Source organism: Equus quagga, chromosome 2, assembly GCF_021613505.1.
Source record: "Equus quagga isolate Etosha38 chromosome 2, UCLA_HA_Equagga_1.0, whole genome shotgun sequence".
In the NCBI taxonomy this organism is placed as follows: Eukaryota; Metazoa; Chordata; class Mammalia; order Perissodactyla; family Equidae; genus Equus; species Equus quagga.
Window position 1 is genome coordinate 157,620,874 of NC_060268.1, and position 463,796 is coordinate 158,084,669.

General features: G+C 41.4%; 10 protein-coding genes across 26 annotated transcripts in view; 5 read left to right on the forward strand and 5 right to left on the reverse strand.

The window, feature by feature from the left end:
* ARL3 (ADP ribosylation factor like GTPase 3) overlaps positions 1–6,643 on the reverse strand; it is a 32,881-nt gene extending 26,238 nt beyond the window's left edge. The window contains exons 1-2 of the mRNA XM_046655284.1: positions 6,490–6,643; positions 617–760 (exon numbers count right to left, since the gene is read on the reverse strand). Of these exons, the coding sequence (XP_046511240.1) occupies positions 617–760; positions 6,490–6,492 (147 nt within the window). The 5' untranslated portion in view covers positions 6,493–6,643. The remainder of the gene's footprint in view (positions 1–616; positions 761–6,489) is intronic.
* A 212-nt stretch (positions 6,644–6,855) lies between these two features.
* SFXN2 (sideroflexin 2) lies at positions 6,856–27,094 on the forward strand. 7 transcript variants are annotated; one of them, XM_046655278.1, is made up of 12 exons: positions 6,856–6,962; positions 17,497–17,681; positions 17,863–18,033; positions 19,146–19,244; positions 20,044–20,119; positions 20,442–20,527; positions 21,806–21,866; positions 22,256–22,322; positions 22,973–23,022; positions 23,362–23,411; positions 24,990–25,037; positions 25,868–27,094. In XM_046655278.1, exons 2-12 carry the CDS (start codon positions 17,512–17,514, stop codon positions 25,965–25,967), a joined length of 978 nt encoding a protein of 325 aa, XP_046511234.1. In that variant the 5' UTR covers positions 6,856–6,962; positions 17,497–17,511; the 3' UTR covers positions 25,968–27,094. The 7 variants fall into 7 exon arrangements, 6 of the variants coding, with proteins under 6 accessions (XP_046511234.1, XP_046511235.1, XP_046511238.1 ...); XM_046655279.1 differs by lacking the exon at positions 6,856–6,962 and adding an exon at positions 7,001–7,471; XR_006887700.1 differs by lacking the exon at positions 6,856–6,962 and adding an exon at positions 10,162–10,512 and having other exon boundaries at positions 24,990–25,196.
* Positions 27,095–30,348: 3,254 nt separating this feature from the next.
* WBP1L (WW domain binding protein 1 like) lies at positions 30,349–84,625 on the forward strand. Of its 2 annotated transcripts, none has more exons than XM_046649200.1 (4): positions 30,349–30,503; positions 70,287–70,389; positions 79,504–79,665; positions 81,028–84,625. In XM_046649200.1, the coding sequence occupies exons 1-4, from the start codon at positions 30,414–30,416 to the stop codon at positions 81,768–81,770; spliced, it is 1,098 nt and encodes a 365-aa protein (XP_046505156.1). In that variant the 5' UTR covers positions 30,349–30,413; the 3' UTR covers positions 81,771–84,625. The 2 variants fall into 2 exon arrangements, with proteins under 2 accessions (XP_046505156.1, XP_046505164.1); XM_046649208.1 differs by lacking the exon at positions 30,349–30,503 and adding an exon at positions 51,799–52,001.
* A 6,911-nt stretch (positions 84,626–91,536) lies between these two features.
* Positions 91,537–97,825, reverse strand: LOC124232207 (steroid 17-alpha-hydroxylase/17,20 lyase). Of its 2 annotated transcripts, none has more exons than XM_046649182.1 (8): positions 97,279–97,825; positions 95,670–95,814; positions 95,239–95,468; positions 94,459–94,545; positions 93,852–94,067; positions 93,355–93,524; positions 92,670–92,773; positions 91,537–92,157 (listed from the first exon to the last, which is right to left on the reverse strand). In XM_046649182.1, the coding sequence occupies exons 1-8, from the start codon at positions 97,573–97,575 to the stop codon at positions 91,874–91,876; spliced, it is 1,533 nt and encodes a 510-aa protein (XP_046505138.1). In that variant the 5' UTR covers positions 97,576–97,825; the 3' UTR covers positions 91,537–91,873. The 2 variants fall into 2 exon arrangements, with proteins under 2 accessions (XP_046505138.1, XP_046505142.1); XM_046649186.1 differs by having other exon boundaries at positions 95,676–95,814; positions 97,279–97,823.
* A 10,274-nt stretch (positions 97,826–108,099) lies between these two features.
* LOC124232253 (uncharacterized) lies at positions 108,100–134,288 on the reverse strand. 3 transcript variants are annotated; one of them, XR_006886807.1, is made up of 2 exons: positions 115,741–115,882; positions 108,100–108,680 (listed from the first exon to the last, which is right to left on the reverse strand). XR_006886807.1 is itself a non-coding variant. In XM_046649219.1 (2 exons), exons 1-2 carry the CDS (start codon positions 134,200–134,202, stop codon positions 108,217–108,219), a joined length of 648 nt encoding a protein of 215 aa, XP_046505175.1. In that variant the 5' UTR covers positions 134,203–134,288; the 3' UTR covers positions 108,100–108,216. The 3 variants fall into 3 exon arrangements, 1 of the variants encoding a protein (XP_046505175.1); XM_046649219.1 differs by lacking the exon at positions 115,741–115,882 and adding an exon at positions 134,019–134,288; XR_006886805.1 differs by lacking the exons at positions 108,100–108,680; positions 115,741–115,882 and adding exons at positions 115,997–116,405; positions 134,019–134,288.
* Positions 133,801–142,671, forward strand: BORCS7 (BLOC-1 related complex subunit 7). 2 transcript variants are annotated; one of them, XM_046649240.1, is made up of 5 exons: positions 133,801–134,052; positions 140,042–140,104; positions 140,210–140,253; positions 141,200–141,236; positions 141,736–142,671. In XM_046649240.1, the coding sequence occupies exons 1-4, from the start codon at positions 133,915–133,917 to the stop codon at positions 141,222–141,224; spliced, it is 270 nt and encodes an 89-aa protein (XP_046505196.1). In that variant the 5' UTR covers positions 133,801–133,914; the 3' UTR covers positions 141,225–141,236; positions 141,736–142,671. The 2 variants fall into 2 exon arrangements, with proteins under 2 accessions (XP_046505196.1, XP_046505193.1); XM_046649237.1 differs by having other exon boundaries at positions 133,829–134,052; positions 141,200–141,220.
* Positions 142,672–146,923: 4,252 nt separating this feature from the next.
* Positions 146,924–162,512, forward strand: AS3MT (arsenite methyltransferase). The gene is made up of 11 exons (XM_046649191.1): positions 146,924–147,013; positions 147,190–147,230; positions 147,464–147,591; positions 148,515–148,665; positions 149,120–149,256; positions 149,970–150,039; positions 151,197–151,278; positions 152,799–152,930; positions 153,539–153,681; positions 154,861–154,995; positions 160,775–162,512. Coding segments are annotated over exons 1-11 (1,128 nt in total). The 5' UTR covers positions 146,924–147,012; the 3' UTR covers positions 160,883–162,512.
* Positions 162,513–171,539: 9,027 nt separating this feature from the next.
* On the forward strand, positions 171,540–334,661 carry CNNM2 (cyclin and CBS domain divalent metal cation transport mediator 2). Of its 2 annotated transcripts, XM_046649164.1 has the most exons (8): positions 171,540–174,765; positions 303,810–303,953; positions 306,843–306,980; positions 309,036–309,205; positions 320,285–320,378; positions 323,282–323,347; positions 327,180–327,364; positions 328,064–334,661. In XM_046649164.1, the coding sequence occupies exons 1-8, from the start codon at positions 173,148–173,150 to the stop codon at positions 328,271–328,273; spliced, it is 2,625 nt and encodes an 874-aa protein (XP_046505120.1). In that variant the 5' UTR covers positions 171,540–173,147; the 3' UTR covers positions 328,274–334,661. The 2 variants fall into 2 exon arrangements, with proteins under 2 accessions (XP_046505120.1, XP_046505130.1); XM_046649174.1 differs by lacking the exon at positions 323,282–323,347.
* Positions 334,662–339,822: 5,161 nt separating this feature from the next.
* Positions 339,823–436,738, reverse strand: NT5C2 (5'-nucleotidase, cytosolic II). Of its 5 annotated transcripts, none has more exons than XM_046653703.1 (19): positions 436,682–436,738; positions 416,689–416,810; positions 379,809–379,882; positions 356,538–356,655; positions 355,619–355,714; positions 355,261–355,284; positions 351,034–351,125; positions 350,839–350,896; positions 349,707–349,800; positions 349,018–349,071; positions 347,346–347,429; positions 346,249–346,290; positions 345,005–345,112; positions 344,666–344,732; positions 343,780–343,950; positions 342,256–342,307; positions 342,088–342,148; positions 341,760–341,936; positions 339,823–340,906 (listed from the first exon to the last, which is right to left on the reverse strand). In XM_046653703.1, the coding sequence occupies exons 2-19, from the start codon at positions 416,784–416,786 to the stop codon at positions 340,661–340,663; spliced, it is 1,716 nt and encodes a 571-aa protein (XP_046509659.1). In that variant the 5' UTR covers positions 416,787–416,810; positions 436,682–436,738; the 3' UTR covers positions 339,823–340,660. The 5 variants fall into 5 exon arrangements, with proteins under 5 accessions (XP_046509659.1, XP_046509662.1, XP_046509660.1 ...); XM_046653706.1 differs by lacking the exon at positions 436,682–436,738 and adding an exon at positions 393,680–393,781 and having other exon boundaries at positions 416,689–416,811; XM_046653704.1 differs by lacking the exon at positions 355,261–355,284.
* Positions 436,161–437,303, reverse strand: LOC124235246 (protein FAM117B-like). Its single transcript, XM_046652831.1, has 2 exons — positions 437,284–437,303; positions 436,161–436,950 (listed from the first exon to the last, which is right to left on the reverse strand). Exons 1-2 carry the CDS (start codon positions 437,301–437,303, stop codon positions 436,161–436,163), a joined length of 810 nt encoding a protein of 269 aa, XP_046508787.1.
* Positions 437,304–463,796: the final 26,493 nt, after the last annotated feature.

A 463,796-nucleotide genomic window follows, 5' to 3' on the forward strand; every position in this document is an offset into this window, starting at 1 on the left:
GATTAGCCCTGAACTAACATCTGCTGCCCATCCTCCTCTTTTTGCTGAGGAAGACTGGCCCTGAGCTAACATCCGTGCCCATCTTCCTCTGCTTTGTATGTGGGATGCCTACCACAGCATGGCTGACAAGCGGTGCATAGGTCCACACCCAGGATCTGAAGTGGTAAACCCCAGGCCACTGAAGTGGAACGTGCACACTTAACTGCTGAGCCACTGGGCCAGCCCCACCATTTGAACCATTTTTAAGTATAGTCAGTGGCATTAAGTACATTCGTACTGTTGTGCAACCATCACCACTATTCACCCATAGGACGTTTTTCATCTTGCAACACTGACTATTTATGCCCATTAAACAAAAACTCCCCATTCCCCCCTCTCTCTAGCCACTGGAATCCACGATTCTACTTCCTGTCTCTGAATTTGACCACTCTAAGTATCTTATACGAAAGGAATCTCGATATATTTTTGAAATCTTAGATTATTTTTAAATTGTAGAGACTTTTCTCAGTAACAAAACTTAGAAGTGGACAAAACTCTATTTCTCATTTCGTCTTTCATATTGCCATTTTCATCTTCCATAGGTCACACAAGCACCTGGGGCCAAGGCAGTGCTCACCTGTGTAGGTGTGATGTGGCTGATGTCTTCAGATGCAAGCTGCTTCAGCAGAGTAGTCTTGCCAGCATTATCCAAACCCAGGAGAAGGATTCTCACCTCCTGGTCTGGTGCACTTTTCAATTTACGCAAAATTGAGAGTAAGCCCTTGAACAACCATGAAGAAGAGAGATTACTTTGGGGTTACCGACTTTGATATTATTGGACATCAGAATGTCTTCTCCTCCCTGAACAAAGTTCTTGGTTGTAGAGGGTTTAATTATTCTTATTTTCCACTTTAATGTCATTTATTTCATTTGTTTCCCCCTCCTAAGTTTTGGCAGATGTAGGTTAGTAAATTCAGCAACTTAATAAATAGCATGGCTTACTCCTGCCCTCCTGTTAATCCAGCTTAGCAGTCACTTCAAATCTCCTGGGAGTATGAACTACTTCTCAACTCGTGTTCCTAAAGCCCTTTATATACACCTAGAGTATAGCACTCATCATACTGGACGATAGGTTAATTGATTTTTGTATTTTTCTCCTTTACTAGAGTGAGCTTGCTCACAGTAAGTATAGTCCTTACTATAGCTTCTGTCTCCCACAATGCCTGGCACTTATTAGACAGACACTAGATAACAGTTGTTGAACTAAGTAGCACTATCCACCCAAGTTAATGCAAGATTTAAAGGCGCTACACACACACACACACACACCAAAAAAAAAAAAAAAGAAAGAAAAACGGTTTATAACATTGTATCTGGGCTCTCTGTTTAAGACTTTATCTACTTGAGTTCACGGGTGAAAGGCTTCATCATTCAAAATACTCCACCATCATCTAACTTTCAGAAGACCCTACGGGCTAGGTGCATGGTATAGATTATCTATGTTTTTCAAATGAAGAATCTGATACAATAGAGAAGTTAGGGAATTGTAAATGTCACTCATTGAAGCAAAAAGCATCAAAATTTAACCAGGGTATTTCTGACTAGTAATCTAATATTTCTGATTCTTGCTTTTATTATTATTTTTTTATGGGTGGAAGTAAACCATGATGCTTTCTACCCACAAGCATAAAGACAAAATTTTATAAGATAGTGATTTGTTCTGTCCTACAGCTGACAATCTTGTTCCAATGAGGCATGGTTACAAGAGTCAAAGAATCCCAGAGTTTAAAGGGCATATAATCTAATCTCCCAGCCCAAGCGGAAATTCCTTCAAACTGAGTCTTACAACTAAATAAAATGGTTATATTTTTTATCTGCATTGCACCAGGCAATAATTCAAACCAGTCTGTTCACTAAGATCCAATAACAATTCTGCGAAATAATTCTCAACAATTGAGTCTTTGAACAATGATTTGCAAATATGCATAATTATTAAGAATTCCTTTGTTTACCACTTCTAGTACCATATTTGTACTGACTTGCTAAGAACCACATTAACCTCTCTATGCCTCAGTTTTTTCCAGCGATACAATGGAAGGTTTAGTTTAAGACAGAAAGACAAATAGACTTGGGGAAGAGACTGAATAGATTTGAAACAAACAAACAAAAGATAGGCAGGTCTTTTTTTTAAAGGCTTTTTTTTTTTTTAATCTTACCTGGCCTTGAATACTTTGACACCATTCCTTTTTAAAACTATATTTACCGAGAAGTCCCCCTGGCTTCTGTTAGCTACATTGCAATCACTCATTTACCACCTTTCAGAACAGTTAAAATTAGAATTCTGAGATCCTCAGGGGACTGGTGATATAAAAAGGCTAAGAACAGGGAAAACACATTGTGCTACTCCTCCTGAGCTCCTGACTCGATGTCCCCATTACCTCTTCCAATAAAACTCTAAAACAACTGGAATTTATCACATTAGTACATGAAATGACAGTGCAATAAAGTTCTTCTCATCTATTATCTACTGGCATAGAAATCGTGAAAAAAGGTCTGTTTTCCATGAAACATTTTCAAGGTTCAGAATGTAACGTTTTAGGGTTTCCCTCATCTGTCCCTTCTTTGAAAAAATCAGTAAATAAAAATACTGCATTCTTCAGGCTGAGACTTTTTAATTTTTGAAATTGAATAATTAAAAGAAAAACATAAGTTTTCTTCATCTTCAAAGGAGAGAAGCAAGGCACAGATGAGAAAGAAACGATTCTAACCATAGCTAAACTTTATTCACCTAACGGTATAAAAAACAAGACTGCTGCATTTCTAACGAGTGATTTTCTTCATCAAGAAACGATAACTTCACACATTTCACCTTTAAGCGAAATTACAGAGAAATTGAAAGTTCAGTTAATATATTCCTCAAGCAAGATGATAAATGGCATCTCAAGCACGGTCTAGGGAAGACAAATGCAAATACAATACAGCATCATATTAATCCAACTACTGAGGACAGAGGATCACAGGATTATCAGGGTTTGCTAAATAGGGAAGAGGATATTTATAGATACCAGGGTTCTGCCTGAAAGGTACAAAGTAAGCTGATTTAAGAGGCTGGACGAAACAGAGCAGACTAAGTCTATTCTACGCTTCCATCCATATATGTCCATACTTTATTTTAAATGTCAAATGAAGTGAGACAGCTATTAGAAGTTACTTTTATTATGGGGCTGAGTTTTGCAATATAAATACAAGGAAATGAATTTTTTAAGTGTATTTTTGGTCAAAATAGCCATTCATTCACTCATTCATCATTAAACACCCATAATGTGCTCCAATTACAACAGTGAGCAAAGCAGAAATGATCTCTATGTAGGATTTATACTCCTATGACGTGAAATAAAGGCAATTTAAGAAACCAGAACTTTAGTTAATTGTATATTGTACGTGACCAGCATGCATATATACAAGTTGTCTGCACCCTGGTGGACAGAAATGGTCTGACTCAGCCACAGAACATTTAAACAAACTTTTCTACAGGCAAATCATGAATAGATGTGCTGTTGACTACAGACATTTTATCTGCCTCAAAATCAGCTTAAACTCAACTACTAGCAGAGGCATGGCGCACTGACCTAAAACGATGCACACTAGGTCATTCAGAGAAACTGGGGTGGAGAAGGAGAGAGAGGAAGGCGTTGGTATACGGATAATATACGTGGCTGTGAGGAGCAGCTAAAACGTAAATATTAAAACTGGTAAGCAAACTGTCAAGTACACTCACTCCCCATAACTAGCTTAAATGGAAATGACTTCATTCTTACCTCTTTAAACTAACAAAAAAATTGTTGCTGCTGAGAGAGACCTTAATTTCCAGGAACTCCCAGAGCTTTGACAGGCAGAACCTCACCCAAACCTTTTCTTCTTTCTTCTCATCTCGCTACTAAATAAATACAATGTTTCCAGAAGAACAAAATATGGGCATCCCCTCAGGAAGAGTAGGTTCCCACTCACAAGAGTTCTAAAGAAAGGAACACATGGACTTTGCAGTTTCACTGACTTGTCAACTTCCCTCTATGTGTAACCCCTGGCACAGAGTCATCTAGAAAATGGGAACAATACTTATATCTCAAGAAAAATGCTATGAAGATTAAAGGAGGTAATATACGTAAAGCATGGTGCATAACAGGCACTCAAAACAGTAGTTGTATTTATTTCTTTTTACTTTTCACTGACCATTTTCTGACCAGAAAACAATCTTGGGAACAATCTTTAAATGTTGAACATGCTTGATAATGACCACTAGGTTCACATATGTGTAAAAAGTACTCTATAAATAATTCCTGAATGAGTCATCTATTAAATAACAATGATTAGTTATGCACTAAATTACTGTCATTTTAGTATTTCACCAAGGACTTGGGATCGTAAGTCAGGGGTAAAATAATTTACCCCAAATGTTCAGAGAAACCAATAATGGGTTTTTGTTGTAGTATGCCAAATTAAAAAAAAAATTATGTATTAGTCATAGCTGAAGGCTTTAAAAAAACCCCCAAAACCTGAGACTCACTATTCAGCAGTACAGTTACCATGGGGGCTCACGGGATACCAGATGTGACACACTGAATCACGCCACTGACCGTTTAAATTCCGCGTTCCACTTTCAGTTCTAAGAATAGCTCACACTTTTGGAGAGAGAGAAGAAAATGTATTTGGGAAACCAGATAAAAAATCCAAAAGAATTTGTCCTAATTTCTTATTGTTCCTTTTAGGAAAAAAGAAAAAGTAAAACAAAATCTGTCTTGATCATTGAATACAACAGTTGTATACAACAGTGTTGTATACACTGTCAACTTGTTGTATACAGTGTCAATCTGCACCTGGAAACACGAGAAGTGGTTAATTTATTGTGGCCTGTAATTACAAATTAAACAATCATGAAATTACATAGTCCACTTAATTGATAAACAAACTGGGAAAAGTTAGCCAACTCATTCATGATATCTCATTCTCTGTTGGCTTGGCATGTCTTTTCATTTCAATTCTAGTTATTTTCTGTGTAAATATTTACATTTGTACTCATTTGTTGAGAAAAAATTAGCCTTTAAATGGACAGCTCATGTATAAACGATTAATAAAAAGAAAACATGTAAAAATCTGTTTCGCCTGAGGTTAATAAAACTGCAATGTAGCAAGTGTGAAATGGGACTGACAACTTCAGATCAAATAATTCTACTTCTTTAACAATCTGACAATGTAAAATCAATTGAGATTTTTTTCTATCAAAATTCACTCTTTGCATAATCTGACGAAAGCTACAGGTACTTTTTTTTCCTGTGGACATCTAGCTTTTTCTTGTTTCATAAATCAACAGACGTGGTTCAACATTTCGGAAAGTCAAAAAAGGACTGGGGTTGGTGTAGGGAAGTAACTATAAGTTTGAGGGCTGGCTCCCTGCAGCTGGTAAGCCAACCAATCTGCTCTAAATACTTAAAAATCATATTTTCTCTGACTAGCTCTAAATCTACTCAATTTCATTTTAACATCCTCCAACTAAGTGCACAGAAATCAACAAGGAACAGAGTGTCAACGGTCAAATCTGCCGCACATCAGAATTCACCATTTGGGAAAGCTTTAATTAGGTCTGACAGAGAAAAGGCTTGCCTCAAATTGACGGCCACTCTTCAGTTTTAATTTCCCATTCTTTTTAGTTTGGAGACCCCAAGCCGAGATGAAGACCTTTGGTTCCAGTGTGTTCATATGCAAAAGATGGTTGCAATAGGTTCCGAAGGAAATACTAGGGACCAGGCAGCAAATCTGCCTCCATCAACACGGATTAAGTACTGAAGGGAACACTGGTCATCACCAACAACCAGACTTTGCAGAACCCTCAGCAAGTAACTAACTCGGGACTGCAGAAGCGCGCCCGCCATGCAGTCACCGAGGCGGCGTAAAATCCACCAGGCATCCCTTTCAAGCGGCACTTCTTTGTGTTCTGGGATTTACACCCCTCCCCCCAGAGGCCCGCACTCAGCGAGGAAGAGGAGAGCGAGGCTACTATCTCCTCTGGTACCGCCAGGGCGACCTCAAAGACAGTAAGGCTGGCCATTCTCCCCGCTTCTGGCCCGGCCCCGGCGGACCCCCCGGCGGCGTGGGGAGGCCGATTCCCTGGGAAGATCTAAGCCTGCGTGTGGAGGCTGCTCTCTGCAGCTCCTCAGATCCGCCCTCATCCCAGTCCCCAGAGTAATGATGGAGCCCGGGCTCCGTACGCGGACAGCCACGCACACTTCCAGCCCCTTCCTTCAGCTTCGGACCCTTTGCAAGCCCCGCCTTCCTCCCCAGGCCCAGGTCTCCCTCGGGGCTCCCCGCCACCCCCCAAAACCAATCTAGGACCCAAACAGCAGGCTGAGCGCCGTCCCATTCCCTCCTTGGCTTTAAGCTCAGTGCCCCGCCCTGGGCCTGGGGACGGGAGGGGGCTGACCGGCCAGCTCCGGGGGCCCAAGCCCCCACACTCACCATCCTCCCGTCGAGTCCCTCCTCCTCCTCCTCCTCCTCCGGCTGCCTCCCCCGTTACCAGGGGCAACTGCTGCGGCGCCGCCCCCGACGTCTCTTGCACGCACAGCGGAGGAGCACAGCAGCAGGACGGGGCGGGGTCCAGCTCCGCTTTCTCCGAAGTGCGCAAGCGCGCCAAGGTGTCTCTCCCTCCCGCCCCCCCCCCGCCCCCCCCCCCCGCCCCCGCCCCCGCCAACTGCGCAGGCGGGCTGCTAGAGCGGCGAGAGGCGGCTGCTGACTTATAGAGACCCGGGGAATGGAGAAGGCTCTCCCACGTGGCTGGCGGGGGCCGCCGGGCCTGAGATTGGTCAGGCAGAAGGGGCGTGGGGGCGGGGCAAGGGGCGGTTCCTGGGCGGTGGCCCGAAGTGCATCCACGCCTGACTTCCAGCGCGGGCTGTCTGGTGGCAGTTGCCTCAGTACATTCCTCTCGGGACCAGGTAAGGGGTCTTGGGAGGAGGCCGCCCGCCGCATCTATTGTCAGTCCCCACATCCCGGGAGGGAGCTTGGATTTCTGTCCTGACTTTACCCGGGCGGGGCTGCGGCGCGGGCTGGGCTGCTGTGCGGGCTGGGCTTCCACCTGCCGAAGCCACGTGGCGCAAGGAGTGGCCTGGGGCTGCCCATGGACGTCTCCCTGAGGACCCCCGGCGCTTTCGAGTGCCAGGCTGAGGTGCAGGGGTGTTATGGGTTGCGCACCCATCTTCACACACCTGTGTTAGAGTCCGTGATGGAAGAGTCCCGCTGGTGGGAGGATGTCTGTCGGAGGGCAAGAAGCACCCTGGAGACTGGTCCTGAGCGCTGAAGTGAGCTGACAGCGGGGGTGCAAGGCGTTTTGGAATGGCTAGGTTTTGCTAAGCTACGTTGGACCAGGCGGTGCGCCCTCTGCAATCCCAAAGGAGGCAGAAATGGGCCTGCAGTTCCAGGCAAGGAAGAACGAGAGGGCTTCTGGGTGAGTTGGGAGGTGCTACCCCCACTCCTTCCCCTGCAGGGCACGGGAAGAAGAGTTATCACGTATGTGCCAGGTCGTATTCTAGACTCGGCAGACAGAGCGGGGACAAAGTCTCCCCTTATGGAAATTACATCCTTCCTAGTGAAATGCTTTTCGTACAAGATTTTGTTTCATTCTCACAACCCTAGAAATTGGTTGTTTTAAGGGATACACTGGTTATTTTAAGCGATAAGAGTCGGTACTTGAACTTAGTTCTTTCTCACTCTTGAGAAAGTGCTTTTAAACACTACTGTATTGTCCAGGTAGAAGGAACAGAGTGGTTTAAATTTGAGATGTAAATCCCGAAGTTTTAAGAGCTGATAAAGTATGGGCACGGATGATACACCTGGAGGTTTGCAGATGTGTGTGGCTCTTACCTCACTGGGTTCTTGTGAGGGTTATGTGAATTATCATATGGCAAGTACATGGAACATTGCCTGGTACATAGGAAGTGCTATATAAGGCTAAGCTATTATTAATATAGTCTCATCTAGATTTTTGGGCTTTGTCCCTCTTCCTGCCAGCAGGCTTTCCAACCTAATTAAGACTATTGGAATGAAGGCACATTTTCCCTGAATGGTGCTTAGCTATTTATGCATTCAACTAAAGTATTGTTTAAACATCTGCTACCTGCGTACCTGCTTCAGATCCTTGGAGAGAAGACACAGTTCAGAACCTTGACTAAGGTGTAAGATGAATGGTTAGTTCCATTCTCACTGGAATACACACGCACTTCTACAGTCCACCCATCTCCAGCCTGTTGATTCTTTTTTGAAAAAGGCAAGACAGCCTTCTCTTTCTAAGTTGTCTGGTGTCTAACGTCACGGTGCCTTGGAGTCACGTGAGTGGACGTAGGCATATACCTGGGCCAGCTCCTTTAATTGTTAGTCTCATTCTCCAACTTTTTCTAGTAGGCAGCCTTGCCACCAACCTTCGCCTATCTCAGCAGTCTTTGTGGCTGACCTTCTTGGGTCTTTGGCCGCCTAGGTCTTCCTGTGATGTGAGTACCAGCGATCATATTTTCTCTCTCTCCCTACCTGGGGCTACAAACAGGGAAATCTTGGGACTTCTCCCCACACACCACCCTTGCAAGAGGTTATATCCCAGAGGAGGTTTGGAAGCCTGTTGTGCGAGCTCTGATAGTGTTTGCCAGAGAAAATCAGCTCTCTCTGGAAGGATGAGCATTACTTCAGGAGAGGTAGTAGGTTATTTGGTTTTTTCTCTTTTTTCTCTCTCTCTTTTTCTTTCTTTCCTTCTTCTTCTTCTTCTTTTTTTTTTTTTTGAGGAAGATTAGTCCTGAGCTAACATCTGCTGCCAATCCTCCTCTTTTTGCTGAGGAAGACTGGCCCTGAGCTAACATCAGTGCCCATCTTCCTCTACTTTATATGTGGGACGTCTGCCACAGCATGGCCTGATGAGCAGTGCCATGTCCGCACCCAGGATCCGAACTGACGAACCCCTGGCTGCTGAAGCGGAACGTGCTCACTTAACCACTGCGCCTCCGGGCCGGCCCCTCTTTCTTTCCTTCTTAAGATAAGCACCCTGTAGCTGATAGAGGACCTATCTAGGTGACCCTAAGCCTTTTGACCTTGGGAAAATAACGCCCTAGCTATTGTTAGGTTTTTGGATGGATAAACAGGACTGGATCTGTTAGTTGTTCAGCTGTCATGTCTGCCACAGTGCTTAGCGCAGGAACGTGTGTGGCACAGATGCTCAGCATGCTGGCTCAATCAGTGTGAACCTGTCTAGGTGTTAGTTTCCTCTTCTGTAAACTGAGATCTTGGATCCCTAACGTCTTTGACCTGTGGCATTCTCTAATCCCAGAAGGAAAGGGAGGTATCGGTCAATCACCTGATTGATTTTCCTTTCCTCCCTTGTTCCCAGTAGTGTTGGAACCATGTTCCTTCAAAAGTGAGGCCACCCTGGACATGAGAGTGACCTTTTTAGGGAGTACTAGTTGTGGCTTATGTGGGAAGAGGGAGAGTAACTGTGCAAGAAAACTTAGAGACCAGATAGGACCCAGTATAGGTGGGGTAGACAATTTGCAGCTTTGTGAAAGCAAGGCAGCTCTTACTTGTGTAACCAAGGCAGGTTCGGAGTTTGAATTAACAGAGGTGACATCCTTGATGCCAAGAGAACCCCAGAACAAGTTGGAATGCATTTCAGGCAGGCAGTAAGTATTTTTAGAGGACAGGTGAGCGCTACAGCATGAACCTTACGATCTGTCAGTGGAGGCAGACTTTACACAGATAACTTTAAATAACGAGAAAGTGACAATCACAAAAGCCCGGCATGCCGCAAAGGAGGACAGGACGCTTTGGGAGTATGTAACCGAAGGGCTTGATTTTGCCCTGAAGGAAGCACAAAACTATCCCCATTGAGGGCAATGGTGTGGGAGGAAGTGTTCCAGACATAGAATTTAGATTGGTGTTTTTGGCCTTATGTTTTACGTAAGACAGGGACGCGCAGGTCCCATCCTGACCTCCGTAGTGAAGGCAGAGGTCCTTGCATAACTTAGCAAATGATTACCGCGTCGTGGTAGAAGTGCTTCCATTGTGAAAGACAGAGGACTTTCCAGTGCTGGGTTGTTGGGTTGAGGGTGGAGAGAGATGTCCGAGAAGTGTGTGTGTGTGTGTGTGTGTGTTGAGGTGGGGGTGGCATAGCGTTTTGCTCCATGGGGCTGTCTCCCTCGGGTGTGAGCATGGGCCTCTGTAAGCCAAGGCGGTGTGTGATCTGCTGGCCAGGCCGAATCCTTTTGGCGTCGTGCAGAGTCAGGAAAGTGAACTCTTTCCCCTCCCACTCCTGGGTTCAGTTAGGACTGGGTGCAATGCCTTCGGTCTTTGAACCAGCCTGCAGGAGGCCAAGTCAGCCTGTCCCCGGAGGGCAGGGCCCAGAGCTTTCTTGTGGGCTCCGTGGTGGAGCAGGAGAGGCCGAAGTTGGAGTTCCGGCAGTGGACACTTGCTGTCTGGCTGCTGACTTCTCCAGGGGTTGCCGCTCAGTGGGTGAGTCAGGGCCGGGCAAGGGTGCTACGCAGATTCCACGCCGGGCTTCTTCCTCCCGGGGCAATGACTTACCCCCAGCATATCAACTTGCGACATGTCTCCCACCCTAACAAAAAATCTAAAAACTGACCACCACTCCCCCTTTACCCCATTTGTTGCTTACTCTCGCCTCCTGCCTCTCTGGTTGTTCTTTCTCATCTTTTTGGGCTTCCTTTTTTCTTCTTGTCTCTTAAATATAGTGGTTTGTGAGGGTACGTCCTCAGCTCTACTCTTCTTCTATGTGTTCTCACTGGAAAACTTAAACTACCTCAATGCTGCTGACTCACTGTTTTCTTTCTAACCCAGACCTCTGTGCTTTTTTTTAAGCCTAAATATCCAATTGCTGACAAACTGGACCTCTTAGTCAGCAAATACTTGAATTCTTGTGCTGGGCACTGAGGCCACGGGGGTGAGCAAAATGGACGCAACCTCTGGCTTCAAGGAGCTTATGGCCTGGTGGGAAGGTAGGCATTAAGTAAGATAAAACCACACAGTATTGCGACAAACTGGCATAGCTCTGAAGACAAAGTATGGAGCCAAGAAAGCTTACAGCAGAGCACCTGATCTAGCTGCCTGGGAGGAAGGAAGGGGGTCCTTCAAAGGATTCTCTGCAGAAAGGAGGTTTAAGCCGAGATCTGAAGGATGGGTAGGTGCGTCCTTGTGGGTAACTCTAGACTGTCTCTGGAGAGCAAAAGGCTACTTTTTTGGGGGGGATAGCTGGAGTCCTTGAAATTATTTGCTAATGCATCTGCTTTTAAGGCTGCTATTTATTCTGAGGTAGCTTTGCTGTAACTTCCCTTGCTTCCTTTGCTGCAATAACCCAAGGGTTTGTTGTTTTTTTTTTTTTGAGGAAGATTAGCCCTGAGCTAACATCCGCTGCCAATCCTCCTCTTTTTGCTGAGGAAGACTGGCCCTGAGCTAACATCTGTGCCCATCTTCCTCTGCTTTATATGTGTGATGCCTACCACAGCATGGCTTGCCAAGCAGTGCCATGTCCACACCTGGGATCCGAACCGGCGAACCCCAGGCCACCAAATCAGAACGTGTGCACTTAACCGCTGCGCCACCGGGATGGTCCCAACCCAAGGGTTTTTATTGAGGTGGTGGTCTTGAGTGGAATTCTTTCATTTACCACCTAATATAAAACATTTAATTTGGGCCAGCCCCGTGGCCGAGTGGTTAAGTTCGTGCGCTCTGCTTCAGTGGCCTAGGGTTTCACTGGTTTGGATCCTGGGCATGGACATGGCACCACTCATCAGGCCATGTTGAGGTGGCGTCCCACGTAGCAGAGCCAGAAGGACCTACAACTAGAATATACAACTATGTCCCCAAGGCTTTAGGGAGGAAAAAGAAGGAAAAAATAAATAAAAAAATAAAAGATCAGGCACAAAAAACAAACATTTTTTATTAGATCTGTGGCTTCCATCAGCAATGCGTTTCCTTTCCCTAATATGCAAATACTGGCTTTGTTTGCTCAATTCTGTGAGTGCTTTTGGATTTAGATCATCGTATAACTCAAGAAGATAGCTTTTAAAATCTTGCTCAAGCTGTGCCTGTGAACTTGTAATTTAATGTATATGGAAAATCCTCAGTTAAGGTGATATTTTCAAGAAAAAAGACAAATGACCTAGTCACGGAAGATATAGAGTTAAATCTGAACATTATTCCTATAAAAAAAAAGTTATGAGTAGGTGTTATTTAGTGACGAGGGGAAGGAATAGCATTCTGGACAGAGAATAGCATTTGTTAAGAACCTGATACAGGTGACCACCTATTGCATTTAAGAAAGTCCCATGTTGGGGCCAGCCCTGTGGCATAGTGGTTAAGTTCAGTGCATTCTGCTTTGGTGGCCTGTGTTCAGGGGTTTGCATCCCGGGCACAGACCTGTACCACTTGTGTCAGCCATGCTGTGGTGGCGACCCATATATAAAGTAGGGGAAGATTTGCACAGATGTTAGCTCAGGGCTAATCTTCATCAGCAAAGAGAAAAAAAAAAAAGTCCCATGGTACAGCAGTGTGACTATAGTTAATAATACTGTATTGCATATTTGAAAGTTTCTAAGAGAGTAGATCTTAAAAGTTCTCATCACAATAATAAAAAACTTTGTAACTATGTATGGTGACGGATGTTAACTAGACTTATTGTGGTGTTCATTTCATGATATATGCAAATATCAAATCATTCTGTTGTACTCTTGAAACTAATATAATATTATGTGCCAATTATATCTCAATTTAAAAAAAAGCCCCATGGCACTTGGAACTCAACACGTGGAAAATCAAACTCACTGTTTTCTCCCTTAAAGCCTATTTTTCTACATTCTCTCTCTCAGCACATTATTGCCCAAGTCAGAAACCCTAGGTATCACTCTAGATTCTTGTGATGTGTCTACTTGGCTAGGCCAAATGAAACCCCCCAGGATCCCCTCTCTGGCATGTTTCCACTCAAAGTGGGCTGAGGGAGAAGTCACCATTTTGTGGCATACACACACCTTCTCCCAGGTATTTGATCAAACACTAATTTAGGTTCTGTGGTGAAGGGATTTTGCAAATATAATTAAAGTCCCTGATTGGTTGGCTTTGAGATAATCTAAAGGGAGATTATCCTGGGTGGCCTGATTTAATCCGACGGAATCCCTTTAAAAGAGGGCTAGGCCCCCCACGGGTCAGAGACTCGAGCCACAGCTGGGCCTGCATTGCTCTCCTTCCCCCAGGATGGTCCCATCCTAACTCCCTGCCCTGCTGCCTTCAGGCTTGCTTAGCCAGCTCCCAAAATTACGTAAGCCAGTTAGCTAATTCCTTGTACTGTATCAATTTTTATATATTTATCAATATCATATATATATGTATATGCATGCATATAAAGGGTATGTATATATTCTACTTCCCTGGCTGAGCCCTGACTGATAATATTCCTCCAATACCCAGTCGCTTAGCAAGTCCTCAGATTCTGCTGCTTGAACAGGTTCTCTCCTTTTGTTCGCTGTCTCTGTTCTGGTGCATCTGGCTTCATTGGAGCCCCACTTCTTGCCTGGATTATTGCGATTCCCTTCCGGCTGGTCTCCCTGTCTCCTATGAAGTCCTAACACACTGTGTTTATTCTCAAACAGTTGCCCAAGGTGTTGTTTCTAAACTACACATCTGATCTTGTCACTCTCCTTAAAATCTTTTAATGGCCTCCTGAAATTTTCAGGCAAAAGTTCAAAAGCTGTAGCTTTTTTATGGGACTTTATTTTCTCTCCTCTCTTAGCATGTTGATTATTCTTCTTTTGAAAATTTTTTTAGTGGTTGCCTTAGAGTTTGTAATATACATTTACAACTAATCCAAGTCCACTTTCAAATAACACGATACTTCACTGGTAGGGCCAGTACCTCATAATAGAGTATTCCCAGTTCCTCCCTCCTTTTCCTAATAGCGTTGAAATATTGCACATATATATATATATGCATATATAGCATATGTATACATACCGTCATTCAGTTCACTTATTTGTAAGCTAAAATCACCAAATACATTGTTGCTATTATTATTTTGAATTAACTGTTATCTGTTTGTTAACTGTTAACAATTAAGAATTACATTTTATTTTACCTTCATTTATTCCTTCTCTGGCACTCTTTATATAGATCCCAGTTGATGATCTATATCATTTTCTTTCTCAACTAGATCCTATGTCTATGATGATCTATGTCATTTTCTTTTAACATCTTGCAAGTCAGGTCTGTTGGTGACAAATTTCCTCAATTTTGTTTGTTGTCTGAGAAAGTCTGTATTTCTTCTTCACTTTTAAAGGTTAATTATGCTGGATACAGAATTCTAGGTAGATGAGTTTTTTTTTTTTCAACAATAAATATTTCATTCACTCCACTCTCTTCTTGCTTGCATGGTTTCTAAGAGAAGTCCAATGTAATTCCTATCTTTGCTCCTCTATAGATAAAGTGTTTTTTTCCTCCATCGATAGGTTCTTTCTTGATTTTCTTTGTCTTGATTTTCTGCAGTGATTCTGTCTTTAATTTTGGAGGCTTCTCAGTCATTATTATTTCAAATATTTCTTCTGTTCTTTTCTCTCTTCTCCTTCTGGCATTCCCATTGCATGTATGTTACACCTTTTGTAATTGTCCCAAGGTTCTTACATATTCTATCCTGTTTTTTAAATTCTTTTTTCTCTTTTCAGTTTGGGAATTTTTTATTGACACATATTCAAGCTCACTGATTCTTTCCTTGGCCATGCCCAGTCTATGGATGAGCCCATCAAAGGCATTCTTCTTTTCTTTTTTTTTGGTGAGGAAGATTGGCCCTGAGCTAACATCTGTTGCCAATCTTCCTCTTTTTGCTTGAGGAAGATTGTCCCTGAGCTAACATCCATGCCAGTCTTCCTCTATTTTGTAGGTGGGATGCCACCATAGTGTGGCTTGATGAGCAGTGTGTAGGTCCACACCTGGGATCCAAACCTGTGAACCCTGGGCCACTGAAGCAGAGCTTGAGAGCTTAGCCACTATGCCACCAGGCTGGCCCCCATTCTTCATTTCTGTTACGGTATTTTTGGTTTCTAACATTTCCTTTTGATTCTTTCTTAGGGTTTCCATCTCTCTGCTTACATTATTCATCTGTTTTTGCATAATGTCCATGTTCCTATTGCAGTCCTTAACATGTTAATCATAGTTATTTAAAATTCCTGGTCTGATAATTCCAAAATCTCTATCATCTGGTTCTGATCTGTCTCTTCAAACTGTGTTTTTTGCCTTTTAGTATGCCTTGTAATTCTTTGTTGAAAGCCAGATGTGTGTGAGGTTTTATGTTTATCTGGTGAGGAGTTAGGCTGTGTTTATTGTTTGCTGAAGGTCTAAGTGTCAAAGGCTGACATTTCCTCTCCCCGGTTGTCTTTTGAGTTTCTGGAGCCTTCTTCTTAAGTTCTGAGACTTGCAGTTCTTTCTGTTGTTGTTTAGCTCTCCGTGTTATGATGCAGGAGCCCTGTTGTTGCCGTGGTGAAGTGTGAGGGGAGGGAGAGTGTCTTATGATTAGGGCTCAGTCTTTGAGGGAGCCTGCACCCCTGGATCTTCACAAGAGCTTTTCAGGCTCTCCTCACCCCTTTAAGTGAGACAGGAAGGCTAGAAGGGGCTGGAGTTGGGTGTTTTCCTGCCTCCAAGCCAGTTAGATTCTGGTAAAATAGTTCCCTTTGAGGGCAGACCTTGTTAAGAACAGAAGGCTCTGGCTGTACTTCAAAATGGCTACTTTTCCCATCTCTCTGCCAAAAGCACTAGGGGGTTTTTCTCTGATCTTCACCCTGGGAACCTGGTGGGGCTCCTGGAGGTAAAACTCCCCAAAATGTGGGTCCCACACCTAAGACCAAGTCCTCCTGGAATTTTTAATAGTCAAACTTGTCCACACTGAGCGTCCAGCAATTTGTCGATTACAGTTTAGCTTTTCCAGTGCTCCCTGCCCCAAAGTGGGGGCTTCTGCTTCTGGGGAACTGTGATTCCCTGTAGCTGCCTGTCTCTCCAGGTTGGAGGTGGTAGTTTGCCTTGTGACCTCAGTTCTCTGATGGGCCTGAGAAGAGTTGGTGATCTTCAGTTTGTTAGCTTTGGTCTTGTTGTGAAGGCAGGAGTGACAGCTTCCCAGCTTTTTACATATCAGACCTGCCTTAGCTTTTTGAGTCATGGATTCCAGAAGCAAGTTGTAGGCAAGGGTTCTGAAGTAAATCAGGCTGAATGAAACTCCTGGCTCTGCCACTGGGTAGTGCCTGTGTGACTTGGTAAAGTTACTTATCTGTGCCTCGGTTTTCTCATCCATAAAATGTGGTTAAATTCAAGAGTATCTGTCTTATAGGGTTATTGTGAAGCTGAATTCAGAAAATGCCTGTCAAGCACCAAGGAAAGTGTCTAGCACAGAGTAGAGCTCAGCAAGTGTTAGCTGTTGTCATCGTTGTCAGGTTTCCATGGGCGCTGGGTGCTTTCACCACTGGCTCTTCTTTCTGCCTGTGATACCTGTCCTCCATCTATCTAGCATTTACACATCCTTCAAAACATTGCTTATTTCTTGCTCTCACAAAGCGTGTTCAGAATCCCTCATCCATTTGAGATAAGGTGACCATATAATTTATTGGCCAAATTTGGACACTTTTGAAAGTCAAAAAGGGTGCTGTTAATAATTATCCAGGACAGCAGCCCCAGGCAAACTGGGAGATATGGTCATCTCAGTTTCAGACCCCTCTTCTCTGGCTTTCCACTGCTCCCAGTGTCTGCCAACAGCATTATTCACACTACTGTACTTATTGACTGACTTGTCTGTTTGCCTCCCATTCTGTAACTCTTCGAGGGCAGGTGTGGTACCTCAGTCACAACCATGGCCCGGGATCTCTCACAGGGCTGGCATGTGCCACGTGTGCACGTACACACACACAAAAACACACTGAAATGAGGAAAGTGATTATGCCTTGTTCATGTCATCCTTTATCTGTGATTGTTTTACCTTTAATGTGATCCCATGCCTTCTACCTCCTTCAGATAAATCTGTTCTATCTTCTGGGGCCTCACTTCCATTCCACCTCTTCTAGGAAGCCCCCTTTGATTGCTGTGCCCCCCTGTCTGTACTTCCTCTCCTCTCCTGTACTTACTGTTGCTGTACATAAAATATACTGTTCCATGGATGGGCTCTCGTTCCCCAGTCAGACTCAGCTCCTCAAAGACAGGCCTTGTATTGTCCATTTTCCCAGTCTCCCAAATGGCCTGATCAAGCACAGGACTGGCCACCAGCAGGCACTCAAGAAACACATGTTGGTGCCAAATTGCTGAGTCTGGTGGCCTTTCACTTGGACTCCCCAAGCTGAGTCAGGTGATGCTAGTGGCTGGTGAAAGGAGGCAGTCTACAACAGCAAGAGGTGCTCAGGACTTCTGGGGCAAGCTTTGATTTTGGAGACAATCTTTACTTTTCCTCTGTTCCTTAAGCCCACAGTTTTGTGTATGAGCAAGATGGAAGGTGATGTGTCTGGCTTTAACATCGATGCCCCCCGTTGGGACCAGCGCACTTTCCTGGGGCGAGTGAAGCATTTCTTCAATATCACAGACCCCCGCACTGTCCTGGTACCAGAGCAGGAGCTGGACTGGGCCAAGGTGATGGTGGAGAAGAGTAGGTGAGTGGTTAGGGGAAGGGAGCTGGAGGCACGGGTGACATTGATGGGTCCCCTAGGGAGGAGGTGGAGACTAAAGATGAGGGAATAGGCAGAGAACTCAGGAAGGAGGGAGAAGTGAGAGCAGGGTGACTCAGGGCAGGGGGACTGGGAGGTAATTCTGCCTGTTGTCCTTGGGTGGCAGGACGGGGGTCGTGCCCCCAGGCACCCAAGTCGAGCAGCTGCTGTATGCCAAGAAGCTCTACGACTCGGCCTTCCACCCTGACACTGGGGAGAAGATGAACGTCATTGGGCGGATGTCCTTCCAGGTCCCTGGTGGCATGATCATCACCGGCTTCATGCTCCAGTTCTACAGGTGGGACCCGGGAGCCAGGCAGTGAGAGGTGCAGCTGCCTGGATGATGTGGGTCAGAGGACAGAACCATGCTGACATAACCAACCTGACCTGGTTTCTAAGTGTGTATACTATAATTACCTCCTCTTAAGAATGGACCGTGAGGCTGGAGGTCTTCAGGCAAGACAGGTGTTCATAACCTTTGATTGGAAAGAGTGAAAAAAAGTATTTAAAAAAAAAGGAGCCATATTATGATAGTAATCATCATCATCTTTATTGATCCCTTCCCAGATACCAGGCACTGTGCTAAATTCTTTGCATATACTACCTCCTTTAGTCTTCTCAGCAACCCTACTGAGAGGTACTATCATCATCTCCATTTTATAGATGAAGAACTGAGATGCTAGAGAGGTTCTGTAATTTGTCCAGGTCCACACAGCCAGGAAACATTGGTGCCTGGATTTTAACTGAGGCAGTCCTCTCTGGAATGCTCAGTGAATAAGCTATCCTAATTCCTTCTTCAAAAGTACTTATTAAACAATGTAATTTAATGTATTTTTTATCATGTAATATTCCAGTAAAAAAATGGGAAGACCCTTTCAGGCCAGTTGGGGAGAGAATAAACTTTCTCCGCAGCTCCTGGATGTGTGGCTCCTCCCCTTTCCTCTCTTCCTTCCCTCCTCGTCCTGGACACATCCATTTGTCCAGTTATTGAGCCAGGCCTTGGGCCAGGTGTTGGGAATATAAGGACTTTAGTCCCTCCCCTTAGGGAGCCCCCAGTTTTGTTGAGGAGACCAGGAAGTAAACAGTTTCAGTCCAGCTTGCTAAGTGGTAGGTTGTGGGGAGAATGTGGGGTTGTGGGAACAGGGAGCATGGAATGGCTGACTGTGTCTCAGGAAGGGCAGTGGAAGGGTCGAGAAGGTTCCAAGGAAGAAGTGCTCTCTAGGCAGAGCAGCGTTTAACCACATACAGAAGTAGGGAGAGTGGATATTCCAGGCAGGGGGCCAGCCTGTGCAAAAGCTCAGGTGCATAAAACAGCATGGGAGCTGTTGAGGGAATAGCAGGTGATGTGGTTGGACTGGTGTGTACCAAGCCCTCTGTCTCTCCTGTTCTCCGGGCCTCCTTTCCTGGTAGGACGATGCCGGCGGTGATCTTCTGGCAGTGGGTGAACCAGTCCTTCAATGCCTTGGTCAACTACACCAACAGGAATGCAGCTTCCCCCACATCGCTCAGGTAGGAGAGCTGAACCCCAGGAGAACTGAACCCTGGTTCAGGTCATGGAGACCTGAACTCCATGTGGGTCTGGAGCACGTGGCTGTCCTCTTGCCTCTGGAGGTACAGCCCTTCTGAAGGGTTCCCGGGCCGTCAGTCCTCCCTGGGCCGGTGACCAAGTCTCCCTTTTCAGGGTTTGGAAGTATTTTCTTAGGCTGACTAGGAGAGTATCTTCTTCCTAGACCAATTCAAAATGTGTTCATTCATTTATTCTGCAAATATTTCTTGAGTGTGTTTATATGCCAGGCATGGTTCTAGGTGCTGGGGATCCATTTGAGTGAGATGTGTGGTCCTATTCTCAGGGAATTTAAGGTCTTTTAAGAAAACAAGCACAATAATCTCAGGCTGTGATTGCTGCCATTAAGGAAATAAACAGGGTGACAAGATCGAGAACAGCCGAGGGGCGTCTGTGTAGATCGGCTGGTCAGGGAAGTCCTTTCTGCAGAGCTGACGTTTCAGCTGAGTTCTGAAGGAGAAGGATTTAGCCAGGCAAGAGCCCAAGGAAGAATTCCCCGGATAGGGAGCAGCAGCATGCAAAGCTTCCGAGGCAGGAGAGAGCTTGGCATGTTTAAAGTACTGAAAGGAAACCAAGGGGGCTGGAGCATCGTGAGTCAGGGGCCCGGTCACAAGATGAGGCTGGGGAGAGATCATGTGAGCTTCTCAGGCATGAGGCCCCGTTTCCAGACTTTCTCACTCAATCCATGGTCTTGCCCTCAGCCTGCAGGGCTCCCCACTCCCAAGCATCTCTCTCCTTCACCAGGCAGATGGCCCTTTCCTACATCTCAGCTACAACCACTGCCGTGGCCACTGCTGTTAGCATGAACATGTTGACAAAGGTATGGTCTGGGGCTGCTGTGGGCACGGTGGCCACTAGGGGGCAGCAAAGTCCTAGGGAAAACCTCTTCCTCGAGGCAGGGGACATTTCTCCAGACTGGGTTAGTTGGGTATGGCCAGAGCCCAGCGAAGTAGTGGGAAATACAGCAGGGCTGTCCCCAGATTGGTCTTTCTTGGGCCTTTGAGGGAGTCTGGGTTCCCAGACTGGTGTCTGGATGTGTGGCAGTAGCGAGGTCTGATTTCTTGTTTTATAGTCCTTCATCCCTCTCCATTTCCATCTTTCAGTGAGCCTGAGCAACTCCCATTGTTCCCTTCCACCAACAGAAAGCACCACCCCTGGTGGGCCGCTGGGTGCCTTTTGCTGCCGTGGCCGCAGCTAACTGTGTCAACATTCCAATGATGAGACAGCAGTGAGTACAAGGATCCCTTTTCCTCCCTACAAACCATGAGGTTAGGGGAGGGGCAAGAAACCAAGGCAGCGGGTGGCTTCCTGGGGCAGAGGTGGGTGTGGGGAGGGCTGCTGGGTTGCACCCCTGAAGGGTCCTTGAGGATTGGCTGCTCCAACGGTGATGGCCCCGGGAGTGGTGGGTGACTTAGGTCTGATCTGTGGTGAGTGTTCAGGGAGTCATTGTTTGGATGGTGTGGGATCGGGGGATAGGGTGGATCTGTGGGGTTTTATACTAGATCGTGTCCTTTCTACTACAACTGTATTTAAGTCGTGAACTCTGCCTACTTCCAAAGCCCTGGGGATGGCTTACAGAATGAAATGCAGCAGAGTGAGGTGTCCAGAGATAGAACAGGACCAAGAAGCTTTGAAAGAAGCCAGAGGAGTAGATAGTTTTCCAGGCACCTGGCTCTAAGCTTCACAGAGGAAAGGTAAAAGGAAAAACCCGTTGTGTCTCATTCTTGTTTCTTGACTAGAGAAAGCATAGCTGTTCCTCTGTTATAAAATTTAATGATGTAATATATGTAAAGCGCTCAAAACACTGCCTGGAATGTAACAAATGCTGCATAAGTGTTAGCTATTATTGCTGCTGTTGTCATCATCCCCTCCATCGTCATCACCAATATCCACAAGCCACATTTTCTTGGGATTACCAGCAAATGGAAATTTATCACAATAGACCTTGCAGAAAGAGCACACTACCTGAACAGTCATTGCTCCTCTCCTCTCTCCCTCTCCCACCCAGCTGCTCCTTCCCAACAAATGAGTGAGTCCCAGTCACCTACCTGGGCTTGGGTTTAGTCAAGAACTGGCCTGAGAATGATCACGAGAGCAGCTACTGTTTGCAGAGCAGTACTCTGTGTCAGGCACTGGGCCAAGCGCTTTGCAGGCATTACCCCATTTAATCCTCACCAGGTCCTATGAAGTGGGTGCCATGATTATCCCCATTTTGCAGGTGAGGATAACTGAGTCTTTAGAAAGATTAGGAGACTTGCTCAAGATCATACACTTACTCTGCAGTTTCAGGATTCAGTCTGGGCCCAGGGCTAGCTCTCTTAGCCACGGCCTTAGATCACTTCTGAGATAGCATTCCTTGGAGTGCAGAAGGAAGACCAAAGGGCTAGGCTGCAGGAGGTGGCTTCCTAGAGCTTGGGTACCCTGGCCTTGGTCCCCTGGTGTGTTACGTTGCTGGCAGGCTTCCCACACCCCTTTCTCACATCCAGGAACTCCTGTCTGTGTTTAGGGAACTCATCGAGGGCATCTGTGTGAAGGACAGGAATGACAATGAGATTGGTCAGTCCCGGGTGAGTAGAGGGCTCCCTTTGGGGTAGGAGGAGAAAATCCCCTCTCCCACACTGTCCTGTCCTTGGTGGTCAGAGCGGGCCTGGGCTCCATTGTAGGATTGAGAAGGCTTCTCCCTGCCTCCCTCCTCATTCCCCATCGAGTTTCTTTACATTTCTCTCTTCACAACAGGCTTCTCATGTCCTTGCTCTATCATTTATGATCCTGAAACCATAAAAGTCTGGCTGGGTAGGAGAGGGTTGGGTGAAGTTACTCAGTCCCTGGCAGGCCCGTCCGTTCCCCTTTACCATCTCAGACTTAGCCACAACCCTGACCTTGACCCAGCCCTCTGGTGCAGCCCGTGGATACTGGATAAGGTCATTCCTGACGACTTACTCTTTTCTGCCCACAGAGAGCTGCAGCCATAGGCATCACCCAAGTGGTTATTTCTCGGATCACCATGGCAGCCCCTGGCATGAGTAAGATGGGGAAGCCCTCCCATCCTGGGGGACCCTGGAACACGTGGTGGAGACCTCAGCTACACCCAGCTTTCGGGTGGGAGGTGGGACCCCAGCCTCTACAACTGTGCTCCTCACGCTGTTTGCTTGAGTGCTGAAAGCCACAGGAGAACCGCACTGTAGTTCTTGGAACATCAATTAATCAGAGATTTGGGGGAGATAGTTACATTCGTTCAATAAGTATTCCTTAAGTACCTTCATTGTGCTGGACACTGTGGGGTGCTAGGGAGACAGTGGTAGAGAAAATAAATCCCCTGCCCTGGTTTTGCTTCCAGCAGGGGTGCATGACAGTAGGAAGCAAAACTTACTTGCAGGAGCCTTCAAAGACAGTTTTAGTTGTGAGAAGGATGCCGTGGGCCTGTGGTACTTGTCCTCCTGTTACTGCAGGTGTGCAGGTTGACAAGTTTGGGAAGCACCCATCTGCTGGGACTTGGGAGAGAGGTCGGGGGTAGCCCTGCCTATGTAGTCTTCTGTTCTTCTCCCAAATGAAAAGTATTTTCTGGAACTTCTGGGGAAGAGGAGGGAATCACTCCTCCCTGATCTGACTTTGCAAAGGGGTCTTGAGGAAGGCCTTAGAGCTCTCCCACCAGCTTCCCCCTGGTCTCTTCCAGTCTTGCTGCCAGTCCTCATGGAAAGGCTGGAGAAACTGTGTTTCATGAAGGTAAGTGGGGTTCTCATTGGGGTCGTCTCTGCCAAGAGTCCCCCAACCACACCTGTGCATGGGGGCTCTTGACTCTCTTACCCTTCCCTCTAGCTCCCACCCTTCATCTCACTCGAGTAGGGCCCGCACCAGTCCCTGCTGGCTGCCCGTTTCAGACACCATGCCTGGTTTCTTGGCCTTGTCTGCAGAAAGCAAGGAGAACCCCCTTCTCCCCGTTCAGAGCCAGGACTTTCATGCCTCCGGGTTTCTAGGTGGCTGATCGCTGGCAGGGCAGGCATGGGGTTCACCTTAAGGTAGGTAAGTCCCATGTGGGTCTTTCTTTTGTTTGTTTTTGTGCAGAAAGTCAAGGTCCTGCATGCCCCATTGCAGGTTATGCTGTCTGGGTGCTTGTGAGTAACGTGTTTTCTTGGTTTGGGTTCTATGGAGGCTGGGGCACCCCAGATCTGTCTTCTTGTGTCACCCGTGTTGGAGAACATGTGCTCCCTTACCTGACTTCAAAAGTGTCCGAGCTCAGAACACCTGTGGTCCATCTAGAGGGCTGCTGCCCCATCTTTTTGAGGGCATCAGGCTCGCTAGGCTCTATGCACACATCTGTGTGGAAAGCTGCGTGCTTGGGTGTCCTCCTGTCCCAGGGTCTCCCCTCTAACCTTAAATCTGGAACAGTTTTAGACAAGAGACAAAAATTATGAGGCAACTCCACCACAAAAAAGAAATGATAATTATGTGACATGATAGAGCTAATGCTGTGGTCGTTCTCATGTCGTGTAAGTGTATGAAATCAACATGTTCTACACCTTCAACTTACACAATGTTACATGTCAATTACATCTCTAAATAAATAAGTAAATAAGATGAGACAAAAATGATGAGACAGCCTCCGGCTATCAAGTGTCCCAGCCTCACCCAGGAGGAAGACAGCACAAGTCATGGCAGGTGCCTGCCACTGACTGGACATGTCCTGGCATTAATCGTGCTTTGCAAGGCTAATGACAACAACAACTAACACGTACTGAATGTTTTCTGTGTCTCCCGCATGCTAATGCTTCACGTCTATAATTGCACTTAATTCCCTCAACCCTAGAGGTATGTATACTGATAGACTGTCATCATCTGCTTTTACAAATGGAGAAACTGAGGCTTAGAGAGAGGAAGAAACTTGCCCAAGGGTAATAGCTGGAGCCAAGATTGGACCCTGGGCAGTCTGACATCATGCTATACTATCTTCTGCTAAATGAGTTACTACTGAAGGAGCGGTTACCATGGGCCGGGTGCTGTATGTCTGTTATCTCATTTAATCCTCACAGTAACCCTGCAGGGCAGGCACTCTTGTCCTCCCTCTGCTGGTTCAAAGGTGACTTGCCCATGATTGTGCAGCTAGTACGTGGCAAAGCTGGAATACAAACCCAGATCTGTTAGATTCTCAGATCCTGTAAGACGTGATTTTGAATCCACGTCATTGGAGAACTGACTAGAAATAAATACTCTCAGGCCCTTCCAGAACCTCCTGAATCAGCATTGCATTTTAACAAGCTCCTCGGGTTATCTGTATGCACAGTGAAGTTGGAGAAACTGCCCTTTACTGCTCTCCAACAGCCCAGGTGTTCAGTGAATACGGGAGCAGGACGTTGGGTTTCTGCCCCTCACTGCTTTCCCTGCATGTCATCGGGTACTTGTGGTCTGTAGGGCTGCTGCTCGTGCTCCTTTGTGATTCTATTATCTTCTTCATCTGCTCGAATGCCAGAGGTGGATGTGGGGTGAGGGACGGGAGGTGGAGGGGGCGCTGATTTTATCCCATGCTAGAATGAGTATCCCTGCTGAGGAGACCAGGAGAAGGGTTGGAGGGAGAGGAGCTCTGGGCCTGCTGGAAGGCAGGCCAGGGGAATGGGCATCTCCCCCTTCCTTTGGGGGGCTTGGGATGGGGTGTGCACAGGCCTGCCCCTGACACTTTGGTTTCTCCTTTCTTCCAGCCTCATCTTCATGGTGCCAGTGGCATGTGGGCTTTTCCCACAGAAATGGTATCAGCTCTTCGTTCTTCACTTTGTTTTACTGAACAGCCTGTCTCTGCTCTCCCTGACCTGCCTGCTGTCCTGAAGGAGAGAGGGAGGGGCAGGAAGGGCATCATTTGTCCAAGGACAAATGCCTATCAGCCTAAACTCTGGGCTTCTTAACCCCAGGTGAATGGTAAACCAAAACAGATCTCCAAGGGGCAGAGAGCTGAGTTGCTCCCTCCCAGTGGAGCAAGGGCTGCCTTGGAGAGCAGATGGGGGAAGAACAGGAGACCTTCTGTCCTTGCTCCTTGGGTTATTAGATACATCTCCCCTGGCTGGATCTGGCCTTTGAAATTGAGCAAGGAGGTAGGTACCTATTCTGGCTCACGTTTGCCAGAGGGTGGACGACTTGGACATTTCTACTTCCTTTGCGTGTCCTGGAAGGGGAGGAGGGGTTGAGTAGGGATGATGGAAAAGGGAAAGGAAGCATGAAACTGGGATGCAGAGGGAAGACTAGCTCCAGGAGACCAGGTGTAGCTTGAATATAAACTGAGAAGATGCCGGTCTCCCCTTCCTTAGTAATCTTGGTACTTCTTAGTCATCTGCTAGACATCTCCCGTGTTCTGAGCATTGTGCTTGTAATCTTGTACAGAAGATGGAAGTTTAGCACCAGGGAGAATGAGTCAGGCCTGAATAGAAGTAAAAGCAACATTTTGTGGTATACAGAGGCCATTAGTAATTCTGATGGAAAATCCAGAAGGGCTTCTTAAAGGTGGCATTTGAGATGGACTTTATCTGAGGGTAATTTGCTGCTTGTCCAAGTGCATGCTCATAACCCCCTTCTCCTCTCTTCTCAGTGAATTGCCAGTTTCCTACCTGGAACCAGAGCTCCAAGACACCATCAGGGCCAAGTATAGAGAACTCGTGCCTTATGTCTACTTCAATAAGGGTCTCTAAATGCCCCATCCCAGCAAGGACCAGTCTATACCCATATTCACCAGCTCCTCCTTAGCTGCTGTGTATACCTGTGCCCTCACTCCTCTTTGCCAATATGGCCTGAAGGCCAGAGTGGATTGGCCGGGGGCAGTGGGGAGGAGGGGGCGGGAGGATGCCTCGTGCTTCCACCCAGGCACCTGGTTTATTGGACTCCAGGGGATAAAGGTGAACAAGGGGAGCAAAGATCAAGTCTTCTGTCTGCTCCATCCTTCACCCCCATCCCCTGGAGACCAGGACCCCCTCAGGGAGAAGTTGCTGAGACCTGGGGGAGACACTGAAGCAAACCATTTGGAGAAATCAGGAAACTTTTGGGATTCTGTTTCCAGCCAAGATTAGGGAAGAGCCCCTGGGACAAAGAGTTGCTCCTGTTCCTCTTCCCTCCTCCTCGTCTTCTCAAGCTGTGGACCCTCTTACCCATGCAATTCTAGCTAACTCAGGAAGGGCGAGGGAAGAGGTCTGTGTCACCTTGGGGCTCTCCTGCTCTCTTCCTCATTCTCCTCCGCATGCCCCCTAGTCCGAAAGCTTCTTTGGGAGAGCTGCTGAACTTGAGTTTCTCAGGCACGCAGGAGTTCTTCATGCTGAAAAAGCTCCGTGTGAGGCAGCAGAGTTTCAGGTGCTTCAAACCCTGTCTGTTGACACTGACTTTGTTCTCCTGCCCTAAAATCATGTCTGATTTTACTTCTGTGTTTAAAAGATAAATCCACTAACTGTGAGTAAAAAGGATGTATGTAGGCATTAACTCCACATTGTAATGGGTATGATTTCCAGGCTACCTCCCTTCCTCAGCCCATCGGGTTAAACACCAAAGACTGGTGTGTACTGAATAGGAAAGGGAAGGTTTATTTGGACACTGCTAAGAGGAAATCAGCCAGGACCAAAGAGCCTTAAAGGACACACAGCAAAGCACAGCTGCTCGCCCTTCCCAGGTTGGATTCTATAGGCGATTTCTCAAGCTCTGGGGGCAGGGGCGGGCCTGTTATGGCTTACTTGAGATCAATGTCTGTATGAGTTTTGTCTAGTAGAATTTACTGACTGTTCAAAAGACATCGCTGTGAATTAAATAAATTTCTTGAAAGAGCACAATGACCCTTTTACAGACTGAGTTAATAATGCCTGCGTGGAAAGCAGGATCTGGTCTGACTTGGGCCTTGGTGTGGAGGGAGGGTATCACAACTATAAGGGGAACCTGTTGGATGCCTAGAGGCCATTGTTCATTTCCCGTATTACAGAGGAGAAATCCCCCTATCTTTGCTGGAAGCTCCAGAGGACTACCAGAACGGGAGCCGTATTGCTCCAGAGCAGGAATTGGCAAACAACGGCTTAAGGGCCCAAATCCACTGGGGTTTTTTTGTGCCTGGGAACTAAGAATGGTTTTTACTTTTTTAAAGGGTTATAAAAAAGAAAAATATGTAACAGAAGAATATGTAAGAGAGACTCTATGTACGTGGCTCGCAAAGCCTAAAATATCTACTTTCTGGCCTTTTACATAGAAAGTTTCCCCTGAAGTGATGGTTCTTAAGAACATGCATCAGGATACCTGGAGGGTGTGTTAAAACGCAGATTGTAGGGCCCCATCCCCAGAATTTCTAATTATGTAGGTCTGGAGTGGAGCCTGAGAATTTGCATTTCTGGTAATTTCCCAGTGATGCTGATTCTGTTGGTCTGGGGGCTGCACTTGAAGGACCACTGCTCTAAAGAGAAAGGGCGTCCTCCCTGAGGCCAAGGTGCTGGCTGCAATTTGATTTTTTTCTCCCTATTTTTAAAAATTATTATTTATATAACAGATTCATCCTTCTAAAGTACACAATTCATTTGGTTTTGGTATGCTCACAAAATTGTGCAACCATCATCACTATTTAATTCTAGAACATTTTCATTATCCCCAAAAGAAACCATACCCATTAGCAGTCACTCCCCATTTTCCTCATCCCCCTGCCCCAGGCCCTCGCCCTCAGCCCCTCTGATCTACTTTCTGTCTCTGTAGATTTGCCTATTCTGGACATTTCATATAAATGGAATCACACAGTATGTGGTCTTCTGTGTCCAGCTTCTTTCACTTAGCGTAATGTTTTCAAAGTTCATCCATGCTGTAATATGTGCAGTGTGATTTTAGCTGATGTCTAAACGGAAAAGTCTGTGTCTTTGAGCTGGCTTTCTTAGGAGGTCTGGCTTCAGCTTTGCCCATTTCCAAAGGCAAATAGGAAAAATATTACCAGAGCTCGGAAGCAATCCCGCACTGATGTTCTTTCAAGAACGGACAACTTCTTTCCTTCCCAGCTCCTTAAGCCTCCTGGTGTTCCTCCTCTCTTCATAGACAACTATTCTTTTGGAAAAGTATGTATTGGCTACAGTTCAGAGGCAGTTTTAAAAGTGTTCACTCAAACTGCATCTCAGCTCCATTTTGTAAGGCCTCTGCTTTCTTTGAGTGGATTCCTGTGGGGTGTGGAAAGAGGTGGTTAGGGTGACTAAAATGCCTTGGTGTGGGGTGTGCTAATCTAGACTGTGCAGGGTTTAATGTTTGTCCTGTCCGGTAGCACAGTTTGAGCTCTCAGGTAAAGGGAGAAAGGGAAGTTGGGGCAAAATCTTCTGTGTTGCCAAATTGAAACCATTGGGGTTTCCTAATGATGATGATACCTGGCCTTTATATAGAGGACTTATAACTCTTTGAGGCCAGGATTGAGACCCTGTGCAATGAAAATATTTGGGCCCTTGCTTAGCACTCAATCTTTACCTCTCTAGGGAGACTATTTGTAGGATGGATGACTTTCTAAGAAACTTGAGATTGGCAAAAATACTTGACACCTTTTGGAGCACTTGGAAAAACAGGATTAAGATAGGCAGAACTATGGACATTGTCAAGCTTTCAACTTCTTCACTTTTACCTGTTTCCCCACTTTGCCACCGTTTAAGCCAAGAACAAATTCCCTCTGGGCTCAGCTATGGGCTAGGCTGGGCCAGGCTGTACAATGCTTTGGCAGGTTTTTGAGAGGAAATTGGCAGCTACAGGCAGCTGGCTTCTCTGCCGTGGGTCTTCATTTGATTGTTTATTTTACTAACATAGATTAAGCTCATGGTTGGGTCCTGTGCAGGATGTTGTAGGGATTCCTTAAAAAATGAATAAGACCTGGTGTGCCATACCAAAAGCAAATTTAGTAGGAGGGGTCAGCCAGGCAGATATTATAGATTAGAGACACTGTGTTGTAAGTTATGTGAATCCAGAACAAGAAACAAGGGGGTGGGAACTAAGAGTTTGTACACAGGGGTCTGTATGTGTAATGTGTAAAGAAAGTTATGTCTACTATAGCACAGTACAGTGGAGATCTCTTACGTGTTCAGTGTGAGCAGAATGTGTGGGAAAATTTGGTGGCAGAAGGTGAGATAAAGAGAAGTATGCAGGGACCAGGACACAGCAAGGACCCTGTTGAGAAGCTTGGACTATAGGTCCTGTAGGTAGTTGAAGTATTTAAAGAGAGAAAGCTGTGAGAAGTTTGGGTTTATGTACTAGAGTACCGTTGCTGTGGTGTGTGAAAGGAATTTGAGAGGGAAGAATTGGCAAGTGGCCGGACAGCGGGGAGACTATTTGTATTCAGCCAGAAGATGAGAACATGGATTGAAGCAATGGGGGTGAATTTCAGAGCTATTTCTGAGAGAGAGTCAATAGAATTTTGTCCCTGGAACTTGGGGTGACAAAACACTGCCTCAGGTAAAGCTACTGCCTCATAGGGAATTCAAATTGGCCTAAGCTACTGCTTGGGCAGTTTGAGACCAGGAGAGGGACTCTCGTACTACCGCTGTGCTTCAAGACAAAAAAAAAAAAGGACTTTTAGATTGCAGTAGTTTGCTTCTTAAGGAGCGCCCGATTACCTTCTAAAAATAACTTATTTGCCAATACCCTTAAGAATCACCAAACCTCTCCTCTCTTTCTTAGATTGTGGAAATCTAGTACTTCCGCCACACTCAAGATGGCTGCACCCGAATTAGACTTTTCAATGCTGTACACATTCTAGGTGGCCCCGCCCCCCGACCAGAGTTACTTCCGCCACTCTCTGCGGAGTGGGACGCATATACGCGACCGCAGCACTCAAGATGGCCCGGCTTCCTCCTACTTTTCATTGGCTGGATCCTTCTGGTCTTCCGTCTGCATGGGGGAGGCGGAACTTCGATTTGATCGACGGCTATTTTGATCAATGGACGAAGGGCAGGACCAACGCAGAGCTGGAACAGGAGAACCTCGCCAGAGTCTGGGAGGGTGTTTGGGCTGGGGCGGGGTGGAGCAGAGCCGGAAGCGGGAGGGGAGAGTGAAACAGGAAAAGAAGGGAAGAAGGAAGAAGAGGGAAGAGGAGAGGGAGGAGGAGGAGGAGGAGGGAGGTGGCGGCGCCGTGGAGGAGGAGCAGGAGGAGGAGGGGGATGGAGAGGAGAAGGCTCCTGGGTGGCATGGCGCTCCTGCTCCTCCAGGCGCTGCCCAGCCCCCTGTCAGCCAGGGCTGAACCCCCGCAGGTAAGGGGGAGGGGGCGCCCGGGCCAGGCTGGGGGCCTGGGGGGTCGTCGAGGCCTGGCTGGAGGGGCCTGGAGATGGCTTCGCTGCCTGGCTGCAGGGGGCCGAAAGAGTGTTGTTGCCGGGAGTTGAGGGGTCCCGTGAGGGACACCCATGCCTGAAGTGGATAGGATCTAAGGGGGCGTCGGTGGTTAGCTGAGGGACACCTGTGACGGTGTTGGTGCCAGGGAGATGGCAGAGGCATGGTGCCAAGCGAGTGAAGGCCTTTGGGACGGCACTTAGGTGGGGTGGGCTGAGATGACTGTGACTGGCTAGCGGTGCCCAGCTGGGACAGGTGGGGCGCGGTTGTGTGCACCGGTGGAGCAGGTCTTCAGGGCAGCCATGCCGGGCGTATGTCTGTGCGGGTAGGGGTACTTGGGCTATTGAGCTGGCCTGAGGGCGGAGGGGATGGGAAGATATTTATTTCAGACTGGACAGGGGAAAGTTCTGAGGGCATCTTGGCCCCATTTTTAATGGTGTTGGAGGTAGGACTCTTGGAGGGTAGGTGGGATGAAGGAGACAGGGACCCCTCAGGAGGAGGGCACACTTGAGCTACAGCAGGCTCTTGCTGTTATGCTGGCTGGCCTGGGAGAGCAAGTCGCTGATGCTGATCTGGGCCAGCTCGCGGCTTTTGAGCAAAGGGTAGTGCTGATGTCAATACCGGCAGCAAATGGAGCACCCCAGCTTTTCTTGCTGGGTAGCTTGCTTTTGATCCAGGCAGAGGAGCTTGCTTGTGCTGATTCCAGCTCCGGCTGGCATGTCGAAACCCTAATGGGAGCGGTACTCCTGGTGCCAAGTTGGGTGGGGTGCAGTTAGGGGAATCACCCCTCCTTCCCTTGCATTTGGCAAGGCTTTACCATTCTGTTTTCTGCACTTTCTGTTCCTTCCCTGTCTTTTTAGACACACACACACACACAGCATGATGGCAGTCTATACAGTGTAACACCTGAGCTTTGTGTTGTCATCAAGAGTGGAAGCAGAGTGCCAGCAAAAATACTTACATTTTCCCTAGAAGCTTAGGGGCTGTCTTTTCTCCTGTGCATCTTGTTTTGTCCGTTAGTATTCTCTGTTTTAAAAATTAATTGATTTTTTTTTTTTGAGGAAGATTACCCCTGAGCTAACTACTGCCAATCCTCCTCTTTTTGCTGAGGAAGACTGGCACTAAGCTAAGATCTATGCCCATCTTCCTCTACTTTGTACGTGGGACGCCTACCACAGCATGGCTTTTGCCAAGTGGTGCCATGTCTGCACCCGGGATCCGAACCAGTGAACTCCGGGCCGCTGAGAAGCGGAATGTGTGAACTTAACCGCTGCACCACTGGGCCGGCCCCAATTAATTTTTCAAATGAGATGAGAATTTTTCAAATTCACGTAACTTAAGCCATTTAAACCATTTTAAAGTGAACAATTCAGTGACATTTATTACATTCACAGTGTTGTGCAACTGCCACCTCTGTCTAGTTCCAAAACATTTTCATCACTCCATAAGAAAACCCCCTACCCATTAAGCAGTTCCTCCCTGTTCCTCCCTTCCCCCAGCCCCTGGCAACCACCAGTCTGCTTTCTGTCTCTGTGGAATTACCTCTTCAGGATATTTCATATAAATGGAAGCCTACAATATGTGACCTTTCATGTCTGACTTCTTTCCCTTGGCATTATGTTTTTGAGGTTCATCCACATTATAGCATGTACTGGTCCTTCCTTTTTTTTTTTTTTTTAAAGATTTTTTATTTTTTTTCCTTTTTCTCCCCAAGCCCGCCAGTACATAGTTGTATATTCTTCGTTGTGGGTCCTTCTAGTTGTAGCATGTGGGATGCTGCCTCAGCGTGGTTTGATGAGTAGTGCCATGTCCGTGCCCAGGATTCGAACCAACGAAACACTGGGCCGCCTGCAGCGGAGCGCACAGACTTAACCACTCGGCCACGGGGCCAGCCCCCTTCCTTCCTTTTTATGGCTGAATAATATTCCATTGTATGGCTGTACTACAACTTGTTTATTCATTTATCTGTTGAAGTGCCCTCTGTTTTTTTCCCTAGAATATATTTTGTATGTTAGAAATAACAGGTGAAAGGAAGAGAGTTCCTTTTCTGCTGCAGTGTATTCCCTTTTCTAGGGCTAGACCCTTCAGTTTTAAGCTTAGTTGGGGTTCTTTATTTTCCTAGTTAAATTCATAAACTGGCAGGAGAAATACATTTTCTTTAGAAAAGTTATAACCCTGAGGACTGGTAAAGTTAAGAATTATAGATGTTGACAGAACGAACTGTTGCTTTTCCTTTGTACCTGTGTCTTTCTGTAAGTATCTGTAAAGGCCGTTCACGGTAACCAGTAAATAGCATGGTTAGAGGGTTCATTTGGAACGTTGGAGCCTTTGGAGGTGGGTGCTTCGTCCCGATGGAGAGCAGTGGTGGGCCACCAAATCCATTTCTTTAGCAGGAGGAAAGATGGAAAGTGGAGGTTCCTCACTAGGTCATGGAAACCTGGGAGGGGGTGAGAAGATGTGAGAGGGGATCTTCAGTGTCATGCCCTAAATGCAGTTTGTCCATCTCAGGCTGCTTTCTTATCATTTCTTTGGCACTTCCACTGCTTATTTTGGGACAGGCTGGCTTTTGTACTTTATTCCATTTGGATGGATGCTAGCACTGACCAGCAGCTATTATGTGGTTACAGTTCCTTCAGAAAAGGGAAAGTTTTTATAATGAGTAGTCTGTCTCTTCCGGACCCCTCCCCTCATACGCTCCCACCCCTGCCTCACACCCTTGTCTCTTTCTGTTGGTGAGCACTAGATATCTATAGCGAGATTTGTGTTTTGTATTTTAACCTTTGGAATGAAAGTTGCTATTAATTATTAACTCTGAATCTACCACAATTTAGTCAATTTGGGTTTTGGTTTGTTTTGGTTTTTGGCTTGTGGAAATCATTTAAAAAAAAAAAATCAGAGACCATTTTGGCACAGGACTTCCTTCAGGTCCTCACTGTCCTTATTTCAACAAGTGGCTTCCAGCTAACTCTGAGTTCAGGGGGACTCCCTGTACTCATTCCATGTTGAAAATGGTATGGACACCCCATGGCATTTTTTTCCCTTGAAATGGCTCTCTCAAATACAATCTTTTCTTTATGTATGCATTTAATATTGGAAATATATCATATTAGGTGGCTTGCTTTCCCTCTTACCAGCTCTGCACTGTGACAATCATTTCTTGCCATCTTGGCCCAGGACAGTTCATCCATGTAGCTCACGTCTGTGATCAGGACCTTAGACTTAACTCTTCTATAGGTCGCTGCGACTCACACGTGACTCCTTGAATCCATAAAGAATAAAAAAGCAGTAGAAGTCTCCAAAAAGTAAGGCCTTGGCATTTGTCTCTTGGGGCTAAATTGTGTTTGAGATACAGAGAGTTTCTTTCTATCGTTGGTTAGATTTACCAGAAAAATCTGACTATATTATTTAAAATAAAGTTTTAGTAGAAATGCCCTTTTTCCGTAAAATGACTAAGCCAGTGGTCTGGGCACAAATCTCTGGAGACACGGTCCTTACGTTACCTCTGCCATGCTTAAAACTTTGAGTCGGCTGGGGGCCCTAGTTCCTGCTATTTTTTCTCACCACACCCCTCAGTAGTATACCCCTTGTCCCTCCACTCCACCTTTCCTCACCTCCATTGCCTTAGTTTTCAGTCCAGAAGCCATACTCACCTCTTCTTTCTTAAATATGACGTTTCAGTGTGATCGCCATCATTCCTTCTTGTAGAATAGCAGGATATGAGACTTCCAGATTCTAATCCCCTTTCCCTCATTTTCTTAGTCTGTTTCATACACCAAAGTGAGCCATTGTCTGAAATCAACACCTTGAGTTTGTGTAAATCCTTTCAGGAGAATTCAGCAAACATTTCCTGAAATGGCCACTTTTTGCAGCAGGCTATTATTATTGCTAGGCACTGGGAAACCTCAAATGAGTAACAGAATTCCTGTCCTCGAGGACCTGGTAATCTTGTGGGAAAGACAGATAACACACACAAAGGCTTGTAATCCAGCGTGATCAGTGCCGTAATGGAAGCACAGACGAAGGGCGGTGGGAGCAATTGATTGTACTAGGGCAGGGGGAAGGAGGAGATTTAGGGAAAGCTTCACAGAGGAAGAGGCGTTTGGATGGGGCTTTCAAGGTTGATCAGGATAAGTAGGATGGATCTGTATGGACCAGGAAGGGGGAAAGTCTGTTCTGTCATGAGAGGGTGAAAATGGGAGCGTGCGTTTGGAGGTGACACATAGCCTGTGGCAGAAGCTTCTTATGTGGGCGTGTAGAGGAGTGTGAAAGCAGGTGAGCCTTGGAAGGTGGACTGCGGTCAGATGGTACAGAGGCCTTATATCCTTTCATCGAAGCAATGCTGTCTGGTAGAACTTTCTGTGATCTTGGAAATGATCTATATCTGCGCTTTCCATTTTGGTAGCCACTTAGCCACATGTCGCTGCTGAGCACTTGAAATGTGGCTAGGATAATTGAGGAACTGAATTTTTAATGACATTTAATTTTTTATATCGACTTTATTGAGATATGATTAACATGCCAAAAGATTCACCCTTTTCAGTTGTACGTAACGTGGCTTTTTAATAAGTCACAGAATTGTGTGACCATCACCACTATCTAATTTAGAACATTTTCATTACCCCCAAAAGAAACCCCATAGCCATTAGCAGTACCTCCCCATTCCACCCCTTCCTCCCCCAGTCCCTGGCAACCTCTAATCTACTTTCTGTCTCTATGGATTTGCCTATTCTGAGCATTCCACATAAATGGAATCATACACTATGTGGTCCTTTGTGCCTGGCTTCTTTCACTTAGCGTAATGTTTTCAAGATTTATCTGTGTTGCTATATCAGTACATCATTGCATATATCAGTATTTCATTCCTTTTTAAGGCCAGTTAGTATTCAGTTGTATGAACGTTCCACATTTTATTTATCCATTCATCAATTGATGGACAGCTGGGCTGTTTCCACTTTGGAGCTATTATGAATAATGCTGCTATGAACATGTGTGTACAAGTTTTTGTGTAGACATATGTTTTCATTTCTCTTGGGTATACACCTGACAGTGGAATTGCTGGATCAGATGGTAACTCTGTGTGTAACCTTTTGAGGAACTGCAGGACTGTTTTCCAAAGTGGTATGATATTTAATTTTAATTAATTTAAGTTAAATAGCTTCATGTGGCTACCGACTACATTTTAGATGATTAGATCTAACAGCTTTCCAATGTGCGGGTAGGATATAGTCTAACATAGTGGTGAGGTCCTGGGCTTTGGGAACAGACCTCCTGAGTTTCAAACCTGACTCCTCCTCTTATTATCCTTGAACAAGTTACTTAACCTCTTTGTGCGTCAGTTTCCTCATCTGTAAAGTGGGAATAATAATAGTATGTTCCTTATAGGTTTGTCATGAGATGCAGACATGTAAAGCTCTTGGAATATACTTAATGGTTATTAAATATAATAATAATTATCACTACTTTTATTATTGGTGGTCCTCAGAGTGCATTGTGGTTGGTAAGTTAGTGTCAACTCCCAAAATAAGTTCAGAAACTGTGATTTGGGGAGTTTGAAAATAACTTGCTTGATTCTGTTCTATATCTGAGTTTAGGTTTGTCCTCGTGATCTTTTTGCTATGTAGGTAACTTTTCGTGGTGAACCTATATGCTTAGAGTAATGGCTGTCAATTTGGGACGGTTTTGCCCCTTCTAGAGGACATTTGTCAATGTCTGGAAACATTTTTGGTTGTCACAACTCGGGAGTGCTACTGGCATCTAGTGGGTGAAGGCCAGGGATGCTGCTAAACATCCTACAATGCTCAGGATAGGCCCTCACAGCAAAGAGTTGCCCAGCCCGAATGTCAGTAGTGCCAAGGTGGGGAAACGCTGGTATAGTGCTGCCTGCTCTCCCCTTACCACTCCTGCTCGTTATTGCAGGGTTTGAGGTCAGCCTTCCTGCGAAGAGAGAATGTAGCAATGTGAAATGTATGAAATAGCCTCTGACAACACATTTTAGGTGGGATAATTTAAAGCTTTAATATCCTGAATCTCGATTACTCCCAGGTTTGTGGACGTATGTTACCAGTGAGCTCTGCTTTGTCAGCCAACATCAGACGTTTTGAAAAAAGCACACTTTTTTAGTCTGTGGTTCAGTAAGCAAGCGAGCCCCCCCATTCACCCAGTCTTGAACTTTCTTTCCTCTTGCTTTGGTCTACCCTTGTGGTTTCATTTTAAGAACTTGTTTGTTTTCGCCCCAGTGAAAGCCTGATGGCCAGTTCCTTTCCTTTCTCAATGCCCTCCGTGGTCCCTTAACCAATCTGAACTGAGTCATGTTCTTAGAACTTTTTCCTTTTCTCATTCCAAGTCTTGGCTCTACTCTCATTCTCGGCCTCATGAACGTTAGTTTGTTCTCACACGCTCAGCCTGCAGAAACCATTAGGTGTTCTCAGGGTCACCACGAGGGAAGCTGACTGTCCTGGACCTCAGGGGACTGTGTCTAGAGGAGAGCCCTCTCTTTCAGGCCCCAGGATACAGCTCATCTGTGAGTGTTGGGTACTAGCTGGCAACTCTTTTTGGATGCTGTGTATCTTAGATGGCTTTGGATTCAGAATTCCAACTGCCTTTTGAATGCCTGGCCATCCATACACCTGAAAAGGTCTCTTTCTTTCCTGCCTTAAGTTGTTGGCCTAATGCTTGAAGGACCATCAGGATCCAGGTGGTGCAGTAACGTGGGTTCGTTCCTTGCCCTATAACCCCAGTCATGGGCACCGCCAGAGCCACTGATCCCACTATAACCGCCTAGGCAGTAAGAGCAGCCACTGAGTGACAGGGAGCAGTGATAGTGGGTCTGGGTGACCTGTCTACTCAGTAGCATAAAACAGACAGGCTGAGGTCTGGCTGTAGGCACCTCCATTTTGGACCATCCTTTGTAGTTCCACTAGGTGGAGCAAAATTTGGCCAAAAAACCGCATGCAATGTGGAAACCACAAACAAAGAAATACAAATAAATCCAGTACATTGCAACCTGGGAGGTAAGGAAAGGGGAAACAACTCTCATCCTATTGAATTCTGCAGCCCGTTGATATAACTGTGGGCTTTCCCTGTGTGGGAAGTAAAGTAGGTCACACTCTCAGACTTGTAGATCGCCAGTCTTGCATGGACTGGGTTTTTGAGTCCATGCTTACTCAGCTACATTCCCATAGCTTTGATTTATTTACTTTTGGTTTTCTTCTTTCCATACTTTCTTCTGTGGGAAAAGAGATGAGCTATGTATTGTCTGTTCCTGGTGCCATCATCACCTCATAGTGCCATGGCTGGGTTTTGATTCACTGTCTTAGGTGTTTTAAAGAATTTAATTTAAACTTGTTTTGGAAGAAGTCAAAGTGAATGTAAGATGTTGCAAGAATATTTGTGGCTTGGAAGGATGGGTCCTAGAGTGAGGTTATAAAAACATGTATGTTTTGATTTTAAAGTATCAAGCAAGACAGATCTTATGTTGTAACACTGTTTTATTACATGTTCTTGCAGATTAGAGGCATGTGTTCCTGAAGAAAATAGTTATGTTTTTCAAAATTCTATATGCTGCTTTTTAAAAAAATTTTTAATGGAAACTGCTTGATTTGTGTGTGTGTGTGTGTGTGTGTGTGTGTGTGTGAGTGTGAGAGAGAGGAAGATTGTTACTGAGCTAACATCTACTGCCAGTCTTCCTTTCCTTGCTTGAGGAAGATTGTCGCTGAGCCAGCATCTGTGCCAGTCTTCCTCTACTCCATGTGGGACGCCGCCACAGCACGGCCCAATGAGTGGCACCAGGTCCTTGCCCAGGATCCGAACCGGCGAAACCCTGGGCCACCAAAGCGGAGCGTGCGAACTTAACCACTCAGCCACGGGGCTGGCCCCCATCATGCACTTTTTTTAACCTTAATGAATTGTAGACTTCTTTCCATATTGCTTATATACCTCTGATTTTTTAAATGCCTATGTGTTATTGCTTTAGACCATGATTTATTTAACCACTCCTCCATGGATGAACGTATGTCGTGTCCGAGTTTTTGCCATTTCACACTGTAGTACAGTGAACATTGTTGTACTTTCTTTCTGCAGTTGTGCTAGATTCTTAGAAGTGGAATTGGGGATTGTGGGCTTTTAGGGCATGTACATTTGAAATCTGGGGTTGATAGTGCCAAGTTGCTCTCCAAAGTGTTTATATCAGTTTACATTCCCTTCAGTAGGGTATGCCTGGGCTCATGTCCCCATACACACGTGTAAGCAACATTTCTTCACCCATACCTTCTGCTTACCCTTGAAGATGTGCCTTCTGACTCTTAACACAGGCACCCGGGGAACGTTTCAGTTTTCTTCTTCAAAAGCTTAGCTTTTAGTCTCCTTCCTGTCTGGAGCAGCCAGTTTGCTGCTCCGTTTGCTATGAGCCGGATTCACCCAAGGGCAGTGAACTTGTAGCTGGAGAAAGGAGAAATACCTCCCCAGGTGCTGAAGGAGGTGGTTTGTGGTTTCCTGGAAGATGACAGGCAGGTGGCCTGGAGCCATTGGACAATTTCTGTGTGGCACAGAAGTCTCATTGCATGCCTAACCAACCACCGTTCCGTGGTGGTCATCCCAGAAGAAGGGACGATTGGAAGCAGCATTGTTGAGAGTGCAGACTCTGGAGCCATACTGCCTCCTTACAACCTTGGGCCAGTTGGTTAACTCGGTTTCCTCATCTGTAAACTGGGGATAATAGCACCTGGCTTATATGGTTATTGTGAGGGTTAATTGAGTTAGTTCTTATAAAACACTTAGAACATGCCTGCCACATAGTAATTGTTTGGTAAATATTAGGCTTTGTTATTATCTTCTTCTTCCTTTTTTGTTTTTAGCTTTGGGGAACCTTTAAGGCTTCCCTATTCCCCGACTGACCCAAGATCTCTTTCCAGTAGAGTAATTTAAGAATATATTTTGATTAACTCCTAGTCCAAAAGGCGTGTGAATCACTTTCCATATCATCAGCCTCAGCAATAGATGAGGGGTGTTTTTCCAGCAATTGCTTTCTAATAATAAAGTATGAAGTTATTTATTCTTAGAGCAGGTAAGTTGGAATATATACTCTTCTGATTTGCACATCATTGTGCCCTTTTGAGTGAGAAAAAAGAGTGGGGAGGTCACCACCAGCAAGAAAGTGTGCCATTGTCTTGGGTGTGGGAGTTGTGGTTCGTCATCCATTCTGACCACAGTGCTAGACCACACGCAGATCTGTCAGCTCTCGGCACACAGTGTACTGTACTGAGGTGAGGGGCTCCCTGCGGCTTCTTCATGCCTGTCCCCAACCTCCGTTTGGTACTTCCTGTTCTGGGGTGAGGATGGTTTCTGAGGCTTTTTGTTTTTGTAATAACAGCTTTATTGAGATATAATTCACACACCATAAAATTCTCCCTGTTAGAGTGTACAATTCACTGGTTTTTAGTACATTCGCAAGGTTGGGCCACCATAAACACTATCTAATTTCAGAACAGTTTCATCACCCCACAAAGAAATGCTGCGTTAGCAGGCCTTCCCTTTCTTCCCTCTCCCCAACCCCTGGCAACCACTATCTACTTTCTGTCTTTATTGGTTTTCCCATTCTAGACATTTCATGTAAATGTTATCATATATCATGTGGTATTTTGTGACTGGCTTCTTTCACTTAGCATGATGTTTTCAAGTTTCATCCATGTTGTAGCACGTGTCAGTACTTCATTCCTTTTTATAACTGATTAATATTCCATTGTATGAGTGTAACATTTTATTTTTCTGTTCATCAATTGATGGACATTTGGGCTTTTTCCACTTTTGGGCTATTATGAATAAGGCTGCTGTGAACGTTGGTATACAAGTTTTTGTGTAGACATATATTTTCGTTTTCTTGGGTATATACCTGGAAGTAGAATTACTAGGTCATATGGTTACTCTGTGTTTAACTTTTGAGGACCTACCAGACTGTTTTCCATGGTGGCTGCACCATTTTGCATCCTCAGTAGCAGTGTATGAGAGTTCCAGTTTCTCCACATCTTCTCCAACATTTGTTATCTGTCATTTTTATCCTAACCACCCTCGTGGGTATGAAGTAGTATCTCATTGTGATTTTGATTTGCATTTCCCTAATAACTAGTGATGTTGAACACCTTGTCATGTTCTTATTGGCCATTTGTATATCTTCTTTGGAGAAAGGCCTATTCAATTCTTTGCCTGTTTTAAATTCCTTTATCTGACTGAAGGCACAGAGGTCGTCCCATGGAACCCCAGGGAGTGGCTGCCCAGGGGGAAATTTCCCTTTAAACTAGACTCTGCCAGGGCTCTGGCCCTCTAGACCTGGCCATGCTACCACCTATTCTCATGACTCCAGCCAATTGCTTTATGTCTCTGTGCCTTCCTTCCTTCTATCAGCACTGCCCAGAGACGCTCTGAGCCGCCATTTCTGCGGTAAGAGGCCCGTGTGGTCAAGGAATCCTACTGTCTCTTTTGGAGATTCATGACGTGTGTGCTTTACAGTTAAACCTCTGAAGAGTCAAGAAGCCTATATGAGTCTCTTATCAGATAAATGGTTTGCAAATATTTTCTCCCATTCTATGGGTTTTGAGGGTTTTTTTCACTTTCTTGATGGTGTCCTTTGAAGCACAACTGTTTTTAATTTTGATGAAGTCCAGTTTATCTATTTTTTTCTTTTGTTGTTTGAGCTTTTGCTTTTCCTTAGTTCTTTTAAGGGCTCTGAAAGCTGAATGTTATTTTGGGCCCAGAATGGACATTATTTAGAATAGACTCCTTTAATTTTGTTTTTATTATGGAATGTTTTAAGCATATACAAAGATAAAGAGAATGATACAATGAATCCCCATGTAGACATCATCCGACTGCAGCAATTTGTCTTTTGTTTTATCTGTATCCTCTTTCACTTCCATTCATCCCCTCTAAAATTATTTTGACGCAAACTGCAGATTTCATATCATTTCAACCATAAACAGTTCTGTTTGAATCTCTAAAACATGAAAGGATTCTGTTCCTCAACATAACCGTCCTACCTCATCACACCCTAAAAAATTGACAATAATTCCTTAATGTTATAGGATAAGATCTTGCATTTGAGAATTTAAATTAGATCCAGCGGCAAAAATACAATTAGGAAATTCAGCTAATTATGACAGTTCTTTAGTTTTCATAATTAACCTGCACTTTTTAAAGTGTTCCACTACTTTAAAAAACGTTACTCACCACCATCACCCTGCAATCCTATGAGTATCAAAAGTGCTCTTCCAACCTCTGCCCAGTGTATAAAGTGAAAGATTAACTTATGACTTTTGCCCTCGTTTTCTAGCATAGGGAGAATTTTCAGAAAAATCCTACGCTTATCTGAGATTGCACACGTGTTCCGAGAAGCCTGGAAAAATGAGGAGACCCCATCATGGTATTTTCTCCTCTTTCAGCTCGCCAGGGGTGTAAGCTGTGTGTCCCCAACCTTGCTTGGCTGACTGTGCCCGCCCTCAGGATACAACATTAGGAGGTTTCATGGCAGATGAGCAACACTGCTGAGGGAGAAATGGAACACAGAATTTGTAGGCTGAAAGACACTGTAGAGATAATGAGGCTGTGAACGGATGTTCAGTAGGAAAGAGAGGCTGTGCCATTTGAAATGTAGGAGATTTAGGTTGAACAGGCTTCTTAACTGTGGTGCTCTTCAGAGGCTTAACTGTAAAGCGCACACGTCATGAATCTCCAAGAGACAGTAGGTTTCCTTGACCACACGGGCCTCTTATCGCAGAAATGGCTGCTCAGAGCGTCTCTGGGCAGTGCTGATAGAAGGAAGGAAGGCACAGAGACGTAAAGTAATTGGCCAGGGTCATGAGAATAGGTGGTAGCATGACCAGGTCTAGAGGGCCAGAGCCCTGGCAGAGTCTAGTTTAAAGGGAAATTTCCCCCCCGCCCCCTGGGCAGCCACTCCCTGGGGTTCCATGGGAAGACCGCTGTCCCTTCAGTCAGAAACCCTACGTCTAGTCCTGGGTAGCTTCACTTTTGCAGAGCTTCAGTAAAGTGTCTGGCAAGTGGGGACAGTGACAGCTGCCTACCCCATCACCAGCTGGCGTCAGGAACAACTAAAATGGATGTGAAAGTAGTTTATAAACCTTGAGTTCTCTGTGAGGATGATGATTTATTGTGTCTCTCACTAGTGAGCGCCACCTTTTCTGCAATATTGAGCGCACCTTGCCCAGAATGTGTGTCTTGAGCAAGGTGAAAGACTTTGAAACAATGAATATAAGTGCAAAGATACTGGCGCTTGCTCATTTTTTTCAGGGACAGACAGTGGCTTGCGCTGACTTTCCTTCTTGCTGTGATGGGGGATTCTTTCTCAAAGGCACTTCCAACTTCCCCCCCTAAGCTTTAGGACTGCATAGTAGTGTCTCTCTGCCCACCTCTGCTTTGCTCTAGTGCTTTCTTCATGATTCGGACCCCAGGTCAAGGTGTTTTTGAAGTAGGTTTGCTTGCTGCTGTCATCCTGTGTTGCCTCACTCCCTGTGGCCTGGCGGTCCAGGGTTCAGGTGTGGTCTGTGATTGGGCGTTGCATGATGAGAGGACCGGCATCACCTGCATCTGGTGTGAGACCACCCCCCCCCCCCCCGACCAGTTTCACCACCTTTAGTCATCATTTTGCTTGGGGTGTGGACATGTGTGTTCCAGAAGTTTTACCACTCCTTACAACTTATGGGAGGGATAAATTGTCTTAATATTTCCTTCTGGTGTTTTTGACCCTGAAATAGACCTGCAGTACATTTGGTTACCAAATAGCATAAGGAGGGAGGAGGTAATATTTGATTTACGTAAGATCCAGGAAATGAAGGAAGGCATGGTGCTAGGAGCTGTGTTTCCAGCTAGACCTTATTAAATTTCACAATCTTTTATGTAAAAAAGGCAACTTTCAGGTGCTGCTAATGGAGTTATCTGGTGAGTGGGAGACAAAATCGACAGCTTCATCGCATTCCCCATAATCAAAACACTACTGGAGTTTTGATTGGAGGCTTCGACTGCGTCCCAGCTCTACCTTGAGTAAGGGAATTTTGCTTTTGAGATGGCTTAAATGCTTTAAATTCCTCAGCTGAGAAAGTATAAACATACAGATAGTGAGACGCACAGAGGATTTCCCAATCCTTGGTTCAAGCCTCATGAGCTCGAAGTAATACCCAGGTACTCTCCCCAACTCTTAGCTGTTTACCAAGTTTCAGTGGCCAGGAAAATGTCACCTGCACTAGTATTTGGCGATTCAGCTGTATTAGCTTCATTTTTACCATCTTCTTGTTAGTCATTAAGTCTCTTCATCTATGTAACAATCTTTTCTTAAGGGCCCACTTGGTGTAGGGCATGCTTGGTATTTTGAGGGACCCAGAAGTGGAAGTTATGCACTTTGCCCTTAAGTTGCTTAGACTTTAGAAGAGGAGATAAGCCTGAGCATAAATAACTTTTCTGAGTTTATGAGCACATAAAAGAGTGAGTGGAGTTTTGTATGAAAACGCAACCAAGATGGTCTCTCTCTGGGCAATGCGAATGACTGCTCAATTGACCTTGCACCCAGAGGGCTTGGAGCTGCTTTTAGAGACTCAGAGTTGAGGTGCCTTTAATAAAATGACTTTGATGTTAGCCCTTTCCATAGCGCCACCATTGCACCTGAGTTCCCACCTAAAGTGGGCCATGGCTCTGTCTTGCCTAAAGCTTAAATAAAAGTGAAAGATGAAATCAGATTTAGTGGAGACCTTGAAGACTAATTTTCCTAATGGAGTTCTCTTTCCAAGTTACATCTGAGTGTGTATCATGTAGGTGGTGTGACCCACATCCCTCCGTGTGTTCTTATTCTGATTTTGGGTTTAGAGAGCCATTTGTGAGGAGACATGAAATGTGTCTGAGGACAGCCATGAGCTGTAGCTTGCTGATTTTCATGTAATTTTGGCTACTTGCCAGTTTGGTTGAGGTTGAACTGTCTCCAGGGCAGGAAAAACGAACTTAACGTTTTGGTACAAAAACAAACGAGGCTGCTGTTGTATCTGATAAACCTAAACTTGCAGATCCAGCAATAGCCCATTAACCATCAGTGACAGCCCACTGTCAGTGGTGCGTTTCAGAGAACCCTGGACTCCCTGGAGAGGGCAGTAAATGTCCGCCGTTGAGGTTAATAAATATTTGTGGAGTGATTGTCAACGCAAAAGGATTTTCTTGTTAGGGGGCGGAGAAGCAAGAGGCAGAAACTTCAGGAAACTGTTGCAAACTGGTTTCAGCTTCTGCTACTTTTATTTCTCTTTCTCTCTTTAAAAGACTGAGGCTGTAGCATTGCGTAGATATCTTCTCTCCACCTCCCCGAACCCCCCAGAGTGGAACAAAATCAACTCCAAGATTTGTCATATTTTATCATATTGGCTCCTCCCACCCAAACCCTACCTGTTATTTTAGTACCCGTCTATTCTTCTTGTTCTTTTTTTTAGTGAGGTAACATTGGTGGGATAACATTATATAAATTTCAGGTGTACATTGTTATATTTCAACTTCTGTATAGACTACATCGTATTCGCCACCAAAAGTCTCGTTGCCATCCATCACCATGCAAATGTCTCCCGTTACCTCTTTTGCCCTCCCCTTCCCCACTTTGCCTCTGGTAATCACCAATCTATTTTCTGTATCTATGTGTTGGTTTATTTATCTTCCACATTTACCTGAAGTCATACAGTATTTATCTTCCCTGTCTTATTTCACTTAGCGTAATACCCTCAAGGTCCATCCATGTTGTCGCAAATGGCAAGATTTCATCTTTCTTTTTATGGCTGAGTAGTATTCCATTATATATATACCACATCTTCTTTATCCATTTATCCATCAACAGGCACTTAGATGGTTTCCAAGTTTTGGCTATTGTAAATAATGTTGCAGTGAACATAGGGGTGCATGTATCTTTTAGGTTAGTGTTTTCATGTTCTTTGGATAAATACTCAGAAGTGGAATAGGTGGATCATAGGGTATTTCTATTTTTAATTTTTAATTTTTTTTGCTAAGGAATATTAGCCCTGAGCTAACATCTATGCCAGTCTTCCTCCACTTTATAGTGGGTTGCCTCCACAGCATGGCTGACAAGTGGTGTAGGTCTGTGCCCAGCATCCGAACCTGTGAACCCAGGCCACCGAAGTGGAGTGTATTGAACTTAACCACTATGCCATGGGGCTGACCCCTATTTTTAACTTTTTGAGGAATCTCCATACTGTTTTCCATAGTGGCTGCATCAGTTTACATTCCCACCAGCAGTGGATGAGGGTTCCCTTTTCTCCACACCCTTTCAAACATTTGTTCTTTATTGTCTTGGTAATTATAGCCACTCTGACCAGTGTAAGGTGATATCTCATTATAGTTTTGATTTGCATTTTCCTCATAATTAGCCATGTTAAACATCTTTTCATGTGCCTGTTGGCCATCTGTATTTCTTTGGAAAACTGTCTATTCAGATCCTCTTCTCATTTTTTAATTGGGTTGTTTGTTTTTTTTGTTGTTGAGTTGTATGAGTTCTTTATATATTTTGGATATGAATGCCTCATTGGATATATGATTTGCAAATATCTTCTCCCAATCAGTAGGTTGTCCTTTTGTTTTGTTGATGGTTTCCTTTGCTATGCTCAAGCTTTTTAGTCTGATATAGTTGCATTTGTTTATTTTTTCTTTTGTTTCCCTTGCCTGAATAGACATGATATTCAAAAAGATAATGCTAAGACCAATGTTAAAGAGTATACAGAGAGCCTCTGTTTTCTTCTAAGATTTTTATGGTTTCAGGTCTAACGTTGAAGTCTTTAATCCATTTTGAGTGAATTTTGTACATGGTGTAAGATAGTGGTCTGCTTTCATTTTTCTGCATGTGGCTGTCCAGTTTTCCCAACACCTTTTATTGAAGAGACTTTCTTTTCTCCATCCTGTGTTCTTGGCTTCTTTGTCAAAAATTAGCTGTCCATAAATGTGTGGGTTTATTTCTGGGCTCTCAATTCTATTCCATTCGTCTTTGTGTCTTTTTTTGCCAGTACCGTGCTGTTTTGATTGCTATAGCTTTGTAGTATACTTTGAAGTCAGGGAGTGTGATACCTCCAGTTTTGTTCTTTTTTCTCAGGATTGCTTTAGCTATTTGGGGTCTTTTGTTGTTCCATATATATTTTAGGATTCTTTGTTCTGTTTCCATGAAAAATCTCTATTGGGATTTTGATGGGGATTGCATCGAATCTGTAGAGAGCTTTAGGTAATCTGGACATTTTAACTATGTTAATTCTTCCAGTGCATGAGCATGGAATATTTTTCCATTTCTTTGTGTCTTCTTTGATTTCTTTTAATAGTATCTTATAGTTTTCAGTAGTACCCATCTCTTGATATAGCTTTCTTTAGCCATTCTGTCCCTCAAGAGCCTCCCTTCTTGGAACTCTTCCTGCCCTTACTGTCTCTACTCTTCCCCCCGCATTTATTATAGAGTGCTTGTGTTTGTTTCTGTGTCCGGTGTCTTTTCTCCCTAACTGGGTAATTAAATAAATAAATCCTCCGGGGCAAGACTAATTCATCCAATAGTGCATCCTTCTCATCCCCATAGTAGATCCTGGGTGGCTGGATGTGACTGTGACTATCAGGTCGCAAAAGATGGAGAAGTGACACTTACAATATCAGAATGCCATCTCCATGTGTGTTCAAGCTATTTTGGAGCTACACGAGCCTTGTTAAAATGCTTGCTCCACTGCCTACTAGGTGTGTGTCGTTGGGTGAGTTACCTAACTTCACTGCCACTCGTGTTTTTCCTCTGAAAAATAGGAGATATCAATGTGTGTTAGAGTCCTTCCTCTGGGAAATAATGCTTTTGATGTTTAGCAAGTGATTATGTACTGCAGTTAGGGGCTGTTTGCCCAACTGTCTTTCTGGAGAGACTCAATAGTAGGAAAGCATCCACAGGTTTTTATGGGTTCCTTGTGGAAGAAATAAGCCCTGTGACTTGTGGAACTCCCATCCTGCTCAGAAAGCAGGAGAGGTATGTTTTCTTGCCTCAGCAGCCTTGCTACATGTCTGCCTTTGTCCAGCCCCAGGACATAGATAAGCTAGTATTCTTGGTTTTCTGGCAGCTATGCGATCCTTAGCATTTCTACTTGGCAAAGTTCTGAAAATCTTTTTTCCGGGTTTGGAATTCTTCCCGTGGCATTCCCCAAAATAATTACTTCAGGATCCTTTTATTGATGCCCAGCCTCACATTCATGACGTGAAGATGTCTCGGTTTGACTTTTATTGTTGCCCTCATGTTGGCTTGGGATTTGAATTCGTATTCACTTCTATTTTTTTGTCAGAACTCTAGGGCATTTAAATGCACCTGTGCCCAACCTGAGAGAGATAAGAAAAGTCTCTTATCTTAGATGTTCTGTGTCTGCCTAGCAGCCTCCACTCCACCCTCCTGAAAATAAAATGGCTTTAGGTCTGGAGAGTCTCTTTTACCCTAGAAGCCTGGCAGTTGCTGTCAGTTCTGACAAAAATCCTCTTTCTTCAGATTCCTTGATTGCAAAATTAGAAACCCCTGGCCCTCTGCCCTAGTCTCCTTCAGCCTCAGCCGGCCAGATGCCATGGCTGTGGAACAGTTTACCGGGTTACCCGAGATCCAAGGCATGCGAAGATCTTCCGCTCCAGCTTGCTCCTTGTATGGGGACCAGTTGTGGGCTGGGAACAGATGAGAACTTTGGGGCCTTCCCAGTCATTTACCTCACAGACCTCTGGCTCCGAAGTGGGTCAGAATGGGAATCCTGGGGTCCAGGGGCCCTGACTCCACACTCTGGAACCCCACTGTCAGATCCAGCATAAGTGGCGGTTTTATAAATAGGGTTCTGGGGCACTAACTGCGACATGTATGTCTGCTCAAGGTTCAACTGACTCTCAATTCTGGTTTTTGTCTTAGTAGTAACTTCTGCTCTAATATCATGACTCTTGTCTTATTGTAAAGGAAACAATCTTTGGAGCAAGAGACTTTGTTCAAATCCTTGCTCTACCCCTGCTAACTGAGTGACCTGGGGCAAGGTCTCCATATGCCTCAATTTCTGCAACTGTCCATGGGGATAATAGGGGTAACATCATGGGGGTGTTGCGGCGCTGTGAGATGTGGGTTAAATGGAGTTCCTTCCTAGCGCAGAGTCCGGCTCATTTTCATTGCTGAACAAATAGCTGTCTCTCCCCAGCTCCATCCCAGAATTTAAAGATTATAAATAGGCTGCCTGGAAAAATGTTGCCAAAAGATTCCTAAATCAACTATAGTGAAAGAATGAATTCCACTAGCCATGAACGGACATGCTGTTGCAGTATGTCCTCAAGTAAGAAATTAATCTGAATCCAAAGGATTTCAGCATTACTGTCTTTGGGAGTGCTCTGAACTGGGGAGGAGGGGACTGGGTCACTAGAAGGACTGCTTGGGGCTGTAAACGGTTGTTAAACCGCAACATTTTGACAACATAATCCTACTTAATTCTCATTTAGTGTGACTTTTTTTTTTTTTAGTGAATTTAACATTGAATTTAATTCTGAATTGTCAGGCAGATGCCTAAAATTATTTGAAGAAGGATTTGACTTACTCTTGGTCCGCTGTTGTATGAGCCTGGATCACTTACATAAAAGATACTTTTTTTTCAGACTAGCAGAAATTGCTAACGATTATATTGCCGCTTAAATCTCTAAGCTGACTACTTTGTCCCTGGGTTGTGGTAATATTTGTAGGGCATGGCAAAAAAGTGAATTCGCCTTTTTGGGAATGCCTGCATTTGTCCATTCAGCTTCTTTTTCTCCCCACCCCACCCCCCATCTCAGTGCTCATTGAGGATTGGTCAGCAAAGGGCTAGGGGCAAGGAGAAGGAGATTAGTGAAAAGAAGCCGTTATCAGCAATCACTTTGTTAGAGTAGACGATACTGTGCTACGTGTGATGCTTTGGGTTTAATGCTGCCTTGCACACAGGAATTTATAATCTTGTGAGAAGATAAAAGTAGATAAAGGCTGATTAGAAACACTATCTTAAATAGCATCCATAAAAGGATGATTCATTAGGGGAAAATCTGTAAGCCTATGATGCAATTTTTATCATTTAGATTGAACTTTTACAGAACTATTTTTGGATTTCTAGTAATTTTGTTGCAATTTCACTTATTCAGAGATCACTGCTGCTGCTGATTATTTAGAAATGTGGAATGTTTCCATAGCCCATGAGAGCAAGGATTCCTGAGTGTTTTGCTCATGGCGGTATCTCCAGCACCTAGAACAGTGCCTGGCACTCTGTCGGCGTTCGGTACGTGTGGAACAAATGTATAAGTACATGTACACCATGGTACTCTTTCAGGAAAACTGCAGGGGCCACTCTGTCTTGTTAGGTGGGTTCAGACCCGAGTTGCCCATGAGGGGGTGAGGCTTGCCCTTTCCTCCAGTTTGATTGTTAAGGTTAATAATGCTGCACGTGTTTTCTGGTGATCGGCGGTTGCCAGGGAACTGAGGAAGTGAAAGGAGGGCATTGAAACAGCTTTTTTGCTTTTCCCTGGGTGGCTGCGCCTTGATATCCAGGCCTGCTTGTCTGGCACTTTGGCCTGTATGTGCAAGTGGTAGGAAGGCACAGCAGAGACTGGCCGACTGTCTTGAGAATACCTGTTTGTTGAAGAATGGCTCCCTAGTCCCCCGACACCTGCAGCAGCAGAAGCCACTTCTCTCTACACACTACCCCTCTCCTCTTCTCCATAGCAGTGAGGCCGTGTTCTTTTAGTGAGTCTTGAGGAAATGGCTCAGCTGGCTGGGCTCATTCATTTCCTTGTCAGGAAAGGCGATGTGACCTTGACCGTCAGTGGGAGACCTGCAGCAAGCACATTGCGTGTCTGGCTGGATTCGCTAATAATTGAAAAGTACTTTTGGCAACTCCCCATGCTGTAAGTGTTGCATAGTGCTAATTTATTGTCCTAGGTGGATAGATACTAATTTGCGAGAATCATTTCTGATTTACCTGGGTCACACCTCGCACAGTACCACTCCCATGGAGCCCCGTGATAAATATCACTGAAAGAAAGTCGTTGCAGAAAATAAAAAGAAAGATGAGATATACTTGCCTTGAGTCATGGAAAATATAATTAATTTGCAGTCCAAGCAGTTAGGACAAAGTAACTTTGGATTTATAAAGTTCCTCTGAAGACTGTTCTCCTCAAGAAGAGTCATTTCTGCAAGTGCAAATCCAAACCAGGGCATTTTGTCCTTTGCAATGTTGTCTCGGGGCCGGAGCAAGCGACTGTGACCGCTGTTTAGGGAAGGGTGGCCAGACGAGAGCTGGCTTACACCACTGAGGAGAAAAAGTCAGATCGGGACGCCAACCCCAGGGCTTTTGCTTCTTGTGCAAAGCTTGTTGTTAGAGAACCATTTTCTCCATAAACTGAGCTGCTTAGAGAAAAGCACGACAAACCTAAGGTGGTGAACTTTTCCAAAGTACAGGAGTTGGTTTAAATATAGTTGATCTGCTTTACTGGCAACTCGGAGGCTGCAGTGGGACTTGTTGTACCTTTTGTAAGACAAGTGAGGAAAGATGTTGGCACCTGTACATGTGCTGTTTGTTTATGAAATATAAACTCTCCTCTAGAAGCGAGGGCTTGAAAGGTCAGCGTGCAAGGTAGCATGTCCTACCTTAGCTGGGGAAGAGGTGCCTCTCTAGGCCCTCCCCGTGCGAATTGCTGGGATCCCTAGAGAAAGTTGGGACAGCCAGGCTTAATGCACTATTATTTCTTGAGCACTGACTCTGGCCGGTGTGGGGGCAGAAAAGTGTCTGTGAAACTGACAGGCACCCGGCTTGATTTTCTTTCCCAAGGAGTAGAAACAATACCTCGGGAGCTATGGAGTCCAGTCTTTATACAGAGAAATGTAGCTCTTTCAGCCTTAGAGACTTGATTTATGTCCACCCAAGCCACAGGGACATGATGGGAGCGGGCGGCAGCCCCCGTCTTCCTCCAGTTGCCGGCTCCAGCTCTAGGTGGGTCCAGGGCTGGCCAGTGTGGGTTTGCAGCACATCCTCCTCAGTATTCACGGCAGCTGTCTGGAGTTTTTTCTGCTGTGCCTGAACTGATGTCATTTCCCCCTTGGCAGACAGTTTCGGCTTTGCTGCGTCTGAGATATGTCACGAGAAGGTGGGGGTGGGTCTGAGCCGGTGGGGGGGTGGGGAGTAGCGAGGCGAGCAGGAGGGAGAGTGCCGGCTTGGTCCCAGGACTCTGTTTACTTTCTCTTCTTTGCTCGGGAAGGCTGGTTAACTGGAACCGCCGAGCACGCAGGCCCACCGGGGGAAATGCTCTTTCCAAGACCTTAACTTTTAAAAGCTCTTTGTTCCAAACGTTAGTGTGGACGATGCTCTTGCAGGATGCCTTTTCTTTTGGGTCTTAGACAGGTAACTGAACGGGTTGTACGGGGCTCGGGTTCGGGAAGGGAGGAAGGGTGGGAGCTTGTTTATCGGGCTACCGCTTTGGGTGGAGGGAACCTTTGAGAAAATGCCTCACAGTTACAGCAGGCCGGCTCCCGTACAGAATTTTCCTGCCTTCCCTTCTTGTTTGCCAGTTGCTCCTTACTTCCAGAGCCACCGTATTCTTAACCCCATACATCCCTGAGGTCTCTCTGGGGCCGTCCATTCTGATTTTCCATTAGACACCACAAAATCGTTTCCGAAGCCTTGTGGAGGAAATAGTTGAGGGGTGAGGGTGGGGAGGGGAGAGGCAGAGTGAGATGCTTCATCAAAACCCCTTTTATTCCTTCTCCATTTTAATTCAGCGACTTAGCAGAGATTTCTTCACAGTTCCCTGGTTCTAAAGAGGTTCTGAGGCAGGGAGGGGGGTGTCTGCTTTTAAAGGGAAGGGCTCCCAAAGGCTTTTTCCTTTGAAGCATGTGGTGAGGGCTGCGTGGCTGAGGGACCTCCTGGATACCTCAGAGGGATGGGGGTGAGACTGACCACATTTTGGCTTTCGTGACCGATTTTTCAAAACCAGCGGACCCCTGTGGCAGAGACTTGATTGGTTTGCGAGCCGCACTTTGAAGTAGGGGCACTAAATTATCACCGGTAACCTAGTGTGGAATGAGAGAACAGTAGCGAGCGAGCAACTGCTTGCTGTCTGCTGAGAACACAGCTGTTGCCAACTATTTGTTCCAGGCCTTCTGAGAGTTGGCCACCTCCCACCCCCTCTTTGGTCTGAGAGGCATGTCTGTATCGGAATGTGTAACTGTAACCAGTGGTGGCTGTAGGAGGGGGTGGGGACCGGCACACACCCTCTGCTGCTTGTCCTGGGTGAGGAAAAGCCACAGATGAGATCAAACTAGAAGCTTTAGAGAGTTGCTGCTAGAGCCTGCTGGTTTAATCTCACTCTTAGAAAAAGCGCTAGGTGAGCAGATCTCCCTTGGGTTGCCTGAAATTCTTTTAAAAGTAAGCTTCTCTGAAAAGCTCCACACATTCCATTACTGCCCTTGTTCATCTTAAGTGTTTCTTTGAGGCAGCTGATAGGCAGAGAATGGGGACCCCATTCAGGCACCTCCTCTGTCGCCCAAGAAAGGTCGTTCTTTTAACCTGTGGGCCGAGTGAGCCCTGGCGAGGATTTTGAGCCGTGTTAGAAATAGGATAGATGAAGCATCTCATGCTATGTCAGCTGGTGGAGGAGAGAGCCCGGAAACTGCCTGATGTAGTGGAAAGAGCAGGGCTGGGGAGCCAGAAAGACCTGCGTCCGCATCCTGGCTCCCCCATGGTCTTGGGCAGACACTTAAATGTTCTGAACCTCATGTTTGAAGTGGAAATAATAAAACCTCATTGAAGAGTTATCGGGAAGGTTTTTCAAAAGAATGTATTTAAAACATTAGCTCCTTGGCTGGCTGAGAGTAGGCATTTAGTAAAAATGTAACTTTTTTTTTTTTTGAGGAAGATTAGCCCTGAACTAACATCTGCCAGTCCTCCTCTTTTTGCTGAGGAAGACTGGCCCTGAGCTAACATCTGTGCCCATCTTCCTCTACTGTATATGTGGGACGCCTACCAGAGCGTGGCTTGCCAAGTGGTGCCATGTCCACACCCAGGATCCAAACCGGCAAACCCCGGGCGGCTGAAGCAGAATGTGCGCACTTAACTGCTGCGCCACTGGGCTGGCCCCATAACTATTATTTTTATCTACTCATTCCTAAAGGATGCAAGACCGCAGGGGTAGAGGAAACTAGAAGGTAGAGGACAGATTCCTTTAAAGAGGTAGGGGGGCGGTTAGTGTGCAGGAGCTCTTCGCCTGTCATTTGGTGGCTACCGTTGTGCGTTGACTGTGAGTTGGAGGCCGTCATTTCCTGTACCAATATACTATTAATCTTACGTAGTGAGGTGTCAGGAAGGGGAGGGCCTACGTCCAGAACTTCCCCTCAGTTAAGTGAGAGGATGCAGTGGTGGGTGAAGTGAAGGGCTGGGTTGGTTGTCATGGGGAGCATCTCAGGATCCACAGCAGGTGAATCTTTGGTTTTCGTTTCTGAACGAGTTCCTGGTAGAAGGCTGAACTAGAGAACCTCTTGAAGGCCCTTTCTGCCCTCGGCTTCTGCGGTTCAAACCCTGCCTGTAAAAACCTTAGGTATTTTTGGTTATATAATTTTGTATATTCCCAGCATTTCTATGTCTGACATTGTAACTACATTCTTTATTGGAGCTAGGTAAAAGCCAGCCTTCAAAAGATTACTTGGTGATAACTGTATTTTTTTAAAAAAACACAAAAATATATATGCTATTAGTTTTCATCATGCATAATATGTATATACTTTCATGTATTTTCCCCCTTATTCCACATAACGCCCCTGTCTTACGTGGTAGTCTGATTCTGTTTCTGCAGAAGTGCACGCTGTGGCTTGCAGAAGTTAAGCTACTTGCCCACAGTTGCTCAGCTAGGGAAATGGTGATTGAAATTTGTTTTTTTTTTAACCCAGGTCTTTTGATTCCAAAGCTTGGAGTTTTCCTCACTACCTAGACTGCGTTGCCCAACGTCTGTGAGAGTGGAGTAGCATTAATGCGCTATTCTAGTTGGGGCACATTTCCTGAAGGCTGTTTCTAGGCGGCCCAGGTACCAGATAAAACACTGTGTGTGCGTGTTTGCATTTTCCTCTGTGAAAGAATCTCCTGGGTGCAGCATCTACTGAATAAAGCCCCTGCACGGAGGTTTTGAACACTTGATGAATGTGGACCTGGCACAAAGGATGCAAAGATAGATAAAGCACACTCTTGACTCCCAGGGAGCTCACACTCTAATGCAATAGTTCTCAAAATGCATAAAAATCACCTGGGAGTGGGGCTTATTAAAACGTAGATTCTGTAGGCCTGGAGCCAGGACCCAGGAGTATGCATTTCTATTGAGCTCTCCGGGTGGTTCTGCCCCAGGTGGTTTCTGGCCACACTTTGGGAGATTACCACCCTCCCCTCCCCCCGCCAGGTTTAGTAGCAAGGAAATAGTTACATGACAATGTGCTGAGACTCTAACAGAGGAATGCCAGGTGGACTAGGACGACAGAGGGTAGGAAAGCATCTAAATCAGGGTAGGGGAGGGGGGGTGGGCATGGAAGCCTTTTCTGAGAAGGTGAGATCTGATCTGAGTCTTGAAGGATGAGTAGAAGTTGATCAGACACACCAGCTGAGGAAAGCGCATTCCAGACAGATCAGGTTGGGAGTGTCGTTTTTGTTTTCTCTGGATGAGAAGGGAAACTGTCACCTGTGTGTCTTGGTGTTAACTATGCCTGAGCAAGACAAGGACCCTGGCTCACCAAGTTTTGGTGTTCTTTATGTCACAAAGGAGGAGGAAAGCACCGGACCCTTCAGTCTAATACTGAGTGTGGCCTGAATTCAGTGTCTGCAAAGGGCAGATGGACCATAGGCTGTGTTAGTTCTTCTATGCAAGGGACAGTTAAGACAGCTCACTGGAAGCCACAATGTTGACTAAAGAACAGTCTTTTTGTGCTTAGAGGAGCTACAGTTCAGAAGAGAGTCACCTGCAGAACTTTCTGGGTGTGTACCACATTTTAGATGCAACTCACAATTAAGCATACTATCCCTTTATTATCTGGGGAGATCAGAAAATGAGTTTTCTGGTTAAAAGAGAATCCATCATGTATACCTAACGAATGGATCAGTGATTTTTAGAGAACAAGATTGCAACAGAATGTTCTTAGTCTGCTGATTTGAATTAATTCTATTTGATGTTTGATTCAGAAGATATTGGTTTTGTAATGCTGGAGGATTCTTATGACCAGCATTCTATATCTGAAAAGTATTGTGCACCTATTCTCTTCAAAGCATGTTGTGGATACAAAGAGGTGTAAACTCCATCCCTACCCTCAAGGGGTTTATAGTCAGGCAGTGAAAGTAGAACAAGTCTACGGGTAATTGGAACATTCGGCAGGTGGTGGTGAGTGACATTAGAAAGGAACAGAGTTCTGTGGGGGTTCAGAGGTGTGAAGAGATGGCTTTCTGCAGGTGGCCCTTTCCACAGTACAGTAGTCTCAGTTGTTGCACTGTGGGTGTGTCAAAGGACCTGTTGATGGTAAGTTCTAGTCGATGGAATGCAGGCTAGCCCCATCAAGACAATACTTTGTGTTTCACACCATGAAATGTTGCCTTTCTCTGGGCGGTGCCCACTGTCCTCACCAATGAAGTGAGGTGATCCCTAACACTGGAAGGAAACTGAGGTGGATCTGGGAGCCTCTCAAGCAATGTGCCCTTGCCCGTGTTGGAATTTGTCATTGCTGGAGGCACAGAGGACCACCTCCTGGCCCAGGGGGCTATTTGTATTTTTGAAAGGGGGAGCTGGTACTATAGGCCTTTGGCTGGCCTGATGTTGAATGTAACGTGGCAACCAGAATGTTGAACCCCAGTTACTTCCAGGACGTAGTAAGAGATCTTAGGAGCATGCTGAAAGTGCTCTGGTGATAGCCAGCCTAAAGCCGCAGGTGGGAGCCACGGCCAGGGAGAGGGTAGAGGGAATTTGCCAAGTTCTAATTTAATCCCTAATAGCTGGATATTAGCCAACATTTACGTGATACTTTTATTATTCCATCACGACAGCCACCCATGAGGCAGGAGGTCTTAATCTCCTTTCTATTGTGAGGAAACCGAAACTCAATAAGTTACGTCTTCAAGATCACACACCTGATATATGGCGCTGGTGGCTCTGGAGGCCAGGTCTTCTCAGTGTTGCCCTTCTCTTGCATATTGCTCTGTTATGGTACCTGCTCCAAAATCTGCTGCCAGACCTCCCTGCACACGTTGTGCTCTGCAAAGGACTAAGGGTTGACTCCCATTACCCTCCTGTGTGCTTAGCCTGTCTGTACCAGGTTCAGGATAAATTAAGCAAGACGCTGTTTAGAAGGGAACTGGCTGTATATAATGCAGCAAAAACCAAGGTGACATTTGTTGTTTGTACTACCAGAGGTTGAAGCCAAAATTCTTATCAGAACTGATTTGTAAAAATCTTGTAAGTGACAGCTCCGTAGAACATGTTTTCAGGTCCCTGGTGTCACCAGGGGAAAAAAGGGTGGTTCTTATCCAGGCCCTTTCAGGGGAATTTTTAAACCCCCAACCATCTCTGTTGCAAGAAGCTGGTTTTTAGAGGAATGCAGCTTGTTTTTCATTACATTCCTGTTATCAAAGCAGAGAAACCAGTGGACTGGACAGTAACTTAGTGGAAAAGACTGGATCTGCTGATTTTGAAACTTTTATCCAGGATGGAGCCAAAGAAAACACTCACTTCCTCCAGTGATATCCCATGAGTTTGATCCACCCCCTCCCGCCCCTTTTCCTTGAAGAGGTAAATTTTAGTCCAGGAAAGCAGAATAATTTGGGGCTACTTTAAAAACTGTGCTATAAAATTCTTTGTCCTGCCCTAATTCCCTGGCAGCTAAATACTAGTTTCTTAACTCTCCCTCCCTAGTTCTTGACTCTGTTTGTTGCTAATTTGTAGCAACAGCTAGCTGAAACAGCTCTGGATGTTGACCTGCTTTGGCCATTTCTATGCCCCTCTGTAGCCGTTGCTTTCTGGGCAGGGCTTAATTGGACTTGAACGCTGGCCCTTACAAGAGCATCTGTTGTTGTTTGCTGGAAATGGTGATTCCGTGACTTGCTTGACCTATCTTGTTCTTTTAATCAAGAGTGAGAGGAGAGGCAGTGGTGGAAAGCTGTATGCATTTCGGGAAAAAGAAAGGCATGCTTTGAGAATAGCTGGAGTATGACACAGTGACTTCTTTTCCTGAAAGTGGCTTAGGGTTTGCCGTGTGTTGCACATAAGACATTGGTTCCCTTGGGCATTGCATCAAGGGGGCCAGAATATTTATTATTGTTTGGTTCTTTTGCTTAACACACATGCTCTCAGGAGCTTCCATGGAACTGTGACACATGGTATCATTCTTGGTTTCCAGTACTGCCCAACTGATGATGTGGTTTTCATCAAGGGTTTGGAAATCCCTGTTTACCCACCAGAGAGTGGTGTGAATACTTGTGACCTCCTACTCCTCCAGGTGTGGCTCTGGAGCATGGTGGGGAGGTCCAGGATAGGCTGGGGCAGGCTGCCAACAGAAATAGAATGTGCAGTCACTCTTCTGTCTCTGGGTGAGGTTCCGGATTTCTGGGTCAGGCTCAGATTGTGCTGGGTTGCTGTAAACCCATCATGGCCAGAGAGCCATGGGTAGGTCTCTCAGCAGTCATGCGAAAGAAATCACATCGCCATAGCCTTGGAGGATCCCTTCATGCTGCTGCTTGTACTGCATAGCTGAGAGACACAGGGAGCGCAGGGGAGGACTAGCCCCTGTTGTTACTTGACCGTCGGTCACCAGGATCAGTACTTCCTGGAGGGTTTTGCATGTCTGATCCTTTGCGAGGTAGGGTAGGTGCACTTGTGAGATGGACATCAGTCCTGCCCTTGGGGAATTTACAGAGTGGCTGGGGAGCCCATGCATGAGGCAATCTGGTAACGACTGGATGGAACACGATTCTGCACTAAATTGTGTGGTACAGTTTGGCTGGAACAGTGGTTGTAAACTAGGAACAATTTTGTCCCCCTCCCCAGAGGACATTTGGCAATGTGTGGACATTGTTGATTGTCACAGCTAGAGGGCTGAGATGTTGCTACCGGCATCTAGTGAGTAGAGGCCAGGGTTGCTGCTAAACCTCCTACAATGCCCAGGACAGTCACAATAAAGAATTACCTGGCTCCAAATGTCAATAGTGCCAAGGTGGAGAAACTCTGGATACTACTGATACATAATGTGGTCCACTCTGCTTAGGAAGGAGTCACAGATGTCACAGCCCTCAGGGAAGGTAGACAGAGACGTTTTAATAAATACGTGTACTTGTTCCTGCTGCATTCCAGGCAATATGTGTTAATTATCTGCCCCGAGATTTAGCATCTTGTCATCTTGGTTGCCTCTAATCAGCAGGTGCTATGTCTTGTTAAGGACAGGCATGGAATTAGTCTTTTATGGCCAGTAGATAATGTCAACAAGCCCTTCGGGAACTGACGTTTTATTTCTTACTCTGAATGATCTGGGTAACCACTCCCCAGAAGGATAGGATCTCCTTCCTATCCAGTTGTGCCCAAATAACTTTATACAGTTTAAAGAACAGTTAGACTACAGTTATTTTAATAACAGGCCGTATTTCAAGCCAGGTGCCTATTGCCGTGGCTTGGGTCTGTGGTAATCTGTCTCTGGTAGTATACTAAATTCCCCCTTTTCTAAATCATCTGACATCTCTTTTACTCTTTAAGTGTAAGGTCTTAGAGTTCAGAAAGTTCTTTAAAGTTCTTTAGAGTCTTTTGGAGACATAGCCTCTGGATTATGAGGATTTTAAAAAATTTTGTATCTGTTTGCAGGAGACCATTTTTAATGTGACCCTTTGTCCAAGGTAGAAAGTTTCCTTGAACAGTGTTGAACTTTTTACTGGCAATAACTCTCTGGTACTGATCTCTAGACAGATAGGCACACAAGATGAGTCCTGTTGTTATTTCTTCTGCTCCCAATAAAAGCCTACTGCAGTGAGATGGAACTGCTGAGAAAAAATGGGGTTACATCGAATTTTGCTTAAAGTGAGGAATGTCTCTGAGATCACGCGTGCTCTTCGCTGTCAAATCAAACCGTGGTGAATCTCTTTTAAAGCACGTTAGCAACAAGTTAATCTGTGCCTTCAATACTTCAGATCCCTTTGAAAACTGTACCTCTCTCTGGACAAAGAAGCATTTTATTTGATCAAGAAACTTTTTCAGGATATAGCGAAAACTTTGATGAGCTAGAAACCAGTCATAGAAAGAATACTGAACAAAGTGTCCGAAGACCAGGGTTTTGATGGTCTCGATTCTGTCACATACACCCTTGGCTAAGTGTCAGTTCCTTGTCCATAAGGTGAAGATGGTAGCACTTCTTTTATAGGGTGCTGGCTGGCAGGCTCAAATGCGAGGCTGGCTCTTAGAGAAGTTTGAAGAGCTTTCGAGTCCTATATAAATGTGTATTATATATATGTTAATTATATATGTGTTGCGTATATCTCATCATTGCTCCAAATTATGACCCTGAGGCTTTGCCACATTATAAATCTTTTAAAAAAGGAGGAATCCTATTGATTAGACTGTACTTAATTAAGCCACAAAATGATCCTGAATATTTCAGGAAGGTTTTCAGCAACAAGAACTGAAACATAAACTTTTTTTTTTAACCTAATGATTTATTACAAAGTTCTTCAAAGGTAAAGTCCATATCTTATCTGTCTTTTTCGTACCTGTCAGCATCTAGCATGAAAGTTTAGGATAACCCCTAAGCATTAAATTATTTCCACTAACATTTGGGCTTGAGATCCAGAAAACTTGTTATAGCTGTGTGACCACTCTGAACCTCAGTTCCCTAGTTTCCTGTAAAAAGGGGGAATGCATAACATAGGTAAAAATGCCCAGCAAATCCTTGATAAACCCCATCACTGGGCAGAACTTGGTTCTGTCACATCTCTTGAGTGTTGTGGCAGGAGGTTTTCCTGATTCTCTAGAGTTATTCCCCTCATGCACCAAAGAAGTGCCCTCCTCTCTGTGGGTACCTATTTTACATGTCATGTGTAAGGTGTTGCTTGAGCCTCAATGTAGAGAATGCAGGTGTCTGCTGTTTATATCTGGGCCTCTGCAGCATGCCTTCCCCTCAGGGTGAGGGGATGAACGATCTGTTACTGAGTTCGAGAGCAGGAGGAGCTAATCGGATACCCACAGGGGCCAGGCAGTGACATGCTTGAGTCAAGCAGAGGGAGTTATTGGACAGTAGGGATTGCAGAGGAGCTGTGGTTGAGCCAGAGCTCAGGTACATCTGTGACCCAGCCTAGCATGGCCCTAAGGGAATGTGGGCCCTGAGTTTTCAAGAGAAGCTGGAAGGCTGAATTTCTGTATGACTCCTTCTCATTTTAAATTGTTGACAGTTAATTCCGTCTTTTAAAAAATTGAAAAACAAAGGTACCACGTAGGCATAGAACTCATTCGTGGGCCCATTGTGGCCTGAAGGCCACCAGGTTGCAGTCCCTCTTTCAAGCAGGCAAGGCAGTGATACAAGGTGGGAAGGAATGGACCTGCCCTCATGGGGCCAACTGTGAACACACGATAGTCAGCTGAATTGCCCTCCTGCCCAGCCTGAGTGCCACCTGTCGTGTGCTACCTGCTGTTTCATCCCTCAGCTTTCTGCACCAGCCCTTGCTGAAGATGCCTTAGTTCTAAGTGCATTTATTCTGTGGCAGGAGAGGCCAGTGATGAGAGATTGCCAAGGATACCTCGAGGCAGAACTGCTTTTCCTTCTCAGTGTCCAGGGGTCAAAGAGTGGCACCTTAACCCCATGTCCTCAGCCGCTGCAGCCAGCCAGCCCCCCAGGCCTGCATGTGCTAGGACATTGACAAGTAGCCTTTAATAAAAACATGGGATATGTTGCAACTTCCGATCTTTGCTCTGGGATTTTCCTACCAGGGTCAAGTGGCTTTTTCTGAGTTTGTTATTTAGATTCCTAATAGCAACACAGGAAATGGATTTTAATTTCTTTGCTGGCTGCTCTGTTTGGGGGCTGTTTAATGAGGATCCAGTTGCAATGCAGCTTTGGCAGTAGCAGTACTGGTGGGGATAGGAGTGTACCTAAATAATGTTACTTTTTAGAAGAATTATGTTTATGATCTATTGTATGTATTTTTTTATGGAATGAGACAGACAGTATAAATAATTCTTCATCATGTGATTCTAAGTGGCTACTTGTGGGGGTAACTGTGTTGGGATGTGTTTGAGATTCTAGAAAAACAATATTAAACTATTCCATTTTTAGAGGGCAAGAACTGTGTATATTGTACATTTATTATAAATCTAGGGCAGTGGTTCTCAAACTTGAATATATGTAAGCTTAATCAGGGGAGTATGTTTTAAAAGGCAAATCTTCAGTCTCTGCCCCCAGGGGTTCTCAATCTACATTCTTAACAAATGCCCCAGGTGATCTGGGGCCCATGGACCACACTTTGGGAAACACATTTCTGTTTTGTTGCATTTGTTGTCTAAGTGTGTTCATTACTACTCTGGGGCAAATTCACTTCTTTGTGAGACGCACTGATTTGTTCTGATTCACTGTGTTACCGTTCCTCAGATTCTTAGAGAGTCTCAGCCTCCCGGAGTCCCCAGACAGAAATGTGCAGGAGACCCTCACAGGTTGAAGTAAATGGGCCCTTGTCTGTGCTACAGTAGGGGGTCGGTCCCTGGGACTCCCCGTCAGCAGTACACACTACAGCCAAATATTGAAGCAGCAGCTGCCCCCATTGGTTCTAGGCTTTTCTCATGTGTGCTACTAGCTCCAGTCTTTGGCTTTACCTTTTAAGGCACTTTTCAGCTAGAGGACAGGATACCAGGTGCTCCTGAGCCCAGGGAGCTGGGGTCTAGAGCCCTTAGGGGTAAAACACATTATCACATCTGAGGGTTGAGGCTGAATCTTAGCAGATTAGATTTATTGGCTTGGAAGGGGAACCTGCCTAGGCTGTTTGTCCTTTTGGAAAATTACTGAATCAACCAAACAGCATAAAAATTCATTCCTAATATCCCAGTGCATAAAAAGCAGAGTCTTGGTTAACTTCTTAGCAATGGCTTGCCCTTTATCAGAAAGGATGAAAATGAGCTCCTTTAGCTAGTAAAGCTTAAAGGAGTGATTGTCATGTGTAGTATATATGGTGAATGATACAAAAGTAGTGTGTGACAGTCCTTACCGTCAAAGACAGGGAGAGTAGACTAACACGTAGGAAACATTAGGTCAGCTCTCCTGCTGAATCCTTCCTCTGCCTCAGCTTACTTTCCTTCATCCCCAGCTCTTCTGTGACCTCCTTCCACCGGATTCAAAACGTGTGCCCTTGAACAGTTTTACTTATTTCCCTCAGTTCTCCGAACAGCCTTAAAACCATTAGTATTAGGGGAAAATGATCTTAACTTTCCTTATGTAAAAACACAGGTAAATCCACAAAACTTTAGAGAGTATTTTATGAGTACCTACAAATCTTTTTCTAAGAATCTGGACCTGAAAGTGCTGCCTTTTCCGAATTTGAAGATTCTGTCTGGGATAGAACAAAAATAGCCGATTCTAAGTTAAAGTTGCTTGCTGTCTTTTCTCATTTAGCCATTTCAAATATGTCTTGTTTATGAAGGCTTTGTTATCCTTTGGTTACAGAATATTACCAAAATCAGATAGAACTTCACTCGGTAGACATGCAGTGCTACAATTTGGTCTACTTTCTGGAAAGCCATTCCTGGTTCAAGAATAGAAGGAAAGTTGATTTTGTTACTTATTCTACAGTAGCAGCTACAGCGTGGGTGGGGCGGAAAAGGGGGAGGATCCAAATTGAAAAGTAAATATGAGAGTTGCAAAAATATTTTTATATTATTCAAATCTCCACCAGCTAGGGAGAAATTAGCTATTATAGCCAACAGTGAATTTGCAAGCTATGGTGCTTTGGATATTGTTTTAACTGCTGTACAAGGTGTATAAGATCTGGCCGTTTTCTGAATTTCAGCTCTTCCTTTCACACTGATCTCCCTGAGATTCGCTGTGCTCAGCCATACTCGCCTTCTTTCTTTTCCTTGAGCACACCAACCTCATTCCTGTATTGGTGTCTTTGCGTGTACTTGATATTCCCTCTGCCTGGAAAACTGTTGCCGCAGGTCTACTTAGGAAGGCCTCTCCTGACTGCCCCACCTAAAGCCTTTTGTCCTGTTATCCTGTTTTATTATCCTTGTGGAGCTTACTATTTTAAATTCTAATTTCACTACTTGGTTTTCGGTCTTCCCCACTAGAATATATTTAAGATCTTTTTTTCTTTGTTATTCTGCAGTTTCAAACAATGTACCCGAGTATGAGTTGTTTATTGTCTGAAAATTCCGTATCTTTAATCAATTCTGGAAATTTTTCAGTTATCTCTTTAAACATAGTCTCTCCTCCATTCTCTTCCTTCCTTCTCAAGCTTCTTATTTCTCATTTTCCATTTCCATGTTTTCTCTTAATTCGTATAAGCCGTTTTCTGGGTAATTTTCTAAGATCTGTGTTCCAGTTCTCTAATTTCAATAACTGGTTTTCTGCAAGTTTTGTTTTTTCCCCAAATCTCCTTGGTCACTCTCTTTTTCAGTTTGTTCTTTTCTCATGTTCTTCGTTCTTCCTTTTTGGCTTTAATCATTTGAAATATGTTTATGTGTTACAGTTTATTTGATCTTTCTATTATTTTATTGGGGGAGTCTTATTCTGCTATTTGTTGAATTTCCTGAGTCTTGTTTGTGATGGATTATTTCTGCATAAATTTTTGTATATTATATTGTGAGCTCATCTTCAACAGAGCTTTATTTGTGGGAATCCTTCATACCCTGATTGAGGGTAGGTCTCTTCAGTTTATATTTCTTTTGCCAGATGTCACAGGATTATTGCCAGCCTGGGACCACTCTTTGTGTTAAATTTTTGGCTTGAGGATTCTCAGCCCATGTAGTAGTACAATTCAGATCTCAAATTAGCTTGGGGAAAGGGCTGTGGTTACAGATATTAGAGGAGATACTTTTTTGCTCTCACTTCAGAGCTTTCTTATTGTTTCTGTGTGCCAACAAGCTGATTTTTTTTTCTAGTCTGCTCTCTCTCTTTGAGGGTCCTCACTTTATATTGGGGCTCAGTTCCAGTTCCCTGTTTCAAGTGGGTCCAAGAGAAATAAACAGCCCCTCTTTCCAGGGCAGCTGGAAAGGCCTGACCTCGCTTAACCCCTGTCATTTCTAGTTCCCCTCAACATTTTTGGCCCCTGAGGATCTTCCTTGCTTTCTTGCAAGCTCAGCTATATAATTAAAAGGATATTGTTACATAGCCAGTATTTCTAGGGGTTTTGACATAGAAAAATATTTAAAGTTACCTACCCAGCTATATTGCCAGAGGCAAGATCTCTTCCCCTGGAATCTCTTGTTCATTGCGGTAGCTGGGGCGTCCAGCACAGTGCCTGGCACATGGAGAGGGGATAGCAATACATATTTGTTTTTTGATTTGTGGAATTGGACGTTTCCATGAGAAATCGTTCCTTTTCCCTGTGGGGAAAGCCAGAGGTGGTGCGCCAGGTTCTTTCATATCCCACAGCCAAGATAGTTAGCGTCCTGTGCTTTAGCATCCTGTGAACGGATTTCAATTTTCCTATTTTTTACTTTTAAACTTTAAGACTTCAGTGCTTTTCTAAGGACATGAAGATGCTGTTGCCAGTTGCTAGGAGGGTTTTCCAGCCCCATAAGTCGGCAAATTAAAACCATCCCAGGGGAACCATTACTGCCCAGTGTCTCCTTTGGTGCTGGCACTTAGGAAGTTCTGATGCTGATTAAATTGACCTTTACAGTGGCTCGGCTAAGAATAGCAACTATAAGACATGGAAACTGTTAAGGAAAATGTTGTTACTCCCACAGTTTACACTGCCACCAAAGAGATGAAATAATTTTTTGCATATGTGCAAAAGGCGTACTGTTCATCCTTTTCCATTGTAAAAATGTTCTTTCCAGTTCAGTGTTGCTCATGCTTGCCTCTTCTTTGTGCCTGTGCTTTTTGTTTGGTGACCATGTGTGCCCTGTATGTTGGAGCCGGTCACCGTGGTGCTAGGGCTGAAGGCACATACCTATAAAAAACGAGGATCACAGTGGTCCTTGCCATAAAGTTCCTTTATGACAGGTTCTACTTTTCTAGGATTTTTTGGCTGTGGAGTTTTGCGCAGATGAAAACATTGCCAGAAAGAAGATATCTTTAAAATGCAAATCTGATCTTGTCACCCCTCTGCACAGTCTGGTCCCTGCTTACCTAATTTCCCTACCTACTTCTTCAACTGTCTTCTTCTGGCTGAGGGGCTTTGCTTGTACGTCTCCTTGGCCTGGAATGTTCTTCGTGTCACTGCTCCCTAGTTACTAAATTCCTAACCATCCTGGTGATCTCAATTCAAGCTTGCCGTCCTTTCAGAAGCCAGCCGGACCGTCTTGACCAACTCCAGGTCTTTTCTACTGTAAGCTCTCACCAAATCATGTGTTTGCCTAACTAATTGCTCTTTTATCTGTGTGATTACATTACCGTCTTTCATTAGACTGCAGGCTTGGCAAGGACAGAGATCATGGCTGTTCAGGTCATTTGCCCATTGTGTCCCCACCCCTGGTTCAGTGTTGGTGCAGGGTAGGCACTGGATAGATGTTAAAGGGAGGAATGAAGGCCCCACGTTCCACACGGGCATGAAACACCACTCTGCTTGTCAGAAAGTCATTATATGAAAACACGATCTTTCGAGCAAAGAAGGGAGTAGCCTCAAGCTCATTGCCTCTCCTCGCTGCCGAGTAGAGGTCGAAGGAGCCTGTTCTCAAAGTCAGAGAGCTCCACAAGGGCAGGGTCTTTATCTTTTCCATCAAAGATGAAATGTTGATTTTATTTGGTTTGGAGCTTTTAGTGGATTTATTTAAGCAACTGAGGTGTAAAAAGCAACGGAAGAAGTGTAACTTTAATCAAGGAGGCTGTAGCTTAATAGTTAACAGCTCTGGCCTGAGTCAGATGAAGTAGATTGGACTGCTTCCAGGCTGTGTGACCTTAGGCGAGTTCCTTAGCCTCTCTTGGCTTCAGTTCCCTGACACTACCCACTTCATAGGCTTGCTTTCAAGTCTAGGTGAAGGGCTACATGTCAGGCGTTTAGGACAGTGCCTGGCTCATAGCAGGTGCTCAGTACACATTAGCCATATTCTTCACCCAGCTCACCTGCCTTCATGGAGGTTGCCTAGCCATTGTTTCATTAACAAACCTTTCTGTGTCAAGCACTGGGCTCATACTGGGAGTGAGAAGGGAGACAAGGAGACAGAGCTCCTGCCATGGGGAGAGCACAATTCAATCTCTGGTTCACTTTTGGAGAAAGGGGGTTAGGAGGGATATTTATTGCCCACTCTTCAAGACTAGGCCTGAACAACGTAATATATGTAAAGTGCTTGAGAATAATCATAAAGGGTGCTGAGAATTTTTCATATTTGAACTTCCCATTGCATTCTCTTTGGTTCCTTTTCCTATTCGTCATGTGTCTGGAGCAGCCCACGTTGCTAGTGAACGTCACTGTTCAGAAATAGTTCTTAGTGAATGCAAAGTGCTGTTTGAATGGTCTTTCATGCCTAGCAGTGATGGTTCACAGAATAACGTAGATATTAAGAGCCTAGAGAAGTTAAGTAACTTACCCAAGGTCACACAGTTAATAAGAGCTGGGCTTTGAACCCAGCTGTGACTGACGCTTAACCACTTGGATCTTGAGCCACCTGGAGGTTTTTGAGAGTCCTCCAGTTAATCACGATTAGGCTCCTCGTAGAGGGAAGGGTGGAAGAACCCCAAGCGGCATTTGCTCACCACTGCTCTTTGCTGTTACTTTGAACGGGCAGAGACATAGATTTCAGGAGCTCTTGCATTGGCTCAGGGCTGCTATGTCAGAGGGGACAGGAGGTGGGTAGGATAATAAAGCCTTAGGGTTGAAGGGTACATCTTAACTAGCTGTAGGGCCACTGAATAACTTGCCCAAAGTTCCCTTCTGTAGTGGCAGAGCTGGGACCAAGCCAAGGCTCCTGGATTTTCCTGTCATACCAACAGTTCTCTCTGTCTGGAAGACTTCACCTGGACACTTACGTCTCAGTACCCCCCTAATCCTCCTTCATTGCTTCCTGGCTAAAGGTCCATGAGCTCACTTCTTGTCTTCCTGGACTGGCCACCTGCTTTCCTCCCTTCTGCAGCAGAAAATGACAGTTCCCCAAACCAAGACCGTCCAAGACAGCTTGAGGACTCTATCTTGGGGCAGTGGAGGAGAACAGGGGACGAGATATACTGGGTAAAAAGTGTTTGAGGAAAACTGGATTAAATGATGCTACTATAGTTCTGCTCTCCAGGGAAAAAGAGTGGGGTCCTATGTATACCAGGCTTCCTGCCTCGGGGGATGGAAGAGCCAAGAGAAAAGCTGACACCAGTAGGTCATGAGGATGCCACTTGTTTAGATTTCAAACATGTTCCATTCCACGCCTCACTTAGGACCAGTTGGCCGCCCTGCATTCAGAGCTTGGGCCTCATCTGGTGAATTTTCCCGAGGCGGAAGTGTCGCTGGATTCTTTCATGTGTCGGAGTGCAGGCAGCATGGCCTCTTTTAGAAACTATGTGGACACTTTGAACTGTGCTCTTGTGAGCCAGTGCCAGAAGACTGGCATTTCAGGCCTGGTAGACTTGGGAGAAACTGTTTGATGTCTTTATGAAAGCAGTGCTTTGCTCTGAAGTCAGAGAGCATGTATTCTAGCAAAAGCATCAAGCACAGATTGTTTTCTCCATGTGCACCAGGCCTCAGAGGAGACATCTGACTGGACAGCCACCCCCTAGGTGTTCTATTTTGCTTATGGTGGACACAGGAAGGCAAAGATAGGAAGAACTCTGTTGGCAATCTTGTAAAGCCCTCATTGTCAGAGTTTACGAATGCCTTTCCCATGCTTCCTTTTTCCTAAACCCCTTTACCCCAGAGTATAAGACTCTTCAAGACCAGGAAACACCTGAGGATTATGGTGCAAACCTGCACTGAGCCTGGGATCTGGTTATCAGCTGTGCACTTTCTCTTGTCCTCTCCCTGTGGCTTCAGGTGACTGAGCTGTTGCTGCCCAGCCTCTAGCCCAGCAGACAGTCGCTGGAGTGCTTTGTTTATACCCTTGGCCAAGTAGACGGTGTAGTAAAGCAAGGCCCAAAGAGGAGGAACCAACCATGTGATTGCAGTTTCCACTGGCAGGCATCCGCCCGGATGTGCACTGTGGGCAGGCTCACCCTGAGTAGCAGCAAATACAATACTGTGGTTTTAGTTTCTTTGCTGAGCAGAGTTTTCTTCCTTCTTAACTCTGAGCTTTGTGAGGATAGAGACAATGTCTTATTCGTCTTTGTATCCCTCATACCCAACACGGTGCTTGGCACAAAGACAGTGTCTGGTGAATGCAAGTGTTACTTCTATAGAATAAAGAAATGTTGAAAGCCAGACGGAGCTGGTGACTTACACATCTCATCATGTGCATTGTGGTCCAGAGTACATTTGGGGCTGAAGTCTAGGTTGGCTGGAGGGGTATCTCATATCTTGTTTTTGTTTTTGTTTTTTTGTTTGGTGAGGAAGATTGGCCCTGAGCTAACATCTGTTGCCAATCTTCCTCTTTTTTTTTTTGCTTGAGGAAAATTGTCCCTGAGCTAACATCCCTGCCAGTCTTCCTCTATTTTGTATGTGGGACACTGCCACAGCATGGCTTGATGAGCAGTGTATAGGTCCAGGCCTGGGATCTGAACCTGCGAACCCCAGGCCACCAAAATGGAGCAGGCAAACTTCACCACCACACCACCAGGCTGGCCCCTTATATCCTAAATGTGAAATATAGAAAATCTTTTTCACCTCCATCCCCATCTGTCAGTGCTGCGAATAGAATTTGGCAAACAGCTAGGTGGTTACTCAGCGGTGCCCTTTCGGTAGCTGTCCCTGACGAGGGACAGTATGAACCCCAGATCCAATCAAGATTATTAGAAGATCATTTGATAAGCAAAAAATGATCTAGAAAATTGAAATTGGACTAGGTCACCTGAGCAGGTCACCCCTTTTGTTGAGAGTAAAAATTTTAGTAGCAGTTTTTTTAGCCCTTCTTTGAATCACACTGTAATTAACCTTGGAGGTCATGTATTTTGAAGGGAGAATGGAATGACTGACTAGCTGCTAATCCTAGCATACGTACTGCATTAATTATTCCAGGAACTTTCACAGAAAAGCTGGTTTTATTTAAAACATACTGCTAATTACAGGAGAATCATCACCTTCTTGCAGGCTGAGTGTAACACCGGAGCCTGAAGTGTTTCTGCTTGGACATAAAGAAAGCAAGGCAGCCCTTTCCTGTCTGAGGAGAACTCCACTGTTTACCAGTCGGCCTGTGTGCTGAATCCTCTTCCCCATTTAATAAACCTTTTTTTCCCCTTAAATCTGCTGTCGTTGTGTGGTTCTTTTTAATTTTTTTCATAATGGAATAAACATCGGTGCAAACTACTTTTGTGGAGGGTGGGCAGATGGCCAGGAGGAAGGGGATAAGAAGAAAAGTGGTGTTTAAATGCTATAATTTAATATGCTGCAATGCTTTTTGATTTTTTTTAGGATAAGGAAACCTGTGTGGGTACCAACAATCAAAGCTACATCTGTGACACAGGACACTGCTGCGGGCAGTCTCAGTGCTGCAACTACTACTATGAACTCTGGTGTAAGTCCTTGCCCAGGGGTTTCTTGATCCCCAGGGTCCTGGTTACCACCTCTGCTCGTTGGGAAGCTTCAGGCTGGGGAGCCCTTTTCTCGTTCTCTCGGGGGCAGCATTGGCGAGTGGAGTCTGTTTCCGGGTTCCAGAGGCGGGTCCTTTGCCGGGTGGAGAGCTCTGCTGCTGTTTGGACGCCGTGGGCTGAAGATCGGAGAATATGGTCTGAGCTCTCTTAAGAGGCCGTGACTACCAGGGCTGCTGCAGGAACTCCTGCCTGGGCTTCTCTTCGATGCCCTCTCCAGTGTGTGCTGAGCAGTGACAACAGCTTAGATCCTTCCTTGGGCCAGCCCAGACACCCAGGCTTGCCATCTTGGCAAAGAGAGGTTGCAGCAGCCACACTGCTGTGAATCCTGGGCTGGGCTCTGTGGATGGCTGGAATGCCATTTTCTTGTAAGAACCACAAGGGCTTCCAGAATTCCCCATAGGGCATCGAGGAGCTGCCTCTGTTTCTGAGGGGCCCTCTCAAAGGGATTAAACTTTCCCTAGGTCCCTGCCTATGGAGCCCTCCTGGAGAGACAGAGTCTAGAAGTTCGAGCCCCTTTGTTTCTTCTCCAGTTCTCAAACTGAAGTGTCTGGAAGCTTCTCCAGTGTACCTAAGCTGTTACTGTTAGCTAAATGCCATGTGGAGACAATCCTTTTCTTGCCACTGCTTTGGTTGAGGCTGGGACCCCTTGTACCTTCCAGCATTGCACAGGAGTGGTGACATTGCTGTGGTCTTCAGGGAGTGACCCAGGCTTGGAGAGTTCAGTGACACACTTTGCACTCTGATCTTCTTGGAGCTCAGACCAGACACTGTAGGATGCTGGACAAAGAAGGAGAGGAGGGCAGAGTCTTTAGGGCAGAGGCCCCCGGTGACCAGCACTTCAGTGGTTCTCACAACTGTTTGTCGAGAGAGGAAACAATAGTCTGTTTCCCCAGATAATTCTAAGCCCCCATCACTCCCCCCGTTTGGAAACAAACTGTCGGCTTGTTTGTCAAACCGCACCCTTACTGCCTCCATCACCCCTGACCTTTTTCCCCTTCTTTCTGATCTGCCCGTTGCCTCCACAGCCTTTTCTGAAATGGTCAGATAGCAGCTGGAAGGGCTGTTGTTTGCTATGGAAAGGAAATTAGACTCTTGGCTGGAAAATCTCTTCCTCCAAATGCAAACGTGTCTTGTAGCCAGTGGGAATGGTTCCTACGAACAAGACCTTTCCTCACCCGCCTCCTTCCCTTTCGAGGACTGAGGACCAGCTCATCTGCCTTTCTGAGAAATCTCAGGGGCTGTCAAGTGCAGACTCCTCCCCCAAGGAGGGGACAGGGCTCAGGATGTCCCCACCAGTCCTCCGCGTACATTAGCAGCAGCAGAGGCAGGCCCAGAATTGTTGCTGCTATTTGAGAAGGGGTGGGGCTCGGGGCCTTACTGGAGGACACAGAGTGCCAAGCAGGTGGACAGACTGTGTTTAAATGTTTTAAAATGCAGATAACCACAGGGTTCAAATTCTTCCTCCCACCCCTTGTTAAAACAAAAATTGAAGCTGGGCTGCCAAAAAGCCACAGAGCTACAGTTTATTTTTCTGGGGCCCGGCCCAGGCGGCATCAGTTGCGGAAAGGAATGGAGTTGCTGATGGCCCCATCTTAGATTGACAGAGCCTCCTGGGCGGTTGGCAGAGCACTCAGTAGTCACCAGAATTGGGTCACCAAAGCCCAGGTGGGGGGGTGGGGTGGCGGGGACAGGAAGGCAGTCTGGGAACCAGGCACGTCACCCCAAGGCTTAAAGATAGCCAGAGGAAGAGCTGCATGAGTAGCTAATTCTCTCTCCAGTTACGGTCAGTTGGGGAGAGGAAGAGGCCAGACAGAGACCATTGTTTGCAGGGGAGAAAAGACTCGCCATTATACCAGTTGGCCCATGCTTTCCAAGTTCTGGAGGCACGGAGACTGTAAAAGCAGAACTTTCCTCTCATCTGTGCCCAGCAATGGCTTCTTGGTCAGGAGATGCCCCATGAGTGTCCTGCTCCCTCAGAGTTCTTTGGTTTTCCTCCTTATTAAGGTCCTGGCCTCTGCCCGATGTGTAGAGGAGGGGGGTTGAGTGTTGGAACGAGCCCCTTCAGTTCTCATCAAGACTGCATTTTTTGTTGCTTTGAACCCTGCTTCCTCTAATTGCCTCTAAACTTTGCCTGAAATGTGAAAGTAATGGGCTTTGGATTATTCTTTTTGTCTCTTTCCTTTGGAAGGAAAAAAATCTCCGCCAGGAAATCCTTGGCGAGTTTTCATCAGACAGAGTACCTCTTTAACCATAGTTGCCGACAGGGATGGCCTCCAGGGGAAAAAAATGCCATTTCCACCAACCGTTGTTTTACCTCTACTAAGCTGAATTTTCCTGTGTGCTGAGGACTGTCTCACATACACACATGCACACAACCCACTTTACACACACACTCAAGCACACACAGACCTTCTCAAACTTTGGTCAGCACCCTTTCCCCCATGTCTTTTCAGTCTGTTGTAACCGGAGCCAGCAGTCACTACTGGGCCTGCATCAGACAGGAAGCATAGGACCTGCTTTACCAGTGCAGTGGTTGAGGCTAGAAGGACTAGTCATCATTACTATTATCATCCCGTGCATTTTTGTGGCACTTGTATTTTATAGCACTCATCATTCAATCATTTATTCATTCAGCAAACTCTTATTCCAGTGGTTCTTGAACTTTGGCAAGCATCCAAATTTCCTGGAGGGCTTATTAAAAGAGATTTCTGGGCCCTACTCCCAGTTTTTGATTCAATAGGTCTGAGATGGACCTGAGAATTTGCAGTTCTACCAAATTCCTACTGGCTGCTGTGGCCTCTTCCGTTTTAGGAACTGTGGGGAGATATAATGTTTGCCATCAAGAAGGGAATTTCCTAGCAGAGAGAAAAGACAAGGTGCCCCACTAGTAATGCAAAGTAAAGAGTGGAATGTATGTACCAGAACTGTTGTGAATATTTCAAAAGGAGAATCTGCTTTGTCTGGACAGGATTCAGGCAGGCTACATGGAAGAGGTGGCATTTGAAGTGGGCCTTAAAGGGTGGGTAGGATTTAAATACATGGAGAAGGGTAGAAGGACTTCTCGGGCAGAGGACCACCGTAGTCCTGGAGCGCATGGGAAACAACGGAGTATGCATCACAGTGTTGACCCTTCCCCTGGGGCCTTGGGGCTTGCCTGGGAAGACAGGGCAGATGAGGGTGCTAATGTGCACAGACCTGTCCTACGTACCAGGCCCTAAGTGAGGTCTTCATGCCCATCACCTCATTTCATCCCAATAACAGCCCTCTGGGTACGCCTGTTGTCCCCATTTCTCGGGACCAGGGCACTAAGTAACTGTTCAGTGGTTGCAGCTGAGTCAGAGGGTCAGGGCACCTCCTGAGAACCTGCTTTCCCGGCTCTCATCCCAGGGTTCTTTCCAACACCAAGCTCCATTTTCCAGGGGGACGTCTAGTTGGGGATTTCTGCTCCTGAGATAATTTGGGAGACCTTCACTCAGGCGTCAGTTTTCCCTGGTTGGGCAGTAGTAGGGGAAAGGGCAATGTTTCTGGGCAGTGGAATTTCCCGGAGGCAACATGAAACGGACTATTAGCAAATCCAGTTAATGCTGCCCAGCTTTTCACCTGCTAACTCTTTTTCTTTAAGTTTGTCTTAAAATATCCATTGTTGAGCTGCTTTTAAGGAAGGCCCACGGCGTCTGCCATCCTGAGCAGAGAGTGGACAGAAGGGAGCTGGGGCCTCCTTCCTAGCCCCGATTGGACCCCGGCTCCCTAGTGTTCCGGGCTTCTGGACAAAGGCAGGTTGATCAGTAGCAGGTGGGCTGGTTTTCCAATGAATTTAGGCAAGCATAGGACCTAGAAACAGACTTTGGACTTGTTCCTCCTTTTGCTTTTTTATGGAATACTTTTTGGAGTTTAAAGGGAAATTTAAAGGAAACTCTTCCTGTCTGTGGTCCTGCCGACGGCAACAACAGTAGTAATAAGCTGGAGGACGTAAAGGACACCAGGCGTGGTTCTGAGTGCCCTACGCGTATTAACTCATTTAGTCCTCACGATGACCAAGGAAGGCGGGGACCATTATTCTCCCCATTTTACAGATAAGGGAGGTGAAAACAAAGTGACCAAGGTCACAAAGCTAGGAAATGGTTTTCTGAGCTGGAATTTGAACCCAGGACATCTGCCTCTTCTATATCTGCAGTCATGCTTATAGGAAACTAGTCCGGTCTTTCCAGATTTTTGCCAGTCCTCTAAAATCTTCATTTCCCAGATTCAGGCCTTTTCCACAGTGGCAACGTCAGGAGCGCCTGCTGAGAGCCAGAGGGGGCCAGGGAGGTCACCCACCATCCTGTAGGGTAGAAGGAGCACTAATTTACAGTATGCTTTGGCTTCCTAATGAGGAATTTCCTGCCAGTTGGGGAGTGGTGTTTTCCCAAGTTTATAGTGAACTCTGGGGCACATGACTCAGTTCCTACATTGAACTGTGATTGTTTTTAAAAACATGTTTTCCATTTTGCTTAGCATGACAAATGCTCCTCACCATGAGGTCACAATCTTCTGAGTTGTCTTTGGGAAATATAATCTCTGGGTATGTGTGTGTTTGGGAGGCGAGCATGCTCCTGTCTTTCTCTGTGTGTCTCTTTCATTGGGTGTACCTTTTTTAAGCTTTCTCCCTTGTTTGTGAAATCTAGTGAGATCAGAAGTTTGTACAACTCCATAGGGACTAGTCTCGATATTCCCCCTTTTAAAGTTTATGGGACACTACTTTGACTAGAATTGCTCCCAAGAGAATCCATTTTGTGAGAGTTGGACAAGAATACCTCCTGCCCCCCACATTAACTCCATTAAGTGGGACCAGCTCATTAGGGGTCTTTTCTGGACTTCGGCTAATACTCTATCATGCCTCTAGGCCCATTCTGCTCCCAAGTTAGTGTTCCCCCACTCTTAATGCACACAAATAATCCTTTGTGATGCTATATTAGAAATGAAGAAATCAGAACTCAGTTTGAGACTTAGGGAACACCATACAACTGGTACGTCATGGGGAGAATTTTTCTACCCATGATACCATGTGAAAAGAAGTAGGCTGGTGGAATTTCAATAAACGTGTGTTTTCTGGTGCTATGTTAGATATGACTAAGGCAGTTTTGTCAAGGATATGTGTTCCACTTGTCTCATTTCTTTCCCCAGTCTCCTTCTGCCCTGCTTAATTTTTCCTTTAAAAAAAAGTCCTCTTGGGGCTGGCTCCGTGGCCGAGTGGTTAAGTTCACGTTTGGATCCTGGGTTCGGACATGGCACCACTCGTCAGGCCATGTTGAGGCGGCGTCCCATATCCCACAACTAGAAGGACATGCAACTAAGATATGCAACTGTGTATGGGGGGGTTTGGGGAGATTAAAAAAAAGAAGATTGGCAACAGTTGTTAGCCCAGGTGCCAATCCTTAAAAAAAAAAAAAAAAGTCCTCTTTTTCTATTATGCTTCTAGTTCAGTGGATCTAAGCCTTTCTCTGAATCAAGAATTCCCTTAAGAATCTGATGAATACTTTAAATCCTCTCCCCCAGAAAAGCTTATAAACACATTGCATCAGTCAGGATAGCCCAGGTTATGCCACAGTAACAAACAAGTCCAGAATCCTAATGGCCGAAAACAACAGGTTTATTTCCCGCTCACACTGTATGTCCATTGCAGGTTGGATGGGAGCTTTGTTGCCACTTCATCATCCTCTGGGGCCAGACTGACCCTGAAGTCACTGTCTGAAATGTTGCCAATGATAGAAGGCAGACTAATGTAATAGAGACTTCTCACATCAGCAAGAAATGTTCTGGCCTCTAAGTGACATATGTCACTTCCAATCCCAATTCATTAGTTAGAACCAGTCCCCAAACTGCACCCAGTCATAAGGGGGGCCAGGAAGTTCAAGGTTACCCATATGCCCAGAGACAGAGAGGAGAATCAGAAATGTTTGGCCAACATGAAAACCAGTGCAGGAGATTTTTCCTGTTAAAAGCATGGGTTTAAAAAAAAAGCATGTTATAAAAGCTGAGAAATGTTGCCTTAGATCATATATATTGCAGCATAAGAGTTAAAAGTTGGTTTACCCTTAGGTAAGAAACTACTGAAAAATGACTGGGACACTAAAAAATAATAGAGTGGCCGACCCCAAGGGCAAGTGGGGAAGTTCGCGCACTCCGCTTCCGCAGCCCAGGGTTTCGCCAATTCGGATCCTGGGTGCGGACCTAGCACCGCTCATCAGGCCATGCTGAGGCAACGTCCCACACAGCACACAACCAGAAGGACCTACGACTAGTATATACAACTATGTACCAAGGGACTTTGGGGAGAAGAAGGAAAAATAAAATCTGTAAAAAAAAAAAAAAATAGAGTTCGATGCTGATTATCTATTGGGAGTAATACAGAAGTATAAGTATAAAGGATTGTGAGATTATGCTGGGCAAGTAAGAGAAATGTTGGTAATTGAAAGAGTGGTTAGCCCAGAATCTGTTAGATGTGGCTCTAAAATAGACTGGGGGCCAGGCTCTTCAGCAGAGCGCACTGTGCTTATTTGTGCTGCCTCCCTTGGGCGCAACCCCACCCCAGGAAGCTGGGAGCTGACTGGATGGCAGGCGCTGGAGGAGATGTCCTAGGAGGGCATCAGGTGGCCTATCCACTCCAGAGCCCGCTTCTGGCCTCAGCACCATTCCCTAAGGGCTCCTCTATCAGTGTTTAGTCTTCAGTCAGCCAGCAGCAGGAGAGAAATCCAAGTTAAATTCAGCAAATGTCAGTAGTGGATCTGGGAAGGACCACAAGGGAGACTTCTGACTTCAACTGATGTTTATGTTCTCTGCTTAGGAATGGGATTTTTCTGTCTGCTCATGGGAAAAAGGGAAAAAGTCCTCCACCCATTGTCCTCCGCCTGTTCTCTTGTTGCCAGACCTCGGCAGAAGGTCCCGTTGAACGCTGACACGTGCCGACAGCAGTTAGGTGTTGCCAGACGGCCAGGGCCGGGTGGCTGTGCTGCATACCATCCCACCGGGTTGGGGCGGCTTTGTGGGGAGATTCAGCAGAGACACCCCTGGGAGACAGAAAGGGCCCCTGCCAGAGGCCACACCCTAAATGTCAGTGGGACCTTTCAGAATATCATGTTCTGGTACAAACGGAAAAAAATCAGTGTTTATTCATTTACAAGTCTGCTTGTGGGGAGAGGCAGGCTTTTTTTTTTTTTTTTAACGATGTTAACTCATCCTGACGAGAGATACATGTGGAAATACTTAAATTCTAAACACACATTTATAATTACAAAGCAGATGATAAAAGATACATATCATTTGTAATGGAAAAAATTGAAGTTATTCAGGAATAGAGAACAAATGAACATTAATATCTATTCTCATTTAATAACAACTTACCTTAAACTTATTCTTCAGATAAATCATTTATTGAGAAAAAAATACTCTTTTTATTTCAGAGAAGTAGATGTTTATCTTAGAAAAATTAGGAGATGCAGATAAGCCAAAAATGAGGGAGCTTGTACCAGAAAGTCTGTCCTGTCATCCAGGAGTGACCTTGTGGCTAGCTTCTTGATCATCCTTCTAGACGTCTATATATACTTTCTTTTTTAAACAAAAATTAGGATTGTGTTTTGTAACTGTTTTCATTTAATAGAAGAAACATCTGTATATGTCAAAAATAGTATTCTATGAACAATTTTTTAATGATTCATATCATTTCATTGTCTGAATATATTCCCAGAGGAATTAAAAAATCTATCCAGAAATATACTAATTTTTTTTAATAAAAGCCAGCAAAAATAAAATTAGTCACAGATATTTTTAAGTTTTAATTTACTCTGTTTCCAGCTTTATAATTTGAAAGAAGAAAATAATTAGGAGGAGAAAATCAAAATTTCTCATGATCGCACTACTTAAAGATGTCATTATTTTTGTGTTTTTCCTCCCAGTTTTTCCCCCTCTATATGTATATATATTTTTTTCTAAAGAAAAATTCCTCATTAATTTGGAAAAAATACTTAGAAGGCTTTTCTGCATACATTTGAAGATTGGGGAGGGGTCTTATTTTGGGATTTGCCGAGATTCTCTGAGTACAGTCCAGGAGAACACAGTGGGAAACGAGAAGAAATATTCCCCCCAGAGAAGAGAGAGCTGCGGGTCTTGCCCCTGTTCCTCTAGCCCTCTCCAGAGCAGGGAGGAAGAAGGGGAGGCTGCCAGTGGCCCCAAGTCTAACGCAGCAGCGGGCCAAAGGGAGGTGGGAGCGGATTGTTTGTGACAGTGGGAGATGGAATTGTACCAGATTATACCAAGAGCAGAGGAAGTCATTTACACTCTCTAGGGAAGAGATGGACCTGAGGCAATTAGAATTTTTCCACCACTAACTTGAGTGACTCTTGTGTTATGGAGGCATACATGGTGGAGAAAAGCCCCTGTTCTTTGGTGATAGCAGGAGAACCCTAAGTTTGCCTTTGTCGGGCGGTCCCTCCGAGGCCCCTTGCAGTTGGGAATCTGCTGAGTTGTGGAGATTTTGAGGGGCTCTTTGCTGTTGGTGAAGAGCCCCGTGTTAGCAGCAGGAAGCGAGCCTGGGAGCTGTCCCTCTGGGCTAGAGCAGGACTGGGGGAGAGATGGGCACCAAAGGAGGCCGAAGCGTTTTCTCAGAGATCTCTTAAGAGAGGAAGAGTACACTGTCCTGAAGGGTGAGCATCTGTAATGCCCACCAGACCTAAAATACGGGGGGACCAATGGTGCTAGAGAGATGCCTCGACACTCTTCCCTTCCCCCAAGGTCCCTGGAGGTGCCCTGCAGTGAGTGACCTCCTTTATTGTCATCATTCTTAGGTTCCTGCCCTCTTGCATCCCATGTGTCTTTTACTCTGACACAAACATTTATGAAAATTGAACACAAGTTCTAAATGTCAGTTTACTGAGTGAGGCCTGACAGTGCCAGCTTCGACCAAGCAGGTGCTGTCCCAAGACCTCCCTGTTCTGAGAGCTGCCCTCTCTGGCTGGTGTTCACTGTGTGCGCATGCCTCTCTTGTCTCACCTCCCCACCCCCAGGGTTCTGGCTGGTGTGGACCATCATCATCATCCTGAGCTGCTGCTGCGTGTGCCACCACCGCCGAGCCAAGCACCGCCTGCAGGCCCAGCAGCGGCAGCACGAAATCAACCTGATCGCCTACCGGGAAGCCCACAATTACTCAGCGCTGCCATTTTATTTCAGTACGTACACCAAAGCCACCCAACCCTACCCTCAGGAGCCCAGGACGCACAGACTGTGCATCGGTGGTCAGAGCCCCCATGGTCATAGGGGGTCTGCGCCCCTTGCTCGGTGCAGAGGAGGGTCTCGAAAGTACGGGAACAAGGGGGCACTCGCCTTTAACACAGAGGAGCCAGTACTGTGGATGCTGCTTCCTGAAGTCACTGGGCTATTCCACATCCACACTGGCTGGGTTCTGACCAGGTCTCTGCTCCTTTAGCAGACTTTTTTAGACAGGTGGTTGGATGGTGTATGATGTGAGTGAATTGAGATTCAGAGTTCAGTGGCCTGAAATCCTCCCATTTTGCTCACTGCCATGTGATATGCCTGAGCAGAGGCTGTCATGAAAGGGACAGGTGTGGGGGGTGACATTGGGACTTCCTGAGAACCAAGAAGTTTGTTGACTCGCTGAAGGACGCTCACCTGACTCCCCTGGGGTTCCTTACTCAGGACCTCTCAAATGGTCACTGGAACCCCAGCTGTGCAGCTTGTCCAAAGCCATTCTGCAGTGTGTCCTACAGAATAAAGGGGTCACGAATGTGGAATTCCACATCTAGCAGGGTGAACTGCTTAACACAGTGCCTGGCATGTAGTAAGTGCTCAATAAATACTAGCAATTATTGTTATATCATAATCGGATCATCTGTACCTCAAGGCATTCAGCACATTCAAAAGATAACTCACCTGGCATGTTCTTAATAAGCATCCGATGACAGGCCCCTCACCCTTCACTGGTAACCCACCTGCTCTTGCTCTGAATCAGGATGGGGTTTGGTTTGTCTTTCCAGACCGCCTCTAGCCCCACTAGAGTGAGAGACAATACAGATTCCTAACCTCCAACAAAAAGGCTCTGTTCATAGTATACATTTGGAAGGGTTAGGGGGAGAAAAAAGTGGTCAGGAAGTCTTAATTCGGGGTCCCTGACCCTGAAGCCTGTGGGACGTACATGGAGGACTCAGTCTGAGCAGGAAACATGAGACTTGCGTGCATGTGGAAACAGATCCATTCCGGGCAGACGTGATCTCTTGGCCATCCACCACATTTGCCCAACCCTCAGCCTTAACTGCAGACAGGCGAGAAGCTTTTGCCTGGAAGCCACTTCAAGGGCTCTCAGATTTCAAGAAGCTCTATTAGGTCACTCCCAATCTATCCCTCTTTCTCAGCAAAATTGCCCCCAACCCCCTGCCCTGCCCGAAACCGAGAGCTGTAGCCGTCACTTGGTGGGTATGCTTGGGGTGGGGAGAGACGTGTTAGTGTGAGCTTTGCAGCCTGTCCTAGAACAATTGCCAGTGTAGTAATTTCTCCTCCCTACCTCCCCATTTTAGGGTTTTTGCCAAACTATTTACTACCTCCTTATGAGGAAGTGGTGAACCGACCTCCAACTCCTCCCCCACCATACAGTGCCTTCCAGCTCCAGCAGCAGCAGCAGCTGCCTGCGCAGTGTGGCCCTGCAGGCAGCAGCCCCCCAGGCGCCGATCCCACCAGGGGCTCCCAGGGGGCTCCAAGCAGCCCCTTGTCTGGGCCCAGCAGAAGCAGCACGAGACCCCCGAGCATCGCAGACCCTGAGCCCTCCGACGTGCCAGCTGACCCAGCAGCCACCAAAGCCCCCGGAATGGAGCCCAGTGGCTCTGTGGCCGGCCTGGGGGAGCTGGACCCTGGGGCCTTCCTGGACAAGGATTCAGAATGTAAGGAGGAGCTGCTGAAAGATTACAGCTCTGAGCAGGGCACCGCCCTCCCCGACAATAAAGACAAGACGCCTGGCAGACATCGCCGCTTCACAGGGGACTCAGGCATTGAGGTGTGTGTGTGCAACCGGGGCCACCATGATGATGACCTCAAAGAGTTCAACGCGCTCATTGACGATGCTCTGGATGGGCCCCTGGACTTCTGTGACAGCTGCCACGTGCGGCCCCCTGGCGACGAGGAGGAAGGGCTCTGCCAGCCCTCCGGGGAGCAGGCCCGAGAGCCCGGGCACGCCCACCTGCCGCGGCCGCCTGCATGCCTGCTGCTGAACACCATCAATGAGCAGGACTCCCCAAACTCCCAGAGCAGCAGCTCCCCTAGCTAGAGCAGGCCCTGCTGCGCCCGAGAACTTGGCAGAGCAACCAGGGTAGGGGAGAACCACGAGAGAAGCATTAAATGACTTTCAGAAAAAGTGGGACAGCCACTTCATTCTTTTTTTTCCCCCCTCCGCTCCTGCATTTTCCTACATCTCCAGGTACAGTATGGGGGCGTGGATGCGTCTGCCCCCACAGAAGCACAGTGTTGGAGGGCTGAGAAGTTGATTCTGAGACTCATTCCTCATACCCCACCTCTGTCCCCTTTGTCCCCTTTTCAAGTCATATATCACTGCCTGCTGGAGTCAAAGAGATTTGTGTTTTAGAAGCCCTCAAGGAAGGGAGCTGAGACTGTGCCCTGAGGTGACTCTTGGTGATGGAGTGAATTTATGCTCTGGTGTTAGTTTAAGAGAACCTTGCTGTGTCTCAGCCCTGGGTGACAAAGGAAGCCTACAGAGGCCCAAAGATTGTTACCCCTCGCTGCCGGTGTCTGCAGAGCCAGAATTGGGCTAATCCTCTGGGAGGAGGAGAGCTGACCGGCAGTTGGAGGGGTAGGTTGGTAGGGGGCTTGTTGCTCTCTCAAATTCCTGGTGACAACATTGATGCCCCACTGTGCATCCTTGAGGGGCCCTTCTGAGCAGGTTCTGGCTGGCTACAGACTGGTTCAGGTATGGAAAATTATACCACCTTCTCTTTTGGGTTTTTGTTTTTTAAAAAAAAAACAAAAGCGAGCTGAAAACAAGAACTTTACCAGTGGGCAGGCAAGAATTCTGTTCTGGAAAAGGGAAGTTTGTGGCTCTTTCCCAAGTTGGCCTTGAAAGAGCCTGGCTGCTGTATAGAGCCAGAAGGAGATGTTTTGTGTGCAGGCTTGGGTGGGGGTATCCTGGAACTTCTGCGGGTGCGCAGGAGGCCCTAAGCCATGGCTGTGGACAGAGGTGCAGCTTTCTGCATCTCTCCCCATTGGTCTGTGCCCACAGGTGACCAGGGCTCTCCCCATCCCAAGCACACAGTCTGCAGGCCTTGAGGTCTCACGGTTCTGTATGAACAAATGAGGAGGCTGTGGGTCCGGAGAACAGGCAGCCCCATAGCCTGGTCTCCCACAGTATTTTCTCTTGATTCTGAATAAGTTGGTTTTTATTTTTAACTGACCACTTGGAAAAAATGCCTTTGTTATCTGTGATTTTTATGCCCTTTCCCTGCCTCCTGGCTTTGAGTGGGGTAGCTAATTTTTGTAGCCTTTGTAAAGAGCCTAAGTGGCTCAGGTAGGAGCGTGAAGGCAGCCATCCAGGACAGTAGGATCCTTATTACTGTGGTTTGACTTCAGATAACTAGTCGTACTTTGGTAGGAATAGTCTGAATGGAGAAAGCGAATAGCTGAAACTAACATTCCCTGTCCAGCCCTGTTCATACGAAGAGTTTGGTTCTTCCCCGACTTTTGAACGATGACATTCAGACAAGGCATTGATGTTATGATAAGAAAGGAAAAAAAAACAAATATATATATATATGTATGTATACAAAAATAGACAAATCCAAGGCTGTGAGGTGAACGAGTGTCTGCGTTTGGAGTCCACAAAACCAAAATCCATGTTGAACAAAGTGAAGTCCATACACAGTGACTTTTTGGATAACCTGTGTGTGTCTGTCTGTTGTGTGTGAGCCCCCAGCCCTGTTTTCCTGTGAATATACTTTGAATAGCAGCCATTCTGCATGCGTTAACCACACGTTTGGAGCAGATATGGCCCTCTCAAGGTAATTTATTTTACGCATTTACTGTTTACTGAACAAATGTCTGACTGTGTACTCGGGTGTATTCAGCAGCATTGTCGACGGCAGTCCCCTGTGTTTGCCAGAGATACTGTGCTCGAAGTAGAGGTTTTACTCTACCCATCACTGCAATTTGCACATTGCTCCGTGGACGCTCAGAGGCCTGTGTTCTGTTCCCTGTTGTGGAAACGTGCTCTGAACCTGTCTGCCTCCCTTGGCTGCTCCTGGCCCTCCATCTCAGCCCCCAGGGGGTGTCCACAGCCACTCGGGACAGAAGGCAAAGGTGGAACTTCAGACAGAAGCTTGACTGGATCTTCAGTGACAAGCTTGGACTAGTTGTGGCCCAGACGGCCGCCCTGCCCAGAACTGCCAGGAGGGTTTGGCGGATACCGCAGTGCCATCGGGCTTACCTCCCTCTGCTGAGGTCCACTGCATGCAGGCAAGCCAGTGTGTGGCGCGGGGCGGGAGTGCATCAGCAGCCCTCAGATGCCTTTCCTTCCACCTGTTTTTTTTTTTTTTTTAAAAACCCAAACAACTCACTGAAGTGTCTCAAAGGAGATCAAGTTTTACCAAAATGAATCCTTCTTCAGTTAACTGATCAAATGGATGAATTCTGGCCCTCTCAAGTTTCCTTCCCCAGTTAGAGTGGGGAACTGGTCCGAGTGTTCACTGCAGCGTCCTACCCTAAAGGCACGAGAAGAAAAAATGCAGCCGGTGAGCTGGGCTTGATTCCAGCCGGCACAGCCTGGCCCCTGCTATGGGAGGCTACCCTTCGTGGGAGCGAGGGAAATAGGGAGTCGGGACTAGTTAGGGGGCCGGGAGATTTGATCGAGTCTGGTTTTCCAGGTGAATGAGAAGGAAGGGGTCGGTGAGGGTTTGGTGCTACAGTCGGAAGATTTGCAAACGCTAACACATTCCTGTGTGAGGCACATCACCATTTGTCAGTTATTGTGAATATGTGTATTTTAAGCAATAAGATTCAGCTGGTCAGACTTTTCTGGGCAGTCTCGGTGACGCATTTCCTCTGCTGTGATTGTTCTGAAGACAGAGTGGCTCTAACCACTGTGAGAAGCCCAAATAAAATTGATCCTAAAAATTCTACTGCTCTTTTTTCTTGCAGCACCATGCTCCTTGTTCCTCTTCCTCAGACTTCGGGGGTCGCACCTCAAGATTCCTGACTGCAGGCTCTTTTTCCTTCTCCACACAGAGGCTGAGAGAAGTCACATGGCAGTTGGGGACAGGCTCCTGGGCCAGGCAGAAACTGCAGGGCCCAGAGAAAGCTGGGCAGTGCTGCTGCTGAGGCCACACTTTGTCCTGAGGAATTTCCCCCAAACCCTCTCTCTGCCAAGGGTATATTTGTGATGTTGTAATACTTTGTAAAATCTCACAAATAGGTTAAAATCAGGCCCCAAATAGCAGAAACAAGTTTTGTCAGGTACCCCGAAGCTAAAACATGACATTTAAAAGGAAGCAAGCACGCCATGAGATCTCTCTGAAGGATGTGATAGAAGTGTGGACAGGCACAAATAATGCACAAAATATGTATTATTGAGTCTCCCACTTTGTGCCCAGCACTGTGCTGCATGCTAAGGAGAACAGGAAAGACATAAGACAAAGCCCCTGCCCTCCAAATGTTAAATTATAGTTAGCTAAATTATAGTCATACCTGTGTGAAATAGTCAACAATATGAGGTAGGTTGAGATGAAGTGAGTAATACAGATTCAAAGAATCTTAACAGGTGGTGGAATGTAGTTTGAGGTCTTGCATACCAAGCAGGATCCTCAGAACTGCTTTTTAGCCCATCGGTGGGCGGGGGTGTGGCGCGACTGGTGTGCCAACATCGGCCATCCTGGGCCAATGATTCTTTCCTAAGGTTCATTGTCATTTTGCCCTTTGTTTAAGACAGTCCATCCTCTTAGAACTTTGAGTCAGGTCTAAGGCCCTGCTGGAGGGGAAAGAACAGCCCTCTGCCTCTGCCCAGGAAGGGGGGCAGCCCCACCCAGCAAGACTTGTCTGGGGGCAAAGCAAGACGATGCGCATCCTCGGAACCCTCCCAGAAGGGCTTCCTGTCTCCCCAGGTGGAGCACCTGGGCTGAGGAATGGGGAGATGCTAGCAGAGAGCATCTCTTCCCTAGCCCCTGGGTTTACCCTGCAGTCAGCTCTACTGTTTCTAAGAGTCCAGTGTAAGCCAGACATATTCCTGCCCCCATCTTTGACCCTGGGCCAGAGGACCCTGTCCTGGCCCTTCAGTGACTCCAGTGGGGTGGTTGCTGCCTAGTTCCTTCTAAACTGTTGGGCTCTTCCAAGTAACCCCAGGGGAGCCATGTTAGCAACTGAAGACAGCTCTGTTCTAAAGCCACGGGAAAGAACTGGGGGAGAAAATCACGCCTGCCTTTTTTAAGCTAACGTCTGAGTGGCACAGAAACAAACTGATACAACTCTTGGGGGCTGTGTGCCAGAGGCTGTGCATGAACCCTTGATACCCAGGGTTCTAGGGCCCCCTCCCTGAACCGCAGGCGCCTGGGTCCCTGAGTCACTCATTTCTCTCGTGAGGTAGAGCACTGGCTGTCTATTGCCCAGGTGACCGAGTTCACGTGGAGACAGTACCAGTGCCCTGAAGCACAAAACAGAATAGCTTTGATGAACGAGAATTTCAAGAAACTCCCCATTCTCCAGTTTCCTGTTTTCAGCCAGGAGGCAAAAACCAGGGTTTGACTCCGGAGAAGGAGCAGGAAGTGGGTTTGGCTGACTATTGGCCAAACCTGCTGGGAAGGGCGGTGGGTCCTGGGAGGTATTTGGGATGCGAGTTTCCAGCCTGGGAGCAAGTGACCGGCTTTACTTAAGAGCTAAGCATTTATCAAGCACCTGCCCTGTGGTGTAGGCATCGGGAATGACAATATGCCTGAGCTCTGGCTCCTCTTTGCAAGACTAATGGTCTAGAGAGGAAAGAAGGCACAGAAGTGGTTTTAGTAGCACATGGTGAGTACCATGAAGCGTCTGCGCACAGGATGCTCTGAAAGAGGATGTAGCCCACATATGGGTTCAGGGCAGCCTTCCAGGACCCCCCAGGGACCTCTAAACTGAGCTTGCCAGGTGAAGAAAGGTGTAAAGTGAATTCTAGGCAAATGTTCGTTCTGCAGATTATTGAGTGCCTACTATGTGCCAGGTGCTAAAAAGCACAAAAGAGCCTGGGAGGCCTGGAACAGGAGAGTGTGGGTGTCATGTCTAAACCTGCAAGCAATTTACTCTTTCTATGTCACTGCATTCTGGGAAGTGACGGGATGAAGCTGAAGAGATAAACTGGTAATAAAAATATTTTAATTTATCTTTATTGTTTGATCTATTGACTGTTCACACAATGCAGGGATTTGTGTAAGCATCTTACCTATGTTTTTTCATTTTAGCCTCAAAACAGCCCTCCGCGGTATGGACTATAATTATTCCTGCTTTGTTAATGGGGTTGAGGCATTCAGAGGAGTTGACTAACTTGTCCAGGATCACACAGCTAATAAGTGGTAGAGCCAGGATTTGAACCCACATTGGTTGACTCCAAAACCCATGCAATTAACTGGTTGGCTGGACAGTGAAGAGTTGTAATGTCGGTGCTCACAAGCCACCTGAAGAACTTCTGATTTCTTTTCAAAGGTGAGAGGGAACCGGAGAAAGGGTACTGAGCAGGAGAGCAGCATGGTGAGAGGTGAACCAGACACCTTTCCTCAGGAGCTCCTTTATCTCCTCTTCCCCTCCCCCGGCCTCCTCACAAGCACCCAGAGGCCCCCACGCCTAGCCAGGCCTCACCTCGCCTGCCAGAGCCCCTCAGTGCCGCAGTGGCATCACGCCTGGGAGAGGTGGTCCCTGTGGCAGGTCAGTGTCAGCTTCCAGGGAGGGCATAACCCCTTGGAAACATGGTAAAATTCTCAAGAGTTAAAGCTCTTTGGGTCTTCTTTGTATCTTTTCCCTGCAAGAGTGTTTTGCTCTTCCTCTGAGGAGATTGAAAGAGAGCTTTCTGGCGGCTTGTGAGGCGGAGAAGAGCGTTTGTGTTTGCTCTCGAGCTCCCCTTCCCCTGTGTAAGCCTGCTCCTCGCCACAGCTTAACCTTCCATTGCTCATCTTCTCACCAGAAGCCTCAAGAAACCTAATGCCACTGGAAAATGTTACAAAACACCCTCTGTGCTGGAGCCATGAAAAGTTTATCTCTGGGCGCTCCACCCACTTCCCAGCTGCCAGCCTGCCTTGGCTCCGGAGGGAAGGAGGGGGCAGCAGGCAGGGCCATCCGGAGCCGCAAGGGGGGTTCCTGGAGGTCCTGTCAGTGGACCCGTCTGGACATACCCGCTCCCCCTCCTACCCAAGCTGGTGGCCTTTGGGAGATGCGTGTGAAAAACCCTTAGAGAAGGACTTCTTTTGCGGATGTGGATAGAGGCAATGATAATAAAGCCAGTAATTATCGAGGCACTGAACACGTTATGTCCACGTTTGATGCTCAGCAATGCCCTGAGGTTGGTGATACTGTTTCTACGCACGTCTCAGCCACCCATATTACAGATGAGAAAACAGAGGTTTAAGAAGGCCAAGGGGGCCGGCCCCGTGGCCAAGTGGTTAAGTTTGCATGCTCCGCTTCAGCGGCCCAGAGTTTCGCTGGTTCCGATCCTGGGCGCGGACATGGCACCACTCATCAGGCCATGCAGAGGCGGCATCCCACATGCCACAACTAGAAGGACCCACAACTAAAAATACACAACTGTGTACTGGGGTGGGGAGAAAAAGGAAAAATTAAAAAAAAAAAAAAGAAGGCCGAGTAAGTTGCCCATGGTCACTCGGTCTATATATGACAACACTGGGAGAACTTGCCTCCACAGCCTGACTGCTTATCTTCTGTAACTCCCATCAGTGTGATCCTCTCCAAATCACACAGCCCTTTCTGTTTCATCCTCATCAGAGCCTCAGATAACGGGCAGCATGGGTGGTAGGTTATCCCACTTTACCCATGAGGAAACTGAGGTTCAAGAAGCTAGCAATGGGCCTAAGATCCAGGGCTAGGAAACTGAGCAGGCTGAGGACTAGATCCTGGGTCCTCCTCATCCAGTCCTCTCCCCACCCCACTCTCTGGCCTCTGGGATTGGATTTCTGTCCTCCAGAGATGGGTGTTTATACCTGTGAGTGTGACTGGAGAGAGGGCTCCTCATTTGCTTCAGGTTTCGTGGCCACTAGAGGTCAACCAGAACATTCACACACTCTCTCCCACCCACACGGCACACCAAGGGTCCCCTCCCCTCAGAATGGGGACTCTGGGGAACCGCTCTTCTGAAGGACAGGGGCCGCCCATTTCTACTGGGAGGGCCAGCTCTTATGGCTCACAAGAGCTGATTGTTAAATTTTCAGGAATTTTATGAGCTGTTTATTAAGCAATCATTAAAAAAATAAACTATATAAACCTACAATTGAATAAATTATATTAAAAATGAAAAATACTTAAAACTGATCATTTCCTAATTATTTTACTACATGTTACTATCATCTATGCCCTTGAGGTTATTTACATCTATGTATGGTGGGACTACTCTATAATGGTATTTACTATATAATGGTAAATAACATAATGCTACTGTGCGTCTCTTCCCAACTCTGACTTTGATGACATCACTTTGGTGGTGGCTTGAAATAGCTCATGGTGGGAGTGTTTTACATCAAGCAATCGGCAAATACTACAAATCAGGGCTATTCCCCACCACCAGCACCAGAGAACTGGTTGTTCAACGTTTATTTCCCATCATACCACTGGGTAAGGGCAGCATGAGGCTCGAAAGGTGACTGTGGGGTCTTAGCAAAGACCTTCCAGCTTTGCCAAGGATCTGGACTTCCTTCTGCATGAGGAGAAAGAGTCTACTTATCACTGGACCGATTAGCCCAGTGGCTTAGAGCATTTGATTCAGTCCACTTGTGTGTCTAACCTTCTGCTTGTCAGGTGCTAATGTGCAGGAGAAAGAACGGGAGAGGGCTCCGTCTTGAACTCCAGAGATATAGGGGTGGACAGTGTCCCTGGGGGATGCCACCCCCATTTTAAGCCCAGGCAGATGCTCAGATGCACGTGGGACTCGGTACCAAGGAACAAGCTGACTGTTAAAAGGGGACAACCATGGTGGGCTGTGAGATGTGTCCTGGAGGCAGGTGTTCACTCTGAGTCTCGGGGTTGCAGGATTTAGGTCAGTGGGAAAAGGCCTTCCAGGCATAGGAAGGGCAGTTTGAGCAGGGGTCAGAGTGCATGAGGTCATTTCCTGAAAGGACTCTCAGCTTGGTACTCTCCCCGGCCAGACACCTGAGGGCCTTCCACACAGACACAGGAGACGGGTGGGAGAGCACGGCTGGCTCCTCCGCCTGCATCACTGACATCTTGGGTCCTAGTCCCAGCCCTGCTGCTAAGTAGCTCTTGTGATTTAAGGCAAGTCACCTCCACCCCCGAGCCCACCCCACTAGCTCTCAGTTTCCTCATCTTCAAACTGAAGGGTTAGTCCCTCATTCCGCTGCCACTCAGTGATCTGATTCATAGTTAGAGAGTGGATGTTTCCATCCCAGTTACACTCACCCACTGCTTCCACAGGAGACGCAGGCCTTCCGCTAGTTGTTTATCTGTTCGTCACTAGCCTTTCAAAGTCTGAGCAAACGTGGAATACTTAATTCTCCTCCCTCCGATATGCTGCCCTCTGCTCTGAGCTGAGAGTAGCTTGGCGGCCAGCTGCTGGGGGCAGAGGAACCTGGGAGAGGGAGGAGGCCTCCTCCAGTGTAACCCTTTCCCATCAGCTCACTGTGGTGTCAGCATCTCTCCAGCCTGCTCGTGATGGGGGCTGAGGTCAGCCACAGCTGCCCACAAACTCCCCTCTAGGCTCCTTAACAAGGCCCTGAGGTCGCTGGCCTGTGAAGGCCAGGACTGAGTTGGGGGCACCATAGGGACTGGTCTCCTGTCACTGGATTAACAATGCTCTTTGAAGGAAGAAGGTGCCGCTGTAATGGAAAACCTCGTCCCTCCCTCCCTGCAGGGGCTCCCTTGATTTCTTCTCTCTGAAAATTTGGCCAGGCAGGGCCTTAGCCTGGCCCTGCTGACCTTTCCAGAGCCTTCCTCCAGTCAGAGGGAAAGGACTGGCTTGTTGATGATCTGACCCTGGTCTGGCTGGCGCCAGGGAGCTGGGGTCGGGGCCTCCCTCTAGGCTAGAGGACAAGGGTGTCTCGGGACAAGTCTGGGCTCCATGTTCTAGTGAGGCATTTACAGACCTGTGGGATTTTGGAGCGGGGATCAGGGACAGAGCCCGGGCGCCTCAGCAGAAGGCTGCTGTGGAAGCTCTTTCCTGGCAGTGTTTACCCCGGGACAGGACAAGGGAAAGGAGACCTGCCAGTCTCTGGGGACCGAGACCCAAGGGACAGGGAGCGGTGGGTCGAGTTTGTGGATTATACACACTCTCCCCAAACCAAACCTTGGAGGCACATGCAGCAATGCCTGTTAGGATCATAGCAAACAAGATCTGTTGCTTTCCTTTCAAAATAGAAACTCGGTCCTACCGCTTCTCGCCATCTGCACTGCTAGCGCCAGGGTGTGGCTGCCATCATGTCGCTCTCCTGGACCAGCCCCACAGCCTCCTGACTGTTCTCCCTGTCCCCGCTCTCATCCCTGTACAGACCAAGCTCCACTCCGCAACTAGGGTGATATTTTAACAATATAAGGCAGACCTTCCCACTTACATGTTTAAAATCCTCCAGTGACTTCCTCTCATACTTGGAATAAAAACCTAAACTCCTTCCTGATGCTTACAAAGGCCCCATGTCCCCTGTCTCCCACTCTGACCTCATCAGGGACCACTCTCCCCTTCATTCACTCTGCTCTGGCCACGCTGGCCTCTCCCACCTCAGCAGGGGACACTTTCCCCCAGGTCTTCGTTCCTTTCCTGACCATTGTGTACACCTCTGCCATTCTCTTCTCGCATCACCAGCATCCAGTGGAATTGACTTCAAAGCACTTACAAGTCTCTGAAATCCTTCTTTATTTGTCAGCCCTCACTAGAATGTAAGCTTCATGAGAACAGGGAGCTCAAGTGTCCAGGGACAATGAGCAGCACATAGTAGATGCTCAATAAAATAATTGTTGAAAGAGAGACCAAATGAATAAATGAATGAGCTGCTCAGGGGCCTTCTGAAGAAAAACCATTTGGTTTATACACATCACTGCCAGGGCTGCAGGCTGGAAAAGAAGGCAGAGTGGGCCCCCGAGAGAAGGGAGAAAGGGTGGGGGAGGATGGAGTGGTACCTCTGACTCTGTGCTGTGGGTCACACAGGGTGGAGTCAGGGGTGCTAGGTACAGCCTCTAGGTGCTGCCCTCAGCCTGGGCCTCCCTCCAGGCCTGGCGCACATTAATCTTCACTTTGAAAGAGTCGATCAGAAAGACCGCTGTGGGGTGGCCCTCCAGGGAGGGCAGCTGGCCATCATCCGGGACCTCCAGGTTAAACCTCTGCAGCAACCAGGCCGTGAAGAGGAAGAGCTCCTGGCGGGCCAGGAGCTCACCTATGCAGGAGCGGGGACCTGCTCCAAAGGGCAAGTAGCTTAACGACGGTGAGATGAGCTGGCTCCCCGTTGGGTCCAAGAAGCGCTCTGTGGACATGGGGAGACCGTCAACTAGGGGCCAGAACAGGAGAAAGTGGAGGAGTGCTGCTTCTCTGATAGGGGGAGACACACCCTGCCTGGGGAGCCCCAGTCTGAGGAGATGGACAGCCTTGCTTGGGGGAACCCCAGCCTGAGGAGAGATACAGCCCTGCTCTCAGATAGCCTGTAATCACACAGAGGAAATGGAATATTCAGGAAGGATGGCAAGGAGGCGGCATTAACAGATGAAAATGCCCCCATCCAAGGGGAGAGGGGGCCAACTGAATGGGAAACATATGCCTAAAGGGCTTCTTAGAGGAAGAGGTTTGCAGATGGTGGAAGGAGAACGTGGGAAACCCAGCTGTGAAGAGTTTGCGTGAGTCTAGGGTAGGTTGGGGGTGTCAGCAGGTCCAGGAGTTTTCTAGGAGCAAGCATGGCAGAGGAGCAGTGGTGCTGGAGTGCTGGAGCACAGAGCCCAGGCTGGCTGGGTGGCCTGGGAGCAGGACAGAACAGGGACTCACCAGGCATGAACCGGTCAGGCTGGTGCCACTCCTTCTCATTGTGATGGAGTGCCCACAAATTGATGATGACGTTTGTGCCCTTGTCAACAGCAAACTCGCCGATGCTGCCCCAGAGAGGGAGAGAAAAGAGGCATCAGGAATATCGTCCTCCCTTACTCAGCCCCAAGTCTCCGCAGTCCCCGACCCTGGGGAAAAAGAGCCTTTTATTCCCTCGTACCCACTCCCTCATCTCTTTCTCCGCTTCTGCAGGTGAAATATGAATCCAGCCCTTCTCCAGCCCTCTCTTCCTGACAAGCACTTATGTATCAACACTTGTGTCCGAGGACATTCGTGTCTGTCAGGGCGTGTGGGTATGCATTTTGAGCTGGTGCATATATGTGTATGTTGTGGCTCTTGGACTGAGTAGGAGCATAGAGCACCTGGTTTTTCAGCCCAGACCGCATGTCTCTAAGCAGCAGGAAGCTTCTGAGGGAGGTCAGGTAGATCTGTGGATTAGTCAATGGGTGTCAGTGGGTGGTGGATACATTGCTCAGTGGGGTTATAGGTAGGATGATTGATGGTCAGTGGTTGACTATAGGTTGACTAGCAAGCTGAGAGAGCCGGGTGGTGGAGGAGGGACCACGTGGGCTGGCAGGCAGTGTTGAATGCATCATAGGGCTGGATGTTATGGGGAGGGAAGGCACACCTGGAGTCAACAAGAGCCTTATGGGGGATGAGCATAGGGGCCACAGGCCGGATACGAAGCACCTCTCGGATGGTGGCCTCCAGCAGAAGGAGGCGGTTCCGGTCACTGAGTGTTGGTGTGCGGCTGAAACCCACATTCTGGTCAATCTCCTCCTGGATCTTCTTCTTCAGCTGAGGGCCAGAGCAGGGTGGGTGTAACCAACGTGCTTAACCCCAGGAGAAGCCTGGGCTTGGAAGAATCCCATTGTCATACCTAGAAGAGTTGGCCCAGACCCTTCCCAATTAAGGTTCCACAGCCCGCAGCCCAGCGCTGCTTCCAGAAGATGGGGCAACTCCACCCTAGGGCCAGAGCCAATCACTGCTTGGGTAAGGGGCGGGGCAGCCCAGTCTTCCAGCATAGAAAGCCTAAGGGTATTGCCTCTCCTTGTCACTGGAGCCAGAGGTGGGGCTAGCTGGGGTCAAGGGTCATTAGGAAGACTGGAGTAGGGAGAATCCCACCTGAGGGTCGTGCAGGAGGAAGGCCACAATCCACTTCACCACAGAGGTGGTGGTCTCCACACCGGCCCCGAAGATGTCCCCTATGGTGGCAAGAATGTGTTTATCCGAAAGCAGCTTTGAATCCTGGTCTGGGCCAGTGTTGTTATTGTCTGAGTTCTTCTTGGCTTGGATCAGTAAGTCCAGCATGCTAGTGATGGAGTCACTGTTGAAGTTCTCCTGGTTGGGTGAGGTTAGAAGACTGTGATAGGGAAGGAGCCCCATCTGCAGCACCCTGCCATACTTCCCTCCCAGACTGGAGGTACAAAGCCTTCTTCCACTTGGAAGTGGGGGAGTGGGGCGGGGCTAGGCAGGATCTATGAGTTTGTGGAGGTAGGAGGCAGCACTGGCCTCTCTTTAAATTAGGGGAGGAAGTGGGCCTCTTCTAGGATCCTCTTCAATTCCTCACTTTCCCACCTTCATTCATGTTAAGTCAGTTTGTACTGAGCGCTTCCTGGGTACCAGGCTCTCACCTAGGTGCTGGAGATCCCACACTGTCCCAAATGGACCCCAACCTTGCTCTCATGACATTTTCAACCTCACTCGTAATCTCTTCTGCTCCATCACCTACCTTATGTTTTTCAAAGATTTTACTCAGCAGTTCATTTCGTATGTTAACACAATGCCTCATCTTTTCCAGGGATTTGTTGGGGAAAATCTGGAAAGCAGAAAGAAATGTCAAATCCATTCCTCTTCCATTTTGCTTCTCCAACTACCGGAATTCCTCCTGGAGGCAGATCCTAGCTTTTTGTTTCTGTTTCTGGAGAGTTCCCACTCTAACCTCAACCTTCAGCCAAAATGGAAGGCAAGATGGGGACACAGAATGGGACCATCAGTGACAACTAGGACAATGCCAAAGAAAGGAGAAGGGAGTGTCTCCACTTCCCCTTTGCCATTACATCAAACATCAAGCACTGACTGAGGGTCTGCTTAGTGGACTCTGTCATGTGCCTGGCCCTTAGAAGTAAGATGGACTTGAATCTGAAGCCTTGGGCAAGTTCCTGCACTTCTCGAAGTCTGTATTCTCATCTGTATGGGGATAATAAAACCAACCTCCAAGGGGAATGCCATGATTAATACATGTGGGGTGCTTAATACTAGCATGTGGCAATTGTAAATATGGAAATAAATGAAAGCCAATATCATGAGTATTAAAATGCATGATCAAAAAGATAAACCTATTTATGTAGAGAAGTTGCAAGATTTTAAGAGTCAGAAGAGATAGAGGTCACTGTGGCTGAGGTGGTCAGGAAAATGGCGGGTCTGGAGCTGAGCAGTAAGAAGAAAAAATAATTGGGGCCACTGCCAGGGTCTGCTGGGATCTGAAGGTGGGGCCTGGCTTCATCCTCACCTTCAATGCGGGGAATATGTCTACCACATTGTCTTTTTCCAGAGTTTCCAGGATGTCTTTGTGGTAATTCTGCATGGTCTCCAGCGCAGGATCCCCTTTCATGTAGGAGGAGTTGAAGCAGATCCAGCAGATTACGTTGGTCACCGCCAGGAAGAGAGGCGAGGACAAGTCTATGGTCTGTCCATTCTGAGTGGCCAGTAAGTCACACAATAAACTGGTTTCATGACATACTGAGGGAAGAGAGGGCCATGAGGGTGGGGAGTTAAGCGGCAGCCTCAACCTGTCTCTACCAGTTCCACCATAGGCAGGGACTGTTAGCAGACAGCCACTAGATGGCAGCAGTAGCCAAGAAAAGGCTAGATTGAGCCATCTACAACCGTTTCCCCTCCCCAACCCTCTCTTCCTCCAACAGCCCCAGGGGCCAAACTGACACTCACTAATCTTCTCCAGCTTCTGGTTGCCGTCCTTGAACAGGGCAAAAGCAGCCCGCACCAGCTTCCGATGCAGCTGCCAGGGGGCACCATGGTCGGCGAAGGCGACACCCTTTTGATTGTCTGACAGGATGTTTAGAGTTGCCTTTGGAGAGCAGGAAAGGCTATAGGAATTAGACACCATCCACCCATACTTGCCCTGGGCCTCCTACAATCCCTTCCCCTTCCTGAGGGAAAAGGCAGGTACCTGCCATGCTGACCCTCACGTGGGCCTCTCTGTTCCACTCCATCATGACTGTAAGGCTTTGGTAGGGCGGGGCCTAAGGCCCCTCTACACCCAATTCCATCAGAGAGAGTGAGGAGAAAGAAAGAACCCCCGAATTAGAATGCAGGAGTCCTGGTGGTCCCGGGGTTCAGGTCAATGACAGGGTGATCTCTGGGCTTCTCTTTCCTTGTCAGTTTCTGCCCAATGGAAGGTAGCCATGGGTGGGAAAGCTGTCTGAACTGTGCCTGTCCTGGGGGAAGGAGCAGGCAGGCTTATAGCAACTGCGGACCGCCCAGACCTCTGCCTTTCCCTGGGCCCTCTGGGGGGTGCAGAAGGCACAGAGCTCATCTCGTTTATGTTTACTTTTCCATTGCAAGGCTCTGTGCCTACCACAAGACCACATCTGGAGAGTGTGAATGTCTTGGCCACCCAGTCTGGACTTGGGCCAAGCCACCTCTTCCCAAAAAGCATGAAGGTTGGAAGACTTGTCTCTCCTATCCCCTGACCCCTGAGAGGATGGCTAGCCCCATCTGACTAGCCTCCTCCTTCCTCTTTGCCCTGGAGAGAAGAGCTCAGTAGAGCTAGAAGTGAGATAGTTTGGCCAGCAGACCTGGCTGACCGGTCCAAGAAAAAAATGAGTCAATCCTTGGCCTGATCCGTGATGAGTGGCTGGGGGCCCTCCTGAGGTGTTCAGCAGCAGGGTCCTGGGATGGGGCGTTGGCAGTGTTTCTGGATTAGTCCCCCTCCTCCTCCCTCGGGAGCACCCCAGAAAGCTCGGTAGGATGGATCATCAGCATCCCCAAATTGCTACTGTGGGTCAGCTGAAGCAGTTGTGGACAGCCGCAGAGCAACAGCAATCCCAGTCCTCCAAGAGCCAGTTTACTTCTCTCTTGCACCTTCCCACAAAGGGCAGCAATGCTAACCCGTTTTCCATATGAAGAGCAACTCTTAAAGGCTATTGATTGAGCGTTTAACTGCGCTGGGCTCTGAGCAAAGTGCTTTATATGCATCATCTCAGTTCATTATGGAAGTCTGGGCTCAGAGAGATCATCATCCAGTTCAGAGGTGAAAGGATTGGGGTGAGGGCTCCCTGACCCCCTCAGACTCCCACCCCACTCCACCTCCTGAGCAGCCTAGAAAATTAGGTCTCCCTTTAATTCTTCCTGCCTAGTTAGAAGCTGGGTAGGGTCTGAGGAGTCCAGCCCACCCACAGCCCTGCTTGTCTGTTTGTGGAAGAATTACAGGTTGTTGGAGCTGGAAGGGTCATGTCAGGCATGGTCTTGGTTGAAGAACTGAACAACCCCAGGGGGTGGTTAGAGAGGGGGGATGATGGGCGCTGCTTACCACTTGGGGCCGCCCGGAGAATTCCTTGCCCTTCTTGATAAGCACCTCCTTGGCCAGTTGGTAGTGGCCGACAATCACCGTAGTCTTGGTACCCATGCGAAAGGAATAGATGGGGCCGTATTTTTTCTGCAGCTTGAAGAAGTTCACATGCGGATGGCCATGTCTGGGAAGGAACGGCAGGCTGCCCACCAAGGGCAGGTATGGGAGGCTCTTGGGGTACTTGGCACCAGGGCACTTAACCTTGGGCCGAAAGAAATAGGCTATGGCCAACAGCAGGAAAGCCAAGAGCTCCCACATTGTGGCCAGTCTCAGCAGGCAGCACAGACAGCTGTGGAGTGGAAGAGCTGTAGCCAAACTAGGGTACAAGGAGGCCTTTATAAGCGCTGCCTTCGTCTTCGCCTTGGCTATGTGTTATCTCTTGCCTTGTGGAAGTTTATCCTGGAGCACAGCCAGGCCCGAGCCGTCTCCCACAACGGGGAGAGGAATGGGGAGTGGAGGCCTCCTTAAGGACGGGCTCAACTCCAGGGCAAACCCCTAGAGGCGGGGCTAGGTAAGGGGAGCAGCTTCCTCCTCCCTGGTGCTCCCCAGGGCGCACCAGAAGCAAATGGTATCTGGGTCAAGAATCAAGGCTTGGGACTTTCCATGTTGTAAATCAAAATGAGTGGACAGATGACATCATCAGGAGGATTACAACCAGCAGGGACTGTCAAAGATATTTTATCCAATCTTATCATTGAACAGCTAAGGAGAGTGAGGCCTTCAAAGGTCAGGCTTGTATAAGGTCACACAAGACAGTGACGGCAAGAACCCAGATGTCCTGACTCCTGTTTTGCTGCTTTTTCCAGAGGCAGTGAAGCACTTGGGTCGAGAGCATGGGCCCTAGAGTCAGATAGGTTTGCGTTCAAATTCTAGCTTAGCCACTTTCTAGCTATAGGACCTTGGGTGAGTTACTTAACTTTTCTTAAAAAATTGTTTTTATTATATTAAAATATACGTAAGATAAAAGTTACCATTTTAACCATTTTTAAGTGTACAGCTCAGTAGAATTAAAGATACTCACAATATTGTACAACCATTACTGCTATCTACTTCCAAAGCTTTTTCATCACCCCAAACAGAAACTGTACCCACTAAGCAGTAGTCCCCATTTCCCCCTCCCCCAGCCCCTGGCAACTTCTAATCTACTGTCTCTATGAATATGCCTATTTCATGTAAGGGGAATTATATAATATTTGGTTCTTTGTGTCTGGCTTATTTTACTTAGCATAATGTTTTTGAGGTTCATCCATATTGTAGCATGTCAGAACTTCATTCCTTTTTTTTAAAATATTTTATTTTTCCTTTTTCTCCCCAAAGCCCCCCGGTACATAGTTTCATATTTTTAGCTGTGGGTCCTTCTAGCTGTGGCATGTGGGACACCGCCTCAGCATGGCCTGACAAGTGGTGCCATGTTCACACCCATTTTCCGAACCGGTAAAACCCTGGGCGGCTGAATCAGAGCGTGTGAACTTAACCACACGGCCACGGGGCTGGCCCCTCTTCATTCCTTGTTATGACTGAACAATAAAGTACAGACACTGGCAGACCACCCCCGGAGATGAATCTATTCATCTATTATATGGGTATACCACATTCGTTTATCTGTTCATTCATTGATGGACACTTAGGTCGTTTCTACCTTTTGGCTATTGTAAATAATGCTGCTATGAACATGGGTGTACAAGTATCTGTTTGAATTCCCGTTTTCAATTCTTTTGGGTGTATAGCTAGGAGTGAAATTGCTGGGTCAGAAAGTAATGTTATGTTTACTTAACTTTTTTAGGTTTCAGCTTCCTCCTCTATAGATGAGAATACTAGTAGAATATACTCTCATAGTGGTTGTGATTCAATGAGATAGTACATACCTGGCATGAAATAAATGGTCATTCAATATTTACTCCTATCATTATTAGATTAAAATGAACTTCCTAGTTTTTCTGAGCTCTTATTACTAGATCTTCTTGACAGACAAAACCCTCATCCTCTGCTGCAAACCTTCGGTGGTTCAATGAGTATCTACCAATGATTTGATGGTACCGGGTGAAGTCTCAGCCCCGAGGGAGCGGACATTGCTGGAGTGAATTATCGTAGAAGGGGTCCTCAGACAAGCAACCAAACCTCCTGGAGCGAGACTCACCAAGGTGGGAGATGGAATTTCTGCCCCTCTCTCGGGTGCTCTGCCAGGGTATTTTGAGGAGTACAGGCTGATGTTAGGGCTATGGGAGTTGAGCAGAAAGGCAGCAGGTACGGGAGCTCATGATAAAGATGAGCCGGCAAGGTCTTGTAAGCCAGACTTTCTGCCCATTACTCCAAATGTTCAAACGTGGTTCGGGCTTTTAGGTCCATTCGTAGTCAGAGGTCTGGGCGGTGGTAGTCGGAGAAGCCTTCATGAGAGAAAGGGGATTTGAGCTAGGCCTTGAAGGAGGGTTAGGACCATGAGGCAGAGGTGTGGGGATGGGGGGACGAAGGGCTCTGCCAGAAGGGAAAGCAGCAGAGAGAAATACCTGGAGGCTGGAAGGGGCATGATGGGCATGGGGTGGTGATGGTCCTGACTACAGACGCGAAGGACGTGTGCTGTGGGGATCCCTGAGCAGTGAGATCTGACGGGGACACTGAATCAGCCTCTGGAGCCCTGAAATGGAAGGCTAGGGAGGATGGAGGAGCTGTGGAAAGTTCTGCATTGAGGGAGTGTAACCGAAAGTTCGGTCTCTGAACCCGATGCCAATCCAAATAACGAGAACAGAGTCTTGAGTGGAAGAGGAAAGGTTTTTACTATGCCAGGCACAGGGAGCAAAGCAAGGGCTCGTGCCTCAAAAATTGCTAGCTCTCCGATGAGGAATGGGCAGGGATTTTTATTTGGGGTTTTGGGGAGGGGAGGGGGCGCATGTAGCTTGTGCAGTTTGGCATTTTCCCACCAGCCTGCGTTTGGCCATGAGAGGCTGCTTGCAGCCAGGCGGGGGGGAGGGTGAGATAGGAGGATGGCAGGTGGGCGTCCTTCGCCATTGTCTGGTCTTCTTGTTTGAGGCGGGTTCCAGCGCCGGGAGTCGAGGAGTTGAGGTCTGGGAAGCCTCCGCTCCTTGATACTCTTGAGACAGCGGCTTTTCCTGGCAAACTTCAAGGACACATGATTAGCTAAACTTTAGTGTGCCTCCAACTCCAGGCCACCTGGGCTTTTCACAATTTGTAACTGCCATTTAGTTGTAAAGCTCAAGGAGTCCAAGTTTAAAGAAACAGGTATTTACATATGAGTGGAGCTAGAGAAGCAGGAAAGGGGGTGGTGGGTTTTAGTTTTAACCCCATATACACTGGGTTCGATGTGGGGGAACTGATATCAGGGCTGACGTTAAGAGCCTGTAACATATGCCTCACTGTCATTTCTTGCTTTCCATTTCTATGGAAAAGGGGCGTCGTGGTCGTCTAGCTGCTTCCTGCTGTATTGGGGCGACGCTAGGGGGTCCTTGAGATGGAAAGCTTGAACATGCTTTTGCTAGTTTTTTCTGTGGGTGGTTAGTGTTCCGGTTGCAGTCCTGCGAATACCGGAAATACAACAGAAAAGCAACTTAAACATAATGTCTATCCCCGCCATCGATAGAAGTATAGATAAACCAAAATGTAAAATGCCAGATAATGCAGACTGGATTTTTTTTGGTATCCAGGAAAATAAGCTTGAAAACCAGTCACCCATGTCTGTTTTTATTCCATCTAGGATGGAAGCATGATGATCTAATGTTTGTTGTAACCAGGTAGCCTGTTGTCTGATCTTTTCAATACTAGTCTCTACTTGTGGTGAAGTCTTTATATATGTGCAACAAGAGGTGTTAGCTAACTCCACCTTGTTCAGCTAGAATATAGTCCAAAGCCATGCGATTATCTAATACAGCTGTTGCTAGAGTCAAGAGAGGTTTGGACATTGAGGAGGGACTTGGCAGTTTCATTTGCTATGATTGTTAGGGTTCGAGACAGATTGCGGAGCACATGTTGATGGGCTGCGACTCCCCACCAGGGCAATAGAGTATACCCAAAGAAATATTCATCTCCATCAGGAATGTTTCCTGGCAAGTCTTGGGTAACTCGGGTATATAATTTTAAGGAACTTGGCCAATGTTTTGATTCACTTAGGATGTGGAGCGTAAATGGAGTCACCAGATTCGCAAGGAGGCACTGAGTGGGAAAAGTGAAATTGCGGAGGCACTCCGTAGCCCAAGGGTAATTATTGATTTTGCAAACAAAAACATGTCCGGGAGGGGCACAAAAGACCTTACTTTCACCTTCATTGTGAGTACAGTAACCTGCAGAGCTATTAGTATAGAAATAGTAACCAACTTTGAATCCAGTTCCATCCAGGGTCGCTCTAGAAATGAAAAAAGTCAATTATAGCCTTAATTCCTTCCGCAGGGTATCTATCTGGTGGGCCGTCGGGAACACATGGGGAGCTGCTCCAAAGGCGGAGATGGAGTCATTACAAAGTATCCAGGTATCCGCTGGGCGCCCTGTGTCCAATATACGGCAGTACTTGGGGAGAGAGGAAGTGTAAGACAGGCGATGTTAGAAGAGTTCTTAACGGGGAGGTGACTAATGCGCACCCGGTACATGAGGGTGCGTGCTCTAAGATCTCGTGTAAGGACCCAGTCTCCGTCGGGAACCTGAGTAAAGTCTGATACGGGATGTACCAGGGGGTCCCCATGATCCAGAGTGGACTGAGCTCGGGGAAAGCAAATCCAGCAGTCCACTGTTTGTGTTGCATTAGCAATGGTCTGTGCAATGCGCACTAAGGAGCTATCCAGCCAGGCTGCAACTAGAAAATGCAAGGAATAGAAATGAGTTAGGAACAGGAAGCCTCTCATGATTGTTTTCTAAAAAGCAACTTAAGACCCTCCAGTGGTTTACTTTCCCACTTAGCAGGAGAAGACGTTTGTGGCTGAAAATTATCTGGACATTTCTTTACTCGAGTGTGGTGGACCCACGGTTTTACACCTGCCAATTTAAGGGATGTATGGGTCGTTAACAACACATCATTGGGCCCTCTCCATTTTTCTTCAAGTTGTTGTTCTGGCCCTTATTCCTTCCACGCCTTCAGAAGTACTGTCTCCCAGCTGGAATGGATGTAGTGAAGTTTCAAGACGGGGAGGAGACCTGGAGGAGATAAACTCATGCATAGTAGTTAATATTTGACCCAGATGCTGTACATACTGCTTTAATCTAATTTCCGTAATTGCATGGGGGTCCTCCCATTTTCCCCATGGAGCTAGGAAGGGTCTCCCATATATTGTTTCATAGGGGCTTAATCCAAGTCCACTTCTAGGGGCCACTCTGATACGGAGGAGGGCAATTGGTAGCACTTTGTTCCACTTTAGATGGGTTTCTTGACAGAGTTTGGCAATTGTCTTCTTTAGAGTGTGATTCATCTTTTCCATTTTTCCCGTGGATTGTGGTCTCCACGAGGGACGCAGCTTCCATTTGATCCCAAGAACCTTACTTACTGGTTGTGTTGCTTCAGCCACAAAGGCAGGTCCGTTATCACTCTGGATGCTAGATGGCAATCCGAACCTAGGGACAATCTCTTTCAGCAAACATTTGGCTACCTTGGTGGCTTTCTCAATTCTGGTGGGGAATGCTTCTATCCATCCTGAAAAAGTGTCTACAAATACTAACAAGTATTTGAAATTCCCGGTTGTCTTAGGCATTTGTGTAAAGTCCACTTGCCAATCCTCACAAGGTTGCTCCCCAGAATATTGAGTTCCCTTTTTCAAGGGTTGCCTTTCTGTTTTTGGGTTGTGACTGACACAGATTGGGCAAGAGTAGGAGGCCTTTCGAGCCAGCTGGTGTAGCTTAGGCCCCCTGAGGTGAGGTCGTAAGAGGTCCACTAAGGCATCTCTTCCATAATGATGCATTCATGCAAATATTTTATTAAGGGCCACACCAGGGCCTCAGGGAGTAGAATGAGACCATGAAGATTTATTTTCCATTTGTGAGAAGGATCCCAATTATTAAACCCCCATTCCTGTGCCCTTTTCAAATCTTCCTCCGTATAGGAGGGCTCACATTGACTTAAGTCCAATTGTGGGATGAGGGCCCCCCAAAATTTAGGCCCTCTGGCAGCTTTCTTGGCAGCCTTGTCTGCCATTCGATTTCCAACAGCCACATATGAGCCAGTCTTCTGATGGCCTGGGCAGTGCATAATGGCTACTGCCTTTGGTTCTGTTACTGCTTGTAGTGGAGCTAATATTTCTGGGGCATATTTTATTTCCTTTTGCCCTGCAGTCAGCAGCCCTCTTTCCTTCCATATGGCCCCGTGTGCATGGACTATCATGAATGCATATTCAGAATCTGTGTATATATTTACTTTTTTCCCTTTGGATAGTTGCAAAGCCCTCGTAAGAGCAATTAACTCTGCTTTTTGTGCCGATGTTCCTGGGGAGAAGGCTTGTGCCTCGATAACCTCGCCTTCCACTTTGTTACCACTGCATAGCCTGCTCGTTTTTGCCCATCCTCCATGAAGCTGCTGCCATCAGTAAACAGGTCCCAATCAGGGTTTGTCAAGGGCTGATCCAACAAATCTAATCAGCTGGAACACACAGTCTCTAAGACTTCTAGGCAATTATGAGAGTTAATATTATTTTCAGAGGTTGGTAATAAGGTGGCAGGATTTAAGGTTGTTACAGCCCTTAAAGTGACATTGAGGTCATCTAACAAAATAGCTTGGTACCTGCCCATCCTCCCGGCAGTTAGCCAATATCCCCCTTTTTGTTCAAGGAGGACAAGCACTTGGTGGGGCACATATACCACGATAGGCTGTCCCAGGGTAAATTTCTCTGCTTCCTGGAGTAAATCACAGGTGGCTGCTATAGCCCGCAGACATGGGGGCCATCCTTTGGCAGTGTGATCCAATTGTTTAGATAAATAAGCCACTGGTCTGGGCACCTCTCCCAGACATTGCATTAGTACTCCCAGAGCTATTCCCCCTGTCTCTCATTTACATATAGCTTGAATTCTTTTTTTAGATCTGGAAGGCCCACAGCAGGTGCAGTCAACAACTTTTGCTTTAAAACCTCAAATGCCTGTTGGCATTCTCCTGACCATACAAGGGGATCTGTTTCTTTTCCCTTCAAAGCATCATATAATGGTTTGACTATCAATCCAAAATTGGGAATCCAGATCCGGCAAAACCCTGCCATACCTAAGAATCCCCTTAACTGTCTTCGATTTTGAGGAGCTCTCACCTGCAAAATCGCCTGTCGTTGGTCAGACATTAAGTTGCGGGTGCCTTGGCTTATTTGAAAACCCAAATAGGCCACTTGTTGTTTGCAGATCTGGGCCTTTGTGGGGGATACCTTGTAGCCACACCAGGCAAGGTGATTTAGCACTATAATGGTGTTGTTCAAGCAGTGCTGGTAACTAGGACTTGCTACCAGCAAATCATCGACATATTGTAGTAATGTTCCCTGATTGAGTTGGAGTCCCCTCAAGTCTTTTGCCAAAGTTTCATTAAACAGGGTAGGGGAGTTCTTAAACCCCTGAGGCAACACAGTCCAACAATATTGGTTGGTGGCGCGTGTATTTGGGTCTTGCCATTCGAAGGCAAACAATAGCTGAGATTTCCTTTCCAATGGAATGCAAAAAAAAGCATCCTTAAGGTCCAATACTGAAAACCAGCCGTATTCCCCTGGTACAGTAGTTAATAGTGTATAGGGGTTTGGTACTGTTGGATGTATATCCTGTACAATGTCATTAATGGCTCTTAAATCCTGCACAAACCGGTACTCATCTGAGTGTGGTTTCTTGACTGGTAAAATAGGCGTGTTGTATGGTGATTGGCAGGGCCTTATCAGCCCACGCTGCAAAAATCTTTGCGAAACCGGTTGGATACCTTTTAAGACCTCTTTCTTCAGGGGATATTTTTCTATCTTGGACAAGAGGCTCCTTTTTTTTTTTTTTTTTTAAAGATTCTATTTTTTCCTTTTTCTCCCCAAAGCCCCCTGGTACATAGTTGTATATTCTTCATTGTGGATCCTTCTAGTTGTGGCATGTGGGACGCTGCCTCAGCATGGTTTGATGAGCAGTGCCATGTCCGCACCCAGGATTCAAACCAACGAAACACTGGGCCGCCTGCAGCAGAGTGCGCAAACTTAACCACTTGGCCATGGGGCCAGCCCCAAGAGGCTCCTTTTTTAAGTTCAATTTTTATTGGGCTGGCAGATCGAGCTCGTCCGGGCACCCCATCAGCCCAGACGGCTGGACTCACTCGTTCGTGGCTCTCAGGCGGTATTGGGTGCTCTCCTTCTTCCGTTCTTTCCAGGAGGGCTTGTAGTCTGAATGCATTTTCTGGTGGCACCTGTAGGTGAAGCTGCTTCTTCTTGTGTGAAAAAGTTATCTGAGCATTCAGTTTACAGAGTAAATCTCGTCCGCGGAGAGGAATGGGACAGTCTGGTATATAGAAAAAGCTGTGTTTTAACTTTTGTTCTCCCAAGCTGCATTCCAGCGGTTGTAGCATGGGTCTCTGCTGAGTTTCGCCTGTGACTCCAACAATGGCAATTGAGGAATTACTTAATGATGTCAATTTGCTGTTTAACACTGAATAAGTGGCACCAGTATCCTCTAGAAAATCAACCAGTTGGGTCCCCACTGTCATTTGTACCCGGGGCTCATGGGGGACTATTGGAATGGGAGCTGCCAGCATGGCAAGGAACCCCGGGCCCCGTCAATCATCATCTTCCTCCTCTAAGTTCCGGACTCGAGGGGCCATGGGCCTTCTTGGGGGAAGACATCTTTCCCCTTTGGTGTCTATTTCTAGCTTAGGGCATTCGTTTTTCCAGTGCCCTTTCTCCCTGCAATAGGCACACTGATTTCTCTCTAACTTTTGGAGTCTTTTCCTCCTCAGTCTTGGATCCCCTTCCCCATTTCTCCGGTTTAGGGAAGCTGCATGGAGCACTTTCACTGGCCCGGCTTTATGCTCCTCCCGAGCATTATAAACTTCAAAGGCAATTTCCACTAATTGACCAGGGCTCGTGGCTATGGCCCCTTCAACCTTATTAAGCTTCCTCCTAATGTCTGGGGCACTCTGTCCAATAAAGGTCATGTTGACCATCCGAAGGTTTTCAGGGGCTTCTGGGTCTGAATCAGTATATTTTCTGTAGGCCTGATATATGCATTCTAAAAACGCTGCAGGATTTTCTCCTGTTTCTTGCCGGAGTTCCTGAATTTTGTTTAGGCTCCTTTGTTTGGGGACTCCTTTTTTAAGTCCAGCCAAAACACCTTCGGTAATGGCTTAATAGTGCTTTCCCTGCATCTGTGTTTGGGTCCCAACTGGGCTCTACTTGGGGTGTGGCCACGTTGGGAGTGGGAGTTTGAGTGGGATCCTCATCATGCAAATGCTGAGCCTCTTCCCTGATTTTTATCACTACAAGGCGCCGCTCACCTGTAAGTATTATACTTAACAGATTGAATGTCTGCCCAAGTAGGGCGATGGGTAGAAAAAATAGTTGTAAACAAATCTGTCATCTTTTGTGGCTCTTTCTGGTAGGACGGGTTCTGGTTTTTCCAATTTAGCAAATCAGAGGTTGAGAAAGGGGTATAAGTCCAATAGTAGGCGGCCGGTTGCCTCTGACCGTTTGTCCCTACGGGCAGCTGGCGCAGAGGGAATTGCCCTGCCCCCATTCCAGAAGACCCCTGGCCAAAAGGAGCACCCTGTCGGGTTCTCGAGGGAGAGACAGTTTCTGCTCCTGGTTCGTTCCTAGGCTGATCTGTTGGAGACTTGGCCTCCACTACCACCTCTTCATCTGATACTGGCAGACACAAAGGGGGCAGTTGCTGTGGGGGTTCCCTCCCGCTTCCCGCCGCCTGGGGTTGCGGTGGGGAGCGGGAGGCACCTACCATTGGTGGTTGTGTCACATTGAAATTAGGATTAAAAGGATTTAACACACTCAAGGCAGTTATGTCCTCATCAAGTTTTTCTTCCGGTGTCCGAATATCTTTGACTACCGGAGGCTTAGCTTTTCTTTGGACCATCAGCTTGGTCCCTGGCCGTTCACCTTCCTGATTATGCAACCGCATAAAAGCCTGCACATACGGAATCTCATCCCACTTCCCAGACCTTTCACAAAACCACTCCAACTGCAATATAGTGTAATAATTTAAAGTTCCATTCAATGGCCATCTTTCCTCGCTTTCCAAGACATACATTGGCCAGGCAGTGTTACAATGGAATACCATTTGATTTTTCCTCATTGGCTTATAACTATAGGTCGACCAGTCAGCCAATATTTTCCCCAAGGGGCTCTTAGGTGGAACAGATATGGTGCCTCCCATGTTGACACTTTGAAAGGACAGACAGACAGACAAAAACAAATACCAAACAAGCGCACTTTCCCAAAAACCCACGGCCACAAACGGAAGCCAAAAACCAAAACCCAAACCAAAGTGCTTCCAGTCCCAGCTTAGTCCGTGTCCTACACTCGGGGGCGCCCAACAAATGAAGATCGGCTGTGCAGATCTTCCCAAATGAGCAAGGACAAGGGACCTCGGTTGTGCACACCCGGGGGACTTACCAAAATTTGGCCGGGGCGTTGTGGCGACTTCAAACAAATGCACTTTCCTTTTCCTCAAGATAGCTTCCCTGGTAACCAGAGGTCTGAACAGTCGCCCTGGGAGGAGGCAGGAGGGAAGACTCCCAAAGCAAAATGGGCTTTGGCAGCTGCTGCAGCGGTCCCTCCAGCTGTCCCTGGCGCTCCGTGGAGTCCGGCCAAGGGAGCAGACCTGGATTCGACCAGGGATGAAGTCCCACCACCTAAGCACCGGCCCTCGGCGATCTGGCCTCCCTGAGTCTTCCTCCAACCCTCCACTTCCCCTATTGGGGCAGGCACAGAATACGACTCTGGAGCATCCTATCAAGCCAAGGGGGTCTCAGTGGAGGCCACCCACAGGTCCCATCTGGGTCGCCAAATTTGTAACCGAAAGTTCGGTCTCTGAACCCGATGCCAATCCAAATAACGAGAACAGAGTCTTGAGTGGAAGAGGAAAGGTTTTTACTATGCCAGGCACAGGGAGCAAAGCAAGGGCTCGTGCCTCAAAAATTGCTGGCTCCCCAATGAGGAATGGGCAGGGATTTTTATCTGGGGTTTTGGGGAGGGGAGGGGGCGCATGTAGCTTGTGCAGTTTGGCATTTTCCCACCAGCCTGCGTTTGGCCATGAGAGGCTGCTTGCAGCCAGGCGGGGGGGAGGGTGAGATAGGAGGATGGCAGGTGGGCGTCCTTCGCCATTGTCTGGTCTTCTTGTTTGAGGCGGGTTCCAGCGCCGGGAGTCGAGGAGTTGAGGTCTGGGAAGCCTCCGCTCCTTGATACTCTTGAGACAGCGGCTTTCCTGGCAAACTCAAGGACACATGATTAGCTAAACTTTAGTGTTCCTCCAACTCCAGGCCACCTGGGCTTTTCACAATTTGTAACTGCCATTTAGTTGTAAAGCTCAAGGAGTCCAAGTTTAAAGAAACAGGTATTTACATATGAGTGGAGCTAGAGAAGCAGGAAAGGGGGTGGTGGGTTTTAGTTTTAACCCCATATACGCTGGGTTCAATGTGGGGGAACTGATATCAGGGCTGATGTTAGGAGCCTGTAACAGGAGTGACCGGGACAGTGGAGTTTTAGGAGGTGACTTTGGGATCAGTGCCAAGGTAGACCGGATGAGGAGATCTTGTGTAAAGTGTGACAGCTTGGTGAGAAGAGGGGAGGCCTGGGTCCTGTGATCCAGACCTAAGTGGTGTCAACCAGCTGGTAGAGAAATATGAATAAGAACCTTCTATCCTAAAGTAAATGCCAGGTGGTTCTCTGATGTTTCACCCACAACCACAAGCTAGACATGGGAATTTTATTATTATTGTTTTTCATTATTATTTTATTGAGGTCATATTGGCTTATAATATTGTGTAACAAAAATCGGAATTTAAAAAAAAAATGTAGAGGTCAGCTCCTGTGGCCTAGTGTTTAAGTTCAGCGCACTCTGCTTCAGCGGCCTGGGTTCAGTTCCCGGGCACAGACCTACACTGCTCTGTTAGTGGCCATGCTGTGCTGGTGGCCCACATACCAAAAAATAGAGGAAGATTGGCACAGATGTTAGTTCAGGGCAAATCTTCCTCAGCAAAAAAATTAAAAAAAAAAAAAGATTTCAAGAAGTTGTTGCGGCAGGCCCCATGGCCAAGTGGTTAGGTTCATGTGCTCCGCTTCAGTGGCCCAGGGTTTCACTGGTTCAGATCCTGGGTGAGGACATGGCACCGCTCATCAGGCCATGCTTAGGCAGTGTCCCACATGCCACAACTAGAAGGACCCACAACTAAGATATGCAACTATGTACTGGCGGGACTGGGGAGAAAAAGCAGGAAAAAAAATTGTTGTTTCACATCCTCATCACCGTATTATAAAAGTTATACATGATAATTGCAGAAAATCTGGCAAATGTGGATAGCTAAAGATAAATGAAAAATTTGAAATGTATTTGCTAGCCTAAATGAACCCATATTGCATTTTTTGGGGGCATGCACATTTTTCTGTTATTAAAGACTTTTCTACAACATTATTTTATTTTTTTTTTTGGAGGAAGATTAGCCCTGAGCTAACTACTGCCAGTCCTCTTCTTTTTGCTGAGGAAGACTGGCCCTGAGCTAACATCATGCCCATCTTCCTTCACTTTATATGTGGGACGCCTGCCACAGCATGGCTTGCCAAGTGGTGCTGTGTCTGCACCCGGGATCCGAACCGGTGAACCCCAGGCCGCTGAAGTAGAACATACACACTTAATTGCTGTGCCACTGGACTGGCCCCTTCTACAACATTATTTTTAATGGCTGCATATTATTCCATTGTATGTATATCATACATATACAGCATAGTTTATTTAACTGATACTGTATTGTATTAGTGGACATTTAGGTTGTTTCTGTTTTTGTCTTTGTTGTTGATATAAACAACACTAAGAAATAGCCTTGTAGTGAAACCTTTCTGCATAACTGTTAATATTTTCTTAGGATAGAATCCTAAGAGTGGAGTTGTGGTCAAAGGCTATGTATGCATATTTTAAAGACTTGTGACAAATACTGACTTATTTATGAGATGCATTATTTTAATAGATTTCTTGGGTGTCCAACTATTCCTGGAATAGTAGTACCTTATCCAGAATGTCTTCTTCTTCTTTTTTTTGGCTTGAGGAAGATTTGCCCTGTGCTAACATCTGTGCCAGTTGTCCTCTATTTTTTACACGGGTTGCTGCCACAGCATGGCGGCCAATGAGTGGTGTAGGTCCGCACCCGGGAACCCAACCTGGGCCACCGAAGCAGAGTGTGCTGGACTTAACCACTAGCCCATGGGGCCACCCCCCAGAGTGTTTTAAGATAGAATTAAATTCTCTTTGTAAATTACTTAGGATTTTCTTTCTTTTGCATCTCTTGTCATATGAAAACTTGGGCTATAATTTTCTTATTTATGCATTGTCAGATTTTGGTATTATGATTTTCTAGTTGTATAAAGTTATTGGTAAAACCTTCAATCTTTTATTATATGCTAAAGCAGATTAAATAGCATGGGAATGGCCTATTCTTTGGAGTTCTAAAGAAAGGTGACCATGAGAATTGTCAGGTCCTAGTGCCTTTTTTGGAAAGATAATTCTCTAACATAATTTTCCAGTTTCTTCAATAGCTATTGGTGTTCTCAACTCTTCTCAGTCTTCTGGAGTTATTATGGCAATTAATGTTTCTTAAAATTTTGTGTTTTCTATTTTTTTTCTTGACTTGGCTTGTCAGAGGTTCTATTAATATTTTCAAAGAATCTCCCTCTGGATTTATTCAAGTCTTTGATTGTTGTGATTTTAATTTGGTCTCAGTGTTGATAAATGATTAATGCAAAATATCCTGTGTAACTTTACACCAGATTTCAGACTGAAAGCTTGTATGAATTTCCCTTCCCTTGCTTCCCTGTTTTCCTCGTTTCTTGTCTAAAACACAAGCCCCATTATCTACTAGAGCTGAACTTATGACCCGGGAACACTATTCTTAGGTATACAACCGGCAGAATGTGTACATATGTTCACCAAAAGGCATGTTCAAGAGTGTTCATAGCAGCGCTATTTGTAATCATCCAAACTAGGAAAAACCCAAATATTTATTGATTTGTAGAATGGATAAATTGTCATACGTCATACTATACAGAGATGAGAAGGAATGAACTGCAACTACCTGTGCCGACATGGATGAACCTCACAAACATAACATTGAGTGAAGAAACCAGGCTCATAAGAATGCATAGTGTATGATTTCATTTATGTAAGTTTCAAAAAATATATGAAACTAATCTGTGGTTATAGAAGTCAGGCTAGTGGTTACCCTTAGGGGGTGGTTAGTGGCTGAAAGAGGTCTCAAGGGGAGGTTTCTGGGGAGCAGGTAATGTTCTGTTTCTTGATCTAGTTGCTGGTAACACAGTATGTTCACTCTTAGCTGGACACCAATTATTTGTATGTATGTTATACTTCAGTAAAAAGTTTACTTTAAAAAAGTTGGGTGTGTATGGAGTTTGTGGTGCGTGTTATGTATAAATATATATTTTTCTGGAGAGAGGATCCATAGCTTTCATCAGCTTCCAAAAACAGTGACTTCCCCATCGGCTGAAGGCTCCCTGTATTCTTACCTATTCCCATCCCCATCTTGCTTTATGATGCTTCTACTCCACCCAGCCTCCAATTGCTTCTCTCCTTCTCTCAAAAACCTTTTTTCTGAGCCCTCTGGTATTCTCTCTTTCTAGAACAAGCATACCTCCCTCTTTTCCTTATCTAACTATAGAATATTCTACCTCCTGCCTTACCGAAACTGGACCCTTCTCTGAGGACAGCCCTTCCCCTGCTGTCCTTTTGAAGACATCTATTGTCCAGGTTAGGCAATGGAATTGACATTCTCTTCACTTGCAACAGCCTCCAGGCCTCCACTCCTCCACCTTTGAGTACGAATTCTTGCTCCTTTACAGTTTCAAACCTTTGTCATTGCAATTACTTACTGACCTCCTATTGCTCATTTTCATTTAAGATTCATTTTAAGATTTGGGCACCAGGCTCACATCTTTCCTCTCCATCCTTCTGTCATTCCGCATGACTTTAGAGTCCATGGAGGATGATAAGCCAACATCCCAACCTCACAATTCCTTCATCTCATCAAGTCCTTACTTCCACTTCAATTACTCTTCCAAACTTCAAGCCCCATTCTCAACCCCATTCTTTTCATGCTCAGCAGATAACCTTACCTTTTACTTAAGGAATCTGAGGCCATTAAGTTCAATTTCCCTTAATTTACACTCTATCACATCCTTTCCTTCAATCTTAAAGGTAAGGAATTGCTACTGCTGTTTCTAATCAACTCCTCTAACAATGTGGCAAAATAATAACTTTATTGAGCATTTGTATTGTATTACATCTACTATCTCATTTAATCCTTATAAAAACTCTACAAGGTAGGTACTATTATTATCACCATCTCCGTTTTACAAATGAGGAAACAAACACAAGGACTTGCCCATGGCCATATAACTAGTCAATGATGAAGCTTGGATCTAAGCAGTCTAAAGCTGTTAGTTCTTAACTGCAATACTTTTCTGCTTCTCATAATATAGACTGAAATTTTTTATATGCATATCTTTTGAACCAATTATTCCAATTCCAGGAATTTATCCTGCAGATGTCTCATAGTTTGATGTACAAAACAAATCATTTCAGCAATGTTTATAATTGCCAGTAATATGCCCACCATGAGTAGGAGATTGGAATACAATGCAGTCAGAAAAAAGGAGGAAACACTTTGTGTGCTTATTGTGGAAAGCTTTCCAAAATATATTGTTAGATTTAAAAAAAGCAAAAGTAAGAATTATGTGTATTGAATGCTTCCATTTGTGTGAAAAAAAGAGAGAAGAATAAATGTACTTTTTTGCTCGTGTATGCACAACGTATCTCTGGAAGGCTAGACAAGAAGCTCATGAATTTGATTGTCTATGGGAAGAAAAATTAGGAAGCTGGTGGGTGGCGGTGGGAGGAAGACTTTTCAGTGTGTACCCTTTCGTAACTTAAAAAAAATTGAATGTTGTGAATGCATTACCCATTTCAAAGTTGAGATAAAAATTAAAAAGAGAAAAAAGAAGAGAGGAACACAGATAGAAAATATTTTAACTCACTGTATTAAACAATATATTTAAATTTAAATATTAAAAATTTAAAAATTGACCCTACCACCTATATCCTTGACCCTGTTCCCTCACGCCTCCCACAGATTCTTGTTTCTTTCATCATTTTCCTCTCGCATCTTCAGCTCCACCTGTCTATTAGCTTCTTCTCCTCAGATGACAAATATGCTTAAGACTTTTATCCCAGGGGACGGCCCCATGGCCTAGTGGTTAAGTTTGCGTGCTCTGCTGTGGCGGCCCAGGGTTTTGCTGGTTTGGATCCTGGGCGTGGACATGGCACCACTCATCAGGCCACGTTGAGGTGGCATCCCACATGCCACAACTAGAAGGACCCACAACTGAAAAAATATACAACTATGTACTGGGGGGATTTGGGGAGAAAAAGCAGAAAGAAAAAAAATTAGATTGGCAATGGTTGTTAACTCAGGTGCCAATCTTTAAAAAAAAAAAAAAAAGACTTTTATCCCAAATAAAATTTTTAAATCATCCACTGACACCACATTCCCCTCTAATTTTCCTTTAATTTCTCTTCTCTTTTCAATCAGACTTCTTGGTAGAATAAGAGACACTTGTGTCTCTGTCTTATTCCCATTCATTGTATACTCATTGCAGTTTGGCCTCTGACCCCACAACATTATTGGAATTGCTGTTAATAAGGTCAGCAGTGACCTTCATATTGCCAAATCTATTGGACGTCTTTCAGACCTTCTCCTATAAAAACTGTCCATTTGCGTTATTGATTATTTTTATCTTCTTTAAACTCTCTAACATGAAATATCACATAGCTTTGGATTCTTTGTAATTCTTTTGTTCCTCCTCTTGTTCTCACTGTCATCTCGTGTGTGTCAAGGGTTCCTACTAGAGTCCACTCCTTGGCCCTTCTCCATCTACCTTCTCCGTGGCTGATCTCACCCCTCTCCTGGTTTTAACTATTACCAATATTCAAATTTTTAAAAATAGGCACTGCCCTTTGCCATCACAGAATTTAGAAATGGACAGTTGCCTCCTATACTCATCTGGCTTCACCCACAGTTTGTGCATCTGTGTCTTGTAATCTTTTTTTTCTTTTTTAATTTAGGAAGATTAGCCCTGAGCTAACTACTGCCAATCCTCTTCTTTTTGTTGAGGACGACTGGCTCTGAGCTAACATCCGTGCCCATCTTCCTCCACTTTATATGTGGGACGCCTACCACAGCATGGCTTTTGCCAGGTGGTGCCATGTCCACACCTGGGATCCGAACTGGCAAACCCCAGACCGCTGAGAAGTGGAATGTGTGAACTTAACCGCAGCGCCACCGGCCAGCCTCTGTGTCTTGTAACCTTGATTGGACTAGATAATGATCAAAATGGATGACTCCTATACTAGAGCTATCAATCATTGCCTCCTACACTCACCCACGGTTTGTGCATTTGTGTTTTGTGACCTTATTGGACTAGATTATGGCTGAAAGGGAATCAGTTCTCAGATCGGGTTAAGCTAATCAAATTCCTTCCTTGAGAACTTGACCTTGCACCACCATGAACAATGGGGGCAGCGGTCTCAGATGCTGATGTAACAATCTTAGTCGTCACAGTGCAGTCTGGCTGTACATTTCACTTTTCATCCTTGGATATCAGTGATACATCTATCAGCTGATTACTGAAAAATCTTAGTTGATTAAAAAATTTACCTTTAACTTGTAAAAAAAAATAAAACTACCATTTCAAAATAAAAACAAAAATCTGAAATATATGTGATTGCATGTTATTATCTTTGCTGGTGTGATCCTTTGGATCTTGTTTTTGACTTGTTGGCTGAAACTAGAGTGGTAGTATTTAGTCTAGAGCTAATTTTGCCTCACGACTAAGGCAAAATCCTTCTAAGTGCTCTGCGCAACGCCCCGTGAGTTATTGTTTTCCACTCTGGCTAATGGGAACACGACCCTGTGGGAGCAACAACCCTTGTTTCCTCTCATCCTTTCAGGTGGTTCCTCCGCTGACATTGAGTAGTTTTCTCACATGAATGCCCTTATTGGGACTCATTTAAAGATTCAAGGGCACCACTCTGCAGATGGCTAGAGTTTCTCTCTGTAAAGCTCTGTCCTCTGCCTTGTGACCTCTAGTCTCCTTGACCTCCCCAAATTCCCAGCTTTGTCTCCTCCACCACGCTCTGCTTAGATTTCCCTTCTCTGTGTCATAGACTGGCAACTTTGTCCAGGCAGTAAGCTGGAGAAATCATTGGACTCACCTCATTCTCTTCCCATCTCTCAGAGATCGCTAGCCTTCATTGTATGATGTCCAGTATCTTAAAAACTGTTATGCCTTGGGGCCAGCCCAGTGGCAGAGCGACTAAGTTCACACGTTCCGCTTTGGCAGTCTGGGGTTTGCTGGTTCAGATCCCGGGTGTGGACATGGCACTGCTTGGCAAAACCATGCTGTGGTAGGCATCCCACATATAAAGTGAGGAAGATGGGCACGGATGTTAGCTCAGGACCAGTCTTCCTCAGCAAAAAAAGGAGGATTGGCAGTGGTTAGCTCAGGGCTAATCTTCTTCTTCAAAAAAACTGTTATGTCTTATATTTTATCAGTTTTTTAAAAGATAGTTGTTTCAGATATGAGAGTAAATCTGATTCTTGTTACTCTATCTTAGCCAAAAGCAGGAATCTTCTCAGAACATATTGATATTTTCAGATATTACATTTATCCAAGCAAGTTTCATACATATTGTCTCTGAGCCGATTTCCAGCCAAAATTAGGCATTGTTGCAGTTGCTCTGACCTGGATGGTTAGTGTTCATTAGCTAACTGGCATGTACAGATTCCTTTGATCCACAACAGCAGAATACTCATTCTTCTCAAGCTCATATGCAACATTCACCAAGATAGACTGCATTCTGGGCCATATGATATACACCTGAACAAATTTAAAAGAACAAAAATTATACAAAGTATCTTCTCAGACCACATAGTAACAGAAACCAGTAACAGAAAGATAGCTGGAAAGTCTCAAAATACTTGGAGATTAAAGAACACACTTCTAAATAACACATGAATCAGAGAAGAAATCTCAAGTGAAATTAAAAATATATATTTTGAACTAAATAAAAATGAAAGTACAACTTGTTAAAATTTGTGGAATACAGCAAAAGCAGTGATTAGAGGGAAATTTGTAGCATTGGATACCTATGTTAGAAAAAAAGAAATATCTAAAACCAATAATCTAGGTTTCCACTTTAGGAAACTAGAGAAAGAAAAACAATATAAACCTAAAGCAAGCAAAAGAAAATAAATGGTAAAAATTCAAGCAGAAATCAGTGAAATTTAAAACAGGAAAGCAAAAGAGAAAATCAACAAAACCAAAAGTTGGTTCTTTGAAAGATCAATAAAATTGAGAAACCTCAGGCCAGGCTAACCTGGCTTTTTTTCCTAAGAGAGAAGACACAAATTGCTAATATCATAAATGAAAGAGGGGCCATCACTACTGATCCAGTGGACCACTATGGGATTAATGACACTGATACAGTATGGGACTAACGATTCCACAGACATTAAAAGAATAATAAAGAGATACTATAAAAAACTCTATACCCACAAATTTGATATCCTAGACGAACGGACCAATTCCTTGAAAACAATCTACCAAAACTCACACAAGGAGAAACAGATAATCTGAATAGGTCCATATCTATTAAAGTAGTTGAATCAATAATTAATACTGCTCCAAAACAGAAAGCATCAGGCCCATATGGTTTCATTGGTGAATTCTACCAAACATGTAAGGAAAAACAAACTGATACCAAATTTCTACAATCTCTTCCAGAAAATAGAAGCAGAGGGAACACTTCTTAACTCATTCTATGAGGCCAGAATTACCTTAATACCAAAATCAGATAAAGACATTACCAGAAAGGAAAATTACAGACCAATATATTTCATGAACATGCATGCAAAGTTCTCAAAAAAAAATTAGCAACTTGAATCCAACAATATGTAAATAGAATTATACACACGACCAAGTGGGATTTATCTCAGGTATGCAATATAGTTCAATATTAGAAAAATCAGTTAATATAATCCATCACATCAATAGGCTAAAAAAAGAAAAATCACAAGGTTATATCATGCAGAAAAGCATTTGACAAAAATCCAACATCCATTCATGATAAAAACTCTCAGCAAACTAGGAATAGAGGGGAACTCCCCCAACTTGATGAACAACTAAAAAAACCCTACAGCTAACATCATATTTAGTGGTTAGAAGCTAGATGCTTTCCCTGTAAGACTAGAGACAAGGCAAGGATGTCCCCTCTTACCAATTTCTATCCAACAAAATACTGGAAGTCCTACCTATGCACTAAGACAATTAAAAAAAAATAAAAAGTATACAGATTGGGAACAAAGAAATAAAACTGTCGGGGCCAGCCCGGTGGTGCAGCAGTTAAGTTCGCACGTTCTGCTTCTCGGCAGCCTGGGGTTCGCCAGTTTGGATCCCAGGTGTGGACATGGCACTGCTTGGCAAAAGCCATGCTATGGTAGGCATCCCACATATAAAGTAGAGGAAGATGGGCATGGATGTTAGCTCAGGGCCAGTCTTCCTCAGCAAAAAGAGGAGGATTAGCAGTAGTTAGCTCAGGGCTAATCTTCCTCAAAAAAAAGAAAAAAGAAATAAAACTTTCTCTATTAACAGATGACATAATTGTCTACATAGAAAATCCAAAGAACAAACAAACAAACAAACAAAATCTCCTGCAACTAATAAGGGCTTATAGCTAGGTTGTAGGACATAAGGTGAATATACAAAACTCAATTGCTTTCCTATATACCAGCAATGAACAATTGTAATTGGACATTTAAAACACAACACCATTTACATTAGTGAAATTTAAGTACATAGGAATAAAATGTGTATGTACATATAACAAAATGAGTACAAGTAGTAAAAGAAATTTAAAAAATGATGAAAGAAATAAACAAATATTTAAATAAATGGAGAGATATTCCATGTTCATGAATAGGAACACTCAATATTGTTAAGGTGTCAGTTCATCCTAACTTGATCTATAGATTGAATGCAATCCCAATCAAAATCTCAGCAAGTTATTTTGTGGATATTGACAAAATAATTCTAAAGTGTACATGGAAATGCAAAAGACCCAGAATTGGCAACACAATACTGAAGAAGAAAAAAGGAAGAGGACTGACACTATTTGATTTCAAGACTTACTGTAAAACTACAATAATCAAGATAGTGCATTACTGATGAAAGAATAGACAGATCAATGGAACAAAATAGAGAACCCAGAAACAGACACACATAAAAATAGTTAACTGATCTTTGACAAAGGAGTAAGGGCAATTGAATGGAGAAATGCTAGTCTTTTCAACAAATTGTGCTGGAACAATGACATTCTCATGCAAAAAGAAAAATCTAGACAACAGTTCTTATACATTTCACAAAAGTCAACTGAAAATGGATTGGAGACCTACATGTAAAACACAAAACCATAAAACTCCTAGAAGATAACATAGGAGAAAACCTAGGGGCCCTGGGCTTGGTGATGACTTTTTAGTTACACAAACCATAAGCATGATCCGTGAAAGAAAAAAATTGATAAGTTGGACTCCATTAAAATTTAAAACTGCACTGCAAAAGCCACTGTTAAGAAAATAAAGAGACAAACTGCAGGCTGGGAGAAATATTTGCAAAGCACATATTTGGTAAAAGACTTGTATTCAAAATATACTAAGAATTTTTAAAACCCAACAGTAAGAAAACAAACAATCCGATTAAAAAATGGCAAAAGATCCAAACTGACACCTCACCACAGAAGATACACCAATGGCAAAAAAGCACAAGAAAAGATGCTCAATGTCATATGTTATTAGGGAACTTCAAATTAAAACAAATTAAAACTACTACACACCTATTAGAATGGCTAAAATTCAAAGAACTGACAATATCAAATGCTGAGGAGGATGTGGAGAAACACGTACTCTTATTCATCACTGATGGGACTGCGAAATGGTACAACTACTTTGGAAGACAATTTGGCAGTTTCTTACAAAACTAAACATGTTCTTACCACTTCCTACCCACTAGGATGGCTATTGTATATATAAAAAAATACAGACCATAACAAATGTTGGCAACGATGTAGAGACATTGTAACCCTTGTACATTGCTGGTAGGAATGTAAAATGTTGCAGCCACTGTGGAAAATAGTTTGGTTGTTCCTCAAAATGTTAAACATAGAATTACCATATGACCTAGCATTCCACACCTAGGTATGTACCCAAAAGAGTTAACAACAGGAATTCAAAAATGCCAATGTTCATAGCAGCATTATCCATAACAGCCAAGAAGTGAAAACAATACAAGTGTCCAACAGAAGAACAGATGAAAAAAATGTGGTATAAACATACAATGGATTATTACTCTGCCATATAAAAGAATGAAGTTCTGGTACCTGCTACAATATGGATGGACCTTGAAAACATTATGCCAAGGGCAATAAACTAGAAAAAAAGGACAAACAATGTATGATTACACTTAAATGAAGTATCTAGAATGGGCAAATTCATAGAGATATAAAGTAGAATGGAGAGCTAGAGTGACATCAGCATCATGGCAGAGTGAGCTCTTCCCTTAGACTCTCTCCACTAAGATGCAACAAAAAGGACGCTCAGAAACCAACAGGGGACATTCACACAACACAACTGACATCTGAGAAACCCATGCAGCCATACATCTGAAGGTGAAGGTGCTGGATCCTCTGGAAGGCAGTGGAAGGAGATAAGGGAATCTCCTTTCCCTACCCCAATGACAGTGACCTAGGGTGTGGGACCATGTGTGACTCTGAGAGGAGAGGAGGGAAGAGGAAGTCCTCTGTGGAAATGCCTTTGCTCTCTGAGTTGCCTCCCAGGCCATGGGAAAGCTCCACACTGAGATGGCTAAACAATCACAGGGCATATTCACAAAGCCAAGCACCCCAGGAGGGCAAAAGCAAGGGAAGAGTGGGAATGCCCCCAGGAGCATGCATATGAAAGAAAGTGCCTCTCTCCCCCACCTGGTGTGGCTCAGCTGGTCTGCCAGAGGAAGGGACCCCTGCCAGAGCGCTGGTGCATGTGTTTGTAAAGCAGTGGTGGTGAGCGGGCAAATGCAGATGGGCCCTGTCAGCATAGCATCCAAAGGATAGGCACAGCTGTCAGGGGTCACAGTGGGCTCAGAACACACAGCTCCTGCCCACCTGCTGGGGTGGCAGGTGGCATCTATGAGAAGATACTACCACTATGTGAAGGCACAAATCCACCCCATCAAATAGTATGAAGAGGTATATTAATACTCCAGAACAGAAAGAAAATGACAAGCCCCAGAAATAAATCTGAAGGCACAGAAACTTACAATCTAAATGACAGAGAATTCAAAATAGCTATCATAAGAAAACTCAACAAGTTATAAGCAAACTCAGACAGTTCAATGAAATCAGGAGTAAAATTAATGAACAGAGGGAATTCTTCACAAAGGAGATTGAAACTATAAAGAAAAACCGATCAGAAATGTTAGAGATGAAAAATACAATGAATGAGATAAAGAAAAATCTAGAGTCCTTAAATAACAGAGCTGATATTATGGAGGACAGAATTAGCAATTTAGAGAATAGAAATGCTTCAGATGGAGGAGGAGAGAGAATGAAGACTAAAAAGAAATGAAGAAATTCCTCGAGAAATATCTGGCTCAATTAGGAAATGCAACATAAGGATTATGGGTATTCAAGAGAGAGAAGTGAGGGAAAAAGGAGCAGAGAGCTTGTTCAAAGAAATAATAATTGAGAACTTCCCAAACCTGGGGAAGGAGCTGGAACTACAAGTAAAATACGATAATAGAACTCCTAATTACATCAACGTAAAAAGACCTTCTCCAAGGCATATATTAGTAAAACTGGCAAAAGTCAATGACAAGGGAAAAATATTAAAGGCAGCAAGGCAGAAGAAAATAACCTACAAAGGAACCTCTATCAGGCTTTCAGCAGATTTCTCAGCAGAAACCTTACAGGCTAGGAGAGAGTAGAATGATATATTCAAAATTCTGAAAGACAGAAACTTTCAACTAAGAATATTCTATCCAGCAAAAATATCCTTCAGGTATGATGGAGAAATAAAAACTTTCTCAGATAAACAAAAGATGAGGGAGTTCATCAGCACAAGAGCCCCCACCCCCAAGAAATGATCAAGAAGGTCCTCATACCTGAAAAAAAGAAAGAGTTTACAAAGCCTTGAGCAAGGAGATAAATAGGCACACAAAATGAGAAAATCGCAGCTCTCTATCAAAACAGATTAGCAAATACTTAATTATAACATTAAAGATAAAGGGAAGGAAAACATCAAAAGTAACTATAATCACTTCATTTTAACCACAAACACACAACACAAAATGGAATAAGCTCTGACAACAATAACTTAGGGAAGTGAAAAGGGATGGAACATACTTAGATTAAGGAAATAAGAGGCTATCAGAAAATGGACTATCTCATCCATGAGATCTTTTATACAAACCTCATGGTAACTGCTAAACAAATAATCAGAACAGAGATACAAATGATAAATAAAGAAAAAACTGAGAAAACGATCATAGAGAACCACCAAACTGAATTGGCAGTCCAAAATACAGGACAAGAAATGAGGGAAATGCAGAACAACTGGAAAACAAGTGATAAAATGGCAGCATTAAGCCCTCATATATCAATAATCACTCTAAATGTAAATGGATTGAATTCTCCAATCAAAAGACACAGAGTGGCTGGATGGATTAAAAAACAAGACCCAACAATAAGCTACCTCCAGGAAACACATCTCAGTGCTAAAGACAAACCCAGGCTCAGAGTGAAGGGATGGAAGATGATACTCCAAGATAATAACCAACAAAATAAAGCAGGTGTTGCCATACTTATATCAGACAAAGTAGACCTCAAGATAAAAAAGGCAGTGAGAGACAAAGAAGGGCAGTATATAATGATAATAGGGACACTCCACCAAGAGGACATAACACTTGTAAATATATATGCACCTAACACAGGAGCACCAAAATACATAAAGCAACTATTGACAGACCTAAAAGGAGATATTAACAGCAACAAAATAATAGTAGGGGACCTTAACACCCCACTTACTTTGATGGATAGATCATCCAGACAGAAAGTCAACAAGGAAATAGTGAAATTAAATGAAAAACTAGACCAGGTGGACTTAATAGATATATATAAAGAACACTCCATCCAAAAGCAGCAGAATACACATTCCTATCAAGTGCACATGGAACATTCTCAAAGATAGACCACATGTTGGGAAACAAGGCAAGCCTCAATAAATTTAAGAAGATTGAAATCATATCAAGCATCTTTTACAACCATAATGGTATGAAACTGGAAATCAACAACAAGAAAAAACCTGGGAAAGTGACAAATATGTGGAGACTAAACAACATGCTACTGAACAACCAATGGACCATTGAAGAAATTAAAGGAGAAATCAGAAAATATCTGGAGACAAATGAAAATGAAAATACACCATACCAATTCATATGGGGTGTAGCAAAAGTGGTCCAAAGATGGAAATTCATAGCAATACAGGTCCATCTTAACAAACAAGAAAAATCTCAAATAAGCAATCTTAAACTACACCTAACAGAACTAGAAAAAGAAGAACAAATAAAGCCTCAAGTCAGCAGGAGGAGGGAAATAAAAATCAGAGCAGAAATAAGTGAAACTGAAACAAACAAACAGTAGAAAAGATCAATGAAACTAAGAGCTGGTTCTTTGAGAAGATAAACAAAAGTGACAAACCCTTAGCCAGGCTCACTAAGAAAAAAAGAGAGAAGGCCCAAATAAATAAAAATTAGAAATGAAAGAGGAGAAATTACAATGGATACCACAGAAATACAAAAAATTATTAAGAGAATATTATGAAAAACTATATGCCAACAAACTGGACAATCTAGAAGAAATGGATAAATTCTTAGACTCATACAACCTCCCAAAACTGAATCAAGAAGAAATAGAGAATCTGAATAGACAAATCACAAGTAAAGAGATGGAAACAGTAATCAAAACCTCCCAAAAAATAAAAGTCCAGGACCAGATGGCTTCTCTGGAGAATTCTACCAAACATTCAAAGAAGACTTAATACCTGTCCTTCTCAAATTATTCCAAAAAATTGAAGAAGGTGGAACACTTCCTAATACATTTTATGAGGCCAACATCACCCTGATCCCAAAGCCAGACAAAGACAACACAAAGAAGGAAAATTACAGGCCAATGTCACTGATGAACGTAGACACAAAAATTCTCAACAAAATATTGGCAAACGGAATACATCAATACAGTAAAAGGATCACACACTGTGATCAAGTGGGATTTATACTGAGGATGCAGGGATGATTCAACATCTGCAAACCAATCAATATGATACACCACATTAACAAAATGAGGTATAAAAACCACAACATCATCTCAATAGATGCAAAGAAAGCATTTGAAAGATCCAACATCCTTTTATGATAAAAACTCTGAATAAAATGGGTATAGAAAGAAAGTACCTCAACATAATAAAGGCCATATATGACAAACCCACAGCCAATATCATACTCAATGGGAAAAAACTCAAAGCCATCCCTCTGAGAACAGGAACAAGACAAGGGTGCCTACTCTTGTCACTCTTTTTCAACAGAGTACTGGAGGTTTCGGCCAGAGCAATTAGGCAAGAAAAATAAAATGTATCTAAATTGGCAATGAAGAAATGAAACTCTCGCTGTTTGTGGATGACATGATTTTATATATAGAAAACCCTAAAGAGTCCATCAGAATACTATTAAAAATAATCAGCAACTACAGCAAGGTAGCAGAGTACAAAATTAACTTACAAAAATCAGTTGCGTTTCTATACTCTAATAATGAACTAACAGAAAGAGAACTCGAATACCGTCCCATTTACAATTGCAAGAAAAAGAATAAAACATCTAGGAACAAATTTAACCAAGGAGTTTTGTGAAAGACCTATACAATGAAAACTATAAGACATTACTGAAAGACATCAATGATGACGTAAAGAAATGGAAAGATAGTCCATGCACGAGGATTGGAAGAATAAACATAGTTAAAATGTCCATACTACCTAAAGCAATCTACAGATTCAATGCAATCTCAATCAGATCCCAATGACATTCTTCATGGAAATAGATCAAAGAATCCTAAAATTCATTGGGGCAGCAAAAGACCCCAAATAGCCAAGGCAATCCTGAGAAAAAAGAACAAAGTTGGAGGCATCACAATCCCTGACTTCAAAATATACTACAAAGCTATAGTAATCAAAATAGCATGGTACTGGTACAAAAACAGACACACAGAACAATGGAACAGAATTGAAAGCCCAGAAATAAAACCACACATCTGTGGACAGTTAATCTTTGACAAAGAAGCTAAGAACATACAGTGGAGAAAGGAAAGTGTCTTCAACAAATGGTGCTGGGAAAACTGGACAGCCACATACAAAAGAATGAAAGTAGACCATTACCTTTCGCCATACACAAAAATTAACTCAAAATGGATTAAAGACTTGAAGGTAAGACATGAAACCATAAGACTCCTAGAAGAAAATATAGGCAGTACGTTCTTTGACATCAGTCTTAGAAGGATCTTTTCTTATACTATGTCTACTTGGGCAATGGAAACAAAAGAAAAATAAACAAATGGGACTTCATCAGACTAAAAAGCTTCTGCAAGACAACGGAAACCAGGAACAAAATGAAAAGACGACCCACCAACTGGGAGAAAATATTTGCAATCATATATTTGACAAGGGGTTAATCTCCAAAATATATAAAGAACTCACACAACTCAGCAACAAAAAAAACAAACACCCTGATCAAAAAATGGGCAGAGAATCTGAACAGACATTTTTCCAAAGAACGTTTACAGCGGCCAATAGGAAAAGATGCTCAATATTACTAATCATCAGGGAAATGCAAATCAAAACTACATTGAGATATTACCTTACACCCGTTAAGGTGCCTATAATTACCAAGACAAAAAATGATAACTGTTGGAGAGGATGTGGAGAAAAGGGAACCCACATATACTGCTGGGATATGCAAACTGGTGCAGCCACTATGGAAAACAGTATGGAGATTTCTCAAAAAATTAAAAATAGAAATATCGTACAACCCAGCTATCCCACTACTGAGTATTTATCCAAAGAACTTGAAATCAATAATTCAAAGAGACTTATGCACCCCTATGTTCATTGCTGCATTATTTACAATAGCCAAGACGTGGAAGCAACCCAAGTGCCCACTGACTAACGAATGGATAAAGAAGATGTGGTATATATATATACATACATATGTATATATATATATATGTATATCTATACACAATGGAATACCATTCAGCCATAAAAAAAGACAGAATCATTCCATTCACAACAACATGGATGGACCTTGAGGGTATCATGTTAAGCGAAATAGGCTAGACAGAGAAAGACAAATACTGCATGATTTCACCCATATGTGGAAGATAAACACACGGACAAAGAGAACAGATTAGTGGTTACCAGAGGGGAAGGGGGTTAGGAGGTAGGCATAAGGGGTAAAGGGGCACATATATATGGTGACAGACAAATAATAATGTACTACTGAAATTTCACAGTGTTATAAACTATTATGATCTCAATTTAAAAAAAAGTATAGAAGCTACCAGGGGAAGTTATTTAATGGGTACAGAGGGTCTCTTTGGGACAATGAAAAGTTTGGGAAATAGATAGTGGGTGATGGTTGCACAGTGTTGTAAATGTACCTAATGCTACTGAATTGTACATTAAAAAATAGTTAAAAAAGGGGCCGGCCCTGTGGCCGAGTGGTTGGGTTCTTGCGCTCCGCTTGGGCGGCCCAGGGTTTTGCCGGTTCGGATCCTGGGCGCAGACATGGCACCGCTCATCAGGCCATGCTGAGGCAGCATCCCTCATGCCACAACTAGAATGACCCACAACTAAAAATACACAACTATGTACTGGGGGGCTTTGGGGAGAAAAAGGAAAAAAAAATCTTAAAAAAATGCTTAAAATGGTAAATTTTATGTGATTTATATTTTATCAAATAAAAACATAAGACCCAGCAATTGTGCTCCTATGTGTTTAAGAAAATCAGTTGAAAACTTATGTCCACACAAAACATACACACAAATGTTTATAGCAGCTTTATGCATAACAGGTGAATGGATAAACAAACTGTGGTACATCTCTAATGGAATATTATGCAGCAATAAAAATAAACAACCAAACCACAAAAAGACACGGAGGAAACTTAAATGCATATTGTTAAGTGAAAGAAGTCAGTCTGAAAAGCCTACATACTATGATTCCAACTATTTGACATTTAGGGTAAAGGAAACTAGAGAGACAGTAGAAGGTATTTCAGCCAGGGGCTCAAGGGGAGGGGAGGAGGCAGGAATAGGTGGGGCACGAGGGACTTACAGAGCAGCAGAACTGTTCTGTGTGGTACTGTAAATGGAGGATACAAGGCTTTCTGCATTTATCAAAACACATGTAACATAAACTACACAAAGAGTGACCCTTAACAAATATACTGCAGGCATTCAAAATGTTATTAACAGAGGAAATTGTGAGCAAGGGAGAAAGAAGAGCCTCTTTCCAGAAATAGCTTTATTCTTTCTGGCCTCTGTAAAGAGATATAGTCCACTGAGGGTGTTGGGGAGTCCTATCTTTGGAATAGCTCTACAGAATAATTAACCTTGTTTCTGGACTGCCACTGAAGGGTCCAATTCCAACACGTGAAATAGAACCCAGAAGCTGCACACGAGATGGATCAACCTTGATGGAGCTGACGTATGTTGTCTCTGGGCGTTGTTGTGACAAATATTTATTATTGTATCTTGCACTTCTTCTAGTGTAAGGACTTTATAAAGAGTACTTTTATCGGTATATTGTTTTTTAAATTGACTGTGCTAGCAATAGCTTGAGAGAACTAAATTTAAAAGTTTGTGTGATGATTGTTTCTAGTAAAGTCTAGACAGGCACGTTATTATTACTGATAAGGGGAACATTATAAGTCATAAATATAGAAGCTTACATCGATAAAAAAAAAAAAGTATGAGTAAACAGGAGGATGAAGAGTGTGACGTGTGGAGGAATCTTGTTCCAGCGGTTTGGGGCAGTAGCTCTTTGGCTCATGTGGTTATCAGCTTGTTCTGAAGTTCTTGGGTTAGCAGTCAGCCTCCTTGGACTAACTCCTTCAAAAGTTATCTGGAAACCTCAGTGTGGGATCTCTAGTTGGTATCAACTTGCCAGTTCTATTAGAATCTCTTTCATTTTTCCAGAGGATTTGGGAATGACGAAGACAGAAGTGCTTTTGAGTAAAGGCAAAGTCTTTCACAATTTAAATTTATGAATAACTGTTTCAGTTAAATGTGTCACTTTATCACTGGGTCAATAAATTGGAATGTAGAAAACATAGGTAGAAACTAGGTACAAAACACTATGACAGTATTTTGGCCATTGTACTTGTGGCTTTTCAACATGGAAATACTTCAGCTCATCCAGAAAATAAATGCATTCTTACCAGCACCTATTTATATAACACATAGAAGAAGTTAATTTACATCCATTTGGAGATGTTCAAAATGACCTTTAGGCATGGCTTCAGTCCTTTACAACTTTGCAATTCCTCACCTCTACAAATTTTTTATGAAGACCTTATTTTTTTTAGAACAGTTTAAAATTCACAGCAAAACTGAGGGGAATGTACAGAGTTCCTGTATACTCCTGCCCCCACACATGCACAGCCTCCTGCATTGTCAGCATCCCCCACCAGAGTGGCCCATTTGTTATAATTAATGAGCCTGCACTGACACATCATTATCACTGAAAGTCCATAGTTTACATTATGGCTCACTCTTGGTGTTGTACGTTCTACGGGCTTGGACAAATGTATGATGACGTGTATCCATCATTATAGTCTCTCGAGTATTTTCCCTGCCCTAAAAATCCCCTATGCTCTGCCTGTTCATCCCACTCCTTCTGACCCCTGGCAACGTGATCTTTTTACTGTCTCTATAGTTTTGCCTTTTCCAGAATGTTGGAATCATACCTTTATAAATTTTTGCGGATTAATTTAGCTATAGATGAGGCATATACTGGCCAAATCCTCTGTGATCCTAGAAAAAAATTTCCCAAACCATGATTTATATTGTGGTCAATTTACACTTCCTGAAGGAGATGTTTCACAGAGAACTCAGTCTAGTGTCCATTTGAGCTTTCGTCTGTTGCTACCAGGTGATGATGCTGGTTTTTAAAGATCTTATCTTCATGGGTCTTAACCTCACTGTTCCTAGCGTTTCTTTTCAGAATTTGGTGGGTCAGATTTTGCATAGTTATGATTGAATCCTTTAACTTCTCCATGAATTTATTATTTTTGTTCTTTTATATGAGGTCCTTGTATATAAACTTTTCATCACAGCAGCCTGTTTAGCATGATGATCTTAAAAGTATGTTTGCAGTATTAGACTAGCTTCTGTAGTATAGTACTGTGATTCTCTATCCTTTAGGACCAGCAATTATTTTAGGTAGTATCAAAGCATCAGGTAATTCATGTTTGTTGTTTATTTTTAAAGAGTTTCTGAGGAAGTTAAAGAAAATCTTTTAAAATAGCACTTTATTTTTTTATTTTTGGTGAGGAAGATTGGCCCTGAGGTAACGTCTGTTGCCAATCTTCCTCTTTTTTTTTCTCCCCAAAGCCCCAGTACATAGTTGTATATCCTAGTTGTAAGTTCTTCTGGTTCTTCCATGTGAGCTGCTGCCATAGCATGGCTTGATGAGTGGTGTGTAGGTCCGCACCCGGGATCTGAACCAGTGAAACCCGGGGCCACTGAAGCAGAGAGGGCAAATTTATCCATTATGCCGCCGGGCTGGCCCCTAAAACAGCACTTTAAAGAACTAATGTCTTAACACAAACCAGCTATTAGATTATGTAGCTGCTCTTTTATTTGAGTAATTTGATATGCCTTTGAAAGAGCCACAGTTCAGTCATTTGAACAGTTTGACTTTTGGAAAGGAATAGGATTTTACAAGCATGACTGGGCTACCTGTATCAAGCCTGGTACTGTCACTTTTTATACTTACTAAGAAGTCAATCAACAAACAATATTGCATCAAGATTTGATATTTGCACATCCGAAAGTTCTGTTCTGGTCATGGACACTTCTTGAAGTCCAGAAACATAATCTAGGGATTCTGCTTCACTGGGTAAAGGTTATATAGTTTCTGGACTAAGAAAGTTACACCAATAGATGCTAATATGAGAGGGAGAAAGTAACAGTAATTCATAATTAGTTAATCAACTAGTAGAAAAATGTTCAGTGGTTTCAATTAGCAAAAGGGATTTACGACATGTGGTAACATTAGCCAGTCTCCAGTCTCACAGGCCTCAGTCATTAACCCTCAAGGGCCAGCTTGGATAGAGCTGGAGGCTGTGGGGCCTGTGATCCATCCATTCTCTGTGGAACACTTCCTTACACATTCGAAAGAAACAAGATGACCCCGCAAAAAGCAAAAGCCCTTGAAACTTAACTTTGCACGCAGAGACAAACAATGGCAAAAGCAAGGCAAGCAGCAGGAGAATAATCACGTTAATGGCAAAAATATTTATCAGACAATATACCTCCAAACAAAAGGTCTGATAACTTTATACAAAAACCTAGATTTAATAACTAAATCCTGCATCTCCAAACCCAAAGGTCTAATTACTTAATACAAAGATCCAGGCCCAATTATCTTCTATAAAGACCTGAGTCTAAAAGCCTTATAGAAAGACCTATTTGGTTACGTATCATTGGATAACAATTAATTTAGCAACAAGAGCTCAATGAAACTAGTCAAAATTCAGATTCTTGTTGAGACTGACTCGTAGGGCAAGTGACCCGAAGGAGAGAAGACAAGGAGTCCAGTGAGTGCACTTTTTGACCTGAGGCTTCCTGGAATGCTGCCCAGTGAGGGTCTTCAAAACGATCTTGCTGGAACCTCTAGAATTGTCCAAAGATAAGACTATAGTTCAATATGTGAAACAAAAAAGACAAAACTGAATTTACTGTTTACTGTAATAATGGAGAGCAGGCAGTTTCTCCAAGCAGAGCAGACAGCTGATCATAACAGTTTTGGGGAAGCACAGACTTCAGGGATTGATGGACATAAGCAGGTCGATAGCATCTGGAGAAGTGTAGTTACTTGAGTCAGGCTCTTGTTGATTCATTGGCACTCTGAGGAGTGATTATTGGCATGAATCTGCCCCTGACTGACTGACTTTCAGAAGTGAGGGGCACGGGCTAGCCCCGTGGTGTAGTGGTTAAGTTTGGCACACTCCGCTTTGGCGGCACAGGTTCATGGGTTTGGATCCCGGGTGTGGACCTATACCACTTGTCAGCCATGCTGTGGCAGCAACCCACATATAAAGTGGAGGAAGACTGGCACAGATGTTAGCTCAGGGCTAATCTTCCTCAGCAAAAAAAAAAAAAAAAAAAAAAAAGCAGCAAGGGCCAGACCCTGATTGCTTTATTTGCAAAAGGGATTCACTGAAATGAGTTGTCATTGATTGATTGAACAGATTTCAAACAAGTTCTGGTGGAATATTGGGTTTCTATTGCTATATAACAATATCATCACAAACTTAGTGGCTTAAAACAACATGCATTTATTATCAGGAATCCAAGTACAGCTTTTCTGGCCCATGTACTTAGGGTTTCACAAGGCTGCAAACAAGGTGGGGCCAGGGCCAGGTTCCTATTTGGAGGCTCCACTAGGACAGGATCTGTTTCTCGCCTTGCCTGCCTATTAGCAGCATTCAGCTCCTTTCGGTTGTTTGACTGACAGCTTCATTTTTTTGCTGGCTGTCAGCTGGAAGCTAAGCCCTCAGTGACTAGATGCTGCTTGCAGTTCTTTGCCACGTGGAATTCTCCAACATGGCCACTTGCTTCCTCACAGCCGGCAAGGGCGAGAGACTTCAGCACGTTGGGTGTTACAATCCTATGTAACGTAATCATGTAGTTAAGTACCTGTAACCACATATCTCCTGTCATCAATGCATATACTATAGGTGAAAGCAAGTCACAGGTCCTACCCCGACGTAAGAGAAGGGGATCACATAAGGGCACGAACCCAGGAGGTGGGGATCATGGAAACCACCTGTCAGTGGCCATTCTCTCACAGGTGGCTAACAGCTGTGGCTACAGAACAATCGAGCTTCCCTCAGTTTGTGGGTATGGAGCAACTGGAGTCTCCCACACTGCTGCTGGGAATGGAAAATGGTAATGACAAATAAAAATGGCAAGTAGTAGGACATATTGGAGTACATGAGGAAGCCACTTTGTGTAAACCTAATTCGGCCTGACCTTGTCTTTTCAAAAGGGCATGACCGAGGCCATTGAGCATGCATTGTATATCTGCTTTAGACATTCCCTATGGCAAGAACAAAGGCCCTTGAGATAAAGGTGCAACTTCTCTCCCCGCCCCCCCCCAACGTTGGCATCTCCTTAAAGATTAAGCATCTTTCTTTAGGCTGGGAACCCATTGCAGCGCTCACCTGTGACCCCCCAGCCTGAGGCAACACACCTGCCACCCTGTGGCGTTCACTGAGACAGCAGACCTATCTGCCGTTTCCATCCATCGCTGTGCTGACAGAGCAGCCTCGTGACTATTGTAAAAGGGACATTTCAATCATATGTGAAACATACTCTTTGAGGTATATAACCACCCTGTGTACCCCCACTTCTTTGGAGTGCTCTGTTCCTTTGTGAAAAGACTCCCGGGTTATAATCCTCAGATTTAAGCTCAGAATAAACTCACCCAAATTTTCATTTATAGATTGGTTCTGGATTGTTTTCGTCAACAGTAAACAACTTTGGAAAATGGTTTGGCAGTTTCTTGAAAAGTTAAACACTTACCATATGACCCAGTCATTCCACTCCTAGATATTACCCAAGAAAAATGAAAACAACCCACATAAAGACTTGTACAGAATGTTCATAGCAGCTTTATTCATAATAGCCCCCAAATGGAAACAACCCAAATGTCTATTAACAGGTGAGTGGATAAACAAAATGAGATACTGTATATACATACAATGGAATATTTTCTAGCCATATAAAGGAAGAGACTAGTGATACATCCAACAATGTGGATGACTCTCAAAATCATTATGCTAAGAGAAAGAAGCCAGACTTCCTACATAATTCCATTTATATAACATTCTAGAAATGCAAACTAATCAACAGTGGTAGAAAGCAGATCAGGTGTTGCCTGAAGTGAGGGACAGATGAATTGTAAAGCGGCACCTGGAAACTTCTGGGGGTGATGAAAATGTTCTGTATCTTAATAGCGGTGGTTCACAGGTGTATACATCTGTCACATTCATCAAACGGTACACTTTAAAAGAATGTAGTTATTGCACATAAATTCTATCTCAATAAAACTGATTAAGAACAAGAATTAAATGAAAGAATCCTCAGACATATGAATCTAGACACTTGGAAGAGAAAGTAATGTTGACATTGAGTTCAGGTGAGTTTGAACAAAATTTGCAGTCTAACACCAATCTCATCTCTCTCTGGCATTAGCTAAAAAAGAAAGAGCTACATGAAACATTTCATATATTAAGTCTTTTCCAAGCTGATAATCAGTTTGATTTTAATGGAACAAAGAAGTCACCTCTCATTAAAAATTATTAGCGATGTTGAGCATTTTTAACGTTTATTGGCCATTTGATTTTTTTTAATCGCCTATTTGTGTCCTTTGCCAATTTTTCTATTGCGTTGTTCTTCCTAGTTCCCCTGTCTACACGCCTCGTTAGCCTGGGCGTCCTCTGAGACAAGGACTGTGTCTCATTTCTTTCTCTACCCTCAGCCTAGCACAGTTTGGTATTTAGTTCATGAATTGATTATTAAAATTGAACTGAATGATCTTAATTCACTCTCATAACCCTTTGGAGACTTTAACATTTTGATTTCAATCTTACAGATGAGGAACACAAGACGCAGAGTTTGAGTAACTTGCCGTCACACAACTAAATCACAAGAAGTCACTCACAGAAGTGGGACTGTAATCCAGGCCTACTTACTCTAAACCATGGATTTACTGAAACTGTCCTCCATCCCCTGCAAGATGTTTGCCTGGGCCCTGTCTTCCTCAGGATATCAGCTGACTATTTTAGATGAATTTAAAGTTAGCCAAGGTCAACCGCCGCTGGGCGCATGCGTCCCTTCCTTTTCCCACGGTAAGAAGGGACGCCTCCTCCTTCCCTTCCGCTTTACAGCTCTTTTGGCCCCGGCGACTCGCCATCGCCCGAGCGGAGGCGTTTACTAGTTGAGGTGATGGCGACTGGGACGCCGGATTCGCAAGCGCGATTCGGTCAGTCCGTAAAGGGGCTTCTCACAGAGAAGGTGAACGCCTGTGGTACTGACGTGATCGCACTCACCAAGCAGGTGTTGAAGGGCTCCCGGAGCTCCGAGGTGAGCTGCGCGTGGACTCTCCGGGCCTAAAACCCCAGGGACTCCCCATCTTTCATAGCTGTGGGAAGGGGGTCGCCTCGCATCCTGGGAATTGTAGGCTGTGAACTGTTGGCCGAGAACAGAGCTCTTTCGCGGAGGAGCATGGTGCATTCTGGGATATGTAGTTCTTTGGGTAGGACTAGCGGTGTATGTGAGCGAGGAAACGAGATCGCGAGAGGCTGTGCTTTAAAGCGGAGATTGCCGCCGCATGGTGGGTGAGATAGAAGTCTTAACCATTTCCTCATTTGTTTCTCCGGGTTGTCTCTAGTGAAGATCTAATCCCTTTCGCCCCCAAATGATTCTTTCCACACTTTTGTGCATAAACTGTCTATATAGATTTATTCTTTTCTAACTTCTTTCTGGCCACATTCTTGGTTCTGTTGCTTAAATTAGCTATCTCCTTTGCCCTGATTTCACCCTCATCATCCTCTGGCTGGTTCCGTATTTGATGACTTTTCACACCAGAAAGTTTTATGTATGTACACTCTTGTCTGCCTCCAAAAAAAGATATTCCTTTGACAAATAAAAATGGCAAGTAATAGGATATATTGGAGTACATGAGGAAGCCATTTGGTGTAAACCTAATTCGGCCTGACCTTGTCTTTTCAAAAGGGCCTGGCCGGGGCTGTTGAGCATGCATTGTATATCTGCTTTAGAGATTCCCTATGGCAAGAACAAAGGCCCTTGAGATAAAGGTGCAACTTCTCTCCCCCTCCCAACGTTGGCATCTCCTTAAAGATTAAGCATCTTTCTTTAGGCTGGGAACCCATTGCAGCGCTCACCTGTGACCCCCCAGCCTGAGGCAACACACCTGCCACCCTGCGGCGTTCACTGAGACAGCAGACCTATCTGCCGTTTCCATCCATCGCTGTGCTGACAGAGCAGCCTCGTGACTATTGTAAAAGGGACATTTCAATCATATGTGGAACATCCTCTTTGAGGTATATAACCACGCTGTGTACCCCCACTTCTTTGGAGTGCTCTGTTCCTTTGTGGAAAGACTCTCCCGGGTTATAATCCTCAGATTTAAGCTCAGAATAAACTCACCCAAATTTTCATTTATAGATTGGTTCTGGATTATTTTCGTCGACACCTTGTACTCCTCGATATTCACCCAAGAGAAATGAAAATATATGTCCACACAAAGACTTGTGCATGTTTCTAGCACCTTTATCCATGATAGCACCAAACTGGAGACAAGCCAGATACCCACTGACAGACAAAATGGTCTAATGATCTAGCCATTCCACTCCTAGGTTTTTACCCAAGAGGAAGGAAAACATGTCCATTATTTTGTTACACAAACCAACCACGCACAATACATATCATCGAAGGTTTCCAGTTTTGGTTTCTTTATATGGAACAACATCTTGAATACACCTGTAAAACAATCTAAGTAGGGAGTCTTTTTAGATTTCTCTGAATTTCTCCTGCAGGCCTTTACCGTTGTCTTGCTCATAATTAACTCAATAGCAGTGTGTCTCAGCTGCTCATCTTCAACAAGTGTTTCTGATTTCAACTTAGTTTTCATAGCAGTAGCAACTTTCTTTCTTTTTTAAACTCATTTCATCGGTTCCTGTATTGTTTCATTAAGTTATATAGATAGAGTAGCAAGAATAATATGTCCACAAGTCTTTGGGCTTGTATATGAATGTTCATAGCAGGTATTTGCATCTTAGTTTAGGTAGAATTGTCTTGCAGAATTAACTTTCATGTTATGTCCTTAGCTTTTATTGATAGTGGCTACAAAAAAGTGTTTGCATTTGCTGTAACACTGTTGTTAAAGTCACTGGTCTGGTGATCCCAAATATGCTTTGTGTGGCGTCCCCACATGATATGCTCTTTTTAGGATTCAGTATCAGAGGAAAGTTTCTCTCTTTTGAAGAAGAGTTATATTGCCTTTTACCGTAAGAATTATGCAACTCATTGTATTTTGCTTTTTGGCTTGGTTGCACAGAATTTCCTATGTCAGTTTTAGTGGTAGACATATTTACTTCCTTCTCCTTTTCATGGCTTTTAGTTCTGTTTAAAAAAAATGTATATACGTATATATATACACACACACACAATACACAGAGACACATATATAGTTTGGTATAAGTTGCCTTGAATCTTTTTTTGGGAGAAACAATAGAAATGTATAAAGTTTTAAAAATAGATGATGTTTACAGTTAACCACCAGTATGTATTGAACATCCATGTTCATCCTAATAAACTTATATTTATTGAGCATCTACTATGTGCTGGACACTGCTGTGTTTTATGTAGTTTGATTCATGAAGTCTTTACAAATACTAGTGAGGAGGTAATTTATTACACAGAGGATACAGAGAGCAATTTAACTTTGTCTAAGGTCACACAGTAGCTAGGAAAGGGTAGAGCTGGGATTCAAACCTAGGTGACTGGTTCTAGGCCCATACTCTTGGGCACCACCTTTCACGTGGTACTAGCTAGATTAAGTGGCCAAAAAGCCACTCTGCCACCGTTGACTGCCCTCATATGGCTTACTCCTTCCCTCCCTTCTCGTGTATTTTTCGCATGGGCTTCTTCTGTAGTAGATTTAGACTGGGCGCTCAGTAAGTGGTGTGGGTTGAGTTAAACTGAAATCAGTCCAGATTTCTGGGACAGGGTTGACACATCATTTCTCAATTCTCAAACTTTGTCTTTTTACTAGATCTCTTACGTGCTACTCATCACATACCATATTGCCTTTTTCTGTAGTTACTTTTATATTTTTGCCATTTCCTTCCCTAGACTATGAGGTTATTGGAGTGTCTTATTGATTTTCAATCCTTCTTAGCCCATAGAGCATTTTTTTTCTCTTTTTGGCAGTCTCCACATAGCTATTTTGTTTGATTAGCTGACAATTTCCAGGTGTAGAACACTCATTCCACAGCATGCATTAAAACAAATACTGAGTGTCTGCCCCATGCCAGGAACTGTTCTAGGTACAAGAGAGAGGGCAGTAAACAAAACTAGGTCCCTCTACTTAGGAAGCTTACATTTTAGTGAAGAGACAAACAAATGAAACACGAAAAAATCAGGTAGTAGTAAAGCTGTGAAGAAAGACAAAGCTGTGAATGGAGGGATGAAAGGGTTTACCTTAAATAGAGTGGTCAGGGAAGGGTTCTCTAAAGAGGTGACATTTGAGCAGACACCTGAGTGAAGTGAGGGAGCAAGCCGTTTGGTCATCTGGAGGCAGAGAGTTCCAAGGAGAGGAAGTGGCAAATGCGAAGACCTTGAGCTGGGAATGTGTGCAGGGGTGCAAGAAAGCCAGTATGGCTGGAGCACAAAGTGAGGGAAAGTCTGCCAACTTCTGCCCACAGCACCATGAATGCTTGTGACTGATACGTTCCTCTTGTACACGCCTGCACAACTGCTTCTCCACCTGAGTCATGTGCTTTGTGAGAGTCCATTGTGTTTTTGTAAACCTGTGTAAGGCACTTATGCTTGCTATTGCAACTACCTTAGTTAATGAAATAATATGGAAAATGATGGAATATGAGGGCAAAAAAAGGGAGGGTTATTGCTATGAAAATTAAGTTGCAAATCAGAAATACTTATTGAAGATGAGTAGTAAGACAGACTGTTATTGAGCAAGACAATGGTAAAAGCCTAGGGGGAAAATGCGTAGAAATCTAAAAAGTTTGTACTCAGACTGCTTTTCAGGTGTCATTCAAGATGTTGTTCCACTTTAAAGAAACCAAATCTGGAAATCTTAGATGATATGTTATGTGCGTGGTTGGTTTATGTAACAAAATGATGCAGAATGCCCAGCGAATACATCTGTCATCAAAGCAAAGGCCTTGGCCTTACGTTACAACAGCCCCTGTATTACAGGCAATCACAAGTGCCCTGAGTGTGTCTTCTGAATGTCTCCCGCCCCTGGCCCCTTTTCTTCTACTGCCGCTCCTGTGCTTCAGGCCGCTCTCGTTGCTTGCCTAGAATACTGCAATGTTCTCCTAACCAGTTTCTCTGCCTTCACTCCCCTCCCACTCCAGTCCTTCCTGCTGACTGCACTTCCAAAGCGGTAAATCTGATCATGCCACTTTTCTGTAAAATTACACTTAGGTATTCTAAACCCTAGCCTTCAGGTCTCAGCTTAGAAGTCACTCCTTTTATGAAGCCCTCCCTGATCACCTACCCCGGTAATGGGTTAGACACCACCACCACCCCTCCCCTCCCACCCCCTACTCCCAGGGCATCCAGTGTTTCCCTGTCAGCATTTACCACAAGGTATTCTAGTGCCTGTGTCCTCTTGCTAGTCCAGATTATGAGCCTGTAAGGACCGGGGCTGTGTCTCATACTGTCATATCATAAGCACTTAATAAATATTTGTTGAATATCTAAGTGAATGAATGAGGTGGATTCTGTTAGAACCCTTTCTTTCTGCCATCAGTTTGTCAGTCACCATCCCCCATCTATAGGAGTCTGGAGTCTGCCACTGAGAAGTGGCCACGAAGGGGAACAGGCATTCTCATACATTGTGGGTGGGAATGCAAAATGATATATCCCTAATGGAGGAGAATTTGGCAATATGTAACAAAGTGAAAACCCTCTGATCCAGCAATCACAACCACAGTTCTATGAGTCTGTCCTAAAGATACGATGGCAAAAATGCAAAGATATATCAGCTATTCTTTGTAGCACTACTTATAATAGCAAAAGACTGGAAACAGTCCCAAAGTCCAGAGCGGAGGACTGGTGGAATAGTCTCATGGGACGTCTGTCCAGTGGAGTGCTCTGCAGCTGTCGAAGAGCAACGCGGAGATTCAATGTGTACTGCTGCAGCTCCATCTCAGGAGGTGTTGTCAAGTGAAAATAGCAGGCTGAGGAAGGGGGCATATAGTATATTACATTTTAAGTAAGGGAGGGGAGAACACATACATATGTCCATTGTTTTCAAAAGAAACAATGGAAAGATAAACTAGTAAAAATATTTATGCATAGGAGAGAGAGAGAACAGAGAGGGGAAGAGAGAGAGAACGAAGGTCTTATTTTATTATTTTGACTTTACAAGCACATAAAGGTTTATTAATTTTAAAACTTAAAAAGAGAAATAAATAAAAGTTGTGGTGGGGCAAGGAATCTGGGGCCTGTAGCAGTGTCCCCTTTCACAAGACTCTCTGACCCAAAGAAACAGGGAAGCTTGGTAGCAGATCACAGCAGCTCTCTTTCCATGGCTGGACTTAATGTGTGCCCGAACAGGGTGCAACACTAGGCCAGACACCTCTGCTGATCTCTTGTTCTTGCCTCTCAGTGCTGACTCAGTTGGATCTCCCGGACCATGGGCCACCCTGCTGAATAAGAGCCTAGCTTTTCTCTCTTGGTCTCAGGGCCCTGCTATCAGTGAACTCACGAAGATCTGCTTCCACGTTCTCCTTTCTTTTCTCTTCCCCAGCCCCATCTGGCCATTCTCCATGTGGTGATTCCCCACTTGAAACCCTAAGCTGCTTCTTTTGCCCTTTTTTCCTCTGTCTCACTCATTCCATTTCTGAACAGCTACATTCCTTCTGTCCTTTTCAGTCCTACCCTAACTCCTGCTCCCTCATGCTCCTCAAACCACCCCAAATCTCAAATTGGCCTTTAAAGAATCAGAAGTTAGGTTCTCACTGGGTTTGTGGAGCTAAAGTTTTTCTTGCAGACTTCTTCTCTCAGCACTTGAGTAATAAGCTATACGGAGAGCTCAGCAGTTACGGAGCTCTTGATTTCTCAGGGAGTGGCCTTTGGAACAGATGTCTCCTCCCTGCCAGAACTGCCGTAGTGACAATGAGATGGACTTTCAACATGAACAAATGGAAAATTATCCTCTGTTATGTGTGGAGCGTTTGTAGTTGTATGAGGTGGGAGAGTGGGGGGAGGGGAGAGGGCGGTGCTATAACAACTGCAGAGAGAAGATTGCAGGAAGTTTGGAAATTTTGATTATTACCATTTTATTTTTGTCTTCCAGCTGCTGGGTCAGGCAGCTCGAAACATGGTACTACAGGAAGATGCCATCTTGCACTCAGAAGATGTAAGAAACAATTTCTTTTATGATTTGGGTTTTATATACATCTTTTGTTTGGCTACACGGGAATTGAAATGTTCTATTTCTGTTTGTTTGGTTTTTTTTATGCAGAGTTTAAGGAAAATGGCAATAATAACAACACATCTTCAATACCAGTGAGTATGCTCTCTCCAGTGACCACTTGCTACAAAATCATCCTCCTCAGGCTGCTGCTTGTCGCCTTTGTGCTTCAGCACGTTTTCCCGTGGAGGCAGGAGTTAGGAGTAAAGGCGGGGTTAGTCAAGGATGAACGCCCTCTGGAAAAGATGCCTGAGACTGCAGAAGTTAGGGTGGGAGGTGAGATCAGGAACAGGGACCACCTTTTGTGAACCTCTCTGTGTTCGTTTGAGGACTCCTCAGAGGGAGAAACTGCATACCCCATAAGGGCAGGGCCCAGGCCAGGCCCAGGCTAGCACAGTGCTAAACAGCTAGGTGGCACTTAATCAGTATTTGTTGGCTGTGCTCGAGATCTCTCCTGGGGTGTCTGTTCCGTCACTAGGGAATCAAGTATAATTGTAACCTGAAACCCACATCCCCACGTGTAACCCAGCCCTAGCTGTGTGTAAATCATCCAGGAGATTTTGAAATATAGAGACGACTTCTCTGTTATAATTTTGGCTAAAATGATAATTTAATTCTCTTTTCATGTTATTTCCTTTCGTTTCATATTTTATGTAGTTATGTACTTATTGGCAATGGATGATTGGGAATTTTAACTCTTGATATTTAAATAGCTAGATGTTCATTCTTTGGGGGTGTACATATCAGGTATGTGACCATTGGACTCAACATACCCAAGCTGAATGTGAGCCACGCATGCAGTTTGTGGGACACGTGCCTCCCTCTGATAGAGTATTATTAGCTCTTGAGGTTCAGAATCCATCCTTTCAGCAGCTCTGTGCTCCCATATCAAACGGATTCGATAGCACAATCTTAGGATGGACAGAAATATAGAAGGTGACATAAGACAGAAATTGTTCTGCCTATATATATCTGGCCATAAATAATTTCTACTAGTTTACTTTTTCTTATGTTTATTTCCCTCTTTCCTTTCTGATTTAGGCAAGAAGCTATTCAGAAGAAGTAAGTAACTCCAAAGGTAGGGGAGTGGGGGACCAACTGAAGCAGGCAAGGGCGAATTTACTGCGGGGCCTAGGATCAGTGTAAAACTCTGACATACACCTTTAAATTGCCATGTCTCTGGGATAGCTTATTTGGGACATAAAGAATATATTTCGAAGGCATGCAGTAAGTGAATTCACTGCTAGTAAAGGCTTTCTAAAAGTTACAGGGTCTAGAAACCAATCTTAAGGAATAGAAAACCTTTTACATCGGTAATATTCATTAAGTAGAGTCATTAAACAGCCTTTTTTTTAAAAAAAGTGGATTAAGTCTGTCCCTTGTAATATTGTTTACGCTACTAATTGGCTTTACAAAACTTTTCTTCATAGTTTAAACACTTCTGGGACCTTAGTGAGCCAATATAAATTTTCATTTAGCCTCAACAGTACTTATGCATTAAAGTACAAGTAGTTTCTACAAAGAGATGTCTTTACTGCTCATTCCAGATAAACCTTTTTCTCTATTCTGATTTCTAGTGTTGAGCAGTCATCAGATCTACAGGACCAGTTGAATCATCTGTTGAAATAGAATGGCTTATAAAAGGGCAAAAGCACTGATGCTGAGGAGGAAACACCTTATACAACCATTGTGCTGTGGGTTTGATTTTCCATCTTCTCCTCCAAAAGTTCAATCAGAAAGGATTTGTAATGATGGATAGTTTCTCCTGAAAAGAAGCAAGGTGGTTGAATTCTGGAAGCACTTCTTGAATTGGACTAACCCATGCTCTTCTTGAATTTTTATGATGCTCTGTTTAGTTTGATATTAAAGCAAAATTAAAAGACATCTTGTTTTTCCCATAGAACTTTAATATGTCAAAAGCCATATTATCTAAATGAGATTCTTAGGAAAATACTGAGTAATCTTTTGAATTTAGAAATAGAGCTTCTACTGTGAACACATAGGAATGATTAATTTTCTTTTGAAAGACTTTTTTTCTTTTAATCGTACATTCAGAAAATATTTTAATTTCATGGTCACAGAATGGTGATAGGTAATACCTGTTGTTTTGTTTTCTTTCCTAGCAATTCAGAAGAGATACTTGTTTTATTCATTGTAGCAAATTCCCAAGTGGAAATTAGGCAAATGGTATGATATCTGGCCAGCTGCAACCTCCTGCCTTGACCTGCATTCCTAGTATTTCTTTGTTGTTGTGACTCTTGATTAAGTGGCCTTGAGTTCATTTTGTAATTTTGTTAATCGTCAGCAAATTCACTTGTATGACATTGTTGCCAAATGCGAAGGCAGTTGAATTCCTGTACTTGCGGAGTTGTGCCATGGTTAAAACCTTGTGTTTGTAGTCATTTACCTCTGTTCATTGAATTCATCTTGTTAAATGGCATTACCATTGTCTCCTGTCAAGTCTGAATATCTTTACTTTGTTTAAATTAAACCTGTTCCAGTTCAGTTCTTAATTTACTAAGAGATTGGAAGAAATCCGACATAAGAAAATGGTGTTTTCCCTGAAGGAAAAAAAAGCAAATGAGTCCAACTTAATTCATATTGTATATCATCAGGTTGACCAATCATATCAAATTGCATTTATCCCTCATTATACATCTACATATTAAGGTAAAAAAAAAAAACCCTAGGTATGAAGGAATTCACTTAAGCATTCATTCTATAAACATTTATTACAACTATTAGATGTAAATGGGCTCAGTTTACCTTTAAAAAGAAGGGTCGCCAATTTAGAAAACAAAGTCCAACCATCCAAGTACACAAGAAGCAAAGAAATACTTAAGATGAAAAGAAAATTAGAATAAAGCTATGATCTAAGTTTTCTTCCTCATGCTAGAAAAATATTAAAGAAGCAACAATTGCTTACATTGTATCTGATAAAATACATTTCGTAGTCAACATATTAATGGTATATAAAGATAAAATTTACATTAAACAATGAAAACCTAGTAGTACTGAATTTAGTCATTTTAAAGAGCATAATGACAAATACGTGAAAGAAAAGTAGCCAGAAATGTGAGAACAGGCAGAAATATATACGTAATTTGATAGTTTGTCTTTTATAGAAATGAACAGCTTATATAGAATTAAATGGTGTTATATGGAAATAAATTCTTTTTTTTTTTCCTCCCCAAAGCCCCAGTATATAGTTGTATATTCTAGTTGTCTGTCCTTCTAGTTCTTCTATGTAGGATGCTGCCACAGCATGGCTTGATGAGCAGTGTATAGGTCTGTGCCCAGGATCTGAACCAGTGAACCCTGGGACGCCTAAGCAGAGCACGTGAACTTAACCAGTACGTCATTGGGTTGGCCCCTATAAATTCTTCTTTAAATAACATCTGGGTGATAGAGGATATGCTGGAGGATAGTATTTTTAAGATAATGAAAATTCAAATTCCATGTAAGAAAATTTATGTGATGATAGCAAAACAGTGCTATAAAGAAAAAAAATCATGCTTTAAATTTCTGTATTAGGGATAAGGGTGGAAATAAATGTTTTCATTTTTTAAGGGGTATATGATTAGAATTTAGAAAGAGAACAAAAGAAATCAAAATGGAAATAAGAAAATCAAGAATGAATGACAAAAACTAGGAAAATATATGACACCATTCATTGGTTCTTATACATTAAATTGGTAAAGTGACAGCTCATTCATAAAAGTACAAATTAGTAAACTTATAGGTGAAGAGGAGATATATAAAATAATTAGATCTGAAAAGAGTTATCTGTCAGCTTGATGCTAAAAATTTGATTACTAGTATTGAAATGTCTGGCTCCTTATAAAGATATAATATTACAAAACTGACATTTAAAAGAGAGTATGTTCAGACTCATGCGAAATAATCCATAAATTGTCAAAGAACAACAAATTAACATGTCTTTTGCTTGTGATGGCTTTGCTGAGACTTTTCCAAACTGTCAAGAACAAATCATTTCCATATACTTCCAAAGAATAGAAAATGATAGTAAGATACTCAATTTATTTGCTGAAGTAATATGATTTTCATTTTAAAAAATTAAAAGCAAGATGACACAAGGAGATTTAGGAGAGTCTTATTAGGAACAGAGATGCAAAAATCCTAATAAAAATCTCAAAAAATTTAATAGAGAAATATTTTGAAGAATTACATAATTCCAGAATTATAAAGTTGATATAACAGCTGCAAAACACATTACATTAATAAAAAACAATAAAATCTTATATCACTGTCATGTACACCAAAAAGGCATTTGAAAAAATTCAATTTCTATTTCTACTTAAAACTGAAAAAAGAGAGGCCAGCCCCATGGCCAAGTGCTTAAGTTCGCGTGCTCCGCTTCTGCGGCCCAGGTTTCAGCGGTTCAGATCCTAGGCACGGACATGGCACCACTCATCAGGCCATGTTTAGGTGGCGTCCCACATGCCACAACTAGAAGGACCCACAACTGAAATATACAACTATGTACAGGGGGTATTTGGGGAGGAAAAGCAAAAAAAAAAAAAAAATATTGGCAACAGTTGTTAGCTCAGGTGCCAATCTTAAAAAAGAAAAACTGAAAAAAGAATTTCTTTCTAAAAGAATATGCTTTAAAAACCAAGAACCAAAATAATATTTGGTGAAGAAGAAAGAATCATAGAACCCCAGAATATTAGAGCTGTATTGGTGCCTCAAAAGTTATTAAATTCTGGCCCCGTGTTTTACAGGTGAAAAAACAGCCAGGAAGATGAAATGACTTACCCCAGAGCAATGAGCTTGATGATAGGACTTTGGACACTAGTCTTGGTCTCTATTACCTGTTACTTCCCTTATAAATAGAGGTGCTACCTGTCGTTTCTAGTATTTAACATAGTACACAGGAAAGGATCTTGGAAATAATTGAATCCAGTCCATTTACCCCTGCTTCTGCACCGCTGGCAAGTGAACATCCAGTTGGTCAGTTGGCTTCTGCTTGAATGCTTCCAGTGTTTGGAGAATCCTTCTTAGGGATGCTGGCCATTTAGGAAAGCTCTCCTTCTTGAAGGATGGTTCCGGGTGCTGAACCAAAATCTGCCTTTCTGGACCATTCCGGAATGGTCAGACCAGTCAGTAGCTTCCAAAATGGGATATGTGGAGGTATGCACAAGGCCATCCTTAGAAGGGAAGAAAATTGGAAAATTTCTATGTATGTTTATTTTCTATCTTAAAGAAAATTAGCTTTTACTAGTATTTAAAATATGGCTTGATATGAAAGCCCTAGTTTGGTCTGTGTAGCATACTGATCTACATAGCATACATATCATTTAGCAGGGGTGATATTAACAAAACAAAATGAAACAAAACAAAAAACTGTGGTTGAGGCACTGATCAGTCAGTATGAGTGATGGTCACAAGCAGTCTGGTCCAAAATCAGCCCCAAGGGACAACTGGGAGTAGCTCAATTTCAGTTGATGGTGGTTTGCTCTATTGCAGTTGATCTGTGTGTGGTTAAGTGGATTTAAGGCTTATCAAATGATTCTTGTGAATAACTACAAATTGAAGATAATATAGTAAAGCAAGCATGAGTGAACAAGTGGGAAAAGATCCAGTCCTTTCCTCAACCTCCCGCTAATCCCTCCCTTCCAGATAAAGATACCATTTTAACAATGAGCGAGAAAGTGCTTTTCTAAAGGAACTAACTTCATGGGGAGAGTATTTTGAAAACTAATATTTAGGAGTGTTTTCACCATTATATGACTGCCAAAAAACTGAAACCTGTAAAAACACTCATTTTTGCACACTTAATAGCTGGAAATATTCTAACCTATAAAAACATTCCAACAAGGATTGTTTCCATGGGTTTAATTTGTTTAAAATATAAAAATACAACACCCTCCTATTAACATTTAACAACAACTAATTGACATCAGGGAAGATCATTATTGGCAGATGAGATTGGAAAATGAGTATAATTTAGTAAATCTTTCATTTAAATATCCTTTCACTTGGAACCCCATATCTCCTTACTAGCCTAATGAATAGAAATGCTTAATTACAACCACAAAAGGAAATAGGATATACAAATATAGAGGTGGAAGAAAAAATTTTTTTAAAAAAACCTTTCTGTGAGATGAAACGACAATACCTAGAAGACACAAGGGAATTGACCAAAAATTACTAGAAGTTAAAAATTAACTTAGCCAAGTTGCTTCCCTAAATACAATTCAAAATAGACTGAGAACGGCAACACACTGTATGATTCCATCTCTACGACATTTTGGAAGAGCAGGGAGAACAGATCTATGATTGTTTAGAAGCTGGAGGTAGGGAGAGGCAATTTACTACAAAGGGAAATGCAGAAACTTTTTGGGGAGAGAAGCGTTTTGTGGTGGTGTATATATTTGTCAGAATTCACAGAACAGTACACTAAAGAAAAGTGCGTTTTAGTGAATGTAAACTACGTTTCGATAAACCTGACCTTAAAAAGTAGATTGAGAAAAGGTGATTTCATTCCAAAAAGGGGCAAAAATCTTTGTATTTGTGGGTGTTCATTTAAGTCAGAATACGAGATTTATAAAATGAAAATCACAGTGTGCAATGAAGGAAGATGCTCATTAATAGGGATATCCTCTTCCTAGCTGGAAAGACTAAAGACAGCTAAGATGACATTGGGTCTGGCAGGACCAGAAGTGCGGCGTGGTGGGACAGCGCTGGGGCGCTGGGCTGGAAGTGGCGGCATCTCCCGCACCCCGGGCAGGGATCCGGCCTGCCTGCCCTGGGGCGGGGCCTCGGGCGCGCTCGGCCTCGGGAGCAGGCTGCGGGGTGCCCAAGTCCTGGAGTCCCGAGATCGAGGAGACAGTGAGTGTGCCGCCCTGGCCCCCAGAGCAGGCCCCCAGCCTTCTCCCGTCCCCGCCTCCACCACCAGCGCTCCCGGCCTGCCGCCCGCCTGCTAACCACCCTGTGTCCCGCACACCCCTTCCCCCAGCCCCGGGCTCAGCACCTCGCCTTTCAGCTACCTTTCCCCTTCCCGGCAGTGGCCGCCCCCCGCGACGCCGAGGTCTGGAAGGACGTGCAGGTGAGAGCGATAGGACCCAGACAGGCCGAGGTGGAGCCCGGGCCCCCCACCCCCGGGACCCCTGCGGCGGGGGCGGGGCTGAGTCTGGACTTAGACCTTCCAGGGAGCAAAGCCTGGCCAGGCCTGGATGGGTGGGGGTGGGGACGGTGGCGCACATGGGACTCTTGGCCCCAAGGGCACCAGCTCCAGCTCTCCTTTTCTCATCCCTTGCCTTGCCCTTGGTCCGGGGTCAGACCTACTATGGGCAGGTGCTGAAGAAAGCAGCGGACCTCCAGACCAATGCCTGTGTCACCTCAACCAGGCCGGTCCCCAAGCACATCCAGGAAGCCCTGCAGAATGTACAGGAGGAAGTAGCCTTGAGGTAGAGTGCCCTGTGCTGCCCTTAAAAGACCCCAGACAGCAGTTTCCTCCAGACATAGTAATGCCAGTCCCTAGGCAATTAACCAGTCTCCTCGAATCCATCCGGCTGGACTTGTCTATCATAAAACTCCTAAATCACAGCACCGCTCTGTTTAAGAACTTCCAATGACCCTCCCCACCCCCCTGTACTCACAGGATACATTCACACTCCTTGGACCTGACCTTCAAGACTGTCCAGTAGTTTGACCCTCCCTTCCTGAACAACCTTGGCTCCCTCTGATGCACTAGTCAGACCTTTCCCTTCCTCCTGCCGCCAGCACTGCCAAGATGATTTCTGCCTTCCTAGCACACACTTACCAATCTGGGATGCCTTCCCTCTCTCCTTTCTACCTTCCAAATCCTGCTCACCCAACACCTCACTGATGTCCTATCTACTTTGCAAAGCCTTCTCCAATCCTTGAGCACCCCCTTCCCAAACCACTACAGCACTTACTGCCTGTGCTGCTCAGTTTGTCGGTAAATCATGGAAAATGTTTTCTGTGCTTCTGTTTTACCACTCCAGTTAAATATGCCTAGGGGACAGAAATCTTGTCTGACATTTTTTCTTCAATAACTAGCACAATCCTGCACCTGCATTAGATGCTCAGCTAATGCCTACATGTATTTATTCAACAAATATTTTAGATGGCTTATTGGTCTAAATAGCGGGTGCAGTGCCCAAGAATACAATGGTACACAAAGCAGGTAGTCTCAGCGTTCATGCAGGTTCCAATTTAGTGGAGGAGACTAAACACCAAAATGGAAATGTAACGAATGATGAAGGAAGGAAGGAAAGGAGGGAGGGAGGAAGGACTTAGATTTAGTGGTTCTACATCTAATCTCTAGAGAGGAAAGGTCTGTGCATGTGTATTTTCTATTTTCCAGGTATTATGGCTGTGGTCTGGTCATCCCCGAGTGTTTGGAAAACTGCTGGATTTTGGACCTTGGTAGTGGAAGTGGCAGAGATTGCTATGCACTTAGTCAGCTGGTTGGCAAGAAGGGACATGTCACTGGAATAGACATGACAGAAGGTCAGGTAAGGCAATGGTTGGAGGACAAAGAGAAAACGTTTCTCAGACGCATTCTTTTAGAGATAAAGTTGTTTTCTTTGTGACTCTTCAAGGATAACTTCAGAAGGCAATGCTCCTTTGTGCTGCTAGTGCTTTCTGCCCTGGAGGCTGAGAACTTTGACAATTAGGGACTCTTCTGAAAGAACACAGAGTCAGAAGTTTGATCTGATGTATGAGTATCATGATGACCCAAAGGAGTTTGATCTTTTCCTGCCTTCTGCTACCTATCCTGCAAGATTGTGTTATTAATTGAAGAGTTTATTCAAGCAGAACCCACGTATCAAGCAGGGAGTTTACGCCCCCATTGAGTTGTCCTAGTCTAGTGGAAATATATTCCACTAGTAATAGGAAAACTTTAGGAAAAAAGTAGTGTATTTTAACGAAATGATGATTATCAAATCTATATTTTTCTTCCCTTAGGTAGAAGTGGCCAAAAAGTATATTGGATATCACATGGAAAAATATGGCTTCCAGGTGCCCAATGTGACTTTTATTCATGGCTACATAGAGAAGTTGGGAGAGGCTGGAATCAAGAATGAGAGTTACGATATCATTATGTAGGTCTATATCCTTACTTGTATGAATATAGCCCATATCCTATTGGACACACAAATGTCATCACTTTTTGCTGAGTTGACACTCAGAGTGTTAACCTAAACTTAGCATGACTTAAGAAAGGGAGGGGGCTGGTCTGGGCCCACTGGCCATAGAACATACCAGCCCAAGAGAGAACTTATTTTAAACTTAACCATAAACCAATGAGTCCCGAAGACAAGTGAGACCACAAAGTCTGCTCTTACAATAGACACTGACCTGCTATCTTTAATATTATTCGATTATAGCATGTTGGCAAATTATCAGATTCTGGATTTCTCTTTTTCCTTTGAGTTGTTGTTGTCAAATAATGCCCAAATCAGCCTTGAAGAACTTAGCTTGTTTACCTGTGGCTTATATAAGAGATGCCTTGTGCAGTAGGCATCTGGTCCCAGGTCATTTTGTTGCACAGCGAGCATCAGGGCATAAACAAATAAGAAGCATGCCTGATATTTTTTTCTGCATACTCAAACTTGCTAACAGTTTCTTGAGATTTTGAACACTCTGCCTATCTCCCTCACCTTGGGAAGAAGTTGAATGTGGGGAAGAGAGGAAGGAGGCAGGAAGAATGGTGTAGCTTTGAGAAATGGTGGGAGCCATCTCGAGGGACTGAAAGGATTTGGAGATCTCTGAGCAGTGTGCAGATTTGCTTGACATTCCATCTGTTCCTGTTTAGATCAAATTGTGTCATTAACCTCGTGCCTGATAAACAAGAAGTGCTGAAGGAGGTATACCGAGTGCTAAAGGTGAGGGGAAGAGGGACACGAGATGGGGTCTGTCCTGTTCTTGGTCCTGTGAGCTCCGAGCTCAAACTCTCTTCATTTATTCCCTGAATTAAAAAGAGGTGGCACAAAAGGGGCGTGGCAGAAATACCCTACATATGGATTCCTTTTCCTCTCAGGTTGCAAAAGGCAGTAAGTGTGAGAGTCTGATTGTCATTGAACATGTTACAATATTTGTTTTATTGACTGTCTCTCCTCCTGTTTGCTGCTGTACCTGATTCTAGGATAGCGTCTGCAGAGCTTCAGGGACCTTTGGACTGACTACTAAATGTTGCTATGAATATACTCTTCTAGCTCGAACAGTGTTTCTCAGGGCTACTTAGTTCATATCTGTCAAGATTCCAGAGCTTTGGGAAGTTAAAGAAGATGGAACTTTTACATTAACTACTTTCTAAAAGGAAAACTTGCAGGAGCTCCACACCCTTTATATGTATAATGAGATGGGTATCTTCATGGTAGAAGATATTGTGAGATCCTTTGTTTACAAGGCTGTCATAGAGATCAAACAGGAATGTCTATGTAGAATCGATTTAATAATGTCTTAATTAGTATGCCATTTTGTAGACCAGCTCACTATCTTCACCAAGATGTACTTGTAAAGAGTAGAGACATTGCCATATAATCTAGACCTCCATGCTCTTGAAATTAGCTGAATAAATCTCAAAATTCCTGATCACTCATATGCCTGAGATTTGAAGGACAATGTTAAAAATATGTGTTATTATAAAAGTAAATAAGCATTACAAAAAGTTATATAATTTTTAAGGGAGAATAGTTTATGAATACTACTTACTACTTCCATTAATTACGACCTGGGTCTGCATTTGGTTTGTATCGGCTAAAAATTCTGGGGCTGCATTTGGTTTGTATTGGCTAAAAGTTTAGGTAACCTAAGTATCTTCATATAGGAGAGAGACACTTGGAGAGCTATCTTATTACCTGTTGGAGAGGGCACTGAAAACTACCTTGGCCCTTGGCTCTTGGTTGTAACCAGGGAGACAGCTGTTCAGCTCGAGCACTTACGTTGGTTTTTGAAATGGATTTTATCCCCTCATTTCTTCCTTTGCTATCTGGGACTAATGTAATCTTTAACCTTGTTTGGACTAATTCTGCTGTTTCAGCATGGTGGAGAGCTATATTTCAGTGACGTCTATGCTAGCCTTGAATTGCCAGAAGAAATCAGGACGCACAAAGTTTTATGGGGTAGGTGTTTTTCTCTTTTGTTTTAAGGCAGATTCTTGTTGGTGTTCAGAGCCCCACTCTGCCACCATCCGGGAGGAGGCTTTGTGATGTGGGAACACTCGAGATTAGGTCAGGAGGCTTAGGTTCCAGTCCTCCTCTGCCACTCAAAATTGTTATGACCTTGGAGAATTTAATTAATCGCTTTGAATCATTGTTTTCCAAATTGTAAGATGTGGATAATAATACAATCTGCCTTAAAAGGCTGTTATGAAGATTAAATGAGACAAAGAATGTGAAAAATACTCTGAAAACTGTAGTGTGGAAATAAGGGCAACTGGTCCAGAACTGATGCCCCCTAATCTGCTTATGTTCTCGTCATTATCATGTTGTTTATTCCTGTATTGTCATTTTAATGGAGTCTTTGGGAGTTGGAGGAGATAAATGCATGCATGTGATCACTCTGACTATGAAATCAGAAGTTCTTACTTTTAAAATGTATTATAGCTTTTTTCTTATTATCCAATAATAAGTGGATATTGTTAAAAAGTTGAAAAATACAAAAAGAAAAAGAAAAAGAAAAAATTACTACTAATCACATGAGCCAGCAATAACCTCTTTAACATTTTGACATACATCCTTGCAGCTTTTTTTTCTGTGTGTCTGTATAATAAAATTGGTAGTGGGGCCGGCCCCATGGCTGAGTGGTTAAGTTCGAGTGCTCTGCTTCTGTGGTCCAGGGTTTCGCTGGTTCAAATCCTGGGCACCGACATGGCACCGCTCATCAGGCCATGCTGAGGCAGCATCCCACATGCCACAACTAGAAGGACCCACAACTGAAAAAAAAATATATGTACCGGGGGGCTTTGGGGAGAAAAAGGAAAAATAAAATCTTTAAAAAAAATTAAAAATTGGTAGCATGCTATATATAGAATTTAGTATTCTAATTTTATTTAGCATATTTCCTAAGCCTAAAATTTTTTGAAACGTTTTAAATGTGTTATACAACTGTATTGTACAGCTGTACTGTACCATATCTGGCCATTTCTCTATTGGTGATAATTTAGGTTGTTTATAATTTGTTGATGTAATAAATTAAAAAACTGTAAAATGCCTTGTGAATATTAGTAGTAGTTATTATTCTACTAGCAGATCATTATGAGATTAATCTGGACTAAAGGACAATTTTGTAATTTCTCTTTCATGCTTTTTTACTCACACAGCTTTGTAACTTTTCAGAATGTGACCTCATACATACATGAATATTATGATCCCAGCTGGGTGAAACCACTACATTAGTTACTGTCCTGAAGAATGGTTCCCAGAAACTGTTAACTAGCATACTTAGCTAGCTAGAGACATTACTAGCATTAACTAGCATTACTTTTGACCATGACTTTCTAGACCTTGGGGTGACACTCAGGTCCTTCTTCTATTTCTAGGACCTATGTTTTAACTAAAACCACATCCTAATCAATTATACAGAAGAGTAATTTCCTTCATACGTAGTGATATTCGTTGGTCTGTGATTTTTTGTTTTTTAGGTGAGTGTCTGGGTGGTGCTTTGTACTGGAAGGACCTTGCCATCCTTGCCCAAAAAATTGGGTTCTGCCCACCACGTTTGGTCACTGCCAGTCTCATTACAGTTCAAAACAAGGAAGTAGAAAGAGTGATCGGTAAGGAACAATGGCAAGGGGGCTGGCCTGGTGGTGTAGTGGTTAAGTTTGCATGCTCTGCTTCAGCCGCCCGGGGTTTGTGGGTTTGGATCCCGGGTGCAGACCTACACACTGCTCATCAAGCCATGCTGTGGCGGCATCCCATATACAAATTGAGGAAGGTTGGCATGGATGTTAGCTCAGGCGTAATCATCCTCAAACAAAAAGAAGAAGATTGGCAACAGATGTTAGCTCAGGGCCAATCTTCTGCACCAAAAAAACAAAGAAGAAGAAGAAAGAAAGAAAGAACGGCAGGGAGTATTATAACTACACCCCAAATGGTTCAGACTTGGTGATTAGCAAGTGTCTACTGAGTAAATCTCATGAGGGAGACTTTGTGTCATCTGGAAATCTCCATCTTGTCTCCTGTTTAATAGCAACCTCCCAAAGTTTGGTATTTAATAAAGTACTTTGAAGTTATTCAGTAAATAGAGTGAAGTGCCCAGAAAGATAATTGATGGCACACAAAGAAGAACATCATCCTTATTATGTGTATGCTCTTCTTCAACTGAGCATACCAATAGCTGTTCGAGTGCTGGAGATGAACCATGACTAAATTCTGTTTTTAGGTAACTGTCGTTTTGTTTCTGCAACATTTCGCCTCTTCAAACTCCTTAAGACAGAACCCGCCAAACGATGCCAAGTTATTTATAATGGAGGAATCACAGGACACAAAAAAGAACTAATATTTGATGCAAATTTCACATTTAAGGTAAATTAAAACTTCCATGACTTCTGGCATTCTTTCTGCTCTTGCCTTTGGTCTGGGTACCTTTTCTTAATCTTGTATCGCTTCTCACTTTTCTGGTGTTGGGGTGTATGTGTATTTGTGTGTGTCTGTATATATGCTTTTGCTGAATCATCAAAAGTAAGTTGCTGACCTCATGACATTTTATCCTTAAGTATTTCAGCCTGCATCTCCTAAGAATAAAATATTCTCCTAAGCCACAATACCATTATCACACCTAAGAAAATCTTTTATGAGAAGCATCATTCAGACCTCAGATTAATGGATTATAGAGAAGCAGGATGGGAAAGAACAGGAGTACTGCCTAACGGTATTTCAGTTGTTGCATTGTATCACGGAATTAAGGAACTGATAGTGTTTCATGATGACACGTTGAATTTCTACTACTCTTTGTAGAGTAGACTTTGTTTTCTCAAATGGAAAAGTACAGGCTTTGGAATAGATACCTAGGTTAAAGTTCTGGCTTTGTATTTATTACTTGGGTAAACTTGAATAACTCACCAAAATTGTTGGCGATACAGTTTGCTCCACTGTAAAACTAGGGATGATAATACTTACTTTGCAGAATTTCTCTAAAGATTAGCAATAATATAGCAAAACATTGGTGTATGCTGGGAACTTAGTAAATAGAAGATATAGTTGTTATTTGTCCCAAAGGTGGAAGGACTTCCTGTTTCCTTCTACTGATTTTTTGGTCCAATAGTGTCTTCAGATTTCTGAAATAGTCCCTGGTGCGGTAGAACCATGAATGTTTTTGCACCGATACGCTGCCCCTCGATGTACGCAGTAGAGTCACAGCATTGCAGTGGGAAGGGCCTTTGAAACCATCGCTCTGCTCTAGTGGCTTTCCAAAAAACATTTTTTTTTTTAGGAAGATTAGCCCTGAGCTAACATCTGCTGCCAATCCTCCTCTTTTTTTGCTGAGGAAGACTGGCCCTGAGCTAACATCTGTGCCCATCTTCCTCTACTTAATATGTAGGACGCCTACCACAGCATGGCTTGCCAAGCGGTGCCATGTCCACACCAGGATCCAAACTGGCGAACCCCGGGTCGCCAAAGCAAATGTGCGAACTTAACCGCTGCACCACCGGGCTGGCCCCTAAAGTGGCATTTCTTAATATGTGTTTCCCTGCTGCCCTTCAGGAAGGCGAAATTGTTGAAGTGGATGAAGAAACAGCAGCTATCTTGAAGAATTCACGATTTGCTCAAGATTTTCTCATCACACCAATTGGAGAGAAGTTGCCAACATGTGGAGGTTGTTCTGCTTTAGAATCAAAGGTTTGTTTGGCTTTCAATTCCCTACCTTCAAACAGAGAACCATTTACAAAATCATGATGCTTGCCACAGACTACTAAAGCAGGAAACAAATCATTCATTTAGTTGGCTGTCATAAATTGTTTCTAGCATATTTGCATCTATAAAATGATTTGAATTAATTTCATAACTTCATTTTTTCAGTCCTAACTCTGAACACCCATGAGTGGACTTCAGGGCCCCTAGGAACCACTTAAAATTGTGTGTGTATATGTGTATTTTCTCAGGAAGGTGTTTGTTACTTTCATCAGATTCTCAAAGGGGTCCAGATACAAAAAAGGTAAGAGCTACCGTGGAAAAAATTGTTCAAATTATATACATATTCTTAAGCCTTTTAATAGAGATAGTCAAATTACCCTCCAGAAGGATTTACCAGTCTACACGCCTACCTGCAAGGTATGAGAACGCCTTTTCCCTGCATCTTACTAATATTGGGTATTATTTTTTAAAATCTTTGCTTGTCCAATAGAAAATAGTGTTGTTTTGTTTTGCATATATTGAACTTTGGCAGTTTTTGCATTGATTTCATTTTTTGACCATTTATTGCATTTAATAATTTAATTTAATAAATGCATTTGCATTTATTGACCATTTATAGTTCATCCATTGTGGACTTGCTATATAATTCCTTTAACCATTTTTTTGTTTGCCTTTTATTGCTCTATAAGAGACTGTCTATTACATCTTGAAAACATTTTTTCTCAGCATGTCATTTATCTTTTTATTTGCTTTTTTCCCCCCCGAATAGACATTTTCGATTTTGATGGACAGGTAGTCATTTCCTGTATGGCTTCTGCCTCTGATGTTATGATTAGAAAGCCCTGCTCCATATGAACATCACAAATTTACCTGTATTTTCTTTTAGTACTTTTTAAAATTGAGGTAACATACACATAACATAAAATTCACTATTTTAACCATTTTAATGTGTACAATTTCATGGCTTTTAGTTCATTTACAAGGTTGTGCAACCATCATCACTCTGTAGTTCCAGAAAACTTTCATCAGCACGAAAAGAAACCCCATACCCATTAAGCAGTCATCTGCCCTCTCCCCGTCCCCTGGCAATAACTCATTTGCTTTCTGTCTCTGGATTTGCCTATTCTGGACATTTCATATAAGTAGAATCACACACCATGTAACCTTTTGTGTCTAGCTTATTTTACTCAATATTTCAAAGTTTATCCATATATCAGTACTTCATTCCTTTTTTATGGCTGACTAATATTCCATTGTATGGATATATCACGTTTGGTTATCCATTCATCAGCTGATAGATGTTTAGATTGTTTCCACTTTTTGGCTATTGTGAGTAGTGTTGCTGTGAACATGTATGCCCATATGCTTCCTATATTCGTTTGAATACTTGTTTTCCATTCTTATGGGTCTATACCTAGGAGTGGAATTGTTGGGTCATGTGGGGAATTCTATGTTTAACTTTTTGGAGAACCACCAAACTATTTTCCACAGTGCCTGCACCCTTTTACATGCCTTCCAGCAATATTACAAAGGTTTGAATTTCCCTACATCCTTGCCAACACTTGTTATTTTCTATTTTGTTTTTATTGTAGCCATCCTAGTTGGTGTGAAGTGGTACCTCATTGTGGTTTTTATTTGCATTTCCCTAATGACTAATAATGTTAAACATCTTCTCATGTGCTTGCTGACCGTTTGTATATTTTCTTTGGAGAAATGTCTATTCAAGTCTTTTGCTCAGTTTTTAATTGTTTTTTTTGTCTTTTTATTGTAGAATTGTTAAGAGTTCTTTGTATATTCTTTGTATATTTTGCTGAGGAAGACTTATCAGTTATATTATTTGCAAAAATTTCTCCCATTCTATGTATTGTTTTTTCACTCTCTTGATACTGTCCTTTGATGCACAAAAGGTTTTCATTTTGAGGAAGTCCAATTCATCTATTTTTTTCTTTGATTACTTGTGCTTTGGGTGTCACAGCTAAGAATCTATTGCTTAATCCAAGGTCATGAAGATTATTGTAGTATTTCATGGCTTTGTTTTTCACATTAAAATTTTTAATCCATCTGGAATTTATTTTAGCATAAATATTGAGGTAGAGTGTGAGTATTTTTCCAAATACTCACTAGTTCAAATTTTCCTATTCATCTATTCAATCATCTCTCCACTGCTTTGAGATGCTAATTTCTATCATATCCTAATTTCTTAAATGTACATTTGAACCAGTATTCCACTGTATTCTAAAATGATGATTTTCTAAAATATTTTGGATTCATATTTAGAATTCTTCCAGTATCTGAGATATTGGCATAGCATTTTCTAAAGCATTTTATCACAGTTTATCTCATGTCCTCTCTCGCAACCACCCTCTGAAGATGACAGATAGTTATGATGTATATCAGCATCCCTCTTTGCCTTTCTCTCTCTTACATATTTTTACCTTTTCCACTATTCATGCTATCATAATTATTTTATTAATCCATCCACTAATTTAAAATATTTTATTACTTAGAACAGACTTAGTGATGGATTTCAAGTTTCTGTTGGCTGACAGAACTTCTAACACTCACCAAAGTCGTAACAGCGGTGCCCCCAAGGCACGGAATGTTGGAAGCCCAGGGGAATAAGGTCATGATGTTGCTGTGGAAGATGGGGATTTAAGTACACAGGCTTGGAGTCAGACAGACTAGGTTCAGATCTTGGCTCTGCCACTTACATGTGTTCTTGAGTATGTCACCCAACCTCCCTGAACACTTTGTTTCCTCATGTGTAATGGGGAGGTAGAAATCACTGTTTTCCCTCACGCTGTGAGGATCAAATGGAGTAATAAACATTTGTAAAATGTTAGCCGAGTGCCTGGCACATAATACGTACTCAAGAAACAAAAGCAGTTGTAGTTAATGGGTTTGTATTTATTGAGATTCTTGGTCCCTTGTGACTGGTTCTAAGTATTTGACTTCTGACCCCTTCACAGGACTCTTTTATCATTCTCTCACACGCCTTTTCTCCTGGGCTCAGAAATTCTGCCATCTTTCTCCGTGAATTCTTGCTTTCTGTTGCTTGTATTTTGTAGTGATTTTGGATACATTGAGCATACATTGATGTGCAAGTAACTCTTGTGCCTTTTTCTCTTCCTTTTGTTACTTCACGGGCAATCTTTAAGAGTGAAGCTTATTTAGAGATCACTCCCCAAAATGGTAAATTTGTATTTGGGAAAGATTAACTGAACACAAGAGGCAAGAATCCCAGAGTCAAAAAACCTCATACGTCCTTATTTGGCTGGTATTACCAGCATGAATCAAGCTCAAGCTAAGTATGGAGCTGAAGCGTGATTCACTTTCTTTGCTTTATAAATTCTTGAACACTCTGATTTTGTTACTCGTCTGTTTTTCTAAGAAGGTGATTTTTGGAAAGTGGAGAAATTTGACTTCTGACTTTTCAGTCCATTAAACATGTCACAAACGTGTTATTGGTACTTTGAAACTCTTGGGAGCTCATTGATAACAAAACCTTGCTGGCTGGAATCAACGTTTATTTTGAAATGTTTTCATCATTCTAATTCTCCTGTAAGCTGGTTTCCTGAGTACTGGCTATGAAAGCTGTCAGAAGATTACAGTTACAAGTAAAGGGAGTCTTTCCTGCAGCCACAGCATTTCCAGTGTCCTCTGGCTGTAAAAAATATGGTTAAATGAGTTTGCTTCTGCGGAAGACCGTTTCCTCCCAGTGTCGCTCTTCTCGTTCCCTCCTAGTGTGCATGCAGGGCCTGCGCCCCAGGGCTCTTGACCTCAGAGACCCATGGCAACACTCTACATATTTGCCTTGGTTTATCCCAGCAGTCTCCTTTCTATTCTGCCTTGTTTCTGTCAGCCTGCAGATGTGCCAATATCTTTCCATCAGTTCCAACTTTTTGAAATGGGAATATTTGACGCTGAAGGAAGATTTAATGAATGAAACAGCTGTGTGTCCTAGAGATAGAACCCTAGGCTCTTGGGGGAGGACATTCATATCTGTTTTGTAGAAGACCTTCACGATAAACCCTGGAACGCAGTGCAGGCAGGCGGCAGGCGGGGAGCGCTCCTCCAGACGTCTTCCCGTCAGTTGCTGCGATGAAGGAATGGAAGGGGCTGCTGCTTGCTGAGGACTGACTCAGTAGTCACTGTTTTTGAGAGTCCTTCTTTTTCTTTTTTCTCCTCCTCCTCCTCCTTTTTTAATCCTGACAAAGGATATTTTGCTATTCAAAGAATTATTAAAACACTGCGGCATCTGAAATGATGCAAATAGGATTTGTGCTGTGTGCTGTCTTGCTTTGGTTAATAGTAGTGGCAGTGATAACGTGAACAACAGTAGTAATGATATAGAAGACCTAGCCTTTATTGAACAGTTAATATGTTCCAGGCACCATGTCATTTAGTCCTCACAGTAACCCTTAATATCCTCATTTTACAGATGAAGAAACTGAGGCTCAGAGAGATTAGTTTACTAATCCAAGTTCACACAGCTAGAAAGTGGTGACTTTGAACCTACATCTGATTCTAGAACGGACATTCTTGCTCAATATGCCGTACTACCTCTCATATTTATCCTTTTCAGAGAATCACAGGATGTTGGTGCTGGAAAGGACTGCTTATCAAGGTGTCCCACGTTTTATTTGCTTCAAGTCTTGAGATGTTTTCAGGCTGGGAGCATGAGTTAGGAAGCGATACTGGTATCACCATCTCCTAGTGGTGGAGAGGCCATGGAGTGGGAAGAAAAGTGTGGAAAATAAGCTTCCTGGGTGAAAAAGAGGGAAGGCTAACTCCTCCTGCCAGGAATTCCAGTGCGCTGAGTGGCGGCAATCCAGTGGATGGGAAGGCCTGGCAGCACAACCGGCACAGCCAGCCTCTTCCAGGCTTGAAATCCCCTGGCGGATGCTAGTCTGCCTCTTAGCGAGCCCAGATCCAGGCAGACCTCTTCATTTTAGAAAGATGGAAATGGAGGGCCAGAGAGGCCAAGGCCTCCACTAAGGGACTGCAGCAATGGGAGTGGTCCGTGAGACTGTCATTTACGAATGTAGGGTCTGTGCCCCTCTTGTACACTCTTCTACTTGCAGTGCCAACAATAGACAGTAAGAGTGTAAATTTATGTTTAATGAATTCATTATCATTAAGGGGGCTTGTTCATGCTCTTGATTTCCTACCTTTATGCCTAGTTTTTCTCTGGCCCCACTGATGCTGCTGTTGGAGGTATCTCATTTGGAGGTGAAAGGAGGAAAAATAAAGACTGCTATGTTGTCTTTTGAAAATCCCACTTACTCTGCCCTGAGATCTTGCTGGCTGTTGTTGGCAAGCTCAACATCTGGACATCAGCAATTGCTAACAATGGGCCTGGGATCTGGGACTTAGCTTCTCGTCTTGCACATGTTTCTGGAGATTAGAGTAAGGAAAGGGAAGAAGTTTCGGCATTTCAGGATCTCAGTTCTAAATGGGTAAAAGGCACATACAACTGGGACTCCCACAACACAAAGCAAAGGACAATCCACTCTCCTGGCTCAATAGGGACTACATTTAGAAAGCTTTAAATGAAGTTTACCTTGAAAGTAATAATAACTTGATTAGAAGCTTCAGAAAAAAGACGGCTACCTTTATAGCTGACTGACTGATGTTACTCCCATGACCTCAAGGAATTGTAAAATTCTATCTCCCTTCTGGGTAAATCAAACTGAAACACCAGTGTTTGGGTCCATCAAAACACCTTCAACTCATCCTTTCGTTTTGATTTGCCATTTGACAGGATGTAATCACAGATCCGTTCAAGCTTGCAGAAGAGTCTGACAATATGAAGTCCAGATGTCCCCCTGATGTTGCTAGTGGCTGCTGTGGCACGAAGAAAAGCTGCTAAAACTACAGCTCACCAGAAGACAGTGGGCAGGAGGCGAAGGAATGAGTTACATATGTCTTTTAACCTGCTCTTCCCCACAGCGCAACCACAGGAGAGAATACATAGAATTCTATTCTAGGTCATTTATAAAAATAAATGAATCATTTTTAGAAGGTATGAATTAAAAGTTCACAACAAATCACCTAAAGACTAGTTAAGCTGTTTTTCTCTAGCCTAAATTCAAAGTTCTGGTGCCACCTACTGGTCCGAAGTGGAACTGAGACGTGATCTTAAGGCTTGGCCAGTGGGCGAGAAAGCTTTCAGAAATAACAGTTGACAGAGGGTCTCAGGAAAAACGTCTTTCTTCCGACCTGCATAGCACCTTTTGGACTTTTCACCATATTTTCTCATTAAACCAGACTCCTACTGACATCATGCTAGTCGTGCCAAAAGATTGCCAAATCAAATTTGGTAGGAGTGCTCTTGAGATAGCTGGTCTTTTAAATCACTTTTTTTTAAAAAAAATTTGCAATTAAATGAAGAAAACAAATGAATAATTTCTTTAACCTCAGTTCACCCTCATGTATGACAACATAGTGACTATCTGTGGTAAATCCTAACTGGATCAGGAAAAGAGTTTGCTAATTATCGAAAGAAGAGCTAGGAGGTGTAAAAAAGGTGGCTTTTCTTTAACAGGTGCCCTGGTTAAACTTTCAGGAAACTATTAGACTGAGTTCTAGTTTCCATAGTTAAAGAAGAAGATTGAGGAATATTTCAAGGATGATTCCATCATTAGAAATTGAGAATGTTAAGGAAAGTTTCAAGGATGAGTAAATAAGTTGAAGACTTTGTTGGGGGACCCAGAAATGTATGTGTCATATATAAGTCAACGTCCTTGTCATCAGGAGCTGAGAGTTCAGTTTGTGAATAACAGCCTTTACGCAATGAAGAGTTTTAATATGAAAATCTCAGCCAGTTGCTCTGAGCTCAAAAAGAACCAGGGGGGAGCTAGCATGGCCCAAGAGATTTTTTATTAAGGGGTATGAGAACTTTTAGGCCTTGTAAAACATTGGAATGGAATCTGCAGGACAGACCCCTCTTTTAATACAGCTGTTAAAAATGCAGAAATCCTCAGATTTTTGAGTGGGTTCAGACTTACTGACTGAGGAGAAGACTAGGTGGCATCTTTTAAGCCCTGTTCATCTCAGTGACCTTGACTCTAAACAGTGCTTTCTTGGTTCTAGAGTTCAGTATCTACCCAGTCTTTACCTACTTTAGTGACAGCATTCGTTAGAATGGTACAGCTGGGATTAAGCGTACTTCGGTATCCATGAGCATAAGGTGGTCCTGCTAGAGGGGAAATGATGAAAAGAGAGGGTGTTCTGGTTATTTGGTTTATTAGGCTTTTCTGAATTTAGAGGGAGGAGGTATTAGTGTTTCATTTGTCATTCTGAACTCTCAGTTCTCCCAAAAAGATGTTGAGTGATGAGATTGAGCTGGAATAGGGAAATTGACAGTGTTCTTTTCCTAAGAATAACATACTTTATACATTATTTTCCAAGAAAAATATACATTTTAAGAATTGTATTTGACCTAGAATTTAGAAAAAATATGTATTGAATAACGTAAAATTAAAGTAGACATGTTTTGTCCAGAAAAATGCTATCGGTATTTAAATATTCAAAACAGGTGAAATAGACAACTAGGGACATACAACCCTTATAAATGACGATACCTCTCCCTTAAGAGTGAGAGGCAGTATGAATGATGATGTGGAGCAAAAACCTGACGCCACGCTTGATAGGGTTTTTTCCCTCTTAACTCTGCCACTTAGCATTTCGGCCTTGAGAAAATTAACATCTCTGTGCCTTTGTTTCCTCATTTGTATGAAGTTCTTTGAAAGACTGTGTGGCACCTGGTTTAGATGATTATTGGTTTAGATCTATGTGATTGCAACCAGCAAGTGATGTCAGGACCAGTTAAAGACCAATGCTTCTCTTGCTGCCAGAGTGTGGTCCAGGAAGCTGCCTGTAACTCTTCTGGCAGCAGGTGACTTTTCCCCCAACATTTTATTATGACAGTTTTCAAATATACAGAAAAGTGTAAAGAATTGTCAGGACTACCCATTTACCCACCACCTAGATTATATGCTTGTTAACCTTCTGCAATCATTTAATACGTTTTAATATTATACTTAATACTAGCAGAGCCACAGAAACAGGGGCCTAATTCTTCCTAGCCACAAACCCTTTTCAAAGAATGTTTAAGGAGCAGATTTTCTCTTAATGGATCATTGTATCAAATACAGTATTTTCAGTCCTTTATTATCACAGGGGGAGGATTTATTTAAAAATCACGGAAACCTGCAGAGGCTTTTCAACTTACCTACCGGGGGAGGCCCAGCAGTGGCCTAAACAGAACCCCCACCCCAGCCCCCCCTCCAGCCCTGGCATAGCTGAAAAGGTCATGGCTTTGTGCCAAGACGGCAGCAGAACCTGCTCCTCATTGATTCTCAGCCTTTCCTTGGATGGCTCCAAGGAAGCAGCCAAGGCTGTGACTAATGCCGCCCTGTTAGGCTGGGAGGTCTACACCATGAGTCTAGCAAGGAATGTGAACCTATCCACACATTCTTTCATTTATTCACTGAGTCTTTTTTTTTTTTTGAGGAAGATTAGTTAGCCCTGAGCTAACTACTGCCAATCCTTCTCTTTTTGCTGAGGAAGCCTGGCCCTGAGCTAACATCCATGTCCATCTTCCTCTACTTTGTACGTGGGATGCCTACCACAGCATGGCTTTTGCCAAGCGGTGCCATGTCTACACCCGGGATCCAAACTGGTGAACCCCGGGCTGCTGAGAAGCAGAAAGTGCAAACTTAACCGCTGTGCCACTGGGCCGGCCCCTCATTTATTCACTAAATATTAATTAAGTACCTCCCACGTACCAGGCACTGTCCTAGGCACGGATCGCTAACAATGGAATATTATGAACCCTGTGAGTCAATAAGACAAAAACAGCTAAGCATATTTTCTAAACTTTGTTGGCACCTGTCCTCACTTCTGTGATTTGCCAAGTTTCTGCACCTGCACACGCACCACTATTTGGGTGTAAACAAGCGTTCTTTTGTAGACCCCGCCCTAAGAGTCGGTGAAGGGAGATCTCCCTAGATAATAAAAATGAACGCTTTTGCCAATATGAAGCTGGAATTATACGATCCTAATAATAACCTATGACTCGAGCTTTACAGCTTCATTCCTGTCTCTGTTCAGCCGCTGAGCCTGCAGTTCCTGTAAGCACAACTCCCACTGAGGCGAATGGGAGTGTGACGTGAATGTGAGGTTTGTGCTTAATCCTCCCCCGCTGAGTGAGCCTTGCTTGTCTTGGATTGAGGACCTTACCAATTCCCTTCCCCAACAGAACGCTCCAGCCCCTCCTTTCCTGTAGCAGAGCCTTGCAGCAGTGATGTGCTCCAGGTGAGGGGAAAATCGACTTGTGACAAAAATGCTACTCCATTGCTTCACATGATAGCAGAATGCCTCATATACATTGTCCAGAAGCCAGAGAGAGTAAAAAAGTAGGGTGGTAAATTGATGACGTTCCGGGGGCACTGTAAGCCAGACGTGGGTCTGCTAACTTTTAACACCGGGTCTAAAGCCATTAACCTTCCCGTTCATGGCATGAGAAGTGATGCAGGCGACAGAAAGCACGTGTTCTTTCTAGATCGGGCTCTGCTGCTGAACTAGTTACTTGCCCACAGGGAAATCCTTTGTCCGCCTTGGGGTTCTCTTTCCCCATCTATAAAATGAGGGTGTTAGACTCGGCTATTCTAAGTTTCCTTCCAGGCTTAGAGACAGATTGATGGGTCTAGATTCTGGAGAGGTCACATTAAATTGTTGGAATTAGTTGCCTACATGTATAAATCAGAAGATTTTACATAAAATATGAATTTCTGGCTTCTTGAAAAACTGGAAATGCCGGGGTAACGTTAGCCCTGCATTTCAATTTCAGCACAACTGCCTCGAGCAGGGTGAACAATGGCCTCTCCTTCAGAAGGGGCGTGTCCCTCCAAACAGTTTGCCACCATCCCTACCCAGTCAACTTTACTGACCCCTGTATGCTTTTGAATTTATGGCCCTGTTTTAGGACTAGAATTAGCACAGTTTCATCAAAGTTACAAATGAGGGGTTTTTTTCCATTATAGTTCAAATGATGGCAGGTCTATGGCTTAATCTATGACTCTGACTTATATGTTTAATTCATTACAAGCAGAAGCCAAGAAGGGCACGTGGAGCTTTGCAGGGGTGCTCACAGGAGGGGACCAAAGAGTGCTGGAGCTCCTTCTGGTAATCTGACCTATAACTCAGGGCCTAATTGTGTCAGGTGAGGAGGCCTGGACAGTTTATTCTGTTCCCAGAGTTAACGAGCTTCCATCACATAATTTTCTTTGTGAATATTAAATGAGCATCCTCTGGAAAGCAAAGCCTCAAAATGTCAAGTCGCTGGGGAGGAAAGGTTTGCACAGCAAGTGCAGAAGGATTTGTGTGGCTTCTAGGCTGGGTTGTTAATCTTTCATTCACTGTCCTTATTTTCTTTTTCTTATCAATGTCATTATTCCTTTCGACTGGATCTAACTAGGGAAATGTTGTGAAGGAGGTATTATTATTTTTGCTTTTAAATAATATAACAGGGGCCCGTGAAGACTAGGTAACCCTTTAAAAATGGTGATTTCTCATGGCAATGAGAAAGATTCTTTGCTTTGTGTGGATATAAACCATGCCAAATATCCCAACTTGTTTCTCTACTAAAAATAACCCCCTTACACCTCCCTCGCAATGCTGATTTTTGTAATTTTACAGAAGAGAAAACTGAAGCTGAGGATATTTAAAGGACTTGCACGAGGCAAGTACAGTCTGAGAAGTGTTAGAACCAAGACTGGAAGTAGGTCTTCTGACTCCTCTACCCTTGTATCCTTGGGTCTGCCCTTGCTTTGTCCTTTAGGGAATTCCTAAATTTAAAAATACAGCAACTAGGGCCCAGCCTGGTGGCATAGTGGTTGAGTGTGCACCCTCTGCTTCGGTGGCCCGGGGTTCTCAGGTTCCGATCCCGGGTGTGGACATGGCACCGCTTGGCAAGCCATGTTGTGACAGGCGTCCCACATATAAAGTAGAGGAAGATGGGCACGGATGTTAGCTCAGGGCCAGTCTTCCTCAGCAAAAAGAGGAGGATTGGCAGCAGATGTTAGCTCAGGGCTAATCTTCCTCAAATAAATAAATAAATAAAACAAAACAAAATAAAATAAATACAGCAATTAAAAAGGGAAATGATTACTATAAAAGTAAGGATACTTCTCTAGGGTAGAGAAGAGGAGTGTGATCTAGAAGGGAGATATAGGGGTTTCCTCAACTGGAGAGTGGTTCCCTTTACCATTACAAATTATTATAAAGTGAACATAATCTCTTTGCCTGGGACTGACCCAGTTTAAGCCTTAAACTAGGTTAATTATTAATAGTACCCTTTTTTCACTCTCAAATGGATTGTTTTGGATGATAAATTATATGGCCAGCTATTATACATTTATGTTTCATGCATTTTTATGCATGTTTATTATATGTCCAAATTTTTTTTTTTACGTTTAAAAAAATACATCAGGAAGTCTGACTTACGCTGAGGCTGAGGTCAACCTGGGAGACCTATGTTTGCTCCAAGATTCGTGATTACTGCACGGAACACAGTGGCCGTAGCTGCGATTCAGATCTGGGCGTCCGGAACAGAGGCTGTGGTGTGCCATCTTGGTGTTCTGGGGCCTCCTGTGGCTCGAGATAGTTAGATAGTTATCTCTGTTTCTTTGTCCTGCGTGTGGCTGGAGAGTGGGGTATCCCTTAGTCCTAATTATGAAGGTCAGTCCAAGGTAATATTTGAGAAAATGCTTTGTTTTTTCTACTTTGAGTGGCAATAGTTCCCTAAATATCCGAATGGCAGGGCCCCAGCATCACTGCACCGGTGTCCGTCAGTTACTCTTCCTGTAAGACAGCAATTCTACTCAGACCTTTGCATAGCTCCTGAGTGCCTACAGAATGAAATCTAAGCTCCGAAACTTGGCATTCAACTCACCACAAATCGACCCCAGCCAACTTTCCCACATTATTCCTGCTGTTCCTCTTCAAGGGCAATGGAACCAAATTCAACCACACGGTGTTCCCAAAATGCTGCTTCCTCTCCAACCTCACCTCACTCTCCCCCCTGAGAATGCTTTTTTCCTCTTTCTTTTCTCTCAGTCCCTTTGTTGTGGACTGAATGTTGTGTCCAGTGTAGGTCCCTGTCCTGTCCCGGCTCCCTCCCGCCCCTACCCCAATTCATAGTTGAAGCTTTAATCCCTACCCCCCCACATCCCACTTGCAGTGTGGCTGTATTGGGAGACGGGGCCTCTAAGGAAGTAATTAAGGTGAAATGAGATCACAGCTTGGGGCCCTGATCCAATAGCATTAGTGTCCTTATGAGAAGAGACACCAGAGAGCTCACTCTCTCCCTTGGCACGCTCAGAGGAAAGGCCATGTGAGGACAAAAGCCAGGAAGAGGGCTCTCATCAGAGACCAACCCTGCAGGCCCTGATCTCCAGAGCTGTGAGACGATACATCTCTGTGGTTGAAGCCACTCTGTCTGTGTTGTCGGGACCTGACTAGGATCCCTTCTTGGAATAGCTCTTACATCTGCATATCTAAAACCTATCTGTTCTTCAAGGACCAACTAAAGGACCATGAAGCTTTCCTTAATTCCTCCACTTTAATTCTACTTCTTTTTAAGACATTTGACGTTCTATCCTGTATTATGTAGTCATTCATTTACATATTTCCTAACCTCCTTACTAGTAAGTTTTAGGGGGGTAACTTCCAATTCAATATTACAGCTCCACACTGCCTATTAGATACACAATATATATCGCTGAAGGAACGAAAAAAAGAGAAAAAAATAGGATGAGAAATAAGACACAAACTTCAAAGTTTAAAGAGGAAACAGAGAATTGAGATGTGTTGTTAATAAATGGGGAGAAATAAGTTAAATCTTTAGTGATGTTTAAAATAAAACAAATAGGTATCTCAGCGGAACTAAAAATAGGAGCAGAATTTTTTTCCACTGAGATCTGACATATTGTTTGTCTATACGCAGGGGGTTTGACTTATTATTGGAGTAGAATTTTTGCTCCAGCTTCAGAGGATGTGGAAAAAGACCAAGAGAATGAACTTAGCTGGTATGAGAAAACTGACATTTTATGCTACAATCACAACTGCAAATCAAAGCTCCGTGTCAGACCCATGCAGGTCTGAATCTTATGGCAGGGCTCAGAGTTGGACATCCAGGATCTGCTCTTTCCCATGAGGTCCCATTCCTAGTTACCATTCTCCTGTCAGAGACCTCCTTATCTCCCTCCTCTTCCTCACTCCCTACATGTGGTTTTTTAAAATTTTATTTTATTTGAGGAAGATTAGCCCTGAGCTAACATCTGCTGCCAAGTCTCCTCTTTTTGTTGAGGAAGACTGGCCCTGAGCTAACATCCAAGCCCATCTTCCTCTACTTTCTATGTGGGATGCCTGCCACAGCATGGCTTGATGAGCGGTGTCATGTCCGCACCAGGATCGGAACCTGCTAACCCCAGGCAACGGAAGCAGAAAGTGCACACTTAACCACTGCGAAAATCGGGCAGGCCCCTCCTACATGTGGTTATTAAATTTAGATTTTTGAACAGGCGGTACTCACATGGGTCAACATTTGAAAACTATGTAAGTGAAGAATTTCCCTATAATCACAACCCGGGTGCGTGCTTGTCACAGTGACAAGGATGATCGAGCGCAGACCCTTTCCTTGTCCAAGATTGAGCTGGAGGCTGGAACTGGGGTGGAACAGCAGTCAGGAAGAACATCCTAAAAGATTCTAGAAGATCCTGAAGTTGCAGGGCCTGGCAGTCAGGAGGACAGGGGTCCTGGCGCAGGGCAAACAGTGGACTTCTAGCAGCAGCGAGCTCAGAAGGTCAAGGAAGAGGGCAGGGGAGGAAGGAAGTGGGTGACAGCACAGAGCGCAGGAGACCTCTTGGGGCTGCCCCGTGGGAGGGTCAGGAGGGGCAGGCTGCCTGAGAGAAGGGCAGTGTGTGGGGTGTGGGGTGCTGTCCAGGGCACCTCGAAGGGACCGGGAGTCCAGGGAGGGTGAGGAGCGGGGAAGGAGGTGGCAGAGCAGAAGTGACAAGGGGCGACCCGGCATCAGCAGGGTGGCTCCCTCGCACCCACCTGAGCACCCTGGAGACTCCGGATTCCCGGGAAGGGCTGCTCCTAAGGAGCTTGGGCCCTCCTCAATGGAGGAAGCTTTTCTCACAACTCCATCAAAAAGCCACCTTTTTCTCTCTCTTCCTACCCCAGTGGCTATGTCCAGAAAATATCTAGAAAAGTAAATAGGAAAGCCCAAGACAAAAAGCTTGAAAAGTCCTCTAGAGAAGGGAAATGGCATTGCTGACTTGATTTTTTTGCCCAGGGTTGTGGCATGTTCTTATCTGAGCTCAAAGAGTCCTATATGTTTAAACAAGTGGACAATGTTGCTTCTGAGAATTCCCTCTCAGGGGGAACATTTGGTTCTGGGGAAAGTTTGGGTAACTCCAGCATTCCCCCAATTCCTGTTTTTCCTCAGAAGACCCGGTGCTTCGGTGCAATTAAAATGTCACTGTCGAAGCAATAACTTTGAATACTTATCTACAAATAGGTGATTTTCTGGGGGGGGCGGGGAGCTTCTCTAAAATTAGGGCTTTATGTTGCATAGACAGCCATTGGTGTTCTACTTCCAATCTTGAAAAAATCAAATTCTCAAAGACTTTAGGTCTAGGTGCAGTGCCTGCCCCAATCCCGGAACCCGCGGACTGGGGGCTTCTCCTTCCAGAGGAGCAGTCCCTCTGCCCCGTTAGTATCCGGTGAAGGACTCTGGCAGGAGAGGGGGAGTTAGGGAAGGTATTTGCTAGGGGCCTCTGGCTTTACCCAAATGACTGGCTGAAGGTCAAAGTCAGAACTTACCTGGGATTAGACATCTGCAGCCGCCATCGAGCAGTCTCGGACCTTTCGTAGGCCTTTTTGGAGGTGAAATATGATCAGAATTCAGGACTTTGTTGTATTTTTTTCTTCCAGATTTAAAAAGAGATCCCTAGAAGATGAATGCCCTTGCCCTGCATTCATCCAGATGGACAGACTGGGAAGCCCCTGGAAGTCAGGATAAGCCTGCACCAGCAGCCCCTCACTCAAGAGAGGATGACTCCTTGAGCTAAAAGTCCTCCAGACTTGAAGGAAGATCCCTCTTGCTAAGGAAAAATGACTTGGTTTAGGTGTCTACATTGCTCTGTGTCTGGGGTGTACCTGACGAATATGACCCACCCCCAACCACCCAGGATAAACATCACTCAGCAATCCTCTCTGTGAATTTGAGCTTGGTTTGTTTTTTATTTCTATTTTTCATTTTTTTTCCAGGAAGATTACCCCTGAGCTAACATCTGCCAATCCTCCTCTTGTTTCTGAGGAAGACTGGCCCTGAGCTAACATCCGTGCCCATCTTCCTCTACTTTTTTTATATGTGGGACACCTACCACAGCACGGCTTGCCAAGCGGTGCCATGTCTGCACCTGGGATCCGAAGAGCTAGGTTTATTTTATATTGTAAATTGTCTCCATGGGTCCTTTCTGACATTTTTGCTATGAAGTCCTGAATTTCTAACTTGCTTCTAAACTGCTGAATGCCACGTTTTCCTGACTGCTCTAGCTTTCTCTGAAATGCACAGGATAGGTCCGTAGGTTTGGCAAACTCTCCCCCACCCCTTTCTCCACACTCTTATCCCACAAGTGTACGTTCAGCATTTGAGAGCCTTTAATCTTCTTCCCTCTTAGCTCCCTTAAACACATTTGTACTTAAACTTTTTATGAAGTTAAAAGTTTCATTTTCAATCAGCTGACCTAGAAGGACCATATCTATCCTTAACTTTTGTCAGATATCCCTAAAAACTCAATTTTTTTCTTCTAAACTTCAGTAATGCTATTTCTTTCTTTTTTCTTTTCCTTTCTTTTTTGCTGAGGAAGATTCGCCCAACTCGCCCTAAGCTAACATCTGTTGACAATCTTCCTCTTTTTGCTTGAGGAAGATTTGCCCTGAGCTCACATCTGTGCCAGTCTTCTTCTACTTTGTATGTGGGTCGCTGCCATCGCATGGACATTGACTAGTGGTGTAGGTCCATATCCAGGACCTGAACTCAGGCCACCAGAGCTGAGTGTGCCAAACTTAACCACTAGGCCATGGATCCGGCCCTGATAATGCTATTTTTATAAATGCATGCCAAGCTTGTGAATTGAGTTTTTGCATCTGAACTTATTTTCCAAATATAGGAGTATGAGAATTGTGGGTGGAGGAAGTAGCACCAGAAACTGAAGGACTAGGAACTAGACTTCGGTCATTATTTGAAATAATCGGAATAAAAATCCTTTCATTTCTTTAACATTCTACAAATATTGTTTTGAGGCCCTGGTGATACAGCAGTGAGCAAGACAGACAAAAATCTTTGCCCTCAGGAAGGTCAAGTTCCAGTGGAAAGAGACAGATAATAACTAAATGAAGGAAAATAAAGCAGAGAGGGTGTAGAGGGAGCGTTTATTTACAAGTTAAAAAAAGGTGGCCTTTGAGCAGTTCTGAAGGAGGTGAACTAAGGGGCTATGCTGACACCTGGAGGAAGAGAGTCCCAGGCACAGGAAACAACAGCAAGTGGACAGGCTCCCAGGGGAGCGTCCCTGGACAGAAGGAGAAGCAGCTAGGAAAATCTGGCTGGAGCAGCAGGTGATGCTCCCCAGAGAAGTAAGGGGAGATAGCAGACTCTTGAGAACCTTGTCGGATTTGTTCCGTGCTGTGGCTTTTACTGTGGTGAGATGGGAAGCTGGTGGAGGGTTTCAAAAGAGGGAGCTACAGGGTCTGTTTTAACAAAACCACTCAGGCTGCTGGGTTGAGAAGGGAAGGAGGCAGGTGTAGAAGAGGAGAGACCAGTTAGGAGGACATTGCGATCATCTCCAGCAGAAATTAATCAGAAACGTCTGATTGGTTTACAAAAAGGGATGAAAATGGGCTTGCAGAATACAAAAAAAGAGGTGATTAATAATGCGCCTTTATGGGTCTGCTTAGGATATCTGCCCTCTCCCATTCCCTAAAGTTGCATGGGTCCTACCCCTTCAGTACATGTGGATTGGGGTCCAGGGAATACAGACTTTCAGCAGGAATACGAGGGGATTCTTATGACTAGGAGGTTTGGGAAACTGCTTCACTCTAACCTCCCCACACCCCAGCACACCTTTTGGAGTTTGGGGCAGACCTGGAAGGCGTTGCAGGGCGCCCATGCAGCCGGAAGGTGGCGCCACCTGACCGCGAGCTGCAGAGAGCGCGCCTCTCCTAAGGAGAAGTGAGAGGCTGCAGACGAGCCGGTCGGTGGCTGCTGGGGTCACCCAGGCCTCGCTTATCCCAGCCGGAGCGGCCCGCACAAATAGAAGAGAGTGGCGTGGCCAAGTGCCCTGGATTCTTTTTAGGCTAATGTGCATCTTCAGCCGCCCCTAGTGGGACTCTTGGCTCCTGAGGCAGAAGGCGCAGCCCTCTGTGCACGGGCATTGAGCGTTTGGGAGCAGGCAGAGCGGTGCAGCGAGAACCGGCCAACTTGCTCCACAAGATATTAGTCCAACCATGCCGACCCAGGCGCGGCGATCTACCACCGAGGCCCCTCAGGGAGCACCGGCCCTGTGCACGGCACCATTTCATTGGCAGCGGGACTGGAGGCCCCGCCCCCTTTCGTACAGCTCTCGTCTGTGACTGGCTGTCGGGCCCCGGCCGGCCACACCTCCTCCCCTCGCACATACACAAGAGTCACGCGCCTTTCAGTTGGAAACTTGGCGTGCTGGGGAGGACAGTTGCCCTCATCGTCCCACCCACGTCCCTTGTCATTGGTCCGCGGGGCCGCTCGCGACCACGCCCCCATTCTAGCCCCCTGGCTGCGGGGTCGGGCGCCCGCTCGTGATTGGCTGGTTGGCCTGCCTCTCTCGGGAGTGGCAGGCGCTCCCCTCCGCCCCCCCTCCGCGAGGCTAGAGGACCCTCAGCTGGCGGAGGCCGAGTCAGTGTCACTCAGGGAGGCGGGCTGCTGAGCACCGGGTGGGGACGCTCCGTTGCAATCTCTCCCAGGGGCCGGTGCCTGCGCTCGCGCCGTCGGGTGGGAAGGATGAAGCCGCAGCTGGAGCAGCCACCCTATGATTGGCTGTGGCTCTTGTGAACCCGAAGTAAAGATGGCGGGCGGGCAGGCAGCCGCTGCACTGCCCACTTGGAAGATGGCGGCGCGCCGCAGCCTCAGCGCCCGCGGCCGGGGGGTCCTGCAGGCGGCGGGGCGGCTGCTGCCGTTGCTACTGCTGAGCTGCTGCTGCGGCGCGGGCGGCTGCGCAGCGGCGGGCGAGAACGAGGAGACGGTGATCATCGGGTTGCGGCTAGAGGACACGAACGACGTGTCGTTCATGGAAGGGGGGGCGCTGCGGGTGAGCGAGCGGACCCGGGTCAAGCTGCGGGTGTACGGGCAGAACATCAACAACGAGACGTGGTCCCGCATCGCCTTCACCGAGCACGAGCGGCGGCGCCACAATCCCGGCGAGCGCGGGCTTGGGGGTCCCGCGCCTCCAGAGCCGGACAGCGGCCCCCAGCGCTGCGGCATCCGCACCTCAGATATCATCATCTTGCCCCATATCATTCTCAACCGCCGTACATCGGGCATCATTGAGATCGAGATCAAGCCGCTGCGCAAGATGGAAAAGAGCAAGTCCTATTACCTGTGCACGTCGCTCTCCACGCCTGCCCTGGGCGCCGGTGGCCCGGGGTCCGCGGGTGGCGCTGTCGGGGGCAAGGGCGGCTCCGGGGTGGCCGGGCTCCCGCCGCCCCCGTGGGCCGAGACCACATGGATTTACCACGACGGCGAGGACACCAAGATGATCGTGGGCGAGGAGAAGAAGTTCCTGCTGCCCTTCTGGCTGCAGGTGATCTTCATTTCGCTGCTCCTGTGCCTGTCCGGCATGTTCAGTGGCCTCAACCTGGGACTCATGGCCCTGGACCCAATGGAGCTGCGCATCGTGCAGAACTGCGGCACGGAGAAGGAGAAGAATTACGCCAAGCGCATCGAGCCCGTGCGCAGGCAGGGCAACTACCTGCTGTGCTCGCTGCTGCTGGGCAACGTGCTGGTCAACACGACGCTCACCATCCTGCTCGACGACATCGCCGGCTCCGGCCTCGTGGCGGTGGTGGTCTCCACCATCGGCATCGTCATCTTCGGGGAGATCGTGCCCCAGGCCATCTGCTCCCGACACGGCCTGGCTGTAGGAGCCAACACCATCTTCCTCACCAAGTTTTTTATGATGATGACCTTCCCCGCTTCTTATCCGGTCAGCAAACTGCTGGACTGCGTCCTGGGCCAGGAGATAGGCACGGTCTATAACCGGGAGAAACTGCTGGAGATGCTCCGGGTCACCGACCCTTACAACGACCTCGTTAAAGAGGAGCTGAACATCATCCAAGGGGCGCTGGAGCTCCGCACCAAGACGGTGGAGGACGTGATGACTCCGCTCCGGGATTGCTTCATGATCACCGGCGAAGCCATTCTGGACTTCAACACCATGTCAGAGATCATGGAGAGCGGCTACACTCGCATTCCGGTGTTTGAGGGGGAGCGCTCCAACATCGTGGACCTCCTCTTTGTCAAAGACTTGGCCTTCGTGGATCCAGATGACTGTACTCCCCTGAAAACCATCACTAAATTTTATAATCACCCCTTGCACTTTGTTTTCAATGACACCAAGTTGGACGCTATGCTGGAAGAATTTAAGAAAGGTGGGAAATTTTGGTATCTTTCATTGGCTTGCTCTTTCTCTCTCCATCCTCCTCCCTCCTTGAGTCCTCTACCCTCAGACCTACCCTCCAAGGCGAGCTGACCGGAATTTCTCCTCTCTCTTAAGTGCAAAGTTGAAAGGGTGGTGTGGATTTGGGGGTGGATTAAACTAGTAAGAGCTTCTAGGTTCTTTAAAAGCACAAGACTGCCATCTCTTGCTTTTTCTCATATCAAAAAGCAGGCTTCCTATTTTCTGTGCATGATGCTCTCCCCAGCTTTCTGGTTTTGAAGGGCCTGCTGCATTCATGCCCGGGTTCTGAGTGGGTAGATGAAAGTAGGGACCGGCTGATGCCATGCTATACCATTTGGTTGATGCGTACTAACCGCAAGCATTTGGAAAACATTTAAATAGCTTTTCTGAACCCAATACAATCCTTTTCCTCCTCCTTAAACCATTCATTGACGTTTCAGAGATTGGAAGTGCATTTTCAGTAGCTGCTGATACTGGTTGTCTAGTGGCCTGTGGGAAAGCCTTTGAGGATAGGGAGTGGGGTAAGCCAAATATCACCCAAAGAATTCACTCATTTGGATGTGACTTGCCTTAACTGGAAACGAGGGTTTTTAAAAAAAACTAAAGTTAGTTATTAATATATAACTTGGAAAGACTAGTGGTAAGTTAGCCTTTTACAAGGCTTTATCTTCTTTAGCTTTCTTCACTAGTTGTGTTTACCTGACAGCAAATAAAATTCCCCAAACCAAGTGTGGTTTCGGCAGAAAGCTTGAACCTTTAACAATAGGATGAATTCCTCTTATGGTTTACTTATTTCTTGAGTCTTTCTGGTTTAAAAGGGTTCTTTTTAACCTTGATCACCTGGTACGTGAGCTTGAAGTATGCCTTCAAGTCACCCCTCACCATTCCAGGGAGTTATAACAGGGAAGAGAAGTGCAGAATCTGGTGTGCTCCCCTTTGTTTGCATCGTGGTATTTTTTGTTTGTTTGTTTTACCATGTAACGAACAGGTAAATAACAACGCCTACTACTATTACTGAAATTCTACCTTTAAAAATGTTTCCAGTAAATAGCTAGTGTTGTTATTTGAAAACAAGAGATGCTGAGTGTTTTCATTGCTTTGATGCTAGTCCATGCACACGTATTAAAATGTGTATGTTACCTTTAATGACCTAGTAGTCTCAAAATTAAGTTTTCCTTCTTCAAATAGAATTTTGGTCACCAATAGTGGTCTCTCCACTGAAAATGGCCACGTGTAAATGGTGACAGCTCACTGGATGTGATGATCTGAACATATTCACAGAGTGTGTGCTTGTCCTAATTCCGTTTTCCTGCCTGAATAGTGTCCTCTCTGGAACAGGACCACATTGCAGTAATTTTCAGATAAAGGAATAGAGCAGAATGTGCTTTGGAGATTGGTAATTTGCATTTAAAAGCAGAAGGAGATTCTTCCGGATTCTTAAATAGTAAAAAGAAAATGCCCATTATCTCTAGGTGACAGAACTCCTTTTGGGGGTGTCATTATTCTTTCACTACTAAATTGTTAATTAGAGCATCTAACCAGTCTCTTGTTTCATTTTGCAGGAATATCTGCAATACAGAAAGATATATTGAAATGCTTGAAAATGCCTGTGAAATAGTACTTTATTTTCTTTTTGTTGCTAAATTTCCCAATATTGATACAGATAACTTAGTCTCTGTTTTTCTTTATTATTCAGAACTTTTGCACATCTACTCATGGGTCGATATCACTAGTATATACTAGTCTTTTCTTTATTCCTGCATCTTTTTTCTTTGAGAATTTTACTCTGCACCTCACAACTCATTAATCCTGCCCCTAACTCAAAATTTCAAAATTTGCATTATTTTGAGATTTGTTTTTGGTTGTCCTTGAGCAATTTTCCTGTGACTAATTTGTTTTCATGAGGAACTGTTTTTTCCCCCAAAATTACCTCTTACAGTGTTTTCTTTGAAATGTATCCTTTAAATGATTGAATTACTAACATTTTCCCATGAATTCCAGAAAAATAATAATGCACACGATTTTATTTTTGTCCTTAACTAGAATGATGTAGTTGGTTAAGAAGATGGTACAAGTTAAATGTACATTCAAGCTAGTGGCATATTCAGAAGAGCAGGCAAAGACAGTGGGTTGCAATGGGAAATTCAAGCCATGATCTTAAAGGGACGGAGTGGGTGTTGTTACTTAACCTATAGGAATAACTGATATTTCGCCTTCTCTTTCTTGATCTTTTGGTGCCTTTAACCGTACTGACAGCTGTGTTAGTTTGTTTTTCTATATGAGGTAGAATAGTTCACCTGAATTTTTTCCTTCATTTTCTAATTCACTTATGAAAGAATATGAACAGTCACCCTTCTGTTGTTTTTTCTCTATTGAATAATGGTGTGTGTGATGGTTTGAAGCCTTTTTCTTCCTCTCTTCCCCTCTTTCTCCTAACAATACCAACTGTAATCCCCAAAACTGGTTAGATCATTAATCCGGATCTCATTGAAAATTATCCTTCCTAATTAAGAATGTCTGCAGGAAGCCTTTCCTGTGTATGGCTGTACATCATTAGTCTGAGTTGTTCTTTACTAAGGAGGGGAAAGGTTCTGTAATGTGGAAAGAAACGAAAAGCTACCTTTACATAAGCGTATGTGAATGTCTTCTTTCTGACAATTAGAACTTTTTGCCTGGTTTCCAGGAAACTCTTAGCTCTACTTGAGGTTGGAAGACAGTAATTATGCTAATTTTCCAGTTAGCTTATTATTATTATTTCTTAGTTATTTGCTCTGTGCCAGGTACAGGGCTGGAGGCTTTCCATGAATCACCTTGTTTAAATCTCATGATGTCTGAGTGAAGGAATCTCCGTTTTACACATGAGGATATTGAGGCTTCGGTTAAATGATTTGTACAGGGTCACATAGTAGGTTGTTGATTTGGGGTTTTAACTCAGATGCGTGACAGTGGTCTACCATTCTGCTATGCTGGTCCCCTGGATCCTCATTATGCATTTCTATTTTAAGTGAGTGCGAAGTTTGATCTTTTGTCAAAACATTGCCTCGGAGCTTGTTGGGCAACAGACACAGAAATGTATTTAAACATACAGATGGCTTCACATCCAGTGTTTCTGTGATGTGGTACCTAACAGTTGGTGTCCCCACTTTTGCCATTAAAATAAATAAAATTTTTGGCCTGTGTGATCCTAAATCTAAAGAATTCTATTCCCCATATTTCCGCGTCGGGCATCAAGATTTATTTCAGAACGTTTATCCTGACATTATGGTATACACGTGTGCTGCTCTAGTGGACTCCTGACAGCTGTTTCCTAATAGCTGAGGTGGTTTGTAGTAAGGTTTCACTCTTAGCTTCTTATCTGTTTCTGTTGCAAAGGTGACTCAAACTCAGTTTTGTGTTTTGATCTTGATTTTATTTACTTTTCTTTGTAGCCACCTATATAATAATTGGTTGCTAGCGACCATCCTTTACACCTCTGCCCCTGTGCTCCATGCAGTCAGTCTTTCTCTTTTGTTCATTTTGTAGTTACTTATAAATCTAAAACGATAAAAGTAAATACCCCCAGAGGATTATGAGAATTTTAGAAAAACTGCCTAAAACAAAAGAGTGTAGAGGAAAGAAACACTAAATGAAAGATTGCTACCTTTGTGTGCAGAAAGGATACTAGAAGTTGTTCATTTACCTGACAAACCTTCCTAACAGACATTGTGGGCTCTTAGCCACCCAGTTGTCTACACCGGGGTGGAATTTAAAGGGTTAGTAACTAGTTTTTGCTGCTTTGTTTTTTTTCTCTTAGTGTTGCAACAATGGCCTCCCAGTATTGCGAGGATGCTTGTTTCACAGCTGCTAGGGACTTAGGCTGGCTATTTCCTAGCTTTTTCTTACCTGGGAACGGGTAGGATCACCAGATGACGTCTTTTAAAGGAAGATTGCAATGTGTGGTTTTTGCTCAAACGTTAGGTCTACAACTGTCTCTTCCTATATCACAACAAATCTTTTCATATTAATGTGTTGAGAGTTTAACATTAAAAACTTTTTCTCGCCAAATAAAGCATTCCACTCGCCTAGAATCTAGGAGGATGTTTTTATTGGTGTTTAAAGGTATGAATGGTGTTGGGCGTGGCGGGGTGGTGGATATATTTGTTTCTATGATTTTGTTTGTTTGTTCTTTTTATGCAGTAACGCACGTTAAACTATTATAATTTTGTGTGATTTTAGAACACAATTATGAAATATCCAGGTAGTATAGAATCAGAGCTGGAAGGCAGACAGCTTGAGGATCATCCATCTAGTCCACTGTTTGTGACACTCACCAGATGGTAAGAATTACTTGGATCACTTATTAAGAATAAGGTCGTGGGGCCTCACTCAGAGACCTCCTGAAGTGGTATCTCCAGGGAAGGGGCCCTGGAATCCATATGGTTAACAGTTAACCTGAGGTAATTCTTATGGTTAGGTGGGTTTAGGAAATGCTAGTCTACTTAACCTCTTAAATAAGGAAAGTAAACCCAGAGAAGGTGAGAAAGTTAAGTGACTTGCTTAAAGCTACTCACCTAGCTAGTAGCATCAACAGGACTAGAACCCATGTCCCTGACTCTAGACTGGAATTCTTTCCACTCCAACAAGCTGGCCCTCTGATCCCCAGTTAAAGGTACTTTAACTCTGACAGAGTTGAAGGTAGCTGCATTAATGGTGAAAGCAAATATTCAGGTTCGCCATTGGTTTTTATTTGTCTTGTGGTTTTGATGTCAGTCTTTTTGATATGCTGGATTCAAGCCATCTTTGACAGGCATTTTGTTTCATAGAAAATAAGTCTCAATGTGTGAGCTCGCTTTATTTTAGCTTACTTCAAGTTTTTTACTCTGCTAAGGTCAGACTAGGAGGGTATTTTAGGAAACGAGTATTGGTATATAGTTTGCTTGAAGCCTCAGGTAGTTAAGTATAAGGTATTCCTTTTGAGTTAACTTGTTTTGGATGTCCCTGAAGGATGTATTTTCTTTTTGGTCATTTCTACTATGAGAATAATAAAGATTGGATTTGGGACTGTGGGGTGAAACTTCTTTGGCTCTATTAATTTTTGTTCACAGTACCGGTCTATAAATTTTCCATTGAGATATTCGTCAAAGCATTTGGAGCAGGTGTCCCTTTCATGCATCTATGTATCCTTTTTTTTTTTCACTTTTTTAAATATTGTAAGTTAAATTCTTTCAGAGAATCATGTCTGGTTTTTGGAGGTTATTTGTGTTAATAGGATCATGAAGCCTGAGCATGGCCTTTTTGGTCAGGAGATACGACAGTTGAATACCGGCTCTGACTTGGTATGAGCTGGACGAAACAGGAAAGGACCTTGTTCTGCTTTTTCTCTTGGCTTTTACGGGGATTACACAGCACCTGCCCCCTCCCCCCAAAAGGTCTCAGAATTACTTAAATTCTGAAACATTCCAAACTACTGTAAGAGACTGGTTAATTTTAATTATTAGCAAAACTAAACACACTTTAAAATATTATTAACCAGGAAAACCCACAAAATAGACTGAGCCAACATAATATTTTATGGTTGTATTTGCTTTTGAACTACTTAAGCTTTTAAGAACAAATCTCTAGACTCTAATTAGATGTTTACTTTAGCTCCATATAAGGAAGTATATTTCTTTCTAAGGGGCCCTTCCCTCTAAATGCATACATTTCATTGGTAGTCTGTTTCAATGCCAGTAAGATTTGCTTGACATATAAAGAATATTTATTAAATTTAAATACATGGAAATGGATGACTAGGGTTGAATATAATTTTAGTATTGTCTTTTCATCTTCTTTTTCTCAGAACACACAAACAAGAAACCTCAAATTCTACCAACATTGGAAAGAAGAGACAATAAGAAGCCTTCTTTCTTTCAACATCACTACACTGGCAGCTCCAGACTGTCTACATAGGAGGATTTTAGGGGTGCATGCTCTGGAAGGGGGAGCTAGGAGACCAATAACTAGCACCCTCTGTCGATGATGTGTTTGTTGGGCTGGCTTAGGAGTTGATGGAGATAATGGGGATGCTAACTCCCCCCCCTGATTTACATTGGTGCTGCCACTGATCGTAAACACTGCTGTAATGATGGTGAGATCCTCATTTCTTCATCCTTAACCCCTCCTTGCTGTCAGACCTAGGTGGGAATGTTTCTCTTTTTGCATTCACCATCTGCTAATGCAAAGGTTGAGAAAAATGTGCTCTTTCTGCATCTACTTTGGACAGGTAATTTACCTCTTTAAGCGTCAGTTTTTTCCGCAGTAAAATGGGATATTTTCTAAACAGAGATTACTTAGTTAGAATTAATGTGACAGTGAACGTAAAAATGCTTCTAATAGGATCTGGCACTTAGTGGTCAGTTAACCACTATTTGTATCATGATGATTCTGTAGGTTCTTTGTTGTACTTGTTCTGTCTCTAGTCGAGAAGACACTGTGGGCCATGTGTGCTCATAGTTAGGGATGTGGAAATCTTGAGAGTGGTTAATTATTGTAGGTTTTTTCTTTTCCTTTCTATTGTGACAGAATGCTATGCTTTGTTACTTTTCTAGCAGTTGCTGTTACTTGATGAGATGGCCACAGGCATATATATTTTGAAGGGAAACAGAACAGTTGATTATATGTTCTATTCTCCTTGGAGTAAGAATACTGAATTAAAAAAATTCTTCATTTTCCTTAACTATAAGTGACTGAAAAAGACGACAAAGTTTAAAAGAAATAGAGCAAGTACTCATGAATTTTGGACGCCCTTAAATAGCCGAAGTTTGAAGACTAAAGGAAGGTCTCAAATTACTCTAAGATCTTTTAATGTTGATTACATCAAAAGTATAAAAAATGGTAATGTCTAATATAGCAAAGTTTTGTTTCTTTGTAACAATGTAAATTTGTAATACTTTTGGAAGGCAACCAGGAGTCATAAAAATGTCCTACTCTTTGCTTTAATAATTTTTTTCCCCTGGAAATCTTAATTCAGTGATATAATTCAAGAGAAGAAAAGAGCTATGTTGGCTTTTCGTGTTGTGTGTATATTGCAACATTATCTATAAATAGTGAAAAATTGGAAGTAACTTAAATATCTGATACTTCAAATCAGGCCATGGAGGGGAAGGAGTTAAGAAAATTGTAGACGTCAACTAATTGCAGCCATTTAGTGATAATTTTGAAGGCCATATAGCAATATGGGAAAATTTATTTTGCTTATTTTGCATAGATTATAGACATGTAAAAATACACGTGTGCAGACTAGAAGGGAACATGGAAAAAGTGAAAATAGTTGATGTGTTAGGAATGATCATTCCAGTCTTTGCAGAATCTCCTTGTTAACTTTATACAATAATATACCTAGAAAAAATTAAAATCTGCTGAGAACATTACAAGTCCTGATCTTGGGAAAACTAACCTTTGCTCATATTAGGGAACTCATTTCATTTCTCCTTAGGAACATTTTACTGCTGAAACAAATGGTTCTTTGTAAATTTTTAAAAATTGATATATAATTCATAAAATTCACTTTTTTAAAGTGTACAGTTTGGTGGTTTTTAGTGTATTCACGAGGTTGTACAACCATTACTGCTACTTACTTCTGGAACATTTTCGTTACTCCAGAAAGAAACCCTGTACCCATTAGCAGTCAGTCTCCATTCTCCTCTCCCCACAGTCCCTGGAAACCGTTAATCTACTTTCTGTCTCTATGGATTTGCCTATTCTGGATGTTTCATATAATTGAAATCATACACAATGTGGCCTTTTGTGTCTGGCTTCTTTCACTTAGCATAATGTTTTCAAGGTTCATCCATGTTGTAGCATGCATCAGTATTTCATTCCTTTTTATGGTCAAAAACTATTCTCTTTTATGGATATGCAACACCGTTTATCCATTCATCAGTTGATGGACATTTGGACTGTTTCTACTTTTTGGCCATTATATATAATTCTGCTATGAACATTGGTGTATAAGTTTTTGTGTGGACATATGTTTTCAATTTTCTTGGGTATATACCTAGGAATAGAATTGCTGGGTCATATGGAACTCTATTTTTAACTCTAAGAAACTGTCAAACTGTTTTTCAAAGTGGCTGCACCATTTTTACATTCCCACCAACAATGTATGAGGGTTCCAATTTCTCCATATCTTCACCAAATCTTGTTATTGTCCTTTTTTTAAAAGAAAAATTGTAGCCATCCTAGTGGGTGTGAAGTAGTGTCTCTTTGCGGTTTTGATTTGCGTTTTCCTAATGGCTAATGAGGTTGTGCATCTCTTCATGTGCTTATCAGTCATTTGTGTTTCTTCTTTGAAGAAATATCTATTCAAATCCTTTGCCCATTTTTAAATTGGGTTATTCGTCTTTTTGTTGTTGAATTGTAATTGTAATTGTTCTTTGTGTATTCTGGATACTAGTCCCTTATCAGATATGTGATTTTCAAATATTTTCTCCCATTCTGTGAGTTGTCTTTCCACTTTCTTGGTAGTGACCTTTGAAGCAGAAAGGTTTTTAATTTTGATGAGGTCCAATTCATCTCTTTTTTGTGTTTTGTTGCTTGTGCTTTTATTGTAATAGCTAAGAAATCATTGCCTAATCCAAGGTCACAAAGATTTATGCCTATATTTTCTTCTAAAACTTTCATAGTTTTAGCTCATATATTTAGGCCTTTAATTCATCTTGAGTTAACTTTTGAATATGGTGTGAGGTAGGAGTCCAACTTCGTCCTTTTGCATGTGGACATCAAGTTGTTCCAGCACCATTTGTTGAAAAGACGTCTTTCCTCATTGAATTGTCTTGACATCCTTGTCAAAAGTCAATTGACCATAAACATGAGGGTTTATTTCTAGACTCTAAATTCTGTTTCACTGATATATGTGTCTGTACTTATGCCAATACCACACTGCTGTGGTTCTTGTAGTTTTATAGTAAGCTTTGAAATCGAGAAGTAGGAATTCTCCAACTTTGTTCATTATTGTCAGGATCTCTTTCATTTTTATGTGAATTTTTCATGGATCTTCTTGTCTGTTTCTGCAAAGAAGGCACTTGGAATTTTGATACGGATTGCGTTGAATCTGTAGACCATTTGGGGAGCATTGCACTGTTAATAGTATTAAATCTTCCATCCATGAACATGGGATATCTTTCCATTTATTTAGGTCTTCTTTAATTTCCTTCAATAATGTTTTGTAGTTTTTAGTGTACTTGCAATCTTTTCATTAAATAAAGCACTTAGGAATAAATTTATTTTTGATGCTCTTGTAAATGAAATTGTTTTATTAATTTCATTTTCAGGTTGTTCATTGCTAGTATATAGAAATAGAAATTGATTTTTGTATATTGATCTTGTGTCCTGCAACCTTGCTAAACTCATTTATCAGGTAACAAATAGTTCTTAAAATAGAAAAGTGCTTTTAAAAAACACATGAGTTTTTTTTGCAGTTATCTGATATTTGTTTTATGTAATTGTAGTGGATTTTATTTTTTCTTTAAAAAAAACTTGGGCATTTTTACTTGCCACTTTCGTATGTATAGAGTGAAGCACCTAGTATTTGTTATTGACAGTGTCATTCTTTGGGAAATTTGATAGGAAAGAGTAAATTTTGTATCTCAGATTAGATATAGGAAAAAAAAGAAATAGGCTATATGAAACATGTCAGTCAAAGAGACCAAAGATGTAGCTGGCTGGAGCTTGGAGGTTAACAGTTAATGTGTTTTGAGGCTGACTCCATGTTAAGTTTGTGCACTCCACTTCGGCAGCCTGGGGTTCGCTGGTTCTGATCCTGGGTGCAGACCTAGCACTGCTCATCCAGCCATGCTGTGGCGGCGTCCCACGTAAAAGAACTAGAATGACCTACAACTGGGAATTACAGCTATGTACTGGTGCTTTGGGGAGAAAAAAAAAAAGAGAGGAAGATTGACAACAGATTTTAGCTCAGGACCAATCTTCCTCACCAAAAGTTAATCTGTTTCTATCTAATGTTTAGAGTGGCATTGTATCAGATTTGGGATTTGGCTTAGGAGATGAGCACAGAAAAGACTGTTGTGTTTGCTTAATATCTAAATGGTTTTTTGTACTGTGTTTCTTCTCTAGGCCATTTTACCAAGGTTTTTCTTTGGGTCATTTTTAGAGAGACTAGAAAAAACCCTGACTTTTAGTCACTCTGCATTTCATACTGCCATCATCATTATGATCCTTGAGGTTTTTGGGTACCAGGTAACCAGAAGAGACAAAATAAAACTCTATTCTTTTTTTTTTTTTTTTCTCCTTCTGTGCAATGGGTGAGGGGCTGGTAATCTGAGAGGGAGAATGTTTTCCCAAGCTAGCAAAGACAGACCGAGGGCATCGTCTGATCTTTATGGGAGTGTGCAAAGCCTCAGTTTTTCCATTTGCCCATCTGCAATCAGAAAAACAATGTGCTGACTCAACTTGGAGCTTCTGCAGAATGGCATCTGGGGCTTAGGCAGTCCTGAGAATCACGCAAGAGGTGGAAATATCTGAGCAGGTTTTAAGAAGTAACATTAAAACAGCTAGAACAAGACAGTATACACTCTTGTCTCCTTCAAGATTTCTTTGCTTTGCTCAGTAGTGTCCCTCCTTGATATAAGGTGTGGCAGGAATAATTTGGTCTCTGCAGAGTTGATTACTGAGCAGACATTTTTCTTGCTCCAGGAGCATGGGATTGATTGGGGTAGGGGGTGAGATTCTGCTGGAATGGAGTCAATTAGATAAAATACTATTATAATGATATTGTATGGGCCATCTGCCTAGGTTTTTTCTTTAAAATTTTTATTTCTGGGGCCGACCCTGTGTCCGGCTGGTTAAGTTCACGCACTCTGCTTTGGTGGCCCAGGGTTTTGCCAGTTTGGATCCTGGGTGCGGACATCGCACCGCTTGTCAGACCATGCTGAGGCGGCATTCCACACAGCACAACCGGAGGCACTCACAGCTAAAAATATGCAACTATGTACTGGGGGGCTTTGGGGAGAAGAATTAAAAAAAAATTTTATTTCCTTGTTCCTGTGTATATACATTTACCTGCAAAGACTAGAAGAATGTTTTCTTTTATTCTTCTCCCCAAAGCCCCCGAGTACATAGTTGTGTATTCTAGTTGTGGGTCCTTCTAGTTCTGCTGTGTGGGACACCACCTCAGCATGGCCTGATGAGCAGTGCTACGTCTGCGCCCAGGATCTGAATTGGTGAAACCCTGGGCCACCGAAGCAGAGTGCACGAACTTGACCAATCAGCCATGGGGTGGCCCCTTGAAGAATGTTTACCAGAATGTTAACTGCCAACGACTACCTCTTGATGGTGGCTTTTAGGGGAGGAAGTATGTTTTTCTATGTTCCTTTGAGTTTGTTTTTTTAAGTGTGTGTTTTGTAATATTTGGCAGGAAACAATCCATTAAAATGTTATCGAAAGTATAAATTTTGGGGGCTGGCTTGGTTAAGTTCTGCATGTTCTGCTTTGGCGGCCCGGGGTGCGCTGGTTCAGGTCCCGGGTGTGCACCTACGCACCACTTGGCAAGCCATGCTGTGGCAGGTGTCCCACATATAAAGTAGAGGAAGATGGGCATAGGTGTTAGCTCAGCGCCGGTCTTCCTCAGCAAAAAGAGGATTGGTGGCAGATGTTACCTCAGGGCTAATCTTCCTCAAAAAGGAAAAGAAAAAGTATAAATTTTGTGACTTAAACCACTGATTTAGGTATTTAAGTGAAATTCAGTGTATTTAGGTGAAATTCATCCTTTTTTTCCTTAGGAAATATGGAGTATTCTGTCATGATGCAGCCATGTTGTCATTTGTGCCATTTTATCCCTCTCATTAGAATGCTTAGTGTTTGAGGTGAAAGATGAATAGCATTTTAAAACCCGTAAGATATGTGTGTGTGTGCACGTGCTTGTGTGTGTGCGTGCACAGCAGTTTAGTAAAATAATTTCGTGTGTAAAAAAAGGAATTTAGGTTTTTGAGTTGCCTTTCTTTACAAAACATGTTATTAAGTGACAAAATCCAGTTTGTTTAGATTTGTATCTGGACTGCCTGGAGTGACGCTGTTTGATACTGAATTCATAGCCCTTATTAAATAAAAGATTGGTGAAGTAGTTGAGTTTCGACTAGATTGGTACCTTTTGCATAAAACTGTAATCCCACGATAGCTCTCATTCGGGGACATTGAGATTCTGGAAACTGATGCTTCCTTTTATCTCCGGAAATCATCACTGATGACCCAGTGATGATTATTAAAAGGAGACAAAAGAATAAAAAGATTGTTCTGGAACCACCCATGCTCGAAGCTCTCTAGTTTCCACACTATCTTATATATTTTGCTAAAATAAAAAGACTTTTTAACTTTGATGAGGATCAAGTATTTGTTTGGTTTGATTATATTCGTATAAAATTATGTATCTGTTATACATCCTTTATGTCAGACAGATAAAAAGATGTGATTTTCTTTTTTTTTCCTGAGTGTATACAGAAACTTTGTATTTATTTGTAGGATAAATTAGCTGTTGTTTAGACATCTGTCCTGAAGTTTGTTTTTAAATGACATAAAATAATGACAATAGATTTTGCCTCTGCTCCTTTTATGTAACTTCTCAAGAAAACTAAGCATTTTAGGAAAAGAATTTGATGTTTGCTTTATGTAAAAGCACTATTGCTCTTGAATAGTCCCACGCATATTAGACAGTCAAATAAAGGTATTCTTTGCTCAGTTCCTTGATAGTTAGAAGTGTGTAGAAGTTTTGGGATGGTCACCCTACAGCGAAGCTCCTCAGTCGGCACAGACCTTCCAGCCAACATTTAAGCATGAGCCTCTTAAATGTGAACGGACAGCCAAACATCTCTGGATGTTTGAGGAGAGCCTTTAATAGTCTCATAGTGAGACTAAAGCAAACGGAAAAGAGAATCTTAATTGACTTAAGCTGGTTTAGCTCGCATTAGCTAAAATCCAACGAACCAGCAGTTATTAGTACAGGTATTACTTTCTCTGTGACCTCTTAAGGCCACTTACCAAACCAGCTATTAGTAGCAAATGTGAAGATTTGCTGTCTCTTCACACATGGTGTGTAGACAGAATCTTTCCTGTTTTCATTCGACCCTCCTGGTCGTGTGGGGCCCCCAACTAGGTCAGGTGTTGTAGGTGCCTCCTGAAGGTGTGCTCAGCCTTGCTGCACATCCAGAGGCTCATGGAGGCATTTCGGGCAGAGTTCTGTGTCTCAGGGAATCATCACCTGTCTATTTTTCCTTTCTTCTTTTACTGCAGGATTTCTTAAGGAATAGGTAGTTACTTCCTTTTCCTTGACGCTGGCTTCATCTTTAATCCTCTACAAACTGGCTTCAAGCTGTCACAACCAATGACTTCCTTGATTGCCAAACCCACGTCTTGGTTGTCATGCTGCCTAGCTTCTTTGACTGCTTGGCTGCTTTTGGCACTCAGGTGAGGACCTCTCTTCCTTAACCAGCTTGCCTCTTGCGACGTGCTACAGCACGCACCATGATTCTCCTGTTTCTCTGGCTCCTTCCTTTCCCATTTTAGGCTCCTGATTTCTTCCTTCTACTTCTAATTGGGCATTCTCCAAGATTTTGTCCTTATCTCTCCCTTCCGTGGTCTTTTCCCATTTTTAGAAAACTTTCTTTGACTCGTCTTTAATCTGTAAGCATTTATTGAGTGTCATAGAAAGAACTGCATGGGATGCAAAGATGAATTCGATACATTTCCTGCTGTCAAGTAACTTGCAATACATATGAACTGATTCTCTTTTTCCTTCCTTGTATCTTGTTACCAAGTTCAATTGATATATTTTGAAAATGCCTCTTACCCTTTTTGTTTTCTTTCCATTCCCTCTGCTACTACTCCAGCCCTTAGTCCCTTTTATTTGTACCTTGTTCAGTGCCTGCTGTGTTTCAGGTGCTTCGTAAATGCATTTTGAATGAATGAGTAAATCTATCCATCTTGATTATTGTAAAACTTCTAATGTGGCTTCCCTTATTTTGTCTATTTCATCGACTATACCTCTGCCAATCTGCTCTTCCTTAAACATATCTTCCATCTGACCAGTTTATCGAAAACCTCCTATAATTAAAATAGTGGGATATTATCTGCTATGCACTGAACAGCGTCCCCCTCTAAATTCATATATTGAAGCCTTAATCCCCCAATGCGATATTTGGAGATTGTGCCTTTGGGAAGTAATTAGGGTTAGGTGGGGTCATGAGGGTTGGGGACTTTATGGTGGGGTTAGTGGCTTTATCAGAAGAGGAAGAGAGAGAGATGACCCTCGCTCTCCCATGTGAGCGCACAGCGAGAAGGCAGCCATCTTCAAGCCAGGAAGAGGCTCTCACAGGAACTGGATTGGCCCGCACCTTGATCCTGGCCCTCCCAGCCTCCCCACCTGTGAGAAATAAGTGTCTGTTGTTTACGCCATGCATCTGTGGTCTTTTATTGTAGCAGCCCAAGCAGGCAAATACATTGTCTTTTTACCTGTCAGGATAGCCAGGGTAGAAAAAATGATAGAAGCGAGATGAGTAAGTTCTAGATGTCTGCTGTCCAACATTGTACCTGTAGTCAGCGTACTGTATCGTACACTTAGAAATTTGTTAAGAAGGTAGGTCTTATGTTAAGCATTCTTACCTTAATAAAATTGAAAAGAAAAGAAGGAAATGGTAATGTGCAATTATCAAGGCCCCATGAGATGAGGACCCCTTCTCTGATGGCCTCTCCTACTTCTTTTCCCCTCACTCTCTGCTTCAGCCACACTGGCCTTCTGGCTGTTTCTTGAACGCTGCAGGCACCTAGGCATGCTCCTGCCTCTGGGCCTTCGTTGTTGCTGTTCCCTCTCCCTGAATCGTCCTTTCCCGGGACAGCTTTCTGGTTCCTTTGTTCCTTCAGATCACTTCAGTGAGGCGGCTCTCGACGGGCTTCCTGTCTATAGTTTCAGCCTTTCCCCCCACAACACTCACCTGCTTTCCTTTCTTTACATTTTTCCTCCTTCGCCCTATGCTATATCTTGTTGGTTGCTTACTTGTTTTTTTAAATTTTTTAGTTTTTGGCTGGCCTCTCCCACCAGAACACATGCTGCCTGAGGGCAGGGGCTACTGTCTGTCCTGTTCCCTGCTGTGTTCCCAGGGCCCATGACAGGGCCTGGCAAGAGGTGCTGGGTGAATATTGTGGGGTGATTAGGTGAGTATTATAGAGACTGTGGTGTGAGACAAGTAGCCTTACATAATATTGGTGCTAATGTTGATTGGTGTAATCTTCCTGGAAAGTAACCTGGCAGGCTTCTCAAGACCCTGAAGCTGTTTTGTATATCCTTTCGCCTAGTAGCTCCGCTTCCAGTAATCTGATCTCAGGAACTGATCAGAAATGCCTGTAAAACTTGAAACACAGAGAGGCTCATCTAAATATGTTTAAAATCTTTTTTAACTTCCATTAATTTTTAAAAATGGTGGTGAATAACACATAAAATTTACCATCTTAACCGTTTTTCAGCACACATTTCAGTAGTGTTAAGTACGTTCACGTTGTTGTACAAACAATCTCTAGAACCCTTTGCATCTTGCAAAGCTGAAACTGTGTACCCATTAAACAACAACTCGCATTCTCCCCTCCCCCCAGGCTCTGGCAGCCATCATTCGAATTTGTCTCTAGATTTGACTACAGTAGTTACCTCATGTGAGTGGAATCATACAGGATTTGTCTTTTGTGACTGGCTTATTTCATTTACCGTAGTGTCCTCAAGGTTCATCCATGTTGTAGCATGTATTAGCATTTCCTTCCTTTTTAAGGTGGACTAATACTCTGTTGTATGTATATACTATCTTTTTTTTTTTTTTTTTTTGGTGAGGAAGATTGGCCCTAAGCTAACATCTGTTGCCAATCTTCTTCTTTTTGCTTGAGGAAGATTGGCCCTGGGCTAACATCTGTGCCAGTGTTCCTCTACTTTGTTTATGGGATGCCACCACAGCATGGCTTGATGAGCGGTGTAGGTCCGTGCTGGGATCCGAACCCAGAAACCCCAGGCTGCCCAAGTGGAGTGCCTAAACTTAACCACTACACCACCGGGCTGGCCCCTATACTATCTTTTTTTAATCCATCCATTCATCAGTGGACACTTGGGCTGCTTTCAGCTTTTGGCTATCATGAATATTGCAGCTGTGAACATCAGTGTACAAATATCTGTTTAAGTCTTTGCTTTCAGTTCTTTTGGGTTTACATACCCAGAAGTGGAATTGCTGGATAGTATGGTTATTCTATTTTTATTTTTAATTTTAAAATAGCAAAAATTATAAATCTAAAAATCCAGTATTGAGGAATGGTTAAGCAAATCTGGGTATGTATTTATGCAACCATTTAGAGTAACATAAAGTTTTTAATAACATGGGGAAATGATTATTTTAAGTGAAAAAAGCAACATGGTCTCAACTATGTTTTTAAGATTACATAAAAAAAATGGCTGGAAATACACCAAAATGTTAATAATAAAGATGGGATGATTTTTATATTTATTTTATACTTCTCTGTATTTTCTACATTAAGCAGGCATTGCTTTTATTATTTATGGGAAAAATACACAAATTCTCCAAGAGTTTCCATTACCTACTGTAGAGAATCCAGACCCTTCCAGAGTTTGCTCTGTCTCCCGCTCACATTTGTGTTTTTTGTCCCAAAGGGCTAATGTCATAACTGCATATATGTAACACATGTAATGCATGTGTGTGCATGTCTGTATATCTATATTTATGTGCGTATAAGTGTTTGTACATACACACTCTTCTGCTCATGTTCCTGTCCTAAAAGACACTAGTTCTGCCCATCTAAAACCTCTGCTCTGCCTTTAATACCTAGTAAAAATTCCATTTTTTCCTGAAATCTCTGCTGATATTTGAACTCTTATACTACTTATATTATGTCCTACAATTAATACCTCCTATTTCTTAATTCTTTTCAGTCTTTAGATTGCTACTTCTGTGTCTCTCATCGTGCCTATCTGGAAGATTCACCTTGCTTTCCTCTGCCTGCCTAATTTTCACTCATCCTTCTTCCGTGCAACTTTTATTTTGAAAAAAATTCCAACACAGAAAAGTTTAAATAATAGTACAGTGAATTCCTGTGTACCCCTCACCTAGATTCACCAATTGTTAATGTTTTGCCACATTTGTCTCTTTCCATATATACTTATGTACATGTGTACACATGTATGTATGCATGTGTACATATATATGTGTCTTTTTTTCCTGAACCGTTGGTGATTTGAAAGTAGGTTGTAGATACCATGCTATTTCACTCCTAAATACTTCAGCACGTATCTCTTAAGTGTAAGGATGTTCTCCAAAATAATCACAGTACAGGGGCCAGCCCAGCGGTGCAGCGGTTAAGTGCACACATTCTGCTTCAGCGACCCAGGGTTCACTGGTTCGGATCCTGGGTGTGGACATGGCACCACTTGGCAAGCCATGCTGTGGTGGTGTCCCACATAGAAAGTTGAGGAAGATGGGCACAGATGTTAGCTCAGGGCCAGTCTTCCTCAGCGAAAAGAGGAGGATTGGCACAGTTAGCTCAGGGCTAATCTTCCTGAAAAAAAAAAAAAAAATCACAGTACCATTATCACACTCAAGAAGTTTAATATCAATACAAACACGTGCCTAATATTCTGTCCATTTTAATTGTTATGTCTCTTTGACGTCCTTTAATCTAGAATAGTTCCCTTTCCTTGTCTTCTTTCTTGACATTGACATTTTTGGAGTCTAGGCTAATTGTTTTGCAGAATGTTTCACAATCTAGATTTGTCTGCTTTTTCCTCATAATTAAAATCAAGGTTAAATCTTTTTTTGGGCAAGAATAATACATCGTAAAGTACCCTCCTCTCTCAATAATTAATGAGTAACCTGTGGGGTAATATTTTGAGATTGTATACATATGCTGGAGCCCCCCAGACTTGAATCTAAGGCATTTTGCATCTCACTCTTTGTAAAAGGTATCATTCTGCCAAGTCTCCCTTGTCTATCTTTGTCTGTAGTAATGTGTCCTTCCATTCTAGTGTGAAGATAGATGTTTGAGATAGGAAGAGATAGTGGTCAATCTAGTTCAAACACCTTCTTTTCTAGATGAGCACTGAATGTTTTGCCCAAGAGCAATTGTGTAGTTAGTGACAAAGTTAGGACCAGTACGTGGGTTTCCTGGTTCTAAATGTAGTGCTATTTCCAGCTGCCTCTTACTGACCCTTGACCAATAATTGAGAACTCAAAACAGATATGTATTACCTCAAATAGAGTATAAATTTTTTGCAAGTAGAAAGAAAGCATATATTAGTTTTTCTTTTGCATGCATTCTTTTATTCATTTATTCAAAAGAGGCAAACAGCATCTTCTCCCACCCTGTCCCTCCCATATCCTTTAAGCTCTAGCCGGACTAAAGTGGGCGCTCCGTGCTCTCACCTCTGTCTTCCTGTGTGCTGTTCCTTGGGCCTCTTACCTTCTTCTTTCTCTTCTCGTTTTAATTTATTTTTTTAATTAAAAAAATTTATTTTTTTATTTTTCACCAATAAAAATTGTATATGTTTAAGGTGTACAATGTGATGTTTTGATATATGTATACATTGAGAAGTGGTTACCACAATCAGATTAATGAACATATCCATCACCTCCCATAGTTATCTTTTTTGTGTATGTGTGGTGAGAATACTTGAGATTTATTCTCTTAACAAATTTCAGTATACAATACATTATTGCTAACTATAGTCACCATGCTGTGCATTAGGTCTCTAGAACTTATTTATCTCGTAACGAAAGTTTCTACCCTTTGGTCAACAACTTTCCTTTTCTTGCCCAAGTCTCTGGTAACCACCCGTTTACTTTTGTTACTATGAATAATACTTTTTGTCATAGATTCCACATATAAATGAGATCATGCAATGTTTGTCTTTCTGTTTCTGACTTATTTCACTTAACATAATATGCTTGAGGTTTATCCATGTTGTTGCAAATGGCAGGATTTTCTTCTTTTTTAAGGCTGAGTCATATTCCTCTGTGTGTGTGTGTGTGTGTGTGTGTGTGTATAACATTTTCTTTATCCATTCATCTGTTGTGGACACTTAGCTTGTTTCCATGACTTGGCTGTTGTGAACAATGCAGCAGTGAACGTGGGAGTGCACATATCTCTTCAAGAGAGTGATTTTATTTTTTTTTGGTTATATACCTGGAAGAGAGATGGCTGGATCATATGGTAGTTCTATTTTTAATTTTTTGGGAACCTTCCATACTGTTTTCCATAATGGCTGCACCAATTTACATTCCCACCAGTGATGCACAAGAGTTCCCTTTTCTCCACATCCTCACCAGCACTTGTTATCTTTTGACTTTTTGATAACAGCCATCCTAACAGGTGTGAGGTGATATCTCACTGTCGTTTTGATTTTCATTTCCTGATGATTAGTGATGTTGAGCTGTTGGCCGTTTCTGTGTCTTCTTTGGAAAGCTCTCTATTCAGGTCCTTTGCCCATTTTTAAAATCGAGTCTTTTTAAATTTTTTTTTCTATTGAGTTGTATGAGTTCCTTATATTTTTTGGATGTTAACTCCTTATCAGCTATATGATTTGCAAATATTTTTTCCCATTCTGTAGGTTGCCGTTTCATTTTGTTGATTATTTGCTGTGCAGAAACTTTAGTTTGCTGTGGTCCTACTTATTAATTTTTGCTTTTGTTGCCTGTGCTTTTGGCATCAATCCCAAAAAATCATTGCCAAAACCAATGTCAAGGAGCCTTTCCGCTCCTTCCCTTCTCTTTTTGGTTATTACATGAGCTGAACTGAGTTCTGCAGAGGAGGCCTTGAACTACCTACCAGCAGGCTGAGATAGATGCCCTCTTTTGTTCTTATGGGGCCCTGTTCAGACCTCATGTTGTCACTGTATGGATCTTGTTTCTATTGGTAATTGTCGTTTACAGTCATTCTTCTCTTGGACCGTGAGCTCATCGAGGGCGGGAGTTTTGTTTAGTTCCTCTCTGGGCTGGCCACTTAGAGTGCTCAATCAATGTTTGCTTTATCAGTGAAGCCATTTCAACTCTGTGGTCGTTGATTGCTTTCCCATAAAGACGTGGTTGAGACTCAGACCCCCGAGTGCCTCCAGCTCTGACGGCTTCCATCAATACTTGATCTATAATGTGCAAGGCAATGTCGAAAATGGAAAGCTGTTATATGTTCTCAGGGAACATGGGGGAAGAGTCCTGACTGTAGTTATAAAAAAAGACAGAATAAGTTAATTGGTGGCATGGAGAATATGATGAAGTGCTGTAGCAGTGAGAGGCTGGAGGTGTTCTTAGGGCCGACTCAGAGGAGGCCACCGACTGAGGGAAGGTCAGAGCATTTCCCTTGGAGGGAACAACGCTGGGAAAGACGTAGAATCAGAAAAGCTGTGTTTGGGAGAATTTGGGCAGTTGATTTGACTGTCTTTAGGATTCTTTGCCCTCTGTATAGTGTGTACTAGATTGTTCTTTCTACGTATTGATTGCTGTCCTGAGTCTTCTCCATTTTGCTTTTGGAGACGCCTAGAGTACATTTATTGATCCTGATTCAGCATCTCTATTGCCAGAAAAGTCTCTTGTTGGGGCAATTTCCACCACAGAGGACTTTTTAACGCACTTGTGGTAGCTGTTGTCCAGCCACAGTATATTTTTTAAAGGTCTGTTCTCCGCTGCTTGTGCAACTCCTCTTAGCCCAAATCTTCACTCCTAGGTTGCATGGGTTACGCCTCGGGGGAAGTACATTAATCCTTGAAAACCTATGAGGCCTTACTGCTTCAATGCTGAATTTGCAGTGTTTTCTGTAGCCTGCAAGAGTTACCCAGCTACTTTGATTTACGTCTGGGATAGGACTTCAAGCACCAGTGAGAAACGACTGAAGACTTCAACGTGGTACTTATTTTCCAGCTTTTTACTTTTCAAATAAGCAGAAAACCCTGCAACGTACTAATAAAAGCTACAAACTTGGAGAAAACAATGCTGTCTTCTGAAAAGGAATGAAACACATGCATTTTTAATATATCAATGTCCACTTTTTTCTTTAAAGTATACTTCTCCCTATATTTTGAATAATCTTCCCCTAATACCAGAACTTTTGGCTCACAGTAAGTGTTGGTAAGACAGGAAGTGTGAACCGTTAAAGAACTGCCTTTTTTTCTTATAAATACTGGCTTGCTCTGCAAAGTTTATAGTTGCTAACCTCGTTGCCATAAATTCCCCAGTCATATGTTTTGTAATCTCTTCTCTGGCATACATTTTAATCGTTTTCTTACTGCTTCATAGGTGTTATAATCCTTTTATAGTCTCCTGGGTTTAAAAATAAACCCATAAAGGCTTCAGTTTTATAGTTAATAGCCGTGTTTCATAGTGTTCTAAGCTGTGGATAAGTTCAGACAGGCATAAAGCTTTTGATGTGGAGTGCCTTTGTTTCACTGTTTTAGAAAAATCTGTTAGTGTTCCAGTGTTTCACATTGTGATGATTTTAGATACTGGCTAGGATTTTTTAAATATTTGGAAATACTTATAAAGAAGAAATGTAGAAAAACACTGAAAACACACAGGTAAAAATACTTGTCTCATGCTTTTCTATTCTCAAGTTTCAAAACATAGACTGTGTTTCTTCTTGATAAGTAGGGCTGTCACTATCTTGGCGCTTACAGTTTAAAGGGGGAGATAGACATGGATCAAATAGTCATGCAGATAAACTCACTATCCTGGGATGTCCTCTGGAGGAAGAGCTCTTGGTGCCATGAGAGAACACTGGCAGGTGGGAGGAGAGGGAAGGAAGTGACTTTTGAGTGACTTGAGATCTGACAGATAAGTAGGAGCCAACTAGGGGAAATTTGGGTGTGGAAAAGAGAATGTTATGATATGATAACGGTGGGAGGTAACATTGTATATTCAAGGAACTGAAAGAAGATTAGTGTGGCTGGAACAGAGAATTGGTGTGTGTTGGCGGGTAGAGTGTGGCATAAAATGCAGCTGGAGAAGTAGGCACGGACTATACCAGTCAAGCTGTTGCAGGCCATACTAAGGTTCTAGCATTTCTAAGAGCAGTAATGTACCTTTGAAGTATTGGGGGTATATGAGTATGACCTGATTAGAGTTGTATTTTGAAAAAATTACTATCTTCTATGTGGAAAAGTTATTGGAGAGGAGTGAGAAGGGATGTGGAGAGGCTGGCGTTGGGGGCTATTGCAAAGTCTGGTGAGAGATGATGACAGCTGGGCTTCAGGAGATGGTGGGTAGGATGGAGAGAGCTGGACTGATTCTCAAGATGCTGAAAAAGACAGGACTTTGCCCAACCCCTTTTCACTGCTACTGAGAGAGGGGCAGATAGGGGTATTATTTTTGAAATTGAGGACCACAGAGTCAAAGATCCTATGATCAGTAAGCAGAAGTAGACCTGGGGCTTGAAGTCAGGTGTTTGACCTCAAAGCCGCTTGTTCTCTCTTTTATGGCACTCCACCGTTTTTAAGAGAAGAATCTTCAGTTTGGAGAACTTAGATATCCTCTAACTGACACCAGACCAACTGAAATGTTCCGCTCCTGTGCATTCAGTCTAAATTTAGGCAGCAGACTTTTATCTGACGATGAGCATTGCTTTGTCAGGCTCACTGGATATCCTTTTAATCACCACTACCTTCTAATGAAGGAACGCACTCCATCCCAACTATTTGGTTGAGAAAAGGCCTATTAGTAAAGGCACAGTTTACCAATCTGCTTGATAATATTTATTTATTGAGCTCATACTGTTCCAGGCACTCTTCTAGTTATAGAAAGATGCCTAAAACATGCCCACTGTAGAACTCACTGTCTACCAGGGGAGAAGACTCAACCCTGTGACAATAGATGGTAGTGTAACTCCTGTTGTGGCGATATATGCAGGATGCTGTGAGAGCCCAGGTAAATACTGGTCATTTCATTCATTTTGTGGTGATGCTTCCTGAACAAGAAGAGAGTATAGGTGTTGTCAGGCAAAGAGGTCTAGAAAATAGTCAGTTGATTAATTTCATAGGGGAAAATACGTTTAAGGTAAAAATGAAAGGTTTTTAAGTTATAAGGATTAAAGTTTCAGGTTGGTAAAGAACTTAGCTAAATTGCTTTAAGCATTACCTTGTGGAAATAAGATGAAAAACAGAGTTTTCCTCTATTTTTTACTGTACGCTTTTTAAAAAGTACCATATAAAGATTTTGTATGGTGTTAATATTTTATCAGAAAGTTATTATTTTCCTTTGAAACTGATGGGGAAAACTGTAATTTTAAGGGGACACTTTTTTTCAATAAAATCATGATAAAGCAGGAGTTAGAAGATAAAAGTAACTTAGAAATTTGTTTTACAGAAACTTTATTAGAATATATCTCTTTCTTTAAGCAAGATATACTTGTACCTTTTTTCCCCTTCTGTAATAAGAGTTCCTCCTGAGGACAGTGGGAAATTATTTCTTTTAAGCCCATGTCGTTCCGTTCCATGGGCTTTGAGCAAGCCTGTGAACTTTTTATGAGGACTTGCCAAGCAGAATCTTCCTCTGTTTTGTTATGTGGTTTGTGGTTATTTGTCTAAACTTTTTAGATGCTAATTTTAATGCTCTTTTAAAAAAATGTGTTAAGTACTGTTTCTGATAAGCCCGTTGGGATTTGCTAGCGTGGCACCGGGGAGCACTGGGGCTTGTTTCCTGTGGAACCTCGGTGTTAGGGCAGCGGAGTATGCCATGCCCTCTGGTAGGAGCCCTGTGGGACATGCTGTGTATCTCTTAAATATATCAATGTACTGTAACTAAAAAGTCATTCTGCTTCACTTAAATAGAAGGCCTTGATGGTTCTGTGCTGGAAACACATAGGGTGTGCTAATAGGGTCAGTAATAGATCCATACGTTGATGTCATTGTAAGGTCAGTTGGTATATTACAAGGAAACTTGGAAGTATATGCTACTGATGAGTGTAAAGGAGAAGGTAATATGATTTTGGTGTGTGTTAAATTAACTAACTATTCTCTTGAGTCAGTCAGCTGAACTTTAAAATGTCAGTATCCCACCAGTTATATTGTGGAACTTCATGGATAGTGACTGTGGCTTCTCAGGGAAGACTTATGGGAAATGAAGTTCTAAAAAATAAAAAATGCTGCTCTCAGGTTTTATTTAGATTGTTACTTAAAACTTGTCTAGCAAAAAGGAAGAGTTTTCGTGTAATAGTAACTTTAGCTCCATTTATTGAGTATTTACTGTATACCAGGTGCTGTGCTATTTAATTTTACCTAACAGCCCAACGAAATAGATGGTATTATATTTCCTCATTTACAAGACAGGAAACTGAAGCTCAGACAGGCCATGTCACTGCTCAAGGTTACTCAGTGAGTAAGTGGCCAGGTGGGAAGTGAATCTCAAATTCCTCAAAATCACTTAACCATGGTGCTGTTCTGTTTGTAAAATTGTTTGTTTTTCAACAGTTTGTTTTTTGGAAGTTCATAGGTCAATTGATAAGTATTTGTAAGACAGTGAGGGATCTGATATAGATCAACCTTTAAAATCTCCTATTAAAAAGTGTTTATTTCTGGGGCTGGCCCCGTGGCCTGGTTAAGTTGGCGCTCTCTGCTTTGGTGGCCCAGGGTTTCACCGGTTCGGATCCTGGGCGTGGACATGGCACCGCCTGTCAGGCCATGCTGAGGCAGCGTCTCCATAGCACAACCAGAAGGACCCAAAGCTAGCATATACAGCTATGTACTGGGGGGCTTCGGGGGGAAGAAAAAAATATTTATTTAGCTGACTGCAGTGTACCAAGCTGCGTGGCTTATGTGGACAGTGCAGAGACGAGGAGATCTCGGCCCCCTGTTTGGTCCAGGGATTAGCAGCAGCCTCTTAGCTGAGGAGAAAGACATTGCTAATTGTTATTGGGTAAACTGGTGCTTCGAGAGAGTGAAAAGAACGTTGTTAAGAACCACTTGGGGGAGGGGAGAATTTCAAGGAGAAGTTTGCTTTTGAAGAGGACCTTGAAAGATGAGTAGGATTTCTGCTGGTGTAGATAGGGGTAGCAGAGGGCATTTCCTCTTGAGAGATGAGTGGCAAAGAAAGACTAGGAAGAGAGAGTAGTTGGGGGGGCGCCGGAAGGGTAAACTGGTCTAGAAGTGAAAGTTGTTTTTTCAATTGAGATCGTAATAGTTTATAACATTGTGAAATTTCAGTTGTACGTTATTATTTGTGAGTCACCATATAAATGTGCCCTTTTACCCCTTGTGCCCCCCCCCCCCCCCCCAACTCTCTTCCCCTCTGGTAACCACTAATCTGTTCTCTTTGTCCATGTGCTTGTTTATCTTCCACATATGAATGAAATTATACAGTGTTTCTCTTTCTCTGTCTGGGTTCTTTTGCTTAAGGTAATACCCTCAAGGTCCATCCATGTTGTTGTCAATGGGATGATTTTGTCAATTTTTATGGCTGAGTAGTATTCCATTGTATATATATCCACATCATCTATTATCCATTCATCAGTTGATGGGCACTTTGGTTGTTTCCACATCTTGGCTGTTATTCACAATACCTTCGATGAACATGGGGTGCATAGTCTCTTTGAATTGCTGATTTCAAGTTTTTTTTTTTTTAATTTTTATTTATTTATATTTTTTAAAGATTTTATTTATTTTTTTTGTTTTGTTTTGTTTTGTTTTTTAATTATTATTATTATTTTTTTATTAATGTTATGATAGATTACAACCTTGTGAGATTTCAGTTGTACATTTTTGTTAGTCATGTTGTGGGTACACCACTTCCCCCTCTGTACCCTCCCCCCACCCCCCCTTTTCCCTGGTAACCACCGATCAGATCTCCTTCTCAATATACTAATTTCCACCTATGAGTGGAGTCATATAGAGTTCGTCTTTCTCTGACTGACTTATTTCGCTTAACATAATGCCCTCGAGGTCCATCCACGTTGTTGTGAATGGGCCAATTTTGTCTTTTTTTATGGCTGAGTAGTATTCCATTGTGTATATATACCACATCTTCCTTATCCAATCATCAGTTTCTGGGCATGTAGGCTGGTTCCACGTCTTGGCTATTGTAAATAATGCTGCGATGAACATAGGGGTGCAACGGACTCTTGAGATATCTGATATCAGGTTCTTAGGATAGATACCCAGTAATGGGATGGCTGGGTCATAGGGTATTTCTATTTTTAACTTTTTGAGAAGTCTCCATACTGTTTTCCATAGTGGCTGTACCAGTTTGCATTCCCACCAACAGTGTATGAGGGTTCCTCTTTCTCCACAACCTCTCCAACATTTGTCGTTCTTGGTTTTGGATGTTTTTGCCAATCTAACGGGGGTAAGGTGATATCTTAGTGTAGTTTTGATTTGCATTTCCCTGATGATTAGCGATGATGAACATCTTTTCATGTGTCTATTGGCCATATTCATATCTTCTTTTGAGAAATGTCTGTTCATGTCCTCTGCCCATTTTTTGATCGGGTTGTTTGTTTTTTTGTTGTTAAGCAGTGTGAGTTCTTTGTATATTATGGAGATTAACCCTTTGTCGGATAAGTGGCTTGTAAATGTTTTTTCCCAATTAGTGAGCTGTTTTTTTGTTTCAATCCTGTTTTCCCTTGCCTTGAAGAAGCTCTTTAGTCTGATGAAGTCCCATTTGTTTATTCTTTCTATTGTTTCCCTCAACTGAGGAGTTACAGTGTCCGAAAAGATTCTTTTGAAACTGATGTCAAAGAGTGTACTGCCTATATTCTCTTCCAAAAGACTTATTGTCTCAGGCCTAATCTTTAGGTCTTTGATCCATTTTGAGTTTATTTTGGTGTGTGGTGAAAAAGAATGGTCAATTTTCAATCTTTTGCATGTGGCTGTCCAGTTTTCCCAGCACCATTTGTTGAAGAGACTTTCTTTTCTCCATTGTAGGCCCTCTGCTCCTTTGTCGAAGATTAGCTGTCCATAGATGTGTGGTTTTATCTCTGGGCTTTCAATTCTGTTCCATTGATCTGTGGACCTGTTTTTGTACCAGTACCATGCTGTTTTGATCACTGTAGCTTTGTAGTATGTTTTGAAATTGGGGATTGTGATTCCGCCGGCTTTATTTTTCTTGCTCAGGATTGCTTTAGCAATTCGCGGTCTTTTGTTGCCCCATATGAATTTTAGGATTGTTTGTTCAATTTCTGTGAAGAATGTTCTTGGGATTCTGATTGGGATAGCATTGAATCTGTAGATTGCTTTAGGTAGTATGGACATTTTAACTATGTTTATTCTTCCAATCCATGTGCAAGGAATGTTTTTCCATCTCTTTATGTCATCGCCTATTTCTTTCAAGAAAGTCTTGTAGTTTTCATTGTATAGATCCTTCACTTCCTTGGTTAAGTTTATCCCAAGGTATTTTATTCTTTTCGTTGCGATTGTGAATGGGATAGAGTTCTTGAGTTCTTTTTCTGTTAGTTTATTGTTAGTGTATAGAAATGCTACTGATTTATGCACGTTAATTTTATACCCTGCTACTTTGCTGTAGTTGTTGATTATTTCTAATAGTTTTTCTGTGGATTCTTTGGGGTTTTCTATGTATAGGATCATGTCGTCTGCAAACAACGAGAGTTTTACTTCTTCGTTACCTATTTGGATTCCTTTTATTTCTTTTTCCTGCCGAATTGCTCTGGCCAGCACCTCCAGTACTATGTTGAATAGGAGTGGTGAAAGTGGGCACCCTTGTCTTGTTCCTGTCCTCAGAGGGATGGCTTTCAGCTTTTGTCCATTGAGTATGATGTTGGCTGTGGGTCTATCATATATGGCCTTTATTATGTTGAGGTACTTTCCTTCTATACCCATTTTACTGAGGGTTTTTATCATAAATGGGTGTTGGATCTTGTTGAATGCTTTCTCTGCATCTATTGAGATGATCATGTGGTTTTTGTTTTTCATTTTGTTGATGTAGTGTATCACGTTGATTGACTTGCGGATGTTGAACCATCCCTGTGTCCCTGGTATAAATCCCACTTGATCATGGTGTATAATCTTTTTGATGTATTGCTGTAATCGGTTTGCCAAAATTTTGTTGAGGATTTTTGCATCTATGTTCATCAGTGATATCGGCCTGTAGTTCTCCTTCTTTGTGTTGTCCTTGTCAGGTTTGGGGATCAGAGTGATGTTGGCTTCATAGAATGTGTTAGGGAGTTCTCCATCTTTCTCAATTTTCTGGAACAGTTTGAGGAGAATAGGTATTAAGTCTTCTTTGAATGTTTGGTAGAATTCTCCAGAGAAGCCGTCTGGTCCTGGACTCTTGTTCTTGGGGAGGTTTTTGATTACCGTTTCTATTTCCTTACTTGTGATTGGTCTATTCAGATTCTCCATTTCTTCCTGATTCAGTTTGGGGAGATTGTAGGAGTCTAGGAATTTGTCCATTTCTTCCAGGTTGTTCAATTTGTTGGCATATAGTTTTTCATAGTATTCTCTTATGATCTCTTGTATTTCATTGGTATCTGTTGTGATTTCTCCTCTGTCATTCCTGATTTTATTAATTTGCGATTTCTCTCTTCTTTTCTTGGTGAGTCTGGCTAGGGGTTTGTCAATTTTGTTAATTCTTTCGAAGAACCAACTCTTTGTTTCATTGATCCTTTCTATTGTCTTTTTTGTTTCAATATCGTTTATTTCTGCTCTTATTTTTATTATTTCCCTCCTTCTACTGACCCTGGGCTTTGTTTGTTCTTCTTTTTCTAGTTCTGTTAGGTGTCGTTTGAGGTTGCTTACGTGAGCTTTTTCTTGTTTAGTGAGGTGAGCCTGTATTGCAATGAATTTCCCTCTTAGGACAGCTTTTGCTGCATCCCAAATGATTTGGTATGTCGTGTTCTCATTTTCATTTGTCTCCAGATAATATTTGATTTCTTCTTTAATTTCTTCAATGACCCATTGTTTGTTGAGAAGCGTGTTGTTTAGTCTCCACATTTTTGCACCTTTCTCTGCTTTTTTCTTGTAGTTGATTTCTAGTTTAATAGCGTTATGATCAGAAAAGATGCTTGATATTATTTCAACTCTCTTGTATTTATTGATGTTTGCTTTGTTTCCCAAAATATGGTCAATCCTTGAGAATGTTCCATGTGCACTTGAGAAGAATGTGTAACCTGCTGTTTTTGGATGAAGTGTTCTATATATATCTATTAAGTCCATCTGGTCTAATTTTTCATTTAATTCTATTATTTCCTTGTTGATTTTCTGTCTGGATGTTCTGTCCATTGGTGTTAATGGTGTGTTGAGGTCCCCTACTATTATTGTATTGTTGTTGATGTCTTCTTTTAGTTCTATTAAGAGTTGCTTTACAAATTTTGGTGCTCCTGTGTTGGGTGCGTATATATTTATAAGTGTTATGTCTTCTTGGTGGAGAGTCCCTTTTATCATTATATACTGTCCCTCTTTATCTTTCTTTATCTGTTTTGGTTTGAAATCTACCTTGTCTGATATTAGTATAGCGACACCTGCTTTCTTTGTTCATTATTAGCTTGGAGTATTGTTCTCCATCCCTTCACTCTGAGTCTGTGTTTGTCTTTGGGGCTGAGGTGTGTTTCCTGGAGGCAGCATATTGTTGGATCTTGTTCTTTGATCCATCCTGCCACTCTGTGTCTTTTGATTGGGGAGTTCAATCCATTTACATTTAGAGTGATTATTGAGACGTGGGGGCCTACCACTCCCATTTTGTGTCTTGTTTTCCGGTTTTCTTCAGTTTCCTTTGTTTCTCGTCCCATGGTTTAATCTGTTCTGATGTAGATCTGCTACTCTCTGTTGTTGTCCTTCTACTTATCTCCTCTGCTCTTGGTTTTGTAGCCCCTTTCCTTTTTTGGATTTTTCAGGAATGAGGGTTTTCCTGAGGATTTCCTGAAGAGGAGGTTTTGTGGCAATGAACTCCCTTAATTTTTGTTTATCTGGGAAAGTTTTTATTTCTCCATCGTATTTGAAGGATATTTTCGCTGGGTAGAGAATTCTCGGCTGTAGATTTTTGTCCTTCAGATTTTTGAATATATCATTCCACTCTCTTCTAGCCTGTAAAGTTTCTGCTGAGAAATCTGCTGATAGCCTGATGGGGGTTCCTTTGTAGGTTAGTTTCTTTTGCCTGGCTGTCCTTAATATTTTCTCCTTGTCGTTGACTTTTGCTAGCTTCACTACTATATGCCGTGGAGTTGGTCTTCTTGCATTGATAAAGTTTGGAGATCTATTGGCTTCTGTCACCTGAAGATCCATCTCCCTCACCAGATTTGGGAAGTTCTCAGCCATTATTTCTTTGAATAGGTTTTCTGCCCCTTTCTCCTTCTCTTCTCCCTCTGGTATACCTATAATCCTTACGTTGCATCTCCTAATTGTGTCTGATAATTCTCGGAGAGTTTCTTCATTTCTTTTAAGTCTTGCTTCTCTCTCCTCCTCTGCCTGCAACAATTCTATATTGCCATCTTCCAAATTGCTAATTCTTTCCTCCATATTATCGGCCCTACTGTTCAGAGCATCTAGATTTTTCTTAATCTCCTCTATTGTGTTCTTCATTTCCAATATTTCTGTTTGGTTCTTCTTTATCGTATCAAACTCTTTTGTGACATAGCTCCTGAACTCGTTGAGTTGTCGGTCAGAATTCTCTCTTAACTCATTGAGAATCTTAATGATGGCTGTTTTGAAGTCATCATCATTTAGGTTATATATCTCATTTTCTTTGGGATTGTTTTCTGTGTATTTGTTACTTTCTTTCTGTTCTGGAGATTTAATGTATTTTTTCATATTGCTTGATGTTGTTGATTTGTGCCTCCGCATGGAGATAGAGTTTAGTTGCTCCTTTCACTTGTTTCAGCTGCTGCGGTGGGGGGAGCAGCTGTTTATACTTCACCAACCAGGAACCCTGTCCGTAGTTGCTAACTGGGCCTGGGCCCCTCTTCGTAGCCACAGTGGCCCTTTGGATTCCCTCCTCTGCCGTGGGGGCCGTCACAGGGGGGCTTCAGGCTGCAGGTGCCTACTGTTGCAGCCCACCTAGATGTGCTCTCTCCTTGGGGTCTGCAACGGTGTTATGGGTTTTTCCAGCGGCCAGGGGTGGGATCACTTATATTTGTCGCTCCGTTGCTGTCGGCACCCACCAAATCTCACTTGTCCTCTATGGGTCGCAGGAGAGCTATTGGCATCTTCTACAGTCTGTGGTTAGTACACCTAGCTATGCTGCTTTTGCCCTGGGGTCTTCCAGCCTTGTGGCTGGTGGCTGGGTGCCTTCTACTGGTGCTGTGCAGAGGCTTTCCCTAAGGCTGCTGTGAGCCTGTAGGGTTTCCCCCTAGGCTACTAAGCTGGGTCTCTGGAACTCTCTCCAGCCCCAGTCCTCTCCGAGATCTCCGGCAATCCCTAGCCTCACGGGGCGGGCAACGGCAGCTAGGGGGTCGCCCCGCCCTCTGGGATTCTCTCCGGGCCTCTCCCGGAGCCGTGAATGCTCAGCGTGGCCCCTCTGCTAACGGCAGACAGAGAGTTTTGTCTGCTGCCCGGGCGGAGCTCCGGCGCTTCCCCTCCGGGTCGCAGAACCGGCCTTTGAAAGTTCCCCCAGCCCCGGTCCTCTCCGAGATCTCCAGCAATCCCTAGTCCCACGGGGCGGGCAACGGCAGCTGGGAGACCTCCCTGCCCTCCGTGTCTCTCTCTGGGACCCTCCGGGCGCCCCGAGCACCAGGCTGGGTCTCCCTGCCAATGGCGGGGGAAGACTCTCCCCGCGGGCTCAGGTGTGCAACTCCAAAGTTTCCCTCTGCGTTTAGGAGTAATTGCGGGGGGTTTAGGTAGGGTTCTGGTCACCTGTTTCCACCGTCGCTCCTCTGTTGTGTTCTCGCTCCTGCCCTAGATGTGTGTGGATCCTCTGGGGGCGTCCGTTGGAAGAAAGCCGCTTGCGGGTACTAGGCTGCCCGTTGGGGTCGGAGAGTTTTCACCTATTTCCACATCCTCCCGGAGGAAAGTCCATCCGCCTTCTGATGTATAGTCGCGTGGGTGTCTCAGACGTCCTGAGATGCTGTCTGGATATCCTTTGTCAAGCGATAAGTGTCCAAATAATTGTAGACTCGAAGGGCGAGAGACAAAGAGGACTACTCACGGCGCCATCTTGGATCTTCTGGACCTAAAGATTTTATTTTTCCTTTTTCTCCCCAAAGCTCCCCAGTACATAGTTGTATATTCTTCGTTGTGGGTCCTTCTAGCTGTGGCATGTGGGACGCTGCCTCAGCGTGGTTTGATGAGCAGTGCCATGTCCGCGCCCAGGATTCAAACCAACGAAACACTGGGCCGCCTGCAGCGGAGCGTGTGAACTTAACCACTCGGCCACGGGGCCTGCCCTGATTTCAAGTTTTTTGGATAAATACCCAGTAATGGGATAGCTGGGTTATATGGTATTTCTATTTTTAATTTTTTTGGAAATCTCCATACTGTTTTCCATAGTGGCTGTACCAGTTTGCATTCCCACCAGCAGTGTATGAGGGTTCCCTTTTCTCCACATCCTCTCCAACGTTTGTTGGTTTTTGTCTTGGTGGTTATAGCCATTCTAACAAGTGTAAGGTGATATCTCATTGTAGTTTTGATTTGCATTTCCCTGATGATTAGTGATGTTGAACATCTTTTCATGTACCTGTTGGCCATCTGTATATCTTCTTTGGAAAAATATCTATTCGTATCCTCTGCCCATTTTTTGATCGGGTTGTTTGTTTTTCTGTTGTTGAGTTGTATGAGTTCTTTGTATATTTTGGAGATTAACCCTTTGTTGGATATATGATTTGCAAATACTTTCTCCCAGTTGGTGGGTTGTCTTTTTGTTTTGTTCCTGGTTTCCTTTGCCTTGCAGAAGCTCTTTAGTCTAATGAAGTCCCATTTGTTCATTTTTTCTTTTGTTTCACTTGCCTGAGTAGACATGGCATTCAAAAAGGTACTGCTAAGACCGATGTCAAAGAGTATACTGCCTGTATTTTCTTCTAGGAGTTTTATGGTTTCACGTCTTTCCTTCAAGTCTTTAATCCATTTTGAGTTAATTTTTGTGTATGGTGTAAGATAATGGTATACTTTCATTTTTTGCATGTGGCTGTCCAGTTTTCCCAGCACCACTTATTGAAGAGACTTTCCTTTCTCCATTGAATGTTTTTAGCTCCTTTGTCGAAGATTAGCTGTCCATGGATGTGTGGTTTTATTTCTGGGCTTTCAATTCTGTTCCATTGATCTGTGTGTCTGTTTTTGTACCAGTACCATGCTGTTTTGATTACTATAGCTTTGTAGTATGTTTTGAATTCAGGGAGTGTCGTGCCTCCAGCTTTGTTCTTTTTTCTCAGGATTTAGAAACGAAAGTTTTTGAGGGCCAGGATGAGTAATTTGAACTTTATGCACTAAGTAATTATGTTTTTATTAACATTTATCAAGCATCTGTTATGCTCAGTCACTGTTTTTATGTTAAGAAATCAACAAACTATTGTTTTTAAGGTTGTATGGCTTTGTTTTTCACTAAAGACGGCTCTTTTGATAGCCTTTTTATTTAGGTCAGAATTTCTTATAGGTCTTAGTGTCTGGACTTTTGTCTTTGGAATTAAGCACTGATGGAAAACCATCTTTTTAAGACATTGACTAATTTCTCTGTTTAATTTTGATGTGGTTTAAGGTGCCATATAGTAATTAATCTGGCATTTTGAGCTATATTAGACTAGTAGACTGCTCACTTTGGCATTACTTTTTGCTTTTCTGTAATAAATCCCTACACCTACCACAGCCTAGAATACAATAGTAAATAGCAGTTGCTCTGGGAGAGAAAGTTGGAACTACTGAATTGTGTGATATTTTAGAAGGTTTGCTTTTCATTTTTTCTTCCTATGTTGAATAATTTGGGATTCTTCTGTACACTTAATTTCAAAAAGCAATATTGTATAGAAAGCAAAGGAATTAAAGTGAATATAGTTTGAAGTCCATGGTTTTTGGCGTGACGCCATCTTAAAACTATTCTCTTTTCCTGGGGCTGGCCCGGTGGTGTAGGGGTTAAGTTCACGTGCTCTGCTTGGGTGAGCCAGGATTCGTGGGTTCGGATCCTGGGCGCAGACCTACACACCGCTCATCAAGCCATGCCGAGGTGGCATCCACATACAAAAGTAGAGGAAGATTGGCACAGATGTTAGCTCAGCAACGATCTTCCTCACCAAAATCAAAACCAAAACGAAACTATTCCCTTTTCCTATATAGACTGTTGAGTCTGAATTGACTTGTTCTGAATTCTTGTGTTCGGTTTTTACAGCTTGGACTTTGTGCTTTGGTTTGTGATAGCATTTTCAGATAGTGGTTTCACAGACCCTTTTTAGATGATAGCCAGAATTCAACGTGTGCTTTCAGGTGTGAGGCAGAAGTGGGTATCCTGGTTTTGGATTTACAATATCTATTTAGCATTATAACTACACATGAAAAGTGAACTAAATACGTTACTTCTGTTCAGGAGGGATTCTCAGGGAAGAATTCTTGTGGAAGGAAGAGTAACTGGTATGGTGTTTGTGACCAAGGAAGCTACAGTCTGTACCGGGAATTTCTGTCTGGAATATTTGATGGAGCTTATGCTCTCAGTCTAGTTATTGATGAAGAAATGCCAGTGCCTCATTCTCAATGAAAGCATGAGAGTCAGCATCAAACATCTGCCTTTGAACGCCGTCTCTTCCACTTCAGAATTGTATGATACTGGGCAAGTTACTTTAGCTTTTCCGTAAGCTACAGCGTCCTTATCTTTAAAATGAGAATAGTAGTGATGTCTCCTAGGGTTGTGAGAGGGTGAAATGGACTAATCCATGTGAAGAGCTCAGCCCAGTGCCTGACACATAAATGCTCAGTAAAAGTCATTTAAAAAAACACTGTCTTTGCTTGCATTTCATTTAAAACTTGGTGGATGCTTTGTATATCGAGAGCTTCAGTACCACTTTCCAGTTTAACGTGCGTGTTATCACACATTGCTGTGGCTGTTGCAAGCAATGCCATTTGTTTTTCTTCGTGTGTGTTTTTACCATAAAGAGATAAAACTACTGTTAACGTTTTGACATATCTTTTTCCTTCCAGTGCATATTTATTTATCTTTTATTTATTTATTTTTAACCTAATTGAGATTATAGTGTTGTATCTTTTTTTTTACCGTCATTTAATGTTATGTCTTAAACTCAACATAATTTTAAATGACTACACAGGAATATCCTGCCAGGTGGATCAGACCATTTTTACCTCTGTTTTGTCCTTTCTCCATCAAGTAATGTAACCTAAAACAGGCAACACCAAGCTCTGGTAATGTATCATTGAGTGATTTGATTCTGCTGTTTTAACTGATATTTAAATGTTCGCGATGATCCAGGAAATCTCTCATTTATAATGTAAGGTGCTGGGAATATGAAGAAAGAGCAGCTCCTTGTACTCAAGGGGTAGCTATGTTTTTTGCAACGCTGAGGCTGTTTCTCTAGTAACTCACTTTGAGCATATCTTATAAAAAGAAATATTTACATTTTTGCAGAGGAAACATTAATGAAATGTTTTTATTCCTGTAAAAGGGCGGATTTTACATTATTTTTAGCTCCTGGATTTAATGCAGTATAACTAGCGTAGCATTTTAATAGTAAAATTCAATGGTAAGATTTAAAAATTGTTAAATCACGTGAAAATTCTGTCTTAAAGATATTGCTCTTTCTTTGCAGTGTTTAATCGAAGAACAGCTGAATCTGTTGTGGTATAGAATAAAGTCTTTTAGAGCCACTTGGAATTTTACAAAGTTTGAAGGAAGCCTGTCTCATCAATACTAATGAAAAACAGACTTCTGACTTGAAATAAGCTATTTAAATTTTAAAAAAAGTGAAGAAAAATTCCACCTTGGTAATGAAGGAAGTGCAAATTAAAACAGCAAGATACCAGTTTCTGCCTAATTAGCAAAAAAATTTTTTAATGGTAAAATTCAGTGTTGACCCCGGTAAGAGGAAATGGGCACTCGCTGCTAGGGGGATTTGAGACACCGATTCTGGTAAATATTTGTGTTTGGGATTCTTGTGATTATTCTTCTAGTTATCTTTCCTGAGGATGTCTTTCCTGTCAGACACAGAAGTTTGCAAAAACGTTTATCAAAGTATTATTCATACCAGAAAAATATTGGAAACAATGCAAATGTCCAATAAGATATAGCCAAATGATGAAATATTATACAGCTGTTAAAATGTATTTTCAAAACATAATTAATAACAGAAAAATTCTCACAATATGATATATGTTATAGATTATAATATTATGCCAATTTTGTAATAATCAATATATTTGCATAGGAAATTTTTTTAAAGACTAGAAAGAAACAAAATGTGTTTTCAAATTTTCCCTAAGTTTCTTCATGAGCTTTTATTCTATTATCAGAAAGAAGTGAATAAACATGAATATAAAATAATGGTTTTGAACAAATGGCCCTAAGTGTTTGACTTTAGGTGGCAGAGTTTTCCTTTGTGGATCACAGCATATTATGATTAATGGAAAAATTAGGGGCTGGCCCTGTGGCTGAGTGGTTAAGTTCTCACACTCTGCTTTGGCGGCCCAGGATTTCACCGGTTTGGATCCTGGGCACAGACCTAGCACCACGCATCAGGCCATGCTGAGGTGGCGTCCCACATAGCACAACCAGAGGCACTCACAACTAGAATATACAACTATGTACAGGGGCGCTTTGGGGAGAAGAATTTAAAAAAAAGAAGATTGGCAACAGTTGTTAGCTCAGGTGCCAGTCTTTAAAAAAAAAATTATTTCGTAGCATTTAATATTTAATGTTTACCTTTATCTTGGAGCCATTCAGAAAAAAATGAAATATTTCATGTAGGTAAATTTCCACATTTGGATGCGCAAAACGAAGTCCTGAGAGCTTGCTTCAGAAATCGAATGGCAAATCAGTGTAAGTGTGCTCTCAACTGCTTTGATGAGAACTTGGGCACAATTTCATCAGTTCTATGAGAATACTTCTATATTGATATGAGCAAGTAAAATGGGAAGAGGACTAAGTAAGTAGTTCCAAAAGGGGAAATCTTGTTAATGTGGGAAAAAAAAAAACCCTCCCTGTTTTTGATTTTTTTCCCCGTTACCACCACCGCCTTTCCTTGGCCTCGCTGGAATGCACAGCATATTCAGTGATCTCTTTCTTTTTGACTAACTCTCTTGGTTAAAGCTCAGATAGCCATCTAGTGGAAAGAAGACTCTTTAAGAGTGACTTTCCTCCAGACATACAATATCATGTTTGTTCAGTTGGCTTGTCCAAACAATTTTTCTGTGTTTTCACCAGAGTAGGATCAACTTAGCATGAAGATTAAAGCTGTTCTCCATCTGCTTTATCTGCCGTTCTTAATTAGAACCTGATGACAGAAATCAACTTTGATTCAAGGCTGATTGTTCCCTGAGAATCTCATTATTATTGTACAAATCTTTTCTGGTTTTTATTAACCACATTGATTCTGAGCATCTCTGTGACAGAAATGTAGAAAAAAAGAGAAAGAATTTTCTTCATTTAAACATTTATTCAGCATCTGCTATACTAGATGCTGTGCGACATATTAAAGTTGCTTAAAGTCTGGTAGAGAAGATAAAGATGCACAGAAATAATTTTAATACACATATGAGATGATAAGTGCTTAAAGAGACAGACACAAAGTGTGTGGAAATTCAAAGGAGGCAATTCTTTCCAGTCATGGAACCATATTTTTTAAGTTCTCTTTTAGAAATGAAACAAATGGACCGTTGTTTATGTGCTTTATTTTCCTTTAGGATAAATGAAGGAAAGAGGCAGATGTTTGGATACTAATCCTTTAGGTAATAAACTTCAGAGTGGCTTAGTGGTTTTTTAGAAATATTCTACAAATGTTTATTGAGTCTGTCCTCAAGGAGTTTGTAGTGTAGGAACTGGAATGAAATGTAATTTTATGCATAAAATAAAGTAATATTAAAAGTTACTTATAGACATAATCACTTAATTGGGCAAATTAGATGTTCTTAATGGAGAAATTGAGAGGGTGGTATTGGTGTCAAGTGTCCTGTAATTAATTAGCTGGCAGTTAGAGCTAGGTAACTGGACGAACTGCTCAGCCTGGGGAGGGGCTGTGACACCGTAGGAACAACGTAAACTTTGGCTCTGCTACTTGCCAGCGCTCGGCCTTGTGAAGTTTTCCTTCCTTTCTGTTCCTCAGTCTTTTCATCTTTAAAACACCTCATGGATTCTGGTGAGGATTCAGTGAGATGTTATAAATAAAGCACCTGACACATAGCTTGCAATAAGGGAGGTTCCTCCCCGCTGTGTCTGGGCTTGTTTGGAAGATCAGCTATTAAACGGTGAAAAGTTAAAAATGCTCTCAGTCTTCTTTTTCTCCCCTCTGGAAGATGAACGTCTTACTCTCAAATTGGGATGGTTTATACAGTATTTAATAAAATGATAGATGTTTAATGCTAGAGGGTTTATATTTAATAAAATCACAGATGTTTCATATAGACCTCTAATTATTTGCAGGTCTGAGTGAAAAGACAAGTGGCAAATCCGTTTTTCCCTAGCTGTGTTGTGTGACTTCAATCCAGAGTTGCGTAGTCACTTCAGACTGTTTTCATAGTTAATACTGGCTGTTTCACTGAAAATTGAACTTCTTAAAATCTTAGTGATTTCTTCCTTGAAGATTACCAGTGGTTGGCTTTTAATCCCCCATAATGTCTGCTTCACTCTTTTAAAGTTTGTTTTTCTAAAGTCTTGAGTCAGCTTTTTTATCCTTATCAGTGTTTGGCCTTTACTCTATCTCTGTGAATCATTTTTGGGGAGAGTTAAATTCCATCTGACGCAAATTGTGATTTCAAAAAGAAATTGCATTGTCTTACCTTCTTTGAAAATAAGAGCAAATAATTTTCAGAGGCCCCTTATATAAAAGGTAAAAAAACTGAAGTTCAGCATTTGAGAATTCGTAGTGGCTAGAACGTTTCTAAGCTGCAAGGTCTGTGTTGTCTGTGTTCTCTGTTTCAGGCAAGAGTGACCAGTACTAACGTTTTTTAAGGTAAAAGGTAGCCTTTATCGCTGAGGATCTGAGAAGCTGAGGATCTTCATCTTAACCAGGATTTTACCAGAAAGGCTTTTAGAGATGATATTCTTTCTAGTTTGGGAATTTTATGCTGGTTGAAATTTGGCTTTGGTTGAGGTATATAGAGCCAGATTTTCTTGTGTCATTAAGTTCTTTTCGACTTGCAGATTTCATACTCAGTTGTGAAAAGTTTGCTCACACTCAGCATTGAAATGTTGTTTGTGATTTTTGCGTTTGCTTGATTTAATTGGAAAAATCTGGAATGAATAAACTAGAAATGTTTTCTGGAAAGTTGAAATTTAGATAATGCTTGATTGGAGGAGGGGGTTTGAGTGGGAGTACCAGTTTTAAAGGTTTAGATTTTTTGCCACTCTTCATGCTAATGTAGAGGAGGGTTTTGTTTACACAGCCTAATCTCATAGATTTTGTAACTGAATGTTATAAATATTCATTGAGTGCCTGTTCTATGTAGAGTGTAAACAAGAATAGCTGGATGGGGGCTGCCCCAGTAGCATAGTAGTCAAGTTCACGCACTCACTTTGGCAGCCCAGGGTTCCCGGGTTTGGATCCTGGGCTCAGACCCACACGCCACTCGTCAAGCCATGCTGTGGGGGCATCCCACATACAAAATAGAGGAAGATTGGACAGATGTTAGCTCAGGGCCAATCTTCCTCACCAAAGAAAAAAGAATAGCTAAATGAATGCTGCACAGTTCTTTCTTCAAGGAGTTTATCACAGAATTAAGAGGTTAGGCATAAGGGAGACTAAGATAAAAAGTGCTGAGCACAAAGTGCAGGGAGGGTTCAAAGGAAGAAGCAGTCTCCTTGGGAGTGAGGTGGGATGGAGAAGTTTCCAGGAGGTACTTGGTTAAGGAGGCCTTCTAGGAATACCCAGAGCAAAGGCACAGCGTCAGGAAGCGCCTGGGAGTATGAAGAGAGCTGAGCCAGCTGGTAGGTGCACTGGGCGATCTGGGGTCTCCCTCCCCATTTTAAAATAGTTTATTGAGGTATAGTTTACATACTATAAAATTCACCCATTATAAGTGTACAAGTAATGATTTTTAAAGTAAATTTACAGAGTTGTACACCCACCCTCCCAATCTAGTTTTAGAATATTTGCTTTCTTCCCCCAAAGTTCCCTCCTGCTGATTTACAGCCAGTCCCTGCTTTCGCTTCCAGCTCCAGGCAACCACTGATCTGCTTTTTGTCTCTATAGGTTTGCCTTTCCTAGAAATTTTATATGGGTGGAATCATATAATGCGATACTGTGATGTATAATAAGAAATACATATTTTGTCTTTGTCCTGTTTCTGGTAAAGAGCTCCTAAAACCCTTGGAATTTCCTTAGTGATAAGAAAGATAAAGGTGTCTTGATATTTGTAACATCTGAGTTTATGTTAATGAGGTGACTTCTGGAAAGCACTTAAGGATTGAGGCTGGTGGCCTGGGGGACCAACCATGTGACTGGAGGGTTGGAACCGTCAGCCCCACCCCCTGACCTCCTTTGGGAAGGGGAGTGGGGTTGGCGACTTAGTCACCAGCTGCCAGTGATTTAATCAATCAGCCCGTGTAATGAAACCTCCATAAAAACCCAAGACTGGGTTCGGAGAGCTTCCAGGTTGGTGAACCAGAATGCATCCATGAGCCACTGTGCCAGGCCCCAAACTCCACAAGGACAGAAGCTCCTTTGTTTGGGACCTCACCCTATGTATCTCTTCATCTGGCTGTTGTTTCGTATCCTTTAATACCCTTTGTAATAAACTGGTGATCTGGTCAGCAAACTGCTTTCCTGAGTTCTGTGAGCCGCTCTAGCAAATTAATTGAACCTGAGGAGGGATGGTGGGAACCTCTGATGTTCAGACAGTTGGTCAGAAGCACAGGTGACAATGTGGACTTGTAATTGGCACCTGACGTGGCAGTCTTGTGGGACTAAGCCCTTGATCTGTGGAACATGATGCTATCTCCAGATAGATAATGTCAGAATCGAATTGAACTGTGGGACACCTAGCTAGTGTTGGAGAATTGCTTGGAGTGTGTGTGTGGGGGAACGCACACGTTGGAATTGGGTGCAGAATATTATAATATATAGCCTTTTATGTCTGGCTTCTTTCACTTAGCATGTTTTTGAGGCTCCTCCTTGTTGTTGAATATAGCAGTAGTTTGTTCCTTTTGATTAATTGTATTCTATTGTATGGATAAACCACATTTTCATTTATTTTCTAGTTGATGGACATTTGTATTGCATCCAGATTTGGGGCTATTATGATAACACTTCTATGGATATTTGCATAAATGTCTTTGTATGGGCATATGTTTTCATTTCTCTTGGGTAGGTACCTAGGAGTGAAATCGCTGGACATATAGTAAGTGTATATGTAACTTTTTAGGAACTGTCAAGCTGTTCTCCAAAGTGGTTGTGCCATTTTACAAACCAGCAATGTTTGAGGATTCTGTTTTTTCCACATTTTCAACACTTGGTGTTGCCACTCTTTTGCATTAGAACCATTCTAGTGGGAGTGTAGTGATATCTTATTGTGGTTTTAATTTGCATTTTTCTAACGACTAGGGATCCCTTTTAATATTGCAAATTCTGTCAGCCTTTTGAGAGAAATCTCCTCTTATAATAGTGACAGTTGGTACTGTGGTTCACTAACTATGTATTTCTCCCCTTGAAAGAAATTTTGTATGTAAAGGATCCAGACAGTATTTGACTAGAGGCTCCTTGTTTGTTTGCTTGTTTTTTCTGTCTTTGAGATCTGCAAAATTATCCTCTAATGCAAACTACTGCATGTGGCCTGCCACCTGCTTTTGTATATCTGCAGAGTAAGGAATATTTTTTCATTTTTAAATGGTTGAAAATCAAAAGAGTACTATTTTGTGACACGTGAAAATTACATGAAATTCAAATTTCAGCATCAGTTTCGATGGGAACATAGCCAAGCTTATTCCTTACTTATCTATGGCTGCTTTCATGTTATAATGGCAAGAGTTGAGTACTGTTGACAGAGAGACTGTAGGGCCTGTAAAGGCTAAAATACTTGCTCTCTGCTCCTTTACAGAAAATGTTTGCTGACTTCTGCTCTAATTTCTCTCACCTCTTCCAGATGTTGCCTAGTGTCAGAAAAGATTTTACTACTGACATGTTCTGTGGGTTCAATCCTTATGTCGGTTCTCCAGTTTGTTACTGAAAAACCCAAGTCCATTTGCAGACTGTTGCCTGCCTGAGAAGGAAAGAGACTGAAATATTGAAAGACTCATTTGCTCATGAGCTCTTTCCTGGCTGGTGGCTCTAGTTAGAAGGGTTAAGTTAGTCTCTGGGATCTTTTAGGAAGGTCTCCCAGAAAACAAAGGGTGAAAGGAATGGACGTTTTATAGATGAAGGTATCATGTTAACTATTTGTACTAAGTTTGGAAAGTGATGATGTGCAACTGATACTTTTTAATTAATTGAGAAATTAAAAAAAATTTCTCATTATAAAATCAACATACAAAAATCAGTAATATTTCTATACACTAGTAATGAACTAGCAGAAAGAGAAATCAAGAATGTGATCCCATTTACAATCACAATAGAAAGAATAAAATACCTAGGAATAAATTTAACCAAGGAGGTGAAAGACTTATCCACTGAAAACTATAAGACATTATTGAAAGACATTGAAGAAGACTTCAAGAGATGGAAAGACATTCCATGCTCGTGGATTTGAAGAATAAACATTGTTAAAATGTCCATATTACCTAAAGCAATCTATAGATTCAATGCAATCCCAATCAGAATCCCAATGACATTCTTCATGGAAATAGAACAAAGCACCCTGAAATTTATATGGAACAACAAAAGACCCTGAATAGCCAAAGCAATCCTGAGAAAAAAGAACAAAGTTGGAGATATCACACTCCCTGACTTCAAAGTATACTACAAAGTTATAGTAATCAACACAGCTTGGTACTGGCACAAAAACAGACACACATAGATCAATGGAACAGCATTGAGAGCCCAGAAATAAAACCACACTTCTCTGGACAGCTAATCTTCTACAAAGGAGCCAAGAGTATCCAATGGAGAAAGGAAAGTCTCTTCAATAAATGGTGTTGGGAAAATTGGACAGCCACATGCAAAAGAGTGAAAGTAGACCATTATCTCATACCATACACAAAAATTAACTCAAAATGGATTAAAGACTTGAATGTAAGACATGAAACCATAAAACTCCTGGAAGAAAATATAGGCGATGTGCTCTTTGACGTTGATCTTAGCGGTATCTTTTCAAATACCATGTCTACTCAGGTAAGGAAAACAATAGAAGAAGTAAACAAACAGAACTACATCAGACTAAAAAGCTTGTGTACAGCAAAGGAAATCATCAGCAAAATGAAAAAACAACCCACAAACTGAGAGAAAATATTTGTAAATCATGTGTCTGACAAGGGGTTAAGTTCCAAAATATGTAAAGAACTCATACAACTCAACAACAACAAAATGAACAACCCAATCAAAAAATGGGCAGAGGATATGAACAGACCTTTTTCCAAAGAAGATATACTGTTCGCCAACAGGCACATGAAAAGATGTTCAAAATCACTAGTTATTAGAAATGCAAATCAAAACTAGAATGAGGGGTCCGGCCCCGTGGCTGAGTGGTTAAGTTTATTTGTTCCACTTAAGTGGCCCAGGGTTTCGCTGGTTTGGATCCTGGGCGCAGACATGGCACCACTCATCTGGCCATGCTGAGGTGGCATCCCACATAGCACAATCAGAGGCACTCACAACTAGAATATACAACTATGTACTGGGAGGGGGGGGTTTGGGAAGAAGAAAAAAAAAACTACAATGAGATACCACCTCATACCTGTTAGAATGGCTATAATTACCAAGACAAAAAGCAACTGTTGGAGAAGATGTGGAGAAAAGGGAACCCTCATACACTGCTAGTGGGAATGCAAACTGGTATAACTGTGGAAAACAGTATGGAGGTTTCTCAAAAAATTAAAAATGGAAATACCATGTGATCCAGCTATTCCACTACTGGATATTTATCCAAAGAGCATGAAATTCAAAAAGATTTATGCACCCCTAAATTCATTGTGGAAACAACCTGTGGGGACCTGGAATTGGCCACCCCAAGATATGTCTCTTTGGCATCAGGATTATTTGAGGCTGATTGCTTTTGATAAACTGGGACAGGGAAGGAGGCTCTGAGGAATGGAACTTGCCCTTTGTTAGGACACATTTACGTTTGTAAGGTAAATCTCTATCTGTAAAAGGTGCCTCCCTCTCTGTACCAGGAAGAAGAGAGGCGATGACCTTCTCTCTAAAAACTCTTAATCAATACCAAAGGCAAGGACATAAAATCTGCATTTTATTGTGCTAATCTGGTAACCTCCTGTAACTGACTTCCCTCCCCCTCCCAACGTTGGCATTTCTTAAAGATTAAGCATCTTTCTTTAGGCTAGGAACTGATTGCTGAGCTCACCTGTGACCACCCAGCTCCAGGGAATCGACTTGCCTCTGGCTATGCCCTCTGAGACAGCAGACCACTACCTGCTGTGTCCATCAAGCGCTGTGCTGACGGGGCAATCTTGTGACTATTGTGGGAGGGACATTTCAATCACATGTGAAACACCCTGTTTGGGGGTATATAACCACTGTGTGCACCCCACTTCTTTGGTGCTCTTTCTTCCTTCGGGAAGAAAGATCCCGGGCCATGGTTCCTCATAAAGCTTTGTTTAATTTTCTCTTGCTATTCTGTCTCATGTGAATTTAATTCGTTCTCCAGCCAGACGAACCCCCATTTGGGGAGAGGAAATGTCCTCCTCCCCTATAAACCCAAGTGCCCATCAACAGTTGAATGGATGAAGAAGATGAAGATATATGTGTGTGTGTGTGTGTGTACACATAATGGAATACTACTCAGCCATATAAAAGACAAAATTGTGCCATTTGTGACAACGTGGATGGACCTTGAGGGTATTATGCTAAGTGAAACAAGTCAGACAGAGAAAGACAAATACCATATGATTTCACTTATATGTGGAAGATAAACACATAGACAAGGAGAACAGATTAGTGGTTACCAGAGGGGAAGGGCGTGGGGGGAGAGTGAAAGGGATAAAGGGGCACGTATGTATGGTGATGGGTAGAAACTAGACTTTTGGTGGTGAACACGATGTAGTTTATATAGAAACTGATATATAATAATGTACACCTGTATTTACACAATGTTATAAGCCAATATGACCTCAATAAAATAATGTTAAACAACTGCTCATTGTAAAAATTAAAACAATAGAGACGGTATATAAAGTAAGAGTTAGGTTTCTCCATCACCCACATCATCCACCCCCTCACCAAAGCTTTTACTGGTCACCGCTGGTAAGAATTTGATCTGTTTACTTTTAGACTTTTTTCTGTACAGCTATAAACGTACCCCATTGAGTTTTGTGGATTTTATAGAAATGAAATTATACATATTGTTCTAAAGTCAAAGTGTTTTGTAACTTGACGCAGTACGTGGTGGACATTTTCCCACGCGCATACATGTAGATTTGCCTTATTTATTTTAGCAGCTGCATAGCCTTCCTTTGTATGATTCTGCCATAATTTACTTAACTGTTGATGAATTTTTAGGTCCTTGCTTGTCTAAATAATGCTCATATGCATCAGTTAGCCTTACTAACTAATGCTGGTTATTATTCATCTTTAACATTTTTGCCTGTTTGATAAAAGAAAAGTACATTCTTATAATTTGCACTTCTTTAGTGAAACTGAACCTTTTTCTTATGTTTATTAGCCGTTTGTACTTTTCTGAATTGCCTGTTGCTTTGCTTATTTTTCTTTTGGGTTGTTTGTATCTTCTAACTAATTGATTGGAGGTTTTTATATATTATAGACATTAACTCATAATCTGCAAGTAATTGTCTCACAAGTTATCATTTATTATTTTTGGTGGAATTTTTCCTTAGAGAAGTTTTATATTTTTGTGTTGTCAAATCTGCCAGGCATTTACAGCTTTTGGGTTTGGAGTTATGCTTAGGTTTTCTGTGCTTTAGTACTTTGTGTGTAGCTGTCTTTGGACTGAGTGATTCCTGATCAGAGGTGCGTCAGAGTGGCTCGGGGAACGTGTCAGTCCCTCTGTTCTGGTTTCCAGCTAAGATGTTCTTACTCGGTGGATCGGGTGTGGAGTCCAGTTTTTTGTGTTTTTTTGTGTGTTTTGTTTGGTTTTTAAGGGAGAGGAAGAAGCTCCCCTCACGATTCTGATGTGAAACCGTGGTTAACAATCAGTATGTAAAGTAGACTTTCTTTTTCCTTTGAGAGGATGAAGGGACTGGTGCTACTTGGTTACTTTCACCTACATTCATTGAATTCCTGTGACATGTCTGGGGAACTAGTAAGGAGAGATCTCCTGCACTTGATAAGAGGAAAAACTGCCGTGTATTGTGCCCTGAACATAACCAAGTTTCTTGATCTTGAGCCAATTATGTTAAAACAAACGAACCCAAAACTATAGGCTATATTTTATTAATTATAGAATGCATTTTTTCCACATTTTACCATCTACGAAATCAGGGTGATAAGCTATGAAATGCTATTTGGCAGCATTTTTTCTTTCTTAGTTGTGCATAACGAAACGGTGCGTCTTAAAGTCATCTTAGAGTCAGTGAAATATGGATCCTTTTCTGTTTTCACTTTAGTATCCACAGCACATCAGTGCAGTTTTTTTCCAGGTTGGTCTTCATGCTCTGAGTCCTCTCTTCTACTCTGGTGTTTCTTCCCCTCTCACTAGTTTTATATGTTACTGTCAGATTAATCTTCTCAAACTATGATTCTGAGTAAATCACTACTTTATGCAGATAAAGGAAAATAACTTTAATAACAAACAACTGTGACAGAAAGTCCAGACATTTTAGCCTGGCATTTCAGACCTTTTGAGTTAAATACTAGTTTGCCTCCCTAACCCTTTACTTCTTCACATACTCCAATTTTTAGTCACTAAGTTAATAGTGTCTTTCATACATAGCATTTTTTCATCCTCTGCATGTTTGCTTAATGAAGCCTTACCTGGAATTGTTCCCTACCATCTCCCCCAATCTCTGCCTGTTTAAATTCTACCCATCCTTGACAGTTCAGCTTCTCTGCCGTTCATGTCTTCCATGCAGTTGCTGCTGATGTTACTGCAGGTGAGATAGCTATTGAAAAAAGAAGAGGGAAACTTTTTAGGAACTCTGGAGTTTTATTTTTATTTCATTTTTTTGCAGGGAAAGATTCACCCTGAGCTAGCATCTGTTGCCAATCTTCCTCTTTTTTAATTTTCCTCCTCAAAGCCCCCATGCATGGTTGTATATCCTAGTTGTAAGTTCTTCTAGTTCTTCTATGTGAGTCCCTGCCGCAGCATGGCAACTGACAGATGGGCGGTGTGGTTCCATGCCTGGGAACTGAACCCGGGCCACCGGAGCAGTGAGAGTGCCAAAGGTTAACCACTAGGCCATCAGGTCTGGCTCTGGAGTTTTGAGAAAGACATTGAAGGAGCCAGGTAATATCGTTTCCTCGCCTTTTGCTATTACTGAGTGTGGTTTTGGAGAAGAGCTGAATTCCAGGCGAAGATGTGTTTGAAATGATTCTTTTTGGCTTGAGATGGAGGAGTTGGAAGGGATGTGTGAGCCTGACGCTGGGTAACCTGAGCAGGCTTTTACTTTGAATGGGGAGGGAGAGACAAAAGTACAAACAATATAATAGATCTAAGATAAAGAGGATGTGTACATGTCCAAACTGGAATTCAGTCATGTTTTTGTCGAACTCAGATGATGGAGTGGTTATAAAATGAAGTTTCACTGTTTTGGTCCATAAAACCAATTGCATAAGTAAGCACAGGATGATGTTGACAGGGATGTGTGGTTTAGAGTAGCACTTTGCGTCACTGGTCAACACCTGAGTGTGAACCAGTAGTGAGATAGGGCAACCAAAAAAAAAAAAAAAATCAAATCTCAGGTGTATTATTAAAAAAAGAATATGTAGGGGCTGGCCCCGTGGCCGAGTGGTTGGGTTCGCGCGCTCCGCTGCAGGCGGCCCAGTGTTTCGTTGGTTCGAATCCTGGGTGCGGACATGGCACTGCTCGTCGGACCACGCTGAGGCGGCGTCCCACATACCACAACTAGAAGAACCCACAACGAAGAATATACAACTATGTACCGGGGGCTTTGGGGAGAAAAAGGAGAAAATAAAATCTTAAAAAAAAAAAAAAAAAAAAAAAAGAATATGTAGGGGGCTGGCCCTGTGGCTGAGTGGTTAAGTTCATGCACTCTGCTTGTTAGCCCAGGGTTCGCTGGTTTGGATCCTGGGCACAGACCTATGCACCGCTCATCAAGCCATGCACACTGTGGCGGGATCCCACAAAGAAGAGCTAGAATAACCTACAACTAGGATATACAACTATGTAATGGGGCTTTGGGGAGAGGAAAAAAAAATAAAAAGAGGAAGATTGGCAACAGATGTTAGCTCAGGGCCAATCTTCCTCACCAAAAAGCATACTTAAAAAAAAAATCTAGCATATCTAGAATTGAGGGAGGTGATAGTCCTCTTTTGTTCTGTACTGGGTGGATACAACGATAGAATCCAGGACAGTTCTGGCATACACATTCTGGAGTATGTTCAGAGGTAATATACAGGATGGTGAAGGGACTCAAAGCCACATATGGAAGAATGGTTGCAAGAATATTTCGTTTGGAGATAAGACAACTTGGGGCATGAGAGGGCCACCATCAAATGTTTGTGAAGGAAGAGGATTTGTACCTTGTGGCACCAGGGAGTAGAACTAAGGCCGACGGATGGAAGTCACAGGAAGAAAGACAGCTCAGATTAAGGAATAATTTCCAGTGAAAGCTGTCTAACAATTGAGTGGAAGATAGTAAACTTCTTGTTGCTAGAGGTATGTGGGCATTGGTTGACCAGTCATTTGGCAGCTATGTTTTTGGGGATTTAAGTCGAATCACTAATAACAGGTCACTTTTCCTCATTATAAATGGAAAAGGCAGTAAACATCCCAAGTTTAAATTGGCACTCCAATTTTGATATACTTTCATAACCTAACATGTTATCAAGTTCATTTCTTATTTTGCAACCGACAGTAATGCCTTTAGAGAGCATGAGCCAGCAGACGCGCTTCAGCCCTCCTTGACGTTGAACTGAGCAGAGTGGTGACAATGAACTGGATAGTGGAGCTGCTTGAGCAGGTTTAGCTGAGTGGATTGTGTGGGCTGGAATCTTTTTTTTTTTTTTTTTTAAGATCCTCCACAGAGTTACAGCCTTTTCTCATCATTGGCACAATTATAAGAAGCTGCAAATATACATGCACTGAGAAGGCGGGGAGGAGCTTTATGCCAAAGTCTTCGTAAAACTGAATTAGTGAATTCTTTAGTATGTTAAAATTTGAGTGTCTTTGTTGGCACGGCCTGTGAAGCTTTTCTCTGGAACAGTCTGCAAACCATCGCACTAAATGGTTGACCTCTCAGGACTCCTTCCAATTGTAAAATTCTTTGGTATACGATCTTTTCGTAAAGGCTAGGTAGTAGTTTAGGGTTACGGACTAATAGAAGCATAGCCAATTAAAATTATGAGAAAATTTAGGTGGATTATAATTGGCCTCTCTGGAATTTGGCCAGAGCTTTGGGGATCATAATTACAATGAAGTCAGCAGTTTGAAATATGTTCCCACCACAGAGGAGAAGAGAATCTCCTTGTGGTAAATCCCTCTAGTGGCACCATGGGCCACTTTCAGTCTGAGGTGAAATTTTACTCCTTTCTCTTGAAAGAACCTCACTGGGTCCTTTCAGTTGAGGAATCTGGACATTCTTAAGAGGAGAGGAGAGAATTCAGAAGAGAGTGGTTAATGATAATAATTGATGAGTATAAGGTCATTGAGTACTCTGAAGGGTTTAGAAGCTGAGAGAAAGATCTTGAAGCAATCTGAGCCCCATATAGACTAACATATGCATGCTTGTGCTAATTTTCTCTGAAGTTTGCAAAATCTTTGAAAGGATAGTGGATTTAAAAAGAAAAGGCACAGTGGATAGAATCTTATGATTAGTGAAAGAAGAACGTAGTAGAGTAATGCAGAATTGCAGCCCTGGGTGAATTCATACTCATCCTTCATGTTTTAGCCTTCCTCCAGCCTTCGAGTCTGGGTTAGGTGTCCACCTGGTACTTTCCTTTGGCTGTTAGAACGTGTATTACACTATTTTGTAATTGGCTCATTGTTCTCAAACCCCTTAGATTGTAAGCTGCAAGAAGGCAGGGGCCATGTTTGTGTCTTTGAACTTTCAGGGTTGGTTGGATGTATGATAGGGGTTTAATAAATGTTGTTGACTCAATAAATAGGAGCCCCTTTACCTTCTCTTTCATTGTCGTTGGACTTTTCTGAGATACTGCTGGTAACCTCATTATGTGACTTGTCTTGGCTATTAAACTTAACCTTTGCAGGCTGATAATTAGTTAAGTTGGGTATCGGGTTTGGAGAGGCTCATTGTATTATTCTCTCCCTAATACAAAGATTGAAAAAAAAAAGACTAACTTCTGTGCAAGTAGTTTTGTGAGGAGCTGTTCTCATCTGACCACAGGGTGGAAAGCCTCTGACGGCTAGATTATGTCAGGCTCTTATTTGGTACTGTTCCGTGGATGGTTGTATTTCAACTAGGAATAGTTTGTTTCTCAAACTGAGTTTTGTGGTTTGAGAACTTACTTTCAGGATCCTTGTTCTCTGTGAAAATTTTTTAAAAAATTGTTTATTTCAATAGTAATCTTTCAAAATTAAGTGTACTCTGGATCTTCTGGCTGATCACATTATCACTGCGCCCAGGCACTTCATTTTTGGGTCAGTACCAGATTATATGCTCATAATTGTTGTGTGCTAATGAGAAAAGGACTTAACAGAATGCTGTCTTCCTGCCTGATGGCTGTACAGACACACTGTACAAATGAAGATTTTACAGTTGTTTGAAGAGAGAAAAGTGGTAGCAATATGTGCTGTGTGAGTTGGCACCATATTCCCATTGTGAGTAGCGGTTTAGTTTTAGCAGGATGACATTCATTCCCTGTCTCACTAAGTTGATATCATTAATTTGAATATTATTTTCATGTTGTGTATTTAATTTGAAAGAGTTTTTAATAATCTGGTTTTATAATTAATGCTAGGAATCTTTTCCCTCCATAAAAAATTCACATTTGAGAAACACTCTCCTTAAATTCACGGGAATCGATCTCCGTTAGTGACTGTCGAGGTCTGAGTCACAGGCGGGTGAGGGAGGGGGATCATTTGGCCCCTGAGGCCTCTGTCCTTTTCCAGTCAGACTGTGTGGGTGTGGAAAGACAGGAGCCCAGGCTGGGTGAACTCTGGCTTCAGACCTTGTTTAAAGATGTTCTAGAGCCAAGATGATCAAGTACGGAGAGTCAGAGGTATCACGGCTTGTTAAAGGGTCAGGAAAAGAAAGGGTTAAATAAGAGACCCTGACCTCTAGAGCTGTGCTGGCCAAATAATAATCAGTAGCCCTATGTGGCTATTTAAATTTAAATCTTAATTAAAATTACATAAAATTAAAAATGTATTTCCTCAATCACCATAGACACATAGTTTGTGCTCAGTAGCCACATGTACCTAGTGGCTACTGTATTAGACAGCCCGGATATAGCCCATTTCTTTCCATCATTGTCGGTGTCGCAATCCAATGTACACATCAGGATAGATGCGGAGGGGGCTGATGGCCACTCTGAGTTTATTATAACCAGCATTTCAATATATACATAGCTTACATCTGTTAAACGTACACAGGTGTTCTGGATGAAGTAATTAGCGAATGCCAAGAATTCTTAGTGATTTCTCAAGGAGCCCTCCCTTGGCCTCTGTTTTGATATTATCATGTTATTGCTGTGCTCGTATATTTTATTTCGGAGTATGCAAGACTTCCTAGGCAACCGCCCCTCCTGTTCCCGTTATCGTGTCTCCATCTGTTCCCCCGGGAGACCGATGCCTGTCTTAGGTTGCCTCCCCCTGGAGGTCTTACCCGTCATTGGCTAACCGGCCTTCTCACCTCCAGGTCACAGTTTGTTGGCAAGCTTTTTCCAGTGATTATTAACCCTTCCTGCGTCAGGGGCGGCTACAATCATCATGTGACGTTCGACAGTACTGTCCAACAGAGGGAGCAGCAGAGTGGAGGCAAGGCCACTCTGAGTTGAAAGGCAGTGTGAAGGTAAGAAGGAAGGAGAGGTGAAGAAAATAGGTGAACAGGAGGAATGATACTTATGGAGAGAATCCCCAGGTCTCAGTGTCTCAGACTTTCCTTGTTTTTGTTGATCTTGACAATTTTAAGGAGTACTGGTCAGGTATTTTGTAGAATGATTTGTCAAGAGTTAAGGGTTTTCAGAGGAAGACCACAAAGTAAAGTGCCGTTCTCATCACCTCATATCAAGGGTGTGTACTATCAACATGGCTTAATCAGTATTAATGTTAACCTTGAGCACTTGACTGGGGTAGTCAGTCCCTTGGTTTTCAAACTGACTGTGTGCTTATGCTGACAACTCCCAAATTTATATTCCAGCCCAGATTTTCTTGAACTCCAGGCTCATATGTCCAACTATATAGTCAACAGCTCTACCTGGAGCTGTCACAAACATAGATATTCAAAAGTAGACTCTTGATTTTTCCCGTGCTCTCCAAATCTACTCTTGCTGCAGTCTTCTCCATTTCAGTTAAGGCACTTCTGTTTTTCTAGTTGTCAGGGTAAAAATCTTAGTGTTATCCTTTACTCTTGTTTTCTCACCCTTTGTATAATCTGTCAGGAAGTCATACTGACTCTAGCTTCAAAATGTTTCCAAAATATGGCCACTCGACACCATCTCTTCCTCCACCACCTGAGCCGCCATCTCTTCTACTGGCTAATTACATCAGCTTCCCGGCTGGTCTCCCTGCTGTTCACCCTGCCTCCTTAGAATCCCTTTTCCACTCAGCAATCAGATTCTTCTTTAAAAAAGAACTTTGCTGACATTAATAAACACACAGAAGAGTGAACATATTATGAGTTTGCAGTCAGTTTTCACAAACCAATTGATCACACTTGTATAACCAGCCCGCAGCAAGAAACAGCACATTACCAGCAGCTCCTCGTGTTCCCTTCCCGTCACTGTTCCCCCAAGGATGACCACTGTCTTGACTTGTAAGAGCATAGGTTATTGTCTGTTTTGGTACTTTATGTAAATAGAATCTCGAGTCTGACTTCTTTTATACAATATTGTGTGTGTGAGAGTCATCCATGATGTTGCATGAAATAGATTTCTTCTCATAGCTGCATACTATTCCATTGTGTTAATGCACCACAATTTATTTATCCATTCTTCTATTGATGGGCATTCAGATAGTTACCAGTTTTTGGCTATTATGAATCACACTGCTATGAACGTTCTAGTATGTGTCTTTGGCAGATGTATGTATGCATTTTTGTTGGGTATATACCTAGGAGTGGGATTTCTGGTTTGTAGGCTATATATAGGTTCAGTCTTATATTTTACTAAATAGTTTTCCAAAGTGGTTGTACCCCAGCAAGTGATATTTTAAAAAATTTAACTCCTATTACTCATCATTTGAAAACCCGTCAATGGTTTATCAACTCACTCAGAATAATAGCTAAGAGTTCTTATAATGGCCTATTAGAAGGCCCTATATTACCTGGTCTCCCTACTTTCCTTTTAACATGCTAAGCACACTTATATCTTAGGGCCTTTGCACTAGCTGCTCCCTCCATCTCCTTTGTTCTGCCGCATATCTGCAAATGCCTGCTCCCTTATTCAATTCAAATGTTCGCTTAAATGTCACCAGGTATGTAAATAGCCCTTCGTATCCATCTCTGTCCCTTTATTTTGCATTCTTTTTCCTCTTACCACTTACTACCTGGCATATATATCTATAATATGTGTTCAATATATCTAAAATAAATATTATGTATATATTATGTATGTGTGATATATTTGTTTGTCTCCCCCCCACTAGAGACTTTTTTGTTAATTTCCATATCTGTATCATCAAAAACAGTGGACATTAGTAACTTCTCAATAAATAGTTGAATGAATAAATGAATGCATAAAATGAGTAGTTGTAATAGACGTAAAATGTAAAAATAGAAATGTGAGGAGAATGGAAGTAAGGCAAATCAGATTAAAAATTGAGAAAAATTACTTTACTTTTTATAAAATTAATGCATAGCTTCAAAAGACACAGGACTTATGATTAAAGATAGCACCTTCTGTCTCCTCCAAGTTCCCACTCCCCAAAGTTAAATACTTTCAACTCTTTTAGCTGTTTCTTATGCTGTTAAACTCGATATTTCTAAAATTTGTTTTTAAGTTACTACTTCCTTTATGTCAGTTTTGGGTCTTATTTAATGGCTTCTTACACTGGAAGATGAGAATCTTCTTTTCCTATACTTCCTCCCTCCGGCACACACACATACTTCTTTTCCTCTGTCTTTTCAGTGTAATTATCAAAAATTTAAAGACATGCTTTCAGATGTCTTTTTTTTTTGAGGAAGATTAGCCTGGAGCTAACTGCTGCCAGTCCTCCTCTTTTTTGCTGAGGAAGCCTGGCCCTGAGCTAATATCCGTGCCCGTCTTCCTCTACTTTATATGTGGGATGCCTACCACAGCATGGCGTGCCAAGCAGTGCTGTGTCTGCACCCGGGATCTGAACCGGCGAACCCAGGCCAACGAGAAGCGGAAAGTGCGCTCTTAACCGCTGCACCACCGGGCCCGCCCCTCAGATGTCTTCACATGTGACTTTCTCAGGGAAGTGTTCCCTAACTTCTCATATCAAACTAACATGTAGTGTTTACATTATTATGAACATATAGAAAATGTTCACTGTGAGCAGGTAATGTATTATGATCACGTGTCTTTTCTTATATAACTTTTTTCCTGGAATTTTCCGTAAGTATTTTTTTGTTTTTGTTTGCCTACTCTTCTTCACATCACTAGCTTATTATCTCCATACTCTGCCAGAATTCTAAAACAAACACATCAGGTTATGTATCAGTTCTTTAGGTTGTTTTGGAGGTATTTCTCTTAAAACTGCCAACTACAACTGTAACAGTGTACTGGACTGTTGCATTGAATCTTATGTTCACAAATTAACCTAAGAATTCTCTTCATCTTTTCTCCTGTGTTAAATCCTTCACTTCCAAATCAGCAATTCCAAAAGTCCCATGCACCCCTATGTTCATCGCAGCATTATTTACAATAGCCAAGACATGGAAGCAACCTAAGTGCCCATCAACTGATGATTGGATAAAGAAGATATGGTATGTATATACAATGGAATACTACTTAGCCATAAAAAAGAATAAAATCATCCCATTCACAACAACTTGGATGGACCTTGAGGGTATTATGTTAAGTGAAATAAACCAGATAGAGAAAGACAATCTCTGTGTGACTCCACTTGTATGTGGAAGCTAAACATGTAGACAAACAGAACAGATTAGTGGTTACCAGGAGCAAGGGGATCTGGGGGATGGGCACAAAGGGTGAAGTGGTGCACCTACAACACGACTGACAAACAATAATGTACAACTGAAATTTCACAAGGTTGTAAACTATCATAATCTTAATAAAAATTAAAAAAAAACAATCCTTCACTTCTGGATCCCAAATTGGAGTCTTTCTTGGTTTATTCGCTTATCTTGGGACAACTTATCCATCAGTAGTTTCCAGAGAAAAGATACGAGAATGGTAAGTCTTTTTAGATGTTGTGTATCAGTTATCTGTTGCCATAATGATGCTGCATGGCAGATAACTGAGAAACTGAGAAGCATTGGCTGGCTATTGGCTGTTGTAGGATGGTCTTGGCTGGGATATCTGGGGACACCTAACTCTGCTTCAGGTGTCTCATCCTCCTTGGGGGACCAGCAGTTTGGCCAAGATGTGATCTTCATGTGGTGATGGCAGAGGGCAAACAAATGTGTAACTGCTTTTCTTATATTTTAAATATACCAGCTGCATGTTAAAAAAAAAAGATCTCTGTTTTGGAACTAGAGTCAACTTATTTAGTGACCCCTAAAAATTATCTGTGCCAATGGGCAGAGAAAAAATTTTAAGACGTTTACCATCTTTCAGATGTCTGTTTAGATGTCACTTTCTTGAGGAGGCGTTCTTTGCCTTTGTAGGTTAGAGTCTCCTCTAAGTCTCTCTATGAGCATTCTGTTATTGCTCTTTCGCAGTATTGATCACACTGGTTATTTGTTTTATATTGGTCTGTCCCACTAGACCTTAACCATCCCTGAAGCCAGGGACCACATCCACCAGAGGGTTAGCCTAGGGCCTGCGATAGTAAGTACCCAATGAATGTTTGTCAGATAAATATGATTAAATCTCAGGAATATGAAGTATTTTTAGGGTTCTTTTTATTGCATCTTTGTATGTGAAGTGTGTTCCTTCTTCAAGGATTTGGCAGAAAAGAGAGGAAAAACATTACCTATTTGCAGGAGAGGGCAACTGGCTCCCCTTTGAGCTATTTGCTGGGCCTCGCCATGTTCTCCTGTGTAATCAAACTGTAAAGCTTTGATTAGTAGTTAGTTCTTTGTGGCTTTAGGGCTTTCAGATATAAATAATTTTCATCAATGTATTAATTATGACTGGAATTTGCAAGCAGCTGGAAACAAGAGTGTTCCCACTGGTGTATATGAATGTTTATTGTTGAGTTCTGAATTAGATGACAATGCAGTACTTTCATTGTTATTTCAGATGAGCATTTGAAGAGCATATTCCTAAGCTTATTAGTGAGTGAGTTGCAGTAGAGTTTTGTGATTGGTATTGCATTCAGTAAACTTACAGTGTGAGCTTTTGAATGTATGAAAAGTTAACATTAATTAAACTAACCTAAGTTACAGAAAGCCTTCTACAAATGAACTCAAGAACTATTAAAAAACTGTTCTCAAACATGAGTTACTGAGGTTTAAATAACTATCCAATCTATGATATTTAGTTCTGTTTAATCACTTCAGCTGTTTCATAATTTGGAAATAGTTGTATTTTTGTGACCCACTGTTCAACACAGATATTGACTTTAATCATTAGGACAGGAAATTTTGAGAGAGCTAAAAATTTGCTCACGGGACTGGAACAGACCTTGCTCAGATGTGGTCTAAATATTTATATTTCTTATTAATGACAAGTTTTTTTGTGTGTGTTCCAATTAAGTAGTGAGTATACATGCTATGTATAAAATTATGGAATTTTAGATCTTAGAAAGACAATAACATCTTAGTTTAGCCTTTTCATTTTATATAGCACTTGGACTGTAAGTTTTATGAGGCTGCCGTTGGCTCAGTGAATGGATAAATGAATGTATGTTGTGGATAAAGAGTGAAGGCCAGAGAATTACAGACTTCTGTGATTATATAGTTAATGGAATAGCCAAGGCTAAGTTGGCCGGTTTAAGAATGCTGAAGGATGGTGTCAAGATGGCAGCATAGGCGGAATCTGAACTCACCTCCTCCCACGGACACAAGTTTACAACTACTCTCAGAACAATATTACCCCTGGGAGAGAACTGAAAACTGCATGAAAAGAACCCCTGCAACAAGGGTCAGTGCTGACTGAGGTGGAAGAGGCAGAAATTCCTTCCTGGAGAGAAAAAAGCCACCTTTGAGCTGCGGCACTTCCCAGCCGGCCAGGAGCAATCTTAAGGTACGAAGCCTTCCCTGGAGGAATGGGGGATCTGAGCGGGGAGGGTTACCATAATAATCAGCTTTTGGACTCAGCACAACTGAGACAAGTGTCATAATATCTGATTTTGCTGGCTATTCACTACACTGGGGAATACCCTCAGAAAAGCTATCAGACATAAGGGGGTAAAAGCATGCTCTTAAAGGGCCCATGCACAAATTCACCCGTTTTGGAGAGCAACCTAAAATGACCAGAAAGAAAGATGCACAGTCCTTTGATGAAAAGAGACTCTCTTGATAGGCTCTGGGTGCATCTTGGTGAGAGGTGAGACCTCCCCAGGGACTGAAACATTGGCAGCGGCCATTATTATGACCTAGTACAGGCATGCTGACACAGATGCTGGCAGACGCCATTGGAGTTCTTCTCCTGGCCTGTTAGTACAAGGGTCTGCCCCAACCACTAGATCATCTATTTAATCCAGCTCAGCCAGAGTAGGCAGCCTGCCCTAGGAACTGGCCGCACCCCACAGCAAGCCCTTGGGCAATTTGTGGGCCCTCTTAGGTGGGGTGCCTGGAACCTCTGCAGCCCAGCGAGTGGGTCTGCCTCTGTGGGGCAGGGCATGTGTGAGGGGCGGGCCTGTGTTTGTGGAGTGTGTGAGACCTCTGTAGTGGGGCGACTAAGTCTGTTTCAGTGGGTTGGGGCACGTGCACAGGGAAGGACTGTATTGATGGGCTGTGTGGCCCTGTGGATGGTGGGGCTTGTCAGCTTCAGCAGACTTGTGCTTCTCAAACAGCCACATAGAAAATCAGCCCCACCTTCCAAAGCCTGAAACAACTGGGTGCTCCCATGCCTAGAGCTGGCCCCACTTAGCTGCAATCCTGAGAGAGCTGACAACAGTCTTGCAGGCCAGAGGCCTATGGCAATTGTAAGTCCCTGAGCCTAGCAACCAGCCACACTGGAGGCTTACTCACTTAACAGAAAAATTGCAACAGGAATGTCCTATTAGACCTTGCAGCCAACTGTGCTGGGGTCCCCCTCATCCAATAAAGTGACTGAAGGGACCATAGCAGCCACACATAGCTGAGCATTACATCCAGCTGGCCAGGGGACAGCCTAGCCTCCCTGGGCACCTGCAGCAAGAGCAACCCTGCCACAACAGAATGACACACGTAGCCCACACAGGGGACACTCCTGGAACATTTGGAACTGGTGATGAGAGGGAAGCACACTGCTGGGCCTCATAAGGAATCTCTTCCAAGATTGGGAGACATAGCTGACCTACCTAATACATAGATATAAGTACAGAGAAAGAGGCAAAAGGAGAAGACAAAGGAATGTGTTTGAAGTAAGGGAACAGGACACAACCCCAGAAAAAGAGCTAAATGAAACAGAGATAAACAATCGACCTGACAAACAGTGCAAACTAATAGTCATTAGAAGACTCACTGATCTTGGGAGAAGAATGGATGAACTCAGTGAGAACTTCAACAAAAAATTGGAAAATATAAAAAAGAACCAATCAGAAATGAAGAATAAAGTACTGGAAATGAAAAATTCACTAGAGGGACTCAGTAGCAGAGTAGATGATACAGAAGAATGGATCAGAGAGCTGGACAAAAAGACTAGAGGAAGTCACCCAAGCTGAACAGGCAAAAGAAAAAAGAATTAAAAAGAATGAGGACAATCTAAAGCACCTCTGGGACAACATTAAGTGCACTAACATCTGTATTATAGGTGTCCCAGAAGAAGAGAGAGACAAAGGGGAAGAGAATCTATTTGAAGAAATAATATGGGCTGGCCCCATGGCTGAGTGGTTGGGTTTGTGCACTCTGCTTCAGTGGCCCGGCGTTTCGCTGGTTCAGATCCTGGGCACAGATGTGGTGCCGCTCATCAGGCTATGCTGGGGCGGCATCCCACATGCCACAACTAGAAGGATCCACAGCTAAAAACACACAGCTATGTAGCAGGGGGCTTTGGGGAGAAAAAGGGAAAATAAAATCTTAAAAAAAGAAAAAGAAAGAAATAATAGCTGAAAACTTTCCTAACCTAAGAAAGGAAACAAACATCCATGTACAGGAAGCACAGAGAGCTCCAAACAAGATAAGGCCAAAGAGGCCCACACCAAGACACATTATAATTGAAATGTCAAGTATTAAAGATAAAAAGAGAATCCTAAAACCTGCGAGAGAAAGGCAACAACTTACATATAAAGGAAACCCCGTAAGGCTATCAGCTGACTTCTCAGCAGAAACTTTACAGGCTAGAAGGGAGTGGCACAATATATTTACAGTGCTGAAAGGAAACAAACCTACAGCCAAGAATGCCCTACCTGGCAAGATTATCATCCAGAATGGAAGGAGAAATAGGCAAGCAAAGACAAGCAAAAACTAAAGGAGTTTATCACCAAGAAACCAGCCTTAGAAGAAATGCTAAAGGACCTTAAGTCAAAACGAGAAGATGATAAATAGGAATAAGAAAATTATCAAAAATGAAAAAAAAAACACAATAAAAGCACCAGTAAAGGCAAATATACAGTCAAAGTAGCAGAGCAACCACTTATGAAGCTAATATGAAGGTCAAAAGATGAAAGTGTTGAAATTATGTATTTCCATGATAAGAGAGTAATGGATACTCATGCACAAAAAAAGACCTTAGATATGATATCAAAAACATAAAATGTGGGAGGAGATGAGTAAAAGAGTAGAGCTTTTAGCAAGAGGTTAAACTAAAGAGACCATCAACTTAATATAGATTGCTATATATGTAGCTTATTACATATGAACCTCATAGTAATCACAAACTAGAAACCTATAATAAATACACAAAAAATTAAGAGAAAAGAACCCAAACATAATACTAAAGAAAGCCATCAAACTACACGCGAAGAGAGCAAGAGAATAAGAAAGGAACAGAGAAGAACTACTAAAACATCCAGAAAAAAGTAACAAGATGGCAGTAAGTACATTCTTATCAATAGCTACTTTAAATGTCAGTGGACTAAATGCTTCAATCAAAAGACATGGGGTAGAGGCCAGCCCTGTGGCTGAGTGGTTAAGTTTGCACGCTCCACTTTGGCGGCCCAGGGTTTTGCTGGTTCAGATCCTGGATGTGGACATGGCACCACTTGTCAGGCCATACTGTGCTGAGACAGCATCCCACATAGCACAACCAGAGGCACTCACAACTAGAATATACAACTATGTACTGGGGGGACTTTGGGGAGAAGGAAAAAAAAAAAAGGATTGGCAACAGATGTTAGCTCAAGTGCCAATCATGGGGGGAAAAAAAAGGCATGGGGTGGCCGATGGGACAAAAAAACAAGACCTATGTATATGCTGCATACAAGAGACACACTTCAGACCTAAAGACACTCACAAACTGAAAGTGAAAGAATGGAAAAAGATACTCCATGCAAATGGCAATGAAGAAAGTTGGGGTAGCAATACTTATACCAGAAAAAATAGACTTTAAAACAAAAACTATAACAAGAGACAAAGAAGGGCACTACGTAATGATAAAGGGGAAGTATAAGAGGATATAGCACTTGTAAATATCTGTGCACCCAACATAGGAGTGCCTAAATATATAAAGCAATTATAAACAGACATCGAAGAAGAAATAGACAGCAACACAATAATAGTAGGGGACTTTAACACTCCACTTACACCAATGGATAGATCATCCAAACAGAAGATCAGTAAGGAAACATTGGCCTTAAATGACACATTAGACCAGATGCACTTAGTAGATATATATAGAACACTCCATGCAAAAACTGCAGAATACACATTCTTTTCAAATGCACATGGAAGGTTCTCCAGGATAGATCATATGTTAGGCCACAAAACAAGTCTCAATAAATTTATAAGCTTGAAATAATACCAATCATCTTTTCTGACCACAACAGTAGGAAACTGGAAATCAAGTACAGGAAGGAAATCAGAAAAGCAGCAACTATGTGAAGATTAAACAAAATGCTACTGAACAAGGACTGGGTCAGTGAAGAAATCAAAGGAGAAATAAAAAATATCTGGAGACAAATGAAAATGATAGTACAACATGCCAAACTTAATGGGATACAGCAAAAGTGGTTCTAAGAGGGAAGTTTATAGCAATACGGGCCTACCTCAACAAACAACAGAAATCCCAAACAATCTAACAGTGCACCTAAAGGAACTGGAAAAAGAAGAACAAAGCCAAAATCAGTAGAAGGAAGGAAATAGTAAAAATCAGAGCAGAAATAAATGAAATAGACACTGAAAAAAAGAATAGAAAAAAGCAGTGAAACTAAGAGCTGGTGCTTTGAAAAGATAAACAAAATTGACAAACTTTTAGCTAGACTCACCAAGAAAAAAAGAGCGAATGCTCAAATAAATAAGATCAGAAATGAAAGACTAGAAATTACAAGAGACACCTCAGAAATATAAAAGATTATAAGAGAATACTACGAAAAGCTATACACCAACAAATTGGATAATCTAGAAGAAGTGGATAAATTCTTAGGATCATACAACCTTCCAAAACTGAATCAAGAAGAAATAGAGAATATGGATAGACCAATCACTAGTAAGGAGATTTTGAAACAGTAATCAAAAACCTCCCCAAAAAATAGAAGTCCAGGACCAGATGGCTTCCACAGTGAATCCTACCAAACATTCATTCAAATATGGCTTAATACCTATCCTTCTCAAACTGTTCCCAAAAAATTGAAGAGGAGGGGAAGCTTCCTAACTCATTCTGTGAAGCCAACGTTATCCTCATATCAAAACCAGAGAAGGACAACACACAAAAAGAAAATTACAGGCCAATATTGCTGATGAACATCAATGCAGAAGTCCTCAACAAAATACTGGCAAATCGAATACAACAATATATTAACAAGATCAGACACCATGATCAAGTGGAATTTATTCCAGGGGTGCAAGGATGGTTCAACATCTGCAAATCAGTCAACATGATACACCACATTAAGAAAATGAAGAATAAAAATCACATAATCATCTCGGGGCCAGCCTGGTGGCACAGCGGTTAAGTGTGCATGTTCTGCTTCTTGCTGGCCTGGGGTTTGCCGATTCGGATCCTGGGTGTGGACATGGCACCACTTGGCAAAAGCCATGCTGTGGTAGGCATCCCACATATAAAGTAGAGGAAGATGGGCATGGATGTTAGCTCAGGGTCAGTCTTCCTCCACAAAAAGAGGAGGATTGGCAGCAGTTAGCTCAGGGCTAATCTTCCTCCAAAAAAAATCACATAATTATCTCAATAGATGCAAAGAAAGCATTTGACAAGATACAACATCCATTTATGATAAAAACTCTGAATAAAATGGGTATAGAAGGAAAGTACCTCAACATCTATGGCAAATCCATGGCTAATATCATTCTCAATGGAGAAAAACTGAAAGCTATCTCTTTAAGAACAGAAACCAGACAAGGATGCCCACTTTCACCACTCTTATTTAACATAGTGTTGGAAGTTCTAGCCATAGAATTAGGCAAGAAAAGAAATAAAAAGGATCCGTATGGGAAAGGGAGAAGTGAAACTGTCACTATTTGCAGGTGACGTGATTTTATATATAGAAAATGCTAAAGAATCCACCAAAAAACTTTTAGACATAGTAAATGAACATGGTAAAGTTGCAGGATACAAAATCAACATACAAAAATCAGTTGCTTTTCTATACACTAACAACGAAGTAGCAGAAAGAGAAATTAAGAATACAATCCCATTTACAATTGCAACAAAAAGAATAAAATATCCAAGAATAAACTTAACCAAAAAGGTGAAAGACCTGTACACTGAAAACTATAAAACATTGTTGAAAGAAATAGAAGACACAAACAAATGGAAAGATATTCCGTGCTCTTGGACTGGAAGAATTAACATAGTTAAAACGTCCATACTTTCTAAAGCAGTCTACAGATTCAGTGCAATCCCTATCAAAGTTCCAATGACATTTTCACAGAAATAGAACGAAGAATCCTAAAATTTGTATGGAACACCCAAAACCCCAAATAGCCAAAGGAATCCTTAGAAAAAAAGAACAAAGCTGGAGGTATCACACTCCCTGATTTCAAAATATACTACAAAGCTATAGTATGAAAACAGCGTGGAGGCTGGCCTGGTGGCATAATGGTTAAATTTTTGCCCTTTGCTTCTGTGGCCTGGGGTTCACAGATTCACATTCTGGGCGTGGACCCAGCACCACTTGTCAAGGCATGCTGTGGCGGCATCCCATGTAAAATAGAGGAAGATTGGCACAGATGTTAGCATAGCAACAATCTTCCTCAAGCCAAAAGAGGAAGATTGGCAACAGATGTTAGCTCAGGGCAATCTTCCTCACACACAAAAATACAGCATAGTACTGGCACAAAAACAGACACACAGATCAATGAATCCACAGAATCAAGAGCCCAGACATAAACCCACACATCTATGGGCAGCTAATTTCCAACAAGGGAGCCAAAAACATACAATGGAGAAAGGAAAGTCTCTTCGATAAATAGTGTTGGGGGGGCTGGCCTGGTGGTGCAGCAGTTAAGTGCACACCTTCCACTTCGGCGGCCTGGGGTTCGCCAGTTTGGATCCCGGGTGCAGACATGGCACTGCTTGGCACACCATGCTTTGTAGGCATCCCACATATAAAGTAGAAGATGGGCACGGATGTTAGCTCAGGGCCAGTCTTCCTCAGCAAAAAGAGGAGGATTGGCAGCAGTTAGCTCAGGGCTAATCTTCCTCATAAAATAAAATAAAATAAAATGTGTTGGGAAAACTGGACAGCCACATGCAAAAGAATGAAAGTGGACCTTTATCTTACACCAAAGACAAAAATTAACTCAAAATGGATTAAAGACTTGAATGTAAGACCAGAAACCATGAAAATTCTAGAAGAAAACATAGGCAGTACACTCTTCAACATCAGTCTTAGCAGCATATTTTCAAGTACTATGTCTGACTGGGCAAGGGAAACAAAAGAAAAAATAAACAAACGGGACTACATCAAACTAAAAAGCTTTTGTATATCAAAGGAAACCATCAACAAAACAAAAAGACAACCTAACAATTGGGAGAAGATATTTGCAAACCATATATCTGATAAGGGGTTAATTTCCAAAATATATAAAGAACTCATACAACTCAACAACAACAAACTAACAACCAAATTTAAAAATGGGCAAAAGATCTGAACAGACATTTCTCCAAAGAAGATATACCCTTGGCCAACAGGCCAAGTTGAAAAGATGTTCAACATCACCAATTATCAGGGAAATGGAAATCAAAACTACAATGAGATATCACCTCACGCCTGTCAGAATGGCTATAATTAACAAGACAGGAAATAACAGGTGTTGGAGAGGATGTGGAGAAAAGGGAACTCTCATGCACTGCTGGCGGGAGTGCAAACTGGTATAGCCACTATGGAAACAGTATGGAAATTCTTCAAAAAAATTAAGGATGGAACTACCATAAGATCCAGCTATTCCACTGCTGGGTATTTAGCCAAAGAACATGAGAATACAAATGTGTAAAGATATATGCACCCCTCTGTTCGTTGCGGCATTATTCACAATAGCCAAGACTTGGAAGCAACCTAGGTGCCTGTCAAGGGATGAATGGATAAAGAAGTTGTGGTATATAAACACAATGGAATACTACTCAGCCATAAAAAAGGATGAAATCTTGCCATTTGTGACAACATGGGTGGACCTTGAGGGTATTATGCTAAGTGAAATAAGTTAGAGGGAGAAAGTCAAATACCATATGATCTCACTTATAAATAGAAGATAAAAACAACAACAAAGAAACGCATAGAGACAGAGATTGGATTGGTGGTTACTAGAGGGGAAGGTGGGAGGGATGAGGGCGAAAAGGGTGGTTAGGCACGTGTGTGTGGTGCTGAACTGTAATTAGTCTTTGGGTGGTGAACATGATGTGATCCACACAGAAATTGAAGTATAATGAGGTACACCTGACATCTATATAATGTTATAAATCAATGTTACTGCAATAAAAAATTTTTTTCCATGGGGTGTGGAGGAGAAAGCTGATGAGTGAGATGACTTGAGAAAGTTTTATATATTAATACAATTAGAGAAACACTAGTAGCAATAATTTCTATTATTATAGTTCCCTATAGCCATTAAGTAAGGGAATTCTAGTATTTTAAGTTATAGCAATGGCTCCAAGTCTCTATGTATATAAGGCTTCTGCAGGAAACAAATTTTGATGTTATTAGTAATTTTATTCTATTATTTTATTTTATTTTTTTTCTGCTTTATCTCACCAAATCCCCCCGGTACATAGTTGTATATCTTAGTTGCAGGTGCTTCTAGTTGTGGCATGTGGGATGCCGCCTCAATGTGGCCTGATAAGCGGTGCCATGTCCGGGCCCAGGATCCAAACTGGCAAAACCCTGGGCCAACACAGCAGAGTGCGCGAACTTAGCCACTTGGCCACGGGGCCGGTCCCTATGTTATTAGTAATTTTAAAGAAGTATGTATGAAGGCTTCGGAAGTACTCTCTCTAGAATGAGGTATTTCTTTGACAATCCAAGCCCAGAATATAAAGTAAATATATTTGTGTGATAATCTTATTATTCTTTTTTAAATTACAGTCTCTGTTAAGGACAGAAAAAGACTGAATTTTGCTCATATTTTCTATGAAAGGGACATATAAAGGGAAAATATTTTCTTTCTGTACCAGTTGGGCAAAATGCCTGCTTGTGTAGGAAACCTTGGCAGACCTTGAGAATTCTAAATTGCTCTAGATTGTTTTGTCTGTTTTTTTCCCCAAAAGAATTTGAATAGCTTTTTTCTCTCTGAAACGTGTTTTTCCTCTTCTCACCCTCATGTTTAACTTAATTAGGAGTCCTCCTCTGTAGTTTCATGTTTTGTCCGATACAGCCAAAAGTGTTCCGAAAACATCGTTGAAAACTCTCCAGGCTTCTTTACCTACCAAGCTTCTCATCATCAGCACTAAGTTCCAGAAGCCTTGATGGTCCCTTGCTTCCAAGTGACTAGCCCTCACCAGGCCAGAAGACCGCAGTCTTCTCTGTATAGTCTTGGGTATTCCCTGGGTAAATATACTCTTGGCTGACGTGTCGCCCTGCACAACTTTAGATTCTTCCTTTGGCTTCTTACTGGCTACTCTTAGTCACATTCCTTCTAGCCATCACCTGCTCCAACATCAGGACCAAGTGTTGAGTATCCAGAAGCTCCTAGGGGTTAGGTAAGCACTTGATGGTTTATTCTACGCTATAATAATATTTTTGTTTTGTTTTTAAATTACCAGACCAGTTTGATGGAATAGCTCTTTAGGCTACAGTGTAATCAGTTCACAACAGCTGAAGGGAGTAGTAAAAGCAGGATTGGGGGCATGGATAAGTTTTCTAGTTCTCTAAACAGGGAACGAATATGCCCTGCCAAATGAGGAGAGGCCTCCCAGATGATGATGGTTGGCATGCTCAGACTTTGGTATATTATCCATCAGCTTGGAGACCCATAGTTTTTTATGTCTATGGTACCATCTCTTTACCTAAACTGTGCCTTACTCCTGGACATTGTGCTGTACTTGCCTTGGTTCACCTGTAGTGTTCAGTGCCTATTTTGGTTATAGAGCATGAACTAGTTCACCTGCCGTGTTTTTACTTGGAGAAAGCCATCATGCCTTGCCACTGAATCTCAAAGATTCCCAAGATAGTGCATTTGATTTAGATTTGAGTGTGGCTGGTGATGGGGCATTTTGTGAGACCTTGGAAGCCAAAACTAGAACCAATATGGAAGTTTCAGGAAAGTCAATTTCAGCTTAATATAAGTGGAATTTCCAGTAAGTGGGGAAGTTTGAAAATGTTCTGTATTGCCCCTAGATGTGTAGACTTATACAAGGGGTGATTCAGCAGAAGCTAGGTAAGCAATTGTAGGGGTTTTTTGTGGGCATTAAAGTGTGGATAGTGCGGGCCAGATGATGCACTAGTGGTGAGATTTTTGATTCACGTGTAAATGTTTTGATTCAGGTGTAAATTCCCAGGGGTTGTAGACTACTGCCAAGAAAAAAAATAGGCTAGGAGACTTCTGCTGATGGTTAGTCAGTGAGCAAGATGAAATTGCCCCGGGAGGGTGTACCCAGAAGAGCAGAAGGTCACATATGAAAACCTATATTTAAAAGATGAAAGGAGGAAGTGGAACTGCTGAAGGAAAACATTCCGAGGAAGAAAACCAGAATAGTTTAGGGTACAAGGATGAAGGAGGGAGAATTTGAAGGAGGAAGAAGGAATTAGAGAATGACATAGAAATTTGTATCCTCTGAAGCAGTGGTCCCCAAGGTAAGGTGCGTGCACAATCATTGGGAAGCGGTAGGACTTACATGTGTATTTAAACATAAGTATATATTATATAAATAGTTTATTCTTAAATTTATTTTTGTAGGCATTTCATGACATAATAATTTAGTAATAATGGTATATAACATAAATACGAATATATTGGGGGAGGCCTGCTCAACATTTAACTGACAGAATACAGTCAAAAAATGGTTTGAGACTTCTGCTCTAAAAAGAAAATACTCTACGTTTTCCATGCTCACATATTTCCCATTTAGTTTTTAATTTAAAATTTTTATTATGTTAAAATACACATAACAAAAAACTTACCATCTTAATCTTTTTTTTTTTTTTTTGAGGAAGATTAGCCCTGAGCTAACTACTGCCAGTCCTCCTCTTTTTGCTGAGGAAGACTGGCCCTGAGCTAACATCCGTGCCCATCTTCCTCCACTTTATATGTGGGATGCCTACCACAGCATGGCGTGCCAAGGGGTGCCATGTCCACACCCAGGACCCGAACCGGCAAACCCTGGGCCTCCGAGAAGCGGAACGTGTGCACTTAACCACTGCGCCACCGGGCCAGCTCCCTTAATCATTTTTTAAGCACACAGTTCAGTGGTGTTAAGTACATTCGCATTGTTGTGCAACCATGACCATCATCCATCTCCATAACTCTTCATCTTGTAAAACTGAAACTCTATACCCATTAAACACTAACTCTCTATTTCCCCTCCTCCCAGCCCCTGGCAACCAACATTCTCTTTCTGTCTTCGTGATTTTTGTCGCCTCTAAGTACCTCATATGAGAGGAATTGTACAGTATTTATCATTTTGTGACTGGTTTATTTCACTTAGAATAACATCCTCAAGGTTTATCCATGTTGCAGCGTTTTTGCAGAATTTTCTTCCTTTTTTAGACTGAATCATAATATATGTAAAATTGTACGTATATACACTTTGCTTATCCATTTATCAGTTGATGGATACTTGGGTTCTTCCACATTTTAGTTATTGTGAATAATGCTGCTATGAACATGGGTATACAAATATCTCTTTGAGACCCTGCTTCCATTTCTTTTGGGTATGTATGCAGAAGTGGAATTGCTGGATCCTGTGGTTATTCTATTTTTAATTTTTTGAGGAGCTACCATACTGTTTTCCACAAGGGTTGTGCCATTTTACATTCCCAGCAACAGTGCCCAAGGGTTCCAGTTTCTCCCCATGCTCGCCAACACTTCCTGTTTTCTGTTTTTCTGATAGTAGCCATCCTCATGGTATGAGGTGGTATCTCACGGTTTTCATTTAAATTTCCCTAATGATTAGTGATGTTGAACATCTTTTCATGTGTTTATTGGTCATTTGTATATCTTCTTTGGAGAAATGTCTATTGAAGTCCTTTGCCCATTTTTAAATCTGGTTGTTTGCTGTTGTTTTTATGTGTGTGTGTGAGGAAGATTGGCCCTAAGCTAACATCTGTTGCCAGTCTTCCTCTTTTTGCTTGATGGAGATTGTCTCTGAGCTAACAGCTGTGCCAGTCTTCCTCTATTTTCTGTGTGGGATGCCACCACAGCATGGCTTGATGAGTGGTGTGTAGGTCCATGCCTGGGATCTGAACAGGCAAACCTGGGCCACCAAAGCAAAGCATGCGAACCCAACCACTACCCCACTGGGCTGGCCCCCAGGTCGTTTGTTTCATTGTTTGAGTTTTGGGAGTTCTTAATATATTCTGGATGTTAATCCCTTGTTAGATATATGATTTGTGAATATTTTCTCTCATTCTATGGATTGCCTTTTTACTCTGTTGATAGTGTCATTTTTCTTTTCTTTTCTTTTTCTTTTTTTTTGCTGAGGAAGATATTCACCCTGAGCTAACATCTGTGTCAATCTCCCTCTAATTTTTAGTATGTGGGCTGCCAGCACAGCATGGCCACTAACATAGCAGTGTATGTTTGTGCCTGGCAACCAGACCCAGGTTGCTGAAACAGAGCATGCTGAACTTAACCACCAGACCACCAGGGCTGGCCTGGATAGTGTGTTCTGATGCAGATAATTTTTAACTTTCATGAAGTCCAATTTGCCTAATTTTTCTTTTGTTTCCTGTGCCTTTGATGTCATATCCAAGAAATCATTGCCAAATCCAGTGTGTGAAGCTTTTGTCCTGTATTTTCTTCTAAGAGTTTTATTCTTTAAGTCTTAACATCTAGACACTTGATTCATTTTGAGTTAATTTTTGTTTATGATGTTAGGTAAGGGTCCAGATTCATTCTGTTGCATGTGGATATCCAGTTCCCAGCACTATTTGTTGAAAAGACTGTCCTTTCCCTATTCAGTGGTCTTGGTACCCTTGTCAAAAATCATTTGGCCATATATGTGAGGGTTTATTTCTGGGCTCTCAAGTATATTCCATTGGTCTATATGTCTGTCTTTATGTCAATACCACACTGTTTTGATTATGGTAGCCTTGTAGTAAGTTTTGAAATCAGGAAGTGTAAGTCCTCCAGTTTTGTCTATTTTGTGAAGATTATTTCGGCTATTTGGAGTCCCTTGAAATTCCATGTGAATTTTAGGATGGATTTTTCTATTTCTGCGAAAAGCATCATTGGGATTTTGATAGGGATTGCAGATTACTTTGGGTAGTATGGACATTTTCACAATATTGTCTTCCAATTCATGAACATGGGATATGTTTCTATTTATGTCTTAGTTTCTTTCAGCAATGTTTTATGGTTTCCATTGTAACAAGTCTTTCTCCTCCTTGGTTAATTCGTAAGTATTCTTTTTGATGCTATTGTGAGTGGAATAGTTTTGTAATTTCCTTTTTGGTTTTGTAATTTTCCTTTTCAAATTTTTCTTTGTTTGTAGAAATGCAACCGAGTTTTGTATGTTGGCTTTGTATCTTGTTACTTAATTTATTTGTTCTAATATTTTTTTTGTGGAATCTTTAGGGTTTTTTACATATAAGATCATATCACTTGCAGACAAAGATGATTTCACTTCTTCCTTTCCACTTTGGATGCCTTTATTTCTTTTTCTAGCCTACTTGCTCTGGGTAGAACTTCCAGTACTGTGTTGAATAGGAGTGCTGAAAGTGGGTATCCTTGCTTTGCTCCTGATCTGAGAGGAAACGCTTTGTCTTGCACCATTGAGTATGATGTTAGCTGTGGGTTTTTCACATATGGCTTTTATTATGTTGAGGTGGTTTCCTTCTATTTCTAGTTTGCTGGGTGTCCTTATCATGAAAGAGTGTTGAATTTTGTCAAATGCTTTTTCTGCTTCAATTGAGATGATCATGTGGTGGTTTTCTCTTTTTTCTTCATTCCTATGATGTGGCATATTACATTGATTTTTGTATGTTGAATGATCCTTACATTTCAGGAATAAATCCCATTTGATCATGATGTATAATCCTTTTAATATGCTGCTGTGTTCTGTTTGCCAGAATTTTGTTGAGGATTTTTGCATCAATGTTTGTAAGGGATATTGGTCTGTAGGTTTCTTGTGGTGTCCTTATCTGGCTTTGGTATCAGGGTAATGCTGTCCTCACAGAGTGGGTTAGAAAGTGTTCCCTCCTTAATTTTTTGCAAAGTTTTGAGAAGGATTGGTATTAGTTTTTTAAAAGTTTGGTAGACTTCACTAGTGAAGCCATCAGGTCCAGGGCTTTTCTTTGTTGCTAAGTTTTTGATTACTGATTAAATCTCCTTATTAGTTACAGAACTATTCAGATTTTCTATTTCTTCATAATTTAGTCTCAGTAGGTTTGTGTTTCCAGGCATTTTTCCATTTCATCTAGGTTATACAAATTTTTGGTGTACGATTGTTCATAGTACTCACTTACAATCTTTCTTATTTCTGTAATTTCTCTTGTGATTTCTTCTTATCCATTGTTTAGAAGTGTTGTTTAATTTCCACAATTTTGTGAATTTTTCAGCTTTCATTTTGTTATTATTTCTAACTTTATCTCCTTGTGGTCAGAGTGGATATTTTATATATCTGTCTTTTAAATCTCTTGAGACTTGGATTTAGTGGCCTAACATATGGTCTATCCTGGTAAATGTCCTGTGTGCTCTTGAGGAGAATGTGCATTCTGTTGTTGGGGAGGGTTTTCTGTATATGTCTGTTAGGTTTAGTTGATTTATTGTGTTAAGTCCTTTATTTCCTTATTTATCTTCTCTTTGGTTGTTGTATCCATTATTGTGAGTGGAGCATTGAAATCTCTATTATTATAGAACTCTTTATTTTTCCCTTCAATTCTGTGAGTTTTTACTTCGTGTGTTTTGTTGGTCTGTCATGAGGTGTGTAAATGTTTATAATTCTTATATCTTCTTGCTGAACTGAATCTTTTAATAATATATAGTGTCCTTCTTTGTCTCTTCTGACCTTTCTTGGTTTAAAGTCTACCTTGTCTGATATGAGTATAGCCACCTCTACTCTCTTTTGGTTACTATTTGCATGGAATGTCTTTTTCCATCCTTTCACTTTTAGCCTGTTTGTGTCTTTGGATCTCAAGTGAGTCTCTTGTAGACAGCATATAGCTGGATCATGTGTTTCTATCCATTTTGCCAGTCTCTGTCTTTTGATGAAGAGTTTAATCCATTTACATTTAAAATAATTACTGATAAGGAGGAACTTACTTCTGTCATTGTGCTGTTTGTTTTCTATATGCTGTATAGATTTTTTGTCCCTCATTTCCTGTGTTAATGTTTTAATTTATGGTTAGTTGATTTTTTTTGTAGTGCAATTTAAAATTTTCCTCCTCATTTCGTTTTGTGTATGTTCTATAGCTATTTTCTTTGTGAGTACCATGGGGATTTCATTTGCCGTTCTAAAGTTATAACACTGTAATTTGATTTATACGAACTTAACTCCATATCAACACTGCTCCTTTTCAGCTCTGTGCCCACGCCTTTCTATTCTTGATGTCACAAAATTACATCTTTATATATTTTGTGCCCTAAAACATAAACTAATAATTCTTTTAAATGTACTAGTCTGTTAAATTATGTAGAAAACAAGATTTGGAGCGAGAAACCAGTTACAGTAATACTAGCTTTCATGTTAATAATTGTTTTTTTTTTTTTACTTAAATGTATTAATCTCTTAAATCATGCAGGAAAAGTGCAGTTACAAACCATCATTATTGTAATACTAGCTTTTATAATTACCCATGTATTACCTTTGTTGAGATATTTATTTCTTCACTTGGCTTTACGTTACTGTCTAAAGTCCTTTCATTTCACCTTTCAGGATTCCGTTGAGCATTACCTGCAGGGCATGTCTGGTGGTCATGAACTCCCTCAGCTTTTGTTTATCAGGGAATGTCTTGATTTCTTCCTAACTCTTGAAGGACAGTTTTGCCAGATACAGAATTCTCATTTGATAATTTTTTTTCTTTTGGTACTTTGACTATATCAGCCTGCTGTCTTATGGCCTCCAAAGTTTCTCATGAGAATTCCTCTGATAATCTTATTGAGGGTCCCTTGTATGTAATGGTTCACTTCTGTCTTCCTACTTTCAAGATTCTTTGTCCTTTTAGCTTTTGAAAGTTTGCTTATAATGTGTCTTGGTATGGGTCACTTTGAGTTCTTATTTGGAATTCGTTGAGCTTCTCAGACATTTATAGTCATATCATTAAATTTGGGAAGTTTTCAGCCATTATTTCTTTGGATATTCCCTCTACCCTTTCTCTCTCTCTTCTCCTTCTGGGACTTCCATGATGCATATGTTGGTCTGTGATGGTGTCTCACAGACCCCTGAGGTTCTGTTTGCTTGTCTTCCATTCTTTTTCTTTTCCTCAGACTCAGTTTCCATTGTCCTGTTTTCACATTTGCTGAGTCTTTCTTCTATTTGCTCAAATCTGCCTTTGAATCCCTCTAGTGAACTTTTCATTTTAGTTATTGTACTTTTCAACTCCAGAATTTCTTTCTAGTTCTTTTTGGGTTTCCTGTCTCTTTATTGATATCTCCATTTTGTTCATACACTGTTTTCTTGACTTTCTCCACATCTCCCTTTAGTTCTTTGGGCATCTGTAAGATAGTTGTTCTAAAGTCTGTGTCTAGTAGATCTGCCATTAGCTCTTATTCAGGGGCAGCTGATTAATGTTTTTCCTTTGAATGGGCCATACTTGCCTATTTTTTTGGGTGACATGATTTTTTGATGAACATTGGACATTTGAACCTAATAATGTGGTAACTCTGGAAATCAGATTTTCCCTTTCCCCAGGTTTTGCATTTTTTGGTTATTATCTTATTTTTTGTTTTTCATTTTTGTTTTTAATTGTCATAGGCTGTCTCTGTGCTAAGGATTAGCCAGAGGTGTAAATGCAAGGTCTTTTCTGAGCCTTTTCCCGGGCATGCACGGTCACTTTCTAATTTCCTCCACATATGCAGTTGTTTTTGAATGTCCTAGGGTTGAATGTCTAGTTCCTGAAAGGGGAAAAAGTGAAAAATGAACAAGGAGGAAAAGGGATCTGGCCCTTTAAATCTCCTGGAAGTCAATTTAGCCAGAAGAGGAAGCTTGCAACAGTGAGGGGAGGTACAGCCATAATGGCTGCTCACCTCTTTGCTCTCTGAGCAGAAATCCCCAATATTTTGAGGACAGTGTCCTTTTTACCCACCCTAGCTCCCACAAGCTGTGTGCAGCTGTTCCAGAAACACATGTGCAGTTGTCTGCCAAGGGGCTGAGGATGGGGGATGGGTAGCTGCTACTGTGCTAGGAGCCAAATTGACTGAAATTAACCACGATTTACCATCCAAGTCTTCCCCTGGAAGTTGCAAGCCTTCAACAGACTTCAGAGTTCCCAAATAGTTAAATCAGACAGAGTCTATCAATGTGATTTTTCTCTAGGTGGGAAGAGAGATTTCTGGTGCTTACTCTGCCATCTTCCAGGAATCCTCTCCCCCATTTAGTTTCATGAATAGTCACTCATCAAATGTTGAGTGGGTATTTACTTTTTGCCTAACCATAATGGACATAATGAAGGGTTATAGAAATGTGGAAGATACCATCTCTGACTCTGGTTAAGAGCATAGTCTCATTTAAAGTAGTGTCTTAGTTATCTAATGCTGCCTAACCACTCCCAAATTTAGTGGCTTAAAGCAACACCTATTTTATTGGTCATGATACTGTAGTTAAGGAACTTATTAAGGATGGTTTATTTCTGCTCCAGACTGCGTTCATTGGGTTCACCCATGTGGCTGCATTCATGTGGTGGCTGGACAGGGCTGCCAGGTGTGAGGTGGCCTCACTTGCATGTCTGAGGCTGGCTGTCAGCTAGAGTGCCATGGTTCTTCTCCATGGCTGTGTCCTTGAGGTGGGACTTCATGGCATGGTGATGTATGAAGAGCATTTCTAGGTACAGCGCCCTGAGTTGTGTTATGCTTCCATAAGAAGCCTCCTATGGAAGGAACCTATAAGGAGGTGTGAGGTTTTTTGTTTTAAGTTTTTTGTTTTGTGAGGACGTGTTACTGTTGTTGACATGTTGTTATATCGCTGTGCTGAAACTGGCATCAAGATGGCCCAGTACATTGTGAACATTAGCTTTTTTGTCAACATTGTCACTCCCAATAATTGTGTGGAATGTTTGGGGCCAGTATTATCATTATTATGCTCCTTAAATTAGAGGACACTGAGGCTCCGGAGAGAATAAGACAGGAGTCAAAGGTCAGAGTCCACAGGCTTCTCTATGAGGCCTCAGTGTGAAGGCCTGAACTACGCAATAGATAATTCTGGAGACCTATTGTTAGGAACCCCTGTGTGCACCAGATGACCTAATTGATTTAGAAAATCGAAAAGGTATAGGTCAAACACAGGGCCCCAAACCTTTACTGTAATCAGTAGTATTAATACTTTCAAACTGAAACCTGTGGGTGCTCACAGGTCCACGTGGAAGTTGATGACACACACTCCATGAAAGTGCTTTCATTCAACACTAGAGAAATGCTCTAGGTCTGCAGTTCTTGCAAAAGTGTTATTTACATATCCTTCTGGGAATTCTACAAAGAGCATGGACCTTTTCCCCAGAATGCACATATGTACACACACAATCTGGCATACAATTTTAGAGAATATCTAGATTGTGCAGCCTACCTAGAGCACCAAATGAATTCAGCTCATTATTTGCTAACTTCACCAAGGTTACTTGAATGAGTTGAAATTCTCTTCCATCATAAAATTCTCTCTCTCTTTTTTTGGGGCAGTTGTTAACTATACCTAAAAGTAGCATTAAGAAAAGTAAGCATTCCATCTATAATTAGAGACGAGATTCTTGAGTCCAGCATTGAAACCATGTTGGTGCCTTGATCAATGAGATTGTTCTCCAGGATGCGATTTTCTATTGACTTCTCTGACCGACTTTCTCAAGTGCTCCAGGAGTCACCTGTGAATGAGTCCTTTCGAAGGAGGTGATTTTTGACTCCTAAAAACTTAAGCAGATTAAGGGTCCTGGGTATAGGATTTGGAATAAGACATACCCTATAGTAACCCTGGTTGTCAAATTACATTGGCTTTTATAATAAGGTACTGTTCAATTTGTGTAGTTCAAATTTTTTCTTGTTCCCTTGGATTTTTTTGTATTCTAGACAGGCCCAATTTTAATTCTGAATATTGAGTTCCATTAAGTAGATAGGAGTAATTGTAACAGTCCTCCTTCACTGAGTAACTTCTGTCTATGTAGATAAGCAAACCACCGTTGCTAAAGCCCTGGCAAAATGTCAGGATGAGCGGGGGAAGCTTCCATTATCTTTTCAGCCATCTTGAACGTTCCTGAAGAAAATGACTCCTCATTCAGCGATTAACTTTTGTTTTTTCTAAAAACTTAGCTGTCGTCTTCTTTTTCCTTTTCATCCTTTTTTTTTTTCTGAAGCTACTTCAGCAAATAAAGTTTCGCTTTTATTTAGGCTTGCCTTGTATGTTAAGGAAGAGAAAATATTTTCTTTGTGTGCATTCTTAATTGAAGTGAGTCACGAGCAACTGCACTAAGGAAATGAAGCTCTTAAAGATGCTTTGGAGGTTTTTTTAATCTCCTCTGCACTCATTTGTTAAACTATAGAGCTCCTGGCTCATTAAAGGTAATCAGCGATCGTATGAACGGTGTCATTTATAGCAACAGTTGTAACAGCCCCTTGCATTTCACGTCCATTAATCTTTCAAGCAGACAGGGCACAGGCCAGTGAAAGAGGGGAGGACAGAACAAGCCTAATTCCTAATTGTGCCATCTAAATTATCTCCATTATGCTGATCTCCCACTTTTTCATGTTTGGTTTGCTTAGCTTGTAATTTGAATTGCTGTATTTCTTAAATTCCATCATGTGTAGTGAAGCCACGCTAACTTGTAGTATTAGAGGGAGTAGAGGGGAGGTGAGTCCAAACTAGGGTAAAATCCCAAATACAGAGTACTTTTCAAGGAATGCTATATTTCCATTTGCATATATGTCCATTAAACACTTGAACCACAGTATGTTATCTAGTATGATCCTTAAGGAATTTGCAATTACCTGAGCTTTGGTTTTGCATGTAAATGATACTTCTAAGTGCTTGAGGCTACTTTGAAAGAGTTCTTAATAGTTTAGGCAGTAACTTTTAAAGTCTTGGTTATACCCTTAGATAAAAGAGAACCTTAATTTTTTTCTTCAGAGATAAGATAAATGTACATTTCGCTCAGCTGTATCCACTATTACATTATTGAGTAGAGTGGCGCTACGAGAATTTTTTTTGAGAAAATCTATAGCTTTTCTCTATTTACATGACTGTTATATCTGCTACACAGACATAGTTATGTATGTGCATATGTATTCCAATCCCTGAGCGTACCACACATTTGTGGACAATTTGAGCAAATAATCTTTGGGTATAAACTGGACTAAGCTTTCTGGGGGCGGGAATCGCACACATGCCTTGGGATTGTTATTACTCCCAAAGTAAACATATTCGCCAGAGACTTCGCTCAAGTACCCACCTGAAGGGGTGGCGGCCCTGTATGAGGAGCAGCTCCACTTCCTTTCCGTTTGGGATGCCAATGAATGGGAGGGCGTCCGTGTGCAGGGGAGGGCTGGGAGGCGGAGCTGTGCGCTGGCGACCTCCTTGTGAGTGGGGGTGTGGTTCCTTGCCTGTCCCTGATTCTCGGCCATTCACCTCATTCCCATAGTGGTTAAAGGCAAGGGCTTTGGCGTCGGCCCTGGATTTGAACCTCAGTGCTGTCATTTTCCAGCTGAGGGGATCTATCTTGAGCAGATCAAGTTGATCTCTTCTAGCTTCAATTTCCTGATCTAGAAAATGGGGATCATAATTTCAGCCTCACCAGGTGTAGATGCTCTAGGAGAGATTGTCGATAGCGGCAAAGAGGTGATTTCGGTCCTACTAACGGGTAGGTCAGTGTATCATCTACCTGCACAATCAGCCCTCCTGCAAAAGGCCATTTGACTAAAAGTATATCACACTTGTCTGTATCTTCTCTCTAGGTGGTAGGTTCTTCTAGGACATAGTCCTTGTCTTTCTTGTTTCTGTAGCTGACTTGTAGAACTTGATATTCAGGAAATGTTAATTGAATGAATAGGTGATGCGTACTCCCCTTTGACCCTCCCATGGTATTTGGATTTCTGATATTTATGTTTACTTCTTGTGTGCATTGATAAACTGATAGGGTGTAAAGTTTGCTATGAGGATGGTGTGTCTTATCCATTTCCGAGGGCCAGAATGGATTGTTCGTTTGGTTTGGCTGGATATTTGTTAATATTTTCTTGAGGAATTTTGCTTAGAGGTTTCTAAGGGATACTGATCTGTAGTTTTCTTACAGGGTTTCTGTCTGGCTTTGGTATCAGGTTAATGCCAGTCTCATAATGTGAGTTGGGAAGTGTATTTATTTTCTGTAGATTGTATATAATTGATGTTACTTCTTTTTTAAATATTTGGTAGGATTCACCAGTGAAATCGTGTGGGCCTGGAGATTTTTTTCCCCAGAAGGCGTTTATCTACAACTAAATTTCATTCCTAACATTACCATAGTGGTTAAAGGCAAGCGCTTTGGTGTCGGCCCTGGATTTGAACCTGAGCGCTGTCATTGTCCAGCTGTGGGATCTATTCAGATGTTCAGGTTATCTATTTCATCTTGGATGAGTTTTGATAGTTTTGAATTTTTAAGGCATTGGTCCATTTCATCTAAGTTGTTGAATTTATGTACGTAGAATTGTTTATTGAATTCTCTTATCCTTTTAATGTCTTATTATCCTTTTAAGGTCTGTAATGAAATCCCCTTTTTTCCTTTCATTCCTGATATTATAATTGGTGTTATGTCTTTTTTTCTTTGTTGGTCTTGCTAGAAATTTATCAATTTTATTGACGTTTTCAAAGAACCAAGTTTGGTTTTACTGATTTTCTCTATTGTTTTCTGTTTTGAATAGTTAGAACAGTAGTGCCTCTCCCTTTCTTTCATCTCCCCTCTTACAGTCCCAACTTCTGGCATCTGTCTTTTTACTTCTTATTATAAATAGTGAAGGACTTTTATATTATCAAAGCTGATGCAATTTCATCGTGTAATGTAACTGCGATTAAGACTTCTTTGATTTGTATGTAGGTTGAATCTAAAAGTTGAAAATCATCTACATTATTATGAGTATATACAAGCTGTTCACTTCGTGCCCTACTACTGTACCTTGATTACTTGTTTTTTCTTGTAGTATAGCATTTTTTTTTCTAATTGCTTTTCTTCTTTGAGGTGTTTGCCTTTATTATATCCTCAATTGTTTTCAGGCTCTCTGTTTTTTTTTTTAAAGATGGCACCTGACGTAACATCTATTGCCAATCTTCTTCTTTTTTTTCCTTATTCTTCTCCCCAAAGCCCCCCAGTACATAGTAGGATATTCTAGCTGTAGGTCCTTCTAGTTGTGCTATGTGAGATGTCACCTCAGCATGGCTTGATGAGCGGCACCATGTCTGTGCCCAGGATCCGAACCAATGAAACCCTGGGCCGCTGAAGCGGAGCGCGTGAACTTAACCACTCGGCCACAGGGTCGGCCCCAGACTCTCTGTTATATAACATATTCCACTGAGTTCTGTGCTCCTTCCCCTCCCTGAAACCTTCCTGGACCTCACTGTTGCTCCAAACTGGACTGATTGATTCCTCTCTAGGTCTTTTTTATAGCTGTCATTCTGCGAATTCCCATTATTGCTTTCCTAGATGAGATTATTTCCTGAATCCCATAACCTCTCATTTCTTGACATACTCCCTGATCTTAATGGAACATATCCTTAAGGACCATCCTATGGTAGGATGTGTAGAAAGTACACTTTGAGTTCTTTTGTTCGATGTGTACATATGATGGCTAGTTGGGTTGGCATGGAATTTTAGGTTGAAAAGAATTTTCCGTGAGAATTTTTTTTTTTTTGAGGAAGAGTAGCCCTGAGCTAACATCTGCTGCCAATCCTCCTCTTTGCTGAGGAAGGCTGGCCCTGAGCTAACATCCGTGCCCATCTTCCTCCACTTTATATGTGGGACGCCCACCACAGCATGGCTTGCCAGGTGGTGCCATGTCTGCACCCAGGATCTGAATCGGCGAATCCCGGGCCACCGAAGCAGAACATGCTCACTTCATTGCTGCACCACCGGGCCGGCCCCTCCGTGAGAATTTGTATGGATTGCTTTATCGTCTTCCAGCATCCAGTCTTAATGATGAGGAGGCCAGTCTTATCCTAATTCTTATTCCATTGTAGGGGACTGATTTTGTACTCAATATTTTGAAAGATTGCAATGATATGTCTTGACATAGATCTTTTAAAATTTGTTGAATTGGCCATTTTAGTGTGAAGATGCATGTTTTTTTCCAAACACTACTTCGATAGTTTTCTCCTTTCTGGAACTCATGATTTATGGAAACTCTGTTATGGTTGTTGATTGCTGTGTAACAAACTAACCCAAATATTACTAGTTTAAAAACATCCATTTATCACATGCACAGATTCTGTGGACCTCCGACAGGGCATACTGGGGATGGGTCGCTCTGTATGCCAAAGTCTAGGGCCTCAGCTGAGAAGACTTGAAAGACTGGCGATGATGCAAACAGCTGGGGGCTGGAATCATTTGGAGACTTCTTCGCTCACATGTCTAGTGACTGGCTTGGCATGAGTTGAAGGCTGGGCTCAGCTGAGAGTGTTGACCAGAGCACCTACACGTGGCCTCTCTATATAACTTGAATCCTCAGCATAGCGGCTGAATTCTGACAGAGAGTCTGGATGGGGTGAGCCTTGGAGACGGAGGGTCTAGAGGTCAAGCGTCCCAGGAGAGCAAGAGGAAACTGCTAGGGTTCTTCTGACCTAGTCTCAGGAATTACATCATTTCTGCTTCATTCTTTACCGGTGAGTCAGTAGGGTCAACCCAGACCCAAGGGGAGAGGAATTAGACTCCATATCACCCATTACAAAAGAGATAAACAGCACAGTGCTGGATTTCTAGTATAACTATGTGAAAAATAACACTTTTGTCTTGGTGTTAAAACCTTTAAATTTTGACCATACCTCCAGGTGAGTTGTTCCTGAGGAATATTTTCTAGTTCTAGAGCCTACTTATGAAACTGCAGGTGGTAAAGTACAAACAAACAAAATGATCAAATGATTCATTTAGGGCAAGCAGTAAGTAGATTGGAGGGCTAGGTACTAGGTATAGGGAAGAGAGAGAAAGAAAGTAAAAGTGAGGTTGAGCACATGGTAAAACAGGTTGTAGGGGAAGTGACTGGGAGGCCAGAGGGAGCAGAATGTGCTAATGAGCCCTGTTAGGAAGCAGCTGTTCTTGGGGAGCTGATCCTTCACTTTAGGAGCATTGCCCTGTTCCCTGAGTAGCCTGTTACTAGCAAGGCAAATCCAGGTTCCCTAAAGCTAGAGGAGGTCCCAGGGAAAGGAACGACTAGATTTCAGGTTCTGTTGACATATGTTTGACCTTCTTTTTGAAGCCTAATAGTTTTTGGAGAACGAAGATGAAAAGTCTTGTCACCTGAGTGAAAAACCTCACTGAGCATTCGGAAATGTAGATTATTAATTAAATAATTGTCTTCCTCAAAGTAAGGAGGGTGAATGTATTCATGGTATTGACTATATTTATTTTATTGACCACACATTGTTAATTCATTCGTTTTTTCTATTGCCCCAAATGAAAGATAAAATAGAGATTTTTTTTTCTATTGGAATTTGAAATAGCATTTGAGAAAATATGGGCACTCTGAAATACAAAAAGCACATGGCTCATGAACATTACCACAGTGTGCAAAAGGGCGTACTTCAGTTTTGTTAATTTCTTGCCACAATATCATAGCCATAGCTAAAGGGGTAAAGAAGAAAAATGTGTACCTAACGTTTCAACTTCCTTTGCTTTTTCCCATAGTAAATATTAAAAATAATGTTTTATGTTATCACAATTAATGCTTGGGTTACGAGGATAGCCCACAGAAGTTTGACTCTATGTTATTGCTGAGTCAATACTGTATTTTAAATAATATCATAGTTTGGCAACTAATACATGGCTTTTTATGAAAAATCTTCTTACAACTTAAAAGGTTATTCCTGTGGGGAATTTTCTTCTGATTGATTTAGAAACATTTTTAGGAATATGACCTGCTTAAGATTTGGATGTTGAGTGTATGTAAAAGTTTGTTTCAAATTCTGATGAATAATTTAAATAACGGGAAAACAGATGTGAAGTCTAGTTTTTTGGTTATAATATTTATGTATGCAGCATCTGTCTGCAATGTGAATTTCACATGCTATAGAGCAGCTATGTTTAAATCAAGTCTGTTAAATATTTGTGAAGTATAATTTATATGAAAAGGCAGTGCAGGAAAAAGACCCAAATAGTCTTGATTAAAGGTACTCTTCTGGGGTTCTATAGGAATTTTCTCTGCAATTAGAAACAAAGTTAAATCAATGGTAATGTGTTTTGTCTAGAGATAAAGAAAGCTACAATATTAAGCAAGAAGGATACATTTCCTTTTATTTTCTTGGCAGTCCCATTAGATTTCTAACGTGATTTTATAGTTCATTTCCTCCCCCTTTAAATGGCTTTGAGTGTATCAGAATATGTATCACTAAAAGAATGAAACGCTGAAAGAATAAAAAAATAAAGCGATGTTACCCCTAGACTTCATGAAGGTTTAGAGGACATATTTCCTTAAGAATAAAAAATCAAGTTTAGCATGGCTTGCACTAGACGGGACATACCATGTTTATAGGCTTATGTCAGCACTCAAGGCTTGTTTTTTTTTCTCCTGTTCCTGGATATCTAATTAAGTTACAGAGAGTCTGTAAATCTATTTTGATGCCATGTTAAATTGTATCCACTTTAAGCAGCTCTTTTCATGGGTACATGTATTCCGCTTTGTAAAAGCAGGATGTCTCTTATTTATACTGAAGCCACCCTTGTGGCTTTCTTACTCATAATGCAAATGTGACTTCAAGCAACGGGGTGCCCAGAGAATGCATACCGCTTTGTTTTCAGAGTATCACCTGCATCTAGACCAAGGAAGCCCCTCAGGGCTTTATTTAGTGCGGTAGCAAAGGAAACTAGAATGGCCTGGCTAACTACATCAATATGCATAATTGACAAGCTACTCAATACTTTTAAAGATAAGTACTTTCCACTCTTTTCTTTGGCTATCAAATGTGACTCCATGCAAGTATTATACCATAATGTATTATTCTCAGGCTACTATTTTGTTACAGAGAATAACATGTATATTGTTATACAGAAAATAACATGTAATCCTCGTGTATATATGCTAATTCAAAGTGAACAAACTCAAAGAACTTGAAAGATCCTGCCTTGCATCTAGGTAGGATGGTCTTTAAAACATCAATGTGATTATAACAGAATGAATAATATATAGCCCTTAAAAAGGGATAAGGTAGGCACACATATTGGAAAGGAAGAAGTAAAACTATCTCTATTTGCAGATGACACGATCTTGTATACAGAAAATCCTAAAGAATCCGCTGCAAAACTATCAGAATGAAGAAATGAGTTCAGCAGAATGGCAGGGAAGGCACAAGGGCAGCATACGAAAGTTACTTGTAGTTCTACACATTTGCAATGAAAAATCCAACGATGAAATTAAGGAAAAAATTGTGTTTACAGTAGAACAAAATACTTAGGGATAAACTTAACAAAAGAATTGTAAAACTTGTACTCTGCAAACTACAAAAAATTGTTGAATGTCCAGAATAGGTAAATCTAGAAAGACAAAGTAAATTAAGTGCTTGCCTAATGGGGGTCAGGGGTTAGGAGGCATGGGAATGACTGCTAATTGGTCTGGGTGTTTTTTTGGTGTGGGGGAGTAATGAGAATGTTCTGGAATTAGATAGTGGTGATGATTGCACGATTCTGTGAATATACTAGAAACCATTGAATTGTATACTATAAATGGGTGAAATGTATGATATGTGAATTATATCTTAAAGCTGTCTTCAAAAGGGGAGGGATTAAGTAGAGTTAAAAATATTGACATGAAAAGATATAATAGCTTAACAATATAAGGTAATATATATTCCTGGTGAAGATTTTTTTCAAATACTGAGGAGCTCAACTTGAGGCATTGAAATTCTGTTTGTGTTTTCTCTACCTAAGCTAGCTGGGTTCATATTCTCATTAGGAACTTTTCAAAAACTGTAAAAGGTTATGGTAGTTCATAAAATAAACTTTGTTTTAGTTTGCTTTGTATATAGGTGCCATAAATTAGCTTTCAGAATTAAAATGTTTTTGTTCAGTTCTAAGAATTTACGTAGTTTTTGAATGGTTCCCCAGTGTCATTCAGAAGTGTCTCAGAAACCCGTGGGAGGTGACCATTAGGGAGAATCTCCCAGTCTTTCTCCACAAAAATTTGTAAAATAATTTATTAAATTAGTATCCTGAGTGGTAGAAAATAAGAAATGAGAAAGTCAGAAGAGTAAGCAAAAGAAAATAAGCATTATAAATCTCATCTCTCAGAGGTAACTATTTTTAGGATTTTGGTATACTTCCTTCCAGAAATTTTTTTTTAAATAACAGATTGAGATATAATTCATATACTATATAGCTGACCCATTTAACCTTCCAGTGCTTTTTAATGAATTTTTAATCGAAGTGTAACATATGTCCAGAAAATGACACAGAAGGCAAGTGTACAGCTTGCTGGATTTTCCTGTCCATGTAAAGCTATGCATATCAAGAAACAGTGACTGGTGGGGGGGGGGGGGGGTAATGGTCCTGTGTCCCCTACAGGTAATAACCACTGCCCTGACTTTAACACTGACAGCTTTTCCTGTTTTTGTACTGTATGTAGATGAAAATATACAAGATGTATTCTTTTGGTCTGCTGCTTTTACACAGCATTATGTTTGTTAGTTGTAGTTATAGAGTGTTCTTTCTCGTTGCTGAGTAGTACTCCATTTTGTGATTATACCACAATTTATTCTTTCTATTGTTCAGCAATAGAAATGGGGTAGTTTTCTGTTTTTTGCCTCTTGTTAGTGTTACTATGAATATTGTTGTACACGTCTTTTGGAAGACATCCGTGGGCATTTCTGATGGGTGTATACCAGTGAGTGAAATTGCTGGGTCAAGGGCAGTGCTTCTCAAACTGCGATGTGCACGTCACTCACCTGGAGGTCTTGTTAAAATGCAGATTCTACTTCAGTAGATGTGGGATGGGGCCTGAGAGTCTGCATTTCTGACAAGCTCAAGGGGATGCCAGTTGTATTGACCACACTGAGTAGCAAGGTTATAGGATATACTTATGTTTAGTTTTAGTAAATGATGCCAAACAGTTTTCAAAGCAATTGTGTTAGTTTACATTCCTGCGGGCAGTGTGTGCGATTCCGTTGTTTATGTATGCGTGAGTCTGTTTCTGGACTTTATTCTTTTGCGTTGATCACATTTTCTGTTTGTTTCAGGACCACACTCTTAATTACCTTAGTTTTATATAAGACTTGATATCTGCTAATATAAGTCCTCAAACTTTGTATTTCTTCTCAAGATTGTCTTGGCTTTTCTTGGACCTTTGCATTTTCACCTAAATTTTATAATTAGTATCAATTTCCAGACAAAAAACCTGCAGGAATTTTGATTGGGATTACATTGTCTCTGTAGATCAATTTGAGGAAGCACTGATATCTTTACAATATCCAAATCTCTAAAGAGGGTTCATTGCCCTCTATTACTGATGTGGTCTTTATTTTGTTTCAGTAACACTTATGGTTTTCTGTGTAGAGGTTTTGTTTTACTAGTTTAAGTATTTCATTTGTTAATGCTATTGTCAATAGTTTTATTTTTAGATTTCTATTTAATAATTGTTGGTGGCTGATATGTAGAAGTACAATTGATTTTTTGTTTATTGACCTTTAATCAAGCATATTGTTAAATTCACTTAGTAATATTTATTGTTCATATATAGATTTTTGTGTGTGTGAACACCATTGGGTCATATGCCAATAATGACAATTTTGTTTCTTTCCTTTCCAAACCTTGTGCTCTGTTATTTCTTTTTCTTGCCTAAATGTACTGCTTAGGATCACCAGTATAATGCTGAATAAATCGATAGTGGATATCCTTGTCTTATCTCCCATTTCACCATGAAGTATGATGTTTGCTTTTGTGTAGACACCCTTCATCGGATTAAAAAAATCTCTGTATTCCTAAATTTGCTGAGAGGTAGGAGTTTGTTTTGTTTTGTTTTCTTTTCTTTTTTTAAATCACGGCTAGATGTTGAATTTTGTCAAGTGTTCTTTCTCCTTTTCCTGAGGTGACTGGATGTGACTTTTCTCCATTATTCTGTTAATATGATGAATTACGTATTAAACCAAGGTTTTAAATGTTAAACCAATCTTCTGTTTTTGGAATTTGGGATGTATTATCCCTTTTATATATATCTTTGGATTGGTTGGCTGATATTTTGTTAAGAATTATTATATGGATGTTAATGAGGAAGATCGGTATATGATATTCCTTGTTATATCTTTGGCAGATTTTATGCTGGCTTATAAAGTGAATTGGGACATACTCCACTTTTTCTGTCTCTGGAAGACTTTATGTAAGATAGGTGTGTCTTCCCTAAATGTTTGGAAGTTTATGGTGAAGCTGCTGGGTGTAGAGATGCCTTTGAGGGGAGGTTTTTAGTTATGGATTTAACGTATTTCATAAATACAGGACTATACTATTTCTTAATCGGTTTTAGTGTTTTACTAGGATTTTCTGTTTCGTTTAAATTTTCAAATGTAGTTTTGAAAATATTCTGAAATGTGTACTTGAAAATTGTTCAAAACATGTTCTTAGGAACCTTTTTAGTATCTGCAAGACCTGTACTTATTAAGGCCCCTTTTCTTTCCTAACATTGGTAATTTGTGTTTTCTCTCTCTTTTCCCCCTAAATTTGTCTTACCTAGTGCTTATCAAATGTCTTTTCAAAGAACCAACATTTGTTTCATTGAATCTTTCTACTGCATATTTTCTGTTTCATTATTTTTTGCTCTTATCTATTTCTTTCTTCTAGTCTCTTTGGTTTCATTTGATGTTCTTTTTCTAATTTCTTGAGATGGATACTTGAATTATTGTTTTTTCAGCCTTCTTTTTTTTTTTTTTAGGGCCATACATGTCCCTTAAAGCACAGCTTTAGCTGCATTCTACAAATTTTTATATTTCTTATTTTTAATATTAGCTTAAAATATTTTCTAATTTCCCTGTGATTTCCTCTTTTACTTATAGTTAATTTAGAACTCTATTTGAGATTTTTCTAGTTATCTTTTTGTTATTCTTTGTAGGTTCATGCCATTGTGATTAGAGAAAATACTCTAAGATTTTAATCCTTTGAAACTTATCGAAACTTGTCTTATGGCATATTTAACTTTTTAATTTAAATAGGGGTTTCTATGATTTTGATTCTTGAGGCTCTAAGCTCTGATAACCCGATGAATCCTCAATGATAGGGAGATATGAGTGGCGGGGGCATTCTTGCTCATGAGCAATTCATGGCTGGATATGCATAACTTAGCCTCTTTGTTTTTTCTCTCTCATTCCTTTTTAGGGGCTCCCTTCCAGCTATGTTCATAAAGCTGGATATAATAAGTTTCTCTTCACTAAAATGATAGTCACGTTATTGCTCTGTTCCTCTGAGATTGCTCCCAAATCCCACTGAGTGGAGTTTCGTGTGTTTCAGACCTTTTCTGTTACATATTTACAATTTCTTATGCTAGAGAACTGCTGGGTTTGTTTTGTTTTTACTAGTTTCCATTTCCAGTTCTGGAGAGAAATCTTATTTACCTTAGCTTTCAATTATTGGGGCAGCCTCACTGTCACCCACAATCAGCTATATAATTTGTGAGGTCCAGGGCAGAAGGAAAATATGGGGTACTTTGTTCAAAAATTAAGAATTTCAGGACAGCAACAGAAGAGCATTAAACTAGGCGTGGGGCCCTTCAGAGCACGGAGCCCTGTGCCACTGCATAGGTTGCATGCTCTTCAACCCAGCTCTACTGTCATACTGTGTACAGATTAGCTTTAAATTAGAAATATTAAATCAGAAATTAAAACAGAAATAAGAAATTCTTAAAATAATTTTTCAAATGCTCACATTGTACTTTCACAAATGTGGACTCTGAAATCCATGTTCGCAAGCATTTGAAAAATCAGATATTTCAAACTTCCATTGATAATTATAGTACAGTTTATAATATTAGCTAAATGCCTGTCAGTTTAGACTACTTGATACACTCAATGATGGGAAGATTTTGAGAGTTCTTAAAAACGTGATCACTTATAAAAATAATTCTTAAGAGAAATTTCATGTTGGTTTATAACATTTGAGTAAACTTTAAAGAAATGAGATTGAACCAGAGAATATTGCTCAGTAATTAGATTTTAGAGACAATATTTAAAGGAAAAATATCACTAGGAGAAATTCTGTGTATTCTTGAGCTCAAAAAAGCTGCATGGTCTCATTAGGTGTGTGTGTGTGTATGTGTATGTATGTTTTAATTAGTTGATTGATCAATTTTAAAATTTTGAGAAGTATGTGATTCATTTAGAAGTTTCCTACAGAGACTAATTTTAGGCATTAGTAATCATGTAATAGCTTAGATCAGAAATAAAGTTGTGATTTATGTTTAAAAAGAGAGTTTGATGGCTTTTCCATATGAACTGTCAAAAGCACCACTTTAAGAATATGTAAATATACCCCAACATTTTTTTTTTTAAGGATTGGCACCTGGGCTAACAACTGTTACCAATCTTTTTTTTTTTTTCTGCTTTATTTCCCAACACCACCTCCCCCTCCCCGTACATAGTTGTATACCTTAGTTGCAGGTCCTTCTAGTTGTGGGTTGTGGGACGCTGCCTCAGTGTGGCCTGAGGAGCGGTGCCATGTCTGCGCCCAGGATCCGAACCCTGGGCGGCCATAGCGGAGCACGCGAACTTAACCACTCGGCCACGGAGCCGGCCCCTACCCACACATTTTAATTTCTGTGGGTTTTGTTTTCAGAATGTAATAGAGTAGAGAAATTATTCAAATGCACATATATATAAATGAATAGTGCCTTTTGCGTTGTGACACTTAGTGAGAACCAGACCTTTCAATAAAATTCAATTTTGAGAAAAAGAAGTATGAGAGAAAATATGAAAGTTCAGAGATGATTATTTTTCTAATCAATTTTTAAAGCTAGTCTTTAAAAGTAATCCACGTATTCTCATACTGGTAAATCTTTCTGCAAGATAGTTTGGCCTTAAGAAGTTACCTTTCACTCAGAAAATTCCACTTCTAAGAGTTTATCTTCAAGGAAAAACTGGACAAGTTTACAAGGTGTATCTAAGAATGTTTATTGCAGCATTGTTTTTAAGAGTAAAAAATTGAGAACGACTTATATCCATTCAGTAGGGGTTTAATAAGGTAAATTATGGTGTATCCATACAATGGAAATTGGTGCAACCTTTAGACATGATGTTGTTAATGCTATTGTACAAAAGCGTAGATTCAGACTGTAGAAGTTGAGAGGGGAAAGGAGAAGAAGAGAGCTAAATAGAGAAGAAGAGCCAATATCATTATCTTAAAAGTGCTAAGTCAAAGGATATTGTCTATAAATGATAGAAAAGAAAATAAAAGTATAATTATATTACTTTAAGTTATGGAGGTAACCAGTAAAAGAATGTACACCTACTGATAAAAACCATATTTGGGGGGCCAGCCCTGTGGCCAAGTGGTTAAGTTCACACGCTCTGCTTTGGCTTCCCAGGGTTTTGCCGGTTCAGATCGTGGGCGTGGACATGGCACTGCTCATCAGGCCATGCTGAGGTGGCGTCCCACATAGCACAACCAGAAGGACTTACAACTGGAATATACAACTATGTACTGGGGAGCTTTGGGGAGCAGAAGAAGGGGGAAAAAAAGAAGATTGGCAACAGATGTTAACTCGGGTGCCAATCTTTTTTAAAGAAAAACCCATATTGGGGGAGGAGAGAACTAGAGATGGGGGGGGGGTGATGAAAGTGATCTGTATTGAGTTGAAGTCCACAGTCAGTGTCTAAAAGGGATAAATCAAGAAATAGTGAATACAGCTGTTCGCCATCTTGGACGTTTACATTGTTTGCAGCCATTCATCTTAAGGCATTTGTTTCATCAGTACAGCACACCTGTATCAGCCTGGCTTTGTGCTTGTCACATGCAGATAGGTGAGATTTAAGACTTGTTTTTACAATTAGTAGAGACATAGGAAATGCAAAGATCTCATTGAACTTCATTAATAAAGGTTATTTTATTAAAATCTTACAAAATTTCAAAAAAGAAATAATGGTAGAAACATTAGAGAGATGGAAATAATTAGAAAAGAACACCACTTAAAAGAAGTTGGAACATTTTAGAAGAGATAAGCAGGGAGATGTTTAATCATATATATATATTACTTTGATTTAAAACACTTTAGAACGTATTTCAATACTGTATTTAATAATATAGGAAAATGTTCATATATTTTCTTCAAGTGTAAAATATCCATTGCTAAATAGTATATATAATATGACCCCCATTTTTGCTTTTTAAAAGATATACATGAAATAAAAAAACTTGGGAAAGATAAACATGAAATATTAATAATCGTTGTCTCTTGATAGTGAGATTAAACATGATTTTAATTTTCTTGTGTTTTCCAATATTCGGTCTTTTTTGTTTGTTTGTTTTTTAAGCAGTGAGCCTATATTACGTTTTTATAATCAGGGAAAACTATTTTCAGTTTGAAAAAAGAGGTAATAATATTTCTTTGCTTGAGGAAGATTGGTCCTGAGCTAACATCTGTGACAATCTTCCTCTATTTGGTATGTGAGATGCCTCCACAACATGGCTTGATGAGCAGCCTGTGGGTCCGTGCTCAGAATCTGAACTGGTGAACCCCAGGCCGCCAAAGCTGAGCGTGTGAATTTAACTGCTACACCACTGGGCTGGCCCCTGAGACTGTGTATCTTTTTAAGTCTAACATCCAGCACAATGCTTGGCACATGAGAGATATCTAGTTAATATTTCTACGTACTTAGGAAAGGTGTGTGTCAAGAAGTATCTCATCTTTGCTTAGTAAAAGCATTCCATGACCATTGACAATGTAAATATGCTATTTTAAGCAAAGGATATGTTATGAGAAATAGTGTGAGAATGAATTGAAAAGCCTACAAAGCGTGATTTTCAGGTAAAAATAAGTTTACAAAGAACATTCACAAAGCAACGGTAAATGTTTTATTGTTTTAATTTTTTTCTTTTGCATAGGTAATACGTTCGCAGTATATAAAAAGTTTTTAAGTACAAAAAAGATATGTAGTGAAATTTCTTCCCCTTATTACCAGTACTCTCTCCCTGGAGGAAATCAATGTTATTAATTCTTGTATATCCTTCTAGAAATACACAAATAAAATGTGTATTCTCCTTTTTATTACACATGCTAGCATGTTGTATCCATGTTTTTGTGCATTTTTCCCCTAATGTATCTTAAAGGTAGTTTCATATTGGTACATAAAAGAACATCCTGATTCTTTTTTTATGGCTGCATAGTATTTATTGTATGAATGTATCATAATTGATTTAACCAATCTCCTATTAATGGATATTTAAGTTGTTTCCAAACTTTTTACTATTAAAAGTGCAACAACGAATGTCCTTGTTCATATGTCATTTTACACTTATATAAGTTTACCTGTAGGATAAATTCCTAGAAATATAATTGCTGAATCAAGGGATATCTGTGTGTGCAATTTTGGTAGATTTGGTCAGATTGCCCTCTGATGGAGTTAAATTAGTTAACGCTTCCACCAGCAATGTATAAGAGATTTTGTATGTTAGAACTTCCTACATATCACTGATAATGTTTAAAAATTTTTTATGTCCCTACATGAGTGGTCAAACTCTTGACAAATGAGATTCAGTATGGACAAGGATAAAGTATATTCTTTTTGTCAGAGGAATAGGAGCTGAGATTTATTGTAAACCATATTCTAAAAACAATGGTGGATAAATTTCTGGGCATTGTTAAGAAGGAATGTGAACCCTAACAGAGGCGCTAACCTAGTCGTGTATTAAAATCTTATATTGTTACATCTGAAGTGTTGGTTTAACTTTTGGATGCAATAAAACAAGAAAAACATGATTGAGTTGGAAAAAGATAAATAGTTAGGAGGATGACTTAGGCTAAAATATAAGTATTCCTGTTTGGAAAAACCAATGACCGCTAATGAGGGTAGACTATGAAAACTAAATTTTATAAAATCATGAAAAATATGTATGTGGCACACCCTAACTTTTTGATCAATATGTCTTAGAATTTTAGAATTTAGGAGTATATGGGACGTTCAAAAGAAGCAGATGGCCACTTCTTGTGCCAGAACAAATTCCAGATGGATCAACTGTAGGAGAACACATTATTTTCATACTTTCCATTGGGGAAAGCCTTTCTAAGATTACACAAAATCCAGAATTCATGAAGAAAAAGATTGGCAGATTGGCAACAACCCATAAACTATGTTAAAAGGCAACCACAGATTGGAGTAAATATTTGCAAAACAAATGAAAGCACAAAATATTTAATTTACAAAGAGCTTTTACATAAAAAATTTTAAAGGATAAGCACACCAGAAGAAAAACAGAGGATATGAATAAAAGAAATACCAGCAGTCAATAAACATGAAAAACTATGTTAAATTTCCCTATAATCAAATAAAACAAGACATCATATTTTATACATTTCATTAAATGCAAAGATTGACAAAATCCGATGTTGAGGTATAGAAGAGTAAACTGTCTTGCGCTTGTGAAAGATGACATGAGTGGAGCTGTATTAAAATAGAGCCAGAGCAGCCATTTCAGAGGCATTGCCTTGCACGCCTTGTCTTCTCTATCTTCCAAATTGGACCAAACTGCCAACATTCCAGGAAGTCAGTAAGGACGAGAAGATCTTGATGAAATTTAACTTTGCTGATGACTGAATCACTAACCAATCCATGACGTGCGAGTCTAGCCTTACCTCCTTTAGCACCAATGAACTCTTCTTTAATACAACTTACCTCATCTTCCTCTCTTTCTCCCACAAAAGCCTTGAGCCCCTGTCCTGCAATCAGGGCACTGTTTGGGTTTCCACCTGAATCTGTGCTCACCGATTGCAATTCTTTGATTAAAATAAACACCTCTGTTTTTCATTTTGGCTCTTTATTTTTAGGTTAACACATTCTTTCTGGAAAGCAGTTTGGTGCAATATGTATCAAACTCTAAAATAAACCTTCTTTTGTCTATTTTAAATGTTCTTTAATAGATTTGTAGTAGATTTATTTATACTATTAAATATATAATATCTAAAACTATTTTCTTAGTAAAGTAAATTTCATCTCAGTTCTTTCCTGAACTAGGGAGATGTTCATTTATATGATTAGGATATTATTTGGGCTCAATTTTATAAATATTTTTAAGTTATAATCTTGAAAATGCTTTTGTACTTTTTTGTGTAAGATTAGATTACAATGTATAGCTGTAGGTTTCAGATCAGGATTGTTTAATAATTTTCTAGTTGTTGGAGACATTAAATTATTGAACTCAATGGAAGTTTGATCATTTCTAAACACATGAATGTTCCTTGAAGTTTTCACTTTAAATTCTAGGCTCATTTATTCTCTTTTTTTGTTTTTTTTCTTCTTCTCCCCAAACCCCCCCAGTACATAGTTGTATATTCCAGTTGTAGATCCTTCTAGTTCTACAATGTGGGATGCCGCCTCAGCATGGCTTGATGAGCGATGCTAGGTCTGCGCTTAGGATTCAAACTGGCAAAAGCTTGGGCCACTGAAGTGGAGCACGCGAACCAAACTGCTCGGCCATGGGGCTGGCCCACTAGGCTCATTTGAAAAAACAAAAACACTCATACAAAGCAAAACAAAACAGCAACAAAACCTTGCTAGAGATAACTATTATTATGAAATAATCTGGTATTATTGAATTTGTTTAAAGTGAGTTAAACTGAGCATTGAATACGAGATTGAATTTTGAAAATATTTTCTACCAGTAAGAATTGTAGAATGAGAGCCTTTAAAAATGAGTGCAAGTTCATCAGTCAAAACTGAACTGAGTAGAGCCTGTATGATGCATGTTATAGAATAACCTGTTGTAATTGGGTTTTGAGAGAAAAGACGGATGACTTGATACATCTGTAAAAATAAATCTTGAGTTGAATGGTCAAATTTATTTGCCTGCAAGCCAGCCAGTTTACTGAAGTTCTGCAAACATTGGAGAATGTTCTAGAGGATTCAGTGCTTAATGGTATTTCACTGACTCAAGCCAGTTCAGTGTACTCTGCTGTTGTAGACAACAGTTGCAGACCCTTTGGAGAGAAAAGTTACCACAGCTTTTTCCTTTCTTCTTTTTTCCTTTCCTCATCTTTCTTCAAACCTAAAAAGAGAAGTACAATACAAAATAAATAGAGCTTTTTCAGGCAGATGTTTCCATTCCTTAGTTGAGAGTGGAAGAAAATTCTATGAAAGGCCTTATTTAATTGTATAGATAACATAGCAAAATAATCAACAGTGTGGATCTTGGAATCAGACCGACCTGAATTCTAGTTCTGTGTACTTCTTAGCTGTATAATCTTTGATCTTCAGTTTCTTAATTTTTTATAAAACGAGAACAATAGTTTATAGGGCCCTGTTCTATAAGAGAAAACTGTTTTGAGTAGTCCGCTAGAGTCCTTTGAAGGGAGAACAGGAACTCAGGGAATATTAGTTAGCTTTTTAAATCCTCAGTTTTGTGTTTTATAAAATGGAATTAGTAATAATCTGTTCTTCATGGAGTTCTTGGATAATTAAATGAGCTATACAAACACAGTGCCTGGCATACACAGGCCCTCAATAATTGTGAATTGTTATTCCTGTTACTGCGGTCATGTGATGTCTGTTGATGGAATTGTAGCCTGTATGGACTTGATCTGTGCTCTAAGGAAAGGTAGATCCGCTAACTTGGGCAGTTAGATAAAGCATTTTGCTTTGAAAAGTCATTAGTAGAAGGCAAGCACAAGGCGCACTCAATGAAGTGTGACTGCAGGATGCCAAAAAAAATTGGGGTTTGAAGTAACAGCCCCCTTTATCAAGCAGAAAACAGAGTCTGACGCAAGCAGTGCTTTCTAAATGGCCGTGAATGGAACAAGCTACCAGGGAAATTTTCCATCTAGAGTACTGGTAATTAACCCAAATGAGACTAAACTGCTGGAAAATCCAAGAGCAATGGAAAATCAAAAGGGCACTCTGTATTGAATGGGTTAAGACCATATTATACTTTAATTCAGAAACAAGTTTCGGTGGTTGGAAAAAGTTAAAGTAACTAATTCTACAGTAAAGCGTGTTAGGTTAAATTTATTGGGAGGGGCGGGGGTGCGAAATCTCAAATTCTATGCTGAATCTGTAATTCTAGCTCTAGGGTCTAGATTTTGATCAACTGTTAGTATCCAGTCCCGATAGAAATTCCCTTAGTACAATTTGGACCTTGAGAAATTCATAGAGTAGGTAAAAACCATTCCAAGAAACTGTATTTTTTGACAGTATAAAATTTGGGGGAGCGTTGTTTTTATTGGCCCTTTTGTCTTTGCTCATGCCACTTATTGTGTTGGTTCCCTTTATATATCACAGCTTGCAACCCACAAGCTAATAGCTTGAATTTTAGACTAGTCAGTTAAATTCAGGCAATATTTATGGAGTATTTGTTGGGTATAGGCAATGTGCTAAATGCTAGGAATTTACAGACAAGACATTGTTCTTGTCCTCAAGGCATTCATAGTCTTGTCAGGCGATGTCCCTCGATGATGATAATCAGCGCTAACTTTTATAGAGCGCTTACGATTTGCTCTGTAACTGTTTCAGTGCTTTCTATATGTTACCTCAATCCTTACGAGGGCTTTGATGCAGGCACTATTATTATTTCACTTTACAGATGAAGCCTCTGAGACACAAAAATTCCAGTAAGTCGTCTAAGGTGGGCTCACGGGGCTGGAGTTTGGAGGTGGGCTTCTGGTCCCGCTCTCCCAGGCAGGCCGTGAGTTACTTATGCTTTGGTCAGAGTTTAGCTTGTTAAAATTATGATTTTAAAAGCCTGTTTTTCTTTAAACCTTAAAACACAACTTAAAATATAATAAATCTCCTAAAATTTAGTTATTTGTGTGTTAATATTAAAAACTTATTTTCTTATTCTTTTATTGATGCTCAAATGCTTTTAAATTTGACAGATGAGATTCCCATATTAATACCATTTATAAACTTGATTAGAGTTCCTTAAACATTTTAAACCATATTCACAAATTTAATATATGATTTCAAGTACTTCAAACTTCGCACAATAGATAAATGTCTTTAAGATAAGACTTTAATAGGCAGGAGAGTTTATTAAGAACTTTAAACATTTTTTTAAAAAGTATACACCAATGAGCATAATGGCTATGAAAATTGTTACACCTGCATAAACGTGATTTGTGTAACAATATCACTACTATTTCTTCATTCAGTGGTTACAAATTTACTTTCCCAACGAAGATGGACAGAGTTACCATTTCAAACGTCCTGTAGGGTTATGGGTTGGAGATGTGGGACGGGTCAATAACTGCCCAGGCTTGTTTTATTGGCCCAAACCCCTTTTGAGTAATGGGACGCTCCAAGCCTGTGCCTCTCTCTGTATGTTATACTTGCTCAACTTTTGACCATAGTCTCTTACCTACTTAGAGGTGACAGGATTCTGCAGACCCTGCCCAGATTGCACTTTACTGTCTGATTTGCATTGGCAGAACTTTGTCCAATAATCGTGTGAAGTAATTTGGGTTGATTGATACAAAACATTTTTTATAAATATTATCGGAAACTCACGTACACCATAATCCTATACCCAAGACCACCTCCAGCGTAAGCAGTACGTTTGTGTGAATTAAGCGAAAGCTGCCCCTCTAGGTAGATGAATTACAAAAAGGCCCCAGGTCAAGACTCAAGGTTCAGCTAGCTAAGCCCGGCTGGGTTTTAACCTCTGCTTGCCCTCCTCACCACAGAACCCTATAGCTCATAAGATTTCTCCCCTTTTGAGTACCATTAAGACTCATGAATTTTCACAGAATTAATGGCCAAATTGCCATTTGACCCTTTAAACTGGCTCCTTTCTAGGCTTTCTGGCAAAAACAAGATATTCCAGTCCCATCTCGATTCTTTTCCTAGACCAGGCTAGAATCAGCTGTTGTCCATGGAGCCAATAGCTTTTGTGGCCGAATTGTATTAGATTCTGTTAGATATTATAGAGATTTGATTACGTATCAAATTGTTCCGTCGGATTACTGATTCTGCTCTTTAGGGACAAAGCTCTAAAAGATCTATTTTTAATGATCCGTGGTGTTTCCAGTTTAACTCTAACTTTATTAAATCCTTAAAGTATCACTCTAATTGAAAAGTTTTTCCATCTCTCTCCCACTTAAGTTTGGAGCTGCCAGCTTGTTTCCCCTCTGTCTTAGACGACATTTGCTTACCGACTTTGATATATATGCCAAAGTATGCTTTTACATTAGTGTTGTCTAAACTTTCTCTGATGTAATTGGATGGTACCTAATTAGATCCTGATCCTTCAGCCAGGCTTCCTTTGTAATCCTTCTGGAATGGGATGTTCAGTAGGGAAGACAGGCGGATCAGCCCCCGTCTGTGGTGTTACCTTGCTCTTGGCTGCAGTCGCCACCTCTCGGAGCCGCTGGGAATACCCCGCCGGCTCTGCAGCTTCCTGCCCTCTTCATGGTGCTTCTTCCCTTTCTTTTGTTTTCTCCATCCCCAAACCCCCATCTCACTGCAACATGGGCCTTGTTTTTTTTTTTTGGACTTTGTCAAATAGTTTTTTCTGTGTAAAAAAAGCAGGTCAACCAGACACTTTTCTGATTGTTAGGTTTTCTTCAAAACTGGTATTAAATTACCTCAGTGGAGTGGGTATTCATGGGGCTCAACTATATTTATAATGTTTTATCCCTTAAACCGAGTGGCAGGTACACAGATGTTTGTTTCATTTTAGACTGTCTCTGTCTGAAGTATTTTGTAACAACAAATATTTTACATTGTTCTTACCTGATGACTCTCGATTTTGGAGGGGTAGGAAACGATGGTTCATTAGCCTTTAATAGGTGAATGCAGAAGACGACTGAGGATGTTCAGTCAGTATTACTCCAAAAAGGTTCACTTGGTGCCCTATATGCCAGAGGCAACATTCTAGGCAAGGAGGGCACAGTGTCACTAAGATAACTCCCCTGCCTTTGTGCCTTCTGTATCTAACTGAGAAGCAGACTAAGCAAATAAATAAATATGAAATATAATATTGGGTACTGATAAGTGCTCCATGTAGCAGAGAAAGAAGGCATATTTCCTGGGGCAGGAGGGACTGTTTTAGAGAGGAGGGTCAAGGAAGGCCTCATGAGGACGTGCCGTTGGAGCGGAGACCTGAAGGAAGTGGGGGCGTAAATAGCATGAAAATCTAGGGGAGAGCGGGCCACAGTGTGAACAGGGAGAGCAAAGACCCTCAGCCAGGAATTTGTTTGGAATATTAAAGGAATCGCAAGAAGCGTCTAGAGAGGAGTAAGCCAGGCCGGAGCGGTGGGAGATGAAGTCACAAAGATTGTCAGGGATCAGTAAGGCCTTGTAGGTCGTGATAAGGAGTTTGTTTTTACTCGAGGTGTGTTGGGGATTTTTTGAGCAGGGGAGTGAGAGGATCTTGGTGATCTTTTTAAAAAGCTTACTTTGGCTTGTTCTGCAAAGAATTTATGGTGGAGAGCAAGAGTGAGGCAGAGAGACCAGTTAGTAAGCTGTTGATGCAATTCAGGTGAGAGATAATGTTCTTTTTGTTTTTTTGGCTTAGACCAAGGACGGAGAAGTGCAGGTGGTGAGGAAAGAGCAAATTCTGGATATTTATCAGAGGATTAGAAGTGAGAGAAAGAGAAAAGTTAAGGAGGAGGCCTAGATTTTTGGCTGGAGCACCTGGGTGAATGTTGATTCATCCCTTCTCCCACTAAAGGAGGAAAAGATTTGGAGAAATTGTTTGATGTACTTGGTAGACAGCCTGGTGGGGGATGTTAAGTAGGCAATTGGATATATAAATCTGGAATTCAGAGGAGTATTCTGGGTGGAGATATAAATGGGGCTTATCAGCATATGGATGATATTTAAAACTTTGAGACTAAATGAGATCTTTACTCAAATGAGCAAGTACAAATAGAGAAGAGATCCAGGAATGACAATCAAGAGTACTCTGACATTTAGAGGTCAAGGGAATGGGTAGACCAGCCAAGGAGATTGAGATGGAGTGGCCATTAAGGAGGAAAACCGGGAAAGTATGGTGGAAGCAAAGTAAAGAGAGTGAAGAAAGGAGTAATCAAAGATTGAAGAAATTGAGGGCTTAAGAATTGATCACTGAACATTCTTCACAGAAATTGAACAAACAATCCTAAAATTCATATGGGGGAACAAAAGACCACGAATTGCTAAAGCAATCTTGAGCAAGAAAAACAAAGCCGGCGGAATCACAATCCCCGATTTCAAAACATACTACAAAGCTACAGTGATCAAAACAGCATGGTACTGGTACAAAAACAGGTCCACAGATCAATGGAACAGAATTGAAAGCCCAGAGATAAAACCACACATCTATGGACAGCTAATCTTCGACAAAGGAGCAGAGGGCCTACAATGGAGAAAAGAAAGTCTCTTCAACAAATGGTGCTGGGAAAACTGGACAGCCACATGCAAAAGATTGAAAATTGACCAGTCTTTTTCACCACACACCAAAATAAACTCAAAATGGATCAAAGACCTAAAGATTAGGCCTGAGACAATAAGTCTTTTGGAAGAGAATATAGGCAGTACACTCTTTGACATCAGTTTCAAAAGAATCTTTTCGGACACTGTAACTCCTCAGTTGAGGGAAACAATAGAAAGAATAAACAAATGGGACTTCATCAGACTAAAGAGCTTCTTCAAGGCAAGGGAAAACAGGATTGAAACAAAAAAACAGCTCACTAATTGGGAAAAAATATTTACAAGCCACTTATCCGACAAAGGGTTAATCTCCATAATATACAAAGAACTCACACTGCTTAACAACAAAAAAACAAACAACCCGATCAAAAAATGGGCAGAGGACATGAACAGACATTTCTCAAAAGAAGATATGAATATGGCCAATAGACACATGAAAAGATGTTCATCATCGCTAATCATCAGGGAAATGCAAATCAAAACTACACTAAGATATCACCTTACCCCCGTTAGATTGGCAAAAACATCCAAAACCAAGAGTGACAAATGTTGGAGAGGCTGTGGAGAAAAAGGAACCCTCATACACTGTTGGTGGGAATGCAAACTGGTACAGCCACTATGGAAAACAGTATGGAGACTTCTCAAAAAGTTAAAAATAGAAATACCCTATGACCCAGCCATCCCATTACTGGGTATCTATCCTAAGAACCTGATATCAGAAATCTCAAGAGTCCGTTGCACCCCTATGTTCATTGCAGCATTATTTACAATAGCCAAGACGTGGAACCAGCCTACATGCCCAGAAACTGATGATTGGATAAAGAAGATGTGGTATATATACACAATGGAATACTACTCAGCCATAAAAAAAGACAAAATTGGCCCATTCACAACAACGTGGATGGACCTCGAGGGTATTATGTTAAGCGAAATAAGCCAGTCAGAGAAAGACGAACTCTATATGACTCCACTCATAGGTGGAAATTAGTATACTGATAAGGAGATCTGATCGGTGGTTACCAGGGAAAAGGGGGGGTGGGGGGAGGGCACAAAGGGGGAAGTGGTGTACCCACAACATGACTAACAAAAATGTACAACTGAAATCTCACAAGGTTGTAATCTATCATAACATTAATAAAAAAAAATAAAAATAAAAATAAAAATTACATAAACATAGTAAAAAAAAAAAAAAAAGAATTGATCATTGACTTTAGCCCAATGAGAGGTCGTTGGAGAGCTTCACAAGAGTGGTTTCATGGGAAGGACTGATTTAGAGCATGTTAGGAGAAAGTGAAAGATGAGGAAATGGAGACGAGCGAATAGAGACAGTTCTTTCAAGGGTTTCGCTGTAAAGAGAAGTAGAGAAATGGAGTGATAGCAGGAAGGAGAGAGAGGATCTGGAGAAGTTTTTTGGTTTCAAAGATGGGAAATATTTCAAGCTTTTAATGTGGTAACGAGATTTGTCCAGTAGAGAAGGAGAGCCCAGTGTTGGAGCGGGGGCGGTCCTACCACCTGGAACTCTGGGGGCCTCCTCCGAATCCCATGGGGGTGCAGGTGGCAGTCGGGGAAGAGAAGCTTTACCAGGAGTAAGTATCAGAACTTATGTGAGAGAGGCAAACATTGGAAACCACTGAAATGTCTAACCTAGAGGAATTAAATGCATTGCTGTACAGCCATGATTGTTAGATCCATAGGCAGGAATGACTGCTTAACCTCTGAAAGTCATTGTAGGGTTTTACATTAGTTGACATGGAAAGATTTCACAAGATTTAAGTGCAAAAAGGGGGTATTTTTTGTGGAAAAAATATACATATTTTTACATGTAACACGTATGTATGTACATGTATACAGTTTAGCAGAGAATAATGCCTGAAAGGTGGGATTATGGGTGATTTTTAATTTCTTCATTAGACTAATTGTTTTCCAAATTACTTTCTCATGTTTTCTCTACAATGAGCATAAATTAATTATCTTTTTAAAAAAATCATTCTGAATATGTCAGGGAACTCAACCCGTTTATATCAGTCCTGAAATATTTCTATATTGTGAGCTTTTTAGCCATTTTATGTCAGGGTTTCTGTTTATTTTTGCTCTCCTCTTTTCCAACCTCCTGTTGGATAGATCCAATATTCCCCTAGTTTGACAGTTATCCATTCTGTTTTTATTCTTTTGGTAGTTGTCCATAACCCTTACCTTGATAATATACGTACTTATGTTAGTTTTTCCTATTGAATTTTTAAAACTTTAAATGTGTGTATTCCTTCCCACTGCACTTAAAGAAAGATGAATATCTTAGATGCACTCACCTTCCTTCCTACCTGCCCTCTCCTTCGCAAAAAAAGTGCTTTGATTTTGGGGGAGATTTTTGGGAAAGAATTTGAGTTCTGGAATTGCCATGGATTTACTTTTTTGTTTCGTATGTTATTTAGACAATAATAAACTTAATAAGTTATTTACTTGCCCTTACTTCCCGTTTTTATAGTGTATTCCAGGACATTTCTTCTGGCTAGAATACTTCGAAGAAGGCATCTGGGGGACAAGACTTCTGAGGCCTTGTATGCCTGAAGTATATGCATACTACCTTTGTATTTAAATGATAATTTAACTAAGCATACATTTTAAGTTTGAAGTTGTTTCCTTCATACCTTTGAAAATATTACTCCATTGACTTAGAATCAGTGTTCCTTTTGAGAATTCTGGAGGCAATTAATCTCCCTTATTAATGAGTTACTTTTTCTATAAACTTCTGGAGTTTTCTTTTTTATTATTTCATTTCATTATACTGTGACTAGTTGTCAATTTTTTCCCTTTTCTGTTCCCTTTTTCTGAGTCCTTTCAATCTGAGGTCTTACATCTTTTTGTAAATCTGGGAAATCTCAGTGATTATTTCTTCACATATTTTCTCCTTCTTTTCCCCCCTCCCTTTCCTCTGGGCCTCCCATCACGTAGATATATTGACGTCTCTACTTCAGTCCTCTATCTCTTAATGTTTCTTCACATTTTCCATCTTTCTATCCTTTCCTAATGTCTTCTAGGAGAGTCCTCAACCTGCTCTTTGGCTATTCAGCCCAGCTGTTGGGTTCTTTATTTCAATTCTTACAATTTTCATACCATTAACTCTAGTTGGTTCTTATTTTAAAACTTCTTGTTCTTGCTTCACATTTCTGGTTATGGTCCCTTATCTCTTTGGAGATATTTACTACTTTATTCTTTTCCATACTGATCCGTTAACTTGAGTTTGGCTGATATAGTTTGATTTTGTTGTTTTTCTCTATGGCAGTTGTGCGCCCTAAGACGAGTTCATCTGTCTCTCTGTGAGTTCGTTTTCTCTGGAGCATTAGCCATCTCATCTGCTCATGGACCCCTGGACTCCTGAGCAAAGCACAGGCCCTACCTTGTGCCTCTAAGAGTTTTCTCTGACAATTGTCACCACCTTACTTTGGCTGTGAAGGTGAGCAGGGAGAGGAAGGAACACTTAGTGCTTTGCAGTGGCTTGTACCTGCATTTAACTGCTCTCCAGCCCTAATACCCGCCCCCCCCCCCCCCAATACTGCTGTTGCTGCCAACTGTGCGAGAGAGTGCTGTGTGCAGTAGGGGCAAAGAAAGCACGAGCAATATGGAGAAAGAAAAAGACACACCTAAAGAAACCTCTTCCCTACCCAGTCTCCTCCATGGCAGCTGCTCTGGGCTGGCATGGGCCTCTCCTTCCAGCTGAAACCTGGCTGCCTTCTGTTGCCTGAGGTTTTTCTCACGGCTTCTACGTTAGTGTGACAGTTTCATTAACCTGTCTCTGGAATCTCCAAGATTGTGTTGGGAGCCCACTCTAGTTTACCATCTTGTCAGAACCACGTATAACTTTTTTTTTTTTTTTGGAAATCAGTAAAGGAGAGGTTAAAAAAACAGACAGGAGTAGAAGTATATATACATTTCCTGTCTCCTTTTTAAGTGATGACTTTTTTTACAGGGAGAAATGGTCAGTTTGATGTTCTAGATATGACACATCTCACTTTTAGTATTTTCATTTGAATGCTTATTTTGAGTATTGGATTTTATTATTTAAGCCAATCAAAAAATATTTGAGTATCTTCCATGTGTTGGAGACTGTGTTGAGCTTTGGGAATACAACAATAAAGAAGGTGGATGAGAATCCCTGCCTTGGTGGAGCTTTCCTTCCGCTGGGATAGAAGACAATAAACAAGATAAAAATGTAAAATACGTACTGTTTCTTAGATAGTGAGTTGGATCTAACCCAGGTTGTGGTTTAGCCAAGCAAATAAGATGAGGCGAGAGGGGCCAGGGAGTTGAGGGTCTAATTAAAATAACTAACAGAGGAATGCCTTAGGACTGGATTGGGAGGGGAGAAATGACTGAAGGTGGTAGGAACCGTGGATTGGAAGTGAGACAAAGGCTCATTGGAATTGGGGTATAGCAGGAGTCATATAAAAAGATAGGAGGTGGTAGTTGGAGACTAGATCTTTGGAAGTGAGATCATGGAGAGGTTGCAGTAGTTTGAATGACCAAGTCAAAGGGGTGGCCATAGAAGAAGTGATTAACTTAGGATGGAAAATCAGAACCTTAGAAGAAAGACTTACATTTGTGCCCGTGATGGAGTAACAGGGCCCAGATTTACCTTTCCTCCTTAAACAAGCAGAAAATCATACTAAGTATATTGAAACAACACTTTTCAGACATTGGACAATGGACAATGCAAAGGAAAATGATCCTTGAGGGAAGATGAGCCCTATGATTGCCCCAGCTTACTACCTGGAGGTTGTAGTACAAGGAGGGGTAACCTGAACAGAGACTCGAAGTTTCCATGAGCTGAAGAGACAGAGTTGAAAATTCTGGGAGGTCAGAGAGACTGGAATTCAAAGAATATTAGAGAAGAGAAAGCTCCAGAGATCTGCAGAGGGTTCTCCTGAGTCCTCAGCAGAGGACTATTAAATGCATGCGTGTGAGGAAACCACTCAGAGCTGGTGAAAAATAAGGGATGGCCTTGGAGTCCTGGGCTTCTTGTGAGGACTGCCATAAAGGGCCTCATGGAATTAGCCCTGATGGTTCCAAGTCAGGCAGTGATGGAGAGGCTGTGAGTATGGAGAGGGAGAGAGGGGAGTGGTCTTGCCAGAAACAGAGTTCTGGGGCTCCCACTTGACCTCAGTGATGCAGGAGGCCTGCAGGGGGATTGTCTTACTGCAAGTGTTGCAATTTCCTCTTGACTTCTGCCGCTTCGTTTGGCTCCTGCCAGTGGAGCCATGGAGTCCTGCAGAGTTGGACTTAACACTGCTACTTATCTAAGAATCATGTTAGTGTTATCCTTTTTTTATGGATTTTTTTCCCCTAGAAGAACACACCCCTAATTTATGGTTTCAAAACAGTATTCCTTCAACAAAATGTGTTTTCCAGCAAACTTAGGAGCAAATATTGGTTCCTTTAAGTAAGAATTGCTTCTACTGTTAATGTAGTGTATATTTTAGTAGTAATTTCAGCCTAAAGATAGTTGGCTAAGATTAGATCAATTCCTAGTAAAGGAGACTTTCTCAGGCCACGTTAGAACTCCTTAAGTTTGAAGACAGCATTCTAGTCACCTCTGTGTTCTGAGGCCCAAAATCATAGGAGGTGCTCAGTAAAGATTTGTTGAATGAATGTTTTTCCTTTCTTTCTTCTTTCCTTCCTTCCTCCCTCCCTCTCTCCCTCCTTCTTTCCTTCCTTCGTAGATTCGCCCTGAGCTAACATCCATGCCAATCTTCCTCTATTTTTTAGTGTGTGAGCCTCCAGCACAGCATGGCTGCTAACAGAGCAGTGTAGGTCTGAAGTAGAGTGCGCCAAACTTAACCACTACACCACTGGGGCTGGCCCTGAATGAATGTATTTTTGAGTGAAATGTGACATTCTGAGTGATTGAAGACTTAATGTGAATTTTATTGTGGGTCCTGAGACAGCAAAGATTTTGACTTCTCTGTATATAAATAGACCTGTGAAACTCCAGTTTCTATCCTGTCAGCTGGGCATGCTGATTTGGAGCTTGTCTTATTGGTTTGCCATTGTTGATTTTAAATTCTTATGTTAGGAATAATAGGGAAGAATACATAACTGTGTATATGTCAGGTTAGTGGCTTAAGGTAAGAGAAGAGCAGAGCTCTTTCAAGAAACTCATGTCCTAAGATTTATAGATTTGAATGTCATTTATATTTTGATTAAGTAATACATTCATGTTTTTCAAAATTGAAAAGGCTCAGAACTGTCAGGTGTCTCCTTCCCACCCCTGTCTGCAAGTTGCCCAGTCATTCAGTTCCCCTCCATAGAGGCAGCCCCTGTGTGACGTCTTAAAAAGGTGAAATGACCTTTTAGATTATGGATCAGGTTAGGAAATAATAATAGTAGGAAGTGCTTAGTAAGTTAGTCATTATTGTACACTAAACGTTGTGTGTAGTATTTTCGATATGATTTATTTAATCTTCCTAACAATCCTTTCAGGAAGGTGCTATCACACTTTGTCTCCTGTGCTCATACCTCTCTCTCCTCCATCCCCCCGGTCAGCTGATGACCTTGCTTCTTACTTTGTCTTCTGCAGACCATCTTCTCTTTCTCTCCTGTTACAGCTGAAGTGTCCCCCTGTTAAGATCGGGATCCAGTGCTGTGTTGAAACTCCTCCCCGCTTGCAAGACCAGTTGTACTCATCCTCTCTTCCCAACTCTGTGTTCAGTGACATCATGTTAGTAACTTGGAATTGGCCATGGTGGGGATATTTATACTATGCAAATTGGCAAATGCTGCAAACCAGGGCTGTTTTTCCAGAGAGCCATTTGTTAAACATTTGTGAACGCTCCGCTGTCTGGAACACCTCCCTTCTTACCTTTAGTTGGTTCATTAAACAACAGAGTGAACTGAAGTACAGAATAAAAAAAAATTATATATACGTAACATAAATATATTATTTAAAAAAACATTTACTATCATTTGATAAACTGTTTAAAACTTTTATGAAATTGTTCAAAAATGCAGAAAAGTTGAAAGACTACTTAATGAGTATTCTTGTATTATCAATATTCCTATACCCATCTCCTAGATTTGGTAATTCTTAATATTTTTTTCTGAACCATTTCAAAGTAAAATTGCAGACATCATGACACTTCACCCTGGAATGTTCGGCATATTCTACATAATCCTAATTTCCTTATCACTGAGAAATTTATGATTCACACGAGTCATTTATTACATATTCAGATTTTCATGATTGTCAATTTCCTATTCAAATGTCAATAGTTTTTTTTCTAACAAGGATTCACTCAAGGTTTGTGTATTGCAATTGTTTGTGTCTCTTTTGTCTCTTTTAAGCTAGAGTAATCCCCCTCTCAGTTTTCCATGATGTTGTTTTTTTTGTAAGTTTCAAACACTTACATAAGTAGGAAAAATAGGCAGTGAGCAGCAATATATCCATCACTGATTCAGTAAGAATCAACATTTTGCCATAGTTGCTTAATTTATCTTTTTTCTTTTCTAGAATATTTTAAAACAAATTCAAGACCTCACATCATTTCACCCCCTTGTAACTCTAAAAAAAAAGACATTTTCTTATGTAACCAAATTGATGTTATAATAACACCAACGAAATTAATAATGACATTGACTTTTTAAAGAAACCAGGCTAGTTCTTTGGTAGAGTGTCCTACATTTTGCGTTTCTATGATTATTTTCTCATGATATCATTTATCTGATTTCTCTATCTCCTGTATTTCCTATGTACTGGAAGCTAGATCCTAATTCTTGACTAAACACTTTTGGCAAGAATAATTTATAGAGGATGAAATGTACTTCAGAGTTCATCGCATCAGGTGGCACATAAAATCTGATTGTCCACTATTAATGATGTTAAATTTGGTCACCTGATTAAGGTGGTGACTGCCAGCTGTCTCCATTCTAAAGATAGGTTTTCCCCTTTCTGAATATTATTGCAGCAATCTGTGGAGCGACACTCTGGCACAACGTGAATATTCTTTTCTCCATCAACCTTTCCCCTGATGGTTTGAGCAGCCATTAATGTTCTTTGCCTGTATTAATTTATTTCAACAGGCAGTGGAAAATAGTATTCTTCTGATGTAGGACCAAGGCATTTTCTTTGAGTATGAGTTCACTGGTGTTTCCTGTAATGGTGTGTGACCCACATCCGTCATGTATCTTCTCTAAATTCTCTAAATCTTCTCTAAATTTGTTTTCTCTTTAGGTGGAATAAGTATTACAAAGTATTCCTGAAACAATACTAGTGCTGAATCTTTCTAGATTTTTCTTCACTTTTCATAATTCGTTTGCCCACTGCTAATCAATATGTCTTTGCCTTTTTTAAAAAGCAACTTGCTTTTCCTGATTCTTTCCAGAGGATTCGTCATAGTTTCCATAGAAACAACAACTCTTTTTGTTCTCATCAGTGTCTATAATATTTAAATCATAATTGCAGCATCAAGTACAGATGTCATAAATAGGTTTGGGAACAAAAATAACCAATTCTTAGTAAACGTTCTACTTAATCTGTGGAAGCAGAGTACGCAGAGTACTAGTTAGTAGCCTACTAGCCAAAAGCATTTCGTGTCTCGTGGTCCTCAGTCACTGTGCTTTAGACAGAGAATGGAGTGTGTCAGTGAATTAGCAAGTTGTTACATGGAGGTCACTTAAGAGAGATTCTACTGTATTGTGACTTTATTTACCTTGTCTTCCCCACTAGACTCTCAGTTCCTTGACAGTAAAGACTAGTCTTAATTGTATGTGTTTTTCTTTTAATCCCTAGTGCTTAACATAGTGCCTAATATAGAGTGAGTGCTCAATAAAAATATTCGTTGAATGAATCCATGACCAGCATCAGAGGAGACTATATTGACCTCAAGTGAATTCTGATCTTAAATATCGATCTTTGCAATATCTTTGCAAACATCAGGGTTGCTATGGTCATTGTATATAATTTATTCTTTCATTGTTTTTTTCTCTTCTTATTCCCTCAGTCTTTGAGTCTTTCTCTGCTCTGTGCCAGCTTCCTTCCATTTATTGTGTATTGCAAGCTACCTGTGCTTATTATCATTCCAGTTTCCTGACAAAGATGCAAAGAATGTGTAACAGTTTTGCTGCAGTGGCACTATGCACAGAGATGAGAATCCTAGGAAAATACAACGTAGTTCCGTAGTTCTCTATTCTCGAGCTTAACCAATCGCAGGAACTGAAGTCTTCTGTTTCTTCACAGAGGAAATATGACAAAGGCAGTGGCTGTACAAGCTTCCTTCATGGGCCGCCCTCCCCACTGCCTCATCCAGTAAGCGGGAGCAACCACTTCTAGAGGTGAGAGGGGAGGGAGGACAATCTCCATAACCCATTTGATCCACCTAGCTGCGAAAGTTTGGTTTTGAGAACCAGAGTGAACCATTGGTGGAGCTGCTGTACTGACGAACGTTAAAACAAGACAAGCCCACGTAGGATTGAACGCTCAGGTGGTACAAGTTATGGTCTTCAGTAGGAGCCTATAACCTATATTTTAAAAGAAGCTACTGGTAGCTAAGTAATCCCAGTGATTCTAACATCCTGTTTACATAGATATGAAAAGATATTATATGTGTACATTTGAGGTGATTTTTAGTTTCCAAAACCAGGAGAACGTCAATAATATAATCATATTAAGTACTCACTATGTGTCGGGTACTGTGTTCAATTCTAAACTTTTTCATAGTAAATTTAGGATTTCTCCTCTTTTACAGATGATTAAAGTGAGAGGCCAAGAGAGGGTAAATGACTTGTCGTTGGTCACACAGTTAGTATGTAGCAGAACCAAAGATCCAAACCCAGATCTGTCTAATTTTAGTTCAGGCTAAACCGCTTACACTGACGATATTCTCTAGGGTTCCATCACACATATCTGAGCTCTGAAAACTGCAATTTTTTAGTGAGGGATCAGCGACCAAGGATGACTTAGTTCTTCTGAATGTTATGCCAGGAACCAAGATGATGTGCTTATCAGGAAGTTTGTAGTATCTATTTCCAGAAGGCTTGAGACTTGTCATTTTTACCAAGGAGGGGGTGGGGGACCATGGATCTATCAAAAGGACGGTGTTTTTTTTTTTCTTTGCTGAGAAAGATTCACCTGACCTAACATCTGTTGCCAATTCTCTCTTTTTTTTTTTTTTGCTTGAGGAAGATTAGCCTTGGGCTAACATCTGTGCCAGTCTTCTTCTGTTTTGTGTGTGGGTTGCTGCCACAGCATGGCTGGCTAGTGGTGTAGGTCCATGCCCAGGATCTGAACCCACAAACCTGGCCTGCTGATGCGGAATGCACTGAACGTAACCACTATGCCATGGGCTGGCCCCAAAAGGATGGTTTCTTTTTAAAGATCTTTACATAGGTAAATGAACGTTGAGCTCCTTTGAACATTCATTCATTCAGTAAGCTAAATGCAAACCTTTTTTTTTTTACTTGCAAGCCATCATATTTGCATACCTGAGTTTTAGTTTCCAGGCTGAATTCATATTGTATGTTTAAGAAGACAATGAAAATTCTTTGAAGATAGAATTCCTCCCTTCTTCAAGAGGAAGGAGCACAGGGTTTGATTTCTACTTGTTTTTCAAGCTGGCTTCATCTGGGAACAAACCCTATTGTAATTTTTCTAGAATTTGCTGCCAATACAAGTTAAAATAATAAAATCAGTATAATTAAATTCAATAGGAAATGAGAGTCTTTTATGTACAAGGCCTTCGATTAGGTAACAACAATTGGTCAGTCTTCTGGGAAACGGTTGCTAAAATTATAATCAACCAGCAGTCGTGATTGGCCCCATTTACTGCATTGTGTCCCAGGAAGAAAAACAGTCTCCTCTTAAGACAGGGGCTTGCAAAGATAATACCATTTTTTCCCTAATCTTTGTTCCGTTTCCCATTTTCGTGTGATTAATTTGAGCTATTTATTCAGCATTTATTGAGAGTATTGTATACCAGGCACTGTGCTAGCTTCTGAGACTTTAGATATGAAAGAGAACTCTTTCCTTCAGGAATGTCATGGTATAGTGGAGGAGAGAGAGAATTCTACTACAGGATAATGCATGCTCTGATGGAGCTGGTGCAGGCTCTATGGGAACACACAGAGAGGACACCCAACCCGGCTGGCATAGGCGAGGTTAGGAAGACTTCCAGGATGAGAAGCTATTGGATTGTGTCTTTGAGGAAGAGTAAGAGTAAAGGGGCCAAGGGGAGGAAGGTGTTCTTGGCAGAGGGAACCATGAAATAGCATATCTGTTTTGGAGAATGGCAAAAAGTGCTCTGACATGGAATGAGCAAAGATGTAGGAGAATGAGGCTCAGGTTAAGAGCCTCAAGAGCTAAGGATCAGGTTGTGATGGGCGTTGTAGGTCATACTGAAACATTTAAACTATCCTAAATGTAATCAGAAGCCGTTAAAGAATTTTAAGCCGGAGAATATCATGTTCCAATTTGCTTTTTAGAAAGATTACTATGGCATCAGTGAAATGGCTTTAAGGAGATTATATTAAAGTTAGCAAGAGAAGTTAGAAGGTTTTGCAGTTCAGAAGAGAAATAATGAGGACCAGTAACTTAAGGTGAGCTGGTAACCAGGATGGAGAATATGAGATTGAATAGATACTTAGGAAGTAGTCTTAAATTTAGAACTTAACACAGTGTTTGGTAACTAACTTGTCATAGCAGGGTGAAACCAGAGGAGAAGGAGGACTCTAAGATAACTTCCACAATTTCTCCTTTGATAAGTACTGGTGCCACTGGTCAGCAAGAGGAATAGAAGTGGAGGAACAGGAGCCGGCCCCGTGGCTGAGTGGTTAAGTTTGCGTGCTCACTTGACAGCCCAGGGTTTCACTGGTTCATATCCTGAGTGTGGACATGGCACCGCTCATCAAGCCATGCTGAGGTGGCGTCCCACATAGCAGAACTAGAAGGACCTACAACTAGAATATACAGCAATGTTCTGCGGGGCTTTGGGGAGAAGAAAGAAGAAGAAGAAGAAAAAAAGAAGATTGGCAACAGATGTTAGCTCAGGTGCCAATCTAAAAAGAAAAAAAGGTAGAGGAATGATTTGGTAAAGATGATAGATTCCGTTCTGGATGTGTGGAACCTGAGAAGCCTGTAGGACAAGTGAAGAGGACCAGGTAGGCAATTGAGATGTTTGTATATCTCAAGTTTAGGAGAGAAGCTTGGACTGGGGTGGTGCTAGTAAATAGATTTGAGAGTTTTCAGTCTATGTGTTGTGTCTACTTTTGTTATAGTTTCTTGATTAGTACATAGTGAAAAGCAGATTTCCCATAAAGCTAATTAGCAAATGTGTTTACATGGTCATATATTTTCGTAGAATTTGCGAAATCCAGATATTTTAGCTACAGTTGGTCAAAACTGCTCTCTTGCCCCTTTGAATTATCCTCTCTCACTCTTCTTCTGTCTGGTGATCTCGGAGTGGTCCCAAGCAGTTTTGGGAAGCCAGCTGTGGGGCAGTTGAGCTGGGGATGCATTTAGTTTGGGTTTGGAGTCTCTTCAGTATGTATTTATCACTAGCTATTCCAGTGTAGGAATGACATCGAGAAACACTCTTGTTCGCTGTGCCACCTCACCCAGAATTGTGACACAGAAGTGCAGGAGCAGCATTGTATCAACATATGAATGTGTCCTAGCACATCTGGCCCTGGAATCATGGAAATAAAAGAGGATGAAATGTACGAAGTCAGAAACTGGTTAGTAGAAAAACTTTCCACTCATCTGATGAGGTCTTAGCCTGAACATCAGCTCGATACAAAAGCTTACTTGTGGGGAAGTTTATTTGAAATGGGATCCCAAGGAGCTGAGTTCGGGACAAGCAAAGCGAAATGGGAAGGAGGGAAAGCAAATTCAAGGATGTGATAGTGCACTGGCAGTGGCTACAGGCAACTTGTGTTCTATCCTAGGACCTTTTGAGGAGCCTTATCAAATGCTCTCAGAACTGTGCTTGAGGACAAAAGGGGGAAGTATCCTCCTGTGGCATTAATTCCTCCCCGTTTCTGGATTGCGTATGCATAACTGCAGAGTGAGTTTCAGGAGAAGTCCCAAGGCAGAAGTGAGAGGCACGTTGAACAGTTCCTGAGCTGTACCATGAGGGTTTGTCTGCTTGCACTGATTGCATGAGCATGAAGCCAGTCCAAACCTGTGTGGAACTGGTGGCTGTGGCAGTAGAAGGAGTAAGCAGTGGGACCTAGAGGATTTTTAAGTGGGAGCTTAACAGGTGTCTAATGTTGACAGGATTCTATTCTCATCATTCCTAGTCAAACATTCTCTCTTGCTAGGATTATATACAATAACGCAGTGTATGCAATTATAAAGCTACATTCTTTTTTCCTTTTTGATGAGAATCACACCAAGGAGACCTACCAGAATTACTCTGTAGGGGACATACTTATGATGGTACTACAAATTTCAGTCAACATGCTACTGTTAACTACTTCTTGCCAGAATTTTTCTATGTATATACAGTTGTACAAATAGGATCATACTATGTATACTATTCCATGTTTTTTCCTTAATAATGTATTTTGGGTAACTTTTCATAACAATTTATGTAGATCTGCTTTGATTCTTGTTAATAGCTGCACAGTATTCCGTTGTATGGATAGACTAGAATGTGTTTAACCAGGCTGGGTTTTTTTTTTTTAAGATCGGCATCTGAGCTAACAACTGTTGCCAATCTTTTTTTTTTTCTGCTTTTTCTCCCCAAATCTCCCCAATACATAGTTGTATATTCTAGTTGTGGGTCCCTCTAGTTGTGGCATGTGGGACGCTGCCTCAACATGGCCTGACGAGCAGTGCCATGTCCATGCCCAGGATCTGAACCGGCGAAACCCTGGGCCGAGAAAGGGGAGCGCGGGAATTTAACCACTCAGCCACGGGGCCGGCCCCTAACTAGGCTTGTATTGTTGGATATTTAGGTGGTGATTTTTTCCTCATAGAAATAGAAAAACTTTGTTCTTTTATCTCTGACACATTTTTAAGAGATACTGAGGGGAAAAATAAATAATGGAGATGGTGAGAAGGAATTGTGAAGGAATTTATAATAGAAAATGTTTGGTTTTTAAAGTCATCTGATTGCATCTTTTTTCTCCGCGATAAAGACCAGGAAGTACTTGAGGTTTCCAAGGACAGGAAACGGAAGAGTCAGATGCTAGGACTCCTTTCATCTCAGGACAATAAGGAAAACCTCAGAAGCCCTCTGCCCCCTTCATTTTTTTTCAAGTTTATTATTTGCACAAAATTTGAAGAAGGGATTAATAGGTTAGATAAGAATTTGAACTAGATGGTTTTTTCCCTCCACCTCCAGGACGCAGTGACTTCTGATCTTTTTGGTAGCCCTTTTCTCTCGTCACATGATTATTAACTATACAGTAATAAATAATTATTATTAACATATTAACTGTATAATATAATGGCAATCCCACCTCGGCATTCTAACTTGAGGTCGTCAGGAAGGACTTCGTGAAAAGAGGAGAGCTGAGTGAGAAGAGGGGATGTCTTTCTTCTTTTAACAAAATTAGCCCTTAGTTTCCCGCTGAAGCAGGTTTAAAAAAACACTGATGACCTCACCTCTCTGCTTAAAATGCCTGCTCCTGAAGCAGATGTCTAGTGTGGTCTGATTGGCAGTGTTTTTTAGCACATTGTCTTAGGTCATTTTTGTTTACTGTGATTATGACAAGAGGATCACGTCTTTAGGACTGACTTTGTATAATTACCGATCTTGTCTACTTGTGTTGTGGAAATCATCCAAGAAATTAGTTTGGTTGAAATCAAGAGGTTTGGACTGTAAAACAAAGTTCTAAATGATTATCGGTCCAAAAATTAAGACACACGGAGGGAACAGAAGAGCAAATCATAAAATTAAAACCCTGCTATATGGCCTTAGCAGCAGAAGTACATTTCTCTTTTTAGAATCTCTTATTATTGGGTATGTTGGACTGTTACTAATCTGTTGGTCTGGTACCTCAGGAGTATGCTCAGTCTTCATTTACCATCCTTATGAAGGCTCCAAGTCTGAAGGAAAGACGGAAATAGACTCATTGGGACTAAAATAAACCCCACAGTTCTACAGAAGAACTACCTATCTCTTGGGAAAGATGCGAAGGTTCCCATCATCTCAGCCTGAAAGCCATCTTTTTGTCTTAGCCATGTTTTCCATTGCTGATCGTTTACTAGGAAAACATTCCAGTGAGTGTACAGTGAGTGTTACAGACCACCAAAAAAGATGAAGTGGAGATGCCCGGCATGCCTCACTATTTATAAGAAAATATTTCCCCAAAAGATGGGAAAATCCAAGTCTTTAAATACTCTGGGAGAGAGGAATAATGGAAAAAACCCTTCAGTTTCTGTTCTGTTGGTTCACGAGATTTTCTCACAAATCATTTGGATGGGCCATTAAGCAAGTCACATAATGACTGGAATCTTCTATTAATTGCCTCACTTGGGCTTCTGGCTAAAGTATCTGGCAGCAAGACTGAAGAACAAGCAAAAGAGAGAGAATAATCTAGTGGTGGTGTGGGAATGTGAGCCCATCCATTGTTTGTGGCCTGGAAATCTAACTTGGGTGGGAGGATCAAAGGGCTGTCTGATAGGATGGTCCACGTGGATAGATTGAAGTAAATGATTTGGCTTCTTGTCTTTTAAGTACAACCACAGTTTAGGTTAGTTATTTTGTTCCAAAAGGTTACTTGCCATTTCTGCCGGGATGTTCCCGGAGCAGGTCTCTCTAGCGTGGCACCCGTGTATTAGTTTATCTTCATAGACAATCAGTAATACATTGTCTTGGGTTTGGGAAATGAAAACTTAGTCTAATCCTAATTTTCTTTTGGTATCAGCTTTCTATATCCCTTTGTAGTATGGATCCTGAGTCTGTCAGTCATGGTTCAACAAGCAGAACCAGTAGCAGACAGACAGACAGACACACATGCACACGTATACACACACACACACGCAACATTCGTTAAGGGATTTATTATAAGGAACAGGCTTATATAATTGTGAGGGCTGTCTAGGAAAGTCCAAAGTTGATAGGACAGGCCATCAGGAAGGGAAGCTCTGCAGTAGGCTGGAACCCCACAGGCAAGACCTGCAGAGTTTTTGACAGGTGGAATTTCTTCTCTCCCTCAGAAAGCCTTCCCTCTGTTTTCAAGGCCTTTCAGCGAATTAAGTCAGGCCCACCCAGGATAATCACCCTTACTTAAAGTTACCCCATTAGGGACTTTAATTACATCTGTAAAATCTCTTCACAGCAGTACCTAGAGAAGTGTCTGATTGAATTACTGGGGACTGTTGCCTATGCAAGTGGACACATCAAAAAATCTGTCACATTGAGAGAAGCTAAAGAGGAGCTGCCTGGAAAATAATGCTGCCCCAGAGGTGCCTCTGCTGCCGTCTAAAGACAGTCCTACCTGAGCATCCACGGCCCCAGAGCTACCCGCCGTCTGCCTCTCCAGGGAAGCCTGGTTAGCTGGTCTTGTCAGGCTTGGACCCTTCTCTTGAGTTTTCAAAAGTTGCGTGTAAAACAAGTTTTTGTTGACTGAAATGTCTTCCTATTGATTGCCATTTTATCAGCTTTTTTGTATTTGTTTAAATTTGAAAGCTAAATCTTCAGAGCCACTGCCAGTAGGAAACTAACCACTTACTTCACCAGAGAAGCTATTAAAGATTTTATTTTTCCTTCTTCTCCCCAAAGCCCCCCAGTACACAGTTGTATATTGTAGTTGTGGGTCCTTCTAGTTGTGGCGTGTGGGATGCCACCTCGGTATGGCTTGACGAGTGGTGCCAGGTCCGCGCTCAGGATTCGAACCGGCGAAACCCTGGGCCACCAAAGCAGAGCGTGCGAACTTAACCGCTCGGCCAAGGGGCCGGCCCCAGAGAAGCTATTAAAATGATCTGTTTTGGGGAGTAGGCGGGGAAGTGTGTGTGGCTATAAAAGGGTGACCTGGGAGATCCTTGTCGGGGTGGAAATGTTCTGTACCACGACAGTATCCATGTCAATATCCGCGTTGTGATATTGAGCTATTGTTATGCTAGATGTTACCATCAGGGAAAACTGGGTAAAAATGCACAGCATCTTTCTGTTCTTTCTTACAACTGCATATGAATGTACAAGTATCTCAAAATAAAAATTCTAATTTAAAAATGATCCATTTTGTAAAGCACAGAATCCTTTCATAATATGAATAACCGTTTCCTAATCTTTTAAAAAATGATCATGTTTTCAGAGGTACACATCTGTACGTACTTAGCCCTGTGCTGGGAATAAAGTATGTACTCAGTATATATTTGAGTGGAAGAAACTATGCCTGACGGGAGAATTGTAGGTGAGAGTTGAGCATAGTGTTTAATATAAAAATGCTTTGTAAAAATCAAGGTTAAATTCTTAGATGACATTGGGCATATTATAAAAATGATGGAGTCTTCACTCTGTAATAATGACGACTGAGAAAGGATATGGTTATAACCTCAAAAATAATGCCAAACAAAAACCTAAGATAAAAGTCCAGAGGAAACCTTTAAAAAGGTGCAGGAGGTAGTTTTAGGACAAATGAAACATCATTTTAGCCCAGAAAGTTATATAGATTGAAAATAAAAATATTAAGGATTTAGATAAACTTGTGGATTCACTCATTCAATAAATATTTGCATGCCTACAGTGTGCCAGGCAGGTATCTGTAGTTTTAACGTATTTCGGGAACTTTCCTAACATGTAAGTGTTGGTGTCCTTGGAGCCAGCCATACCTTCCCCACATCTCCACTGACACAGCTATCAAAATTGACAACCACATAGACTGGATTTTCTCAATGTATACTATTTCTCTCTTACAGTATGAGACGTTTTTAGGGAGAAGTGAAGTTCAACCAGTCAACAAAAGTAAATAATAACATTTTAAAGCTATCTACAAACATAATTCTTTTAAACTTAATTGTCTTAAAAAATATTTTCAACTTAATTTTTTTCTCCTTTTCAGGTATTTTCTATTTCAGGGATATAGAATAAGGAACCATAGTTAATAGTGGGAAGGTGGGATGAGACTTGGTTTAAATGTTAAGAAGCAGGTATTTATAGCAAATACCAGGAAGCCTGGGACAATGAGAGGTCAGCTCCAGGTGCAGCGCTGGGCTGGGCCCTGGTACGCCTGGCCCGTGTGCTCTGACTCCTGCGGGCTCACGCACTGTGTCCAGGCCTCTGCAGTCACCTTCGGGGCGGGTATCTGCTTTGTTCTCCTTAAAACAACAAAAAGTCTTTCAGAGGCTGAGGACCTCAGTGAATGGCTGCCTCCTTACTCTGAGTTTGAGTGGCTAACAAACAGCAGGCCTGTTCCCTGAAAGCTATTATAATCTGCTAAATTAGTAGATAAATTCCAGTGTTCTATCCAGGAAATGGTCCTATTAGGAAATATTATCTGTGTCCAATAAACCCCTACCCTTGCCAAAAAAATTAGATTTTTTTAGGAAACCATGATTCTGTATTCAACCCCAGTAAACCTCCTCCTGACATGACCCAACTGGGAGCGAGGCTGTTGATGACTGAGATGTCCCCGCATGTCTGGAGTAGAGGAACTATCCTGCCAGGGAGATTTTGGCCAGTCACTTATAGTCGGCCACTGGAATTTTTAGAAGTAGTAAAACTTTTGGTGAAAGGGGGCTTTTGTCTCCCAGAATAGCAACAGTTATGATCACTTAAAACCAGAGACTTCTATATACAGCAAGTGCTTCTATATATATACTCATGTATTGTTTATATAGGACTATTTTAAGATCTGTGTCACATTTTTCTAGTGTATTTTATGGTGGGAAAATTCAATTGGAAAAAATGCACTTAGCTCTGGTGGGGGTGGTAAGGTAAAATAAGTACTCAAAAAAAAAGTACATGAAGTTTGTTGTTTTCGTTTTAGCTTTAAATAGTGCAGATACAGCTAGGTGATAGCTCCCTAAATGAAGTTGTACTGCTTCTCCTTAATCAAGTTTAACCCTTGTTCTCATATTTTAATACTGGATCTAGTACCACGTTAGTCAGTTGAAGACCTGCCAGGCATGTATAAGAATTCATCTGTGTGTTAATGTACAAAAATCTGTGAGAGAATGGCTTCATGTGTTTGTATAATGTGTCTTGTAATTCAGGGTTTATTTTTCTTTTGATTTGGCAGCTGTTGACTTAAGAGGGAAATGGACAGTAATGGAAATTAAGAGTAACGTGGGTGTAGAGACCCAGGCACTCCCAGAGCCCCGGTGTGGCTGAGGCATGGGTCAGGCGCGGCCGGGGCAGAGCCCGGATGTGGTTGTGGCAGGGCAGGCCCTGTGGGTCGTGTTGGGGCAGTGAGTGCAGGGGTTGGGGTGCTGCGATTGCTGACCCCCTCCTCTGAGGGAGAGGCTCCTGCCTGCTTACTGCTGGAGGTGGGGTGGGCATCAAGCTAGGTGCTATGGGAGATAGGTAGAAACGAGGAGCTTCCAGTCTAGCAGGAGAGAGGATCACAAACCTAACATAAGGCAGAAAGTAACAAATGCCTTAAGGGAAATTCAGATAGTGCTATGGGAATTCAGAAACGGAAAAGATAATTTCTACCTCTGGGAACGCAGAAAGGAGTCCTGGGGAAGGTGATATTTTAAGTGGAGTTCTAAATTAAGTGCAACATTAAAAAGGATTAAAAGGATTTAAAAGGATCAGGATAGTGAGGAGAGCAAGGAAGAGATGAGTAAAACCGTGGAGGTTATGACTGGAGAAAGTCAAGTCATTCAATTGGCTGGATGATGGGAGCATAAGAAGAGGAGTGTGGAGACCCAAGATGGAAGGATGGGGTGGTTGGGTCCTAGGCTCTGATGGTCTCTGAACCCTACTCTAAGAAGTTTTCTCCTTAATTTGATCATTGATGGGAAATGAGCACTTTTGAGTCATGGAATGATAGGATTATGTTGTGGTTTAGTAAGTTTTACCTTTGTGAATATAGGAGTAGGGGAGGGGCTGGAGTGTTGGCTCTGTGTAGACTTGGCAGGGGCTAGGGGCTGGGCCTGAGGAATAATATAAGGATGAATAAAACCAAGGCCCCTGTCATCAAGGAGTTCATGATCTCATCAAGGAGACTCTTAACCTTGTGGTGAACTGAGGTACAGGTGTGCGGGTAACAAGTTGTCAGATGAGTGGGCACAAGACCCAAGTGATTGCTTTCATTTCAGACATATGAAGACTCCTGTCTGTCATGTCTCCTCAGTGCCCAGGTTTCTCTTCCAGCTAAATGTCTCTGGCTTTTCTATTTGTTCCGCATGTGACATAGTTTTACGTCTTACAGGAGGTTGGTAGTTCTCTCCTCAGTTTGCTTCTTGTAAAAATGCAAGACCCAGACCTGAACACAATATTCTAGATATGGCTGAGTATGGTAGGAGAATCACTAACTTTGTCCGGAGGTTGTATTGCCACTCTCATTATCAGATATCTGTTGCTGGACCACTGTGCCATCTCCCTTTCATTGGGGACCTGCCCTCAACAAAGAGAAGGGGTTGGGGACAGGAGGTCCTACTGGAGAGGCCACAGGTGGGCTTGTGTTCGCCTTGGAACCTGAGGTCTGCTTAACCTGCTTACCACTCCTCCTCTCACTCTCTGTTCCCTCGTCCCTGCTCCCAGCCCCCCTCCCCAGCCTCCTGCCTCACTCACCCCTGAGTCCATTGTTATGCCCTGACCCCTGCTAGTCCCTCCTGGGTGGTAGCTCCACAGGTGCACACATCTGTAAAGATCCATCAAACTGTGCATTTTGTGCGCTTTACTGTATGTCTGTATTCCTTCATTCACTCTTCGTTAAAAAGGAAGAAAAAAGGGCGGGGATAAATGAGGGAGAGGAGAGGCACAGATGATTTCAGAGTTTAAGCCTGAGTGATTGGGAATCCAGTGGTATCATCCAGAAGTGGGTACTCGGGGAGGGAGGTGTTACTTTGGACAGGACAAGCCCAACTCTGTTCTATTGACATAGGCCTTTTCTCCCTGGTTAAGGCTGCCTGGCAGAAGCAGGCCGGTTCGTGTCTCTCGATCGGAAGCAGAAAGGGCTGTAGTGGAAATCACACTGGACAGGGACTTGGGCATGGCACTTAAATGATAATCCTTAGCTTCTTCATCTATGACCTTTCTTATCTTGACTATCTTTTGTCAGCAAAATCGTCTTTCACGACCTTTTGGCTGCATTTGATACTTTTGACTCCTCTCTGTTTCTTGAAATCATTTTTTTAATTTGGCTTCCAAAACACCACTTTCTTTATCTCTGTTTACCCCACTGGCCTCTCCTTCTCTGTCTCCTTTTTGGTTTTATCTCAACTTCCTAACCTCCAAGCCGTTGGCACGCCCCGGCTCAGTGCTGGGATCTTGTCTGCCCTCTCCCACTCCCTGGGCGATAGCAACCGGTTTCTGGCTTTACCACCATCTATACTCTGATGATCCCCAACTTTCATCTGTAGCCCACATCTCTCTCACTCTCTTGAATTCCGGACTTAGGTCTGTAACTGCCTAGTTGACACTTCCACCAGGATGTCTGTCTCACACTTAACCTGTCTAAAACTGAACTGATTTCTTCCTTCCCCACGTGTAGCTTCCACCGTCCTCCTCAGTAAATGGCAACCCTATCATTCCCATTGCTCAGGCCAAAAAACCTTACCATCAGCCTTGACTCTTCTTTCTCTTCTGCCCACATTCAGACCATCAGCAAAACCTGTTGGCTTTCTCTAAAATTACATATCCAGAATCTGTCCTTCTCTGCTCTCGCCACCTGGTCCAAGCCACCAGCCCCTCTCACTTGAGATAACTTCTTCACTGGATTTCCCTCTTCCCTGCGTCTGCCCTTCCCCACTGCCAGCCTCCTCCCATCAGCTGCTAAGACTTTTCTCACCACAGCAGCTAGAAGGATCCTTCTAAAACAATACAGATCAAGTCACTCTTCTGCTCAGAACCTTCCAGTGACTTCCCACCTCAGAGTAAAACCTAAAGTCTTTATAATGGTTACATGATTTGCACACCACCCTCGCCTGCCCCTCTTTCTCTTTTGCTCACTCTGTTCCAGCCACACTGGCCTCCTTTTCCTCAAGTACATCAGGCCTCTCTCTCTTCAGGGCCTGTGTCATGCCCTCCCCCTGAAACATCCTCCCCAGCCCCGTACCTGCTTCATTTGGCTCCTTAATGCCCTTCAGCTTTGCTCAAACATCACCTTATTAGAGAGACCTTCCCCTGACCATCCGATATTAAATAATTCTGCCCCTGCTTTTTTGTTCTCCACAACACATTTTACACAATCTGGCATGCTTTTTTTTTTCCCAGGGCAAGATTTGCCCTAAGCTAACAGCTGTTGCCAGTCTTTCTCCTTTTCTCCCCTCCCCACCACCAAGCCCCTGTGTATAGTTGTAAGTTCTTGTGGTTCTTCCATGTGAGCTGCTGCCACAGCATGGCTATTGACAGACAAGTGGTGTGTTTCCGTGCCTGGGAACTGAACCCGGGCCACCAAAGCAGAGTGCACTGAACTTTAACTGCTAGGCCATCAGAGCTGGCTCCTGACATGGTTTTTATTGTCTGTTTCCTTTAGTGTCTATCTCCTTCCCTTGAGAACCAGTGCTTTGCTTTGTTCCCTGAGGCATGAGCCTGGCACTTGGTAGGCATTTAGTAAATATATATTGAATGAATGAATGAGTTGTATTTTGTGGATTATAAATTTTGTTCATCTATATTAGCTCACTTGATCAGTTTGTTCATTTTTTGTAAATCAGACTAAATCTAATTCTAATTCTAAGTAAGGTGTATTGACTTCCTTGACACATGCAAATATATCCTCCATCCCATTTCATTTTAGTTATGTGAGACCCAAATTCTGACTTATAGAGTATTTTTCCCTTTTATCACTAGTCCCATAGAACTCACTGTTAGAAACTTTATTGATTCCTACCTACTGAATTATTATAATTTCTCTTTTAGAAAAACTGGGAATCCTTTGAAAACAAAGACATATCAAACGCTTCATTTGCCCTAGCCCTGGTTAGCGAGGGGCCCCAGCATTGCATGACTGCAGAGGAACCATTAGGCCTTGCATTCTGTGCTAATGGTGCCCCCTGGAGTTGGGCAACGCAGCAGTAATGGGGAGTATAAAATGTTTGGCTTTGGTTTCTCATTATTGAATCTTCTGTTTGTTTTCTTCCTGCTGTTTGAGTGGCATTTTAGGACCCCATGGACTCTCTTTGCTTTGTGCTGGCATTTTCAGGTCTTTTTGACTACTGTCTGCCACTTTTTATTTGCACAGCTGTGTCAAGTTTTCCTAATTCTGTTCTACTTCATCTCCCCTCTTGACTTTCTTCCTTAGCTATTTCAATTAGTCTGGCTACTGTTCCATTTCACCTCATGACATCAAACTCGCATGATAGCCAACGAGTCCATATTTTCATCAGGCAGTTACAGGTGCCCTTTGTCAGCCCAATCACTATCTAGTTAATTATTCCCATCAAAATTCAAATGGTATCTGTCATTCAGAATTTGAGCCTAGCATTGTAGTGAGGTTAAACGATGCAAATATGGCAACTCGCTGCCCTTTCTGGGATGGTTCTCCAGAGAGCGTATGCAAATAATAAACTTCGATTTAGGGAACAGTGGCAGCAGGCAGAGCAGAAATCTGATCACAGTTTTACCGTGTATAGATTATTTTCATTACTCAGTCCACCTCACAATCAAGACATGTTCTTCTAAGTTCGTCTGCACAAGCGCCCTGCCTTGAGCACATAGTGGTTAAAGAAACAGGAACGCTCTAGCTTATGTCTCATTCTAACTTGCTTATGATTCTGGGTTTGAATGGAGGTGTGTCAATAGGTCCCTGTGCTCTGAAGACAGGCCTGCTTAGATTCTCTTAGGCCTGGCTTGGCGATCCCTTTCTCCTCCATTACTAGGACCAGACTAGGAGGGGAGAGGCTAGGGGTTTAAATTTCAGAACAGTTTGGAGTGACTGGAATACTGCAAGACCTCTTACAGCCAGCCAAAAAGGGCTCTCTCCAAACCCAAACTGTGACAGGAACGTATGCTTTATTCTGTATACAGTTTATCAAGTTTGTTTAATCTGTGTATATTTAAAAGTTTTAGTGTTAATGCCTATAACTGCATATTGTGCTGATTGCTGTATTTTCTTTCTTCTCTTTGGAAGTTAAGAATCCATCAATTCATATTTTTTCTTTTGGCTGAGGAAAATTAGCCCTGAGCTAACCTCTGTTGCCAATCCTCCTCTTTTTTTGCTTGAGGAAGATTAGCCCTGAGCTAACCTCTGTGCCAGTCTTCCTTCACTTTCTATGTGGGTCGCCACCACAGCATGGCTGATGAGTGGTGTAGTTCTGTGCCCAGGATCCGAACCCGCAAACCCAGGCTGCTGAAGCGGAGTGCGCCGAACTTAACCACTACACCACAGGACTGACCCCTATTCATGATATTTTTCAGTTTTTGGCTTAGTCTTTTATTAGTTTCCCGAAATTCCTTTTGTGCTTTCATTCCTGACTTAATCCTTCCAACTCTCAGGTTAAGAAGGATGCTATTTGAGCTCTATTTTTAAAATTTCTGTATTGGCAAGTTGTTTACATTTTCCTTTTGAATGCTCCATTGATGAGGCTGAAAACTGAACTCCCAGCAGTGAATATTGAAGTAGGGGATAGGTGCATTGTACTGCTGTTCTCCAAATGCTGGATAAGAGAGAAGGGGGTGTCATTTTATTTTGTTCTGCCTGCCGGGAAGAAGGTTCAAAAAACAGGACTCCTCACCGGGAATTCCGAAGCTCAGAGAACGTGGCTCTGCAGATGCAGAAGCTTCAGCTTTGGAGATGGGGGTATACAAAGCTACAAGGGGGCTTGGAAGAAAACTTAATAATTTTCAGTCTAAGAAGCCTAACTCACATGGATAATCTCTCCTAGAGTAAGGCCCTTTCCAGTCGGATCTGTTGGTGCTATCGAGCTGGTATTCCAAGTATGTCCATCTGCATTTAAACGAATTGCTCCAAGACAATCTGATTACGCGGTAGTTACTCTGGTGAGAATAGCGCCTCAGCGGAATGGAAACTTCATTTTGAGTCTAATATTAGACCTTGCTTTGGAAAATTCCTTTTAAATGATCACAAGCTGGGAATAGCAAAAGAATTTAACTTTCGACAGACAGCATTCACCAAGAATTTTTAACTGCTTATGTTTGGGTCCTTGGGAAAGCAGATGTGAGAAACCGACTGGACGGAATTGACTCCACTAGAATTGACTTGACCTGATGTGGTGTTTATATCTATTGCTGATAAGTTTTCCTCCTAGTCTCATTTACTCAAAATATTTTCATTCTTTGAGGGTGAGCACGCTAAGGATGAAAATTGTTAGGATGCCTAATTGTCTAACAATCTAAACTTCTAGGCTTCCAGACATTGTTGCCTATAAAGGGGCCTGAGGCAGAGCGGAAAGGGGCTGACAAACCCACAGAACCAAAGCCAGTTTCTGAGTAAGTGCTGGGAACCTGATCAGACCTGGCCTGCAGAATATTTTTAGTTTGTCTGGCTGGTTGTGTCTAGTGAACTTGCCCAATTTGTTAGGTTTTAAGTAAACTTTATTTAAAGGCCCCCCCCCCCCCCCCCCCCCCCCAAAAAAACCCACCCTGTCATTTAAAAAATAATATGCATATTCACTGATTATGAGATTTTCAGATCATGTCTGCTTGGCTTAACTTAAGGATATGTTTCAGCTGCCTCACATGCCTTGGATTGGGAAAGCCAATATTGGTGTTTGAAAGATGCATTTAATATTTTAAAAGATCTTTCTGAAATTGAGATGCATCCTTTAATCAAGGTGTGCATTTAATGTAGTGTTTTCTTTTTTGTCTCTATGCTGGTGATAAGTTGATGGTGCCTTAGAATTGAGAAAGAATATTAATTAATAAGCGTTACCATTCATTGATCACCCAGTGGATCATAGGCACTGTCTTTGCTAGTGACCAACATTATCTCTCACAGTCATAACAATTCTATGTGGCAGCATTTATTCTGATCCTGGTCTAGAGACGAGGATACTGAGGCTTAGAAAATCTATGACCATACAGCGGGTAATGGCTAATAAGTGGCAATGCTGGAGTTCAAATCCAGGACTGTTCGACTTCAGAGCATGTGTTCTTCCCTGTGGGTTGTATCTTTTGATATTTATTGTATTTAAAATAAAGCCTGAGAAGTTTAAAACTTTACTTATTAACTAATTTTTAAAAGACAATAATAAATCCATTATAGCTTAACATAAATAGCATTTTTATTAAGAAAACTATTTTCCAAAACAAAAATAGTAAGAAGAGTGTCATTGTTTACCTTTTTGCATGTCTCTTTTTTGTTTTTTTGCTGATGAAGATTCACCCTGAGCTAACATCTGCTGCCAATCTTCCTCTTTTTATGTGTGAGCCACCACCACAGCATGGCCACTGAAAGAGGAGTGGTGTAGGTCCACGTCCAGGAACTGGGGCTGGGCCACCAAAGCAGAGTGCGCTGAACTTAACCACTAGGCCACCAGGGCTCACCCTGCATATCTCTTTTATTATCTGGCTAAATGGAAGGCAGCTGGGTCCTCTTACCTTCTTCTGCATTCAATCTGTGCAGTATACTGTTTTAGTTGAAGTATGTGAAGGAAATCTGGCCATACCCTGATATGTATTTGGAAAAGGGAAGGGTGTTTTAATAGCCTTTTTGGACAGTTGTGGATATTCTCCTTTGAGACTATACCAAAAGTAGACAAGTGGTAGTTTCTTAAAGGTTAGTTGCAATGTAGAATCTGAAACTATATCAGTGGACTTTTGATGCACTGTTACATTAAAATTGTTTGGTCTGAAATCATCCTTACAGAATAATTCTGAATAATATATGTAGATACTCCCCCACTCCAGGAAGTAGGGCTTAATTCTTACCCCGCACCCTTCCCTGGGGTTGGGCTGGACTTAGTCACTTGCTTCCAAAGAACAGAATTAGAGAAAGGGGAAAGTTAGAAACTTTACAGTGGAGAAGCTTGGGGACCACCACCTTCACCAAGTGGGGAGGGTGAACATCACCTGTGACGTCATGTAAGCCCTGATATGATGTAACTAGAAAACCCATAACCCCAGTGTAATCATGAGAAAAACATCAGACAAATCCTAATCAGGGGACATTCTGTAGGATACCTGACTAGTACTCCTTGATTGTCAAGGTCATGAAAACAAGGAAAGACAGAGTAACTGTCACAGACCAGGGGAGTGTGGTACTCTGGATCGGATACTTGAACAGACAGTGGACAGTAATGGGAACACTGGTGAAACCCAAACATGGTCTGGAATTTACTGAGTAGTACTGTGTCAACGTCAATTTCTTAGTTTTGATAAGTATATCATGGTAGTGTAAAATGTTAACAATGGGGGAAACTGAGTGAAGAGTATAGAGGAACTCTCCATACTGTCTCTGCAACTTTTCTGTAAATCTAAAATTACTGCAAAATAAAAGGTTTACTTTAAAAAATCCCTTGTTATGTCTTGCACTCTGAATAGACAGCTGACGTGTGCATGATTTGCTAACATCATTGCTGTGGTCATTTGGAAAATATTGGTTCCCTAAGTTATGCAGATCTTTGAAATGTTAACACATTTCATTATTCAATATTTTAAAAAATCATATTTGTTAATATCACTACCTATCACATCAGAAGAGTCTTTATTGAGAAGCTCTCAAGCTCACGGTGATAGATACAAGTTTCCCACAATTCTGATTTTCCCTTAAAAGCTCAAATTTTATCATTGGCAGCAAATGCTGCTGTTGTTTTCCTTAATATAACAGGCTCACTTTGTTCATTTTCAAGAAAATATCTGCCCAATATGCAAGTCTGAATAACCGTAGTTTGTTTGGAAGCCAATCTTTCAAGTAAAAATGATGTCAGTGAAAACAGTGGCTGGTGTAACTTGCAACTCAAATGATTGCCAAGTGCTTTTCCTCAGGACAACTATCCGACTTCAGAAGGCAACAGGAGTGTTTCACGCTACTTCCCGTTTTGTCACATAGACTATTGGAAGACGGGGATTCGGGGGCAAGATTTTATGAAATTAACAACTTGTACTGCTTCATCAAGGGTATTCTTAAGAGAAACTGACGTTTTTCCCTCTTACTGCATGTGGTGGTGGAGAACACAGTGACCGCTAGTACGGTGTGCTCCCACTGCCTTGATTTGTGCTGGGGCCGCTCTGCACCAGTCGTTCAAATACCAACAAGATGAAAAAGGCCAGGAACATGTTAGTATTCTAATGAAAATGATTTGACTTTGGCAACCTCCCGAAAGGGTCTTGGCCATCCCCGTGGTTCCATGGACCACACTTTGGGAACTGCTCTCCTAAAGTAAAGTAGCAGTTGCTAAAAGGTCACAGAGGAAGAGCTGCCATTCCTGAGGACCAAATCCATTAGGAAGCAAACAGTAATGTGGTGCACAACAGTGTGTGTGGAAGCTGACATTCTTCTGGCTTAACTGGGCTCGTTTTGATGCCTCACAAAGTTTTTCCATTTGTTTGTGGTATTTTCATACCACTTTTAAATGCTGAAATGCAAACTTTGGTAATATGGCATCTGTGTTTGCTGCTGTTTTTACCGTAATCATCTATAAGGCTTCATTCAGGAAATTCCAAAAATTACGTCTTCAACTGTGTTTTCTTTTCTTTGAAGGTAAATCTCACCTGGCCATCGTGCAGCGAGTAAACAACGAGGGCGAGGGGGACCCGTTTTATGAAGTTCTGGGGATTGTCACGTTGGAAGACGTGATTGAAGAAATCATCAAATCTGAGATTCTAGATGAAACAGATTTATACAGTGAGTGGCATCGTCTGAGTGTAATTTCCCCAAACGTTTGCTTTTCTCGTCATGTTGTTTGTGCGTCATCTGACACCTCTCCAGTTGTTTGCCTCTATTTCTAATTATGCGCCATGTGTGCACAACCTATCAGTGTATTCCAGTCCCTTCGTTGGGGGCAAAGGAAGAGGCAGGTCTTGTAATGTCAAGTGGCAGTGATTGTTTGAAAAGCCAGCTGCTTCTAACCATTGATCTGGGCATTACTTGCCCTGAACAGAAAACTCTATTCTTGGTTTTTTGTTTTTTTAAAGATTGGCACCTGAGCTAACAACTGTTGCCAATCTTCTTTTTTTTTTTTTTGCTTTTTCTCTCCAACTCCCCCCAGTACATAGTTGCATATTTTAGTTGTGGTTCCTTCTAGTCGTGGCATGTGGGATGCCGCCTCAGCATGGCCTGATGAGCAGTGCTGTGTCCGTGCCCAGGATCCAAACCGGTGAAACCCTGGGTCACCGAAGTGGAGCACTCGAAGTTAACACTCAGCCACAGGAGTGGCCCCTCATTCTTGGTTTTTATGTTTATTTTACATGTGGAAGAAGAATTGTTCTTTACTAAAGTTTCATTTTACACAACTAGGTAAATTGTTTTCAGATAAATTTCTTTTTCTACTTAAGGTCATTAATTCAAGTACTTAAAAAGTGAGGGAGATATGTTAAATTGATGGATAGCAACTGCTTAAATTTCCTTGTTCCAGAACTGATGGGCCAGGGTAGAGGCGAGGTACGTGAGTATAGTTCTGCTGGGGCGGTGGTGGCAACGTAGGGGTATAGCAGGCAGGACAGGGTGGGGTACACAATAAGAATCTGTTTTTCCCTTTCTCTGCTTCTCTGTCTTCTTTTTGGGGGGATGGGTCGAGGGGGTGGGGAGTATCCACACCTGTTTGCCCGAGGGTAGGCCTGATCCTGGGCTGAGCGTGGAACCTGAATCTTATCTCATTACTGTACACAACTGGATCATTGGAGTGTGGAACTTAAACCTTCCTCAGCCTCACTTTCACCAAAGTCAGACTCTGTCAAGAGTTTAAAAATCCCAGAGATGGCTCAAGGCCTGAGACGTTTGGGGCTCTTAATGGTGGGATAGAGAAAGAGTGTCTGGGCTCTGTTTGGCTTTTATTTTATTTATTTATTTTTTTAAACATTAGTTCTTTTAATTTTTATAAATTAATTAATTAATTAAATTTTTTTTTTTTGAGGAATATTAGCCCTGAGCTAACATCTGCTGCCCATCCTCTTCTTTTTGCTGAGGAAGACTGGCCCTGAGCTAATATCCCCGCCCACCTTCCTCTATTTTATATGTGGGACGCCTGCCACAGCATGGCTTGATAAACGGTGTGTAGGTCCACACCCGGGATCCGAACTGGTGAACCCGGGGCCACTGAAGCAGAGTGCGCGAACTTAACCACTGCTCCCCCAGGCCAGCCCTTCAGTTAACTTTTAAACCTCCATTAGACTGAATTCCTACAGAAGCATTGCCTACCATGACATACTGATATAAACTGCTGAACTCGTGGTTTCGGGTATATTCTTGGTCTAGACTGGAGATCAGGGATGATGACTGCCTTTGCCATTAGAAAGTTATTTTACAATTTTGTGTTAATTTTTACTGTCTTGATTCTCAAAAGAATTTGAGACTGAAGAAAATTATAAGTTATAATTGCCTTCTCCCCAGAACAAGCGTAGTAATCAATCTGTTTTGCCCTAGGCGTGAAATGGTGCTACAGAGACCCATGGTTCTCGGGAAAGGACTAAGGGACTGGGGTGTGCACTTTAACCTAGTTTTTTTTTTTTTTTTGATCGTTTCTGTGTCGTGGAAAGAGGAAGGGAGAGAGAATCCTCATCATGTCAGTGCAGCAGTCATGGCACAGTCCAGAGTAAGTAACAACAGGCAACCTGATTAAAGGTTTTGCATTAGACACCTCCTCGATCAGGGTTTGCAAACTACGGCACCCGAGTGCCTGCCACCGCCGCTTTTTGTATGGCCCACAAGCTAGGAATGTTTTTCTTTTACATTTTTTAATTGTTGGGGAAAAAATCAAAGGGATAGTTATTTTGTGACGAACAAAAATGATACAAAATTCAAACTGCACGTGCAGAATAAAGCTTTGTTGGAACACTGCCAGCTACTTTGTTTACATCTCGCTGCTTTTGCTAAACAGCAGAGTTGAGTAGTTGCCACACAGACCGTGTGGCCTGCAGACCCTGAAATATTTGCCGTCTAGCCTTTTGTGGAGGAACTTTGCTGACCTCTATCACTTTCTTCATATTTGCTTGACCTTGAGGATCTCGCTGTCTGGGGTAGAGCTGAAGCTACCAGATACTATTATTAAAATATTGTTCTATGAAAGCATTCTCGTTTGTTTCTTAAGAAGTTTGTGTGTGTGTTTTCGCTGGGAAGAGGCTAGGAGCCTCTTAAAGGCAGGGGCGTGCTTGCCTGTTCTTTGTAGCACGGAGATTGTGCTTTGCTGCAGTGTGGTGACATTGAGTAGCAGGAGACTGCGCGCTCCAGGCCACGTGCTCGGCTGCTATGTGGTTCTATAGGATCCACGGGGGTTCCGACCAAGGCTGCCCAATCGTGTACTTTACAAGGGTTCTAACGATCTCAGGGAGCATGTTTATAGTTGCTACTAATCAGGTTGCCTGTTAGCACTTTCTTCAGATTGTGTCATGGCTGCTGCACTCATTTGACGAGGACTCCCTCTCCCTTCCTCTTTCCATGCGGTGTCTGCACACAGACTGCCCACAATCTGGAGAGAGAGTCTAGCCTTGCCAATAGATTTTTCATTTTCATTCAAAAAGAGCCCCGATCTAATGGAATGCATTTCCTTCCTTTTTTCTTTTCTCATTCTTCCCTCAGCTGATAACAGAACGAAAAAGAAAGTGGCCCATCGTGAAAGAAAGCAAGATTTTTCTGCCTTTAAGCAGACAGACAGCGAGATGAAGGTTAAAATATCACCACAGCTTCTCTTGGCCATGCACCGTTTCCTAGCAACAGGCAAGTGCAGCTTATCACCGTTTGAAATCTCTACCAACCCTGGAGCGTGTTTCTCACCCACCGCTGACTGGGGCGGGCGGGGGTGGAGGCTGGGAAATGGGGTGATAAGTAATGCCACTTTTGTGTTTTGTTTTTTGTGTTTTTTTTTGTTTTGTTTGTTTTGTTTTGTTTTTTTCTTTTTAAATTCTCTCCTCTCCTGTGTTCAGTGTCGGCATGAACCCTCTGAGACATTTACCAGGGGTGGACCAGTAACTTAAAATTGGTCTGAAAGGTAAGGATGAATGTTAGTGCCACACTGCATGTGAACAGTAGGCCAGGTCATCTGCTTCCAGCTCAGGCCAGGGGCGAGCCAGCTGGTGGAGTAGGCTGACAGTGTGAACCAGACGCCACCTCATTGCGTGGTAGACAGCTGAGTAATTCTCTCTTCAGCTTGCCTTGGACGAACAGTTGGACATCAGTGGTAACACAGGTGCTATGATTTGCAAAGAAGAAAAATACATTTTCAAAATTAAATCTATCTTTTGTGGTTTTAACAAAATCAGAAATTCTAAGAACTTTGACATGGATTTCTTGATGGCCTCTTCAAATCAGATTGTTAACTCGGGCCCATTCGAGGAGGCAAGTGTTCACATTGTTAAAACCACCAACCCGGCCGGCACTGACTGCTCCAGAGAGCTCAAGGTTGAATGGACTTAGGAGACGGACTGCTCCTTCTCACATCCCCACATGGCTCTCTAGGTGAAGGGTGAGCTCTGCTGGCCGGGGGACGTGTGAGAAAATCCGAAAGTACCCAGTGGCCTGTAGAAGACGTCTGTGTCCAAGAAGGGCAGCCAGTGCCTTTCAGCTGCATGCAGTGTACTCAATATTTTGAAAAGAAGGCTAACAGCAGCCCTGTGATGGAATGTTATGCATTCTTTAAGATCATGTTTTCAGATATATGGAAATGCTCACAATATAATATTTCTGACATGGGAAAAGACTCATAATTTAATATAAAGTGAGAAAAAACAGGGTATATAACTGTGTGTCCAGTAAGATTATAGTTGTTTTTGTGTGTACACACATGTATACACAGGCACACTTGCCCAGGCAAGGTACTGGAAAGAAATGCTCACCAGTTACTCAGAATGGTTATGAGTGGTTGGTTTATAGGTAATTTTAATTTTCCTCTTTATCTTTTTCTGTATTTTCCAAAATTTCTGCAATGTATTATCTTATTTTGTTATAACAAAAAGTCACAGAAGCTAATACAGAATTTATAATTTTCATATATAACATAATTTAAAAAATTTTTAAATCTATAAATAATATCTTTAACTTATTATTCTTTTTCTAATTCTGATAATAGTCTTCATCATTTAAGAACCACAATTTAAAACGCAATGTTATCCTAATCTGCCTCTGAGATGCCATGAAGTCCAGTGTCTGTATAGCACCCTTCAATCAGTAATTTTGGGTTTTGTTATTTTAAATAAAATCGATATCTTTATAAATACAGATCAACATTACTTTTTTTTTGATTGGCAAGTTGGAGTGCATGTTGATGTGTGCACGTGCCTTGTTTTTATTCCGAATCTCTGCCATCCTTGTTCCCAGACTTTCGCAGGTAGTTGAGTGGGAGAATGAGGTGTGGGGCACCGCGTCTGTGCACCTGGTACTAACACACACCTAGATGCTTCCTGACCTTCGCTTCTTCCTCTGGCTGTTGTGGGACAGCCAGACTATTGTGGCCTGCTGAAGGGCGTCCTGGCAGTCAAGGAGCCTGCTTCTGGTTGATTTTCCTTTGTTATCAGTCAGAAAATTAGAGTATTTTTATGAGAACTGAAACAAATGACAGGTGGAAAAGGAAAAATTTAAAGGAAACAAATATGAGAATTCAGCATTTTCTAATTTTTCCCAGGTAATCCGCCCCCAGTGGATCACCAAACGGAAGTCTCGTTATCCACATTGTATCACTTTGACTCCAAGTATTCTTGTTATCTAAACACCTTAATCACTAGTGTAATTTTTTCCATCCATTTGAAGTGTAATATCAAGTTGTGTTTATATCTATAGAAGTAGAAGCATTTAGCCCATCCCAGATGTCAGAGAAGATCCTTCTAAGGCTGCTAAAGCACCCCAATGTCATCCAGGAACTGAAGTATGATGAGAAGAACAAGAAAGCCCCAGAATACTACCTCTACCAGCGAAACAAACCTGTAGACTACTTCGTTCTCATTTTGCAGGTCAGAAGAATTATTCAATAGTTGTTTGATCTCATTGATCCCCATCCTTCCGGTTCTGAGGAGAGCTGGTGTAGGCGAATGTGTGTCGAGGTTTGCAGACTTAACTTCCGGGGTAGCTTTATACGCGGGAGAATTTCATCCCCCTGTTTTCATGTCTGTAAAATAATTCCAGTATAAAGCAATGTCATTAGTTACTTTAATTTCCGCTACCGAAGGGCACTTTAGTGATTGCTGAGGCACTGAGTCAAATGAAGAATGGTGAATTCCATTGTTAGTATTTTTCCTCGAAGAGTTTGGGGAATGACCTGTAGATGTCCATATCTTGGCTGGGCATTTGAAATTTGAGTGTCTTGACTCCCTTGGGTCTTCTTTTCATCACCTTTTCTTTTTGTACCCCTCATTAGGACTTGGTCTTATACAGCTTCCTAGAGATATCTTACTATCTCTTCCCTTCACACCATCAAAATAATCCATTTATTGTTTTCTTTTTGTATTCCTTTACTAACCAGACTCTATTTTGCAGAGGAACTGATGTGATAACCACAGCCTCTCCTGGCAATAGGAATTGAATTCCTTCTCAGTATAACATCATCCAATGTATAAGGTTGGAAGGTCAATCCATTCCGGACCCCTTTGAGGGGCCTTGGTGCTTGAGTTGATGGGAGGCCCGTGTTGTGTCAGAGTTCCACTTAGAAGAGCACTGTCCTTGGCTTGGAGATCAAGATGAACATTCCAATGAATAAAGTGCTAGTTTTATTGACTTCTTGTACCTCTTTATTGAAGAACTACTTTGATAGGAAATCTGAGTTCATTTCAATTCAAGAATACTAGCCCCTTAAGCGTTCTCATCTTTCTTGGTTGCTTCCTAGATATGAATTGGAGGTATCATTATAAGAAAGAGTATAATTAGTACTTCATACACCCTATAATTTACATGAGTCCAGTAAGGTTCCAATTATCTAAATGAATTAAGAAATTTCTTTTTATTTGAAAGTAATTCTTAACGGATGTCTAGATGTCAGAAACTCTGGAAAATGTTGTGTTCAGGCCCCGCGTTTGGACACTATTGTGGCGTCTGGAAGCAGAAGTGAGGAGCTGTGGAAAAATCCATGGATTAACCTGTTATATGCTGCTTTCATACAGTTGTTCCTGGAAACTTCTGTTGGCAGGTTCCTAATTCAGTATCCTGATTCTTCTAATCTTAGCCTCATTCAACCCCGAATTGTGTTTTTCTCTTTCTGTGGAGATAGACAAGCTTGAATCTTGGAAGGGTTTTATTTACTGCCCTGAGAGCATAAAACATTCATGTTCCTCATAAAAGCTAGATGTGAATATTCCTTAACCCTAGAGAAACTTTGAGTTACATTAACGATGGTTATTTAAAAGAACTTTGAGGATTGACATCATGAATTTCAGTAGTAATATTAGAAACTATGTGGCTTTTGTCACTTTTTTATGTAGCATTTATAAAGTTGTGATTCAGTAATCCTCTATTGGTATATAAGAAAGCTATTTCTGGGTCCGGCCCCGTGGCCTAGTGGTTAAGTTCGGCATGATCCACTTCGGTGGCCTGGGTTCAGTTCCTGGGCACGGACCTCCACCATTTGTTGGCAGCCAGGCTGTGGCGGTGACCCACATACAAAATAGAGGAAGATTGGCAACAGATGTTAGCTCAGGGTGAATCTTCCTTAGCAAAAACAAACCAAAAAAAAGAGAGCCATTTCTGGCTGGTGTACCTAAAAATAGATATTATGAAAGAGGCACTTGATAATCCCTATCCATTTACAAGTCTTTAAAATAGAGATTTTCGATAAGGCATTTGTGTATGTGTACTTGTATTTGAATACCTATGTCATGTTAATATTTATATAAATGTGACAAGTTTTCTGAGTTGTTGAACTGATGATGTCATGGGGGTTTTATAAATAGTGTACATGCTGGATTAAAAGGACTTTATGGAGGTGTTTAAACTAGAGAGTTTGGTGAAAATCATGTTGTTGCAGGCCAGCCAGTTACCTGAGGTACCCAGAGTATAAAGAATGAAGTACCATAAAACCTTGTCAACCCAGTGTAGCTATCATCACTTACAAAGCATATTCCACTCTAAAATGTCGCTAATCCAATATTGGAAATTCACGCCAGGTTATTGAGCTTGTTCCACTGCATTTCCAGAGCATTAAATCAGAAGAAAGCAGCAAGATCTGCCTTCCGTTCCTGGCCCCAGTGCCAAGGGGCCGCCCTCCTCTGCAGACGCCAGGGAAAGCTCTTTTGCTAAGTTGTTGGTGTTTGCGGTATAGTTAGAAATAGAAATACATCATTTTGAGTTTAAACCAGAGATGAATAAAGTTTAATTTATTCAAAACCATCCTGTAAGTAAGGTTAATTAAAGGAGTGTTCTTTAAGTTACTAGGCACGCGCCTCCCAGTACATATGTATCAAAAGACTACAACTTAAGGTGGTATCTGAAAAAGTAGCTTTTTAAACTAAAATGTGCTGAGGGATCAATATGCTCAGTGATACAAGCACAATAAATAGTGAAAGAAATCTTCATTGGCTCTACATGCCTTAAATAACTCAATAAAATACATAAAAGTAGAAATAGTTAGGAATGTAATTTTGGTGGAAATTTTCCCCACTATCGTAAAAGAACAAGCATACCCAAAAAGGTTAGAGTTTTAAATTGCATAATGAACAAAATTAACAGAAACTTGGAGAAAATGAAATATAAAGCCAGGGAAATACACTTTGTAAAATGTTTTATGTGACTCTTTCATAAAAATTGATCCTTTATTATGTCACATGTAAATTCTGGTAAATTTAGAAAGATGGAAATTTCATAAAACCACTTGCATAGACCGTAGTGAAATAAAGTTAGACATAAAAATGTGTAATTGAGAACTCCTAAACCATTTAAAAATTGTGATCACTTCTCTTACAAAGGTTTGTATGTAAGGTGAAGCACAGAGTGTACAACACGCTCTCATTTGTATAAAGGAAAAAGCTGTTTTTTCTCACACACATGCACGTGTATATGAAGGATCTCTGCAAAGTTATTCAAGGAACTGGGGACAGTGGCTGCCTCTAAGGAGGACACTTGGAGGACTGCGGAGAGGGTGGAAGGGAGACTTATTTCTCCCTCTGAATTTGAATTTCTTACTATATGCATGTGCTACCTATTTAAATGAATAATCGTTAAAAATATTATTAGTGGCAAACTAAAAACCCTAAATAGCAACTAAATTAGGAAGAAAATGTATAGACTATCATAGAAGACTATTGTTAAATATTGTAAGCATTGTATATGGAGTATGTCAAAGTTTTAAGAAATTGCATTCATCTACGTACTTAAACAAGAAAAAAAATCTATAATTATCTAGAAAAAGAGCAAAGCAGCCAACTATAAAGAAGAACAAATTACATAATAAAGATTGTCATGAAATTTTTATTTAGTTATTTATTTTTGGTGAGGAAGATTGGCCCTGAGCTAACATCTGTGCCGCCGCCTTCTATTTTGTATGTGGGATACAGCCACAGCATGGCTTGGTGAGCGGTGTGTAGGTCTGCGCCCAGGATCCGAACCAGCGAACCCTGGGCCTCTGAAGCGGAGCATGTAAACTCAACCATTACACCACTGGGCCAGCCCCATATGAAAATAAATTTTAAAATAAAAAAGACTTACAACCCATAAATAAAATCAATATTTGGTTCTTTTAAAAGATTAGCTAAATCAGTATTCAATTGGCATAATTAATGTGGTAAAAGAGAAAAAAAACGAGAAGTGCTCCCCTCCCTTTACAAAAGCACCTAGAATCAAAGGAATTACTTGAAAAAAATTGGAACTTTAAAGAACTCAATTTCTATATTACACAAATGGAACAGGATGGTATGGTAGTCAAATGCATTCTTTAAGACTAATAGGCTTAATCTAAAGTCTGATAATATTTTGGGTCAGTCTCCCTTGTCAACATCGATGGAGAATTCCTGAATAAAAAGGTAGCAGATAGACAATAACACCCTCAAAGACTTAGTCACTGAGTCTGAGACTGAATTAGGTTTATTTTAGGAATGCAGGGTTGGTTTAATATAAGGACAACAAAACCAAAATATGCCACTTTAATTACGAAAGCGGTAAAGAAGAATATCCTTATGCTCATATCGATGGATATCAGAAAGGCAACTGACAAAATTAAGCATCCATTCTTGATTTTAGAAAACAAACAATATCTTTGTAAAAACCCACAATGAAGAGTGAATCAAAAGGAGAAAGTGGTGTAAAACCGATCAGATCCTGAAGCTGGCAGCCTCCTTTTGGGAATACGTACATACGATCCTTCCTATTTGTGCATCTAAAGAAATCATCGTGTTATAAAGCTATTTATGCAAATATATTTATAGCAAATCTGTTGATTATGAAATAGTAAAAACAGTCCATATGTCTAAGCTAATCAAATTGAGATGATCCTATGAGGAATTATTATATACTATAAAAGAACTGGAAAGCATATCCAAAAATATGTCAAGTAAAAAAGATAGTGTGTGCACAGTAATTATGGCTATTATAAACCATTTTGCTAATAAAAATAGAGTAATAGATCACTGTGTAGTTTATTCAGTTGGTGTTTACTAGTGAAGGATTTGTTGCTCCTGTGGGGAGTAAAATGTCTAAATAAGCAAATAAAAAATAGTAGGATTGCTCTTCCACAGCACATAAGCAGATTACAATTTTAGTAAATATAAAGAATAATAAGAAAAAAAAGGAGTGGCTTTTTTTTTCTTTGCCAATTATAATCAATAGAAAGGAACACATGTTTTTTCTGGTGTTAATTTTTCTTGTGGATTTCATGCCTCACCTTTTTTGTTGTTAACTGCCCCAGCCACTCTTTTCTTTAGGACTTCTGACCTCGGTTTGAAAGGGATTTTTCCCTATGGAGGTGAGCTATCTGTTCTTTTGTGGAGGTGGCAGTCCTAAAACTTACACAGCCCTTGACAACCCTGAATACCATTTCACCTGCTAATTAAGCGAGGAATCTAAACCTTCTCTACCAAACCTTCTCATGGATTTTTGAGTTGCAGGGTCTGTGTGTCCAGTGAAGAAAGGATCCTCCATCTTAAGTCAAGAACAGATAACACACCCATTTTAAAGAAAAAAGACTACTTGGACACCCAGTGTTGACCCTGTTTTTTAATGTTACTTAAATATGTATCAATATAAAACTAGGCATAAGCTCCTTTTGCTTAGAACTCTTATAGACAGCTGTAAACCAAAACAAATGTGCAATTGACATTAAATTCTAAATGTGTAAATGACATTGTTTGGCTGATGGCAGAGCCGCTGGTCCCAGCACTGTGGCAGGGAGTTCTGGCGCCTTCAGCTCACCTGGGGCTCCGAGTGCCCAGCGATGACTGAGCCCTCTGGCCTCTGCTCAGTTTCAGCTGCTTTCAATGTTTGTACAGCACGTTGAGCTGTTATTTGGCTCCCACTGACTGTGACTGAATTATTTATATGTCTGGTCCTCCTCTGTTCTTTTCTCTCTAGCTCACTGCTTCTCCCACTTGAATGTGCATAGGAATCATTTGGGAATCTTGTTAAAATGCAGACTATGATTCAGTAGGTCTGGGGTGGCGTCTGAGGTGCTGCGTTTCTAACAAGCTCCCAGGATTGAGTAGCAGGGCTTACCATGGCGATTCAAGTAGCAACTTCTTGGCCATGTGGCGGCGGACACAAGGCAAATGCTGGCACTGACATCTGGTGGCAGTACTTGGTTAAGAGGTGGTCAACCAGATGGTCCAAAATATGTGTAAATTAGTTTTTGACCCCATCAAAACATTTTTGAAAATCTTAACATTTGTGAAACAAACTTGCAGTGTCCCAAGACTACATTTGCAGACTCCAGACTGAAAAATATTGCTAGAGAATGTTTGAGTGCCAGAGTCCCCTGAGGTGGTAAACAGACATCTTTGGGTCACGCTTCCCCTCTTACTGGGCCTGCTGGGCAGTGCTGGTGAACACAAGCTGGCATTCGCACCCCTGGCATTTAATTACCTCCTTTCGGGTGTCAAGCCCTACTGCATACTTTGTGATGGTGATTTAAAAAAACAAAAACAAACACAAAAACTCAGCTCAGGAGTGAGCAGGAGACCCAGCAGATGCTCGGGGTGCGTTACCTGAGGAAGTTGCCATGAGTCCAGGGCATCCGTTGATGACTCGGTGTGGTTTGCACTGACTTGGATAGCATAGGCTTCCACCTTGAGGCCAGCTGCAGCGCGAGACTGGTTAGTGCTTTGTGGACGCTTAGAAACTTTGAGAAGAATTATCCAATACCTTCTTCCAGTGACCTTCTTCTTCTGTGATGGTAACTTTACTCGGGAAGCCAACTTCGCTCGGAACACTGAGGCCTTCTTCTGTGGTCAGTGTACCAACAGGAAGGCCCAGCCCGCTTTGGGAGTCCGTGACGTCCTGTCCCGATTTTCTTGGTGACATGCTAGAGTAGAGTAAATTTACAAATGTCGCAAAAGTAAAGTTGATATGTAGCACCTTCCTTATATGGAAAAAGCCGTCATCTAAGAAGACACCTGATTGATTTTGAGCCAGGCAAGCCCTTTCTTCATGGGGATGGCCCTAATTTTGTATACTGGTAGGTTTATTTGAAAATGGTCACTTTTGGAGCCATTGACACACACAAATGAATAACAGTTGTGTTTCCTGGCTGTTGCTAAAACTTGCCTGCCGGCGAAGCTTCACTCCCATGGGGAAGGATGCGGGAGGGGCAGCTTGACCTGCTGGAATTGTAGAATCGTAGGGTGTTAGATGAGAAGAACCACGGGGATCCTTTTCTAGTACTGTCGCAGCTTTATAAATGAGGTAAAATCAGTGTAGCGCAGTGCTTCTGAGTGCTGATACTTGACAACGTTTTCACCCGTTTGAGGCAAAATGAGAAAAAGACAGTTGCAGTGAGTTTTTTGTAAAAAACTATGTATTCAGTTTAAAGACCTGTCTGTTGTTCGGATATTACATATTATCCATATTTTGGGGCTTAAAATGTCTGGTCTTTCCTGAAAGGCTAACAGTAGATAGCTGTGTTTTTAAGAAACATATTTATTTTATGAAATAAAAACTTGGCAACCCTCTTTCTGTCCCCAGGATTGAGGATGGAGATGCGTTTCACTAGTTCTTGGAATCCAAGCATCTAGGAACCCCCGACCTAGCCTGTCTGCCTCATAGCCTCATGAGGCAGAATCCGGAAGGAAGATAGCTGCTCCTCCCCTGCCGGGGGCCTTGTCCAGAGGAGAGATCAGCCGAAGTGGCCGCGGTCTGGAGCTCTGAATCTTTGTGCAGCTGTCCTTGTTCACAGACTCACAGCCGCTGTGACTTTGGGGGAGTCTCTTGACAGGCCAGGGTGCACAGAGGCTCCAGAGCCAGCACCGTTGTTCACAAACAGAGCCTTAAAGCAGTGATTCCCAGACTTGGCTGCCTGCTAGAGTCACCTGGAGAACTTTTTAAAATCCTAATGCCCAGGTTGCACCCCATACCAGCTAAATCAGAATGCCTGGGAGCGAGAGCCGGACATCAGTCCTTTTTTTAAAATCCCCAGGTGTTTCCAGTGCACAGCAGAGGCTGGGAACCTCTGCCTTTGAGTTGACTAGGCCGAGGTTTCCGAACATGAGTCATGAGTACTGCCCAGGAGCAGTCCTGTCCTGGAGGTAGACCGATGTTATTCACAGCCTTGGTTTGGGACTGACGGTTGCCCTGCTGGTACTGACAGTTGATCACAAAAGAACTGTGAACTGACACCTATTTGCAGGGACATAGAACACAAATGGCTCTGTAACTTGTGAAGCAAATGATCCAGGTCAACTGGAGATCCATAGAGATGAAAGTTATTAAGAGTCTCTGTTGCATTTGATTCCTCTTCAGATTTTCTGCGTAGAAGTTCAAGTTACAAGATAGTCCTGTGGCCACTTTTGAGCTTACAGCTACAGAGACAGACATTTTCAAATAGTATATACGCACATATTAACTATCTGATACAAAATCAAGCATTAGTCAAGGAAGAAATGGATAAGTGACTGAGAAGATATTCACCGTCAGGCACTCTCTCTCTTTTTTTTTTTTTTGAAGATTTTATTTTTCCTTCTTCTTCCAAAATCCCCCCAGTACATAGTTGTATATTTTAGTTGTGTGTCCTTCTAGTTGTGGCATGTGGGACGCCACTTCAGTATGGCCCGATGGGTGGTGCTAGGTCCGTGCCCAGGATCCGAACCAGCAAAACCCTGGACCGCCGAATCGGAGCACGGGAACTTAACCACTTGACCACAGGGCCAGCCCAGGCACTCTCATTCTTATTGCTCACCATCTCTGAATATTGTGTGCCTACCCATCATCCTCTTCCCTCCTCTCCTAAGGGAAGAGAGGCCTCCTCTGAGGCCTCCGCTGCCCTGTATCCATTCTCTCCTGCCAGCTTTTGGCTGTGGCTCCCTCAGTTACCACCTCTTCCACATTGACTTTCCTGCCTCAGAGCTTTCATGTGTGCCCCAGATTCCTGATCCGAGTCAGCCTTCATCTGACCCCAAGGCTGCCCTCCTCACCCTGATGCCTGTTCTCTCCTTGTAAACCTGATGCCTGCGCTTTCTCCTGCCTGTTCTGCCTTCCCCTCCAATTTCTTCAGGAAAATACTCCTGAAGGCCACCAGTGACTCCCTCCTCAGTGACGATGCTCTCTGGCCATCCCTCTGTTCGTGAGGTTCTCCCCTCCCTGGCTTCTCTGCTGACACAGTGCTCTGGTTCTTCTGCTCCCGTCTCTTTCTTCCTTCGGCCCCACGCTGGTCTCTGTCTTCCCTCCACTCTCCATCGCGGGCGGCAGTTCGGTCCTTTTCTCTTTCCACTGACTCTCTCATCCGCTCGCAGATCTCCATCTCCAGTTCTGACCTTTCTCTTGACCTTCATTCTTCCATTTCAGCCTTTTTGATGGACTCTTCAAAAGGCCTTGTTCTTAAAGGAAGTTTGTCCTCTCCTTCCAGCCCCTTCCCAACTTTTCCGTCTCCACAGCTGGTGTCTCTGTCCTTCGGGTCACTCACAGCAAACTTTTGTTGTGATTATTGACTCCGCTTCTCTCCCTTACACTTCTTTCTCCCTCATTATTTCACCAACTTATGATGATTCCTTATCCATAGCTTCTCTCCTAGCAATCTTTGTCCAATCCTTTGGTTACGACCCTAGAGTGAGTCTAGACCTTATCTTTCTGAAACTGTGATCTTCAGCTCAAGAACCTGACCTCGTTGGCCTGTTGTCGTTCAAGGAGCTCCGTGGTCTAACCTGCTCGCCACACTGCTTTTCCAAACCCACCTCCCGCTTCTTCCCTGTGCAAACCCGTGAGCCTGCAGTCTGCTGCCACCCACCTCAGACCCTCCTTCACACCGTTCCCTTCTCTTGGCTCAGTCAAATGCTTCTCCTCCTCAGATTTTCCTTCCTGTGTAAAATTTGTCTTTACACAAGAACAGGAAGTAGTATTTTCCTCTGAGTTCTCTACATTCTTATTGTCCTTTTCGTCACGTAGATCTTTTGCGTCCTGCCTTGTATCTTTGATTGTCATGTGCTCTCCCCTACCTGCTGGACTGTGCTCCTGGAGGTTAAGGACAGTGTTCTCACAAGGCTGCACAGCATCCACACCCATGTGGGACCCTGCATTCCCGGGGTTGTCAGAACCTGTTTGTTTGCAGGTTGATCTTATATCATGGGTGGAGTTTTTAGTTCCTTTCATATAGCAGGAGAATTGGTTGGGGTTTGGTAAAACCAATATTTCCATTGAGTGAAGGAAAACCTAAAAGACAACAGTTAGTTTTCTGAAGAAGTGATTTGAGAAAAGTCTTCCATAATTGGGAATTTCGTATAGAATGATATAGGGAGTGATCAAAATAATAGAGTTTGCATTAGTGGGTGGCATAGTGTAGCATATTCGTTAAGAGCGTGTTCTTGGGTTACTTGCTCTTTCTGTGCCCTACTCTCCTGATTTATAGGAGGTGGATAGTTGTGTGCGCTTCATAGAGTTGTGAGCGTTAAGTGAATTAATAAAGCGCTGTGAATTGTCAGCACAGTTCCTCTTCAATAAATGGTAGCTTAATTTTTGTTTACCCACTGTAAAGGATGTACCTCAAGGTAACGTCTCCCTGGAGAGGCGGTTACAGGTAGTATGAACAAGAGCCCTTCTGACTCTTGGTTTGGAAATCCAGAAGTGCAACTCACTTAGCAGAGTTTTTCAATAGCCCAGAAAATGCATATTGAGCACCTACCATGAAGGGATTGTGGTGGATTCGAAGTGTATAGGGCTGGATAAGGCATAGTTAGTCTGTCCCAGGGGAACTGATAAAAGAATGAAGGAGAAATTGTGTACAAGTCAGAAAAAGGGAAGAAAAGGGAAAACCTTAGAGGGATTTTGTCCTGATGGGAGGAAACTTTCTCAAGGTGCTTTTCCAAGACAGTGAGGAGAAAGTCCCATTGTTGCAGTGCCTGTGGGGGGTCTGGACACCCGGGGATTGACCTGCAAGGTGTCTGCCCCATTGTTCAGGACACTGTGCTAGTGAGACAAGAGTGCGTTCTGTCCCTGGGAACCAGCTCAGTCCTCTCTGGTCCATGGCCACAGACCATGTTGACCTTTGACTCTGCTCCAGCTCGGGCTCCCGCGGGGCAGCTTGTGTGACCTTCCCTGGGCGTCTTCTCAGTGTTTGCCCCACTGAGGGAGCTAGAGCACCGTCTTTTTATTACTCGGAGGACTTTTGATTATTACTGGGAAGAATCCATGAACTAAAGATGTTGGGAAAATATTAAGTGAGCTCACAGAAATTAAACATCACCCTTTTACTGTCATCTCTGTGTCTCCAGCCAAATCCAGTTTTCGTATCTAAGATGAGTTAACCCTCTCCTCTGTCTCCTGTCTAACTGGGAAAGATTATCTGAGGCTTTCTTTCCTTGGGGTTGTTGGGAAAGGAATTTAGACAAAAAGCTGGGGAAGGACCAAATCTTGCGTAGTGTATGCAAATAGATTCATGTAATTGGACTGAAAATGTTCCCCTTTTCTTTTCACAGGGGAAAGTGGAAGTAGAAGCTGGGAAAGAAGGTATGAAGTTTGAAGCCAGTGCTTTTTCATACTATGGTGTAATGGCCCTGACAGCCTCTCCAGGTGAGTCTCCTTCTCAGCCTCTTAGGGCAGGGCTATGTTTTAGAAACAATGCCCTTCTACTGTCATCTTTCTCTCTGTACCTGCCAGCTAACCCTATTTATTTACTTTTTGGACTTTTTATTGAAGTATATCCTGTATACAAAAAAAAAATGCGCAAATCCTAAGTATGTAGCTCCATGAATTTTCACAAACTGAACACTCCTGTGTAAACCAGCACCCAGATCAAGAGACAAAACATCCCCTCCCCATAGCACCACCCCCCGTCCCCTTTTTAGTCACTTCTCCCCAAAAGTAACCACTATCTTGACTTCTAAGCGTAGGCTAGTTTTGCCTATTTTTGAACTTTTATATAAATGGAATTATACGGGATGTGTTAAATCGAGCCTGGCTTCTTTCGCCCAGTGTTGTCCTTGTCATGTCCGTCTGTATTGTTGTGTGTGCTTGTCCTTTGTCTTCTCGTTGCTGTATGGTGTCCCATCATGTGCATATACAGCAATGCACTTATTCTTTTCATTGCTGATGGACACTGGGGTTGTTTCCTGTTTGGGGCTACTATGCGTTGTGCAGCTGTGAACAAACACACTTGTAAGTGTCTTTTGGTGAATGTGTGTGCGTTTCTCTTGGGTATGTATGTAGGAGTGGAATTCTGGGGCCACATGGCATGGTCTCTTCAGCTTTAGTAGCTACTGCCCAACAGTTCTTCCGGGTGGCTGTTCCTGCCTGTGCTAACGAGGGTTCCATTTGCCCCACATCCACCACTTGATATTGTTGAGTCTTTTAAGTGTTTACTATCTGGAGGTTTTTTAATTTGCATTTTCCTGAGGATGGATGAGGTTGTCAACATATATGCTTATTGCCTATAACCAGCTCGTATCCAGAGAGCTGGCCAGTTGAGTCAGTCAGCTAAGGGTGGGTGTGCTGTGGGGTATTGACGAGGTGCTCTGAGGAAGGTGACAGCGAGTGGTGTCTGTCCTGGGGGGAACGTGGACACAGACACCTGGCTCGCCTCTGGGGTGGGACTTGAATGGTCCTCTTTGCATCGCTGGCTTTGCAGTGTGCGTGCGCATGTGCTGGCCGCCTTACCCAGGCTGGGACAGGGCGAGCAGGTACACGGAGGTGCTGGAGTGCCACCTTGTGGCCAGAACACCAAATGACATGCTGTGCTAGGAAAACTACAAACCTCAAACTTAAAAATAACCCATCCTAAAAGAAAGCTGTCATTTCTGAAAACCAGTCCCAAAAGGGGAGAGAATGGTCCTCGTCTACTGCATCACACAAGGTCTCAGGAGCCCAAGGATGTTACAGTGAGAAAGCCAGGGAAATGTCAAGAGTTCTCTGCCATTTCTAACCCTCCCCTGCCAGATGCACCTTCTTCACTATCCTGGTGCAGCCTTTTGAGGCACATGGGCCAGCGTCCCCATCGTCACTTGCTGACTAACACCCAGGGCGAACCTGGATCTGCCTAACCCCACTTAATTAGTAATTGTCTGCTGTAAACTTGAAGGTGTCTTCTGTTTTCACTGCTAGGGAGGAGACAGGGAGATTCTTAACGAGGCCAAGAAGACCTGGGTCACAGCCTCACTTCCATCATACATGGGTTGCCTGACTTTAAGAAGGGCCCTTGGCTTCCTCATTATTAGAGGATATTATAAGGTTACCTGGCGTGATTGTCAGAAGAATAGAATGTGATGACGCTTACACAAGTGCTTTGTAGCCTTTAAAGCACAAGAGGAAATGTTGGTGTAACAGTTAGGTGTTGAGATGGTGACAATTGTTTGACAACCAACCTCACATTAGCCCTGGGTTAGCAGAGCCAGATTTATAAAGTGGCTTTGAAAAGAAAGCTAGAAGAGTAAGTTGGATGTTTTTATTGATTACTGGTTCTTGAAACCTAAATATTAACCCAGTGCACATTGAACTATGGATTTGCGTAAGAGTAAATCCCATTCGGAAAAGGAATTCAAGAGCCGGCCTTTCATATAAAAAGCCTGTGGGGCTGCAGTGGCCTTACCTAATTTGGAAATGCTAGGAAGGAAAGGAAATTTATTAACAGCATCTTCCTTATTACAAAGCCCAGTAGTTCACTTGATTTGCAATTAGGATTTGAGATTTTGTTATATTCATTGAGAGATGCAATTAGTACAGTAATCTCAAGACAATATTTCTATTAATGTAGGTTGCCTAGAAAATCCTATAGTAATCATTTATCAAGACCTGCTCAGAAAACCTGGCTGCTGCCCAGTAGGACAGTGTCGATGGGATTTTTCAGTCAGGTGGAGCCACAGCTCCCCATCTGAGTGGGCAGTGATAAGGATGACTTTGGTCTGCCATTCCCAGGAAATTCGTGTGTGACGTTCTTTATTTACTTCTCTATTTTGAAATTTCAAAGTATTCCAAAGCAATTGAAAGCATCAGCTCAGAATTACAATCAGACTAATTAAGAAGGTAAATGAATTGAATAACGATGTGCTTGCCGCAGGTAGGGACTCCGTAGGCTGTGCGGTGAGTGAGTATCGGGGTGCTGGCACAGGCCGCTTGGGTCGTGCTCTTGGGGCGGTTGATGAATTGAGCCACCCCTTTTGTGTGGCTTGTCGCGATTTAAGTCCTTAAGGAGAGCATGTTTTGAGCTATAAACCCCAATTGGGTATTAACGGCTTAAGAGATTTCTAGGCTAGTAAAGAAGCACGTGAATGGGATTTCTCCTGATTTCAGCCTCCCTGTGGTCCTCTTCCTGGAAAGCAGTGTGTATTCTCCTTTGTTTACATAATATCATACAGGCTTTTGCATTTCCGGAACCGAATGCTCATATTGGTAGAACGGCTATCCCCTGCCATCCCCGGATTGCAGAGATCTCCTTTCTTGCCTTTTGATATGGTCTCACCCTGTTTTTCTCCATTTTTCAGTTCCTTTGTCCCTGTCTCGTACCTTTGTTGTCAGCAGAACAGAGTTGTTAGCAGCAGGTTCTCCAGGTAATTCTGCATGCTTCCTTTTCGTCATTCTCCTGATTGCCTCCCTTCACCCCACAAAAGCCTGGCTGCCAGGCCTGCTCCCTTTATTTGGTCAAGGCCATTTTCAGTGTTTCTTTGAGCTCTAAAACTCCATGTTTCTATGGCTTAATAGCGAGCTATCCAGGAGAATATCAGCCCACAGCAGAGGCGGACGGGTTTGGGAGACTGGAAGGGCATCTTGGAACATGGAAGGATGAAACACGGAAAGGGAGAATGGTCCTGACACAGATCATCAGTGTCCCCTGGTGTCCTCCCCAGGCCCCCGTGCCCTCTGCCCTGCTGACCTTGGATTTTCAGGGCAGCAAAGGGGGCTACTTTTGGTTCTTCTCTGACCTCAGCAAAGTCATGGTGTGGAGTTTGCAGAGGCCTCAAGGGCCTCAAATCCTGAGGATGCTCTCCAGAACACAGTCAGCCAGAGGCCCGAAGGACTGTGAACTGCGTCGGTAAATAAGAGAAGAAGCCCATCTGCAGAGGCCCGCACATTCCTGTTTCTTTGGTCCTTTTTGGTCACATGGTCCTTTGGTCCATGTGAACGGGCTGCGTGTATTTCTGCTCTCTGTCAGGCAGGTGACCCCACTTCTCCTGTGTCCCTCTCTTTGTTTTGAAATTAGTACCGTGCACATTCCTAACCAGCTGCTGGTCGGTGCTCTGCAGGAGAGTTTGGTCATGCCTGGCTGATACGTCCAGCTGCTGAAAAGAAAGGCAAAGGTTTAATCTTTCTTTAATTAAAGTTGCTGGGCTATCCTGTTTGGTAGCACAACTTTTCTGTGTTTTTGTTCCATACAGCTTATATTTTAAAAATCTGACTGATGAAATCTGCGTTTCATAATCCAATCTCAGCAAAACTCTGAAATGCTAATATTTGGTAAAGGAGGCATTCCTTATCTTAGAAAGAAGCTAATGTTCTCTCAAATCTTTGATCTTAAAAAGTTTGGGGTACTTGGGGGTAAGATATTATTCATAGGGCTATTTGAATCAAACCAGCTGGCAGAGTATACATATATACATTCAGACACATATGTACACACACACATATAGATGCACATAAATATGTATTTATGTATATGTATATATGTTTGTGCTTTTTTCTCCCCATTTTATTTGCTGGCATCTGCTATCTATTTAAAATGTCACAGATGCTAAAGTAGAGTGACTTTTGGATGAAGCTCATGGAGATGTCATTTGCATTTTATTTTTTCTATAGAACTTAGAGATTTCTTAGCTCTTCCTGCTCCATGCCAGCCAGTAATAGGAAAATCCATTTTGTGGGCCCAGGCCTTCAGGGATGGCATTACAATAATATGATACCAAATAAATTCCAAATGGTGCCTTGCGATTCCGAGGGAGGAGGCTGCGAATGTTTCTTTATCATATCTTTCTGACATCCTAGCAAAAAGAAAGGATTCCTAGGTAGGATGAATAAAACGAGACAAAAAGTAGAAAGAAAACAATTCTGAGAAGGCAGAGAAGAATTAAAATTGAAAGCTTTTTTCATAATTATTGTCTTAAAATTCTGACACATAAATTTGGCCACAAAACATGATGTGAGCTGGGGGGTGGCCGCTTAAACTTTATCCTCCCTGGTGTGGTTACTCCTGCGCCTCGCTGCACGGTGATCGTGCTGGGGACCTGTCGAGCTGCAGAAGGCGGGGTCCTGGAGGACGGGGCCCGCTTCCCCAGACCGTGGCCATGACGCTGGGCAGTGGGCTCCTGGCAAGGGAGACGGCCCGTCTCACGAAAACAGATGGTGGTGGGATGAGAGGAAGCTGTCTGCAGGTCTAGATACCGTGGGAGACCAGAGAGTCCAGCTCGGGCAAAAAGAACAGGAGACTCAGAAGTGCTACGTCAGGGCTCAACTCTGCCTGCTAATTAATGCACAGGGTCCGATCCATAAACAAAGTCCTCTGTAAATGTTTTGTTTTTATAACCTTTAAATTTTAACACACTGAAGGAAACACCCTTTCGAAGGCGTCTGTAGAAATGGTGATGGGATTTGGGGCTGAAGCCCGGGGTACAGTGGGATCCCTTGTTTCAAAGAACTGTTGGCTCTGACAGCGGGGTGAAGTTCTCCCCGGCGTGGGAAGGCTTGGTCGTGAGGGTGGGTGTGGTGGAGCGGGCTGGGATGAAGGGAACAGGAAAGAGCGTCATGTTAATAAGGCTCGTTTATTGCGTGCTCATTGGCTGTCAGAGGCTGTGCTGTATACATAAGCACTGTATACGTTGGTTTTGGATCCCCCTCAGATCCTGTGAGGTAGGTACAATTATTTTCTGCCTTTTATGGAAAGGAATCTGAAGCTTAACAAGGTTGGGTCATCTGATCAGAGTGCTGTTCTGCACAATAGAAAACATCTGATAAATTATTAGTTTGCCTTGTTCTCTTTGAAGATAAGTGGAAGCAACAAGAGGAACTGCTACTCTGAGTTCTGTTTTGCCTAGTGGTGGAAAACCATTGGTTCATGACATAAAAATTGTAGAGAAAAATTTAGGAGAAAGTGAACTCGTCATCTGAGTTTCCTTGAATACTTGCCCTGTTTTGTTCTGGGTGTCATAACTGAAGAGGGACGTTCACTGAATGGAATCTCAGATCGGGGTCAGGATGGGGTGGGGGGGGCAACACATGTGAGGTGAAGAACTGTTGAAGTATGTAGCCTGGAGAAAGAGATGTCAGGAGAACAGAACTATCTTCAGACTTTTGAGGCTATTTCAAGTAGCACAGGAATGAAAGTTACTCAGAGCTGCATAGTGGAGGGGAGACTGTCATTGTAAGTTGAGAAGTAAGAGTTTGTGGGGCGTGATGATAGACTTTCCAATAACTGAAGGTTGGGACCAGCCAAGGGCCAGCTCGTCTGTGGGACTATCTGTCAGGGACACATTGCAAAGAGGACTCAACCACCACGTGGGAGAATTGGTCCCTTCCCATCCTGTGACATTATGCAATTCAGGGCCTGTCCAGTATGGGCACCTGGTTAATATTTGTGCATTCGATTTGATTAGAAAAGCAAATCTGGATTTTTTTTTAAATAAAAAAATATTTTAAATAAAATTTGTTAGAAGCTACAGTGAACTTGCCTTTAAGAGCAGCAACACTTAGACTCACCTGAATTTGCTTGGACTTTGTTGTAATGAAAGAGTACTGTCAGTCTCACTGAGCAATCCCCCAGCACCTGAGAGAACTTACCCAAACCTTTCAAGGGTGTGGTGTCTCCTAGGGTTCTTGAAATCCTGAGACATCCTCAGGCTGCCCGACAGGGGGATTTTTTGGGGATCAGAAACAAAGATAATAGGTTTGGCTGGGGGTGTGGTATGAGCAGACAGAACTATTTTGATCCCTTTAAGATGTATACTGATTTATGAACGTTCTCAAGAGTCCTTTGCTTTTGCTTCTGGCAGAATAATGAAGCGCCGCCTTCTCATAGCCCAGTGTGTTGTCTCAAGTAGCTTCTGCGTCCTGGGCCTCGCCTCCCCTGGTCTGTGTGTTTCACAGCGCCTGGCGATGCTCCGGACGCAGGTGTACACCACAGGGTTTTACTGTCGGGGCCTTGGGAAAGGTTGTGTCTGTTCATGTGCACAGGGCCAGCAGCTGACTAAAAGGAACCCGTCACTGACGAGAGGCCAGTGAGAGGGCTGTAGGAGGCCCTGCGTGCTGAGCCGTATGGCTGAGACCTCTGGTACACCTTGATGGAGCTTGTCGATTAATAACTACTTTTTTATTATTTGGAAAATAAAGAGCTGACTTGATTGGTTATATCTACCTCACTTAAAAGGTTGTTGGGCTTTTTTCCTACTTTTCCAGGTGAAAACAAGTCACCTCCTCGCCCATGTGGCTTGAATCACTCAGACTCTCTCAGTCGAAGTGACCGGATTGACGCAATGACACCGACGCTGGGGAGCAGCAATAACCAGCTCAATTCTTCATTCCTCCAAGTCTACGTCCCAGATTACTCAGTGCGAGCCCTTTCTGATCTGCAGTTTGTTAAGGTAAGCGGAGAGAGGGGCTTGGCTGAACCTGGCCGCTAGAGGTCAACTTCCACAGCAAGTCGTTGTTCGGCTCCCCAGCCCCTCCACTGAGCTTTCCCTTGCCATGTGGGGGTGTCCTGCCTCCGGTTCCTGTGCCCAGGACTCAGGCTGGGAAAAACATCGATCTGCTTGGCTCTGTGAGATGGGCTGCCAGATCAGATGTCGGCTCTTCAGGGAATGAGAGCTGCAGATGGTGAGAAAAAGAGTAGATCTATTTCAGCGAGTTTTCATGAGCTCACGGTGCTAGTGACTCTGGCCCCGACACGGCTGAGGTCGGAGACTCAGAACACTCTCCCAGATGGGGTGGGAACAACCTTCACTTATTTCCTACCCTGGAGACAGGGTTCTTTTCTTAGTCTGAAGTAAAGGCATGTTTTGGAGAATGAACCAGCTTTAGCTGATGGAAGCCTATCTCCAATTTCTAGTCTCTGTGAAATTTTGAGACAAAATTTGGAAATGGCTTATATCACTAAAAACTGACTTGTTCGCCAGAGTCATCTTGAACTTTAAAAAGTGGCTCAGTTTGAACTCAAGGTTTTTCTGCTAGAGAGACTCCTAGGGGCCTTTCAAAGGATTTAATGTGTAATATGATGTCTAGAGGAGAGAAGCTAAAAATAAGCCTTATCTTGGTTTGTTTTCTGTGCCATCTCCTGGCCCCAGATCTCAAGACAGCAATACCAAAATGCCTTGATGGCATCCCGGATGGACAAAACTCCTCAGTCTTCAGACAGTGAAAACACTAAAATTGAATTGACTCTTACGGAGCTGCATGATGGGTTGCCAGACGAGACGGCCAACCTGCTCAATGAGCAGAACTGTGTGACGCACGCCAAGGCCAATCACAGCCTGCACAACGAGGGCGCCATCTAGGGGCACCCCGCCGGCCCGCACCTTCCCACCCCCGAGGCCCCGGCCGGGCTGCTCGGCCTGCGCCTCCATCTGACCATGAATCCCATTAGTGTGAGCTTGTGTGCCATGCTGCATCCTGCAACATCCTGAGACCAAAGACTTTGTCCCCTTCCTGGAAGCAGCAGAGGAGGATGGAGAGGGGCAGGATGGAAACTAGAGATGTGAAATCGACAGCTAGGGCGTGGCGTTCAAGATCTTGGTGGTGAACTTCTTCCACCCAAATAGAATCATGTTTATTTTTTCAGCTGTACCTTTTATCATTGCTCACTCTCCTCCTTCCTCGATTTGCATGAAGTTGAAAATTATTGCAATTTATTTTTTTTTTCGAGAGATCATGTTTTTAAAAAGTGTCTTTTGCAGAGTTTTAAAGGGTTCTGTCTGAACTCTGCTGTGACCCCATGATGTGACCCTAATAGGATGGACCTGCCCCTCCGGCGGCCTTTGTTGGCCCTCCCAGGGTGGGGCACCCTTCCTCTGTGCCCCAGTGGGTGTCGCTGTCGAACATCAAGGATGAATGAAGAGAGCCGTGACGCCGCAGACCTGCCGTCTGGCGGCTCTGCGGGGTGGAGCCTGCACAGGGACCTGCGGGTGCCTCTGAGCTCAGCGTCGTTTTAAGTTAGTGTTTAACTGTGCCCCTTTCCCTTAGAAAGGTTTAATATTTGCTTGGAATGTGATTTTTGCTCCCACTCTAAGGAATTTTTATCTCCAAAATGAATGTTAATGAATTTTAAACCCACGGTTTATCATTGGCAAGAGGCGAGTTGACTTCATCCTGACATTCCTACAGCCTGGGGTCTCCGGCTCAGCCAGGCCTCCTCCCCGACCCAGTGCCCCAGCCTACAGAGCGTCGTCACCCACCTCCCCATCCTTGCTCTTGTTAACCCAAGATGCTGCTACACAGATGCCAAATGGAAATCTTCCACAGGGCTTTTGAGTAAACACGTGGTGTGAAGGTCAAGCTCCTCTTCCCACCGGGATGGAAGGAATTGTCAGAAAAGGATTTGGACCTTCCAGCTGTGCTCTGTGCTCCATGCCCAGAAGGCATTTCTAGACCCATGTATTCAAAGGAGGGAACTTTGGGGACTGTCAGCCCCCACCCCTCCTTCCAGGGAGCCAACTGTCCCTCTTCCCCTCTGTCCCTGGGCCTGTGGGGCCCAGCAGTGGCTGTGTCCCCCGCCCGAGGACCTCCGTGCCTCCCGCCTCAGATACGGCCCACGCCAGAGAGGCTGCCTGTACAGCCAGGGTCAGTTTGGCCCCAAACAGGGATTCAGAAACCAAATGTGTGTCGTGGCCATTTCATGTGTGTCTCTGTCTTATTTTAATACCAAATTCATCACATGTAGTGAAATTAATGTCAGGAGATACTTCTTGAGTGACTGAATTCTTAACTATCTTATTTGTGTGTTAAGTGTTAGCCCAAGGGATATGTGCATTTTGTTGGCAACGTTCGTACACTGAAATGACTTTATACTGACCACCGTTTTCATATAGCATTGTCAGTCCACACTGCACCCAGTCCCTAGCTAAGAAGAGAGCATCTTCTCCATTGGGTCTCACTGAACAGAGGGAAGCCCTGGGGCTGAGTGGCAGTTTTCTCCTCTCTCCTCAAGGTGGAAATGTGCACCCCGGGCTGGGCTTTGTGGGCGTGGGACCTGTGGTTCGGGAATAACCAGCAGTGTGCTGGGCTTGCCTCCTGGTGAAAAGTTTGCTGGCACCAGTGTCGTATGCATGCTTGGCGCAGTATTTCCTCTGGTATGTCAGTCCTGGAGTGTCTTCCTCAGAAAGGGTCAGGCCCCTTAGTGAGGGAAGTGCTGGCCTCCCCTGGTAGAGAGGCAGGGAGGTGCCCTTTAAGGGGGCTCAGTGGCCTGCTGCTGGCATCCAACCTGCCGCCATGGGATGCAGCCCTACTGTGTAACTTGACGTTGGTGGGACCCTGTGCCGTGAGTATCCCCTTTTATAAACAGATCCATCTAAGTTGAAAGGTCTCCATTTCTTAAGATGCATCCAGCTGAGCACAACCCCAGTGTGATGTGGGAACTGGGACTATCTGTAGGGTGCGCAGAAATGAGTTTCCAGAAACGAGGTGAAACCTGGGCCTGGTGGGGGGAGGGGCTTCTCCCCCAACAACCACGCCACACTCTTGACCCAGACAGCACTTGCCTTCCCTGTGGCCTCGGGGAGCGGTTCGTCTGGCCTTCAGGGGCCTTGACCCATCCGCCTCTCCCGGCTTATCTACTTCTCCACATACAGTTTGTTTCGGGGTGCTTTGCTCCTGCAAGAAGCCTCTGGAATTGGAATTAATGTATGGAATCTTTCTCAGAGCCCCACTGTTCCTTCGGGAATCCTAGAGCTCTGTGAGAGCGGGGGGAGTGGGGAGCGATTCCAGCTGCTGTCCCTCTGACTTCGGGGAGGAACAGGTAACTTCTCAGTACTGCCTTATCTCTCAGTGTGGTGGCTTTTTGAAAAGTCCTCTCTGTAAAGGAGATGGCAGGGGTGGCTTTGCAGTGGGGGTCCCAAAGGATGAAATTTTAGCCTCCCAAGTTTATTTTCTATAAACCACTCTTTATGTTTGATTATTCACACTATTTTACAACAACAGGGAATCTAAAACAATTCCTCTGTGGTCCCTGGAGGAATGAAGGCTAACATTTGGCTATAGTTACATCTGCTTTGGGGAAAGCTCAAGACCCTTCAAATAACACTCAGTGTCTGAATGACCATGTTCCTCTTCCGGCCCCATTTCCCTGTGGAAACTAACTCCAGGCTGTTAAAGGAGAAGCGCTGGCTCGAGGCTTCTCTGGGGCAGCAGCAGAATGATTTTCCCTTTGAAGGTCTATGCAGTTCATGTCTATAAGTAAATGGGAGTCAGGCAGAGAAAGTCCATCAAATGGTTGAGACCTCGATATGCAGTGGCCAATTCTTAGCACTGCTGGTAGGCTGTCCTCCCTGAGGACTCCTGGCTTGGTAAGCAGGGAGGGGCGTGGCTGTGGAGCAGACACAGGTCCTGGGGTCCTGAATTCTTATGGAGCCCTTGTTGTCAGACCCAGGGCCTCACTCCTCTGTGGTGGCCTCTCTAGCCCCAGCTCTGTGGGACCGGACCGGGCCTCCTCCTGCTCCTAAGCAGCCACTCTGGCATCTCTCGGGTTCCATCTCAGACCGGACCCCTGGCAGCCAGATGTCCCCAGGATCATCTGCTTTCTCTTAATGCAGGAGAGGGGCTTTTTTCCTGTTTCCTTGGAGGTCGTCTCCCTTTATTTCTCTCTGTTCTGTATTCATCAGGCAAGTCATATATTTAAACTCTTAGGAAAACAGAACTTTAAGATTTCCACATGGATATTGGGGTGCTAATTAACTAGCTTAAGCTTTGGCTCTTACATAATTTGAATTTGAAAGCACACCCCATTTAACTCTCTTCTTCCCTCCCTCCTCACCTCACTTCTGGAAAAGAGCTCCATGCTCCTGCTGATATGGTTGGCTTCCTCAAGCGGGAGGGAGTATGGCATCTTGCCATTTTCTGATCTTAGTTCAAGAACTTTTGTGCAAGCATTGTATGCAAAACTTCACACTAAAACAGAACATTAACTGTGAATATATTTACCTGTGCTATCCCCAGCACCGTACGACTAAAGGGCTGCTTTTACCACTCTAGGAAAATAGTGGTAGGTACAGGTAGAGCTGCATTCCCTAGAAAATAAAGCAACAGGCATGGAGGCTAAGCAGGGACTGTGAACTTCTGCCCTCAGATTCTCTCATGTTGAGGAACAGACCTAAGTAGGCCTTGGCTGGTTGAGCCTGTGTCCTAGCTGGTCAAAAATAAAAACAAAACCCCATCATCTTCTGAAAACAAACCAGGGATCCGTGGCCATCTTTGCCTCTCCTGGGCCCAGAGACCAGGGTTCCTCAGTGTTCCCCAGGGGTGATCCCAGGCTGAGGACTCATCTGGGCTGGCGCAGGAGGTGCTCACCTTGTTCCCTGGGATTCCAGGCAAGAGGCTGCCAGGGAGGGTTGGCTTGGTGCCATCACACGACGCATGCTTCCTGGTGGCAAGGGCAGCAGGCACAGCTCCCCTCTCGGTTCCGACCCCAGAGACAGGGTTTTCTTGCAGGAGTTTGAGGAGAACTCCAAAGCTGAGCTGGCGGGTTAGGGTGTTGAGGCTTCTGTGGCACCTGTGCTCACTTTCTTACTGAGGATACAGCCTCTTGTCCCGGATCAGGTTTGATTCTGTTCTGGATGGTGGGCTAGTCAGTGGTGCTTCTGTCCAGCAAGAGTGTCTGGGTGAGTTACAGGTTAACCCAGAATTAGGAGGGATTTGGAGAGTTCAATATGAAGGCGATTTCGGGATTCAGAAATGTTTCCGATGTAAATTTATCAATGAGCAACCTACTCAGTGGATTTTTATACCTCAGGGCCATTTGCAAATCTTTATCTTTTCATTCTTCTTTTGTATTCGCGTGGGCTGATAGGCGAGATGAGTTCAGAGAATTCCAAGATGATGTTCATTTGCCTCCACTTGAGGGTGAGTGGGGCACCCATGCCAAGCTTGCTGATTTTACCATTCCCCCAGGCTGTGACAGGGGGACGCCTTCCTCTGCCACTTGCAGGCCTTCTTCCTGCAGTGAATGCTTATGTCCTGATTTTCCTTCTGCCCTGTCTGAAAATTCCAGAGCCCCTGGTCAGCCCTAAGGACAAGAGGAGGCGACGCAGTTCTGTCAGCTGCAGAGCTTGCAGGAGCTTTCCTCCCACCATCTTGAGCTGGGGACCTTCTTCGCTTCTTAGATCTTTGTGGTTGGCTCAGCTCAAGTAAGCTTTCTCTTTGTCTATGCTAGAGCCACTGACATCATCTCACTAGAATTGTTTTAAATATCTTTGACGGGAAATACCAGGCCGTACTTGAAGCAACATGAAAACAAAGTTTCTAGTGGCAAGAGAGTAAAGTTCTAGGAGTTTGTGTGCCAAGGTTTATATGTACACAGATCCAACATATACTGTAAGAAAGACTTGAGTACACGTTAAAACTTTCTTGAGTTTTAATACCCACCGGGTGTTAAATGTGAACAAATTGGAAGAATGACTGGGAGTATTGCTTTGCCTCATTCGGCAAAGTATCTTCTGGCATTCGCCCACAGACCAACATGGATTCCCTTGGGAAGTTATTTTTTGGGGGCCAGCTTCCTCTTCAGATTAACCCTGGAGAGAACTATCAAATGTACCTTGTGGAGCTTGGGTGCCTGCCCCTTTTGTTAGAGGCCCAGGCCCCTTGGGTATAAATGGCTGGTCTCAGGCTCCCAGAGCAGAAGGGACTGGGGGAGAATAAGGCCTGAGGACTCTCGTTCCCCAGAGAGCCCCAGCCTAGTTTCAGATTCATTACTCCCCGTGTCTGAAGTCTACTCTGTAGGTGGAGTGTATCAGTTCATTGACTTTTCTTGTTTCTGGAGTCCTTTAAATCCACAAATGTATATGCTTTATTTTATATTATTATTTATTATGTACATATGCCTCTACTGTTAGTACATCGTCTGTGAGTAAGACGAGATCTGTTCTGGAGCCCCTCATCCATGGAGCCTAGGGTTCTGTTGTCTCCAAGTGGGTGAGAGGACAGTGGTTTTGCTGTTTTGTTTTAAGCAGGTTGCTGCTCTTAGGTTGGTCCTCGCATCCCTGGCCCGTTATTGGGCCCACCTCTGTTCCTGATGACCAGTGTCTGGGATGAGGATGGAGGCAGGTCTCCTATCTTGTGGCAGGGCCTCTCAAGTACCTCCGTGAAATACTTTCGAGGTGGTTTCCTGGTGACTGGGTCCATTCTGTGTAGTGGAACAGCATGGCTGAGAGACCAGAGCCTCCTTCCTCACTCCTGCCCTCTCAAACCAGGTCAGTGGCCTGGCGCTACAACAGTGATGGCCTCTTAATTCCCACCTTGGATCGCAGAATCCATCTCTCTGGGCCATGGAGGCTGCCTGCCCATCTGGGCTTCTAATATGCCTTTTCTTGGTTTTGAGGCCCAATGCCAACATTGCCTTGGCCTTCAAATAAGACCCTGCTTTGTGTCTGATTCTCATCCTCCTCAGCCTTTATTCACTGTATCATAGTGTACATTTCATGCTTTTCTGCAGTGAAGTTTTCTGAACACAGTATTCAGAGCTGTGTACATAAACCTAAATAAGCACAAATGACATGTATAGGTTTCATGAGCTGATTGTCATAATGAATGCATTTTATAATTCAAATGATGTTGTAGATTTACAATCTCTCCTATTTATTTTGTACCAATTTATTTGTAAATTTTGTGATTGTTTTAAACGGTTTTTGTTCATTTCTATTATTCTATTTAGATAAATGATGATTTTTCTGTTCACCCTTCTAGCGGATGTGTGTTCCCTCTTTCCCCTTTCATCTCTGCAACACCAACCTCGGTCCCCTGCCCAACTGCATGGCTTTACTGGTGGGAAAGCTGGGATTAGTTGTCAGCATGGCAACACATCAGGGCATTTCCTTTGGACGTACACCACAAAGTCTTATGTCAGAAGAGAACTGGGTGCCAGAACTCTGCCTCCAGCTCATAGCCTGGTACCGCCAATTCGAGGGGGTGTCCTGCTTTGCAAGGATTGTAGCCTGTCCTCCATGAGTTCATTTTAGATAAGGACACTGAAGTATCCACTCAGATTACCCTAGACATTTGCTGCTCAGACAGTAATACGACACAGTTCAGCTGAGCACATATCTAAGCTGTTTTTTTTTTCCTGGGCAAGACCAAAGGCCTTATTCAAGTCTTTCTATTGGCTCTTGAAGATGAGAATGGCTCTGTAGGTCCTCTGCTAGGTGAAGCCTAGGAGAAAGGTTGCAGCAGGCACAGATGGTTCACCCTCAAGTTGAAACACCGGGCTGGAGTGTGGTGAGTCAAGTGCAGTTGTTCTTCGGGATTCAGTGGGCAGCTCACATCTCCTGTAATCCAGTGTGTCTGGCCCACATCCTCTCCCGTCACTTCAAGTCTGCTATCCCTTTTTACCCTCCTCACTCATGTGACCAGATCCTAAACACCTTCCCCTTGAGGTTCAAGGCCCCTCTGTGATCCATTCCTAGATCACATCTTTTTGGAATCCTTTTTTCCTCTACACTTAATCTCTATTTTACATTCCAGAGAGGCTCATGCTCTGAGAATTGAACCTCTTGGTGACTGATCCATTATTTTCCCCACTGTAATGTTTAACCATGACGTTTGTGGTCTACTTTACTCATCCTTGTCCTGCAGATGGAGGCACTTCAGTGAAGAATTGCTGACAAGATTGGCTTTGAGCCGCTGTCTGATCTAACCACCACTCCCACCTCCCCAGTCATTATCCCCAATTTCTTGAAAAGTAGAACATGGTAGCTCTACGCTCCAGTGAAGTGTCGCCTTCTCGGGAGCCTGCTACCTTTCCTGAGAAGCAGAACAGAGAGCAACAGCAGAACTGGGGAAGGAATTCCTCCTCCAGCACATCCTCTCCCAGCTGCCTGCTTTGCTTAGTTTTTCCTACTTACTCAGTTTGTCTAGATGAGTCCTGAGCTCAAATTGGGAAATTCTCCAAGGAAAATAGAGGCAATTTTAACTTGCCCTCTGCATCCATGGGGTGCCCAAGTGTTGGCTCATTTCTAAGCTCTATTATGGAAAAAGCTCTGGGGTTTCTATTTCCTATCACAAATTGTGCTCCCCAGCACCTCTTCTCAACGCAGCACTTCCAAGGACAGAGTGTGATCAGAGGGTCTTGTAGAGAAAGTGACTGGTGCAAACTGAATGACCTAGAGTTGATTTCTGAAAACTTATTTTATGCATTTTGAAGGTAATTCAATTTAATAAAGAGCTGATTCCTTATTAAAGCCAGAAAGTTGAATTATGTTAGATGGCTAATAAACTCTTTCGCCTTCTTTGTATGATTGTTTCATCATTTTCCCTCCAAGATCCTCACATCTGTGCTCTTTCAGAAAGTTGCAGAACAAAGGAATGGCTATAGGGCCCTTTGTCTGTGACATTCTGGTGGCAATGCCATCTCCCCTGGTGGATGATTGAGGAATCAGCTGCCAGAATTTTTTGTCAAAGTGCTTTCCCTCCAAAGGAATTAGTGATTGGGAAGCGCTCGAACAGGCCAACACATGACAGGGATTTTTAGACTGAGCAGCCTCCCTACCACAATTCCGCTACATCATTGACTTGAGGGCAGTGGGTCCAAAAATGAAGTTACTTGCTTCAAAATACCCACACCCACAGTCAAAGATTACCTCTGGTGAGAACCGTCTCTCAAAAAAGACTGGACATTTAATAACCATTTTTCAGTGTTGGGAAGGTTTGCTTGGCAAATCCTGTTTTCAAGTATCTCAGGAACTTGTGAGACCTTGAAGGACTGCTGCCGTCCTTCATGGGAAGAACGTGCACCCAGCTGCTCGGGCTCCAGTGTGTGTGGTGAAGTTTATCTTGGCCCAGACTCTTAAGGCCTCCTCTGAAGCCCTGGGCAGACATCGCTTTAGGAAGAGCTCAATGGGAGGGCAGAGCATGGGAGACAAATTTGTACCTAATTTGATTCATGAAGCAATCTGTCTAATCCACCTTTTTTCTGGTAATAAAATAGAGCAAAGGTATCTTACATTGTGGGAGGAAACATAAAAGGACCAGACTAAAAACTGGTCATTTTGTTTTAAATTGGAAAATACAGATTACTTAGACTTGCAATAACAGTTAGCAAGCTTGAGATGAAATGCTCTATGTTCAACTGGGAGTACTTTTTTGTGTTAAAGTTCTTCAGAGGGACTTAAACTACTGTATATATTTCATTTTTGAAATTACATCCCTTTGTTGGAAAAAGTCAGACTGTTGTGGCCTTGGGATGAAGACACTGAGTCTGAGGACAGGGAAAAATGGTTGAGATTGCCAAGTTAAAGAGAAAAGCTGCCTTGTTCTTTCTGTAAGCAAATGCATTCTCTTTCTAGATGCCTTGCTTTCTGTTATTTCTGCATACTCAGCAGTGAGAAGAGTGTGAGATGCTGCTTCACTGTGAGTGGAAGTGTAGGATGGGACAGTGTGGGTTCCTCGAGTCCCCTGGCCCTGCTTCCTTCCTGGCTGCTGTGCACGTGCATGTCCTCCTGTTCTTTAGTGCCCCATTTTTCTTCTGTCTTCCAGGCTGCTCAGGTAGCTCCATGGTAGAGATCTCATTCTCAGGGCCTCCCAAAGTTGTGTATTATTTGAAACTGTTCCATTTGGGGAAAAACTTTAAGAACAGCTTGATGCTCTAGTCACCAAGAAAGAATGTCATGAGAAACCTAAGGACTGATATGTGAACTACTAAACCAAGTGAGCAACTGGGCCCATAACTGCACGGCAATAGCTAGATCATAGTTACCATTTTTCCCACCATCAAAGAAAGGTTAAATAGTTTCCATAACATGGAATGTGGACAAGGCTCCTACCCTTAATGCAGACTTAAATATGCAGTTGTTTGTCTCAGGCTATTTGTGGTGAATAAGCAGAGTATTTTTAAATGCTCTGGAAGCCTTGGAAAAACTGCAGGGCTTTAAAGTTGTTGACAAAATATTTCTTAAATAAATCTGCTTTAGAAATATCTAAACATGGACAAAGTACTTTTAAATCTGACATGTAACTGCAAGTGGCTTTAAAGTGGTTGCTCAAAAACAATACATGACTGAAGGATTTGTAGCTCTAAGTTATTCTATTTAGAAGGGGCAGCTTGAAGGGCCTGCTTTCTTATTTTAGGTCTCAGCAGAGCTATGCTTACGGTAGGAGAAAACCTAAGGTCTAAATAGCACACTAAACTCTCTCGGCTTTAAGCAACTTTTCTGAAATACACCATCTGAGCTTTAACTAACTCTCTCTATAGACGAATGTATGGGCAAGTCCTCTTGCAGAAGGAACTGCTGTGCCTCTGATCACATGCTGGGTGTGGCAGGGTCCCTGTTAGCCCACACATGCCCTCAGACTGGAATTCAGTCTAGCACCCAACAAGAGGTGCCTGGTGCTTTACAGAGTCTGAAAATAAGTGGTGTTTTCCAAGTACCCAGGAAAGAAATTCTGAAAAGAGTTGGGAGTCTTCTCAGTCTAAAACGCCTCAGGTTTAAAAAAAAAAAAGGATACATTAAAATACATTTTAAGTTCAGCTTGCTTAACTATTGGCAACAGAGAGAAACTCACATTCATCTTTCAACAAGCCCAACTGCAGCTGCGCCGAGTGCCTGCCCATGGAGCACTTACTCCCCAGCATGTTCTTCTAACAGGAATAGCATACAGAGAAGCTCTGCTCTGCTCTGGGTCTTAGACTCTCATGGAACCCTACCTCTTTAAAACATTTTGGTGGTTCTGAAGAAAGCTGTGACCAGCAGTGGAATTGTTACTTATTCCAAATGTGTGCTTTCCACTTCTCAATCTGTGGACCCACTGCCAGAGAGACATCTGGCTAAAAAGAAACTCTTACACAGATAAGATCTTATGTAGGTAACAATACAAAACTCGTAGTAAATTAAAGCAAAGTGATCATGTTGGTCCTTGCTCTAAAAGGGAAAATATGTAAATATACTATTGTCAGTTAGCTCTGTAGCTGTAATAAGTCACTTAGATATCATCTCACTTTGAGAAAACTTAAGACCACGTCAAACTGGGCACCATCTCCATCTTGAGTGTGGTCACCCCAGCTATTAGTTATTCTTAAACACATTCTCTAAAATTTAAAGCAGGGACAGCATCTAACTGCTATTAACAATAGCGTTTCTAACCTGATACTTTTAAAGTAGCATATATTCCTAAAAGACAGATCCAGTTACAAAGTATGTTTCTTGACTAAATGTCAAGCCCTATATATTGAAAGTGATGAGGTAACATGGCCTTGGCTAAGTTTCTGTCTTTCCTTCCTATAAAGTGATTTTTTTAAAAAAGCCTCACCACACAGTCCTGTACCAAAACTTTCCATGAAAAAATTGAGGCCTATTTAAGTGCTATAAATTTAACCATTAATTAATCATGCTGGACTATATTTCCTTTAAGAGAGTATCAAATCGATGTCACTAAGTCAAACCCAAACCCACTTGAAGACCAATAGTTATTACAGTTGTGCTACAGGAAGGGGTCAAAATCAGTATTATAAATATTATACTTTATTGAATTCTAGAGCAGCTAATCTACCCTCCTGTGTTGACCAATAACAATAAGAATGAAGAAATCTATGAAGTTTAAAGTAAGAGTGTACACCACTGTTAAAAATGTTTTAACAACTTTCACTGTACTGGTAATACCCTAAAGTATACAGTAATGATCCATTCTTGCTCAAAACGACAAGAAGTGGTTTCACTTGGGATTCTGAAGTGAATTTATTCACATGGATTGTGCCCTCTGCTTCATAGTAAGGTTCTGGCTTACAGAGCCCTCTTCCTACCCTCTAACGCTCACTCTGAAATACAGCAGTCAACCCTACAGGATAGAGAAGGCTGGAATGGGTTGGCATGAGCAACACAACATAGTCCCTACTAATGAATTTTACTCATTATGCTGTAATAGAAGAAGGTTCTCCTTTTTCTTTTTTGGGGGGGGGGGCTTGCTCCTTTGTCCTCTTTCAGCTAAATTCTGCCTTTGGATTTATCCCAGATGAAAAAAAGATTATGTGTTTGGATAACATAAACATTTTCGCTATTAATCAAAAAACTGTAGAAAAGGATGAAGACTTTTACCTCAAAATGAAATTGTTGCAGTCCATTTTAGACCAGCCCTACAGCAAGTAGAGAACACTTCTGCAAAGCCACTGACAGACAGCAGCCTTACCAGAATTACTGAGGACACTTAAAGGCTTGTAAAAGGAACCTGGACCTTAACAGAAGACTACATTTAATAATGAAAACAATATATTTCGCCACGGATATACAATACTGTGTAATGCACTGAAAAAGATGAATTTTGGAGTAAGAGCACAATTTGTGACATAACAGTGTTTTTGGATGACCTCTTCCCATCGTCGTCCTTGCTTTACTCTGAGACCCTTCACCACCCTTAGTGTATCCAGATACACTACAACATAATGATGATGAAATAAGACAAGGAAACAGTGTCACAAGCCACGATGGAGCCATCTGCATGCAGTTCAGCCTGGGTTTACCCTCACTTCCAATACAGACTCCATTACTATTTTGAACCATCTGCAAAGAGTGCAGACACACAAAACTAATACAAGTATGTCCCTATGATTAGAATATTTAAAGTCTTCAGAACCTTTCCAGATATACCTTTGATGGAGCTCCCCCCCAACGAGAACCCACAGAAGAACATCCTTTGCTCCTGAGAGTCCCGTGAACTTGTTTAATGGGTGCTCAGAGTTTTGGTTTTCCTCCTTATTCTTCTTCCTCCTCTTCCTCCTCCTCCTCCTCATCATCATCTTCATCATGGCAGTGTGTAATTTCCTGGGGGGCCAGTGGGAAGAGGTTGGGAGGTTTAATCTCACTAATTGACCGTGTCAACTGGTGCCGCTTGTAGTCGGTGTCTTTGAAATCCACTGATGTGCGGTTCCGGGTGGCAAGGGGGGACTCCATCTCATTGATATCTACGTGTATGTGCTCCACCGTTGATTCATGAGGCATCTAGAACAAAATCAGAAGTTCAGAAAGCAGACGGAGCAAAACAGCTGTTTCTCAAATCCTAACCCCTCTCCCTCTGTTAGGTGGCCTTGCAGAGGGATGTCTGTAACGGACCAAGGCCAAGCCAATTTAGATACTGAAGTATCTTCCTGGAACTACCTACAGCTGCCTATCTTCTCTCTTCCCAATCTTCAAAACTCCGCCCAGATGGTTTACTATAGCCTGAAACTGGTAAGATGGGAGAGAAGAGATTCTTTTTTCTATTTCACAGCAAAAATCAGCCCTAAACATAGATTAGTATCAGAACACAGAAATATAAAACCCACATTTGTCTCCATTAGTACTAACAAAGAGGAAAGTCTGCCACTCAAATAACATTATCGATAGAGTAGACTTCAGAGAGTCAAGTTATACTCTGTGACATTCTATCTTGATCATACTTTCTCAAAGACCCCTTTTCGTGCAACCATGTTTTGCACATTAGAAAGAAATGATCTAAACTCTCCTGTGCCATCCCACAAAGCTGGCTGCAGATCTCAGCCTTAAGAGTGCATCTTAGGGGCCAGCCCAGTGGCACAGCGGTTAAGTTCGCACGTTCCGCTTCTCGGCGGCCCAGGGTTTGCCAGTGCAGGTCCCAGGTGCGGACATAGCACCACTTGGCAAAAGCCATGCTGTGGTAGGCATCCCACATATAAAGCAGAGGAAGATGGGCATGGATGTTAGCTCAGGACCAGTCTTCCTCAGCAAAAAGAGGAGGATTGGCAGTAGTTAGCTCAGGGCTAATCTTCCTCAAAAAAAAAAAAAAAAAAGGGTGTATCTTAATTATAAATGGTAGCTTAAGGCTATATTAACTCACCAAGACGTGGGCAGCTCTGAAGAGGTAGCTGAATGGGTAATACAGCAGATTGATGAAAGATGCTGCATAGAGATCAGCATAACGCATCACCTGACTGGCAAAGAGGGTCTGCCGGGAGCCACTGCGAAACAGGCTTCCCATCATCCCATAGCACATGTCCATGTCATGAGTTACTTTCTAAAACAAAGAACAAGATTGAGTCTCAGTTCATTCACAAAATATTTATTGAGCAGTGGCTACGTGCCAGTCCCCATATAAAATCAGAAATACGAAAATCACTTAAACTTAATTTATTTTCCAAGTTTTCTCCCAAATCCCATTTGGATACCTTAATACGTCTCTGGATGGAGCTAATGTCTGGGCGCTCATTGCTGCTGCTGTCAAGGTGCCTGGAGACAAAAGAAAAATCAAATGAAGGACATCTCTTACCCCTAGGTTGATTCCTGAAGAGGTAGATAGTTTTTAGGAAAGAAATTTCTAGAATCAGGAAACTTACTTGTAGAGTTCAGCCAAGAAAACATCCAAGCTCTGAAGTTCTTCGAAAAGGGCTAGTTAAGGTTTGGAAGGAAAAGGAAAATATTTTAAATAAATCAAATAAAAAGCATCCAATTTTTAATGGCTCCTGAAACTAAAGTAAAAGGTTGCAGATATGACTGAGAAGTAAAGCTAAGGTGAGTGTATAAAATGACTTCCTGTTCCCTCTTCAGGAAAACCCACCGATACCTGCTTCGAGTCTGGCGGCAGATGAACGCAATCTCCTCTTAACTGCCTTTCCCCTACTAAACACCACTGATTACAATGCTCCCTTCCAAATGGATGCTGATTCTAGGCTTACAAAGTGCCAATTCAAACCCCATCTTAGGTGTATCAGCAAAGCAAGTGTTAAAAATTCGATTTTCAGATGAAAGAATGAGAATTAGGTGACCTGTCCAGAGTCACAAGTCTAAGAAGTAGAGCCAAATCACCTAGATTTCTAAAATTTCATACATGGAAAGTTGAATAAGTGGATGAAAGCTTATCTGAAAATCCCACTGACAAGTACAAACAATAGCAACAGCCAGCATCTGTTGCATGCTTTCCATGTGTTCCAGTCTTTCTCAACCTGGGTTCCCCAAAGAGAATTAAGCCCTAATGCATCCATTGTATGTAACAAATTTTCTTATCTACCATCTTTGGGAGAACTAAGAGTCATTCAAATCATGTTCTGTGTTCTGTGGTTCAGATGAGAAGCCTTGGTTGAGAAGGGTTATTTCTTCTATTTTCTTTATACACATATTACTTAAGTCTCATCAGCTTTATGAAGTAGGTATTATTATCTTCATTTTTACATTTGAGGAAACTACGGCCCAGGATGTCTTAGCACTTGCCTAAGGACATGAAGACACTAAGTGGTGGAGCCAGGGTAACCACCTGAGGCAGGCCGAGCTTCCGGAGGCAGTACCTTTCACCACATTGCAGGTGATACAAGCTAGGAAAGGATGGGTTGGAGAACTTGTGTGTCACATATCTTTGCACAACTAGATCCACAGCTCAATTCAGTCCAGCTCAGTTCAGAGAATGCAATTTGGCCTCATTCTCTACTTCTCAGAAGAGCAAATAAAAACTACCAGGAGGCGATTAACACTCAGAGCCATCAATGGCCCAGAATCATAGACAGGGGGCTGGTAGCACAGAGACTGGAACTCGTAGGCGTGGTTGGACAAATATGGGGCTACAGAGGAAAGTGGCATTCATAGTTTAGTTGCTACTGTAATATAACTCGGGACAGTAACCTTCTATACTTAACCTTGATGGGATTCAAGAATAAGGCTGAACAAGATAACCTCCATATTTCTTCAAATTCTGGAGTTCCAGCTAGATGGTAAGGAGGTATCCAAATATCAGGTCTCATGGTTTTGACCACCTCTGACCCCCTGCATACAAAGTGATGGTTCTTCAAAGAGAATTAATTCACAACTGGCCATTTAGATACAAACTGACTATGTCAAAGATTTATAAAATAAGAGTAATGGCTGCTTACAACTCTTATCAGTCCAGACATGCAGCTCCTGTGCAAGTTCAGGAATAACCAAGAAAGTTCGCCACCCTTGTCGTTTCTTTGATTTTAGAATGTCCCCAAAAATGTGATCTCCAATATACAGAATGTCCTTGCCCTTGGCTCCCAACAGATCACAGATTGTATCAGATGAACCTGAAACAGTGGAATGAACAACGAGAAAACAAAAATGTCTCCATAATCAAAACCAGTGCTCCAAGTACCATAACCATTAAATACTGTGCTCATTAATTTTATTCTTAAAATTATGTGAGGAACAGACTAGAAAAAGGGCTCACCTTTCTTAAAGACAGAGACCCACCATTGTCTTTTTTTCATCATTCTTTTTATTGCCTCTAAGCCAAGGCCTTCAGCTTCACTGTCCTGATCAGAGCTCTTGATCACCAAATCCAAGAGCAACAAAACTACATCTCAGCTTTAGTGAATATAATCCTCAAAAGTACCACCACCATTTTTCATTACAGATCTGCCATTAAGTTGGCTTTATTCAACTGTTTCTCACTCCAACAAAATATGTGTCTGTGTCCATAGGGGCTCCTTGAAAATCTCTTGAGAACCACCACAAATGATTCCAGGACACTGAGAAATAGCCTCAAATAGGTAAAAGAAGGATGGGGAAAACCAATCCTTTTAGTGAAAATCAAAGATTCATTAGGACATACTAACAACTTCTCAAACCCATTTGCCATGACTCCTATTGCATTAGTAGGTGACTGAAGTATTTACCTTCAGTAGATGATATCTTTAGAATACTAAAGCATATATGTGGCAGTATGCCAGAAGGACACCAAGGCTTTCAAAATGAGGTCTGAGCAAAGATTTAGACTAAGTGGAGAAGTCTGTGACTCACCTCCTGAGTAGACTATGCCATGCTGTAAGGGGCCTGTGTAGGTACCAATTTTCAGCTTGCCAGTTTTCTGTGAGAAGAGAATACAAACTTTGTAATACTTTATCATTCTATCACAATCTCCACCCAAAATGCTACTTGGCTAGGTAGAGAAAAGAGCGACACTTGAGTTATATTCTTCTGAATTATTCGACTATCTCAATTAAGACCAAAACCCTTAATTTCAAGAGATATATGGTAATACGTTAAAAAAAATACCTGTGTCCTTAGGGAAAGTAGAAGTGGGGAAAGGGGAAACATGAAGGACAATGTGCCAGCAGACAGATCATCCTCTCGACTTACAGTATCCACCTGACGCAGTACAGTGCCTTCTCCAAAAAAGAGTGGTTTCCGTGCATCCACCAAGATCAGGTCAAAGTAGGACTGCCATGGTCGATGGGAGCTCCCAGGCTGATGAAGGAGAATCAGCAAAAGCCAAAACATCACTCCTAATTTTAAGGCACTATTTATTTAATCTCCTCAAGGTATTTAGAAATATGAGGCATAACCAGAAGATCCTACCAGTTTATTAAAAACATATTGTGTCTTATTATAAAGCTACATGCTTTTAGAAGGGAAGGGAAAAGTGTAAATAATGACTAATAATCTACATTTTAAATCACTTCATCTACTACTTATTAACTTATTTCACAGCAATTTAACATATGAAAGAAAGTGTGCTCACACTCTGAAATGGGCTAAAAGAGGCTCAAAGGGGCGAAGGAGAGATGCAAATCAATACTGAAGAGACAGATTAAGAAAGAGGCAGATCAGCATCAGGAGTGAAGTATACAAAGTAACATGGAACCATTAGTAGGAAATTTTACTAGTTATATTCTCCGAATGATGGCTCTAGGTACACACTGGCCTTTGACTCACATGCAGGCTAATCACAGCACTAATGCAGAAGTTATGCCCACTAACAGTATCTCCATCCTGAAATGGAACCATGGCATTCACCTTTTAAGGTCAAGCTGAAGAGCACTGCATACTGTGCTTTTGGGTGATCTCAAAACAGGGATTTACTGACATCTATTCAAAGAAGCCTAGGACTAAAATTCCACAAGTATGTCACTATGTTGCAATGAGTATTCCTTAAATCTAAGTGTAGCCATACTGCAGGAATGAAGACTTCTCTACTAAATATCAAGGTTAACTGTTCTCATGGCACAAAACTCAGCAATAACTAACAGCAGAATCTAGAAGGTGTCAAAGACGTATACATATTCTCTGTTTCTTTTAATCAGATATGTTCCTCAACCTGAAAATTCCTTTCATTATCACACAAACTTAACAATTCTGCATAGAATTTCTTGGGCATAAAATATTCTGATCCCATCCTACTAAATACCACATGAATCTCTCATTTCTGTCTACTAAGTTTTCAAGCTGCTAGTGACATTAAATTATACTAGCTCTTGTATTATTTCTAATGTTAATGAAGATTTCTGGATGGGTCCTGACCAAGTCCTTACCCTCCATATTCCAGGAAGAGTAAATGCATTCATTATTACTAAAGTAATGGTCTATTAAGTTTCATATAGTACCTTGGGGCCATGTGGAAAATCAAACAGGTAAGTCATAATTTTCTGGAAAAAAAAGATCCAACATAATAAGATCCATATACTACTTCTGCAAAAGATACATAACACCTAAAAAAAAAAATCACGCACAAGATTTTTATAAGACATATCTTTTTCAATATAGGATTCATCACTTTCTTGTTTCCTCTAAAATTTATAAAACCATGACAGTGGAAGCCAGAAATTAATGTTTCATTATAACAAACAAACAAAAACTTCTGACATTCTCAGCAGGATGTAAGCTTCTTCTAGGAGATAACTGTGTACAGATTCATCCGTGTCCCCCTATCCAGTTCTCCTAGTGAACTGGAACACATATTTGGAGGTAAGGGGCATCAGAGGTAAGGGCATAGAGAAAACTAATGACTTACATGGAATTAACATAGCTTGGCCTTCTTACTACTGTCCCTAGACCGACCAAGCGAATGCACCACTGGCTTTGTAAGACTGATTACTCCAAATCACCAGATTTCTAAATCAACATTTTACATAAAGAAGATTGAGGAGTCCTGAGAAACTCGTAACTGTCTCAGCAAGAGGAAGATGAGCTTCAAAAGGAAAATGAGGTTAAGGAGTTAAAATTAGCTTTTCTACATGCTTTCATCATGACAAAAAAAGTTTAAGTCAAGAGGTAGTAAATTCTGATGGCTAAGAGTCAAAGAATCTTTGTACCATCTATTGCTATCTCGTGCCCAACAGCAGTGAGGGCATGTACACGTGCAAGACACGATGTGGCTGCTCAAGTTTATATAAATGATGCACCGAAGAGACACAGAAGCCAATTTAATAAGCACAAATGTTTTAACCACAAAATTAAAACTTTGAAGTAGCCAATTGCAATCAGGGAAAATAGTCAAAAGAAATATTTAGAAAAACTTGAGAACCACTCTGCTGTAGCCCTTATCTCATATATTTTTGCTTTTTTCACTCTTCTTTCAAAAGGAAATCACCAAAAACTACCCTTATTTAATAAGCTACTCTCCTCCTCATTATCTTCATAGTTATTTAGGCCAAAATAATTCCTCCGTATAAACAAAAAAATATGAATATTAAACACTTACATCTGTATATTTATAGTCGCTGTTGGTGGCAAGAAACACTTTCCCTACTTCTTTCATCCGGCTCAGAAGCAAAGGCAGTTTTCCCTGAAATGTAATATGATTATGAGCAAAACACTAAAACACAAATATATTTTCGTTTACAATGTGGAGTAGTCATATGCTGGACTTTTGTCCACTGAAATAGGAATAGGGGATGTCTTTTAAGGGTGGGTTGGTTTGTTTCAGAATTTTGCATTTAAAAGATGGCACTATCACTATGCATGAATTACATAATTAACATATGTAGTATACATGGTATATTTAAAATACAGATTCCTATTTATATATATATATATATAAATGACTATATGCTTATTAAAAAAATCTCTACCTTCCTCACTATGTCTGCCTCAGGAAAGAGTTTAAATTACCTTGTAATCTCTTAAAGCATGTGAATTAGGTATGTTAGACATCAGGAGAGGCTTCTTTTAAACATCACCCACAAAACACTCTATATGGAGAGTATTAGATATGGCCTCATTGTGCATATTTTTGTTTTATAAAACACCTTGTAGAATGAAATGACCTGTGCAGGATGAAACCTAGAAATGCCCAGACCCACCTGCAGACACATAAGGAAATTCTAATTCCTGATGCAACCAGAAAAAAAAAAGCTTTCCCTTCTCTCACAGTAAATTGATTCCTTCACTCAAATTCTCCTGGACCACTCCTGAACCCCTCAGTGCTCCTTCCTGAAACAAGGATGGGGGTGGGCATGGAGGGGAAACAGGAGAGACTGAAAAAAATATGAAATCTTTACCAAAGAACTTTGAGAAAATATTGCATTCTGCTACTTTTACTCTGTAAGAAAAGGAACAAGTATCTCATCTTAGGGTTCTGTGTGTGTGTGTGTTTACTTTTTATTTTGAAATAATTTCAGACTTACAGAAAAGTTCTGAAAATAGTACAGAGGGTTCCCATATGTTCGTCATCCAGCTTCCCTTAATATTAACATATTAATCGTACATAACCACAGTAAAATTATAAAAATAAAGAAATTAACATTGGCACAATTCTATTAACTAAACTACAGACTTTTAAAAATTTTATTAGGTTTTCCACTAATATCTTTTATGGTATTTTAAAGCTTTCCTCATTATTCCCTGTTGACAGGTTAAAGACAGTTTAAATAACAGTCACATATATGTTCATTTTTTAGATGACCTAGCGCTGTGATCATGATTTGGGTTACATTTAGATATGGCTCTTGGCTTTACTATTTACTAAGCGCATGAACCTAGGCAAGTCATTTAATCTCTCTATTCCTCAGTTTCCTCATCTATAAAGCAGAGGCAACAATACCTAACTCAAGTTACACAGGAGATTAAATGGGATAATGCATGTAATTAGCACAGTGATTTGTGCACACAGTATCCACTCTAGCTGCTATTATTACAACTAGAGCTAAAAAGAGAAATGAAATACTAGGTCTTCTTGCCTGTTAACAAACAGGAAAAACCGTACTAAAACTTACGCTCTGGCTGAAACTCTTGGTGATTATACTTGGCACATATTATGCTAAGACAAAGAAATATCTTCTCTTGTGCACTTCATTATAAATAGGCTTGTTATTCATTTCCCTGATAGGTAAAATAAGCTATCATGCAGGGCTATTTTCCCCTTTATTACTTACATCTTTGACTACAAACTTCTCAAGATTTTCGAGTGTCTTTTCCTTAAGAGAGCCCTAGGGGAAGAAAAACAGGAAATAAGAAAAGAAAAAAAATCAGTTTTTAACAGTTTATAAGAAAAATTATGTCTACTATCAACTCAAATGCATTTCTTAAGTATTTGCCAAAATGGAAAAGTGGATAAACTAGAGAAGGTCAGAATAAAGCAACATGTATGATTTGTTGCAACTCTGCCTTCAAAATGTATTCAAAATATAAAACTATTTTTGTTTTAAATTAGAAATCAAAAGGCATTCATATTTTATTGAGTACAATCTATAGTAAATATAATATTAATTGTTATTAATCAAGTGGAGGCCTTTGGAAAAAGCAAATGGACCATAATCATCCTCAAAACATATGGTAAGCATAATCTTAACACTAAATCTCTTCTAAGTAAGTTTGGGAAATGCAAACAGAAATAAGAGCTACAAGTCAAGCACCACCCTTGAGGAAAGATCAGCATTACCTCTGAAAGCACAACAGCCAAGGACAAGAACGAAAGTATTCTAGAGAGCTATCACTAGAGGGGGCAACTCCTTTTTCTTTAAACAGAGGAAAAAAATCTGCTCTATTTGCACTTGGAAGGTTAATGACAGAGCATAAAACGCATGCCAGAGAATGAGCAGATGAAGAAGCAGCTCCTAGGTACCTTGTAATGAACCCAGTCAACAGCATCTCTTACATCCTGAAACATACTCCGGTAAGACATGAAGAGGTCCCCATCTTTAAATCCTGTTTCACAGCTACAGAAAGATGGAAAGAACATGACAGGGAATCCAAAAGAGGGTAAATAAAATGAATATCAAACATTGCCCAGGGGACCCAAAGTTTCCATTATCACATGGATAAAGGCTGTGGCTAATTAGGAAAATAGTTATTCCCTAATGAAAATCCATTTTGACCACCAGAAATGACTACAGTGTTCAATGGAATACAATAATTGTGAATAAATACAAAGTGAGAGAAGAATATACTGAATGGAAGCTAAAAGGCCAGTTCCAAACATATCAGGTTCTTTTATTCATCACTTTTAAGAAACAGGTTCCCATCAAAGAAACATTTAAAACTTAAAATAGGTAATTTAGGTTCTCTCCACCCTGACTTTTCTAATGTTGTCTGTAGGTACAAAGGTATTGCCTATTTTCTATTTAGCTTAGTGACTTAATGCTCCACCAAATTTAGTGCCTTGAAGTGGATAACGCCTACTGAGGATGAGAAGTTAGCAAACTGGCACATATGGCTAAACTTTCAGCATACAATTCCCCCTAAAAAGGAGAGGATAACTTGTTGAAGACTTAAGCAAAATTTTACTTCAGGGAGATAAACAGTACTTATTTTATTCTTCAAGTCAAATCTTGCTGGGCCTGGGAATAAAACTAAATTACCATCCCTGAATGGCTCCTGGGTAGCTGCTGTGAAATGAGTTGGGGGGTTTTAGTGTAATTCTGCTTGGACAGATAATCATCACACAAACCTCCCACTCAGTTGTCACAATTAGCACCTCTGCTGGCCGTCTTCATTCCCAGGAGAAGCCAATCAGAAGTGGTCCCTTCCAAACATGGCTGCAGCACACTGGCAAGGAGAGGGGCCGTGTGGGAGGTGAGAGCCTGCATGGAGCTGCTGGTGCTGTCCCATCTCTCAGGCTGGCAATGTTGCATCTCTCACTAGCACTAAATTCACTTCAGAAAAGCAGAAAAGACCTACAATGGCCAGTTCTCTAAAACCCTGCACATTAATTTAAAAAAATCAATTGGAAAAAGAAAATTATAGTATATACATACCTGGTGTATCTGGGACAATTAGTAAAAAAATCTACTAGGCAGGCCAACAGGTAGGTCTCTGAAAAATGAAGAATAGATATTCATAAGCTATAAGTGAGATAATTCAAACTTATTTCATTATCTCCCTTGAGCAAAGACAAATGATCATGGAAAGAAGGGAAAGCATCAGTATATGCAAGCATAGAATGAGTCTACCTGGTAGATTGAACAGTGTGTTCAGAATGTAAAATCTTTCAGTGTCATCTCGTTGGATAAATTTATTTGGGTACTGCTCTCTAGTTTCTGGTCTGAAAGAAAAATTTTAAAATGAACTGACATTCAAAAATTTACATTATAATAACTTTGTGAGAAATATTCATCATTCAAAAATTCATTAAAATATTCTGATGGCTACATGAAAGGCAGTGTTCCAAATATTACACATGAGTAGCTATGAAAATTAACAGTTTGGGTTCCAGCCCTTAAAAAGTTCTGTTTGGTAAGGGAGGTGAGTCACATACAGACAATTATAACAAGGGCAAATAATCACAACTACCACCAGAAAGGTGCAAAGAGCTATGAGAAAACTGAGCAAGGAGAGACCACTTCAACTTACAGGGCAGAGAGAAGCGCATGTGGAAGTGAGGGGAGGAAAATCTAGGAAGGATTCATGAGAGTGGTGGCATATGGGCTGGTCCTTAAAGGCCACGTCGACCAATTCAGAAACTAATCCAATGTGAGGAGAGATAGGGGAACAGAGAAAAATAAAGCTAGAAAGATGAAGTGAGGCAGATCGCTTCTGTTCTTCTACTTCATTCAGGGGCAAAAGAGTGCCAGTGAGAGTTTTTAAGCAGAGGGATAAAACCATCAGAGCTGAACTGTCAAAATATTAGTAGCCGTTTTAGATAAAAGAGAGAAAGAAATGTGATGTGTTACAAATTCTTCCTATCCCTTTGTAATGTGATTTTGCAGTTCCCCTGATTAGGAAGCTCAATCTTTTTCTCCATCCTTGAGTAGAGGCTTGATCAGGTGCAAATGGGATCCAAGCAGAAACTTAGAAAACACTTGTGTATTGGGGCTTGCCTACTCTTGCTGCACTTGGAAGTCTGAGACTACTATGTATGTGAATGAGAGTGAGATAACCTGCTGCAGAATAAAAGGCTACATGCAGAAGGGAGGAGCCCCAGCCAACAGGCTGCCAACTGCCAGATATGTGAGCAAGGCCATTCTAGATAAGCTAAGCAACTTGACCTCAAATGGTCATTGTTTTAAGCCACTAACTTTTGAAGTAATTTATTACGCATCAAAAGCTAACTGACACAGAGACAAAGGACTACAAAATCAATTAAGTGGTTATTGCAGTAGGGGCCTGTCCTAGAGTGGTGGCAAAGGAAATTAAAGGGAAGAATGTATTCAAGAGAGACTGCCAAGGTAAAATGAACAAGACCAGGCAACTGATTGGATGTGGCAGATGAAAAAAGACATAATAATCAAAGATGATGATGCTCACACTAAGGTGTCTCTGAGAGGGTACTGGTACCATTAATGGAAATAAGAAAACTGGATAAGAAGTAGATGTAAGAGGAGGTTTATTCTGGATACACTAAGCTCAAAGTTAAGATTTTTACAGGCAATTAGAAACAAAAGTCAAGAACTTAAAACAGAGATTCAGTCTTCAGAGATAACTGGCATCATCTATGCACAAGTAACAGAGGAAATCACGAAGACTACTGGAGTAGATGAGGCCACTTAGAGTGCAGAGAAGGAAGAGAAGACTGAGAATAGAACCATGGAGAACATTTAAGGTTTAAAAAAACAAAACAAAACAGTGAAACGGACGGAAGTTGTTAGAGATACATGAGAATCTTGGAGAGTGAAATGAAGCACTGCAAGAGGACGAAGGGGATACTATTAGCAAAAATATTCCAGAGAAATCAAAAAGGAGGAAGACTAAAGTATGAAAACGTACAATTTTCAGGGTGAATACATGGAGATTAATCAAAATAAAGGACATCAAACTTAAAGTTCATCCTCAGAGCAACTTGGGTAAATTCCTGCTTGGGTTTGTTAACTACAAATGGCATAAACTAGTCCGAAATATAAAACCACATTAACTCCCTTATCTTGGTCACTCTTCTGAAATAAGAGTTCCTAATAAAGAATAACTTTGTAGAATATTTCATCTACTAGCCTTCGAAGATTTTCTGAAATGAAAATTAAGGTGGAAGGAGATAGTAATGATATGCTTTTCTCAGTCAGGTTTAGTAAGATGACATTGTCCCCTTAGATATAATGTGCTTTCCTATTATTCCTTGAGGCCAGCCCAGTGGTGCAGCAGTTAAGTTTGCAGGTTCCACTTCGGCGACCAGGGGTTCCCCGGTTCAGATCCCGGGTGTGGACCTATGCACCGCTTATCAAGCCATGTTGTGGTAGGTGTCCCACATATGAGAGGAAGATGGGCATGGATGCTAGCTCAGGGCCAATCTTCCTCAGGAAAAAGATGAGGATTGGCACCAGATGTTAGCTCAGGGTTAATCTTCATCGAAGAAAAAAATCGAGTAATTCCTTTACATAAGGATGGTTAACAGCTATTTATTAGGCAATTAGAACCCAAACTGACTTATAAATATAGTTAGCAATTACATTTTGTTTAATTTAAGTGTCAAATCATATAGTATATATTTAAAATAAGAATTAATTCAGGGGGAGGAAATGTATCATCAAAGAAGGAATGCTAAATTTGGAGTTGGGAGGAAAACAGTTATAGTACAGACTACTGCTAACTTTCTGTGACCCAGAGAATAAAGATTTGACCTCAATATTATCTTACTCTAAAACGTGAAGAGACTTTACCATTGTTCAAAAAAGAGGTCCCAATTCATTGGCAAGGCATGCAAGATGATGCCGGACAGAGGCCTCACTTCCCTCCAGCCTTGTGCACCATTATACTTCAATAACTCTCTCTCTTTCCCTCCTTCCTTAGTCTCTCCTTCTCCATGGGCTTTTCCTTTTGACTCGAAAGACTGTATAGGGGCTGGCCCCGTGGCCTAGTGGTTAAGTTCAGTGTGCTCTGCTTCAGTGGTCTGGGTTCAGTTCCCAGGTGCAGACCTACACCACTTGTCAGTGGCCATGTTATGGCAGCGACCCACATACAAAATAGAGGAAGATTGGCAGAGATGTTAGCTCAAGGTGAATCTTCCTCAGCAAAAAATAAACAAATAAATATAACGGCATTAAGAAAAAAGGATTGTGCACTGCTAAGTGCTGTTTGAATGATTCTGCATTAACTCATAAATGACTTATTTTTTAAATACTATTAAATGTATTTCCAAACGAGCTATTTGGAAACTTTACTGGTTTATTTGGGGGAAGAAAGGAGATCTGTGGATCTTGAGTTAGTAAACCTAATTATAGTACTAATTTATAGAACTGCTTCTCTTCTTTTTCTTCTCTGACTACCCCTCCCTCCATAAACAAAACCCCTTGTCAGACACTAATAAATTGAACCTTGGTTCATCATCATTGGGATTCTGAATTTAAGTGACAATATCCATATATAAAATAGTTATGTTGCTAGTACTATCTACAATCACTTCACGTTCTAAATCCTGCCTCCTGATATTTGTGGAGCTTGAACAAACCCCGCATGAGAGGAACAATGAAAGAAAGGTAGATATAACCATGGCCTGCCCAGATGTGTCAAGGTGGGGTGTTTATTTCACACTGTTCTCACTAAGTATACTTGGGCATCTTTGAGCCTGTGTAATGACAGCTGAAGAGTCATATATCAGATACTTCAGATCCAAGTAGGGCATTGCTATGACCTCAGATTTTTAAAGAACTGGTACAGTTTCAGTTAGCCTGTGCCTCTTATCACAAAACGTGTTTACCAAACGACACTGTCTCTTTAACAATTTAAATGTAGACTGTGTGGTTTATACTGCTTTGCCATTGAAAATAAATAATACATGGAAAAGTTATACAAGAGACTGACACATAACTTATTTTGGTTTTAAGAGTCGCTCTGACCTTAATGCAGTGCTGGTAGTAAATTAGGTAGTATAATAGTAGAGAAAACATAATCATAAAGCCACAATTATAGAAATTATCAAAGTGCAGTGTTGTGATTTTTAAGGAAAAAATTAGAATGTTTCACAAAAAATTGTACACACTAAATTTTATCTGCTGTTTACTAGGGTGGAAAGTCCAAATTAGTGAGAATAGTGGAAATATTCTGATTATGAAAATAAAGCTTATCCTCATTTGTTTTAAATATTATCACCTTGCATTCATTTTTAACCCCGTTTTAAAAAATTTTAACCACATGATCAAAGATCTGAAGCTATTCATTAGAATATAAGAAATAATGTATTAACTTTTAAAAATCTTAGCCATTTACTCTGCTACAGTTTTAAATTTTTCAAAGCACTTTTATGTACATACCTCTTCTGAGCAGCTACCTGAGAACTGTATTAAAAAGGAGAAAATACAAATCTTAGAATTTCAAATAAGTCAAAGCCACTATAGTTCTTTTTGAGCAAGTTTCAAGATTAGCTTTGTTGGATGCTATATAATTAGAAGGCACTTAATTTAAACAAAATGTAACTGCTAATTATATTTCCAAGTCAGAGTGGGTCTTAACTGCCTAATGAATAACTGTTAAGTAGCCTTATATAAAAAAGTAATTGCTCTTTAATAATGAGGGAATAGGCAAGTTTATTACATCTAGGGAGACAATGTCATCTACATATTGTGTGACTATGGGAACACTAGAAAGAGACTAAAGGTTCTCTGTACTCACCCCCTTATGAAGTTAAATCCATGTGCACAGACCAAGAGATTTCCATAGGCATCAACTTTCAAAAGATTTCCATATAGTGTGTCAAAGACAAGTCCCCTATGTGAAATGAAGATGTTATCAATAATGCAAAGTAATACAGGCGATAATCTTACATAGTATTACTCAATCACCATGAAATAACCTCATCTTATTCAAGCTTTATGGCAATTCAGGTATATCCCCAAACAGTATAACCCTAGAGGCTAAAGTGAGTGAATATAATCTTAAAAACTAATCCCAGAGCAACGAAAAATTATTTACTGTCCAGAAAAATAATCACAACTGTTTTCTGTAAGGAATAAGAGCTTAATCAAACACAGTGTAAACTACAATTCCTCTTAATACAGCTGGTTCCATTCTAAAACAGAGCCTTTTAATTTCCTTGGACAACTGAGCTGGCTTTTATTTCTATTAGATGTTGTATATAGGACACATACAATGGCATCTCAAATAAACATCATCTTTCTTAATCTTAAATCTTTCCTATCAAATCCAAAAATGCAAACTGCCAAGAAGGATCCTGATTACCAAGGTAAGTGTATCAGCAAAACATGTAACTGATCTCCAACAGCCAAAGGTAGGAGCATCTGTGATTACTGCCCATCAGTTTTAATAAAAACCCTTTCTTTCCCACAAATGTATCTTCTTCACTAACAATAAACTAAGCTCAATTCAAGAACACAAAAGATATGGTGTACATGAAAAGTCCATGGTAATTTTAGAATCACCACCACCAAAAAAAAGGAAACCAAAAACCAAAAAAAAAACCCCAAAGAACATTTTGATTTTTTTTTTCTTTTTTGGTCAGGGATACACCTGGAATTAGTAACTTTCGGGATGGAGGGAGAGGTCTTAATCCAAAAGAATTTTGAAAAATTACCTGGTAGGGAATGTAGAATCGTAAGCAAAGCTGAGCAGCTCCTGAGGATAGCCAATAGAAACTAATCTCTCCACAGTAAGCTCAAAGCCAAGGGACTCATACTCCGGGGACTTGTACACTGCACAAAGAGGAGGTGCTCATTAAAGGAACAGCCAGTCAAAACAGAAGGCGAATGAGTGCATTTCTACTCTTTCCCAATTCGTCCCTCTCCCTAAATCTGCCATTTTTCTTTTTTCCCTCAAGCTTCATGTTTTGTGCTGCCCTGAGTAATCAGAGGACTCAATTGTTAGTCTGCGGAAATAGGTCATACTATAGTAGGAGCAACAGCAACAAGATGAATTATCAGACAATTCAGAATAGTTCCTTCATTCTTAGGAAACCTAATCCAAACCCTTCTTCCCTTTATCTATTCTTTCATTCCCACAATCTAAAGGCAGGAAAAAAACCCCTAATATGAACATCTATGATATTACCCATGAGAATATAAGTATATAGAAACCTAGGTAGAGAGGTCTATATATGTTAAAGGCTCCATTCATGTGCCTAATTGGTGTAGGAATCCTTTAAATGAGTTTTTTTTTAAAGTCTATTTTTGGAATTCCTGTTTGGCTTAGTAGTTGCTTTGTACTCCTTCTCCGATCAGCATAATTCCGTTTGTCAGGATTCACTTGTTTTCTTATTAGCCCTAACAATATTATAGCCATCAAAATTGCATTTTACAAGCTATTACTGCAATATCAACCATAAAAAGACAGTTTAAGATAATTAAGGAAATATGGACGTGAACTGGGAATTAGACGTTAAAGAATTATGACTCATTTTATTAGACATGATTATGGAAGGATGGGAATATGCAAGTGGATGTATAATATAACTCCTTATCTGCCAAAGAAGCATACTGAGTTTGTTTCAGATGAAATAAAATGGATTTTAGGATACAGGAGTTTCTCTCTACTACTGTATATGTCTGAAATTTTCTATAATGAAAAAACTTTTTAGAATCATCACTGCAGTTCAGCATAAAGAAAATATTGTTCCTTTAAACAAGTTTCTTCCAAGTGAAATCTTACGTAAGCATCCTTCCATCAGTCTGTAGGAGTGGGTAAGCCATATTAAAAACAAAAATAAAAAATAGACCTGCTATTTTGCTAAATGCCAAATGAGGCCCCAAAAACATCCATTTCATTCTTATAATCTCATAATAATGCAACTATTATTATTATTATAATTCTTCTATCTACAATTAATATATGCCCTGTGGCTCAAATTGATTTTTCATTGCAGTTAGTCTGCCCATGCAAGTTAGTGATAAATTTTAATAAGTATGATTGAACTTTCCCCTTTCCAAAAGCAATCCTGTAGAACATTTCTGGAAATCCATCTTCAAAGCCAGTACTACTGCCTGCCTCCCCAGAAGGGAACTGAGTGCTCAGAGACAGGGGAGGGAAGGAGGCTTTCATGTAGCTGCTTCTGTACCTTTAAAACTTGTAACATACTAGGGTATTTATTCTTTTTAATTAATCTGAAATTTTTAAAAAGCAAAGTAAGCTTTCAAAGTCCTTTAATAAACATTTGTCATATTTAAAAAGCCTAAAATTCTTAAGGTCCTTTAAGGAAATGCTTGAGTCTCGTCTCATCAGAACAATGTCAAAAGCAGCCGTCATTTCTTTTGTTGTCTCAAGGGTAATAATAATTTAACGCTAACCCTGGTTAGTATTTTCAAAACTGGCTATATTTTTTTCCTCTCCTCAATTCCAGCCCCATCCTCCCTCTTCCCCCAACAAATAACTTTCTGAAGCGTTAAAGTGTGGAATTCTTAAATCTAGATGATGTACACTGTGGTGAAGGAAATGCTATATATTAATACAAACTAACAGAGTAAGAGCTGGCGTATTATCACAAAACCAGGAAAGCATGGTATTCATTGATGTCAATTTGAATTATTTTGAGAATATAAAACAACATTTCTCACCCCATCTCATGTTTTCACCCCAAGTGAAAGCAAATCTCATTTTAACAAAATTTCCCTAAAACAAAAATTACCTCTCAATCTTAACAAAGCCCCACTTATTTCAAACAATATTTAATGAAACCAAATTCCAGTACAGTTAAATAATTTGAATAATCCTTTGACATGCATTCTAATAAGATGTGGCCCATATAAAATATTTTCAATTATTAATTTTTCAGAAGGATAATTTGCTGATAGATCTTAACAATGGGAGACAAAACTCAAACCTTAATCACCCCCACCCAGGCTCATCCCTAAATGAATAATTTTCCCTAGTTAGAGAATCTATAATTATAGAGTGATGGAGTAATGGTGATTAAAACTTATGTCTATGAGACAATTTGGAATGAACTCAAATCAATTTACGCAGAATTTTTAGTGGAAAATAAAATACAGGGAGGGGAAAAAAAATCTCAAAACCCTATTTTGCCAGCACAAACCCTAGAAGAGCAGAAACTCCAACACTATACACTTGCCACATTGTGTTTACTCCAGGGCAGAACTTCCCAAGTGTTCATCCGAGGTGACTTTCTAGAAACTCCACCTTCAGAAATAAACACTTTAAATTTCCTTTCTTTCATTAAGTTTAGGGTACTTCCCAAAAACACAATATATTTTTCCTATTTGCTGACCTTAAGTTACATAGCAAGTACAAACGTCAGCTGAAGCCAGGATGTGGGTCTGCCTCCGTCTCACCCAAAGCTCATTGTAGCGCACTATACCACAGTCACTGTTAAAACGAATGTCTGGATCACACAGGCCATCAAAATTTAAAGCTTGGTGTTAAAACACACTACTCTCTCTCCAATTTCTTTCATCTAGTCCAAAATAAACTGCACAGGTGGGAATGGATTTAGCAAAGAGAGTCCAAGTTCTATTTTGACAACACTATCTATTTCACTAAGCTCTATATTAATCAGTAAGACCTACAAGCTACTGGCATTTTCTCATAAGCTTCCTCGATAATCATTTCAGTAACATGAACTCGTGGGTCACTAAAGCATCTGCTAGACAACTATGTATACAGTACAACCAGGGCTGGAAAAGCAGGACTGTAGCTGCACAGAGCATGGGTTTAGATGTTTTGTTCTAAGTGTCCCTTCAGAACATCACAATTTGTTCTGAGCTGGTGGCAAAACTGACTATTCCTGAAGCCTACAAAGTACCACCATCCCTTGAAAAACAAATAAATAAACAGCAAAATTCCTTTTTTAATCCACCAGGCCCTTCAAAGCCAGCCTCGACATCTGTGGGGAACCATATCTAACACCTCAGACTGTAGAGCTCCGTGCCTCTCCACAGCTGCAAAGGCTCTAATTTCAATTTCTCTCTTAAAATTGGCCAGTAAATGATGTATAACTTCAAGCTCAATTCTTACAACTGACTTTCCAAGACACAGCCAATAGCTTCAGAGTAAACACAACCTGACACATTCACTGCTTATTTCTTCTTCGAGAAAGTCCTCAGGCCTATCCTAATTAACCCAATATCCAGAGACAAAGGAAGAAGTAATATTTTAAGGGCCAGAGTCCAAAAATGTGGACTGCTTCAGCCACTAGGGCAGCACACAGTGTTCTCAGGTTACATAACCAGACTATAAAGAGAACAACCAAAGCTTTGAGAGCTGAAGCTACTGACAGCATTTAAAGATATTCTTTACTTCATAATCTGCAAGGAAAAAACAGCTCTTCAAAAAATATCGGCTGCATGTTGTGGGGATGAAAGCTGAGGGCTCTGTTTTGAATAGATGTTATTCACATAAGATAGAACCTATGTTAGAGGACACAGATAGTCCATTTGGAATGTGCTAAAAATTTTCTGCAGGGAAGTCTAGAATTCTCATGCACTTTTTACCTTTGCCACCAAGACACACTGTGTAGTAGTTTACAGATTTCAAGAAAAAGAAAGGGCAAACCTCGACAGAGGTTCCAGCCTAGCAGAGTGCTGCTGCCAAAATGAGAACTCACACGAGGCAGACGCAGATGCAGAGTGTCACTCCAGTCTTGAAGGAGTTACACTGGCTCTCCTGTTAAAAACAAAACAAAGCAACACAACAAAACAAAAACAAAAACTGGTTTTAAAACTGTTGTGATGGGCTGGAACAGAGAGACACCATTTGGAAATTGGTATTTACAGGAGTTACTGCCCTCCTATTTAGAAGCCTCTGACCATCACTAAAATTCATCTAATTGGCCATAACAAGTATTGAAGATAAGCCTAAGTATTGTGCATTATTTACTTTTCTGGCACCCTGAGCCTGGAATACAAGCCAAGTCTGATCCTCAAATGTTAAGTCAAAAGACAAAAAAGGAAAATAAATTTATTTTGTCTTAGTTTATTTTCTCTAGCACATTTCAGGTTTATGAGATAGAAACTGAATGAAGCTGGTAAAGTGTTTAAAACTGACCTAGAGTAAGTGAACAGACTAAATAAGGGATAAACCAGAGCAGTCTCATCTGGCTTTTAAGTACCCATTTAAACTAAGTCTACTTGCCTGTGTCTAACTACCTACCTACTTTTCTACCCCTCCAACACTTAAATTTGTCATCTTGATATAGACAAGAACCAACTTCATGCTGCTAAAAGTCTAACCAGACGTCTAAATATGGAATAGAAAGAAAATGTTTTATTTTGATTCTGTCAGTGGATATTTGCCCTCAGTAAGAAGAATGATATTATCCTACTTTCATAAAGTACATACATCCTTTAAAGATACTGACACTTTTAAGGTATGCATTATGTTTAACTTTATAGGGAGTCATTTTCCCTAGAGACATTTAGGTTTTTGAAAACATGGAGAGACTCTTCTAACTTCTGAATTTTTTGTGAAAGGGAGATGGTACTAATAATAGAAGAGCAGAAATGACTAAGTATAATGTCTAAAAGTCCTAAAAACCTTACAACTAGGAGAAACCACGACCACCAATCACTATGAAAACTAAAAATCCAACCCAACCACTCAAGAACAGTTCTTCGCTTTTATGCTGTAAACGTGATCAACGTCAACATCAACAACTAGAGAGTTGTTCGGGCTACGCGATGTTGGTTCTCTGAGACTATAACCAGGAAAGGTAACAATTCACATTGTCGTTAAGGAAATTTTAAATAAAAGTCTTTCCAATTCTCATATAAACAGATACTAGAACTTTCTACTTTTCAAAATTATTTGAAAACCCTAACACAATAACAGACATAGTCAAAAATTTTATCTCTAACCCAAGAGATCACAAGTGATCTAAACAAAGATAATGAAAATTTCTAAAAACTATTTCAATTTTAATTACTTAAAATACAAAAGCTAGGGGCCGGCCCAGTGGCGCAGCAGTTAAGAGTGCATGTTCCGCTTCGGCAGCCCGGGGTTCACCGGTTTGGATCCTGGGTGGAGACATGGCACCGCTTGACAAGCCATGCTGTGGTAGGCATCCCACATATAAAGTAGAAGAAGACGGGCATGGATGTTAGCTCAGGGCCAATCTTCCTCAGCAAAAAGAGGAGGATTGGCAGCAGATGTTAACTCACGGCTAATCTTCCTCAAAAAAACAAAACAAAACAAAACAAAAGCTAGACACTATGCAACACTTTTACCAATATGAAAGAAAATCAACTCCCAAATGGCTAGATATGCAAATAACGAAACAGAGTTTGAAAAACTACCAATTTCAAGTCATTGCAAAAGCAAAATTAAATGGCAATTAGGAAATGTATTTGTTTAAGAATTTTAAGAGTATTAGAAGAATGTTTATTTTAAAAATACACGGAAAAAAATTACCTAACTCCAATTTTTTTCCCTCTGAGAATCTGTACATTTACTAGGAATTTGTATTTAGAGTATTGTTTTCAATTTAAAACAAGAAAACTGAAAATTATTGAGATAACTTCAAAAAATCCTCTTTGATCAAAGGAGCTGCTTGTAATTTAAAAAAAATTGAAGCTAATATGTAATTTTTTCCCCCAAAATAAGAACAGATCACCACACTTAAATATCTGTACTAAAGTTAGAGAAATGTAACAAACATTTGGATGCCTACTGTGTACCAGGCACTAGATGCCAAGAACATAAACCACAACAGCTCTTGGTCCTTGGCCTGAGGGAGCTCATAGTGCACTACAGGGATATACAATTAGATATTTATAATAAATTTTAGAAGATCAACAACGTAATATAACTAAGGAGGTACAGGGGAACAGAAAAGGAGCCAATTAACCCACCCCAGGAAGTCTTCTTGAAACTATGTATGATTTATACAGGCTTATACAGATAATTCATTTTTATAAGGACTATATCAAGGTTCTATAAAGTTTACCAGACAAACTTTCTGAGACTCAGATGCAGGTAATATGTTCCAAAAACTCACAGCAGGGTCAGGCACGTCAGTTATCGTGTGCAAGGGGCTGTGTGAAAGTGTGAAAAGTGTTGGTGCGAGTCTCACAGTAGCTACGCAGCCACAGCTGAGTTCCCTGTGGAAATGACAGCCAAATGTGGCCAATTTCGTGATAACAGTCAGCCCTAGATTTTTACTTGTAATCTCCCAATTTTTAACTTCTGACTCAATTTGAAAAAACCAACAAACTCTACTTGAGACAGACTATGGTGGTCTGAGTTGGCCCACGGGCACCGGTGTGCAGACTCTAGTGTACCCTGTAGGCCAGACACTCCCACATAAGTTCTCCCAAATGAATGAAATGTTTTGACTGTCCTCTTCAGAGTCTTAAAGAAGCAAACAGATTTAGTACTTAATGAACTGGAAATTCAAGTGGAAATAAACTCATTCTTCAAGAAACACAGAGTAGCCTAGATAATACTATTACTCTATTCATCTCAAGGAAAAATTGATGGGGTGGATAAAAAAAACTTAGGAAATAAAGGAACCTTCATGTAGTCACTTACTTTGGTCCCCTACCACAATGCCATGACAATTATGTCATAACAATAGTAATTACCTGAATTTGATTCCTTCTCACAACTGTCAAACCAAACAAACGTTCCCAACATTGAAAGAATCACAATCACCTCAGGGTCTGCCGAAGTAACCGACTCTTAAGAGCTCCCTGACACAGCAGGCTCTATCCGTTAAGGTTTAACCTACACAGCTGACTCCATTATCATTTGTCCTTTGCCCAGTGGCCATTATCCCTATTATAAAGCAAATATTCAGAGAATGTGTAAGCAGAAAAGAGATAAAAAATCAAAGGTAGCTATTATATTAGGACTACTTTGTAAACAAATTTACCCATGTTGAAAACAGCCTGCAATATTAGGGGAAAAAAGGATTCATTTTAGTAATTTTACTGATACAACTAATAGTATTACATGACATTTATTCACAAAAAAAGTATCTGGCTTACATTTGAATGCTTTTATGACTGGCAATGGAAAGTAAGAACATAAACACTAGCAACTGCAAACTCAACCACTGTGCCATTGGGTCAGCCCCTTATCTTTAAGAAGAAATATTAACGGGCTGGTCCAGTGGTGTAGCAGTTAAGTTCGTGTGATCTGCTTCAAGCCATGCTGTGGTGGCATCCTACATACAAAATAGAGGAAGACTGGCACAGATAGCAGCTCAGGGACAATCTTCCTCAAGCAAAACGAGGAAGATTGGGGGGCCAGCCCTGTGGTGTAGTGGTTAAGTGCACATGCTACCGTTTGGTGGCCAGGGTTCGTGGGTTCGGATCCCAGGCGCAGACCTATTCACTGCTCATTAAGCCATGCTGCAGCGACCACCCATATACAAAATAGAGGAAAACTAGAACACATGTTAGCTCAGGGACAATCTCCCTCACACACACACACACACACACACACACACACAGAAAACTGAAACACAGACAAAAGTTTACACTGTTGTATGTTTCATTAAAAAAAAAAAGTGCTGGGGCCGGCCGAGTGGCACAGTGGTTAAGTTCCCACATTCTGATTCGGTGACCCGGGGTTCCTTGGTTTGGATCCCTAGTGCGGATGTACGCACACTCATCCAGCCATGCTGTGGTAGGCGTCCCACATATAAAATAGAGGAAGACGGACACAGATGTTAGCTCAGGGCCGATCTTCCTCAGCAAAAAGAGGACAATTGGCAGCAGATGCTAGCTCACAGTTAATCTTCCTCAAAATAAATAAATAAATAAAAAGTGCTCTCCCCACATATATGGTCAAATGATTTTTGATAAGAATGCCAAGACCATTCAGTGGGGAAAGGGCAGTCTTTTCAATGGTGTTGAGAAGACTGGATATCCACATGAAAAAGAAGTTGGACCCTTACCTTACACCACAGACAAAAATTAACTCCAAACAGATCAAAAACCTAAACACAAGAGCTAAAACTATAAAACTCTTAGAAGAAAACATAGGGGAAAATCTTCATTGTATTGAATTTGGCAATGATTTCTTGGAAGTGACAGAAAAAGCACAAGCAACAAAAGAAAAAAACAAAAAACAGATAAATTGGATTTCATCAAAATTAAAAACTTTTCTGCTTCAAAGGACACTATCAAGAGAATGAAAAGACAAGCCACAGAACAGGAGACAACATTTGCAAATCATATACCTGATAAGGTATTAACATCTAGAATATTTAAAGAGCTCCTACAACTCAACAACAACAAACCAAACAACCCAATTAAAAAATGGACAAAGGAGGCGGGCCCGGAGGTGTAGCGGTTAAGTTCACATGCTCCACTTCAGCAGCCCAGGGTTCACGGGTTCAGATCCCTGGCGCAGACCTAGCACCACCTGACGAGCCATATGCTGTGACAGGCATCCCACATATACAATAGAGGAAGATGGGCACAGATGTTAGCTCAGGGCCAGTCTTCCTCAGCAAAAAGAGGAGGATTGGTGGCAGATGTTAGCTGAGGGCTAATATTCCTCAAAAAAAAAAAAGTACAAAGAACTTAAATAGACATTTCTCCAAATAAGATATATGATTGGCTAATAAGCACATGAAAGATGCTCAACATCGCTAGCCTTTAGGGAAATGTAAATCAAAACCACAATGAGATACCAACTCACACCCATTAGGATGACTATTATCAAAACAACAACAACAAAAATCTAAAAATAACAAGTGTTGCCAAGAATGTGGAGAAACTGGAACCCTCATGCATTGCTGGTGGGAATGTAAAATGGTACAGCCACTGTGGGAAAGAGTTTGGCAGTTTCTCAAAAAGTTAAAGATAGGGGCCAGCCCCGTGGAGTAGTGGTTAAGTTCAGCATCCTCCACTTTGGTGGCCCAGGTTCTTGGGTTCAGATCTTGGGTGGGGACCTACACCACTTGTCAGCCATGCTGTGGCAGTGACTCACATATAAAGTGGAGGAAGACTGGCACAGATGGCAGTGCTCAGGGCTAATCTTCCTCAAGCAAAAAAAAAAAAAAAAAGAGGAGGATTGGCAACAGATGTTAGCTCAGGGCTAATCTTCCTCAGCAAAAAAAAAAGTTAAACATAGAATTACCATATGATCCAGCAATCCTATTCCAGCAGATATACTCAGAAGAACTGAAAGCAAAGACTCAAACAGATACTTGTACATCAATGTTCACAGCAGCATTATTCACAATAGCCAAATGATGGAAACAACCCAACTGTCCATTGACAGATGACAGATAAACAAAATGTGCTATATATACATAATCAAATATTATTCAGCCTTAAAAAGTAGTGAAATTCTAATACATGCTGCAACATGGATGAAACTTGAAAACATTATGCTAAGACATATAAGCCAGATACAAAAGGACAAATATTATATAATTCCACTTATATGAAATATCTAGAATAGGGAAATTCACAGAGACAAAGTAGATTAGAAGTTATGGGGCTGAGGGAGGAGGGAATGAGAAGTTATCGCTTAATGGGTACAGAGTTTCTGTTTGGGATGATGAAAAAGTTCTGGAAATGGATAGTGGTGAGGTTTGCAAAACACTGTGGATGTACTTAATGCCACTCAATTATACACTTAAAAATGGATAAAACAGTAAATTTTACATTATGTACATTTTACCACAATTTTAAAGGAGAAAAAAAGGTGTTCTACCTTGTTTGAGATGTCTTCAGTGACAGTACACCAGTACTGTATAATACTTTCTACTTAAGTTGTTTTTCCTCACTCCCTTTTTATTTTTTTTTGAGGAAGATTAGCCCTGAGCTAACATCTGCCACCAATCCTCCTCTTTTTGCTGAGGAAGACTGGCCCTGGGCTAACATCCACACCCATCTTCCTCTACTTTATATGTGGGACGCCTGCCACAGCATGGCATGCCAAGCGGTGCCACGTCCGCACCTGGGATCCGAACCGGCGAACCCCGGGCCGCGGAAGTGGAACATGCGCACTTCACGGCTGCGCCACCAGGCCAGCCCTTCCTCACTCCCTTTAAATACCTCAATTGCCACTAAGTTTGGTGAGGATATACAATAGCTGACTTCAGTAAATACCACGCAAAAAATGCTCATTTAAATGTCGTGTCAAAATGTCAATTTCAATAACAATACAAGATCAGAGTGCACCTACTCTGCACGAGAGATCAAAGACCCTGAGAAGCTTCTGCTCCTAGCAGGATAACCCTCTAATTTATGGACACCAAGAACTAGTTTCTCTTAATTTCTTCCCTGGTACTCTTAATAGCTTTATTCTATCTTCTCTCCTTACTTTAGCCTTGTTAATGCAAGTGCTTAGGTCTGTCTAATTGGATTTCATCCCTGGTGGGTAATGATACGGGCTGGAAAGGAGAGGAGGGCAGAAAAATTCAAAAGGGAGGAGTCTAAAGTATATTTTCAATCCCTCCCAAGGTTTTGTCATTGGGGGGAAAAAAAGGACAATATTAGAATTCTAACACTTGGAACAGAGTACTTACACAGTACTCTTTAGGCTTGATTTCCTTAAGATTATTTTTAAAAATTGAAAAAAAAATTGTGTAAAACTACCTATATTCTAAGGATGAGGACTACATTCAAATGCAAGAGAAAAATGCATTTTGCCCTATGGAGGATTTCCATTTTTGGTAAAAAAAAATGAAGGATCTTTTTTATTTGAGCTTTTTTCTCTTATTGATTTCTCATTTAGAGGTTAGCAAATAATTTCTGTTCCTCTGATAAGTGGGAGCAGCATGAGAAATGGAAAGTGACCTGAGTTTAAATTCTGGTTGAGTCTTAAGTTAATTGCTAGCTACGTGAAAGTCATTTTACCTCCTGACTTGGCGGCCTTCATCTGTAAAATGGAGCTAGTATACCCTGTCTCAGTGGGCTGCTGTGAGGATTAAAAGGTATACTGTACACAAAGTACATTTCCTAGCACATAATAGCACATGCTTAGTAAACGTTTGTTCTCTTCCTCCTGACAATTTCTCAGAAAAATGGGAGGGACTGGACACTAGTTCTGAAATGGTAACAAAAATAAGGAACTCACTGCTGGACTTATCCAAATGGCTCAGAACCTATAGGTGTTGGAGCTGGAAAAAAAATCAGAATGTGTCTCTTTTTGGATCTTTGAGCCCAAGAGCTGCCCCCCCCCCCCCCCCCAAAGGAGACAATTGAAAAATCAAGATAATTTCCTAAATGAATCAAGTTAGAAATAATACATTTTTCATAATCTTAAACCAAGAGTCACTCTATATTTGTGAAGAACATTAAGTAAATATTAACAAACCCTCCCCCCACCCAAAAATGTTGCCCTTGTCTCCCTTGGGGTAAAGACTTCCGACAGTTTAATTATTCTACATATATAATTTTGATGTTAACTCCATGGAACTTACTGCATGTTTAAGTCTTTCACGTAACCCAAAGGTCAACTACTTCTTTCCACTTAAAAGAACCCTAACCCTAACCCTAACCCTAACCCTTACACTTAGAAGCATATCAGTGATACCTTTGTCATAAAGAAAATCTTTTTTCTTTTTGGTGAGGAAGACTGTCCCTGAGCTAACATCTATGCCAATCTTCCTCTATTTTGTATGTGAGACACTGCCACAGCATGGCTTGATGAGCAGTACGTAGGTCCACATCCAGGATCCCAACCCAAGAACCCTGGGCTCACTGAAGAGGAGCATGTGAACCTAACCACTACACCACTGGGCTGGCCCTCAAGAAAAATTTTTTAATTTAAGTAAGGATCTGTTCTCAGAGATCTATTCCTTCAGCATGATCCTGCTGAGAAATAACCTTTCACTGGAAAGACTGCTTAATTTCTATGGCGACATAATGTGGTGCCAAACACCATGTCATTAAAAAGCTACTCAGAAAAGAATTTTATCTATTAAGTTCATGATGATTTGCAATACTTAAAAAGAAAATTAAAGACAAAAGAGTGATTAAATATTCCACTGCCATCTGGCTAACATTCCAGATTTTTCCATAATATATTGGGGTATAAATGAGTTTTATATTGATATTTTTCTCCTCATTCCTTAGATCTTCCCTTACAGCCCAAGTTCAGTATATTAATACTTTGGTATCACTACTCAGAGCAACAGAACTACTTTCATTGCATTAATCATTTTATATACATTATTTCATGTAAACTTATACCAATAGTTTATCCCTCCTCCCCCACCCCGACTACCCTCCTTTTGGGATTAAATGAAGAAACTGAGACTCAGGGAGATTGAGTAACATGCTGGTGGCCAAGAACCAGCTAAGGTAGAGCTGGGATCCAAATCCGGGTCTAGCACACTCTGAGGTTTCTGCCTTTTTCTCCAACCATACAGCCTCTAGGAAAGATAAAAATAAGACTGGGCCTAAACTCAGAGTATATAGGACTTAACCTTTGAAACAGAAAGAGGATTATTCTGGCTTTTTTTTTTAATCATTTTTTACACCTAGATTACTCTCATTCAGCCACTGGCTAACATTTTGCTTGTTAAAGAAAGCACATTTTGGGGGCTGGCCCTGTGGCCGAGTGGTTAAGTTCACGTGCTCTCCGCATTGACGGCCCAGGGTTTCGCCAGTTTGGATCCTGGGCGCAGACGTGGCACTGCTCATCGGGCCATGCTGGGGCGGCGTCTCACATGCCACAACTAGAAGGACCCACAACTAAAAATACATACAACTATGTACTGGGGGCTTTGGGGAGAAAAAGGGAAAATAAAATGTTAAAAAAAAAAAGAAAGTACATTTTATAGATCAGCAGTCTGTCAGATAGTGACCTATAATCATAAGGAGGTGATGTAAGTATTTTATGTCACTCATTTAATCAGAAAAGAATTTCTCATTTAAAACCTCGGAAATAAATTTCTGGGTATAATATTATAAAACTAACAGAATACTAACAGTAACAGAAAACACAGGACTATTTATGTCTACCTGTCACTTGAAAAATGAACAAGCACTAAAGAACCTAAAACACACCAACTCTCCCCGTGTTTTCTATTTTCACTCTATTGTCCACTGTTGGTAATAACAAATTCAGCAAGAGAACATTTTTAGCAGTCTTCTATGCAAACAAAAGCAAAGAAATAAAATTCAAAAATAGTATGGGGGGAGGGCAAAAGGGGTGATTAGGCTTACATGTGAGAGGATGGACTATAATTAGTTTTTGGGTGGTGAACATGATGTAATCTACACAGAATTCGAAAAATATTATGATGTACATCTGAAAGCTATATACTGTTATAATCCAATGTTACTGCAATTAAAAGAATTTTAAAAATTAAAAAAAATAGTATACATTGGTCCCTTCATTCTGTGGATAGGGAGTACAGTCAAGGCCACTTGATATGGGGATATGTTCTGAGAAATGTGTAGTTAGGTGATTTCATCGTGGTGCGAACATCATAGAACGTACTTACACAAACCTAGATGGTATAGCCTACTACACACCTAGGCTATATGGTACTAATCTTTTTTTTTTTTTTAAAGATTTTATTTTTCCTTTTTCTCCCCAAAGCCCCCCGGTACACAGTTGTATAGTTTCAGTTGTGGGTCCTTCTAGTTGTGGCATGTGGGATGGTGCCCGAGCATGGCCTGAGGAGCGGTGCAATGTCTGCGCCCAAGATCCAAGCTGAAGAAACCCTCCACCTCCGAAGCAGAGCGTGCGAATCCGGCCACAGGGTGGGCCCTATGGTACTAATCGTATGGGACCACCCTTGTATATGCCATTCGTTGTTGACTGAAATGTTGTTATACGGTACATGACTGTAGCTGGGTTAAAAAGAACTTTCTTGCTCTCTTACAAGTACAAAGACCTAATCTTAGGTTGACTTTGAAGATCTTTTTTGGCTTAATTTGTCCTGGAGAATGCACTGACCTGTATGACTCAGCTGACTGTCCCACGTAAGTATAAAAAAGCTAAGGACTGCTCTCAGATAAAGACCATAAACAAAATCTGAGGTCTAGAAAGGACCCACAGTAGGGCAACTTAGGAAACCAGAGCACCTAACAGGGAAATTAAGGAAATTTAATTAAGGAAATTTAATTAATTAATTAAGAAGCCTCAAGAAAAGGGAAAAGAAAAACATATCTGAAGAGGAAGCCAAAAATGCGAAGGACAAGTTTCTGATATACATCATGTGCAAAGAACGTTGCTAAAGTAATCTGGGGTAAGAGAGGAATTATAAATAGGTCTGATTATAAATAGGAATTATAAATAGTATTTTTTATATAAAACACAGCCCACTGTTGGTCAGTGGGAAAGCTAATATACAATACTTAGTGTTACCTAGATTCTAAACATTGAATTTCATATATAAATTCATCTGTACTTAGTACAAAAACTGGTTAAAGCATAAGAAATATACATAATTCCACTAGAGAAATACAGTGTTAATCTACAGCATTACAGAAATAAGGAGCTAAATGCCAATAATGGCAGTTAATTCTACAGGCAGATTTCAGAATTAAAACAAACAGGAAAAATTAGTTTATGTCAATAGACAAGTTTTTTGTTTGGGGGTTTTTGTTTTTATTTTATATAAAAATGTCAATCTTACATGGAAACCCTGCAAATATACTAATAAAAACATTAAAAATGTATGGCTCACTTTATTTACAGAGACAGCTGATGATGAAGGGATCTTCTCTGAAAAATTGTTTGAGGTATGAGGCTGGCATTCAGATGAGATAAAGATAACGAGGTTCCTTCCCATCAGAATGGGTTATGTTACTGAACTGTGTGACACACTTCATTCAGGGGAAGAAACGTACCAAATTGTAAGCAAAATAATACAATTTTTAAAAGATAACACAAGTAAAGCCACCAATTTCTCTTTTAACAAACTAAAAATAAAACCAAAACCTCTGCTCCCCCACAAAGTAACTTTATTCTACCAAAGCTCTATACAGTTTACTTTTGGAAAATGACAAGTTTAAAATCATTATGTATACAGTTTAAGATTCTTAAGAGTCCATGTATGTATTCTTGCCTCAATTATCGTCTTCCTTACTCATTAGTGACAAATCAAAGTTTTAAATGATTATTCACCACTAATTCTACCAACCCCAACATTTGACATGAAGAACTGCATTCTCAAAACATCAGGATTATTCAAAGCAAATTTTCTCATTTATCAATATGAACTATAAAAAAGGTAAAAAATGAAAACCAAACCAAACCATGACACCCCTCCGCCTAAAGAAGGTGTTCTGTGGCCATTGTCTAGAAGACTAAAAACAGAGCTGTTTCCTTATGAAAATAGCTTAAATCTCCAAAATTAGATCCCATCCCCTACACTTTCCATGAAAAAGTCGTATACATTTCCCACATATGAAAACAAGGGGAAAAAACTCCAAGAAACCCATGTAGCTATTCTCTGAAAAAAATTTAGACAAAGTTTACAGTGGGTAAGGCCCTGAGTCAGTAACCATCTTCTCTCAATGAACGTACAATTCCAAAACATGACTGCCATTGGAGATGTGATGTCCTATCCAGACCTTTCAGAAGCATCCATCCTGGCCTCACCATCAATTTCACTACATTCTAACTCTGAAAACTTGTAATCCATCTATGCTGTAAATGGTACCTGTATCACTCAAAATATTGTTTGCTAGAGTAGCCAATTCACAGATTATGCTAGGTAACAGTTCTATAGCATATCTAATCATTTCATTTCAGATAAAATTAACATTTATTGAGTTAGTCCTTCCCACCCCAAAAATCAAATGCTTACTAAATGTCTTCTTTATGTTAGGAATAGTAGTATTATACAAAAAAGGTAGCTATTTATTATAACAGCTACTATTTGTTAAGCACTTAATATATACTGAGTTAATACTGAAAAAAATTAAGAAACCAATTCTTCTCTGAATCCTCCAAATTCTAAAGTCAAAATATACAAGAGAAAAAAATGAAAGGAAGTACATTGTGCCACATTTCACTCTAAACAGAAAATTGCTATTTTCCACAAACACTGGAAGCAAGAAAGCAAGTCAACAAGACAAAAAATAATGTTAATGATACTAAGAGTTAGAACACAAAAAAACAAATAATCAAACTGAAAAATTATAGTCAGAAATCAAAGAGCTTCCTGCTTAGTCCTAATAAAAAATATAAAGCAAATAAAGATAGTGGTACCTGGAGTATTTGGATAATACTTTACTATATTAATTTTATAAGTAATTACTTTCTTATAGTCAACAATTATCAGAAAAGCAGGTTATAACTCCATACTTATAAATTATTACTTTAAAATCACCTCTAAATTTAAATCTCCCTTATTCTTATGCATTCACTGAAACCAAAAGCTGGTTCTTCAGGGTCTAGGAATCAATAAAACTGATAAACCTCTAGCTAGACTTATGAAGGAAAAAAAAAAAGAAACAAATTACCAATATCAAGAATGAAAAAGAGGGGCCAGCCCCATGGCCGAGTGGTTAAGTTTGCACACTATGCTTTGGTGGCCCGGGGTTTCACTGGTTCAGATCCTGGGCGTGGGCATGGCACCACTCATTAGGCCATGTTGAGGTGACGTCCCACATACCACAACTAGAAAGACCCACAACTAAAAATATACAACTATCTACTTGGGAGATTTGGGGAGAAAAGGCAGGGGGAAAAAAAAAAAAAGAATATTGGCAACAGTTGTTAGCCAGGTGCCAATCTTAAAAAAAAAAGAGACCATTACTACAGACTTTACAGATATCAAAAGAATAATAAAAGAATATTATGAACAACTTTATGCCAATAAATTTAAAACTTAGATGAAATGGACACAAATTATCAAAACTAATACAAGAAGAAATAGAAACTCCAACTAGCCTTATATCCATGTTTAAAAGTTGAATATATAATTTAAAACTTTCCCACAAAGATAACTCATGGCCCAGATGGCTTCACCAGTTAATTCTATCAAATATTTAAGGAAAAAAACAATACCACTCATACCCAAACTTTCAGAAAATAGGAAAAGGGAATGGTTCACAATTCATTCTATGAAGCCAGCACTACCCTAATACCAAAATTAGATGAACATCACAAGAAGAGAAAACTACATACCAATACCCCTCATGAACATAATGCAAAATACTCAACAAAATACTGGCAAAGCAAATTCACCAATACTATATAAAAAGAATAGTACATGACCAAGTGACATTTATTCCAGGAACGCAAAGTGGTTTAACATTCAGAAATCAATGTAATTCTCTCTTATAACAGACTAAAAAAGAAAAACCATACGATCATCTCAACAGAAGCAGAAAAACATTTGATGAAGTTTAGCACACATTCATGTCAAAAATAAAACTCCTAGAAAATTAAGAATAAAAGGGAACGTTCTGAACCTGATAAAAAACATTTACAAAAAGCTACAATTGACTTCATACTTAATAGTGAAAAACTGAACATTCTCTCCCTAAGATCAAAAACATGGCAAGTAGGTCCATTCTCAACACCTCTAATTCAACACAGTATTAAAGTTTTAGCCAGTGCAATAAGGCAAAACAAAGTTTTAATAAAATAAGATATAAATATATACAGATTGGAAAGGAAAAATTAAGTAACTTGCAGATGATATATGTGGATAATTATATATGTGGATAATTATAAGGAATCTACAAAAGAGCTACTGGAACTAATAAGTGAATTTAGCAAGTCACAGGATACAACGTCAATATAAAAAATGAGCTGTATTTCTTAATGCTAGCAACAAAAAAATAGAAAATGAAATTAAAAACACCATTTACAATTACAAAAAACCATGAAATACTTAGATAAATGTAACAAAACACATGAAAGACCTTTAACCAAAAATCGTAAAACATTGCTAAGAGATACTAAAGAAAATTAGATAAATGGAACAAGGTATCATGTTCATGGAATGGAAGACCCAGAGTAATTAAAATGTCAATTCTCCACAAGTTGATATAGAGATCAAGACATCCTAATCAAAATCCCAGCAGGCCTTTTTAAAAACTGATAAGCTGATTCTAAAATTTATATAGAAATGTGAAGGATCTAGAAAATCAAAACAATTCCAAAAAAGAATAAAGATAGAGGACTTACACTATTGACTTCAAGACTAACTAAAAACCTGCAAGAATCAAGTATAGGTGAGGAGTGGAGCAACTAGAATGCTCATATTTGCTAGGTGAGAATTTAAAATGGTATCATTACTCTGAAAAACCATTTGTCAGTTTCCTAAAAGGTAAACATATAATCTGGTAATTCCACTCCCAGGTATTTACCCAGAAGTAAAACTATACATCCACAAAAAGGCTTATACACCACAGTAGCTTCATAATAGCCACAAACTAGAAACTACCGAAATGTCCATCAAAAGATAAATAGATAAACAAATTGTGGTATACACATACAATGGAACACTACTTGGCACCTCCCTCCACAAAAAGAAATTTTAAAGAGAAACAGGATAATTTCATAATATTGACTGGCTAACATCACTATTAATAAGACTTCACAACATTATGTACCCTGGTATCGTGCTCTGAAAAGAGCACATCACTTCTGTGGTATTTTTCCCAAACATGCAAAATACTTCCACCTATTCATGAAAAAATATCAGATACACCCAAATTGTGGAACATTCTACAAAAATACCTAAGAAGTACTCTTCAAAAGCATCACAGCAATGAAAGACAGAAAAGACTTAGGAACTATAACAGAAGAGACTAAGAAAATATGACAGCTAAATGCAATGTGGGATTCTCAATTTGATCCTGGATTGGAATTAAGAACTTTAGTGAAAAAACCAGTAAAAACTAAACAAAGTCTGCAGTTTAATTAATAGTACTATACTAAATGCTAATTTCTTAGTTTCTGTAATTGTACTATGATCAAGTAAGATATTACCATTAGGAGAGAGTAAAGGCAAACTATTAATTTTGCAGCTCTTCCATAGGTCTAAAATTATTTCAAAATAAGAACTTAAGGGGCCGGCCCCATGGCCGAGTGGTTAAGTTTGCACGTTCCGCTTCGGTGGCCCAGGGTTTTGCCGGTTTGAATCCTGGGCATGGACATGGCACTGCTCATCAGACCATGCTGAGGCGGCATCCCACATGCCACAACTAGAAGGACCCACAACTAAAAAAAATATGCAACTATGTACCAGGGGGCTCTGGAGAGAAAAAGGAAAAAACAAAATCTTTAAAAAAATTAAAAATTAAGAAAATAAAAATTTAAGGGGCCAGCCCCATGACCGAGTGGTTAAGTTCGCGTGCTTCGCATCAGCAGCCCAGGGTTTTGTCAGTTCAGATCCTGGGCGCAGACATGGCACTGCTCATAAGATCATGTTGAGGTGGCGTCCCATATAGCACAACCAGAGGGACCTACAACTAGAATATACTGCTATGTACTGGGGAGCTTTGGGGAGAAGAAGGAGAAGGGAAAAAAAAAGACTGGCAACAGTTGTTAACTAACAACTAACAGTTGTTAGCTCAGGTGCCAATCTTTAAAAAAATAAAATAAAATAAAAAGTTAAAAAAAAAAAGAAGCCAGACACAAGAGTACATTCTGTATGATTCCATTTTAAGAAATTCTAGAAGAGGCAAAATTAATCTATATTGACAAAAAGCCCTGGGGCAAAGGGTGGGGTAGGAGAGAGAAGTGACTTCAAAGAGGCAATGAGGAACTTTCTGGAATGAGGGAAATATTCTATATCGTGATTGTGGTGGTGGCTACACAGGTGCATACATTCTGTCAAACTCAATCTATATACTTAAAATGCACGTGTTTTATTGTATGCAACTTATTCCTGAATAAAGTTTATTAAAATTTTAAGAATAAGCGCATCTTTAAAAGTAATTCACTTGAATAATTAGTGTATTTACTGGGTCAAGTACCATGATTGATTCTTAAACTGATACATTAAAACTTATGCACCCAAATTGTTCATTCAATAAATATTTTCTGGGCACCTACTATAAGCCAGGCTTTAAGCAACACATAGCATATAAATGTGTAAAAATAAAAAAAAGCCCGTGTCCTTGAGGAACTTGCAGGGCAATGGGGCGACTGGCAAGTAAACAAAAGCTGCAACTGGGGCCAGCCTGGTGGAGGAGTGGTTAAGTTCACAAGCTCCACTTCAGCAGACTAGGGTTCCTGGGTTCAGATCCCGGGTGTGGACCTATACACCACTCATCAAGCCATGCTGCAGCAGCAGCCCGCATACAAAATGGAGGAAGACTGGCACAGATGTTAGCTCAGGGACAATCTGCCTCACCGAAAAAAAGGAAAAAAAGAGCTGCAATTGACAATATAAATTGCTCTGAGAGAATGATGTACCAAGGTGTCAGGGTTGCAGCAAGAAGACAATGTCTCAGAGAAGGCTTCAGAAAGAATATAGACACTTTTCAAGAACTTCCCCTGTGAGGCTATTATGCTTATTCCAGGGATATTTATCCCAAATACTCAAAGTTTTCATAAAACATTTAGTCTTGTGTCTGTATTTCATGGCACATTTTTCTGATGAAAATTCCTTAGCACTTCAAGGGTATGGTTTGTTTGTTTTTTAAGTAACCAAAAGTTAGTCACAGATCAATTTAATAAATATCATTCTGGAAAACAGGTCAGAGTATAAATATAAAGTAGCTTTCCTACCCGAGGGAAGGCAATACCACAAGAAGGGTAACAATGTTTTTCATTCAACACAGAATTGTTGGAATGTCTAGTCTCTCAAGGGGACTACTTTAAATGGCTTTGCTCTTTTGAGCGCTTAAGTTCTGTTTAAGGGGGGGAAACTTATTACTTTGAAATTATACCTCACTATAAATTTTCATTATTCAAAATGATAATTGAAACTTACTATGCACATATATATACAGGTATGCCTAGGTTTGAATCTTAGTTCAGCTTGATTATAGCTAAATGTCCTTGGACAAAGTCCTTAACATCTTAGTGTCATCTGTAAAACGAAGACACTAATAGTAGTATCTGCCTCATAGAGGTTTTGTTTGTTTGTTTGTTTTAGTGAGGAAGATTGGCCCTGAGCCAACATCTGTGTCCACCTTCCTCTATATTGTATGTGGGACAGCATGACTTGATGAATGGTGTAGGTCCACGCCTGGGATCCAAATCCATGAACTGGAGCTGCCAAAGCAGAGCACGTGAACTTAACCATTATACCACCAGGCCGGCCCCTAGAGTTTTTGCATATATTAAGTGGTGTGAATGAGATAATCCATGTATTACATGTAATCCATGTAGGTAAAACTCAGACCGGGGCTTGGCATATAATAAGCACTTAATAAATGTTAATAATTACTATTATACTTACACATAACCAAAGTATATTAGTGTCTAGACTAAGAGTAAGCATTAAAATATGAAGTGAGGTTACAAAAAAACAAATAGGTATCTCTAAAGTTTAGAGACTAAGATTCAGTGACTTTTTCACTAAATGAGAATTCATTTTTTCTTTATTCTGTGAGTTCTCTCTCAATGCTCAGTAACAGTATGTGCCAGGCACATTACAGGTTTTCAATAAATACTTATTGAAAGTATGGATACTAATTGATACTACTTCAACACAATGAGATTGTCTTAATAACCAAAGGGAAAAAGTTCGTCACTTTTTGATCTCATTAACTTCTATTTCTGCTTTAGATTATACCTCTTTCAGCTGCTGAACTATCTCATCATTGCTTTCCCTGGAGATCTAGAATTCTAGAAAGGAGAAAGATTTTCTCCCAATCTGGACAGCACGATCTATACTAAGAAAGTACAGTGCTTCCACCTGCCTTCTGAGAAGTGCTCCTAAAAGTCTCTGTGTCCAATTAGGAAAATAAGAAAGAATCAAAATGCAGGAAAAATAACTTTAAGGCAATAAAAAACTTAATAAATAGAGTATGGAGGGAAGAAAGAGAAATTCAAATCAAGTCAGTGTCTCTTTTTAATATATAACTTGTTTGGTAAATATCATGGCCACATCTACGTGCCAGTAACTTTTAAACAGCATGTGCTCACTTTTGTACATTTATATTATCCATTTATATTTGTAGCCTAAAGTGAATACCAAACTGAGATTTGTCTAATTTGAAAAGGAAGCCAGTTTTCTAATACTGTTACAAAAAGGTTTCTGAATATAAGTGAATTTATACATTTTTAAGGTTTTTTGTGTCCTTAAAGACGGTATTTTTTACAGAAAATTTCTGAAAGATTCTTGAGTGTCACAGCTGTACACACGTGCATGCACTTATATATATGCACGTGTTCAACTCAGTCCTTCATCCCTACTATTTCTTAAATTAAATGACATTTTCACCAGACTGCAAATATTTTAATAAAAACCTCCTAAGTTCTGAAAATGTTGCAGTTATTGACTATACATTGATTATGTCAAATGTGTTTCAGAAACAGGAGGCGAAAAACAGCACAGTGATGGTGTTTGGGGTCTATTTTATAATGAACGAAGCTAATAGCTCTAGTTTTTAAAAAGTCTTTACATAGGATGTGTGCAATTGTTCCAATGGAAAACGAACACATTTTCCATTTGTGTTAAGAATAACATTAAAATTTTTAACTGATAAAAGTTTACCCTGTGGTAGAGTAAGAGATCCAAAATTCTACCCTTGAAGAACAGCTTAAGGGAGTAAAAGCCAAAAGGGCCCAAATATACACAGTAAAGTATAATTTCACCATAGCATTTCTTAACAGGGTCTCTAAAATAATTTAGCACTGTTCTGCCTATCTGTACAATCTAAATCTCAAGAATGTCTGGTAATTTCAATATTCTCAAATCTCTATGGAAGCAGCTTGATAACAAGAGCTTCTGGCAGCTAAATATATGATTAAATCAACAAGTGTTTATTGAATTGTCTCCTGTGGAGCCACTGTTACATCCAAAGCAGTAGTTCTTAAGCAGACAGAAAGTGCTACTCACCAGCAAGTGTATAATCCATATCAAAACCAAAACACTTTATTTTTTCCATGGCTAAACTTCGGTTCACAAACACCCTAAAGAAAGGAGTAAGAGATGATATCTCAATTAATACTGAAAAAAATTCTTAAGTTTAATGGAATTATTTGGCTATCTTTCTAGATCTTCTCATCTAAATACCAATATTAAGATTCACAATAAAAATTACGTAAGTCCTTCTTATACAATAAGTGAAATCAGATATTATATGAAAACGTGCACTTTTTATCGTCTTGGCATTAACAATGCCATACACTCATGCTTTCAAAGCATCAGCTCTCCTTTTCTATGTCTGACCCCATAAAAATAAGCTATTTCTGAGATTTTACAATTCATTCACTCGTTCGTTTGTAATTTATTTAATAAAGAGAGTTTCATTTAAATCCTACCATATGCCAGACACTAAAGATATAAAGATAAATAGATTCATTCAACAAATACTTACTGAGCATCTACTATATGCCAGGTACTGCAATACGGCAGTGAACAAAAGAGTACCTGCTCTCATGGAACTTATATTTTAACTTACAATCTCTATTCTTGAGGAATTCAGCCTAGCAGGAGAGAGATTTACAAGCAAATAATTATAGCAATTGAATAAATGCTATAAACTAACATGGAGGAGAAAGCACCAGCTGTCTGGAGACCAGAAGAGATGTATGAGCTGAATCTTAGACAACAGAAGTTTTCCAGTAAGACAAAGCAAGAAAGGCCATCCAGGCAGAATAACTAAGCAAGGACAAGGTGTACAGTGAACGATAAAACATTTATTGTGGCTGGAGCTGAGGAGTTTTCTTTGGTTTTGTTTTTCTGTTTGTTTTTGCAAAAGGAGGTTTTCTAGAGAAGCAGCGATGGGGGGAAGGGGCAATAAAAGCTATGAAGCAAAAACAGCTGGCAGGGATCAAAATCATGAAGACTTTGTATGCCACGTTATAGAGTTTGGGCTTTAACCTGCAGGCAAGAATAAATTATCAGATTTTGAGGAAACAAAATAATCAGATTCAAACTTCACAACGATCACTATGAAGACACAGGAAAAACTAAACATATAATAGTATGGTAGATCATCACATGGTGGTGTTTTGGGGTAAGTTTTAATTATCTCTGAAAACAAGGATACCCTTTCTATCTGATCCCCAGCTTGGCAGCCAAAATTACTAGATGGTTTATCCTCTTATTACCAAACATTTTCTTTGCCTTCACTTTATAAGTAACTGCGAGAAATGAGAATGCTACAAATCAGCTAGGAAACTTGTTAAAAATAAAGATGGTTGGGGCAAGCTGGGTGGCATAGTGGTTAAGTTCATGTCCTCCACTTTGGCAGCCCAAGGTTCAGAGGCCTGGATCCCAGATGCAGACCTACACACCGTTCATCCAGCCATCCTGTGGCAGCATCCCATATACAAAACAGAAGAAGACTGGCACAGATGTTAGCTAAACGATAATCTTCCTGACCCAAAAAAAAAAAGATGCCTCAGCTGGGCTCCCCCATTAATGATCTAGTTCAATAGTCTCCAAAGAGGAATAACTGCACCAAGGGATGCAGAAGACTCCACTGAGATGAAGAAGAAAATCTTCTACCTTATTTCGTCACTTAATAATGTCTAATTTGTGGGGCTGGCCCCGTGGCCGAGTGGTTAAGTTCGCACGCTCCGCTGCAGGCGGCCCAGTGTTTCGTTGGTTTGAATCCTGGGCGCGGACATGGCACTGCTCATCAAACCACGCTGAGGCAGCGTCCCACATGCCACAACTAGAAGGACCCACAACGAAGAATATACAACTATGTACCGGGGGGCTTTGGGGAGAAAAAGGAAAAAAATAAAATCTTTTAAAAAAAAATGCCTCATTTGTGTATGTTTCTTACTATATATAAATAAGGACAGTAGTATAATTTATTAATAAGCACATACAGGGATGAATGTTCCATATTTTAACTGATGGAACACTCAAGAGTTTGGAAACCACTGATCTAGGTAATGGCATTTTTTTTTTTAACTCCTCATCAACTCATATATTACTGTTTTAAATTTTAATAGAAAACGTTTCCTCCCATCCCAGAATGTATGCATCAATTTTAAATGCATACAAATTAATCAAATATTTGCTTAAAAACACTTTAATTGAAGGGGGCCGCCCTGTGGCCGAGTGGTTAAGTTTGCGCGCTCTGCTTTCGGCGGCCCAGAGTTTCACCAGTTTGAATCCAGGGCACAGACATGGCACTGTTCATTAAGCCATGCTGAGGCGGCATCCCACATGCCACAACTAGAAGGACTCACAACTAAAAATACACGACTATGTACCAGGGGGCTTTGGGGAGAAAAGGGAAAAATAAAATCTTTAAAAAAACAAAAAAAAAAACAATAAAACTTTAATTGAAGACTAAATCAACAGGCCCTTGAATTCAAAACTGTTATCTTCTGGAAATTACGAAAATTATTACATATCTCATAGTGTGCTGCGCACACTAGATTAGCTCTATAAAACTCCTAGTTCTTGAGAGAGACGTTATATAAAATATTTACACTTTCTTTCCCTAAGAAAACCTGGTCTTCTGGAATATATTTACTTTGTCTTAGGTTAATAATGGATGGGAGAGAAAGAAAAGAGTGATGGATAGCTGAAAGACACAAGGAACCAGAGGATAATGACATCCACCCAAATCTTTTTTTTTTAAAGATTTTATTTTTTTTCCTTTTTCTCCCCAAAGCCCCCCACCCCAGTACATAGTTGTATATTCTTCGTTGTGGGTCCTTCTAGTTGTGGCATGTGGGACGCTGCCTCAGCGTGGTTTGATGAGCAGTGCCATGTCCGCACCCAGGATTCGAACCAATGAAACACTGGGCCGCCTGCAGCGGAGCGCGCGAACTTAACCACTCAGCCACAGGGCAAGCCCCTCAAATCTTTTTTGAAACACCCGCAACACAAAATACATCACCATGACCCTTCTACCACTTTATCAAACTTAACCTTGCTTTTACTGATAAGAACATCTACTTTATTATCATCTTTTCCCAGTTACATAAATCCTTTTGAAGCACAAGATGAGGAAAAGACACAAAGCAATGGTTCTAACTCTGGAAAATAAATGTTACTACTGAAGCTTAGGCTTTTCAAACACACTCTCAATTCAAGCTAGGGGGCCAACTGGATCAAATCCTTGATCAGAGCCCAAACAGCTGACATGCCTAAAATATGCTACAGGAATTCAGGCAGGAATGGCCTGGGAAGATTCTTCTTCCTTGTGGTACAATCCAGGAGAGATATAATAAGGAACCACATAATGAAAGAAACAACTTTGATTCTGACAGAAAAACGATGCAAGCTGGTTTCAGGCAGAACTAAAATCACGGGGAAAAAGAGACTTTGCTAATATCAATCAGTGCTAAAGGTAGAAAGAAACTATCAACAAACCCAGCAAGACAGTTTATCAGATTCTCTTTTAGCCTGAAGAGAGATTAAGCCTGTCCTCCTTATCATACATTTTTTAAAGATACACAGATCACAATGCACCTTAGGTATTATCCATACAACCCTAGGGATGACATATATCAGAAATATGAAATCTATTGTTTTTGCCAAAATAATCACTACTAAATATGCAAATTGCACTCTTTCTTCTTTAATTAGTCACTTTATTCAATCAACTCATTTGTTGAATGCCTGCTACAAAGCATGTACCATTTTGTGACACATATTCTAGAAGCTGTCCTTCAGGAAGTAGCCAGAGCTAGGAAAGACTTTCTAGATGCCTAAAATTAGGAAATAAGAATGTTTTCCTACGAAGATCTTCCACCAAATATCTTTTATCTTTTCATTTTCAATCAAAATGAATACCCTCACCCACAGAAGCAAACCCTGAACTTAAAAAAGAAATAATCACGCCTTCCTCCCTTCTAATTCATTCCTATTATGACAAAAAGAAAAACGTCACATATACTCTCATCTCTCTTTTTCTTTCTCTAATTTATGCTATAAAACATGGGAGGAGTGGGCAATAGGGAATAAAATCTAATTCGTGTGCAAATATCTAAAGTGTATAAGCTAAGCTATAATGACAAGATGGAACAGCTGCATTATAGAGAACTGTAATAACATATATGCTAAGATTTACAAAGATAATAAACACCCAAATGCTGAAAGTATGCACAGACTTCAGCAGAGATGCAGACTTGAGCCAGAAATACCACGTCTCCAGGATACAGTCTTCAAGAGAAACTAATCTCTTGGCCTCAAACTAACAACCATTCTTTACTGCTATAACAAGAGTTAGGTACTCTATCAACTAAAAGACTGGCTCACTGTCCCACCACACATTTAAAACAAAAAGATCTTATCTGCTTGGGGAATCCAAAAATTTCTATTGGTCCCAGGACCTTGATTCTATTTTTGCCAATGCCAGTTTACTTATGTCACTTTTCTAAATTATTAACCACTGGAACATACTCCAGATCTACGCGCAAGAGTTCGAAAATATCTGTGAAACTTTCCAAAGCTTGTTTTTAAATAAAGCACAAAGCTGCCACCCCAGAAAGGATGACCGAACTAAGCATCCAACCTTAGAATGCAACTATCAGCCAGAAATTCCTAAATACTAAGTCATTTGCAAGATACAGATTTGAGCATTAACAAGAGAAACAACCTTTAGGAGACAGACACAGAAACACTATAAAACCAGGCACAGACTTCAACATAAAGACAAATGTAACAGCTTTTACTATCATATTCCATTGCAGTAAGGCATGAAATTTGAAGAAATTCTATCCAAATAAATATAGATATTAAACATAAGAAATAAGACTATCAATATTACGTACTTTAAGAACAGGGACCTAAGATTCTCACACTTAAGGAACACGAACATGCAATTTCCTAAATTTGGAATTTCGTAAATAACAAACTCTTGATTTTAAGATTTCACTCATAATTCAAAGCAGCGTTACCTCATCTGTCACTGGTTGCCGTTCTGCAAAGTGTGAAACTATCAGTCAACCAGTTCTTCAAGTCACATAACAAAATTCTTCTTCAAGTCCCTAGTACAATTTTGTGTGTGTGACTTTAACCTAACTTCAAAAAGACTGTTTTAGTCTGAACCAGGCCCCTCAACAGTACGCATCCTCTGAGACGGCTTTGGAGAAAACACCTCTGTGTCTAATTTAACTTGTCATTGGATATCACTGTTGCTCCACACAAATCCACTGGGAATAGCATTTCTTTGGCAATAGTGAACTTTATCCCTAGCTCCTCCCCTTGTAGGAGTCACAGTTTCCTGGCCACGCGCCCAACAACAGTTACTGCAACAACAAATGAGACTAAGGATACAAGCAGAAAATCTTCTTGAGTATGTTTTGCTTAAGGGTTTGTGTAATTACATACTCAAATTCTGTGACAACCAAAGAAAAGCAAAAGTTACAAGTCCTTTTTTGAAACTGCAAATTTAGATTATGAACCAAATGATTTCTCTCTGTGTGTTTTTACCTAATAGAAAAATGCCAAAATGTGGATTTTTATTGAAAACCTAACTTAGTAGCTCTCTCCCCAAACTAGTTTGTATTCCTGCTATTGGCACTCTCATTTTCTCACTCGAGTCTAAAATCTAGTCAGTGTCTTCTGACTCTTTCCTCCCCATCAAATCCGCATCATCTCACAACCCTCTCACTCGCCTGCATTTGAGTCTCCAAATGTCTCTGGAACGCAGATCTTCCATTCAGTTCATACTGCTCACAACCTGTCCAGGTCCTCACGAACTCTGCAGCAATCATTTCACAACTGCTCTGCCTGCACACTAACGCCAAATTAATCGCTGTGCAGGAGCGCTACTCCAAGTGTGGTCCACAGACCAATGCTGGTCTGCAAACAGTTATGAGTCCATTACATGAGACGTACAGAAACTGTGAGTGTTCAGAAACATTTTTAGCAATTTGACAGAGAAATTTTATGTCTCTTGAAAGTAATAAGAAATGTAGACTTAGGTTTTATGTCTCTTCACTTTTCTAATAATTAATTTTTACTATATAAGTGTATCAATTTGAAACAGATTGGAATTTTTTTAAAAACTGGTCTTCCATCATAGATAATTTGAGAACCACTGTCCTAAAGCCCAACTCCAATCACGTTCCTCTCCTACTTACTAACCTTTAGACCTTCCTCATTATCTACCCAAACTAATAAATTACCAATTTTTGTATCTTGAAGGAGTTCAAAGCCCTTTATCATCTTTCGAAAATCAGTTTTATCTCATGTTGCTCCACATCATGCACCTTTTGCTCTAATAATCAAAATGAACTACTTGCTATTTCCTAAAAGTGTCCCGAGGCTTTGTTTATGCTGTTCCCTACATCTGAAATGTCCTCTTCAGTTATCTCTATCTTATTTTTCAAGGCCCAGCAATCTCAAAGTGATTTCTTCAAGAAACTATTCTCGCTATGCCACAGAACTATGTGACAGTGATGCCTCTGAGTCTCAGATTGCTTTCCTTTTTCTTTTCTTTTTTTAAGGAAGACTGGCCCTGAGCTAACATCTGTTGCCAATCTTCCTCTTTTTTTTTTTTTCCTCCCCAAAGCCTCCCAGTAAATAGTTGTACATCCTAGTTGTAGGTCGCTCTGGTTGTTCTATGTGGGACGCCACCTCAGCATGGCTTGATGAGCAGTGCTAGGTCCACACCCAGGACCCAGACCAGCAAATTCTGTGCCGCCAAAGTGGAGTACACGAACTTAACCACTATGCCACTGGGTCGGCCCTTCAGATTACTTTTCTACTTAATGAAAGAGATTTCACCAACAACTAAAACTCTATAAAGTTGTGATCCATGTGAGAGGTTTAAATATTCAAAATCCTTTATTTTGGCACTTACTATATTTTGTCACATACATAAACTATGTGGTTAGTTCTCTTACTCTTTACTAGATTATAAACTTTGAGACCAGAATTTACTGTTTTCCCAACACTAAGCACAGGGCCCTTGTAAAGAGCAGACACAATATTTAACTGAACTAAAAATTAAACTAAAAACTTAACAGAAGTTAGTGGTTGCCAGAGGCTGTGGGAGGCAGGAAGGATGAGTTTCTGCTAATGAGTACAGGGTTTCTTTTGGGGGTAATGAAAATGTTCTAAAATTAGATAGTGGTGATGGGTCTATAACTCTGTGAATATCCTAAAACCACTGAACTGTACACTTTAAAAGGGTGAATTGAATGGCACATGAACTGCATCTCAATAAAGCTATTATTTAAAAATGTAATGGTAGGGCCTCAGTCTGCCTTTATGTCCCCACCCTTCAGTAAAAAGTATGCTTAGTGATCTAAAAACAAAATATGAGTAAGAACATTCTAATTTATGAAATGGATTCTTAAAAATTGAAAGTTCAAATACGATGGATATACAGACACGATAAGAAATTTTGGACTAGATTATAAAAGCTAAAGTCATTTAGTAGCATTAGTTTTTGTTTTCATAAATTCCAGCCAGTAGGGGCTGGCCCTGTGACCAAGTGGTTAAGTTCGCGCACTCTGCTGCAGGCGGCCCAGGGTTTCGTTGGTTCGAATCCTGGGCGCGGACATGGCACTGCTCATCAAACCATGATGAGGCAGCGTCGCACATGCCACAACTAGACGGACCCACAATGAAGAATATACAACTATGTACCAGGGGGCTTTGGGGAGAAAAAGGAAAAAAAAAAAAATTCCAGCCAGTAACTTCTTGCTAATTTGTCTGAATATTTTTCCTAAGGAACATCCTCAGGAGGGACACATTGTTTATCGGATTGTGCCAGGAGAACAGCAGCCTGTGCTTTAAAAGTCTGAACAACATGCATATTATCATTCCTAAAATAAAACATGAATTAATTATAATATTCATTTTCTCACTCAAATACTCAATATAAAAAAGTTCCAGTGATAAGAAGTGAATATGGAAGCATGCGTGAAAACAAAATTAAAGATGATTAAAATTTAAGATGCCATCACTTGTAAAACTCACCCATATTATATGCCACTAAGAAAGGGGAGAAAAATGCCTGAGAAAAGTCAGAGCCTCATAAAGCTAGGATATCAAAGGCCTTTACCTGTAATACAAGGGAAAAGGAGAAATAAACCTGCAACGAAGAAGGAGCACACAAAGAAAGGTATACATCTCAGTCCTGACACTGCGTCAGAAACGGGGAACCTCCCCCTGAGAATCTGAACTAGTAAGTCATGCAGGCTTGTGGTCTGAATTTACACTACTAGGATGGTTAATATTGCCCCCAGGTGACTGAAAGAAATGAAATCCTCTGAAGAACTCAATTCTAGGTGGTATATTGCTAGATGCAGCGCAATTTCAGAGATGTTTAAATGTGAAAAAATGTGTATCTTCACCGCTGGTGGGAATGCAAACTGGTGCAGCCACTATGGAAAACAGCATGGAGATTCCTCAAAAAACTAAAAATAAAAGTACCATAGACCCAGCTATCCCACTACTGGCCATCTACCCAAACAACTTGAAATCAACAATCCAAAGTAACATATGCACCCCTATGTTTGCTGCAGTACTATTCACAATAGCCAAGAGATGGAAACAATCCAAGTGTTCATCGACTGATGATTGGATAAAGAAGATGTGGTATATATACACAATGGAATACTACTCAGCCATAAAAAAGACAAAAATCATCCCATTTGCAACAGCATGGAAGGACCGGGAGGGAATTATGCTGAGCAAAATAAGCCAGACTGAGAAAGACAAACACCAGATAATTTCACGCATACATGGAATATGAACAAACACATGGACAAAGAGAACAGTTCAGTGGTTACCAGGGGGTGGGGGGTGGGCAAAGGGGGTGAAAGGGAGCACTTATGTGGTGATAGTCAAGAAATAATATACAACTGAAATCTTACATTGATGTAAACTATTATGAACTCATTAAAGTGTATCTTAAAAGTGATAAAATACTAAGAATATTGATCATACTATCTTTCCACCAAAGATTCAAAGCATATTTAAGGAGAATCTTTTTAAGGAAGAGATTAAAATTCCCTTCACCTTCATGCTTGAATGAAGAAACTGCAGTAATGAGAGCAGGATGGTAGAGAATGAAAGAGAGGACTACCAAATGAAGAATGCACAAATTAAGCAGAAACCAGAGACACTATCAGTACTTCTGAAAATAAATTTACTGGTCTAAAACTTCAGTCTAATTAAACACAGGTTTTTCCAATCCCTTTTTCTTATTTTTCTCTAAATTCTTTTTCACTTTTTCTCCCCAGTTTTTTAAAGTAAAGACCAATGTATAGAAGGTAAGTTTATAAAATGCAGCAAAATATTAAGGTTGAATTCTGTGGGATAAAAATTAGAGAAGAAAATATGATTATCCATATGATATCATTAGGCCAAATTAACAAGTATAGTGACTGTGCCTATAATGGAAAAGAGAGGTCAAAATCTAGAATTTAAAATAAAAGTAAATGATAAAACTCCCTTTGGCTTCATACCCAAAAGACAGCAACTCTAGTAACAAAAGGAATTCTAACAACTCTAGAGGACTAGGGTTCAATCATGACACAGAAAGGAGAGAGGAATTCTTCCTGCATTACACATCCTAGAGCACCTGTATTTCCCCAAATATATTCCCTTGAAAATGAATAAAAATAACTTTTTTATTTAAAAAAAGTTTAAATAAGCAAGTTGAGGAGTTTCTCAAGTCTCATTCCCCCACCAACTTTATTGAGGTATAATTTACATAAAATAAAATTCACTCCATTTAAATGTAAAGTTTGGTGAGTTACGGTAATTATATACACTAATGTAACAACTACCATAATCAATCCAAAATACTCCTTCATGTCCTTTTGCCAACCCTCCCTAACCCTTGGCCCCAGCCCACTGATCTATGCTTTCTGCCACTACAGTTTTCATATAAATGGAATCAAACATCACGTAGTTTGCGTCTGGCCTCTTAGCATAATACTTCTGAGATTCATTCACGTTGTTATATGTATCACAATTAGTTCTTTTATTCCTATGTAGTATTCCATTGTAACGAGATAACACAATTTGTTTATCCATTCAGTTAATGGACATTTTGGGCTGTTCCCAGTTTTCGACTACTATAAATAATGTTGCTATGAACAGTCACACACAAATTCACGTGGACATATGCTTTCATTTCTCTCGGGTAAATACATACAAGGAGAATTACTAGGTCATTTGATAAGTGTATGTTTAGTGTATTTTACATTCTCATCAGCAATGCATGAGAGTTCTACATTGTTCCACCTTGTCAGCGTTTTTAATTTCAGTCATTGTAGTGGGTGTGCAGTGGTATCTCACTGTGGTTTTAATGTGTATTTCCCTAATGACTAATGAGGTTGAGCATCTTTTCAAGTGTTTATTGGCCATATCTTTTTTGTGCGTGAAGTATCTATTCAAATCTTTTGCCCATTTTTAAACTGGGTTCTTTGTCTTATTATTGTGTTGTGAGAATTCTTCATATATTTTGGATATAAGTTCTTTATCAGATACATATGTATTGAGAATATTTTCTCCCAGTCTGTGGCTTGCCTTTTTATTTCCTTTATGGTGTCTTTCAAAAAGCAGAGGGGTTTTTTTGTTTTTTAATTTTGATGAAGCTCAATTTATCAATTTTGTCTTTCATGTCTTTATGTGTTTTATCTAAGAAATCTTTATCTAATTTAAGATCATAAAGATTTTTACTTACACTTTACTTTTAATTTTTATATTTATGTCTATGATCCATTTTGTGTTATTTTTTATATATGGTTTCAGGTCAAGGTTCATTTTTTCAAAAATATGTTCAGTTGTTCCAGCACATCTGTTAAAAAGACTAATCTTCTGCTACTGCACTACCTTGGCCTAATTGCTGAAAATCAATTGACTGTGTATGTATAGGTCTACGAACTCTCTACGAGATTTCATGATCTATATATGTCTATCCTTACACTAATACCACACTGCCTCAATTACCATAGGTTTACACAGGGCTCGAGTATCATTTTTGGTGATTTAACTCTAGTAACAATCTTTTCCTATTACTATTAGGGAAATATTTCATAGATACCAAATGACAGACTGTATTATGTGCATGTCAAAATATCACACATACGAAAACTGTGAATATAAGAATTCTTTTTGGGGCCAGTCCTGTGGCGTAGTGGTTAAGTTCACACACTCTGCTTCAGCAGCCCAGGGTTCGCAGGTTCGGATCCCAGGCATGGACCTAGCACCACTCGTCAAGCCACGCTGTGGCAGCATCCCACACAAAATAGAGGAAGATTGGCACAGATGTTAGCTCAGTGTCAGTCTTCCTCAAGCAAAAAGAGCAAGATTGGCAACGGATGTTAGCTCAGGGCCAATCTTCCTCACAAAAATAATTTTAAAAAAGGATTCTTTTCATCCCAAAGTACAAAATTTATCCATTTATTTGTAAAGATAGCAAAGGAGAATAAAAGCTAAGTGATTTCATTTATATGATCCATGCATTTCAAATACACTTGCTCATTACCTATTCAGACAGTATACAAATTGCCCCAGGGGCCCCTAGAAATAAACCTAAAAGATATCTCAGACCTTATATTGTCCTTTGGTTTATATAATCTCTTTCTAGCTAATCAATTCTAAGATATGCTTTGACATAGAGGAAAAATTAGTACTAATTACTTCTCAAGAATTTTAATTGCATCTAGAAATATAGTTCTTAAATCTACAAACCAGCTTTATAAACAACCATGTATACAAGACTGACAAATATTACCAGCATCTGTGATAATCTTTATCATAAAAATTGTTTAACAACTGCAGATTTATAGCCAGTGCTGGAAGGAAAGATAACATACAAACCTAAAGAGGCAGTATTTTCATAATTTTCACACTTAAAGAAACCTCAAGGGGGCCGGCCCTGTGGCCAAATGGTTAAGTTCACGCACTCTGTTTCAGGGGCCCAGGGTTTCACCAGTTCAGATCCCGGGCGCAGACATGGCACTGCTCATCAAGCCACGCTGAGGGAGCATCCCACATGCCACAACTAGAAGGACCCACAACTAAAAATGGACAACTGGGGGGCTTTGGGGAGAAAAAAGAAAAATAAAATATTTTTTTAAAAAAAGAAACGTCAAAATGCTAGCGATGTCATAAGAGGTCTAAAAATAATACAGAATTATTTCTAGCCATGGTTGTTCTCTTTATTCAATAATAAGGTTTAAAAATAGCAGCAAAGTGGGCCAATTGTATTTTGCTCATAATCAATATATGATTAGATTAAAACAACTTATAAACTCGAGGCTCTGAAACTACTTCAAAATTTCTAATAGAACAAAGAACAAGGAAAAGGAACTTCCAGGAAATCAAAATTTTACTGTATTTTTGAAGATTTTTTTGAGAGATCTACGTCCTATTTAATCAAAGGGAATGTCTCCCTGAAATTAACCAGGTCTAGTTACCCTGAAGGCTAGAAATGAGATAATTAACAGTATGCAATCATTAACTTACATGTTGCTACTATAGTGGTCACAAAAAGAGTATCAGTAACAATTCAGACTCTTGAAGCATAAAAGAAAATAACATAAAAACAATTTTAAAAACCTAACACAAAACTTTTATATTGCAAAATAAAGAAACAGGGGATTCTACTCAAAATTATTTTTGCCTATGCTGCCCAAAAAGAAACAAAATCACAAGCTGCTTTTCGCTTAATCTTATGCAACACCATTTTCTAAAGGCACAAATTATTAAAAACCGGCTTTGAATTTTTAAACCTCACTCATTTCTATGTAAAATTCTTTGGTAAGACACCACTGTTTGCTTCCAATCTTCATAAACACTTTCTACCAAAAAACAAAATGTTTACTACTGGGTAAACAGGGTGCTGTATCTCACCAAATTTCTCTTAAGATTATTCATCCTCAATGCTGTCTTTCAAAATAATAATAGTAACTTTACAGTAGATTACATGTGAAACACTTACTAACAATGTACGTTTTTGACTGAATTTCTTTCAATCTCTCCTTTCTCTACTCTCGGACTAATAGCACTGCTTATTAAGCTTCCAATTCACTCAGATGACTAGAACATCTCTTTCCTGAGAAAAATGAGGGAAAAAGAATAATAAACTCACTTACCCCTCCTTAAACATTCTCAAAGATCTACTTCCTCTGGATGAAAATACAGGCTCAACAAACAAGCTTCCCTGATCTCTTGAGAACTGTAGCTCATTTGTTAAAGCACAGAGAACTCAAGGCCCTGAGAGGCCCAACAAATTCGGGCACAGTGCCGACCCCAGCCAGGCAATATCTCACTGACCAATATCCTCAGCTTTAAATACTTGAAAACCTAAGACTAATAGAAAAAAATTGGAGAGCAGGAAATATAACTAATGGTCTGAACTGTTTAAGACTGGCCAGTTTTGGAAAGAGACAATCCAAAAGACAAGTTCCCCAAAGAGACAGAACTTGTTACTGGCAAACACACACAAAAAGCAAATTTACCCTCTAATGAGGCCCGCCAACAGTACACAAACAATGTGAGTTTCACAGAATGGAGTGGCCCTAGTCAGTCCAAATCATTTTTAGTTTACTCTGGGAGGGGAAAAAGAAATCAACAGAATAAATAATATTATGTTTTCATAATCAGTTTAGTTATTTCCTCCCTTAGAAAATAAACAATGTGAACTACAAGAGAAGGAAGTATTTATGTGCAGATCATACTATAGGAGGAAACTAAAGCACTTCCACACTGAGGTCTTTTTTTCCTGATTATTAACTGCTTTTAAGGACAACATCTGTGTTCACAAATATTTTATTCAATCACCTCAAAATTTTGGCTCATGTGAAAAGAAATGTACAGACCTTTGGCATATGGAGGATAAGTCCAGAACATTCTAAAGGTTAATTCCAAATCTCAGGGCAAGTTGAAATTTGAAAGAAAAACATCTGCAACATTTCTGCCCCCTGCCAATATAATGCATAGGGATTATGGAACAGAGGAAGAAATAAACAAGTGTGCTAAAGTCTAAGAACACTGATACGGCAAATAAATCCTCCTAGTGGTGATTTATTAAAAATAAAATATACATACCTTAAAGAAATACTACCTGAATTAAAACTTTAATTTAAAAAAAACTATCTCTTTAAATATTACCTACATAGCTTACCATAAAGGTTTCTATTAGTCATTAAAACATTTAAATAGTGATCAAGTAACTAAAAGCACTATTAAATTCTATAAACTCAAACTAAAATTATTTTCAGTTTATTTAGAAAAGCAGTATGGTCTAATGGAAAGAGAAAGAGCACCAGAGCAACCAGGTTTAAATCTCAGCTTCTCCACTTTCTGGCTTTGAAACCTTGAATAAGTTACTTAACCTAAGCCTGATATTTTTTGTCCACAGAAGACAGATAGCATCTGGTAAGGTTACTGTCTATCATTGGCAAGCATTCAAAGAACTATTGTAATTCGGGGGGTAGAGGTAGGGGGAAAGCAACTGGATTATCAAGCATTAACTCACCAAAATATCTCTTGGGAAATACTTTTTAAAAATCCAATTCTCAAACTGTACATGAACATGAAGGACTTTCACTGACTAGCCTCAAACCAAATTCCATAAATATAAGAATACAAACTGAATATGGAAAAATGATCTAATCCTTAAGAGTGCCAATTTCCCATGGCTTCCCTGGATTTTCAGCTTGTGGCGTCACAGCTCAGTGTGGTGGAAATAAACATAATTGCTATTTTAAGACTTTACTACTTGCAAAGAGAAAGAAAAACAAAAATTCTCACTTGAACAGAGAGTATACACACATATATGAGCTTCCTGTGCAAAAGATACTGCACTGTCTGAAGATGATTAGCTCTTTCAAACTCCCTTCATACATTCAAAAAATACTTACTGAGGGGGCTGGCTCCGTGGCCAAGTGGTTAAGTTCGCACGCTCTGCTGCGGTAGCCCAGGGTTCGGATCCTGGGCATGGACATGGCACCACGCGTCAGGCCATGTTGAGGCGGCGTCCCACATCCCACAACTAGAATGACGTGCAACTAAGATATACAACTGTGTACAGGGGGTGGTTTGGGGAGATAAAGCAGAGAAAAAAAAAAAAAAGATTGGCAACAGTTGTTTGCCCAGGTGCCAATCTTAAAAAAAAAAACAAAACTTACTGACTCTCTAGATGCCTGATATCAGTAATACTAAGACAAACATGGCAGTCTTTGATTTTAAGAAGTTCAAAGTCTAACAGAGAAGGTCCACTCACAGTTAAAAACTAGTAGGTAGTTGTATTAGAGATATACACAACAGAGAGGTGCATCTATATTCTCTTGACTGAGTCTTACTGAAAGACAGAATGACAAAGCTGCTGTTGTCATTTTTAAACTGACTCTGTGCTAAGCACTTTATATATCTATCATCTCATTTAATCCTCAAATAACTCTATGAGGTAGAAATTATACTAATTTCACAGATGATAAAAGTTTATAGAAGTTAAATACTGTAATTCTAAAGAAATTAAATGGAATAATTCAAAATGCTAACCCAAGGCCCAGGCTCTTAACCACCATACTAAAAGGATTAGCAGGTGTTAATCAGGCTAAGAGGAAAAGAGGGGGTGAAGAACATTTCAACAGAAGAGGAACTATGAATGAAACGCAGAGAGACATAGACATTATGATATGTGAAAAAAAACTAGACATTTCAGAGTTGACGGAATACAGTTTGAGGAAAGGAGCTGCTCAGATGAAAGTGGAAAGGAAAAGATCAGTCTTATATAGGGCCTTAAATGCTGAGTTAAGGAGCTTAGAATTTATCCTATAGCACACTGAATGTGATGCCACTGAAGGTTTTAAGTAAGGTGATAACATGATTTAAAAATGGATCTGAAGACGACAAGGCTCAAGGCAGAACAAGCTAACGGGGATTACTGTAGTAACCCAGGACAGTGATGACTAGAGCCTGGACTAGTACTATCAGGAATGAAATGGCTAGAATCTAGAAATGATTAGGAGGTTCACATTAAACCTGCACATCCATCTGAGCGCACACATGCATGTGGGGGTGTATGTTTAAATGTACTGAAAAGGGACTAGAAGAATGATCTCCAAACTACTGATGGTGCTTACCTATGAGAAAGAGGAGTAGGGGAGAAAGAGAAAATGAAGGGGTACTTTGACACTTTACTCTCTATATCTCTGTATTCCTGAATATTGTACAATAAGAATTTACTCATGTATTACCTAAATAATGTTAAATACTTAAAAAAATAATTAAGAGATTATAAGGCAAAAGAAACTAGAATCAAAACAAAGAGACAAGCCACCAACTGGAAGAAAATATTTGCAAGTCATATCTCTGACAAGAGGTTAATCTCCATAATATATAAGGAACTCACACAACTGAGCAATAAAAAAACAAACAACCTGATCAAAAAATGGGCAGAGGATATGAACAGACATTTTTCCAAAGAAGATACACAGATGGCCAATAAACACATGAAAAGATGTTCAACATCACTAATCATCAGGGAAATGCAAATCAAAGCTACACTAAGATACCACCTTATGCTTGTTAAAATGACTATAATCACTAAAACTAAAAATAACAAATGTTAGAGAGGGTGTAGAGAAAAGGGAACCCTCATACACTGCTGGTGGGAATGCAAACTGGCGCAGCCACTATGGAAAACAGCATGGACATTCCTCAAAAAACTAAAAACAGAACTACCATACGGCCCAGCTATCCCACTACTGGGTATCTACCCAAAGAACTTGAAATCAACAATCCAAAGTAACATATGCACCCCTATGTTTGCTGCAGCACTATTCACAATAGCCAAGACATGGAAACAATCCAAGTGCCCATAGGCTAATGATTGGATAAAGAAGATGTGGTATATATATATATATAAAATGGAATACTACTCAGTCACAAAAAAAAGAGAAATTCATCCTGGTTGCAACAACATGGAAGGACCTGGAGGGAATCATGCTAAGCGAAATAAGCCAGACTGAGAAAGACAAATACCTATGATTTCACTCATACGCAGAATATAAACAAACACATGGACAATGAAAACAGTTCAGTGGTTACCAGGGGAAGGGGGGGGGAAGTGAGCATGGAGGGTGAAGGGGAGTGCTTATGTGCTGACAGTCAAGAAATAATGTACAATTGGAGCCGGCCTGGTGGCGCAGTGGTTAAGTTTGCACATTCTGCTTCTCGGCAGTCCGGGGTTCGCCGGTTTGGATTCTGGGTGTGGACACGGCACCACTTGGCAAAAGCCATTCTGTGGTAGGTGTCCCATTTATAAAGTAGAGGAAGATGGGCATGGATGTTAGCTCAGGGCCAGTCTTCCTCAGCAAAAAAAGAGGAGGACAGGCAGTAGTTAGCTCAGGGCTAATCTTCCTCAAAAAAAAAAAAAAAAGAAAGAATGAATGTACAACTGAAATCTCACATTGATGTAAACTATTATGAATTCAATTAAAATTTTTAAAAAAGATTATAATTTGGAATTGGTGATTGTATTACTCTCTACTTCTTGGATCTATGGTAGTCATATTCAGAGATGGTTTAACTTCCTAATAGATATAGTAACAAAGTCCTTTTTTAAAAAGCTGTGAAAAGGAAGTGGTTGGAAGTAGAGCCAGGAAAGTACTTCAAGTCTTTTGACTCTTAAACCAAAGTTCATTAAGGTTTAAATGTTTAATATGTAATAGGAAACTACAAAAAGTAATACAGCATTTGGAAAAGAAGATTCCAAAATGAAATTCTGAAATAAAAAATTACAAAAACCAAAATTGAAAATGTGATGAGTAGGGGGCTGGCACGGTAGTGCAGCAGTTAAGTTTGCATGCTCTGCTTCAGTGCCCAGGGTTTGCCAGTTCAGATCCTGGGCACAGCCCTACACACTGCTTATCAAGCCATGCTGTGGCAGGCATCCCACACATAATGTAGAGGAAGATGGGTACAGATGTTAGCTCAGAGCTAATCTTCCTCAAAAGAAAAAAAAAATGTGATGAATAGATTCAGGTCAGACCCAACTAAAAAGAGAATTAGTGAACTGGAAGGTAGGTCAGGAAAAACCTTCCAGAATGTAACATGGAGAGAAAAAAGGATGGAAAATAAAAAAGAAAGGATAAGAGAAGAGAGAACACAGGGCTGAAGTCTAACATATGCTTATTAGAGTTAAGAAGGAGAGGAGAAAGAGAATAGAGCAGAGACAATATATGAAAAACTAATGACTGAGAATTTACAAAACTGATTAAAGACCAGCACAGAATCAAGAATGACAATGAATCCCAAACAAGATAAATAAACAAAATACAAAGTTTATTGCCTACCAATTTGGGAAGGAATATGAGTGAGAGTGACTCTTCCGATACATCTTTTGCATAGTTTTGACTTTTGAAAGCACATTACTACTGTGTATAATAACATATATAGCAATAGTCCTAAGAAACAGGATGTCTAATTATGCAATAATGTTATATATTATGTTAAACATCAACAAATAATACAATTAAATCAATAAGAACGGAAAGAAAAATAAAATCACTTAACAAAAGCAAACAAACAAATGAGCTTCCTCACAATGCATACAACTACCCTAACCACACTGTATGGAAAAATAGCAAGAAAGAACTAATCTAAATGACTAAAAAAACCCACAGTATTTGACTATTTACCTTTAGCCACTGGCAGGGTAGGGTAAGAGATTAGAAGTATTGCAAACAAATTCTGAACTTTTCTTAGGTTTGTTTGTTACAGTATGGGTGACTCAATTCTGAAACTATTTTAGATGTATTACTAGGTTGAGCAAATGAGTAAATATGTTGATATTGTTGGGAGCCAGGGATCTCACTGTAGAACAGGAGAGATACAAACATGGAATGGGTGGAAAAAAGAACAAACCTTCCTGGGATAACCTGGAATTGGAATGATGGTGTGAACTCATGATTTCTAAAATATGTATAAGAATGTGCAACCAGTGAAAATAAACTTAAGGAACAAAGGTAAAGATACCTCTAGAACACTCCACCCAAAAGAGGCAGAATACACATTCCTGTCAAGTACATATAAACATCATACAAGACATTATATGTTAGCTCATAAACCAAATCTCAATAAATTTAAAAGGACTGAATCATACAAAATATGTTCTCCAACCACAATGAAATGAAGTACAAACAATAGCAGAAGGCATTTGGGACATTCACAAATATGTGGAAATTCAACAACACATTCCTAAATAAGCAGCAGGTCAACAAGAAATCACAAGGGAAATAAAAAAAATAATTAGAGATAACTGAAAATAAAAACACATCATATCAAAATTTATGGGCTAGAGTGAAAGCTGTACTCAGAGGTAAATTTATAACTTTAAATGCATATATTAAAAAAGAAGAAACATCTCAAATCAATTACCTAGCCTTCCACCTTAAGAAATTAGGAAAGGAAGAGCAAATTAAACTCAAAGCAAGCAGAAGGAAGGAAACAATAATGATTAGAGCAGAGATAAACTAAACAAAACAAAATAGAAAAGCACTGGAGAAAAATCAATGAAACCAAAAGTTGGTTTCAACAAAATAGACAAACATTTAGCTGGACTGATGAAGAAAAAAGAGAAGATTCAAACTACTAAAATCAGGAATGAAAGCAGACATTACTATAGATCTTACAAAAATAAAATGAAATATAAAGAAATACTATAAGCAACTTCACGTCAACACATTAGGGAACTGACATGAAATGGACAAATACCTAGGAACACAACTACCAACAATGACTCAAGAAAAATAGAAAATCTCAACAGACCTATTTATTATAAGTAAATATATTAAGTCAGTAATCAAGAAGCTTCCAAAAAGAAAAGGTGAGAACTGATAGCTTCACTGGTGAGTTCTATCAAATGTTTAAAGTAGAATTAGCACTAACCCTTTTCAAAGTCTTCTAAAAAATAGAAGAGGGATCATTCTTGAAGCCAGTATTACATCTTGATAAGAAAACCAGATAATTCATCAGGAACGAGACATCAGCATCATGGCAGAGTGAACTCTTCCCTTAGACTCTCCCCTCTAAGATACAACAAAAAGGACATTCATAAACCAAGAGAGGGCATTCACACAACACAAAAGATGTCTGAGAGACCCATGCAGCCGTATGTCTGGCAGTGTAGGTACTGGACCCTCCAGGAGGAAGTGGAAGGAGGTAAGGGGATCTCCTCTCCCTCCCTGGCAGTGACCCAAGGTGTGGGACCACAAACAGCTCTGAGACAAGAGGGGGTAGGGGCAACTCTCCGCAGGAATGCCTTGCTCTCCAAGTTCCCTTACAGCCCAGGGAAAGTTCCACACAGAGGAGGCAAAGCTATTGTGGGGATGTCTTATTCACATTAGCACACCAGGAGAGCAGATAGTGAGGGCAGTGAGAGAATACCCTCAGGAGTTCTCATGAGAAAGAAAGCGCCCCTCCCCCTGGCTGGTGCTCCAGCTCAGCCTGTCGGCCAGAGTGCCCATGCATCCGTGAGCAAAGCAGCAGCTGTGAGGAACGAGCTGGGAATTGCAGACAGGCCCTGTCAGCACAGATTTCAAATGACAGGCACAACACCAAGGATCACAGTAGGCTCAGAACACATAGCTCCAGAGCCCCCACCAGTGGCGGCAGGTGGAATCCACAACCAGGTACTATCAGTAGAGAAGGCACAAACCCATACCATCAAACAGTATGAAGAAACATATTAATACTCCAGACAAGGAAGAAAATGACAAGCACCCAGAAATCAATTCTGAAGGCACAGAAATTTACAATCTAAATGATAGAGAACTCAAAATAGCTATCATAAAAAAACCCAATCAGTTACAAGAAGATTCAGATAGACAGTTCAATGAAATCAGAAAGAAAATTAATGAAAACAGAGGCAATTCTTCAAAAAGAGACTGAAATTATAAAGAAAAACCAGTCAGAACTGTTGGAGATGAAAAAAACAATGGTCAAGATAAAGAAAAACCTGAACGCCCTGAATAACAGAGTTGATATTATGCAGGACAGAATTAGCAATCTGGAGGACAAAAATACAGAAATGCTTCAGATGGAAGAGGAGAGAGAACTAACACTAAAAAGATATGAAGAAATTCTCCAAGAAATATTCGACACAATCGCGAAATGCAATATAAGAATTATAGGTATTCCAGAGGAAGAAGAGCAGGAGAATGGAGCAGAAAGCTTGTTCAAAGAAATAATAGCTGAGAACTTCTCAATCCTGGGGAAGGAGCTGGAAATACAAGTAAAAGAAGCTAATATAACTTCTAATTATATCAATGTAAAAAGATCTCCAAGGCATATCTGGCAAAAGTCAATGACCGAAAAAAAAAATATTAAGGGCAGCACAGCAGAAGAAAGCAACTTACAAAGGAACCCCTATCAGGCTTTCAGTGAATTTCTCAGCAGAAACCTTCCAGGCTAGGAGAGCGGAATGACATAGTCAAAATTCTGAAAGACAGAGATTTTCAGCCAAGAATCTCTATCTAGCAAAAATATCCTTCAGATATGATGGAGAAGTAAAAACTTTCCCAAATAAACAAAAGTTAAGCGAGTTCGTTGCCACAAGACCTCCTCTACAAGAAATTATCAAGAAAGCCCTCAAACCTGAAAAACAAAAAAAGGGTTTACAAAGCCTTGAGCAAAGAGATAAATAGGCAGACAAAATCAGAAAATCACAGCTATCTATCAGAACAGGTTGGCAAACACTCAATTATGACATTAAAGATAAAGGGAAGGAAAACACCAAAAATAACTATAATCTTGTCATTTTAATCACAAACTCACAAAACAAGACAGAATAAGTAGTGAAAACAATAACTGAGAAGGGGAAAACGAAAGGGATGGAATCAGGTTAGAGAAAGGAAATAAGCTATCAGAAAATGGACTATCTCATCTACAAGATTTTTTATACAAACCTCATGGCAACCACTAAATAAATAATCAGAGCATAGACACAAATAATAAATAGAGAAAACCGTCGTAGAGAATTACCAACTGAATTGGTAGTCCAAAATACACAGGATGAGAAACAAGGGAAATACAGAACAACCAGAAAATGAGTAATGAAATGGTTAGCATTAAGCCCTCTTATATCAATAATCACCCTAAATGTAAATGGATTGAATTTTCCAATCAAGAGACAGAGTGGCAGGATGGATTAAATAACAACAGCCAACAATATGCTGCCTCCAGGAAACTCATCTCAGCTTTAAAGAAAAACAGGCTCAGAGTGAAGGGATAGAAGACAATACTCCAAGCTAATGGCAAACAAAAGAAAGCAGGTGACGCCATACTTATATCAGACAAAGCAGACTTCAAGATAAAACAGGCAATGAGAGACAAAGAGGCGCAGTATATAACGATAAACAGGACATTCCACCAAGAAGACATAACATTTATAAATATATATGCACCCAATACAGGAGCAGCAAAGTACATAAAAGAACTATTAACAAACCTAAAAGGAGATATTAACAACAACAAAATAATAGTAGGGGACCTTAACACCCCATTTACATCAATGGATAGATCATCCAGACAAAGTCAAGAAGGAAATAGTGGAATTAAATGAAAAACTAGACCAGATGGGCTTGATAGATATATTTAGAACACTCCATCCCAAAACAGCAGAATACACATTATTCTCAAGTGCACATGGAACATTCTCAAAGATAGACCACATGCTGGGAAACAAGGCAAGCCTCAATAAGTTTAACAAGATTGAAATCATATCAAGTACCTTTTCCAATCATAATGCTATGAAACTAGAAATCAACTACAAGAAAAGAGCTGGGAAAATGACAAATACGTGGAGACTAAACAACATGCTACTGAACAACCAATGGATCATTGAAGAAATTAAAGGAGAAAACAGAAAATATCTGAAGACAAATGAAAATGAAAATACACCATACCAACTCATATGGGATGCAGCAAAAATGGTCCAAAGACAGAAATTCATACCAATACAGACCCACCTTGACAAACAAGAAAAATCTCAAATAAGCAATCTTAAACTATACCTAAGACAAACAGAAAAAGAACAAAGCCCAAAGTCAGCAGAAGGAGGGAAATAATAAAAATTAGAGCAGAAATAAATGAAATTGAAACCAAAAAAGCAGTAACAAGGATCAGTGAAACTAACAGCTGGTTCTTTGAGCAGATAAACAAAACTGACAAACCCTTAGCCAGACTCACTAGGAAAACACGAGTGAAGGCTCAAGTAAATAAAAATTAGAAATGAAACAGGAGAAATTACAATGGATACCAGGGAAATAGAAAGGATTATAACAATACTATGAAAACCTATATGCCAACACACTGGACAATCTAGAAGAAATGGATAAATTCTTAAACTCATACAACCTCCCAAGTGAATCAAGAAGAAACAGAGAATCTGAATAGACCAAACTCAAGTAAAGAGATCAAAAACATAATCAAAAACCTCCCAAAAAATAAAAGCCCAGGACTAGATGGCTTCTCTGGAGAATTCTACCAAACATCCAAAGATTTAATACCTACCCTTCTCAAACTATTCCAAAAAATTGAAGGAGATGGAACACTTCCGAGCACATTTTACTAGGCCAATATCACCCTGATCCCAAAGCGAGACAAGGACAACTACAAAGAAGGAAAATTACAGGCCAATATTGCTGAGAAACAGATGCTAAAATCCTCAACAAAATATTGGCAAAACGAATACAGCAATACATTAAAAGGATCATACACTATGATCAAGTGGGATTTATACCAGGGACACAGAGATGGTTCAACATCTGCACATCAATCAATGTGACACACCATATTAATGAAACGAGGAATAAAAACCACATGATCATCTCAATACATGCAGACAAAGCATCTGACAAGATCCAACATTCATTTATGATAACAACTCTCAATAAAACGGGTATAGAAGGAAACTACCTCAAAATAGTGAAGGCCATATACAACAAACCCATGGCCAACATCATACTCAATAGGGGAAAACTGAAAGCCATCCCTCTGAGAACAGGAATAAGACAACGGTGTGCAATCTTGCCACTCTTAGTCAATATAGTACTGAAGGTTTTGGCCAGAGCAATTAGGCAAGAAAAAAAAATAAAAGGTATCCAAACTGGAAAGGAAGAAGTGAAACTCTCGCTGTTTGCAGATGACTTGATTTTATATACAGAAACTCTAAAGAATGTATCAGAAAACTATTAGAAATAATCAGCAACTACAGCAAAGTCGCAGGGTAGAAAATGAACTTACAAAAATCAGTTGCATTTCTATACTCTCATAACGAACCAAAAGAAAGAGAACTCAAGAATACAATCCAATTTACACTCACAACAAAAAGAATAAAATATATAGGAATAAATTTAACCAAGGAGGTGGAAGACCTATATAATGAGAACTGTAAGACATTATTGAAAGAAACTGATGATGACATAAAGAAATGGAAAGATATTCCATTCAATTGGATTGGAAGAATATAGTTAAAATGTCCATACTACCTAAAGTGATCTACAGATTCAATGCAATGCCAATTAGAACCCCAATGACACTCTTCATGGACATAGAACAAAGAATCCTAAAATTCTGAGGCAACAAAAGACCCCGAATAGCTAAAGCAATCCTGAGAAAAAAGAACAAAACCAGAGGCATCACAATCCCTGACTTCAAAATATACTACAAAGCTCTAGTAATCAAAACAGCATAGTACTCACACAAAAACAGACACACAGATCAATGGAACAGAATGGAGAGCCCAGGAATAAAACCACACATCTAGGGACAGCTAATCTTTGACAAAGGAGCTAAGAACATACAGTAGAGAAAGGAAAGTCTCTTCAATAAATGGTGTTGGGAAAACTGGACAGCCACATGCAAAGAAATGAAACTAGATCATTATCTTTTACCATACACGAAAATTAACTTAAAATGGATCAAAGACTTAAAGGTAAGACTTGAAACCATAAAACTCCTAGGAGAAAATATGGGCAGTAGTCTCTTTGACATCAGTCTTAGAAGGATGTTTTTTTATACGATGTCTACTTGGGCAAGGGAAACAAAAGAAAAAATAAACAAGTGGGACTTCATCAGACTAAGGAGCTTCTGCCAGGCAAAGAAAACGAGGAACAAAATGAAAAGACAATCCACCAACTGGGAGAAAATATTTGCAAATCATATATCTGACAAGGGGTTAATCTCCAAAACATATAAAGAACTCATACAACTCACCACCAAAAAAACAAACACCCCAATCAAAAAAGGGGTAGAGGATATGAACAGACATTTTTCCAAAGAAGATATACAGATGGCCAACAGGCACATGAAAAGATGTTCAACATCACTGATCATCAGGGAAATGCAAATCAAAACTATACTAAGATAACACCTTACACATTTTTAAATGGCTATAATCACTAAGATTAAAAACAACAGATGTTGGAGAGGGTGTGGAGAAAAGGAAACCCTCATACACTGCCGGTGGGAACGCAAACTGGTGCAGCCACTATGGAAAACAGTATAGAGATTTCTCAAAAAATTAAAAATAGAAATACCCTATGACCCAGCTATCCCACTACTGGGTATCTACCCAAACAACTTGAAATCAACAATCCAAAGCAACATATATACCCCTACGTTCAATGCAGCACTATTCACAATAGCCAAGACATGGAAGCAATCCAAGTGCCCACTGACTGATGAAGGGATAAAGAAAATGTGGTAGGGGCTGGCCCCATGGCCAAGTGGTTAAGTTCACCAGCTCCACTTCAGTGGCCCAGGGTTTCACTGATTTGCATCCTGGGCGCAGACATGGTACCACTCATCAGGCCATGCTGAGGCAGCATCCCACATGCCACGACTAGAAGGACCCACAACTAAAATATACAACTATGTACTGGGTGATTTGGGGAGAAGCAGCAGAAAAAAAAAAAGATTGGGCAACAGTTGTTAGGTGCCAATCTTAAAAAAAAAAAAAAAAGACGTGGTATATATATACAATGGAATACTACTCAGCCATAAAAAAGACACAATCATCCCATCTGCAACAACATGGATAGAGCTGGAGGGTATTATGCTAAGCGAAATAAGCCAGCTTGAGAAGGACAAACACCTATGATTTCACTCATACGTGGAATAAAAACAAACACATGGACAAAGAAAACAGTCAGTGGTTACCAGGGGAAGGAGAGTGGGGGAGTGGGCACAGAGGCTGAAAGGGAGCACTTATATGGTGACAGAGAAGAAATACTGTACAACTGAAATTTCACAATGATGTAAACTACGATGAACTCAATAAAAAAAGAATTCTAGTTGGCTTTTTTATAGAAATTGACAAGCTGATCCTAAGGTTCTTATGTACATGGAAGAGCCCCAGAATAGTCAAAACAATCTTTAAAAGGAAGAACAAAACTCGAGGACTCACATCATGATTTCAAAACTTAATACAAAGCTGCAGCGATCAAGACTGTGTCATACTGACATAGAGATAGACAAACAGATCAACTGGACACAATTGAGAGTCCAGAAATAAACACACACATCTACACCCAACTGATTTTTGATAAGGGTATCAAAATTTTCAACAAACAGAGCTAGGACAACTGGATATTCACATACAAAAGAATGAATTTGGACCCTTATCTTGCACCATATACAAAAATTAACTCACAATGGATCAAAAACCTAAATATAAAACTCTTAGAAGAAAACATAGGTATAAATCTTTGTGACCTTAGATTAAGCAATAGTTTATTAAACATGACACCAAAAGCACAAGCAACAAAAGAAACACAGATAAACTGAACTTCATCAATATTAAAAAAACATTTGTGCTTCAAATGACACTACCAAGGTGAAAAGACAGCACGAAGAATGGGAGAAAATATTTGAAAATCACATATCTGACAAAGGTTTAGTATCTAGAATATATAAAGAACTTACACAACTCAACAATAAAAAGACTATCCAATTAAGAAATGGGCAAAGGAGGGGCCGGCCAGGTGGTGCAGCGGTTAAGTGTGCACGTTCCCCTTCGGTGGCCTGAGGTTCACCAGTTTGGATCCTGGGTGCAGACATGGCACTGCTTGGCAAGCCATGCTGTGGCAGCTGTCCCACATATAAAGTAGAGGACGATGGGCACAACGCTAGCTCAGGGCCAGTCTTCCTCTGTGAAAAGAGGAGGATTGGCAGCAGATGTTAGCTCAGGGCTAATCTTCCTCAAAAAAAAAAAAAAAAGAAATGGGCAAAGGATCTAAACAGATATCTCTCAAAAGAAGATATACAAATGGCCAGTAAGAACATAAAAAGATGTTCAACATCATTAACCATAAGGGAAATGCAAATCAAAACCACAATTAGATGCCACTGCATACACACTAGGATGGCTATTTAAAAAAAAAGTGTTATTATGAAGATGCAGAGAAACTGGAGCCCTCATACATTGCTGGAGGGAATGTAAAATGAAGCATCCACATTTGGAAACAGTTTGAGAATTCTTCGATAAGTTAAACATAAAGTTACCATATGACCCAACAAATTCCACTGCTATATATACCCCCCAAAACTGAAAACATGTCCACATAAAACTTGTACAAAAATGTTTGTAGAAGCATTATCCATAATTGCCAAAAAGTAGAACCAATCCAAATATTAAGCAACGGATGAATATATAAACAAAATGTGGTATATCCATGCAATGAATTATTATTCAGCCATTAAAAGGAATTAAGTACTGACTTAGGCTACAACATGAATGAATCTTGAAAACATTAAGTGAAGGAGTCAGACATAAAAAAGGCCATATATTGTATGATTCCATTTACATGAAATGTCCAGAATTGGCAATTTCATAAAGACAGAAAGTAGATTAAAGGTTGCCAACAGCCAGAGGGAAGAGGGAATGTAGAATTATTCCTAGTGTGTAAGAGGTTCCTTTTCGGGTTGATGAAAATGTTCTGGAATTAGTGATAATGACTGCACAATCTTATAAACACACCAAAACCACTGAGTTGTAAATTTTACAAGAGTGAATTTTATCTCAATAAAAAATAATTTTTAAAATTAAGAATATTTGTTCATCAAAAGATTGAGAGGTGGGGCCAGCCCAGTGGTGTAGTGGTTAAGTTCGCACGCTCCGCTTTGGCGGCCTGGAGTTCACGGGTTCAGGTTCCAGGTGCAGACCTACACACCCCTCATCAAGCCATGCTGTGGAGGCATCCCACATACAAAATAGAGGAAACTGACACAAATGTTAGCTCAGGGACAGTCTTCCTCAAGCAAAAAGAGGAAAACTGGCAACAGATATTAGCTCAGAGCCAATCTTCCTGACAAAACTAAACTGACAAAAGACAAAAACTAGGATAATCATAAATATATCTGACAAATAACTCATGTCCACAATGTATATAAAAATATAGACACAAAAACTCGTATACAAATGTTCACAGCAGCATTATTCATAACAGCCCAAAAATGGAAACAACACAAATGTCCATCAATGGAAACAAAATGTGATATATCCATACAACGGGATATTATTTGGCAGTCAAAAGGCATGAACTACTGATACATGCTACAACATAGATGAACCTAGAAAACATTATGTTAAGTGAAAGAAGCCAGACACAGAAGACTATATATTGTATGATTCCATTTACATGAAATTTTCAGAAAAGGAAATTTCATATAGACAGAAAGTAAATTAGTGGTTGCCAGGGGTTGGGGAGAGAAGGGAATGGAGAGTGACTACTAATGGGTACAGTATTTCTTTTTAGGGTGACGAATATGTTCTGGAATTAGATAGTGGTGATGGTTATACAACTCCATCAACATATTAAAAACCACTAATTTGTATACTACCATTTTATGTTATGTGAATTATACCTCAATAAAGCTTTTTTTTTAAAGAATATATATTAACACAAACCAATAAAAGAAAAAGACAACCTAATTAGCAAACAACTTGAATAGGCAAGTCACAAAAGAGGATATCCAAATGGCTAGTGAATATATGGAGAGGTGTTCAACCTATTCATCAGAAAAATACAAATTAAAACAAAAATGAAATGCCACTATATATTCACCAGAATAACTTTTAAAGTAAACATACAATTTAAAAGATTAATATTAAAGTGTTGGTGACATTGCTCTCACAGCAACTGCTTAGGAAAACTGTTTTGCAGTATCTATGGAAACTAAACATATGTTTACCCTATGACCCAGCAATTCCATTCCTAGGTAGAAACCAAGAGAAACGAGTCCATATAGCCACCAAAAGACATGTTCAAGAGTGTTTAGGGGCCAGCCCCATAGCCGAGTGGTTAAGTTTGCCTGCTCCGCTTTGGCGGCCTAGGGTTTCGTTGGTTTGGATCTTGGGCGTGGACATGGCACTGCTCATCAGGCCATGCTAAGGCGGCATCCACATGCCACAGCTAGAAGGACCCACAACTAAAATATACAGCTATGTGCTGGGGGGACTTGGGGAGAAAAAGTAGGGGAAAAAAAAAGAAGATTGGCAACAGTTGTTAGCTCAGGTGCCAATCTTTAAAGAAAAAAGAAAGAATATTTATAGTAGTGTTATTCTTATTTGTTTCAAAGTTAAAATACAGTAAAATTGAACTTTTTGGATGTACACATCTATGAATTTTAACACATTTATAGATTTGTGTAATAACCACAATCTGCAATCAGAACAGTTCCATCACCCCAAAAAACTTTCTCCTGCTTCCTTTTGTAGTCACACTTCCCCTTCTCTGACAACTCCTCAAACCCACCAATAGATTCTTGCATCACTATAGTTTTGTCTTTGAGACTGTCATATATATAGAATCATACAGTATGTAACCTTTTGAGACTGGTTTTTTGACTCAGTATTACATCTCTGAGAGTCATCCAAATTATTCTGTGTTATCAACAGTTCCTTTTTCCTGAATTATATTTCATTTTGTGGATGTACTGCATTTTGTTTAGGTATTCACCCCTTGAAGGATATCTGAGCTGTTTCTAGTTTGAGGTAATTATAAATAGAGATACTATAAACATTATTCATGTACAGTTTTTTGTGTGAATGTAAGTTTTTATTTCTCTAGGGTAAATATCTAGGAGTAAGATTTCTGGGTCATATGCTAAATGTCTCGAACTTTACAGGAAACTACCAAATTGTTTTGCAGAGTGTCTGTACCATTTTGTCTTTCTACCAGCAATGTATGAGAGTTCCAGTTGCTCCATATCCTTGGCAACACTTGGTATTGTCAGTATTTTTTGTTTTAGCTATTGTAATAGTCATGGACATCATGGTTTTAATTTGCATTTTCCTAATGGCTAGTGATGTTACACAAATGCTTTTATGCCATCTATATATCCTCTGTAGTGATATGTCAGTCTTTTGTCCCTTTCTTCACTGCACTGTTTTCAAAATGTTGAATTTTAAAAATTCTTTACATATTCTAGATACAAGTACTTTATCAGATGTGTGACTTACAAATATTTCCTCAATCTGTAGCAGGTTTATACTTAAAAGCTAAAAACTGAAAAAAGCCCAAAGGTCCATCAACAGAAAATGAATAAACAAACTGTGGCACACTGATACAAGGGAATGCCACATACTAACAAAAAGAGAAAAAATTACTGATACACACAAAAACATGGATGACTCTACCTCTCAGACATTACACTGAATAAAAGAAGCCATACACAAAAAAGTCCTTGAAGGTGAAATACGTTATCTAAATATGAATAGCACGTCTTCAACCTGAGATTCTTTTACAGGATTTCATTAAGTCAAAAATCTACTCTGCTTGATTCTTACTCTTCCTTGCCATCACCACTTTTCTTTTTTATTTTCTTTTTAGGTATATGCTGTTTTTGGACAAAGTAGAAAGGGAATGGTGGCAGAGAAACAAATCGAGAATGTTTTAGGATCCAGTATCATCTTTTGAAAAACGAAGTTTAGAGAATTTGTATTCCATAAAGTAGTATCGCTGCACAATAGAAAAAAGCACCTGTATTTAGAACAGACAAGGAATACCTACTATGATGCAAGAAAACGTACGCCACTGAGAGAATTTTCTAAATTAAACTTTTTATGTTGAGAGAATTTGAGATTCACATGCAGTAGTAAGAAATAATACAGAGAGAGATCTCCTGTACTCTGCACCCAGTTTCCCCAATCTTGCTTAAATATAGTACAATATCACAACCAGGAAATTGACATTGAAACAATTCACTACCCTTATTGAGATTTCACCAATTTTACATTCACTCATTTGTGTATGTAGATTCACGTAATCTCCACTAGAGTCAAGATACAAAACAGTCCCATCACAAGGATCTTTGTGTTACTGTTTTATAGCTACACTCACCTCCCTCCACCCACCCCAATCCTTAACCCCTGGCAACCACTACTCTATTCTCAATCCTCATAATTTTGTCATTTCAAGAATGTTACAGACATGGAATCATAAAGTATGTAAGCTTTTGAGATTGGCTTTAACTCAGCATAATTTTCTTGAGCTATATGAAGTCGTGTGAATGAAAAGTTCATTCCTTTTTATTGCTGAATAGTATTCCACAGATTAAATGCTTTGGGTGAAATAAATAGGCTAAAATCTTACCAGTCCCTGAACCCTCATCTGTCATTCCTTAGGAATGTGAAACATTAATCAAAGCAAACAAATTTTAACACTGTTCTGATCCTCAACCTCACTCTTCTTATTCTGACAAGATATATGCCATCTCTACATTATTTAAGGAACATGGCTCCTTGGCACTTCTAAGGACCTACATTTTCCATGTGATTTTCAACTTATAAAATGGCTATTGAAATTTTAACAACTTAGCCATTTGAATATTTGAACCCATACTAAAATGAGAAGTTAATTCAGCTTGACTGATGACACAACTAAACAGCTAAATGACATTCATGTGATATCCGTAAGTGGTTGAGAAAAAAATTAAAATTTATCAACTTAGCAGTCTCTGTCTGCTTAAAACCTGATACCTGCTTTTAATTTGAGGCTAAAAAAATCATAAACATTTCTAACTCTACTATTGTGCCAAGCTAGACGTACTACAAAACGATTTTAAGTATGTATACAAATTTTTTTTGTTCCTTAAATTATGTAATAAATTTTTCTTTGATTGGAGAAGAAATTATTATTCAACAGATTTAAATAAAGACTCATGTGGCTCTGGAGGCCTAAATCTCAATTAAAAAAAAGAATTTAAGATAAATATACAAAGAATTTTAACGACAAAGTGACTGCAATGTCTTTTAAAACAAGGCAAAAGACTGGTTTACCAAAAATTCACAAGCCCAATTACTTCTCGAATTTCAGTTCAACATGCTAAAAACAACTGCTGAATTCACAATGTGTGTTCCTAAAGAAAGAACCAATTCACTTATAGAAATTCTTCTGTACTGTAATCATCGAAACTTTAAAAGCATAAAACCAAATACCTGACTTCAGCATTCTGGGTACAGCCAACGTGGAGAGCAGATGAAAAATCTAATTGTTCCATTCTTTGATTTGGTAGAAACAAATTCTGAGCTGTACTGATCACTATTAGATTCCAGGTGTTAAACAAGGAACTATTTAAGAGGTACGTATTGTCTAACCTGCCTCCTTCAAGCCACTATAACATCTGAGCAGCTCAGCCTATCTTCTGATCATATAACAAAACATATTCCAATGAAGGGTTTGGCCTGATAATTATCCTCAACCTAGAAGACTCAACAACCACAATAAGGAAATGGAACAAGAGTTGTCATACATTCTGGAGTTGTCATACATTTCTTAATAATGACTCTTGACCATCATTTCCATATTGAAATTTAGACGACTAATATTAAGCAAGAAGAAGGCTGAAAGTAAGATGTGTATTTACTTAACTAAAAATATTTAGCTGCTTCTAAAAAGGAATTCTAAAGAATCACAAAATACAGTTCATAAATGATTGTAGTGTGCATAATTTAACTGATAAATTATCAACTCCAATAAATGTCTTTAAGAAAAAGCCCAAGAAACAGAATACTCTTAACAAATTGACTGAACAAGAAAACTAAAATAAGTTTCCTCTAAATGGTTTCTATTTAAAATTCTTAATTAGCAAAAGCAAATATCTGGGGGCCGGCCCAGTGGCACAGCGGTTAAGTTCGAGTGCTCCATTTCTGTGGTCCAGGGTTTGCCAGTTCAGATCCTGGGCGCAGACCCAAGCACCACTTATCAAGCCATGCTGTGGCAGGTGTCCCACATATAAAACAGAAGAAGATAGGCACAGAGATGTTAACTCAGGGCCAATCTTCCTCAGCAGAAAGAGGATTGGCAGCACATGTTAGCTCAGGGCTAATCTTTCTCAAAAAAAAAAAAAAACAAGCAAGTATCAGCTAGAGTTCAAGAACCCAATTTTTTTATATTAAAAGGAAATTCTGCAACATGGATGAACCTTGAGGACATATTATGCTAAGTGAAATGAGCCAGTCAGAAAAAGACAAATACTGTATGATTCCACTTATAGGAGGTGTAGTAGTCTAAATGACAAAGGCAGAAAAGTATAATGGTGATTGGTTGACAGGGGCTGGGGGAGGGGAGAACGGGGAGTTGTTTAATAGGCGTAGAGTTTCAATTTTACAAGATGAGAGAGTTATGGGGATGGATGGCAGTGATGGTTGCACAAGAACAGGAAGGTATTTAATACCTCTGAACTGTACACTTAAAAACAGTTAAGATGGCAAATTTTGTGTGTACTTTACCACAAGAAAAAACACAAAAAAGGAAAAAAAGTTTTAAATGATGTAAAATTTCAAACCCTTGAATATGCTTTTTCTACTGTTTCTATTATTTCAGACTACACTCTACTACATGACGAACATAGGGTGCAAGGCCTATCTAAAATCTTCCAGGAAACATCATTCCAAATGAGTCAGAAGTACACTCAGGCTATGACATATTAAATAGAATTAGGACACAATGTTTACTAGATGATCTCTCTTCACTGCATAATTCTAGCCCTTGTTTCCACTAATAAATATGTTGTATCATTACCAAATATATACTTTATAGCATAAAGACTAAGCAAATAATTGAAAAGAAAGTATAAAACACCTCTACGTAATCTCTTCCAAATGCATATGTTACATGTTTTATTTATATAGATACACATATACGCTCTGTTTTACACTTTAATTCCTATGCATATCTAGCAACATGTCTCACACACTGCAGAAGATCATTCGTACCCACTGACTGATTTTGAGTCTTCATACATTGATGGGAACCTGAAATGTCTTTACTTTTTCAGATTTTAAAGAATAACAGCAGCCTAAACATCTGGAAATGCTACATAGTCAGCAGATGTTTCTGCTTAATAGAGTTAAATCAATTTGCTGTGAAATACCTTGTTTCCTTTTAATAAACACACACCAGAGAATTCCTATCAGGGCTGAAATCATGACCTGACTGGGCACTTGTTCAGTAAATGCATGGCCTGTTTTCACTTGGGAATCAATTGATTAGACTCTAACATGCAGTGTGGATCATAACTCCCAAGTAAGCAATTATTAGCTGGCAATTAAGTTCAAAGCAACAAACATTTATCGAGCATAGAGTTTTTAAAGTTGAAAGAAGCCTTAGGGATCTTCCTACTTATCCCATCATTTTACAGACTAAGAGACCACCACCTGGAGAGGCTAACTGGCTTCCCCAGGATCACAATATCACAAAACCTGAACTCAGCTCTCTTACTCTGATTGTTTACTCCTTTTTCATTGCTTAGAACAAATTTCAGAGACAGCATTATAATCTTGTATTCTGTCATCTTCACTAACGTCCCCAGGCCCAGTGTATCATAAATACACTCTGTATCTGACTCTCAAGACTTTTACATTTTTAAAGCAGATAAAATCAGTTGCATGTATTCTTGTAGATCTTGATTATTAAAATTATGTACAAAAACTCAATATAAATTTTTTGGTTCCTTGAAGTATACCACTAGTAAAAATATCGCTTATTTTACTTTCTCTGATAGATTTGTACCACTAAGTGATCAAAATAGAAAACTTGTGGAGGCTATAAAACAAGGTAAATGGGTATACTGCCTACAGTGGGATGGATTGGAGATTCTACCTTGCCAAGACAGAGATTTGTTGCCAGCTCATATGCTTAATTTAGGTCATATTCTTGAGCTCCAGGAGTAGGTGAAAATATAAATACTCATGGGATAAAGGTGTTGGAAAAGGATGGTTTCCATTGCATGAAGCTTTTGTTCAACCTGTTTAACAAATACTTGAAATTGTTCTGAATAGTAAGAGAATATAAAATCCCTTTGACCAAACTGAATAAGAATGTAGAAGTTATGAGTGTTCCCAATGAACATAACAAGCAAAAAGAAAAAGCTGAATAAAAGATCTGAAATTTGAAAAAGGCAGTATTCATATTTTAAACAGAATACAAAAATTAGCACGTTTTGTGAGGTTCAGGGTTCACCCTTTGCATCCTTCTAAGACTGTGACAGGTTGACAAGAAGGTGTGGTTTTCACCTAAAAGTAATAAAAGTTTGTATATATCATGAATTAACTGATTTGAATAAAGGTTTTTGCTTGTGAAAGTCAGTTTTTAATTTTTCACCTTGAACCATCTCTTGATATGTTTCCAAAAGATTATTATATAGTACAAGCAGTACTTACAATATTTCTTTATATTACATTAATTTTTCATAATGTAGTCATTAAAAATTATTGTTGTAAATTTAAAAAAAAAGCTATCTAGTGAACTGACCTATCATCAGGCAAATATCACCAGCCTACTTTAAAAAACCAACTATTCATACAATAATTAACTTTCAAAACATTTTATCAAGTAACTATTTTCTTCAAAATATTAATGCTTACAAAACACTAAAATGTTACCTAATTCTGACCCTAGTTTTCCTACACAGAGAAGAATGGAATCAGGGTTATTTTTTAGTCTGCTTACAAAAACTTATTTGAATAAATGAGTTTAAACGTCTTTCACTGAGATTTTTAAGTAATACTTCCTCTTTCCTCTAGCCCAGAAACAAATGAGTAATTAGGAGTTGTGGGAGACTTCCTGGAGTTACCATGCAACTTTTTAGTACTGCCAGTCCCACCAGCATTTCCACTTATTCCTGGCTTTCTCAGGATGGAAGGCAGAGAGAGTCTTGCAGGGCCCAGATCTTCCTATTATAAAGTCACTGCAAGCATAAACTTCTAATTTCTGTCTAAAAACAAATAATTCCTAAATGCAGTACCTAGTTCCAAGTATCTTAGCTACTTAAGATTTAGGTAGAAGAGGCCATTTAATTGAATCCATTAAAAGTGGTAAACAAATTGAAAATACATACATTTTAAACTTTTAAAGGTAAAACGATTTAGAGAAAATTTTAAAGTCTTAAATTAACACAAGAAAACACTGCTAATACCCAGAGTTACCCACATTCAATCTAACATACAGCAGCCAGGCGAGACAATTTTAAAAATCTAGTTGAAAATTATGATCAGTTTGTGGTAAATGTCAATTAAGAATTTAATTCTTATTAACTAAGGTGCAATCTTCTAGCAGCTGAAGACTCTGCTCTTAAGGACTTTCATTAGTAAATACAAGAAGCAGTAAAAAAAAATGTTCTCTAAAATGCAGCAGCAGCATATGGTATACCAGCGGTTAAAAGTCTAGACTTTTGACTAGGTTTGAATCATGGACTAGCTGTATAATCTGGGGTAAATTATTCAACTTCTCTATACATTAATATCGTCATCTGTAAAATGATAATCTGTGCCCACTTTATAGACCTATTTTGAGGATTAAGTAGACAAAATACTTACCGATGAAAGGCTTCTCGCCGATATTTTTTCAAGGCATGCTTATCCATGTTAGCAGGCATATCTGCTGCATTCTGTAATCGATCACTCCAGGAGGTCATTTTATTTTGTTTGTATGCTGAATTCTAGAAAAGAAAATCAGTAATTTAGTAGCTTAATACTGGTATTGGTATACTGATATGTAAGTTTTTAAAAAATTAGAAAAACTCTAGCTTGCAAATTGCCTGATATAATTATCTATTTAAACATATTGAATATGGTAAATATAGTGAAAAACATACCAACACTTCTAAACTATGTAAATTTAGGAAAGTAATTTCATATGGTAATTTCCATCCAGAAGGATCATCTATATCACTTCCAAATAATTAAGCATGACTGCCAATAATAACTAACTTTAATCACAGATTCTAGAAAAGAGCCTAAGATGACAGATTTGTGAAAATATATAACTTTCAGTATGTATGTTTCAAAAAGTGTGAAGCAACTTTTTAATTCTGTTCAACATACTAAGCTCAATCAATGGTGGTAACAAATATAAGTAATGAATGTTTTATTTCTAATTATATCATGCTTTTATATTTTTCTATAAGTTATCTTTCAGCTAGTATTCAAGGCTAGGGACTAGAAGAAGAAATACACTAAAACATTTCATCTCATTAGGATAAACATCTAAAGCGAGCTAAGCACTCAAGTGTCTTTATGTACTTTTATACTAGGCACTGTTCTAGGTTTGACTTCTGTTTTTGAAATTTTCATCTTTAAATAGTTCTAAATAAGGATGAAAAATATTCCTTTAGAGTTAAGCTAACATTTTATTAAAATACCAATATTTGTGAAAACATCTGCAACCTAACTTTTCCAATTTTGAAAATGTTAACATCATTTATGACATTAAGTCAATTTTTAAACAAACTATCTTTGTAGCCTTTTTAAATAATTTACTGAGGTGAAATTCACATAAGAAAATGAACCATTTTCCTATGATTTTATCTAACATAGCATCACTATGACAGACTTGTGAACTCTATCCACAGTCTACCTAATGCTTAACTATATTTCATGGGACGATAAAATTAAAGATGATGATTCTTTATCATCTGTCAAAAAAAGAAAGAGAGAGAGTTCCAATAAGGAGGTAAACATTTGATTTGTCACCTGTTTCCAGTGTCAAGATTAAGAGTAGTTTTCCCCCCTAAGGTACAGCAGTTGTAACTGCAGGCCCTCCAGGACCAGTTAGTTCAACTGACCCCATCTCTTATCAACACAGTGATTAAGAACTGCCTTTCAGAAAATCTGCAAAGTCACATAGCCAGGGCACGCACAAAAGAAGAAATCGTGACATGAAACAACCGCGGAACCAAAGATCCTCCATCCCACAGAACCCAAGGACAGGTACATAACCGGAACTCGAAAGTTGGACTCTTATCAGAAACGAAGGGTCCCTCATTCTCTTCAACCATCTCTGACTGCAAAATGGAGTGCAACTGCATTTTTATCCGACTGTAGTTTTGGGAACCGCCCCCCTACCCCCGCCCTCCCGATGATCCAAGTGTTAAAATTCCTTCACCACCTCATCAAAAATGTTTAGAACCCTGTCGTAAGTGTTTAAAACCTTACCATAGATACTTCAAGCCTGCCAAACAAAACTTGTCTCACCAGCATTTTGTACGCCAGCCTGTTCTCCCTAACCTCTTAAATTTTGCCCAAAATCCTGAATCAGAGACAGATCTGAGGGCACACGCTCCTATTCTCCCTGCAGATCCATCTCACAGAATAAAGCTGATCTCTTGTATCAAAGGCTGACGCTGTAATTAATTGGCTTGTTTACGCACATCAGGCAGAGAACCCCAATTTTGTGTGGTAACAATTGGTGACCATGAAGGCACAAGGTCCTGTGGCCACCTGCCTGAGGCTCTGGAACCCCCAGTAGGGTATAGGGTCTTTTCATCAACCCTAAGTGGCCACCTAGACAGTTTCATCTAGAGGCTCAACTGATTGGATTCTTGTCCGTCCCCCCCCCCCGGCAGTGCTCCACGCCCCACGGCATTTCTTTTTCCTTTGGGAGAAGAAAACAGCTCCAGGATCAGACTCTTTTGGATGAGCGACCTCGTTAAAACACACCTGTACCTAAAACTGTCTAATCTCTCAGGATTCTGGATTAGAGGTCCCACTGGTGAGATTTTTTGCTGGGTTAAAATCTCAAGGCTAGGATTGTGGGTTTAAGGGAGACAATATAAAAGGCTTACAGCCACTGGGGCACTCAAAGGGATCGACCTGAGCTCTGGGATAGGGTCACAGGGTTAGGGTCTCAGGAGTCCATGTTTGTCTATGTCTCACTGTTGTATTTGTTAAAATTGGCTGTTTGGGGGACTGAATTTCTCCGTGATCGTAACAAACTCTCTTTAGAAGTTATCTTGGTTTTTGTGGCCACCTTGGGAAAAGCCACCCAAAAGGGGATAACTGTAAACAGCTGCCAAGACAACCCAGGATAACTTAAAATTACAGTGGCCACTCTGGGCTCCTGAGTTTTCAAACTGAGAAACAAAGAAATCTTTAAAGAGTCAAGGGCTCCACCTTTTGACCTAAAGGTTCCAGGAACAGTAAATATTTACAAAGAACTGCAGAATCTTACCAAGCTTGTTTTGTGTCCTGACAGTCTGGCTTGAAAATCACTGGGGGGGGTTGGGTGGGGGTCCCCAAACTACAGTTGGACAAAAATGCAGTTGCACTCCATTTTGCAGTCAGAGGTGGTTGGACAGAAATGCAGGTTGCACTCCTGTCTGTGGCTAAGGGTCCTACCAAACAGCCATCAGCCTCAGGTAAATTACACTGGCCTGCAGAAGGAAGCCTTGGCTTGGCCTTCATGGTAAGGGTCTAGATTTCGAGGATGCTTGAAATTTTCACAATCTAGTTCTAGCTGCAGCATAAATATACTTTTGACCGGCTGTGTCTAAACTCTGAAACAATGGAAAACGGTAATTCAATCCCCACCTGTAGCCCCTCAGGCTGCATTTTCCCAAATATGGCAACTTTTAGCTATGAGTACGTAGTATGAGCTACTGAGTACTCACTGGTTTATTGATCTTCTCCTCCCAGAGATGGTCACTATTTTTCCTTGTTGCTGTTTTTTTGTGTCGTTTGTCATAAAAGGAAAAAAATGATAGGGCAAGATGCAGGCATCCTCATAAGCCTGTTGTCTGGGCAGGCCTGCAGTAAACTTTGCTGTAGGGCCAGCCTATGAAGTATATGCATAAGGTGGAAGCTGTTGCTAAGGGACATCTTGAAAGCCAAAAAAGGCTGCAAAATTGGTGGGCAAAGATCAAGCAGTCAAGAGCCATCAGAGCACTCGCCACCACAAAAAGAGTCCCATGATAGGACAAGTTGGTCATGGAATGGAATAGATGACCACAGGTTCCCTGCCAAGCTCAAGAAAACGTCCATGCAACAAGGTACTCTCTAAACCACACACAATCCCCAAACCCGCAGGACCTCTCTCCTAGGTATTAATTTGGCTCAGAGAGACTCAACTGTTAATGTGCATACAAGATGACTTTTTTGAAGAAGAAGAAGATTAGCCCTCAGCTAACTACTGCTCATCCTCTTCTTTTTGCTGAGGAAGACTGGCCCTGAGCTAACATCTGTGCCCATCTTCCTCTACTTTATAGGTGGGACTCCTACCACAGCATGGCTTTCGCCAAGCAGTGCCATCTCTGCACCCAGGATCCAAACCAGCGAACCCCGGGCTGCCAAGTAGCGGAATGTGCGAACTTAACCACTGCGCCACCAGGCCAGCCCAAGATGACTTGTTTTTTCTTTTGTCTTGTTCTTTGTCTTGAGAGCTTGGCTTTGTGACTTCTCTGGTCTCCGCCATCTGGAAGATGCATGTATTGGCATGCATCTTGGCAGCCAGTCAAGTAGACTGTGGTTGTACTCTCTTTGCCCTGCAGTATCAGCTCTCAGGGGAGTTTGTCATGAGGCGTCCCAGTTCACTGGGGCCTTTTGTCTTCTCAAATTTCACTGCTTATTAGTACACTACCACATGTGCAATGGAAGCCTTTGCTTTCTTGGACTATTTTTCAGAGTAAACTTTCTGGATCTTGTGAGGGCTGCTTCTTTTGCACTCTTTTGAGAAGGCCTCCTGCATCCATAGTTAAGCCATAGATGCTTACTGGTTTGAGTCACTATTAAGATCCTACTTGCAATGGTCAGAGGATGCATTCTTAAATTGAAAAAACTTCTAAATTGAAAAAACGTAACTGCAAGGGTAAGTCAGCCTCTTTTATCCTTGCAAGACTGGAAACGCAGCTCTAGAGGCAGTTTAAACTCCACCCATTTCCCTCATCTCAAAGATCCCGGGGACTATCTAGCCCATCACTAATTCCTAGGATTGAAGAAAGAAAAAAGAAAAAAGGCCATAAGAGTAGCCTCGCCAAAAATCTAGAATCTTGAGTGTCTTCTCCAAAAATATTACAAAAGGCTGCAAATAGAATTTGGATTCATAACTAGGGAGGCTTGTATTACTGTACTTGATTCACGGCATAATTTTTTTATTTATTTTTTTTGAGGAAGGTTAGCCCTGAGCTGACATCTGTTGCCAATCCTCCTCTTTTTGCTGAGGAAGACTGCCCCTGAGCTAACATCTGTGCCCAATTCCCTCTACTTTATATGTGAGACGCCTACCACAGCATGGCTTGCCAAGCGGTACCATGTCCACACTCAGGATCTGAACCGGCGAACTCCGGGCTGCCAAAGCAGAACGTGAGCACTTAACCGCTACGTCACCAGGCCAGCCCTGATGGCGTAATTTTAAAACAAAAGCTGTGGAGTCTCTGTGTATGTGTGTTTATATATATGTATGTATGTGATATCTTACATCCGGATGGTATAATTTCTAAAGAATTCTATTCAATTGGCTTAAAGTAAGCACTTACATAGATTATTTCTAAATATAATAGCAAGTAACCCAAATGTCTTTCCAGTTAACATGATATAAATTAACTGCTTGTATATGAGAGCTTATTTAAGATTGTTGGTTTGATTAAAATGGACATGTCCTCAAAGTTATCAGCATTGGATATGATGCAGACATGCAGCCTTTATTCTACGTTTATTGGTCAAATAAGCTGATGTTATCTTTATTACAAAACTGATTAGCAAAAATAATAATTTTAAGTGATAGCCAATTTTGTCTAATGTCTCATGAAGTTTTATAGGCAATCTAAGTAGTTATTGGGAATGAGTAAACTAAATAGATGCGAAAAAGATAAAAGTGTTGGGTGAAATTTTTAACAATTATGTGTTATGGCATGAATATTTAAGATAAATTCCAAAATCTCTCTGGTAATTTCAAACTTTGAAGTTTTGCTAAGTGAAATTGATAAATTAAAAAACTCATTGAATATCAAGGTCATTTTCAAATAAGATAACATACTGAAATATTATTGCTAAACATGTCTATCTACTTTTGGCTTCTTATTCCAAAGAAACTAAAAGATGTTTGGGTCTATCAGTAAACACATCTTGTATTTTATTAATAATTGTACTATGAAGTAGCATGTGTTTATAAACTTGCCAAGTCACAAAAAGCTAACATAAAAGACAGTTCTTAATTGCTTATTTTTTAGTTTTCACTAAAAATTAAGGTCTGTAAGGGTTAAAAATTCTAATTAATTATGTAATTAAAGATACTAAAAATTAATAAGGAAAACATCTTTGTATTCAAGGAAAGTAAGATGTTAAGTTGTCAGTAAAGAGTGGGAATTGTTTTATTAAGAAAGATAAATTTGTCCTTAAATACGAGGAGGGGAAAAAAAGGAAGGCATGGGACAAATTCTGAATGTTATAAGAAATTTAAAGAAGGTCTGTGGAAGAGGAACCCCAAAACAGAGTTTTATGCATGGTCAAGTTGGCTAAGATTGAAATAAATCTAATTAAGTAAATGAGTTTTAACGTCAAAAGTAAGCTGACACAAAATTAGAATTTGGTTAGCTCTCTCTTAAAAGGATAATTTTCTTGAACTTTTAGTCTGCTCTTGATAAAGAGATGATGAAAGGTTTTTTTCTTTGAGTAGCCTACCAGAAGGGTAGAGATTTTATGTTTTATCAAAATAAATTTCCTGTATTGTGTTTATCAGGTCTTCAGACACACGTGCTAAGGTTTTTCTTATATCTATTTAATTTTCTGCATTGGCCTGAAAATCTTTGTCACCATGGTTAAATGCATAACTAAACATTGTTTCACAGGGACCTATGATATTATGTGGGTAAATGTTATTGCTATAAGTGTTTTAAAAATTAGGTAACATTCCTAAAATTCTGATGTGTCCTGGTAGTCAGCCATAATTCTAGTTATTATCTTGAAGTGTTGTATGTCACAGAAATAACCAAGTCTTTGTCAATTGCCATTTTTGAGTGTTTTGAGACAGTTGTTTTACTCTGATGTTTTTGCAAATATGTTTCATCTTCAGAGAGATTCATGGAAAGGACTCTGACACTTACTCTAGAATACAGGTTTCTGATAAATCTATAGATCATAAACCTGAACTGGGCAAGAAATTACAGAACTCTAAGGGAGAAACTGATGACTTCATGAAACTGTTAACAGAAGATTAAGAACAAAAATCGATTACACCAGACAGAATAAACTGATGAGGATGATTAAAATTTTTATTACTTTTCATTTGAGATATTGCTGATTTTTTAATGTTTTGTTTTTTTCAGATTTAAGGAAATCTTTTTTCTTAAGCTAACTATGACTTACAGAAATTTGGAAAATTATAACTTTGTAAGCAGAATTGAAACATCTAGCTTTTTTTCCCCCTACCTGATCCCTCTAGAATTTGGAAACTCTTAGTGAGTACTGTTTTCATGGCAACACAGTTATTTGCATAAGTTCAATAAGCATCTGTTCTCCTTATAACAGGACACAATTGGAAACATTGCTTGTATTACCAAAGCCTTGAATGGGTGTCATATTTGAGACAAATATACAGATTCAGATACAAGACAGCTTTTGAGGAACAAAGGTTGACTGTATGGAATAAAGCCACTTGGAAATACTGGCCTGGTATCTTGCTTACAGGGTTCCCAGCAATCTCACCAGGTGAGTAAAAAAGGTGATTTCCCTGAGAGGTTCAAGGAACCCTCGGGATATTTCGGGGACATCAAAAAGAGAGGAATTCACCCAAATCTGTAGGTATTGCAGGCAGAGTCTGATGACAAGTCCTTGGCTTGGCTTTCCTGGCCTCAAGAGGTTGTTAAAGTTCAATCTGAGATTCCTTAAGAAAAGTTCCAGCAAAGTGGATTTAAAAGAGCCAATATGGAGCCAGCCCAGTGGCACAGCTGTTAAGTTTATGCACTCCACTTCAGCAGCCTGGGGTTCGCCAGTTCAGATCCTAGGTGCAGACCCACACACCGTTTATCAAGCTATGCAGGTGTCCCACATATAAAGTAGAGGAAGATGGGCACAGATGTTAGCTCAGGGCCAATCTTCCTCAGCAAAAAGAGATGGTGGATGTTAGCTCAGGGCTAATCTTCCTCAAAAGGAAAAAAAAGAGCCCATATGCTCAATGCTATTCTTGCTGTACCTATGTAAATAACTGGGCCAAGTTTATTGAAACTAGACTTATTTTGCCAATAAGTGAGTCTTAATTTGGCTATCCTTGGTAAAAATGATGGTGATTTTAGAGAGAAAAATTATGTTTCAATAGAAACTACAGTACACATTCATGGATATTTGACTCTAGTTCTGTTAATTATCTTTGAGGTTTTTGTTTTCTATCTGTAAACTGGACCTGATCCTGAATTCTTCTAGTCTCCTGAAATATCTGGCTACAAATCTCTAAACTAATGTTTTCAATTTCTTCCATCATTTTCATTTGGAATAAATGAGAACTGAACCTTCCCTTTTCCCTGAAGCCCTGCAAACTGAAGCTCGACAACTTGATATAAACTTAAGAGAGATTCACGTCTGTTGCTGTATAAGCCACTCAGAAAGAAACTTATACCCAAGGACATCGTCAGAGACATTTCAAACTGCAAAAGATGCCTCAACTCTGACAACTAGAAATCCTTTGACTGGCTGCCCCCTGGGCTCAAAAACCGGTTTATAATTTGCTCCAACCATTAACCTTGTTTTTCTTTTTGCTTCTCCAGAAATGCTTCTTATTAAATACCTGGTTACTTGCTTACAAAATATAGGCCTAACTTTGTGAGCCCACCTGCATCAGCTTCTTACTAAGAGACTGGTTCAGTGAGATGGAACAACCTATGCCTCTTATCAGCAGGAAGAAGCTAGAGCAGTCGTCACCCTATGTCCCTCAAAATTGAGGAATGAATCAACACAACAAAAATGGGGGATCTGTACCCACAGGTCCTCCAGGACCAGTTCAACTGATTCCATCTCCTATCAACACAGTGATTAAAAGTTGTCTTTCTGGGGCCAGCCCGGTGGCACAGTGGTTAAGTCTGTGTGCTCTGCTTTGGCAGCCCAGGATTCGGATCCTGGGTGCGGACCTACCACCATTCATCAAGCCATGCTGTGGCAGGCATCCCACATATAAAATAGAGGAAGATGGGCACAGATGTTAACCTAGGACCAATCTTTCTCAGCAAAAAGAGGAGGATTGGCAGCAGATGTTAGCTCAGGGCTAATCTTCCTCCAAAAAATAACAATAATAATAACACATAAATAAACAACCTTTTGGGGTCAGCCCGGTGGTGCAGTGGTTAAGTTCGCACATTCACTTCTCGGTGGCCTGGGGTTTGCTGGTTTGGATCCCGGGTGCAGACATGGCACCGTTTGGCAAAAAGCCATGCTGTGGTAGGTGTCCCACAGCAGATGTTAGCTCAGGGCCAGTCTTCCTCACCAAAAAGAGGAGGATTGGCAGTAGTTAGCTCAAGGCTAATCTTCCTCAAAAAAAAATATAAAATAAAAAAATAAGCCACCTTTTAAAAAAATTGCCTTTCAGGAAATCTGCAAAGTCATGTAGCCAAGGCATGTACAAAAGAAGAAATCATGACCTGAAACAACCGTCAAACCAAAGATCCTCCTTCCCATGGAACACAAGGACAGGGACACAACCGGAACTTGACAGTGGGACGCGTCGAAGAGGTCCCTCATTCATGAACATCTGATGTTAAAATTCCTTCCCACCTCATCAAAAATGTTTAGAACCCTGTCATAAATTTTTAAAACTCTACCACAAATGCTTAAAGTCCACCAAACAAAATCTGTCTCACCAGTATTTCTATGTGCCAGCCTGTTCTCCCTAACCTTTTAAATTTTGCCCCAAATCCTAACTTGGGGAGACAGATCTGAGGGCAAACGCCCCCCTGTTCTCCCTGCACATCGATCTTGCAGAATAAAGCTGATCTCTTTTCCCAAAGGCTGATGCCATAATTAACTGGCTTGTTTATATGCATCAGGCAGAGAACCCCAATTTTGTGCAGGAACACAGTGACTAATAGTGAATAAAAAGCTTAAATTTCAATTCTCTTCAAAAAATAGTGGTACAGTTAGATAATTCTTTGTTTAAATATAAAATATCCAGCCTACAAAGTACTCGTACCCGAAGAGTAACAACTGAAATTAAGTCTCAAGCACTTAAAATAAAGTTTCACACTTTAAAAATATTTCACAGGGGTCTAGCCCCAATGGCCTAGTAGTTAAAGTTCAGCATGCGCTGCTTCAGTGGCCTGGGTTTGGTTCCTGAGTGTGGAACCACATCACTTATCAGTGGCCATGCTGTGGTGGCAGCTCACATAAAGAAAAGAAAAGAAAAGAGAAAGACTGGCAACAGATGTTAGCTCAGGGCAAATCTTTCTCAGGAAAAAAAAAAAAATTCATACACACAACGTACACAATTCCCTTCAGCACTAACATCTCCCTCCCCCAAAGGAAAGGAAATCAGCTGCCCCAACAGCTCCAGGTAACTGCTGAAAACAGGAAGCAAAGAGTAACTGAAACCACTAAGAAAAGCCTCCTTAGCAATCTGCAGCCTAGTGAGCAAAGTCATTTTAAACGTCTGTTTCAGGTCTTGTCAGTAATTCACCTGGAAAGAAGTGAGTGGCACTTACATAGAATACGTAGCACAGGTCTATCAGGCAAACTGTTTAATACACGTGGCAGTTTCAATCAAATGTTCATTTTTCAAGGAAATAAGTGTGTCAATATAGATAACAGGGTAATGATAATAGTAAGTAAATATGTACATTCAGTGTTTTACTAAACTTCATTGGAATTTATTTTGTGTTTGAAATACAAAAGTTGGAATTTATACGTTTTATAATCAACCATTCTCATTCTAAGAACACTGAACACTGCCCTGAAACCTGAATGGAATGGATAATGTTGAACAGTTTCTTCAAGTTTTCTCACCAGCCTGAAATTTATTTTAATCTTCATAAATACAACTTTAATTGCATATTACACATATTAAACTAGTTTATTTTATAGAAAAAGAAAAGTTAAAGCTATATCCTTTTATCTGTATGCCTGCTATCATACAAAGCAGGCACATTTTACACACAGCCTTTGAAAACCCTAATCCTTGATAGATGAGCAAGTAAAACCAATGAAGTATAGTGGTAAGTCAGTTGGTTTCATCATTATGTTGCAGTCAAGAGTCCCCTCTATAACACGACCACAAACCAACTTACTTACAAATACATTCCCTGGAAAACAAGGGAAGTCAGATCCAAGTTTAGATTAATTCTCCTACTAATACCACTAACAATCTAAATCACAATATCTGTAGTTAACAGGGTCACCTCTAACTCAAAGAACAGCACTCTGAAATAAACCATAGCTTTGAAGGTATTTTTGTAAACTGTGCTCCTTCTAATCATAAAAGTAATACATGGAAGGATATAATCACAAAATATTTTAAGATGAAGGAATGACAATTTTTCCCAAAAAGGAAGACTCCTTAAAACTGTGTTGCGTGTAAACTGTGTTAAATGTTTCACTGCCTCTTATCTTTTAAACAGCTCATGATGAACAGTTTTTTGTTCATTTTTCATTTCATTATTTTCATTCAGAGGTCTTTATATCATTTGCCCCAAGTTGTACCATATATTCCTATAAAAGGCCAACATTCATAGTTTGCACACACATGTTTGCAGAAGACTAACAAATTCCATGTAGTAAAATCACACTTACCTACCCACTGGGACTTATCATTTGCTATCCTCTTACCCTGCTGTCTTTTTCTTTTTCTTTTTTGCACATTAACACTTCCAGACATAATATATTTGACAATTTGCATACTGTCAGTTCCTGTCTCTAAAACGTAAGTTCCATGAGGATGAAACTTGTTTTGTATTGCTGCTGTTTTCCCAGTTCCTTGAACATTAGACCTACCTGATACATAGAGACAGAAATAGATGAATGCCTAAACCTCTCCACTTCTACGCTTTTCAGAGGATAATTCTTGCGTAAGCCTCAAAGTGCAAGAATACTGCACAGTTCCTCCTTTTAATGCTCTAAATGAATGTCTGTGAAATCTACTCTTGGTTCAAAAACATGTAAGATTCTTGGTTTGATTAAGGTAATATTTTGCTAACATTTTGACATCAGGCCTTGGAACAGAAGGTTCCTTGTTCTCTGACAGGAAATAAAACTGAGGAGATCTTGTCAAGTGAGAAATGCAGTACCTGCTGCCTTGACAACATGATTTTCTTCTTCAAGCAACAACATGCTCCAATCTCTAGTTTGAAACCATAACCAGAAAATATAATTTATTTCATATGTTCCTGAAGTGTCAAAAATATACCAAAGACTTGAATTTTGTTATGTTCTCCTGAACATTCTACTGCTGCTACTCCTAGAATTCCATTACCTCTGCCATATCACACAGAACACTATATATTTGTTCCACATCAGCATAGGAAGGTTGCTTCTAACTGAATGTTTTGAGTAATACCAGACCAACAATAACAGTAATTGACATGAACAAGAGAGCATGTAAAAAACAAAACAAAACATTTTAAATGACTGAGCTTGAGGATATGTAGCATGCAATCTATTTCTTCAAAACATTACTATAATTAACTAAGGTCTTTAAAAGCATAAAGGTAACAGAGCTGAACAGTTTTTACATTCAGTAAAAATATATATAATACTTTGCGCCTTTAGTAATGATTCTTGAATATTCTCTCAAAAAGCAGGTAAAAAATTCTGCTTTATTTCAAAAAGTCATTCTCCTACCAATGAGCTCCTTCGGACTCGCCATTCAACTTTACTTTAGCTGCTATTTTTCCTCTTACAAAACAGTAAAGAAATAAAAATCAGAAAGGCAGAAATAATCACGACAATATTTCCACCTTTTTGTATATAAATTCACATTTATGGCTTGGTTCATTTATTTGGTAAAAATTCAGAGATGGGCATAAGTTCAATGCCTTAATAATGCTAACATAATAATAGCTAACATTTACTGAGTCCTCACTTTTTTTTCATGTATTATTCTAAGCACTATACATATTTTGCCTAATTGACTTCTCACAACCACCGTATGAGTTAGGTACTATTATCTTCATTATACAAAGAAGAAAACTACATAGAGCAGTTAAATAATTTGACCAAGGCCATAGAATTATACTTGTGGTGAAGAGTGAAGATTCCGGAGCCACAGTCTCTGAGTTCAAAACCAGGCTCCTACACTAATTAGCTCTATGACTGAGCAAATTATACAATCACTTCAGTTTCTTCTACATCAAAATGCAGAGTTGGAACAAAGATTCAATGCATTAACAAGGGCAAGGTGCTAAGAACAGTGACCAACACACAGTGCTTAATAAATTATTTATAATGCTAGATCCCATAATATTTAATACTTGTGGCCTCTACACAATGTAGTACTTTATGTATGGAGGAATGTTATAATAGGTCTCTACTTCCTGAATCAAAACTTCAGAGCGCCCAAAGGCTAGACAATTTCACACATTTTTTCATGTCAGTCTAAGTATCCTAAATGTAATCTACTATCTGTAGGTTTGTTTCTTTTTCCCTGAAAGCTCTTAGTTCCACATAGAATCATCTCATTAAACCTACTGCAAAAGTAAGTAATTCAGGCTAAAAATATGGGATTTCTGACTTCAGATTTGTGAAAGATTCCAAAGTTTATTCTCTAAGTTACACCTTAGTCTTATTTACGGCATGATACCAATTAAATTTCTATAGATACATCTTAAAATTCTTACAATTCTGATACAGAATGTTTGAGCTATTCCAACCTATACATTTTTAGCTTGTTTACTTAGCAGCTCTAAAATTTAAACCAGATAGAGATATACAAATGCCTAACTAGATTCTAAGAGGAATAATTTTTTTAAAAGTTCACAAAATGTTTTTTAAGGATAACTAGTCAAATACATGTAATACTCATCTTTTCAGGCAAATTACTTCAGACAAAATACTGCAGAGTAATGCAAATCTGTGTTGTAAAACATTTAGACTATAATGGATAACTCAAGATTTTCACTTTCTACAATGTCCTGACCCAAATTTAGAGCATAACAAAACCTGTCCTGTCCTTAGGAATTTACAGAGAGTAATTTCATGACAAACACAGTGGTAGAAAAAGAATGTGTAACACAAATGCTAATTAAACACCATATTAAAAGTAGACTAGGCAGAAAGAATCAGCAGCATCTATAAACCTAAATATGAAAAGCAAAAGCATACAACTTTTAGAAGAAAACAGAGATGAAGAGCCTTATGACATCAAGGTAGGGAAAGCTTTCTTAGATAAAAGACAACACAAATCATAAAAGAAAAGACAGACAAATTTGACTATGTTAAAATTTAAAGGGCCGGGCCCTTGGCCAAGTGGTTAAATTCGCAAGCTCCGCTTCCGCGCCCCAGGGTTTCGCCAGTTCAGATCCTGGGCTCGGACATGGCACCACTCGTCAGGCCACGCTGAGGCAGCATCCCACATGCCACAGCTAGAAGGACCCACAACTAGAATATACAACTATGTACCAGGGGGCTTTGGGGAGAAAAAAGAAACATAAAACCTTTAAAAAAAAAATTTCATGAGGCCGGCCCGGTGGCGCAGCAGTTAAGTGCACACTTTCCGTTTCTCAAGGCCCAGGGTTCACCAGTTCGGATCCCAGGTGCAGACATGGCACCACTTGGCAAGCCATGCTGTGCTAGGCATCCCACATATAAAGTAGAGGAAGATGGGCATGGATGGTAGCTCAGGGCCAGTCTTCCTTAGCAAAAAGAGGAGGACTGGCAGTAGTTAGCTCAGGGGTAATCTTCCTCAAAAAAAAAAAAAAAGAAAGAAAAAAAACCTTAGAGCTTATTCCTGCCAAAAACATTTAATCTGAATCTAAACATAAGGCAATGATCAGACAAATCCAAATTGAGGGACATTCTGCAAAACAACTAACTGGACTCTTCAAATATATCAATATTTTGAAAACAAACAAAAAGCTGGGGACCTGTTGTGGATTAAAAGTAATTAAAGGGACATGGCAACTAAATGCAATGCATGATCATTGACTAGATGCTGGACCAGGAGTGGGGCTGAAGAATAGCTACAGAGATCACTATTGGGACAACTGAGAAATTTTTTTTTCCCCTGAGGAAGATTAGCTCTGAGCTAACATCTGCCAATCCTCTTCTTTTTTCTGAGGAAGACTGGCCCTGAGCTAACATCCGTGCCCATCTTCCTCTACTTTATATGTGGGATGCCTAGCACAGCATGGCTTGCCAAGCAGTGCCATTCCGCACCCAGGATCTGAAACAGTGAACCCGGGCCGCCGAGAAGCAGAACGTGTGCACTTTCCGCTCCGCCACCGGGCTGGCCCCAAGAAATTTTTAATATGCACTGGATATTAGAGAATATTGTTACATCAAGGTCAAATTTGATAACTGTATTGTAACTTTGTAGGACACCCATGCTTTTAGGATATTCAAATAGATCTTTTGAGGGGTGAAGCGTCTTGATGTCTGCAACTTACTTTTAAATGGTTCAGGAAAAAAATGTACACAGGAAAGACAAAGTAAATGCGGCAAATGTTAACAATGGGTGAATCCAGGTGAAAGGTGTAAGTGTATTCGTTTAACTACCACTGCACTTTTCTGTAAAATTGAAATTTTTCAAATAAAAAATTGGAATAAAAATGTAAAACTTCTGCATAACAAAGAGAGAAACTAAACACTGAGAAGAATTTGGCAACATCATAACTGAGAGAGGATTATTATAAATTATAAAGAGAGCTACAAACTAATGATGGAAAAGCAAATAAGCCAACAGAAAAAAGAATTAAAGATATAAACAGCAATTTACAGAAAAGGAAACCTTACAATAAATGGATGTAAAGAAGCTCAAGCTCACTTACAATCAGAGAAAAGCAAGTTAAAATGAAATTTAATTTCATTTTAAAATTTAAAAGTCTGATAATATCAATGTTTGTAAGGCTGTGGCAAAACAGAAACTCTCACAACCTACTGATGGGTATTTTGTATTTAGTTTTTTGGAAAATAATTTGGCATTATCTAATAAAGTTGAAGATCCTTACACCCTACAACCTAAGAATTCCCTAGGCTTAGAATTCTCTCTCACACATGTAAATAAGGTGACACATCCAAGAATGTTTATTACAGCACTATTAATAATAGCAAAAAAAGTCAGAAACATCTAAATATCCATACACAAACTGGTTTATTCATATAATGCAATACTATAGAGCAATGAAAATGAATGAACTAAGGACATATCTACCAACATGGATATCCAGCAAAAATAATGTTGAACAAAAACGCAAGTTGCAGAATCATACGTATATTAAAAAAGCATATCTGCACGTTTATGGATATATACATATTACTAAAAATATAATGGGAATGATAACTAGTGAATTCGTGACTGTGTTTACCTCTAGAAGAGGACAATAGGACCAGCAAGGATTCATACAGGACTCAACTACATGTGTAATTTTATCCCTTTAAAAAATATATATTGAAAAGACAGACCACAAAATTAGAAAATGGAAAAAAAACACCACACCAAGTAAATATGATTGTCTATGATTAGATGATCGTTACATTATTTTCTGTATGTTTGAAATATTTCATATTTTAAAATAAACTTAAGTTAAAATAGCAAAGAAACCCCATTAAACTGAACCAAGGAGCTTTTATTTATTTATTTTTTTGAAGAAGATTAGCCCTGAGCTAACATCTGCTGCCAATCCTCCTCTTTTTGCTGAGGAAGACTGGCCCTGAGCTAACATCCACACCCATCTTTCTCTACTTTATATGTGGGACGCCTACCATAGCATGGCTTGCCAAGCAGTGCCATGTCCACCACACCCAGGATCTGAACTGGCGAACCCCGGGCCACCGAAGCAGAACGTGCAACCTTAACTGCTGAGCCACCTGGCCAGCCCCCCAAGGAGCTTTTAAAAACATATACTCCACTGGACATTTGAAACGGAAACATACTAACACCTAGCAAACTTACTGTTATATATTTTTTAGCCATTAAACTTCAGGCACCAGATTTCAGTCTTCTCTTTCCAAGCAGACCCTGACATAGCAGGCTTTTTCATCTCACACTCTTGATAATGCTTCCCAACAGAGAGAGACACATAAAAGGTAGGAACAAATAGTTCAACACTCTCCAAGTCAATTCAAGCCTTCGAGATTCTGTATTCTGCCTAAAGAGGGGGCAGTTTTGCTCCTCTGCTGGCAATTTTGCTATTTTTATTCGTTTGCTGCTAAAGTTGTTTTCCATTTAAAAAAAAAAAAAAGCCACTGCAAACTTCGGTAACCAATCACAGAACACAATCAAATTTCACATGGTAGGGGCTGGCCTGGTGGAGTAGCGGTTACGTTGACGTGCTCCGCTTTGGCGGCCAGGGCTTTGCAGGTTCGGATCCCAGGCATGGACCTAGCACCACTCATCAGGCCACACTGTGATGGCATCCCACATAAAATAGAGGAAGACTGGCACAGATGTTAGCTCAGCAACAATCCTCCTCACACACACACACAAAATTTCAAATGGTAAAAGGTCGTAAGATTTACTGTGTCAAATGACAAGGACCTTAGCACTCCATAACAATTTGCTATCAACTTCTTTAAAGTAGATAATTTTTCAGGTCTGAACCTAAGAAACAAATAAAACAAATGCCAACTAATCAAAAAGAAAGTTATCTTACTTCATTAATTCTGTTGTATCTGCAAGAAATCCATGTAACATATCCTGTAAACAGTTTACGAGAATTACTCTCTCCAGTTTTATCTCATATAATTGTTCCACCAAACCCTTTGTCTTAGTGAGAGCAATCTATTCATTAGACCCTCAATATATCCACTTTCAAATATTCTCCCTACTCTCGTGTCACTTTCTCTGTTTTCCCTGATCCAACCAACATACAGTAATCTCTCCACTCTGAACAGAGAGCAGTAATAGCTAACATTTACAGAGAATTTAATGTATGTCAGTACTGCTTCAATAGAATTATCCCATTTAATCCACACAACCTTGTGAAATTTGTTCTATTTTTCCGTTTCATGGTGAGTGAAACTGAGTGAGACTCTCTATGGTTAAGTTCTCCAAGGCTGCGTGGGTGGTAACCAGCAAGCCAGGTCTCAAACCCAGACTCCAAAACCTAGGCCCTTAAATATATGTGATGCTTCCTCCCAGCTCAAAGAACTGACTGCCTTTACTGCTCACATGTCACTTAACATATGCCCTGTGATATTTAACATTCTGTGTTTGCAGATGTTGGCTAAGCAGCTCAAAATACTATATTCATTCAACAAAAATTTAGTGAGAGCCTGTATACCAGGCATTGTTGACTACTGAGCATAAAAGCACGTTGCAGCATCTTTACAAATGAAAAGTAGATGAATTCTCTAGATATACGAACATTCCAGAAATGCAGTTAATTGCAAAACCAGAAACAATATGTAGCGCTGGCCCAGTGGTACAGCAATTAAGTTCACACACACTGCTTCGGTGGCCTGGGGTTTGCCAGTTCGGATCCCAGGTGTGGACCTACACATGGCTTATCAAGCCCATGCTGTGGCAGGCATCCCACATATAAAGTAGAGGAAGATGGGCACCGATGTTAGCTCAGGGCTAATTTTCCTCAAAAAGTATATATATACATGTACACAGCAATTATAACTACATAAAAATTATGTTCAGATAAGAACTGGAAAAGAGTATAGTCATAAATACGATTAAGTTGGGGTTTGTTTTTTGGGTTTTTTTTTTTACTATTTCACTAACAAGCTTTTTGATGAGAGTTAAGCAATAAAAAATGTATTTTTAAGAAAACACGTTTTGAGTGCTCCTTTCTTTCCCTATAAAACACCAAAAACAGTCTAGAGACAGATGAATGGACATCCCTCCTAACAATCCACTGTAATTCAGCTTCCTTTAGGAAGACACACCTGATGTCACCAGTAATGCTTGCAGATACCATTAGTAAATACCTATAAATCTTCCTAAAATTATAAACTTTTGGAAACTTGTAACTGATTGCAAATTTTCATACAATGGAATCAAATCTTAGAACTGAATGAAACCTTGAAGAACTTCTCCTTCAGCCCTTTCATTTTACAGATTAGTTGATTACTAAATTCTAAAAAATCTAAATTTTAGATTAATGAGAGCAATGCGGCAACCTATACTGTTGAAATGTAGCGGCTTATACTGCAATAGAAGTGCATTTCAGAAATAAAGTCTGTGTGTGTTAGCATCAGCCCAGCAGGTGGAGTTCTAATTACTAACTAAGCTGTGTCTTCTTGAACTTAACCTCTTCAGGCCTGGATGTCCTTATATGGATAAATCCTAACCATTGTTGCAAAGTGTCGTGGTAAATATTTTAAAAAGACCTCAATAACATCCAGTTTCCATGGTTTCGACATTCTCCCTTTCACATAACAGTGAGCAGAGTTTGCATCCACCGCTTCAAGAGGCAAAACGAACAGCGTGTAGACATTACGAAACAGCTACGGTTCAACCAAGAAGAAGCTGCCCGCACCCGGCCGCGCAGATGCGCGCGCACAGCACCCTAGATGACCGGTCACTGCAGAGCACTGTCGTCTACAAGACATCCCGCAAACACATCGCGCGGGAAGACAAGAAACCTGACACCAAGCTCTACCACTGCTTTCAAGAGCTGAGGCCCACCGGAGTCAAACCCCTCAAACGTTAAGCTCACAACTAACGGCTCAGGCCTCAAATGTGCATCTCACTCTCGGCTCTCCCTGGCCCGAGGGGTCCCGAGGAAAAGGAAAGGACTAGACTGCCAGCGGACAGCTCACCCCTGACTTGGGAGCCGTTTGGAAATGGCCAGCATGTTTTTTGAGGAGGCTTGCAATTTGATGTGAGCTTTCCAGGAAATGCTGCAAACGACAAAACTGACAAGTGAACTATCAAGTTGGCAGTTTCTGGCGGTTCCTGCTCAAACGCTGTCACCGTCTCATCCTACCACCGCGGCCCGCTAGCTCCCCGCGGGGGACCGGGGACGCGCAGGGGGTGAGGGGCCCCGGGTGCAGACCGGAGGAAGCCCGGCGTCGGCCGGAAGAAACACGCAGAACTGAGTAAAGGGGTGTCTGCCCGAGCGGGGTGGGGGCCGCCCCGGCGTTAAGAGAAAGGCGGGCGACGGGCGGGTCCCGGCGAGGCTGGCTCGGCGGAGGCGAAGGGCCGCGCTCCGAGGAGGCGGCGCGTCCCGGCAAGCCGACAGACGGGAAACAATGGCGCGGCCGTGACGTGAGGCCGAGGGCGTCGCCGCGGCGCGGAACGAGGGGCTGCTCCGAGGCGGGGGCGACCTGGGGCTGAGGGGCGTGCGGGGACGCGGGCGCGCAGGCGGGCGCCAGAACGGAGAGGGGCCTGAGGGGCGCGGCAGCCGGGCTGGGGAGCGGGGACAGGCGGCGGCCCCCGCCCCGGTCGCGCGCTCGGCCGCGCACCCCCTCACCCGCCCGCTCGCTCCTTCCCCCCGCCCGCGGGCCCCGCCGCACTCACCGCGCCCGCCGCTCGGCAGCAATCCCAGCGCGCAACTGCCGCAGCCGCCGGGGCGCGCGCCCGCCCCGCCCCACCGCCCCGGCACCGCCCCCAGCTCACGCCCGCTCAGGGATCGGCGCGCTGTTCCGTCCCCCGGCTCCGCCGCAGAAGCCGGCTGCCGCGACGCTCCCTGGCCGCGCGCTCGAGGGCAGCTGCGATGCGGGCCTACTCCTCGGTCCCTCGCGCGGGTCTGGGGATCTCCAAACAAGAGAACATCGATTGTTGCCCAGCTGTGGGATGACGCACGTTGAGGACCCTTCCACGTCCTTTAGGTCTCCATCCCTTGACTTTCTGCCCGGGCTCCCCTGCGAGGCCCCAGACTACTTCACCACGTTTTGCTTCTCCGCCTACACTCCAACGCTTTGCCTTGGGGGGGGGGGGGGGCATCCTTTTTCCCGGTCACAGAATCTTCTAGTAGAACGGACCTCACAGCCCTCGTGGTCCAGACCCCCAAACCACGAATGAAAGCCATTGATGACTAAAAGTACCAGCTTTGGAATTTGTCAGAACGGGTTCGAATCCCAGTTCGCCACTTACAAATTGTGTGACATTGGGCGGGTTACCTGACCTCATTATACCCCATTCCTACCCTACAGAGTGTTGACAGGATGAAATATCATAACAGGGTGAAGGTCCTCAGCACAGCCTTGGCACATAGCACTCAGTAAATGTTAGTTACTATATCGAACCCCCAGCCGCACCACCACCACCACCATCACCATCACTTCCTGTCTATTTCCGGAGCAATGCATTCCTTGGTCTCAGCAGCTCTGACCAGTTACAAAGTGTTTCTGAAGCTTCCACCCTCTGGCCCAAGTCCTATCCCTTGGAGCCTCAGGGAACAAATAGGTCTAATCTCTCTTCCACCTTCTACTTTTCAGATACTTGTAGACTTCTGCCCAAGGTCTTCTCTTACTCAAGACCAGTATCTCCCATTCCTTCCATTGTTCCTCCTTTGCCCTGGTTTTGAAGGTCTTTATCCTCATTCTCCTCAAGCATCTAGTTGGTTAGATTGTGGCTTCTTTAGAGTATGTCACCCAAGACTGAAGCAAATGTTTCTGTTTCATCAGAGCAAAGCAGGACTGTAGCTTCCTCCGTATAGGACTTATTGCCTTGCTTTCATGCAATAAGGTTCTTGGCACCTGCACTATTGATTCATGGAGCTTGCAGTCAACTCAAATCTCCAAGACTTTTTAATAAGTGCTCTGTAGAGCATTTGTACTGTGTCCTGTTTTTGAGCCAACTTCAGTTCAGGTCAGCAGAAGACAGGCCATGGGCCTCTCACGTACTAGATTTTTCAGGATATGTGGAAAAAAAGGAATAGGAGTTGGAAGTTAATCTAACATGACCTTTTAACCAATCACATTTGGGAAAAGGCCAAGGTTTGTTTCTAAAGACCATAGCACTGAGCAACTTTCATATATAATATATATGCACACAATGTGATCTCAACTGAGCACAAAAATGTGCATGTACACACGAAAGACTAGAAGGAAATATGTAATTCAGTATGTTAATATTGGTTTTCTCTCAGTGACAAGACTTGGGGTGGATTCTTTTCTTCTTTAAACTTTTCCATAAATTTCCCAGTGTTTCCACCTTGTTTACTTTTATAATCATGAACTTTGTTTCAAAAAAATAAATCAAAAAAATAATTTAAAAAATCAGAGCGATAGAACAACTTAAATTAAAAATGGGAAACAAAGTTAAGAGATAGACTAGGAGAAAACATTTGTAATATACAAAACAAAGGATTTGTATCTGGAACATATAAAGGACTCAACAAATCAATGAGAAAAAAAAATCCACTAGATTTTCCACTAGAAAGATAGGCAAAGAATATAAACAGACAGTTCACAGAAAAGGATATACAAATTGCCAATAAACACACAAAGGATGCCTGACTTCAGTATTAACCAGGGAAATGGAAATTAAAACCGAGATTGGCAACAATTTTCAAGCTTCATAGTATCAAAGACTGTAAATTGGCACAGTCACTTTAGAGGGCAATTGGACAACACCTATTAAATGCGTGTCTCAGCAATGCCACTTCTAGTTATCTACCATAATTCCACGTGCATATAGAGGTATCTACAAGGTTAATTACTACAATATTGCTACCAAAGAAAATCTAGAATCAGCCCAAATGCCCACCAATAGGGAAATGGCTAAATAAAATGTAGAATACTCATATAATAGAATTCTGTGGAGAATTCAAAAGAAGTGACCTTGATCAAATGTTAATATAGATCTATCTCAAAATCATGTTGAATGAAACTTACAAATTGTAGCATAATATATAGTATTGATATTTTTAAAAAATTCTTCCCCAAAATGCCTAACTTCAGTCTAACCATGAAAAATCCTCAGACAACCCAAATTGAGGGATATTCTACAAAATACCTAACCTGGACTTCAAAAGTGTCAAGGTCTTGAAAGCCCAGGAAAGTCTGAGAACCGTCACAGATGAGAGGAGACTAAGGAGACAAGACAGCTAAATACAGTGTGGGATCCTGGTTGTGATCCTGGAACAGAAAAAGCACATTAGTGGAAAAACTGGTAAAGTTCTAATAAAGTCTATAGTTTAGTTAATAGTTTTGTACCAATGTTCCTTTTTTAGTTTTGATTATTGAACCAGGGTTGTATAAGCTGTCAACATTAGGAGAGGCTGCATGAAGAATATACTGAAACTTTCTGTACTATCTTTGCAACTCTTCTGTAAATCTAAAATTATTAAAAATAAAAAGTTAAAACAAAACACAGACATAAATACCATTTTTTCCTATCATCACTGCTATAATGTTTGTGTCCCATCTAAATTCCTATGTTGAAACCTAATCCCCAGTGTGATGGTATTTGGAGGTTGGGCCTTTGGGAGGTGATGATGTCATGAGGGCAGAGCCCTCATAAATGGAATTAGTGCCCTGTAAAAGAGACCCCAGAGAGCATCCTAGCCCTTCCACCCTGTGAGGACACAGCAAGAAGACGGCTGTCTCTGAACCAGGAAGCAGGCCCTCACCTGACACCTAATCTGCTGGTGCTTTGCTCTTGGACTTCCCAGCCTCTAGAACTATGAGAAGTAAATTCCTGTTGTTTATAGGCCACCCAGTCTACGGAATTCTGTTATGGCAGCCCAAACTAAGACAATCACACATTAAGTTCATAAAAGATTTTTTAAACAGATTATAAGGTTACACACCAACTCATATAAAAGATTATCTCTAAAGGTAGGGGGTAATGTTTGATTACCCATTGTGAGATTACCAATGTGAGATTGGGGATAATGTTTAAAGGGAGTATTAGCTTTGGTTTTAATGTTTTAAAAGATAAATGTATTCATGTATTGCTTTTATAACCAAAAATTATTTTTTAAAAATGCAAAAGAAAGCACAAGGATAGGACATTTGGCCTCATGACTTTCAGGGGTAAGACAAGCCATGCCTGCTATGAAACAAGCTTATAAGAGAGGGTTGGGGAGCCTGAGGAAGCAATGAGGGGCCACGAGGGGCTTGCTTGGGGTCTCTAACTTCACACTGGCTGAACGGCCTGGCACTGCGTGGCAAGAGAGGCCACCGTGGCCTTGGCTGGCCTCTCACCAGACTTCCTGCCCAACCCCCCACATGGCTGTTCTACTCCTATGATCAACACTATTTTCCCCAGAACTCCGTAAACTCTGCGTCACCCAGAATGTGAGCAGCATTCACAGGTCACTCATCAGTTTTCTGCCTCTTGGCAGCAGCTCTCAGAAAAATGAAAGCATTTCTCAACACCCTGGCCTGGGGCCTAGAAATAGCCTCCTGCTGCCCAGAAATCTTTCTCCAGGAAGTGTTCGGTCTGAGTTCCAATCAGCCCCCTCAGAGGTCCCCTCTCTTTTTCATCCTTCTTTCTCTAACAGCATAGGGTCAGCACTGACTGTGATAAGAGCCCAGTACAGGCACTATGCGAGGAGACAGTTAAGCAGAGAACATTTCATCTAGGTAAAAACATCTAGTCAAATTTGAGAGACAGGATATCCATGAAAGACTCTGGAGCATCTACGTCTCTTCAAAATTATGCATTGAGGGCCCGCCCGGTGAAGCAGCGGTTAAGTGCACACGTTCCTCTTCGGCAGCCCAAGGTTTGCTGGTTTGGATCCCGGGTATGGACATGGCACCACTTGGCAAGCCATGCTGTGGTAGGTGTCCTATATATAAAGTAGAGGAGGATGGGCACGGATGTTAGCTCAGGGCCAGCCTTCCTCTGCAAAAAGAGGAGGATTGGCAGCAGATGTTAGCTCAGGGCTAATCTTCCTAAAAAACAAAAAAATTATGCATTGAGCTCCTACCATGTGCCTAACACTGATCAATAGAAAGATGAGTTTCTGCCCTCCTGGAGGTTTCTGACCACTTGGGAAGATGGGCTTTAAATACACAAATAATTATTTTACCACAATTTGGGTAACTGCTGTGCAGGAAAAGTAAAAGATGCTATGAGGGAGAACAAAATAGGCGCTGGGTTTGCGGGTAGGGAGATGGTCAGGAAACACTTCCCTGAGAAAATAACATCTCAGCTGAGACCTGAAGGATGGGTAAGACTTAAGCAAAAAAGTGGGAGAGGGGCTTGCTTGAAGGAGTGGAGAATTCTGAACGAGGGACCAATAGGTACAAAGGCCCTAAAGTAGAGACGAGTTGTGTGTATCTGCAGAATGATCAGAAGCCTACAAAGAAAGAGAGAAAGTTGCAAAAAAATGGTCCCGGAAGGAGACAGGGCCAGACCTCGCAGGGCACTGTAGACCAGATAAACGATCTGGAGCCTTATCGTAAGTGCAATGGAGAGGGCATAGAGCAGAGGAATGGCCTGGATCACATCCACAGTTTAAATGAATGGAATGTAACCAACCAATCAATTGCCTCATACATTCAGGAAAACTAATTCATTTGAATCAAGCAAACATCTCCTAGTGCCTGTTGGAAACTTCCACTGGGTCTTTACTACATGAGAGAGACAAGACCTGCAACCTTTATCACAATCGTTCTATTTATTGAACACCTACCAGGTGGTAAATACTGGAGAGCCAAATTGATCCCCCACCCACACTTTAACCCAGAGTTGCTGAACATCTATTTAGGAAATTAGACACTTGAGTAAAACATGAAGGCAGGTCATTATAAGCCCCATCCCAGATTAGTGACCCCAAAGAGCTTCAGAGTTTCAGGAGGGATAGATTCCTGAGGAGACAGATGACTCAGAATCAAATACACAGAGACACTACTTCACACCTAGTAGGATAGCTATAACTGAAAAAAAAAAAAAAGTAAGATAAGTGTTGGCAAGGATGTAGAGAAATTGGAACCCTCCTGCATGCTAGTAGGAATATAAAATGGTGCAGCCTCTGTGGAAAAGTTTGGCAGTTCCTCAAAAAGCTAAACATAGAATTACCATATGACCCAGCAATTCTACTTTGGGGTATATACTCAAAAGAATTGAAAACAGAGACTCAAACAGATATTTGTATGCCAATGTTCATAGTAGCATTATTCACAGTAGCCAAAAGGTGGAAGCAACCCAAGCATCCATCAACATATGGATAAACAAAATATGGCATATCATACAATGGAATGTTATAATTCAGCCATAAAAATGAATGAAGCTCTGGTATCTGCTACAACATGGATGAACCCTGAAAACATTATGCTAAGCAAAATAAGCCAGACACAAAAGGACAAATATTATATGATCCCACTTATGGGAAATATCTAGAATAGGCAAATTCATAGAGACAACAAGTAGACTGCAAATTACCAGGGGCTGTTGGGAGAGGAGAGGAAGAGAGAGTTATTGCTTAATGGGTACAGAGTTTCTGTTAGGGATGATGAAAAACTTTTGAAAATAGTGGTGATGGTTGCACAACACTGTGAATGTACTTAATGCCACATACACTTAAAATGGCAAATTTTACGTGATATATATTTTTACCACAGTAAAAAAAAAAATTCAAAAAACTTTTAAAAAAGGAATCAAATACATAAATAGGACCATTTCCTCCATGGTCACTGGGCTTCTTCCAAATTGCCACTTTTCAGTTCGTCATCTCTGTGGCCCTGCACATGCTATTTCCTCTGCCTGAAAAGCTCTTTTCAGTTTTTGGACTCTGTTCATCCTTTAGGCCTTAGCTCAAATGTTACTCAGAGAGGCCTTCCCCCTCCCCCAACCCTGGTGTTTTCTTTCATGCTGTCCTGTACCTTCCCCTCTCTTCTCACGATTGCAATTAAATAAGTATTTGTGTGATTACGTCTTTAATATCTGCCTCCTTATTAGGCTGTAAGCTCTAGGAGGACAGAGACAGCGTCTGTCTTGTTCAATGAGGGGATATGGCACCTAGCCCAGGGTCTGGCATGCTGGGGATTTCATTTATATATTTTAATTAGTTATTTAATAACTAAATGAATGTGTGGTAGGATTGTGAGAGGATTTTATTTTAATGACTTTTACAATGCTCTAAGTTCGATTAAATTATTAAAACAACGAAAAAAGACACGCACCCAGGCTCTCATTCTTACATCCCCGTGCTCTCGCTTGGGAAGCCATCAGCAGTCTTGTGGAGCAGGAACCTGAGCAAGACACCAGTACAATTTGTTTCCAGGTAGATCTGATATACTACTAACTGTTCCAACCTCGGTCTCTAAATGTCCATCTAAATAAACGATAAGTTGTTGGACTGAAAATGGAACACCTCTTCACTGTGGCACCAGAACTGCCAGTCTCCCGTTAAAGTGGTGCAAGCCCACCTGAGCATTTCTCACATTTCATTAAGCAGCATCCATATTAGAACTAAAGACTAAGGCATACTAATGTCAGAAAGAGAAACAGCACTTACTTGTCTATTCAGAAAGCCAATTCTCTGATGAGTTTGGGGAAGTTTAGGCTTTCTATCATGAGTCAGCGAAAGCACCTCCTGATTGAGTTTTCCCCATCTTGGCATTTCACGTCAACCTCAGTAAGCAATTTTCTGTGCTACAAGGAAGCTAAACAAATACATAATTGTTTTTGAGAAAAGAAATACAAATAGAAGCTAATTTAATGTATTTATATTCTGGCTGTGAATATTTGTGGGAAATGAAAGATGTGACAACACAGGAAGAAGCACACGACTCACTCACAACAGCTTTTATAGAAAGAAATTCCGTCCGACAGACCATTGATTCTCTCAGCCCACAATCCAGTCTTCTCTCTTTTTACTTCTTTGCATTTTACATATGAAATGCACAAACTGGGGAGTGCAAAGCACACCAGTGACCATAGACAGTAGGAGGCTTTTGATCACAAGTAAAAGCAAATCTAGTTAACACAGCCGTAAACAATCAGAAAGTCCAGAGGTACAGAAGACTCCAGGGTACATAATTCAGTCATCGGCATTGCCCTAAGGAACAGGTTTCAGCTCTCTGCCCCACAGCCTTCAGAGTGGCTTTCTTCCTAAAACAGGTCCCCCTCATGTTTGTAGGATGGCTACAAGTTTCCTTGTTCATGTCAACAAAAGACAGGGACACCTCTCCCCACCACCAACTCTAAGTCCTTCCCTTCAACCTAACTGGGATGAATTAGGACACAGCAGACACCCTGGACCAATAACCCTTGCCAAGGAAGGACCATACAGTGATTAATCAGATTTTGGTCCCTAGGGTGGGGGATGGGGAGGATATGTGAACAAAACTGGAATTTTTTTTTATTCTTCCTCCTAAAGCCCCCCAGTACATAGTTGTATATTCTTAGTAAGTACTTCTGGTTGTGCTAAACTGGGATTTTTGATAGGCAGAAGGAGTGGGGAACGGATGCTAGGTAGGCGGTCAAGAGTGCTCACTACAACTAGCAAACCAGAATCTGCCCAGACCTCAGGTTACAAGTAGTATTAGAGAAATACACACATTAGAGAATTAGAGAATTTCACACATCCACTAACCCACTTGTTTTTAACCTACGTAAGGGATAAGAACACGCTCTCATCAGCAACAATGGCTCATGACAGTAGCGATTCTCAGAAACATCAGGATGCCTATATTCTTGGTGGTGTTCTTTATCCTACTACAGTCCCACCTTCCTAGAGAGAGAATGGTATCTCTCAGTACTATCAGAGACTTGGGCCTGCCGCCTGCTTCAGTCCTCGTTCATGCTGACTCCTGTTTGGGTCCCACCCTAGTCCTTCCCAATTTGGGAAATTTACTTTGGGAGTCTGAAAGTATATTTTGGTATGACTAGTTCTGTGACATGTTAATTAGATATTCCTTGAAGAAAAAGTTCCATTCTTGCAGAAATCATGAAAGGCCTATTTAAACGCTTAGCACTCGCAAAACTTGGATATTTGTCATTATAAATTCCTGGGACAGCACATCCACTGTCTTTGTAAGGTGGGGCCTTTGTAAGCAAGAAAGTGGCTCTAGCTCTCAGAGCAAAGAGGTGAGGCCTCATCCAAGGATAGACAACAGAGGTTTGCAGAGGGATTTCTAACCGGGATGCATTTTCTTCAATCAATGGTTCTCAAACTTTACCAGGAATAAGAGTTGCCTGGGGAGCTTTCTAAAAAGCAGATTCCAGACCTTATCTCAATCTCTGGCCGTGTGGCCTTGAAATTTGGAATTTAAACAAACTCCCCAGGTAATTCTGATACGGGTGGTCCATGTGTTCTCTGACAATGCTAACTACCTCAGGCCTGCTTGTGACAATAATCACTGTTGCCATGGGAGCAGCCAACGTGAGCCACCTCCTGCTGCCTGCTGCCCAGGCAACAACTGACTTTTAGGGTCTCTTCCTTGTTTGCTAGCCCAAGGAGCCATCGTGAACAACAGTTTTCCAACACTGCAGAAACCATACAATTGATGGAAACAAACAAACTGACTCATGGTTACAGGATCAGGGATTACAAATTCCTCCATCACCTCACCTTCAGAGCATCAGTCTCTTAATCCCCTTTCCTGGCTCCACTTCAGAGGTCAGATACTAGCCCTCAATGACCGCATTTCATTGGCATGAATAGGGTGCAGTCCCGAGACCCAGACAGTTTTCCAAGCCTGCCACAGGCTGAGGTCCTCCCTTACTTGGCATCTACAGCACTCTCGCAACAAGTGTCGTATTGGGTTAAAAGTAAGTAAATCTTCTCTCATTTGAGTGATGAATAGTTGAGTTTATTACTTTAACTTTCAGCAAACCCAAAAGAGTTCTTTGCGACTAATTTTTTGATCAGATACTAGCTGAAAGAAAATCCATAATAATAGAAGAGAAAATAGGTTAAGTACTAGGATCTGCATCTGATCCCTTAGCAGGTGTGGTAAACAGAATAATGGCCTAATCCCCAGAACCTGTGACTATGCTACAGTGACTATGGCAAAGGAGAATTAAGGTAGCAGATGGAAGTAAGTTTGCTAATCAGTTGACCTTAAATAGGGAGAGTAGCCTGAATTTTCCACATGGATCCAATGTAATCACAAAGATCCTTAAATGTAGAAGGGGGAAGGACAAGAGTCAAGTGTCAGAGTGAGGCAATGTGAGAAAGACTTGACTGGCTGTTGCGAGCTATGAAGATGGGAGGGGACCACGAGCCAAGGAATACCTGCAGCCTCTAGAAGCTGGAAAAGGCAAGAAGAGTGATTCTCCTCTAGAGCCTCCAGAAGGAACGCAGAAACAGCCTGTGACACGTTGATTTTAACCCCCTGAGACCCATTTCAGACTTCTGACCTCCAGAACTGTAAGATAATACATTTGTGTTGTTTTAAGCCACTAAGTTTGTGATAATTTGTTCATCAGCAATAGGAAACTAATACACAGGGGATTAGGAAAGAAGGCCAGAAACAGAGACAGATCAAACAAATGCGCGCCTCCCTGCTCAGTGCCATGCTCCTTTTCTCTAGTGGTGGTCCAGGGAAAACCCTCCATCCTATGAGTTTCCCAGAAGTGTTATCCTTGAACCAGGTAACCTGGTTCAGAAAACGTGCTGGATTAAAGAAAGAGATTATATTTTGATGAGCCACATTCACATACACTTCTTTTTTTGGTCCCTTCAATGAAGGTGTGTTTGTTTTTCCCTTTTTTTAATGAAGGATAACACATACATACATATATACAAAGAAATGTACAAATCATTTTTGCAAATTCAACACACCTATGTAACCACCTCCCAAATCAAGATATAAAATACAGGGGCCGGCCCTGTGGCCGAGTGGTTAAGTTGGCCCGCTTCACTTCAGCGGCCCAGGGTTTTGCCTGTTTGATTCCTGGGTGCGGACATGGCACTGTTCGTCAAGCTGTGCTGAGGCGGCATCCCACATGCCACAACCAGAAGGACCCACAATTAAAAATATACAACTACGTACTAGGGGACTTTGGGGAGAAAAAGGAAAAAAAAATCTTTAAAGATATATAATACAAATAGAAGCTTCAAAACTCACCTAATGCCCCTTCCCGGGCACTACTTCACCACCCACGGAAAATCACTACCCGACTGCCACTTCCATAGATACATTTTTGCCTGTTTCTGAACTTTACATAAACGGGCTCATACAGTATGCATGCCTTTGGGTCTTGCTTCTTTCACTTAATGTATTTGTAACAGGCATCCATATATAGCAATTGTTTGTCTATTTTCATTGCTCTATGGTTTTCCATTGTTTGAATATAACATAACATCCATTTTTTTTAAAAGGGAAAGTGTGGGTTAAGTTTCATCCTCTTCCAGGACTTCAGACTCTTTTTCTGCTTATAAGTAACTGTGAATCTCAAAGCAAAGATGGAACATCCAGAGTTTCCCAAGTACATTTGACCACGAAATTTTCTTTTTCTACAAAGCATCTTATGAAACTAATATTTTGTAAGACATGCTTCAGGAAATCCTGGTCTGGAGCAATGGTTTTCAAGCTGTGTTTCTCAAAGCTCTAGGGTCCCAGATAGTGACTCAGTATGGCATAAAGGACAAGAGAAAGGTCAACTAGATTCCCGCTTCTACTTCAACACATCTCCAGCTTTATCTTTTTTAAGACGGGATTCCACGTAGGGGTGTGTGTGTGTATATATATTAACTGCCCATATGTCTACATTTGAAAAAAGGGTTTGGTTGCTTTAAAAAAATGTACTTGAAAACTACCAGTCTTGGCTCTAGAGGACCTCTCATAAGGCCTTTTCATGGACTCAGGTTCCAAGCTACAAGGGCTCGCTAACCTTACCCAAAATTCATTGCCTTTGTTGCTGTCGTCTTGCCAGGCTCTGTCAAATGACCATTCACCCACACTGACTCTTTCAGTGATGCTGTAGAAAGGGCTCAAAAGAGATCATTGACAGGAGCTCAACACAGATCAGGCAGCTTAGTCCACAGGCAGCTTCTGCCTATGGAATCAGAGGCTGAAAATAGATCATTACATGCCACAAAAGTCTTAAATTGCTTCTAACTAGGCAGCACGGTGTAGGGATTAAGAACATGGGCTCCAGAGCCAGACTCCCTGGCTTTGACTTCTGGCTCTGCTGCTACCTAGCTGTGACCTTGGGCAAGTTTCTCAACCCCCTCATGTCTTAGTTTCCTCATCTTTAAAATGGAGGTGAAGATAATAATAGCATCTACCTCATAGGCTTGATGAGGATTAAATGAGATCATATTTGTACAGCATCTGAGACAAGGCTGGGCATCTAGTAAGCACCAAATAAACGTTTGTTAAATAAAACCAAAGTGGCAATGGCACTTTTCTTTCTACATGAACTTGTGATGGCAAAGCTCAACTCCAGGCATTTTAATTCTTTTACTGTTCCCTGTTTACCACTGCTCTCAAGGTGAGACACTCTCTGTGGCCTCCCACACGCCTGAGGAGTTGGGGTCACATGGCCCTCCAAAATGGTGAGTGGTTACCAGACTTGGGGTTACTAGGATTAGTAACATTTCAAAAGCAATTTTGGGGATTCACATAGGGTGACCATCTTTTAACTATGCCATTCAGGAAATTAAAATAAACTGCCATCTACTATCATTACCATTTCATGGAGGGCAATTGTAACACCAAAACAGTAGGAAGAACATAATCTCAGAATAAAATACAGGGCTTTAAGTTAAATTGAGCTTAGTAAACTTCATCTTGAGCCAGTGGCCAAGGGCCAAGCCCTGTCTATGACCCAGCATTTGGCTAACACGGCTCTACAGGCCCTTCTGAGTGTTCCTGGACACACTATGCGTTATAACGAAACACTCCCTGAATCTCTCAGTCTCAAAACTAGTACTAACACCCCAAACTTTGCAAAGCTGAAGGTGTTTGCTAATGATCCCAGAGAGCATTGCTACGCACTGAGGTGGATGGACCACAAGGGAACTGGGAGGAATTATTTCAGTCATTCCCTGTAGCATTTGATGGGGATATTTAAAACTTTGGCTCCAATTCCAAGAAGCCAAGAACTCTGCACTACCTGGGTGTTTCAGAAAAAACCTCCCAGTCTTTCCCCCTGTGTCTTTCTCTACTCTCACACTACTACCACACTCACAACACTTCTGACACCAAATGTGGGGGGCATTTCCCCACACCAGTGGGGAACGCTATGTGATACCCGTGGGGTGTCCTGCAATTTAACTCAATTCTGACACTATCTACCTGGAGATAGCATCAGATCCCACAGATTAAGGGCTCAGTCCCATGAGACTGGCCCCCCACTTCAGACGCCAACTGCAAGTAGTAGATCCCCAGCTTACTCACAACTCTGTCTGCTTTGGCTACACATCAGAGGTTCCCATGGCCTCCTCCGCCTTGGATTCGATTATTTGTTAGACTGGCTCACAGAATTCAGAGGAACACTTACATTTACCAGATTAATAAAGGATATGATAAAGGACACAGATGAACAGCCAGATGAAGAGATATATAGGGTGAGGTCTGGGAAGGTCCTGAGCACAAGAGCTTATGTCCCCATGGAGTTTGGGTGAGTTACCCTCCCGGTACGTGTATGTGTTCACCAACCTTGAAGCTCCCTGAACCCTACACGTTTGGGATTTTTATGGAGGCTTCATCAAGTAGGCATGATTGATCATTAACTTCATTCCAAACCCTTCTCCCTTCTTAAGAGAATGGGGGGCGAGGCTGAAAATTCCAAGCCTCTAATCATGGCTTGGTCTTGCTGGTGACCTGCCCTCAATCAGGAGCCCACCCAGAGCCACCCCATTAGAACAAAAACACTCCTATCAGCCAGGAAATTACAAGGGTTTCAGGAGCTCTATGCCAGGAACTGGCAGGGAAAGAGACCCATATATATTTCCTATTATTTCACACTAGGTGTGCAGAGTTTTTCTTCCCAGACACAGTGAGAGAGCCCAGGACGGGGAGTCAGGATACACGGGTTGTCATGCAGACCCTACTGCTAACCCACTGTGTAATTTTTGGTAAGGCTCTTAACCATTCAGAGATTTGTTTTTCTCTCCTTCAAACGGAGGCAGTAATACTGCTGTTTTAGGGATCAGATAAGTCATGGCTGTGAATATGGTGTTAAAGCACAGTAAAGGAATGAGTCTTTGTAACTCTCAGCCCCCACCCCCTTCTAGTCAGGGCCCCATTTCCCTACTGTTTATACCAAGGATCCCTCCCTCCACACTCTCCTTCAGCCTGACATGACTCCACAGTACAACCCTCCAGGACAGACTCCTAGGCCTTGGCTTAGAGCAGTGGGGGTAGGGAAGAGACCATTTCTTCTCTTTCTCAGAGCCCTGGTTCCCCAGATCTCTCCAGAATGCAGTGAGCTGCTTAGCATTAAACACTCAGGAATCCACAGATACTCTTGGAATTCCAGCTCAGTGAGCCTGTTCAATAATGCTTCTTGCTAAACTAACAAAGGGTGATAATAGGAGAAGACCAGGAGACACTCCATTCCCCTGCCTCCAGGGAATCTTGGCAGCTCAACTTTCTAGTGTGTTCTATCTTGAAGAAACTTGAAATCAGTGGTTCTCAATTCTGGGTGAATATTAGAATCACCAGGGGAGCTTTTAAAAAATACCCATGCCGAGGGGCTGGCCCCGTGGCCGAGTGGTTAAGTTCGCACGCTCCGCTGCAGGCGGCCCAGTGTTTCGTTGGTTCGAATCCTGGGCGCGGACATGGCACCACTCATCAAACCACGCTGAGGCAGCGTCCCACATGCCACAACTAGAAGGACCCACAACAAAGAATATACAACTATGTACCGGGGGGCTTTGGGGAGAAAAAGGAAAACAAACAAACAAAAAAAATACCCATGCCGGGAACTACCTCAACATAATAAAGGCCGTATATGACAAACCCACAGCCAACATCATACTCAATGGGCAAAAACTGAGTGCCATCCCCCTGAGAACAGGAACGAGACAAGGATGCCCTCTGTCACCACTCTTATTTAACATAGTACTGAAGGTTTTGGCCAGAGAAATTAGGCAAGAAAAAGGAATAAAAGGAATCCAAATAGGGAGGGAAGAAGTGAAACTCTTGCTGTTTGCAGACGACATGATCTTATATATAGAAAACCCCAAAAAATCCATTGGAAAACTTTTAGAAGTAATCAACAACTACAGCAAAGTTGCAGGGTATAAAATCAATTTACATAAATCAGTAGCATTTCTATACTCTAATAATGAACTGACAGAAAAAGGACTCAAGAACACAATACCATTCACAAACGCAACAAAAAGAATAAAATACCTCGGGGTGAATTTAACTAAGGAAGTGAAAGACTTATACAAGGAAAATTACAAGGCTTTTCTGAAAGAAATGGATGACGACATAAAGAGATGGAAAGACATTCCATGTACATGGATTGGAAGAATAAACATAGTTAAAATGTCCATTCTACCTAAAGCAATCTACAGATTCAACACCGTCCCAATCAGAATCCCAATGACATTCGTTACAGAAATAGAACAAAGAATCCTAAAATTCATATGGGGCGACAAAAGACCCCGAATTGCTAAAGCAATCCTGAGAAAAAAGAACACAGCTGAAGGCATCACAATCCCTGACTTCAAAACATACTACAAAGCTACAGTAATCAAAACAGCATGGTACTGGTACAAAAACAGGTGCACAGATCAGTGGAACAGAATTGAAAGCCCAGAAATAAAACCACACATCTATGGACAGCTAATCTTCGACAAAGGAGCTGAGGGCATACAAGGGAGAAACGAAAGTCTTTTCAACAAACAGTGCTGGGAAAACTGGAAAGGCACATGTAAAATAATGAAAATTGACCATTCTTTTTCACCATTCACCAAAATAAACTCAAAATGGATCAAAGACCTAAAGCTGAGGCCTGAAACCATAAGGCTTCTAGAAGAAAATGTAGGCAGTACACTCTTTGACATCAGTATTAAAAGGATCGTTTCGGACACCATGTCTTCTCAGACAAGGGAAACAATAGAAAGAATAAACAAATGGGATTTCATCAGACTAAACAGCTTCTTCAAGGCAAATGAAAACAGGATTGAAACAAAAAAACAACCCACTAACTGGGAAAAAATATTTGCAAGTAATACATTCGACAAAGGGTTAATCTCCATAATATATAAAGAACTCACACAACTCAACAACAAAAAATCAAACAACCCAATCAAAAAATGGGCAGGAGACATGAACAGACATTTCTCCAAAGAAGGCATACGGATAGCCAATAGGCACATGAAAAGATGTTCATAATCACTGTGCATCAGGGAAATGCAAATCAAAACTGCACTAAGATATCACCTTATACCCATTAAAATGACAAAAATAACTAAAACAAATACTAACAACTGGTGGAGAGGTTGTGGAGAAAAAGGAACCCTCATACACTGCTGGTGGGAATGCAAACTGGTGCAGCCACTATGGAGAACAGTATGGAGATTCCTCAAAAAATTAAAAATAGAAGTACCATACGATCCAGCTATCCCACTACTGGGTATCTATCCAAAGAGCTTGAAGTCAGCAATTCCAAAAGTCCCATGCACCCCAATGTTCATTGCAGCATTATTTACAATAGCCAAGACGTGGAAGCAACCTAAGTGCCCATCAACAGATGACTGGATAAAGAAGATGTGGTATATATATACATGGAATACTATTCAGCTGTAAAAAAAGAACAACATAGTCCCATTTGCAACAACATGAATGAACCTTGAGGGAATGACGTTAAGTGAAATAAGCCAGATAGAGAAGGAAAATCTCTCTATGACTCCACTCATATGAGGAATTTAAACATGTGAACAAAGAGAACAGATAAGCGGCTACCAGGGGAAAGGTGGGGTGGGGGGTGGGCACAAAGGGTGAAGGGGTGCACCTACAACACGACTGACAGACAATAATGTACAACTGAAATTTCACAAGATTGTAACCTATCATTAACTCAATAAAAAAAAATACCCATGCCCGGCTGTCCCTCACGCCAATTAGAGCAGAATCTTTGGGGGAGGGACCTACACATCAATATTTTTAAAGCTCCCCAGATAATTGCAGTGTGCAGCCTAATTTGAGAACCACTGCTGCAGATGATCCAGGTCAAACGACTCATTTCACAGAAGGAAAAACTGAGGCCCCAGGAGTTTAAGAATTTTGTCCTAAGTCATACAACTGATTAGGTTTGAGATATCAATTCAACAAGTTGATGATAACAGCTGATTTTTGTTGAGCATTTACTCTGGGCCAGAGTAAGCAACAAGCACTTTATAAATGTAATCTTAATTAATCCTTACAATAATCTTATAAGAAAATTGAGGCCCAGAGAGTTTAACTAGTTGGCTCAATGTCAAAGTAATTAAACAGTGGCAGAGATCCCAGTTCACCAGTTCATCCAAGTTTGAGCAGCATGCAGATAACAAGATAAGGATAGGGCCCCTACCCTTAGGGAATTTATACTCTAACTGGAGGGACAGGAAACAGGTGAACTAACAATTAAAACAAGATTTGAGAAGCGTTATAACAATGGAAGGCACCAAATCCAGGAAAAGTCAAAAAAATCTTTCCAGAGGAGGAGGTACTTGAAGGAAGTCTTAAAGGGTGAACCAAAGGTAGTCTACTGACAAGCAAGCAGGGAGGGGAAGTGGGACTAGCAAGTGTAAAGACATGGTGATGTCAGAGAGCATGGTGATGCTCAGAGCTATGTGGTAATTCAGAATGACTTGACAGGTGCATTTGCGTGGAGCTATTAGCAAGAGGTGAGACTGAAGAACTACAGAGATCAGATCATTAAAGAGTTTGAAAGAGGGAACTGAACTGGCCAGTGAAATACATAAATTCATGTGTTTAAAAGATTATTGGAGGATATGACACCAAAAGCACAGCAAACAAAAGAAAAAATAAAGTGGGCTATACCAAAATTAAAAACTTTTGTGCATCAAAGTACACTATTAACAGAGTAAAAGGGCAACCCATGGAATGGGAGAAAATATTCACAAATCATATACTTGATAAGGGGTTAACATCCAGAATATATAAAGAACTCCTATAACTTGACAACAAAAAACAAACAACCTGATTAAAAAATGGGCAAAGGTGGCATAGTGGTTAAGTTTGCGTGCTCTGCTTCAGCGGTCCAGAGTTCAAAGTTTGGGTCCCAGGTGGGGACCTACACACCACTCAACAAGCCAAGCTGTGGCGGCGTTCCACATAGAAAATGGAGGAAGACTGGCACAGATGTTAGCTCAGGGACAATCCTCCTCAAGTGGGAAAAAAAAAAAAAGAGGAAGATTGGCAACAGATGTTAGCTCAGGGACAATCTTTCTCACCAAAAAAAAAAAGGGCAAAGGACTTGAATAGACATTTCTCCAAAGAAGATACACAAATGGCCAATGAGCACGTGAAAAGATGTAACAACATCACTAATCATTAGGGAAATGCAAATCAAAACCACAAGTAGATACCACCTCATAGCTGGTAGGATGGCTATAATAAATAAATAAATAAATAAAGTGTTGGCGAGGATGTTGAAAAATTGGAACCCTTGTGTATTGCTGGTGGGAATGTAAAATGGTGCAGCTGCTCTGGAAAACAGTAGAGCAATTCCCCAAAAAATTAAAAACAAAATTATCATATGATCTAGCAGTTCCACTTCTGGGTATATACCCAAAAGAATTGAAAACAGATCCCAGAACACTCAAGTTCATAGCAACATTATTCATAACAGCTGAAAGGTAAAAGCGACCCAAGTGATGGCTGAACGAACAAACAAAATGTGCTGTATACATACAACAGAATATTCTTCAGCCTCAAAAGGAAGAAAATTCTGGCACATGCTACAACATGAATGAATCTTGAACCTTATTACGCTAAGTGAAATAAGCCAGTCGCAAAAGGACAAATACTGTCTGATTCCACTCAAATGAGGTACATATGGTAGTCAAATCCATAGAGACAGAAAATAGAATGGTGGTTGCTACGGGAGGGGGAATGAAGAGTTATTGTTTAATGGGTACAGAGTTTGAATTTGGGGAGATGAAAAGTTCTAGAGATAGAGAGCAGGTACAATTGCACAAAAATATGAATATACTTGATGTCACTGAACTACACGGATGTCAAAATTGACAATAGTGGAGCCATTATAAAATGGAGTTGGAGCTGCCCGGAGAAACTGCCTTGTTCTCTTGAACCTTGGGCCAGGCCAAACCTTTGGACTGGGCCAAAAGGGAAATTGTTTTACAAGCAATTGTTTCAGACGTCAGCAGGAGAACGAACACCCTTGTCACAAAGACTGAAGATTGGGGACTTTCTGAAGATAAACTCAGTCAATGTTTAGCCAAGACTAACTGTCCGCCTCCAATTCCAATTAAAATTCTTTGTAATACAACCTCCCTTCTCTGTCTTTAAATGCCCATCACTTTTCCTCCCTAGCAGGACACTATTTGGGTTTCTACCTGAATCTGTGCTCCCCAAATTGTAATTCTTTGATGCAAATAAACGCTTCACTTCTTGAACTGCAGGTTGACGCAGCTTAAAATGGTAAATTTTATATTAGATGTATTTTACCACAATAAAAAACTATTGGGGGCGCCAGCCCCGTGACGGAGTGGTTAAGTTCGCGTGCTCCACTTCGGCGGCGCGGGGCTTCACGGGTTCGGATCCTGGGCGCCGACATGGCACCACTCATCAAGCCATGCTGAGGTGGCATCCCACGTGCCACAACTAGAAGGACCCACAACTAAAAATATACAACTATGTACAGGGGGCGCTTTGGGGAGAAAAAGGAAAAACAAAATCTTTAAAAAAAAAAAAAGACAGTAAAAAATTAAAAAAATTAAAAACTATCGAGAATAAAATTATTGGCAATAATGTTAACAGATTAGAGAGGTGAAAGACTCAATGAGGAAACCAGTTAGAAAGCTAATGTCCAGGGGCAAAGACCCAAGAAGAGCCTGCTAATGTAAGACGTGGCAGGGGGAGCTGTAGGGGACAGAGACTAGAGATTTTTAGGAGGTGAGTGGCTGGATGAGGTGTGAGAGGGAAGTCCTGACCTGAGGCCTGGTGAACAGAGGTATCTACCACCAAGAAGGAATCACAAGGCTGCTGGGGGAGGAACAGGTTTCTGAGAAGGTAGTGTGTTCAGCTTTGGATAAGTTGAGTTAAGTACCTGGGGAACATCCAGGCGGCAATATCTCATAGGAATTAGATGTGCAAATCCACCTCAAAAGATTGAATTTTTGTTAAAAGTATGATAACAGTATTGTGGGTTTTTTTTAAAGTTTGTCTCTTTTATAGAGGATGAGAGTGAATGAGGCAGAATTGGCCATGGGTTGACATTTGTTGGAGCTGGGTCATAGGTGCATAGAGCTTCCCTATGCAATTCTGTTTACTTTAGAGACAGTTCAAAAGTCACCATAAAAAAAGTTAAAAAAATAAGGAGAGATATAAACCTATAGGCTGGAGGTAAAGACATTGTTAATTTATTATTAACATTATTATTATTAACATTATTTTTTATTATTGTTAATTTACCATCAACAATAATAACACAAAGTACTATCCTATAGCCAGCCTCTACAACATGGCAGGCACTTTGCTGGGCCCTTTATGTGCATAAGTTGTATTTTTCATGACCATTCTCCTTTTACTAAGGCTCAGGGATGTCAGATGTCTTGCCTAATAAGTGGTAAGCTTTAGATTACATGAGCTATATCAGAGGGAGCAAATAAAACAAAAAGACAAAAGGGCTAAACAAGTATGGAATGTTGACATTTGAAAATAGGCAGAGGATCCCATAAAGAAGATAGGTAGAGTGCTTTGTAAACTAAGGAAGAACAGAGAATCAACAAAGTGCAAGCAAAACAGCAGGTGAAAACTGCTACTGGATTTTGCAGTTAGGAGGCTGCTGTGGGCTTGGGAAGAACCATGGAATGGTGTGGACAGAAATGGGGTTTGGAGTGAGTGGGCAGCAAATGGCACCTACTCTTTTGATAAACTATGCTGTGATGGGAACTTGGAAGATTGGTATGATATTGTGACTTATAATAAGAAATATATATTTGGTCTTTGTCCCCATTTCTGGCACAGAGCTCCTAAAATCCATGGAGTTTCCTAAGTGATGAGAGCGTGTCTTGTTATGTTAATGAGGTGACTTCTGGACCATATCTAAGGATGGGGCTAGTTGCCAGGAGAACCAACCACATAATTAGAGGGTTAGAACTTTCAGTCCCACCTCCCTGACTTTTGGGGAGGGAAGAGGGGCTGGAGGTTGAATCAATTGCCAATGACCAATGATTTAATCAAGCATGCCTATGTAATGAAGCCTTCATAAAAACCCAAAAGGACAGGGTTCAAGCGAGTTTCCGGGTTGGTGAACACTTGGAGATTCAGGGAGAGTGGAGCTCTCCAAGGGGGCATGGAACCTCCATACCCTTTCCCCATACCTTGCCCTATGTATCTCTTCCATTTGGCTGTTCCTAGTTATATCCTTTTATAATAAACCAGGAAGCTAGTAAGTAAAATGTTTCTCTGAGTTCTGTGAGCTGCTCTAGCAAATTAATCGAACTCAAGGAGGGCAGTCATTGGAACCTCCAATCTATAACTGGTACATCACAAGTACAGTAACAACCTGAACTTGAGACTGGCATCTGAAGTGGAGAGCAGTCTTGTGGGACTGAGCCCTTAACCTGTGGAATCTGATGCTATCTCTGGGTAGATAGTATCGGAATTGAGTTGAACTGTAGGACATCCAGCTGGTGTCCAAGAATTGCTTGGTGGTGTGGGGAAATCTGCATACACTGAAATTGGTCCCAGAACTTTAATTGGCTAATAGTTACAGGAAGGTAGCCATGAAGGTGAGGGAATCTTTTTTTTTTTTTTTTATTAATGTTATGATGGATTACAAGCTTGTGAGATTTCAGTTGTACATTTTTGTTAGTCATGTTGTGGGTACACCACTTCCCCCTCCGTACCCTCCCCACACCCCCCCTTTTCCCTGGTAACCACCGATCAGATCTCCTTCTCAATATACTAATTTCCACCTATGAGTGGAGTCATATAGAGTTCGTCTTTCTCTGTCTGACTTATTTCGCTTGACATAATGCCCTCGAGGTCCATCCACATTGTTGTGAATGGGCCAATTTCGTCTTTTTTTATGGCTGAGTAGTATTCCATTGTGTATATATACCACATCTTCTTTATCCAATCATCAGTTTCTGGGCATGTAGGCTGGTTCCACGTCTTGGCTATTGTAAATAATGCTGCGATGAACATTGGGGTGCAACGGACTCTTGAGATATCTGATATCAGGTTCTTAGGATAGATACCCAGTAATGGGATGGCTGGGTCATAGGGTATTTCTATTTTTAACTTTTTGAGAAATCTCCATACTGTTTTCCATAGTGGCTGTACCAGTTTGCATTCCCACCAACAGTGTATGAGGGTTCCTCTTTCTCCACAACCTCTCCAACATTTGTCGTTCTTGGTTTTGGATGTTTTTGCCAATCTAACGGGGGTAAGGTGATATCTTAGTGTAGTTTTGATTTGCATTTCCCTGATGATTAGCGATGATGAACATCTTTTCATGTGTCTATTGGCCATATTCATATCTTCTTTTGAGAAATGTCTGTTCATGTCCTCTGCCCATTTTTTGATCGGGTTGTTTGTTTTTTTGTTGTTAAGCAGTGTGAGTTCTTTGTATATTATGGAGATTAACCCTTTGTCGGATAAGTGGCTTGTAAATATTTTTTCCCAATTAGTGAGCTGTTTTTTTGTTTCAATTCTGTTTTCCCTTGCCTTGAAGAAGCTCTTTAGTCTGATGAAGTCCCATTTGTTTATTCTTTCTATTGTTTCCCTCAACTGAGGAGTTACAGTGTCCGAAAAGATTCTTTTGAAACTGATGTCAAAGAGTGTACTGCCTATATTCTCTTCCAAAAGACTTATTGTCTCAGGCCTAATCTTTAGGTCTTTGATCCATTTTGAGTTTATTTTGGTGTGTGGTGAAAAAGAATGGTCGATTTTCAATCTTTTGCATGTGGCTGTCCAGTTTTCCCAGCACCATTTGTTGAAGAGACTTTCTTTTCTCCATTGTAGGCCCTCTGCTCCTTTGTCGAAGATTAGCTGTCCGTAGATGTGTGGTTTTATCTCTGGGCTTTCAATTCTGTTCCATTGATCTGTGGACCTGTTTTTGTACCAGTACCATGCTGTTTTGATCACTGTAGCTTTGTAGTATGTTTTGAAATCGGGGATTGTGATTCCGCCGGCTTTGTTTTTCTTGCTCAAGATTGCTTTAGCAATTCGTGGTCTTTTGTTCCCCCATATGAATTTTAGGATTGTTTGTTCAATTTCTGTGAAGAATGTTCTTGGGATTCTGATTGGGATAGCATTGAATCTGTATATTGCTTTAGGTAGTATGGACATTTTAACTATGTTTATTCTTCCAATCCATGTGCAAGGAATGTTTTTCCATCTCTTTATGTCATCGCCTATTTCTTTCAAGAAAGTCTTGTAGTTTTCATTGTATAGATCCTTCACTTCCTTGGTTAAGTTTATCCCAAGGTATTTTATTCTTTTTGTTGCGATTGTGAATGGGATAGAGTTCTTGAGTTCTTTTTCTGTTAGTTTATTGTTAGTGTATAGAAATGCTACTGATTTATGCACGTTAATTTTATACCCTGCTACTTTGCTGTAGTTGTTGATTATTTCTAATAGTTTTTCTGTGGATTCTTTGGGGTTTTCTATGTATAAGATCATGTCGTCTGCAAACAACGCGAGTTTTACTTCTTCGTTACCTATTTGGATTCCTTTTATTTTTTTTTCCTGCCGAATTGCTCTGGCCAGCACCTCCAGTACTATGTTGAATAGGAGTGGTGAAAGTGGGCACCCTTGTCTTGTTCCTGTCCTCAGAGGGATGGCTTTCAGCTTTTGTCCATTGAGTATGATGTTGGCTGTGGGTCTATCATATATGGCCTTTATTATGTTGAGGTACTTTCCTTCTATACCCATTTTACTGAGGGTTTTTATCATAAATGGGTGTTGGATCTTGTTGAATGCTTTCTCTGCATCTATTGAGATGATCATGTGGTTTTTGTTTTTCATTTTGTTGATGTAGTGTATCACGTTGATTGACTTGCGGATGTTGAACCATCCCTGTGTCCCTGGTATAAATCCCACTTGATCATGGTGTATAATCTTTTTGATGTATTGCTGTAATCGGTTTGCCAAAATTTTGTTGAGGATTTTTGCATCTATGTTCATCAGTGATATCGGCCTGTAGTTCTCCTTCTTTGTGTTGTCCTTGTCAGGTTTGGGGATCAGAGTGATGTTGGCTTCATAGAATGTGTTAGGGAGTTCTCCATCTTTCTCAATTTTCTGGAACAGTTTGAGAAGAATAGGTATTAAGTCTTCTTTGAATGTTTGGTAGAATTCTCCAGAGAAGCCGTCTGGTCCTGGACTCTTGTTTTTGGGGAGGTTTTTGATTACCGTTTCTATTTCCTTACTTGTGATTGGTCTATTCAGATTCTCCATTTCTTCCTGATTCAGTTTGGGGAGATTGTAGGAGTCTAGGAATTTGTCCATTTCTTCCAAGTTGTTCAATTTGTTGGCATATAGTTTTTCATAGTATTCTCTTATGATCTCTTGTATTTCATTGGTATCTGTTGTGATTTCTCCTCTGTCATTCCTGATTTTATTAATTTGCGCTTTCTCTCTTCTTTTCTTGGTGAGTCTGGCTAGGGGTTTGTCAATTTTGTTAATTCTTTCGAAGAACCAACTCTTTGTTTCATTGATCCTTTCTATTGTCTTTTTTGTTTCAATATCGTTTATTTCTGCTCTTATTTTTATTATTTCCCTCCTTCTACTGACTCTGGGCTTTGTTTGTTCTTCTTTTTCTAGTTCCGTTAGGTGTCGTTTGAGGTTGCTTACGTGAGCTTTTTCTTGTTTAGTGAGGTGAGCCTGTATTGCGATGAATTTCCCTCTTAGGACTGCTTTTGCTGCATCCCAAATGATTTGGTATGTCGTGTTCTCATTTTCATTTGTCTCCAGATAATATTTGATTTCTTCTTTAATTTCTTCAATGATCCATTGTTTGTTGAGAAGCGTGTTGTTTAGTCTCCACATTTTTGCACCTTTCTCTGCTTTTTTCTTGTAGTTGATTTCTAGTTTAATAGCGTTATGATCAGAAAAGATGCTTGATATTATTTCAACTCTCTTGTATTTATTGATGTTTGCTTTGGTTCCCAAAATATGGTCAATCCTTGAGAATGTTCCATGTGCACTTGAGAAGAATGTGTAACCTGCTGTTTTTGGATGAAGTGTTCTATATATATCTATTAAGTCCATCTGGTCTAATTTTTCATTTAATTCTATTATTTCCTTGTTGATTTTCTGTCTGGATGTTCTGTCCATTGGTGTTAATGGTGTGTTGAGGTCCCCTACTATTATTGTATTGTTGTTGATGTCTTCTTTTAGTTCTATTAAGAGTTGCTTTACAAATTTTGGTGCTCCTGTGTTGGGTGCGTATATATTTATAAGTGTTATGTCTTCTTGGTGGAGAGTCCCTTTTATCATTATATACTGTCCCTCTTTATCTTTCTTTATCTGTTTTGCTTTGAAATCTACCTTGTCTGATATTAGTATAGCGACACCTGCTTTCTTTTGTTCATTATTAGCTTGGAGTATTGTTCTCCATCCCTTCACTCTGAGTCTGTGTTTGTCTTTGGGGCTGAGGTGTGTTTCCTGAAGGCAGCATATTGTTGGATCTTATTCTTTGATCCATCCTGCCACTCTGTGTCTTTTGATTGGGGAGTTCAATCCATTTACATTTAGAGTGATTATTGAGACGTGGGGGCCTATCACTCCCATTTTGTGTCTTGTTTTCTGGTTTTCTTCAGTTTCCTTTGTTTCTCGTCCCATGGTTTAATCTGTTCTGATGTAGAGCTGCTACTCTCTGTTGTTGTCCTTCTACTTATCTCCTCTGCTCTTGGTTTTGTAGCCCCTTTCCTTTTTTGGATTTTTCAGGAATGAGGGTTTTCCTGAGGATTTCCTGAAGAGGAGGTTTTGTGGCAATGAACTCCCTTAATTTTTGTTTATCTGGGAAAGTTTTTATTTCTCCATCGTATTTGAAGGATATTTTCGCTGGGTAGAGAATTCTCGGCTGTAGATTTTTGTCCTTCAGATTTTTGAATATATCATTCCACTCTCTTCTAGCCTGTAAAGTTTCTGCTGAGAAATCTGCTGATAGCCTGATGGGGGTTCCTTTGTAGGTTAGTTTCTTTTGCCTGGCTGTCCTTAATATTTTCTCCTTGTCGTTGACTTTTGCTAGCTTCACTACTATATGCCGTGGAGTTGGTCTTCTTGCATTGATAAAGTTTGGAGATCTATTGGCTTCTGTCACCTGAAGATCTATCTCTCTCACCAGATTTGGGAAGTTCTCAGCCATTATTTCTTTGAATAGGTTTTCTGCCCCTTTCTCCTTCTCTTCTCCCTCTGGTATATCTATAATCCTTACGTTGCATCTCCTAATTGTGTCTGATAATTCTCGGAGAGTTTCTTCATTTCTTTTAAGTCTTGCTTCTCTCTCCTCCTCTGCCTGCAACAATTCTATATTGCCATCTTCCAAATTGCTAATTCTTTCCTCCATATTATCGGCCCTACTGTTCAGAGCATCTAGATTTTTCTTAATCTCCTCTATTGTGTTCTTCATTTCCAATATTTCTGTTTGGTTCTTCTTTATCGTATCAAACTCTTTTGTGACATAGCTCCTGAACTCGTTGAGTTGTCGGTCAGAATTCTCTCTTAACTCATTGAGAATCTTAATGATGGCTGTTTTGAAGTCATCGTCATTTAGGTTATATATCTCATTTTCTTTGGGATTGTTTTCTGTGTATTTGTTGCTTTCTTTCTGTTCTGGAGATTTAATGTATTTTTTCATATTGCTTGATGTTGTTGATTTGTGCCTCCGCATGGAGATAGAGTTTAGTTGCTCCTTTCACTTGTTTCAGCTGCTGCGGTGGGAGGAGCAGCTGTTTATATTTCACCAACCAGGAACCCTGTCCGTAGTTGCTAACTGGGCCTGGGCCCCTCTTCGTAGCCACAGTGGCCCTTTGGATTCCCTCCTCTGCCGTGGGGGCCGTCACAGGGGGGCTTCAGGCTGCAGGTGCCTACTGTTGCAGCCCACCTAGATGTGCTCTCTCCTTGGGGTCTGCAACGGTGTTATGGGCTTTTCCAACGGCCAGGGGTGGGATCACTTATATTTGTCGCTCCGTTGCTGTCGGCACCCACCAAATCTCACTTGTCCTCTATGGGTCGCAGGAGAGCTATTGGCATCTTCTACAGTCTGTGGTTAGTACACCTAGCTATGCTGCTTTTGCCCTGGGGTCTTCCAGCCTTGTGGCTGGCGGCTGGGTGCCTTCTACTGGTGCTGTGCAGAGGCTTTCCCTAAGGCTGCTGTGAGCCTGTAGGGTTTCCCCCTAGGCTACTAAGCTGGGTCTCTGGAACTCTCTCCAGCCCCAGTCCTCTCTGAGATCTCCGGCAATCCCTAGCCTCACGGGGTGGGTAACGGCAGCTGGGGGTCGCCCCGCCCTCTGGGATTCTCTCCGGGCCTCTCCCGGAGCCGTGAATGCTCAGCGTGGCCCCTCTGCTAACGGCAGACAAAGAGTTTTGTCTGCTGCCCGGGCGGAGCTCCGGCGCTTCCCCTCCGG

Bases quoted from the DNA above. Each gene is read 5' to 3' on its own strand.
- SFXN2 (XM_046655278.1), top strand. From the start codon at position 17,512: ATGAGCAAGATGGAAGGTGATGTGTCTGGCTTTAACATCGATGCCCCC. The intron at 20,120-20,441 runs GTATGGTCTGGG...TTCCACCAACAG, and splicing joins GCATGAACATGTTGACAAAG to AAAGCACCACCCCTGGTGGG. The intron at 21,867-22,255 runs GTGAGTAGAGGG...TTCTGCCCACAG, and splicing joins ATGAGATTGGTCAGTCCCGG to AGAGCTGCAGCCATAGGCAT.
- WBP1L (XM_046649200.1), top strand. From the start codon at position 30,414: ATGGAGAGGAGAAGGCTCCTGGGTGGCATGGCGCTCCTGCTCCTCCAG. The intron at 30,504-70,286 runs GTAAGGGGGAGG...GATTTTTTTTAG, and splicing joins CCAGGGCTGAACCCCCGCAG to GATAAGGAAACCTGTGTGGG. The intron at 70,390-79,503 runs GTAAGTCCTTGC...CCCCACCCCCAG, and splicing joins CTACTACTATGAACTCTGGT to GGTTCTGGCTGGTGTGGACC.
- LOC124232207 (XM_046649182.1), bottom strand. From the start codon at position 97,575: ATGTGGGAGCTCTTGGCTTTCCTGCTGTTGGCCATAGCCTATTTCTTT. The intron at 95,469-95,669 runs GTCAGTTTGGCC...CTCTTCCCTCAG, and splicing joins GCTGGAGAAGATTAGTGAGT to TATGTCATGAAACCAGTTTA. The intron at 94,546-95,238 runs GTGAGGATGAAG...TCTGCTTTCCAG, and splicing joins ACATATTCCCCGCATTGAAG to ATTTTCCCCAACAAATCCCT.
- BORCS7 (XM_046649237.1), top strand. From the start codon at position 133,915: ATGGCGACTGGGACGCCGGATTCGCAAGCGCGATTCGGTCAGTCCGTA. The intron at 134,053-140,041 runs GTGAGCTGCGCG...TTTGTCTTCCAG, and splicing joins AGGGCTCCCGGAGCTCCGAG to CTGCTGGGTCAGGCAGCTCG. The intron at 140,105-140,209 runs GTAAGAAACAAT...TTTTTTATGCAG, and splicing joins CCATCTTGCACTCAGAAGAT to AGTTTAAGGAAAATGGCAAT.
- LOC124232253 (XM_046649219.1), bottom strand. From the start codon at position 134,202: ATGCACCATGCTCCTCCGCGAAAGAGCTCTGTTCTCGGCCAACAGTTC. The intron at 108,681-134,018 runs GTGAGTGCGATC...TGTGTCCTTGAG, and splicing joins AGCCCTTCAACACCTGCTTG to TTTGCCAGGAAAGCCGCTGT.
- AS3MT (XM_046649191.1), top strand. The intron at 152,931-153,538 runs GTAAGGAACAAT...TTCTGTTTTTAG, and splicing joins GGAAGTAGAAAGAGTGATCG to GTAACTGTCGTTTTGTTTCT. The intron at 154,996-160,774 runs GTTTGTTTGGCT...GCCATTTGACAG, and splicing joins GTTCTGCTTTAGAATCAAAG to GATGTAATCACAGATCCGTT.
- CNNM2 (XM_046649164.1), top strand. From the start codon at position 173,148: ATGATTGGCTGTGGCTCTTGTGAACCCGAAGTAAAGATGGCGGGCGGG. The intron at 303,954-306,842 runs GTGAGTGGCATC...TTCTTCCCTCAG, and splicing joins AGATGAAACAGATTTATACA to CTGATAACAGAACGAAAAAG. The intron at 320,379-323,281 runs GTGAGTCTCCTT...TCCATTTTTCAG, and splicing joins GGCCCTGACAGCCTCTCCAG to TTCCTTTGTCCCTGTCTCGT.
- NT5C2 (XM_046653703.1), bottom strand. From the start codon at position 416,786: ATGACCTCCTGGAGTGATCGATTACAGAATGCAGCAGATATGCCTGCT. The intron at 343,951-344,665 runs GTGAGTCACAGA...CCACTGTTTCAG, and splicing joins TGGCATAGTCTACTCAGGAG to GTTCATCTGATACAATCTGT. The intron at 340,907-341,759 runs GTGAGTTAATAT...ATTTTGTTCTAG, and splicing joins TCAGAGCTGCCCACGTCTTG to ATGCCTCATGAATCAACGGT.
- LOC124235246 (XM_046652831.1), bottom strand. From the start codon at position 437,303: ATGGGGTATAATGAGGTCAG. The intron at 436,951-437,283 runs GTAACCCGCCCA...GTCATCCCACAG, and splicing joins ATGGGGTATAATGAGGTCAG to CTGGGCAACAATCGATGTTC.